At 46.9% G+C, this 451,862-nt stretch overlaps 1 protein-coding gene, 1 long non-coding RNA gene and 1 other non-coding gene across 15 annotated transcripts; 1 reads left to right on the forward strand and 2 right to left on the reverse strand.

Annotated features, from left to right (window-relative positions):
- Positions 1-7,313: 7,313 nt before the first annotated feature.
- On the reverse strand, positions 7,314-451,599 carry ST3GAL3 (ST3 beta-galactoside alpha-2,3-sialyltransferase 3). Of its 13 annotated transcripts, none has more exons than XM_030572857.1 (13): positions 451,494-451,599; positions 415,858-416,002; positions 340,433-340,480; positions 337,446-337,571; positions 309,827-309,869; positions 248,887-248,979; positions 173,934-174,028; positions 154,842-154,905; positions 133,336-133,431; positions 130,595-130,781; positions 89,469-89,615; positions 49,323-49,469; positions 7,314-11,568 (listed from the first exon to the last, which is right to left on the reverse strand). In XM_030572857.1, the coding sequence occupies exons 2-13, from the start codon at positions 415,976-415,978 to the stop codon at positions 11,479-11,481; spliced, it is 1,257 nt and encodes a 418-aa protein (XP_030428717.1). In that variant the 5' UTR covers positions 415,979-416,002; positions 451,494-451,599; the 3' UTR covers positions 7,314-11,478. The 13 variants fall into 13 exon arrangements, with proteins under 13 accessions (XP_030428717.1, XP_030428718.1, XP_030428719.1 ...); XM_030572858.1 differs by lacking the exon at positions 451,494-451,599 and adding an exon at positions 423,730-423,803; XM_030572859.1 differs by lacking the exon at positions 451,494-451,599 and adding an exon at positions 421,767-421,780.
- Positions 362,938-379,429, forward strand: LOC115656311. Its single transcript, XR_004001623.1, has 3 exons — positions 362,938-363,018; positions 370,547-370,551; positions 379,418-379,429. It is a non-coding gene; the product is annotated as an uncharacterized LOC115656311 (long non-coding RNA).
- LOC115656994 lies at positions 397,303-397,409 on the reverse strand. Its single transcript, XR_004001861.1, has one exon. It is a non-coding gene; the product is annotated as a U6 spliceosomal RNA (small nuclear RNA).
- Positions 451,600-451,862: the final 263 nt, after the last annotated feature.

Below are 451,862 nucleotides of genomic sequence, written 5' to 3' on the forward strand. Positions count from 1 at the left end.
CAGGCCTTGCTGGAGCCCTGGGCACAACTAAGCATATGGACCAAAGCAGATCTTGGCAGGACCAGGTCAGCCCAGTCCTGAGTGGAGAGGTCGGTACATGAACACACAGGGCTCTCTAGTAACTACGTAGGCACATTCCTATGAGATAGCAGCACAGAGACACAGCCCCTCGTATGAGCAGCACAGAGACACAGCCCCTCGTATGAGCAGAGGGACTGGCAGGGTAACAGGTGAGGACACGTTATTTGAATGAGCAGGTACAGGGGTGGTAGCGAAAAGCAGCTTGAGTGTAATGCGTAACTTGGTTGTATCAATGCACAAAAGAAGAGTGGAGGCAGGGGCATCTTCATATTGGCCTAGGGGATGGCACCGCCGAGGGGAGCTCGTGCTGTGTGGTAGGTGGCGCTTTTCCTAGTTCAGGGACACAAACCTGTGGTGCTTGAGGATCCAGGTTGTCCTTTTGTGCCACTTTGCCTCTGGCTGGTGTTCTCAGCAACAGGCTGTCAAGGAATGGCTAGAGCTGACCCATTCCTTCGTGCCTGCCGCTGCCAAGACCAGGAACACATCTGCAGTTACCCTGCGGTTCATGGCCAGGCCAAAGAGTGATGACCTGAACTAGGCCTGCTGGGATCCAGAGGGGGAAATGGAGAGCACTCGGTTAGACTAACGGACGAAGATCGACGAATGGGCTCCCTGTTGACAACAGACCCTCTCCTTTGTCGATAGCTGCCAGGGGGGATCTCATTAAGCAGTGACGTCTGGGAGGAGAACAGAGGAGATCCAGGGCACATTCTCTCTCGACAATCTCCAGAATCCACTTGTTGGAGGGGGTTTGAGGCCAACACTCTGCAAGCTGGAGGAGACGCTGGGTGTCCGAGAGGACCAGACAGTTGAGTGGATGTGTTACCCTCTGGAGCGGCCACCTCTGGTTCTAGACCACCTTCACCTGGAGTAGCTGGAATCGTTTCGTCTGCTAAACTGCTGGCTTGGAAGCCTTAAAAAGACTGCTTGGGTTTGCAACAGGAACTTTTATTCCCCACTGTGGGGCTGGGCAGGAGCCAGAGTCATTTTCTCTTTATCTAAGAAGTCAGACACCACTTCATCCTTCGATTCCCCATATAATTTCCCTCCTGAATACTAACTGATCTGAAGTCACTTAGTCTGGACATCTGCCTTACGCATGCCACCAGGTAGCAGTACTGAAGCCCATAACTACTGCTGAGGACGTTCAAAGAAGAGTCCGAACTGAAGGCAGTCCCAGACCGAGGCGTTTTCTGCATCTGAGGGGGACAGAGTTAGACAGACCATCCATCCAGGTCCATACTGCTCAGACTGAGCGTGTGGATTCAGCGGAAGGTCTCAGAGATGTGCAGGTGTCTCAAAGTGTGTCCCGAGTGGTATGTCCATCCTCAGGTCTGTGGGATTCCCAGGACTTGAGTCTCCCTCTGAAGGTATTGCTGTGGCCTTAGCTAGGGAGGTCAGTGCAGCACTGACCTGAGGAAGGGGAACAAACTCTGATTTAGACTGATTTAATTTTAAGGTTTCTTAGCCACCTTGTTCCGCCTCTTAGGTTTTCGTGAGAATTCCCCTTCCTACTTGGAGAAAGTAAATAAGGAAGTATTATTTACCTCTTCACATAAACACAAGCCCCAGGGATCACCCAATTAAATTAAGGCATCAGGTTTAAAACAAATATAAGGAAGTATTTCTTCAAACAACGTACAGTCAATCTGTGGAACTCGTTGCCAAGAGATGTTGTGGAGGCCAAAAGTATAACAGGGTTAAAAAAAGAACCAGATAAGTTCATGGGGGATGGGTCCAACAATGGCTATTAGTCAAGATGGTCAGGGATGCAACCTCATGCTCTGAGTGTCCCATAACCTCTGACTGCCAGAAGCTGGGAATGGATGACAGGGGATGGATCACTTGGTGACTGGTCTGTTCTATTCATTCCCTCCGAGGCACCTGGCAGTGGCCTCTGTTGGCTGACAGGAGACTGGGCTTGATGGACTATTGGTCTGACCCAGTGTGGCCATTCTGATATCTATCAAGGCAGCGTTGAGAGGAATGTAAGATTCTGTTTGGGGCTGGTGAGGAGGATGTCTACTCTGATTCCCCCTCTTAGGGGTTGCATTCGGAGGCTGATCTAAACTGGACACTGCCCCCGTAAGCATGTATTCAAAGGATCTGAACTGGCTCTTTTTTGCTTTTCCTCCCCCCTGTGGCTCCTATTCTGAATTGGAGAGTTATCCCTCCTTCCGGCAGGATGCCGATTGGCTCCTCTGTTTGCAAAATCTGTATCTGTGCTTCCTCCTGCCAGTGCTCCCTGGAGAACCAGCATCTGCAGTCTCTGCAGGGCAGTAAGAAGAGACTCCTGAGCCTGCCCCGGGTTTGCCTTTCCAGGGGGCTAAAGCCCTTTTAGTGGCATTTTGCTATTTGTGCAAACACTTTAGGAAGAGGAAGCCCAATGACCTTGGGGGACTGGTCCCTGTGCCCCCTTCCCATTGTCTCTCTCTCTAGTGTGCCCTGTGGATGCTCACCATCAGGGAGCTCTGCCGAAGGGCATTAACTCACCACCTCCTGTTTCTCCAGCCATACACTCCTCGTGACATGGGCATGTGAGCTAAGCAGGTCAGTGTCCTGTGTTACCGCTGGATTTGCCGTGTGTCTTTCTCTTCACCACAAACATGAGAATACAAATCTTCTGGCCTTCCCATGGCTCCCCCAACGCAGGCGATGCTGTCATTGTGGCAATAGCATGACAAAAAGGAAGAGACACCCAGAGTGTGTTCACGTCAGGCAAACGCCCCGATTCCTAGCGAGAGGCAGGGACGGCACAGCTCTTCCTACCGTGTCTGGTATCACTGGCCAGGTTTCTATTAAGCTAGGTCGTCTGGCTCTTCCTCCATAGAAAGGAACCCACGCGGAGCTGCTTTGGGTTCTACAGTGCCCATCGGTAGGCAGCCACAAACACACTCTGAACAGCAGCCTCATGCTGCGTGTTAGCATTTCAAAGTGCTGTTCAAATGTTAATTCATCCTAATTAGTCTTGTATTCCTTTGGGCTAATTGGCTCCCGACCCAGCCATTGCTACTGTGTGTGTGGTTACAGGCGAGCCAGGCCTTGTGCCAGTCAGGAACACAAAGTCACCACATGGACCAGGGCTGGCAGGGCGGCGTCTGTGCTAGAGCAGCGTGGGAGCAGCTTTGGTTCGGTTATATCCCACCAAGCGGCTAGCTGGGCACTCGGGCAGCTCTCGGAAGTGGGAGGAAGGACAGGCCCCTCAGCCAGGCTTTGTTGTTACTCGTGCTCCCAGGAACAGTGATGCTGGTACGGAGCCTGCAGAGGAGGTGGGGGCAGCAGTTGGTGGCTGGAGGTCAGGTGAACAAACGCTCAGGCATGGCCACCGTCGGGCCCCGCTTCCCAGTAACATTCAATGCTGTACAACACCTCGTGTGGTGTGGCTCACAGTCCTACGTGGGCCATTTACCCCAAATCCTCCCACCAACGCCTGATAGACACTAGCAGGAGTCAGACTTTGCACCAGGTGTCAAAGCATTTCAACAGCCTCTGGAAGTGCATCCTGGGTTACAAGTGGAATCGGAGAACCCAGGCATCAGAGCCACCATTAGCAGCAGCTCATGTGAGCCGGAGGCATGGCCCAGTGCTCACGCACCTCCCAGGAAGCACAGGCTGGCAGGCTGTGTGTGTGTGTAATGTGCCCTGCCAGCAGCAGCACGTCCAGCTGTACAGACCTCACCAGTCTCACTCTCCTACAGCCTAGTACTGTGGCAATGACAGCCCTAAAAGAAGCCCAGGTTCTGCACAGCTACCAACTGCTGCTGAGGGTGATTAGAAATGTTCTTTCTGGGACGGCTCTGCTGCTGGCTCTTCCACCACTTTCTCCTTGGTACCCAGCAGGCCTGGGTCCCACAGCACTAGGTGAAACGCTTGCTGCTGGCTGCAATTAAAATCCTGCTGTCACGGAGTCCCCGGGCGATGCTCCGGAACTGCTCCCCACCAAGCCAGGCAGGACTTTGGGGAGCCTCCTCTCCCTTGGAGCAGACTTGTTCAGGGCAAGACGCTCACACAGCTTCACCTCCTGGGTCTCTCCTTGGAGCATTCAGCATCCTCTGCCCCTCCGGGCGCTTCCCACAGCGAGTCCACTCAGGCAGGGTCCTGGGGAAGCCACAGGGTCCTGCACCCCCACTTTGCAGTCAGACGTGACTCTCAGCCAGCCAGTAACACAGAGGTTTATTCGATGACAGGAACAGGGTCTAAAACAGAGCTTGTAGGTACCGCAAACCGGACCCCTTGGCCGGGTCCATTCTGGGGCAGTGAGCCAGACCCCCACATCTGCCCTCACTTCTCGTCCCCAGCCAGCTCCAGACTAACAGCCCCTCCAGCCCCTCCTCTCTACTCAGCTCCTTCCCCGGGCCAGGAGGTCACCTGATCCCTTTGTCTCCAACACCTTCAGTAGGCACCTTTGCAGGGGAGGGGCCCAGGCCATCAGTTGCTAGGAGACAGAGTGTCAGGCATTTAGGTGCACTGGCCCTTTGCTCTGCCAGATACTTAAGAACTGCCATGGGGACACTGAGGCACCAATACAGTATTCAGAGAAAACATTAAGAACTTTCCCAGTTCGTCACACCTGCCCATCTTCCCCACACATCACTGGGGAGCAGGACAGTTTGAATTTCCAAGTGTGCTGGTGCTGCAGGGAAACGCCCGTGGTATCTCCATGCAATGCCAATGACAAGCAGGCACGGAATCCGGGACAGCAGGTGCAGGAGTGAACTGCACTCTTGGAGCAGTGTCCTATAGTTACCTTTTCATGCAGGTCTTTAAGGGTTAATAAACATACAGGGGTACCACCTGTGGAGAGTTACAGGCAAACAGCAGGCAAGTCCTCCCCCCAACACCTCTTCTAGGAGAGGGCGGGAGGGAGACCAATGAGCAGAATGAAGAGACCAACCGGGCTAGCTTGATAGTTTTATTGCTTCTGGGATATGACTGAATTGATGTGACACAGCCATGGAGAAGCCCACAAAAGTTCTGCCCTCTCTACAAGGCCTCTGTGCCTACAGGGGAAATTCAAAAAATAGAAACTAAAACTATTTTAAAAACTCCACGAGCTCAAATACTTCAGCTGGGTAAAATACAAAGAGCCACCGAGCCTCTGGCGTGAGCAACCGCAGCGTGGGACAATCGAGGGGTCAGGGTAAGGGCCTGCTGCTCATTCATACCAAAGGAAGTATCTCTGCAGCGCTTTGATTGTACCGCTGGCTTTCATGCAGACTATGCATAGTGAATATTGGGTTCTGGCTGGTTCTGCTCTCGTTCACAGGTGTTGTGAAGCAGTCATAGAATCCTAGAATATCAGGGTTGGAAGGGACCTCAGGAGGTATCTAGCCCAACCCCCTGCTCAAAGCAGGACCAATCCCCAACTAAATCATCCATTGGCCCTATCCCTTTCTTGGTGGCTTCCCCGAGCACCTGGCCAGCATGTCAGTTAAGAAGAGCTCCCATCATAGTTGGGTAAATGCCAATTAACAGACCTTTAAACAACCCTCTTTGGTGCCATGTCCCATCTCTGCACTTCCCTTCCCCTCCCAGCACCTGGACTGAGGTGGGAAGGTCACAACAGTGTGTGTGTGGGGGTCTCTGACAGCACCTCAGAGGAGATGGGAGTCTCAAGAAGTCACAGAGGAAGCTGGCGAGCAGCAATGAGAAGGGAAATGCGGAGACAGGACAGGGCAAACTGTGCCTCCCGCCCATCACATCTACACTGGACACAGATGAGAGCTCAGCAAATCCATGAAGGTTACTTGTCTGTACCTGGAGGCTCTTCAAGATGTGTGGCCCCTCTCTGTATTCCATGCCTGGGATACGTCTGCACACCACGCGCCTGAAGCTGGAATTTCTTGCAAGCAGTGTCCGTTGGCCGGCACATGTGCTGTAGTTCTGCTCTGCTCCCAGCCGAGGGCATAAAGGGCATGTAGGCTGGCACCTCCGGTTTCCCATTCTCGCTGCAGTGTAATGATTACACAGCAGAGGGAACAAAGGGCAGGCAGTGGAATACAGACAGGGACCACACGTCTTGAAGAACCTCCAGTAGCAGGTAAGTAGCCTCCTCTTCTTCGAGTGATGGTCCCTATTGTATTCCATGCGTGGAAGATTAACAAGCAATAGTCAAACAGATGGTGGGTGCAAGGATGCAGAAGTGATAGCTGCCTGCAGTCTGGCAGTCCCCGCAGTCGTATCCATAGCTGATGAGTGTTCCAGGGTGTAATGTCTCATGAAGGCATGCAAAGAGCTCCACGCCACTGCCCTACATACCTCAAATATGAGTACGTCTCTCAGGGCTGCAGCTGAAGTAGCTTGCCCTTTTATCCCTTCTGGGGGGGCTGCCAGCTAATAGATAGCTCAGTGGTTTGAGCATTGGCCTACTAAACCCAGGGTTGTGAGTTCAATCCTTGAGGGATTTAGGGATCTGGGGCAAAAAATTTGTCTGGGGATTGGTCCTGCTTTGAGCAGGGGGTTGGACTAGATACCTCCTGAGGTCCCTTCCAACCCTGATAATCTATGATTCTATAACAAAAGGCAATATAACCCAAGATCCATTTCAAATGTCTCTGCATTGATATAGGTTGACCTCTTGATTACTTTGCTACGGAAACAAATCACTTAGGTGCCTTTCTAACATCCATTGTTCTTTGCAGATAAAAAGCCAAGCCCTCAGGAAGTCCAGAGGCTGCAGAGATCTCTCCTATTCCAAGGCATGTAGCTTAGAAAAAGTATGATGACCTCAGAGCTGGTGCAACCATTTAGACAAACTAGGCAGCCGCCTAGGGCGCCTAGTGGTTGGGGGCACTTAAAAGCCCCCTCAGGGGAGGAGATGGAGGTGAGCTGGGTAGGGGGGTGCGCGGGGAGGGTTGCCCGCAATAACAAGGGGGGGCGCACAGGGGAACTGCTCCCCGCCCCAGCTCACCTCCACTCTGCCTCCTCCGCTGAGCACACAGCCCAGCTCTAAGTCTCCTCCAATCAGCGCTGCAAGCCTGGGCGGGGAGGAGAATTAGAGCAGTGCCGGCGTGCTCAGTGGGGGAGGCGGAGCCGAGGTGAGCTGGGGCCGGCTACTCAGGCAGGGTTAGCTTCCGCGGGGGGAGGTCTCCCCAGGCAGGGTTAGTTGCCGTGGGGGGGATGGGGAAGTCTCCCCAGGCAGGGTTAGCTGCCACGGGGGGACAGGGTGGAGAGGGGTTAGCTGTTGCGGTGGGGGGGGGAGCTGCTGTGGGGGGGAACTCCCCGGGTGGGGGGCTGAATTAGCTGCCATGTGGGGGCAGGTTTAGCTGGGAGGGTGCAAGGTGGAAGTTTTGCCTAGGGCGCAGAACTTCCTTGCACCGGTCTTGGATTACCTGGCTCTCATGAAACTACCTTGGATATGAATCTGACCTTTTCTTTATAGAAGGGAGTACATGGTGGACCCGCTGTAAGTGCTCCCAGGTCACTGACTCTTCTGGCTGATGTTCTAACTATCAGAAAGGCCACCTTGACAGACAGATGGGTCACAGAGCACATGGCCAGCAGCTCAAAGGGCCAGGCTGACTCGAAATGCTTCATGCAGCACCCAGCTCCATGCTGCAGGCCCTCCGAGCATTGCACTGCACTGGTACTGCGCACAGCCAGCTCCAGCTATGGTGAGAACAGAGCAAAGGGACCTTGGACTCAGAAGTATGGGAACCGGCAAGCTGGCAGCACAGCAGTGGGTAGAGGAAAGGAGAAGAAACCCCTTAGTCCTGACTGCCGCAGGGACAGTGGGCACAGGCCTGTATGGGGATAGCCCTGGCATAATGCTCACTCCTGTGGCGACGAGCATGGGCAAAGTCCCCCTTAAAATGCTTCTTTGCCGTGACATCGACAAGCAACCTGACAACGGTTATGGGGGGTGTGCTGAGCCCAGGGCCGCTCATGCTGACCCATGTCTCACTGTTTCCTTGTGCTCCCTTGTCTGTCCATATCCATCCGTTGTCTCTTGGCTTAACTTAGATCGGGGCAGGGATTGTCCTTCTATTCATTTTGTCCAGCACCTACCATAACGGAGCCCAGGCCTGTGACTGGGGCTGCTCAGCACTACGCTGATCTGAATCAGCAGCACCGTAGCTGCAGTGCCCGGGCGGGAGCAGGGCAGGCTGGCAGGGCTACAGTCTACCAGTGTCTGCACCTGTTAAGGATCAAGGGATCTGGACGTGGCAGGAAGGGTGTGCACGAGCATCGCTCACAAAACCCACCTAGAACCACGCTGAGGGGCAACTTCCCCTGGGGCCCCTTCCTCGCACACATACCGGGGATGCGGCTGGTTTGCTCCGGCACTGAAAGGATCAGGGGCCAGCGTCGTTGCACTCAGTCCAGGGCAGGAGAGGTCTTGGGGGACTGATCACCGCTCTGAGAAGGATCAATAGCAGGGTGCTATGCAGGTGACCCAGCTGAAGAACAGGGTGAGCCGAAGGAAGTCACTTTCCTTCCTCACATCCCTGGCCTGGCAACTTGCACATCTAGAGGGGACGTTTTGCAAAGAGCTGCCCTGGTTGCAGCAGGAATTGGTCTGGCGATGTGCTATGGCTGGTGTAATACAAGAAGTCAGACAACCGCTGAGGGAGGGAAGGGGTCCAGCACGCATGCCTGTTGTGTAACATAAGCAGCTCCTCTCCTCTGCTCCACTGCCACCTGCCTGGCACAGGTGTGAGGAAAGCATCTCCTGCGGCTGGCTGGCCAACAGTGCCCATTGCGGGCCCTGAGCCAGCTCTCTGCACCTGCACTCCCCGGCTGGTGGGGCCTGCCCTACCGCAAAGGTAATAACGGCACTGATGTGACAGAAGGAGGGAAGTGAGTCTGGTCCGGCCTGGAGAGCACGTGGACAAACCTCCCAAGCTCCCAGGGCGAGCGCTTCCCACTCTGCTGTAGCACATGTGGAGGGAGGATGCACCTGGAGGTGCCCTGAGCCCCTCTGAGCAGGACAGGCGGAGGGAGCAGGAGGGCTGGGCTGGGGACTCTGCCCCACCTACCAGGGTTGCTTTGGAGGACTAGGAAATGTAGTGTGAACTTCTGCGTGTGACATTTACTGAAACACAATCCCTGGGCTGAATGGAACAGGAAAAACAACTCGGGAGAATATTCAAACGAGCTCCCAGCACAGCACATGCTCAGTGTCCTGCAAACTCCTCCGAGCAGCAGCCTGGGGAGGGATGGAATGAGAGCCAGAGGCAAAAGAGGAAGCAGGGAGGCTTAGACAGACAGACCCACCCTCCAGAGAGGAGCAGGAGAGGACCCCCAGCTGCCTTGTCTCTGAGGGACTGGAGCAGGGCCAGGGACTGCGAGCTGTTCAGAGAATACACGCTGGGAGCGGCCTGGACACAAAGCCGAGGTGCTGTCCAAGACTGGGAGCTGCCAGGAGACGGCTCATTCCCCCTGCACTGATCTGAGCAGGCAGCGCACACCCGGGAGCATAGAAGCGCAGCGCTGCCGAGGGCAGCCCATGCCAGCACCCAACGCCTCGTCTCACCAGGCCTGTGTCAGGCATCGCCTCTACCCCCTGCAGGCGACAGCGCCTACTGCACCAGCCCCTCACACAGCTCAACTCGCCCATTGCTGGTTCTGTCTTCTGACCCAGGCAGCATGTCCTGTGTTGGCAAACCTCCCTCGCCACATTTACGGGCCCTGCCCAAGGAAAGGCTGGAAGAGCAGGAGATGAGCTGTAGGCTTTGGTCTGCTTCACGTGCCCTTTGTCCTGGGCTAGTTACACATCCTGGACCCGCGTTCTCGCTCTGCAATCCAGAGCAAGACCCTGACCCCTCTGGAAACGAATTACAGGGACCCCCAAGGCACCTTCTCTGCCTTGGGTTTGTGACCTCTGCACGGCCTCCTCTCCAGCACCCAAATCAACCAGCACAAGAAGTGAAGCTGGCAGGAGGAGAAGAGTGGGGCCAGGTTATCCCAGACCAGTAGCCAGTCCATTTCTGCCCTGAGGCTCAGATCCAGAGCACACGCTGCCGCATAGCACAGCCTGATGTATTCACATTACAGTACAGGAGGGAAAGGTTAGTTACATCGCTCAGCATCCATCCCCTCCCAAGTGCCCCCCTCTTCTGCACAGACACAGAATAACTGAGGCCAGCTCTCGCCTCACCCAGCCGCGTGCTTTACTCAGTCTATTGCCACCTTCTCTGCAGAAGGGACAGAACCCAAATGTGCAAATACTGCCTGCCAAAGCCACACTGGCAAAGCGACGGACACACTTGTACCCCGCTGACAGCAGCGGCCCAGCCACGTGGGAGCAGCCAGGAAATAAAAAGTGAAATGCCTGGAGAGGGGATGAGAAGTGAAGGTTTCCAGTCAGGTTGCTCCCCTGCCCCTTGCCAGGGGGGTCCATCATCAAGGAGTCATTAGCAGGGAACAAGACCAGGTGTGGAACATAAAATGAACCCCGCTGTAGCTGTCTGCTGCTGAACACTGTGAAGCTTTGGATTGCAACATGAACTCTGATCTCCCTCAAAATAAATTATCCCTCTCCCCACATAAAAATAAAGTATGACACTATTGAGAAACCCTGGTACCACTGAACAGAGATCCACCGGCCCATGGTGCACTGCCCGGCCGGCTCAGATCGAGGGCCCAGTGCCCCTCAGCACCAGGCAGGGTCCTGTCTGCCACTCCTCCAGGACACAAGGCCGAGGAGGCAGTTGGCTCCTGGCTCCAGCTCAGGTCAAGGCAGAGCCAGGGTGGGGCAAACAGCTGTGGAAAATGCAGCTGGATAAATGGCAGCTCCAGCTCCTATGCAGGAAGCAAGGAAAGTGCAGAAAAATAAACCCATGCTCAGCTCCCACCAGCAGCCTGGGTGGAGAACAGCAGAAGGCCATTGTCCCTTTAAATTATAGCAGCACCAACAGGAGTGAAGTCATGGACGGAGTTGTTTTCCCAGGGCAAGGACTGAGGCCAGGAGCTGCAGCCTGCGTGTGGGGAGGCCTGGCTCCTGCTGGAGGTGGGCACAAGCCAGTCTTCGCTTTGTACCATGATATTATTAGCATGATTCAACATTTCTTTTAAAAATACTACTTTGTACATTCAGGCGGTGCTGCCCCAGCCAGCACCGCTCCTGTTTGGCACGCTCTGCTGTGTGTCACTGACCTGTCTTCCCGTCTCTCCTCAGGCTTTTCCAGCGAATTCTATACACAAAAGTTCTATCTGCAGAGCTGAGGTCAAGAAACCGCCCTCAGCCCCACTCCCAGCTCTCCCCTGCCAGCCCCTTGAGGGATGCAGCAGGTGCAGCACTAGTGCCGACTGGAGATCCGGGAAGTCTCTCACACAGCACCTGTGCATTTCTTGGGTTTCCTTTGAGTTGGGATTCCTGTGTGGCTCTCCCACTGCCTGCTCCCTTGGCTGTAGCGTGCGTCTCTCGCCTCCCTCCGACGCGGGGTCTGGGACAACTCAGATTCCACTGGTGAGGTCGGTGATGACTCGGGCTTTCACCAGCTTCCGCAGGAACTCCGTCTCTCGTTGGATGTTGTGCGTCCAGGACTGACCGGAAGAGAGAAGAAGCGAGTCACTCTCCTGCTCAGTGTGCATGTGTGCACCCCACGTTCACCTCCCGCCAGCAGCCGCCCTGAGCTCTGCCTGCACAATCTTTTCAAGCCAGCACCTTCCAATACCAGCTAAGAAACTGGCCTTTCAACCTTCCTCACTGACACACGTCCTGCCTTAGGCAGCAGCAAGGCAGACACTCCGCCACACCACGAATGCGTTCCGGAGAGCCAGCCTGGAAATGAGCCCGATTCCCTATGCAGCCATCTACAAGCCAGGGACCTCCTCCACCACCATGCAGCTGGAGCAGCTCCGTCCCCAGGGACAGGCCCAGATGTTTAAAGCCTGGCATTTCCTCTACCATAGACACACAGTTTCTCTCTGACAGCAAGGCCCAGGCACCTGACGATCCTGAGAGCCTGTCTCAGGGAAAGAATACTGATCGTGGCTGCCAGGCCAGTACGCGTATAGCCGAATCAGCCCATGAGCGGCAATGAGCCGGGGGCAGGGAGCTGCACACTGGCTGAATGGAGTTGGGGAGGGCACTGAAGTGGGGACAGGGGGCTCTGGCAGAAGGAAGCTGTGATGAACTGGGAAAGTTCGTGTTTTCTTTCAATACTATGTGGGTGCCTGTGACGCAGCAGGGAGAGGGGTATATTGACCTGGGGAGGTTGCAGGGGAGTTTTGCTGGGACTGTCTGCATTGGGGAAGGGAGACTTTCCTTGAGACCTGATACCTGAGCATGTAACATCAGAACCAGGAGGGGGGTTGGATCCAGGTGAGACCTTTGCCTGGGAAATGGACAAAGGCTGGAGGAGGAGCTGGGGGGAGGGGAATGTTATGGAGTCCCCGGGCGATGCTCTGGAACTGCTCCCCACCAAGCCAGGCAGGACTTTGGGGAGCCTCCTCTCCCTTGGAGCAGACTGTCTCCAGGGCAAGAAGCTCACACAGCTTCACCTCCTGGGTCTCTCCTTGGAGCATTCAGCATCCTCTGCCCCTCCATGTGCTCCCCACAGTGACCCCACCCAGGCAGGGTCCTGGGGAAACCACAGGGTCCTGCACCCCCACTTTGCAGTCAGACGTGACTCTCAGCCAGCCAGTAACACAGAGCTTTATCAGATGACAGGAACAGGGTCTAAAACAGAGCTTGTAGGTACAGAGAACAGGACCCCTCAGCTGGGTCCATTCTGGGGCCCAGTGAGCCAGACCCCCACGTCTGCACTTCACTCCTCGTCCCCAGTCAGCTCCAGACTAACAACCCCTCCAGCCCCTCCTCCTCTGCTGAGTTCCTTTCCTGGGCCAGGCGGTCACCTGACCTCTTTGTTCTCCTTTAGCTATTCTCTTGCATGGGGGAAGGGCTCTGGCCATTTGTTGCCAGGATACAGAGTGTCGGCCATTTATGCACACTGGAGACTTAAGAAATGCATAGAGGAAACTGAGGCACTCACACAGTATTCACAATCCCACTTTGTCACAGGTTTCTTTCAGTTTTTGGGCTGGCAGGGAAGAGGCAGGAAACCTCAAGTCAGGGGTCTAAACTCCTTGCCCCCAGAGGGACTAATCTGAGGGGTCCTGGTTGTACATACAAGTCTTGTTTGGGACTGTGTTCCTGTTGTCTAATAAACCTTCTGTGTTACTGGCTGGCTGAGAGTCCCGGTGAATCGCAGGAAATCAGGGGTGCAGGGCCCTGACTCCCATACACCCTGTGACAGGAGGTCCCTCAGAACACAGACACCTACCAGGAGCAGGATCCATGGCAGGCCTTGCAGACAGTCAAATCCCCCTCTCTGACAAGAGTTTTGCAAATCAACAGGCTAATTTAAAGCTAATCCTTCACTTTACAGGCTGCCAGTGCAGAATGGATGAAACCTGATCCAGGATTCCTGAAACAGCTGCTCTGCTGCAAAGGCAGGCCCAGCTCTGGCCCCTCGTCAGGGGCCATGCAGATGTCCTGTGGCCATGGGGAAAGGGACAGTGCCTGCAGAGAAAATCTGTTTCTGGCCTGAGTCCAACACATGCAGCTCTCAGGGACAGGGTGAGCCTGGAACAACATCAGGATTCCTAGCCACGTCCCCTGCTTCCACACGTGGCCCCTGGTCAAACAGCGTGCTCCTTACACACTTGGCCAGGTCGGAAGGGTCAGCCAGGCATCCCACTGGGGCTAGCAGGGTGCACAGGACAAGAGTTGTGCCGTGTCTCCCTCTGGTGTAGAAAGGATCCAGCCCAGAAGCCAGCTGAGGGGCCCTTCGGGAAGGGAGGGGGGCAGGCACCCTGGGTTTGGTGCTGCAGCAAGCAATTGACAGACAGAAGGGCAAGTGTTCTCACACACGCAGAGGAACGATGTGTGGAGACCCAGGCTCAGGGCAGTGGTGGCTGCTGCCCCGGGGAGAGCCCAGGGCAGCTGGGCTGACCTCAGGGGAAAGCAGCACCTTCCACCCCGTGCTCCAAGCCCTCTCTGCTTTGGACTGAGGCTGTTGGGCGGCGGCTCACCAGTGCTGAGCTCATGCAAGGTGGCCTGGCTTGGGGTCCACTGCTCTGGGGTGGCATACTCCAGTTCTGGGATGGGTCATCCAGTTCTGCTCTGGATCTCGGGGGCTAACAATGAGGAATGGCCCAGAATGCCTCCAGGACAGTCGCTGACCAAACGAACAATACATTCAAGGAACATGCCTTGTAAACTGAAACAGCTTCTCTGAGAATGGAGATCACCAGCTCAGAGACCATCATGGGGTTGTTCATTCCCCCAGAAAGCTCGTGACATTGGACCTGCTTGTGGTCTGTCTCCTAGGTCTCCCTCCAAAGAGGATTTGGCTGAGCAAGTAAGTGCATGTAGACTCCCCTGGAGTTAATAGCGCCACAGAGAAGTTAAGGGAACAGGCTATGCCCCCACCCCTCTCCTGCCCCCTCCATCAACCCCTCCCAAAACAATAGCTCCTTCTGCTCCCGCAAACGCTGCCCAGCACTCCAGGAGCAGCCAGACCAGGGCAAAGCCGTGACCCACACCCGCCACAAGGTGCACAGAACTTCACATGGTCAGACACCCACTCCCGCCTCCCCTCCCCTCCCCAATAGCAGGCACCCACACCTCCTTCCCCTCCCCAGCACCAGGGCAGAAACCCACTCCTCCGTCCCCTCCCCCGGGGCAGACACCTATCTCCACTATGGCCATACTCTACTGTTTGAAGAGGAAAAAATGAAATGCAAGATGCCCTTAAGAATGAAAGCCTCCTGAGCCCCTGGCTGAGTTAGAGAGATTAGAGTCTGTGCAGGGCCTCAGCATCACAGCACACAAGGTAAGAGGGCATCGACTGGGGCAAGCTGTGACCAGTCTCCTGCCAACTATTCCGAGCTCTCCTACACATGGGTCTCACTTCCAGCGCTTCACACAAGCAGCAGATATTTTTACAGCTGGGGAAAGTGAGGGACAGAGGAGGGAAGTGACCTGCTCACCCAGCTGGCCTGTGGCAGAGCTGGGAGCAGAAGCTGGTTCCCAAAGCCCAGGCCAGTGCTCTGTCTACTGGGTCACGCGGGCTCCGATGCAGAGCTCAAATGTATGTGCAAAAACCTTCCTGGAATTGCCTCTCTCATCAAGTCACCTCTGGAATGGCCAGTTTACCATTTCACTGGTGTCAGGATGTGAGAACAGTGCCCGAGGTGTGCATGGAGTGCTGGGGGGTTGACTGGACTCACTCCTCCTGGGTGTCTTCTTTCTGCACCGTCTAACACAACAGAAGAATCCTATGGGTTCGCTCACTACAGCCTGGCCGGGTCCCTCAGCATGCACAGGAACTGGAGAAGCAGCCAGCTCTGGCCAAACCCACTTTCTGAAATGCCAGGCACTCCCACAGAGCACGCCTTACACTGGCACCGAGAGACGCCCTGTCCAGATGCAACAGTAAAGTGGAGCCGGGATTCGAGTGCAAAGCCTCCCAGGCCAACCTCAGCCCTGGGGAAAGGCCAGTGAAGGCAAGAGACGGGCACTCTGACCACAGCTGAATCTGGCTCCCGGCGTTCAAGGAGCATTCTTGGATAAACTGTAAGCCTGGCATGGTCAATGGCTACTTCCAGCAGCAGCTCCACCTGGCACTAAGAGGCCACATCACTGAGATCCCAGCCTGCATGTAGAGCCAGTGGGCTGGTGGCTGTGGGGCTACAACTACATAACTGGTGGTTGAATATCAAGTCACAGCAGAAGCGATTCCCTCATAGCGAAGGGCTCTGACCCATACCAGGGCTGGCAATTCCAGAGCCTCCACTGTGGTGCAGCCACCACTGCTTCAACGTGGTGCTGCTCCACAAAGACTTTTCTCCACGGGACTCTTCTGCATGGGTACAGGCAGGAGGGGTGAGGTTACAGATTACAGGAGAGGGACTTACTCCCACTGACAGACCCAGCTTAGCCGGCATGTACAAATGTGTCCCACAGTGGGTGGGAGAAAGATGTGGGATAAAACTTTCCAAAGTGCCTAAGATACTTAGGCTCCTAATTCACTTTTTCAAATGGTATTTAGGAACCCGAGACTTTCAATGCCCTTGGGCTCCTCAGTCACTGGAGTGATTTGGAAAAGGTAACCATTGCTGCTCTTCACACAAAAGCAGGGTGGCCCAAGGATCAGCTGCACTCTGGCAGGCTCTGGTGGAACCAGGCGCTCCATGGGCTCTCACTGAAGGGCTGCAGAATCCAGCAGTGATATGAACAAACACGTGGAAATGGCACATGTGCCAGTGGGGAGCTGGTTACGATAGGACTTAGGAGAATGTTAAGGGTGAGGCGTCTGCCAGTGGGGCTCACAGAAGGGAGGACATAAGGGAAAGCTTTCTGCATTGCACCAAGTTACAGGACACCTGATGTCACCCACTGCCAGATGCCGCCTGGTGACCACATCTGGGGATTAGCTCCACTCAAGGTCTGCTGCCCCCTCCGTGAGTTTCTTACGCCGCATCCTTGCTCGCTCTCCAGAACACGCAGTGCTCTCTCGTATAATTGCACTCTGGCCAGGGCACTACATGTTCTCCTGCTTCTGGGGCATCAAAGTCTCACTAAACAAATTGTCTCAGGCCATCTTCAACGCCATTGTCCAGCCCGTACCACTTCCCCAGGGGCTGGTAGGGTAACCCTGGCTTGTCCTCTAGTCCAGGTTCCAGCTCAGGGACCTTCTAATCAGCAGTCACAGTCTGCTCTGTCTTAAACCCTGCTGCCATTCTCCTGGGCCTTTTCCTACACTATCCTCTCTCAGGCTTCTGCTTCAATGTCCTTCTGGGTAAACCTTCCCTCAGGGCCTTGATCCCCAGGGCTTCTACTCTCCTGCTGGCTTTCTTCCTGGCCCTCTCTAATGACCAGAGTGAGCACAGTCTTCCTCACTGTAGCCACCCCTCCCTGCTGTGTAATGATGCTGGTTCTGGCAGGACCCAACTGAGAGTGCCAATTCAGGACAAATTGCTTAAAGCAGGGCAGTTACAGCCCCAGGCTGGGGTTTTTTCACCTCTAAGGCAAACCAAACCAGCTAGCCAAAGAGGACTTTGGTCTCACCCCACTGGCTAACCACAAGTCACACAAGCAACTCCCTTAGACACTCCAGTATCCCAGTATCACCACCAGTGCCACCCGTTATGTGGATGAATGGTTATGAAAACCAATAACCCAGTAAAAGAAAAAGGTTCTCCTGATCCCAAAGGACAAAGCCCCAGACCCAGGTCAATATACAAATCTGATCTTACCCACAAATCACGCTGTTGCCAATCCTTTAGACTCTAAAAACTAAAGATTTATTTATAAAAAGAAAAATATATAGACGAGAGCTAGAATTGGTTAAAATGAATCAATTACATACAGTAATGGCAACATTTTTGGTTCAGGCTTGTAGCAGTGATAGAATAAACTGTAGGTTTAAATTAAGTTTCTGGAGTACCTCCCCAGATGGGATGGGTCATTCAGTGCTTTGTGTAAAGCTTATTTGTAGCAAAGTCCCTCTGGAGGTAAGAAGCAGGATTGAAGACAAGATGGAGATGAGGCATCAGCCTTTTATAGTCTTTTCCAGGTGTAAGAACCTCTTTGTCCTTACTGTGGAAAATTACAGCGAAATGGAGTCTGGAGTCACATGGGCGAGTCCCTGCATACTTTGCTGAGTACAAGGCGTATTTGCCTTTTCTCAGTGGGTCTCTTGTACAGCTGATGGTCCTTAATGGGCCAACTTCCTGGTTTTATACCAGCCCTGCTGTTCCTTCTCTGCTGAGCTCCGTCATCACTCAGGGGCTGCTTAGGTCACCTCACTGCCCCCAGTGGTGGCCTGTCCGGTTAACTGGCCCCTACGCCTCATAGTCTTCTATTGTTATGATATAAATACAGTACAACTGAGATGTGTTTTGTGCAAGGTAAGTCCTGTGAGGTGGCACTGGAAAGGTTCTGATTTGCTGAATACTATTATCTTATTTGTATGCCTGTATCATTTCTGTACCTGAAGATAGAAATATTGACTATGTATCAATACAAAAGTGTTTGCACTGGGGAATGCCCACCAGACAGAATGCAATCAGACTGGATGGGCCATTAGGGAGAACAATAGGACTTTGAAGATGCTAATCTCCCACCTTCCTGAGAAGCTTCCTGAGAGGCTTTGACAAGGCAGGGTCATGTGATCATGTCACCTGGTACCGGACTCTCAAACCAAAGTGCCTTTCCCAGGGGAGCAGGCTCTCCTCCAGTCCAATTCTATCCCTATTGTCTACCTCCATTCTGACCTCCCAGCACCTCCAATGTCTACACCAGGGGTCTCCAAACTTTTCTGATCGCGAACCCCTATCAGTAAAAAAAATGTTGAGCATGCACGCCCGCCGCGCCGGCTCTACCATTTTCTCCAAAGGGGGAAAAAAAAAAAAGCCGCTTGGACTCTCGCCCGAACTGCTGAAGCAAAAATAAATAAACAAAACTGCTCAGACTTCTGCCCAAACCGACGAAGAAGGGGAATAAAAAGAAGCGCTCCTCCTGCCACGCACCCCCAAGGATCCTAGCACACCCCCTTTGGAGACCACTGGTCTGCAGCCTTGGGGTTATCCTGGACCCTGGACTTTCCTTTCCCTCCTACATCTCTAAGGCTGCCTGCCCGCACTCTGCAGCGTTGCTAGCTTCACATCAGACTCTAGCTGCTGAATGCTTTGTCCTGCCGCAGTCCCCTCTCCCGTTTGCCAGCATGGCACTTTAGCTGGAGGTACTGAACAAGAGGAGGAAGTAGGATCTGAGCTCTGGTCTGCTGGGAAGAGATGGAATTTTCCCTCACAAATCATCTTCCTACCACAGAAACTACTAACGACTTCAACGTCTTTAACCGTTTGGAGGCACAATTCCTGTCTTGTAGAGAATGATGGTCAATTAATGTGACTGGAGACAGGGGATCTGGTTGTTTGTATTATACGTATTTTACCAGCCCAGCTCCTCACACCAGCCTAAGTCTCTCTCTCTCTCCCCCCCCCAACTGGGTCCCCACTTACATATGTGCTATCTTTACACTAGTGAGTAATCCTATTGAGTTCAATGGGGCTACTCGATGCCTAGAGCCAAACTCTGCATGTTTGCAGCATCAGGATTAAAGATGACCAGCAAAGGGGGTTTAAATCATTCGGTTTTGTGCCCTTCTTTCTTCTTCCAGTTTGTATAAAAAAAGTTTATTTTAAAAACCTTAAAAACTAAAGAGCTTGTTTTTTAAATTCTGCTTTGCCCGTTATAAATAGGAACTGCTAACTCCTGCTCTCGCCTGGAGTTGTGTCTTGGCAGCACCCACTGCATGTGGGGAGAAGGTCTGGAATCCAGTCTCCCTTGTCCATCAGGCAGTGACGTGAAAGAGACGTTTAAAACTTGCCTGGCCCCTTCCCCCAAGGACCTGCAGCTTCTGGCCTCTTGTGACATTCTAATCACTCTAGCTCTCCAGTTGCCATAGTGTCTTCTAGACAATGTAAGTCTTGCCTGGAGACTCAGCAATGCCCATCAGACAGGCCTGGACTTGTGCTCCCCAAGCACATGGGACTGAGAGTCTAAAACTGAACACAGGGGCCCCATGTCTGGCCTTTCTCCTGCCCCCATTTATCCTGCAAGCAACAAGGACACTGAAGACTTGAGACTCTTCCCTAAGAGATGAGCTGCTCAGGGCTTCTGTGTTTTGTAAGAATTTCTAGAGGGAGACAGAACACACAAATCAGAACCTGAGATATAATGTCAGTAAGATTTGCAGGTTGATGCATGCTCTGTTGGGAACAAGCTCCACAGGAACCAATAGGAGTGAGTGAGAGGTATGTAAAGCCAAAATTATCCAACAGATGCACTTATAGGCCACAGCTCCCAAGGGTGTAATCCATTGTCCAGAATGTATCCATCCCTTTCCCCCAACTTCTTCAACCGGGGTGCAGGATTTGGCTCCTCCCCCTAAAAACCCTCTGAAGTAGCAGCAGGTCCAGCTCCTCAGCTCTGCTGATCAGCTGGTGATACCCATCCAGAGTTCTGTGCCTCCCACCAAGTGATGGTGCAAGCAAATCCTGCAGGATATCCCACAGGAAGAGGGGTTCCCCCTGCAGGGCTCTCCCTCACAACATGAGGGGGGAGGGATAGCTCAGTGGTTTGAGCATTGGCCTGCTAAACCCAGGGTTGGGAGTTCATTCTTTGACGGGGCCACTTAGGGATCTGGGGCAAAAATCTGTCTGGAGATTGGTCCTGCTTTGAGGAGGGGGTTGGACTAGATACCTCCTGAGGTCCCTTCCAACCCTGATATTTTGTGCATCTCCCTGCATCCTCTGCAGGTCTGGAGACAGCATGCTGGAGGTGATTTGAGTGGGCAGGGGAGATGAGTACACAGGATCTCCTACACACAGACCCCCAGGGCATCCCCCACCTCAGAGTACAATTCAGACCAGTGAGTTCCTGTTTGACCAGCTTAGAACAGAAGCCCCAGACTGGGTCTTCCTCTATGTCTGCACAGTGACTGTCCAGCAGCTCAGCAGTGTCCATGTCTTGCAATAGCTGCCATTAACAGAGACTGTATTACCAGAATGGGACCAGCCACTCTGTTGTGCAGTTTGTTGGAAAAGAAGAATAAAAAATACCTCAAGAACTGCTAAACCCCGTTGTAGCTGCGATGCTGTTTATGTTGTGTGGCTTTGTTAGTCTGTTATTCCTTGGGGGCTGAAGAAGTCCTTTAGGCAATTATGGCTGAGATAGGGTTGGGACCTGACATTTGCTTGACTGAGACAGTGCATTGTTCTAAACCAAGCTGTGAGAACCGGGGGCATTTTCCAGCACTCCAGACAGTGCATTGTTCTAAACCAAGCTGTGAGAACCGGGGGCATTTCCAGCACTCCAGACAGTGCATTGTTCTAAACCAAGCTGTGAGAATCGGGGCATTTTCCAGCACTCCAGACAGTGCATTGTTCTAAACCAAGCTGTGAGAACCGGGGGCATTTCCAGCACTCCAGACAGTGCATTGTTCTAAACCAAGCTGTGAGAACCGGGGGCATTTCCAGCACTCCAGACAGTGCATTGTTCTAAACCAAGCTGTGAGAACCGGGGGCATTTCCAGCACTCCAGACAGTGCATTGTTCTAAACCAAGCTGTGAGAACCGGGGGCATTTTCCAGCACTCCAGACAGTGCATTGTTCTAAACCAAGCTGTGAGAACCGGGGCATTTTCCAGCACTCCAGACAGTGCATTGTTCTAAACCAAGCTGTGAGAATCGGGGCATTTTCCAGCACTCCAGACAGTGCATTGTTCTAAACCAAGCTGTGAGAACCGGGGGCATTTCCAGCACTCCAGACAGCGCATTGTTCTAAACCAAGCTGTGAGAACCGGGGGCATTTTCCAGCACTCCAGACAGCGCATTGTTCTAAACCAAGCTGTGAGAACCGGGGGCATTTCCAGCACTCCAGACAGTGCATTGTTCTAAACCAAGCTGTGAGAACCGGGGGCATTTTCCAGCACTCCAGACAGTGCATTGTTCTAAACCAAGCTGTGAGAACCGGGGGCATTTTCCAGCACTCCAGACAGTGCATTGTTCTAAACCAAGCTGTGAGAACCGGGGGCATTTTCCAGCACTCCAGACAGTGCATTGTTCTAAACCAAGCTGTGAGAACCGGGGGCATTTCCAGCACTCCAGACAGTGCATTGTTCTAAACCAAGCTGTGAGAACCGGGGGCATTTCCAGCACTCCAGACAGTGCATTGTTCTAAACCAAGCTGTGAGAACCGGGGGCATTTCCAGCACTCCAGACAGTGCATTGTTCTAAACCAAGCTGTGAGAATCGGGGCATTTTCCAGCACTCCAGACAGTGCATTGTTCTAAACCAAGCTGTGAGAACCAGGGGCATTTCCAGCACTCCAGACAGTGCATTGTTCTAAACCAAGCTGTGAGAACCGGGGGCATTTCCAGCACTCCAGACAGTAGAAGTCTCTCAATAAACGGTAACTGGAGCAAGAGCATCTTCAGAGACATTTACTAGTTTTCTCAGACAGACAGTCTCGTTTCTCCTGCTCTCAGCGTTGTAAGATGATTGTTTGCTCAGGCTCAGCTGGATCACCATCAAGACGAGTTTATTAGTTACATGTTATTAATCTTTTAAAAATATTTGTGAAATATATGAAATGAAATCAAAATAATCCAGCTGTTTTATAATGGGATGAAAATGCTTCAGATTACGCCCTGGGCTGAGCCAAGGGAGAGAACGGTCCCAAGCTGTGAAGATAAAGGACGAGGTGGCGAGTGGAACCAGTGGGGTCTCCAGGAGGAAATGCATGGGGATTGAGGGAGGGAATCCTGGCTTTTAAGGTGAAGTTAATAGGGTAAGGCCAGCTCCTCCAGTGCTGGGCAGGTCACCAAATCCCTCTCTATGACACTTTGCTGACTCCCCCCCAACAGGGTTTCTTCTTATTCAAAAATGCATCGTCTGGTCTCATGCAGAAAGCTGAGATGCACAACACCATTACTGGTGCCATCCTGATGCTTACTGCAGTAGCAGTGTGGGATGAGAAAGTGGCAGAGGAAAAAAAGTCTAGAATGAGCCAACTCTGTCAAGAGCTTGGGAGCGCTGCAAACAAGGTTTGCTGAAAGCCTGCAAGACATTCCAAACAACATGGACCCTAAGTCCTAGCCAGAACTATTAGCAAAAGAAATTGGGATTGAAACATGAGCCCCCTGGATGGTACTGCAGGTAAAGCTCATACAGATCATACACAACCTTCCATGTCACCCCCAGGAGGAGACAATGCCAAGCAGCACCGAAATTCTGTGAAGGCCTGGGCTGCCAGGGACAACTCTGAATGGGACACACTCTGGTGGGGACCTGGCTGTCCCCCAGCAGGAGTTTAAATGGACAGCTGAGCAGCAGCAGGCTTTCACTGTGAAGTTTCTCACATATGATCACATTTCCTTGTGAACTGAAGTGAATTCCACAGTCAGCCTCTCTTGCCTGCTGGAGAACTATACAGCCCCAGAGAAGTCATTAACCAGAAGGCCTGTGCTCTGCTAGAGTTACCAGCAGCACTGGTTCTACACAAGAGGTAACCACAAAGCTCATCATCAGAAATATTCAAGACCACCAGAAACCATTGTGGAGACGGCTGGCCCTGGCTTCACCGTCCTTTAAAGCCTGCCTGCCAGCACAAAAGGGACTAGGAAAAACAACTCTTTCTTAGTAGGTGCTCAGCTGGGCTAACCTGTCTTAGTTCCATCAAAGTCAATCTGCCCGCTGCGTGGAGGAAAGCAAGCTCACCTACGAGGAAATTAACTCTCAGGCCTTCAGGAGTTCTCTCAAGCTGACCCCTCCTGTTCTGCTCCACAGGGATCCTCGCTGGGCAGCTAAACTGTCCTAAGGGGCACATGAGGAATAAATTCAGTGGTTCCAAACCCAGACTTCTGCCTGGGAACATACACAGAACTCTCGGACGGCCAAGAAACCCACAGCATTCAGGTGTCCTCAGCCGTTCCTTCTGGCGGCAGGGCATGCAATGTTCGTACAGCCGTACAGGACACTGGAGGACACGATGCAGGGAGAAGCCTTCTGCGCACAGATAACGGTGCCTCCCTGGACATGGAGGGACCATGATACATTGTCCCATGAGGAAAGCAGAGACCAAGCAAGTGTACACACTTGTTCAGACTGATTCACCTCTTCTGTACAGCTCCATGCCACTCAGCATTTCTACAGTGAAAAATTATCCCCCCGCCCCCAGCAGTGAGCCAACGAGTGTCTTTCACTGGCCTTTTTGTGTAATCAGAACCAATTCCTTGGAGATGAGTCACTGGGCTTTTGGGGGTGTCCAGAGAGATGTCAAGTAGGCATCTCATGTAAATCAGTGACACACCTTGTGGTTGGGAAATGCACACTGTAGCCCGCAGGCCTGTTCCCTTCCAGACACAGCACAATGAACAGTCGGTTTGATGGACATTCCCAAAGAGATTTTCTCTCTCTCTCACATGCTCACCCACACAGGCGGGAGAAAGTTTGTATTTACGGTCCCTGTAAGAATAACAGTGGTTTCGGGGAGGAGCTCTAGCACCTTTCTGCAGCTGCTAACTGGTGCTTAGACACTGTAAAGATTTCACAGTCTTTTACGCTGAAAGAGACCTCCAGTGGGGCCTGTCCCAGGCCAGTCCCCCGCACCAGGCCCAAGCCCATCGTAGGGGACCCCGGCCATCCTCTGATACCCTCACAGCCTTGAATCAGCCTCAGACTGGATCAGCACATGGTTCACTGCACTCTCAGAGTTGCTACGGACGATTTGGAATAGCACTAGGCCCAAAGTATCAGAGGGGTAGCCGTGTTAGTCTGGATCTGTAAAAGCAGCAAAGAATCCTGTGGCACCTTATAGACTAATAGATGCATCTGAGGAAGTGGGTATTCACCCACAAAAGCTCACACTCCAAAACGTCTGTTAGTCTATAAGGTGCCACAGGATTCTTTGCTGCTTTTACTAGGCCCAAAGCAGACCCTGGCAGGACCTCCGGAACGGGGCTCACAGCACGCCTCCTTGTGTCTGGAAACGTCGCTGCCCCTCCATTGGGTTCTCCCTTGCTGCTCGCTGGTCACTGCAATAGCCTCTGGTCTGGTAACTTGGCCCTCTGACTCACCAGAGAGTCCACCCCTTCTGGGGTTACAATGTGCACCAGGGAACTGTCCAAATGCTGCTTCCAGGGGGGTTCAGCCCCTCCTTGGGCTCTGTGACATTCTACCAGAGGCTGATGGGGGAACCAGCTCACCCGCTACACCAGGTTCCAGCCCAGGGACCTAGAACCAGCAATCTTGGTCTGCTCCTGTTTCCCTGGGCTCTTTCCTACCAAGACTCTCTACTTTCTCTTGCCTTGTGTTGGGTTTCCCACAGGAGCCGACTCTATGCCCTGTGGCTGCTTCAGCCCCTTCTAGCTCCTTGCCAGACTCCTTTCTCCAGGACAGCCCTCAGGGCTCACTCTGCCCCGGACTTACTCCTTGTCCCTGATGTTCTCCCTCATCCCGGGGACTGACTGCAGACTCTTTCCCCTGTAGCCCCTCTCTGCTCCCAGCTCCCTGGCTTTATATGCTGCCCCAGCTGAGCTTCCTTTTCAGGTGACCCCGCTCCTCCCTTTCTCAGGCTGCCGTTAATCCCGTGATACCCCATTACAACCCCACCTCCAATATCTCCCCACAACCCGTTATCACACCAAAGGGGCTCTTGTCGAGCCACATGCAGTCTCAGTTGTTATTGGTATTTAGCCTCCCTTAGTGCTTTCCATTTGCAGATCTTAAAGCTCTTTGAAGAGAGGGACACTGAGGTGCAGTGAATTGCCCCAGGTTGTATGGCACGTTTGTGGCAGAGCAAAACGAGAAGCCAGGTCTCCAGACTGCAGTCCCTTGTTTTAGCAATCCCGACTTCATTTCAGTGGCCGACTGGCAGAGCAAGGAGGGACAAGAAATTGTCCCCGGACTCATTTAATCCTAGGCTTTATGGCTCTGCCTTATGCACAACTCAGAGGAATTCAAGTTTCACTGGTACACTCCACCCACCCAGCATGGCTACTTCAGAGGTCAGCTCCCGGCTCTCCGGAGAGCCCGTTTTAGAGACACACTCTGCCCAAGTCAGTCCAGAACAAACATGGGAGGCTCTTTTCTGTGACACGCCGAAAGTCCTGTAGAACGGACCTGACACTTGCTCCAGTGTGCCTCAGTGTTAACACATTGCTACCCTCAGCTGTGTTCTAAGAGCCACACACAAAGTCCGTCCTCCGCTCCCTATGCTAGATTCCCTCCCATTTCTGCAGAGCTCTGTCAAACTAAAAACAGTTAGTAGACAAATGGCTTCAATACAGCAAACTCCACGAACTGCTCCTCCAGGTACGGGACGGGCTGGGCCACAGAGGCCCACAGGCAGAGCTGAAGTAAGCGCACTTGATGCTCTCGGTCTGTGGGATGAAGCCTCCGCGAGGACACAGTAATGACTGGCAGAGACAAGTCTCACTTGGACCTCAGCTTAGGCTGTTAGTTCTAAGAGCAGCATTTCGCACAGGCTATCAACAAGGCAGGTTGGGGAAAGCCTTCTGGTTGGGAACAACATATTGGTATCTTCTCTGAACTCTGTCTTCAGCCGACATCTACTATTCAGTTTGGTCAACCCCAGCCTGTGAGCTCTTTGAGGGATGCAGCAGCAGGCACAATCCAGGCAACTGTTCCCTTCACTGTCCAACTTTCTCCCCAGGTGACTAACAGGCACCAGCTACCATGACTATTAACATGAGAGGAAGAAATGCAATCCACCTGCCTCTCTTCAGATTCCACAATATCACAAACCATTTGTCATGGGGCAGGCAAGGAGGCTCGCGGGGTATCAATTATTGATAGTTGGGAGCAGATGGCTTTTCTTGTAGCAAGGAACTGAAATGTAAGAGGAACCTGTGTGTGAGGTGAGGATTAGACTGGCAGCCACATATCGAATGACCACACTTCAAACAGAACAGGACCCTATCTACAAAGATCAAATGTGAGCAGCTCGTGGTCCTTCAGGGCTCTCACCAACAGCCCCAGCTTTGGAAAGAAATCAAAATAAAATGGAGATTCATGATGCTTTGATTGGTGATGAAATTACTAGGCAGCAGGTTTCAAACAAACAAAACCAAGTACGGCTGTCAAGCGATAAAAAAATTAATTGCTATTAATCGCACTGTTAAACAATAACAGAATACCATTTGTTTAAATATTTTTTGATGTTTTCTACATTTTCAAATATATTGATTTCAATTACAACACAAAATAAAAAGTGTACAGTAAAAAGCAACAGAGTCCTGTGGCGCTTTATAGATTAATAGACGTATTGGAGCATGAGCTTTCGTGGGCGAATACCCACTTCGTCAGATGCGTGTAGTGGCAATTTCCAGAGGCAGATATAAATATGCAGGCAAGAATCAGTCTAGAGATAAAGTTAGTTCAATTAGGGAGGATGAGACCCTCTTCTAGCAGCTGAGGTGTGAACACCAAGGGAGGAGAAAAAGATGGTTACTCACCTTTGTAACTGTTGTTCTTCGAGATGTGTTGCTCATATCCATTCCAATTAGGTGTGCGTGCGCCGCGTGCACGATCGTCGGAAGATTTTTACCCTAGCAACACTCCGTGGGTCAGCTGGGTCGCCTCCTGGAGTGGCGCCGGATATACACCCCTGCCAACCCAAAGGCCCTTCAGTTCGTTCTTGCCGGCTACTCCGACAGTGGGGAAGGAGGGCGGGTGTGGAATGGATATGAGCAACACATCTCGAAGAACAACAGTTACAAAGGTGAGTAACCGTCTTTTCTTCTTCGAGTGCTTGCTCATATCCATTCCAATTAGGTGATTCCCAAGCCTTACCTAGGTGGTGGGGTTGGAGTGAGATGTTGCAGAATGCAAAACTGCTGAGCCAAATGCTGCATCATCTCTGGACTGTTGAACCAATGCGTAATGTGCGGCAAAGGTGTGAATCAATGACCAGGTAGCTGCCTGACATATTTCCTGGATGGGGACATGGGCCAGGAAGGCAGCAGATGAAGCTTGCGCTCGAGTAGAAAGGGCGGTGAGGTGGCTAGCCAGAATGTGAGCCAATTCATAGCATGTGCGGATGCAGGATGTTACCCAAGATGAAATTCGTTGGGAAGAGATCGTAGGCCTTTCCTCTGGTCTGCGACAGCTACAAAGAGCTGGGGTGACCTTCGGAAGGGTTTGGTTCTCTCTACATAAAAGGTGAGAGCCCTGCGGACGTCCAGGGTGTGTAGCTGTTGTTCCCGACGCGATGGGTGCGGCTTTGGGAAGAAGACTGGGAGGAAGATGTCTTGATTGACATGAAAGGCGGACACCACCTTAGGGAGGAAAGAGGGGTGTGGTCGCAGCTGTACCTTGTCCTTATGGAATACCGTATATAGGGGGTCCGCTGTCAAGGCCAGCAGCTCAGATACTCGTCTTGCCGAAGTAATAGCGACGAGGAAGGCTGTCTTCCAGGAAAGGTACAGCAGTGAGCAGGTAGCCAGTGGCTCTAAAGGGGCACCCATAAGCTGGGCTAGCACCAGGTTTAGATCCTAGGTAGGGGTCGGGCGTCTGACTTGAGAGTACAAACGCTCCAATCCCTTGAGGAACCTTGAAACTATAGGGTGAGAGAAGATTTATCGGTCATTTTCCCCTGGGTGGAAGGCGGAAATGGCTGCCAGATGCATCTTTACGGAAGAGACTGCTAGGCCCTGCTCTTTTAGGGACCAGAGGTAGTCCAGGACCACAGAAACGGACACCTGTCTGGGGACTAAGTTACGCTAAGCGCACCAGCAGGAGAAACGCTTCCACTTGGCGAGATATGTCATCCTAGTGGAAGGCTTCCTACTACCCAAGAGCACCTGTTGGACCGAGGCAGAGCAACGCAACTCAGACTGGCTCAACCACGCAGCAACCATGCTGTGAGATGAAGGGACTGCAGGTCTGGATGGTGAAGCCTGCCAAAGTCCTGTGCTATAAGGTCCAGCCAGAGTGGCAGGGGGATCGGGTCTGCCACTGAGAGGTCGAACAACATGGTGTACCAGTGCTGCCTTGGCCATGCTGGAGGAATCAGGATCAGGTGGGTGCTGTCCCTGTGGAGCTTGAGTAGGATTCTATGTATGAGCGGAAACGGTGGGAAGGCATAAAGTAGGTGCCTCTTCCACGGGATCAGGAATGCATCTGAGAGGGAGCTCGGGGAGCGTCCCTGGAAGGAGCAGAACACCTGGCATTTCCTGTTCTCTCGGGAGGCAAAGAGGTCTATGTGGGGAAACCCCCACTTCCGGAAAACAGAATGGATGATGTCCGGACGAATCGACCACTCATGAGACAGCAAGGATCTGCTGAGGTGATCTGCCAGAGTGTTCTGGACTCCTGGGAGAAAAGACGCTTTCAATTTGATTGAGTGGGCTATGCAAAAGTTCCAGAGGTGGACGGCTTCTTGACAAAGGAGGGAGGAGCGTGCTCCGCCCTGCTTGTTTATGTAAAGCATGGCCCTTGTGTTGTCTGTGAATACTGACACACAACGGCCTTGGAGATGGTCTCGAAACACCTGGCATGCTAGATGGACTGCTCTCAGCTCCCGCCCATTGATGTGTAAGGCCAGTTCTTGGGGCAATGAGAGGCCTTGAGTGCAAAGGCCCCTGAGGTGGGCACCCCAACCCAGAGATGACGCGTCCGTGGTCAGGGCCATCGAGGGTTGTGGTGGGTGGAATGGCATCCCTGCACAGACTAGAGTGGGGTCTAGCCACCAGGTTAGGGAGCCCAGAACCTTCCTGGGGATAGTGTGCATCGAGTCCAGGCTGTGCCTGTGTGGTTGGTATATTGAAGCAAGCAGGTTTGGAAGGGACGGAGGCATGGCCTGGCATACTTGGTCATGAAGCAGCAGGAGGCCACGTGACCTACTAGGCTGAGGCAGGTGCACATCGACGTTGTCGGGAAGGTTTGAAGGCTTTGGATTATTGAAGCCATTGCTTGAAAATGCGACTGCGGGAGCAGGCTCTGGCCAGATTGGAGTCCAGAACCACTCCGATGAAGTCTATTCTCTGCGTGGGTGTCAGAGTAGACTTTTCTGTGTTGATCATGAGGCCTAGGCTCCCAAAGAGAGCTGTGACGATGCTCAGGTGCTGTGATACTTGCAACTGGGAAGTCCCTCGAACGAGCCAATCGTCAAGATACGGGTAGACGTGTACCCAACGACGTCAGAGGGAGGTGGCGACTACAGCCATGCATTTTGTGAAGACACGTGGAGCTGTAGAAAGGCCAAATGGAAGTACAGTGAACTGAAAGTGTTGTGGTGGATAGACTGTGATGTGGAAATACGCGTCCTTCATATCGAGGGCGGCATACCAGTCTCCCGGATCCAGGGAAGGGATAATAGTCCCCAGGGATACCATGTGGAACTTCAGCTTTGTCATGAATTTGTTGAGTTCTTGCAGGTCTAGGATCGGTCGTAGACCTCCCTTTTCCTTTAGGATTAAGAAGTAGTGGGAATAGAACCCCTTGCCTCTCATGTCCTCTGGAACCTCCTCTATGGCTCCCATGGCTAGGAGTGACTGGACCTCTTGTAAGAGGAATTGCTCGTGAGAAGGGTCCCTGAAGAGTGATGGGTAGGGAGGGTGGGAAGGCAGGGCTGAAGCAAACTGGAGGTGGTATCCCCCTTCCACCGTGCACAGGACCCAACGATCTGAAGTTAGCTGGGACCAGGCAGGGAGGAATTGGGAGAGGCGGTTGAAAAAGGGAGGAGGAGGAGGAGGAGGATCTGGTAGGATAACTGGTGGGCTGTCCTCGGGCATCCCATCAAAAGTTCTCCTTGGGCACGGCTGGTGGTTTAGGGGGCACCTGATTTTGTGCTCCTTGAGGGCCAGATTGTCTCTGGCGATTCCCCCAGCCATGCCTTTTGGTAATGTCCTGACATGGCCTAGGCTGGGCATAAGGACAGTGTGGCTGGGGCCGGAAGGTCCTGTGTTGGGTCACTGGTGTATGCATACCCAGCGAGCGCATTATAATGCAATTGTCCTTCAGACTTTGCAACCTGGGGTCAGTCTTGTCTGAGAAAAGGCCCTGGCCTTCGAAGGGTAAATCCTGAATGGTTTGTTGCAATTCAGGGGGAAGGCCTGATACCTGGAGCCAGGAGATACGCCTCATCGTCACTCCTGATGCCAGAGTTCTGGCTGCAGAGTCCGCTGCATCCAGAGAGGCCTGGAGGGAGGTTCTCGCTACCTTTTTACCCTCCTCAAGTAGGGCCGTGAATTCTTGATGGGACTCCTGGGGAAGGAGCTCCGTAAACTTCCCCAAGGACACCCAAAGTGTTAAAGTTATACCTACTTAGGAGAGCTTGTTGGTTTGCCACTCTAAGTTGGAGGCCCCGGCCGAGTACATTTTGCGGCCTAGGAGGTCCATACGCCTAGCCTCCTTTGACTTAGGAGCCAGGGCTTGCTGACCGTGACACTCCCTTTCGTTCACCGACTGGACAACTAGAGAGCAAGGAGGTGGGTGAGTGTAGAGATATTCATACCCCTTTAAGGGGACCATATATTTCCTCTCTACTCCCCTTGCTGTAGGTGGAATTGAAGCTGGGGATTGCCAAATGGTGTCAGCATTAGCCTGTATGACACAGATGAATGGAAGAGCGACTCTAGTAGGTGCATCAGCTGACAGGATGTCCACGACTGGGTCCTCTATTTCAGGGACCTTCTCCACCTGCAAGTTCATATTCTGAGCCACTCACCTCAAAAGGTCTTGATGGGCCCTGAGATCAATTGGTGGAGGGCCTGAGGAGGATGTCCCCGCCACTGCCTCATCAGGCGAGGAGGAGGAGGAGAGGCCTGGGACCAAAGCGTCCTGTGGTGGCTCCTGTACTTGAGGGGCATCATCTGCATCCAGTGGAACCTCGGCGACTGCAGATGGTATTGGAGCCTCATCTGTGCCCGTAGTGGGGGGCGGCTTACTGTTGCCTCTGGTACCCAGTGTTCTGACAGGGCCGATCGTTGAGCCACTGATGGTGCACCTTGGGCTTAGTGGTATGCCCACGGTGTCCAGAAGGATCAGTGATAAGGCCCTTGCTCGTGGCTGTTTCTCTGGGAATATGTGGCTGGGGACGTCAGAGTCACGCTCCTGAGGATAGGATGCGCTACCAGCCTGCGATGAGACCTGTGTGTCTCTCGAAGGCCACGGCGGTGCCGATAGACCCTGGGAGGGCGCCACTGTTCTCGACGCTCGAGCCCGGGGTGGTACCAGGGAGCGGTACCGGGAGCTATAACGGTACCGCGAGCGAGATCGGGACCTTCTACCATACCGGTGCTGGGACGTCGACCGAGATCTTGAGTCCCTTCGTCTGGAGCGACTGCGGGATACATGGTGCTGAGATCGGTGCCGTGAGTCGGATCGGTACCAGGAGTATCTGTCCGGCAAACGAGATGTCGAATGGTGCTGCAAGTGCGACCGGTACCGTGAGTGGTGCTGGGAGCAGGAACGGCGCGATCGAGAGCGTCTGCGAGACCATGATCTTGAACCATGTCTCTCTGGTGGACCAACGGAAGGTGGCCTTACTAGGGCCGGCATGCCGATGGATTGTATGAACCGCACTGGCGGTGCCGGGAGTTGAGGCCGTGTTGACTCCGTCATTGCAATGAGCTCCCTTGCTGTGGAGAAGGTCTCCAGCGTAGAAGGGAGGGCAAGCTCAACCACAGCATGAGCTGGGGAATTGTCAGGCACCAGACTCAATGGCCCTTGTGGGATCGGAATCAATGGTATCGCGCTTGGCGGAGCCGCAGTCTGCGGTGCCACAGTCGACGGTGCCGTGGCAGATGACGGTGCCAGATGAACCGTCTTGGAAGAGCGCTCCTTCTGTGGAGCTGAAGTTGGAGCACTATGTTGCTTCCCGGGTCTCAGGGACAGGGAGCAGTGCTGAGCAGATGTCGGTGCCGGCAAGGGTCAGTGCCGGGACTCCTTCTTGGTACCGGAGCGCTCCGGGGCCGAAGGGGCACTCCTGACTAAAGCAGTCTGTTGGGCGCTCGGTGCCGACACTGCAGGACTAAGTGCCGACTCCATGAGAAGCTGTTTCAATCGAAAGTCCCGCTCCTTCTTCGTCCTTGGTTTAAACGACTTGCAGATGCAGCACTTATCAGCAAGGTGGGATTCCCCTAGGCACTTGAGGCAGGAGTTGTGGGGATCCCCTATTTGCATCGGCTTTTGGCACACCGAGCATGGCTTGAATCCCAGTGCCTTGGGCATGGGCCCATATGGGGGTGGAGGAAAGGGGCTAATCCCCAATCCCCCCTTAAACTATATACACTAACTATGAATAGAAGTACTAACGCTAACTATAACTACAAGAACTCGAACTATACACACAGTAAACAGCAAAGAACTACGAGTAGTTAGGGAAGTGGAGATCAGCAAAGCCACGCTCCACTGTTCCAACGACCGTCACGGGTGGTAAGAAGGAACTGAAGGGCCGCTGGGTCGACAGGGGTATATATCCGGTGCCATAACGGCACCACTCCAGGGAGCGACCCAGCCGATCCACCGAGTGTTGCTAGGGTAAAAATCTTACAACAAGCGTGCACGCGTCGCACGCACACCTAACTGGAATGGATATGAGCAAGCACTCGAAGAACTGGTTTTGTAGTTGACAAGCCATTCACAGTCTTTGTTTAGTCCTGAGCTGATGGTGTCAAATTTGCAGATGAACTGAAGCTCAGCAGTTTCTCTTTGAAGTCTGGACCTGAAGTTTTTTTGCTGCAGGATGGCCACCTTAAGGTCTGCTATAGTGTGGCCAGGGAGGTTGAAGTGCTCTCCTACAGGTTTTTGTATATTGCCATTCCTAATATCTGATTTGTGTCCGTTTATCCTTTTCCGTAGTGATTGTTCAGTTTGGCCGATGTACATAGCAGAGGGGCATTGCTGGCATATGATGGCGTATATTACATTGGTGGATGTGCAGGTGAATGAACCAGTGATGGTGTGGCTGATCTGGTTAGGTCCTGTGATGGTGTCGCTGGTGTAGATATGTGGGCAGAGTTGGCATCGAGGTTTGTTGCATGGATTGGTTCCTGAGTTATAGTTACTATGGTGTGGTATGTGGTTGCTGGTGAGAATATGCTTAAGGTTGTTGGGTTGTCTGTGGGTGAGGACTGGTCTGCCTCCCAAGGCCTGTGAAAGTGTGGGATCATTGTCCAGGATGGGTTGCAGATCACTGATGATGCGTTGGAGAGGTTTCAGCTGAGGACTGTATGTGATGGCCAGTGGGGTTCTGTTGGTTTCTTTCTTGGGCTTGTCTTGCAGCAGGAGGCTTCTGGGTACATGTCTGGCTCTGTTGATTTATTTTCTTATTTCCTTGTGCGGGTATCATAGTTTTGAGAATGTTTGGTGAAGATCTTGCAGGTGTTGGTCTCTGTCTGAGGGGTTGGAGCAGATGCGGTTGTACCTCAGTGCTTGGCTGTAGACGATGGATCGTGTGGCGTGTCCAGGATGGAAGCTGGAGGCATGAAGGTAGGCATAGCGGTCGGTAGGTTTTCGGTATAGGGTGGTGTTAATGTGACCATCACTTATTCGCACCGTGGTGTCCAGGAAGTGGACCTCCCGTGTAGATTGGTCCAGGCTGAGGTTGATGGTGGGGTGGAAGCTGTGGAAATCGTGGTTGAATTCTTCCAGAGTCTCCTTCCCATGGGTCCAGATGATGAAGATGTCATCAGTGTAGCATAGGTAGAGAAGGGGCATGGGTGGATGAGAGCTGAGGAAGCGTTGTTCCAGGTCAGCCATAAAAATGTTGGCATATTGTGGGGCTATGCGGGTGCCCATAGCGGTGCAACTGATCTAGAGGTATATATTGTCACCAAATTTGAAATAGTTGTGCATGAGGATAAAGTCACAGAGCTCAGCAACCAGTTGTGCTGTGGCATTAAATATAAAGTGTACAGTGCTCACTTTCTATTTATTTTTGATTACAAGTATTTGCACTGTAAAAAACAACAGAAATAGTATTTTTAAATTCTCCAAATACAAGTACTGTTGTGCAATCTCTATCATTAAAGTTGAACTCACAAATGTAGACTTGTGTACAAAAAAAACTGCATTAAAAATAAAACAAATGTAAAATTTTAGAGCCTGTAAGTCCACTCAGTCTTATTGCTTGTGAAGCCAATTGCTAAGACAAAGAAGTTTGGTTACAAATGCAGGAGATAATGCTGTCCAACGTCTTGTTTACAATGTCACCTAAAAGTGAGAACAGGCATTCGCATGGCACTGTTGTAGCCGGCATTGCAAGGTATTTACGTGCCAGATGCACTAAAGATTCATATGTCCCTTCACACTTCAACCACCATTCCAGAGGACAAGCATCCATGCTGATGATGGGTTCTGTTCAATGAGAATCAAAAGCAGTGCGAACCAACACATGTTCATTTTTGTTACCTGAGTCAGGTGCCACCAGCACAAGAATGATTTTCTTTATTGGTGGTTCAGATTCTGTAGTTTGCCCATCAGAGTGTTGCTCTCCTAAGATTTCTGAAAGCGTGCTCCACACCTCGTCCCTCTCAGATTTTGGAAGGGACTTCAGATTCTTAACCCCTGGATCAAGTGCTGTATCTACTGTGACAGACCCAGGCCAGTGGGGTGCAGGAGTCTGGTAGAGGGCAAATATACCGGTCACTAGATGAGTAGTTTTCTGTTCCCTGAGTGACCAGAGCAGGGGCTGCACTAGAGTAATCAGGAACCTGCTAGAACCAATTAAGGCAGACAGGCTGATTAGAACACCTGCAGCCAATCAAGGCAGGTTAATCAGGGCACCTGGGTTTAAAAAGGAGCTCACTCCAGTCAGGAAGGGGGGAGCCAGAGGAGAGGAAGTGCGTGTGAGGAGCTGGGAGCAAGAGGCACAAGGAGCTGAGAGTGAGAGGGTGTGCTGCTGGAGGACTAAGGAGTACAAGCGTTATCAGACACCAGGAGGAAGGTCCTGTGGTGAGGATAAAGAAGGTGTTGGGAGGAGGCCATGGGGAAGTAGCCCAGGGAGCTGTAGCTGTCATGCAGCTGTTACTGGAGGCACTATAGACAGCTGCAGTCCACAGGGCCCTGGGCTGGAACCCGGAGTAGAGGGCGGGCCCAGGTTCCCCCCAAACCTCCCAACTCCTGATCAGACACAGGAGGAATTGACCCAGACTGTGGGGAAGATCACTGAGGTGAGCAAATCTGCCAATAAGCACAGGACCCACTAAGGTAGAGGAGGAACTTTGTCACACTATTCTTAGAAATCTCACATTGGTACCTTCTTTGCGTTTTGTCAAATCTGCAGTGAAAATGTTCTTAAAACAAACAACGTGCTGGGTCATCATCCGAGACTGCTATAACATGAAACATAGGGCAGAATGCGGGTAAAACAGAACAGGGGACATACTATTCTCCCCCAAGCAGTTCAGTCACAAATTTAATTAACACATTATTTTTTTTAACAAGCACATCAGCATGGAAGCATGTCCTCTGGAATGGTGGCTGAAGCATTAGGAGCATATGAATGTTTAGCATATCTGGCATGTAAATATCTTGCAATGCTGGCTACAAAAGTGCCATACAAACGGCTGTTCTCACTTTCAGGTGACATTGTAAATAAGAAGCGGACAGCATTATCTCCAGTAAATGTAAACTAACTTGTTTGTCTTAGCGATTGGCTGAACAAGAAGTAGGACTGAGTGGACTTGTTTTACATTATTTTGTTTTTGAGTGCAGTTATGTAACAAAACAAAATGTACATTTATAAATTGCACTTTCACAGCAAAGAAATTGTACTACAGCACTTATATGTGGTGAACTGAAAAATACTATTTCTTTTGTTTATAATTTTTTTTACAGTGCAAATATTTGTAATAAAAAATATACACGTTGATTTCAGTTACAACAAAGTCGTGCAGAACGCAATGCCATCCACAGCCTCAGAAACCACCCTGACATTATCATTAAAGAGGCTGATAACGGAGGTGCTGTTGTCATCATGAACAGGTCTGACTACCAAAAGGAGGCCGCCAGACAACTTTCCAATACCAAATTCTACAGGCCACTTCCCTAAGATCCCACTGAGGAATACACTAAGAAACTGCAACATCTACTCAGGACACTCCCTACACTAACACCAGAACAAATCAACATACCCTTAGAGCCCCGACCAGGGTTATTCTATCTACTACCCAAGATCCATAAACCCGGAAATCCTGGACGCCCCATCATCTCGGGCATTGGCACTCTCACTGAAGGACTGTCTGGATATGTGGACTCTTTGCTCAGACCCTATGCCACCAGCACTCCCAGCTATCTCCGTGACACCACTGATTTCCTGAGGAAACTACAATGCATTGGTGACCATCCAGAAAACACCATCCTAGCCACCATGGATGTAGAGGCTCTCTACACAAACATCCCACACACAGATGGAATACAAGCTGTCAGGAACACTATCCCTGATGATGCCACAGCACAACTGGCTGCTGAGCTCTGTGCCTTTATACTTACACACAACTATTTCAAATTTGATGACAATATATATCTCCAGATCAGTGGCACTGCTATGGGCACCCGCATGGCCCCACAATATGCCAATATCTTTATGGCCGACCTGGAACAACGCTTCCTCAGCTCTCGTCCACTCACACCCCTTCTCTATCTACGCTACATTGATGACATCTTCATCATCTGGACCCATGGGAAGGAGACTCTGGAAGAATTCCACCACGATTTCAATAGCTTCCACCCCACCATCAACCTCACCTGGACCAATCTACATGGGAGGTCCACTTCCTAGACACCACGGTGCAAATAAGTGATGGTCACATTAACACCACCCTATACTGAAAACCTACCGACCGCTATGCCTACCTTCATGCCTCCAGCTTCCATCCCGAGCACATCACACGATCCATTGTCTACAGCCAAGCACTGAGGTACAACCGCATCTGCTCCAACCCCTCAGACAGAGACTAACACCTACAAAATCTCCACCAAGCATTCTCAAAACTACAATACTCGCATGAGGAAATAAGGAAACAGATCAACAGAGCCAGACGTGTACCCAGAAGCCTCCTACTGTAAGACAAACCCAAGAAAGAAACCAACAGGACTCCACTGGCCATCACTTACAGTCCCCAGCTAAAACCTCTCCAACGCATCATCAGGGATCTACTACCCATCCTGGACAATGATCCCACACTTTCAGAGGCCTTGGGTGGCAGGCCAGTCCTCGCCCACAGGCAACCTTCCAACCTGAAACATATTCTCACCAGTAACTGCACATCGCACCATAGTAACTCTACATCAGGAACCAATCCATGCAACAAACCTCGATGCCAACTCTGCCCACATATCTACACCAACCACACCATCACAGGACCTAACCAGATCAGCCACACCATCACCGGTTCATTCACCTGCACGTCCACCAATGTAATATACGCCATAATATGCCAGCAATGCCCCTCTGCTATGTACATCGGCCAAACTGGACAGTCGCTACGGAAAAGGATAAATGGACACAAATCAGATATTAGGAACGGCAATATACAAAATCCTGTAGGAGAACACTTCAACCTCCCTGGCCACACTATAGCAGACCTTAAGGTGGCCATTCTGCAGCAAAAAAACTTCAGGCCCAGACTTCAAAGAGAAACTGCTGAGCTTCAGTTCATCTGCAAATTTGACACCATCAGCTCAAGATTAAACAAAGACTGTGAATGGCTTGCCAACTACAAAATCAGTTTCTCCTCCCTTGGTTTTCACCCCTCAACTGCTAGAACAGGGCCTCATCCTCCCTGATTGAACTAACCTCATTATCTCTAGCTTGCTTGCATATATATATCTGCCCCTGGAAATCTCCACTACATGCATCTGACGAAGTGGGTATTCACCCATGAGAGCTCATGCTCCAAAACGTCTGTTAGTCTATAAGGTGCCATAGAATTCTTTGCTGCTTTTACAGATCCAGACTAACACAGCTACCCCTCTGATAGTTACAACACAGAATACAATACATATGAAAATGTAGAAAACATCCCAAATATTTAATAAATTTAAATTGGTATGCTATTGTTTAACAGTGCAATTAAAACTGCGATTAATCGCAGTTGATTTTTTTAATCGTGATTAATTTTTTTGAGTTAATCGCATTAGTTAACTGCAATTAATCGACAGCCCTAAAACAAAGTACTTCTTCACACAATGCACAGCCAACCTGTGGTACTCTTTGACAAGGGATGCTTTGAAGGCCAAAACTGTACTGGATTCAACAGAGAATTAGATAAGGTCCATCAATAGCTATTAGCCAAGACATTCAGAGATGCAACTCCATGCTCAGGGTGTCCCGAAGCCTCTGACTGCCAGAGGATGGATCATTTGATGATTGCTCTGTTCTGTTAATTCCATCTGAATCATCTGGCATTGGCCACTGTCAGAAGACAGGATACTGGGATAGAAGGGCCATTCTTATGTCAGGAGTTTCCCACTCTTCCTTACCTTTGTACAGAACACCCTGGACAAAGTGACAGATAGCTTTTCAGTGAGCAGAAGAGTGTAAATCTGAGGTGCCATGCTCCCAACCAAAGACTGAACCATCAGGCCAGTTATGGAAAGAAGGTGAGTTTGAAGTGAAACACACCATATAACAAATGAAAGTAAGGGGAAGTTAATAGTAATGAATATACTTCAGAAGCTAGAACTGTAGACAATTGATAAGGGAAGCAAAGGAAAACAAGGAGAAATCTATGGACAGCAGCATTAAGGACAATGAGAAAGAGTTTTAAAAGTATATTAGGAACAAAAAAGAATCATAACAATGGTATTGGTCCATAATAGATGTAAATGATAGAATCATCAATAATGCAGAAGTGGCAGAAGTGTTCAATACATTCCTCTGTTCTGTGTCTGGGAAAAGAAGAAATGATGTAGTCATGTAGTGTGATGATAAGAACACTCTTTCAATTCCACTAGTGTCTCAGGAGTACGTTAAATAGAACCTAGTAAAGTCAGACATTGTAAAATCAGCTCGTGTGGATACTTGCATCCAAGAGTTTTAAAAGAGCTGGCGGAGGAGCTCAGCGGACGGCTGATGCTGATTTTCAAAAAGTCTTGGGACACCAGGGAAGTTCCAGAAGACTGGAAGAAAGCGAATGTTGTGCTGATATTTAAAAACGGGTTGACCTGGGTAATTAGAGGCCTGTCAGTCTGACACGATCCTGGGCAAGATAATGGAGCAGTTGATACAGGACTGTTAGTAAAGAATTAAAGGAGAGTGTGATGAGGTGTACAAAACCCACACTGGGCCCGAAGGGGTTAACGGATAACATAGAGCCATGATAGCCCTGCCACTCCAGGCCTGCAAAGCATGCTCCAGCTGCAGAGGAAGCTTAAAAGGGAGCAACTCCATTCAGAAGTGGGCAGGGCTGCCCAGAGCAGGAGGCAAGTAGGGCAACTTGCCCCAGGCCCCGGGTCCCGCAGGGGCCCCTTGAGCCGCTCCGGGTTTTCCGCGGCACTTCTGCGGCGGGCCCTTCACTCGCTCTTGGTCTTTGGCGGCAGGTCCTTCAGTGCAGTGAAGCACCCGCCGCAGCCTCGGAGCACAGCACCGCAAGCAGGGGTGTGTGGGGGGGAGCAATCAGCTGCGGGTCCTTCCCTCCGAGGGGGACCTGCCACTGAATTGCCACTGAAGACCCAGCCCTGCCCCAGGTCCCCTGAATCCTCTGGGCAGCCCTGGAAGTGGGAGGGTGGGGAGGAACTCCTGGACAAGGGCGTGGAAGAAAACTCGCTGAGTGGAACAGGACTGCACATTGAGCCCGGGAAAGGCTGAAGGTTTACTTGTCTTTTCTTTTGTTACCTTGTATTGGACTTGGAGCTGGGGGGAGGGGTAGGTGGTAGGAAGTGACCCGGGGAGCGTAACTCTGAGGGCACTCCAGGGAGCTGGAACGGAACCTGGTGGAGTGGAAGGGCCCAGGCTCCCCTTCCAACTGCCCCGGCTGCAGGAGGGGCACAAGCCACATTCCAGTCTCACTCACCTCCGATATGAAGAGGGCAAGGACACTGCAAAGCCAAGGTGAAGCTAAACCCGTCCTTGGGTGATGAACGGAACTGAAAGGCCCTCTCTCTGAGACACGATACTGGGTGCGTGACCCAATAGGCCACCGGGCTCTATTAGAGAGGGTACTATAATGAATGCCAAACACATGGGTTAATGGAAAACAGATCCTGGCAAACCAACTTGAATTTTTTTTACTAAGATTACAAGTTTGGTTGATAAAGGTAAGAGTGTCGATATTATAGATTTCTGCAAGGAGCTTCACTGAGCACTGCACAATATCTTGATGAAAAACCTAGAAGGATATCAAATTACCATGGCACACATTACATGGATTAAAAGCTGGCTGACTGATAGGTCTCCATGCAACCCTCCCTTCGTTCTTGTCCCTTTGTATTTAATTTTTTTAATCAATGATCTGGAAGAAAACATAAAATCATCCCTGTTAAAGTTTGCAGATGACACAGAAATTGAGGGAGTGGGAAATAACGAAGAGGACAAGTCACTGATACAGCACGATCTGGATTGCTTGGTAAACTTGTCACAAGGAAACTATGCCTTTTAATATGGCTTATATATAAGCGTATACATCTAGGAACAGAGAATGTCAGCCACACTTACAGGATGGGGGACTCATCCTGGGAAGCAGTGACTCAAAAATATTTGGGGGTCATGGTCGATAATCAGTTGAACCTGAGCTCCCAGTGCAATGCTGTGGCCAGAAGAGCTAATGGGATCCTGGGATCCATAAATGGGGGAATCTCAAATAGGAGATAAGACGATATTTTATCTCTGTTTAGCACTGGTGCAACTGCTGCTGGAATCCTGTGCCCACAATTCAGGGAGGATGAAGGTAAATTGGAGAGGACTCAGAGAAGAGCCATGAGAATGATTAAAGGGTTAGAAAACCTGCCTTACAATGACAGACTCAAGGAGCTCAGTCTATTTAGCTAAACTAAGGCCTGGTCTACACTACGCGTTTAAACCAATTTTAGCAGCGTTAAACTGATTTAACGCTGTACCCGTCCACACTACAAGGCCCTTTATATCGATATAAAGGGCTCTTTAAATCGGTTTCTGTACTCCTCCCCGACGAGAGGAGTAGTGCTAAAATCGGTATTACCATATCGGATTAGGGTTAATGTGGCCGCAAATCGACGGTATTGGCCTCCGGGCGGTATCCCACAGTGCACCATTGTGACCGCTCTGGACAGCAATTTGAACTTGGATGCACTGGCCAGGTAGACAGGAACAGACCTGCAAACTTTTGAACTGCATTTCCTGTTTGCCCAGCGTGGAGCTCTGATCAGCACGGGTGGGCATGCAGTCCCAAATCCAAAAAGAGCTCCAGCGTGGACCGTACGGGAGATACTGGATCCGATCGCTGTATGGGGAGACAAATCTGTTCGATCAGAGCTCCATTACAGAAAACGAAATGCCAAAGCGTTTGAAAAAAAATCTACAGGCTACACAGTGCTGCGTGACAAGCGTAACGGGAAGCCAGAGACTCAAATGGACGCCCATGGAGGGAGGGAGGGGGTACTGAGGACTCCAGCTATCCTACAGTCCCCAGCAGTCTCTGAAAAGTATTTGCATTCTTGGCTGAGCTCCCAGTGCCTGTAGGTTCAAACACATTGTCTGGCGTGATTCAGGGAATAGCTCGTCAATTTACTCCCCCCCGCCCCACGTGAAAGAAAAGGGAAAGAAATCGTTTCTTGACTTCTTTCAGTGTCACCCTATGTCTACTGAATGCTGCTGGTAGACGCTGGTAGATGCTGCAGCAGTGAAGAGCAGAATCCGCTCCTCTCCCCTCCCCGGTGGCAGACGGTACATGCTTGATAACTGCTGAACGCCCCTGGCTGGCCTCAGGGGCGCCTGGGTAAAAATAGGAATGACTCCCGGTCATTCCCCGTAGATGGGACAGAACGGCTGGTAACCGTCTTCATCATAGCAACTGGGGGCTGAGCTCCATCAGCCCCCTCCCTTTCATGTGAAAAGAAAAGATTCTGTACTGCCTGGACTATCATCGTAGCGGGATGCTGGACTCCTCTCCCCCGCACCGCTTAATGTCCTGCCTGGACTGTCATAGCACTGGCAGGCTGCCTCCCCCTCATTTTATCTCACTAACAAGTCACTGTTTCTTATTCCTGCATTCTTTATAACTTCATCACACAAATGGGGGGGACCCTGTCACAGTAGCCCAGGAAGGTTAAGGGAGGAGGGAAGCAACAGGGGGGTTTGCTGCAGGGGCACCCCCTGTGAATAGCATGTAGCTCATCATTTCTGTGGGATCTGTCACGGAGCAGCTGTGCTCTCCGATACACTGGTTCTCTAGTACTCTTGCCCCAAATTCTAGGCAGGACTGACTCTATTTTTAGAAACCATAAAGGAGGAATTGACTAGGGGAGTCATTCCCAGTTATGCTTTTGCGCCCCTGATCACAGCCAGGGGCACCCATGATAGCAGCAGACAGCACAGAAGGACAGATAACCGTCATCTCATTGCCAAATTATACTGGCAGCAGATGGTACAGAACAACTGGTAACCGTCTCTGCTATCATGCAAAAGCAAATGAATGCTGCTGTGTAGCGCTGGAGTATCGCCTCTGTCCGCGGCATCCAGTACACATACGGTGACTGTAAAAAAAAATAAAAAAAAAAAAAGCTGAACAGACTCCATGGTTGCCGTACTATGGCGTCTGCCAGGGCAGTCCAGGGAAAAAGGGCGCGAAATGCTTGTCTGCCGTTGCTTTCCCGGAGGAAGGAAGGAATGACGACATTTACCCAGAATCACCCGCAAGAATGATTTTTGCCCCATCAGCCACTGGACACTCAGCCCAGAATTCTAAGGGGCTGGGGAGACTGCGGGAACTATGGGATAGCTACGGAATAGCTACCCACAGTGCAACGCTCCAGAAATCGACGCTAGTCTCGGACCATGGATGCACACCGCCGAATTAATGTGCTTAGTGTGGCTGCGTGCATTCGACTTTATACAATGTTTTATAAAACCGGTTTATGTAAAATCGGAATAATCCCGTAGTGTAGACGTACCCTGATTCTGGCAGCCTGGGAAAGAGGTGCACAGATTCCAAAGCCAGAAGGAAGCATTGTGATCATTTAATTTGACCTCTTGTATAACACAGGCCAGAGACCTGCCCCACAGTCATTCCCAGGGCAGAACTTTAGAAAAACGTGCAGTCTTGATTTTAAACATTGCCAGTGAGTCACCATGACCTTGGTACATTGTTCCAGTGGTTAATTTCTCTCCCTGTTAAAAATGTATGCCTTATTTCCAGTCTCAATTCATGTAGCTTTAACTTCCAGCCATTGGGTTGTGTTTTACCATCCTCTGCTAGACTGGAGAGCCCATTGTCAAATATTTGTTTCCAATGCAGGTACTTAAAGACGGTAATCAACTTGCCCCTTAACCGTCTCTTAGGGTACGTCTACACTACGGGATAATTCCGATTTTACATAAACCGGTTTTGTAAAACAGATTGTATAAAGTCGAGCGCACGCGGCCACACTAAGCACATTAATTCGGCAGTGTGCGTCCATGATCCGAGGCTAGTGTTGATTTCTGGAGCGTTGCACTGTTGGTAGTTATCCCGTAGTTATCCCATAGTTCTTGCAGTCTCCCCCGCCCCTTAGAATTCTGGGCTGAGTGTCCAGTGGCTGATGGGGCAAAAATCATTCTTGCGGGTGATTCTGGGTAAATGTCGTCAGTCATTCCTTCCTCCGGGAAAGCAACGGCAGACAAGCATTTCGCGCCCTTTTTCCCTGGATTGCCCTGGCAGACGCCATAGCACGGCAACCATGGAGCCCGTTCAGCTTTTTTTTTTTAAATTTTTTTTACAGTCACCGTATGTGTACTGGATGCCGCGGACAGAGGCGATACTCCAGCGCTACACAGCAGCATTCATTTGCTTTTGCATGATAGCAGAGACGGTTACCAGTCGTTCTGTACCGTCTGCTGCCAGTGTAATTTGGCAATGAGATGACGGTTATCTGTCCTTCTGTGCTGTCTGCTGCTATCATGGGTGCCCCTGGCTGTGATCAGGGGCGCAAAAGCATAACTGGGAATGAGTCCCCGAGTCAACTCCTCCTTTATGGTTTCTAAAAATAGAGTCAGTCCTGCCTAGACTTTGGGGCAAGAGTGCTAGAGAACCAGTGTATCGGAGAGCACAGCTGCTCCGTGACAGATCCCACAGAAATGATGAGCTACATGCTATTCACAGGGGGTGCCCCTGCAGCAAACCCCCCTGTTGCTTCCCTCCTCCCTTAACCTTCCTGGGCTACCGTGGCAGTGTCCCCCCCATTTGTGTGATGAAGTTATAAAGAATGCAGGAATAAGAAACAGTGACTTGTTAGTGAGATGTTAATGAGGAGGCGGCAGCCTCCACCTGCTATGACAGTCCAGGCAGGACATTAAGCGGTGCGGGGGAGAGGAGTCCAGCATCCCGCTACGATGATAGTCCAGGCAGTACAGAATCTTTTCTTTTCACATGAAAGGGAGGGGGCTGATGGAGCTCAGCCCCCAGTTGCTATGATGAAGACGGTTACCAGCTGTTCTGTCCCATCTACGGGGAATGACCAGGAATCATTCCTATTTTCACCCATGCACCCCTGAGGCCAGCCAGTGGCGTTCAGCAGTTATCAAGCATGTACTGTCTGCCACCAGGGAGGGGAGAGGAGCGGATACTGCTCTTCACTGCTGCAGCATCGCGTCTACCAGCAGCATTCAGTAGACATAGGGTGACACTGAAAGAAGTCAAGAAAAGATTTTTTTCCCTTTTCTTTCACATGGGGTGGGGGGGAGTAAATTGACGAGCTCTTCCCTGAACCACGCCAGACAATGTGTTTGAACCTACAGGCACTGGGAGCTCAGCCAAGAATGCAAATACTTTTCGGAGACTGCTGGGGACTGTGGGATAGCTGGAGTCCTCAGTACCCCCTCCCTCCCTCCCTCCATGGGCGTCCATTTGAGTCTCTGGCTTCCCATTACGCTTGTCACGCAGCACTGTGTAGCCTGTAGATTTTTTTTTCCAAACGCTTTGGCATTTCGTTTTCTGTAATGGAGCTCTGATCGAACAGATTTGTCTCCCCATACAGCGATCGGATCCAGTATCTCCCGTACGGTCCATGCTGGAGCTCTTTTTGGATTTGGGACTGCATCGCCACCCGTGCTGATCAGAGCTCCACGCTGGGCAAACAGGAAATGCAGTTCAAAAGTTCGCAGGTCTGTTCCTGTCTACCTGGCCAGTGCATCCAAGTTCAAATTGCTGTCCAGAGCGGTCACAATGGTGCACTGTGGGATACTGCCCGGAGGCCAATACCGTCGATTTGCGGCCACATTAACCCTAATCCGATATGGTAATACCGATTTCAGCACTACTCCTCTCGTCGGGGAGGAGTACAGAAACCGATTTAAAGAGCCCTTTATATCGATATAAAGGGCCTTGTAGTGTGGACGGGTACAGCGTTAAATCAGTTTAACGCTGCTAAAATTGGTTTAAACGCGTAGTGTAGACCAAGCCTCAAACTCAGACAGAGGAGGAGGGCGAGGGCCTTTTATTGGGCTAGCTTCTATCGGTGAGAGATTAAATACCCCAGTGCAGGGCCTGGGGCACGGCATGCTCCCCAGTGAGCTTTCCCCATGCCCGGGGCAGGACATGGCAAGAGAGTGAGGTCATTAAATGGGAGACAGGAAGGGCAACTGAACAAAACAGCTAATCAGATTCTGCACAAAGTGCTGCCAAATGCGCAAAGAGACAAAACTTTCCTTGCTAGCAGTTGTTACAAATGTGTCCCTCCAGCAGAAGACGATGTTTTCATGTTGCATCACAGACTCTGCTAATGGTGACACGCAAAGCCCTGGGCTCATTCCATTCTACAGAGTGCAGCTTCCTGCTACCTCCCTGGAGATAGCTCTGCTCTACTGCCACGTTCTGTGACTCACCAGGACTTCGCCAGCGGGAGTCCCCTACACACCTGAATTAAATTCCTGTGACGTGTAACAGCAGCGTATGGAGAACATGCAAGAGCAGAGAGCTGAGCATCTCTCTCCAGCTGTTTTGTACCAGAGCAATGGAGGCAGCAATGCCCATGGTGGCTTGCTGAGGCCTGGCATGCAGCGTCCCCATTCTCCAGCGCAGCCTGCCCTAGGCAGGGCTCAGCAATGATTCTGCAGCAGGAGCACTGAGCTGAGCTAACTGGCCATGGCCAGGAAACAGTCCTTGTCTGTGAGGAAGAGCTGAGCACCCCAGTGGCTCCGCAGCAGCCGCACAGCACTGTGGGCTGTGGCATTAGATCGCAGTTGGATGTAGGGTCAGAGGTATGCTGGGCACTTCACAGCTCAAGTAAGAACACGGGTCCTGCCCTGAAGAGTTTCTACTGTAAAGTGATCGTGGCAAGGCACTGCGGGGAGACAAAAGCATGGAGCTCAGCACAAGGCAGGAACATACAGAGCAGAGTTCTGGGGCTGCCTGGGTGAGACAATCCCAGCGGGCCCGTTCCCAGGCAGCTCTTCATTTAGGGGACTCAGCGGGACGGTGGAGAATCTGACAGAGGAGAGGGGGGCTGTATGGCATGCAGCACGAGGGAGGACTCTTGGGCAGCATGGACGGGGCAGGAGATTGTTCAGGGGGAAGCAGATAGAATACAGAACCGGAAGAGGAGCATGGCTGGCAGGGAGGAGCCCTGGAAGCAAGGACCAGGTGTCTGGAATGGATGTAGAGAGGATGGGAAGCCTGCGGAGTGGGGCGAGGAGCTCAGAACGGTGGGAGCTCTGGTTTAGCTATGATGGCTGGACAGCCTGGAAGAGCTGTAGGAAAGAGCGGAACATTGCACATGGCCACAGGTGTGGGGTAGATCCTAGGGTCATTTCCACATGTGGCAACAGAAGCCCTGCCAGTGGATGGGCTCAGAGGTTGAACAAGGAGAGTTGCCACAGCCCACTATTTACCTATCACAGGTTACCTAGCTGGCCTCCATCACAGGGGATCTTGCACCCCAAGATAGTTCTCTTCACAAGGCCCGTCAGGAAAGGAAGCTCCCTTATTCAGTGGCTACGTAGGGAAACTGAGGCACAGAGGGACTGAGTGACTTATCCAAGGTGTCTTCATACATGAACAGCTCTCCCAAGTCCCAACTTAGCACCCCTAAGCACTGAGCCATCCTTCCCTTTGCCAGGCCCCTGTCCCCTCACCATGCCCGAGAGTTGGCAAACCACAGGAGATACCTTTAAAAAGGCCAAAGCCAGGTCTACACTAGGAAAGTTTAGCTATATCAGCAAACCCTTCCTGTGCAGACACAGCTCAAACTGGCAAAAAGGCACCATCACCCGTGTAACTTACACCAGTTCCCTGACTGAAGTAAGCTATACCAGTGTGACGAAGTGGGAATATTCTTGCTGTGAGATGTGAATGCTGAGTGGGGAGTATTGACGTGGGAAGGTTGCAGAGGAGTTGTGCTGGGACGCCCTGCCTTGGGGAAGGGAGCATACCTGACCCTGTAACCTGAGAACCCAGGAGGGGGTTGGAGGCCAGGTAACACCTCTGCCCCGGACACTGGACAAAGGCTGGGGGAGGAGCCGGAGGAAGGCTGAGGGGAGTTTTCAGTTTTGGAGCTGGCTGGGAAATGGAGAGGGGCGCCCCAACGGGGCTGTGGCGTCCCTGGGGACCCCAGATGGACCTAACTAAAGGGGGTCCTGTTGTCTGTACCGGCAAGACTTGTCTTGGACTGTGTTCCTGTCATCTAAATAAACCTCTGTTTTACTGGCTGGCTGAGAGTCACGTCTGACTGCAAAGTGGGGGTGCAGGACCCGGTGGCTTCCCCAGGACCCCGCTGGGGTGGACTCGCTGTGGGAAGCGCACAGAGGGGCAGAGGATGCTGAATGCTCCAAGGAGAGACCCAGGAGGTGAAGCCCTGTGAGCTTCTTGCCCTGAAGACAGTCTGCTCCAAGGAGAGGAGGCTCCCCAAAGTCCTGCCTGGCTTTGTGGGGAGCAGTTCCAGAGCATTGTCCAGGGACTCCATGACAATCAGCAACACCATTTTTACGCCAGTATAACTGTGTCTACACCAGGGATTTTATCAGTATAGAAATGCTGCAAAAGTCACACCCCTGCCCAAGATTACTGTCTCAGTAAAAGTTTCTAGTGTAGATCTGGCCTCGTCAAATACTTCTGGATAGGTGGAAGGACGTGTGTATGTATTAGTTTGCGGCTTCACAGCCAGCAGGAAGACAACATGCATCAGCAAAGTCCTCTCCCGCACATTTCTCAGGAGGAGCGGAGAGGAGAGGATCACATGACAAAAAGTATATTGGTTAGAGTAATAAAATAGATGGAAAGATCCTACCAGCCCCCATCGAGAACATCTCCCCAGCACCAGTGCAGGATTTAGCCCATTCTAGTTTACATTTATCTGTAACTTTTCCATCCTTTACTTTGACCTCCAGCACTAGCTCTGCGAGGGGGAAGGAATCACACCCCCGGGTCTGCCAGAGGACTTTCCCAAGCAGCCTGTACCCATTTGTAACATACATTATGCTTGAGAGTGTCCCTGGAAGTGTAAGTGTAAACATCCGGCTGCCGTGCGCTTGGCAGTGGCGTGGAGCCCAGCCACCCTTGGCCCATGCTCCTCCACAGGAAAAGCAATATCCATGATCCCCAGTTTCACAGTCCTGGACTCAGGAGGCTCAGCTAGCACCGGGCGCCTCACCTCCTTTATGGCAGACATCCGGACGCTCTCGTAGTAATGCAGTGGTGCATTTGGTGAATTCATGTCATAGCCAAATCCAGCTACTGCTACCTCATCACAGTTGTGCAGTGCCATGGTGATGGCGACACTTCCCAAGGTGGGGATGTTCTGAGGTGGGGAAAAGAAGGAATAGACAGTTAGTTGTCATCCTCCGAACTGATTTCCAGTGAATGGCTCTGGGACAGATATTGCCTCTGCAGGGCACATCTGCACCTCAGCCACATCTGCACCTCAGCTGCCAAGTGCCAACTCTCAGAGTCAACAGCCTCTGGATCTGTAGAGAAACGCAGGTCTCCTAGGCACAACACCACCACACCCAGCTTGCCAGGTAGCTGCTTCTTTCCCAGCCAGCCAGCGCCACCCGAAACACCCAGCCACAAGCAGAGGCTCCTGCTCAGGCGACCATGCTCGGCCTTTCCTGCATGAATACAGCGATTCACGCACAGGGTTAAACCTCCCTTCTCCAGCCGCTGGATCTTGGTGCTAGGACAGTGAGTACTGCTGGGAGAGGAAGCACGAAATAGGTCAGTTCTTTGCTGGAAGTGGGTAAATTTGTTCTCAGAGATTAAAATAGCCATAAGCATGGAGCTGCTGTTCTAAATCCAGGAGCAGTTCTCAGATAACAGAGGGGGAATACTAATGCTGAATGGGGACCGTAACACAAGGGATTCTGGGGAGTCTCAACTTCAACAGCTTTCAAAGTAGTTGAAGCAGGTACTGCTGCACTGGGGGGAGGGGGAGAGCAGAATGGGGCCAGCCAGGAGTACCCCTTCCTCACCAGCACCCCTGCACAGTTCTGGATTGGGGGAACCCCCCCCCATTAGGGGGCACTAGGACTCCCCAGCCATGTGGCCTTAGAGAAAGAACTGCAGGGAGGAGCCAGCCAGAGATTCAAGTCAGCAGAGCAGCTGCAGAACAGTCCACGCAGGGAATGAGAACACAGAGGGTGTCGGAGTGTTTCCTGCATTTTCACTCCAAACAGTCTCCCCCGTGGACTGATCAGTTTGCCCCAACACCCTCTTCTCATTACCCCCCTCCCTTCGTCTTTCCATTCTGCTCCTAAATGCACCCATCCGAAGACTGAAACCACAAAGAAACGGGCAGGGGAAAACACTCTACGCCCCCATAGGACAGCCAGGTTGAAAAGGGGACCTGACAGCATCCGGCCAGACCAACTGACTGGACTCCCAAAGTCTGCTTACTGCATGTGGGGGAGGTGCTGGGTCATCACCTGTGCCAGCCCCTACTCAGCCTGGGCCATCTCCTACCTGCATCGGGTGGCTGCAGCTCCCAGCCCTGGCTCCACAGGTGAGTCCCTCCTGGTAGGAAAGAGGGGAAGAGCAGATGGGGGAACACGGGAAGAAGAACGAGCAGGGGGCATGGCCTCAGACAAGGTGGGGCAGGGTAGGGCATGGGCAGGGCCTTAGGGGAGGAAGCAGGGCTGGGAAGATTCCCGCACTGCTGCTGGAGTGTCCGGTTTTTAAATTTTGCAAAGTTGGCAACCTGACTTCCCCAGTGTGTTGTATTGCTCTCACTACCCCGGTTTAGTTAAAACAGCACAACTGCCACGTTTAGCCAAGCCTCAGTGACGTCCTCATGCAAGGTGAGTAAAGTCACTGCTTGACAGAGCTCCCCAGGCAGGTGCCTATTGCTCAGTAGCCCAGCTCTTCTCAAGCTCAAGAGACGGTGAGAGATTGATTTATTCTGTCCTCTCTTTGGCACCACTGTCCTGGCAAAGAACTATTTAATGTGACCAGCGCTTGCCACACAAAGACTTCCCCCGACCTGCTCCTCAAGGAGCAGCAGCTGAGAGCACAGCTCCTTGGCTCAGGCAGGATGGAGGGCACAGCAGTTTATTGGGAGTTGTAGTGTATTGGAGGTACCTGTGAAAGGGCAAAAACTGCAGGTGACTAAAATAACATTTATTAAACTCAGACTCGCCTAATGCCATTAGAAAGGTGTCCACTTGAAACAAACAGGGAACCTGAATGTATTTTTTCCAAGCTCCCCAGCAAAGCATCCAGACACGGGAGGGGACTGTCCCGCTCTACTCGGCACTGGGGAGTCCTCAGCTGGAGCACTGAGAGCCAGGCTTCAGGAAAGATGTGGACAAACTAGAGAGAATCCAGAGCAGGGCAACAAAGATGGTAAAAGGTTTAGAAACCCTGATCTGACCTATGGAGAAAGGTTAAAAAACCTGTGCCTGGTTAATCTTGGGGAAAGAAGGCTGAAGGGGGTGACCTAATGATAATCTTCAAATAGGTTAAGGGCCGTTACAAAGAGGACAGTGATCAACTGTTCTCCACCTCCACTGAAGGTAGGACAAGCAGTAATCAGCTTCATCTGCAGCAAGGGAGATTCAGGTTAGGATGAGGAAAAACCTTCTAACTCTAAGGGTAGTTAAGCTCTGGGACAGGCTCCCAAGGGAAGTTGTGGAATCCTCATGATTGGAGGGTTCCAAGAACAGGTGAGACAAACGCCTGTCACGGATGATCTTGGTCCTGCCATAGCCCAGAGGACTGGATGTGAGTTCTCGAGGTCCCTTCCAGCCCCACAATTCTATGTACTTCCCATAAAGCCCTGTCCATTAGTAACACTAGTTCCATTCATTGCAGTGTCACACACACACATTGTGTGTTAGCAGCAGGAAAATAGTTATGTTCATGAGAACACAAAGTTGTTAAAAAGAGTCTGATGGCCGGACTCTGCCCCCACTTACCTGGGCCCCACTCCGATGGGGTAATAATATAAATGTATGGAGATACACCTATCTCAGAGAGCTGGAAGGGACCCTGAATGGTCATTGAATCCAGCCCCCTGCCTTCACTAGCAGGACCAAGTACTGGTTTTGCCCCAGATCCCTAAGTGGCCCCCTCAAGGGTTGAACTCATAACTGTGGGTTTAGCAGGCCAATGCTCAAACCACTGAGCTATCCCTCCTCCCTCTCACCCTGTGGCCTTTGCCTGCAGGGATTTTTATTGGCCAAGTAAACAGATAAGAGCAAATGTTCTGGTATGAAATGTATAAACTGATGAGAATTGATCATCACACACAATCTTCACTGGGAATTTCCAAACTCTCACAATTTTACATTTTTTAAACACAATTCTGATTCTGTTTGCATACAGCTTGTTAATATACAGATTCTAGTAATAGAAGTACCAAAGGGGGAGCTGTGTTAGTCTGGATCTGTAAAAAGTGACACAGAGTCCTGGGGCACCTTATAGATGTATTGGAGCATGAGCTTCCGTGGGTGAATACCCACTTTGTCAGACGCATTCACTCACAAAAGCTCATGCTCCAATACACATTAGTTAGTCTATAAGGTGCCACAGGACTCCGTGTCGCTTTTTAGTAATAAAAGGTGAATTTTCTCCTGGTCACAGAAATTTGAGCGAAGTACCTATTTGGGTGTAAATTGTACAATTCCTGTATTGTCCCTGTCATGAGGATTTCTGAGCACGTCTTTGGCTGCTCCTCTTTAAACCCCAACAAACAACCCCCAAAGATTTCTTGTTTTCTAACATTACACCAGCAACAGCTGTCTAGTCCCATTACACTAAGAACTTACCCACAGTCCTTAGAAAAATAATTGCGTATGCCCCTAAAATAACATAAAATTAGAAGACGTGACTCTGTGGCAGCAGCTTTTACATTAACTAAGCAGCAATGTCTATATCAGGGGTAGGCAACCTATGGCACGTGAGCCGAAGGCGGCACATGAGCGGATTTTCAGTGGCACTCACACTGCCTGGGTCCTGGCCATCAGTCCTGGAGGGCTCTGCATCTTAATTTAATTTTAAATGAAGCGTCTTAAACATTTAAAAAACCTTATTTACTTACATACAACAATAGTTTAGTGATATATTATAGACTTAGAGAAAGAGACCTTCTAAGAACGTTAACATGTATGACTGGCATGTGGAACCTTAAATTAGAGTGAATAAATGAAGATGCGGCACACCACTTCCGAAAGGTTGCCAACCCCTGGTCTATATAGTTCCCTTGCAACATCCTATTAAACTAAATTACAACCAAATCCAGTTCTCAGCCCCCCAGGTCTGTGGCGCTCAGCTGGCCGAGAGAAATACGCAGCCATTATGCGTTTACACCACTGCAGCTGAGCTACATTATCACAATCTCAAAGCGTGAAACCCTGCCGCCACCAGGAGACTCCCTGAAAATGAATCTTAACTCTTCTGTCTGCCCCCGGACAAGCCCCGGGTCTCCAATCTTCTTCCCTCCATTAAAAAATGAAGGGAGCTCTCAATTCCACAGTGAAGGCCCTGGGATCCTGTGGGTGCCCCCCAGCCCATCTCTTCTCCAAAGTACAGAGGCGCCCCAATATAGCAGCAGTCCCAAGATCTATGACCCAGTGGAAGCACCTCTCAGCTCTGGTCTGTTAAGGTACTGCAGCTCTGGGGGTTCACTGGGACCAGGGAAGCATGTTCTTAGGAGATAGATTAAGCTTGATAAGTTTATGGAAGGGATGGTATGATGGGATAGCCTAATTTTGGCAATCGATCTTTGATTATCAGCAGGTAAGTATGCCCAGTGGTCTGGGATGGGATGTTAGATGGGATGGGATCTGAGTTACTGCAGAGAATTCTTTCCTGAGTTCTGGCTGGTGAGTCTTGCCCACATGCTCAGGGTTTAGCTGATCGCCATATTTGGGGTCAGGAAGGAATTTTCCTCTGGGGCAGATTGGCAGAGACCCTGGAGGTTTTTCGCCTTCCTCTGCGGCGTGAGGCATGGGTCACTTGCTGGTGGATTCTCTGCAGCTTGAGGTCTTCAAACCACAATTTGAAGACTTCAGTAACTCAGGCATAGGTTAGGGGTTTGTTATAGAAGTGGATGGATAGGGTTCTGTGGCCTGCTTTGTGCAGGGGGTCGGACTAGATGATCACATTGGTCCCTTCTGACCCTAGAATCTATGAGTCTATGAGATTCCACACTGTCCTACGCTACAGGAAGAGAAGAGCAGGGTGCTCCTATAAGGGATTGGTGTTTCCATCCCCCATGAATCCCTGCTGTCTGTGGAATTTGGCGGCTGTGCTCCTGTTCCTTGTCCCCGAAGAGAAAACGCCACCCTGTCTACTGCACAGTTCCCTTCGCTCTCCATTCCCAGCCTGCAAGTTTACATGGGGAAGTACCAGATGCCCCACCAGCCTGGGTCCACGGAGCCTGTGCTGTTGAAAAGCAACAGGACCCAAGTGAAACTTTCACTGAACTTTAACTGCTGCATGTGAAATCTCTTACTGCTCTTAATGCCTTGCCAGGGTCATTCCCGTGTCACTGCCTTTTGGGTTGGAAGGAAATGAGTGCTGTAAATCTGTTTTTTGAAATATTTGACACTCTTCTTATGTTAAATGAGTTCCAGTCATTTATGGGGTTTTACCTAGTTCAGTTAAAGAAATACTAAATTTTCCAAATATTTCCATTATCTTTGTCTTTAAATAAAAGGACAAGTGTTGTTAAAAAACATTTCTGAAAAGCAGCATAAATACAACGGAATATTAACATTGATGTCAACTGATACAGTAACTTAATGTCACCGTATTTCTTCGGGAAAAAGGAGAGGTTACTCTAAGCTGTGGGCCCCCCTGGGGGTGCTCCATGCGAGTTCTCTGAGGTGTGGGCCCCCCTGGGGGTGCTCCACAGGAGTTCTCTGTAGGTGCATATGTGCCCCAGTGCCCTTGGTCGAAGAGTTCCGGTAGCAGTACCTGTTCAGCCCATGCGTGCACCCAACACATCCTTGTGCCCTGTACTGAGGCTATCTAGGGCTGTGTGGGCAAAGCACCCGCAGTTCCTTCTCTATAGCGAAGCCCACAGAGGCAGCTCTAAGCAGAAGGGCAAGTGGAGCACCCACAGAGGAATGCAGTTACTGCAGAAGGTGACTCATCACTCCTTCTTCTCTGAGCAGCACCCCTGTAGGTGCTCCACTTTAAGTGACTCCCTGGCAGTAACCCTTTAAGGAGGTGGGAGTTTCACAGTAGAGTCCGTCACTGAAGAAACAACTGTGCTGCTCGCTGCCACATCTGATCCCGCAGCACGAACTGGGCACAGAGGTCGGAAAATGGGCGCACTGAGAAACACACTGCAGCCCTGCAGATTTCAACTGGAACGTCTTTGAGTAGGGCTACAGACGTAGACTGTGATCTAGAAGAGTGCAGGAACTCGTGGGGAAGGTGTAACCTCAGCAAAACCATAACAAGCAAGAACACATCCAGAGAGTTACTCAGAAAACCTCTGCGTGGAGACAGTTGCTCCCTGAGACCTGTTTGCAATAGAAACAAAGGGTCAAGGTCTTGCTGAGTGGCCTAGTCCTATCCAAATGAAAGGTTAATGCCCTCTTAACATCTAGCATATGAAAGGCACACTCCTGTATGGACTGATGCTGCTTAGGAAACCCCCCCAGAAGGTGAATAGTTTGGTTGATGTGAAATTCAGGGGATATGTTAGATAAAAACGGTGGAGGGGTTGTAAAGATATCTTCTCGTTGAAGAACAAAGTAAAAGGACAGTCTGCCATTAGAGCCCCCGTCTCCACAAACCTTCAAGCAGAAGTGATAGCTACCACAAACACCATCTTCATAGACAGATGTAGCAGCGAGCACGTAGCTGAGCAAGGCTGAGATCCCAAAGTGGTATAGGGGCTCTAATGTATGAAAAAAGATTGATAAGTCCTTTTAGGAATCTCGCTGTGCTTGGACACATGAATACTGAAAAACCTTCAACTGGCACATAGAAAGCTGTTACAGCAGCTAAATGAAACTTCATGTAACTCATAGAAAGGCCTGCCTTTTTCAGTTCCAACAGGTAATCCAAAATTGAGGAAAGGGATAAATGGACAGGAGAAAGATGGCACCCATTACACCAAAGTTATCTTCTCCATTTCTGATGGCACGTATGCCTTGTAGTTTCCTTTCTGCTATTTAAAAGTCCCTTTTGTACTTCCAATGAACAGGCAATCTCTAGTCCCAAGAACCACTGAGGAGCCAAGCTTGCAGTTACAGAATGTCCAGAGTGGGATGAAGCATCTGATCCACACTCTGAGATACTAGCTGAGGTATGATCAGGAGCTTCCATGGAGGGTGAGAGGTGAGTTTGATGATGTAAGGAAACCAAAGTTGTCTTGCCCAAGTTTGTGCAATCAAAATGACTTTGGCGTGGTCCTGTCTGATCTTCAAAAGCAATGGAATTGGAGGATATGCATAAAAAAGATCTTTTGTTCATGTAATTAGAAAAACATCTTCTAGAGATTGGGGATTTTGTCGCCTTCTGGAACACAATTTCCTGCACTTTTATGTTGGCTGCTGTGGCAAAAGAGGTTGATGTCTGGAAATTGCAGGCTAGGAATATTTTGTTGAGAACTGAAGAATCAAAACTTCCACTCGTAATTTAGGGAGAAATGTCTGCTGAGGTCACCCACCATGGTGTTTTGTGTAGCTGGGAGGTCAGAAGCCGAGATGATTAGCTATGCACCAGTGCCAAAGCTTTGTCGCTTGGTGCAGAGTGAAGGGGACTGCACTCTGTCCTGACAATTGATATAATACATGGATGCTGTGTTGTTTGGCATGATCTTGATGGGCTTGTTTTTGAGTAGGGGAAGAAAGTGCAGGCAAGCATTTCTGATGGCTCTTAATTCCAACAGACTGAAGTGCAAGCGCTGTTCCTGTTGTGACCATTTGCCTTGGTCTGCGTGTTTCCCATCCCAAGGGGGAAGTGTCTGATGTTAACATGACCGAAGGGGGATTCTGGTTGAACAGGAAACCTTGGAAGGATTCATCCACCAGGTGAGTGACTGTGGGACCCGGCTGGGTACTGATACCTGCTTGGTCAGACTACTGGGTCCAAAAATGTCCTAAACCACCGTTGGAGACACTGAAGATACAACCTGGTGTTATGCGTCACAAAACACAAGTTGCCATGTGCCCCAGCAGTTGCAGATGTGCCCTTGTTGAAACGTGAGGGCTGAGCTGCACTCCTTTTTAGTGTAAGGAACTTGTCGAGAGGGAGATAAGCTCAGTCCATGATCAAATCCAAAAATGCCCCCATAAAGAGAATTTGTTATATAGGGGTCAAGATAGATTTCTCAAGATTTATCTGCAGGCCTAGACTTTGGAATAATTAAGTTGTTGTTTGAACTGTCGACCATCCCTCCTGACATGACCGATCCTGGAGGAGCCAGTTGTCAAGGTAGGGAGAGACTGCCATGATTTTGGAGAACACCCTTGGGGAGGATGACAGGCAGCAGGGTGAATCCGGCACTAGTAATGATTGTGACTGAATGTGAAACAAAGAAATTTTAACTGAGAAGGATGAATAGCTACATGGAAGCATGCGTCTTTGAGGTCAAGGGCGCAAACCTGTCCCCTAGTTCAAGGGAGGGAATTATGGCTGCTAGGGACACCAGCCTGAATTTCAGATGTCAGACATGCTTGTTCAGCTGTCTGAGATCTCATATCAGCCTCCAACCCCTGTTCTTCTTGGGTATCAGAAAATACCCTGAATAGAACCCTTTTCCCATGTTGAAGTGGGACTGGGTCTATGGCTCCTAGACTAAGGAGCAGTAAGATTTCCTGCGTCAGCAACTGATGATGAGACAGGTCCCTGAAGAAGTTGGAAGGCTGGGATGGAGGTAAATGGATAGAATGAACAGAAGTAATGGCCTCCAACACCTGTTTGTCTGATGTTGTAGTCTGGACAATGTTGATGGCTGGGCTGAAGCAGTTGAGGTAGCTGCAAGGCTTTTTTTTTTTTTTTTTTTAACCTTGACCTCTTAAGCCAGTGGTTCTGGTGGTCCACAGAAGGCGGAAAATTGAGCAGAGCAGGATCTTTGTGCCACCTGAGACCTGCTGAACTTCCTTTTACTTGCAGATGTGTATATCCCTAAAGACCCAAGTGTCACTCTAGAGCAGGGGCTGGCAAGCTATGATATGGGTGCTGACAGCAGCACGTGAGCTGATTTTCAGTGGCACTCACACTGCCTGGGTCCTGGCCACCGGTCTGGGGGGCTCTGCATTTTACTTTAATTTTAAATGAAGCTTCTTAAACATTTTAAAAAACCTTATTTACTTTATATACAACAATAGTTTAGTGATATTATAGACTTATAGAAAGAGACCTTCTAAAAACGTTAACATGTATGACTGGCATGCGAAACCTTAAATTAGAGTGAATAAATGAATACTCGGAACAGCACTTCTGAAACGTTGCTGACTCCTGCTCTAGAGTCCTTTAAGGTATGAAGTGAGTTGTCTGTGGAATCTGTAAAAAGCTTCTGGCCATCGAAAAGCAAATCTTCCATCGCTGATTGTAGCTCTTGCAGAAACCCAGACAACTGAAGCCAGGAAGCTTGCCTCATCACTACTGCAGTGGAAACGGACCTGGATGCAGTGTCTGTCGCATCAAGTGAAGACTGCTGTGAAATTTTTGCCGAGAGTTGATCTTCCTTTATTATGGTGCTGAGTTGTTCTAGATGTTCCCGTGGTGAATGGTCACTAAAAGCGTTAAACATCCCACAGTTTAGGTGGTCAGACGGTGCCTACTGGTCAGCTCTCCTGAACTGACGTGTTGTTGACGAGTAGCTCTTATGACCCAAAAGGTCCAGAATTTGAAAATGCACCATTTTAAATAGAAATTCAGTCACTTATTAAGTACCGAGAAAGTGCTCAGCCTTCTACAGAACATACAGAAAGACGTGGTCCCTGCCAGAGGAGCTCAAATTCCAAGGCTGCAGCTGACTCCATGCGGACAGAACCCGAATCATAGACAAACAAAAGTGCATCTTTGCTTTTCCTGCCTCAGCCTCTCATCTCATCTTTTTCTGTAAATGGGGGATTCTCCTGAACCTGTCAGAGATTTGATGGTGGAGAGAAGGGACAAGGTAGTGACTGGCCAACGGAGGAAATGTGATGCCCCAGTACATTTTAGTTTTGCTATTTAATGGAAGATGGAGAGCCCCTCACTCTCCTTCCTGAATGATTTGTGCCCCAATCCGGACCCTGACCACTGTTGAGCTGGCGTGTAATGAGCTCTCCCAACTAGGGTTTTGTAATCTTCAAAAACCGGACACTGAAGCAGGAGTGCCAGAACCCCTCCATCCCACCCCTCTCTTCCCTGCAAGGGCCTGCCTTTGCCCCGCCTCTTCTCCTGAGGTCCTGCCCTTTCCACCCAAGGCCCCGCCCCCGTTTGCTTCTCTTTTCCTCACCCCCGTCCCCAGCTGCTTTTCCCCTCTCCCCTTTGCCTAGGTCAGGAGGGACTCAACTGCAGAGCTGGGGTTGGGAGCTGCAGCTGCCCAACGCAGGTAGGAGGTGGCCCCGACTGAGTAGGGGCTGGCACGGGTAATGACCTGGTGCCTCCATGCCCACAGTAACCAGACTTTGGGTGTCCGGTCAGTAGATCTGACTGGACACTGTCAGGTCTCATTTCAACCAGCCTTTCTGGTTGAAAACTGGGCACCTTGAAACCCTACTCCCCACTCTGTTGTCTAGGAAGGTTCCTGGGCAGATGATTGGCACTGCAGAGGACAGCACGGGGATCAGGAAGAGGGGATCTCTTTTGACACTCAATAGCTTGCCCGGCAGTGCTGATGGATTTAACTGTCCAACAGAGACTGCAGAGTACATTCACTCTCTTGAAGACTCTAAGCTTGTGTTTAACTCAAATCATTGCCATAACTGGAAATGCAGCTGAGTGGCCCCTTTCCCTGGTTCTTGATCTGCCTCCTAGGATGGTATATGGTGCAGGAATAGGAAGCACAGCTGAGACTGGAATAATGCGGATGGCCATCAGCTCCCTCTATTCCTTACGCTGCTTCCGCACCCCCTCCCCACACACACATAGTGGCAGGAACCCAAGGATTGCAATACACAGCCCTCATGCAGTGACGAGGCCACAGCTCCTGCCAAGAAAACAGAGCTTAATGATGGTGTGATGGGACCCTTATCCTGCAAGGGTCATGACGGGTGCCCTGAGGAGCTGCTTCTCCCCCACCCCCAGAGGTTACCATGGGCACTTCAGGGGACTGCATCCCCATCTACTTACCAAACAGGGGTTTTACCACTGGCACCCAGGGAAGGGTCGCCTGCCCGTCATGGACACGGTTCCATCCCAGCAAAGAGGAGCTTTGGGAAATGAAGCACTAACTTTGCAGGGCCAAAGGTTAATCCCATATGTGCAGCAGGGCTGTCAGCACTCTGCTGAGGCGGGAATCCATGGCTGGGTGCCTGACACATGCTGGTAACATTCCTGCTCAAAGCTCCTCCTGGCCAAGTCAGGCCTGGCCAGTGCGCGATGGCCCTGGGAGACATTTTTATCTCCCTAACAAAAGTTCTGAAAATCTCAGCTGTTTCCGTTACAGGACAAAACAAAGGATAAGAAGGAAACTCTGGGCTGCGGAGTCCAATTTTCACAGGACGTTAAGTCATCTACAGCTCATTGTGCCACAATCGGTACCAGCATGGAGAGAAACGCAAATGCCACACGGCAGCATGAGCACTTCTGACGCTGTTCATTTACAAGTGTGACATTTGAAATGCCTTTCTGGGCACCACGCAGGGATCCTGGATTCCAATCAGTCAGTGCAGCCAACAGAGACACCAATTAAATTGCTCTGGATCCATCTTGATAGACAAAGTGTCTTGGGTGCTGAGGTGGCCCTCTTTCTGCATAGTGCACACATGGGACCCCGGGAACAGCCACTGGGGGACTTGTGCTGTCGCTGCACCAGTGCTGGCTAGCTCTCCCCAGGGAGCACTGGAATGCTTACACGCCTTATTCGCCAGGTTTCTGGCCTGACAGGGACGCTGCTACACCTGCTTCCATGGTTTCAGGAGCCTGGCTCCCAATGGCATGTCCTCCAAGAAAGCAGAATATTTTTGTGTGGGTACATTACACCATTTAAAAAACACCTAATCCTTCTAGGGCAGAGTAACCGGCAAGGTCAGAACTCTTCTTCCCCCATCTGCCCTTGGGCAACACAACCTCACCCTGGGCATTTGAGATGATGGGTGAAACCTGCAGGAGTTAATGCTGCCAGGGTCAATTTTCATTCCCCTGGATGTTTCCCTACAGGTGCTCGGGGGATGAAGCTCCATAAAGTGCCTGTCCTCTTCCTCCCGGCCAGCCATGCCCTGCTGAAGTCTGCAGAACCTGGGCTGCAATGAGCTCACAGGGGGCTTCTGGGGCCTGAGAAGGACTGTCAGAGACTCCAGTCTCTCCTCCCACAGCCTAACTGTTCACTGTACATTTTAGCATTTTGCCTACTCTAGCTGTATGTGTCCCAAGTGAGGCAGCTCCCATCCCTTCCCTATTAGTAGCCTAATACATAATGACACAGACTCAGCTCTGGTCAATTTGGGATTTTCCACTCCCAGTACCACCTGGCAGGGTGAAGAGATGGCCTGACACGCTACATACAAGAGAAGCAGGTCAGCAAGCGTACAAGCCTGCTGCGGCCCCAGAGCCAGACCCTGCCCCTCTGTGTGTGCAGTGCTAGGAGAGAGGCAATTTCCCCTGGACATCACGGGGATCCCAACCAACCTTGCCTCCAACTGGTCCCACAAAGCACAGAAAACATAGCACCACAAATGGTTTGCTCATTTCTTAGGAGTCTGGATTAACCGTGCTCCCCATCCCTTGCCGACCCCCAGGCAGACTGTCACAGCCTCAGGAACGTCTGCTCACTCCCAAAGAGGGGCCGTAGTTCACGGTTGGTCCAGCCTTGGACTCTCCCTCCCAGTGAGCTTGTGTCCCAATTTAACCCCATGCTGCTTTAAAGGAACCTTCTGATACCCGTGCTGCACGTGCAGCCTGAACACGCCTCTTCCTCTGACCTGCTGTCATCCTCTGGGCCCATCTGGCCCCAATTACATTAGCAAAGCAGAGCAAGTCCCTGAATTCACCCTTTATTAAATCTTGGAAAAAACACTTTGAGATCAGCCTTGAACCATTTACTTACCCTCCTCAACCTCAATGCGAAAGCCCGAACAGTAATTGGCAGCATATTGTACCATATGCGGTGTGCTAGGAGTCTGGACGTTTCTTTAAACAGTGCAATATTACTGCTCTTGATGAGGATTTCATGTCAGCCTTGGTTATTGAGGAGTCTATGAGCCCTGATCCTCCTGAGCGAGGCCTGCCTGACACACATGAGCAGTGCAGGGCACCAATCGGCCCCTGAGCAGACTCCCCCGTGGAATGTCTGACCCTGCAGAGTGACACAGCTTTATTACTGCTCTTCAGGGCTTTCCTTTGCCCTCCCCCGCTGTGATGACGCGGTTCTGGCAGGACCCAACTGAGGTGCCAATTCAGGACCAATTGCTCAAACAGGGCAGTCACAGCCCAAGGCTGGGGTTTTTCTGCCTCTAAGGCAAACCAAACCAGCCAGACAAAAAGGACTTCAGTTTCACCCCGCTGGCTAATCACAAGTCACACAAGCAATTTCCTTAGACGCTCCAGTCTCCCAGTGTCACCACCAGTGCCACCCGTCCTGGGGATGAATGGTTATGAAAACCAACACCCCAGTAAAAGAAAAAGGTTCTCTCGATCCCAAAGGACCAAGCCCCAGACCCAGGTCAATATACACATCACATCTTACCAACAAATCACGCTGTTGCCAATCCTTTAGAATCTAAAATCTAAAGGTTTATTCATAAAGGGGAAAAGATAGAGATGAGAGCTAGAATTGGTTAAATGGAATCAATTACATACAGTAATGGCAAAGTTCTGAGTTCAGGCTTGTAGCCGGGATGGAGTAAACTGCAGGTTTAAATCAAGTCTCTGGAGAACATCTCTCGCTGGGATGGGTCATCAGTCCCTTGTGTAGAGCTTCAGCATGTAGCAAAGTCCCTCCAGAGGTAGGAAGCAGGATTGAAGACCAGATGGAGATGAGGCATCAGCCTTATATAGGCTTTTCCAGGTGTAAGAACCTCTTTGTTCTTACTGTGGAAAATTACAGCAAAATGGAGTCTGGAGTCACATGGGCAAGTCCCTGCGCACCCTGCTCAGTTACAAGGTGTATCTGCCTCCTCTCAATGGGTCAATTGTGTAGCTGATGGTCCTTAATGGACCATCAAGCAGGCCAAGCAGAGCTAACACCAACTTGTCTGGGCTGTCACCCAGAACTACAGCATCAATTTGAAATATAGACAGTACAGAGCCAATACTTATAACTTCAACTACATAATGATATAGACATACAGACAGCATAATCATAACCAGCAACCCATAACCTGGTCTTAGACACCTTATATGACTCCCTTCACATAGGATTTGGTGCCACTACAGGACCTTGGTTGCAAACCATGTTCTATATGGTCCCAGTTTATATCAATAACGTCACACCCCCAATGCAAAATTGATGCAGGAAGGGATGACACAGACATCACTGGCTGCATCCCAAGAGCTCCCCATCCTGGGTTCTGTCTTATTACAGCTTGTCCTGGGTTAGAAGCTATATCAATGTATAACAGAAATGCTTTACCAAACTCATGTTCAATAACATGATTGAATCTCTTTACAAACTTAAGGTAAAACTTGGTTAGAACAATAGCGGATTGGATCTGCTTTTGCAGCAGGATTCCTGTATGTCTCATATGATCTTTGCAAGAGCTAAAGAAACTAGCTATTTTATCTATACAAGCTTTGGCAAATGTTTGGAACCCAATTAACATCAAATCACCATAGATATTAATGTTGTTCACAGTGTAGGAATCTTGGCATTTAGCCATGAAAGCAATATGGTAGTGTGCCTCAGTTTCCCTTTTCATACAACACATCAGGTCTGGAATGACTTTTCTTCTGTGAAAAGTTCCAAGACTGTTTACAGGCACTAGCAGTATAACAAAGCCTTTTAACATAAAGTATGTTCTCATGTACTGCTTTCAACACGTTTAAGGGACTTTCCAAAGGATTGGGCACATTGTATATTCTTACAATTCTTGGTAATAGCAACACATTAGTTACAAAAATCACCATTAGCAATAATAACAAATTCATTGCAAGTGTCCATCTATAATCATGTTTGTCATGCCATACCTTTGGCTCAATACCACTGGGGTTTTGACATCTTAGGGTTAACCTGCGGCTTCCCTTTGCAAAATTCAGTTTTCTCTTTCCTTCTCCTTCTGCAGGATCACACCCTAATTTCTCTTGCTTAATAGATTTCACTGGCTGATGCGGTGGGCTCTCTTTGCTAACAGCTATTAGCAAGTGTTTCTTCTCCCTGCCAGTCAGGCAATTTGCATCAACACAGACACTAGCTTTTAATTTCTTAGCTGCTACCAACTTCAAGGCTGGACTCTGTCTTACAGAGATATCACACAAATCCAAAGGGTCTGAGAGTGAGAGTTTGCTTGCTCTCCCCTGGATCCTCAAGCCTTTATCCATAAAACTATTCTGCTTTGAAACACCAGTAACCCAATCTATTCTCAGATTCTGAAGCACAGGCTGCTGACTTACAGAATTAGCATGGAGACATTCCTGTTCCAACACCATTGTCTTCCCAACAAGCTGGCCACACACAGCCATTTGATTATAGGGCTGCTTAACTTTCTTAACAGCTTCTCCTCTGAGACCTTTTCAAAGCTACCCCCACTGGATCTTTCTAAAGGAAAGTCAGTGGATCCATTCACAATAGAAAATTTCTGGCTGTTAGGAACTGAAACTTCCTTGATTAAATCACTTTTACACCCTTTAGTTGTACCAAACTGCTTGCACAGATTACCATGAGGATTTCTTTCCTTAGCAGCTTTTCTAAGCAACAATTCACAGTAACAAGAATTACAGACATTCTGCTCTTACCTTCTTCACCTAGGGCTTGCTCTAAAGGAACACTTTCCTGAGCAACCACAGACTCTTTCTGAGTCTCACTTATATTTAGAATAACCTTAGGCCCATCAGGCAGATCTCTATACAATTCCTTTTCAGGCAAACTTATAGACTTTCTAGATAACAGGTTAGAAGCAATCTCCTTCCCTTGGCCATGAACAAGTTCAGAAATCTTTTCCTTCTTGCTACAAGTTGTTAAACTGTCAGTAGGTAACACAATTAAATAACCTTTTTGCTCTCCTTGTGCCCTGGCTAGGGTATCACCCTGATTAGACAGGGCTGCTACACCCTTTTCCAACCACACATTAGCAACTGGCAAACTACAAGCACTAGAATTGCCTGGTCTCTGGGATTTTGCTAAGACACTAACTGGATGCACCCTATTTACAGTGCCATTCTCCCCAGCAGACGCAAACTTAGGACCATTCCCTTCCTGGGCCTGGTCCACACTACGCTGTTAAACCAATTTTAACAGCGTTAAATCGATTTAACGCTGCACCCGTCCACACTACACTGCTCTTTATATCGATTTAAAGGGCTCTTTACATCGATTTCTGTACTCCTACAAAACGAGAGGAGTAATGATAAAATCGATATTACTATATCGATTTAGGGTTAGTGTGGACGCAAATCAACATTATTGGCCTCATTATTTTACAGTAGTTACCCACAGTGCACTGCTCCAGAAATCGATGCTAGCCTCGGACCACGGATGCACACCACCGAATTAATGTGCCTAGTGTGGACGCGCACAATCAACTTTATAATATCTGTTTTATAAAATCGGTTTAAGCTAATTAGAATTTATCCTGTAGTGTAGACGTACCTCTGGACTTTAGCTGTATTTACAACCAACTCCGAGACAACTGAATCACCCTCAACCATCACAGGCTGAAAGGCACCTTCTGTCTGCTCCACAGCCACAGAAAAGCTGGAGACACCTTCTGTTTCACCAGACACACAGCTTGGGATCTCATTTCCCTTGTCCCAGCACACAGGGCTGTTCACAGACAACTGCTTGGAGACTGAGGTAGCTTCCTCCATAGGCAAGTTAATAACCCTGACAGACACAGGCACATTCCCTTCACTGTCACATTTCTCCACACAGGAAACAGGTAAGGGACAGGGACACTCATTTTCCACTATTTTTGCCTTCGCAAACTGCTGATCAGATAAAGCCATCAGCTCACAAGGCTGCCTAGGCTCCTCCAAACTTTTCCTACCAGGCACATTGCCACTTCCAACCGATAAGCTGCTGCTTTTTTCATTACACTGAGCTACTTCCAGCAAACCACAGTTACCCATTTCAGGTTTACTTTTACAAGCTGTACTACCCATCAATCCATTACCCATTACAAATCTACCCTTTCCTCCCTCAATTAGGGCTTCCACCTGACCATATACTTTAATCTTCTCCTGAGAACCATTTTCCTCCCCAATGAGATCTTTTTGCTCTTAATCTAACTCCAGATTCACTTCTGAGACATCAGAGAGACATTCAGAAACTCCATTCACAGACACACTGCTTTCTTGAACAGACAAACAGCTATTACCCACCAGGTTAGACTCCCCCTCTCCCTGGCCATAGCAAAACTGGTTACACACAGAAAACTGCCCAGAGTAATACCACATATCAACATAGTTATAAACTGGATTGTTAAGAGGACACATTTTCTGCTGTTCTTCCCTTGCTTCTTTGACTTGGAGCTGAAGTCTGGCAATTTATTGTTGCATCTTGTGAGGCTCCTGTTCCAGCTCCTGTTGCCTTTGTCGAGCTTTCTCCTCAGCAGCCAGCAGTTCCAGATGCCCCTTACGAGCTTTTTCTTCTCTCTGATTAGCTTCTTTCTCTCGTTCAGTGGCCTCTTCTTCCAGCTGGGCCAAGGCTTGCTTTTCTTTCATTCAAATTTCTGCCAGTTTTTGCTCATATTCAAACTGCAGGCTGTCCATCAGGGCTTGCAGTTTCATTGCTTTTGCTGATGCTTTCTGGCTCATGGTCACTGATCTTTAACCAACCAAACTCTCAGTTCCAAAATTTGAAATTTGGATAGAGTGGGGATCTGACCCAAAGCTTAATTGACCTGGTTCTGTGGATCCAAGCACGACTACGCCACTGTGACAATGCAGTTCTGGCGGGACCCAACTGAGAGTGTCAATTCAGGACCAATTGCTCAAACAGGGCAGTTACAGCCCCAGGCTGGGGTTTTTCCGCCTCTAAGGCGAACCAAACCAACCAGACAAAAAGGACTTCGGTTTCACCCCACTGGCTAACCACAAGTCACACAAGCAATTTCCTTAGACACTCCAGTCTCCCAGTATCACCACCAGTGCCACCCATCCTGGGGATGAATGGTTATGAAAACCAACACCCCAGTAAAAGAAAAAGGTTCTCTCGATCCCAAAGGACCAAGCCCCAGACCCACCCAGGTCAATATACACATCACATCTTACCCACAAATCACGCTGTTGCCAATCCTTTAGAATCTAAAATCTAAAGGTTTATTCATAAAGGGGAAAAGATAGAGATGAGAACTAGAATTGGTTAAATGGAATCAATTACATACAGTAATGGCAAAGTTCTGAGTTCAGGCTTGTAGCCGGGATGGAGTAAACTGCCGGTTTAAATCAAGTCTCTGGAGAACATCTCTCGCTGGGATGGGTCATCAGTCCCTTGTGTAGAGCTTCAGCTTGTAGCAAAGTCCCTCCAGAGGTAGGAAGCAGGATTGAAGACCAGATGGAGATGAGGCATCAGCCTTATATAGGCTTTTCCAGGTATAAGAACCTCTTTGTTCTTACTGTGGAAAATTACAGCAAAATGGAGTCTGGAGTCACATGGGCAAGTCCCTGCACACCCTGCTGAGTTAGAAGGCTATCTGCCTCCTCTCAATGGGTCAGTTGTGTAGCTGATGGTCCTTAATGGGCCATCAAGCAGGCTAAGCAGAGCTAACACCAACTTGTCTGGGCTGTCACCCAGAACTACAGCATCAATTTGAAATACAGACAGTATACAGCCAATACTTATAACTTCAACTACATAATGATACAGACATACAGACAGCATAATCATAACCAGCAACCCATAATCTGGTTTTAGACACCTTATATGACTCCCTTCACATAGGATTTGGTGCCACTACAGGACCTTGGTTACAAACCATGTTCTATATGGTCCCAGTTTATATCAATAACGTCACACCCGCGTCCCCTCCTGACAACGCAGAGAACTCGCACACTCACAGCCGTTCCAGGAGCAGGGGTTTCTAGAGCACAGTTCTGGACTGAACAGGCTGCAGTAATGCAGCTGCAGGGTTTTATTTCCCCATAGCCTCACTGGTGAAACTATCTGGATTATGCTCATTGATATCCCTGCATTATGGGGCCAAGTTTCCTCCAGGAACACTCCTGGTCTGGGAGAAAGAGTCACAATACATATACCTGCAGGGTCCCATTTCCTTCTCCCATTTAAACGCTCTGGCGACATGGTCTATATTAGCTACAGGGTCCTACTCTCCCTCTCCTCCCCTCTGTAACTGCTCAGCTTCTGGGCTGCTGCAAAAGTCAGCCATGTTCCTTTGGAGTGCAGGCAGACTGGGCACCAGGGGCAGCCCTGGAAGCTCACTGATGGAAGACTTTGCATTACGTTAAACATCGTATTTGCACTCACAGGACCTTCCTTCCTTCCCTTCAGGCAAGCTCTGATGGAATCATTGCATCATGCTGTTCCAGCTCCTACCTGCCCCGGCTCCCCTGCCGATGGAGCGAACTATCATCTACACAGTCTGACAGAGGTCACCCACAAAGCCCGTGTCTCAGAAAGCCTCATAAACTAGTTTTCTTCTAAATGCCCAATGAGGTGAAACATCAGGTTCCAATTAAGCCCTCTTGGTTTCCCAATCTGATGTGTGTTAAACAACCTATCAAAACCTCATAAACTTCAGTTCAGAGCATTCTCATTTCCGGACACTCACTGCTCCTCTCAGAGCAAATGAAATAGCCCATGTATTAAGACACAATGCTTAAAAATAAAACCAAGTCCAGAAAAATAAAGGTCTGGTGGTTTCTGTCCCTCCTCAGGGCCTGGCAGACACCTTCTCCCAGGGTAGTCACTAGAGCAAACAACAAGAGTCAGCTAAATTGTTCCTACCTGGAGGGAATGGCTGGAGTAGGGAACTCTACTTGCTAGAGCAGAAATTTGGTGCATCCAGAACTGCATGGCAGCATGTGTGTGAGCGTGCTGCAGAACACCACCAGAGGCATACGGCCCTTCGTACATGAACAGTCCTCCTAGACTGACTCTGTCTGCAGCTCATTAATGGGGCATGCTGGCTGCGTCCAAAGTGTTTCCTATCTCCAGGCATCCACCTATCAGCACTTGGACAAAAATCAAGCACCGAACTCCCAACGTTTCCAAACAGTTCACTCTTCATTCACAGCACGACAAACACCGTGTTTAATCCGTCAGATCAAATGCACTAGCACGCTCTGGGCTGATTCAGTTAGGAACAAGCAGGTTGGCTGGCCTAGCACCAGTCAGTGACACTAGCTCAGCAAGTGCCAGGTGCAGGACTCAGCATCGTAAGACGAACCCAGAGACAGGGCGTTTGTGAGAGGCCAGGGAGATTCAGTTCAGAAGCTGTCTGAGGCATGCCGTTCTGAGGCAAGTCTGAGATTGTAAAGTGGTTTTATATTCTCTTTTTCTCTCTTTGCACTTCGTTATTAACGAATAACGGTTGAAGTGTGCCAGCAAAGGGAGAGGAAATCTAAAGCTACCACCAGAAAGCACAGAGCTAGGGAATCCAGCGTGCCTGCTGTGATCTCCCTCCCAGTAGATTTGTGAGCACTGGACTGCTCTACCGCTCACTAAAAAGCAGCAAGCCCGGGGAGCTGGTCTGTTACAGGCATGATGTTCCACCATACACCGAGCTCTGGTGGGCAGAGGGCATGGTGGGGAACGAAGTTCCTCATCTGTAGGTAGCATCGTCCTTACGTCTCAAACCGCACGTACGTGCAGCTCTGAAGAAGACCCTGCCTTAGAGCCCTCACGCGGAATATGGTATTCACTCCTGGTCTCCTCAGCTTGGGAAGGTCAGAGGACATTCAGAGAACCGCAAGGAGAGTGATCAGGAGCATACAGGGAGAGACTGAAAAGATTTGCACTTGTACTCTTAGATACGAGACACATAAGAGGGGACATGATAAAGCCAAAGTATCAGAGGGGTAGCCGTGTTAGTCTGGATCTGTAAAAGCAGCAAAGAATCCTGTGGCACCTTATAGACTAACAGACGTTTTGGAGCATGAGCTTCCGTGGGTGAATACCCACTTCCTCAGATGCATGTAGTGGAAATTTCCAGGGGCAGGTAAATATATGCTAGCAAGCAAGCTAGAGATAACGAGGTCAGTTCAATCAGGGAGGATGAGGCCCTGTTCTAGCAGTTGAGGTGTGAAAACCAAGAGAGGAGAAACTGGTTCTGTAGTTGGCAAGCCATTCACAGTCTTTGTTCAATCCTGAGCTGATGGTGTCAAATTTGCAGATGAACTGAAGCTCAGCAGTTTCTCTTTGAAGTCTGGTCCTGAAGTTTTTTTGCTGCAGGATGGCCACCTTAAGGTCTGCTATAGTGTGGCCAAGGAGGTTGAAGTGCTCTCCTACAGGTTTTTGTATATTGCCATTCCTAATATCTGATTTGTGTCCATTTATCCTTTTCCGTAGAGACTGTCCAGTTTGGCCGATGTACATAGCAGAGGGGCATTGCTGGCATATGATGGTGTATATTACATTGGTGGATGTGCAGGTGAATGAACCAGTGATGGTGTGGCTGATCTGGTTAGGTCCTGTGATGGTGTCGCTGGTGTAGATATGTGGGCAGAGTTGACATCGAGGTTTGTTGCATGGATTGGTTCCTGAGCTAGAGTTATTATGGTGCGGTGTGCAGTTACTGGTGAGAATATGTTTCAGGTTGGCAGATTGTCTGTGGGCAAGGACTGGCCTGCCACCCAAGGCCTGTGAAAGTGTGGGATCATTGTCCAGGATGGGTTGTAGATCCTTGATGATGCGTTGGAGAGGTTTTAGCTGGGGGCTGTATGTGATGGCCAGTGGAGTCCTGTTGGTTTCTTTCTTGGGTTTGTCTTGCAGTAGGAGGCTTCTGCGGACAGTCAATGTAAACACTGTCTTGCGGTCCGCTCCAGTGCAGAGCTGAGAGGGTTGCCCTGCAATTACAGGTTTGTGCTGCTATGGACTAGGCCAGGGCCTGTTTCAGGCGCCTGACAGAGCAGGGAGCCAGTCTCTTCTGTGCTCTCAATGCCTCTCTCGTTGGACCCTGGCAATGTGGGGCAGGAAGCTGCCTGATTTGAATGCCGGGGCCAGACTGGGTTTGGAGGGGGACGGAAGAAGGAGCTGGGGAGAGACAGAAACTGGTGCTGGTGGCTGGCAGTGGGGGAGAGAGACTGGGACTGGGTGTCCCAGAACACTGGGATTAGGAGCTGTGGAGGGAAATGGGGCAGAAAGAAAACTGGGAGCCAGCAGGTGAGACTGGAGAGCATTGCGGGGGGGCAGAGAAAGGAGGCAAAGAGGAAGAGAAGACGGATCTCATGAGAAGCCAGGATCCAGGGGAAGAACTGGGACTGGTTGGGCAAAGACACTGAGACTGGATGAGGAGCCTGGGGCGGGAAACTGAGACCAGGAGCCAGTGGGAACTGGGAACATGGGCAGTGCTGGGAGTGGTGAGTGGAGGCCAGGTTGGGGGAAGAGAGAGGCTGGATGAGGAACTGAAAATCCAGAGGGACAGGGGGAACGGGGACTGGCTAGACAAGGAGACTGGGACGGAACTTAGCTGTGTGCAGGGGGAACTGGGGTGGCTGGCCAAGGAGACGAGGAGTCCAGAGGTGGGAGACTAGGACCTGCTGGGCAAGGAGACAAACTGCCTAAGTGTGGAGAATGGGACCGGTATGAGGAGCCAGAAGGGAGGGAGACAGGACTGGGCTGGGAACAGGCTGGAGAACATGGCGAAGAAAGGGTCAAGCTTGGGGGGATGCGAAAAAGTCTGTGCCCACTAGAACATACTCCCCTGAGGAGCATGGAATGGAACCCAAGATTCATGAGTCTCACCATTCTTCTCCCCTCCGCAAATATCTGTGCAACACACTGGCAAAACCACCTCTAGTGCTGGTCCACATGGATGATAACCTACTACTGCTATCAGTTACTCTGTTAGCTGAAGTGGCAGATGTCTGTGCGCTAGATTTAAAGGTCCCAGAGACACTGAAGACCCATGTGGGTGTGAACATGATGCCACATGACGGAATTTGGTTTTTCAGTATGCCTTTTCACAAACCCTGGGAAATCACTCTCAAAAATAAGTTGCAAAGTGAAGCACTCAGAATTTAGGAAATGACTCCTCAGTCAGTGCATAGGATTTGCCCTGAAGACAAATCAGGGCTGTGCAGTGAAGGACGCTGTTGTCTGTAGGACCCGGCCTCGCTTGTTGCAGGAAGAGAAAGGATGGTCTTGTGGTTAAAGGAGCTGAATGCTGCCCTGGGAAACCAGATTCTATCCCTAACCCTGACACAGAGTTCCTGTGTGATGCCGGGCAAGTCACTTAACCCAAACATTTCACAGGAGTCACAAGCTGTGAGTTCCTCATTTCTGGGTGCATGACTTGAGATGCGGGGCTCTGATCAGCAGAAGCACTGAGCACCCACAGCTGCAGCTGAGAGCAGTGGAAGCTGTGCTTAGCAGTACAATCTATAAACTTAATGTAAGTACTCTGAAAATTCAGGTCTATGGGGGTCTCAAATTGGACAGCTAAAATTAATGGTTATTTTTACACTTGCTTTCTCTGACGCGGCTCCCCACTTGTAAACGAAGGGGACTTACCTGTAACCCACGTGTTGTGAGATGGACTCTACCTATTCCCACTCACGGGATGCTCTGCCCGGCAGCCTGAATGGCAAAGTTCCAGCTAGCAGAAGTAGTTGGAGCGCTCACACACCTCCCTTGTCCCTCCCCTAGGAACACCTGATCTTCCAGGACAAGGATATAAAAGGGATGTGGTGCTCCAGCCACCTCTGTTCCTTCCCCCATGACCCAAGCCCTTTGGTCTGCAGGACTCTGAAGCAGTAGGGAAAGGAGGGCAGGAAGTGTCAATGTGCAGAGTCCATCTCGAAGCACCTTGGTTACAGGTAAGTCACCTTCACTTCTTTGAGTGTCTTCTGCATGTTCCCACCCATGGGGCAGATGAATAAGCCGTTCTCTGACCCAGGCCAATGGGACCATGGAGTCCTCACTGGAGGAGGACAGCAGGATGTCTGTGGCAAATCTCACCTCAGCTCTAGATTCTTCACCTAAGGAACAGTGTTTAGGAAAGGTGTGAGCAGAACTCCACCTTGCTGCTCTGCACAGCTCTGTAAGAGGAATATGCCCAGAATCAGCCACAGAGGCTGTCTTCGATCTAGTGGAATGTGTTCTAATTCGCTAAGGAAGGGACAACCTCATTTATTTATGAGCTTCGTTAACACATAATCTAATCCACCTCGACAATGTTTGCACAGCAATAGCTTTCCCCTTTTTCTCTCTTTCATAAGAAATAAACAAATTTGGCAACTGTGTAAATTGTTTAGTTCTGTCTAAATAAAAAGCTAAAGCCTTCCTAACATCCAGAGTATGAATTTAGCCTCTCCAGCATGAGTGTGGGGGTTGGGAAAGAAAACCAGGAAAATTAGAGACTAGTTTATATGAAAACTGAGATCGCTTTTGGTAAAATCTTGTGTGTCTTTATGAAAACAGTGACTGGTGCCTGAGCCATTAATGCACGAGGTTCACTTACACGCCTTACAGAGGTGTTAGCTAACAAAACCACTGTCTTAATGGCAAATGCAGTAAATTACAGCTTCCCAAAGGCTCCAAGGGAGGTCTCATGAATTGGAAAGAACTATGTTTAAATCCAAAAATGGCACAGGGTGGCTTATGGGAAGATATAAGTTATTTAGGCCCTTTAGGAACCTTTTAACTACATCATTTATAAACATTGATTGGTATGCGGCTATGGCTGAGAGATGAACCTTTACTGCAAGAGTGAAAGGTCTGCTTATTTTGAGGTACAAAAAATATTGCAAAATATAAGTAATTGGTGCTGTATATGGATAAATATCATACATAGAAATCCACAACAACAATCTTTGCCATTTATGACTATAACTTCTTTGTGTGGATGGACTCTTTCCTGGAATGCGATATACATTTTGTACCTCTAATGAACAACTCCTCTCTAACAATCCCAGAGTCCTATTCCCTAGGCTGTGTGACAAAGTTCCTCCTCTGCCTTGGTGGGTCCTGTGCTTATTGGCAGGTTTGCTCACCTCAGTGATTTTCCCCACCGTCTGGATCAAATCCTCCTGTGTCTGATCAGGAGTTGGGAGGTTTGGGGGGAACCCGGGCGCACCCTCTACTCCGGGTTCCAGCCCAGGGCCCTGTGGACTGCAGCTGTCTATAGTGCCTCTTGTAACAGCTGCATGACAGCTACAACTCCCTGGGCTACTTCCCCATGGCCTCCTCCAAACACCTTCTTTATCCTCACCACAGGACCTTCCTCCTGGTGTCTGATAACGCTTGTACTCCGTAGTCCTCCAGCAGTACAGCCTCTCACTCTCAGCTCCTTGCACCTCTTGCCCCCAGTTCCTCACATGCACTTCCTCTCCTCTGGCTCTGTCATAACCTAGTCCCAGATTTGGACCTTAGTGTCCAAAATATGGGGGTTAGCATGAAAACCTCCAAGCTTAGTTACCAGCTTGGACCTGGTAAAGCTGCCACCACCCAAAAAATTAGAGTGTTTTGGGGCACTCTGGTCCCCCCAAAAACCTTCCCTGGGGACCCCAAGACCCAAATCCCTTGAGTCTCACAACAAAGGGAAATAAACCTTTTTCCTTCCCCCCTCCAGGTTCCTGGAGAGAGACACAGAAGCAAGCTCTGTGAATCTAAACAGAGGGATTCTACCCTCCCCGTTCCCAGCCTTGGAAAACAGAAGTACCGAGAGCTAATCTCTCTTCCCCCCTCACCCAGAGGGAATGCAAAGTCAAGCTAGTAAATCTAACACACACAGATTTCCCCCTGACTTCTTCCTCCCACCAATTCCCTGGTGAGCACAGACTCAATTTCCTGGAGTTCCCCACTAAAGAAAAACTCCAACAGGTCTTAAAAAGAAAGCTTTATGTAAAAAGAAAGAAAAATACATAAAAATGATCTCTCTGTATTAAGGTGACAAATACAGGATCAATTGCTTAAGAGGAATATGAATAAACAGTCTTATTCAAAAAGAATACAATTCAAAACATTCCAGCAACTATACACATGTAACTACAAAAAAACAAACCTATCTTTTTGTACTTACAACTGGGAAACAGAAGATTAGAAAGCAGGAAATAGAGAAATCCTTCCCATAGCCGAGAGGGAGATAGGCACAAGACCAAGAACAAAAGACTCACACACAAACTTCCCTCCACCCAGATTTGAAAAAGTCTTGTTTCCTGATTGGTCCTCTGGTCAGGTGTTTCAGATTACTTCTTTCCAGGTGAAAGAGACGTTAACCCTTAGCTATCTGTTTATGACAGGCTCCCCCCTGCCTGACTGGAGTGAGCTCCTTTTTAAACCCAGGTGCCCTGATTAGCCTGCCGTGATTGGCTGCAGGTGTTCTAATCAGCCTGTCTGCCTTAATTGGTTCTAGCAGGTTCCTGATTACTCTAGTGCAGCCCCTGCTCTGGTCATTCAGGGAACAGAAAACTATTCATCCAGAGACCAGTATATTTGCCCTCTACCAGTCTCCTGCACCCCACTGGCCTGGGTCTGTCACAGCTGTTAGATGAAGAGATGGCAGATCTGGGTGATAAACAATCCCGTGTTGTTGCAATAATGGCAGAGGCTTTATTTATCCTCTTGATAAGTGAAGTAAGTCTGGGTACCACTGTTGTCTGGCCCATGCCAGCACTAATAAAATTATCCTGGCTTTGTCTGTTCTTACCTTATCATTCTCTGAATGAGGGGAAATGCATAGACTCATAGACTCTAGGACTGGAAGGGACCTCGAGAGATCATTGAGTCCAGTCCCCTGCCCTCATGGCAGGACCAAATACTGTCTAGACCATCCCTAATAGACATTTATCTAACCTACTCTTAAATATCTCCAGAGATGGAGATTCCACAACTTCCCTAGGCAATCTATTCCAGTGTTTAACTACCCTGACAGCTAGGAACTTTTTCCTAATGTCCAACCTAAATCTCCCTGTCATAAACAGATAGCTAAGGGTTAATGTTCTTTTACCTGTAAAGGGTTAACACAGGGAATCAAAGACCTGACCAGAGGACCAATCAGGAAACAAGACTTTTTCAAATCTGGGTGGAGGGAAGTTTTGGGTGTGAGTCCTTTGTTCTTGGTCTCTCTCTTCTCTCGGCTCTGAGAGTGATTTTTCTATCTCCAGGCTTTCTAATCTTCTGTTTCCAAGTTGTAAGTGCAAGGATAGGAAGACAATAGGTTTATATTGTTTTCTTTTGTATTTACATGTGTGTAGTTGCTGGAATGTGTTAAATTGTATTCTTTTGGAATAAGGCTGTTTATTCACTTTTTTTCTTAAGCAATTGACCCTGTATATTGTCACCTTATTATAGAGACTATTTTTATTGTCTTTTTCTCTCTTTTTTTTATATAATGCTTTCTTTTTAAGATCTGTTGGAGTTTTTCTTTAGTGGGGACTCCAGGGAATTGAGTCTGCAGCTCACCAGGGAATTGGTGGAAGGAAAAAGTCAAGGGGAAAATCTCTTTGTGTTAGATTTACTAAGCCTGACTTTGCATACCCTCTGGGTGAGGGGGAGAGATTAGATCTCTCGGTACGTGTGTTTCCAGGACTGGAAGCAGGGAATCTCCTAGGTTCGTCCAGGGAGGGGAGCCTGGGAGGAAGTAACAAGGAAACAAGGGGAGGGGGTTATTTCCCTTTGTTGTAAGACTCAAGGCATCTGAGTCTGGGGGTCCCCCAGGGAAGGTTTTGGGGAGACCACAGTGAGCTAGGCACTGTATAATTCCTAGCTGGTGGCAGCGATACCAGGTCCAAGCTGGTAACTAAGCTTGGAGGTTTTCATGCTAACACCCATATTTTGGACACTAAGGTCCAGATCTGGGAAGAAATGTTATGACACTCCCTTGCTGCAGTTTAAGCCCATTGCTTGTTGTTCTATCATTGGAGGCTAAGGTGAACAAGTTTTCTCCCTCCTCCTGATGACACCCTTTTAGATACCTGAAAACTGCTATCATGTCCCCTCTCAGTCTTCTCTTTTCCAAACTAAACAAACCCAATTCCTTTAGCCTTCCTTCATAGGTCATGTTCTCAAGACCTTTAATCATCCTTATTGCTCTTCTCTGGACCCTCTCCAATTTCTCCACATCTTTTTTGAAATGCGGTGCCCAGAACTGGACACAATACTCCAGTTGAGGCCTAACCAGCGCAGAGTAAAGCGGAAGAATGACTTCTCGTGTCTTGTTTACAACACACCTGTTAACGCATCCCAGAATCATGTTTGCTTTTTTTGCAACAGCATCACACTGTTGGCTCATATTTAGCTTGTGGTCCACTATGACCCCTAAGTCTCTTTCTGCCGTACTCCTTCCTAAACAGTCTCTTCCCATTCTGTATCTGTGAAACTGATCATTCCTTCCTAAGTGGAGCACTTTACATTTATCTTTATTGAACTTCATCCTGTTTACCTCAAGCCATTTCTCCAATTTGTTCAGATCATTTTGAATTTTGACCCTGTCCTCCAAAGCAGTTGCAATCCCTCCCAGTTTGGTATCGTCCGCAAACTTAATAAGCGTACTTTCTATGCCAACATCTAAATCGTTGATGAAGATATTGAACAGAGCCGGTCCCAAAACAGACCCCTGCGGAACCCCACTTGTTATACCTTTCCAGCAGGATCGGGAGCCATTAATAACTACTCTCTGAGTACGGTTATCCAGCCAGTTATGCACCCACCTTATAGTAGCCCCATCTAAGTTGTACTTTCCTAGTTTATCGATAAGGATATCATGCGAGACCATATCAAATGCCTTACTAAAGTCTAGATATATCACAGCCACTATTTCTCCCTTATCCACAAGACTCGTTATCCTATCAAAGAATGCTATCAGATTAGTTTGACACGATTTGTTCTTTACAAATCCATGCTGGCTATTCCCTATCACCTTACCACCTTCCAAGTGTTTGCAGATGATTTCTTTAATTACTTGCTCCATTATCTTCCCTTCCAGGGCATCCATTAAGCCCTGAGCCCAGAGTACTAGAAAGACATCTGATACTGAGTCCCTGTCTCTGCCAGATCTTGAACAGAATTTCGGACACTTCCTGTTGCTGCTGGACACAAAAAGCTCTATGATCAGATTCCCCCAGAACCGGAGAGGTGTGCTACTATTTTGTCCATCAGAGGCCAGTCATGCCTCTGACATGTTAACCTGCTCAGATGTTCTGCAAGTGTATTTTGCTCCCCCGATACATGGATTGTTATTGGGTGAACATCGTGTTCTATACACGTGTTCCAAAGACTCTTTGTCTTAATGCGTAACTATGGAGAATGAGGCCCCCCCCTTGTTCAGATAATATAATGCTGTCATATTTTCTGTTATCACCTGAAGTACCCTAGGTTTGCCTGAGGCAGAAATGATTACAGAGCCAGTCTGAGTGCTCTCAGCTCTAATACAGGATACGTAGCTTTTTTCCTTTTGGTGATTACTGAGCTCCAGCTAACAACTTGTTGATTATATGAGTGCCTATCCCAGTGGTGATGCATCAGAGGTAAGTAGTACTGCTGGTGGAGGGGGGATTGGAAAGCATACTCTTCATCACATTCTCAGCATTTGTTCACCACATTAGTTATGTTAATACCTGTTGTGAAATTACTAATTTGTGATGCCTGCTATGTAAGCCTGGATTGCCACCACCAGTGCTGAAGATCCCTCATCTGGAGATGAGCATCTGGTGTCACTGCCATGGCTGATGCCAGTAAACCCAGGAACTCTAGAAAAAAGAGACTCTGTTGAGGTGGATATTGGAGATGGAGATATATAGAGATTTTTATTTTAACATCTCTCTCCTCTGGGAGAAAGGCTCTTGCCACAGTACGGTCAATATATGGCCCCTACAAAGAGGATTCTCTGAGTTGAGTTTAAGAATGACTTTTCCCAATTTATTTGTAATCCCAGAATGGCAAATGGAAAATATTTGCTTTACATGTAATATGATGGTGGTGGTCATGATTGGGGACTTCAGCTATCCAGACAACACTTGGGAAAACAACACAGCAAGGCACAGATACCCCAACACATTTTTGGACTGCGTCATTGACAACCTTTTACTGCAGAAGGTGAAGAAAGCAACTAGGGGTGAGGCTGTTCTACATCTTATTCTGACAAACAGGGAGGAACTGGTCAAGAATTTGAAGGCAGAAGGCAGCTTGGGTTAAAGTGATGATGAAATGAGAGAGTTCAGGATTCTAAGGGATGACAGGAGCGAAACAGTGAATAAAGACAATGACTTCAAGAAGGCAGACTTTAGCAAGCTCAAAGAATTGGTATGTAAGATCCTGTGGGAAGCAAGCCTACAGGAAAAAAAAGAGTTCAGGAAAATTCACAGCTTTTTAAAGAGATATTATTAAAGGCACAAGAGCAAACTATCTCAATGGCCACGTCCAGACTACCCGCCGTATCGGCGGGTTAAAATCGATTGCTCGGGGATCGATATATTGCGTCTAATCTAGACGCGATATATCGATCCCCGAGTGTGCTTATATCGATTCCGGAACTCCATCAACCCCAACGGAGTTCCGGAATCGACACGGAGAGCCGCGAACATTGATCCCGCGCGGTGTGGACGGGTGAGTAATCTGATCTTAGATATTCGACTTCAGCTATGTTGTTCACGTAGCTGAAGTTGCATATCTAAGATCGATTTCCCCCCCCCAGTGTGGACCAGCCCAATGTGTAGGAATGAAGGAAGGTGGTAAGACACCATCCTGGCTTAACCAGATCTTCAACAAACTGAAACTCAAAAAAGAGTTATATAAAAAGTAACAACTAGTTCAAATGACAAAGGACTATGATTAAAAAAACACCACAAGCATGTAGCGATAAAATTAGAAAGGCCAAGGTACAAAACAAGATTAACCCAGCTAGGGTAACAAGAAAGCATTTTACCAGTACATGAGAAGCAAGAAGATGACCAAGGAGAGAGTAGGCCTGTTACTCATAAGGCAGGAAAAACAGCAACAAAAAACAGAGCAATAGCCAAAGTGTTAAATGTCTTGTTTGTTTCAGTTTTCACCAGAAAGGTTAGCAGTGATCAGATGACTAACCTAGTGGATATCAGCATAAATGGGCTACGATCTAAGGTAAAATAGGGAAAGAACAAGTTAAGAATTAGACAAGTTAGATGTCTTCAGCTCAGCAGGGTCGACGAAAAATATCATAGAATACTTAAGGAACTGACTGAAGAAATCTCTGAGTCATTAGTAGCGCCCATCCAAATTCACGGTCCATTTTGGTTAATTTCATGGTCATAGTATTTATGGTTTCACGTATTTAAATCTGAAATTTCACAGTGTTGTCACTGTAGGGGTCTTGACCCAATTCTGAAGGCAGCAGCACAGAAGGGTGGCCTGGGATGGTATTGCCACTCTTATTTCTGTGCTGCTGGCAGGGTGCTGCCTTCAGAGCTGGGTGCCAGGCCAGCAGCTGCCACTCTCTGGGCTCCCAGTGATGAAGGCAGCACAGGAATAAGGGTAGCAGTGGCAATATTGCGACCTCACTACAAGAACCTTGTGACACCCCCACTCAATCCTCTTTTGGGTGAGGACCCCCAATTTGAGAAACACTGGTCTCTCCTGTGAAATCTGTATAGTATAGGGTAAAATTACATAAAAAGACCAAATTTCACAATCCGTGACACGTTTTTCACTGCTGTTAATGTGTAGGGCCCTAGCCATTATTGATTATCTTTGAGAACTCATGGAGGATGGGAAAGATCCCAGAGGACTGGAAAAGGGCAAATATAGTACCTATCTTTAAAAAGGGGAATAAAGACAATCTAGAGAATGCAGACCAGTCCGCTTTACTTCGGTACCCAGAAAGATAATGGCGCAAATAAACAATCAATTTGTAAGCACACAGAAGATAGTAAGGTGATAAGTAACAGTCCACATGGATTTATCAAGAATATAATATCCTTCTCTAGCAGGGAAACAAGACTTGTGGACTGGGGGAAGGAGGAGATGTGATATATCATGACTTTAGTAAGGCATTTAATTCTGTCTCACATGATCTTCTCATAAACAAGTTAGGGAAATACAGCCTGGACAAACCTACTATAAGGTGAGTGGCGGGAAAACCATACTCAGAGAGTAGTTCAATGATTCACAGTCAAGCTGGAAGGGCATAATGAGTGGGGTCCCATAGAGATCTGGCTTGGGTCTGGTTCTATTCAATATCTTGATAAAAGCTTTGGACAGTGAGATAGAGAGTACAGTTATATGCTTCGAGGACAATACCAAGTGCTAAGGGGTTGCATGCATTTTGGAGGACAGGATTAGAATTCAAAATGATCTTGACAACCTGGAGAAATGGTCTGAATAGGATGAAATTCAATAAGGACAAATGCAAAATGCTCCACTTAGGAAGGAACAATCAATTGCACACATACAAAATGGGAAATGACTGCCTAGGAAGGAGGACTGTGGAAAGGGATCTGGGGGTTATACTGGATCACAAACTAAGTGAGAGTCAACAGTGTAATACTTTTGCAAAAAAAGTAAACATTATGGGATATTAGGAGTATTGTAAGCAAGACACGAGAAGTAATTCTACTCTATTCAGCACTGATAAGGCCTCAACTGGAATATTGTGTGCAATTCTGGGCACAACACTTTGGGAAAGATGTGGACAAACTGGAGAAAGTCCACAGAAGAGCAACAAAAAAATGATTAAAGGTCTAGAAATCATGACCTCTGACAGAAGATTGAATAAACTGGGTTTGTTTAGTCTGGAAAAGAGAAGATTGAGAGGGGATACAATAACAGTTTTCAAGTATGTAAAAGTTTGTTACAAGGAGGAGCAATAAAAATTGTTCTTAACCTCTGAGGATAGGACAAGAAGCAATGGGCTTAAATTGCAGCAAGGGTCGGTTTAGATTGGACATTACGAAAAACGTGCTGTCAGGGTGTTTAAGAACTAGAACAAACTATCTAAGGAGGTTGTTGTCAGGGACCAGGGGTCTCGAATGCAGGTCCACGGAGCTCTCAAGAGTAAGGCAGTTCCAACCTGCCATCCAGTGACCTGCTGACACTCTTGCAAAGGACTTCAGTCATGGGATCTGATTGGTCACTAGCCTCTATTTAACTCATGCACAGGTACAGAAAGGTATCCATGCAGCTCGGCTCTTTCTGATATACTTGCTCCTCCGGCCTGCTGCAGATCTCCTGATACCTGACTCTCAGTTTGCCCTCTGGCCTGACTCCTGCTCTGACCTCTTGATCAGACCACCCATGTCACAGTTGTGACAGCTGTAGAATCTCCATCATTGGAGGTTTTTATGAACAGGTTAAACAAATCTCTGTCAGGGATGGTCTAGTGGTCTAATACTTCGTCCTGCTTCAGCGCAGGGGACTGGATTAGATGACTTATCGAGGTCCCTTCCAGTCCTATATTTCTATGATGTCTTCCTTGGACGACACTTATATTAACAAGTTGTCCACATATGGATACACAAACATCCTCTACCTTCTTAGGTATGCTGCTACTACAGATAGGCATTTTGTAAATACCCTGGACACTATAGACAACCCAAAGGGAAGCACCTTGCACCGAAAACAGTCCTTTCCTACCATAAATGTACACACTTGGACTGAGGTGGAGATGGACATAGGAGACGGAAGGGTGGAGAGTCTCTGGGTTAGGCTAAAAGGGGTAAAAAACACAGGTGATGTCGTGCTGGGAGTCTACTACAGGCCACCTAATCAGGCGGAAGAGGTGGATGAGGCTTTTTTCAAACAACTAACAAAATCATCCAAAGCCCAAGATTTGGTGGTGATGGGGGACTTCAACTATCCAGATATATGTTGGGAAAATAACACCGCGGGGCACAGACTATCCAATAAGTTCCTGGACTGCATTGCAGACAACTTTTTATTTCAGAAAGTTGAAAAAGCTACTAGGGGGGAAGCTGTTCTAGACTTGATTTTAACCAATAGGGAGGAACTTGTTGAGAATTTGAAAGTAGAAGGAAGCTTGGGTGAAAGTGATCATGAAATCATAGAATTTGCAATTCTAAGGAAAGGCAGAAGGGAGTACAGCAGAATAGAGACAATGGATTTCAGGAAGGCAGATTTTGGTAAGCTCAGAGAGCTGATAGGCAAGGTCCCATGGGAATTAAGACTGAGGGGAAAAACAACTGAGGAAAGATGGCAGTTTTTCAAAGGGACGCTATTAAGGGCCCAAAAGCAAGTTATTCCAATGGTTAGGAAAGATAGAAAATGTGGCAAAAGACCACCTTGGCTTACCCTTGAGATCTTGCGTGACCTACAAAATAAAAAGGCATCATATAAAAAATGGAAACTAGGTCAGATCACGAAGGATGAATATAGGCAAATAACACAGGAATGCAGAGGCAAGATTAGAAAAGCAAAGGCACAAAATGAACTCAAACTAGCTATGGGAATAAAGGGAAACAAGAAGACTTTTTATCAATACATTAGAAGCAAGAGGAAGACTAAGGACAGGGTAGGCCCACTGCTCAATGAGGAGGGGGTAACAGTAACGGGAGACTTGGAAATGGCAGAGATGCTTAATGACTTCTTTGTTTCGGTCTTCACTGAGAAGTCTGAAGGAATGTCTAGTATAGTGAATGCTTACGGGAAGAGGGTAGGTTTAGAAGAGAAAATAAGGAAAGAGCAAGTAAAAAATCACTTAGAAAAGTTAGATGCCTGCAAGTCACCAGGGCCTGATGAAATGCATCCTAGAATACTCAAGGAGTTAATGGAAGAGGTATCTGAGCCTCTAGCTATTATCTTTGGGAAATCATGGGAGATGGGGGAGATTCCAGAAGACTGGAAGGGGGCAAATATAGTGCCCATCTATAAAAAGGGAAATAAAAACAACCCAGGAAACTACAGACCAGTTAGTTTAACTTCTGTGCCAGGGAAGATAATGGAGCAGGTAATCAAAGAAATCATCTGCAAACACTTGGAAGGTGGTAAGGTGATAGGGAATAGCCAGCATGGATTTGTAAAGAACAAATCGTGTCAAACTAATCTGATAGCGTTCTTTGATAGGATAACGAGCCTTGTGGATAAGGGAGAAGCGGTGGATGTGATATACCTAGACTTTAGTAAGGCATTTGATACAGTCTCGCATGATATTCTTATAGATAAGCTAGGAAAGTACAATTTAGCTGGGGCTACTATAAGGTGGGTGCATAACTGGCTGGAAAACCGTACTCAGAGAGTAGTTGTTAATGGCTCCCAATCCTGCTGGAAAGGTATAACAAGTGGGGTTCCGCAGGGGTCTGTTTTGGGAACGGCTCTGTTCAATATCTTCATCAACGATTTAGATGTTGGCATAGAAAGTACGCTTATTAAGTTTGCGGACGATACCAAACTGGGAGGGATTGCAACTGCTTTGGAGGACAGGGTCAAAATTCAAAATGATCTGGACAAGTTGGAGAAATGGTCTGAGGTAAACAGGATGAAGTTCAATAAAGATAAATGCAAAGTGCTCCACTTAGGAAGGAACAATCAGTTTCACACATACAGAATGGGAAGAGACTGTCTATGAAGGAGTATGGCAGAAAGGGATCTAGGGGTCATAGTGGACCACAAGCTTAATATGAGTCAACAGTGTGATACTGTTGCAAAAAAAGCAAACATGATTCTGGGATGCGTTAACAGGTGTGTTGTAAACAAGACATGAGAAGTCATTCTTCCGCTTTACTCTGCGCTGGTTAGGCCTCAACTGGAGTATTGTGTCCAGTTCTGGGCACCGCATTTCAAGAAAGATGTGGAGAAATTGGAGAGGGTCCAGAGAAGAGCAACAAGAATGATTAAATGTCTTGAGAACATGACCTATGAAGGAAGGCTGAAGGAATTGGGTTTGTTTAGTTTGGAAAAGAGAAGACTGAGAGGGGACATGATAGCAGTTTTCAGGTATCTAAAAGGGTGTCATCAGGAGGAGGGAGAAAACTTGTTCACCTTAGCCTCCAATGATAGAACAAGAAGCAATGGGCTTAAACTGCAGCAAGGGAGATTTAGGTTGGACATTAGGAAAAAGTTCCTAACTGTCAGGGTAGTTAAACACTGGAATAGATTGCCTAGGGAAGTTGTGGAATCTCCATCGCTGGAGATATTTAAGAGTAGGTTAGATAAATGTCTATCAGGGATGGTCTAGACAGTATTTGGTCCTGCCATGAGGGCAGGGGACTGGACTCGATGACCTCTCGAGGTCCCTTCCAGTCCTAGAGTCTATGAGTCTATAAAGCACGGGTATTTCTGTTGACAGGGTCTTATTGAAATATGAAAATAAGCGTCTTTTAAATCCAGAGCTGCAAACCAATCCAGAAGGGAAAGAGAAGGGATTATAGAAGTTAGAGAAAGCTTGTGGAAATGAAACTTCTTTATGTCTTTAATTTCCTTCAATCTAAACTGGGATGAAGCCCCCCCCCCCACATTTTTGAAATTAGAAACTAACACAAGTAAACAGTGCTAAAGGTAACACTTGTTCTAAGGTCCAGAAGGAGGTGGGAGGCTGAACCATTGCAAGAAGAGGTCCTTTAATACTAAAGAGCAAGAGAAAGATGAAGTGGGAAAGGGAAGCTCATAACCAATGATATCAAGAAAGCCAAAGTGTTTAATGCCTGTTTTGCCTGAGTTTCCACTAAACAGGGTAATGGTGACCAGATACTCAACACAAGTAATACTGACAACCAGGGGGAAGGAACACAAGCCAAAACAGAGAAAAAACACTTAAAGAATATTTACGTAAGTAGATGTATTCAAGTCAGCAGAGCCTGAAGAAAGACCGTATGCACAGAGTAGTTATCAATGGCTCGCTGTCAAACGGAAAGGGCGTATCTAGTGAGAACATAAGAACAAAAAAAAAGGCCGTACTGGCTCAGACCAAAAGTTCATCCAGCCCAGTATCCTGTCTACCGACAGTGGCCAATAGGGTTCAGTTCTGGATCCAGTACTAGTCAATATTTTCATTAATGACTTGGATAGTGGAGTGGAGAGTATGTTTATAAAATTTACAGATGACACCAAGCTGGGAGAAGTTGCAAGAACTTTGGAGAACCGGATTAGAATTCACAACAACCTTGACAAAATGGAGAACTGGTCTGAATTCAAGAAGATGAAATTCAGTGAAGACAAGTTCATAGGACTTCACGTAAAAAGGAAAGTTCAGGTGCATGACTATGAAATGGGGAATTGCTGGCTAGGTGGTTGTACTGCTGAAAAGGATCTGGGTGTGTGATGGGTTTACAAGCCCCATATTGAGCACAGGCAAAATGGGGAGGACAGTCTTCCCTGCTCGCAGCTATCAGGCTGATCACACCCATGCACTGTTGCCAGAAAAGTCAGTCATGGAGATATGAAACCACAGATGTGACCAGTAAAAGAAACAGGCCCAACTATAAAGTGGCATCTTCCAGTCAGGCAGAAAACCACATTTGGCTCTGGTTGTACATATCTTTGTCTGCAACCCATAGTCTGGTCTGCAACCAATATTCTTACTCCTCTCTGGGGTCATTCTCGGTTCAGACAGCCCTGGAGACAGCAATACCCTTAGCTGGACAAGGCAATGTGAGAAAAATTCTTCTCTGGGAAAAACAGAGGGTGTTTTAGGTGATGAAACTAGAGGAGAAATTCTCAGTTCTTCTACACATCCTCTACTTTCTGGAGAAACACATATCTGAGGCTGTTGCATATGTCTTCTGCCTGTTCGCTTACTATACCTGATTCAATCTCTGGCTGAATCAGGAATGGATCTGATCTACAAACCTTGACTACTACCTGCTGTGGTGCTGCAGCAGTCCCTCATCTCACCAGTTGCTTAAGCCTCACCTTCAGAACAGGTTCATTCGGATCCAAGAATATCTGACCTGAGGAAGAATCTTTCCTCACCTTCCCATGAGGATATATATCATGCATTGGCTCCTTAAACATGTTTTGTTCAGAAAAATCTCTCTCTCATGGATTGACTCTTTTCAAAGAGGCTGACACTGCGGAGAGCTGTCTTGCCTGTCAAAACTTTACCCAAAAGCTTGTCTGTAAACAAAGAGGCCCACACCTCAGTGGGTTTCCTTTGCTGATCCTTGTCACTAGATTTTTTTTAGCAGTAGATGTAGAGGAGAAAGATCTATCTTTCTTTCTAGTAGACATGTCTGCTGCCAGTGCCAGCCTGTGGGCTCTCCTGGAATCCTGTTCTTTCCAAGTTCTGGAGGATTTTGCCAACTGTACCTCTTGTAAGAGTATTGCTTGAAGCCTCTTTTGTCTTTCCTTCTTTGACCTCATTGTTAACACTGAGCAAACTGAACACTTGCAGGGTGAGTGTCCTTCACTTAAACATGGGAGGCATCTAGCATGTGTATCTGATGCCAGGAACACTATCAGACAAAATATGTATCTTCTGAAACCAGGCTTGTTCTTCAGTTCCAGACCAAGTAACTAACTTACTGTAACTATATTATTACCTAATTGACAACAATTTAACTACTTTGTAACTAAGATTTAAACCAGCTAATCACAGATCTGAGGGGACTCTGGCGCCCCACAGAAAACCATTCTGCTGCTCGCGGTTGGAAGGAACTGAGGCTTTGGGAGCGTCCCGTCCCGTCTGTACCGTCACCTTGGAATTTCCCATGTTGAGGGAGGAGAGGAATGAGGGAGGCATGTGAGCGCGCCAAAGACTGCTGCTAGCTAGAGTTCCACCCTTCAGGCTGTGTCAGAGCATCCCAAGAGTAGGAACAGGCAGCGCACACTCAAAGGACAAAATGGAGATAAAACCCATGCATCTCACTGAAGTGTTGTGAAAACAAATACATCAATGAACATGAAGCGCTCAGGTGCTACAATGGTGAGCCCCCGAGACAAGCCAGTGGGGATCTGTCTGCAAGGTCTGAAGTGTGCAATAAACGAGATATAGGACCACACATTGAACAATATGGAGAAAACAAACTATTGGACAGCTGCTCATTCTGCGAGCGCTGTCCACCCTGTGCACTGACTGAGGCAGGATTTGTGTGGAAGCGACAGTATGTGATTGTGTAAGTAACGACTGTCCTAATGTAGATGCACAAAGGCGCTGAATTAAAATCACACAGGTAGCCTTAGTTCTGGCATTTCCTCAGTTTTGAGAGCTTGACCCTGCACCCTTATTAGTGTTACTGGAATGTAGTTTGTGTGTGTGTGAGATGTATGTTTTGCGCCTTCCTCGAGCACAGCTCACATTGATCATTATGGGGACAGGATATTGGGCTGGGGGCTCTTGCTCTGATCTGGCCTGGCAACTGCTATATTCCTGAAGAAAAGGACAGGCTAGAGGAGCTGATGAAAAGATTCACACTTGCTCTTGTTAATGACGACATTAATCTCTCACATCTCAACACTGAAGACTGGGACCCAATTTGGGATGCAGTTTGGGGCTGTATGCAAAGCCATCACACCACACAGCGTGGAGTCAACAGTCTGTCTCAATATGACTCTGGGGTAACTACACCTAAACATTGTGTTCAAATTCTGGTCTTCTCATTGCCAGAAAGATACTGACTCACTGAAGGGAATCAGAAGAAGAGGAATAACTGATCACGGGGTTGGAGGAATTAATCTAGGAGGAAAAAATTAACAGAACACTAAGATCGCATGGTAAACACATACAAGTCGGCAATGACAAACGGCCCTCTTGTGTACATGCAGCATTACAATACAGTCTGATTAAATGATCACAGATTGTCTCCCAAATTATACAATACGATATACATGTTTCTTTAAGTCCTTACACATGTTTTCACTCTGCAAGTTTACACAATGTGCCCTGTTCGAATGCTCCAATCAGTCTCTACTGACACACTTTTAATAGAGTAAGTTCTGTTGTCAGCACCCTCATACTTCACATTTCCTTTTCAACCAGCAGCAGATGTGTAAACAGACTAAGTTCTGGTGTCATCTTCTTCCATCCCCTCTGATTTCTTTGCCCCACCTTGCACCTACCCCTCTGCCCATCAGGCCGTTGTTGAAAGGCAGGCCAATGAAGCTGAAAGCTGCCTCCTGGATGAAGTACGGATTCAGGATGCGAATCTCATGAGGTTCTCTTGGGACACGGGTAGCCACTGATTTCCAAAATCCATCAGATGCACTCTAGGGAATGGAGACAGCAAAACAAGCACAGGTGGTCAGATAACACAGATGCCATGTCACTGTCATCCTCCAAAAATCCACCAGAAACAGCTATTCTCATTCTCCCCTTGGACACAGCATTAGTACTGGTCACAACTGATCAAAAATCATTAGCCAAACATCCAAGAAAATCTCTAACTGATGCCATATGCCACATACTCCTCCGGTGTGTGAATCATATTTTCCCATGTCCCGCTTCTACCCTAGAGTTACTGTCATCCCTTGCTGGGTCATACTTGAATTAGGCTGTAAGCTTATAAGGGACTATCTTGCTCTGTAAACTGCCATGCACACGCATGGTGCAGAATAAAAACAAACAAATGAACAAACCATAAATAAACAGGGTAATTGTGTCTTCCCCATTAATTGGCCTCCCTAGAGTGTTTACTCAGCAAACTTGAGAGATCAGTGGGATGGACATAGCCACTTGGCTTTGGAAGCTGCCTTATGAACATGTCTCATTCCGTGCCAAGCTGGCCTTTTCAGCTACCCTGGAGCCACTAGCCTCCAGAAATATCCCACAGCTGCAGAAAGTGGAAAACATAAAATAGGAGGAAGGAGCATAGGACATTGGGATGGGACCAATTACGAGAGAAGTATCCTACTCGCCTTCCAGTGTCCTCCCACTGGGAAACAACTGGGAATTAACACGCAGGCGAAGAAAAGAGACAGAGAGAGAATATTCAGGATCTTAACAAGAACAGGGCTGATAAAATGACTGATAAATGACCGTGGATAGTTTCTCTCCATTTTAATCACGTTCTCTAGCCAACCCTTTTTGCATTCACCACATCTCACACATGTGACAGCATGCACTTTTTCTGGGCAATAACTAAGCAGTGCTGAGTGTTTCAGAGATTCTCCTAGCTCTTGGCAGACACAGCTCTGCAATGCTCAGGTAGCCTCATCCTCAGCGTCTGTATCAGATTGTTTACCCTTAGGAATACACACCCAGCTAGAACGCTGAAGGTGTAAATTAAACTTGCTAAAGAAAAAAACACGTCTGGGGGATCTAGGCCATGATTACCTGGTAGTGCTCTGGATCTTTACATCAAAGGAAAGCAGAATTTAAACATGGGAAGAACTAGAGGGCTTTTAACCCATTAGCAGCCACAATGCAGTAACAAGACTTGCTAGCTTATGTTGCCTGTTTGTCACATCTGAGGAAGTGGGTATTCACCCACGAAAGCTCATGCTCCAAAACGTCTGAGAGTCTATAAGGTGCCACAGGATTCTTTGCTGCTTTTACAGATCCAGACTAACACGGCTCCCCCTCTGACACTTGTTTGTCACAGTGACTCAGGAACCTCTTAATCCCTAATGGCAAGGGGATGCAGAGGGTTACAGGCCTCTCGTGGGTCACAGATTCTAGAGGCACAGATTTTAAGGTCAGAAGAGACCACTGCGATCATCTAGTCTTACCTCCTGTACAGCACAGATCAGAGACCTGCCCCCAAGTAATTCCTAGAACATGTCTTCTAGATAAACCTCCAACCTCGATTTAAAAACTCAGTGATGAAGACGACTTTGGCCAGTTGTTCCAGTGGTTAATTATTCTCCCTGTTAAAAACTGACACCTTACTTCCAGTCTGAATTTGTCTAACTTCAGCTTCCAGCCACTGGATCACATTAGACCTTTCTCTGCTAGACTGGAGAGCCCATTATCAAATCTTTGTTCCCCAGTTAAATAGAGACTGTGATCAAATTACCCCTTAACTGTCTCTTTGTTAAACTAAGCAGATTAAGCTCCTTGAGTCTATTTCTAGACTCATTCTCTTGGCTCTTCTTGGACCCCTCTCCAATTTATCAACATCCTTCATGAACTGTGGGCACCAGAACTGGACACAGGATTCCAGCAGCGGTTGCACCAGTGTCAAATCCAGAGGTAAAATAAACTCTCTGCTCCTACTCGAAATTCCTGTTTTTGCAGCCCAGGATCACACTAGTTCTTTGTTCCTAGAGGTATACATTTGCATTTAGCTGTATCAAAACACATATTGTTTACTTGTGGCCAGTTTGGCAAACAATCTAAATTACTCTAAATCAGTGACCTGTCCTCTTCATTATTAACCACTACCCCAAGTATTGTGTCATCTGCAGACTTTATCAGTGATGATTTTATGTTTTCTTCCAGGCCACTGATAAAGATGTGAAACAGCATAAGGCCAAAAACTGATCCCTGCAGGACCCCGAGGGAATCAGACCCACTCAGTGATGATTCCCCAGGTCTGGGGTGTCCATTCTAGTTCACCAAAGGGTGTTAGGTGAGGTCTTGAATAAATGCCTGTGCCACTCCAGTCATCAAAATCATTGTGATACGTATGTACACAAACTATACAAGGAGAAATGTATATATACGGAAGTTATGTTCCTGAAGTCGGTAGGTACTGGCCACCAGTGAAGCTGAAAAACAGGTTTTCTGTCAGACAAGAATGTTTATCCAGCAACCTGTTAATATGTAAATTGAGTGTGAGGACTTCAGAGGGAGGAACTAAGGACTGGTCTAGAGTGAAAAGTTCCAACGTCATAGCTGTGTCTCTCAGGGGTGTGAAAAATCCACAGCTTGCAGAGATGCAGTTAAGCCAACCTAACCTCCAGTATAGACAGTGCTGGGTCAATGGAAGAATTCTTTCCTCGGCCTAGCTACTGCCACATGGGGAGGTGGATTCACTATGCAGACAGGAGAGTCCCTTGGCACAGAGAGTTTCCACACTGAAGTGCTGCAGCTGTGCTGCCAGACAAACCTAAGTGTAGACACGGTCAAAGAGAGAGAAACAGTGGGGCAGGAAGAACCATATCTGGAGATGCACTTCAAAGGTTTGCCTGACTCTATGCAGGGAAGACACCCAGGCACCCTTCACCAAGGAAGAAAGAAAAACAAGTGGTTTTGCTTCCTGGAAAAGGGTCTCAACCAGACTTGGTTGAAATGCTGAAGAGAATTTTGGGAGAGACAAAGCTTCAGGAGGTAAACGTGCTAGTTAGGTTCATTCTCTAGAAAGTATTGTGATTTTGTTTGATATTTAGCCATTTGTTTCCTACATTCTTACTCACTATTACTTGAACCTTTGATGATAAACGTATTCTTGTTTTCACTATAAATGTATCTAAGTGCTGTGGTTAAGCAAGGTGGTCCTGCGCTAACCCAGACAAGCTGCTGTGTTCTCTCCTTTGGGAACAGCAGGGCTGGTAAATCTGTCAGTGCTCAGTGGAGAAGGGGCTGGACACTGCAGGGAATGCTCTGGGAACTCAGGGGTTGGTGAGTGCCTATTGTTACCTGTACAGAGAGCATGAGGCCGGCAGAGGCCTGGCAGGCAGAGCTTGTGCTGCTGGTTTTGGGGAGTTGACTCACAGCAGACACAGACAAGACTGCCTCACACTAAGGGCAGGTGGTGGTGAGATGCCTTACAACCCTGGATACCCCTAGGGAGCATCAGTCACACTCCTCATAGGATCGAGCCACAGAAACATGGACTTCCAATACATATATGCAGCATGTGTCCAGTAACTACACAACTGCTCCTCCAATGCTGAAGGGCAGAGCCTGGGAGGAATACCCCAAAAGAGACCAGGTGCATCTAGAGCCATTTCAAGTCCATGGAACATTCGCTCTGGACCATGGCTACTCCCTCCAGAATTCCACTACTGTTATGACTGTAAACTCTTGTTATCCCCCCCAAACCACCAAGCTGAATGTAAGGCCAAGATACAGTGAACTGAAAAACAGTGAAATTCTGCCTGCCTGCCCCCCAAACTGACCTCTGCAGTCAGTTACACATTTCCCTCACTCTGGCAGCAGAAAGTACAGACTGCCTGAGTCTTTCATACCCTAGCTGTGGGAAAGAGTAATTGACTGCAGAGTGGAACACTTCATAAATCCAGTGACAGCTGGGTCTGACAGATAAGGAAGCGGGACCTTTGACTCATGTCTAAACTGGATTAAGCATCTTTATTTACTGCTTTCTTCAAGTATGGCGTTCACTTTGTAACAGACCATTGGGTATGCGAAGGTATCCACATCTGGGTGAAGAATAACACAAACAGAACAGCTCCAACAAATACAGGCCCTATTCTAAATGGGGCCCTGTCAATGTCACAGATCATTTTGGTCAATTTCATGGTCATAAGATTTTTTAAATCACAAATTTCTATCTGAATCTGAAATTTCACAGTGTTGTAGTTGTAGGGGTCCTGACCCAAAAAGGAGCTATGGGGGGAGGGTTGCAAGATTATTGTGGGGGGAGGTTGTGGCACTGCCACCCTAATTTCTGCGCTGCTGCTGGCAGGGCACTGCCTTCAGAGTATGGCATCTGGCCAACAGCCACTGCTCTCCGGCCGCCCAGCTCTGAAGGCAGAGCAGAAGTAAAGATGGGTGGCCATATGACCCTCTAAAATAACCTTGTGATCCCCCTGCAAGTCCCTTTTGGGTCAGGACCTCCAATTTGAGAAACACAGGTCTCCCCTGTGAAATCTGTATAGTAGAGTAAAAGCACACACATCACCAGATTTCACAGTGCGTGACATGTTTTTCATGGCCATGAATTCTGTAGGGCCCTAATTATAAAGATACTAAACAAAGACTCTCAAACCCATTCTCAGCTATTTTAGATCAATCCATCATAAACAGTGGCTGCTTCTACCAGCGGGAGGTAACAGTAAGGAATGGCACAGGGCAGTGCATGTGGGGAAGCTCATTTTCTGCAGGCCCAGTCTTCCGGAGAAGATGATGCTGTAGGGAACATGGCAGGAGCACTGTGACGTGCTCACAACTATTCCACTGCCCACCTTAAGCACAGTATGGAAAGCTTTAGAAATACCTGGAAGGAGCTTTTACTTTCTGCAGTACTAGCCCCACCCAGCAAGAGGTGATCTAGGGAATGAGGTGTATTACCTAGTCCCATCATTCCTTCAGCTCCCCGGCTTTCCTTGTGCTCCCCAATGACTTCAATCAGCATTTTGTACTATTGTCTTTGACCAAAGCACCACAGCTCAGATGCTTTGGTCCCACCATTTCCACGTCTCACCACAGGTCAAATATTTTGTTTGCCTCATCTCTGAGGATTATCCCCCAACGCACCTGAATTCCAAGGTAATTTACATAAAAAAGGAAATTTATTAGAACAATTGGGAGAAGCCCTAAACTCAGACAGTACAAACATTGCTATGCAAAAGAGCCTGAACCAAACTCCCCTTTGCAAATACACACAAACTTTGGGGAAGTTCAGATCGGCCACCGCCCCCAGTGCCAGCTCTGCAGCTCCCACTGGTCAGGAACTGCAGCTAATGGGAGATGCGGAGAAAGTGTCAGAGGCCGTGGGCAGTACGCACTGTGTAGGGCCACTTGGCTCCTCCGCTTGGGGGCCAGATATGCTGGCCACCTTGGGGAGCAGAGCAGCACGGAGCCAGGGCAGGCAGGGAGCCTGCCTTAGCCCCGCTGCACTACCATCTGGAAGGTAAGTGCTTCCCGGCCAGAGCCTGCACCCCACACCCTACCCCAGCCCAGATCCCCCTCCTGCACCCAAACTCTCTCCCGGACCCCACACTGCCACACGCACCCCAACCCTGTCCCTGTCCTGAACCCCCTTCTGCACCCAAGCTCCCACCTGGAGCCCGCACACTGAACCTCCTCCCACCCCGTCCCATCCCCATCTCCACCTCGAAGCCCACACTACCAGCCGGAGCTGCATCCCCCCCCATCCCCTGCCCCAGTTTTGAGCCTGCTTCCACACCCCAAACCCCTTGGCCCCAGCCCAGAGCCCCCTCCTGCACTCTGAACCTATTTCTGGTCCCATCCCAGAGCCTAGGGAAGTCTCAAGCCTCCGTGCTCCCCGCAGGCCTGGAGCCGCGAGCACTGGCTAGTCCCTCTGCAGAGGGAAGCCCTGAGCCTCTGTGCCCGCCATCCTGGGGCTGTGTGTGGCCTCCGACTGATTTTTGATGTGGGTCAATGGCCCCGATAGAAAAAAGGTTCCGCTCCCCTGCTTAGAGAGACAAGGGGGTGAAGTCATGTCTTTGACTGGACCAACTGCTGTTCATGAAGGAGACAAGCTTTCGAGTTAACAGCTCTTCTCCAGCTCTGCCAAACACACTTAGAACACCACTGCCAAATACAAGGTGGAACAGGATGTTCAGCATAGAATCACAGAAATGTAGGACTGGAAGGGACTTCCAAAGGTCATCTAGTCCAGTCCCCTGCACTCATGGCAGGACTAAGTATTATCTAGAGCAGGGGTGGGAAAACTACAATCCATGGGCCAGATACAGCCCATGAGCTGTTTTAAGCCGGCCCGCGAGCTCCCGCTGGGGAGCGGGATCAAGGGCTTGTCCTGCTCCAGTGCTCCAGCCAGGGCACAGGGTCGCGGGACGCACCATGCAGCTCCCAGAAGCCATGGCATGGCCCCACTCCAGCTCCTACATGCTCCAATGGCCCCCTCCGGCGCTCCAATGGGAGCTGTAGGGGCGGTGCCTCTGGACAGGGCAGCGTGCAGAGCCACCTGGCCACACTCTGTGTAGGAGCTAGAGGAAGGACATGCAATCACTTTCAGGAGCCACTTGACGTAAGTGTCGCTCGGAGCCTGCACCCCTGAGCCTCTCCCCACACCTCAGCCCTCTGCCCCAGCCCTGATCCTACTCCCACTCTCCAAACCTGATCCCTTGGTCCCAGAGCATCCTCCTACACTCCAAACCTCTCATCCCCAGCCCCACCCTAGAGCCTGCACCCCCAACCAGAGCCCTCACCCCCTCCCACACCCCAACCCCAATTTCATGAGCATTCATGGCCTGCCATACAATTTCTATGCCCTGATGTGGCCCTCAGGCCAAAAAATTTGCCCACTCTGATCGAGACAATCTCTGACAGGTGTTTGTCCAACCTGATTTTAAAAATCTCCAGTGACAGAGATTCCACAACCTCCCTAGGCAATTTATTCCAGTGCTTAACCATCCTGACAGGAAGTTTTTCCTAATGTCCAACCTAAACCTCCCTTGCTGCAATTTAAGCCCATTGCTGCTTGTCCTAGCCTCAGAGATCAAGAACAATTTACCTCCCTCCTCCTTACAACAACTTTGTATGTACTTGAAAACTGATATCATGTCCCCTCTGAGTCTTCTCTTCTCCAGACTACACAAACTCAGTTTTTTCAATCCTCTCTCATAGGTTATGTTTTCTAGATATAAGAACGGCTGTACTGGGTCAGACCAAAGGTCCATCTAGCCCAGTATCCAATCTACCAACAGTGGCCAATGCCAGGTACCTCAGAGGGAGTGAAGCTAACAGGCAATGATGAAGTGATCTCTTACCTGCCATCCATCTCCATCCTCTGACAAACAGAGGCTAGGGACAAAATTCCTTATCCATCCTGGCTAATAGCCATTTATGGACTTAACCACCATGAATTTATCCAGTTCTCTTTTAAATGCTGTTATAGTCCCAGCCTTCACAACCTCCTCAGGTAAGGAGTTCCACAAGTTGACTGTGCGCTGTGTGAAGAAGAACGTCCTTTTATTTGTTTTAAACCTGCTGCCTATTAATTTCATTTGATGACCCCTAGTTCTTGTATTATGGGAATAAGTAAATAACTTTTCCTTATCTACTTTCTCCACATCACTCATGATTTTATATACCTCTATCATATCCCCCCTTAGTCTGTCTCCTCTTTTCCAAGCTGACTAGTCCTAGCCTCTTTAATCTCTCCTCAGATGGGACCCTCTCCAAACCCCTAATCATTTTAGTTCCCTTTTCTGAACTTTTTCTAGTGCCAGTATATCTTTTTTGAGGTGAGGAGACCACATCTGTACACAGTATTCAAGATGTGGGCATACCATGGATTTATATAAGGGCAATAATATAGTCTCCGTCTTATTCTCTATCCCCTTTTCAATGATTCCTAACATCCCGTTTGCTTTTTTGACCGCCTCTGCACACTGCATGGATGTTTTCAGAGAACTATCCACGATGACTCCAAGATCTTTTTCCTGACTTCTTGTAGCTAAATTAGCCCTCATCATATTGTATGTATAGATGGGATTATTTTTTCCAATGTGCATTACTTTACATTTATCCACATTAAAATTCATTCGCCATTTTGTTGCCCAATCACTTAGTTTTGTGAGATCTTTTTGATCTTTATTCATGTTTGTTGCTCTTCTCTGGACTTCCAATTTGCCCACATCTTTCCTGAAATGTGGTGCCCAGAACTGGACACACTACTCCAGTTGAGGCCTAATCAGCATGGAGCAGAGCGGAAGAATTACTTCTCGTGTCTTGCTTACAACACTCCTGCTAATACATCCCAGAATGATGTTTGCTTTTTTTGCAACAGTGTTACACTGCTGACTCATATTTACCTTGTGATACCCTAGCTCCCTTTCCGCAGTGCTCCTTCCGAGGCAGTCATTGCCCATTTGTATGTGTGCAACTCATAGTACTCCACTTAGGAAGGAACATTGCATTTGTCCTTATTGAACTTCATCCTATTTACTTCAGACCATTTCTTCAGTTTGTCCAGATCAGTTTGAATTTTAATCCTGTCCTCCAAAGCACTTGCAGCCCCTCCCAGCTTGGGTATCGTCCACAAACTTATAAGTGTCCTCTCTATGCTGTTATCTAAATCATTGATGAAGATACTGAACAGAACCAGACCCAGAACTTATCCCTGCGGGACCCCACTCATTATGCCCTTCTAGCTTGATTGTGAACCACTGATAACTACTCTCTGGGAACAGTTTTCCAACCAGTTATGCATCCATCTTACAGTTGCTCCATCCAGGTTGTATTTCCTTATGTTGTTTATGAGATGGTCATGTGAAATAGTAAAACCCCTTGCTAATGTCAAGATATACCACATCTGCTATTCCCCCACATCCACAAGGTTATTACCCTGTCAAAGAAAGCTCTCAGGTTGGTTTGATGTGATTTATTCTTAACAAATCCATGCTGACTGTTACTTATCACCTTATCATCTTCTAGCTGTTTGCAAACTGATTGCTTAATCATTTGCTCCATTATCTTTCCAGATACAGAAGTTAAGCTGACTGGTCTGTAATTCCCTAGGTTGTCCTTATTTCCTTTTTCATAGAGTGGCACTAGATTTGTCCTTTTCCAGTCCTCTGGAATGTCTCCTGTCTTCCATGACTTTTCTAATGGCTCAGATATCTCCTCCATCAGCTCCTTCGAAACATTCTGGGATTGTTAGCATAAGCGTTAACACATATTTCAAGAGGCCATTCAAGGTAAAGGGGCCTGTTAACACTCCTCCTATCACGGAGGGGAAAGAAAGGGAGGGGCTTAGTGAATTACAGACTGTTATAACTGTCACTGTTCAGTCCATGATTTTTGGTATCTAGCAGAGTTATTGCAATGAGCTTGGGGTTCGTTATATAGCAAGCCAGTGAATAAGAAAGGGACATTTCAAAAACAAACTAGAGAACGTCTGCGGTGAACTGCTGTACACAGCTACTGTATTCTCACCCCTTGCTTCCGGGGCATGGCTCAAAATTCCTGTGTTCCTTATGAGGGAGTCACTTTAAATTATATTCTTGTACAAACATATCTCTACATCTTCCCTCCTAAAAAAACCCAATGAACTCTTATGTACATATACTGAAACAGCTAACAACTATCTGATAACACATTGTTACCGTCTCAACTCTAGTACATTTCCATAAACCCAGCATGTCGGCTACCAAGAAAGGAGAGGTTACAAGCACATCACTCTGGAGTGAGTCTCTACCACTCACTTTTCTCAAATACCCCTTTTCCAGGCAGGTTAGTAAATCTCTGTAAGACTTCCAGGATGTTTAATCTCCCTCGCTGATCTCAGTGTCAGCCTTTCATTACAATCTTCATCGTTCTTTCCTTCCTTGGCTGTTTCTCCTCTGTCTGTTGACAATAAAGTCAGTCAGTCAGTTGGTCCACATCTACTGTCACTGTTTCAGAACTTTCTGTGATTACCCTGAGGCCTGGTCTACTAGGTCAGCATCACTCAGGACAGTGAAGAATTCACTCCCCTGAGCAACACAGTTAAATGGACCTAAGCCCAGGTGCAGCCAGTGCTGGGCTAACAGGAGAATTCTCCTGTCAATCTAATTACTGCCTCTCAGGGTCGCAAATTACCTACACCAACGGGAAAACCTCTACCATCGTCATAGACGGTGTCTTTGGTGTAGCTACAGCGGAGTAGACAAGCTCTTAGATCTCTTTGATTATGCTGAAATGTAGCCCCTTGGTCTGTCCGAACTACATAAGACCTTGCATGGAGCTGTTCCTTAATGGTACCCCTTCAGTATCAGAGGTGTGATTCCTCAGGTGCGCTTTAGAGCCTGAGATGGGAGATCACAGCTCCTTTTGTTAAAATATTTCTGCTTCCACTTCTGATTTTCTTTCATCTTCTATATGGTTCATAAGATTTCAACAAGTTATCAGTGATTTGTAAATTAGACCTGATCCTTCTTCCCATAAACAACTGAGCTGGGGAAGAGCCATTCGCCAGAGGTGTATTTCGGTAAACCAATAAAGCTTTATGCAAATCAACTGTCAAAAGTCTTTTTCATAAGGTTCTTTATTGTCCCTATAGACTGTTCCACAAGTCCATTCACCGGAAAACTGCAGCCCATTCTTGTCAAAGACTTCATCTGGGAGTCCACGTCTGGAGAAGATTCTCTTCATGTCAGCTAGCACTTACTTACTGCTAGTACTGTGCAGTGTGCAAATTTCTGGATACAGAGAACAATAATCTGTGACAATAATCTTTGACTGCCGGATAAGTAAATCAGTGCCTACCTTCTCATAAGGCCTTTGTGGGACTGGGCAAGGTGTCAGCAGCTCTGCCTGCTGGAATGGCTTGTATTTCAAGCACAAAAGCAGTTTCCGATCACAGGGTTTGACCCATGGGCAGTACAACATTGTGAATCTGTGTCCCTACGTTCTCCCTGTTTATAAAACTATAATGGCTCATTTGAAAACTCATAATTTGCCAATTATTTCCTGGTAAAATATGTGTAGCAACATTGTATATAAAGTTATAAGATTGTGCTATGTAATATTATCGAGACATTCTAAGTTTAGAAAAGCAGGCACAAACCAGTTCCTTGAAGACAAAAGGCAAATAGATGCCTCAGCCAGGTGTCAACAAAATGAAATGGATCATCACTTGGTTAACGAGCTCCTCTTTGGCAGGAAAAAGGGTGTGAGAGAGAAATCTACATTTTGGCGACGAAACAGTTAGAGTTTCCTTCCTCAAAGACCTGCTGTCTTCTGAAACCCAGCTGGAGATGATTTTCAAAGAAAAAGAGCTGCAAGAAAGGGGAACAGACGCTCCAAAATTCTCTTCCCTTTCTCTCCACTCATGCCATCAACAACATTGCAAGGACAAGGAAATTAACAATGAATTGGGGGAGTGTCCTGGCAGAAGGAATTCCAGCCAGTAAGACTGCTAGACCATGTGCTGAGAGAACCTTTGCTTTGAATTCATTTAGCTTGTTAAGTTAGATATTAATTGCATTTTATCTTATATTTTCTTGTAGCCAATTCTGACTTTTATGCCTCATGACTTGTAATCACTTGAAATCCATCTTTCCATTGTTAATAAACTTGTTTGATTGCTTTATCTAAACCAGTGTTTGTTTGGATTGAAGTGTTTGGGAAACTCCATTTGGGATAACATGGTCTGTGCATATCACTTGCTATTAATGAAATGACAGACTTTATATGAGCTTGTGTTGTGCAGAAGGGAGCTGGGAAGTAAAAGACGCACATTTCTGGGGGGGGAAACCTGGGACTGGGAGTTTGCTGGGGTTGCTCTGCAGTGCAATTCAAGGTGACTGGCTATAGCACTCAGACAATATAGCTGGGAGTGAATGCTGGAGGCTGTGTGAGAGCAAGCCAGGACTGTCCTTAGGCATACGCAGCTGCATAGAGCACCCAGAAATTTGGGTCCCCAGCCTGGTCTGCTTGTGCTGTGCTCTGACTCCGCTGCCACTACCCGTATGGAGGCTGGCTAGGGTTTTATGCCGCTTGCTGCACATGTGCAGAGTGAATCAGGACAACCAATCAGCAGCACGGGTGGGAAATTTAAAAAACAAGGGGGGAAGTGGAAAAAGTCCCCTGACTCCTCCCCCTCGCCCGCTGTTCACCCTGCCCGCTGGCCAGGGGGCTTCTCTCCACCCCCTGGAAGATCAACAAGGTAGGAGCTGGAATGGTGATGTGGGTGCCAGGAGGGAGCCATGCGTGCTGGAGAGCAGAATCTCCTCTCAAAGCTGGGTGTGCGTGGGGGGGCCCTGGCCAGAGCTTCCATCACCCCCGCATGCAGATTAACACACAGGCCAACAGGGCATGGGCCCAGAGGCCCCACTGGCCAATACGGGGTACCCAGAAAAATGGGCACCCACACAGACAGCCCAAGCCGCAGGGTGGAAGAAGCCCTGAGCTCGCCTGGGAGTCCTGTCAGCAGCCACACCGGGCGAGCAGCGGAGGGAAGGGCAGTGCTGGGCAGGGGTCTATGGTCAGCAGCGCTGGCTGGGGACTGCCTTCAGTGAAGCCCCCGCCTTCCCCACCTCTGTCCCTCAATATCCCCCTCAGGTAACTTGCGCCAGGAGCCATAAATTCTAAGGATGGCCCTGCCAGGAGCGGTTGCACTCACAGTGAAGCCGTGTAAAAGGCACCCAGATTGGAGAATTGAGGGGACACAGCTGTTCAGCTGTCCAGACTGTACCCCGGGAACATCACAATCACCTCTCCTGCTCGTTCACACTTCTCAATTCCTAAATGACCCTCATGGGTCTTCTGTAGCATTTCTTTCTGGAGGCTCATTGGCATTACAACCTTGCTGCCCTTGAAAATCACCCCATCTATCACAGTAAGTTCATGTCCGCCGTTCCACTAATCTCTTATACTTGCACAGCAACTGCTTATTTCATCAGGCCACCCTTCAATTGTCACTTCTTTAAGGGTCCCCCATGCTTCAGCTTCCTCCGTTTCCCGTCTAACTTGGCAGTTTCTCGTTAGCTATGGGTATTGACTTTACAATCAAATCTACACAGGCATGCATCTCTGTCTCTAAGGTCTTTTCTGGGTTCACAGTGGGAGTTACCTCTCTGGAAAGTGCATTCACAGTAAACATGAATTTACTGGGAATGTAGGTCACAACCAAATCATACTTTTTCAGCTTTATCATCATTCTTTGAATCCTTAAGGTGAAGTCATTTAGCGGTTTGCTAAATAACCCTATCAGTGCTTGTGGTCCATTTCAACACCCACTGTCTGGCCATCAATATACTGATTGACTCTCTCACAGTTAACCAATATTCCCAAAAGCCTGTTCTCAGTTGGGGCATATCTGGTTTCTGCCTCAGTCAGTGATTTTGTTGCTTATGAGATTGGTTGCCAACAGTCACAGTATTTCTGTAACATCACTGCACCTAATCCAGGCTGTGAAGTATCTGCTGAAATTTTAATAGGTTCGCCTGGCGCACAGAACTTCAGCATTGGCCCTTGCATCAGTTGTTTCAACCCTTCCCACGATTCCTCCTGTTCTGCAGACCAGTACCATTCATTTTTATTTGCTAGCAGTCTCCTCAAAGCCACCCTATTGTAGATGGATTTGGTATGAATTTTCCAAGATAATAAACCTTTCCCAGGAACTGCTGGAATCTTTCTTTGACTGGGGACATAGTATCATTTCAATGGCTGAAACCTTCATCTTATTAGGTTTTCTATCTCGGCTGGAAATAAAATCTCCAACAAAAGACAGTTCTGTAGCCCCTAGGATACATTTCTCTCTATTTAGTTTCAAGTTTGCAGCTCTACTTGCACCCAAGACTTCCCGAAGTCTACAATCATGCTCCCCATGTACTGGGGGGGGGGGAGCTCAGCCCTTAGCCAGCTGACCTGCTGCTTTCTCCTCCCCGCGCTGCATGGACAAATGGTGAGTGCTGCTGTCAGGGAGAACTGCTGCCTCCTCGCAGCATCCAGCGAGAGGCAGCCCGAGGCCTTGACCACTCCCACTGCCCTATGGGGCAGAGTCTGCAGTGGTCCCTCTGGATGGGCCCCCTCAGAACACTGAGCTGTTGCTAAATGGAAGGCAGAAATCTGGGTGGGGGAAGGTGCCCCTCTGAACTATCTATTGCCTGGACTACATCTCCAGCAGTTTCTGAAGAGGTTACAGGAGTTAAATGGAAACTAGTTTTAAGCTACAAACAAAACCTTAACAACTACCAAAGCTTTTTGCTTTGCACTTTTCATAAAAAGGTAACTTACAAAACATAACATAGTTTAACATCCCCCCGTGACTGAATTCCAGAGTGGCCCTTCACAGAGCAATGCTAGCTCTGAGGTTTGTGTTTCATTTTAGTTTTACAAGTATTTTCTATGTCAGCTTAGCCTCTGGGCATCTTGGTTCCCAAGAACAAACCACCCTTAAAAACAGATAAGGCCTCGCCTCTGGGAGCCGAATAAACTGCTATTACTGGGAAACGAGCAGCTGCACATACCCTCCCTCATTGCCAAGAGCCATCAGCCAAGCCAAAGGAAGGGCCCTGGGGGACAGTCCTTTACTAAGAGAACTCACTCGAACTCACTCACTCACAGCGGGATGTAAGGAGCGAGGCAGTCAGCTCAGGCACCTGGGTGGTAGGAAATTCAGAGCCTCGGAGATGGTCGCCAAGCCCCCATATTGTAGCCAGATGTAAGCAGGTCTCCAGGTGCAGAGAACAGGTATCCCATGCATTCATGTGCTGTACTTGGCACAGCGGGATGCCAAGGAGAAAGTGCAATGGGAACTGAGCTGAATCTGGGGTGCTCTGGGGAGAGAGGACAGCAGGGTTGACCTGAGGTATTCACCAGGGAAGGGAGGAATTTGTGGAAAGTAGTGAACGGTTTCCTCACTGCCTGCGAGGTATCCAGCAGAGGGCTTTGGGATCAGACTGACACTGAACAGCTAGGCTGAAGTTGTGTGTCATTCACCCATGTGGCTGTTTGGGCATCTGGCTGCTCCTGCTTGGAGGGCTCTCTCTCTGCATTCCTCACTGCGCTGCTCTCTCGCTATTTGCAAGTGATTACATCAGGATTTCCTCACAAGAGTGTCAGAGTGTGAGAAATACAGCCCTGCACACGAAGAGGAGATGGGAAATTGACAGCACCCCAGCACCCGTACGGAAGCCAGGGACTTGGCATGACAGCCAGGCTCTCCTTCCTCCCCTACTCCAGTGCCTTCCCTGAATTACAGCCTTAACTGGCAGCCCTCTGCAGCCCTGGGAGCAGGCCCTGCACCTGCACTGCTCTGGGATGATGCAGAGAGCAAGGCTGAATGCACTCATTTGAGCAAAGCCAGCTTGCATCTGATTGTTCTAAAATGTCAGCATTTCCTAGGCTGCTTTGCAAGGCCTGAAAGGCTGCTGTTACTACGCATCAAAGGGCATGTGTCCGTATCCCCCAGAAACACACAGACAAGTCAGGCTGCAGCTGTCCTGAGCCAGGTTGGAACTCCCCGCCATCCCACACACATCTGAGTGGTTTTACCAGGCTCTGGATGTTACTGGGGTGATGTTAAACCCAAAAGCAAGAATGGAGTAGTTTTACAAGGGGCAGAAAAGGCAAAGGGGGTAGACTGAAACAGGAATGAGATTGAGGAGAAGGGGAGATGCCGTGGAGGATTTTTCTACATGTGGGTGGCCCTGCGTGAAGAGCTGGGCAAATACCTGTGGTGCTCTCAGATAGCTCGGGGTAGATACAAAATACCTGTGGATATTACCAGCTCTGGGCGAATCACCTGCCTGTTCTGGTGCTTTCAATACGGCTGTTCCTCTGGCCCTTTGGTACTGCTACCTACCTCCCCAGCTGCCTGCATCTCCCTTTCTCAGCTCCTTGCAGCTCTGCAATGGCTCAGGAGTCCCCCTTTCATCTCTCACTAGCTGCCTCATCTCACTCCCTTCCACGTCTTGCAGCTCCTTCTGCGGAATCTCCTTTCCCTCTAACACTTTCCTTGGGAATTTCACTAGACTGAATCTGGAAAGAAAATACAGAAGAAGGTAAGAAGAGTGACTGCGAAGTCTCAAGACTGGCCTTCTTGTCAAAGGGCTGAAGGAAACTAATTCCTGGCTTGTAATTACTGGCGTTCTCACCAACAAGGTTTGGTTCTGCAAACCCAGCAGTTTTCTGATGTATCTCGCGGTTTGTGGTTTTGTTCAACAGCTCGCCACAGGGGCACAGCAATGCACTGCACCACCACAATGCAAACTACAGGCAGCCTGCTAACGCGGCCAGCTCTGAGCCCCCTTGTGCTAATGTTCCCCTAGGGCAGCCTCTATTGCGTCTAATATAGATGTGCACTCTGATTGGACACAGATGTTCAGTGACGTTTCCAAAGCAGTTACTTTCTTCCCACCATGGAATCCTGGCGTAGGTGGCGGGGATAATAGGCCAGGGCAGGCTCAGCTGCAGGATGCCGGTTGTAGGGTTTGCATGAAGACATTTTTTCTTATTATTATGTCCTATGCAGGTTCCGGGGTGGCTGAGGACGTGGTATGTGCTACTCCCTGAACTCCAGGGAGATGACTGATGAATCCAGGAAGCTGAGAAGCAGATGCTGCCTCCTCAGCCGCCCCAGAACCTGCATGAGCATAGGAAAAGCTCAGGTGGTTCTTTGGGAAGAGACACACTTTTCCCACAAGGTGGCTTGGGGTCTCAGAAGGGGAGGAAAGGAGCTGCTGGGGGGGAGGGGCTCTGGCTGGAGGAGCAGGGCTCTGGCCATCCTGGGGGGGTCCCTCTGGCTGCAGGGGAGGGGTGGGACCTCTTGTGGAAGGAGGTCTGGGGGGGACTAGCCTCCCCAAAGGGGGGCTCCACCTGCTACCCATGAATTGTGTCCCTCTTTAGGCTGAAAGGAGGGAAACAAGACAACTGACAAGCACCACCTACATTTCTCTGCAGCCAGATTCATGAGCTTCTTTCAGTACCGCCTCTGGCCCTGGGAAAGGCACATCTGGGTACAGCAGGTCACAAAACCAAGGGAAGTCAACAGAGCAAGACAGAGTGCAGTGACACCACACGGAGGGCAAGTTCTGTTGTAAGAGCACAAGTGGGAGAAGGATCTGAGCCCCAGCCCAGAGGCAGTCACAGCACTCTTAGCAGCAGTAGATAGCAGCAGAGCGAGGGGTGATGGTGCCGTGCCCGTGGGGACACAGTGTGTTGCCTCTGGGTAGGAGGCCACTGAATCTAGGAGCACTTGCCCTGCAAGGGAAGCAAGCAGGGCACTTGTTAAGAGCATGGGCGGTGGGTGAACCCCAGCCCCGCCACTTCCGCACCCACCAGAGCCCCTCTTCTGGCCTTCAAACAACCCCTGAACTGTGCCAAGCTCATCATCAGAAGCAACTTCCCCACACAACAGGACATGTCAACTTAAAAGCAGCACCAGACCTGCCAGAACAACAGATGCAAAACATGCAGACACATCTCCACTGCTACAATGATCAACACCCCCCACAACCCACCTTTCGAGATCCATGGGACCTATGCGTGCCTATCACAGCATGTGGTTTACTAAGTGCCCCAGTAACAAGTATGTGGGTGAAACCATAATCACTACGGTCTTGAACTAACTCATACCAGAAAATTACAGAAGACAAAAACACTGTGGCACATGTGGGAGAACACTTTTCACAAAGTGATCACTCTGTATCTAACCTCTCAGTCCTCATCCTCAAAGGACACCTGCACAGTGCTTTCAAAAGACGAACCTGGGAGCTTGAATTCATAACTTTGCTAGATACTAAAAATAATGGACTGAATAGACACACTGGATTTATGGCTTATTACATAACAACCCCCACTTACCTTACCTACCTTCTGCCCCATCCCCTTCCTTCCTCCCCCCTATGACTGGAGGGGTGGTACCAGGCCCCTCCAGCCTTGAATGGTCCTTTGAATGTGTGTTAACTACTAATCCTAAGCAATCTGTTCCACTTCCACTGGGTATGTAGCTGTGACACTCTGAGCACCTTTCCCAGCCCTGAGGAAGAGCTCTGTGTAAGCTCCAAAGAGTCTCTCTCTCACCACAGAGAAGTTGATCCAATAAAAGCTATTCCCTCCCCCATCTTGTCTCTCTAGTATCCTGGACCGACATGGCTCCAGCAGCCCCGCCTACGCTGTCAGCTACCTGGCTCCAGCTGCCCTGTAACACGCTAGGCACATCTTTGGCACTAGCTCAATAGTGAATAAAGAGGCCACAAGCACAACCTGGGGGGTCAGACTACACTGCAATGTTGAGGACCCTGGCCCAGTAGGGCAGGGCTGCAGGGGGGCCCTTCCCTTTTTTCTCCAGGACCTGTTTTAAAGGGAGGGTCAGCCCCACTCACAGCCTGGGCCCTCTCCAGAGCTCAAACAACCCCCTGTACTTCGATTCTGCAAGCAGCTCACCTAAGGAAAGCAAGGTCACACTTTTTAATGAGGCACTCCACCTCACTCAGCGATGACAATCTGATAAGGTGGAAGAATCCAGCCATGAATTGCTTAATGCACATCTCATTGTCTCTCAATAGTAAAAGCAGTGGGGGCACTACCATATACATGAAACTGATAAAGGCCCCCATATCTCCCATGCTCCCGACTCCTCCATTCTTACAGAGCACAATGGCTCCTTGGCTGGCCACTTATAATAAAGCAGATCGCCCCCCCATCTTACCTTCCTAAAGTGGATCACCTGCCCCATGGCTGGGGAACACACTTCTCCATTTAGCCTCTGTACCTTACATCGCCCAAGGTCCCCTCCCAGTCATTAGCTGAGTCTTTGCAAGGCACTCTTAATGGAATCGTAGAATATCAGGGTTGGAAGGGACCTCAGGAGGTATCTAGTCCAACCCCCTGCTCAAAGCAGGACCAATCCCCAACTAAATCATCCCAGCCAGGGCTTTGTCAAGCCTGACCTTAAAAACCTCTAAGGAAGGAGATTCCACCACCTCCCTAGGTAACCCATTCCAGTGCTTCGCCACCCTCCTACTGAAAAAGTTTTTCCTAATATCCAACCTAAACCTCCCCCACTGCAACTTGAGACCACTGCTCCTTGTTCTGTCATCTGCCACCACTGAGAACAGTCTAGATCCATTCTCTTTGGAACCCCCTTTCAGGTAGTTGAAAGCAGCTATCAAATCCCCCCTTATTCTTCTCTTCTGCAGACTAAACAATCCCAGTTCCCTCAGCCTCTCCTCATAGTCATGTGCTCCAGCCCCCTAATCAAAGAGAGAAAAATGGCAAGACCTTCCTCCCACAAGAACCTGAGCAGCACCTTGGCTAAATTCCCAGACATGCCCAGTTACTAAAAGTAACCAGCAATTTTTGACTTCCAGAGGCTGGAAGCTTGGTACTTTCTGAAAACCAGGCCCCTTTATAAATATATCAGAGGGATTAACATTAGGGAGGGAGAGGAATTATTTAAGCTTAGTACCAATGTAGACACAAGAACAAATGGGTATAAACTGGACACTAGGAAGTTTAGACTTGAAACTAGACAAAGGTTTCTAACCATTAGAGGAGTGAGGTTCTGGAACAGCCTTCCAAGGGGAGTAGTGGGGGCAAAAGACATATCTGGCTTTAAGACTAAGATTGGTAAGTTTATGGAAGGGATGGTATGAGGGATAGCTTAATTTTGGCAATTGATCTTTGATTATCAGCAGGTAAGTATGCCTAGTGGTCTGTGATGGGAGGTTAGATGGGATGGGATCTGAGTTACTGCAGAGAATTCTTTCCTGGATGCTGGCTGGTGAGTCTTGCCCACATGCTCAGGGTTTAGCTGATCGCCATATTTGGGGTCGGGAAGGAATTTTCCTCCGGGGCAGATTGGCAGAGCCCCTGGAGGTTTTTCGCCTTCCTCTGCAGCATGGGGCACGGGTCACTTGCTGGTGGATTCTCTGCAGCTTGAGGTCTTCAAACCACAATTTGAAGACTTCAATAACTGGGACATAGGTTAGGGGTTTGTTATAGAAGTGGATGGGTAGGATTCTGTGGCCTGCTTTGTGCAGGAGATCAGACTAGATGATCATATTGGTCCCTTCTGACCCTAAAGTCTATGAGCCTTTCCGGTGGGCAGGCCAAACTGCTAATCAGTTTTGGAAATCGTAGGCTCCAGCACTAGGCAGACACTGCTGGATCACTGAACGTCACATTATTTGTGTCATGAAGATGTGACATGCTGCGGGGCTTCCCCTACCTTTCAACCTGCTGCTTTCAGCTGCATCTTTCCCAGTCCACCCCATGTGCTTCTTTACTGCCTGCACTATAGCAATAAACAAACGCTTTCAGGCTGACAGCATGGGAAGTTCGTCAAGAAAACAAAGCACCTCAGAAGGTTATTCCCTCTCACTGGGGTGTCGTTCAGATACACTTTCACCTCCTTCGTCCCCCTGACGTTTTCCCACTATGAAGCTTTGATCTTCCCAAGTACTGAACTCAGAAATGCCACACCATGGAAAGGAAGTTTTTAAAGAAGCCACCTTAAAGAAATCCAACTGATCAGACATCAGGCTTCATCCTCAGTTTGATTTTGTTTCATCCTTTCTAGAGAGCATGGACTCTGACACATATTTAAGAACGTAACAACTGGGTCAGACCATGGTCCATCTTGCCCAGTATCCTGTGTCCGACAGTGACCCATACCAGAGCTTCAGGCAGAGTGTACAGAACAAGGTAATTATGGAGAGCTCCATCTGTCTTCCAGGCCTGGCTTCTGAAGTTTAGGATCTCTCCGAGCACAGGGTTGAATCTCTGACCATTGTGGCTAATAGCCATTGGTGGACCTACCCTCCATGACCTTATCCAGTTCTTTCTGAACCAGTTATATTTTTGGCCTTCACAACCCACAGCAATGAGTTCCCCGGGTTAGCTGTGCATTATGTGAAAAAGCACTTCCTCTCGTTAGTATTGAACCTGCTACCTATTAACTTCATGGGCTAACCCCTGGTGTTGGTACTGTGCAACAGGGTAACATTTCTCTACTCACTTTTTCTACACCAGTCATGATTTTATTGACCTCCATCATATCTTTCCTCAGTTGTCTCTTTTCTAAACTCAACAGCCCCAATCTCTTTAGTTTCTCCTCATGTGGAAGCTGTTCTATACCCTTGATCATCTCTGTTGCCCTTCTCTGAACCTTTTCTAGTTCCACTGTATCCTTTTTGAGATGGAGGAGCAGAACTGGCCACAGTATTCCAGGTATGGGTGCACCATAGATCTAGCTAGTGACATTATTATATTTTCATACCCTTTCCTAATTGATCCTAATATATTGCTAGATTTTTTGACTAGGGTATTGTGCATTGGGTGGAAGTTTTCAGAGAACAATCCACAGTTACTCCAAGACCTCTGCCTTGAGTAGTAACAGTTAATTTAGACCCCATCATTTTATACATACAGTTGGGATTATGTTTTCCAATGTGCATTACATTGAATTTCATCTGCCATTTTGTTGCCCACACAACCAGTTTTGTGAGAACCTTCTTTATCTCCATGCAGTCAGCTTTGGCTGTAACTAACTTGAATACTTTTATATAATTAGCTGTTAGGTTGACCCAGTGTTAGCGTAGACACTGTGTTAATTATGACGACTGTTACTGTCCCACACTTACAGCGCTGTAACTAAGCTGCTGTAGTGTTTAGTGAAGCCACTTCTACATCGACGGGGGAGCGTCTCTCATTGGCATGGATACTCTCTTCCCAAGAGGTGGCAGCACTGCTGACAGGAGAAGGGCTCCCATCAACACAGCACTGTCTGCACCAAGGGTTATGTCAGTATAACGGTGTTGCTCAGGGGTGTGGATTTCCCACTTTTCTAAGCAATGTAGTTTTACCAGCATAAGCTGGGAGTGCAGACCAAGCCTAAAGCAATTAGCTGACAGTGTCACTGGTAGTGGGGAGAAAGGCGGGCATGAGGAAGTGAAAAAGCCACAGAAAGAAAAAGATGTGGCAGTCACGAGACCCTGCAGGGCCCTGGTTTGCACAGTTCACTGAGAACCTCCTGGCTCTCCCCACTCAGGTAGGGAAATGGTTATTCAATCCCCATCTGAGCACAGACACGCACTGTCACACTGACACAAGGAGCAGACAAGAGTGTTACAATACCACCTGTAAAGTTTCTGCTCAGACATAACTGGATTAGATCTTGATAGTGCATTCCCACAGGGGAATTACAATCTTTCCAGGTCACGTTGCATGTCTGAGCAGCATAAGTAGGTACCAAGGCCTAGAAAATGCTATTCTATGAATGGGAACATGAAATAAAACTGCATCACCTCCACTAAACATTGCAGCAAAGAGAACAGGGGGAGGGAGGTGCAGTGGATCAGGACTGAGGGGTAGGGGCTACAGTGTTAGAACAACCCAGGGAGACCCGGGCTGAAAGAGCCGGGGCAGCTGAGCCTGGGCCTCACATTCATAAGCATTAACATTCAGCTAATCAATGTGAAAGGGAATTTCAAAAGAAACTAACAAATCCCTACTGGGTGCAGGCCCACGGCACCATCCGAAAGCTGCAGCAAAAAATTACAGAGAAATTCTAGGACTCCTACTCAGCTCAGTAGGGCAGCAGTAGCCTGTTCTGGAATTAGAGCTGGGAACGCTTTCCCATAGGAGGGACAAAGGCCTAGTCTACACTAGCAGCGCTTCAGCAGCCAGGTGAAAACGCGCTCTGCTGCCAGGAGACAGCTCTCCAGTCCGCATGACCAAACCACCTCCCCGAGGGGCCGTAGCTTCGTCATCGGGAGAAGCTCTCCTGCCGACACAGCACTGTCTATGCTGGTTGGCATAACTACGTCAGTGTAACTTCCATCGCTCAGAGGGTGGCCTATTCACACCCTGGAGTGACACAAGTTGTACCGACATAACCTACAGTGCAGGCAAGCCCTCAGGGACTGATTTTCTCGACCCACTACTGTCTTGTTTAAGGAGCAGAGAGAGGCAGTGCTGGACACTAAGGCCTTGGCTCCCCTGGAGAGTTGCAGCGCTGGTAGTGGTTTTACAGCACTGCAACTCACTCACCGTCCACACTTGCAAGGCACATACAGCGCTGTATCTCCCTGGCTATAGCACTGGTTGTACTTCACCTCGACCTGGGAAATAACGACTATAGCGCTGCTAATGCAGCGCTGCTTCGCCAGTGTGGCCACCAAAAGCACTGTTATTGGCCTCCAGAGGTATTTGGAGGTATCCCAGAATGCCTGTTCAGCCACTCTGCTCATCAGTTTACACTCTACTGCCCTGGCCTCAGGTGACCAAGCATCAGACCTGCCCTTTAAATGCCCTGGAAATTTAAAAAACCCCCTTCCTGTTTGTTCAGCCAGGTGTGGAATGCAATCAGTGAATCTTTCCAGGTGACCATGCCTCCACGCACCAAACAAGCCCCAGCATGGAACACCGGCGAGTTGCTGGACCTCATCAGTGTTTGAGGGGAGGAAGCTGTGCAGTCCCAGCTGCGCTCCAGCAAAAGAAATTATACCTATGGGCAGATATCAAGGGCTATGCTGGAAAGGAGCCATGACCGGGACGTGCTGCAGTAAAGGGTTAAAGTGAAGGAGCTGCGGAGTGCCTATTGCAAAGCCCATGAGGGAAACCGCTGCTCTGGTGCTGCACCCACGACCTGCCATTTTTACAAAGAGCTGGACGCAATACTTGGGGGTGACCCCACTGCCAATCCGAGGACCACGATGGACACTTCAGAGCGGGGGGCGGGGAGGCGGAAGAGGAGTGGGGGGGAGGAGGAAACTGAGAGTGAGGGTACTGGGGTGGAGGGAGACACCCCGGAGTCCCAGGAGGCATGCAGCCAGGAGCTCTTCTCAAGCCAGGAGGAAGGTAGCAAGTTGCAGCAGCCAGTACTTGGTGGAGGACAAACAGAGGAGCGGGTTCCCAGTAAGTGGCTTTTATTTTCAGGATGGAAATGTTTCGGAAGAGGAGGGGGGGGGTTAGGGCTGCATGCATGCAAGCCTAGATGTGGAATAGCCCATTGATTTGGTCTATCACGTTGCGGTAATCGGCCTCAGTAATCTCTTCAAATGTTTCAGCCAGAGCGTGAGCAATGCGCCTGTGCAAGTTTATAGCGAGAGCCACTGCGGTCCTTTTCCCGGTCAGGCTAACTCGTCCGCTCCACTGTGCAGCGAGGGGTGGGGGGACCATTGCTGCACACAGGCAAGCTGCATAGGGGCCAGGGCGGAATCCACATTGCTGTAGAAGACCCTCCCGCTCTTCCCAGGTGACCCGCAGCAGCGAGATACCTTCCAGGATCAACTCCTGTGGAAAATGTTGGGAGAGTGTTCAGTGTAGGTGCCCCCTGCAGCTGTTTGCTTTCCCCAACGCACAGAAACCCCAGTAAAGCCCTGAAGCAAACAGCTGCAGGGGGCACCTACACTGAACACTCTCCCAACATTTCCCACAAGAGTTGATCCTGGAAAATATCTCGCTGCTGCAGGTCACCTGGGAAGGGGGGACTGATTGCTTCAGGGCTGTACTGGGGTTTCTGTGAGTTGGGGAAAGCAAACAGTCCTCCTTACTCACCATTTCGGGGCTCCTGTGGGTTATGTGCACTCTCTTTGGTATGGAAAAATTATGCTACTGTGAAGACTGTAAACTCCTTCACTGTGTGGGAATAACTGTCTGATGTGATATAAACAATGCTGCCTCTGTTAACTGTTGCCTTTTTTGCCTTTCTACAAGCAACCTTGAGTTCTCGGATGCCCCTGTTATCAATAGCTGAAAGACTCCAAAACCTCCGGAAGAAGCCACGAAAAAGCAAAGACGACCTGCTGCAAGCAGTTATGGATCACTCTGCCAGAGAGAATCAAAAAGTGCAGGACTGGAGGGAAAGGGAAAGCACGATCCGCCAGAAAAACACAGCGTCCAGGAAGAAAAGCACAAAGCAGCTGATAAGCATCCCGGTGCGCCAAGCGGACTCTATCCAGGCACTCACAGCCATGCAGGCAGAGCACTACCGCACCGCCCGCCCCCCGTCCCAAAGTTCTTTCCCTTGTGCCCCAATGTCAGCTCCAAACCCCCTTCCCCAGCATCTAGGTTCTTACCTCCACCAACTGCCTCCAACACCTGTATGCTCACCAACCAGCCCTGAGAACTACGACCCTTTTCCTCTGCACTCACCCCCCATCACCATGCAGTATAGGCATCCTGATGTGCAGCAGTCATTGCACAGCACTCCAGACAGGACATATTCAAACCTCTGACTGTACAGTTCCCCACCCCACTCCCCTGCCCTTTTAGGTTCCCAAAATGCTGTGTGTCTGTCAATAAAGTTATTTTCTTTTCAATAAATGAATTCTTGGCTTTGAAAACAGCCTTTATTATTGCAGAAAGTCAAAAGATACCTTAGCCCAGGAAAGAAACAGGCACTGCAAATCAGCTTAGCAAACAAAGATTCCTACAAACATTGTAACCACTGCACTTCACTCCTGTGCAAGAAACCAAACATTACTGTTGGTTTTCAGCCTCAAATTCCTCCCTCAAGGCATCCCTAGTCCTGGGCCTCTCTAGTAGCCTTGCTCTCTGGCTGTGCAAATTCAGCATCCAGGCTTTGAACCTCAGAGGTCCATGCCTGACTGAATCTTTCACCCTTCCCTTCACAAATATTATGGAGGGTACAGCACGTGGATATAACTGCGGGGATGCTGCTTTCCCCTAAGTTCAGCTTCCTATACAGAGATCTCCAGCGCCCCTTTAAACGGCCAAAAGCACACTCCACAGTCATTCGGCACTGGCTCAGCCTGTAGTTGAACCGTTCCTTGCTGCTGTCAAGGCTCCCTGTGTACGGTTTCATGAGCCACGGCATTAACGGGTAAGCGGGGTCTCCAAGGATCACAATGGGCATTTGGACGTCCCCTACTGCGATCTTCTGGTCTGGGAAAAAAGTCCCAGTCTGCAGTTTCCTGAACAGGCCAGTGTTCCGAAAGATGCGTGCATCATGCACCTTTCCAGGCCAGCCTGTGTTAATGTCAATGAAACGCCCACGGTGACCCACAAGCGCCTGGAGAACCATGAAGAAATACCCCTTCCGATTAACATACTCTGATGCTAGGTGGGGTGGTGCCAGAATAGAAATATGCGTCCCATCTATCGCCCCTTCACAGTTAGGGAAACCCATTTGGACAGGCCATCCACAATGTCCTACACGTTCCCCAGAGTCACAGTTCTTCTTAGCAGGATGCGATTAATGGCCCCGCAAACTTGCATCAACACGATTCCAACGGTCGACTTTCCCACTCCAAACTGGTTCCCGACTGATCGGTAGCTGTCTGGAGTTGCCAGCTTCCAGATTGCAATAGCCACCCGCTTCTCCACTGGCAGGGCAGCTCTCAATCTCGTGTCCTTGCGCCGCAGGGTGGGGGTGAGCTCAGCACACAGTCCCATGAAAGTGGCTTTTCTCATCCAAAAGTTCTGCAGCCACTGCTCGTCATCCCAGACTTCCATGACGATGTGATCCCACCACTCAGTGCTTGTTTCCCGAGCCCAAAAGCAGCGTTCCACGGTGCTGAGCATTTCCGTGAATGCCAGCAGCAATTTCGTGTTGTATGCGTCAGGCGACTCGCAATCATCGTCGGACTTCTCATCACTTTGGATCTTAAGGAATAGCTCAACTGCCGAACGTGATGTGCTGGCGAGACTCGTCAGCATACTCCTCAGCAGTTCGGGCTCCATTTCCCACAGATATTGCGCTGCACAGAAACCGCTGAGAGAGTAAAGATGGCACCAAACGTGGACGGAAAACCAGGGATTGCTGGGATGTGAAGCGATGCATCACGGGGCATTGGGACAGGAAGCAAAATGACCCGCACCCTCCGCCCCCTTCCCACAACCCACGGCGCCAAAATGGGACGAGGTGCTCTGTGGGATAGCCCATAATGCACCACTCCCAACAGCGCTGCAAATGTGGCCACACTGCAGCACTGGTAGCTGTCAGTGTGGCCACACTGCAGCGCTTTCCCTACACAGCTGTACGAAGACAGCTGTAACTCCCAGCGCTGTACACCTGCAAGTGTAGCCCAGGCCTAGGGAAGTTACACCTGCACAGCTATCGCAGAGTCATTAGCTCATTGTAGCTATGCCAGTCAATTTCCCTTGGGGACAAGCTCTTAGAAAACTGTCTCTCATTGCGGAGCCTGGGGCGGGATGTTCTGGCTGATCCCACAGAACTTGATGGTAAAATTCCCAGTGACAGTGGCGGGAGCAGCATGAGGCCAACACGAAGCACTTCTGAAATCCAGCCCCCGATTCCAGCACTTGCTGTGTACGTCTAGGCCTCTTTGGCTTTTGTTCATTTCTTCTACAAACCAGTTTCCTCTTGAAATAAATTCACAGATTATAAAGAAGGGACCCCTGTGCCCACATAACCTGACCTCCTGCCTAACAAGGCCCACAGGACTTCCCTGAATTGATTGCTCTTTGAACTAGAGAACATCACTTAGAAAAATTTCAGTCTTGTTTTAAAAACTTCCAGTGATGAATAATCCACCAGGACCCTTGGCAAATTGTTCCAGAGGTTAGTGACCCTTGCTGGTAAAAATGTGAGCCTTATTTCCAGTGTGAATCTGTCCAGCTTCAGCTCCCAGTCACTGGATTGCATTAGATCTTTGCTAAATTGAAGAGGCCTTGATTTTCAAATTTCTCTTCCCGCCAAGGCGCCTCCTGTAGACAGTGATCACATCACTTCCTAACCTTCTTGTTTAATGGAATAGATTGCGACCCTGTGTCTTTTACTACAGGGCATTTCCTCCCCCACCCGCCTCAATCCATTAATCATTCTTGTGGCTCTTCTCAGAACTCGCCCCAGTGTTCCACATCAAGAATTCATTGTTCTAACTCTTCACCATATTCCCCTGCAAGAGTCTCACACCCGACACTCTCAGGGGACTGATGGCTAAGAAACAAGGAGTGATTCTAGACAAGCCACACCAAATCCACACTTCCCTTTAACCTCTTTGCCACCTTCACCTTCACCCCTTCTCTTTCTACTCAGTGAAGAACTCTTCCTACGGGATTCCACAGCAAGAGCAACCCCAACGAGACAGAGAATAAGACACGGGGCAGAGTCAGGAAAACCAAGGTGTATTGCCAGCTCTCTCTAAGGCTTTTTCTGCAACCTAGGCCAGTGGTTCTCCACCAGGGGTCCGAAGCCCCCTGGGAGGCCACAAGCAGGTTTCAGGAGGGCTGGCAAGCAGGGCCAGTATTAGACTCACTACAGTCCAGGGGAGAAAGTTGAATCCCTGCTGCATGGGGCCGAAGCCTGGGGCCCTAAGCCCTGCCATTTGGGACTGAAGCCTGACCAATATAGCTTCACGGGGGCCCCTGCGGCGTGGGGCCCCAGGCAATTGCCCTGCTTGCTACCCTCTAATGCCGGACCTAGCTTTTACATACAGAAAACCAGCTGTTGTGACACAGGTGGGGTGGGGTGTTTTTATAGCACATTGGGGGGGCCTCAGAAAGAAGGTTGAGAACACCTGACCTAGACAAGTACCTATCATCTCTGTGCCTATGCGTCTCCATTGTATAGGGGGCTAATAATGGTTCAACACATTGGTATGAGTCTGATTCATTAATTTCTGCAAAGTTGTGTTGAGAGCCCTGGATGGAAAGCTCTGGGGAAGGACAGAGTATTATTTCCAAGCAGTAGTCTTAGGCTTTTGCGTTCAAGTGTATTAAATATATGGACTACTTTATATATGATCTGACCAGTACCCTCAGGGAGCAGAGGACCACGTCAAGAACAGGCAAGACCACATCTTCTAGCTAAGGCCTTTGCAGCGCAGGACACTGCTCCAACAATGGGCACCAACTACAATAGTGCTGGGAGGTGAAAGGTGAGCTGCAGGGAGAGTGTGGCATTGTTGTATCGAGCACGAGTTCTGTTTTTACAACACCCATGATTGCTTGTGCATTCCTGTGGCTGACATTGGGACATTTCTGCCCTGCATACACATAAACAAACATTGTGAACACGTGGAAAACTAAACCAACAACACCCTGACTTTCAGGCTTTGTTTAATCTGTGTGGATTTGTGAGCATTCCTCCTGACAGCAGAGCATTTCTAGCTGAGCTGAGCTGAGTGAAAAACGCTAAGTTCCTGTGGTGCAACCCACCTCTCCTGGCTTGCCTGCTTGCTTCCAGTTAGCTGTACACGGGCCGTGCGAGACACAAGCCTGCCTCTGCGAATCAGGAGGCCCAGTCCCGCTCTCAGTTCCATCAGTGTAAATCCCCAGTAACACTATTGGTTTTAATGTGTCTCTCTGGCGTTACAATGGTGCAGGCCAGAGCAGAACGTGGTCCGCAGTGTTAGGACAGGACACTGCAGGAAAGATTATTGGGGAGAAAGTGGACATCAAGATGACACTCTTAAGGCTACCTACAAAACACACTTAGTTTGAATGTTATTCCGATTGTTCCTGCATCCCACAGGTAAGAGGAGAAGTGTCACTTTTGAAAGACGGCCTAAGTATTGTGTGTGAAGACATGGCTATGCTATTTCCGCATGCAAACTTTTTCCGCTACTGTTACCCATACCTTCTTGTCAACTGTTGGAAATGGGCCATCCTGATTATCACTACAAAAGTTTCTTTTCTCCTGCTGATAATAGCCCACTTTAATAGATTAGTCTTGTTACAGTTGGTATGGCAACACCCATTTTTTCATGTTCTCTGTATATATCTTCCTACTGTATTTTCCACTGCATGCATCCGATGAAGTGGGCTGTAGCTAGGGTGACCAGATCACCCAGGTCAAATATCGGGACGGGGTGTGGGGGGGACGGGACAAGGGGAATAAAATGGCAGAAGAGCAACAAAAAAAAACAACACTAAAATCCCACCCCTGATTCCTCCTCCCTCCGCAAGCACTGGAGGAAGGCCTGGAAGACTCAGGGGAGCATGGGGCTGGGGTGAGTGTGAGTTCGGCCTGGCCCCAAGCAGACAGGACTCGGGCGCGGTACCTGGAGGGAGATTAGGGGGTGGCCTGCGGGGCCAGGCGGCGGCTGTTCTCCCCACCTGGGCAGCGGGACTCGGGAGCAGCCGCTGCTGCAGCTCCCACTGCCGCGGGGGGAGGAAGCAGCCGCTGGCCAAGCTCGGTGGCTGTGGCTCTGGTGCCCAGGCCCGAACCCCCAGAGACCGGGCCTGCTGCGGGGACCCAGCGCACATGCTGCGCCCAGCCCCTGGCCAGTTGTGTCTGGACTGGCTGCCAAGCTGGTGCAATCCCGCGGGCGGCCCCAGAGTGGGGGCAGCAGGCCCCTGCCCCCCCCACATCCCGCTCAGGTCCCGCAAGGGAACAAACAGGGCTGGGCTGCTGATGCCTCTGCCGCAGGATTACACCAGCTGGGCAGCCAGCCCAGATGCGACTGGCCAGGGACTGGGAGCAGCGTGTGCGCTGCTTGGTCCCCGCAGCAGGCCCAGGCTCGGGGGGTTCGGGCCCGGGCGCCAAAGTCGCAGTTGCCGAGTGCTATGTGCTTGGCCACTTCCTTCCCCTGCAGCAGTGGGAGCTGCAGCTGCGGCTGCTCCCGAGTTCCACTGCCCACGTGCGGAGAACAGCCGCCGCCTGGCCCCGTGGGCCACCCCCTACTCTCCCTCCAGGTACAGAGCACGAGTCGTGCCTGCTCGAGGCCAGGCTGGACTCACACTCACCCCAGCCCCGCGTTCCCCTGCGTCTCCTGGGCATGGTGTGCTTGGCAAGAGGCGGGGATTTGGGGAGGGAGCCAATGGGGAAAGGAGGGGGCGGAGTTGGGACGGGGGAGGGCGCGAGCCCTTCCGGGCTCCAGAGCTTTTGCTTGTTTGTCCAGTGTCCCGACCTAGCATTGGTCGGGACGCGGGACAAACAAGCAAATAATCGGGACAGTCCCGATGAAATCGGGACATCTGGTCACCCCAGCTGTAGCCCACGAAAGCTTATGTTCAAATAAATTTGTTAGTCTCTAAGGTGCCACAAGGACTCCTTGTTCTTTTTGCTGATACAGATTAACACGGCTACCGCTCTGAAACCTGTCACAGATGAGGAATTCAGGACTCATGTTCTAAGGCCGGCAGGACACTTCCCTTTCTCAGAGGAGAACACGCCTCCCTCCCAGGGAGAAGCCAGCAGCACTGAGAGCAGCCAGGCAGATAAATGAAGACGGGGCATATGGCTACCTCAGCATTTATTACACAAACTGGAGATGTAGATCAAACTCCTGTCCTGGAGCTTTGATCTTCTGAGGCACAGCAAGCCCCACAAACTGCTCCGACAGCCCTAACTCTACAAGTAACCTATGAAGTCCGCCAAGGAACACACGTATTTCAGGCATAAATCACCCAATCTGTATTCCTTTCTGAATTAATGTCTGTCGTCATGACCCCGTTCCGAATGACTGAAATCTGGACTGTATTCACCACCACACTTCTTGGATAAATATTTCTTGTTCAGACTTTTTTTGGTGTACAGAAAGCAAATGTTGATAGCAAAACCCCTGGAGCTGAGTAAGGGAGTCTCTTTTCAGTCTGAAATATACCACAGGCACTGGCAAAATGCAAATAATAATATATCAAATTTCCCAGGAAACATGAATTATGAAATAAAATCCAAGTCTCTGACTCCTTTCCCTGCCCATGGGCAACAGTCACAATGGACAGCCTCCCCGGCACATGAAACACAACCCCCAAGAGGTAAGCCCCCTCCCAGCAGCTTCTCCAGGAGTGGGACAAGCCACAGGCCAGGCCAATGGGCTGCTGAAGCACTGCGCAGTATTACGGCCCAGGGATGCTATCTTAGGGGGAAATCTGTGCAATTTCCTTTATATCGTGGCTCATTCTCTCCAAGGGTCCCATGAAGGCCCCATCACTTAGGACAGCAGCTCTTAGCCTTTCCAGATGACTGTCTCCCTTTCAGGAGTCTGATCTGTCTTCCGTACTCCAAGTTTCACCTCACTTAAAAACTACTTGCTTACAAATTCAGACATAAAAATACACAAGTGTCACAGCACACTATTACTGGAAAATTGCTGACTGATTTTCTCATTTTACCAAATAATTATAAAATAAATCAATTGGAATATAACTATTGTCCTTACATTTCAGTCTTATCGTATATAGAGCAGTATAAACAACTCACTGTATGACATTGTAGTTTGTACTGACTTCGCTGGTGCTTTTTATGTAGCCTGTTGTAAAACTAGGCAACTACCTGGATGAGTTGACGTACCCCTGGAAGACCTCTGCATACCCCAGGGGTACATGTACCCTTGGTTGAGAACCACTGTCTTAGGACTTTGAATAGATTCTAAGGCCAAAAGGGACCGTTATGACCATCTATTATGACCTCCTGAAAAGCACAAGCCAGAAGTTCTAACCCAATGATTTCCCCACCGAGCCCATAACTGATAAATCCCTCCCACCCCATAATATGAGAATGTGTCACCTGATTAAGTTAACAACAGGTGAATTAAGAATAAAGGGTAAAAACACTTTTTAAGGTGGGAGTCATGGCTGTAAAGGACAGACAAACAGCTACCCAGACTGAGTGACAAGGGCTCAGGGAAGCTTCATGCCTCAGGACTCTGTGGTCCTGAATCTCTTCCCCAGGTGCAATTCAGCTGCTGTCCAGGTTCACTATAATGTTCTTCACCTGCCTTTAAAACCTCAGGATTTGTACATACACCACCACTTATGGTGCTGCGGGGTGAACCGGTCACCCCTCAAGTGACGTTAGTCACACCAACCTAACGGCTGGTGTGGACGGCACTATGTCAGTGGGAGAGCTCTCTCCCATCAGCACAGACCCTCTTCACCAGATGCACTACAGCTGCATGAGTGCAGCCATGCTGCTGCAGCGCCCCCCAGATTAGAAAGGTGAGCTGCGGAGGGTGTTTTCTTTGGTTCACATTTAACACTTCAGCTGCCCTGAGTCCGGCACTGCAGTACTTTGAAAGAAACAGGCACAACCTCTAAGTACATTTCTCAAATCAACCACCTCCCCTCAACACCACCAGATCCTGGAGCTCAGGGCCTGTCCTCTCCCATTGGACAGTTACACCAGAACAGGCGGATGTAGTGTGGGGCGTAACACCGCACACGGACTTGTTCAGAGTCCTGTAGCCTCCCACGCCTGCTCTTCACATCGGAGACTGTCACTGACAACAGGGGAGGAGTCTACCTATACACAGTTCCCATAACACTCCACTCACAACTTGAATTTAAAAGCTACTTTCCAAACTCTAGCTTCTTGTGTTGGACAAACTGATCCCACGTTTCCTGTCAGAATTGCTCTTGGCCTCTGCCTGCCAGAGCTTTATTCTAAAGGCTAGCTTCATTCAAGAGAGGCCTTCAGAAAAATTCTGCTCATTGCAGCACATAGGAATTTTTTAAATTTAAAAATAGGTTTAAGGGCAGAGCCGGAGAGCTTGGAAAGCACAGTAACTGCAGAGAGATTCCAAGGCTTGACTACCCAGCTCAGGAAGCTGCAGCAATTGCTTTAGTGTCAAATTCAGAGGGAACTACAGGGTCCAGCGCCAGTCTCCTAAGTCCAACAAGTAGCTGAACAGCACCCCCATCTGGCTGTGCGTCACCAGGCATGGGCCTCTCTAGTAAATCAATGCTACAGGGTGGCTGCAGTGGCTGCTTTGCTGTCTCCCACTAAGCATCTGACCCATCTATTCAGAGGGAGAGAGACATTACTTGTTTGCGTTACAATTTTAATGAGAATGAACGTAACAGGCAGCAAGTGGGAAACAGCTAAGGAGAGGAGAAGCCTGTGTAAAGAGAAGACAGCAATTACACACACTTGATATGGAAGTGCACTAGTGCCAGAGCAGACAGCAGCACAGAGAGAGGGCGCCCGCCCAGGGCTGTTGGGCTCCAATGACAGCAGAGGTTATGCCTAGGCACAGAACGATGAAGCCTTTGTTCAGCCCGCCACCTCACATACCTGCACTCCCTACTCCCTGATTCTGCAGGGCACAGGAGAGAAAGGAGCAGTGTGCAGAAGGTGTGTCCAAAGAAACAAACAGAGACTTAGAGTTGATGCCAATACTACCAGTAAAGGAAAAACAAGGAGAAAACCCACCTTCAAGCAGCACTCCGTCCAAAAGCCACACAAACAGATGGGGGGCTATTCCAGACCAGGTGAGGGATTAGTCGAGAATGGCCTCCCACCAACACCCCCTCTATACTGAGGGAACAATGCTGATCTCAGTTGTGGCGCCAGGGGTTCCCAAATGGGACCCAGGTATGCCATGACATGAGCAATACTAACCAGAGCCAAGAGAGGCTCTTCTGTACTGTGCCACTCAGTGGCTGGTTTACAGTTGACACAAGAATCACATCATCAATCCCAGGCGGCACCCGTCAGCATCTCAGGAAGCTATTCACCAGGAGTGCTATGGTCTGAAAGTGGGACCTTGTACCCTCACCTGGGACAATGCAGCTGCACGGACACTGCTCCATTTCAAAAGAGACCTCTTGGAACAGAAACATTTAGTCTTCACCTCTGACTGTTTGACCGTCCCTGACAAGCTGACTGGTCAAAGATCTGGAGGCATAAGAGTAACATATGAGGTGGGGGGGGGAACCTCTGGGCTTTCCTTCTCTGCTCTTGGACTCACTTTCCAGCCCTCTAAAGAAGCAGTTTCCTCAGTGCATGGCAGGGAAAATCTTTGAATCTTTCAGAATCAGCTGCTGCTTTGGCCCAACTAGGTGGTTGTCCCGGCTTTTCCCAGAGATGTGAGATAGCATCAGATGGAGGTTCTTAAACAAACCCTATCAGTCAGAGATCAGAAACTGGCAAGGTATAAAGGAGCAGCGAAGTTATCAGTCAGCCCCAGCAAGCAGGTAATATGGCAGGGCCACCAAACGAGGGAAGAAGGGAGCCTCCAGAAAAAGCGCTCAGATATTCTGTCTTCTTGTAGCACTGAGAGGTCCGGCTTTGGTGTGGCATGATAAATCCAGCCAGGGAGCCATGCACTTACCAACTCTTTATTCAACTAGGATCACAACAGCCTACTGACTAAACACACAAACGTGGCTCTGAAGTAGAAATCTCAGAGTATTTATTTCAAGTCAAAAGAAAACCAAAATCATCCTCCACTGTTGGTCCCCAAAGTCCTCAGCACCAAGACATGGCAGGAGGGGAAACTTTCCACTTCAAAGGAGAGAGATGCATTAGAATGTCCTTCATCCAGGAGCACTGCTCAGAGATCAACCTTATTGAATCCCTACAGGTGACAGGCAGCAGATGCACTTTAGGTTTAGACAGGGCAGAGTCTATGCCCTGCCTGTCATTGCGGTGCTGATACTTGCTGATCATTGCACAGTGCAGTGTGCCAGACAGACACGCCTCTACAACGGGCAAACACCTGAACTTGGCCTCACTTGCCAGCAGGCTCACTTACCTCCAGACTTTCATTATCAAAGAATTTCCTGCTCCCTCAGGCACTTCTCCACAAGCTGCTCCTTCTGGCGAAGGCTCTTCAGGTTGCAGTTGGAAGTGTTAGCATGGTTATTATTACAAGAGAAGGAAGTCCGGAAGCTGCCAATTTCCAGTGAAACCTTTGCCCTCACTTGGCTTCTTTACCATCATGTGCCAAATGTTCAGGGAAGAGAGCCCTACCCAGGTTGTTAATGTTGATTTGCAGTAAGTCTTGGAACGCTGGGGAAGTTCCTGAAGACTGGAATGAAAGCTCATGTCATTCCAATACTTACAAAGGGTAAATGGGATGAGCGGAGTAATTACAGGTCTGTCAGTTTGACACTGATGCCAGGCAAAATAACGGAGCAGCATATACAGGACTCGGTTAATAAAGAAGTAAAGGAGGGCAACAATTAATATCAACATGGGTTTATGGAAAACAGATCTTCTCAAACTAATTTGGTATCTTTTTTTGATGAGATGACAAGTTTTGTTGATAACAGTAACAGGGTTGATGTAATAGACTTTTGTGAGACATTTCAGCTGTGACCACACAACATTTTGATTAAAAAATTAGAATAATTATAAAATTACCATGGCACACATTAAATGGATTAAAAGCTGGCTAACTGATAGGTCTCAACATTTAATCCTACTCAGGGAAATCATCATAAATCAGTGTGTTTCTAGTGAGGGCCTGCAGGGATTGGTTCTTGGCCCTAGGCTATTTCTCATTTTTGTCAATGAACTGGAAGAAAAAGAAATCATCACTGATAAAGTTTGCAGATGACACAAAATTGGGGAAGTGCTAAATAATAAAGAGGACACTGATTAAAAGCAATCTGGATTGCTTGGTAAGCTGAGTGCAAGCACACAGTCTGTGTGTTAGTGCAGCTAAATGTAAATGTACACATCTAGGAACAAAGACAGGCCGTACATACAGGATGGGGGACTCTATCCTGGGAAGCAGGGACTTGGAAAAAGATGGGAGGAGGTCGTGGTGGACAATCAGCTGAACATGAGCTGCCAATGTGACACTGTGGCCAAAAGGGCTAAAGTGATACTGGGATGCATAAACATGGGAATCTTGAATAGGAGCAGAGAGGATATTTTACCTCTGTATTTGTCATTGATGCGTCCGCTGCTGGAATCCTGTGTCCAGTTCTGGTGTCCACAGTTCAAGACAGATGTTAATAAATTGGTGAAGGTTCAGAGAAGGGCCACGAGACTGATTAAAGAATTAGAAAATCTGCCTTCTATTGACAGACTCAAGGAGCTTGATCTATTTAGCTTAACGAAAATCAGCACAAGGAGTAATTTAATCACAGTCCATAAACGGTTATACGGGGAACAAATACTTGATAATGGACTCTCCAGGCTACCAGAGGAAGGTCTAACACCATCCAATGGCTGGAAGTTGAAGCTAGACACAGTCAGACTGGAAATAAGGTGTAAATTTTTAACAGCGAGGGTAATTAGCCATTGGAACAACGTATCAAGGGTCATGATGGATTCTCCATCACTGGCATTTTTAAATCAAGACTGGATGTTTTTCTGAAAGATCTGCTCTAGGAATTATTTTGGGGAAGTTCTCTGGCCCATGCTATACAGGAGGTCAGACTAGGTGGTCACAATGGTCCCTTCCGGCCTTGGGATCTATGAATGTATAAAATGCAGTAACTTTTTCTGACGAAATGATCCATGAAGAACTCTCTTTGATTCAGCCCCAACTCCATTTCCTTATATTACTAGTTTGCATAAGGGTGCGCACTTGCTGGTCTGGTGGTTTCAGGAACTGTCTGCTCTGAACATAGTAGACAATCTTTCTTTCTCTGATTTGTTATTCTGTTTGGGGTTTTTTGGATGACTAGAGTAGGCATGCCACTTAGCCACCTCCTGGCCAGAACAACTATCCAACCGTCCGACGAAGTGGGTATTCACCCACGAAAGCTCATGCTCCAAAACATCTGTTAGTCTATAAGGTGCCACAGGATTCTTTGCTGCTTTTACAGATCCAGACTAACACGGCTACCCCTCTGATACTATCCAACCAACAGTTACTTTTCAGTAACTGGTTCCTGGAGACGTGTGGTCCACATGGATTCTGATGGAATGAGATTCTGGTGTGAGATCTGCATCTTTTGAAGAGCACTGTCTGTTGGAACCATGCCTGTGCCCTGGATGCCCTCATCCCCTCTCACTTACAGGTATAAAAAGTGGAGTTAGCTCAACTACCCCTCAGTCCCTTCACTGAAACAGAATCCAGATGATACAGGCCTCTGCAGTAGCAGGGAAGGGCAGGTCCTGGAATGCACACAGTCAGACACCAATTTGGATAGTCTTTGGGTGAGCACAGGTTGACCCTTCATCCTGTCAACGAAGGCCAGTAACAGCCTGGGAGAGTTTCTGAAGGGTCTTGCCCTATCCAGGAAGTAGGATAAGGACCTCACAACATCGAGGGTGTAAAGTTTATCTTCCCCTTGGCTAATGTGAGGCTTAGGAAAGAAAACAGACAGACGGATTTATTTGGTTCAAGTGAAAATTAGAAACAACTCTAAGAGCTCACCAAACATTTTTTGTTCCAGGAGCCGAGGCGTACTCTAAGTCATGTCTTCAGGCGTGTCTGGAGTTGACTGACAGGGTTCAGTAGAGAGTGGACCTTTTCCTGTGGTAGGTAAGCTCTTGCTGCTTTGGAATCTAATACTGCTCCTGTGAATACTATGCTCTGAGTAGGAGAGAGAACAGGCACCTCTGCTCACTGAGACCCAGAGCAGCAAAGAGCACTAGACTTCTTTGGCGGGAGCTGTTCATTTGTTCAGGTGACTGCCCCCGAATATGCCAACCAGCGAGGTCTGGGTATAGGTGTATCCTTTGTCTCTGGAGGAGGGCTGCCATGGCCCAGCAGGTACTTGATAAGTACTCTGGGAGCCGTGGAGGGAAGCACTCTGGATAGTGGGACTTCCCTACCAGGAACCTGAGATATTTCCTGTGGGCTGGGTGACTAGCTGTATGGAAACCGGCATCTTGCAAGTTAGGAGGTATGTGGATTGGCAGTGGTGATTATGGATGCTAGAGTTACCATCCTGAACCTGAAACAAAGGGGCTTTGTTGAGACATTAAAGGTCCAGAATGGGGCACTCCCTCTTTCTTCTCTGGGATCAGGAAATAACGTGAGTAAGCATCCCTGGCCCTTGAACTCCCAGGGCACCCCAAATTGCAGACAGGAGTTTACTTCCTTCCTTAGCCATATCCTGTGAGATTGATCCCTGAAGAGGGACAGAGAAGGGGGTAGGGAGGAACTGGATAGAATACTCCTAGTCTATCACCTCCAGGACTGACTGGTCAGATAGTATTTAGTTCCAGGTGACCCAAAACCAAAGAGAGAGCTGACAAAGAGGTGCAAGGGGGTAGGATGGAGCTAATGGTTCTATATGGCTCTTGACCATAGCTTTAAATCTGCTGATAAGAGGACAACACAGAGTATGTGGCAGAAGAGGAGCGGGGAGAGGGTCTTCTTCTCAGGTTCTGTCTTTGCCTGGGAGACGCAGATGACCTCTGTAAGAGGCAGTAAGAGGCAGCCATGGGTGGTAGCAAGGATCTGATACGATGGCTGGGCCGGGTCTTCCCTTTATGGCCTGGGGTGGGAAGGGCACTAGAGCATCCAGGACCCAGGGGTGGCCCCAGATAATCATAGTCAACAGCATATGACTAATTTCAGGTGCCTGACACCGTAAGTGGAATCCATGTGGTCAATCACTTGAAGAGAATATTGTTTCTCTGGCCTCCCCTCCACATTTCTGAAGTTTCTGATCTAAAGCTCCACACAATATGCTGGTGTCTCTATTCTCAAGCAGCTAAAGAAAGAATATCAGATCATCATAAAATGTGATACAGAGCAGCCTGTGAAGGAAGCACATCAGACAAAATAGATAAATCCCTCTGTGGAAGCTTGTTTCCACACAGATCCCTCACCTTTCTTCTCAAACTTGTGTGTGTGGTTTCATAGATTTCATAGAGTTTTAGGCCAGAAGGGAACATTAGATCATCGGGTCTGACCTGTATATCACAGGCCATTACATTTCCATGCAGTTACCCCTGTATTGGCCCAATAACTTATGTTTGGCTACAGCATACTTTCCAGAAAGGCATCAGTCTGGATTTGAAGACATCAAGAGATGGAGAATCCACCACTTCCCGTGGTAGCTTGTTCTAGTGGTTAATCACCCAAACTGTTAAAAATCTGTGCTTTATTTCTAATTTGAATTTTTCTGGCTTCACTTCCAGTCATTGGTACTTGTTACTTGCCTGTGATATACAGGAGGTCAGGTCAGATGCTGTAATGGTCCCATTTGGCCTTAAATTCTATGAATCTATGAAACAGATTAAAATCAACACTCGCTTTTTCACATAATTTGGGATCAGTATACAATTAAATTCACTGTTTGGCAGACTCATTCAAGGAGCATAAACTCTGGCAAGTCAAGCATTGATGAGTGGTAAGAGTAAATGTAGATCCTATCATTTTGTATGGAAAAATAATCCCAAATATACATACAAAATGACAGGGTCTAAATTAGCTCTTACCCATGAAAGAGATCTTGGAGTCGTCATGGACAGTTCTCTGAAAACATCTCCTCAACGTGCAATGGCAGTCAAAAAAGTGAACAATGTTAGGAACCATTAGGAAAGGGATAGATAATACAACAGAAAATATCACAATGCCACTGTATAAATCCATGGTACGCCCATTCCTTGAATACTGCATGCAGTTCTCATTGCCCCATCTAAAAAAATATACATTAGAATTGAAGAAGGTGCAGAGAAGAGCAACAAAAATTATTAGGGGCATGGAACAGCTTCCATATGAAGAGAGATTAAAAAGACTGGGACTGTTCAACTAAGAGTGATATGATAGATATCTGTAAAATCGTGACTGGTGTGGAGAAAGTAAATAGGGAAGTGTTATTTACCCCTTCACATAACACAAGGACTAGGTGTCATCCAATGAAATTAATAAGTAGAAGGTTTAGAACAAACAAAAGGAAGTATTTCTTCACACAACGCCCAGTCAACCTGTGGCAATCGTTGCCATGGAATGTTGTGGAGGCCAAAAGTATAACTGGGTTCAGAAAAGAACTGGACCCATCCTCCCTGAACTTACCTATCAATGGCTATTTGCTAAGATGGGCAGGGATGCAACCCCATACTTCAGGTTTCCCTAAACCTCCAACTGCCAAAAGCACCTGGCATTGGCCACTGTCAGAGACAGGATTCTGGGATAGATGGACTTTTTCTCTGACCCAGTCTGGCAGTTCTTACATTCTTATGGTGTGAGCCCAGATTCTACAGGGGCAGCCAGATCCATTGAGCTGGCATTACAAAGCCTATTTCATTAAAAACGGGGTCCCTGGAAGTGTCAGACCACCCAGTGAAATGCAGACATCTGGGCAGGGGCAGACAGAGAAACCGGGCCCAGATCCAAACACTGTAGGTAAAATCATGACTTACTAATAGTGCCCCACTCCATCCACCTAAGCGACACAGACCAAGTCTTACCACTTTCTCCTTGTAAACAATGTATTTGAGCCACTTGAAATCCTGCCACTTGAATCCGGCCAGAACAAAGAAGGAGTCCTTCTCATACTGCTCCAGTTTCTGGATGGCACCTTCAGGGTATGTGATCCGCAGCGTTGTCTTGCCACCCACATCTTTCTCAAAGCCTTTCACTGGAGCAGAGTTCAGCCTGCCAGGTGACAAGAGAATAAACTACCAGAGACTCTCATTTACGTTCACATACGGTTGGTGAGGTAGCAGCCATTGGGCAGTGATTTCCTTGACCATGAAACCCAGCACTATGCCTAACCACAGCCATAGCTTATTGTTATTAGTCAGGTTCGTTAGGAAGCAATTTCAGTCAAGGTAATGTAAAATCCTTGATTTAAGAAACCAAAAAACAGCTCCAATGATTAAATCAGGTTAGGGCTTTGGAAAGGTAATTTAAAAATTTGTGCTCTTGAAATTTTAGAGAAAAGATCATTATGGAGTAAATTATAGTGTTGTTTTAAGAGCCACTACTGCTAAAGTGACTTATCTGAATTTCACAACACTGCTACAGACAACAAACAACACCCTGAAAATTAAGGCCCTGCAAACCCCTTAGCAGGTGCATAACTTTACTCGCATGAAGAGTCAAGTCAGTGGGACTATCCATGTGCTTAGAGTGTTTACAGCGTACAGGGCTTAGTCTGAATTATTAAAACTTTTCTCAGTGACACAAAATCTTTGTCACTTTAAAACAAAATTCCTACAGTATTAACAGTACAAAGTTATTAAGACTTTCAAGAAATTAAAGTTACTGGGAACTTCTTATACACAGGCCAAATATTTCAAAATGAAATCACTTGATTAAAGAACTCAAGCCCACACTTTGGCACGTAAGGGTGGGATTTTCAAAAGCCCCATCTGACTTTGGTGCACAGTCCCAGTGACTTCAGGCTGCGTTCCTGGTTGGGGAGCAGAGCCTGGTTACATTATTGACTTGGAACCCTTGGGATCCTCCTTCCAGGCCTGAAGCTGGCTGCCCCACCCACCACTAAGTACCTCCCCTCACTTTCTCTCCCCCTAAGCTTCTGCCTGCTCATTCACAGGGAGCTTCCACCTCACCTGACCCTCACTGTTTAAAACGCAAGTCTTATTTCCAGTGTGAATGTGTCTAGCTTCAAATTCCAGCCAGCTCACACAGGGACTGACTTTATTTCATGGATATCCCCGATGCTCCAATCCCTGACTGAAGCCTCCAAATGCTACCAGAAACCAAACTGCCAATATTATCCCATGGAGGAGCCCCTGGAGGTGCCCAGGCGTTTAAGCCTGCATTTAATAGCATGTGGGGAATGTCCCTGTCAGCTGAGTGTTATAGTTTAGACCAGCTCAACTCCTCTTTTCATGCAGCACCAAGTGGCGCTAGCCTGGGGCACGGCTGCCTTTGTTTTTACCTCAGGAAAACTGGTCCACGCCCTGTTAGGAGTCAATCCGAACCCCACTATGTGACAGGGCCCCTGAATTATCTGCTAGCTGTACCGACGGATTCTCCATATTTCTCTGCTGCAGAGATCCACCCTCTAGCACCCAGGTCTAGTTCTTGCTAATGCAGCCAAGCAGCCCAGAACGAAAGGTGCTCAATGGACAAGAGAAAGGCACCTCTCCTTCCCCTGACTTCCATGGGACTCAAGCTAGCAGGTGGAGACATTTAAGAAGATGTCTGCTCTAACCCGCTCTCTCACACAGCTGAGCACCTGGCTTCACTTAACCTTTAAGGCTGCCTTTTCACTTCCTCTCACAGCCCCCTGCCAGCACAGATGCTCAGATACCACCCTCATCATCCCAGGCCACAGTCTAGCTTCAGATTTACTGATGTGAGGAGAAAGGTCACGCAGGGTGTGGAAATGACACACTACAGGCAACCCACACAGTTTTAAGCTATAGGAATGGGTTTATTTTTGCCAGACCACTGAACTCCTCATGGAGCTTCTCATTTGTTGAGGTATTTTGGATTTAAATCAAAGTGGGTGGCTTAGTGCAAAGAATTGAAGCCTTTCTTCCTCCTGCTTTCTGAGCAGAGTTGGAATCCCAGGAGGGGCACTATGAGAACAGTTTGGTGCAGCCCAAAGGAACAGTAATCACAAGACCATTGCAAAGAATTAAGCACATTCTGCCAGGGGGCGTGAGGTGGAAAAGATTTATCCCACTCTGAGCACTTTTCCCTGTGTCCAGGGCCAGGGAGGGGAGAAGTGAGCAGCTTCTGCTGCAGACTCTCCTACCTTGGGCAGGACACAGCTCTGTTCCTGCCTAGCTCCGAAGCAGTAGGTCCTGGGCAATGCCGTGCATGTGTGTGTGACAGTATCTGACCTATGGACTCTAACTGGGAGCAGCTCTTGAATGGCAGCTAATTAGACAGTACTGATGCACACACACTGCGGGCACCATGGAAGAGGTGGCTGTTTGGGAAGAACTTCAGTACGGAGAGGGTAAGAGCTTGACTCACGGAAGGGACAGCATGGAGGCACTTGTGGGATAAGTGAGACAAACTATCTTCCCCGTCAGGAGGACCACGGACGTTTAGAATTCGGACAATCTGTACATTCTTGGTTTGTTTTACACTTCATTGTAAGCGTCCCTACAATGTCGATTGTTCCTGGTCAAGGTGTGAACAATGGAGGCTGAACCTCTATACAGTCTATTCATACTATACTGAAAATGAATACAAAAATATCCAAAATGGGATACCAAAGACTCACCTGATGACAACATCGTAGTCATCAATTTTCAACCCCAATGACTTATTTGCAAGCACTCCTCCATTTCCCACAATGATACATCGCCGGCAGCTGAGACTGAGGAGGAAACGCACAGAAAGGCTGCTTGTAACAACATGTCAAAATTCACTGTCACACAGAGCTGCTTAGAGGCAAGTTTCCGTGCAGCCTGCATCTCTCCAGACATGACAGGAAATTTTTGGCAACATTCAGAACAAAGGGAAGGAAGCTGACTCGAGGGGGAGGGCAGAGTTGCACTCATCCTTAGCTCACCCTATTGTTCCGAGGTGGCAAACTGCCCGGTATTTCACTCCCCATGTGGCATGATAAGATGAGCTACCAGGGCGGGCAATCTCCTCTCATCATTTCCTCATTCTGCTTGGGTCAAATGAAACCCACTTATTATTTAAACAATTACCCAACATCCATTTCATAGAATCACAGGACGGGAAGGGACCTCGAGAGGTCTTCTAGTCCAGTCCCCTGCACTCATAGCAGGACTAAGTATTATCTAGACCATCCCTGACAGGAGTTTGTCTAACCTGCTCTTAAAAATCTCCAGTGATGGAGATTCCACAACCTCCCTAGGCAATTTATTCCAGTGTTAACCACCCTGACAGTTATGAAGTTTTTCCTAATGTCCAACCTAAACCTCCCTTGTTGCAATTTAAGTCCATTGCTTCTTGTCCTATCCTCAGAGGTTAAGAAGAACAATTTTTCTCCCTCCTCCTTGTAACAACCTTTTATGTACTTGAAAACTGGTATCATGTCCCCTCTCAGTCTTCTCTTCTCCAGATTACACAAACCCAGTTTTTTCAATCCTCCCTCACAGATCATGTTTTCTAGACCTTAAATCATTTTTGTTGCTCCTCTCTGTGGATTCTCTCCAATTTGTCCACATCCTTCCTGAAATGCGGTGTCCAGAACTGGACACAATAAGCCAGTTGAGGCCTAATCAGCGCGGATTAGAGCAGAAGAATGACTTCTCATGTCTTGCTTATGATACTCCTGCTAATACATCCCAGAATGATGTTTGCTTTTTCTGAAAGTGTCACACTGTTGACGCGTATTTAGCTTGTGAACCACTCTGACCCCCAGATCCTTTTCCGCAGTGCTCCTTCCTAGACAGTCGTTTCCCATTTTGTATGTGTGCAACTGATAGTTGCATAATGAAATAAATGCATAAATAATAAAATGTCCCTCATCTCCATTATATAGACTACACTAGATGTAAATAAATCAGTCTGTATTCTAGAAATGAATAGCTGTTTGACACACAGCATCTGATAATGTACAGGATGGGGACATTAAATGGCAGCCTCTCTCCTTGCACAATCATGATGCAGGACTTGATTCAGATTCAAAAGACTTCAATTCCTGACTCTGACATTGGTTTGCTGGCTGACCCTGGGAAAGTCACTTGTCTCCCTGCGCCTCAGGTTCCTGGTCTGTAAAATGAGGACAATGATACTGACCACACCTTTATAAAGCACTCTAAGATGTACAAATGAAAAGTGCTATATCAGAGCACGGCAGTATTATATTATTCTGCAGGAATACAGCCATTAAAATGCTCAGCCAAAGATCACCCATCATTCATATGGCAGAAGTGACAGTACTGTATAAAAAGGAACCACTCATCAGAAACTACTAAGAACCAAACATACATGTAAGAGACCTGCACGTTCTTTTATAACCTGTGCCATGTACTTCAGAAAAAATGAAGGGCCAGACTCTGGCTAGACCTTCCCCTTTGTGTTCCCCCAGAAGGGGTCACCCACTCTCACAGCAGGGAACACAAGGACTTTCAGCCTAGTGCTGGTATCCCTAGAAAGGGTTGGGCCCAGTGCAGCTGTCAGCGAGGGGAGTGTACACCGGACCTTCTGAGGTGGGAGTGCAGCGGCTCAAGTGTGTTCTCTCCAGAGGAATTCTGGGAGAGCCAGCCAAAATGCTCTCTCTTGGGTATCCTCACCACACCCGCTTCCCAACATAAGAGGGGCCTTCAAAGTTATAGCACATGGCTGAGATTTAAAAAATATACATCAGTCCAAAGAGAAGACCCAGCACCAGAGCTCTAACAGGGGAAGGGGTATTAGGTGAGCCAACTTTTGATGTTACCAAGAGTTCACTTCGCTGCAGCCACTCCTAACACAACTGTACAGGAAACCCATTCCCTGCCGAGCTTAGCTGTTGTTCACGAAGACTGGGCCTGAAGCAAATGTCCTGGCTTGGGTTAAAGAACTGAGGCTTGACCTGCTGACAGGCCTGTTAGGGGGAGACTTGCGCAGAATTAACAAAGACAACACTCAAGGAATACTCAGGAACTGCTTCCAAGCACAGCTAAAAAGATATTAGAGAACGACAGGAACCGAGCCTCTCAGCACAACCAAGCTGAGTATTCATGAAAGCCAGAAATCCCACTATTCCAGCTGTGAAAGCTTCTGGTAGGGTCAGTCTCTTTGAACATCTCTAAGCAGCTAATGTGGGGCTGGAACACGGACAGGAAGCCCAATTTAGGGCCACCTTCTCCTTTGAAATAGCCCTAAAAAGAATCGGCAACCAGTAAGAGCTAAGTCATGGACTAGTGGGGGGGGGGGAGAGATTTTAATGTAATTAGGGTTTTTTAAAATTAAAACCACCCTTGGGGGTGTGTTTTTTTGTTTTGGAGCCATCAGGAATCATCAAGCTGTGCAACACTCAGTATGTGAGGTATAAGCCATCTTCATTACCCTCTGCTGCCTTTCCCACTTCCCTCGTGCTGTTTGCATCTAGTCTTAGAACAGGGACATAGGACTGGAGGGGAGCTCCCGGGTCATCGAGTCTAGTCACCTGCTATATCAGGCAACCCTGTCATATCATCCCTTCCCATTCATAAACTCATCTAGATCCATCTTAAAACTAGTTCGGTTGTTTGTCATCCCCCTCCCCCGCTACTCTCACTGGGAGGCTACTCCAGCCTTTAGACAGACCCTGCCCCGAATAGTATGCTAGGTCTTTGACACGGCACTAAGCACAATGGGGTCCTGGCTGGCACCGAGGCGGCTCCCAGAGGCCTCAATAACAGGTGAGTATGAGGATCTGGCATACCACGAATGGCACCAAGGCACTGCCACTGGAGTGGGAGAAGATCCTAAAAGGGCTTTAAAGACTGGCATTGCTGGAAAGTCATGATACATCACAGGATAAAAGAGCTAGGCAAGGGTAGAGCTGTGCAGAGCTTTGATGGGAGGACCAGAATCTTAAACTGGACATGCTGAACAAGGGAGAGCAAGATGGAGAGATGTGGCAAGGGGAATGATATGGTCGGATTAATTGGCAATTAAGATAATTTTGGCCACTATATTTTGGAGGGACTGGAGAATGCAATATAGATGTCACAGAGGGCAGAGAGGAGGTGATAGTTAACACCTGTCAAGGCAGACACCTACCCAGGGTATGAACAAGAGCCTTAAGACAATGGGCAGAAAGGAAGGGATATATTTTCTAAACGATGTGGCAGTACTTGGTGGTAATAGCCAGCTCATGAGGCAAGGAGGAGAGGAAGTAGTCAATTTGATCCCTGTAGTAAGAAGAGAGCCTGAGACATAAGCCCTTGTGTATTAGAGGCCTGGCATGAGGCAGGACCTGCTCACAGAATTTGGCAAGAACAGGGCTGATATTGCAGAAATACCCATTCCAAAGAAGTGCTAGTTACAGAGTACTTACACAAATACATCCTGATATTAAGTGGTACCAGAACATTCTGATATCAAGGATGGTACAAACATAAACCTCAAGGATAACAGGAACACACTGACCCCTCCTAAAACAATAAGGTCAGGAGGACAGTACAGAGAGAGATGTTTTAATCAAAGCAACATGTACAAGGTGATGGGTGATAACCAGCCAGGTAAGTAGGCAGTAACTATGTCAAAAGGGCAGTACTAACTTATTTGTATTGAGGTATAAAATGTATCTCAAAGGAAGTATCTTTGTCTGGCCTAGGGAGGAACGGAAAGTCACTAAGCTGCTCCATTGTTACGGGCATACATGTATTAGTGGTCCGGTAAAGTCTGCGGAACACTAGTACAGTGCTTCATTGATAATGAACCTAGCTGGGTGTCTTTATCCCTTAACAAATCTTGTGGTCATTGGGCAGTTCACTCAAGGTCTGCCACGCCAGTTGTCTGCGCAGGGCTGAAGTGGTACACAAAAGAAACACAGACACACAGCCGAACATCTATCAACATCTAACCACAATGATGACCCCAACCACACTGAGCAGATGTTTTCAGAGAACTAGCCACAATGACTCTAAGATCTCTTTCTTGAATGGTAACAACTAAGTTAGACCCCATCAATTTGTATGTATAGTTGGGATTATGTATTACTTTGCATTTATCAACACTGAATTTCATCAGCCATTTTGTTGCCCAGCCACCCAGTTGTGTGGGATCCCTTTGTAACTCTTCGCAGTCTGCTTTGGATTTAAACATCATGAATAATTTAGTATCTGCAAACTTTGCCACCTCATTCTTTACCCTTTTTTTCAGATAATCTATGAATACGTTCAACAGCACTGGCCCCAGAATAGGCCCTTGGGGGACTCCACTATCTACTTCTTTTCTCTGTGAAAACTGATTGCTTATTCCTACCATTTGTTTCTTATCTTTTAACTAATTACTGATCCACCAGAGGACCTTCGCTTTTATTCCATGACGGCTTACTTTGCTTAACAGCCTTAGGTGAGGGACCTTGTCAAGGCTTTCTGAAAGTCCAAGTACACTATATCCACTGTTTCACCCCTATCTATGTTTGAGGATCCTCTCAAAGAATTCTTTTATAACCTGTGCCATGTACTTCAGAAAAAATGAAGGGCCAGACTCTGGCTAGACCTTCTCCTTTGGATTCCCCCAGAAGGGGCCACCCACTCTCACAGCAGGGAACACAAGGACTTTCAGCCTAGTGCTGGTCTCCCTAGAAAGGGTTGGGCCCAGTGCAGCTGTCAGTGAGGGGAGTGTACACCGGACCTTCTGAAGTGGGAGGGCAAAAGTCAACATAGAAGGGGTGAATTAGCTGAACCAATAGTAAAGAATAAAATTGTCAGACACACAGAAAAACAAATTGTTGGGCAAAAGTCAACATCGTTTCTGTAAAGGGAAATCGTGTCTTACTAATCTATTAGTTCTTTGAAGGGGTCAGCAAACATGTGGACAAGCGGATCCAGTGGACATAGTGTATTTAGATTTCCAGAAAGCCTTTGACAAGGTCCCTCACCAAAGGCTCTCACGTAAATTAATTTGTCATGGGATAAAAGGGAAGGTCCTTTCATGGATTGAGAACTGTTACAAGAAAGGGAACAAAGGGTAGGAATAAAAGGCAAATTTTCAGGATGGAGAGGGGTAACTAGGGGTGATCCCCAAGGGTCAGTCCTAGGACCAATCCTATTCAACTTAATAATAAATGATCTGGAGAAAGGGGTAAATAGTGAGGTGGCAAAGTTTGCAGATGATACTTGTTTTAACCTTATTCCCAGATTTTGGACCTTAGCGTCCAAAATATGGGGGTTAGCATGAAAACCTCCAAGCTTAGTTACCAGCTTGGACCTGGTACTGCTGCCACCACCCAAAAAATTAGAGTGTTTTGGGGCACTCTGGTCCCACTGAAAAACCTTCCCTGGGGACCCCAAGACCCAAATCCCTTGAGTCTCACAACAAAGGGAAATAATCCTTTTTCCCTTCCCCCCTCCAGATGCTCCTGGAGAGATACACAGACACAAGCTCTGTGAAACTACGCAGAGTGATTCCCCCTCTCCGTTCCCAATCCTGGAACAAAAGTACTTTCCTATTCCCCCAGAGGGAATGCAAAATCAGGCTAGCAATCCAACACACAGAACTCCCCTGATTTCTTCCTCCCACCAATTCCCTGGTGAGTACAGACTCAATTTCCCTGAAGTAAAGAAAAACTCCAACAGGTCTTAAAAGAAAGCTTTATATAAAAAGAAAGAAAAATACATACAAATGTGCTCTCTGTATTTAGATGATACAACACAGGGTCAATTGCTTAAAAGAATATTGAATAAACAGCCTTATTCAAAAAGAATACAAATCAAAGCACTCCAGCACTTATATTCATGCAAATACCAAAGAAAAGAAACCATAGAACTTACTATCTGATCTCTTTGTCCTTACACTTAGAAACAGAAGACTAGAAAATAGAACTACTTCTCCAAAGCTCAGAGGAAACAGGCAGACAGACAAAAGACTCAGACACACACTTCCCTCCACCCAAAGTTGAAAAAATCCGGTTTTCTGATTGGTTTTCTGGTCAGGTGTTTCAGGTGAAAGAGACATTAACCCTTAGCTATCTGTTTATGACACGCCCCCCAAATTGCAGACAGTGGGGAAGCTCACTGGCGGCAATTTCCTTCTAGAACTTGAAATAAACAGATTAATACAACACATGCACCTTTACATATACTACTAAGTATATAACTAACAGACTTTTACATTTTAAGAACACTTTTTAACTACTGGATTCTGGGAAACTCTCACGGGAGAGTGCATCAGCAACTTTGTTAGAAGCTCCTATGATGTGTTGAATTTCAAAATCAAAATTTTGGAGAGCTAAACTCCAACGAAGAAGTTTCTTGTTGTTCCCCTTGGCAGTATGAAGCCACTTTAGTGCAGCATGGTCAGTTTGTAGTTGGAACCGCCGTCCCCAAACATATGGGCGTAGCTTTTCCAGGGCGTACACAATGGCATAGCATTCCTTTTCACTGACTGACCAGTGACTTTCCCTCTCAGACAGTTTCTTGCTGAGAAACACGACAGGATGGAAGTTGTGATCTGTTGCTTCCTGCATGAGCACTGCTCCTATACCACGGTCAGATGCATCTGTGGTTACTAGGAATGGTTTGTCAAAATCCGGGGCCCCGAGTACAGGGTCAGACATGAGCGTTGCCTTAAGCTGGGTAAAGGCTTTTTGACACTCATTAGTCCACTTAACGGCATTTGGCTGGGTCTTTTTGGTTAGGTCGGTCAATGGGGCAGCGATTTGGCTGTAGTGTGGTACAAATCGCCTGTAGTATCCGGCCAAGCCTAAGAAGGATTGGACCTGTTTCTTTGACCTTGGGACAGGCCACTTTTGGATAGCATCCACCTTGGCCTGTAGGGGGTTTATGGTTCCTCGACCCACCTGGTGCCCCAGGTAAGTCACTCTGTTTTGGCCTATTTGACACTTTTTGGCCTTAACAGTTAGTCCTGCCTGCCTGATGCGCTCAAAGACCTTTTCCAGGTGGAGTAGGTGTTCGGGCCAGGAGTCTGAAAAAATGGCCACATCATCGAGGTAGGCAACTGCAAATTCTCCCAGTCCAGCTAGTAGACCGTCTACCAGCCTCTGGAAGGTGGCGGGTGCATTTCGAAGGCCGAAAGGAAGGACATTGAATTCATACACCCCCGTATGGGTGACGAATGCTGACCTCTCCTTGGCAGGTTCATCTAGCGGTACTTGCCAGTACCCCTTGGTTAAGTCTATGGTAGAGATGAACTGGGCACGTCCCAACTTTTCCAATAGCTCATCAGTACGTGGCATTGGATAGTTGTCCGGACGAGTTACAGCATTTAGCTTACGGTAGTCCACGCAGAAGCGTATTTCCCCATCTGGTTTGGGTACCAGAACCACTGGAGATGCCCATGCACTGGTAGATGGGCGGATTATACCCATCTGTAGCATGTTCTGGATCTCCCGTTCTATAGCAGCTTGGGCATGAGGAGACACCTGGTAGGGTGGGGTTCTGATTGGGTGAGCATTACCTGTATCAATGGAGTGGTATGCCCGTTCAGTCCGTCCTGGGGTGGCTGAGAACAATGGGGCGAAGCTAGTGCACAGCTCCTTGATTTGTTGCCGCTGCAGACGTTCCAGGGTGGTTGAGAGGTTCACCTCTTCCACGCCACCGTCTTTTTTTCCGTCGTAGTAGACACCGTCAGGCCACTCAGCATCATCTCCCTGGACTGTAAACTGACAAACCTGTAAGTCTCTGGAATAGAAAGGCTTGAGAGAATTAACATGGTACACTTTAGGCTTTAGTGAGGAATTGGGAAATGCTATGAGGTAGTTTACAGCTCCCAGGCGCTCTTGGACCGTGAATGGCCCTTCCCATGATGCTTCCATCTTATGGGCCTGTTGCGCCTTCAAGACCATAACCTGGTCTCCTACCGTGAAGGAACGTTCTCTGGCATGTCTGTCATACCAGGCCTTTTGCTCTTCTTGAGCATCCTTTAGGTTCTCTCTAGCAAGGGCTAAAGAGTGTCGGAGGGTGCTTTGTAGGTTGCTTACAAAGTCCAGAATGTTAGTTCCTGGAGAAGGCGTAAACCCCTCCCATTGCTGCTTCACCAACTGTAATGGCCCCTTAACCTCGTGACCATACACAAGTTCAAATGGTGAAAACCCTAAACTGGGATGTGGTACAGCCCTGTAGGCAAACAGCAACTGCTGCAACACTAGGTCCCAATTATTGGAGAATTCGTTGATGAATTTTCTTATCATGGCCCCCAAAGTTCCATTGAACCTTTCCACCAGGCCATTGGTTTGATGGTGGTACGGGGTGGCAACCAAGTGATTCACCCCATGAGTTTCCCACAGTTTTTCCATGGTCCCTGCCAGGAAATTAGACCCTGAATCTGTAAGGATGTCAGAGGGCCAACCTACCCTGGCAAAGATGTCTGTTAGGGCCAGGCACACAGTGTTAGCCCTGGTGTTGCCTAGAGCTACTGCTTCTGGCCATCGGGTAGCAAAGTCCACTAAAGTCAGTACGTACTGCTTTCCTCTGGGCGTCTTTTTTGGGAAAGGGCCCAGAATATCCACAGCTACTCGCTGAAATGGGACCTCAATTATGGGGAGTGGCTGGAGAGGGGCCTTGACCTGGTCTTGAGGCTTACCCACTCTTTGGCATACCTCACAAGACCGGACATACTTGGCAACATCCTTGCCCATCCCCTCCCAGTGGAAGGACTTCCCCAACCGGTCCTTGGTTCTGTTCACCCCAGCATGGCCACTGGGATGATCATGGGCTAAGCTTAAGAGCTTCCCCCGGTACTTAGTTGGAACCACCAACTGTTTTTGCGGCTGCCATTCTTCCCGGTGTCCACCAGAAAGAATTTCCTTGTATAAAAGTCCTTGGTCTATAACAAACCGGGATCGATTAGAAGAGCTGAGAGGCGGTGGGGTGCTCCGTGCCGCCGCCCACGCTTTCTGAAGGCTGTCATCTGCTTCCTGCTCAGCCTGGAACTGTTCCCTTGAGGCTGGGGTCACCAGTTCTTCCTCAGACTGTGGACTTGGGCTTGGTCCCTCTGGAAGCGATGTAGGTGATGGGGTTGTTTCCGTTGCTGGTGAACCGCTCTCCGCTGGTGCACCTGAGGGTATTTCAGGCTCTGGCTGAGCCTTTTGGGTATGGCTGTCGTGTGCTTCTGCCAGTTCTGGCTCGCTGGCGCCCTCTGGCGTTGAGTTTGAAGATGTGGTTGCACTTGCTGGTGCTGGTTGCTGTTCCAGTTCCGGGCCTGGGACTGGAGATGCTGTGGCTGTTTCAGTGGTAGGCATGGAATCCGGGTCCACTACCTCTGTCTGGGTCTCTGGTAACACAGACGGGGCCTCTGTGGACGGCTCAGGAACAGGAATGGGTCTGGAAGCTTGCCTGGTTTGGCTACGGGTAACCATTCCCACTCTCTTGGCCCGCCTCACCTGGTTGGCCAAGTCTTCCCCCAGTAGCATGGGGATAGGATAATTGTCATAGACTGCAAAAGTCCACATTCCTGACCAGCCTTTGTACTGGACAGGCAGTTGAGCTGTAGGCAAGTCTACAGCTTGTGACATGAAGGGGTAAATTGTAACTTTGGCCTTTGGGTTGATGAATTTGGGGTCAACGAAGGATTGGTGGATAGCTGACACTTGTGCCCCCGTGTCTCTCCACGCAGTAACCTTCTTTCCGCCCACTCTCAAATTTTCCCTTCGCTCCAAGGGTATTTGAGAGGCATCTGGGCCTGGGGATCTTTGGGGTGATGGTGGTGTAATGAATTGCACTCGCATGGTGTTCTTGGGACAGTTGGCCTTGATATGTCCCAGTTCATTACACTTAAAGCATCTTCCATCTGATGGGTCACTGGGCCGAGGTGAGTTACTGGAGACTGGTGAGGTTGAAGAGTAGGGTATCTGTGGCTTTACTTGGGTGGTATGTAGGGTCTTTGGCTGTCCTCGGTTGTAGGGTTTATGGTCTGTGTGCCCCCTGGGGTAATCGTTCCCCTTGACAGTAGCTTTTTTGCTTTTTGCCAGTTCCATCCATTTGGCTCCAATCTCCCCCGCCTCAGCGATAGTTTTGGGATTTCTATCTTGTATGTACCGTGTGATGTCTTCAGGAACACCATCCAAGAACTGCTCCATTTGTATGAGGAGGTTCACTTCTTCCAAGGTTTGAATGTTGTTTCCTGTTAACCAGGCCTCATAGTTTTTTGCAATGTAGTAGGCGTGTTTGGGAAATGACACCTCTGGTTTCCATTTTTGGGTTCTGAAGCGCCGACGGGCATGATCTGGGGTTATCCCCATCCTGTATCTGGCCTTGGTTTGAAAAAGTTTATAGTCGTTCATTTGCAGCTTAGGCATTTCAGCTGCCACCTCTGCTAAAGGTCCACTGAGTTGTGGCCTTAATTCTACCATGTACTGGTCTTCGGGGATGCTGTACCCAAGACAGGCTCTTTCAAAATTTTCCAAGAAGGCCTCGGTGTCATCACCTGCCTTGTAGGTGGGAAATTTCCTGTGCTGTGGAGCAATACTTGGCGCCGGGTTGTTAGGGTTGGCTGGCACATGCAGCCCAGCTTTTGCCATCTCCAGTTCATGTTTTCTCTGTTTTTCCTTCTCTTCCATTTCTTTTTGTTGTTTTTCCATTTCTCGGCGGTGGGCCACCTCTTCTTCCTCTAGTTTTCTTTTGTGTGCTGCCTCTTGGGCTGCCTGTTCTCTTTGGAAGGCTGCCAGTTTGATGCTTTCTTCCTTTTCTTTTATCTCCATCTCTTTTTGTTTTATTTCCAGTTGTCGCCTGTGTTCAGCTTCTTTTAATTGGTCTTCGGCCTCCATTTTTGTCCTAGTAGACATGGTTCCTGTTTTCTTGTGTTGGGGTGCCCTCCGGTGTTTCTCTGTTGAACTGCAGGCTCTGTTGCCTCCTGAAGTCTGCCTAGCAACAGTGCTTTTTTCCCTTTCTCTCTCTAGCTAATGTTCAATGAAGGGAAACCAGAAAAACCACTTTATTTGCATGCATATAAGTGCTGGTACTTGCCTCCTAATGGGAGGGCTATTGCATGACAAAAGACCCTCAACAGTCTTCTCGCTTAACATGCAAACCACAAACTGCTAGAGAGAGCAGAAAAAAAAAATTCTCTCTGGTTCCCTTTTAAAACCAAACTGTTTCTCTCTGCTAAAAAGCCCTTAGCAGAGAAAAGAAAAATATAATATTCCTACTGGCTTCTGGATTCTGTCTATATCCCGCCGCTGCCACTCATGTTTTAACCTTATTCCCAGATTTTGGACCTTAGCGTCCAAAATATGGGGGTTAGCATGAAAACCTCCAAGCTTAGTTACCAGCTTGGACCTGGTACTGCTGCCACCACCCAAAAAATTAGAGTGTTTTGGGGCACTCTGGTCCCACTGAAAAACCTTCCCTGGGGACCCCAAGACCCAAATCCCTTGAGTCTCACAACAAAGGGAAATAATCCTTTTTCCCTTCCCCCCTCCAGATGCTCCTGGAGAGATACACAGACACAAGCTCTGTGAAACTACGCAGAGTGATTCCCCCTCTCCGTTCCCAATCCTGGAACAAAAGTACTTTCCTATTCCCCCAGAGGGAATGCAAAATCAGGCTAGCAATCCAACACACAGAACTCCCCTGATTTCTTCCTCCCACCAATTCCCTGGTGAGTACAGACTCAATTTCCCTGAAGTAAAGAAAAACTCCAACAGGTCTTAAAAGAAAGCTTTATATAAAAAGAAAGAAAAATACATACAAATGTGCTCTCTGTATTTAGATGATACAACACAGGGTCAATTGCTTAAAAGAATATTGAATAAACAGCCTTATTCAAAAAGAATACAAATCAAAGCACTCCAGCACTTATATTCATGCAAATACCAAAGAAAAGAAACCATAGAACTTACTATCTGATCTCTTTGTCCTTACACTTAGAAACAGAAGACTAGAAAATAGAACTACTTCTCCAAAGCTCAGAGGAAACAGGCAGACAGACAAAAGACTCAGACACACACTTCCCTCCACCCAAAGTTGAAAAAATCCGGTTTTCTGATTGGTTTTCTGGTCAGGTGTTTCAGGTGAAAGAGACATTAACCCTTAGCTATCTGTTTATGACAACTAAACTGCTCAAGATAGTTAAGACCAAAGCAGATTGTGAAGAACTTTGAAAAGATCTCACAAAACAAAGTTATTGGGCAACAAAATGGTAAATGAAATTTAATGTGGATAAATGTAAAGTAATGTACACTGGAAAAAATAACCCCAACTATACATACAATGTGATGGGGGCTAATTTAGCTACAACTAATCCTGGAGTCCTCATGGATAGTTCTCTGAAAACATCCACGCAGTGTGCAGAGGCGGTCAAAAAAGCAAACAGAATGTTGGGAATCATTAAAAAACAGATAGAGAATAAGACGGAGAATATCTTATTGCCCTTATATAAATCCATGGTACATCCACATCTCGAATACTGCATACAGATGTGGTCTCCATATCTCAAAAAAGATATACTGGCACTAGAAAAAGTTCAGAAAAGGGCAACTAAAGTGATTAGGTGTATGGAGAGGGTCCCATATGAGGAAAGATTAAAGAGGCTAGGACTTTTCAGCTCAGAAAAGAGGAGACTAAGGGGGGATATGATAGAGCAGGGTTAGGCAACCTATGGCACGGGTGCCAAAGGCGGCACGTGAGCGGATTTTCAGTGGCACTCACACTGCCCGGGTCCTGGCCACCAGTCTTGGAGGGCTCTGCATTTTCATTTAATTTTAAATGAAGCTTTTTAAACATTTTAAAAACCTTATTTACTTTACATACAACAATAGTTTAGTGATATATTGTAGACTTATAGAAAGAGACTTCTAAAAACATTAAAATGTATTACTGGCATGCGAAACCTTAAATTAGAGTGAATAAATGAAGACTCAGCACAGCACTTCTGAAAGGTTGCGATAGAGGTATATAAAATCATGAGTGGTGTGGAGAAAGTGAATAAGGAAAAGTTATTTACTTATTCCCATAATATAAGAACTAGGGGCCACCAAATGAAATTAATGGGCAGCAGGTTTAAAACAAATAAAAGGAAGTTCTTCTTCACACAGCACACAGTTAACTTGTGGAACTCCTTACCTGAGGAGGTTGTGAAGGCTAGGACTATAACAGGGTTTAAAAGAGAACTGGATAAATTCATGGAGGTTAAGTCCATTAATGGCTATTAGCCAGGATGGGTAAAGAATGGTGTCCCTAGCCTCTGTTTGTCAGAGGGTGGAGATGGATGGCAGGAGAGAGATCACTTGATCATTACCTGCTAGGTTCACTCCCTCTGGGGTACCTGGCATTGGCCACTGTCGGCAGACAGGATACTGTGCTGGATGGACCCAGTATGGCCGTTCTTATGTACAGTTTCAACCAATTTGCCTGGTACTGAAGTCAAGCTTACCAGCCTGTAACTGCCACGATCACCTCTGGAGCCTTTTTTTTTTTGGCATCACATTAGGTATCTGCCAGTCATCTGATACAGGAGCTAATGTAAGCAATAGGTTACCTATCAGTTGGTTCTGTAAGTTCATATTTGGGTTCCCTTCAGAAGTCTTGGGTGACACCATCTGGCTGGGGTAACGTATGACTTTTTAAACATATCAATCAGTTCCAAAACCTCTTCCACTGACAGCTCAATCTGGGGCATTTCCTCAGATTTGTAACCTAAGAACAGTGGTTCTCAAACTGTGGGTTGGGACCCCAAAGTGGGTCAGGATCCCATTTAATGGGCTTGCCAGGGCCAGCATTAGACTTGCTGAGACCAGGGGCAGAAGCTGAAGCCCAAGATCCACTCCTACTCGGGGCTGTGGGGCCCGGGCTACGGCCCCCCCATCCCCCCAACCCAGGGCAGCGGGGCTAAGGCTGTGGCCCCCTCTCCCCCTAATCCAGGGCAGCAGGGCCCAGGCTATGGCCCCCTCTCCCCCAACCAAGGCAGCGGGACTCGGGCTGCGGCCCCAGTCCCCCTCCTCCTGGGGTCATGTAGCAACTTTGCTGTCAGAAGGGGGTTGCTGTCCAATGAAGTTTGAGAAATGCTGTCTACCGAGAATGGCTCAGGTTTTGGACTCTCACTCACATCTTCTACAATGAAGACTGATGCACAGAATTCATTTAGCTTTTCGCAATGGCCTTGTCTTCCCTGAGTGCTCCTTTAGCACCTAGACTGTCCAGTGGCCCCGCTGGTTGTCTGGCAGGCTTCCTACATGTGATGTATTTAAAAAAAAAATTGTTGTTAGTTTTTGTGTCTTTTGCTAGTTGCTCTTCAAATTCTTTCTGGGCCTGCCTAATTATACCTTTGCATTTGATGTGTCAGGATTTAGGCTCCTTTCTATTTGCCTCAGTAGGATCTGACTGCCAATTTTTAAAAGACGCCTTTTTGACCACGATCAAGTCATCTCTTAACCTTCTCTTGGATAAACTAAGTGGATTAAGCTCCTTAAGTGTCTCACTCTCAGGCAGATCTTCCATATCTTGAATTAGTCTTATAGCTCTTTCCTGAACTCATTCCATTTTTCAACATCTTTTTTGAAGTGCTGAAACCAGTAACTGTCTCACTGGTGCCACGTGAGGGGTAATGCCACCTGCCTACTATTCAGTATCCTCCTGCTGAGGCATCCCAGAATCGCATTTGCTCTTTTAGCTACACCACCACATTGGGAGCTCATGTTCAGCTGGTTATCTACCATCAACCCCAAGTCCTTTTCAGTGTCACTGACTTTCAGGAGACTATCACTCATCTTATCAGTGTGATCCCCGTTCTTTGCATCTAGATAGCTCATCTTTCATTTGGCTCTGTTAAAATGCATGTGGCTCAAATGAGTCCTGTTTACAAGCAATCTGGTGCAGTCTTTATAACTGACCTGTCCACGTCATTATTTACCACTCCACCCATTGTGTTATATGCAAGTTTTACCAGCCTTGAATTTCTATTTTCTTCCATATCACTGATGAAAATGTTGAATAACCTTGGGTCAAGAACAGATCCCGGCAGGGCCACCCTATAAACACATCTACTAGATAATGATTTCCCATTTACAGTTAATTTTTGAAATCTCTCATTTAATTAGCTTTTAATCCAGATAATATGGGCTACATTTATCTTGTATAGTGATACTCTTTTTAGAGCAGGATGTCATTCGGACTAAGTCAAATGCCTTACAGAAGTCTAAATACACAATACATTTACCTTTATCAATCAAACTTGTAATCTCTTAAAAAATACCAAATTTGCTTGACAAGATTCATTTCCCATAAAACCCATGTTAATTTGCACTATTTGAGATACCATCTTTTTTGTGATTCTATTCCATATTAACCTTTCCATGATTTTGCCCAGAACTCATGTCATCTCATTTACCCTTTTAAAATAATGCTGCAACAGTAGCTTCTCCAGCTCTCCAGAGTTGATGAAGTAAGCCAGTGACTTGCTTTCCTATGGTCCCATTCAGTCACATTGTTCAAGAAACAGGTGAGGAACATGAGTTGTGATTATATTATCCTAAGTACTTACTAGAGTCCGTGGTCTGTTAAATTAATGCCTGTTTCCTTGATAACACATCTAACGTAGAATCAGAGTTGCACATGGATTTTAGAGAACTCTGAAATACTGGCTCTTAAACCAGAAGTTTTGGTCTCAGGGAAAAACTTCCTAAATAAGTTTCTAATGAACACAGGAAGAGATATAACAACATGCTCAACAGTCTCAAAAAGCTGCCAAGGTTCGAACTCAAAATCATAGGCCATGGATGCTGCTCAGGTTAAAGGGCCACAGCACAGCCCCTCGAGCCACCCAATTATGGTGACATAAGTTGGCCTGCAAAACCTCTGACCTGCAAAAGAGCACCAGTCTTATGGCACATGTGCACTTCACCATCTTTAGTGTGTCCGTTCAGCTCAAACTGAGCTGGAATTACAAACTTAACTCTCAACACCTTTTGAAATATTGCTTCCCCAAAGGAGCAGTGCAAGCCGTGCATTACCTGAGATAATTCCCGAGTGGGAGAGATCAGTTTGGGGAGGATTAGAGCAACTGTTTGAGCCACAGGTGTGAGCCAAAAACCCCCTCTTCAGAACCCGGTAATTTTCTAAACACATGATTTCTTAAAAGGGGGCTGTATCTCAAGAGCCCCTTTCTCAAAGAACTCCAAATTTGGACCACTAACCCTGCCCACTCCACACTTCCATGAGGCACAGGAAATTTCAGGATAATCTGAATCTGCAGATTTTAGATCCAGATGTGCATTTTAGAGCACCTAGAATAGTCATAATTTAAACAGCAAGCAATTTTCCACCTTAACTACAGCAGAGCTACTGCTCTGGAAGCAACAGAGCAGAGGCGAGTGGGGAGGCAGCTGACAGCAGCAGAGATATCAGGAATGCTGATGAGTTTGGTGGTCATGGAAAGTCTGATTGGAAGCTCAGAAGGGGTCAGGAGGCAAAACATGAATTGGTCAGAAAGCAAGAACTTTGTTAGTGCGAGATCAAAGTAGGAGAACGTTCAGTAAAGAACAGGGCTAACATTTTTCAAGAGCTCCTAAGCTACCTAAGAGCTTCTGAAAAAATTTACCCTAGGTCCAGAAATTAACACTTAGTGAGGGAATTAATAAAAGGGCAAGTCATGCCTGACTGATCTGATTGCCTTCTATGATGAGATAACTGGCTCTGTGGATGTGGGGAAAGTGGTGGATGTGATATATCTTGACTTTAGCAAAGCTTTTGATACGGTCTCCCACAGTATTCTTGCCAGCAAGTTAAAAAAGTATGGGCTGGATGAATGGACTATAAAGTGGATAGAAAGCCAGCTAAATTGTCAAGTTCAATAGGCAGTGATCATAGAATATCAAGGTTGGAAGGGACCTCAGGAGTTATCTAGTCCAACCCCCTGCTCAACGCAGGACCCATCCCCAGACAGATTTTTGCCCCAGATCCCTAAATGGCCCCCTCAAGGATTGAACTCATAACCCTGGCTTTAGCAGGCCAATGCTCAAATCACTGAGCTATCCCTCCCCCAAATGGCTTGATGTCTAGTTGGCAGCCAGTACCAAGCGGAGTGGCCCCAAGGGCCAGTTTTGTTCAATATCTTCATTAATGATCTAGATGATGGGATGGATTGCACCCTCAGCAAGTTCACGGATGATATTAAGATGGGTGGGGGAGAAGTAGAAAGCTGGAGAGTAGGGATAGGGTCTGGAGTGACCTAGACAAATTGGAGGATTTGAAAGAGAGAAAGAAATCTAATGAGGTTCAACAAGGACAAGTGCAGAGTCCTGCACTTAGGACGGAAGAATCCCAGGTACTGCTACAGGCTGGGGACCGACTAGCTAAGCGGTAGTTCTGCAGGAAAGGACCTGGGGATTACAGTGGATGAGAAGCTGGATGTGAGTCAACAGTGTGCCCTTGTTGCCAAGAAGACTAATGGCATTTTGGGCTGTATGAGTAGGGGCACTGCTAGCAGATTGAGGGAAGTGATTATTCCCCTCTATTCGACATTGGTGAGGCCTCATCTGGAGTACTGCCAGTTTTGATCCCTACTCCCCACTAAATTGGAGAGTGTCCAGTGGAGGGTAATGAAAATGACAAGGAGACTGGCGCATATGACTTACGAGGAGAGGCTGAGGGAACTGGGATTGTTTAGTCTGCAGAAGAGAAGAACGAGGTGGGATTTGATAGCTGCTTTCAACTACCTGAAAGGGGGTTCCAAAGAGGATGGATCTAGACTGTTCTCAGTGGTACCAGATGACAGAACAAGGAGCAATGGTCTCAAGTTGCAGTGGGGGAGGGTCTAGGTTGGATATTAGGAAACACTATTTCACTAAGAGGGTGGTGAAGCACTGGAATGGGTTACCTAAGGAGATGATGGAATCTCCATCCTTACAGATTTTTAAGGCCCAGCTTCACAAAGCCCTGGCTGGGATGATTTAGTTGGGGTTGGTCCTGCTTTGAGCAGGGGGTTGGACTAGATGACCTCCTGAGGTCTCGTCCAGTCCTTATATTCTATGATTCAAGGCTGAAGGTCAAATAAGGAGGGAAGGCTCAGGATGCAAGAGGGTAAAAGGATCAGACAGCTGATCATAAACATGCTAAGGATTTTCCAGAACAAGCTCTATGATAGGACCAGAGAGTTGGAAGGAGCTTGTTCTGAATACACAAATCTGCATTATACCAGCTCAAGCCTTGAAGTCCCCATAAAAGTTCCTAAATCCATCTTATCACCAACTCAACCACTGCAGTCACACCTACTAGCTTTAAGAGTGAGATATGAGTGAACTGTTCTTGTCGGAACAAGCTGCGCCCCTTTTCTTTTGTTTGAATAAATCTTTGCGTGATTTGGTTGTGTTGCCAGTACATTGCTGGGGGATGAGGGGAGGGTGTAGCTATGCAATGGTACGCATTACTTTTATGCTTTTAGAAGCAAACAATTAGGAAGCAGTCAAAATGTAAACATACCCTTTGAATGTTTGAGCTAACAAAGCTCCCAGAGTTCACTAGAATGAGAACTCTATTCTCAGCTCCTGACCTATATCCAAAGCACCGGCAATTCCTGGGAGACTGTGTTTAGGAAATGTGATGAAGTGTCACTATTTGCTCCTTCTGCTTCAGGCTAAAAGGGGTAAAAAACACAGGTGATGTCGTGCTGGGAGTCTACTACAGGCCACCTAATCAGGCGGAAGAGGTGGATGAGGCTTTTTTCAAACAACTAACAAAATCATCCAAAGCCCAAGATTTGGTGGTGATGGGGGACTTCAACTATCCAGATATATGTTGGGAAAATAACACCGCGGGGCACAGACTATCCAATAAGTTCCTGGACTGCATTGCAGACAACTTTTTATTTCAGAAAGTTGAAAAAGCTACTAGGGGGGAAGCTGTTCTAGACTTGATTTTAACCAATAGGGAGGAACTTGTTGAGAATTTAAAAGTAGAAGGAAACTTGGGTGAAAGTGATCATGAAATCATAGAATTTGCAATTCTAAGGAAAGGCAGAAGGGAGTACAGCAGAATAGAGACAATGGATTTCAGGAAGGCGGATTTTGGTAAGCTCAGAGAGCTGATAGGCAAGGTCCCATGGGAATTAAGACTGAGGGGAAAAACAACTGAGGAAAGTTGGCAGTTTTTCAAAGGGACACTATTAAGGGCCCAAAAGCAAGTTATTCCAATGGTTAGGAAAGATAGAAAATGTGGCAAAAGACCACCTTGGCTTACCCTTGAGATCTTGCGTGACCTATAAAATAAAAAGGCGTCATATAAAAAATGGAAACTAGGTCAGATCACGAAGGATGAATATAGGCAAATAACACAGGAATGCAGAGGCAAGATTAGAAAAGCAAAGGCACAAAATGAACTCAAACTAGCTATGGGAATAAAGGGAAACAAGAAGACTTTTTATCAATACATTAGAAGCAAGAGGAAGACTAAGGATAGGGTAGGCCCACTGCTCAATGAGGAGGGGGTAACAGTAACGGGAGACTTGGAAATGGCAGAGATGCTTAATGACTTCTTTGTTTCGGTCTTCACTGAGAAGTCTGAAGGAATGTCTAGTATAGTGAATGCTTACGGGAAGAGGGTAGGTTTAGAAGAGAAAATAAGGAAAGAGCAAGTAAAAAATCACTTAGAAAAGTTAGATGCCTGCAAGTCACCAGGGCCTGATGGAATGCATCCTAGAATACTCAAGGAGTTAATGGAAGAGGTATCTGAGCCTCTAGCTATTATCTTTGGGAAATCATGGGAGACGGGGGAGATTCCAGAAGACTGGAAGGGGGCAAATATAGTGCCCATCTATAAAAAGGGAAATAAAAACAACCCGGGAAACTACAGACCAGTTAGTTTAACTTCTGTGCCAGGGAAGATAATGGAGCAGGTAATCAAAGAAATCATCTGCAAACACTTGGAAGGTGGTAAAGTGATAGGGAATAGCCAGCATGGATTTGTAAAGAACAAATCATGTCAAACTAATCTGATAGCGTTCTTTGATAAGATAACGAGCCTTGTGGATAAGGGAGAAGCGGTGGATGTGATATACCTAGACTTTAGTAAGGCATTTGATACAGTTTCGCATGATATTCTTATAGATAAGCTAGGAAAGTACAATTTAGATGGGGCTACTATAAGGTGGGTGCATAACTGGCTGGATAACCGTACTCAGAGAGTAGTTGTTAATGGCTCCCAATCCTGCTGGAAAGGTATAACAAGTGGGGTTCCGCAGGGGTCTGTTTTGGGACCGGTTCTGTTCAATATCTTCATCAACGATTTAGATGTTGGCATAGAAAGTACGCTTATTAAGTTTGCGGACGATACCAAACTGGGAGGGATTGCAACTGCTCTGGAAGACAGGGTCAAAATTCAAAATGATCTGAACAAATTGGAGAAATGGTCTGAGATAAACAGGATGAAGTTCAATAAAGACAAATGCAAAGTGCTCCACTTAGGAAGGAACAATCAGTTTCACACATACAGAATGGGAAGAGACTGTCTAGGAAGGAGTATGGCAGAAAGAGATCTAGGGGTCATAGTGGACCACAAGCTTAATATGAGTGAACAGTGTGATACTGTTGCAAAAAAAGCAAACATGATTCTGGGATGCATTAACAGGTGTGTTGTAAACAAGACACGAGAAGTCATTCTTCCGCTTTACTCTGCGCTGGTTAGGCCTCAACTGGAGTATTGTGTCCAGTTCTGGGCACCGCATTTCAAGAAAGATGTGGAGAAATTGGAGAGGGTCCAGAGAAGAGCAACAAGAATGATTAAAGGTCTTGAGAACATGACCTATGAAGGAAGGCTGAAGGAATTGGGTTTGTTTAGTTTGGAAAAGAGAAGACTGAGAGGGGACATGATAGCAGTTTTCAGGTATCTAAAAGGGTGTCATCAGGAGGAGGGAGAAAACTTGTTCACCTTAGCCTCCAATGACAGAACAAGAAGCAATGGGCTTAAACTGCAGCAAGGGAGATTTAGGCTGGACATTAGGAAAAAGTTCCTAACTGTCAGGGTAGTCAAACACTGGAATAGATTGCCTAGGGAAGTTGTGGAATCTCCATCGCTGGAGATATTTAAGAGTAGGTTAGATAAATGTCTATCGGGGATGGTCTAGACAGTATTTGGTCCTGCCATGAGGGCAGGGGACTGGACTCGATGACCTCTCGAGGTCCCTTCCAGTCCTAGAGCCTATGAGTCTATAAGGGTCTCACCTTACCTGTCAAGGGCTGGAGTGAGGCGATACTCTTTGGTTGCTGACAGGATGGCTTTGATCAGATTATCTGGGGGAGAAAGGAAAGAAGGCATTAGAAAGGTCAGACCATTTCAAACAAGTTTTCATCTTTAATGAAGATTATGTGCAAGGTGTAGTAAGTCAGGGAGTCTATGAGTGCAACTTACATGCCGAGGACCTGACAGTAAGTGTCCATTAGGAGCAGCGGCAACCCACTGAACTTTACTTGTTCCTATATCCTCCTAGTAGCTGCTCTAAGGCCTTGGCTCCACTGGAGAGTTGCAGTGCTGGTGGTGGCTTTACAGCGCTGCAACTCACTCACCGTCCACACTTGCAAGGCACATACAGCGCTGTATCTCCCTGGCTACAGCACTGGTTGTACTTCACCTCGACCTGGGAAATAACGACTATAGCGCTGCTAATGCAGCACTGCTTTGCCAGTGTGGCCACCAAAAGCGCTGTTATTGGCCTCCAGAGGTATTCGGAGGTATCCCACAATGCCTACTCAGCCGCTCTGCTCATCAGTTCGAACTCTACTGCCCTGGCCTCAGGTGACCAAGCATCAGACCCGCCCTTTAAATGCCCTGAAAAATTTAAAAATCCCCTTCCTGTTTGCTCAGCCAGGTGTAAAGTGCAATCAGTGAATCTTTCCAGGTGACCATGCCTCCACGTGGCAAACAAGACCCAGCATGGAGCAATGGCGAGTTGCTGGACCTTATCAGTGTTTGTGGGGAGGAAGCTGTGCAGTCCCAGCTGCGCTCCAGCCGTAGGAATTATGATACCTATGGGCAGATCTCAAGGGCCATGCTGGAAAGGGGCCATGACCAGGAGACGCTGCAGTGCAGAGCTAAAGTGAAGTTGCTGTGGAGTGCCTACTGCAAAGCTCGCGAGGGAAACCGCCGCTCCGGCGCTGCCCCCACGACCTGCCGTTTTTACAAAGAGCTGGATATGATACTTGGGGGTGACCCCACCTCCACTCCGAGGACCACGATGGACACTTCAGAGCGGGGGAGGAGGAGGAGGAAAGCGAGAGTGAGGGTACTGGGGTGGGAGGAGACACCCCGGAGTCCCAGGAGGCATGCAGCCAGGAGCTCTTCTCAAGCCAGGAGGAAGGTAGCCAGTTGCAACAGCCGGTACTTGGTGGAGGACAAACAGAGGAGCGAGTTCCCGGTAAGCAGCTTTTATTTTCAGTATGGAAACGTTTCAGGAGAAGAGGGAGAGTTAGGGCTGCACGCATGCATGCTTAGATGCGGAATAGCCCATTGATGTGGTCTATCACGTCGCGGTAATCGGCCTCAGTAATCTCTTCAAATGTTTCAGCCAGAGCGTGAGCAATGCGCTTGCGCAGGTTTCTTGGGAGAACCACTGTGGTCCTTGTCCCAGTCAGGCTAATGCGTCCACGCCACTGTGCCGCGAGGGGTGGGGGGACCATTGCTGCACACAGGCAAGCTGCATAGGGGCCAGGGTGGAATCTGCATTGCTGTAGAAGACCCTCCCGCTCTTCCCAGGTGACCCGCAGCAGCGAGATACCTTCCAGGATCAACTCCTGTGGAAAATGTTGGGAGAGTGTTCAGTGTAGGTGCTCCCTGCAGCTGTTTGCTTTCCCCAAAGAACAGAAACCCCGAGGACAGTACAGCCCTGAAATAATCAGTCCCCCTTACTCACCATTCCGGGGTTCCCGTGGGTTATGTGTGCTCTCTTTGGGATGGGAAAATTATGCTATTGTGAAGACTGGTACCTTCCTTAACTGCGGGGGGATAACTGTCTGGTATAAACAATGCTGCCTCTGTTAAGTGTTGCATTTTTGCCTCTACAGATGCAACCCTGAGATCTCAACTGCCCGTGTTATTAACGGCTGAGAGACTACAAAACCTCCAGAAGAAGCCACGAAAAAGCAAAGACGACCTGCTGCAAGCAGTTATGCAGCACTCTGTCACAGAGAATCAAAAAGTGCAGGACTGGAGGGAAAGGGAAAGCAGGATCCGCCAGAGAAATGCAATGGACAGGAAGAAAAGCACAAAGCAGCTGATAAGCATCCTGGAGCGCCAAGCAGACTCTATCCAGGCGCTTGTAGCCATGCAGGCGGAGCACAACCGCGCCCGCCCCCCCCGTCGCCCTTGTCCCAAAGCTCTTTCTCTTGTGTCCCCATGTCAGCTCAAAACCCCTTTCCCTAGCATCCAGGTTCTTACCACTACCACCAGCTGCCGACAATGCCTGTATGTTCACCAACCAGCCCTGAGAACTACGACCCTTACCCTCTGCACTCACCCCCCATCACCATGAAGTACAGGCATCCTGAAGTGCAGCAGTCATTGCACAGCACTCCAGATAGGACATATTCAAACCTCTGACTGTACAGTTCCCCACCCCACCCGCCTGCCCTTTTAGGTTCCCAAAATGCTGTGTGTCTGTCAATAAAGTTAGTTTCTTTTCAATAAATGAATTCTTGGCTTTGAAAAGAGTCTATTATTGCAGAAAGTCAAAGATATCTTAGCCCAGGAAAGAAACAGGCACTGCAAACCAGCTTAGCAAACAATGATTCCTACCAACATTGTAACCACTGAACTTCACTCCCGTGCAAGGCACCAAACATCACTTTGGTGTTCAGCCTCAAATTCCTCCCTCAAGGCATCTCTAATCCTTGAAGCCCTGTGCTGGGCCTCTCTAGTTGCCCTGCTCTCTGGCTGTGCAAATTCAGCATCCAGGCTTTGAACCTCAGAGGTCCATGCCTGACTGAATCTTTCATCCTTCCCTTCACAAATATTATGGAGGGTACAGCACGTGGATATAACTGCGGGGATGCTGCTTTCCCCTAAGTTCAGCTTACTATACAGAGATCTCCAGCGCCCCTTTAAACGGCCAAAAGCACACTCCACAGTCATTCGGCACTGGCTCAGCCTGTAGTTGAACTGTTCCTTGCTGCTGTCAAGGCTTCCTGTGTACGGTTTCATGAGCCAGGGCATTAACGGGTAAGCGGGGTCTCCAAGGATCACAATGGGCATTTGGACGTCCCCTACTTTGATCTTCCGGTCTGGGAAAAAAGCCCCTGCCTGCAGCTTCCTGAACAGGCCAGTGTTCCGAAAGATGCGTGCATCATGCACCTTTCCAGGCCAGCCTGTGTTAATGTCAATGAAACGCCCACGGTGACCCACAAGCGCCTGGAGAACCATGAAGAAATACCCCTTCCGATTAACATACTCTGATGCTAGGTGGGGTGGTGCCAGAATAGAAATATGCGTCCCATCTATCGCCCCTTCACAGTTAGGGAAACCCATTTGGACAGGCCATCTACAATGTCCTACACGTTCCCCAGAGTCACGGTTCTTCTTAGCAGGATGCGATTAATGGCCCCGCAAACTTGCATCAACACGATTCCAACGGTCGACTTTCCCACTCCAAACTGGTTCCCGACTGATCGGTAGCTGTCTGGAGTTGCCAGCTTCCAGATTGCAATAGCCACCCGCTTCTCCACTGGCAGGGCAGCTCTCAATCTCGTGTCCTTGAGCCGCAGGGTGGGGGTGAGCTCAGCACACAGTCCCATGAAAGTGGCTTTTCTCATCCAAAAGTTCTGCAGCCACTGCTCGTCATCCCAGACTTCCATGACGATGTGATCCCACCACTCAGTGCTTGTTTCCCGAGCCCAAAAGCAGCGTTCCACGGTGCTGAGCATTTCTGTGAATGCCAGCAGCAATTTCGTGTCGTACACATCAGGCAACTCGCAATCATCGTCGGACTCCTTATCACTTTGGATCTTAAGGAATAGCTCAACTGCCGAACGTGATGTGCTGGCGAGGCTTGTCAGCATACTCAGCAGTTCGGGCTCCATTTCCCACAGAAATCGTGCTGCACAGAGACCGCTGAAAGAGGCAAGATGGCGCCAAACGTGGACGGAAAACCAGGGATTGCTGGGATGTGAAGCGATACATCACGGGGCATTCGGACAGGAAGCAGAATGACCTGCACCCTCCGCTCCCTTCTCACAATGCCAGAATGGGAAGAGGTGCTCTGTGGGATGGTTGCCCATAATGCACCACTCCCAACAGAGCTGCAAATGCTGCAAATGTGGCCACACTGCAGCGCTTTCCCTACACAGCTGTATGAAGACAGCTTTAACTCCCAGCTCTGCACACCTGCAAGTGAAGCCAAACCCTAAGTCTAGACTCTCAGGGTGTGAGATACTTGAACTCAAGGGGATCTCGTGTGCCTCATTCAGAGGTGTTGTGTAAGTTACACGTTGCTGATAAGGGGATACAAGTGTGAATAAGCAAGTCTAACACAGTCTAAATTGGTTTCTCATCCATGTTGAAGGAGCCAGAAGAAAGTGCAAGTTACACCAACTGAAAATTCATGCCACAAACTGTAGAAGCAGAGTTATTCCCATCCCCTCACAAAAGTTTTGTAATGTTAAAAGAGATTCATTGAAGTGAAATCTAACAACCACTCAAACACTAACATGAATGGGTGCCTAACGGAGATTGTCTACTACAGGGGGATCAGAATTGCATTTGGCACATTTAGGGGAGATACCCGCTAGTATCTGATTCTTAGAGTCATTCTCAAGCTCAAGCAAGATCATAGCAGAATGATCCTTGCAGCCCAGCCTGGCTACACCTACATACGCATCTAAAAGTTAGGAAGAGATTATTCTCCTCTAGTCAGCACTGGCGAGGCCACATCTGGAGTACTGTGTCCAGTTTTGGGCCCCACACTACAGAAAGGATGTGAACAAGTTGGAGAGTCCAGTGAAGAGCAACAAAAATGATCAGGGGCCTGGGGCACATGATATATGAGGAGAGGCTGAGGGAACTGGGCTTATTTAGTCTGCAGAAGAGAAGATTGAGGGGGGATTTGATAGCTGCTTTCAACTACCTGAAAGGGGGTTTCAAAGAGGATGGATCTAGACTGCTCTCAGCGGTACCTGATGACAGAACAAGGAGCAATGGTTTCAAGTTGCAGAGGGGGAGGTTTAGGTTGGATATTAGGAAACACTATTTCACTAGGAGGGTGGTGAATCACTGGAATGGGTTTCCTAGGGAGGTGGTGGAATCTCCTTCCTTAGAGGTTTTTAAGGTCAGGATTGAGAAAGCCCTGGCTGGGATGATTTAGTTTGCATCTGGCCCTGCTTTGAGCAGGGGGTTTGACTAGATGACCTCCTAAGTTCTCTTCCAACCCTAATCTTCTATGATTCTATAATGGTCATTCCCATGACGAACCTCGTCATACGAAAGTAGGTTTCCTATAAATTGAGGGCAGAGTGTCAGTCTCCCAGGCACAGGGAGAAGATTATCTTAGCCAAGGATACCATAAAGAACCTTATTTCTTGATGTATTTGTTGAGCTTCCAAAGATCTAGGATGGTTCTGAGCTTTGGGTATTAGAAAATAAGGGGAATAACCCCCCCCACTCCCCAGTGTAGAAATGGAATCTCTGCTATGGTTCCCAAGGAATATAGGGTCTGCACATCTCATCTTTGTAAAGACTTGTGACAGGGGCTGCTGAAGAGGGAGTGGCTAGGGAGGTGGAAGGATAGAAAGACAACGTAGGATATCCTGATTCCGCCGTGCTTATCTCCCATGTGACCAAGGTGATGGACTGCCAGGCACCCAGGAAATAGGATATCCTATCCTGGAAAGGTGGGGAAGGGTAGCAAGGTCTAGGCTGGGTAGTATGCTGTCCTTGACACAAGAGTCAAATTGGCTTCTTCAGGTCCTGACGATGATGAGATGAAGAGACTGAGGAAGCAGAGGGAATTGATCTCCTCCTCTGGGACCTCTGTCATCTTAGACTGGGCAGTCTGATGAAAGGGGTATTATTGCTGCCTAGACTGGTATTAGGGATGACACTTTGTCCTCTTCACCACTGGAGTACAAAGGTCCCAGGATTTTAAACTGCTGTCAAGTCCCATAGCGTGTACCATATCTTATCTGTTTTAGATGAGAACAAAGCACATCCCTCATAGGCGAGGTCCTCGGTGGTTTGTTGCATGTCCATCAGAATCCCCAAGGACTGCGAACAGGAGGAACTGTGCAGAATCACCACCATCACTATAGCCCTGGCTGCGGAATCTGCTGTGTCTAAAGAAGTCTGCAGAGTGGATCAAGAGATGAGGCAGCCCTCAGCAACGAGTGACTGAAATTGTTCTCTCAAGCCTTCCCGCAGCTTGCTTATAAGCTGAGATATTGTCTCACACTTCGAGAAGCAATACCTCTACAACAGAGCGTGGTGATTGGCAACGTGACATTCTAAATTACTGTAGAATAAATCTTCCACACAACAGGTTGAGAGTTTTTCCATCTTTGTCTTTGGGGGTAGACTTAGCCTGGGCCTGCTGGATCTTCTCATTCAGTGTGACTACATCTAAAGAGCCAGGTGTGGGATGTAGACCATGCTGTGCAAACCCTGGAAATGGAACCTGGTATTGACATTTGGTTTGTTTGGTCACGGGAGGAATGGATTTCCCAGAGAGTTTTGAACAGGTGTATAATGGACTTGTTAATAGGCAGGGCTACCTTTCCTACCACTAGGGGACAGAGAATGTTGATCAGATGGTGGATATTCTCCTCAGTTAGCTCCATCTGACTGCCCAGAGAGGCTGCCATTCTCCGTGGAGCTCCGGATCTGTCTTGAAGTCATCCAGTACTGGGGATGCTGCTGCTGGTACAATGGCCCCACCAGCTGATGAGGTGGATACCTGAAGGAGAGGCAAAAGGTACAAGGGAAGACTGCAAATCCAGAGCAGGCTGAGGTAAATTCTGAGTTTGACAGTCCAAAGGTGGATTAGCTCCCACCATCACAGGTCTCATCACTGTCTGGAGAAGTCTCTCTCCTGGGGGAACTATGTGTCTGAGGTATAGTGATGGAGACATGAATCTTGGAAGCATCCCCCGGGTATCCAATAGGGCAATGGAGGGGTCTAGTAAGGTACCAGTCCCCAGTCATGTCTGGCCCAGGGGTCCTGACCCCTTGCTGAAGTCTTCTCAAACCCACAGGGGTGGGAGCAAGAACAAGACTGGAAGGAAGCTCTGAACTCTCAGTGACAACACCCGCCACAGCCTGTCTCAGGGTCTTATGAAGAACTGGAGCACTCTGAGAGCCAGGTGGTGTGACACTGGGTGGGGTCCTCAGGGACAAGATATAGATTGATGTCAGGGGAAGTGTGCATGACTCTCTAGCCACCCATAACATGCAGAGAATATGGTCCCTGACCAGAAGTGGAAAGAGGCAGTATCAAGCCCAACGCTGGTGACCCTGAATTAGAACACACGGGTGCTGACAGTCTCAGCAGCTGCGCCAGTGCCAGATGAGGGACTTCACCCTGAATCAGTGGTGACAAAACAAGGTGCTGGCCACAGCATAAGCATTGGGAGTAGTCAGTACAGACACATATGACTGTGAGCAGGGAGAACTGCTCCATTGCTGCTGGAGAGGTAACGAGTCTCGATGGTCCCTGGAAGGGAACAGGAATTGATGGCTCAGGTTCCTCTACACGAGCCGGAGGGTGCACTCTACCATTAGTACCAGAATGACCAGCTGTATAGGACTCCTGGGGTCTGGACTTAGACGAGCCCAATACTAATTTCTTCTTGTGCATCTGAGGCTGGGGCTGCTCTGAAGCCAGGGCCTGGAATGAGATTGCTGCAGACAGGGCTCTCCTGTGGCTCTTGTCTGCAGGCAAAGCTGGGGGGCACATGGGGAGGCAGTCAAAGAACGACCCTGGGATGACCGAGGGGCTTCTGATGCCAATGCAAGGGCAGCTTCCATGAGGATGTAAGTGAGACACTCCTTCCTCCCCTCCCTGCATTTGAAACAGGACAAATGGGGCACCTGTCTCCACTGTGACCCTGGTTTAAGCCCTGAGACAGTGAGAATGAGAGTTACTGACAGGCATAGGTTTTCTGCAGCCTGAGCAAGGTTTAAAATGCAGAGTCCTTCGCATAGGCTCCCCGGTACTGGGCAGGGCCTGGAGGCCCTGCTGACTGGAAAAAAACTAAAAAGAACTAAATTAAACTAAAGATTTTAAAAGCATCGAGTGATGAAAAGGACAGACGAATATAAACAAGCAGACAAGAAGGGAACAAATGCTCCGATCACTGACCACAGACGGTAAGGAACAGAAGGAGGGGTGGGGCAACTCTGCTATTTATCCTCTCACTTCAGAGCACAAGGAGCTCGGCTTTGGGCAGGACTGCGCCAGCACCGGTGCAGAGCACACGCACGCCCCAACAGTGTTATGGACATACAGGAAACAGTGGATTCTGGGAGATTTTGGAGGCCAAGCTAGACTGTGGGAAAGCGGTGGCAGGGCTATCTGAACTATTCTAAGGCCATCCACGCTGACACTAAAATAGTGCCAACTGGAGCAGTTTCTACTAAACCTGCTGAAAGCAAGTCTAATCCAAACTGGAGCTGATATGCACACACCCCACTCCGAGCACTTGTGTGTGGATGGGACGCTAGCCTGACCACAAGATATTTAGCATGTAAAGTTTCTCAAATGTAGACAAGGCCCAAAAAGGACGCTTGATCTACTTGAATTCAATCCAGCAAGGAACGGGGACTCGCAGACTGGAGCAGTGCAAGGGCACACGTGGAGGATCTGTTCCTGGTTACCCTTGCGTATTCATTCTGTGAAGGGCTTTAGCTGTCGCTCTGCCCCTTGCTTTAATATTGGGCAATTTCAAAAAAAGAAAATGATGGGAGCAGGAGCAGGAGCTATACGTATGGGAATGTTCCCTAGCTCTTTCCATTTAATTCCTGTCCCACAGAAGAGGCAAAGCACGGGCAGCATCACCACACAGCACGCTCCGGCCCCTGCCAAAATTCCTCTGAAGGCGTGTTCATGCTCCAAAACCTATTCAGTGCTTGGCCTCTCTCCTCAGCCTGCCAACAAAAGGATCTGCACATATTAACCGCTCGGATGGTTTTGTGAAGCACACAGCTTCCCACTGAGAACCCGACTCAAATCACCAAACTTGTTTCACACAGGTCACCAAACAGCATCTGATTATCACAGTTTTCAGCAACTCTCATGAAACGTGGGTAGTCAAACGCCAGGGCAGCTTCGAGGAAATTACTCAGTATCAATCCCCTTCTTCCAGCTACAGCCAGCCAATTATACTCCCAATGGCCTGCATAATATAACTGTGCTTAGGGATACTGTGGATGTTTGCAGGCTCCTGGGAGTGCAACATGTCACAGTGGGGACGTCCCTCATGAGCACCACTACTCACAGATAATAGGAGCCTGGGACCTTCAAATGCCTTTGCTGGAAACATTTCCACGTCATGTGTCCATGTGATGCTGCATCTCCCAGATGCCTCGTAAACTAGCTTCTTCCTTTCTTAAAAGCTTAAGCTCCCCCGACCCCTTTGATGTATTGTTTGCTCGAGAGCCTCTGACTCACCTCCAAGGAAGCCAGAGATGCACCTCTGCTCCTGCCAGCATGGGGATGCAGAGGCTGCTGCGTGACACCAGGGGAGCGAGAATGAAGAAACACAGGAACAGCCCTTTGGACCAGCTGCATTTGTTTATGAAGCCCGATTACTCATCCCTCACTTCCCTCTGGCACTACTCAAGGAATCTCCCATCTATCTCCCTGCCCCTCCGCTGAGCTACACACGAGTCGTGTGTCATTGCCAAACAATGCACTGATTCTGCAGCCGAGCCTCTGCATCCTTTGAAGGGCACAGTCACTGTATCCAAAGTCATCTCAGCAAGCTCCCTGCATTTCCAGGCCAGGCTAGAAGCTGCTCCATCCTGGCTAGATATTATCTAAGAACCCTGAGTTGCTGTGATATATTCTGCCAAGTTTTGTCTCCAGATATCAGAAGATTCAAAAGCCAGGCAGCACCGCACAGCTTCTCTGGACTTGACTTCAGGTTGACCTTGAAGTTTGCAGGCTTCTGGAAAAAGCTAAAAGTAAATAGTAAGGAAACAGGCAGGCAATGACCACACAGAGAGAACCAGCCTAAGTCTGACTAACATTTCCATCGAGGTTATTTAAGTGGAAAGGCAGAAAACTTCACTGCTGCATCAGCAAAACTGACCAGTGAACTTCAGCAATCTTTATTACTGGGTCTGTGAGAAGCGGAACATTTCTGACCCAGTAGGGGTCACCTATGGCTCTCCCAGGTGCCAGTTTCTGCCTTGGCAGTGAGCAATTCAGGCCTTTCCTGCACTCTTTTCTGGTAAAGCGGCTAAGAGAATTTGCAGTATGTCCCCATCAGTCATGTTCCTGACTGAACAGCAAGTCCCAGTGCCAGTATTGCTAACCTCAGAGCATTCAGCATGAGTTAGGCTCCAAAAATTATGAGATTACTTTAAAAATAAAAATAATGAGATTTTTAGACTAGCCACTGGGTTCTCTGATTGCCTTGCAGCATCACGTGACCCCAAAACCATATCCACCACATCTCAATGTCTGACCTCCTCTCATCCCTCTAAGGCCCACAAAAGCATCAGGAGGTTACACTTCCCTGGGGGAGACACGACTCCTAAAAGTCAGCAGGAGAGTGTGAGAGTTTCTCTCTCCTGAGCAAATTGAAAAGGGGGGAAATTATCCACGTCTTAGTCACTCAGAGACACATCCGTGAGGAATTTTAATTCAGAGCTCACAAGTCATTTGATTAGATTGGTGCTGGAACTAGGGCTGCGGGGATTGCTGCTGCATCCCCTGGCTTGAAGTGGTTTCCATTATATACAGGGTTTATAGTTTGATTCAATGGCTCTCAACACCCCACTATAAAAACTGTTCCAGCATAGTCGATCAGCGATGGACTCAGGGTTTGAGACCTCACCCAAGAGCTGGTCTCTGCTCTTTCTGATGGTTGTTCAGAAAAATCTCATCAGGTTTAGAGAAGCCCACTACTGAGTGAGGCACCAGACCTGACTGAAATAGGGGACTCTGCAAAGGGATTCTCCTCTTCTCCAGAGGTTGTTCAGGGAGATCTATTGTTTTAATCCTGACAGTCACAAAATAACCTCACCTTGCAGTCCTTGTTTAGTAATCAAAAGCCACTGCCTGTACTCCAGTAGAATCCTTGGCTTCTTGCCCTCAACTTATTCATTTAAAAGTTTCCTTTCTTGTGGCCATATCCACTAGCTGAACTGGGGAAAGAGCAACTTTTACCACACAGAAATCTGCATGAAATAAGCAATTCCCAACTTTGGTCCAAAGAAAAATTCTAATTTGGGGGTTAACTCAGAATTTTGCCTGAACCAATCATCAGAGAAGGACAAACAACTATGTGTTAGCAGCTAACGTGGCTCACAATCCCAGGTTTTTCTTGGACAGAACTAAAGATGTCACATCTTGCATTGCTTTTTTATTAGTTAGAGGGGATTCAAGCAGGGCCAAAATGCTTGATCTGGGACAGACAGCAGTGCAACAGAACCTGTCCAGCAAATAAATATAAAAAAGACACCCTCCTACCCAGCTGGAGAGGTGAGAGAAACCTGTCTATGAGATGGCCCTCCCAAAAGCCTGGTAAGTTTCCTGCATGCACCACTGTAACTTCTATGGAGGCACATGGTCCTGGGGAGGGGGAAGAAATATTTTGGTCCATTGCAAATTTTGGTTTTGATATCAAAGTGACTCTTTTATCAACAGAGATAAAACATGAATCATGCCAGGAAGCCAGATGTGGAGGAGACATTGCTATGCAACTAGAGTGTGTGGAGAAGGAAAGGGGAGCCAGCTTTTCCGATGATGTGCTGATGGGCTAGCTCTAACCTGCCCTTGAATTCTATGCGTGTTCCTGCACTGCAAAGAAAACTCCCGGCTGGCCCATGCTGGTTGACCTGGGATCGCAGGGCTCGGGCTAAGGGGCTATTTCACTGCAGTGCAGACTTCCGGGCTTGGGCAGCTCTGGGACCCTCCCGCCCCGCAAGGTTCTAGAACAGCGATCCCCAACACGGTGCCTGCTTGGAGCCTCTCGATGACGTCACTTGTCAGTGGCAAGCGACATCATCGAGAGGTGTTGCCGTTGAAATGCCGCAGAAATTCGGCGGCATTTTGACAGATGCTCAACCACCATCATAGTCCTTCGTCTGGCGTCCACCAGATGAAAAGGTTGAGGACCACTGTTCCAGAACCTGGGCTTTAGTCTGAGCCCAGTAGCCTGCACAGCAATGAAAGGGCCCCGCCGCCTGAGTCTGCTGGCACGGGCCAACCGCGGGAGTCTAATTGATGTGTAGACAAACCCTATATTTCCACTGAGAGAGCAGAGCTTTCTAGTCAGATAAAAACCAGAAAGTAGCTGGGCAGCTCTGAACCCAGAGTTCCTCCCAGGTGCACTGACACACCAAGGAAAACATCCAAACACACAGTCAGGCACAAGAATGACAATTAACTGTTGCAGAAGACAACAATCAGGCTGTGTGCTCAGACAAAGCCTTAGATTTTTTTGCCACACAATCTGTCACTAATTCCGGATGTCACTCTTGTCACGGGGAGGGAGCAAGTCCCCTTCCTATTGCAGTATTTTACATTAAACAAAACCAAGATGCATCAAGATGAACTTCCCATTTCCTTATTACAGCTGAACCCCCCCCTACTTTTTAGATCCCCTGAGCGGAATGCAAATTCTGGGATGGTGACAGGACCGTCCCGCCCAGTGGAACAGACATCTCAAAAGGCAAGCAGATTTCAGTGCCAGCAAAGCAGGCCTTCTGCATAAAAAATGCTTTGAAGGAAACAAAGCTAATTTAAGTGCGGCAATTACTGCTAAACAGTGTCACGATTCCTGGCTAAATACATGGAGGAGAGATTAACACATTACATTTTATTTGTTTAGTTTTTAAGCCAAAAGCATTTGACACAGTGTAAACTGAAGTCCAGCAAAGAACCTGTTAACTCTCCCTTTCTCATATCAGAGACCACGGACAGATACTAGCCACATTTCTCCGCTTAATCACTTTTTATACAACTTAAGCAGCATCTAGTGACAAATGCTATTCATTGAGATTTCCAAAAATAGCTAGGGAGTCCTCTAGTGTTACTAGTCTCACTGAAAAAACAAAAAGAAATCCTTGTGGCACCTAAATTTGTTAGTCTCAAAGGTGCCACAAAAATTCCTTGTTTTTGCTGACACAGACTAACATGGCTACCACTCTGAAACTAATCTCTCTGGTGCTGTAAGCCCTTTTTGCACTGTTTGTTCACTGAAGAATCCTGCCCATAAAGCAGTGCACGTGTCAGAGAAACCCCAGAAGGCCCTTGACACTGCATGCGCACACAGCCCCGTGTAACCGTCCATGCCAACAGAGGAGTGCTGTCAGAAACTTGTACACAGAGAAAAGAAGACATTTCAACTGAAAAACCCGCAAAGAGTTAAACGGCTCAGGATTCCTGGAGCCATCCCACCCTGTGCTGTGATTGCCTTGAAATAAGCCCTGGGGCTGAACTCAGTGGTTGGTGGGAAACAGCCTTAAGGGAAAACCTAGACACTGTATAGACACAATGACAAATCCAGCAGCACCTTAAAGACTAACAGATTTACTTGGGCATAAGCTTTTATGGGTCAAAACCCCACTTCTTCAGATGCATGGAGTGAAAATTACAGATGCACGCATAGATACAGGCATAGATCTGTAATTTTCACTCCATGCATCTGAAGAGGTGGGGTTTTTACCCACAAAAGCTTATGCCCAAGTAAATCTGTTAGCCTTTAAGGTGCCACGGACTCCTTGTTGTTTTTGTGGGTACAGTCTAACATGGCTACCCCATGATACTAGATACTGTATAGGAAATGGCGATGGTTCTTCCGTCGGTGGCACTTCTAGGGTACATCTACCGAGCAGTAAGAAAACGGCAGCACCAAGTCTCAAAGCCCAGGTCGATTCACTCGGGTTTGCAGGGTTTAGGTTTGGGCTGGAACTCAGAAGCTGAGACTCTGACACCTCAAGGGGTTTCAGATCTCAGGCTCCAGCCCGAGCGTCTACCCTGCAATTTTTAGCTCCATGTGCCAAGTCCCATGAGCTTGAATCAGCACCCCAGGCCAAAAGTAGCCATGCCGCTGTCTTTCACCGAAGCATAGATATACTGAACCAACACTGTAACACAGACGGTGTAGTGCCGCTGGAGGTGTCAGCACTTGGGGTTAACGGAGTTCCTAGAACACTCTGTGTCAGAGTAAGAGTTTCGATATCCTGGGCTATTCTAATGTGGGTAATTTCATTCTGCTGCCTCCGATCACCGTAGCACTTTCAATTAGATGGTATATCCTTCACTTCCTGTCCCAGAACAGCTGCCACCTTTCACCTCAGAGGTGAGGGAAGTACATTTATATAAACACAAGGCCAATTAAGGAGAAATTATTCAACAGAATTTAAATATACACAAATTCTTGATCTCTTGGACAGTTTATCAGGGATCTGAGTCTGTGACTGCACCAGACTGCAAACCCTGTCACTTGCAATTATGCATCCTCTTTCCAGGCTTTAGCCAAGTCACTACAAGGAGGCAGCAAATTTCACAATGGAACTAAAATGCACATTTTTAACAGCAAGTGTAACCAAACATTCGAACGGATTACCCAGGGCACAGTAAATTCTCCAGCACTTGGAGTCTTTTCATCACGATTGGATTACCTTCTAAAAAGATAGTCTAGTTCAGCCACAAATTATTGGTCTAAAAGCAGGAATCACTGAGTGAAATCTAGGGCCTGTGTTATGCAGAAGTAGGGTTGCTAACTTTCTAAGTTCTGAAAACCAACCCCTTCCCACCCCATCTCTTCCCCAGAGGCCCCGCCCCTGCCCCTCCTCTTCCCCCAAAGCCTCGCCCCTGCTCCGCCTCTTCCCTTGAAGCCCTGCTCCCCACTCACTCTTCTCTCCATCCCCAATCACTCGCTGCTCTCCTACTTCCTCATCCCTCAATCCTCTCCACATCTCCCCCACCCCAGTTGGGTTCCCTCTGCTCCAGGCTAGAATGGGAGTTGCAGCCTGATACGGTGCCTGCTGCTTGCCCACCCATGAGATGCAGGTAGGAAGGGGCTGGTGTGGGTTGATAATCTGGCATACCCTCCCACCCCCACACCTGCAGTAACCAGACTTTTGGTACTGGGTCACATGGACACGGCCAGGTCCTCTTTTCGACTGGATTTTCCAGGCGAAAACTGGACACCTGGCAACCCTATGCAGAAGATTAGATTAGATGATCATGATGATCCCTTCTGGTCTTAAAACCTATGACTGGACACATTTGCTCAGAAATGCAAGATATCTACCTTCTCGGGAACCACACATACAGGGAGAGGGATCCCAGGTTGGGATGTAAACAGGTGTCCTGGCTGTGTGTGATCAGATGTAACTAGATCACCACCTTAAAAGTAGTTGAGAAGTATATTTGTCTCAGACAGTTTGAGGGACTTTGGTCTGTCTCTATCATGGTCAGGATCTTTGCTTAGCAGAGGTGCCAGAAAGATTTCTCCACAATGCTGTTTATTTCCAATGACTTGTATGAAAGAACTGTTTACTTCAGGTGGCAAAGTTCTTGTCTACTACCTCCTGCTCCAAGGACTATTCATGGCGAGTCTACTACTGAGCAGCTTATCCTGTTTGCAAGTGTGTTTCTATTACCTAGCAGGTAACTGATCCCAGGAAAGTTTGCACTGCAAGCTGCCAAGCCTGCAGGGATTCCTGGCAGGGTAGGTGGGCACCCAATGCCTCACTGCTTGATTATGAAGAACATATGATAGGCCTCACTGTCTGGCTCACAGCCACACCCAGTCTCTGAAGGTCCTCACCTATTCAGGGTTACACTCACCTTGGGAACCTTTATGTGCAGCTGTTCTTCTCAATGCGAATCAGCACATTGGCTGTGAAATCCCTCCTTATAGGCCAATGGCCAAATTAAGAAGTGAAGCCCTGAGGAAAGGGGGATCTTACTGGTGCAGCTACGTGGAGGTCTCTGCAATGGAGTGTGTAAAGTGAATGTTTCACATCTGGAGCTGGAGCTGTCTTTACAGTGAGATTTCTCACAAAAAATTAGGATTCCTCCTGAACTGTGTCAGAATAATCAACATGTTGCCTCCTCTTCATGTGATAGCGTGTAAAGACTTTGTAACACTGGCCTGTGCCCTTCTGACCCAATTCTAGCCTTTGACTCTCAATTTATACAGACATGTTACCCCAAAGTAGTGCAGCTCTGTAAACAGGACTCTGCAAGATCACAGGGCCACCCAGAGGATTCAGGGGGCCTGGGGCAAAGCAATTTCAGGGACCCCTTCCATAAAAAGAAAAGTTGCAATACTATAGAATATTATATTCTTGGGGGGCCTGGAGCAAATTGCCCCACTTGCCCCCCACCGGGCAGCCCTGCAAGATCACTCCTGCCTGGAACCCTAATGAATAAACCAGAGACTAGGTGAAACAGGGCCCGCTACCGGTTTCATTTCAGAGACACAAGCACTGAACAAAAGGCCATGAATTCAAAAGCCCTTCGGAGTTCAAAGCCTGGAACACAGAAAGCAGCTTCAATAATACAAGGCAGAATGGGAGGGCTCTGCTTGAAAAACCGCTGATTCCATTGCATCGTTACCTTAAGTAATTAGATCAGAGTGTAACTACTGGGTAGGAATCTCTTAGGAATGCCCTGAGTAGTAGGTCAGCAAACCCTTGCTGTGACATCACTTCACAAAATAAGTCTCCTGCACGTGGACTAGACCATGATGAGATTCACAAGTCCTCAATAAAACCTTTCTGACCTCAGCCTAGCTGGAGCTGATACCGTTAACACCCAACACCTTTCACAAGGAACACCTTGTAGGGGCTTCCTACCACACCGAACAGAATCCCACCCCATCCCTTTCAAGGTACGCATATCTCCTCCTAGTTTCCTGAGCTACCCAGTCTGCTCTGTCTTTCCCACGCACAGCACAGCTCTGACAGTCTTCAGCTTGCACAAGCAGGGTGCCTGCCTAGGGCAGTTGTTTGGATAGCATTAGACATGCTCTGACTGAAGGCCCTAATGAGGTGCTGATCCCATCATCAAGTCACTCAATTCATCCAGAACACGTCCCATGGGATGGCTAGAAAAGCTTGATGCACGAATTCCAAGTGACGTGTGACACAAACGGGGCGCCATTCGCATCGCTAGAGCTCTCCGTCTGTCAGCACGGCCATTAGAAACCCTGCTTTACACAGCTTTATAACTCATCCCTCCCACACACAGAAATTGCTCTAGACTGAAACTTGGCACAAAGTTTAGTCCCAGGAGGGCATTAAAAAAACCCATTCAGCTGTTTCTGTCCCATTGCTTCAGCTCTCAGCCATTTAAACAATGGCAAGTTCTCATTTCTCTTCTTCACCAAGGAAATCCAATATAAAACACCAGATTTACATAACACTGGTGGTGACACAAGCTGGCAGCAGCCAGGAAACCCAGAGCAAAGCTGCCAAAGCTACTCAGTCATCCCCCTCTGGCAACTTTCTCCACTTGGATTCAGTTTCGCAAAATGAGTTTTATTAGGTCTGGCTGCAGTCATGTGTAATCTTCAAACCTCATCCCCAGCCCGGTCAGGATGCCTGCCCCTGCCCTTGTACGCCTGCTTAAAGCAAAGATCCCCTCTCTTGTGCTTGATGTAGCATTTCCACTTGTGCTTCCACTGTGGCTTCTAATGGCCTTTGCAGCAATCCCTTCTGGCTGAGTTACCCAGCAGTAATCACTCTCTCACTGAGCTGGGAGGGAACCAGAGGGGAGAAGATCTATGCTGCGAGACAGAAGAACTTGCTCCATAAAGTCTGAGCTTTGATCAGAGACTTTTTGTTTCTACTACTGCTATGTTCAGCTAACTGAACCTGCCTCTAAGGCTTGACTAAGACACAGGCACCCTAGGGCCATGCCTAAGACCCCACCAGTTCGTGGTTACATCAGAATCTAATCTAAAGCTTTAACTTCAAGCAGGAAAAAAGAAGTTTCTAGCCCTCAAAATTGTGAAAAAACTTGAAAATGTGGCCCACATGTAAGTGATGCAGCAACACCTGCCTGGGTGTGCCGACAATCTGAAATGATAGCTCAGAGATGTGAGTGGAGTGTTAATCCTGAGATCCACTGCTCGGGGGTGAGGTGTGGGGGGGGGAGGCGCCACACGAGACGATGCACACCAACACCTCACTGGCAGAGAAGTGTGGCATGGAAGGAGAAGAAGAATGAAAGCAGGCCTGTTCCACTCACCCAAGCAGGCACACACCTTGGCTGCAGAGGTAGTTAATTGTCCACGCTTCCCTGCTGCCATGCCTGCCTTTCTCAGGAAGGAGAAAGTGCCAACAGCACTCCAAATGGTTGGGCAGAGCCATGGGAATGGACCCATACCCCTACCCCACCATCATCACCATGTTATGATGAGCCCAGGGCCCCAGTTTGCTTTCGTATAACCTGCCCTGCCTTATCTCCAACAAGGAAATTTCAGACCAGATTACTACCCCACAGAGAGAAGCGCTCTTCTCACTGCGCATTCAGTATATTCTACCACTGGTCACATAGCTCCAAATATCACAGCCACAGGAATAAAAGCTAATGATAAGGGTCACATTTTCTGTTTTTCTTATACTAAGCCCATCACTGTGGTATCTGAGTGGGTTTTTGGAGTCCATTGTGGATCCTCAGGGAACCCTAATGATGTAGGCAGTGGTCAAGCCAGGGCTCTGCAAACCTACCCATGAGCTGCACTATTCACCCTTCTGCCAATGGCCAATTAGAATGATTTTCAAATCAGTTTGGTGCTTGAAGGGGCATTTCAGTTGCCACTGCCAGCCAAATTACTACAAACCAACATCCTTAGTGACACTGGAATATTGTCTATACTAGTAGAGTGCTCTGCAGAACACTGGCACTGCTGCACTCTGATTCTCACTGGGGTCTTAACTGTGCTCGCAAACGCCAGTTTCTGGGACACACGCTCTGGCTGTGCCGTGCTGGTCTCTCAGAGCATGCATATGTACTCCGCATTCAAACTGCAAAGAAACCACTGCACAACAGATCAAAACTCTCTGCGTTTACAAAGGAAAACAGAATTACAGGGCCAATTTCCTGACTACACAATTATATCTGCTCTCTCACTGACATACAGTCCCACCATACCTTGTCCTTTAATTCCAAAGGGAGGTACAAAGTCCCTGATCCGTGCCCACTTTTTGAAGGAATCATCCAAGAACATTGGCGCTGGCTTGGAGAACCTGAAAAACAAAACAAGAGAGACACAAATGTGAACCAGGGGAAGAATAACTTTCTGTAGGAGGCTCCAGGGACTCACTGCCCAAGTGCTGATTGCAAACACTCAGGAGGAAAACAGCAGGTCTATTGTCAGGTTTTATTACTACCTTGGAATTCGTACACAGAGGAACCAAGGGTGGCACTTCATAAACCTGAAACTCACTTCCCACTCAGCAGGTTAGAAAGCCCTACCAGGTGAGCTTAGTTACAGCAAGGCAAGAAACTCTGAGACGCCAGAAACAATCCAAGTTAGAATGAGTTTTAGTTGATGCTAACAAGCCACTGCCACGTTCTTAATACAAGTAGCAAAGAGTCTTGGGGCACCTTATAGACTAACAGACGTATTGGAGCATGAGCTTTCGTGGATTCTTAACACAGAATCTGCTGGGGCAGGGGCTAGTAGACGGGGAGCCTAAATTGTTCATCTCGTATAACCACCACCTTCTGATTAAAATAGCAGAGAGGGGCTGCTCGGCAAGACAACACAGACATGTGCAGCAAAGCATTTAATCCCTAATCACTTCAACCACAAGCCGGTTTGTCTAGGATAACTGAAGCTTGCCAGGACTGGCACTCTGGCAAGCCTCTGTAGGCACAGTAGTGCCTGGAGCACTTTTCTTGTAAGTCGAGGTACACCTGCAAGGGCACAGGCAAGCATGGGTGCTCACGCAGACATGGGTGCAAAGATGTGCATGTAGGTAGAGCTGCACCAGTGTGTTTGTGGTGTATTTTAGATACAGATGCACTAGTATGGCTCTGAAAGTATATGAATGTGCAGGGTGAGTTGTGAAAGTAGATAAAGTGGCATTTACACAGGTGGCTGGGTTCGTTTGGTCTATGCATGCAGAGCTACTATCTGAGCTACCCACATAAACACAAGAATACAAACATGGTTCAGGAGGTTGTGAAATAGCACTTAATAGTTTACAGAGACTGGAAAGCAATGCAGTTCTTTTCTTCTCTAATCAGGAATATCCATTCACTAAACATACAAATGATCCAGGAGACATGCCACACCAAGCCCGAAAAGTACCGTGGCTCCAGAACCACTTACAAATGAAAGAGAACTTGCCCTTAACTTCTGGGACTGAAAGCCTGTGGAAACATTCTCGCTAGGGAAAGACAACAGCTAGTTTGTTCTTTTCTGGATGAAGAATCACTGGCCTGCAGCTAGGACAATGCCACTCTGAAGGAAAAGGTCACCATGCTACCATGCAGGAGCAACTCTGGAAATATTAGCTGCTAAGAGAGACAGGAGTTGAGGACAGATTTAGAGGCCTGGCAGGGAACGCTAGTCAGCATGGAGTGCAGCAAGAGCATTTCCCAGCAAGTACAGTAGAACTTGAGAGTTACGAACATCTCAGGAGTGGAGGTGTCTGTAACTCTGAAATGTTCATAACTCTGTCTGAACAAAACATTATGGTTGTTCTTGCAAAAGTTTACAACTGAAAAGTGACTTAATGCATTTAAACTTTACTATGCAGAAGAAAATTGCAGCTTTTCCTGGGTTTTTTTTAGTAGTTTATGTTTAACAGCACTGGACAGTATTTGCTTTTTTTTTTTTTGTCTCTGTTGCTGCCTGACTGCGTACTTCCAGTTCCAAATGAGGTGTGTGGTTGACTGGTCAGTTCATAACTCAGGGTTTGTATAGAGTAGAACCTCAATCAGAAATCTGTTTATTTCAGAGCATTAAAACAGCAGCAGCACCCTACTAAAGCAAAACTGAAAAGTAAGCTGTGAAAAAGCATGAAAGCTGCAGGTGAAGCTAGGAAACAAATGCAACCCAGCCACTTTCAGATCCTAGTACAATCACCACACAGGAAGAAGGAACGTTGGCTGAATTCCATATCACTTGAAATTTGGTGCAACCACAAATTCAGGTTAAATCAGAAAGAGCCTGCACAAATCACTGGGAGGGGGAGAGAAGCCAGAGGCATCTAATGAACTACCAGAACAGAATGAGTCATGCCCACCCAAGCATCCATTAACAAAATAATCCACAATCATAAAAGTAGGACACAATGGATTGCGTGACAGCTCTAGAAGGAGAGGAAGACAACTCTGCAATGCGCAGCAGGCCCAAGGATGCTAGAAGAGCCCATGGAATCATCTTGGGATCTCTGGAACGCAGGTAAAGTAATTTTTCTATAATCTAAACAATATTAGGCTCAACATTTCTCTGAAACTTTCAAAGATTAAACAGCCAAAAGAACTGTAGTATTTACACTGGAGGATTTATCAGATTTAAGCATGGAGTTACATTAAATACCAAAAACTGAAAGTACCTCTCTTTGGTTACTACTTGGGAAATATATAAGTCTCCCACCCCTCCCAGCACTGACTGGGAGATAGTTTTCATCACTGCTAACCAATGCAGGAGGATGTCACACCTGAATTCCAACTCTCATATTTATTTGCAGCAGAGACAAATGGGCAAAAGTCAGGAACTGACTCCTTAGGCCAATGCTGATATGCTTGTGACAGTTAGCAGCCCCTCCTAACAGCTAGTTATAATAGCTGGCAACCAGAGCCGGTGCAAGGATATTTTGTGCCCTAGGCGAAACGTCCATCTTTCCACCCCCCCCCCCCCAAGAAAAATCACATACATTATACACAATACACGGTCACGAAATTGTGCCCCCGACCTTTTTTTTTTTTTTAATCTGCCATGAGGCTGCATCAACTGTAAACGAAAAAAAATGAAATTTTATTCCTATCAGTCCTTTTTCTTGTTCACTATTAAAAGTAAAGGATAGAGAATGCATGTCACTTACTATAATTAACTATTTGAATTTCATCAACTGTTTGACGTAAATATTGATTAAGAGATCAAGATGACTTTCCCTTAAAATTAAGCAATGTTGATTGTAATCAGAAATACACCTTTTTTAGTCACGTATACGTCCTTCCTTCATATCAAAATCTGACTGGGAGTGCTGCGGAACCCATTCTGCCTAACTAGCCATGCACCTCCAAATGATTAAAAACCTCAAATGGTACAAACTCAATTTGAATGAAAAATTCCATTTTCTAACTAAATAGGTCACACACACTCAAATGGTTGCCAAGTGCTCTCTGTGGTGGTATGTTCATCTGCTCTAAATGCCTACTAACTTCCCTGTGAAAATAATCTTTGACTTTGATCCAATGAAAGCGGGATGGAAAAGCTCCCCCCCCAGAAGACCTAAGACATGATGGCTGGATACATAAACAGACACCTGTCCCTCACAGGTACTACCTCATAACATGCCAATTGTGCTCAGGACAGAACATCACAGAGGAATATTACGCATTCAGTGGTCTCTACGCTGGCCAAGCAACAGCACAACAACTAACCTAACCAGTCCATCCAATTTTTTTGACTGCTTCTTGGGCACTGGTGAGGGGTAACGGTGCCAGACTGAGCCCGGTGATGGGTGCAGTACAAGTCTACAAACTGAGGCAAGGTGCCGGGCCTAGAGTCCTGCTGAGACTGCTGTCCTGCACCAAGTGGAGCACAGCCTCCATGAGGAGAGAACTCAAATAAATATCACGCTCCTTCTGCATGATTCCCCCAAGCACTTCTTCAGGCAGCTGCTATGGGGGTCACTCACAGGCTTAGGCCTGCCTGTTGCAGGCAAAACACAGCAGCAGGGCTTAAAACTCAGACAGGGCTGCCCAGAGGATTCAGGGGGCCTTGGGCAAAGCAAAATCGGGGGCCCCTTCCATAAAACATTTGCAATACTATAGTAACATGTATTAGGAAATGTAAAAAATAACTAGTGAAATACATTCAAAAATTAACTTGTAATAATTTGAAAATACACTAAATACATTATTTAAAAACATTAAAAGCTGTAATGGTCTGTATACATTTGCAATTACATAATGGGCAGATGATGGATGATTGTGATGGTTGGTACCAATGGGCTGTCACTGCCTGGGGGTGGTGCTGTTGTTGCCCAGGGCTGGGTGGGGAGCTGGGCTCTGGGTTCAGGGCTGCCCAGCTCACAGGGGCTGGGCTCAGGGATGTGGGGAGATGGGGTCAGGGTGGTGTCCAGCTCAGAGGGGCTGGGCTCGGAGCTGGGGGTCAGGGCTGTGGGGGGGATGGGGTCAGGGGGGTGCCTGGGGGCACTGGGGCAGCTGAGCTCTGCAGGCTACTGTTCTCTCCAGCCGCCCACATACAAGGGGAGCAGGAGCAGGGACCAGCCAAGGACCAAGGGAGCATGAGCACAGGCGCCTGAGGCAGACCTGTGGGGAAGCACTTGCTTATCTTGCCCAGCACATGAGCATCAGGGTCTTCTTTCTTCCTCCACTCCACCAGACCACTGCTGAGGCTCTTTTCTTCTCCTGCCCCTTGCTGGGGCTGATGTGGAGGCTGAGCCAGGGGGCAGCCCCCGCTTTCCTCCAAAAGCCCTTGTGTCGTGCCATCGCAGGGCTCCTACCACGTGCGCTAAGTAGAGCTACGCAGCTCTGCCCAGCCGCCTCCGCCACCCCCCCCCAAATGAGAAAAATTGCATAGGCTGGAGCCCCTGCTCTGGGAGGGAGAAGGATTCTGATTTCTGAGCCTCTACTAGCAGCTCAGGGATACCCCTGGGTCAGCGCGCCACTGGCAGCCTGAATCTCTGGGCAGTCGCAGCGGCGCCCTGACCCAGGGGACTCCCTGGGTTGCTGGCTGCCGTGGCGGTGCCATGACCCAGGGGGCCCCTGGCCTGCCGCGGCAGTGCGCGCTGACCCAGGGGGCCCCTGGCCTGCCGGCTGCCGTGGCGGTGCGTGCTGACCTGGGGGACACCCTGGGCTGCCGGCTGCTGCGTCAGCGCCCTGACCCGGGGGACCCCCTGGGCTGCCGGCTGCCTCAGCGGTGCGCGCTGACCCAGGGTCAGCGCGCCGCCGCGGCAGCCAGCAGCCCAGGGTTTCCCTGGGCCAGGGGACCCCCTGGGCTGCCGGCTGCCACGGCGGTGCGCTGACCCAGGGGACACCCGGCAGCAGCGGCCAGTCAACCATTTAAAAAAAAATTGGGGGCGCTTTTTGGCATTCCCAAATCTCGGCGCCCTAGGCAACCACCTAGTTCGCCTAAATGGTTGCACCGGCCCTGCTGGCAACCATTAGGAGAAATTGGACACTTCACAAATACAGTAGCCTGAACTTTTGAACTGTCTTTCCTTATCAGTCTTGAGGCAGTTAAAACTGGTCGTAGGCTGATTTTTGTTGAGCAGATTGCAGAAGTGCTAACCACCAATCAAACGCTAACACGACCGAAGCTGTGTGAGTGTGTATAAAAGATTCTTGGTTTTTGTATGGAGTAGAGTTTTTTGTACCAAAGTACAGAACTCTCTTTTCTTCTGCGGAATAAAGCAACCTTTCCTTATCCCTGTCTGGCTGTCACTGGCTCTCAGCTAGGCAGACCCGACATTTCGGTAACATGCTGGTTGGAGAGTTCTTTCCTTTTTCAGTGATGCTTGTTAAAAGCTGAGGGGGGGAGCAGGTCCCTCCCACATGAAGAGTCCTCAACAGACAAAAGTTGGCATAAAAGGCTCTTATGTGACCCCCTCCTCGCAACTGCTGGTGCAGGGGTGTGTTGAGGACAGGGAGGGGGGAAATAGATGGAGAGAGATGTGTCTAGCCATTCCCATCGGGTATAGTGTTTCAGTAACCATATCAAGCTAGGCAATGTATAGCAGGCCCAGGCTGCTCTAACCTGGGCTGGGGCAGAAAATCAGGGACCTGTGACCAACCCTTTGTCAGCCCCCCAGTTTGATGTACCCAAAGGAAGCTGGGAACAGCACAAAATCTGCCTCAGTGACTGACAACATGCATGTCTTGACTTTGGTTATTATGGACTACATGATCATAGTTACATTTTTCCCATTATTTTGATGAGGAAAAATGTACTTGCAGAAGAGTACAGTCCCTTATTTACTGAAAAGAGGTGAATGGCTCCAGAATTTCATCCCACGGTGTATTATTTACCTGACAACCAACTATGATAGTGCTTTTCATCATGTGTATCTGGGTGTGCACCATAGATATGCAACTGCATACTGTACTGCAATTCCTGGCGGAAAACGTCACCGCAAACGCACAGCAGCTACTTTTCCGGTTAAGCTTTGCTATTGTAACAAAAAGCCAGGCAAGAATGAGAGATGGACAAGATCATTAGCTCATCATTCCAGGCTGTCCTATCTCCTGTCACCAGGACTATAAGGTCAAAGGGGCACTGTGACGGAGTTCCCTTGCTGCTCGCGGCACCTCCTCCTGGCCATCCTGGGGATCAGCTCTGCCAGGAGCTTCACCCTTGTCAGCGGTGTCTCTACCCATCTTCTGCTCTGGTCTGCAGCCTCTCTCCCCCTCTCGGGGTGGCAGCTTCTGGTCTGTGGCTTGGCCCTTTGGCCAGGTCACTAAGTTCCTCTCCTCCCGGGAAAATCACAATACTTCTGGACCAACGCCCTGTGCCACTACCCAGTGGCTGGCAGGGGAATCCAGGCCTGCCCTCTACACTGGGTTCCAGCCCAGGGATCCTATAACATTTAGCCAAGGCCTGTACTGTCATACATCTTGCTGCTGTTTCCCTGGGCTTCTTCCTACATCACTAGCTCCCACCTTCTCTGGGTCCGCCAACCTCCAGCCTCCCAACTCCCTTCTCTCAGGGAGTAACTGCAGCCTGCCTTCTGCAGCCCCCCCTTGCTAATTGCAGCTCCTGGGCTTTTTACAGGCCCCTCCTGTTCCTTCCCAGCTGTGCCTGCCTCCAATTAGTTGCCCATGAAACCTTAACGCTACTCTCTTTCAGTAATGCCCCAATGCTTCATTAACAAAAACTTTTAGTCTGCCAACCCCACAGTCCTAAAATGTACGCACTGTTCACTTCCTTTTACAGCCCTTCACCATCACCCACAGGATTCCATCTACCACTGTTAAAGGACAACACCATAGGGTTTTTGAACAAGACAAGCTGTGTTGATAGTAGTAGTTTAGGTAGGTGTACATATCATTTCCTACACTCTGTATACTTAGCCATCCAGGCACGCCTCCCCGCACATCAGCTGGGTCCCACGGACCCACTTCTGGCACACCTCCCCAGATATGTCCCAACCCATTCACCCCCTCTCCAACCTGCCCCTCATCCCACTTCTGTATCAAGGGAACACATCTCCCTGAAGCATTCGCTCCCTGCTATACAAAGGTTTCTACTGCTGTTACTCCCCGCCCCCTTGTAACCTGACTTACACGCAGTGCCTTGAGCAAAGGACAACTACGTTACAGCCGAATGGTGTTTGTGTTTCAGAATGGTTGGAGGTGGCAGTTTGTGGCAGGGCCAGCGAGAGACATCACAGACTGGGTTTCCGTTCCAAAACACTGACAGCTTTACATTTGAGAGAGAGAACCTCTGACCGCTGATCAAGAGGAGTATGCCCTCTCCGAGGGCCAGCAAGGTGTCAGAGCTCCTAACGTTTCTATGCCACCCCCTACATCTTTTGGTCAGCCACAGACCCTCTGATTTCCATGAGTGATACTGCAGGTGCTCTCCACCCTCACCTGCAAGGGTTGGCAGCCTGTGCCGTAAGCTTGGTGTCAGTCTCTAAACAAATCAAGTAACAAAACTGCAACTCAGGCTGTTGCTGTCGGCACCTTTAAACAAAGAGAAAAACTCGCTCAAACCTTCAAAATGCAAGCGCTTAGGTGCAGCGCTTAGAGCAGGGGTCGGCAACCTTTCAAAAGTGATGTGCCGAATCTTCATTTAGTCACTCTAATTTAAGGTTTCGTGTGGCAGTAATACTTTTTAACACGGTCTCTTTCTATAAGTCTATAATATATAACTAAACTATTGTTGTATGTAAGTAAATAAGGTTTTTTAAATGTTTAAGACGCTTCATTTAAAATTAAATTAAGATTCAGAGCCCCCTGGACCGGTGGCCAGGACCCAGGCAGTGAGAGTGCCACTGAAAATCAGCTCATGTGCCACCTTCGGCACATGTGCCATAAGGTGCCTACTCCTGGCTTAGAGCAAGATGCCTGGGCAAGTCTCACCCAGCTCTGCTTCTGAGCAAAACTGGCCTACTGGTTCTTGATTGGTCCGTATTCCTTGTGACCCTTCTCGGCCTCCAGAGGACTGTCTTGTTGGCTACTCACTCTGAATGGATTTTCCACAGACAGGGCGTGTCAGTCCAGCAGGGAGCAGAGAAGGCTGGACAGACGCCACATCACATTCAGATGCTCAGCCAAAGCACAGAAAACTATCACAGCTCCTGACAAATCTCTCAGATGTGTTCTATATCTGCCCTCAGACCCTATAGGAGGTGCACGTGAGGAACAAGGCCCAGATCATTTTGACCTGATTGAATCATCACTATGTCCAGTAGCTCACAACCTCGTAAATCACAGAGGCTGCAGAGTGGGCAAAACAAGATGCCAGTGCAGACCACCTCTCTGCGCCCCAATCAGCCTGTAGTCAGCAACCCCCATATCATGGTGCACTGCTTGCTCTCCCACAAGCTTCTGCAACCTCGTGTCCCAGGAATGGCCCAGAATCAACATGCTGTCAACCGTCAGCATAAATATTTCTTTCCCCTCAGAGCTCAAGGTACCTGCATGACCAGTTTCAATCCCCCACACGAGTCGTCTTTTGAACCACCACATTATTCTGCCCTGAGATCAAGAAGTAGCCATTTGTACACACCCCAAATCCTCCTCGAGAAGCTAGTAAAATATAGATTTCCTCAAACAACCAGTCCAAGGCTTGCCTACTGTCTATCCTAATTTCCCACCCTCTCCTTCCTGTCTCCAGCTTCTCTCCACACAATGTAACAAAACCTTTGGTTAGACTGGCTGCTGACTGCTCTGCTGTGTTCTCAGGAAACCTCCCAATAAAATAAAAACATGTTAAAATAGAGACAAAGTGTAGAAAGCAACATGAATGATTAAATCTTTACTGCATAGGTCTACAAAGGTTTGGACTAGGTGCCCCTGCCATTATTTTCCTCCCTAGCCCCCTACCACTCACCCCCACATTCACCCTTTTCCCAGTGTCAAAGTTGTAAAAAGAGAAGGATAAACACATTTGGAACATGCTTTAAGGATCCCACTAGCATGACTTCTATGTCAGTAATAAAAATTGGAAGTAAAATCCTACTGAGGAAAATAGAAAGGAGCATCACCTCTGGCAAGACAAGTGTAAAAGCATAATTAGGCAGCCAAAAAAGAATTTGAAGACCAACTAGCAAGACCAACAAAACAGCAAAAAATATATATATAAGTACATCAAAAGCAGAAAGCCTGGCAAACAATCAGTGGGAGTGACTAGACAATCGAGGTGCTAAAGGAGGACTCAAGGAGACAAGGTTAATGTGGAGAAGCTAAATGAATTCTTTGCATTGATCTTCACTGCAGACGATGTGAAGGAGATTCACACACCTGAGCCATTCCTTTTAGGTGACAAATCTGAGGAACTGTCCCAGATTGAGGTGTCAGTAGAAGAGGTTTTGGAACAAACTAATAAATTAAAAGTAGTTAAGTCACCAGGACCAGAGAGTATTCACCCCAGGCTTCTGAAGGAACTCAAATATGAAATTGCAGAACTACTAACTATGGTATGTAACCTATGTAGGTAGCCAATTTTTAAAAAATATTCCAAAGGTGATCCTGGCAACTACAGGCCACTAAGCCTAACTTAAGTACCAAGCAAATTGGTTGAATCTATTGTAAAGAACAGAATGATCAGATACATAGATGAACATGATTTATTGGGAAAGAGTCAACACAGATTCTGTAAAGGGAAATCATACGTCATCAATCTGTTAGAATGCTTTGAGGGTGTCAACAAAAATATGGACAAGAGTGATCCAGTGAATCCTGGACTTTCAGAAAGCTTTTGGCAAGGTCCCTAGCCAACATCTCTTAAGCAAAGTAAGTAGTCATGGGATAAGAGGGAAGGTTCTCTCATGGATCAGTAACTGTTTAAAAGACAGGAAATAAATGGACAGCTTTCACAATGGAGAGACATAAATAGCAGTGTCCCCCAGGGATCTGAACTGGGACCAGTGCTAGTCAACGTATTCATAAATGATCTGGAAAAAGGGGTAAACAGTGAGGTGGCAAAATTTGCAGATGATACAAAATTACTCAAGATAGTTAAATCCAAAGCAAACTGTGAGGGTTACAAAGGGATTTCACAAAACTGGGTGACTGAGCAACAAAATGGCAGATGAAACTCAATGTTGATAAATGTGAAGTAATGCACATTGGAAAACAATCTCACCTATACATACAAAATGATGGGGTCTAAATTAGCTGTTACCACTCAAGAAAGAGATTTTGGAGTCATGGTGGATAGTTCTCTGAAAACATTCACTCAATGTGCAGCAGCAGTCAAAAAAGCAAACAGAATGTTATAAACCATTGAGAAAGGGATAGATAATAAGACAGTAAATATCATAATGTCACTATATAAAATCCATGATACATCGACACCTTGAATACTGCATACAGTTCTAGTTGCCCCATATCAAAAAAGATATATTGGAATTGGAAAAGGTCAACAAAAATGATTAGGTATATAGAAATGTTTCCATCTGAGGGAAGATTGGGACTATTCAGCCTGGAAAACAACCGACTAAAGGGGGATATGATGGAGGTTTATAAAATCATGAGTGGTAAGGAGAAAGTGAATAACAAAGTGTTACTGACAACTTCATGTAAGACAAGAATCAGGAGTCACACAATAGGCAGCGTGTTTAAAACAAACAAAAGGAAGTATCTCTCCACACAACACACAGCCAACCTGTGGAATTCACTGTCAAGGGATGTTGTGAAGGACAAAAATATAACTAGCTTAAAAAAAGAATTCGATAAATTCATGGAGGACAGGTCCATCAGTGGTTGTTAGCCGAGATGATCGGGGATGCTACAGCATGCTCCAGGTGTCTTCCACCTCTAACTGCCAGAGGCTGGGAGTGGACAACATGGGTTGGATAATTGCCCTGTTCATTCCCTCTGAAGCACCTGGCATTGGCTGCTGTCAGAAGACAGGATACTGGACAAGATGGACGTTCTTATTTTCTTAATACTGACACCATCTCAGATGATAAAAAGAGGGAAATCCTGAGAAACACTAAGCAGAACTATAGAGAAAGAAGCCAAATCAGTCAACATAAAACTCAGAAGCCTGAGCAGACTTGCAAAACACTGAAATAAATGGCAGAAATGGGTGGACGCCCTATGCACCTGATGGTCCAGGAGGACACAGGAGAAGAAAGACATTTGAGTGGCATATCCAGATACCACAGTGACAGGGCACTAGACGAATGATAGACTACACAAGATGCAAGAGATTTTGCTCCTAGCTCTGAGATTTGTCCTCCTTATATATGTGAGGGTTTACACCCCTGGTTACGAGGCAATACGGCCTAGTGGCCAGAGTCCATAGAACCGCCCCTGGTCGTAGGACATTGCAGCCTATTAGCCAGAGTCCATAGAACCGTCCCTCGTCGCAGGGCAATACAGCCTAGTGGCCAGAGTCCATAAAACAGCCCCTGGTCGCAGGGCATTGCAGCCTATTAGCCAGAGTCCATAGAACCGCCCCTCGTCGCAGGGCAATACGGCCTAGTGGCCAGAGACCGTCCATAGAACCACCCCTGGTCGCAGGGCAGTACAGCCTATTAGCCAGAGTCCACAGAACCGCCCCTCGTCGCAGGGCAATACGGCCTAGTGGCCAGAGTCCGTCCATAGAACCACCCCTGGTCGCAGGGCAGTACAGCCTATTAGCCAGAGTCCACAGAATCACCCCTCACAGGGCAATGCGTCCTAGTAGCCAGAGACCATAGAACCACCCCTGGCTGTAGGGAAATGTGCCAACATCTCTTAAGCAAAGTAAGCAAAGAGATTCTCCCACTCCACCGGGTCCCAGCCTTCGGCCCTAACCATGGTGTAGGACCTTGTCCCTGTCTCAGTGGGGGGGGGGGGTCCTACCAAAACACGCTGAGGCTTGCTGGGGGCAAGGTACCAGTCCATCACACCCCCCCACCCCGGGTCACTTCCTATCGATTTGAGCGTGGAGGTCTCCCACGAGTCCCTAGGTTCCCTGTGGGCCTCTGGGGGAGTCACCTTGTTGGATTCCTCCTGTAGTAGGGCTTCGAAACAGCCTGAAGAGGCTTCAGTCACAGAGCCTCGGCAAGCAGTGGCTGGTCCTCCACAGGAGCTTCCCGGTCAGGTCCTTCCCCTGCGGCCGCCAGCCCAGACTGAGCTGGGCTCCCTCCTTTTATACTGCCAGAGGACTTGGAGCATGCCCAGTATGGATGGGGCAGGACTTCCACTGTCAGTGCTTCCGGTCTGATGCTACTGGGGCTGGTGCAGGGCGGTGCTGCCCCGTCACAATACAGAAGCCATTAAGAATCTCTCTGCATGATGTTGCTCACTGGAAATAAGTGCATTGCAAGAAAAATATCCCCAAATAGGTCAATCTATATGGGGCTATGGATAACTGACAGATATTTGATTATAGGAATCCTGCTCAGAACACAAAACTAGGCATTTCCCATCAGTCCTTAAGAATTAAGGAAGAAGAGACATGATCTTGACATGTTTCTACTTATGAGGCTGAACTAGCTCTGTGTGTGGATTCATACTACAACTCCTGTACCTGATCATAAGTCATCTTCTCCTAAACCAAACCCTAGAGGCTCAGAACAACGGATATAGGTGGCAAGGGACAGTCCTGCTCGAAAACATACACTTTTGAGGAGGATTACATTTTCCTTTGGCACAGAACCGACTTTTCAGTTATTAGCTTTGTCCTGTTGGGATGGAAGCTGTCAAACCAGCTTCTCTGAACATTTCATTGTTGTGGAAGTAGAGCAAGAGTCGGGCTAGCTGTAACCCTAATAATGCGAGATTTGTAGAAGCGAGGATTGCGTGAGGCGAGTGGGAAAGAACTGTGTGAGAAGTTGTTGCGACCTTGTGTCGATAAGGTGGAATGTAGACTAGCGTCTAAATAAAAGTGAGAAAAATAAGACATCAGGATGACCTATGTATAAACAAAATGCAGCTGTTCCTTATTATTGTATGTAACAAAAAGTATAAGTGCTGCTGTAATTGTTTACCTGTAGACACACCTGCCTAGGAGGGGGAAACCCTGTGTCCTCGCGCACTTTCTGCCTCTATGCAATTGCTTGAGAAATGATGTATCTGACTTTGCTGCACCCAACCAAAAAGTGAGAACTAAGTTTTTCTCCGACATTGTGCACCTTGAATTGTAGCTCTGCTATTTTTGACTAGGTTTTTGTCTGTTTCAGGTGCTGACCTAGTCACGTGACATTATGTGTATGTTCATCCAGTTCCCTACATACTGGGCTAAATTCTGAATTTGATCCTCATCTACCACCATTGATATCAGCGGTGTTTCAGAAAATCTAAGTCAGATCAAAATCTGGCCCAACAACTTGAACAAATCCGCCTGTCCTTACATGCTGGTTTTGGGCAAACACTTACTCTAGTCATAAATCCCTGTGAGGGACGAAACTACATCAGAAGTGGAGGAAGAGGAAGCTAGTGCTGGCCCTTGAATGAGGGAGGCACAAGAAAGAGGCAGAACAGGATAGGGCCACATGCTTGCGAGGGGAGGAGAAAATGCATGAGGATGAGAGAGACTGTTTTAAGTTGTAAGAATGCAACAAGAAGTGAGACTGACAGACACTGAGTACTGTATACAGGCTACAGTCCTCATGAATAGCAGGTTTTGTCTAAGACACTCTCACAGACTGATAAGAGTTCGATTGTGGTCTTGACCTTTGGTTATTAGTGAGGAGCAGCAGAGTAGGAACTAGGGGGAGAAGGAAAAAACCCACTCCACAGTGATGGAATGTCATGGAAGCAGTACGCACATTACATCTGCAAAACTTACAAAGGCAGCATATAGCCTCCAAAATTAGATTTCTAAAATAAACAGACACACATAACTTGTTTGTTTTGGCATGAAACCTATCTCCTCTGTTTTCTCAGGTTCAGATGTACTCAGGATTAGCTCAACACCTTCTAAAGCAGCACAAGAGCTAGAGAGTTTAGTAATAAAAAGGCTAGTGGAAGACTGACCAAACCCCTGTTAAGTACCCAGCATAGGCCCCCAGAATAACTGGCTCAGCTCTTGAGATACCAGCACTTATGAAAGCATGAAGAGAAAGGTTAATTTAGGTAAGAGATCTCTTCCAACCCGCCCTGATGTACATTCTGCTTCTCATCTCCTTCCTCCAGAGATCGTGCAGGGGAAGGTGGAAGCTTGTCCTAGCCTGACTTCACATCTCTTCCTGACATTAATCCCCTGTCAAAAATCAAATGAGCTTGAAGATTCCTCAAGCTCCAGGGAGGTGAAGCAGTTTAAGAGATGGGATGTAAAAGGATTAACCCCATCCTGCAAACGACACACTTCCATTCCTCACTCAACATGGCAGGCTGTGCCATGAATGGCTGGCTGGGAGAGGAAAAGCTGAAAGATTTCTTCTCTAAAGATAACCATCTGTGCAGGATTGTTTTACAAGGTCTCAGCTTCTTAGCATGACACAGGCAGAACATCCAAGGTCTAGGTGGATTTTGGGCCTCACAGACAGCAGTAGGGCCAGGCTGACAACAAAGCCCCTTCTTGAGCCTTCAAGCTGCTGCCCTTTGAACATCCCAGTTAGTTCCTTCCAGAATCCTGGGCTACCTGATGCATCTGGGCTCCTGGCACAGAGCACTGATGAGACAATCAGTTGCTTCTGGGTGGCTCCTTTGAAGCCCTCAATAGACATTACAAAGGAACCCCAAATTTGGACCCCAGCCACAAAGGTGGATGGCTTCAAAGTTCTCAATAACAACATTATCACTAGATCACACTCTACCCTGTGGCAACTCAGAAATCGACAGAACTGAAGTGCTGTTTCATCAATGGCAGCATCTGCACCCGAGGGGCTCTCTGTCTGCATGTGAGGTATTGGTCTCAATGCTGATGTTCCCAGGACCTTCTGCACCTACAGTCTCCATGCAAACAGTGTCTATACCTTCCCAGATTTTGTTGGATTCCTGGGTTCTGGTATCAGAGAACTACTAGGTGGAAGCTGAGTGAGAACAGCAGCTAAACCGAGAGATATAGGGTTCTCCTTAGCCACAGACTAACCAAAGATTTCTCTGACGTTCAGTAGATCTTTGCAGCTGTGTGAGAGATCAGGGGTAATATACTGTCCCCAAGAAGGTTATAGGCTCTCCCTTTTTGTCCTGCTCTGCATGGTAATACCTAGAGGGTGTTGACTGCACAGTGTTGTGCTCTAGCACCACCAACTTTGATGGTAGCTCTCATTCTAAGGAGGGGGTTACCAGCCCATGGCTACAGTAATACTGTAGGATGGGGGTTCTCAAACTGTGGGTCGTGACCCCATTTTAATGGCATCATCATGGCTGGTGTTAGACTTGCTGGGGCCTGGGGCCAAAGCCCAAGTCCAAGCCCCACTGCCCAGGGTCAAAGCTGAAGCCCAAGGACTAAATCCCTGGGCTCAGGCTTCGGCTTCAGCCCTGGGCAGTGGGGCTCAGTTTACAGGCCCCCTGCCTGGGACTGAAGCCCTTGGGCTTCGGCTTTGGTCCCTCCACCTGGGGTGGCAGGGCTTGGGGTGGGCTCAGGCATTCTCCCCCTCCCCGACCCCCTCCCTGGGGTCATGTAGTAATCTGATTGTCAAAAGGGGGTTGCAGTGCAATGAAGTTTGAGAACTGCTGCTGTCGTGTAACAGGCCTTCACGACTGGTAGTTAGTTACACTGTGAAAGGAGACTTCTGCCTTGGTGGAGTGTCTTCCCCAAACCTACCATGCAGTCTGTGATTGCTCCAGGAGAGCCAGAAGAACCTACCACCAGAAAGAGCCTCTTAGGGTAAAGTAGAGCTGTGTCTCATCTGCATATTGTTGGCACCTGAGTCCATGTTGTCTGACCAATTCACCTAATGGCTGCATGTAAATTTTGAGAGGAACTTGGAGATAGATAATTGTTCCTTGTGGGACTCCACAAGTGAGGGGTTTAGTGGTAGATGTGCAATTTCCTATGACAACTCTTTGGGTGTCTCTCTCCAGGAAGAACTGAAATCATTTAGTGCATTAATCTGGACCCTTGCCACCTCTCAACGGAGAAAGCAGTATTTCATGGTCAGTGTCAAAATGCAGTGCAGAGAGATCCAGGAGAATGAGAATGGATGTTTGCCCTCTATCTATTGACAAATCATCTTATCAGTGCCACTAACATGGTTTCAGTTCCATGTCCTGGCTTGAATCCAGACTGTGCCAGAGCTAGAACGTTAGCTTCAGTTAGAGGAGCTTATAGTTGGCCTTTGGCTAGCTTCTCCATGAGTTTGCTCAGGAATGGAGGCTTGACACTGAGTGGTAGTTGGTTAAAACAGATGTATCCTAGGGTTGGGGTTCTTCAGTGTTGGTCAGACTACTGCATGTTTCAAGGAGGAAGGGAAGATTCCTTCTCTGAATGAGAGGTTGGTTATTTTGACCAGGAGTGGCAACAGCTGTTCATGACTCTCTTTCACAAGCTAGGAAGGGCATGGTCAGATTCACAGGTCTTGGGTACAGACTCCTTTAGGTGTCCAGCTCTACTCAATGAGTGACTGTACTGAATGCTGGTAATGCAGGGGGCTGTTGGCTGCAGGTGGAGCAGATCCACGGTGTTTGAGAAGGCTTCTGGATTGCATGGGATCTTTTCATGGCAGTAGGATGACAGGTCTTTGCCACACTTGGTACTGGGATCTGATGCGGGTCGTGGTCACTCATGATTGATGAAGTGGTTTACCACCCTGGACAACTCCTTGGGGCAGGAGTCGGCAGCTTCAATGGAGGTTAATAAGATTCTTTTGGCCTGTAATACGGCCTCAGCACAGACTTGGAGACATCTGTTATATTTGATCCTGTCTGATTCAGCCTTTGTTTTCTACTGTTATCACTTGAGTTTCCCTGCTCTCCTCATCTATCACATAGTATTTGAAAACCAAGCAAATCTGCACAGGTAATGGGGAGGAAGGGGCCATTTTAGGCTGTGTCAATGGACAAGGGTAGGTACAATGATAATGATTTACGAGGTCCTCTAAGGTGCTTATATAGCCCCCCACCTTCATAGTTTCTAAGCACCTTAGAATCTTTAATGTATTTAGCCCCATAACTCCCCTGTGAAGAAGGGCAGTGCTTTTATCCCCATTCCACAGATGGGGAACAGAGGGCCAGAACAACTGAGTGACTTGCCAGAGGTCTGAGATGGAGCTGGGAACTGAACCGGGGTCTTGGAGGTCCCAGGCTAGTTCTCTAACTGATGGACCATCCTTTCTCAGCTACTCAACCTATGGGCGGAGTGCTGCAGTTATTTAGCAGCCTTTGAAATTTGTTCAAGTCCATAAGTTTTTGGGATCACATCAGACTCACAGGTCTTTCTTCTTGCCTGGGAGCTGGAAGCGCTTTGACCACTGTGTTAATGAGGTGACAGCCTGTCCAAGACAGCTGCTGGGTTGCAATGTTCCCAGTCTTGACATCTAGACCAAAAGTATGACTGGCTGTGTGGGTTGGACCAGAGATGACCCACGTAAGAAGGGAAGGGCTTTTGCATCTGCAGCCTTGTCAGTATGATTGTGGAGATCTCCCAGGGCAATAAGTCCGAGGTATTTCACTACTATCACTAATAAGGTGCCAGTGAGCTCCTTCATTAATCTCTTTCCATGTGAGGTGGTCTGTACTTGAACATAAAAAATTATTTTAGCTTTGGCTCTGATTTCTATTATCAGATGAATGAACTCAAATAAAGTTGTCTTGCTTCAGGTCTCCTCTTGGATTTGACATTTGCAGAGAAGATTAACACAGTGCCACCTGCCTTCTTGTCCTGCACAGGACTGTGATGTACCAAGTATCCTGAGGAGACAAGGCAACTTGCACAGGGTTCGTGGTGTCATCCAGTCAGGTCTTGATGATGCAGGCTACGCTGGGTGCTTCATTGCTGATGCAGTAGTGTATAGTTTGTTAGCAGCAGAGCCTGTTGTTGACCAACTTCACATTTAGTTCATGTTGCTATGTGCTGTCTGGCTCTGGTCCATGCCCAGCTAGTGGTCCTGTGCAATGTACAGATGTTAGAGGTCTGGAATCTGGTTTCCTATGTCTGCTTTTCTGTTTCTTTGGGGTGTTCCTGACAGTTTAGATTACGCTAGGTGATTAAATGGGTTGTTCTAAGGGATGGTCTGACTAGAACAACAGCTGTCTGGTTCACCAGATGCCATGGGAAAGACAGGTCTGTTGGATACCTTTTGGAACTGTAATCTGGCTGAGAATGAGCAGAGCTGGAGCAATAGGTTCCTGGAGTAGTGGTAAGTGTGCTGGAAACATGGTGGCAAAGCAGTAATGGAAACAGTGTTAATACCGATAGTCATTGGTAGGGTTGACCCCAGAAGGAGGAAGCAACAATGGCATCAGACATTCATTTCCCTGAAATACGGTATCTGTTGTCACATGATGTCCATTGCTCCTGTGAAGTATTTTTTCCACACAATGCAGTCAACCTGTGGAACTCCTTGCCAGAGGATGTTGTGAAGGCCAAGACTATAACAGGGTTAAAAAAAACTAGATAACTTCATGGAGGATAGGTCCGTCAATGGCTATTAGCTAGGATGGGCAGGGATGGCATCCCTAGCATCTGTTTGCCAGAAGCTGGGAATGGGCAACAGGGGATGGATCACTCGACGATTCCCTGTTCTGTTCATTCCCTCTGGGCACCTGGCATTGGCTACTGTCGGCAGACAGGACACGAGGCTAGATGGATCTTTGGTCTGACCCAGTATGGCCGTTCCTATGTTCTAATGCTTGGGAAGGGAGTAGAGAGGAAGGGAGTCACGTCAGAGTTAGAGCTGTAAAGCAGTTTCCTCACCAGAACGTGACATTGAGGCTGGAGGAGCACAGCTGGGATTGCTTCCTCACACTTAACCTTACCTCACACTTAGCCTCTGCTCACATGCATGCAGGAACACAGTCATGCACACCAGTCCAGGACTAGGAGGATCCAATCGCTTCTGCTAATGACTGTTGCTGTGTATATCTTGACATGTGTGAGCCAGTCTAACGAAGTGCAGGAACAGGCAACCGTCCGTGATTCTGTGCAATGGAAATGACAACTCACGGTAATGGAGACTCTTTGGAGATATGATGACTACAAAATTAAAAACATGAGTCACCAGTTCACCTGCTCTGAAGAAGCCCTAAGTGTGTCCCGCACTGATTCTCCAAATAATGTGAAAGACAAGAAATAAAAGTAACATTATTGTAGAGAGAGGGTTTGTATTTAAGTGTTTGAAGCCAACTTGACAGAAGCCAGGAAGCTCAGTTAAGGCAGAAAAATGCTGTCCTGACCTGCCCCATTATGCCCGGAGATTGCAGCTTGCAAAATCCACCATTGCTTGCAGCCCCCTCTGATACCCAGCACAACAAGGCAAGAGATGAAAAGCAGAGTTTCAGACACAGGGTTAGAAAGATGTTGGTTTAAAAACCAGTCCCTTAACATTATTTCAGTGTCATGTTTTGTATTTCATGTGTTACTGTCAGCGCTGCAAGATTCTGTTACAACTAGTCTTTATTACCAGAAGCCAGGTGGGGCGTTCAGGGCCGCAGAGGGAGGACTGAGCCGAAGGGATGAGGTTATAGTGTCATGGTATTTGGAAACAGGATGAAGGTGAGCAAAAGTGAGATTGCAGCCTTGAGTGTGTAAAGCATCCTGTGCAAAGTAAAGAAGGGAGATGCGGGGAGCAGGAGCTCAATCCGTACTCCATAGCACACGGGCTCAGCTCTCACAGATACTGGCGTGCCCACTCATGCACAGCCTGGAGTCAGCAATTCCATTGGTCAGACAAAGTTTAGCACAATTATGTTCCAGATCACATTTCACCAGGACAGTGGGGCAACTGCTGAACAGAACAGAGGAAGGGGGAGAGCAGTCATCAGCTGGACACAGCCTGTACTATTACTCAAGAGTCCGTGTTAATGACACTACAGAGAAAGGGCGTGTCATCCCTTCTGAACATGCCTTAGGGCAGAGGAAAGTGTACATGACAGGGAATGCAAGCAAGGGGCACAGCTCACATTGTCATTAACCCTGTCCTGCATCACGATACAAACAGAAGAACAATTTACTAAGCGTATTTCAGAAGTACTCTGGGCAGTTAAAACAGGGACTATCCTTGTCCAGAGGCAAAGATTTTTACAAGATTCTCTCTCAGTGCTCTTCACCCTGTATGCAGAGACAAAGGTGGACATGAAAGCCTTTCCCTGTCCAACTGCTTCAGCCATCTCTTCACTGCCTGTCACTGCTGCAGTGACTGCGTGTGACTGTCCTGAACCGCACTGGAGGTTTCATGGAAAATAAATGCTAAACTGCATTCACTGTCTGGGAGTTCTTTGCTCCCATCCTACTCCTACTGTATGGTCTATTTCGGGATTCTATACTGCTGACCAGCATCACAGTATGAGTTACTTCCACATACGAATCAAGAGCAGACACTAAATCGCTAGTGGACTTCAAGAAGTCTCTGATACTGCTCCCCTTTTCAGGGTCAGAGAGCTGCTGGGGTTAGGGTTGGGGGGGTGTTGTATTAAGATGTTTTTAGTGGTAGAAGCAATGTTAATGTTGACTTATTTTTATAGCAAAAAGACTTGTCTGGAAGAGGACTGTTTAGACTCAGGTACCACAGTGAGGAGTGCCATAGAAGGATCTGATTACACCAGAAATTCTTTTTGTGGGGGGGGGGGTGAAACCATGGACGTAAAAGGCAACAAACTGCACCAAGATACTAAGAGAAATGTTGCCAACTCTCATAATTTTATCACAATATTTGGTGCTTTTTTTTGGAGGCCCTGGTTCCCAGTGTCAAGTTATTTTGTGAAAGAAAGCTTCTAGACCTCATGATTGCAGGAAAAGCTTGGCGAGGTACCCCAAGGGCATGCTGAAGGCTCACAGACCAGAAGGCATATTAAAAGAACCCAGCTTGCCTTTCTAAAGCAAACCAAACCAAACCACCTTGGGTTGACAGTCATTTAAAAGGTGTTACAAAGAAATAGAGCCTGTGATGGAGATGTAAGTGGAGCACAGGAACGGGGCCAGAAGAATGCAAGTGACAGAAGAGAAGAGCTGCAGAAACTGGTGCAGAGAGGCCACTAGCAATGCTGCCCACCAACAGCACTCAAGGTAAGCAGGCAATTAAACCCAGAAGGACCAAGGCAGAGGAAAGAAGGTAGTTCATTCACTTTGTCAGGCCACTGCACAAATGAACATGCAATGACGATCACATGGATACTCCAACTATGATGTTTCTTAGTTAGCATTTTTGCTAACTATCAAGTCAATTTGTGTATAACTCAGGAGGCTTCCACCCCCATTTCATAAAGCTGTTTTTATGACATCAGTTACTGCCATGATAGTCAACTGATGTTAAACACAGGATTATGATTTCACTGCAGAAAGGAGGAGGAAATCTGAGCTGGGAAGGAGAAAGACCTACTCAAAACAATTCTGCAATAAAAGGAAAAGGTTAAAAAACCACACACACACACACACACACGAGACACTGGATAAGAACATTTCTCTTTGTACACGTGATTTCTTTTTTCCAGTTTGCTCTTGTGGGACAGCCCTATTTTTAATCACTGGGTAGGAAGGATATCCGGCTTGGGATCAGCACTGGCATACTCTGACATCCAGGACATGAAATACACCCTAACTAACATTGTGGGTGGAAATGGTTTCTGTTGGACAAATTCCTAATGCCAACAGAATTTACCTGGGCATGCTGCTTCTTGCACAGGGCTGTTCAAGGAACACACATGCAACTTTTAAACAGTTCTGTCAATCAAAGGTGCATAGTTCACCTGCTCCTAGAATGAGGTTGTTCCCTTTAACAGTGAGCTGCAGGGTGATTTAACTGAAGGATGGTCAAGCCAGCATTTTATAAAACATGTACTAGAGTTAATTAATAATAGAATGTAATGATTTTGTTACAGTGAAACTACAAAGCAAGTATTATTGAATCCATCCCAATTTGGACAGGAAAATATCCCAGATGTTACTGAACTAAGGAAATCCACTTTCCATTACATTTGCAAGACCCACTGGTGTCAGCCAACTGTGGCTGTTTTAAAGTCCAGAGAGAGACCTTTTTTCCTTCTGAGCATATATAAGAATCCCCAGTGATTTCAGCATCCTCCATTCTTTGGCTGAGAGAGATAGGCCGAGCAGAAAAAAATACACACACCAAGTGAAAAGTGAGCCTTTTTAGAAGGGGTTTTTAAAAGCTGCCTCCTCAGGCGCCCATGCCAGCAGGTCTCCCGGCTGTTCCAGAGAGTGATTGATATGCGAGATAGGGACCCTGTGCCCAGTTCCATGTATTTCTCTGTCTGCCTGTCCTACTAATTCCAGCCCCCAGACTCAGAGTTATCAGAAAAGCAACATGCTTTCCAAATCTGCCAGATAACATTGGCGCTGTTTAATATAATCCTCTCTTCTTTGATCCTTGGGGCCATTAAATAAATTTTTTAAAAAATAAACAAATATTTTAACAAAACAAGGGTAAGACACTGAGCTTGTAAAACCTCTTTCTGTGAACTGCTCTGAGAGATATGGCCTGAGGAATGGATACTGAAGAAAGTGCCCATGTTAGACAGGCCACACAACAATGGAGCAAATGGCTTTTCCGTTCCCTTCAGAAATGGCCCAAGTTTACCCCAAAGGTGGAGAAAATTACCAGACACAGATGGAAGTGCAGAGAGCTAGCTCCAAACTGGACATCCTTGTGCTTGTAGGACGGACACCAATGCCAATTTAAATTGATTCTAATTTCCAGGCGAAATGGTGTTATCACATTCTATACACATTAATAACACTTGGGGAACAGGAAGGGTATGCTGCCCTTTCTCCATCACATTATAGTGAAAATACCTTCCTAAGACCTGTGAAATGAGCTTAAAGATTAGGCCGGGGAGAGAACTACTGGCTAATGGAGGTTCCACTTGATTAACATGACAAACAAACAAAAAAAAATCATGAACCCAGATGATCTCTCCTGTCCCATTTCCACTGCAGGCGCCAGACAATTTGACTCACCTTTGCAGCCATTATACTCACTGGTGTTATTACACTAACATCCTTCAACCTCTTGCTGCCTTTAGTCAAAACCCAATATGCATTTATCAGCAGATTAGTCAGCTGTGGATAGGCTCCTTGACCACTGCTGCTGTACATCTCATGAGACTTCATTCAGAGATTTGAGACGTGTGGAGAAAAAAAAGTTACTCACATTTTCGTAACTGTTGTTCTTCAAGATGTGCTGCTCATGTCCATTCCATTGCACATGTGAGCATATGCCCATGTGCGCGGCCATTGGAGATTTTTGCCTTGGTGGTATCCGTAGGACTGGCTGTGTCGCCCCCTGGAGTTCTGCTTTCATGCGCTGGTATATCAGGCGCTGCCAGCCTTATGCCTTCTCAGTTCCTTCCTGCCGACAACTCCGACAGAGGGGCAGGTAATGAAACAACAGTTATGAAAGGTGGGTAACCTTCTTCTTCTTCAAGTGCTTGCTCATGTCGACTCCATTTTAGGTGACTCATAAGCAGAATCCTTGGAGGTGGGCTCGGAGTTCACAGTCTTGCAGACTGGAGCACTGCTCTGCCAAAGCCAGCATCATCTCGAGCTTGCTGGGTCAGTGCATAATGTGATGCAAATGTGTGGCTGGACGACCAGGTCGCAGCCCGACAGATTTCTTGGATCAGCACCTGAGTGAGTAAGGCTGCCAAAGACGCCTGTGCCCTAGCCGAGTGACCTGTCACAATCACTGGCAGGGGCACCTTTGGCAGCTCATAGCAGTAGCAGATGCAGGCTGTGACCAAGGACGAGATCTTCTGAGCAGACACTGGGCAACCTTTCATCCTATCCACCACTGCCACAAACAGCTGCATCCACTTATGGAACGGCTTCATTCTATCTATGTAGAAAGTCAGCATGCTACTGATGTCCAGGATATGAAGCCTGTGCTCCTCAACCGATGCATGAGGCTTCAGACAGAAGACTGGTAAGTTTATGTCCTGGCCAGTATGAAACTGGGAAACAACCTTGGGCAGAAACACTGGGTGTGGGCGCAACTGGACCATGTCCTTGAAAAAGACTATATAGGACAGTTCCAAGGTGAGCACCCTGATCTCAGACACCCTACAGGCCGAGTTATAGCGACCAGGAAACAAACCTTCCAAGAGAGAAGCAGAAGAGAGCAGGAAGCCAAGGGTTCAAAGGGAGGGCCCATGAGCCTTGACAGCACAAGATTCAGGTCCCAAAAGGGGACTGAGTCCCAGACGTGTGGGTAGAGGCACTCCAGTCCTTTCAGGAATCGTGCCACCATGGAATGGGTGAAGAGAGACCTTCCCTGGATCAGGGAATGCAATGCTGAGATGGCTGCCAGTTGGACCTTAATGGAAGAAAGGGAAAACTCTTGAAACTTGAGATGAAGCAAGTAGTCCAGGACATCCTGCAGCGAGGCCTGTGAGGCCCGAAGGAGCCGTTCCAAGGCCCAATACTTGAACCTTTTCCATTTTGCTAGGTAGGTCACCCTGGTCGCGAGTTTCCTGCTGCCCAGAAAAACCTGCTGTATACGGCCTGAACACGCCCATTCATCTGGACTTAGCCATGCAAGAGCCAAGCCATCAGATGCAGCGCAATGAGGCTCATATGCAGCAGGTTGCTGTGGCTCTCCGATAGCTAATTCGGTCGAAGAGGCAGCGGAAGAGGGGTGGCTGCCGACATGTCTAACAGCATGCTGAACCAGTGTCGGCGGGGCCACACAGGGGCCACAAAATGACTTTCGCTCTGTCCTGCTGGACTTTCACCAGGCCCTGTGGATTAATGGCACTGGTGAAAAGGCGTACATGAGCACTCCTGACCAAGGGATGAGGAAAGCATCTGAAAGGGAATCTCTGTCCAGACCCTGGATGGAGCAGAACTGGTGGCACTTCCTGTTCTGTCTGGATGTGAACAGGTCCACCTAGGGAGTCCCTCCTTTGGAAGATTATGTCAATCATCTCCGGATGGAAGGACCACTTGTGGCGAGATGAGAAGGTCCTGCTGGGGTGATCTGCTAGGACACTCTTGGAGCCTGGTAGGTGGGTAGCGATTAGATGAATGGCATGCCGCATACAGAAGTCCCAGAGGCTGAGCACTTCCTGACACAGGGCTGAGGATCTGACCCCTCCCTTCCTCCTGAGAGAGCCCAGCAGTTTGAAGCCAGGTGCTGCGCCTCATCACCACCGGGGATGCCACCACTCTGCCTGCCAAACCTGCCACATCCAATGCCGTCTGCAGGGCGCTACGGGCTGTCGTGGTGCCCTCCTGCTCCAGGGTGTCATACTCCTGGGCCTGATCCTGTAGGAGGGACTCCTTGAACTTACAGAGGGAGTCCCAGAAGTTGAAATTATAACAGCACAGAAGGGCTTGGTGGTTTACCACCTGAAACTGTAAACTTGCTGTGGAATCCTTGAGGGGGCCATTTAGGGATCCTGGGCAAAAATCTGTCTGGGGATTGGTCCTGCTTTGAGCAGGAGGTTGGACTAGATGACCTCCTGAGGTCCCTTCCAACCCTGATCTTCTATGAAAACATTCTTCTTCTAAACAAGTCCAGTCGCTTGGCCTCCTTATTTTTTGGGGTCAAGCTGGAGTGCCCCTGCTTCTCTTTTTCATTGGCCACAGAGACCACCAGCAAGCCAGGGAAGGGCAGGTATACAAATACTCAAAACTTTTGGTTGGGAAAAAGTATTTCTTTTCTTTTCAGCCCATTCTGAGGTGAGAGGGATGGAGGAAAGCCTCTGCCAGATGGCCTGGGCAATTCTGAGGACCCCGCTGTGCACTGGTAGTGCGACACGGGTAAGGGTCAAGCTTGACAGGACATTGAACAAGCAATCCTCCTGCGCAGCCATCTTCTCCACTTCCAGGCCCAAATTCTCGGCCACCAATGGTAAGTCTGTGCTGATCTTGATGGTGGCACCGGCGTCCAATGGCGCAGAGGTGGAGAGCGTGGCATTGTCTCGGGGGATTGGCAGCACTCCACCGCTCCCTGGGGAGCCTTATTGGCTGGCTTGCCCTCTTGGGGAGCCTTTGCTGAAGACTGCAGCACCTGCTGCGCTGGTGGCATGGGCAGAGGCCAGTACTCCTTCAATGCCTGAGGGCCTCTCGAAGGCATTGGTGCCAGCAGGGGAGTTGGTCCAGTCCTGCTTGCAGGAGGAGGACCTTTCACTAAGTTAACAGCTCCAAATTGAGAAGGCCGACCATGGGGTTCCGGGATGGCTAAGTGGGCTGGGACAGGCTCTTTGCTCAATGTCGCCTGGCCCTTCTTTGCTGGTGCCGGGAACCATGCTTCTTTGCCCTCATTTTCAGTACCGGTGACGAAGAGCGGTGCTGGGCGGAGCCCAGTGCCGGTGCCGTATTTCACACCGATGTCGAGGTGCTTGGAGATTCGATGCGGGCACAGGGCGGACTCCATAAGGAGAGCTCTAAGTCTGATGTCCCGCTCCTTCTGCATGTGGGGCCGAAAGGTTTTTACAAATCCAGCACATCTCTTTAACATGTGCTTCCCCCAGGCACTTGAGACAGCTGCCAGGGTGTGTGTGTGTGCGCACGCGCGAGAGGGAGAGAGAGACTGAGGGCTTGTCTACATCACAAAGTTGCAGCGCTGGTGAGGGGGTTACAGCGCTGCAACTTAGGAGGTGTACACATCTGCAGGGCATCACCAGCGCTGCAACTCCCTGTTTGCAGCGCTGGCCGTACTCCCGTTTTGTCTCGGGTGTAGAGGATCCAGCGCTGGTGATCCAACGCTGGTAATCAAGTGTAGACACTTACCAGTGCTTTTCTTGACCTCCGTGGAATAAGCAGGTATCCCAGCATACCTGAGGAAGCCTCTGGTAATCAAGCTGGTCTCCTTCCCCGGTTTGCTCTCGCGTTCCCCGAACCCCGAGCAAGCAGGTCTCCTTCCCTGTGGTTTGCAGGGTGGTTCGGGGAACGCGAGAGCAAACCGCGGCAAAGCTGGTCTCCTTCCCCGGTTTGCTCTCGCGTTCCCGGAACCTCCGTGCAAGCAGGTCTCCTTCCCTGCGGTTTGCAGGGTGGTTCGGGAAACGCGAGAGCAAACCGCGGCAAAGCTGGTCTCCTTCCCCGGTTTGCTCTCGCGTTCCCCGAACAAGCAGGTCTCCTTCCCTGCAGTTTGCAGGGGGGGTTCGGGGAACGCGAGAGCAAACCGCGACAAAGCTGGTCTCCTTCCCCGGTTTGCTCTCGCGTTCCCCGAACAAGCAGGTCTCCTTCCCTGCAGTTTGCAGGGTGGTTCGGGGAACGCGAGAGCAAACCGTGGCAAAGCTGGTCTCCTTCCCCGGTTTGCTCTCGCGTTCCCCGAACCTCCGTGCAAGCAGGTCTCCTTCCCTGCGGTTTGCAGGGGGGTTCGAGGAACGCGAGAGCAAACCGCGGCAAAGCTGGTCTCCTTCCCCCGTTTGCTCTCGCGTTCCCCGAACCCCCCTTGAAGCCGCCCAACAGCGCTGCAGTGTGGCCACATCTAACACCATTTGCAGCGCTGGTTGCTGTAAGTGTGGCCACTCTGCAGCGCTGGCCCTATACAGCTGTACTAATACAGCTGTAACAACCAGCGCTGCAAAATTGTAGATGTAGACATACCCTCAGATTAACAGGTATAGGCCTGTTACAGGAGTCACAGGGCTTGAAACCTGGAGACTGGGGCAAAGTCCCCACTGGGACCTTAACTAACAACAAACAACTAATCAACAGATACTTACCACTAACTACAAAGGATAACTATATACAAGGCCTTAAGGCACAAAGTCCAAGACAAGAAACCACTAGCCCCTGACAAGCCCGGAAGGCACTCCGACTGACCACCGCGGGAGGGAGTAGGGTCGGCAGCACCTGATATACCAGTGCCTGAGCATGGCACTCAAGGGGGCGACGCAGTCAGCCCTACGGATAGTGCCAAGGCAAAAATCTCTGATGGCCATGCATGTGGACACCAGTACACCTACAGTGGAATGCTTTGGGATGGTATTGGTGAATAAAAATAGGGGGCTATACTGGAAATACTCAGGCAACATTAACCATCATTAAACTCCCCAGCTATCTTTTACAATATTTTTATCTTGTGAGAATATATGTTAGAAGGGGTAATACAAAATGGTAGTAAAAAATAATTTAAAAAAAAAAGTGAAATTCATTTATAGCTCAAAGCCATAACAAAATCCCACAGTGTATTTTAAGAGAGTCCTTGGAAATCCTTTCCAAAAATGTCTGTCTCTAAAAACAATTTTTCCGTATTTGCACATTGCACTAAAAGGGCTAAAATACACAACATAATCCAATCACTCGGGCCACTCAATTTTCCTGGCTGAATTGGAAGGATGAAAGGAACTGGTTCAGCTGACCAGCCCTGGATAGTTTGGGGGGAAGAGGGTGCAGATTGTCATTCGTTTGCAAAATAGCACTACTATATTCGTATTCAATAGCTAAATGAACTACTTCCTATGGATTTTTACAAGTGCTCACTTGCACAACAGTTCAGACTGGCTCCAGACTGACCCATGGCATGAGCAGACACCTGAGTAATATCTCACCTTACTTCACATTTCCTATTAAGACCTATAAAGATCAGACTAAGCACAAGTCATATCAATCCCTCCCTTCCACCCCTGTTTCCCACCCTCTCTTTTCAGCTGAGCTGCAGATTGAGTGTGCTTGGCAATGATGTCCAGAAACAATGGAATTAAAACTTTCAAGTTAACAGGCCAACATTTGTCAGAACATCAGTGCCTAACCTTAGGCACCTAAATGCATAAATAAAGTAGTCTGATTTTCAAAGGTTCTGAACACCTGTCTTTCTCACTGAATTCAATGCGAGCTTCAGATCCTCAGGCCCTCTGAAAATGAGGTCACTTGTTTACATGCCTCCTTCTAGGTATGCACGTGGTGAAGGGTTCTGATCTTCCCTGGTATTTTTCCACAGTGACATTCCTCAGCTGTCATTCTGTTTTGCAGAAAACAATGATTGTTTCTCAAGTGCTAGATGTCAGGCTTCAGGTGGATCAAATCAACAAACCTTCTGATACAGGCTGGGCTAAAAGCAACGAACAACAACAAAACACATGCACTTAAGATCCAGTCAAGTTTTATTAATTAAATCTGGAATTACTACTTATACTGTAGCTCTGTAAGCAATTGAGAATAGGAATTCTGAATAAAAGGAAAACCACAACTGTAGCTAATATTATTATTAGCTATGTTTATTACACTAGTGCCTAAGGCCTAGGCACTACACAAAAGCAGAGTAGTAGACAGTCCCTGTTTAAGTATCAGGGGGTAGCCGTGTTAGTCTGGATCTGTAAAAGCAGCAAAGAATCCTGTGGCACCTTATAGACTAACAGACGTTTTGGAGCATGAGCTTTCGTGGGTGAATACCCACTTCCTCAGATGCATGCTCCAAAACGTCTGTTAGACTATAAGGTGCCACAGGATTCTTTGCTCCCTGTTTAAAAGAGCTCACAGCCTACCTAGCCAGGAGGTACAATTAGCTATATTAAAAAGTTTTCAAATGCTGCACAGAAGACAAACTCAAGTGTGATCAAGAGTTACTGTTGTAGTCAAAAGCCAAAGAGCACCACTCGCGCCAAGTGAAGTGTCAAGAATCTGTAGAAGATATGAATCATGTAGCGAAATACCTCAAGGTCTCCATGTCAGAAAATCTCCGTTGTCTTAGCCAGAACAACCTACATCATATGGTGATGGACCTTAAGAAATGCAGAAAGCCAACTTCTGCTCCTGCTGTGCACTGCAGCCTGGTGCCTCTTTCTGAAGTTAGTGTAAAACTAAGTTCTCCATGCAGTTCAAAAATGGCAAGTCTTGAACACTAATTGGGACCATTAAGTAAAATCTAGTTTCTTCAGACACATCAAAGCACACCTGTAGTCACTCAGAACTCTGGGGAAGTTGGTTTTCAATAATCCAAAGAGAAGTTGAAATTTTGAGAACTTTTGAAACAAACTCACTACTACATGCTTTTCAAAACCCATTGAACCAATTGCTATTAAGCCTTCTTTCCCCACGAAAACCTCTACTTCTGGCCCCAGACCAAGCATGAAAAATGTTAGCCCAAAAGGTAATGATTTTGAGGAAGCTGTAAACAACTGAACACAAAGGTTTAAAATGGCATTGCCATTTCATCAGAGCTGTACAAAACACGATACACTCCAGGGAATGCCAACAACGAATGGAAGTCAAGGGAATCGTGCTTCTGCTTTGTAAAGAACACAACGCCAGCAGGTCCCTAGAACACGATGTTCTGAACAGGAAGGGGTGGAAAAAGCAACCATGTCTTCCATCAGCAGCTCTGAGTAGATCTCGACAAGGTTGTCCAGCACCATGAGAAGTAAAATGTGGCTTTTTGAATGCAAATTTTTCACATGGAAATGGGGAGCACATGCAGTTACAAATGACAAATAGCTACAAGATCAGGCCCTCCCCTGACCCACAGCTAGCGTGGGAACAAATCTCAGTAGGAAAACTGTCTCTGTAGCAGTGTCAGCAGCTGTCACAGAGCTGGCATATGAACAAGTCTGAGACACAGGAAGGAGAGAGAAAAAGTGTCTCACTGGTAGCTATGAACCAGTCTAGTAGTGTAATTCCATGGTCCCAACAAGGTAATCCCAACACCGGTAGATGACAAGATTTGGAGTGTCTGTGCATTCGCACGCACACACACGCAGGAACGGGGGGCAGGAGTGTCTTGTGTACCCACAATTGTCTCTGATTTTGTGGGAAGCCCAGTAAAATGCATACATTTGTATCTGGTTACCTGGTCTTTGGTACAGCAAAAATGACCTAAGACCAAGAACCATATAGGAAGTGCTGACATAGTGCTGTGCTAGGAGCTGGAATCACTTAACCACACAGTTAAAATCAGACTAGGCCAAGGTTTGAAAAACCATTTCCTATGAGATGTGCACAGCCATGTGTGTGTTGATCCACCTACGTGACAGTGGAACAAGTGTTACTTAGGGCTTGGCTACACTCACACTTTACAGCTGCAACTGGGGTGTGAAAAAACACCCCCGAGTGCTGCAAGATACAGCGCTGTAAAGCGTCAGTGTAATCAGGGCAGCAGCGCTGGGAGCGCAGCTCCCAGTGCTGCACGCTACACCCGTAAGGGATGTGGTTTACATGCAGCGCTGGGAGAGCTCTCTCCCAGCGCTGCTGCTCTGACTACACTCACACTTCAAAGCCTTTGAAATTCCAAATGTAGCCATACCCTTAGAAACATAACACAAGTGGTATCAGAATAGGCCAGTGATTTATCTGAGGGTATGTCTACATCTACAATTTTGCAGCGCTGGTTGTTACAGCTGTATTAGTACAGCTGTATAGGGCCAGCGCTGCAGAGTGGCCACACTTACAGCAACCAGCGCTGCAAGTGGTGTTAGATGTTGCTACGCTGCAACGCTGTTGCACACCGCGGGGAAGGAGACCTGCTTGGAGCGGGGGTCGGGGAACGCCAGAGCACACCGCGGGGCTGGATACCTGCTTGGAGGGGGGGTCGGGGAACGCCAGAGCACACCGCGGGGAAGGAGACCTGCTTGGAGGGGGGGGTCGGGGAACGCCAGAGCACACCGCGGGGAAGGAGACCTGCTTGGAGGGGGGGTCGGGGAACGCCAGAGCACACCGCAGGGAAGGAGACCTGCTTGGAGGGGGGGTCGGGGAACGCCAGAGCACACCGCGGGGCTGGATACCTGCTTGGAGGGGGGGTCGGGGAACGCCAGAGCACACCGCGGGGAAGGAGACCTGCTTGGAGGGGGGAGTCGGGGAACGCCAGAGCACACCGCGGGAAGGAGACCTGTTTGGAGGGGGGATCGGGGAACGCCGGAGCACACCGCGGGGACGGAGACCTGCTTGGAGCGGGGGTCGGGGAACGCCAGAGCACACCGCAGGGCTGGATACCTGCTTGGAGGGGGGGTCGGGGAACGCCAGAGCACACTGCGGGGAAGGAGACCTGCTTGGAGGGGGGGTCGGGGAACGCCAGAGCACACCGCGGGGCTGGATACCTGCTTGGAGGGGGGGTCGGGGAACGCCAGAGCACACCGCGGGGAAGGAGACCTGCTTGGAGGGGGGGTCGGGGAACGCCAGAGCACACCGCGGGGAAGGAGACCTGTTTGGAGGGGGGATCGGGGAACGCCGGAGCACACCGCGGGGACGGAGACCTGCTTGGAGGGGGGGTCGGGGAACGCCAGAGCACACCGCGGGGAAGGAGACCTGCTTGGAGGGGGGGTCGGGGAACGCCAGAGCACACCGCGGGGAAGGAGACCTGCTTGGAGGGGGGGTCGGGGAACGCCAGAGCACACCGCAGGGAAGGAGACCTGCTTGGAGGGGGAGTCGGGGAACGCCAGAGCACACCGCAGGGCTGGATACCTGCTTGGAGGGGGGGGTCGGGGAACGCCAGAGCACACTGCGGGGAAGGAGACCTGCTTGGAGGGGGGGTCGGGGAATGCCAGAGCACACCGCGGGGCTGGATACCTGCTTGGAGGGGGGGTCGGGGAACGCCGGAGCACACCGCGGGGAAGGAGACCTGCTTGGAGGGGGGGGTCGGGGAACGCCAGAGCACACTGCGGGGAAGGAGACCTGCTTGGAGGGGGGGTCGGGGAACGCCAGAGCACACCGCGGGGAAGGAGACCTGCTTGGAGGGGGGGTCGGGGAACGCCAGAGCACACCGCAGGGAAGGAGACCTGCTTGGAGGGCAGTGGAGTTTGCTTAATTATCAGAGAGGCTTCCTCAGGTATGCTGGGATACCTGCTTATTCCACGGAGGTCAACAAAAACGCTGGTGAGTGTCTACACCTGATGACCAGCGCTGGATCCTCTACACCCGAGGCACGACCGGGTGTACGGCCAGCGCTGCAAACAGGGAGTTGCAGCGCTGGTAATGCCCTGCAGGTGTGTACACATCCTAAGTTGCAGCGCTGTAACCCCCTCACCAACGCTGCAACTTTGTAGTGTAGTGACAAGGCCTTAAACAAGGGTTAGTAACAAATGCTTCAGATGTATGTGAAAAACGCTGTACTGAACAATTGTGAAATACACTGCTCATGGAGGACATTTCTTTAGAACTCTCCCCAGTTAGTAACTGACAAACGCCCTGAAGCGGGAGGGTATATATTATATTCCTCTTTTTTCCTATCTAAGGTATCTGTGGGTGGTCTCATTTTTTATATCCTGCTCAGCTCTTACCCTCAGTGATATACTGTGGCACTGAATTCCACAGGTTAATTAGGTAAAAAAGCATTTCTTTAACCAGTTTTAAAAATGTTGCTTTTCAATTCAGTTGCAGATTTCCTTGTTCTATGATGAGAGAGGGTAAATAAAAGTGTCATTTATCCTTTCTGCACATGCTGCAGGGGAGCGTATACTATTAGCTGAGAACAATGGCAAAACATTTCCAGTATCTCTTACCCCATTCTTTATGAACCCTAATATTGTGTTTACTTTGCTGACCATCACAGAGTGGTGAGCACACGTTTTCCTAGAGATAATCACAAAGATGCTCAAATCTTTTCCCTGAGTGGTTACAGTTAATACAGAACCCAGGAGAGTACATGAGACATTCAAATTGTTCTTCCCATTGCATTTGTCAACAGACAGTTTCATCTGCCATTTTGCTATCCAGTCAGGTAGATGTGTTAGGTTGCTCTGAAGCGCCTCAGCATCTTCTCTAGCCTTAACTACCCTAAATAATTTTGCATCATACACAGATTTTGCCACATCCCCATTCAATCCCCTCATACAGGTCCTTAACAAGTGTATTGAGCACCAGCCTCAGTACAGAACATGGATGCCTACTGTTAGTTTTTGTCATCTTGAAAACTGACTATTTATTCCCTCTGTAAGTTCAGCATCTTCACCCATTTCTAACCTATGACAGTGCTTCCCCTCTCATACAATGGTTACTATGTTTGTTTTGAGGGACTTAGTCAGAGGTTTTTTGAAAGCCCACGTAAGTTATATCAACTAGTTCTCCTTTATATACTGTTATTTTTATTATCGTAGCACCAGGAGCCTTGGCATGACCCAGGCCCCCATTATGCTCTGAGCTGTACAAACACAGAACAAACATTCAGTCCCTGCCCTAGAGAGCTGACAATCTAAATATAAGACAAGACATAACAGGTGGATACAGACAGACAGGGAGGTACAAGGAAACAAAGAGTCGATATTGGTCAATATGATGGACAGTGGTCTCACCGCACAAGCCAGCCTAACCACTACCCAGTGTTTTGTAGGCATCATAGCAAAGGAGAGTTTGAAGGGGACAGCTTTGCAGGTATTTGTGGGCAGCTCCCCCCAAGCATCAGGCGCAGCAAGGAGAAAGCACAAAGGTGCTTATTTGAACATTTAACAAGTGGGTGATGAAGGCTGGCATCACTACTGATCCAAGGCAGGACTCCACATCTCGACAATGGAGAGATGATAGTGTGGAGACAGGCATAAGGGGGCTTAGAAGTGCAGATTAGCAATTTGTTTGATACAATGGAGAAGGGGGAGCCAGTGCGGGGATGAGGTGCTCCAAATAAGGGGCGAGGAGACAGATCTTTGCAGGAGCATTTCCAATGGCGGTGAGCGGGGCAGACTGCATTTGTCAGGGCCAGAGTCAAGCCTATTGCAGTACTCAAAAAGTGAGAACAGTCTGGATGAGGGTTTTAGCTGTGTGGATGGACAGGATAAACCATATCTTAGAGGTGTTCTGCAGAAAGAACTGGCACGATTCAGAGATAGCCTGAATGTGGGGACCTAGAGAGAGGTCCACACAGCAAAGAAAAAGCCTTGCCTGGCCCGTGCCAGCTAACATGGGCTTGCAGGGCTTGGGCTGCAGGGCTGTTTCATTGCTGCATAGACTTCTCGGCTTAAGCTGGAGCCTGGGCTCTAGGACCCTGCGAGGTGGGAGGGTCACAGAACTCAGACTCCAGACAGAGCCCAGAAGTCTACATAGCAATGAAACAGCCACACAATTTGAGCCCTGGAGCCTGAGTCAGCTGGCATGAGCCAGCTGTAGGTGTCTAGTTACTGAGTAGACATATCCTGAGTTGAAGATGACACCCAGGTTATGGGCCTGAGTGACAGGTAGAATAGTGGTGTTCTCCAGAGTGATGGAGAAAGGGGCAAGGGAGATCCAGAGCTTTGGTTTAGCCTGGGTGAGTGGAATGCTGTGTGAAGCGCCCTTGCTCCAGGTCTGAATGAAGGGCTGCAGGAAGCAAAGTGCAGAACAAGAGGCTGGTCTTCGAGAAACGATCCCCTCAGCAGGGGTCTTTACTTCTGCATTTGGCATTATTACAACTGCTGCTTGAGTACTGTGTCCAGTTCTGGTGCTCACAATTCAAAAGGATACTGACAAACTGAAGAGGGCTCAGAGATGAGCCACAATAATGCCTAAAGTTAGAAAGCATAACTTATAGTGCTAAATAGATTAAGCTCCTTTTGAATTCAATTTAGCAAAGAAAAAGTTACGGGATGATAATCACACTCTCTAGGTACCTAATGAGGCACTGTAGATGAGTGCTTCATTGCTCATGGTACAAATCAGCTGGAGACCTCTTACTTTGCAAACCGCAGTGTCCTTTTATTTCCCTCTGCTCGTTCCCACCACCATCTATATACAACTCTGTACAATTCAATAGGCGTTAGGTAGCCATCCGGGGAACAGCTAGTTCTTGTTGCTAGATAGGAGCAGCAGGTCCTTACTCCACCTGTTCCCCACCCCTCTTTCCACTTCCTTCCTGCCAGCTTTTTTAGGCCTTCTCCCCAGCAGGCTCACAGACTCTCAGGCTCCCTTATCGAGCCACACCCACAAGCTCCAGCCGGTTCCCCTGGATGGGAGCTGCACTAGCAGGTTCTGAGCTAATGGGCTGGTTCAGTGCCTCTTAGGCCAGCATCCTGTTACAAGCACAAATATTTGATAATGGGCTCTTCAACCTACCAGATAAAGGTCTAACAAAATCCAGTGGTTGGATGTTAAAGATGGAGAAATTCAGACTGGAAATAAGGTGTAAACTGTTAATAGTGAGGATAATTAACCATTTGAACTGAGCACAAGAGCTATGGTGGATTTTTCATCACTGGCAATTTTAAATCAAAATTAGATTTTTTCTAAAAGATCTGCCCTAGTTTTAACAGGATTTATTTCAAGGAAGTTCTCTGGCCTGCGTTACATAGCAGGTCTGACTGGACGATCACAGTGGCCCTTCTGGCCTTGGAATCTAGGAATCTATGGAGAGAATCAATAACTGTATCATGGAAGACAGGAAGAGAGGGCAGGAAGGAGAAGTCTGAGAGCAGATGACAAGTCAAATGCTGATTGACTGGAAGTCTGGGTAAGACCAAGAGACAGAGCAATGCTAACATGCTCAAACTTCCAGCAGATGAGAGTGGTACAATTTTCCTTTATATAACCTCTGTTCATTTGTTGCTATCATCTCATAGACTCATAGGTCAGAAGGGACCAATATGATCATCTAGTCTGACCTCCTGCACAAGGCAAGCCACAGAACCCCACCCATCCAATTTTATAACAACCCCTAACCCAGGACTGAGTTATTCAAATCCTCAAAATTGGTTTGAAGACCTCAAGCTGCAGAGAATCCACCAGCAAGCGACCCGTGCCCCACGCTGCAGGGGAAGGCGAAAAACCTCCAGGGCCCCTACCAATCCGCCCTGGAGGAAAACTCCTTCCCGACCCCAAATATGGCGATCAGCTAAACCCTGAGCATATGGGCAAGACTCACCAGCCAGCACCCAAGAAGGAATTCTCTGCAGTAACTCAGTTCCCATCCCATCCAACATCTCCCTGCAGACCATTGAGCAGACCTATCTCATGACCATCCAAGTGTTTTATAATTCTATTTTTAATTATTCTTTTATTGAAGTATGACTAATTGATCTGTAGTGCCCAGTGCCATCTTCTATGGTCTCTCTTTAAATTTAGGGAACACATTTGCTACTTCAAGTCCTCCTGTACAGACACTTAATGAGAGATTGCATATTTTCGTTAGCCGCTCAGTCCCTTCATTCTTAAGCCCTCACAGAACTGATGAATGAATGCTATGATGTTGTGGTGACTGTATCAGTTCGGCCCAAAACCCTCCTCTTCTGGCAATGGTTTGGGGGGCGCTGCAACAGGGGGAACCAGAGAGGCCACGGCTCCATCACTTTTAAATCTGGGAGGACTATGCCCTCCCACTTTTTACCGACCATAAGGGCAAGCGACGGAGGGGAGGGGGCGGAGAGGAGTGAGTGGGGGATAGAGTGCCTCATGGGGAAGGGGAGGCACAAGGGCAGGGCCTTGGGGAAAGGAGAGACGTGAGGGTGGGGCCCCAGTTCAGGCACCAGTGCCCCCCCTCACTTTTAGGGAGCTTCTGCTGCTCTTCGCTGAAGTTGTTCCTACCACAGGGACTTGGAAAGACGAGAGGCAGGAGGTCAGGTTACAAAGTTCCTGCCACTCAGTACCTGCAAGTGTTCCTCCTGTACCAGGAAAAAGAGACATGAGTTCTGAACAGGGGAACAGATTATTTCCCTCTCCCCTCAGGCACATACACACAGTTACAAAAGAGCCCAATTTTACTTAAAATTCAAGTACACTTTTTTTTATTTACCTTCTGTAGCTACTTTGAGGATAATGTAAAAAGGGAAGGGTCCCTCAGTCCTGCCTCTATGTCTGACTCGCCAAGACACTTTATAGTTACTGCAGTTCTTCTCCAGCGTTTAAAGCGAATGCCAGGGTGTCATAAACGGATAGTTAAGAGAACAGAAGTACTTCATGTCTCTTTTGCCTGTAAAGGGTTAACAAGATCAGTGAGCCTGGCTGCCACCTGACCAGAGGACCAATCAGGGGACAGGATACTTTCAAATCTTGGTGGAGGGAAGTCTGTGTGCGTGCTGTTAGTTTTTGGTTGTTGTTTTCTCTGGGTTCTGAGAGGGACCAGACATGCAACCAGGTTTCTCTCCAATCTCTCCAATACAGGCTCTTATGAGTTTCAGAATAGTGAGTACTAGGTAGATAAAGAGAGTTAGGCTTATGTTTGTTTTTTTTAATTTGCAAGTGTGTATTTGGCTGGGAGGAGTTCAAATGTGCATTTGGCTGGAAGGAGCTCAAATTTGTATTCTGCTGAAAGGATTTTAATTTGTACTTGTATACTTAGGCTGGGAGGATATTCCCAGTGTCTATAGCTGAAAGACTCTGTAACGTATTCCATCTTAAATTTACAAAGATAATTTTTACTGTTTTTTCTTTCTTTAATTAAAAGCTTTTCTTGTTTAAGAACCTGATTGTTTTTTATTCTGATGAGACCCCAGGGGACTGGGTCTGGATCCACCAGGTAATTGGTAGGGAGAAAGGAGAGAAGGGGAAGAGAAAGGTTAATTTCTCTCTGTGTTAGGATTACTTTCTCTCTCAGGGAGAGTCTGGGAGGGGGAGAGAGAAGGAGGGGGGAAGGTGCATTTTCTTCTCTGTTTTAAGATTCAGGGAGTTTGAATCACAGTGATCTTCCAGGGTAACCCAGGGAGGGGAAGCCTGGGAGAGGCAACGGTGAGAGAAAGGGTTTACTTTCCTTGTGTTACGATCCAGAGGGTCTGGGTCTTGGGGGTCCCTGGGCAAGGTTTTGGGGGGACCGGAGTGTACCAGGCACTAGAATTCCTGGTTGGTGGCAGCTCTACAAGTACTAAGCTGGTAATTGAGCTTAGAGGAATTCATGCTGGTACCCCATCTTTTGGAAGCTAAGGTTCAGAGTGGGGAATTATACCATGACACAGGGAATGTTGCGAAGGTCAGTGAAAGGTGAGAGCAAAGAGGTGAAAGAGAACTCTTAGAGAAGAAAGCAAAGGCTTCCTTTAGTCCTCCTCATGGATTCTTTGTACACTGGTCAGCACCTGCCCTGCTTACTCCCTGCATAACGAGGAACGTTCAGATCAGACTAGTCAAGTTCCTCTCCTGTACAAGTCTCAGAAACAATGGATTGCTAGACCTACATGTCTGACAAATTCTGGCAGTTCTCAACCAACTAGCTCAACAATGATGAGATTTCAAGATAGAAAAATGGCTTTTGATTTTCATGGGAGCTATTCAAATGAGCTAATACTAGGACAGGCAGAACTTGAGGTACGTTGGAGTCATGGGCTAGAGACGTTCACCTCTGGAGACCCCAAGTCAAGCCTGGCACCTATCACAACTAAAAGCTGTGGGGTACCTTAATCCAGTAGCTAGTGGGCATCTGTCCACATCAGAAAGCACCTAAGGGGCACTCAACCAATCAGTGCACTTGTTAAGCTACACATTCCTAACCCTCGGACTTTGAACTGAGGGTGCCCTTACAATGTGAATACCATTTGTTTTAAAAGAAAATACTTTCGATTGCTGTTGCCTAGGAGCTATTATTACAGGTTACTGCTTATTCCCCTTTGACTGGGTTGAGGAAGAGGGAGGAATTAGTTGACAAAAAAGTGATTTTCTCTATTTTATGGTTTAGTTTTCCTGCTTCATAACTGTATAAACACCTCCGATTTACTCAAGTATCAGGGGGTAGCCGTGTTAGTCTGAATCCACCTTAAAGACTAACAGATTTATTTGGACATAAGCTTTCATGGGTAAAAAACCCACTTCTTCAGATGCACTCCATGCATCAGATTTACTCAGATAGCTCAGCACCTTCTAATTCTAACAGAGGTGACCTCAGAGGCACTTATAAATAAACTTACATCAGAATACATCACACAATCTGGAACTGTGTCTACTGAAAAGAGATTCAGGACTGGAATAGTTGAGGTGCTGCAGGTCAGGATTGAGTTGCAGTAGCAACAAAGCTGGGGAATAGGGGTAATAAAAAGCTTTAAACGCCCTCAGTTTTGTCCTAGAATTATCTTAGCAGAGTTCAGAAATCCACTAGCTTCTCTTTTAGTTCTCAACAGCCTTTTTATGACTCATCCAGCAATTGGCACAGGAGCAATTACATTCCAAAAGGGCACAGCTCAGAGCACATGACCTCACTTCAAAATCTTGTACCTAGCTGTGGGGTCAACCAGGATAAAAGCATGATATTTCTGGAATCTAATACAGGAGGTAATTGTTTTCCCACTTCTCTGATATGAGAGTTTCATTTTAACATCATTTGAGCATCCAGCCTATTGGACTGGCAAAGGCACAAAGCGAGAGATCAGTTTAGATAGAGAGCAGACAGAAATAGAAAGCTTTACCGGCCCCATGAAATATCCTTGAAAGAACAAAAACATGGGGCACGGCTGTAGTTTAATTCAAATCACATCTGTGAACTGTTACACTTCCTGGTGGCAGCCGGGGAACAAGGTGTAAGAAAAAACAGGAGTTTGGGGAAATGATCATTAGGTAACTGGTTGTTAGAATAAAAAACCCATGTAAATTGTAGGCCGAATGAAAAGGTCTTATGTTCATTCCTCTATGTCCTTGAATTCAACCAAAATCTTCTCCACACTGAACTAGTACTTTCATTACTGGAGGCTTTCAGCAGGAGACGCTGATGGGATGGTACAGAATTGTATTACAGAAGGAGAAGCAGCCCAGTGTTCAATCCTTCCTTATAAATCAGGGACAGGAATTCATAGCATTGTGCACAAAGCAATAAGGAACAAATCCACCGAAAAGCACGGCAAATCCCAACAGAGATCCCAATATGACTTCGGAAGGTTCATCCTGTAGGCAAAGCCCTCTGGAGTTGCAAAATCCATCCAACCAGCAAGTTGTTTAGAGCAGACCACCTGGTGATTCAAAAGATAGTTAGTTGGAGTACCCAACTCAACCCACAAAGAACAAACATACTGTCAATAACCTAGTCCCAAATTTGGACCTTAGCATCCAAAATATGGGGGTTAGCATGAAAAACCTCCAAGCTTAGATACCAGCTTGGACCTGGTACTGCTGCCATCATCCAAAAAATTAGAGTGTTTTGGGGCACTCTGGTCCCCCCAAAAACCTTCCCTGGGGACCCCAAGACCCAAATCCCTTGAGTCTCACAACAAAGGGAAATAAACCTTCCCCCCCCCCAGGTGTTCCTGGAGAGAGACACCGAAGCAAGCTCCGTGAATCTAAACAGAGGGATTCCACCCTCCCCGTTCCCACCTGACTTCTTCCTCCCACCAATTCCCTGGTGAGTACAGACTCAATTCCCTGGGGTTCCCTAGTAAAGAAAAACTCCAACAGGTCTTAAAAAAAAAGCTTTATATAAAAAGAAAGAAAAATACATAAAAATGGTCTCTCTGTATTAAGGTGACAAATATAGGGTCAATTGCTTAAAAGAATATTGAATAAACAGCCTTATTCAAAAAGAATACAATTCAAAGCACTCCAGCAACGACAGACATGTAAATACAAAAGAAAAAACCCACTTTGTACTCACAACTTGGAAACAGAAGATTAGAAAGCAGGAAATAGAAAAATCCTTCTCTAGCTGAGAGAGATTCAGGCAGAAGACAAAGAACTCAGACACAAACTTCCCTCCACCCAGAGTTGAAAAAATCCAGTTTCCTGATTGGTCCTCTGGTCAGGTGCTTCAGGTTACTTTTTTTTCAGGTGAAAGAGACATTAACCCTTAGCTATCTGTTTATGACACGCCCCCCAAATTGCAGACAGTGGGGAAGCTCACTGGCGGCGATTTCCTTCTAGAACTTTAAAATAAACAGATTACTACAACACATGCACCTTTACATATACCACTAAGTATATAACTAACAGACTTCTACATTTTAAGAACACTTTTTAACTACTAGATTCTGGGAAACTCTCACGGGAGAGTGCATCAGCTACTTTGTTAGAAGCTGTTGAGATGTGCTGAATTTCAAAATCAAAATCTTGGAGAGCTAAACTCCAACGAAGAAGTTTCTTGTTGTTCCCCTTGGCCGTATGAAGCCACTTTAGTGCAGCATGATCAGTTTGTAGCTGGAACCGCTGTCCCCAAACATATGGGCGTAGCTTTTCCAGGGCGTACACAATGGCATAGCATTCCTTTTCACTGACTGACCAGTGACTTTCCCTCTCAGACAGTTTGTTGCTGAGAAACACGACAGGATGGAAGTTGTGATCTGTTGCTTCCTGCATGAGAACTGCTCCTATACCACACTCAGATGCATCCGTGGTTACTAGGAATGGCTTGTCAAAATCCAGGGCCCTGAGCACAGGGTCAGACATGAGCGTTGCCTTAAGTTGGGTAAAGGCCTTTTGACACTCATTAGTCCACTTAACTGCATTTGGCTGGGTCTTTTTAGTCAGGTCGGTCAGTAGGGCAGCGATTTGGCTGTAGTGTGGTACAAATCGCCTGTAGTACCCGGCCAAGCCTAAGAAGGATTGGACCTGTTTCTTTGACCTTGGGACAGGCCACTTTTGGATAGCATCCACCTTGGCCTTTAGGGGGTTTATGGTTCCTCGACCCACTTTTCTTTCAGCTCCACCTCTTTTTGTCTTTTTTCCAGTTGTCGCCTGTGTTCAGCTTCTTTGATTTGTTCTTCGGCCTCCATTTTTGTATTGGAAGGCATGGTTCCTGTTTTCTTGTGTTGGGGTGCCCTCCGGTGTTTATTGTCTGAACTGCAGGCTCTGTTGCCTCCTGGGGTCTGCCTAGCAACAGTGCCTTTTTCCCGTTCTTCCTTTAGCTAACTTTTTCAATGTAAGGTAAACCAGAAAAACCACTTTATTTGCATGTATATAGTGCTGGTATATGACTCCTAATGGGAGTGCTATTGTCCGACAAAAGACCTGTTTGTCACAGCTTAATGGTTTCTTGCTTAATATGCAAGCCACAACTGCCAGAGAGAGCAGAAAAAAAAATTTTCTCTGGTTACCTTTTAAAACCAAACTGTTTCTCTCTGCTAAAAAGCCCCTAGCAGAGAAAAGAAAAATATAATATTCCTACTGGCTTCTGGATTCTATCTTTCCCATAAAAGCTGCCACCATGTCATATACCTAGTCCCAGATTTGGACCTTAGCGTCCAAAATATGAGGGTTAGCATGAAAACCTACAAGCTTAGTTACCAGCTTGGACCTGGTACTGCTGCCACCACCCAAAAAATTAGAGTGTTTTGGGGCACTCTAGTCCCCCCAAAAACCTTCCCTGGGGACCCCAAGACCCAAATCCCTTGAGTCTCACAACAAAGGGAAATAAACCTTTTCCCTCCCCCCCCTCCAGGTGTTCCTGGAGAGAGACACCGAAGCAAGCTCCGTGAATCGAAACAGAGGGAGTCCACCCTCTCTAATTCCAGTCCTGGAAACAAAAGCACTTCCCTCTGACTTCTTCCTCCCACCAATTCCCTGGTGAGTACAGACTCAATTTCCCTGAAGTTCCTCACTAAAGATGCTCCAAAACATCTGTTAGTCTATAAGGTGCCAACAGGATTCTTTGCTGCTCTCATAATACATAAAAATGGTCTCTCTGTATTAAGGTGACAAATACAGGGTCAATTGCTTAAAAGAATATTGAATAAACAGCCTTATTCAAAAAGAATACAATTCAAAGCACTCCAGCAACTATACACATGTAAATACAAAAGAAAAAACCCACTTTGTACTCACAACTTGGAAACAAAAGATTAGAAAGCAGGAAATAGAAAAATCCTTCTCTAGCTGAGAGAGATTCAGGCAGAAGACAAAGAACTCAGACACAAACTTCCCTCCACCCAGAGTTGAAAAAATCCGGTTTCCTGATTGGTCCTCTGGTCAGGTGCTTCAGGTTACTTTTTTTTCAGGTGAAAGAGACATTAACCCTTAGCTATCTGTTTATGACATATACGTCTGCCATATTTAATGTACTTCCAACATTCATGGAACCCTTGGTGGGCAAATTTCAGATATAAAAACTTATATTCCCTGTGATATTTTGGAAATTTGTCTATCTGAAACTTATAAATTCCGACTGATTTTATGAAACTGCTGTATATACTGAATCACCCATTTGCGACCAGGGCTGGTGTCATGTATCTTCCAGATCAGGAACAACTGAACCGTTAACCTGAATATCCTGCCATTCAAACTGGAGAACCTTTGAACAATGGCATGGCCATAGCACAGATGAAACCAATCTGTCCAGGTTGCCTGAAGGTGGAGATGTAGAAGCATTAGAAAATCCCCAGCAGAAAAGAAGGAACCAAGAAACAAGGTATTGGAACTGGCTTTTAAAAGAGATTTTGGGAAGTTCTGGGAACACAATGTAACCACAGGACCTGAACCAGCTGAAGGAAGCTTGCTGTAGGAGTCAGAGAAGCCTGAGGCTGGTGAAATAGCATCCAGCAGAAAGAACCTGGGACTCCGAAGGCACCAACCCAAATCTAAAGAACACTCAGAAGTAGTGAGGACTCTGAGGGAGGGAGCTGATCACAGATGTCTCTTATTTTGCCTACATCTGTGTACCTCCTTTCCTGTGGAAGCTGATGAGCCTGCAGGAGACCCCAGCTGTACCTCATTATCTTCGCTGGCACCTGTGCAAAGAAAGGAGGGAGCAGAGCTGCGTGAAGCCCCTCATTGCTAGTGACCAGGGAGGGCCTTGATACCTGTCATACAGCCTTTTCAAATGTCTTTTGAGCTGAATTGATCCGTAATAGCTTTCACCCCAAAGGGGACTTATTTTAGAGGGCTTTAGCACATACTCAGCCAAGTCACTTCTGAGTAACACCTGCTGGAGTTGAAAGATACTTTTTCCAAATGCACCAAATAGAATGTTGTGCATTCCTGCTCAATGATGGAGGGCAATGTTTTCAACCATGGATTCCTAGTGGCAAGCAGTCTAAATCCATTTTTTAAGCACCTAACTAAAAGAGGTCTTGTGCTCAGAGGTACTGACTCATGCAGCTCTAATTGCCTGAAGTACCTATGAAAAATCAATCAATTGTTTATTCACATGCCTAAACTATGGATTTGGATTACTTAATTTATAGGCATCCAACTTTGAAAATGATAGTTTGAATCTACAGACCTCAAGCTTAGTTTATTTTACAGAGTTTGTGATCATTGGAAACAATACAGGTTTGGAGAAAAGCATTTCAGTGTTTTCAAAGGTATGAATGGTTCGAGATAGCAAAAATTCTCTCAGTTTATGAAAGTATTTTCCATTCATTTTTTCCTGGCACCTTTAAGCTAGAACTGCTTAGTGAAGGGTTTTTATGAAAATGCAGTGAAGGATTTTTGAGTTGTTGTTTTGTTGGTCAGTCTCTTCCTTTTTAATTTTTTTTAAAACTAATATTAATATAGTATTGCACTAAGTTGAGAATACAACCACACAAAGTCAAGAGATTCCAACATTCAGCTTTTTAACATTGACTAAGCAACACTGCTCATATGTAACATTTTCCATTAATATTTTCATTCTGACACACAAGTTTTAGGCATTTCTGAAAAATTTACATAAAATTACTCAGGTTATTAAATATCTGCCATACATTTAGCTGCATTAATGTTCATTTTTGCATACAATTAATGATAACAACAGGTAGCTTCAATATGACACACAACAAATAACACTGCTGGGAAATGCAGTGATTGTCACTGGCATGGGCTTTGCTATTTCACCTGCAGTGCCTCAAGAGATGCTTCTCCTTTAGACGGAAATGGGAAAGATTTGCCTTTTCCTTTAACACGAGTCCCCTAAGTATCTGCAGGCAGAGGTTTGACTTTCGCACAGGAATTATCGTCCTTTTACATTTCCTTCACCCTCCTACGTAAGAAGCTATAGCTGCAATTGTTGTTCTTTCAGAGAAATAACTCTCCTTACCATCATGCTGAGGGGAGGACATGGGAACAAATACATGACAGTAAACACAGAGCTGCATTAATTCAATGCACAAAGTGCACCCAGGGAGTACACAGAATGCTAATTAACCATACCAAAATTAGTGCCTTCAAAATGTTCCACAATTGGTCCTCTCATCTGCAGGCTGCCATTTCAGTCCAAACCAGGGGAGTCAATCTAGTTTACAAATGCAAGTATAACTTGCAGTAGTGAAGACTTCAACATGGTTCAGAAGTAAGACTTCCCCTTCTCCATGACCAACCTGCATTGTCACCTATCTGCAAGTTTGTGAACACTCCATTAAGGACCCCCCCCAAATTAAAAGTGTCTGTAAATAGGAGTTGTGAGCTGAAATGACCTCTGTGATGAAGGACTGGCCATTAACCCTATTCTTTTACTGGATGACTGACTTAGGGGGGATGGGGGAAAGAAGTAGATGTGATAGATCTTGATTTTAGTAAAGCTTTTGACACAGTCCCACATGACATTCTCATAAGCAAACTAGGGAAATATGGTCTACATGAAATCACTATAAGGTGAGTGCAAAATTGGTTGAAAAATCAAAGAGTAATTATCAAGGTTTTCTCTCAAATTGGGAGGAGATATCTAAGCTGGTTCCGCAGGAGTCATTGCTGGGTCCAGTATCATTAAAGACTTAGATAATAGAATGGAGAATATGCTTATAAAATTTGCGGATTACATCAAGCTAGGAGGGGTTGCTAGCACTTTGGAGGACAGAATTAGAATTCAGAATGACCTTGGAGAATTGGTCTGAAATCAACAAGATGAAATTCAATAAAGAATTGAGAAGTCACTATATTTAGGAAAGAAAATCAAATGCACAGATATAAAATGGGGAATAACTGGCTAGGTGATAGTACTGCACATACTGAATATGAGCCAACAATGTTATGCAATTGTGGAAAAAGCTGATATCATTCTGGAGTTTTTTAACAGGACTGTCGTATGTAACACATGGGAGGTGACTATCCTGCTCTACTCAGCACTAGTGAGGCCTCTGCTGGAGAACTGTGTCCAAAGAGGGTGCCACACTTTAGGAAATATGTTGATAAATTGGAGAGAGTCCAGAAGACAGCAACAAAAATGATAAAAGGTTTAAAAAAAATTATCTATGAGGAAGGGTTAAAAAACTGGGCAGAATGTTTAATCTTGAGAAAAGACAAGTGAGGAGGTGGAACCCGATCACAGTTTTCGAATATGTTAATGGCAGTTATGAAGGGGACAGTGATAAATTGTTCTCCATGCCACTGAAGGCAGAACAAGTAGTAATACGCTTATTCTGCAACGGGAAATTTACCTTATTCATAGATTAATTGATTCCAAGACCAGAAAGAACCAATGTGATAGCTAATCTGACCTCTTGTATAACACAGGCCAGAGAACAACCTCAAAATAATTCCTAGAGCAAATCTTTTAGAGAAACATCCAATGTTGCTTTAAAAATTGCCCTACTGGCGAATCCACCATGACCCTGGGTAAATTATTCCAAAGGTTAATTACACTCATTGTTAAAGGTTTAGGCCTTATTTCCGGTCTGAATTTGTCTAGCTTCAACTTCAAGCCACTGAATCATGTTATAAATTTCTCTGCTAGATTGAAGAGCCCATTATTAAATGTGTTTCCCACGTACATACTTATAAATGGTAATCAGCTCTTAATCTTCTCTTCATTAACCGAAACAGACTGAGCTCCTTGAATCTATCACTAAAGGCAAATTTTCTAAACCTTCAATCATTCTGGTAGCTCTTCTCTGACCTCTCCAATTTACCAATATCCTTTTTGAATTGTGGACAGCAGAACTAGACACACTAGTGCCAAATACAGAGGTAAAATAACCTCTCTTCTCTCTTTAGCTCTTTTGACCATAGTGTCGCACTGGAAGCTCATGTTCAGCTGATTGTCCACCACAACCCTCCCAAAATCTTTCAGACTCACTGATTCCCAGGATAGAATCCCCCATGCTGTAAGTATGGCTGACATTCTTTGTCCATGATGTATACATTTACATTCAGCCATATTAAAATAGAGTTTGCTTGTGCCCACTTTACCAAGAAATCTAGATTTCTCTGTATCAATGACCCCGCCCTCTTCACTATTTACCAATCCCTGAATTTTTGTGTCATCTGCAAACTTTATCAGTGATGATTTTGTTTTCTTCTAACTCAATAATAATAATGTTAAATAGCGTAGGGCCAAAAACTGATTCCTATAGGACCCCACTAGAACGTCAACACCCACTCAACGGTGAATCCCCATTTACTACTGCATTTTGAGACCGGAGTTAGCCAGTTTTTAATCCACTTAATATGTGCCATGTTACTTTTATATTGTTCTAGTTTTTTAATCAAAATGTCATTTGGTACCAAGTCACGTGCCTTACAGAAGTCAACACTATTATCTTTATCAACCAAACCTGTAATTTCATCAAAAAAAGATCCTATCAAACTGACTTGATATCTGTTTTTCATAAACCCATGTGGATTGGCATTAATTACATTACCCTCCTTTAATTCTGTATTAATCGAGTCCAGTATCCGCTGTTCATTATCTTGCCAGAGATCAATGTCTGACTGACAGGCCTGTAGTTACCTGGGTTACCCCATTTACCCTTTTAAAATATTAATACAACAAGAACTTTCTTGCAGCCTTCCAGAACTTCCCTGGTGTTCCAAGACTACTTATTGGAAAGCACCATCAATGGTTCACTTAGCTCCCCCAGCCAGCTCTTTTAAACTCTTGGATGCAAATTATCCAGACCTGCTGATTTTAAAAATGTTCTAACTTCAGTAGCTGCATTTAACATCCTCCTCAGATACTAGTCGAATGGAAAGATTGTTAGCATATGACCTGACTAGACCATCTATTTTTTCCCCACATACAGAACAGAAATATTTATTGAACACTTCTGCTTTTTCTGTTTTATTATTAATAATTTTACCATTTCTATCTAGTAATGCACCAATATTATTGTTAGGATTCTTTTTGTTCCTAATATACTTTAATAACTTCTTTATGCCCTTAACTCCACTGTCCATAGATTTTGCCTTGTGTTCCTTGGCTTCCCTCACCAATTTTCTACAATTCCTAACTTCTGATTTATATTCATTACTATCAGCTTCTCTTTTCTTCCATTCGTTATATATTTATAGCTCCATTTACTTCCTTCATAAACCAGGCCATTTTTAAACCAATATGTCCGCCTTCCTTGACTGTCAAGATTGTAGCTTTTTGGACATCTAGTAGGGTGTTCTTAAACAATTCCCATTTTTCCTCACTAAATTCTTCCTCTCAGTTGATTTGGCTCATAATTGTTTTCAGCTCCATGAAACTGACCCTTTTAAAGCACTAAGAAAATACACACGCACACACTTCACTGGTCTGGACTTTGTTTGCACATAACAAATGTAATCGTGTCATGATCACTTGTACCTAAGTTACCATTAATTTTTAGCTCTGTGATCAATTCCTCTGTGTGTGTCATGGTGAGGTCTAAAATAGAATTCCCCTGTGATGCATGCAACTCTTTTTGATATAGGATATCACGTTCGGTATTAGGAAAAACTTTCTAGCTATGAGGGTAGTTAACTTTTGGACCAGGCTTCCAAGGGAGGCTGTGGAATCCCCCTCACTGGAGATTTTTAAGAACAGGTTGGACAAACACCTGTCAAGGATGGTCTAGTTTTACTTGGTCCTGCCTGAGTGCAGGGAACTAGACTTGAAGACCACATAAGTTCCCTTCCAGCTTGACATTTCTGTAATTCAGAATCTTCTCCCGAGAGTGAAACGCAACATTTTGGGTCACCTTTGAGTGAATTCACTCAATACTGTGGATGATTTCCAAATGGAGTATGGTTTTTGATCTTCTGTTCTCTCTTCTCCTGCATTCCAGGAGTGTCCAGAACACTTTGAGCAGGTTTCACTACCCTCTGATTAATGACGGCAATTCAGTGATATCCCACCTTAAAGCATCATCCTTCCTCTGCTCTATCCCAAAGGTGGACAAACTGGTCAACATTCCAGGCTCCAACTCCTTGGTCTGGTTCGTGGAAGCATCTGGCAGAGATAGATCACTTGTTTCAAACTGGGGTACTTCCCTACTCCAAACAAACATGTTGGGACCTGTCATGGGTCACATCACTCACTGCCAGAATGGCACCTCCTCCTGGTACTCTGGGGATTAGCTCGAGGCTGATGTCCCTGTCCGTGCTGTGCACACCATCACTTTGTCTCTGCGGTCTGCTTGCAACCCCTCTTGCAGCCTCAAGAACCCCAGTGTCCTCTTCATGGCCTGGCCCTCCAGCCATGTCACTGTCGGTGTTCTCCCATTCTGGGGAGGGTTTAAGCCCCTTAATAGACCTAGGCAGTCCTCTCGCTCAGCGCCTCAGTGCCATTCACCCAGTGGCTGGTACGGGAACCCGGGCCTGCCCTCTTCTCTGGCTTCCAGCCCAGGGGAGCTCAGATCAGGAGTCTGGGCCTTGTCTCTCTGCCCTCACTACACTATCCCTAGGCTTCTTCCTGCTACTGGTTTCCCTTGTCTTCCTGGGCCTGCCAGTTCCCAAAGCTGCCTCCTTCTTCCCAGGGAATGAATGCAGCCTGCAATCTCCACTCACTCCTCCCTTTCTCCTGGGGGTGTCTGTCTGTCTTTTCCCAGCAGCCCCTTTTCCTTTCAGCTCCTGGGCTTTATAGGCCCTGCCTACTCCGGCCTAGCTGAGCCTCCTTAATTAGCTGTCAAATTGGTTAATTGGCCTATCTGGCCTGCATTAAACCCTGCAGGGTGAGTGTGAGTAGACACGCCATCACAGGACCCTTTTGCCTCATCTCACTCCCCTCCTTTTCCTCTCTTTCCTTCCCAGTCTTCTGAATCCATTCCTAAGGATGAGATGAGAGCTGAGCTGAGCAGATGGAAGGCAAAGGTCAAATCTTAGGAATATTCTCAGGTTGTTTATGAAGCAATTCCTGAATGGAAACCCATGGTTTATGGCTCCGTATGATACGTAACTTCACTCATGGGACAGTTTGGTTCCATTACTCAGCGGCTTGGATCCAAGGCTCCCACATCACCTTGCTGATCTTCCATTTTCAGAAGCTAGTCCAGAACTTGAAAGGTTCAGGTTTCCTTGCCCATTAAAATTATTTGCTATTTCCTGCGTGTTGGGTTGCATTTCTGGTGTTCCCAACGTGCATTCCAGTGTTGCTTACCATGGCAACACATTAAACTATTCCAATCAGACCATTATCAGATGGCTGCTGAACACGTCTTATACATTCAGAGACAACAAAGTAATGCAACGCCAGCAGGACCGAACTCCTATTATTGCAGCAATAGCCTGTGTGACTAGAATGAGGTGATGAATCTATGGCACGCTGCTGCTGCAAGCTGAATAGGGGCCCAAGGTGCATGCTCACAGTGTTGTGACCCAAAGGAATGGTGCAGCGTGGAGATGGAGCTTGGCAGCCCATGGAGCAAATGGAACAGCATGACCTGGAGACGAAGCAGCAGCCCACAGGAGCAGTGCATGCATAGAGTGGCTTCCGGAGTGGGCTGTGGCCACCGGGAATGACTGGACTGATGCAGCAGGGAGACAGCCATGCAGCACAGAGATAAACCAATAACCGATCGCAGGGTTAGAAGACTATGAAAGTCCTAAGGCAGCGACGCACAAAAAGCAACAAATGAAACAGAGTTCGGCTCAGAATGGGTCAATTCAGTTAAGTCATTTGGCAATTCTAGGGCAGTTCAGACTGAGAAGCATCTAGAATGAAGAGAATTCCATGATTCTAGATTTGTTTGAATTACTTGTGTCTATTTTAGCTGTTGCTGCTCTCTAAACTTTCCTAAACCCAGGGTGACCTTTAAAAAAAAAAAAAAAAAAACCCTGAAAAATCTGCCAGCAAATACAAATATATCCTAAAACATGCTGTCCGGAACAAACAGTCCTCCAGAAAGGGCACCAAGTAGTCTCTATAATAAACCAAGAGCAATTAGCGTGCTGGGAAACAACTCAGCTGATTTGACTTCAGCAGAGTAAAGGGGGTACAGGACAAGGAAGGCTCTGCAATCCCACGAGACAAGCATTCCCTTCGTCTAGCTAGAGACAGGATTATCTCAGAATAAACCACCCTCCCAGTATTAGCTTGTTTTAATGATGGAATCTTCTAACTGTTAATCATAAAATGACGTTCAAATATTTTGAATCTAACTGAATAAAGACAGCCCTGTCAGTGAAAATATCCATAATAAACTCACTGACGGGGGCGACTTTCAGCTCACTGACCCTCATTGCAAAAAGCTAAGGACCTTCACCAAAATGAAACAAACAGTACATGAATAAAGAAACATTTAACAACAAACTGTTAAAAAGTGCACCTCTAGTCGTTAAAAGGAGTCTGTTCGAGTGACCCCCGAATGGCATCTGTCACAATGTCTCTGTGACTTCCCCAGTACATGTTTTTGACAGATGATAGTTCTAATGGCCAGCATGATAAACTTCACCTAGAATCCGAAACTCAGAGTGGGTTCTTTCTGCATCTTACAGCCACCTGTTGCAGCTTCATTCACAGTACAGCTCCTGTTACTGTCAGAAGGCCAGCTACTGTCACTGCTTCCTTAAACTCAGAAAGCAGAGCAGTGTCTGGATGCTAACTGTGGGAAGGAGGGAAGTGCTACCCCAGAGAGGGTGCTGCTTCTTTCCTCATCCAGGATTTCCAGGAATAAAAACACACCACATGCTGAAGTGTTACACGCTTGCAAGGATTGTGTTGCTACACAGCTGATCTGACAGAAAGCAAGCAGCAAACAGGGGTGCAGGACAGGGACGCCTTTTCTGTTAGCATGGTCAGGGTCTTAGCATCGAACGCTAGAAAGACCCTAAAGGAGAAATACTTTAATGCACCAGCTTCTCAGCACTAAGCTTCCCTGCTTTAACCAGTTTATAGAAGGGGAACCCGAGGCTTCCTTCAGCTTCATTCCCCAGACAGGGTCCTCTGCCAAATCCAGAGAGACGTCACTGTCTGGTGAGGGTAGCTCAGTCCATTCCCTAGACTCTCCATGACCCTGGGTCAGGGCTCAGTCTAGGCCCTGCCTATCTCTGTTGCTCTGCCACATGGGGGAAGTCAAGTCCTGCTGCTGGATGTGAACAAAGCCGTTCGTTCCAGATGCTCCCATGCCTCCTTGTTGGGCTTGATTTGGGAGTGCCCTAGCTCTCATCTGCCAGAGTTGCGTGGCCAGGGAGAAAAGCATGTCACACAAGGGTGCCTCCGCAGTCAGTATCTCTCAGACACTTCAAGCCCTCTAGTTGGGCCAGGGTGTGGGAACTTCCCAGACTGGCTGCCGCATTGAACTGGGAGGAGGGCAAGGACACTTCCACTTTCTGCTAAAATTACCTCTCCTGCAGAACCCAGGAGAAAATCCTACTTGGCTGGCTGAGCAGGACAGAAAACTGTCTTGCTCTTTTTGTAGGGAAATAACTTCTCTTTTCTTGATCTAATATGTACCACACAGGGCAGGGAAAAATGCTTTTCAAATAGCAGTCTGAAAGCAAAGTGAAAGGCACAGACATTGCTCCCATCCCTGCAAGAAGTTCTACTCTTACTATATCATCAAGGAACCCCCAAGTAATTTCACATGCTCACAACATTCAAGGAGCCAAATACTGTTATTCTCATGCAACCCAAAGAAGTTCAAAGGTAAGTGAGAACAGAACTTGATCCAGGATAGTTTAACAGCAGTGAACTGCTGAGCCAGTCCAGTGTAGGATGATCAGTTTCCTTACAAACTCATGTTTATTTAAGCCAAGTTTCTTTATCCTGGACATATGAGGAAATCCCCACTTGAAATGACCAGCTACACAGCAGATGTAAACAGACTCTGCCTTTATAAACTGTTTAGTATCCTGTTGTTCCATAAATAGCTTGTTGGAGTTTGCCTGTAGGGCAGGGCTGGCCAAAGGCTGATTCTGTTGGGGGCCAATAGTCCCAGACAGCATTTCAGGCTTTGTGAGGAAGGTGGTGAGGTTTTCACACTCCTGACCTCTTACAGCAGGATGTGTACATCTACCCTGCCCTCTCTGAGTTATGGATACTCCCCTGCCAACAGGCACAGGGCAGCAGTGAGAGAACGCATGCTAACTTATTCAATAGAACTTTGAGCTCCACATCTTCCCTTACAGCTGTCTCAGTCCCCCAGGTGATGTTTAAGTAAACAAGAAACACAAATCAAAGGCAGAGAGTCTGCCACAACCTGCTCCAAGGAGGCGCCTGTTTGCCAAGACACAGGTTACATTAAGGCAGCCTGTAGCTGGTAGCTTTAAATATCTATCCATCCATCACACCATGAATTACAAAACAGCATCGAAATCTAAACACAGGACACAGGGAACAGCTTGATTGTGTTGCTCCTCTCTCATCTGCCGCCTGGTGAACGACTAGGTTCAGCTTTGAGCATTCCTGTTAGTGCACACTCTTCAAAAGTTGTTTTCCCCCCTCCAAAAACAAACTGTAAGATGCACAGCTTAAGGATCGTTGTGCTGTGAACCATAAAGGTTGCTGTCCAAAGTACTTGAGCTGCAGGTGCAGGGTTCAGCAGTGAGTCCAGGGTGTTATTCTTGTACAGTTTGTAGCAGACCAGTCCTGCAGCAGTCCATGATGATGAAGAAAGCCCCAAACTGCTTCTCCAGCTCTGGTCAGTTGCTTCTGTTCCTCCTTCCTGAAGTAATTGTAACAACTCCTAATACTTGGAATAGCTCTTTCCCCAAACGAGTTCTTTTCTCTTGCTTTAATAGTCAATTAATTTAAATAATTAAATCCAAGCCTGTAAATGACCATTTCAGATGGAGCCATGAGAAAGCAGAGAGCCCACAACCAGAGGCACATCTAATTATTTAGGAGTAGAAATAAAACCAGACACATGCAGGCACTTAAATTGGAATAACCTGGCAGTAAAGCCCATTTGCCCTGACCCATCGTGATTTTTCAGCACAACCATACTGGCTGGGAAGTGATTTTAGCACTAGTGTATGAATGCCTTTGCACTGGGATGAGATACTTCATACCTTTGGAACCTACTTGGTATCACCAAACCAGAATATACTAAACTAGTCTAAGTAATTTTATACCAGGCTAACTGCTTCTACACAAGGAGTTGCTGCCACTTTAACTCTCCTGGCACAGTTAAAGCATCAAAGTTTGTAAGGGTGGCCAATGGCTGCCTGTAAACCTTGGGATGGAGGGGCCTGGAGAAGGGTGAAGCAAGCTGGATGGCACAGTGCCATGCAAATACTCCAGCAGCTGGCCAGGAATGTTGTGTGCGGGTGGCAACCCTGGTGTATCGTCCACTCGCACAGGGTGATGACAGCAGGTGGTTGAGGATCTTGGCCCAGATCCTCACGGTATTTAGGCACCTAACTCCAACTGAAATTAAAGGGAATTAGGATCTGGCTCTTGCTCCACACCCCTGAGGCCTCCTCCTCACCCCCACAGCTGGTGTTCTAGAGCAGAGTGTATACCACGTCACATCCCAGCCTGGCCATGGGATGGTGCAAACCTCCGCGGGCTCTCTGCCCCACACCTCCACGCCCTGACCTCTAAGCCAGCACACAGAGGGTTCCCACTTGCAACTTCACACAGGGCTGGGCAGTCACTGCCAGCCTGAGGCCTCCTCTCCCCATCCACCTTGGGGAGCAGGGTGCAGGGGACACACACCAGAGGTTCTGCGCAGCTCACCCCTTCCAGAGGTGGTACATCCTCCCCCGGCCTCTTCCCCATCCCGTTAGACCCACTGCCGGCACATCCAGACCTGCTCTCTGTTTCTTGCCCTGATGGCTGCTTGGCTCTGGGGAGGGGAGAAGAGGGGAACAGTGTCAGAGACCAGCACTCTGCCAGTCTGCTAGGGCTGTAAAACACTTTACCAGGCCGGAAGGATAAAAGCAGGACAGGGCTACCCCTTGAGAACATGGGGTAGCCACTGGCTGTGCTCACTCCACCCCCAATCCAAAGCACCTTAGAGCCATTCAGGGATGTAGCCTCACAACCCCCCATCCCACCCAGGAGGGACATATTTGTGTCCTCATTTGCTAAGAAGTGAGGCACAGACAGGTAAGTGACTTGTCTAAAATCATGCAGTCAAGGCACAACCATCAGAAACAGAACCCTGGAGTCCTGGCTCCCCGGTCCTCTGCTCTTAATTTCTAGGCCAAACTCCCCTACCCATATCCCCACTTCCTGGCTTCCAGGCTGCGAGCACCAGAGACACGTGTGTGTGCGCGAGAGTTAAGACTATTGTAATTATAAGAACATAAGAATGGCCACACTGAGTCAGATCAATGGTCCATCTGGCCCGGTATCCTATCTGCTGACAGTGGCCAATGCCAGGTGCTTCAGAGGGAATGAACAGAAAAGGGCAATTATCCAGTGATCCACCTCCTGTCATTCACCCCCAGCTTCTGGCAGTCAGAGGTTTAGGGACACCTGAAGCATGGTGTTGTGTCCCTGCCCATCCTGGCTAATAGCCATTGATGGGCCTATCCTCCAGGAACTTGTCTAATTCCCTTCTGAACCCAGTTATATTTCTGGCCTTAGCAACATCCCCTGGCAACAAGTTCCACACTTTGACTGTGGTTGTGCGAAGCAGGTTTGTGTGTCTATAGGTTTGGAAGGATGAGATTTTTATTTGGAAAATATCAATTTCACTGTATAGACAAATTGATGAAAAAATATTTTAACTGATTAATAATTGAACTTTACAGAGAGGCAAAGTAAGAAAAATGCTGCTTGAGAACTTACTAGAGAACTTATTGATTTAAAGATATTTACTTTGTATAATTTTGACATGTACTGTTGATAATTTGTGTTTTAATAATTATAAATCTTTAACTTTTTGAATCCTGATTGTCTGAGCAACCCCACTGTCTGACATCCCTTAATTTCCCACAACTGAAAATGTAATTAATACAAATCTAACATAAAAGGATTAAAACACAATTTTGTACAACTGTGACAATTTAAATTGATAAAAAAATTCTTAAAACAAACATTGATATCTGTTGAAATTATAAAAAAAAATTCTGTCACCTATATACAATCCACTTATAGTCACCCTCTGTTTTCAGTGTGTAGCAAAGTGACCACTTTCAAGGTTAGATAGTTTCGATTGTTTTGTGTTCCATCAGTTTGTAAGAGCCCTTCAGGAACAAGGGAGATTCTCTAGGCTGCTAATTTTCCTGTAAACGTCTCTTGTTTCCAGCTTGTTAACTCCCCTATTTCCTCCCTCAACTGAAACCAAGAGGAGCATTCTTCCAAGGAGGAAGCAAGAACTCTCTTTGGAATGAAAAGCAGCCACCACACTGTGACAGAAGACCACCCGGGGACATCCTGAGTGGGACTGTTTGCCAACTGATTATTTCTCACACTGACACTTAGGGAGCAGATGGGTGCTGCACAGTTAACATGCAGGATTTGGAAGAAATACGGTACTGTCCTAATTCACTCCTTGATTTTCCTTCACTGTGTATTTAGCCCAGGACTACAGTAAAAAGCACAAGCTGAGAGGGTCACTGTACTGATGGAACCCAGATGGCAGTACAGTCATGATGTTTTCCTCTTCAATCTAGTACAGTCTGGGTAACCTCTGTCCATAAGAACGGCCATACTGGGTCAGACCAAAGGTCCAGCAAGCCCAATATCCTCTTTTCCAACAGTGGTCAATGACAGGTGCCCCAGAAGGAATGAACAGAACAGGTAGTCATCAAGCAATCCATCCCGTCACTCATTTCCAGTTTCTGGCCCACACCATCTGAAAAAGAGCCTCCTCTGAATGTCAGCACTCCCACTGGGAGAGGAACTCCTCCAGTGTAGCTGGTTTCTTATGTTCTCATTTGACTTCTGTAGTTTTGGCAGGATCATAATCAGACTGTTCCTAATTTGCCTAGCATTCTTGCATATATTGGCAGGTCTTCGTTACTCACATTCATGGCCAGCATAAATCGGCTATGGGAAACTTCATGGTGGGTGACCAGGGATGGGAATAGGAAGAGACTTCAGATTTCTCTCCTAGTTCCACTATAAAATTATCTCTAGAGATAAGATTGACAGCTAGGCAACAATACTAGAGCTGGCTTTTGTTTTTTAGACATTCAGCAATTAATGAGTGCAGGTGCAGAAGAAGAAGGAGAGAGAGAGAGAGAGAGAGAGAGAGAGAGAGAGAGAGGCGTTGACTGTATGCACCACTAAGTACTGGTTTGGAATTTGATGTGGAACTAACAACAAAATTGCTTGGATGACTGGTTGTGCAATTTGATCATATTTCGGTTTCATACAACACAGAGATTCCTGGAATAGCTGGGGAAAGGGAGGGAAATGTGGGAGAGGTAGAGAGCTTAGGCCTGATTTACCCTAGGAAATTAACTTGTTATAACTAAGTCACTAGGGGGGCGAGAAAAATCCACACCCCCGAACGAAGCGTTAAACCAACCTAAACCCTGGTGTAGACAGTGCTAAGTGGATGGGAGAATTCTTGGAGGGGTGGAATGCCTATGCCAATGGGAGAACACTTCCCATCTACACTGAAGTGTGGCAGCATTTTAATTGTAGAGAAGTCCTAAGAGTCTCAGTCATCAGTTACTCAGCATCCATGGAAATAGGTACTTTTACAGTAGTTTGAAATACTCATTGTAATAGCTCAGAGCATCTTTTATTCTGTTTAGTTGCTATTTTATCCTTCATTTCTATTGGTCTGGGATGTTATGAGGTCTGACGCACAGAGTGCTGGGGCCACCTAAGGAAGTGGGTAGTAGTTAGCGTTCTCCTGAGGGAAACATGCCTGCGCTGATTTGTCACCCAGAACTCAACCCTTGGAACCGTGAAGAGCGTGCAGGTTCTCTCTCTCCTTAGGTCTTTGTCTCAGAACAGCAGAGGAAAGTAAGTTTCAGCCTATGGTTTGAGCTCCAGGAACCCATGCTGAACTTACCAGATCAGCGTTCTAAGGAGCCTTTTACCTGCCACTGTTATTTGCAAATTTCCTCAGTGAGTTACGATTGCAGCAGTCACTCGGAAGCTGAATAAAATGCCAAACTCTTAAAACAGTTTCTGTCTCTGTCATATACTATCCAGACTGAACAAAGTCCATGGCAGAATCTCTCAGCTGAAGAATGACCTGGAGTCTGAATGCTGTCCTCGTTCTAGTATGTTAGCACAGGAATGCCATCCGTTTCAAAAGTAAATTGTATCGAGACCTCTGACTAAGTCTGTAGAGCACTTAGAGCAATGGGACCCCATTCTCAGCTGGGGCCCCTAGACACGACCATAACAAGAGAAGGTTACTTACCTGCAACTGGAGGTTCTTGGGACCATGCGGCAGTGAGAAATAACTGGAGATGTGGCCCTTGAGCTCCTTGGATGAAACCATGAGGTGAGGCAAGGGCCCACATGTGGACCAACAGACGCTCTTACTTTCAAATTCTCCAGCTCCAGATGCATGGTGCACATGCATAAACCCTCAGTAGAATACAACAGGGACCATAACTCAAAGAAAAGCAACATAATACAGTCACGCCCAACAACCACATGGTCCTGAGCAGATTTCTTCTTCTTTCCCTTTTCCCAACTAGTAGGGGTTGGATCCACAGACCAGGCTTTTCCAGGCTTGCCAGACCAACTCTCATTCCATATTCACTCCATCCCTTGGTACACAATGGGACTACCATTTTCTTGGCTATCTTCTTGTTCTCAAATCCTCAAACTCTAGTATCAAATGCCCTCCTAACAGGATCCCCTTCATCCATCCTTTGTACATACCCACACCATACCAGCTTCCTCTCTCGCAGCTTCGCCTGGATATCACAGACCTTGGTCTCTCTCCCGATGACATCATTCTACATGTGGTCCAGCAATGTCATCCCTCCCACCCCTCCAACATCTCATTTCAATGGCTTCATGTCTTCTCAAGTGCCTTTTTGGTCGCTCACGTCTCTGGTACTTACAGAAGAGCTGACTTTACTATGGTTTTGTATAGTTGCCTCTGAAGTAGCCTGGGTATTTGTTTATCATAAAGCACTCTATTTATTTTGGGCCAGACTTCCGCTAAGCTCAGCAGCCTTTCCTACAGTCATTTGCTGCTGACCAGTTACAAGGTACTTGAATGAACGCAGAAACCAGATTTACATAATGGCCCTCAATGTTGATATTCATCTGTCTTGGTTCCACACAAGGCACTCACATGACTTCAGTCTCTGCTTTACACATCTGGCGGCCATATCGTATCTAGAACTAGACATTAAGATTCGGGTACAAAGACTGTGTCAGTGCAGAACTGAACTGAATTTGTGGTGAAGGGACACAATTTCAAGATAATTATGGACCCAATTAAAATCCAACAGCTCTAGTTCAACACAACAATACAGTCCCATGCTAAACTTTTAAGAGGTTCCTAAACTGAACAGAGGAATGCTTTTTTAAAACAAAGATTGCATAAAGCATATCTGAAGGAAACAATTACAACCAGAGCTTCCTCAGGACACTTTTGTTCAGCACTGTGAACTCACGGGGTTGGTGAAGACATGTTGCACATGCAGTGCTATTAAGGGCTGGTCAAGCTTTATAAGTAAGTTCATCTTCAAGGACAGGATGCATTACAGTACCTGGGAGTTGGAATCCCCACTTCAGACAAGCTGTCTGTTTTTTAAAGGTTTTATACATTATTCTTCTATTATTATTATTATTGGTGGGTTGATTTTTAGATTTTTCTGAAATGTATCAGTAAAGGCACTGAAGTATTAAAAAAAATCCCAGTGAACAATTTGAACTCCTCCCCCCATTCTCTATACAAGGTCTTGGTGCACTAATAATTAGCAGTGGCATCACTGTTAACCCGACCACTCCAGCAGAGCTAACTTGCATGGGTAAGAACAGACCCACGATAAAAGCATTTTGAACACATATCAAAGAGAATGGGAATTCATGGAGAGGGAGCAGGTGCTCCACATGCAGAGCGCTAGATAAAATTAAATCAGTCTGATTTTATAGCAGGAGTTCTCCCTCACTTATATCCTGTTGTGATTTGAGGGACTATTGTGAGTTAATAGGTTTGTGGCAAAAGTGACGAAGATATTAAACTAATAACCTTACTGAAATAAATCTCTCTGATAGGAAAACACAGCAGGGGTTAACAACCACAGCAGATACAGCTAGATCAGTTTAGATGAGTTGAATTAATCTGTGAGGACAACTGGAGCCTTTGAATTGAATAGACACTTAACAGCAGCTACTTCAGCACTTGTGCTGAAGCTGAACTGAGATGAATGTGATTTTGTTTTGCAAGCAGCCAAGAGCATGTGATGGGGGAGCCCTGGCAAGGGAGAAAGACCTTTTAGTTAAACTTAAAAATCAACATAGTTTAAAGGTAAACAATGTGTTCCACGTAGGATTTTAAATCTTGATTTTTTTTAAACTGTATTCTTTCAATAGGTAAACTGTGAAAGCACCTATAGGGTTAACCAGATTGGGACCTTATGGTGCTAGACACTGCACTAAATGCACATCTTAAAAAATGCATGCCTGTTTAACTTTGAAGAAGAAATATTTGGAAAAGTGGCAACACTCACTGTGGAATGGAGTTTGGTGGCATGTTCTGTTAGCTCTTCATTACATGGGTCTTAACTTCAAATTCTACTTCAGGTACCCAGTGAAAGAGAGGGTAATACTCTCATCCTACTTCCCCATTTTAACTCTCATAAAAAAAAACACAATACATTTTGTCAAGCTCCAGCACTCTCTCCTTGGGAGTACTGCAGGTTAGGACTGAGAATCACCTGCAGAGCTTGGAGAAGCCCAGGACTGGAAGAGAAGAAGGGTCCAGGTCAGGACTGACATGCACCGACAGAGAGAGAGGGGGGAAGTGATAAAGACCAAGATGAGAACAGCAGGGCATGCTGCAGAACAGAGTTGAGGGGCACTGGCAGAATTGCAGTGGGTGGAAATTTACACAGCACTTATCGTTCTATGCACGGCTCTACTCTGCACTATTGGTCCCCTTCTTCTGTGAGAGCTAAAATGTATTTTGAAACTCATTTAAAAAGGAGAGTTCAACAGGAAAATGTAAACCCAGCAGTGCTCAAATGGGGGTTGTTTTTCTCAGCGTGGAGAATGAGTTGTGGTTTTAAAGATGAAAGGGGTTGGAATGGAATGAGTTAATACTGAGAGAACGACAATCTGTGAATCTCTAGGAAGCTTGCATCAAAATAATTAACCAAACTACTGTAGCCTTTCTGCTCCCAGCCATCAACAAAACAAGGAAGTCTATGATTCATGTCAATGACTTGGGTTACTAAGAGAGGCTCTTACCACTACAGCTGTGGTCATATACATCTTTTCCATTGCCTTGTATGCCCATTCATTCCTGTGGTCACATTATGACCTAACAGCTCCACCATGCTATTGAATTTCCCCTCTTCTCTCTACCTCTGCTTTGAAATTCTCATCCTTGGTCAAAATCCACTTCACTCTCTAGGTCAAAGGGCAGTCTCAAGAGATAACCTCTTTTGGGAGGGGGACATTCAGCACCTAAGGATTTCATTCACTGAGTCAAATACCTTTAAGCACCCTTTCCCCGTATTATCTCTTCTCAGCAGCAAATTCAGGCTCATTCATGGGCTATGAACACGCCTTCCCTAATCCACCACAAATCTTATTTTTGGTCTTAGCCATCACTACACAAGTCTGTGGTTGGAAAGCTGTATGCAGCTGAACCCTGTTTAACGAGCATATGAACAGCAGATTTGTGGTTTGTGGACAGAAGTGTCCTTTCTATTCTGATCAAGAATAGGGTGTACAGAAAGAAAGGGGAGACAGTCATGTGCAGACCCACACAAAATAGACCAGGCATATAGAGCGCTCTGGTGTTAACACAAATGCAGCAAGTTAGCCTTCCCCATTAAAAGGTCAAAACATTAGCTGAGTACTGAAATCTTTAAGCTGACCTAAGTCCCAGTAAAAATAGCTTATTTCACTGAACCAGAACCCAGAGATGCCATTGAGTAACTGGTTGCCACTTAGGGTGCTTTTACTTCTAATTTTCTCCACACCATTCCTCAGGCAGCAGTTCTGCATCTGACCAAAAAAGTCTACTTTGGTTAACAGGAAACATGCTGCTTAAGACAGGACATGAGAAAGCAGCGATCAAAAATAAATATGAAACAAATAAAAAAGGGAAGCTAATTGCAATGTATGTAAATAGAAATTAAGATATGCATGCTAATGATAAGGGAAGCTGAAGTTTCTAATGAAAAAATCAGTAGCTAATAAGGTTAGGTACAATAAGGAAGATTTAAAAAAATATATCAGGAACAAAAGGAATCCTAGCAGCGATAATGGCCTGTTACTAGGTAAAATTGTTGATAACGCCGCAGATAAGGCAAGAGTATTGAATAACTATTTGCTCGGTTGGTGGAAGAAAACTGGATGATACGTTTATCTACTGATGATTAAATACTTTCTACTTCAGCAGTAAATAAGGAAGATATTAAACAGAATCTACTCAAGTTAAACCTTTTAAAATCAGCAGGTCTGGATAACTTGCCCTGAAGAGTTTAGGCTGAGGAGCTCTCTGGACTGTTCATGTTAATTTGTAATAAATCTTGGGAAACTGGGGACGTTCCCAGTGACAGGACGAAAGCCAATGTTGTATCAGTATTTTAAAAAGATTACGTGGGATAAACTGGTAAGTATAAATCTGTTAGTTTGACATCAATCCTGGGCAAAACAATGGAATGGCTGATATGAGACTTGATCGGTAAAGAACTAAAGGACAGTACTATAATTAATGGCTTTATGGAAAATAGGACTTGTCAAAAGAACTTAATCTTCTCTCATAAGATTACCAATTTGGTTGATAAAGGTAAGTGAGTTCACATAATAAACTTGGACTTCTGTCAGGCATCTGACTTGGTACTGTACAACGTTTTGATTAAACATTAGCACTACACAAAATCAATATGACACATATCAAAGATTAAAAACTAGCTAACTGACAAATCTCAAAAAGTACATGCTGATGAGGAATGAGAAATTAGCGAGGATGCTCTGGATGGATTCCTGCAAGGACTGATTCCCAATACATTAGTCGTCAATATTTTTAATAACGAGCTGGAAGAAAATAGAAGGTCACAGTTGATAAAGTTCACAGATGACAGAGAGTCTGATGGAGAAGAAAATGAGAATGAGGATAGATCACTTATACAGAGCCATCTAGATCTCTTAGTAAGCTAAGAACAATTGAACGACATGCGTTTTAATGCAGCCAAACACAAGGTCATATATCTAGGAACAAGAATCTAGGCTATATATGCAGATTGGAAAATTGCATCCTGAAAACAGTGACTCTGAGTAAGACTTAGGAGTCATGGTAGATAATCAATTGAACATGAACTTTCAGTACAATATTACATCTAAAAGGGTTAACATGATTCTTGAATTCATAATCAGGTGAGTATCTAGTTGGGAGTAGGGAGGTGTCATTACTCCTGTATACTGCAGTGGTGAAACACCTAATGGAATACTGTGGTGTTTCCACACTTTAAAAAGAATGTTGAAAAACTGGAAAGATACAAGAATGATCTGAGGTCTGGTAAACATGCCTTACAATGATAGCCAAACATACAGAGTGCTACTGAAGAGAAGGTTAAAGACAACTTGATCATGGTCTATAAGTACTTACTCAGGGAGAAGATATCTAATACTTAGGGCTTTGTAAGCTATCAGGAAAAGACACAAGATCCCACGGTAGAATGTAGAAAAATTGAAACTGGAAATAAGATATGCATTTTGGACAGAGAAGGTGATTAACTAGTGAAATAGTTTAACAAGGGATGTAATAGATTCTCTATCAATTGAAATCTTTAAATCAAGATAACTAGGATATGATAGATGTCAGAATCAATGGGTGAAGTTCTTTGGCCTATGCTATGCAGGAGGTCAGACTAGGTGATCATAATGGTCTCTTTGGGCCTTAAACTTTATGACTATATTAAATGGTCTTGCCCTACCCCTACTACACTAATTCAAAATAACCTGGATTTTTCACAAGAGAACCAGTACTTAACATTTGAACTCTGGGCAGAAGGTTGGACTAAGATCTATGGGTCAGTTATTTAAGAAAAGGAATAGTTTAGATATATTTTAATACACATTTAAACTACCCCAGATTCCTGTTCTCCTATATTTACAGTTAAGACATAATACACTTAACACACCTGTTGGAAGGGTTTCCAGACATCTATTACAGAAAAAGAATAATACACAATTCTTCAGGCCCTAAGTTTAATTTCCAATAATTACACAGAACTCATAAAACTGGCATAGAAGATAACAGTGACAATAAGATAAATATGACAAAGGGGTAAAACTTATAGAAGACAACTCTTCTGAGCAGTGGTCCCAGATTTGGAAAAGACCTATTACCCCGTCTATGTGCATCTCCATCAAAGAAAGTCACTATGAAGTGTAGTTTCAAATACAAATGTTTAAGTGTTAATTCCATGCTTGCCGAGAGGTTGCCAGTCATTGGGAAGTGGTACTTTCACCCCATCTTTGGTGGAAGTGTCTGAAGGTGGCCCAAGTTTGGATTAGTATCTTGGATTTAGTCCTTGAAATCAATGCATCCAGACTGTTCTTGGACACTTTATGGAAACTTTTGGGTTTCCCTGTGAAAAAGGATTATAGGTTAAAGAATTCTAAACTTAATTTCTCACTGGTTGGTTCCACAATAAGCTCTCCTTAGCCACACATTGGAAAAAGAAAGATCCTCCTGACAGACTTACTTGGCTTAAAAGTGTCTGGGACACAAATAGTCATACTGATTTTAATACAACTTGCCTTCCTTTTTTAGAATTTGAACAAAACAATTTTTCTAAAACAACCAAGGCTGGATACTTTAGCTGCTTCTCTTTATTATGTCCAATGCCTTCTCTTATGATTGCCATTTACATGCAATCATACTGTACTTCTGTTAAATTCTTAGAGTTACACTGATACGTCTCTTTCAAATTCCGATTTATTTTCCAACTTTGTTTCTGAAAAGCATTTTGTTTAAAAAAAACTTCTCAACCTCTGAAAAGATCAGAAATAACGAGGGGATTTCTAAATCTCTTTAGAGTGTCAAGCTGGTATTCAATAAACAGAATTCAATTTGCAGGTACTGGTCTTATCTTATCCCTGTACACTCTGAGGCCCTGTCTACACTAGGAAGAAAGGTGTTTAAGACATAAGAACACAAGGATTGTCAGACTAGATCACACCCATAGACTATCTAGCCCAGTAACCTGCAGCTGACATTGGTCAGCGCCAGACACTTCTGAGAAAGTTGCACAAAACTCTCCAGCAGGCAGAGGGGGGATAGTCTGCCCATCCATGAAGTTCTTATCCTAGTCCTTAATAATTTGAGACTGGTCAAGCCCTGAAGCACTGCCACAGAGCTTCAGAGGAGTAATTTTCAGCCTCATAATCCAGCATTCCCCTCTCACAGTTAGCTATTTCAAAGCCTGTGCAGCCCAACCTTTCTCAGAGGTGAGGAGTATCCTTTTGACATGCAAATACTGTGGTGCTCATTCTCTACATCTACTCTCAAGCAAGCAAAATAGATCTTTAGCAGTCACATTACTGAGAGAGAGGCTGTTCGTCTCCCTTCACAGCAAATCGAGAGGTCTGCTTTTTGCTTTGTTGCTTTTTCTAAAGGCCGCATACGCACCAGTCAGTTTCAGACCTCTCCCCCTAGACAGAGGAGGCAGAGACAACGGATGTTTAGTTTCAAAGACTTTAAAGTATGGCTTTATTCACCTTTACCATTTTCAATATGTGGAATCAGTGAATACAAAACAAAGCCCATTACTTCAGTAAAACAAGAGGTAACTATTTTATTCAGCTTTTAACATCCTTCCCTCTTTATTTGGTTACTCCCCTTTCTACAACAGATGTATTTTTTTACTCTCACAGTAAGAATCTGCTATAATGCCGCTGACACCGTTGCTAAAATTACATACACTCTCTTGCATGTAGATTTTCCATGGCAGATAGGCCAGGTAACAGACGGCAGAGACTGGACATTAAGAGTGAAAGGAGCTTCAATGAAAATACTGTAATCTTGCAGCAATATCCTCACTCTGGTGTGACCCACTGCCAGAGGGGACCAGCAACACTGGGCCTGCACAAAGCCACCTGAGTTCTGACAGCACCAAGCAGCTCAGTGCCTAAATCATGCTAAAACTTCAGCAGGATTCACAAACTCAGTGTTTCCTTACATCTTGCCCTCAGGACCTGTTCTGGTCGGGGTGCCCAGAGGCTGCCTAAGAACATGCCTATCAGATCCGGTTCTATACAAAATATGATGAGAGAAGTGGCATTCACAAGCCCAGTGGCACTAACTCAGGATGTGGGAGACCTGGGTTCAAATCCCTCCTCTGCCTGATTCAGAGAGGGACTTAAACCCAGCTCCCCCACATCCCAGGTGAGTGGGGTGTTCTGGAGTGGGGCTCTCGCAATCCCTCCTGTTGAAGATATTCCACCTTGTCTGAAATATACAGTCATTGGGCCAGAGAGAGTGACTGAGAACAACTCTACAGCTCAGCAATCACTTGGGCCAGAGAATCTGAGCATAAGAGAGGCACCAGCACTTCCTCCTTTCTTGAGAAAGGGTTGACCTGCGTGAGGCATCTAACTGCAGGAGAGGGTTCACAGCACCTCTTTCAAGCCTAGCTCCATTTGGAAGGCAGGGCTTTGGCCACTCCCTCCCCTCAATGTTTCCTACCTCCTCTTCTTTGAGTGCTGGTCGCTAGGTGTATTCCATTGTGGGTAACTGACCAGTAGGAGGAGGATGCAAGGATGCTGAGGCGTTCGGAGAACAGATGTCACAAAGGATGCAGTGCAGTTCTACTCTAGTGCATATGGTCTCGCAAACATGGGGATGGAACTCCATGTAGCTGCTCTGCAGATGTTGAGTAAAGGTACTTCCTGAAGTGAGGCCACTAAAATTGTTTGTTTTCTTGTAGAACGAGCCCTCATCTCATGAGGGGGGAGGAAGATGCAGCAATTGGCAACAGAGCAGGATACATACAGAGATCCACTTAGACATCCTCTGTGAGGATATAGCCTGACCTCAGAGTTTTTCTGCTATAGCAAGAAACAGTCGAGGTGATCTACTAATTGGTTTTGCCCTCTGCAGTTAGAAGGCAAGAGTGCATCATACATCCAGGGGTTGATGTTTCCTCTCCTCTTCAGGTGCATGTGGTTTTGGAAAACACAGAGATAAATGGATTGACTGGTTCAGTAAAACTCAAACTACTTTAGGGGTGAATTTAGGATGTAAAGAGATTTTGTCCTTTTGGAACATAGTACAGAAAAAGCTGTATTATCCAGCACTGCACCAACTGGTACTGTGCACTGCCCCCACCCCGCCCTGAGGGATGGCTCCGCAGCTCTCATTGGCGGCAGTGCCTGGCCATTGGGAGCTGCAGGGGTGGCACCTGCGGGTGGAGGCAGCACGCAGAGCCAGCTAGCTGCGCCTCCGCCTACGAGCAGCCAGGTCATGTCACTGCTTGCGGGGAGCTGCTCGAGGTGAGCACTGCCCAGATCTGGCACCCCACATCCTCTCCCGTGCCCCAACCCCCTGCCCCGAGTCCCATTCCAAACCCAAACTCCCTCCCTCGTAGTTAACCAGAATTTTTCACTTACCCTCAATTCCCCCAACATGCCAGATAAAACAGCTTTCACTGTATATGGCAGATCCGCCATTAGGGCTCTCAGCTCACCCATCCTTCTGGCCGCAAGGAATGCACCTTTCATTGAGATGTGAGACATGGAACAGATGGCTAATGGTTTGAAGGGAAGCTTAGTGAGTGCTGAAAGTACAAGCTTTAAACTCCAATGAGGAGTAGATTTTCTTTAGTGACAGGAAAGTTCTGATTAGGCCCTTGAAGAATCTGCTAGCCAATGGGTGAGTGAAAACTGAATACCCATCTGATGGTGGATGGCACACACTGATTGCTGCCAGGTGGACTCATACAGAGAAAGAGCCCAGCTATTTGGAAAGATAGTCCAACGTGAGGGGAGTACCTGCTGACTCAGGGGATACAGGTTTCTGCGGCGCCCAGATGGAAAAAGCATGTCCAATTGACTGGATAGCATTTGCTAGTGGAGTCCTCTCAGCTATTATTCAGAACGGGTTGTACTGCTTCAGAGCAGGGATATTCTAATGTTGATGTCCATTCAAAAACCAAGCCATAAGATGAAGACTTTGGGATTGGGATGCTTGATCCTCCCCTTCTCCTGGGTCAAGAGATTGGGAAAGTACTGGATGCTGAATGGAGGACGAGATGACAATCACAGGAGATCTGAGAACCAAAACTGTCTGTGCGATGACTGGCGGTGATGAGGACGGTGCCCTGTCCTGACGAATTTTCCGTAACACCTGAGGTAGGAGCGGTAAGGGAAGAAAGGCATAGCTCAGGTGGTTTGCCTGGGGAGAACGAGTGTATCGCCCTAACAGTGTAGTCCTTGAGCTCCTCTGCACCAATATATGTTGCATTTCTTGCTCATTCAAAAGGCAAAAAGATCCCGAGTGGGGGAGCACACTGAATGAGGAAGCTATCTACTGCTGAGTCATGTGATTCCCACACGTGATCAATGGCAAAATGCCTGCTGAGTGTGTCCACCAACACATTGAGTTCCTGGAAGATAAGCTGCTGACAGGATGATTCAATACCTGATACACCATTCCACAGGGCAATTGCTTCTACACATAGGGGACTGATTTCGCCCTTCCCTGTTTGTTGGTGCAAAAGAGGGTTGTCTTGTTGTCTGACATTATGTGGACATGCTGGGACAGATGAATTATAAACAAACCTTGCAAGCTTCTTAGATTAGCCAGGTTGCCAGAAGGTTGATGTGCATCCTGGTCTTTAGGGATCTTCAAGTGCTCTGTGCCATATGGCTGCCCATGTGGGCCCACCAGTAAGACAGAAGTGTCTGTAAGGATCACTTTGCCTGGCAAGGAGGATAGGAAGGGGACGCCTACATGTACCTGATGGGAATACTTCCACCACTTCAGGGTAAATGTGACTCTGCAAGGAATTCTTGTTATGGCATTATACTGTGTTTGGTCTGGAGCGCCACCTGAAGGCAAGCTACGTGGAGTCAGGTGACTAGGGTAACGTAAGTACATGAAATCACATGCCCCAGGAGGGAAAAACAAGCTCTGACTGGAGCCTGAGGGTCGTGCATAACCGGATCTCTTAGGTTACTTATGGTTGCTCATGTCCTTTGATACGTAAATTCTCACCAAGACTAGATCTACAGTGGCCCCTATGAAGTCTAGTCCACACTGGAGCAAAGGCAGACTTTTCCAATTCACACTGACTCAGAGAGGAAAGCAGCTGAAGCACTGATGAAGTTGACTTATAGGCTTCCTGATGTGTCTTGGCAATGAGAAGCCAATTGTCAAGATGGGGAAAATGAAGAAGACATTCTGTCTGAAATGAGCTGCTCTAACCAGAAAGACCTTGGTAAAGACACTAGCGACAGTGGCAAGGCTGAATGAGAATACCCTGCATTGAAACTATTCAGGTCTCTCCGTGAAGCTGAGAAAATGCCATCATACTGAGAGCTCTGAACCATATGCCATTTTCCAGTGATGGGATTATTTATGCCAGAATGACCATGCGAAATGTCATTTTACAAATAAAGCTGTTGCAATTGCTGAGAATGAGGATAGGTCTCCAATCTCCTGTCTTTTGGGGGACTAAGAAGTACATAGAGTAAAAAGCCTGTCCTTTGGTATTGAAGAACGTGCTCTATTGCTCCTTGCTGGAGAAGGGATTTCACACACTGGCCTGAGAATCCCCTCAGAGAATGGTCCCTGAAGAGGAATGGGGATTAGGGTTTTGGAAGATGTAGGGAAGTAAAGCTGAGCGCACAGCCAGAATGGATGATATCTAACACACACTCATCTGTGGTTATGACACTCCAGTTGTGAAAACAAAGTGCTAAATTACCCCAAAGGATATGCAGGAATTGGACACTGGCGGCATCATAAATGGTGTGCAGCTCTTGAGCATCTGTCAAAAATATCTTTTTACTGGGGGATGGGACTGACATGGTGCTGTAGACATGGGAGCTGCAGCCAAATGACACTTCCGTACTCTCTCTCGTATGTGGAGGGCTATAAGACCATCAGTGATAAAACTGTTGAGACACTGGTCTAGGTTTGCAAGCTGCCTGTGATACTTCCCTTTTGGGACAGGTGTACCTACACCCAGGAAGCGGAGGGTGGCACTGGAGTCCCTCGTGTAAGAACTCCATGGTGTTTTGGATCTCACTGGGAAACCCCAAAGTGTGCAATCATGATTCATGGCACAGCAAGATGGCCACTGCCATCATTCTAGGTGATGTGTCTGCTGCATCAACCACTAACTGAAGTGAGGTTCTAGCCATCAGCTTACCCTCTTCAATAAGAGCCTGGAAGAGAGCTCCATCCTGCTGTGGTAGCTTGTCTACAAAAATCTGTGAATCTTCAATAGTTGAGACAGTAGTACTTGGCCAACAATGTCTGACAGTTCACTATACAAAGCTGAAGGCTAGTAGATGTGAAGTGTTCCTTCTCAAGAAATCTAGATGTTTAGCATCCTTGTCAGAAGATTTAAGAGGATGTTGTCTAGATCTCTCTGTGGCAGCATACACAACGAGAGAATTCAGCGTAGGGTGGGTAAAGAGAAAATCTGCTCCCCTCGCTGGAATTAAATACTGTTTCTCTACCCTCTTGGGACTAAGGGCACATGTGGCTGTTGTATGCCAGACTGCTCTAGCAAATTCTGGCATAGCTCCATTAACTGTAACTGGTGGTTTGCAGGATATCCAAGAGTTTGTGTTTTGGGTCTTGGACCTCCACTAGGGAGATCTGGAGTTTCTCCGTTACCCTTCACAATGAATCCTGAAATTGTTTACGGTCATCCAGAGGGGACAGAAATGCTGGGGTTACTGCTTCATCAGGAGAAGACGACAACAATCTTGTAAACTGGTTTGTATTCCTCCTCCACCATGAGGTCAGGAGGAGGCTGATTGTTCCCTTAGAGGGCAATGGTGGAGTGATTCCCTTGCAGACCACATGGGGGCTCTGTTTATCTTCCATACAGGTCCCATGCCTTGGGGATACCCAGAACCCCTGGTTCAGGAGGGGGTTCTGGGTATCCCCAAGGCATGGGGTACCAAAGGTCCCAAGGTAAATGTCGAGGCGGAGGTTGGTACCAGGAGGCTCTGGATCTCCTGTCTGGATAACATTTCTCAGAGGAGGAGACAGTGATTCCTCTGGAGCTTCAGACTCTCCCAAGAAAGAGAAGAAAAGGTCTCGTCCAACAGCAGCTCCAACAGAGGAAAGTTGCAGTTGAAAGACGGAAGAGGGGATAGGCTTCTGTCAAAGGTAACATCCCTTGGTAGAGTCAATCTCCCTAGCGCAAGAAGGTCCTGATGATAGGGGAAACGGGACCTCGGGGAGAGCAAAGATGTCCTACAGTGTAGTATAAGTCTTGCCTCCCTGCAGTGCAAGCAGTCTGATACGTTCATGCTGATGGGGTCGGAGGAAGAAGACTCCATGGGGCCGGAGTGAAAGACAGAAAGAGGAGCATTGGTGGTAGAAGCTCTGATTGTGCCAGAACCAACAGATTCCAACTTTTTGACTTAGAGAGTACTGGTGGAGTGAATGTCACTGGTACAGGATCCAGTACTCTGGTTTACAGGCTTTTGAGACATGGCTCTGGGACTCAGGACATAATAAGTCTTCTGGAGTTGAAAGAGCGGATTTGCTCAATTCAGGAAGAGCTGTGTCAGACATCTTGGAAGCAGACTTAGAAGAAGACCTGCTCTTATGCTTATGCAAGCATTCTCTGCCTGCCCAATGAAAACCTGATGGGGTGGTCTGTGCGTATGGATTTTCGAGCAACAGAGTCAGACCTCACAGCAGGAGGCATGCGGTGTAACCAGCCAATGTACCAGGGGTGTGGGGGAGTGTTCCACAGCCTGGGTCCAACTGCAGCCTCATGGCCTTCTTCAGGAGGGGTTTTCTAAGCCAGAGTCCCCTCACCTCATGGGTATGGCTAGGGAAGAAGTGGCAGGTATTACACTTAGCCATGATGTGGGCCTCCCCAAGACAGTACAAACAATGCGGATACTTGTAGCTGACTGAGAAAGAATGGGGACATAACACACAGTTTTGAAGCGCAGAGCTCTGACCATAATCCAATACCCATAATGATGCACGGGGGAGAGGGGGGAAATGACCCCAAGGCAGGGATTCTATTTAATTAGAAACTCTGCTAAAAGCTGTAAAACGAACTATAAAGAACCACATAAAAAGGCACTAAGGCAACCTTTGAAATATTTACAGAGCAAAGAAATAGAAGGAAAGCTCTGGACTCTGGAGGTTCAGAGCCAAGCTACGAGAGGGCAAGAAGGAACTGGAGAGATGGTTGGCCACTCCATCCTTTATTCCTTTGGTTGGTAGCACAAGGAAAGTAAAGGGTGCACATGTGGCCCAACAGACACTGCTTGCAAGAATTCTCTGACTCCAGGTGTATACACACACCCACAATGGAATATACATAGTGACCAGCACTCGAAGAAGAATCTCAGCTTTCATTTAAAAAAAAATTCCAGACATCATGGTTTCTGGGAAAAGTGTGAAAACGTGACCTAAAAGTATAAGAAAGACTCAAAAAACAAAAGACAAATCAAAAGAACCCCAACATCATCTTTCATTCATTATTTTTAAGCCAATTTCATGAATCTGGGGACCTGATTCATGATTTTTGAACACTTGGGGTTGACAATATCACAGCAGACTTGTTCAGAGGAGAAGATGAGAGACTAGTGTGATATTTCATTGGAAAAAGTGAATGAGATACAGCAAGACCAGACTCTTCATAGTATGCCTAGGGCTCTCTAAAGACTATTTAGAAAACTCTGCTGCCCAGTTCCCAAGCATTTGTGGGCCAGTTTGCCCTTGTGCGCCGGTGGAGGAGATTATAACCCTTCTATCTCAGATAGCTAAATTTACCTCTAACTCAGCAGGTGCAACTCAGTGGAGCTGCTCTTGTAGTTTCAAGGAGTTGCACCTGCTTACACCAGCAATGAATCTGGCACTGAGCCTACACCCTCTGTTGATCTACTACTTGCATCATTGAAGATACTGTACTGTATATTCATGGGGTGAAATCCTGGTCCCATTGAAGTCAATGGCAAACCCCCCACTGATTTTCATAAAGCCAGGATTTCACAAGGGGCATCCACTGGAACTAGAATAGCAAAATAATGCAGCAATCATCTACAAGATAAGCTACCTATAAGGTTCCCCTGAAACCTCTTCCACTTGGTTCCCCACAAACTCAGTTCAATTCCAGTCTTCTCATTCAGCCTCCTTTACTAGCATACAATCAAACTACACTTGAGTTGATAAGGCTAAAGCATAGCGGGTGGGTACAGAGTATACCACACATCCAAGCTACATAGCAAGCCTCTTCCTTTAGATACATTTATATATTACATTGTATTTACTATACATTGCATCACATGTTCTGAGATTGGCTTGGTCGCTTTGTAGGAACTAATCCATATACAACACACATTGTCCATGCATGACTTACTCTTTACTTCATCTTACATTCCAGGTTTATTTGATTCATTATCATCTTGTCAAATGTAAATGGTTCCCTGGGTATCCCCCTTTATCTTAGCTCGTAAAGATATTCTGTTCCCAGCTTGCTGATCATTTCTGGAGAGATAGGATTAAGGAGGTAAATGAGAGGCCTCACTCACAGCCAATTACTCATGTTAAGCCAGGCCTACAAAGAATCCTGCATGCAGAGGGGGAAGACAGTTTGGGAAGAGCAGGGCTGTAAATTACAAACACTGGGGAACTGATCACTTACTTTGGGAAGATGGAAGTCATGAGCGCTGATGCATACCCAGGTTTGCAAACTCCCTCAGAGAAATTTGCATACTTTGATGCTAGTTCTGGAGGCCTGTGGAAAAAAGGATGAGAGTCAAGACTTTCCAGGGTATGTAAATGCTGAGTGTGTCACCCTGATCCTTTTATTATTTAAATCTTTTCCTTAATATTCTTCATAGCTGTTTTGGAGATGCACTGTTAACAGAAACAAAAGGTTTTCTCTTTGTTTTTTACACTAATATGGGAGAATATCAAACCAATGTGGGGTCAGAAATATCTGAAACACCACTAAATCACTACTTCTATTGAATGACTTCACACGCTTAGGAAGGTGAAGCTCCAGGAAGGAATTAAAGCTAGCCAGATACTATTTTAGATGTCTGCCTCTCCAAAAGGAAGAGAAGATTAAAAGGTAACAGAGAACCACTTGTTCAGGCTATTTTTCTACTACATGCTAGACGTAAGATGTCAGTGCAAGTATTACTTACAGGACAAGTTTCAAACATTTTAATCAAATTACAAAGCAGATTTCTACTAGCCTACAGTCATCAGCCACTGTTTAGACTTCCAAGGGGATGGATCCTTTGGGCAGCCAAATAGACAGAGCTGCCCTTTTTCTATTGGGAAGTGGCCTAATAGCACAGCCGGTCATATAATTCAAGGGTCGAGCAGTGACTCCACATACAGAAGCCTAAAGAAAAGAGCAGTGACTGACACACAGTCTAAGTGGTTAAAGCTTAGCGCTCGGAGAGGAGATTTAAGTCTAGTACACAACTTTACCACAGACTTACTGTGTGACCTTCAGCAAATCTCTCTGTGCCTCTGCTCCCATCCGCAAAATGGAGATAATCATACTCATCCATATTACAGATATATTGCAAGGCATAAATCATTAATGCTTTTATGATATCTGTAGGTACCTAGATGCAAGCCACTACACAAAAATTAATCCAAACAAAAAACTGATGAGAAATGGTCCTACAGCAACAGAGATATATATTGCACCATTGATAGCAACTATTCAACAATGACATTTTAGAAGTTTCTAAAATAGCGGTGAGAGAAGGCGAGTAGCGTTGATCCATGCAGACAGTCCTCTCAAAGAATCTCAGTTACCACCAGAACTGTTCTTCTCCAAGCACTGTCTACATGGATCCTGCCTCTAGTTATTTTGTCCTCCCACACCTGTTGGCACAGGGATCTGTTGTATTCATTTGGAATATGCAGATCCAAAGAGTTAAAGGTGTTAACATGACCAGTCACTATCAACACTGAACAGTTTTAAAAAAGGATAAGGGACCACAGACTTCTTAGTACTACAGCAAATACGCCACTAAAAATCCTTTTAACCTTTTATTAATGACCAGGGGTGGGGGAGAAAACACAGTTAAAGCACTTGAAATGTAAAGTATTATAATGTTTTCATTTTAACAACATTCCTTGTTCTCTTTCCTTTCCAAGAGAGTCTGTCAAACATGGAGGGCTTTCCTTCTAAAGTCTCGTAAGACAGCAATCTAACTATCCTTTTTGGGGAAAAGAGAAGATATTAACAACAACAGCTCCAGCCTGTTTTAATTAAAGTCTGATCCTGTTTCCTAGAAGACAAAACAAGACAAACACACACAAAGAAGGAGAGAAAAGACCAGCAGAGATACAAAATGAAGCGTCTGTCTCTGATATTGACTAGCTTGCAGCCTCACTGCTGGAGAAACACAGGCCCAGCCCACAGTCTTACCAGCCACTCTGAGACCTGGCAAACTGGTATCAGCATCAGGCTGTTTAGGATATTGCATTCAGCTGCCTCTTTCTGATCACGGGCTCACAGCAGTGTGGCAAAATATACAGTCTAGGCTGACTAAGCCAGACACTTAGACAGACGGAAAAATGAGGCTAGGAAAGAGAAGAACTAAGGTGGGGAAGGAAAAGAAGACCAACATGGCACAGTGTGGGGCAGAGGAGGTATGTGTATATGTGAGCGAGTGATGAGAAGTGAGTCTCACATCACAGGTGGCATGCAAGATTTAGATGGTGCTGGTGGCGATGTCATCTGGGCACCCTCTCTCTGACCGAGTCTGATCAGGGCATCTTTCAGGATTAGCATGAAGAAGGTCCCAGGTCCAAGGAGACAGTAGGGTGGCCACCATGACGATAAAGTTAGCTCCAGCAATTATTGGCAGACAGATGCTGCTTCTGCTAATTTTTCCCAAAAGTCTTCTCTTTTTAAGAACCCCAGAAAGGGGTGTTGGGCATAATACTCCATCCTGTTATTATTTTGACCTCCAATAGACAAATTTTAAACACACCAATTTTGGTTCATTGATTTCCATTCCTCTACTCCTCTTGTTTACCAGTCATCTTAACACAGTCCTTGAGTGGAATCAGTACAGCCCTTTCTGTTTGGACTAATTCAGTCTCCCTCTTTTTTATGTCTTTTCTCATCAACATTTGTTGTGATCACTTACTGTGGAACTTTATGAACTTTCTCTGACTTTTTACAGTTGAACAATTAGTGGAAATTTGTAAGCCCATCTATCACAACATAATCTCTCATGGCAAGGGAACATCCATATATGCTACAGAGAAATCTGCATTTTAAGGAACAACTTCCTTCTGTTGATTTAATAAGAAGAGCTGTTTACATCTAAGCAATGTAGCTTATACACATTTGGGAATAGATGGGAGTTGGAGAAAAGGAAAAGTTATTCCTACTTGGGAATTTCCTTTCTTAGAACCTTCATAGGCTGGTGGTTAAGGCACAGGTTGAAGACACTGGAGATATGGGGCCAATTTTCAGATCTGCCAGATCTTAATTCAAATTACTTAATCCATCTGTTCCTCATCTAGAAAATGAAAGTAATAATACTTCCTTTCGCCATCTTGTCTATTTCTGTTGTAAACTCTTCAGTGTAGGGACTATCCTTACTATGTCTGTATGCTGGGCCTAGCACAACAGGGTCCCTCTCCTGCTTGGTGCTACTATCATTCAAAGGAAAACAGTAAAGGTGAGATTTTAAAATGTGCCTAAGAAGTTAGCAGCATAAGTCCCACTGTGACTTTCAGTGGGGTTTGTGTTCTTCACTTCCTTTGATTTTGAAAAATCCCACCCTAAATAAATAATTGGCTCACCAAGACTGCCTGGCTCCTGTCAAACAGAGATGAGTACTACTAATCAATAATGATGATTGTGTAGACTTGGACAGTGCCGTCCAATCAAGGAACTCAAAGTAGTTTACAAACATCAAATAACTCAGGCATCCCTGTGAGAGGGGTAAATATTTTACATATACAGAAAGAGGCTCTTTTTAACTCAAAAGACCCCAGAACCACTAAAATGCAGCCAGAAGTTGGAGCATGATATGGCAGTCAGCCAGACCACAGCACACTGTAAAGTGTGTAAGGATGTGTGTATGTATAGGAAAGAGGGTAAAATTGTAGATGAACTAGGCAAACTAACTCTGAAGTGACACTGGATCTTTACTGTCTGAACAGTGAAGTACTTACAGGACAGAAGGCCCTTCAATTTGTTAAAGTTTTCTCCAACAGACCCTGGCATCAAACTGCATAATATAGAATTCACTTAGGTCAGCAGAAAAAGCTGAGTCATCCCTGCCAGGATTTGAATCTGGCATTCCAGGGAGTCTAGGTATTCCAAATCTATGGCTGAGACTGCTAATCTGCTGTTTCCGGTTTACTGTAATACTATGTTAATCTGCTATTCACACCATGATCTGGCGGTAGTGGTAGAGACTTTCATTCAGTTCAATGACAGCAAGTGGTTCTCCACTGGCCAGGGTGTGAGACAAGGGTGTGTTTTGTCTCCAAGCCTCTTGAACATATGTGCAGAATTTATGGATGTGAATGATGGGAAGTTAATGCTTCTGACAAGAAGAAAACTGAAGCTTTTGAAATGTGGTGCTAGCAAAGATCCTAAAGTATCTCCTGGATGAAAAAAAGAAAAATGTCTACATTATAAATATTATTGGAGAGAAAACTGATGCCAGAAATCAACAGATGGAAACTTATGTACTTTGGTCACACTAGGAGTAGAGACGGAAATAACCTGAAGAAAGTTACTATGGAAGGAATGGTGGAGGGCCATGACAGTAGGGGTCAACCAGTGAATAGATGGATGGAAAGTTAGTAATGGATTGAAAAGACTTCCCACAATTCTGTCATGTAATAGTAGTAGGCATCCTTCAGTCTCAAGAGACCACGGGTATGCACCCTTGAGAGGTAAAGAATTTACTCAGTTGGCTTTCTGGCAGCCGCGAACATGGCTGAAGAGACCCACTTGAGAGGAACAATCTCTGCTGTATCTGTCACATTTAAAGGTGACGTTTTGACCTTTGGGCTTTGCCTTCTGCAAGCTCTTTTCTCCTCTGCTAAACTGGATGGCTTCCTCTCGGAACTCCAGACACCTTTGTTAAGCTCGTTTCCAAAGGCTGCGGTCTTGAGTGTGATATTCCCATTTGTCCACATCCATGTCCATTTCTTTGAGGTCTCACTTGCACACATCCTTAAAACACAATTTTGGGCATCCTTTGAGTTTTTTATTAGATGACAGTTTGCCGTAGAGGATGTCCTTTGGTATGTACCCATCATTCATTCAGCACACATGCCCAAGCCACCAGAGGTGTCTCTCTTTGAGGAGTGTTTGTATGCCGGCCCTGTTGAGCACCTCAGTGTTGGTGACTCTGTCCCTACAGGAGATTTCAAAGATTCAACAAAGGCAATGCATATGAAAGCTGTTGAGCCTCTTTTCCTGATGAGAGTATAAGGTACCTGTCTCACTCCCATACAAAAGTGTGCTGATAACACACGCTTCATACATGCAGATCTTTGTGTGGTCTGTCAGTTTGTTGTTTGCCATACCCTCGTTAGTCTAGACATTGTTGAGGTGGCTTTTCCAATGCGGATGTTGAGTTCGGTTTCAAGTGAAAGATCGACTGCAACAGTGGACCCCTGGTATGTTAACTCATTCACTATTTCACATTCACAGTTGTTGCTCTTGATAGAGGGTGCTTCCTTAACTCCTTGGCAAATTATCTTTGTCTTTTTTAGGCTTATAGTAAGCCCGAAGTATTGGCAGGCTTTGGAAAACTATCCATTAGGCTTTGAAGATGAGCTTCTGTGTGGGGTGCCACTGCTGTGTCATCAGCAAAGAGAAGGTGTTGGATAAGGGCCTCCCGAGTCTTGAGTCTTGCAAGATTGAATAGCTTTCCATCAGATCTTGCGTGCAAGTAGAGTCCCTCAGTTCAGTAACCAAAAGCTTGTTTCAGTAGCAGGGAGGAGAAGATCCCAGAAAGAGTTGGGGCAAGTACCCGGCCTTGATTAACTCCGCTACGAATCTGGAAAGCCTCAGACACTGAGCCGTCATATTGGACTGTGCCATACATCTTTTCATGGAAGGATCAAATCATGCTAAAGAGCTTGGGGGGACATCCAATCTTTTCTAGAAGCGTGAATAGTCCACTTCTACTGACAAAGTCAATGAAGACTATGTAGAGGGGCTTCTTTTGTTCTCTGCATTTCTCTTGTAGTTATCTCAGTGAGAAGATCATGTCGATAGTAGACCTTTCTGCTCTGAAAGCCGCACTGTGATTCAGGATAGATTCGGTCTGCAAGGGTCTGAAGTCTGTTGAGGGCAACTTGGGCAAAGGCTTTTCCCAGAATGCTAAGAAGGGAAACGTCATGATAGTTGTTACAGTTGCTCCTGTCACCCTTGTTTTTATAGAGAGAGTGATGATGTTGGCATCTCTCATTTCTTGTGGTACTTCGTCTTCTTTCCAGCACAGGCAGAGCAATCATGAAGATGCTGCAGTAGAATAGATTTTCCACATTTATGACTTCGGACGGTATGCAGTATTTTCCAGGGGCTTTTCCACTGGGGAGGCCATCTATGGCAAAGCTATGCTCCTCAACAGTTGGTTCATTGTCGAGTTGGTTCATAAAAGATAGGCTTTTGATGGCACTGATGGCTGCATCCATAACAATATTTTCACAAGAGTAAAGCTCAGAGTAGTGTTCTACCCAGCGAGCCTTCTGCTTGGTGCAGTCGTTGATTATGTCCCCGGTTGTTGATTTCAATGGAGCTGTCTTTTTTTAAGTTGGACCCAAGGCTTTCTTGATCTCGTCATACATGTTTCTGATGTTGCCTCCATCAGCTGCTATGTGGATGCTTACACATAAGTGCAGCCAATAGTAATTGACGCAGCATCAAGCAGTTTGCTGCACCTTGGTTCTTGCCACTCTCGGTGCTTGTAAGGCTTTTTCATTTGGGACTTTCTTGTAGTTGGTTTGAGCTATGCATTTGGCCTCTGACTGGTGTCAACACACCGGAATATGCCGTTAAACCAGTCATTGGTCTTGTTTCCTTCTTCCCAAAGGCTGACAGAGCTGCATCCCAGATTGTGTTCTTCAGTTGCTCCCACTTCAGCTGGGTGCTTGTGGCACAATCACTGGTGTCAAGGGCTTGTTGTAGTAAGTTCTTGTACTCCTGTGACTTTTCTTGGTCCGCAATGGCACTGATGTTAATATGAGAAATCTTTTTACTTTAGATCTGTGTATTTTCTTTGGTTTAAGTCTGACTTTGCTGCGTACCAAAGAGTGGCCTGTGGCACAATCAGCACTTTGATAATTGCAGGTAATGAGGAGGATGTTAAGGTTGGTACGCCTTTTGATGATAAGATCCAGTTGGTGCCAGAGGACAGATCTAGGATGGTTCCAAGACACTTTGTGTTGTGGCTTTGTCTGGAAGAATGAGTTTGTTACACAGAGAGGAACAAAATTCTAGCAGTCTCTGACCGTTTCCATTCATCTTATCAGTTCCGTGTTGACCAAGACAGCTGGCCCATGCTTCATGATCAACTCCCACACTTGCATTAAAGTCCCCTAGCACAAAAACATATTTGTGTTTTGGAATCTTGCTGATGGTGGTGTTCAACTAGTCGCAGAACTGGTCCTTGATGTCAGAAGATGAAGAGTGTGTTGGGGCATAAACACTCACAAGGTTGACTGGGCCCTCAGATGTGAACAAGCATAGCGCCAAAATTCTTTCTGATCCATCTGTATGTGGCTCAACCATCCCCAGAAGTGAGCTCTTGATGGCAAATACCACTCTGCGCTCTCACGTTTCTTCTGCACTTTTCCCCTGCCAGAAAAACGTGTAGTCTTTTTCTCTGAGAAATCTGCTTGATGCTAGCCGTGTTTCTTGGAGGGACGCGATATCCATATTGAGTTGTTTCAGCTCATCACTAATCACGACAGTTTCACATGCATCGTTGATCTGTTCAAGGTATTCAGATAATACAGCTGTCATGGTACGAATGTTCCAGCTCTCTATCTTTAAGGATGTTTTCTTTCTTTTATTGATTTGCCAGGTGCATTGGTTACAGTCCACTTGTCAAGTTATAAAACTCTAAGCTCCAAGCACCCATTGCAAGAGATAGACTGAGGCGGCTATTGTCTGGAGGCTATCTAGTTTTATGGTGAGCAGTGGTTTCCAGTGAGATACGATGATCTCTCCCACGATCGGAGACAGCCCCGGCGCTCAACTCTACGACAACTGTGTAAGAGCTTAGAATTCTGTCATGATATCGGTGATATTCAGGCATGAATAAATGAATTGACCTTTTTTATGCTACCTTCAAATATACTGTAATTATATGACTTGCCCACTGAATTATATGACTTCAAACACTGAATCAATGAGAAGCAGGAATTTATCCTAGAGTCTTGATTAAAATCCCTGCACTAACTACTGAATAACAGTGTCTCCTGAACTAGTACTACCTACTTCTTCCTTGTCTCACACATAGGCACTATAATACCTGCCTCTGGACCACTACCAAATGCTGTCAGCAAAGTTGACATGAAATTGAAAGCAGCTGGAATATATCTGTAGCCACCATGGCAGAGAGCCATTACTGGCATACAGTTTGAGTAGCTAACGACTGACATAACTATTTAAACCACAGTGATCAACTTGAAAATGATCCCAAAATTCACACAAAAATCCCCTTCCCACAAAACATGCAGATTTTCCCCCATGCTGCTTCCATATTGTTGCCTTCATTATCAAATTAAAATGCCAACATCCACACAATCCCTGTAAAAGAATTAATAGGCTGAAGTGTTCAGTGCATTTGACTCATGTACGGTGGCCAGTGGGTGCAGTGTAGCGGATGTTTGAGCTGTCAATTAGGAAAACCACAAAAATATCCAGAACTGCTGATGCCTGAGGGGCAAAGCAGTTAACATTTCTCAGCAGTCATTAAACTCATGTTCCACAGTGCCAGAGGCAGAACAGCACGCATAAGCCAACCGCAGCTGCTATCGCAAATCATTTAGCACTTGTTTATCTCCCCGACTCTACTCACATTGGGTTAGCCTTTTACAGAGCCCTTGAAATATGAATTTTACATTTTAATCCCATTGAGGATATTTTTATTAGACCACATTAACATCAGTCACCACAGTTTTCAAATTTTAAGAAACTGTTACAAAGATGCTCATTGATAATTATTTCTAATGCTGTTTAACACAAAACATGGGCCATGTCAAAGAAACATCCTGGAGTAAGATTGTATGACTGCTGTCTCTCAATCCCCTCAAGACCTCCACAAAAGTGAGATATGTATCCCATGAGGTTATCGAAGTGAATACAATTTAACTATATAAACGTGTTTTATGATTTTTCAACAAGATCCAAAATCCTGCCACAGAATTAAAGCCTTTGCTTAAATCAGACTACAATCATTCCTCTATAAGAAGAAGCTGTACAAGAGGGCAGGGAGTACACACGTAATTCATCAATTGAATTCACACACAGTTATCTGGTTTAAATCTGGGTGATATCACTAATCAGACATCTATATAACAAAAGCGTGCACTGATTACTAGGTGAGTAAGAGCATTAAAATGAACAAACAGCTACCTCCTCTGGGATGACCTTACACTTAGATGTTGCTTCTTTGGGGATCAAACATGGATTTCCTTTCTTCTGTCATCATTTTCCTTTGCTATGAAACAAGATATGGCCTCATTCACAAAGCACTTTATAAGATGGTCTTTATGAGGCAGCAGAAAACATGGTGCATGGTATTATCTGAGCTTACTATTTTTTGCTGCTTGCTTTAAAATCTTGTCTATTATCTACACTGGGCACCTTAGGAGATACTTATGTTCACCACCTGTCAACAATGCAGCCTTTGTTTAGAAAATTGGATTAAAAATGCTGAAGATAACCATACCCAAATTCATATATTGCAAGACCAAAGGGACCATTGTGATCATCTAGTCTGACCTCCTGTGTAACACAGGCCAGAGAACTGACCTATAAGAATTCCAAGAACAGAGCATTCAGAAAAACATCCAATCTTGATTTTAAAATGGTCACGGATGGAGAATCCACCATGACCCTTGGTGAACTGGCTCCAATAGTTAATTACTCTCAGGGTACGTCTACACTACGGGATTATTCTGATTTTACATAAACCGGTTTTATAAAACAGATTGTATAAAGTCGAGTGCACGCGGCCACACTAAGCACATTAATTTGGAGGTATGCGTCCATGGTCCGGGCTAGCATCGATTTCTGGAGCGTTGCACTGTGGGTTGCTATTCCGCTGCTATCCCATAGTTCCCACAGTCTCCCCCGCCCCTTAGAATTCTGGGTTGAGAACCCAGTGGCTGATGGGGCAAAAATCATTGTCGCGGGTAGTTCTGGGTAAATGTCGTCAGTCATTCCTTCCTCCAGGAAAGCAACGGCAGACAATAATTTCGCGCCCTTTTTCCCTGGATTGCCCTGGCAGACGCCATAGCACGGCAACCATGGAGCCCGTTCAGCTTTTTTTTTTTTTTTTTTTTTACAGTCACCGTATGTGTACTGGATGCCGCGGAGAGGCGATACTCAGCACTACACAGCAGCATTCATTTGCTTTTGCATGATAGCAGAGACGGTTACCAGTGGTTCTGTACCGTCTGCTATCGGTGTAAATTGGCAATGACATGACAGTTATCTGTCTTCCTATACTGTCCGCTACTATCATGGGTGCCCCGGCTGAGATCGGCCGGGGGCCCAAAAGCAAAACTGGGAATGACTCCACGAGTCAATCCCTCCTTTATGGTTCCTAAAAATAGTGTCAGTCCTGCCTAGAATTTGGGGCAAGTGTACTAGAGAACCAGTGTATCGGAGAGCACAGCTGCTCCGTGTCAGATCCCGCAGAAATGATGAGCTACATGCCATTCACGGGGGGGTGCCCTGCAACAACCCCACCCGTTGCTTCCCTCCTCCCCCAACCTTCCTGGGCTACCGTGGCAGTGTCCCCCCCCATTTGTGTCATGAAGTTATAAAGAATGCAGGAATAAGAAACAGTGACTTGTTAGTGAGATGTTAATGAGGAGGCGGCAGCCTCCCGGTGCTATGACAGTCCAGGCAGGACATTAAGCGGTGCGGAGGAAAGGAGCCCAGCATCCTGCTGCTATGATAGTCCAGGCAGTACAGAATCTTTTCTTTACACATGAAAGGGAGGGGGCTGACTGAAGGACAGTTGCTATGATGAGGACGGTTACCAGCCGTTCTGTCCCATCTACTAGGAATGACCAAGAATCATTCCTACTTTTAACCAGGCGCCCCCGGCCGACCTCACCTGAGGCAAGCCAGGAGCACTCACATGCTGATGGTGACGACGGATATCAGTCATTGTACCGCCTGCCACCAGGGAGGGGAGAGGAGCGAATACTGCTCTTCACTGCTGCAGCATCATGTCTACCAGCAGCATTCAGTAGACATAGGGTGACATTGAAAGAAGTCAAGAAACGATTTCTTTCCTTTTTTTTTCACGTGGAGCAGGAGAAGTAAATTGACGAGCTATTCCCTGAACTACGCTGGACAATGTGTTTGAACCTACAGGCATTGGGAGCTCAGCCAAGAATGCAAATACTTTTCAGAGACTGCTGGGGACTGTGGGATAATTGGAGTCCTCAGTACCCCCTCCCTCTCTCCCTCCATGAGCATCCATTTGAGTCTCTGGCTTCCCGTTACGCTTGTCACGTAGCACTGTGTAGCCTGGAGATTTTTTTTTTCCAAACGCTTTGGCATTTCGTCTTCTGTAATGGAGCTCTGATAGAACAGATTTGTTTCCTCATACAGCGATCAGATCCAGTATCTCCCGTATGGTCCATGCTGGAGCTCTTTTTGGATTTGGGACTGCATTGCCACCCGTGCTGATCAGAGCTCCACGCTGGGCAAACAGGAAATGAAAATCAAAATTTCGCAGGGCTTTTCCTGTTTACCTGGCCACTGCATCTGAGTTGCGAATGCTGTCCAGAGAGGTCTCAATGGTCCACTGTGAGATACCGCCCGGAGGCCAATACCGTCGATTTGCGGCCACACTAACCCTAATCCGATATGGTAATACCGATTTTAGCGCTACTCCTCTCGCCAGGGAGGAGTACAGAAACCGATTTAAAGAGCCTTGTAGTGTGGATGGGTACAGCATTAAATCAGTTTAATGCTGCTAAAATTGGTTTAAATGCGTAGTGTAGACCAAGCCTCACTGTCAAATATTTAGGCCTTATTTCCAGTCTGAGTTTGTCTAGCTTCAACTTCCAGCCATTAGATTGTGTTAGACCTTTCGCTGCTAGATTGCAGACCCCATTATTAAATGTGTGTTCCCCATATACATACTTATTGGGGCTGTCAAGTGATTAGAAACATTAATTGCGATTAATCACACTGTTAAACAATAATGGAATACCATTTAAATATTTTTGATGTTTTCTACGTTTTCAAATATATTGATTTCAATTGCAACACAGAATACAAAGTGTACAGTGCTCACTTTATATTTTTTAATACAAATATTTATACTGCTTTTCAATTCACCTAACACAAATACTGTAGTGCAATCTCTTTATCATGAAAGTTGAACTTACAAATGTAGTATTATGTTCAAAAAATAACTGCATTCAAAAATAAAAGCAATGTAAAACTTTACAGCCTACAAGTCTACTCAGTATTATTTCTTCTTCAGCCAAGCGCTCAGATAAACAATTTTGTTCACATTTGCAGGAGATAATGCTACCCGCTTCTTGTTCATAATGTCACCTGAAAGTGAGAACAGGCTGTCGCATGGCACTATTGCAGCTGGCGTCGCAAGATATTTATGTGCCAGATGCGCTAAAGATTCATATATCCCTTCATCCTTTAGCCACCACACGAGAGAACATGTGTCCATGCTGATGACAGGTTCTGCTCGATAATATTCCAAAGCAGTGCGGACCGACACACGCTTATTTTCATAATCTGAGTCAGATGTCATCAGCAGAAGGTTGATTTTCTTTTTTGGTGGTTCAAGTTCTGTAGTTTCTGCATCAAAGTGTTCCTCTCTAAGACTTCTGAAAGCATGCCCCACACCTCATCCTTCTCAGATTTTGGAAGGCACTTCAGATTCTTAAACCTTGGGTCGGGTGCTGTAGCTATCTTTAGAAATCTCACATTGGTACCTTCTTTGTGTTTTGTCAAATCTGCAGTGAAAGTGTTCTTAATATGAACCACATGTGTTAGGTCATCATCTGAGACTGCTATAACATGAAATATATGGCAGAATGCAGATAAAACTGAACCAGAGATATAGGATTCTCCCCCAAGGAGTTCAGTCACAAATTTAATTAACATATTGCTTTTTTAACGAGCGTCATCAGCATGGAAGCATGTGCTCTGAAACGGTAGCCAGCATGAAGGGGCATACAAATGCGTAACATATCTGGCACGTAAATACCTGGCAATGCCAGCTACAAAAGTCCCATGCGAACTCCTGTTCTCACTTTCTGGTAACATTGTAAATAAAAAGCGGGCAGCAGTATCCTCAATAAATGTAAACAAACTTGTTTGAGCAATTGGCTGAAGAAGAAATAGGACTGAGTGGACTTGTAGACTCTAAAGTTTCATATTGTTTTGTTTTTGAGTGCAGTCAACTTTTCATCACAAATACAGACCTTCTCACCATAAGTCATGCCTTTGTCATCTCTAAGTTACATGACTGCAATGCCATCTACATAGGACTGCGCTCTACATCCATTTTAACATTAGCACTATAAGAAGCAAAATAAGGGAATTGTGTTTATAGGGACACTGAAAATTGAGAAAGAAGGCAGAAATAATTGACAAGAATTCCTCTGACAAAAAAAGGGAAAGGATGAAAAGGAGAGATTATTCAGCTTGTGCAGTAACTGGAGTTCTTCAAGATGCTTGTCCCTCTACTTCAGGTGAATTTATGCCCTGCACATTTAAATCAGAATTCTTTGGTAGTGGTGCCCGATTGTCCCACACATGCACCCCACATATCCACATGCCCCATGCCAAGGCTATCAGGGCTACATGTGTCAACTGTCCTGAGTTCCTTCTTTACCACAAAGTCCCATAAGAGCAACTCTGAAGAAGAGGAGGAGGAGGAGGACAGGTAGTGTAACACCCACAGGGACACACACCTCAAAGAACTCCAGTTACTGCACAAGGGGACATGGCTCAGGAGTCACCTGAAATGGAACAGTGGAGGACTCTAGGTAAGAATCTTAGATGGACCCGTAGCAACACTTTCTCTCTGAAAAACACCATAAATGGGGGGTCGGCCATTAAAGCCCCCAATTCTCTTACCCTTAGGGGAGTACTGATTGTTACCAGAAAGGCTGTCTTCACAGATAAATCTAGTAATGAATACAGTTAGTGATTCAAACAGATGGTTCATAAGGCCATTAAGGACTAGGTTCAGGTCCCACCTAGGGGTAAGTGTCTGATTTGTGGTAAGATATTTGACAAATCTCAAAGGAATCTTGCCACAGCTGAGTGAGCGAAGAGAGAAAAATCCCCTATGGATGTGTGAAAGACCGGTATTGCTGCTAAATGTACCCTAACACAATCCACAGAAAGACCTGATGTCTTCAATTCCAACAACTAATCCAGTATCCTAGGAAGAGGAGAATGAGTTGGGAAAATCTGATGGACTGTTACACCAAAGATGGCATCGTTTCCATTTCTGGAGCTAACGTATTTCTTGTAAATGGTTTTTTACTATTTAATAAAACTTGTAGTATATTTCAGCAACAAAACCTCTCTATCCCTGAGAACCATTGCTTGGAGCCTCACATTATGTAAGCTGGGCTGAAGTGTTTGACCTGCTTCTTGAGTCACTAGGTAAGGAATGATCAGAAGCTTCCATGAAGGAAGAGAGGCAAGACTGATGAGATAGGGATGCCAGACTTGTCTTGGCCACATTGGTGCAATTAGTATGACTCTGGCCCAATCCTGTTGAGACTCTTGAAGAGAAATGATGTTGATGGATATGTGTAGAGAAGTCCTTTTGTTCAAGAGATGAGAAGTGTGACTCGTAGAGCTAGGGGATCAAGACATCCTATGGAGCAATATGTGATGCATTTTGCACTGGCTGCCCTGGCAAACAGATCAACCTATGGGAACCCCCAAGCTGGTAATATCATGTGAAGGACTCTGCAGGTTAGTTCCCATTCGTAATTTAGAGAGAAACGTCTGCTGAGGTCATCTGCCATGGTGTTTTGAATATGTGGGAGGTAGAAGCTGAGATGACTACATGTTTGGTTTTGCACTAGTTCCAGAGTTTTCTTGCTTCAGCACAGAGAGATGGGAAATGTGCTCCTCCCTGACAGTTGATATAATACATGGATGCCACATTGTCTGTCATTATCTTTATTGACTTCTGTTTGATAAGAGGTAGAAAACGTAGGCAAGCATTTTTGACTGCCCTCAATTCCAAAGGGTTTAAGTGGAGAAGCTGCTATTGTGGCGACCATTTGCTCTGTACCTTGGGAAGTGTCAGATAATGCCCCCCAAACCAAAAAGCAAAGCATCTGATGTTATCATCATGGTAGGGGGAAGCTGAACAAATGGAAAACCTGCACAGGTGTTGGTTGGGTCCTTCCATTAGCATATAACCCAGCGGGGAACAGACAGTAACCTGCCTGGATTGTGTTTGCTGGGTTTATAAACTGTTAAAAGCTGTCCCTGTAGACCTTGGATATGTAACCTGGCATGCTGCACTACAAAGACAATGTGAATGTGCGTTGATCAGTTCAAGGCAATCTCTTACTGTAACTCGAGGACTGCCCTGAATCCTTGAGACGAGGTTCACTATGCAAGAAACCTGCTGGATGGTAAGTATGTTCTCCCTGTCAGTGTATCCAGGAAAGTCCCTATGAAATCTAGATGCTGTAGTGGACTCAAAACAGACTTTTCAAGATTGATTTGAAGGTCCAGACTGAAACAGAGAACACGTGACCTACAGACTCCAACATCTCCCAACAGGTTCTACTCTTTATCAGCCAATTATCTAGGTACGGGAAAACAATTATGCCCAAATGACCTAGGTGGGCAGCAACTACTGTCAAACTCTTTGAGAACACCCTGGGTGCCGAAGATAGCCCAAAAGGCAGCACCCTGTATTGGGTGTTTCCAATTCAACAAACACTAAGACATCTCCTATGCAATGGGTGAATCGTGACATGAAAATGCGTCCGGTAGGTCAAGAATCACAAACCAATCTCCTAATTCTAATGACGGAATTATTGGTGCTAGAGTCACCATCCTGAATTTTTTCTGTTTTACGTATCTATTTAGTGACTTGAAGTGTGAGGTAAACCCACAGCCAAACGAGGGCTGCTTGCTCAGCTGCCCCTCAAACAGAACAGGAGTGAATAATCAGGCATGCTATAACAACTCATCTGCATAGACTTACCCTTCCACGGGAGCCTGCAGTGACTCAGCCTTCAGGCATGCGGCAGCAGCCTATTCCTGAGCAGAGCCTAGGTCAGATGACCTTCCAGGCTTAGATATTTTTTCTACTTAACCAGAGCTGCAAATCAGTCTGCAAAAGCACTACCTGACCAGGAATTCTCCTGGTGCCTCACAGTAGGCTCTCTCGACTCCCAGCCTGCTCTTGATCCATTTCCTGCCACAATCTTGCCCAAGCCCTGGTTCAAGTCTCCTCCAGCCTTGTCCTTACCCTACTCTGACCTTGCTCCAGCCCTTTTATCAACTCACTCCAGCCTTACCTCCAACTCCTGACCCCCTTGGACTCTCAGATTCTGACCACTCAGATTCACTTTTCAGCCTGCATGTGGTCTCTGGCCATAGTATTGATTTGGGCCTGTCTAGAGCCTCTGATCTCAGTTCTGACCCCTGCTTGTCCCCAGAACCTGGTTTTAGTACTACCCTCAGCCCAGTCCCAACCCTATGTCTAGTTTCAACCTCCATGGCAACCACAAGGCCTGACTATCGGGAGGCAACGCCTGACGTGATGGCTAAAATTGATCTCCACCCTCCATTTTTTGGGTACAAGTAAGTATTTTTAGTAGAATCTCCTTCCTCTGTGTTGTTGTGATGGAGTAGGGACTATCTATGTGGGGGATGAGAGCTGGGGATGTCTTTAGATGAGGGACAGGATTTTTAAGCCTGTAACCTAAGCCAGGTAGGGGGGAGGGCGTTAGCACCTGGGCCCAGGAAGCTGGAAAAAAGAATCAGCTGGCTGGAGGAGGAGCAGTTCAGTTTTCGGTTTTGGGCTGGATGATGGGAATTCAGGGGATCCAAGCACCCTGAACCCCGAGAAGGACTCGACTGGGGGGTCCTGGTTGGGCCTCCAGGCTCTGCTGTAACCTGCATTCCTGTTGTCCAATAAACCTTCTGTTTTACTGGCTGGCTGAGAGTCACTGTGAGTACCAGGAAGAGGGGTGCAGGACCGGACTCCCCCACACTCCGTGACAACTGGTGGCAGCAGTGGAATATACCACACCCCGTGGACGGCGCTTCCTGTAGTAAGTGACTGGGGAGCAGTAAAACGAAGGGACGATTGTAGGGCTGATTAACCCCTGGGAGTGTGTGCCCAGTGAGAATGACTTTGCAGTAACAGGGTCCCCCGGGGGATTGCAGCGAGCGGTTCCAGGGGCGCAGGAGTCTGCAGCTCGACCCTGGCAGAGAGGTGGTGACCTCAAGAAGGGCTGGTGCACTAGGGGTCTCCCTGGAAACCGTGGGGAGTAACAAACACCCCGGCCTGAGAGTGGCCAGCAGGAAGATGTATGCCAAGCGGCGCAAGTGCGACCTGGTGGAGCTGTGCAAGCAGAGGGGGCTGCGCAGGGGAGACTCACCAAAGACCAGCTGATTGCCCAGCTGGAGGAGGAAGATCGCTTGAATGAACTAATCCCTGTCTCTGAGGGAAGCAGCCTGGCGGATGCAGCGCAGGCACCAGTGTCTGTCCCCGCTGGGAGTGGTCAGCCGGCGGCTGAGGGATTCCCAAGACCTCCCACTTCCTAGGCCTAGGGGAAGGGTGGGGAGGAGCCCAGCAGCTACCGAGGGCACCATGACTCTCCCGGCCAGCAGGGGATCCTCCCGGCGAAGCTCGGCATCTGTGGAGCGCAAGTGGCTGGCATGGGAGAGAGAGCTAAAACTGAGAGAGCTGGAGGATCGTGAGAGACAGAGAGAACATGACCGGGAGGAGAAAGAGACAGAGGGAACATGAGGAGAGACAAAGACAGCGGGAACTGGAGGAGAAAGAGTGACAGCGTCATCATGAGCTGGAACTGGCAAGGCAGAGGGGCAGCGGGGCCCCAGCTGCGATGAGTGCAGGGGGGCCCAGGACTGCGCAGAGCTTTGAGAAGTGCATCCTGGCCCGGCGTAAGGAGGGGGAGGAAATGGATGACTTCCTGGATGCCTTTGAGATGGCCTGTGAGCTGCACCAGGTAGCTCCAGCAGACAGGCTCCAGGTTCTCACCCCCTTACTGGACCCCAAGGCCGTGGCATTGTACCACCAGCTGGAAGAGGAGGAGAAAGGGAACTACGAACTATTCAAGCAGGCCCTGCTGTGCGAGTTTGGGCTGACTCCTGAGATGTACCGGGAAAGGTTCCGGAGTCAGTATAAAACCCCTCAGGTCTCATATCTGCAGCTAGCTGTCTGCATGGAGGGATATGCCAGCAAGTGAGCAGATGGGGCCCAGACGAAGGGGGACCTGGTTAAACCACTGGTACTGGAGCAACTGTATGAGCGGTGCCCATCCGACCTGAGGCTGTGGTTGAGGGACCAGAAGCCGGAGAACCCGCGACATGCAAGGCGGCTGGCTGATGAGTTTGTGAAGAGCCGGTCGGGGGGTGGCAGGGAGGAGTCTCAAAGGAACAGACCCACCGCGATGCAGAGGGAGTGTTATCCTGGGACCTCCCAAAGGGGGACTAGGGAGAACCCCCTCGCAAGGGGAACGCCCAGCATCAGGGACAACCGATCGGTTCGAGGTGACCAATGGGACATGAGCTGCTATCAGTGTGGCCAGAGGGGCCACATACGGTCCCCAGTGCCCCAGACTCAAGGACAGACTGAGCAGACCAACCCCACACCGGGTTAACTTGGTAGAGACCCAGCCGGATGAGGGGCAGCGTTCGCAGGAAAGGGGGGCTGGCCGCATACCACCTGCGAAGGAGGGAGGAGGGCCCCAGGTCAGCTCCTCTGGGGGGCTGGATGCTCCAGGTTCCAAGTTTTTGGTTTACAAGGTGGGTGCCGGGCTGCCACTCCGGAAAGAGTGCCTGGTTTCCCTGGAGATAGATGGGAGGAGGGTCATTGGGTACTGGGACACGGGCGCAGAGGTGACGCTGGCCTGGCCCGAGGTGGTGGTCTCAGATCGGATAGTGCCTGACACCAACGTGACCCTGATGGGCGTGGGCGGGACCCCATTCAAGGTGCCCGTGGCGAGGGTACACCTGAAGTGGTGGGCCAAGGAGGGCCATAAGGACGTGGGGGTACACCCACATTTGCCCACGAAGGTGTTAATGGGGGGGGGGCCTTGAGGACTGGCCAAGTAATGCCCGGGGTACCCTGGTCACGACTCGTAGTCAGAGTCAGCGAAGGGCAATGCGCCCCGACAACGGGGAAGGTACTCTGCCTGAGGCACAGGACCCTAACCTGGTGGGGAGGGAACGCCCAGGTACATGGCTCAGAGAGGCTGCGGCCTCAGACCCAGACAGCGAGAGAGAGCAGGTCCCCATCCCTATCCCAGCTGCTGAGTTCCAGGCCAAGTTCCAGAAAGATCCCTTCTTGCGGAGGCCAAGGGACCTGGCTAACCTCAGTGCGGTACAGTTCATGAGGAGAGGTTGCAAGGAGAGGTTCCTGTGGGAGAAGGGGTTCCTGTACCGAGAATGGGCTCCCCTAGGGAAAGTGGAGTCCTGGGGGATCAGGAGGCAGCTGGTGGTTCCCCAGAAGTTTCACCACAAGCTGCTGTACCTGGCCCATGACATTCCTCTCCCAGGGCACCAGGGAATCCGGCGCACCAGGCAGAGGCTGCTACAGAACTTTTACTGGCCTGGGGTCTTTACCCATGTCCGACAGTACTGCCAATCCTGTGACCCCTGCCAGAGGGTGGGGAAGGCCCGGGACAAGCGGAAAGCGGCTTCGAGGCCTTTACCCATCATAGAAGAACCTTTCCAGAAAGTGGCCATGGACATAGTGGGACCTCTCAGCAGGGCGACCCGGTCGGGGAAGAAATACATCCTGGTGGTGGTGGATTTTGCCACTCGCTACCCCGACGCGGTGGCCTTGTCCTCTATCGAAGCAGACACCGTGGCAGATGCGCTGCTGACCATTTTCAGCCGGGTGGGGTTCCCCAAGGAAGTCTTAACGGACCAGGGGTCCAACCTCATGTCACCCCTGCTCCGGTGCTTGTGGGAGAAAAAGACAGTTACTCACCTTTGTAACTGTTCTTCGAGATGTGTTGCTCATATTCATTCCAGTTAGGTGTGCTCGCGCCGCGTGCACGTTCGTCGGAGATTTTTACCCTAGCAACACCTGGTGGGCCGGCAGGGCGCCCCCTGGAGTGGCGCCACTATGGTGCCGGATATATACCCCTGCCGGCACCTCTGCTCCTCAGTTCCTTCTTGCTAGCTACTCCAACAGTGGGGAAGGAGGGCAGGTGTGGAATGGATATGAGCAACACATCTCGAAGAACAACAGTTACAAAGGTGAGTAACCGTCTTTTCTTCTTCGAGTGCTTGCTCATATCCATTCCAGTTAGGTGATTCCTAAGCCTTACCTAGGCGGTGGGGTCGGAGCGAGACGTTGCGGAATGTAAGATCGCTGAGCCAAAGGCGGCATCGTCTCTAGACTGCTGGACCAGTGCATAGTGGGATGCAAAAGTATGGACGGAAGACCAGGTAGCTGCGCGACATATTTCCTGGATGGGAACGTGGGCCAGGAAAGCAGCAGACGAGGCTTGAGCCCGAGTAGAGTGGGCGGTGAGATGGCCCGTCGGAACGCGGGCCAAGTCGTAGCATGTCCGGATACAGGATGTCACCCAGGATGAGAGTCTCTGGGAAGAGACAGGCATGCCTTTCATGCGCTCCGCGACTGCTACAAATAGCTGAAGCGAGCGTCTGAAGGGTTTGGTCCTCTGAATGTAAAAGGCAAGGGCCCGGCGGACATCCAGGGTATGTAGTTGTTGTTCCTGGCACGATGTGAGCGGCTTCGGGAAGAAGACTGGTAGGAAAATGCCTTGATTAATGTGGAAGGCAGAGACCACCTTGGGAAGGAAAGCTGGGTGCGGCCGCAGCTGTACCTTGTCCTTGTGGAAGATCGTATACGGGGGGTCTACCATCAAAGCACGAAGCTCCAATACTCGTCTGGCCGAGGTGATAGCGACGATGAAGGCTGTCTTCCAGGACAGGTACAGCAGCGAGCATGTGGCTAACGGCTCGAAGGGAGGGCCCGTGAGCCTAGCTAGTACAAGGTTGAGGTCCCAGGTAGGGGAAGGGAGCTTAACTGGAGAGTAGAGTCGCTCCAAGCCCTTAAGGAACCTGGAAACTACAGGGTGAGAGAAGATCGAACTGCCGGATTCCCCAGGATGGAAAGTGGAAATTGCGGCCAGATGCACCCTTATCGAAGAGAGCGTCAGGCCCTGCTCCTTCAGGTACCATAAGTAGTCCAAGATAATGGGGACCGATACGCCTGCGGGAGTAAGGTTACGCTCGGCGCACCAATGGGAGAAGCGCTTCCACTTGGCAAGATATGTCGCCCACGTGGAAGGCTTTCTGCTTCCCAGGAGGACCTGTTGCAGCGGGGTGGAACAGCGCAATTCGGATTGGTTTAGCCAGACAGCAGCCATGCTGACAGGTGGAGGGACTGCAGGTCCGGATGGTGAACTCTGCCGAAGTCCTGCGTTATCAGGTCTGGGTAGAGTGGCAGAGGTATCGGGTTGGCCAGAGATAGGTCGAGCAGCATGGTATACCAGTGCTGCCTCGGCCACGCCGGAGCGATCAGGATTAGCCTGTCCCTGTCCCTGCGGAGCTTAAGCAGGACTCTGTGGACTAGGTGAAAGGTGGAAAGGCATAAAGTAGACGACCTTCCCAGGGAATTAGGAACGCGTCCGAGAGGGAGCCTGGGGAGCGACCCTGCAAGGAGCAGAAAGCCTGGCATTTCCTGTTCTCGCGGGATGCAAAGAGGTCTATCTGGGGAAAGCCCCACTTCCGGAATACTGAAAGGAGGATGTTCGGATGGATGGACCACTCGTGAGACAGAAAGGACCTGCTTAGGTGGTCCGCTAGAGTGTTCCGGACTCCTGGGAGAAAGGAGGCTACCAGGTCTATCGAGTGGGCTATGCAGAAGTCCCACAGTCGCATCGCCTCTCAACAAAGCGGGGGAAGATCGCATCCCTTCCTGCTTGTTTATGTAATACATGGCCGTTGTGTTGTCTATGAAAACTGCAACACAATGGCCCTGCAAGTGATGCTGGAAGGTCTGGCACGCCAGTTGGACCGCTCTCAGTTCGCGGACATTGATGTGAAGCACCAGCTCCTGAAAAGATCAAAGACCCTGGGTGCGGAGGTGCCCTAAGTGAGCACCCCAGCCAAGAGAAGAAGTGTCTGTTGTCAGAGACACCGAGAGCTGTGGCGGATGGAACAGACGACCGGCACACACCAGGGAGGGCGTCAGCCACCAGTCGAGGGAGCCCAGAACACTATGGCATCCCTGAATGGACGATAGACTGAGGCGAGCCAAGTCTGGAGAGGATGCATGCGCAGTCTCGCGTGCTTCGTAATGAAAGTGCACGCAGCCATGTGACCGAGGAGGCCGAGGCAAGTACGGACAGAAGTTGTTGGGAAGCTTTTCAGTCGCTGTATAAGCGAGACTATAGTCTGAAAGCGCTGTGGGGGCAAGCTGGCCGATGCACGACTGGAGTCCAGCATGGCCCCTATGAATTCTATCCTCTGCGTAGGTAGCAGAACAGATTTGTCCAGGCTGATAATCAGGCCTAGACGGATGAATAGGCCCTTGATGATGTTTACATGAGCGGTGACCTGAGCCTCGGAGGTCCCTCGAATAAGCCAGTCATCGAGGTATGGGAAGACGTGTATTCGACAACGGCGGAGGGAGGCGGCGACTACCGCCATAAACTTTGTGAATACCCGAGGGGCTGAAGAGAGGCCAAAGGGGAGGACTGCAAATTGGTAATTTTGACGATTTACCACAAAGCGTAGGTACCTTCTGTGCGGAGGATAAATCGCGATGTGGAAATATGCGTCCTTCATGTCGAGAGCAGCGTACCAATCTCCGGGATCCAGGGAAGGGATGATGGTCCCCAGGGACACCATGCGGAACTTGAACTTTCTCATGAATTTGTTCAGTCCTCGCAGGTCCAAGATAGGCCGGAGGCCCCCTTTTGCCTTGGGAATTAGGAAATATCTGGAATAGAACCCCTTACCCCTTAATTCCTCCGGAACCTCCTCTATAGCTCCCATCGCAAGGAGCCTCGAAATCTCCTGCAGAAGGAGTTGCTCGTGAGAGGGGTCCCTGAAGAGGGACGAGGAGAGAGGGTGGGGAGGAGGGGTTGAAATAAACTGAAGGCGGTAGCCAGACTCCATCGTGCGGAGGACCCAACGGTCCAAAGTCAGCTGGGACCACGCAGGGAGGAATGTGGCAAGGCGGTTGGCGAACTGAAAGGGATCCTGGGAGGTCATTGGTACAGTGCTCTCGGGCGCACCCTCAAAAGTTTGGCTTCGGTCCCGCCAGTGGCTTGGTGGGACCGGCATTGTTACCCCCCTGAGGTCCAGGCTGTCGTCTGCGAGAGGTCTTCTGGTGAAGTCTTGCCTTGGCCGAGGCGGGGGGTAGGGATGCTGAGGTTGCGACCGGAAAGATCATCTCTGAGTCTGTGGCGTATGCATTCCTAGAGAACGCATGATTACATGATTGTCCTTCAGACTCTGTATGCGAGGGTCTGTCTTCTGGGAGAAGAGGCCCTGGCCATCAAAGGGTAGGTCCTGTATCGTGTACTGGAGCTCAGGTGGCAGGTCTGACACTTGCAGCCATGATATACACCACATGGCAATCCCAGAGGCGACAGTTCTAGCTGCCGAATTGGCGGCATCCAGTGAGGCCTGGAGGGAGGTCCGCGCAACTTTTTTCCCTTCCTCCAGGAGAGCTGTGAATTCTTGGCGGGAGTCCTGCGGGAGGAGCTCTACAAACTTCCCTACTGCCTCCCAGGTGTTATAACTGTACCTACTCAGGAGGGCTTGCTGGTTCGCCATGCTGAGCTGGAGGCTTCCTGCGGAATAGATCTTTCTCCCCAACAAATCCATTCGCCTGGCCTCCCTTGATTTAGGAGCAGGGGCTTGCTGGCCATGGCGCTCCCGTTCATTGACGAATTGAACAACCAATGAACAGGGAGGGGGGTGAACAAACAGGTACTCGTACCCCTTGGAGGGCACCATGTATTTACGTTCAACCCCTCTGGCTGTGGGCGATATGGATGCTGGGGATTGCCAGATGGTATCCGCTCTAGCCTGTATCGAGCGGATGAAGGAGAGGGCCACCCTGGTTGGAGCCTCCGCCGACAGTATACTGACAACCGGGTCGTCCACCTCAGGAACTTCCTCTACAGGCAAGTTGATATTGAGGGCAATGCGGCGCAGAAGGTCCTGGTGTGACCTGAGGTCAATTGGGGGCGGTCCAGATGTAGACATCCCAGCCACCGCTTCATCCAGGGAGGAAGAGGATGAAACCCCAGGAACCAGTGGGTCTTGGATCGACTCCTGGTCTTGGGGGATGTGCTGAGGCGGCGGATCTTGAGGGTCTGGCACGTGTGTTGGAGATTCCTCCGTACCTAGTGGGAGAGGTCTGCTAACTGTGGTCTCTGGCGCCCGATGTTCAGAAGGGCCGGAGTGCGATGATATATGCGGATCACCTTGGGTTTGGTGGTAGGCCCAAGGTGTCCAAAAGGGCCACTGATGAGGTCCCTGGTGGTTATCTGAATCCCCGTATGATGCAGTGTCTGCATGGGAGGAGATCGACGGATGACGAGACAGCCATGGGGGAGCGGAGACTGTTTGATGTAGGTCTCTGCGTCCACTCGAATCGTCTCTACGCTATGCTGGAGAACGGTACCGAGAGTCGTGACGGTACCGGGAGTGGGACCGGGACCTGCGACCAGCGCAGTGCCAGGAGGTCGATCGGTGCCTGGAATCGCCGTGCTGAGATCGGCTGCGAGAAGTCCGGTGCCACGAGTGGTGCCGAGATCTGGAGCGGTGCCGGTAGTATCTGGATGGCAACTGGGACCTCGAGCGGTGCCACAAGTACGATCGGTACCTCAATCGGGAACGGGACCAGGATCGATGGCGGGACCGGGAATGCCTGCGGGACCTGGATCGGGACCGGCGACTTTCTCTGGTACTGGGTAAAGGAGGTCTCATGAGGGCCGGCTTGCCTATAGACTGAGGAACCCGCACCAGCAGCGCCGGGGGTTGAGGCAGCTCAGGCTCCGTCAAGGCAATCAAGTTCCGTGCCGTGGAAAACGACTCCGGAGTGGAGAGCACGACAAGCTCAACCACGGAGCATGCCGGGGAGCTGGTGAGCACCGGATTCGACGGCTCCAGCGAGGCCGGAATCAACGTGTGGAGGACGTCGGTGCCGCGGCAGTTGACGGTGCCAGGCGGTCCGACTTGGCTAAGTGCTCAGACTGCGGTGTAGATATAGCAGTCGCAGGAGGCTTGCGCTTCTTGCTCCATGGAGAGAGCGAAAGGTGCCGGGTAGAAGCTTGAGCCGGTGATAGCTGATGTCGAGGAGCCTTCGCTGTTGGAGTGCGCTCCGGTGCCGAGGAGGCACTTGCTCCCGGTGCCGAGGACTGGGAAGTCAATGCTGCCTCCATCAGTAGTTGTTTTGGCGAATGTCCCGTTCTTTTTTAGTCCGGGGCTTGAACATCTTACAGATGTGGCACTTGTCCGTCAGGTGGGATTCACCCAGGCACTTAAGACAGGAGTCGTGAGGGTTTCCTGGGGGCATCGGCCTATGACAGGCCGAGCACGGTTTGAAGCCCGGTGATCCCGGTACCGGGGGAGGGAAAAAGGGGCTAGACCCCGATCTTGCTTAACTATCTACAATAACTACTACAAAACTAACAACTAAATACTAACTATACTGATAGAAATCGAACTATGTACACAAATACAACAGAAACGAGCGAATCGCTAGGGTGGTGATCAGCTAAGCTGCGCTCTACTGTTCCAATGACCGACACGGGCGGTAAGAAGGAACTGAGGAGCGGAGGGGCTGGCAGGGGTATATATCCAGCTCCATAGCGGCGCCACTCCAGGGGGCGCCCTGCCAGCCCACCGAGTGTTGCTAGTGTAAAAATCTCCAACGAACGTGCATGCAGTGCACGCACACCTAACTGGAATGGATATGAGCAAGCACTCGAAGATGAATGTGGGGTCCGGCACAACTGGGCCTCAGCGTATTATCCCCAGTCCAACAGGCTAGTGGAAAGATTCAACGGGACACTAAAGATGATGCTAAAAACATTTATGAACCAGCACCAGCAGGAGTGGGACAAGTACTTACCTCACCTGCTGTTCGTGTACAGGGAGGTACCCTAGGAGTCTACTGGGTTTTAGCCTTTCGAATTGTTATATGGAAGGCGGGTAAGGGGGCCCCTGGACCTGATGAGAGATGAATGGGAGGGGAAGACCACTCCCGATGGAGAGTCAGTGGTGGAGTATGTCCTGATCTTGCGGGAAAGATTTGCTGAGCTCATGGGCCTGGACAGGGAGAATCTAGCCAGAGCCCAGAGGAAGCAGAAGGTCTGGTATGACCGCACAGTGTGGGCCCACGCCTTCGCTACCGGGGACCAAGTGATGGTTCTCATCCCCGTGAAGAAAAACAAACTCGAGGCTGCCTGGGAAGGGCCTTTCAAGGTTATCAAGCAACTAAATGAGGTAAACTATGTGGTGGAGCTGTCAAACCGGGCTCAACACCACCGGGTGTACCATGTGAATATGATGAAGCCATACTATGACAGGGGGAATGTGGTGTTGGCAGTGTGTGGACATTGGGAGGAACAGGGAGATGACCTTTTAGTGGATCTATTCCCTGGGACAAAAGCTGGTTCTCCCGTGGAGACAATTCCCCTCTCTGATCAGCTGACCCTGGCCCAGCACGCTGAGATCAGAGGGGTGCTGCATCTGTACCAACAGCTGTTTTCCAACCAGCCTGGACGCACTAATTTGACTGTCCACCGGGTGGAGACCCGATCACATCCCCCTATAAGATGCTCCCCTTTTCGGGTCACCGGGAAAACTGCCCAGGACCTAGAAAGAGAGGTCAGGGACATGCTGGCTCTGGGGGTGATCCAGTCGTCTTCCAGCCTTTGGGCCTCGCCTGTGGTGCTGGTCCCCAAAATGGATGGGTCGATCCGGTTCTGTGTGGACTATCGAAAGCTCAATGCCATCACTATCTGATGCCTACCCCATGCCCAGGCCTGACGAGCTCCTAGACAAGCTGGGAGGCGCTCGGTACCTCACCACCATGGATCTTACAAAGGGCTACTGGCAAGTGCCGCTGGACGCAGATGCCAGGCTGAAATCGGCCTTTATTACCCCTGGGGGCTCTACGAGTTTCTGACTCTGCCCTTCAGCCTCAAGGGAGCACCAGCCACTTTCTAGCACCTGGTGGATCAGCTACTGAGGGGGATGGAGAGTTTTGCCGTGGCGTATATTGACGACATCTGCGTCTTTAGCCAGACCTGGGAGGACCACGTGTCCCAGGTTAAACAAGTGCTGAACCGACTCCAGGAGGCTGGGTTAACAGTAAAGGCTGAGAAGTGCAAGGTGGGGATGGCTGAAGTATCTTACCTGGGCCATCGGGTGGGGAGCGGCTGCCTAAAGCCGGAACCAGCCAAGGTGGAGGTGATCAGAGACTGGCCCGCTCCCCAAACCAAAAAGCAGGTCCAGGCCATTATTGGGATGGCGAGATACTATCGAAGGTTCGTGCCCCACTTTAGCGCCATGGCCGCCCCCCTCACTGAGCTGTGCAAGAAGGGGAAGTCAGGCAAGGTGGTCTGGATCGAGAGTGCCAGCAGGCTCTCTGGGCGCTGAAGGAGGCTCTGGTTAGCGGCCCAGTTCTAGCAAACCCAGATTTTGACAAGCCCTTTATGGTGTTCACTGACGCCTCAGACACGGGACTGGGGGCAGTGTTAATGCAGGAGGATGAAAAGGGAGAGAGACACCCCATCGTGTACGTGAGCAAGAAATTGCTACCCCGGGAGCAGAACTACGTGGCCATCGAGAAGGAATGCCTGGCCATGGTGTGGGCCCTTAAGAAACTGGAGCCATATCTCTTTGGGAGACACTTCACTATGTACACCGACCACTCTCCCCGACCTGGCTGCACCAGATGAAAGGAGCCAACGCCAAGCTCCTGAGGTGGAGCCTGCTCCTGCAGGACTATGACATGGACGTGGTCCATGTGAAGGGAAGTGCCAACCTGATAGCAGACACGTTGTCCCGGAGAGGGGGTCCTGAACTTCCCCAGGCCACTGGGCAGAGTGACCCCGCTCAGTTCAGTCTCGAAGGGGGTAGAGATGTGATGGAGTAGGGACGGTCTGTGTGGGGGATGGGAGAGCTGGGGATGTCTTTAGATGAGGGACAGGATTTTTAAGCTTGTAACCTGAGCCAGGTAGGGGGGAGGGGGTTAGCACCTGGGCCCGGGAAACTGGAAAAAGGAATCGGCCGGCTGGAGGAGGGGCAGTTCAGTTTCGGTTTTGGGCTGGGTGATGGGAATTCAGGGGATCCTATGCTGGGATCCAAGCACCCTGAACCCTGAGAAGGACTCGACTGGGGGGTCCTGGTTGGGCCTCCAGGCTCTGCTGTAACCTGCATTCCTGTTGTCCAATAAACTTTCTGTTTTACTGGCTGGCTGAGAGTCACTGTGAGTACCAGGAAGAGGGGTGCAGGACCGGACTCCTCCACACTCTGTGACAGTTGTACAGGAACTGGTTCTATTGCTCCTAAATTTAACAGGGAGGTCACTTCTTGTTCTAAAAATTGATGGTGAGAAAGGTTCCTGAGGCAGGACAGGGGTAGGAGTGAGAGCCTTGAAATGGATAGTGTAACCAGAAGGTATGGATGCCAAATCTCATTTGTCTGATGTTGTATGCTGCCGTGCATCCTGAAAATGATAAAGGTGGCACTCAAAAGGAGGGAGGGCGGGTAGCTGTACAGTCCCATCAACTGGATGGTTGAGACTCTCGACCCACCATCTAAACTGTGACTTGGAGGAGATGGATGTCTGGGAGGATATAGTTGTAGATGATGGGAGTTTTTTCTTTTTTTTAAGTCTCTTGGCCAGGGGTTGAATACGCAAAGAGCTTGCAACCATCAAAAGGGAGGTCTTCCATGGTACTTTGAACCTCTCAATTCTGAGAGGCCAGTTAAGTAAGAGAAAAAAAAATTTTAAGTGATAATCAAGATAGCCCAGTACACAGAGTTTGATAAGAAGTCTGGAGCTCCAGTGAGAAACTGCTGAGCTGGAATTGATATGCAAACTAGATACAATCAACTTAGGCTTGAATAGGGACTGGGAATGGCTGAGCCATTACAAACATTGAATCTATCTCCCCTTGTAAGTATTCTCACACTTCTTATCAAACTGTCTATACTGGGCTATCTTGATTATCACTTCAAAAGTTTTTTTTCTCTTACTTAATTGGCCTCTCAGAGTTGGTAAGGCAACTTTCACCTTTTCATGCTCTCTGTATGTATATATATATATTTCCTCAATATATGTTCCATTCTATGCATCTGAAGAAGTGAGCTGTAGCCCACAAAAGCTTATGCTCAAATAAATGTTAGTCTCTAAGGTGCCACAAGTACTCCTGTTCTTTTTGCGGATACAGACTAACATGGCTGCTACTCTGAAACCTGAAATTTTGTAAAAAGAACAAGCAATATAAAAGTGTGTTTGTTGAAGTCCGTCACACAGAAGCAGACATTGTTCATTCTGACCCAGACAATGCAGCAGTGGGAAGGAACTGAAGACATGGTCAGTTCGCCCCACCCTTTATCACGTCAGATAAAACCATGAGGCGAGTCAGAGTACATGCACAGACCAACAGATACTATTTTTACATTTTTCCAGCTCCAGACGCATGGTGCACATGCATGAAACCCTCAATGGAATACAATAGGGACCATCACTTGAAGAAGAACTTGCACTTATTAGGAATATGGATATCACCCAAACAACAGAAGCACTGAGAATGCCCATTACTGATGAGAATAGTTTCACGGTAGGAGATTCACCTCTTAAACTCCGGAGAATCCAGCATTCCCAAAGGAAAACAACAAAAGGGACAACCACCAGAATGGGAAGTTCTAAACTACTATCTAAGTATATCTAAGAATGAAAGGGTTTATTTTTTTAACTAATTTGGGGGCGGGGGGGCAAAGAAAACACAAAAGGTAAGTAACTATAAACTGTCTACCTAAATGCTAAATAGAGAACAGGCACAGGTTACAGACTCCATCTCAAGCTAAAGGTGGTTGACAAGGAAGTGGAGTTGCCACTGCAGTCTCACATAGTCTCGGCATGGGGCACGAGGATGTATGGAGCGCACATGCAGGCCGAATTAGCACAGATACCAAATATTTCCAATCAAAGGAACAGGGCGCAAGCGCTCCTGAAGCGGAGCACCTAGAGGGACACTATTCGCAGAAGAACAAGTTGTTTTGGATAACATTTGCTGGTCTAAATGAAAACAATTAAATGCATTGAGCTTTCACAACCTCAGCTACTTAGGATAGGAAAATAGTGATGCTGAGACATACATTAAGACAACTTCTTATGATAATTTTGCAGAAGATTCAATGCAAGGAGGACAGTTCCAGAAAACAACATGTGCTTTCCAAGGATCAAAACAGAAGCAGGGTGTTGTCAAGCTTATTTTTAAATGTCCTAGTGATGGGTTTCAACCACTTCCTTAGGAAAACTGTTCCAGAGCCTCATGAATCTCACTATCAGAAAGATTTTCCCTGATGTTCTACTTAAGTTTTGCTTTTGGCTTCAGCCCATCACCCCTACCACCTTTCTACCATCATACATATTTCCCCTACATTCATGGTTTTTACAGCCTTCACCACTGATTCATCACTTAGCCCAGCTACATTATATATAAAACATATTTTTACTATTTTTTTTTCCTCCTAAATCAAACCTTATAGTCTTCTGGTCATTTTTGTGTCTCCTCTCTGCTGTGATAAAGTCAGACCTGACAGATATAAGAGTGGCGGAAGCCAGATATGTCAGTCCCAAAATGGTGAAGGCCCTTTCCCCTATAAACTAAAAAGAGATTACCTCATGTTAATTAGAGACACCTGAGGCCAATTAAGGGCTGCCATGATTTTTAAAGATTTCTTTAAAAACTCCTCTTCTGGTGAGAGGAAGAGACGGCAGAAGAAGCAAACTGCAGCAGGAAGAGAAGGTCTCTCCTGGATGGAAGGCTGTCTGTTCTCCTTATAGGAAGTTGACTGTTCTTTGGTAAAGGACTGATCACCAGAAGCCAGCATAATAAGACAACATCCCGGAAGGGGGCAGGGAAAGTTATTCCTTTTTCTGCCAAGTTTGAGGGTTTTGTTGTTTTGTTTAGGAGAACTACTCAGGCTGACCCTGAGGCCACCTTGTAAATATATTGAACAATAAATCAGAGTGAAGACTAGAAATCAACAGAGTAGGATTGATTTACTCCAGGCCCCCACCTTCCGAGGGAGAAACTCTGAGGCAAATGAGGAGAAGGAGGCAACTTGCCACACTGCACTCCCTTCAACTTTCCAATGTATTTCTGGTAGTGAGATACCTTAATAGTACACAATATTCCAGGTGGGGCCACAAGAGAAATATAAATAGGAATTATCATCTCCTTAGTCTATGACTAGATGCCTTATAGAAAAGTTTTCATTGCAGGATTTCAAAGTATTTTATGCATAGTGAAATATGCCTCAATAACCCTAGGAAGAAGGTATTCTCATTCTCATGTTACAGAAGGGGAAACTGAGGCACAGAAAGGTGCAAAGTCTTACTTAAAGTTACACAATATATCGCGTTCAGATTTCTGATAAATGAAACACTAGAGTCTGATCATTTAAATCACTTAAGGGTAACCTCTATTATGATACCCATAAAAAGTGAAGAAAATGTGTAAAGGACCCAAAAAGTTATTACTGATCCATGAAGCAGTGTTCATGCCTAAGTTAAGATAATTGCATGTTCTTATTATTCTTCAGCCCATCCTTTCATTTGTTACCTTCGCGTTGATAAACTAATCAGATTGAGCACTTGAGTTTCAGATAAGATACATTTTCCAGTCCATTGATCATTTTCATGGCTCTTCCATGAACCCAATCTAATTATTCAACTTCCTTCTCTAAATTTTTTAGAACAGAAGTGGACACAGTATTCCAATATCAGTTGCACCAGTGCCAAATATAGAGGTAACATAACCTCCCTACTCACACTCGATATTCCTGTTGGAACAGCCAAGGATCATATTAGCCTTTTAGCCAGTGTTGCACTGGGAGCTCATGCTCAGCTGATGATTGACTATGGCAGCAAGTTACTGTTTCCCAGGATAGAATACCCCATCCTGTAACATGGCCTACGTTATTTGTTCCTAGCTTTGTCTACACCAAGGGCTTAGGTCAGCATAGCTACAGTACTCCAGGGTACAGATTTTTCACACCTCTGAAAAGACGGTTACTCACCTTTGTAACTGTTGTTCTTCGAGATGTGTTGCTCATATCCATTCCAGTTAGGTGTGCGTGCGCTGCGTGCACGTTCGTCGGAGATTTTTACCCTAGCAACACCTGGTGGATCGGCAGGGCGCCCCCTGGAGTGGCGCCGCTATGGCGCCTGATATATACCCCTGCTGGCCCATCCGCTCCTCAGTTCCTTCTTGCCGGCTACTCCGACAATGGGGAAGGAGGGCGGGTGTGGAATGGATATGAGCAACATCTCGAAGAACAACAGTTACAAAGGTGAGTAACTGTCTTTTCTTCTTCGAGTGCTTGCTCATATCCATTCCAGTTAGGTGATTCCCAAGCCTTACCTAGGTGATGGGGTCGGATCGAGACGTTGCGGAACGTAAGACCGCTAAGCCGAAGGCGGCATCGTCTCTGGACTGCTGGACCAATGCATAGTGTGATGCAAAGGTGTGATGCAGTAGGGACTGTCTGTGTGGGGAGTGGGAGAGCAGGGGAGGACTTTAGGGGATGGACGATGCCAGGGCCTGTAACCTGAGCTAGGTAAGGGAGGGGAAAGGTCAACACCTTTGCCCGGGAAGGGGACAAAGGAAGGGAGTGGCAAGAGGGAAGCAGTTTGAGTTTGGGCTTGGGGCTGTGTGGGCGGAATTCAGGGTATCCTAGCTAGGATCCAAGCACCCTGAAAGCACAGAAGGACTCGATGGAGGGGTCCTGACTGTGCCTGCAAGCTCTGCTGTAACCTGCAATCCTGTTGTCCAATAAACCTTCTGTTTTACTGGCTGGCTAAGAGTCACTGTGGGTCCCAGGAAGAGGGGTGCAGGGCTGGACTCCCCCACATTCTGTGACAAAAGGTGTGGATGGAAGACCAGGTGGCCGCACGGCAGATTTTCTGTATGGAAACATGGGCCAAGAACGCGGCAGATGAGGCTTGGGCCCGAGTAGAGTGGGCGATGAGATGGCCAGTCGGAACGTGAGCCAAGTCATAGCATGCCTGAATACAGGATGTCACCCAAGATGCAATCCGTTGGGAAGAGATTACCATGCCCTTCATATGTTCTGCCGCCGCTACAAATAGCTGAGGTGAACGCCAGAAGGGTTTGGTCCTCTCGATGTAAAAGGCGAGAGCCCTGCAGACATCCAGAGTATGCAGCTGCTGTTCCCGTCGCGATGAGTGCGGCTTTGGAAAAAAGATTGGCAGGAAGATGTCCTGATTAACGTGAAAGGCAGAGACGACCTTAGGGAGAAAAGCCAGGTATGTTCGCAGCTGTACCTTGTCCTTATGGAACACCGTATACGGAGGATCCACAGTCAGTGCTCGAAGTTCTGAGACTCGTCTAGCCGAGGTGACAGCGACTAGGAATGCTTTCTTCCAGGACAGGTACAGCAGCGAGCATGTGGCTAAAGGCTCAAAGGGGGGCCCCATGAGCCTGGTTAAGACGAGGTTCAGGTCCCAGGTAGGGGTTGGGCCTTTGACCTGAGGGTAAAGTCGCTCCAAGCCCTTGAGGAATCTGGAAACTATAGGGTGGGAAAAAACGGAACTGCCAGCCTCCCCAGGATGGAAGGTGGAAAAAGCTGCAAGATGCACTCTTAGAGAAGAGATCGCTAGACCTTGCTCTTTGAGAGACCATAAATAGTCCAAGATAGTGGGGACTAATATAGATTGCAGAGAAAGGTCCTGCTGGGCGCACCAGTGACAGAAGCGCTTTCATTTTGCGAGGTATGTTGATCGCGTGGAGGGCTTTCTGCTTCCCAGCAGCACCTGTTGCACTGCAGTGGAACAACGCAACTCCGATTGGCTCAACCAGCCAGCAGCCATGCTGTCAGATGAATGGACTGCAGGTTCGGGTGGTGCAGCCTGCTGAAGTCCTGCGTGATCAGGTCCGGGCAGAGTGGCAGGGGAATCGGGTCTGACAGAGACAGGTCGAGCAGCATGGTGTACCAATGCTGCCTCGGCCAAGCCGGAGAAATCAAGATAAGGCGGGCTTTGTCCCTGCGGAGCTTGAGTAGAACTCGGTGAACAAGAGGAAATGGTGGGAAGGCAAAACAGAGGTGGCCCGTCCACGGAATGAGGAACGCGTCCGACAGGGAACCCGGGGAGAGATCTTGTAGGGAGCAGAACACCTGGCATTTCCTGTTCACTCTGGAGGCAAACAAGTCTATGTGGGGAAAGCCCCACCTCCGGAAAACTGAATGGAGAATGTCCGGACAGATGGACCACTCGTGTGACAGGAAGGACCTGCTCAGATGATCTGCGAACGTGTTCCGGACTCCTGGGAGGAAGGAGGCTACTAGGTCTGTGGAATGGGCTATGCAGAAGTCCCACAGTTGGATCGGTTCCTGACACAAAGGGGAGGACCGTGTCCCTCCCTGCTTGTTTATGTAATACATGGCCGTTGTGTTGTCCGTGAATACTGCAACACAACAGCCCTGCAGATGGTGCTGGAACGTTTGGCATGCCAGCCGGACCGCTCTCAGCTCTCGGACATCGATGTGTAGCATTAACTCCTGGGACGACCAAAGGCCTTGGGTGCTCAGGTGCTCTAGGTGAGCACCCCAGCCCAGGGAGGACGCGCCCGTTGTTAGGGACAGGGAGGGCTGGGGAGGATGGAATGGCAGACCTGCACACACCTGGGATGACGTTCGCCGCCAGTAGAGGGAGCCGAGAACGCTCGGCAGAACTGCCAGAATGATGTCTTTGGCGTCTCTGCCCGGCCGACAGACGGAGGCGAGCCAGATTTGTAGAGGATGCATTCGCAGTCTGGCGTGCTTTGTGACGAATGTGCATGCAGCCATGTGACCGAGGAGACCAAGGCAAGTGCGAGCAGAGGTTGTTGGAAAGCTCTGAAGACTTTGGACAAGGGAGACTATGGCTTGAAAGTGGTGTGGGGGTAAACTGGCCGTTGCAACGTTGGAGTCCAGCATTGCCCCGATAAACTCTATCCTCTGCATAGGAACCAGAGTGGACTTGTCTAAATTGATGAGCAGGACTAGATGCATAAACAGGTCCTTGATAATGGTCACATGGCTGATGACTTGTGCCTTGGAGGCCCCTCAGAAAAGCCAGTCGTCGAGGTAAGGGAAGACGTGTATTCGACGACGGCGTAGGGAAGCAGTGACGACCACCATACACTTCGTGAAGACACGAGGGGCCGAGGAGAGGCCAAAGAGGAGGACAGTAAACTGGTAGTGTCGATGATTTACCACAAAGCGCAGATACCGCCTGTGCGGGGGATAAATTGCAATGTGGAAATATGCATCCTTCATGTCGAGAGCGGCGTACCAATCTCCGGAATCCAGGGAAGGAATGACAGTTCCCAGGGATACCATGCGGAACTTGAACTTTTGATGAATTTGTTCAGCCCTCGCAGGTCTAGGATAGGCCGGAGGCCCCCTTTCGCCTTGGAAATTAGGAAATATCGGGAATAAACCCCCTTGCCCCTTAACTCCTCCGGTACCTCCTCTATAGCTCCGATTGAGAGGAGCCTGCGGACCTCCTGGATGAGGAGTTGCTCGTGAGAGGGGTCCCTGAAGAGAGACGAGGAGGTGGGGTGGGAGAGAGTGGGTGAAACAAACTGAAGATGGTATCCAAGCTCCACCGTACGTAGGACCCAACGATCTGAAGTCAATTGAGACCACGCAGGGAGGAATGGGGAAAGGCAGTTGTAGAATTGAAAGGGATCCGGGGAAGCAACTGGTACACTGCTCTCGGGCGCACCCTCAAAAGTTTGATTTGGGTCCCGGTGTTGGTTTGGTGGGACACGAATTGTTACCCCCTTGAGGTCCAGATTGATGTCTGCAATTGGTACGACCTCGTCTTCTGGCAAAGTCTTGTCTTGGCCGAGGCGGGGTGTAAGGGCGCTGAGGTTGGGAGCAGAAGGACCATCTTTGAGTCTGAGACGTATGCATTCCCAACGAACGCATAATTACTCGGTTGTCCTTTAGACTCTGCAGTCTGGGGTCCATCTTTTGCGAGAACAAGCCTTGTCCATAAAATGGCAAGTCTTATATAGTATGTTGCAGCTCAGGTGGCAGGCCGGACACTTGCAACCATGATATACGTAGCATGGCTATGCCAGAGGCGACCGTTCTAGCCGCCGAATTGGCAGTATCTAGCGAGGCTTGTAATGAGGTCCTCGCAACCCACTTCCCCTCCTCCAGGAGTGCTGCAAATTCCTGGCGGGAATCCTGCAGAACCAACTTGGCAAACTTCCCAACCGCCTCGCAGGTATTGTAATTGTATCTGCTCAGGAGGGCTTGTTGGTTCGCCACGTGGAGTTGAAGGCCTCTCGCGGAATAGATTTTCCATCCCAACAAATCCATGTGCCGGGCCTCCCTAGATTTAGGTGCAGGGGCTTGTTGGCCATGGCGCTCCCGTTCGTTGACGGACTGTACCACCAATGAACAGGGAGCGGGGTGCACATAGAGGTACTCATACCCCTTGATAGGCACCATGTACTTCCGTTCGACCTCCTTGGCTGTGGGTGGGATGGAAGCCAGAGATTGCCAGATAGTGTCTGCTCTAGCCTGGATCGAACGGATGAAGGGGAGAGCCACTCTGGTTGGTGTCTCTGCGGACAAGATGCTAATCACCGGGTCCTCCACCTCTGGAACCTCCTCTACCGGAAGGTTGATATTCTGGGCGACACGCAGCAGAAGGTCCTGGTGTGACCAGAGGTCAATCGGAAGTGGCCCCGACAATGATGTCCCCGCTACTGCCTCATCCAGGGAAGAGGAAGATGACAGCCCCGGGACGAGTGGGTCCTGCACTGATGCCTGGTCCGGGGGAACCTCCATCTCTGGAAGATCATGCAGGTCTGGTGCGTGTGCACTGGTTTCCTCTGTGCCAGCGGGGAGAGGTCTGCTGACGATGGCCTCGGGCACATGGTGCTCTGAGTGACCGGAGCGTGATGGGCCAGTCGATACGCCTTGGGCTTGATGATAAGCCCAACGTGTCCAAAAGGACCACTGATGAGGTCCGGGGTCCGAGCCATGGGCATGCATATCCGAATCCCCATAGGACGCACTGTCTGCATGGGAGGAGATGGATGGATGACATGAAGGCCATGGAGGAGCTGAAGTCGATTGGACCAGGTCTCTGCGTCCAATGGACTCTTGTCTGTGTGGTACCGGCGAATGGTACCGGGAGTCGTAGCGGTGCCGGGAGCAGGACCGGGACCTGCGACCAGCGCAGTGCTGGGAGGTCGACCGGTGCCTTATGTCTCCATGCTGAGATCGGCTGCGAGAGGTCTGGCAGTGCCAGGATCTGGAACGGTGCTGAGAGTACTGCGATGGATACCGGGATCTTGAGTGGTGCTGTGAGTACGACCGGTACCGGGATGGAGAGTGGTACCGGGACTGCGAGCGGCACCGGGATCGGGAGCGATGGTGGGACCGAGAGTGTCCGCGGGACCTGGATCAGGACCGGCGGCGTTCGATAGTGCCCGGCGAAGATGGCCTCATCATGGTAGGCTTGTCCAATGACTGAACAACCCGCCCCGGCGGTGCCGGGGGTTGGGGCAGCTCAGGCTCCATCAAAGCAATTAGTTTCTGAGCCGTGGAGAAGGTCTCCAGTGTGAAGGGCACGACTAGCTCGACCAGAGCATGCGCCGGGGAGCTGGTAGACACCGGACTTGATGGCTCCTGTGAGACTGGAATTAACGGTGCGGAGGCAAGCAGTGCCGCGGCAGTTGACGGAGCTGGGTGGTCCGCCTTGGATGTACACTCCGACTGCGGTGTACATACAGGTGCCGCAGGAGCCTTGTGCCTCTTGCTCCTTGGGGAGAGGGATCGGTGCAAGCCAGAAAGTTGAGCCGGTGAAGGCTGATGCCGAGGAGCCTTTACTGGAACCGTGCGCTCTGGTGCGGAGGCAGCACTTGTCCCCGGTGCCGGAGTCGGTGCTGAGGATGGAGGAGTTAGAGCTACCTCCATCAAAAGTTGCTTCAGGCGAATGTCCCGCTCTTTCTTTGTTCGGGGCTTGAAAGCCTTGCAGATTTGGCACTTGTCCACAAGGTGGGATTCGCCCAGGCACTTTAAACAGGAGTCGTGTGGGTCTCCTGTGGGCATCGGCCGATAACAGGCAGTGCAGGGTTTGAAGCCTGGTGAACCAGGCATGGGCCCTGGTACCGGGGGAGGAGAAGGGGCTAGTCTCCGATCCTCTTTAACTATATACACAACTACTATAAGAACTACTAATATAAATGCTAACTAGAACTATAGAAAATGAACTACGTACACAATAACTATATAAACGAGCGAACAGCTAGGGAGGTTTAGATCAGCTAAGCTGCGCTCCACTGTTCCAACGACCGACACGGGTGGTAAGAAGGAACTGAGGAGCGGATGGGCCAGCAGAGGTATATATCAGGGACCATAGCGGCGCCACTCCAGGGGGCGCCCTGCTGGCCTACCAAGTGTTGCTAGGGTAAAAATCTCCGACGAACGTGCACGCAGCGTGCGCACACTGAACTGGAATGGATATGAGCAAGCACTCGAAGAAGAACACTGCAGTTATCTTAACCTAAATTTTAAGTGGCCAGGCCAGATTAAAAATCAATATTTATGCTCCAGAAACCTCCCTAGCCGTTTTTGCCCCAAAAATCTTGGATACAAGTTATCCAGATGGACTGATTTAAAAATGTCTGTCTTCAGTAGCTCCTGTTTAACATCCTCCTGAGTTTCTACTGGAATAGAAAGTACTTACTGATCATCAGATTATCTGACTACATCTGGCTTTTTCCCAAATACAGAACAGAAATATTTATTAAACACTTTTACCTTTCTGCATTACTACTGACAACTCATGACTTCCATCTAGTAGTGTTCCAATACCACTGTTAGAATCTCTTTTCTTGGTGATGTACTTAAACTACTTCTTATTGTCCTCAAATCTGCTAGTCTCAAATTTTTTCTGGAGTCCTTTTGTTTCTCCTCTAAATTTTCTACAATTCCTAGCTTCTAATTTATATTCATTGTTGTCAACCTCCTCTTTGTTAGATTTTTTTTATTGCTGTTTTCACTTACCCTCTCTAAGCTAACCTGGTTTTTAACCAGTATAGTCTTCTCTCTTCAATGTGCAATCGTGTTTTTGAGGCATCTAATAAACTGTTCTTAAAATAGTTCCCAATTATCATTCACATAAAATGGTTACCTCCTTTCTGTAACTGTTGTTCTTTGAGATATGCTGCACGTGTCTGCTCCATTGTACATGTGTACAGTTGGAGAATTTTTTCCACCCAGTGGTTCCCATCAGGGTGGCTCAAATGCCCTATGTTGCATGTGCCACTGCATGCCAGTATATGAAGGTGGAGCCACTCTCAATCTCCCTCCGTCCCTTCTTACTGAGTAGACTCTAGTAGAGAGGGGAAGGAGGGTGAGTCGTGGAATGGACATTTGCAACACATCACAAAGAATAAGAGTTACAGAAAGGTAGGTAACTGATTTTTCTTCTTCAAGTGATTATAAATCTATTCCACTGCAGGTGAATCACAAGCAGATTAACGCGGAGGTGGGTTCAGAGTCTACCTAAACAGCAGCTGAAAAACAATCGATCCAAAACTGGCATCATTCCTGAACTGATGGGAAATGGCAAAATGAGCAGTAAAAGTGTGAAATTATGGTCGGGCTGCTGCCTTACAAATGTCTTTAATAGAACTTGTCCAAGCAAAACTGCTGAAGCCACTTGCATTCTAGTCAAATGAGCCAATGCTCTTGGAGGGTGGTGTGATATTAGCTAACTGGCAGCACAACCGAATGCAAGAGGAAATCCTCTAAGTGGAAACCACTTTGTCCTCTGCCCTATCTGCAATCCTGATAAATAACTGTGCTGAGGATCCAACTAGAAGGCCAATGTTCTCCTTACATCTAGTGAATAAAGCTTTTGCTCATCTGGGTGCATGTGAGGCTTTTAACCCTGTTATCCAAAGTGCTTGCAACCCCTCCCAACCTGATGTGATCTGCAGATTTCATAAGCATACTATCTACTCCATTATCCAAGTCATTAAAGAAAATATTGAACAGTGCCAGACCCAGGACTGACCCCTGCAGAACCCCACTAAATATACCCTCACAATTTGCCAGTGAACCATTGATAACTACTCTTTGAGCATGGTCTTTCAACCAGCTGTGCACTCACATTATAATAAATTCATCTAGACCACATTTCTTTAGTTTGATTATGAGAAGTCACGTGGAACAGTACCAAAAGTCTTACTAAAATCAAGGTATATCGCATCTACTGATTACCGCCATCCACTACATCAGTAATCCTATCAAAGAAGGAAATTAGGTTCGTTTGGCATGATTTGTTTTTGACAAATCCATGCTAACTATTCCTTATAATCGTATTATCTTCCAGGTGCGTGCAAACTGATTGTTTAATAATTTGCTCCAGAATTGTCCAGGTACTGAAGCTAGGCTGACTGGTCTATAATTCTTCAGGTCCTGCTTGTTCACCTTTTTAAAGATGATAGGTACCATGTTTTCTTTTCTCTAGTCTAAAACCTCCTTTGTCCTCCAGAAGCGCTAAAAAATAATTGCTAATGGCTCTGAGATTGCTGACTTAAATACATCTAAAGTTATCTAAATATTCTTTAACATGTTCTTTCCCTATTCATCTTGCATTCCTTCCTCCCGATTGTCAATATTAATTGGGTTGAGTATCTGGTCATCATTAATATTTTAAGTGAAGACTGAAGGAAAATAGGCATTAAGCACCTCAGCTTTCTTGATGTCACCAGTTATTAGCTCGCCTTCCTTGCTAAGTAGGACCTATATTTTCCTTCATCTTTCTCCTAATGTATTTAAAGAATTTCTTCTCGTTGCCTTTTATGTCCCTTGCCAGATGTAACTCATTTTCTGCCTTCGCTTTTCTGACTTTGTCCCTACATTCTTGTGATTGTTCTTTTGTGTTCCTCATCAATATGACCATGTTTCCACTTTTTGTAGTATTTTCAGGTCATTAAAGAGCTCCTGGTGGAGCTATACTGACCTCTTACTATTCTTCCTTTCTTTCCTTTGCATCCAGATAGTTTGAAGTACTGCCTTTAATATTGTTTCCTTGAGGACCTGCCAGCTCTTCTAACTCCTTTTTCTCTTAGATTTTCTTCCCATGGGATCCTGCCTACCAATTCTCTGAGTTTGTTAAAGTCTTTTTTTTTTTTAAAGTCCATTATCCTTATTCTGCTGCACTCACTCCTTCCTTCTTTAGAATCCTGAAATTTCATGATCACCGTCAGCCAAACTGCTTTTCACCTTCGGATTCACTACCAATCCCTTGCTGTTGGTCAGAATCACGTCTAAAAAGGGCTGCGCCCCTAGTTATACCCTCCACTTTCTGGGAAAAAAAAGTTGTCCCCAGTATATTCCAATAACTTATTGGCAATTTTGTGTTTTGCCGTATTACTTTCCCCATAGACATCTAGATAGTTAAAGTCCCCCATTACTACCAGGTCTTGTGTTTTAGCTATTTCTGTTATTTGTTCTAGAATTGTCTCATCCACCTCCTCTTCCTGATTTGGTAGTCTATGCAGACCCTCACCATGGCATCACCCCTATTTTTAACTCTTATCTTTACCCAGAGACTCTCAAATGGTCTGCCTCCCATCTCCTTCTGGGCCTCAGAACAAGTACACATATCCTTTACGCATAATGCACAGAAAGAGATGCATTAAACTATAGAATAGTTTCCCAAGGGAACAATGGAAGCTCCATTACCTTAGACAGTTAAAATTAGCTTGTGGAAACAATGAGAAATACACAACAGAGAACGACAGGTTTCAGAGTAGCAGCCGTGTGAGTCTGTATCCGCAAAAAGAACAGGAGTACTTGTGGCACCTTAGAGACTAACAAATGTATTTCAGCATGAGCTTTCGTGAGCTACAGCTCACTTCTTCAGATGCACAGAATGGAACACACAGACAGCCTCCCAACCTGAAACAAATACTCACCAGCAGCCACACACCATACAACATAAACACTAACCCAGGAACCTATCCTTGCAACAAAGCCCGATGCCAGCTCTGTCCACATATCAATTCAAGTGACACCATCATAGGACCTTGTCATAGCATTCTTTTTTAAATCTGAACCTTAGAGTTCAGGAATGAGATACTAGCATGAATTTTCCTAAGCTTAATTAACAGTTTAGATTTGATAGGCTGCCACAACACAAAAATATAGTGTTTTGGGGCACTCTGACCTCCCCAACCTTCCCTGGGGACCCCAAGAATCCAGATCCCTAGGGTTCTTAAAACAAGGAGAAATAAACCATTCCCCCACCTTCCTCCTCTCAGAACTTCCCTCCCTGGGCTATCCTGAGATACTGATCTAACCTCTTAAATCACCATACAGAGAAGCATCTCCCTCCCCTTTCACAAAGAGGCAAACAGATTCAAGGAAAACACAGAAAGATTTTATCTCTCCCCCTCCCGTCTCCCCACTTGTCCTGGTGAGTTATCCCAATTCCCTGGGATAAAACAAGGGAAACAGAGAAAAACAATTAATCAGGTTTTCTAAAAAGAAATCTTTTAATAAAAGAAAGGAAAAAGTAAAGAATTATCTCTGTAACTTCAAGATGTAAATCTTACAGGGTCCTATAGCTTACAGACACCAGAAAGAGACTTCCCCCCCAGTACCAATACAAATCAGAATATTCCCAGCAACTACACATATAAAAGTTAACCAGCCAGATCCACAATTGCAAATAGAGTAAAACAATTAAGAAGCCTAAACCGCCTGGTTTTTACCTTCTATTTGAAAAGAAACTTAGAGAGCCTGTAGTAATGTCTGGTCTCTCTCAGACCCCCCGAGAGAAGAACAAAGAAGTTACACCCAAACTTCCCTCTACCCAAATTTAAAAGTATCTTGTCTTCTGATTGGTCTTCTGGTCAGGTGTCCAGTTTCCTGCTTGTAACCCTTTACAGATATAAGAGACCCTTAACACTCTGTTTATGACAGACCTAATCACACCAGCCACGCCATCAGGGGCTTGTTCACCTGCACATCTACCAACGTGATATATGCCATCATGTGCCAGCAATGCCCCTCTGCCATCTACATTGGCCAAACCGGACAGTCTCTTCGCAAAAGAATAAATGGACACAAATCTGACCTCAGGAATCATAACATTCAAAAACCAGTGGGAGAACACTTCAACCTCTCTAACCACTCAGTGACAGACTTGAAGGTGGCAGTTTTGCAAGAAAAAAACTTCAAAAACAGACTCCAAAGAGAGACTGCTGAACTTGAATTAATATGCAAATTAGACACAATTAACTCAGGCCTTAACAGAGACTGGGAATGGCTGGGTCATTACATTAATTGAATCTATTTCCCTATGTTAAGTTCTCCTCACACCTTCTATGGGTCATCTCAATTATCACTTCAAAAGGTTTTTTTCTCCTGCTGATGATAGCTTATCTCAATTGATTAGACTCTTCCTGTTGGTATGCGTACTTCCACCTTTTCATGTTCTCTGTATGTACAAATATCTCCTGTCTGTGTGTTCCATTCTGTGCATTCGAAGAAGTGAGCTGTAACTCACGAAAGCTCATGCTGAAATAAATTTGTTAGTCTCTAAGGTGCTACAAGTACTCTTGTTCTTCTTACAACGGAGAATGTTCCTACCCTGGCAAATTGGAAAAAATGTGATATGTCTAATTTGTATGAATTTATGGGGAAAAGAAAGAAAAAGATAAAAACTCAATGTAGAGATAGGCAGGGACAAATCTCTCAGCAACAAGTATCAAGGAAGTCTAGAATTCCACAAGTTTACCACTTTGGGTTTTGTTTTTTTGTGGCAATTTTTGATGGCAAAGCACCACGTAAAGACACACACACACACTTTCAAATCTACCTCGCACCCCAGAAACAAAGTGAAGAGAAAAGGGTTTGTTTCAGCTCTGTTACTGAAGTTCTGATAGGAAGGAATTTAAACAAACAGCAGTAATCCAATCTGTCTCTATTCCTAGCACAGGCTCCCTCCATTTTTATGGCTCTCTGACAGTCGGGATCAAGTTTCATTTGAATTTGGAGGGTGAAAGTTAGTTTTTTTTGGCTCTCTGTTTATTTTTTTACAAAGACTTCAATTTCTTCACATTTTATTTCTTATGATATCAGGTTTGTGATTACACTGAATATTCAAACATCTCTAACATCTCCACTACAAAACAAATTTGCAAGACAACATACACCAACTACTCAGTACCACAGAATGTCTAGCCACTGAGCTCAGAAGATTTAAAGAATATCCCTCATTTTATTTAAATAAGCACCCAAAAAAGCTGATGTAAGCCCAAAATGTATATAAAATCCTATTTATTAATAATGGTTGCTATTATAATCATCTAAGTTGATCTAATAGTTTCTTTTTGGCAAATCTTTTGCACATATACGATAAATATCTCACTTCTATGTCTCACACTACATACTACTATCTTTCTGCATCACTGTGTAGTCACCCATCAGCAACCATCATTTTATAAAGTCAAGTGCTATCAGTGCATTCAGAGCTGCCATTAATGCAATGATGCTCCATTCAAACTTCATTGTGAAAATGGCTGGTAGCATTAGGTTATGGTTCCCATTCCATGCTTTACCGCTCAACTTGGAAAATAGTCCAAATATTTCTTGTTCAACATAACAAACAAACATTTACGTCAATTACATTGAATCAGTTGGCACAATATAATTCTCTTTCTGTAATTTAAAATAAATTACCCTCACAAAACTACATCACAAAAAACTTATTAAGGTTGCAAAGTCAAGCACTCAAAAGTTTGGTAATGCTTAATAAAGACTGCCTGTGCAACCTGAATGTGGCCCCCCAGTGCATATGCATTATGTTATAGTCTTAATTATATGATCACATACAATTTTTTTCATCGGACGTTTGCCTCAGAATGGATGATGCTAATTTAATGAGCAGCTATTCGATATTCATTTTCTCCTTGTTGTTCAATGTGTGGTTCAGTTCCTTATTTACTACATGCTATTCAAACCCTGCTCCGGAGACACAATTACTAATTTCTTCATTGGCTTTTCTACAGAACTTATTACTATCATATCTGAGTGTTTCAGAAATATTACTTAAATTTAATTTCACAACCACGGTGAGAGAAGTAGTATTTTTAGTCCCATTTTCAGATGGAGAGGTTAGACAGCAGTGCCTGTTGGGGGTGCGCATGGACCCAATTCCTCCTTATGAGCCCTTGTGAGGGCAAAACAGGTGAGGCAACTGCCACACTCCCTCATTTCCCTCACAACTAAACTAGACTTAGCTGAGGACTCCAAAAGCAAGGACAGAGGCAGGTTATGTATTTCAGATGGACACCATCACCTCAAAGAACCAAGTTACTGCTACATAACCATTCCTTCATCTCAGAGGATGTTACTGATATCACCGTCATTGCTTGGATTCCCTAGTCCTGGACCCAGACCCCACTGTGCCAAGTGCTGTAAACCACAGAACAAATAAGACTGTCCCTGCCACATCCCGCTTACAATCTACATACAGGATAAGAGACAAAAGACAGACACAGACAAGGAAGTACATGGAAACACAAACATCAGACAGCATGATAGACAGTGGTCTTAGTGTACATGGCAAAGAGGATTCTAAGGAAGTATTTGAAGAAGTTAATAAGGTAGCTTTGCAGACGTTTACAGGGAACTCCTCACAAGCAATCTGGGGCAGCAGGGGAGAAGCACAAAGCTGATTATTTGACAATCTAATAAGTGGGCAAAGCATCATGGGCATGTGGAAAAAGCTAATGTACTCGATGCTTTTTTTGCCTCTGGCTTCATGAACAAGGTCAGCTCCCACACTGCTGCACTGGGCAGCACAGCATGGGGAGGAGGTGACCAGCCCTCTGTGGAGAAAGAAGTGGTTTGGGACTATTTAGAAAAACTGGACGAGCGCAAGTCCATGGAGCCGGATGCTCTGCATCCGAGAGTGTTAAAGGAGTTGGTGGATGTGACTGCAGAGCCATTGGCCATTATCTTTGAAAACTCATGGTGATCGGGGGAGGTCTCAGATGACAACAAAAAGGCTAATGTAGTGCCCATCTTTAAAAAAGGGAAGGAGGAGGATCCAGGGAACTACAGGCCAGTCAGCCTCGCCTCAGTCCCTGAAAAAATCATGGAGCAGGTCGTCAAGGAATCTATTCTGAAGCACTTAGAGGAGAGGAAAGTGATCGGGAACAGTCAGCATGGATTCATCAAGGGCAAGTCATGCCTGACTAACCTAATTGCCTTCTATGAGGAAATAACTGGCTCTGTGGATGAGGGGAAAGCAGTGGACGTGTTATTCCTTGACTTTAGCAAAGCTTTTGATATGGTCTCCCACAGTATTCTTGCAAGCAAGTTAAAGAAGTATGGGTTGGATGAATGGACTATAAGGTGGACACAAAGCTGGCTCGATCATCGGGCTCAGTGGGCAGTGATCAATGGCTCCATGTCTAGTTAGCAGCTGGTATCAAGCGGATTGCCCCGGGGGTCGGTCCTGGGGCCGGTTTTGTTCAATATCTTCATTAATGATCTGGAGGATGGCATGGACGGCACTCTCAGCAAGTTTGCAGATGACACTAAACTGGGAGAAGTAGTAGATACACTGGAGAGTAGGGATAGGATACAGAGGGACCTGGACAAATTAGAGGATTGGGCCAAAAGAAATCTGATGAGGTTCAACAAGGACAAGTGCAATCCTTGAGGGGGCCATTTAGGGAACTGGGGTAAAAATCTCTCTGGGGATTGATCCTGCTTTGAGCAGAGGGTTGGACTAGATGACCCCCTTCTAACCCTGATATTCTATAATAGATGGCAGGTTTAAATGTGCATAATCAATTTAATCAGGTGACTCCTAGTCATTGTTTTATGTGAAGGAGTAAATAACACTTCTTCGAGTGATTGCTCATATCCATTCCAGTCAGGTGTGCATGCGCCACGTGCACATTCGTCGGAAGATTTTTACCCTAGCAACACTCGGCGGGTCGGCTGGGCGCCCCCTGGAGTGGTACCGCTATGGCACCGGATATATACCCCAGCCGACCCGGCCACCCTTCAGTTCCTTCTTACCACCCATGTCGGTCATTGGAACAGTGGAGTGTGGCTTAGCTGACCTCCACCTTCCCTAGCTACTCATAGTTTCTTGTTGTTATCGTATACATAGTTATTATTCTTGTAGATATATATAGATAGATAGATTTAGTTGTAAGTTCTTACATTAATAGTATAGTTAGTTTAGTACTAGTTAGCGGGGTTGGGGAGTAGCCCCTTCCTCACACCCGGTGCTGGAGTTCATGCCCGGCTCACCGGGTTTCAAACCGTGCTCGGCCTGTCACAGGCCAATGCCAACAGGAGACCCACACGACTCCCGTTTGAAGTGCCTCGGGGAATTGCACTTAACAGCTAAGTGCCCTATTTCCAAGGCTTTCAAGCCGCGAACTAAAAAGGAGCAGGACATCAGACTGAAACAGCTCCTCATGGAGACAGCCTTGACACTGCCACCTTCGGCACCAAGCACCGGTCAATCAGTGAGCAGAGGCACCTCTACGGCACCGGATCGCACTGGTACGCCTAAAGACTCTCAGCACCGGACGCCACCGGCACGGAAGTCGACTCCACATCGCTCCCTCTCCCCGAGGTCGAAGAAGGCCAAGACTCCTGCTCCTTTGGCACCGCCAACGCCGCAGCCAGAGAGTGCGCCCAGATCGGACCGCCCGGCGCCGATACCCGCCGCGGCACCAACTAAATCGGCACCATTGATTCTGGTCCCATAAGGGCCGTCAAGTCCGGCGCCTGATAGCTCCCCGGCGCGTGCTGTGGTAGAGCTCACCATGCCATCCACGCCAGAGGTGTTTTCGGTGGCGAGAGACTTAATTGCCTTAACGAACTCAGCACTGCCTCTACCCCGGCACCGCCAGTGCGGGTAATCCAATCTCAGGGCAAGCCGACCCTGACTAGACCACCATCTGTCGGCACAGCGGACTGGCACCGCTCAAGATCGCAGTCCCGCAGATGCTCCAGGTCGAGACGACGCTCCCGCTCTCGATGCCACTTGCAGTCCCGGCACCATTCTCCTACACGGCACCGGTCAGACTCGCGGCACCAGTCGGACTCCCGCTCTCCACCTCACTATCCGCGGCACCGCTCCAGTTCTCGGCGCCGATCCAGGAACCGTACCTCTCGGAGCCGTTCACACTGCGGGGACTCGAGATCTCGGTCGACCGACCGGCACCGGTCTGGTTGCAGGTCCCGATTTCCATACCGCTATGAACACCGGCACCGGTCCCCGTTAAAGAAGGGAGCGAGGTCCATCGGAACCTCAGCCCAAGGTTTCTCTGCTCCTCCATGGCCATCCAGGCAGACATCGGTGTCCTCTCACGCGACAGTTATTATGACCACGAGCGAGATACGGAGGTGCCTACCGGGGTCTTCCAGGAAGTCCGGTCTCAGGACCCGAGACCTCACCAGTGGTCCTTTTGGACACCCTGGGCGTACCATCAGGCCCAAGGTGCTCCATTGCTCCAGACCCGCTCTGCTTCCTCAGAGCACCGAGCTCCAGAGGCCACCATTAGCCATCCTCCTCCAGCTGGGACAGAGGAGCAGATAACCCATCCACCAGGTTCCCTGGTACCGCTGGAGCAGGAACCGACCCATGAGCAAGAGGCCATTCAGGACCCTCTCATCCCCGGCGTATCATCCTCCTCCTCCCCAGACGAGGCAATGGTAGGGACCTCATCATCAGGACCCCGCCGATAGACCTCAGAGCCCATCAGGACCTCCTTAGGAGGGTAGCGCTCAACATCAATCTTCCCGTAGAGGAAGTCCCGGAGGTCAAGGACCCAGTTGTCAGCAGCCTGTCGGCAGATACCCCCACTAGGGTGGCTTTGCCTTTCATCAAGACCATCCAGGCCACTGCTGACACCTTATGGCAGTCCACAGCCTCCATTCCCCCTACGGCAAAGGGAGTTGAGAGGAAATACATGATACCCTCTCGGGGGTACGAATACCTATATGTCCATCCTCCTTCCTCCTCATTAGTTGTCCAATTGGTAAACGAGAGGGAATGACACAGCCAGCAGGCGCCAGCCCCCAAATCTAAGGAGGCTAGGCGGATGGACCTACTGGGCCGCAAGGTATATTCTGCAGGTGCCCTTCAGCTCCGGGTGGCCAACCAGCAGGCTCTCCTGAGCAGTTATAACTACAACACCTGGGCAGAGATGGCTAGATTCACAGAACTTCTACCCCCGGACTCTCGCCAGGAATTTGTCGCATTCCTTGAAGGGAAGAATGTGGCTAGAACCTCCCTCCAGGCTTCTCTCGATGCGGCTGACTCGGCAGCCAGAACTCTGGCCTCAGATATCACCATGAGGCGTATCTCATGGCTACAGGTTCCAACCTGCCACCCGAGCTCCAATACACCATCCAGGACTTACCCTTTGATGGCAAGGGTCTGTTCTCTGAAAAGACCGACCCCAGGTTGCAGAGTTTAAAGGACAACAGGATCATCATGCACTCGTTGGGGCTGCATACGCCTGTGACCCAACGCAGACCCTTCCGGCCCCAATCCCACTGGCTGTACTTTGTGCCCCGGCACAGATAAGACTTCAACAGAAGGCACAGGTGGGGTGGCCATAGACACCAGTCCAGACCCCAAGGGGGTCAAAACCACGGCCCCCAAAAAGCACCTCCGGGGCCTAAGTCAACCTTTTGAAGGTACGCACGAGGATGGCGTACCAGTTTCAGGACAGGATCCTTCTCTTCCCTTCTCCAACCCCCTCTCCTACTTCCTTCCGGCGTGGTCCCAATTGACCTCAGACATCTGGGTCCTATGGACGGTGAAACAAAGATACCACCTCCAATTTGTTTCAACCCTGCCTTCCCAGCCCCCAACCCAGTCCCTCTTCAGGGACCCCTCTCACGAGCAAGTCCTCTTACAAGAGATGCAGTCTCTCCTTGCCGCACAAGCAATAGAGGAGGTACCACCAGATGAGAAGGGAAAAGGGTTTTACTCCCGCTACTTTCTGATCCCCAAGTCCAAGGGAGGCCTCAGGTCCATCCTAGACCTGCAAGGCCTCAACAAGTTTATGGTCAAGTTGAAGTTCCGCATGGTCTCCCTGGGGACTATTACCCCGTCCTTGGATCCTGGAGACTGGTATGCCACCCTCGATATGAAGGATGCGTACTTCCATATAGCCATCTTCCCTCCACACAGGAGGTATCTTCGCTTTGTAGCCAATCACCAGCATTCCAATTCACGGTCCTCCCCTTCGGCCTCTCTACAGCCCCAAGGGCGTTTACAAAGTGTATGGCCGTCGTCGCCGCCCACCTCCTCTGGCAGCAGATACATGTATTCCTGTATCTGGACGACTGGCTCATCAAGGGAACCTCCCGGACTCAGGTCAGACAGCACGTGGACATAATCACGGACCTATTCTCCCGATTGAGGCTGCTCCTCAATGCGGAAAAGTCCACACTGGTTCCCACACAAAGGCTGGACTTCATAGGGGCAACCCTGGACTCCACTCGAGCCAAGGCCTACCTACCTCAGCCACGTTTCCAGACGATCACGGCGATCATTCGAGGTCTGCAGAATGCCCCGACCACCTCGGCTCACACGTGTCTCGGCCTACTAGGCCACATGGCCACCTGCACTTATGTGACCAAATATGCCAGGCTCCACCTCCGGGCCCTTCAAACGTGGCTCAACTCGGTCTACCGCCTGGGCAGGGACCCAATAGACATTCTGGTGACCGTTCCCCCGAGCACCTTACGCTCCCTCAACTGGTGGCTGACTCCCTCCCTGGTGTGTGCAGGGCTACCGTTCCATCCACCACAGCCCTCGCTGTCCCTAACGACAGATGCATCATCTCTCGGTTGGGGGGCTCACCTCAGTCACCTTCGTACCCAGGGCCTTTGGGCATCACAGGAGTTGACGCTCCACATAAAAGTCCGGGAGCTGAGAGCAGTCCGCCTCGCGTGCCAGGCGTTCCAGCAACATCTTCACGGCCGTTGTGTCTCAGTGTTTACAGACAACACAACAGCCATGTATTATATCAATAAACAGGGAGGGACTCACTCTTCTCCCCTGTGTCAAGAGGCCATTCGACTCTGGGACTTCTGCATAGCCCACTCAATAGACCTGGTAGCGTCCATTTCTCCCAGGGGTTCAGAACACTCTGGCGGATCAGCTGAGCAGATCCTTCCTCTGTCACGAATGGTTGATAAGACCAGACGTTATTCATTCGATCTTCCAGAGGTGGGGTTTTCTCCTCATAGACCTGTTCGCCTCTCGCACGAACAGGAAATGCCAAGCGTTCTGCTCCTTCCAGGGTCTTTCACCGGGATCGATCACGGACGCATTCCTCATGTCGTGGGGGCACCACCTGCTCTATGCCTTCCCACTGTTCCCTCTGGTTCACAAGGTCCTAATAAAATTCCACAGGGACAGAGCGCATCTAATCCTGATCGCGTCAGCGTGGCCCAGACAGCACTGGTACACCACACTGCTCAACCTGTCCATGGCCAGCCCAGTTACCCTATCACTCCTTCCAGACCTCGTAACGCAGGACCACTGCAGTCTTCGCCACCCAGACCTGCAGGCCCTTCACCTCACGGCATGGCTCCTGCATGGCTGAACAGATCGGAGTTCCGCTGTTCCGCTCCGGTACAGCATGTTCTCCTAAGTAGCAGAACGCCTTCCACTCGGTCAACGTACCTGGCCAAGTGGAAACATTTCTCCTGCTGATGTACAACGCAGAATGTTACTCCTTCTGAGGTCTCGATCCCCGCCGTTTTGGACTACCTCTGGTCTCTTCAACAACAGGACCTGGCGATATCTTCTCTGAGGATGCACTTGGCGGCTATCTCCACATTCCATCCTGGAGAAAGTGGCCACTCCGTGTTTTCCCACCCCTTAGTTACTAGATTTCTTAAGGGCCTGGAGCGCCTCTACCCCCTAGTACGCCGCCCTGCCCCCACCTGGGACCTCAACTTAGTCCTAAGCAGACGTATGCATCCGCCTTTTGAGCCATTGGCGACTTGCTCACTCCTGTACCTGTCGTGGAAGACAGTCTTCCTGGTGGCCATTACATCGGCCAGAAGGGTCTCCGAACTTCAAGCGTTTACGGTGGACCCACTGTATACTGTCTTCCACAAGGACAAGGTACAGTTGCAACCTCATCCGGTGTTCCTCCTTAAGGTAGTATCGGCTTTCCATACCAACCAGGACATCTTCCTCCCGGTCTTCTTTCCGAAGCCTCACTCTTCTAGACGGGAGCAGCAGCTGCACTCCTTAGATGTCCGTAGGGCACTTGCTTTTTATATCGAGCGGACAAAGCCCTTTCGGAAATCCCCCCAGCTGTTCATGGCAGTCGCTGAAAGGATGAAAGGTCTACCAATCTCCTCCCAGAGGAACTCCTCTTGGGTAACGGCGTGCATATGCACGTGCTATGACCTGGCTCATGTCCCTTCGGGCCATCTCACGGCGCATTCTACCAGAGCTCGGGCTTCATCGGCCGCCTTCCTGGCCCACGTGCCTATCCAGGAGATATGTCGTGTCGCGACCTGCTCATCGGTCCACACCTTTGCTTCGCACTATGCTCTGGTCCAACAGTCTAGAGATGATGCAGCCTTTGGCTCAGCGGTTCTGCACGCTGCCACATCTCACTGCGACCCCTCCGCCTAGGTAAGACTTGGGAATCACCTGACTGGAATGGAAATGAGCAATCACTTGAAGAAGAAGAAAAGACGGTTACTCACCTTTGTAACTGTTGTTCTTCAAGATGTGTTGCTCATATCCATTCCAAACCCACCCTCCTTCCCCACTGTTGGAGTAGCAGGCAAGAAGGAACTGAAGGGTGGCCGGGTTGGCTGGGGTATATATCTGGTGCCATAGCGGCGCCACTCCAGGGGGTGCCCAGCCGACCCGCCGAGTGTTGCTAGGGTAAAAAAGTCTTCCGACGAATGTGCACGCAGCGCGCGCACACTTGACTGGAATGGATATGAGCAACACATCTCGAAGAACAACAGTTACAAAGGTGAGTAACCGTCTTTTCCCTATTCACTTTCTCCATAACATTCATGATTTTATAGACCTCTAGCATATCCCACCTTAATCATTGCTTTTCTAAATTGAACAGTCCCAGTCTTTTTAATCTCTCCTCACAGAAGCTCTTCCATACCCCTGATCATTTTTGTTGCCTCTCTCTATACCTTTTTCAATTACATGTTTTTTGAGATGGGGTGGGTGACCAGAACTGCATGCAGTATTCAAGGTGGGAGTGTACTATGCATTTATATAGTGGCATTATGGTATTTTCTGTCTTGTTATCTATCCCGTTCCTAATGGTTCCTAACACTGCTCACTTTTTTCACTATTGTTGCATATTAAGCAGATGTTTTCAGAGAACTCTCCAGTTAATCCAAGATCTCCTTGTTGAGTGGTAACTGATCATTTAGACCCCCTCGTTTTGTATGTCTAAATGGAATTGTGTTTTCCAATGTGCATTACTTTGCATTTATCAACACTGAATTTCATCTGTCATTTTGTTGCCCCGTCACCCAGTTTTGCCAGGTATCTTTGTAACTCTTTGCAGTCTGCTTTGGACTTAACTAGCTTGAGTAATTTTTTATAGACTGCAAATTTTGCCATCTCACTATTCACCTCCTTTTCCAGATCACATATGAATATGATGAAAAGCACAGGTCCCAGTACAGATTCTTGTGGGACCCGCTATTTACTTCTCTCCATTGTGAAAACTGACTATTTATTCCTACCTTTTGTTTCTTATGTTTTAACTAGTTACTGGTCCATGACAGGACCTTCCCTATTATCACATGGCTGCATAGTTTGCTTTAGAGCCAAAGACTTTCTGAAAGTCCATGTACACTATATCCACTGGATCACCTTTGTCCATACGCTTGCTGATACCTTTAAAGCATTCCAATAGAATGGTGATTCCCCCATACGATTTCCCTTTACAAAAGCCATGTTGACTTTTCCCCAACATATTGTATTCATCTAGCTGTCTGATGAGACTGTTCTGTACTATAGTTTTAACCAGTTTGCCTGGTACTGAAGTTAGGCTTCTGCAATTGCCAGGATCATCTCCAAAACCTTTTAAAAAATTGGCATTACATTAGCTACACTCCAGTCATCTGGTACAAAAGCCTGATTAAGCAACAAGTTACAAACAATAGTTAGTAATGCTGCAATTTCACATATGAGTTCCTACACAACTCTTGGGTGATACCATCCGGTCCTGATGATTTATTACTGTTTAGTTTATCAATCTGTTCCAAAACTGATAAATCTTGCAGATGACACAAAAATTAAGGGAGTAATAAATAATGAAGATCACAGGTCACCAACAAGAGACATCTGGATTGCCTGGTAAATTGGGCACAAGCAAACAATATGAGTTTTAATATGGTTCCATGCAAATATATACATCTAGGAACAGAGCACATAGACCATACTTACACAATGGGGGACTCTATCCTGGGAAGCCGGGGCTCTGAAAAAGATCTGAGGGTCCTGGTGGACGAGTTGAACAGGAGCTCCCAGTATGATGCTGTGGCCAGAAGAGCTAAAGTGATTCTGCCATGCATAAACAGGGGAATCTCGAGTAGGAGTACAGAGTATTTCACCTCTGTATTTGGCACTGCTGCAACCACTGCTAGAATAGTGTGGCCAGTTCCAGTGTACAATTCAAGAAGGATGTTGATAAATTGGAGAGGGTTCAAAGAAGAGCCATGAGAATGATTAAAGGATTAGAAATATGCCTTGTTGTGATAGACTCAGAGAGCTCAATCTATTTAGATTAAAGAAAAAGTTAAGGGGTGACTTGATTGCAGTCTATAAGTGCCTGCATGGGGCACAAATATTTAACAGTGGGCTCCTCAATCTAGCAGAGTAAGGACTACCATGATCCAACGGGCGGAAGTTGAAGCGAGACAAATTAAAGTATTCTTAGAATCGGAAGGTCTTCTAGGAGTCCAATTTGCTTCATGCGCTATGCATATTTCTTGGTTAGAGATTCTAATTTCTGCAACTGCATATGTGATAGGTACAAATGTAAATAAATAAAAATTAACAACTCACTGAGTCACTTAACAGACCTCTTTCCCTGAGCATCCATGAAGGTACTCAGAACCTGTGCCGTTTGCAAATTTGTCCACCTTGCCACTTGCCCCCCTCCTCCCTCTTGACACTTGGAAGTCATTAACAAACCCCACCTTTAAAAAAAATGCAAAGTATTCCCATAGAATGAGTCTACATAATAGCTAGCCAATACATGCCAGAAGAGAACAAGTAGTCTTTCCCTCCTACATATATATTGCAAAGCTTTCCTCCCAGCTGAGAGGAAGGTTCCTCGGGATGCGTGATTTTTCTTCACTAATGACAAGGTTTTTGGCCTGAAACAGTCTGTGCAAAGAGAACTATTTTCCAGATGTCCCTTTAAAAGACAAACAGCACAATATTATAAAGATCTGCATTCCACTTCCAAGTCAGATTCCCCCAGCAAGGCCAGCCTTGCTAAACATTTCAGGGAGGTATGCATCAGAAACAAGATTTCAAAGGAAAATAGAATTCAATGCAATTCCAGATATTCCTACAAAGGGGGAAAAACAAATCTGGTTTCCACGCAACTCCCATAAAAACAGGAGAATTCCAGAAGCAAAAGAATTGTTATATAGCTATAATTATAACAACTACACTATAAATCAATCTGAATAACCTGGACTGGGCATGTGCAGTGTAAAAGAGGTAGAGATACCAACAAGGGTAAAATTAAACTGCCAAATGTGAAATACCACCCTATATTTATTCCAGCTAAATGATTTCCTGTGTATAATTTGTTTTAAACTGTGAACCAAGGCATTTACATCTTACTGCAGGGCTACCTTCACAAGGGAGATTAGTCCTTCAGGAATACCTTAAATGTCACCAACTAATGACAAAAGACAGACATGGAACAACTGAAAGTATGGGAATCAGGAGGAACTGAGTTCTGGTGCCCCAAGTGTTTTACCTGATCACACAAGGTTCTCACATGCTGTCAATAGTTAAGGCAACATTATAAAATTGCACACGAGTGGCAGAATACCAACCACATCCACAGGAGCAGCCATGTAATGAAGCCATTTCTATCAACAGGGTCTTCAACACAGAACACATGATCTATCAGGTGTCCACCAACACCAACTGCTCCCACCACAGTACTATCTTCATTATTAAGTTTTGTAGAAAACTTATTAGCTAGCCTAGCTTTTAAGCTTTGCCTTTCACTGAGTTCATAGCATGTATTCAGAATACAAGGAGAGCACAATACCAAATCCCCTAATGGCAACTACCGTAAACAACCACATGATCTTATCCATGCAGCACTTCCGGCCCCATCGCCATAATCTAATTTCACAGTATTTGTTTTCTTCATGTCAGGCCTTAGTCTGCAAGCTTTTCAGGAGTGTTTTGCTAACTCACATGATGGGTACCAAACATGCACATTTATGATGCTATATACAGATTTCTCTTCAGAAGTCAGTAAAGAAAATATATTATTATTTTATCACCCAGAGACCCCAACCAAGACCAGGGTCTCACTGTGCAAGGTACAGCACAGAATAACAAAAACAGTCCCTGTTCCAAAGAGCTTACCATCTAAATAGACAAGACAGAGAAAGGGTGGGAGAAAGAGTGAACACACAAGCAGAGTGGAAGGGAAGGCTGGAAGGGATTAGCTAAAAGCTAAAGACAAAGGGAGAGGTGATCGGAAGGCAGGAAGAGAGAATGAGAAGAGCATGGAGGACAGGGTGGAGGGAGACAAGCGATGATGGGGGGTGGATCAGAGCAATCCGTCAAACAGCAGAAGGAAAAGAATATCCAGAAGAAAAACTGTAGCAAGTATAGTCTGGTATCATCAGTGTCCACCAGTGCCTGTTGAGACAGCTTCTGTAGCTGCTCTTGCCAGCTTGAGTCTCTGCCCTGAGTCTGGCTCCATTATGGAGACTTTCCTTTCCCTGGGCCCATCTGGCTGGATAGGGATCTCCCCTGCACATTTTCCGACCAAAGAGAGCTACTGTTAAATTCGTGCAGAGAAGTACTCAAATATCAGGAAAGGCCTGCATTAAGATTGCCCAGATTCACAGATTTCAAGGCCAGAAGGGACCACTAGGATTACTCACACTCTCCTCCTGTATAACATGGACCAGAGAACACCCCCCCAACACACACACACACACACACTCAGAAAGCATTTATTTAAAAAAAAAAAAAAAACATCCAATCCTGATTTTAAAATGGTCAGTGATAGAGAATCCACCACAATCCTTGGTAAACTGTTCCCATGGTTAATTACTTTCACTGTTAATATTTTTCTTCTTGTTCTAAACATTTATGTAAAACATATATAACAATAGTGCTGAAATGTGGGGTTTACTTTACTGGAAATGCTGGTCACAAATTCTTCAGAGTAATACTGATATGGGTCTGCCTTTCCTTGGTCTGAAGTACCAGTGGAGTAAGCCCTGCTATAGAGAACGGGTGGCTAAATATAGTTTTCATGTGGATCCATTTTGTTTTTTTAGCCCATCTTTTCTCTTCCATTCTCAATCATTTATTCCCATTTCATCATTGCAGAAGGAGTGCATCTGAGACCCAAGCAGTACAGATGTGAATATGAGAAACAGAGGAGCCTCAAAACACAAAATGATAAGAAGTATCGCTGTAGCTGGTGGAGAGAAGGAGCTGTATTTTGCCAAGTCTTCTTCAAAACAATACAGAAAGTAAAGTCCCATCATGACTGGCGCATGCAGGAAAATTATTGCTATACACATTATAAACAGTACACAGTCCTTCTGGTTAGTCTCTCCTACCCAGTATTAACCCATGAACAGTGAGGATCCATTTTAAAAAAAAACACCTCTTCAGACCCAGGCCAGGAGCCATGGCCAACTGTCCCTGATGCCAGCAGGCGCAAGCTCAGCACCTCACAGCCACCCAGGTCAATGTTCTGTTACCCAATGCAACATACCATTTGCCTTACAATCCAGAGAAGCAAGCACACAATGCCCTAGTGCTGCTACTTCCTGCAGGCAACCTTATCAGTGTGCAGCATTGCAATACAATTGTTAATTACATGCTCACATAACAGTTCTCACATCATTATAGGTGGTGTAAGTAGGAACACCTAAAGCTAAGGCTGCCTAACCCTTTCCATAAGACTCTGTTGTGATCTGTCATTCCATATTCCTTATGAAAATATGCTTATGATATGAATATGAAATAACTGAGATGTACTTTATACAAAATGGCTCATGTGAGATATCATTGGAAAGGTTATGATTTATTGAATGTGATTATCCAATCTGTATGCCTGTATCATGTCTGTATCTGAATTTAGGAATATTGACTATGTATCTATATTTCAACTACGCTACTTTGGGTGACGCCTCCTGCTAACACTTCAGGTACAACAATGGAAAAGCCAGACGGGGCGGAAGGCCCATCAGCGAGGGCAATGGACTGAAAAGCTTGGCCTTCCTGTGGACACTCCATACTGCCACTGACTCATGGACACTGTGATCCTACAGAGTTGGGTGGTCTTGTCACGTGATATGAAAACATTACCTGGGACTTCTTGCAACTTTCCACCGTAAGAGAATGGTGGGGAGGACGGCAAACAGGACTCCTTCTTTCCATGGCCTGTCTGCCCAAGAAGAGAGACTGCAAAAGGGAAAGCAAGTGGGGACTCCAGACTGAGACAGGGGTCCAGTCTGAAAAGGAATAGAACTGGAACTCTGAACCAGAGAACCTTTGCAAACTGCCTGCAACAACATCTAGAGTGAGAAATACTATTTGTAACCAATTTCTCTAGTGAAACTAGCTTAGTAATCTGCTTTGTTCTGTTTGTTACCCCTTTTACCACTTAAAATCTGCCTTTTATACTTAAAAACATGTGTTTTGTTCATTATTAAACCCAGTTTCTGTAATTTCTAACTGTGGGAGCAAGTAGTGTGCACACCTCTCTCCACACTGAGGGAGGGGGCGAATTTCACAATATATCTTTGGGTCTGTACTCCAAGGGAGGTAGACATGTGAGTGCTGGAGCAAGTCCCTTAAGCTGAGTCTGCCCAGAGCGGATCTGCAGCTGGGGATGGCCCTGCCTATGTGTGTGTTAGAGGAGGTTTTAAGAGTCTGGCTCAGCAAGACAGGCTAAAGGGGGCCCATGCTGGCAGAACAGGTAGACTCAGTGGTATCTCAGCACATCAGGCAGCGTTCCGAGGGGTCCCAACCCATCACACCTGTTTTCACTTGTTTACAATTTTGGCAACGTAAACAATTTGGGCTGAAATTTCCTATCCCAGATTTCTGCCTCTGGCTGTATGTTTTTGGAAAGTTAGATCAAAAACACTTCAGTCATTCTGAGAACAATATTGGGGGAAAATACATTATTTTGTCTATGTTAAAAAAAATCTTACAAATGCTTAACTGAGGAACCCTGTTGTCTCCATGCTTTGAAATAGAAACTTGAAATTTGGTAGGGGAAGGAGGGGATGGCAAGCCTGGTGTCAAAGATGACCTTTGATCATCCTTGTGAAAATTTACCCAAATTTGACCAAATTATAAGCTTCATTTTTTGAGTACCCAATTTAAAACAGCTGGTGTCTGGTTTGCACAAGTGCCAAACACTCACACCTGTAACTGAAGTCAATGGGACCTCTGCTCTAAACATAGAAAGTGCTATAAAATGCTAAGTACTTTGAAATATCAGGCCCATGGCTTCTCAAATTGTGCACCCCTAACTAGTTAACTATTTTTCACTTAATCTCTGTGCCTCAGTTTCCCACGTGTAGAATGGAGTTGAACCTCCAACCTAAACAGTCTCTTCATGCAGTTTTTTTGGGGTTCTATACAGTAACTAATACACAATTATTTCTATCATCTCAGATATATGCATAGTATCTTCTGCTACTTTGTTACTACTCTTTAAGCCAGAAAAAAACAAGAGATGATGGTACTTGTGTTTGGCTAAAACATCTTCCTAGAAGGCAGCCTGCTTCGATCTGAAAACTTCTTCAAGAGATGGAGAGTCCACCACTCCACTTGGTTGTTTATTCCACTGGTTAATCACCCTCATGGATAAAATTTGTGCCTTATTTCTAATTTCGATTTGTCTGGCCTTAACTTTCAGACACCGATTCTTATTATGTCTTTTTCTGCTATGTTAAAGAGCCAGTTAGTACCTGGTATCTCCCCGTGAAGGTGTTTATACACTTTATTGAACTCATCTCTTAATTTTCTTTTTGATATGCTAAACGGATTAAGTTCCTTAAGTTTCTTGCTTTTAGGCATTTTTTCCAGCCCCCAAATAATTTCTGTGGCCCTTCTTTGCACCATCTCAAATTTTTCAACAAGCTTCTGGGGTCATGTGTGAATGGCCCAGATGTGAAGGAATCAGTTTCCAACCTCTGAGTTACATTACAGCTTACTATTTTCCATGGTTCCTCAGGTTTACTTAACTTTTCCTCATTTTGAAGAGTTGGAATAAAACTCATAAGGCAGAAAGACAGGCATAGTTTACAGTTGATGTCACTATCCTCATGATCAGCCATCAAGAATTGAAAGGGAGTGAACCAAAGTCTCTGCCAGCCTGGCTAGGCATGCAGCAGTGACACCCAGAAAGCAGGAACCTTCAGTCTGCTCCTAACCTCAGCTCTCCCATCTGTCAATGCACTGTCCTCTCAACCAATCCACACACTGCACGAGTAACCCAGAATTTTTGTCGTCTGCAATAGAAACCATAACAAAAAAAGCAAGTAGCATTCCCATAGTTCTACTCACAGTTTTGAGTCCAGCTTCAGAAGAAAGCCCAGTTTGTCATATTCTGAAAGACAAAAACAGGAGACTTCATGAAACAACAGCAGCTAGTCACTTCTCCCACCACAAAGCAGGACAGCAGCTCCTCATTGAACAGCACAACTATTTCTGATTGGCAATGACAGCTGAACATACAGTGTAGTCAACCCATACACATTATAGAGTAACAGTAATTAAATGCACAGCCCCAAAATAACACCTCTGAATATTCAGGTTCATTAATTCCAAAGTCATTAGAACTAGTTGAGACCTTTGCAGGAAGAGCCCGAAGAAGCAGCACCATGCAAGACAGGGAATAGGAAGGCATATAATGCTTTCCTGATTGGAGTGGGGCTAGTCTGGTCACTGACTCACCCATGCAAATGTCCTCCTCACTTCGAGAACTGGTAGAGCTTTCCAATTTCTCTTGACTGCCTAAGACCTCCCCCTGCCTCCAGCCTTGAGATTAAACAAGTGCTCTCCTGACCAGTGTTGCTAACAGGGGCATAGTTACACTCGGTACAGCTGGTAATGCAGGAACTGCATCTCAGGGCTGGTCCAAACTACGGGGGGAAATCGATCTTAGATACGCAACTTCAGCTACGTTGAATATCTAAGATCGGATTACTCACCCGTCCTCACCGCGCGGGATCGATGTTCGCGGCTCTCCCTGTCGATTCCGCAACTCCGTTGGGGTTGATGGAGTTCCGGAATCGATATAAGCGCGCTCAGGGAATCGATATATCGCGTCTAGATGAGATGCGATATATCGATCCCCGAGCAATCGATTTTAACCCGCCGATACGGCGGGTAGTCTGGACGTAGCCTGAGAGGAGTGGAGAGCTCTGGAGCCCCGCAATGAGAATCCAGAGATGAGCTAGTCAGAATCTGTGCCTCTCAGAAACAACAGGGAACAGCTACAGAAATATTCCCATGGGGAAGTCTGTTTCTATGATTCACATGTAGAATTACATGCAAACACTTATTTTAACAACTAGAAATACCGTGTGATATTGTAAATCAATTAAACTATTGTAGTAAAATAATGATTTCTCTGAGAATCCAGGTGATACATCCCAGGAGACTTAATTTTTGCTTATTACTATAATGCATTATTTGTACTGTGGTAGTGCCTAGGGGGCCCCATACATGCAGCCTCTGACGGGCTTCACTGCACTGGAGGCTGTACAAATATATAACAAAACCATGATCCCTGCTCCAAAGAGTGTAACAATCAGGACATACTAAAGGAAAAAGAATGAAAATGCTGCTCCTGCACATACCAAGGGAAAGGAGCAAGAGGACAGCCTGTGCTACTGTGAAGCTGAGTAACTGGGGGGTGTTGAGAAGAGGCGGCCTATAAGATGGCCTCATTGCTAAGAGTTAGTCTTCCTTATGATTTGGGAAACCCTGGTGTAAACATTGCTTATGAGCTCACTTGTCATCCACACACTCTACAGCCAGGAGACAGCTTAACTACGTACTTGGGATGAAATCTTGGCCCCATCAAAGTCAGTGGAGATTTTTCCATTGACTTCAATGCGACCGCGATTTCACCCTTGGTAAATGAGCAGAATTAAGATCCAAGCTCACAATGGGTTGCACACTTCACAGCACCTGTAGCTGAGTTTACTGCATGCAGCAGAGGCTCCTTGCATTCCTCCATTCTCCCTCTATTTCAGGGACTCACGCAATCCCCTTACCCCTCCCTGAGGCTTTGTCTCCCCCCATACAACTGCCACTATCTCCCCATGTCAGGCGCTCTGTGCCCCCCATGCAGGGCTGGCTCCAGGACGCCCTTTTTTTTTCTTCTTCTTCTTTCTCTTTTTGGTTTGCTGTTCTGGCCCCCCGGTAGGGGGCAGCAACACAGAAGTGGGGACAGCCCTGCAGCAAACTCGGCAGGGCAGCCCACGTCCTTCCCTCCCAGCCAACCAGAGTGGCGCAGAGCCCTCCCGGCAGGCGGTGCGGCAAAAGAGGTCGCGTGGCGAGCGCCCTGCTGAAGCCCTGGCCACCCCCTTCTCTCTCTCTCCCCTCCCCCTTCCCGACCAGGCGCGCACTCCACTGCACATCTGCAGCACAGGGTGTCCCTGTGGTTTCAGCCGCCCGGCAGGTTTTATTCTTTTCCTTCTTTGCCACTCCGGCCGCGGGGGTGGCGGGGTGCACCTGCCTGCCTGCCTGCCCGCCCGCCCGCCAGGCAGGGTTTTTTTTCTATGTCTCTACGCTTTGACAGTGTTCGCAGGGGCAGCAAAAAAGCCAGAGCTGCCTTGCCCCCATTCTCCCTGTAAGCAGAGTCAGGATAAGCTCTACTCTGACATCTGGTGGAAAGAATTTCAGAGAGTGTATTTGCATAGGCACGCCTACCCCATCCCAGGTTGCCGAGTTGTGGGACTGCTTTGTGACAAATGACTCAACCTCAGTTGAGTGGTACTTGCTAGACAAGGGACATGGGTTCCAAAGCCCAGAGAATTGAGAGAGGCTGGGGACAGGTATCTGTGCCTGGTGGTGCAGTCTCCTTGTGGAGCCAGAAGCACCAGTTCCACCCCTCCTCTCTCCACTGTGGAATGTCAGAGTTGATTTTTTATTCCCTTAAGAATCCAGATACAGGTTACTGAGCTGAACTCACTTTTGGCTAATGGTGCACTAGCACTGGGGCTCCTCTACTATGAGCTGAAATCACTAAGAGTTGAAATCACTAAAGAGCTGAAATTACTGAGCTGAGAGCACTGAGTACTGTGCTAACTAGTGGGGGAGCCTGAAGCTATACTGTGGAACAGAGCAGCTGGTGCAGTGGAGCAGTTTGTGGGGACGGCTGGAGCAGATCACAGGACAGCTGGTGGAGCAGAGCAGCTGGCAGAGTGGAGTAGCTATGGGATGGGTGGAGCAGCCCACAGAGCGAGCGGAGCCAAGCAGTTTGCAGGGACAACTGGAGCAGCTCACGGGACAGCTGGTGGAGCAGAGCAGCTGGTGGAGCGGAGCAGTTTGTGAGGACGGCTGGAGGAGCAGAGTGGAGCAGTTGGTAAAGCGGAGCAGTTCGTGAAGAAGGCGGGAGCAGAACCCACGGAGAGGCAGGGCAGTTGGCCCCGGACCACATAAGGTGCCCCTTTCTACCCAGGCTGTGGGGAGAGACCTCTGCAGATAGACTCTCAAACTTTGGGGCTGCATTGACCCAGGACAGACACTTTTGAATTGAGGACTTTTGGGACTGTGGGTGACTTGGGGGTTGCTGGACTCAAGAGCCCAGGAAAAAGGACACAGCACAATTTCCTGGGGTGGGTCTTTGCTCACGGTTTGGTCTAGAAACTCTAGTTGAGGTGTTTTCCCAATTTAGTGTTTGTTGTTTATTTCATGTAATTAAACCTTTTCTGCTACACCGAGACTCCATGCTTGCGAGAGGGGAAGCATTGCCTCTTTGAGGTGCCTATAGGTGTGTGTAAGATTTTCCCAGGTCACTGGGTGGGGGCTCGAGCTGGTTTGGCATTGGGTTATTGAAACAGAACCCCTGGATACTGAACCCGGCCCTTGTTGCTGCCAACTCAGAGGGGCAGAAGGGTTACAACCCCTTTTCCCTCCAAGTCCCAAATGTTGCCTGTACCCAGGTCCCCATTCTTCCCCTGCCAGGAGTTTTGTGTTCTCCATTTCCCCCATGTCAGAGTCTCTGTATGCCCTCCACCTCCCCCCACAATACCACGGTCTCCCATTATCCTCCCTATACCATGGCTGGGTGCACCCCCACCCCCTGCAATCATTATTATTTCTTTTCTTTCTATCTAGGAGATGAGTCATTCAGGGTGCCAAATATACATCACCAAACCAGGAAGAAGAGGTGGATGAGACTATTTTAAGACAACTAACAAAATAGAATCATAGAATATCAGGGTTGGAAGGGACCTCAGGAGGTCATCTAGTCCAACCCCCTGCTCAAAGCAGGACTAATTCCCAACTAAATCATCCCAGCCAGAGCTTTGTCAAGCCTGACCTTAAAAACCTCTAAGGAAGGAGATTACACCACCTCCCTAGGGAACCCATTCCAGTGCTTCACCACCCTCCTAGTGAAATAGTTTTTCCTAATAGCCAACCTAGACTTCCCCCACTGCAACTTGAGACCATTACTCCTTGTTCTGTCATCTGCTACCACTGAGAACAGTCTAGATCCATCCTCTTTGGAACCCCCTTTCAGGTAGTTGAAAGCAGTTATCAAATCTCCTCTCACTCTTCACTTCTGCAGACTAAACAACCCCAGTTCCCTCAGTCTCTCCTCATAAATCATGTGCTCCAGCCCCCTAATCATTTTTGTTGCCCTCTGCTGGACTCTTTCCAATTTTTCCACATCCTTTTTGTAGTGTGGAGCCCAAAACTGGACACTGTTCTCAGATGGGGCCTCACCAGTGTCGAATACGAGGGGAATGATCCCTCCATCTGCTGGCAATGCCCCTACTTATACAGCCCAAAATGCTGTTAGCCTTCTTGACAACAAGGGCACACTGTTGACTCATATCCAGCTTCTCCTCCACTGTAACCCCTAGGTCCTTTTCTGCAGAACTTCTGCCTAGCCATTCGGTCCCTAGTCTGTAGCACTGCATGGGATTCTTCTGTCCTAAGTGCAGGACTCTGCACTTGTCCTTGTTGAACCTCATCAGATTTCTTTTGGCCCAATCCTCCAATTTGTCTAGGTCCCCCTGTATCCTATCCCTACCCTCCAGCATATCTACCACTCCTCCCAGTTTAGTGTCATCTGCAAACTTGCTGAGAGTACAGTCCATGTCATCCTCCAAATCATTAATGAAGATATTGAACAAAACCAGCCCCAGGACTGACCCTTGGGGCACTCCGCTTGATACCAGCTGCCCACTAGACATAGAGCCATTGATCACTACCCGTTGAGCCCAACGATCGAGCCAGCTTTCTGTCCACCTTATATAGTCCATTCATCCAGCCCATACTACTTTACTTGCCAGCAAGAATATGTGGGAGAGCGTATCAAAAGCTTTGCTAAAGTCAAGGAATAACCACATCCACTGCTTTCCCCTCATCCACAGAGCCAGTTATCTCATAATAGAAGGCAATCAGGTTAGTTAGTTTAATCATACAAAGCAAAGGAATTGGTGGTGATAGGGGACTTATCTCTTTGGAAAATAATACAGTAGGGCACACATTATCCAACAAGTTACTGGAATTGGGGACCGTTTTTTATTTTGATAAATAGTGAGGAACTGATTGAGAATTTGAGTGAAAGTGAAATGAGAGAGTTCATGATTCTGAGGAATGGTAGGAGGGAAAACAGCAGAATAAAGATAATGGATTTCAAGAAGGCAGATTTTAACAAAATCAGGGAGTTGGTAGGTAAGATCCCATGGAAAGCAAATCTAAGGGGAAAAAGAGTTCAAGAGAGTTGGCAGTTTTTCAAAGCGACAGTGAGGGCAAAAGTGCAAACTATCGCACTGCATAGGAAAGATAGAAAGTATGGCAAGAAACCATTGGGTCTTAACCAGGAGATATTCAATTATCTGAAACTCAAAAAACCAAAGAAGTCCTACAAAAAGTGAAAACTAGGTCAAATTACAAAGAATGAATATAAAAAAACATGAGCATGTAGAGACAAAACTGGAAAGGCCAAGGAACAAAACAAAATAAAACTAGTGAGGGACAAAGGGTAACAAGAAAACATTCTACAAATACATTAGAAGCAACTGCCAAAATTAAGCTATCCCATCATACCATCCCTTCCATAAACTTATCAAGCTTAGTCTTAAAGCCAGATATGTCTTTTGCCCCCACTACTCCCCTTGGAAGGCTCTTCCAGAACTTCACTCCTCTAATGGTTAGAAACCTTCATCTAATTTCAAGTCTAAACTTCCTAGTGTTCAGTTTATACCCATTCGTTCTTGTGTCTACATTGGTACTAAGCTTAAATAATTCCTCTCCCTCCCTAATATTAATCCCTCTGATATATTTATAAAGAACAAGCATATCCCCCCATAGCCTTCTTTTGGCTAGACTAAACAAGCCAAGCTCTTTGAGTCTCCTTTCATATGATAAGTTTTCCATTCCTCGGATCATCCTAGTAGCCCGTCTCTGAACCTGTTCCAGTTTGAATTCATCCTTCTTAAACATGGGAGACCAGAACTGCACACAGTATTCCAGGTGAGGTCTCACTAGCGCCTTATATAACTGTACTAACACCTCCTTATCTTTGCTGGAAATACCTCGCCTGATGCATCCTAAAACCGCATTAGCTTTTTTAACTGCCATATCACATTGGCGGCTCATAGTCATCCTGTGATCAACCAATACTCCAAGGTCCTTCTCCTCCTCTGTTGCTTCCAACTGATGTGTCCCCAATGTATATCTAAAATTCTTATTATTAATCCCTAAGTGCATGACCTTGCACTTTTCACTATTAAATTTCATCCTATTACTATTACACCAGTTTGCAAGGTCATCCAGATCTTCCTGTATGATATCCCGGTCCTCCTCCATGTTAGCAATACCCCCAGCTTTGTGTCATCCACAAACTTTATTAGCACATTCCCGCTTTTTGTGCCAAGATCAGTAATAAAAAGGTTAAATAAGATTGGCCCCAAAACCGATCCTTGAGCAACTCCACTAGTAACCTCCTTCCAGCCTGACAGTTCACCCTTCAGTATGACCCGTTGTAGTCTCCCCTTTAACCAGTTCCTTATCCACCTTTCAATTTTCATATTGATCCCCATCTTTTCCAATTTGACTAATAATTCCCCATGTGGAACCGTGTCAAATGCCTTACTGAAATCGAGGTAAATTAGGTCTACTGCATTTCGTTTGTCTAAGTAATCTGTCACCTTCTCAAAGAAGGAGATCAGGTTGGTTTGGCACGACCTACCTTTAGTAAAACCATGTTGTAATTTGTCCCAATTACCATTGACCTCAATGTCCTTAACTACGTTTTCCTTCAAAATTTTTTCCAAGACCTTACATACTACAGATGTCAAACTAACAGGCCTATAGTTACTCGGATCACTTTTTTTCCCTTTCTTAAAGATAGGAACTATGTTAGCAATTCTCCAGTCGTACGGTACAACCTTTGAGTTTACCGATTCATTAAAAATTCTCGCTAACGGGCTTGCAATTTCATGCACCAGTTCCTCTAATATTCTCGAATGAACACTGTCTGGGCCCTCCGATTTTGTGCCATTAAGCTGTTCAAGTTTGGCTTTTACCTCAGATGTGGTAATATCCACCTCCATATCCTCATTCCCGTTTGTCATCCTTCCATTATCCCTAAGCTCCTCATTAGCCTTATTAAAGACTGAGGGAAAGTACTTATTTAGATATTGGGCCATGCCTAGGTTATCCTTAACCTCCTTTCCATCCTCAGTGTTTAGCGGTACCACTTCTTCTTTCTTCGTTTTCTTCTTATTTATATGGCTATAGAACCTTTTACTATTGGTTTTAATTCCCTTTGCAAGGTCCAACTCTACTTGGCTTTTAGCCTCTCACTTTATCCCTACATGTTCTGACCTCACTAAGGTAGCTTTCCTTGCTAATCCCACCCTTCTTCCACTCCTTGTAGGCTTTCTGCTTTTTCTTAATCACCTCTCTGAGAGGCTTGCTCATCCAGCTTGGTCTACAACTCCTGCCTGTGGTTTTTTCCCCCTTTCTTGGGATGCAGGCTTCCGATAGTTTCTGCAGCTGCGACTTAAAGTAATTCCAGGCCTCCTCCGCATTTAAATCCACAAGTTCTTCAGTCCAATCCACTTCTCTAACTAATTTCCTTAATTCTTTAAAGTTAGCCCTCGAGAAGTCAAAAACCCTAGTCCCAGATCTATTTTTGTTTATCCTTCCATCTAGTTTGAACTGAATTAGCTCATGATCACTCGAACCAAGGTTGTCCCCTACAACCACTTCTTCTATGAGGTCCTCATTACTCACCAAAATCAAATCTAAAATGACATCCCCTCTTGTTGGTTCTTCAACTACTTGGTGAAGAAATCCATCTGCTATCACATCCAGAAAAATCTGACCCCTATTATTCTTGCTAGCACTTATCTTCCAGTCTATATCTGGGAAGTTAAAGTCTCCCATGATCACACATTTCCCATTAGTGTTTACTTCATTAAAAACATTAAAGAGGTCTCTATCCATATCCAAATCAGATCCCGGTGGTCTGTAGCACACCCCAAGCACTATCTCAGGGGAAGCTCTAGTAGCTTTCTTTCCCAGTGTGATTTTTGCCCAGACAGACTCTTCTTCCATCACTTCTTATTTCTTTACAGTTAATCTCCTCATTGATGTACAATGCTACTCCACCACCTTTGCCTTTATTTCTATCTTTCCTAAACAGCACATAGCCTTCAATACCTGTACTCCAGTCATGACTACTATTCCACCATGCTTCTGTTATCCCTATAATATTCGGTTTCACTTCCTGCACCAGTAGCTCTACTTCCTCCATTTTGTTCCCTAGGCTCCTCGCATTAGTGTACAGACATCTTAATTTTTGCCGTTTGGCTTCACTGACATTCTCTACCCTGTTAGGCACAGACATTCTACCACCAGCATCACCTGTTAGTCTGCTATCTACACTACCCTTCCTCCTTATGCCAATTCTTCTGTCCACAACTGTATCCCCTCTTACTTTGTTTACTTCCCTCTCAAGGTTAAATTCTGGCGTGGAGATCTCCCGAACATCTCCCAGCCATCTCCACCAAATTCCTAGTTTAAAGCTCTCTTAATCAGTTCGGCGAGCCTCCATCCTTGAAGTCTATTTCCCTCCTTACTCAGGTGAAGTCCATCCCGAGAGAACAGTCTTCTGTCCATAAATGCTTCCCAATGGCCGTACATCCCAAAGCCCTCCTTATAGCACCACTGCCTGAGCCATCTGTTGATTGCCATAATCTTGTTACACCTTTGTTGCCCTTCTCTGGGAACCGGCAGAATCCCACTGAAGATCACCTGAGCCTCGATTTCCTTAAGCGTCTTCCCCAGTCCGGCATAGTCTCCCTTGATACATTCCAGAGAGTATCTAGCCGTATCATTCGTTCCCACATGAAGGACAATCAACGGATTCTTTCCCGCTCCCGCCAGGATCCTTTTCAGCCTCAGGTCCACATCCTGTATCTTAGCACCCAGCAGACAGCACACCCTTCTGTTCTCCCGATCAGCTCTAGTTACAGGCCTGTCTATTCTTCTCAGTAAGGAGTCTCCAATCACATAGATCTGCCTTTTCCTGGTGACAGTGTGATTCTCCGGTCTATCTCCTTCGCCCACTGGCTGCAAGTCCTCTCGATTCCTATACACCCTTGCAATCCTCCTGGGGCTTATATTTGGTGTTGCCTCCATTGACTCCTCCCCTCCTCTTGTAGGACTATCAGCTCTTCTCTTTTTCCTTGCCCTCTCTCCTTCAGGGATCACCTACTGTGCCTTCTTCATTTTCCAACTCTGCAAACCTGTTCCTGAGTTCTATTTCTCCTTCACTGGCCTATCTTTTCCTCTGCCTGGTTCTCTTAGTCATATGCTTCCACCGTCTAGTTTCCTCTCCCAGCAGTCTCTCCTCTGAATTCTTTGGTCCTGCTTCCATCAGCACGTCTGAGCTTATCCCTTCAGCCCCCTCATGTCTGTGCTCCATCATCTGTTCAAAACCTCTTCTAAACTCAACCAGAGTTTCCACTTGCATCTCCAGTCCTCGGATCTTTTCTTCCATCAGCTCTATCAGGCGGCACTTCATAGACTCATAGACTCTAGGACTCGAAGGAACCTCGAGAGGTCATCGAGTCCAGTCCCCTGCCCTCATGGTAGGACCAAATACTGTCTAGACCATCCTTGATAGACATTTATCTAACCTACTCTTAAGTATCTCCAGAGATGGAGATTCCACAACTTCCCTAGGCAATCTATTCCAGTGTTTAACTACCCTGATAGTTAGGAACTTTTTCCTAATGTCCAACCTAAATCCCCCTTGCTGCAGTTTAAGCCCATTGCTTCTTGTTCTATCATTGGAGGCTAAGGTGAACAAGTTTTCTCCCTCCTCCTGATGACACCCTTTTAGATACCTGAAAACTGCTATCATGTCCCCTCTCAGTCTTCTCTTTTCCAAACTAAACAAACCCAATTCCTTCAGCCTTCCTTCATAGATCATGTTCTCAAGACCTTTAATCACTCTTGTTGCTCTTCTCTGGACCCTCTCCAATTTCTCCACATCCCTCTTGAAATGCGGTGCCCAGAACTGCACACAATACTCCAGTTGAGGCCTAACCAGCGCAGAGTAAAGCGGAAGAATGACTTCTCGTGTCTTGTTTACAACACACCTGTTAATGCATCCCAGAATCACGTTTGCTTTTTTTGCAACAGTATCACACTGTTGACTCATATTAAGCTTGTGGTCCACTATGACCCCTAGATCTCTTTCTGCCATACTCCTTCCTAGACAGTCTCTTCCCATTCTGTATGTGTGAAACTGATTGTTCCCTCCTAAGTGGAGCACTTTGCAATTATCTTTATTGAACTTCATCCTGTTTATCTCAGACCATTTCTCCAATTTGTTCAGATCATTTTGAATTTTGACCCTGTCCTCCAAAGCATTTGCAATCCCTCCCAGTTTGGTATCGTCCGCAAACTTAATAAGCGTACTTTCTATGCCAACATCTAAATCGTTGATGAAGATATTGAACAGAGCCGGTCCCAAAACAGACCCCTGCGGAACCTCACTTGTTATACCTTTCCAGCAGGATTGGGAGCCATTAATAACTACTCTCCGTGTACTGTTATCCAGCCAGTTATGCACCCACCTTATAGTAGCCCCATCTAAATTGTACTCTCCTAGTTTATCTATAAGAATATCATGCGAAACCATATCAAATGCCTTACTAAAGTCTAGGTATATCACATCCACCGCTTCTCCCTTATCCACAAGGCTCGTTATCCTATCAAAGAACGCTATCAGATTAGTTTGACACGATTTGTTCTTTACAAATCCATGCTGGCTATTCCCTATCACCTTACCACCTTCCAAGTGTTTGCAGATGATTTCTTTAATTACTTGCTCCATTATCTTCCTTGGCACAGAAGTTAAACTAACTGGTCTGTAGTTTCCTGGATTGTTTTTATTTCCCTTTTTATAGATGAGCACTATATTTGCCCTTTTCCAGTCTTCTGGAATCTCCCCCGTCTCCCATGATTTCCCAAAGATAATAGCTAGAGGCTCAGATACCTCCTCTATTAACTCCTTGCAGACAAAACTCTTTTCAGGTACCCCCTCCAGGATCATGTACATGCCGCAGCTTCCACAGCCAGTCATCCTCATTGTGTCTTTCACTGCTACCTCTGTATCAGTCAGAGCCTTCCCACCTAAAGCCTGGTAGTCCACGGAACACAACACAACCCCCCAGCAGGCACCAGACCACCACCCACTCTTTTACCTAGCCTGTCAATCCTTCTGTCTTAGTCTCCTCTCAACTTCCCCCTGTAAACTCCCTCTGAAACTCCCGTTTACAACTCTGTTTGCTGGCTCCTGTGCTGCTGCCTGACTGGCTGGCTACTTTTATAGGACCCCTAATCAGGAAGGCCCTGTCATAATATAATTCCCCATTCTGAACCTTAGCGTCCAAAATATGGGTACTAGCATGAATTCCCCTAAACTTAATTACCAGCTTAGATCCTGTAGTGCTGCCACCAATCAGGACTTAGAGTAGAGTGCCTGATAAACTCTGGTCTCCCCCAAAACCTTCCCTGGGGACCCCAAGACCCAAATTCCTTGAGTCTCACAACAAAGGGGAATAAACCATTTCCCTTCCCCCTCCTTTCTTCCTCCCAGCTCCTTTCCGCCCTGGGTACACTAGGAGATCACCGTGATTCAAACTCCTTGAATCACCACACAGAGAGGAATGATACCTTCCCCCTCCTCTTTTTCCCTTCACCCAGAGGCAATCCAGATTCAAACTCCGTGAATCTAAAACAAAGAGGAAATTCACTTTTCCCTTCTCCCCCCTGCTCTCTTTCCCTTCTCCCCACCAATTCCCTGGTGTACACAGACTCAGTTCCTTTGAGCCTTAACTAGGAGAAAAAAATCAGACAGGTCTTAAAGCAAAGCTTTTAATAAAAAGAAAGAAAAAAAGGTAAAAGTTTATCTCTGCAATTTAGATGGTAAAAAGTTACAGGGTCTGTCAGCTTATAGAAACTAGAAAGAAGCCTCCCCCCCAGCAAAATACAATTTAAAATACTTCCAGCAAACTACATATTTGCAAATAAAGGAAAACAAATAAAAAAGACTATACCGCCTTTCTACCATTGTACTCACAAAATTGGAACAGAAGTTTAGACAGCCTGTAGGTACATGTGGTCACTTTCAGAGCCCAGAGAGAACAAAGCAAAACCCAAAAAACAGAAAGGCTTCCCTCCACCGAGATTTGAAAGTATCTTGCCTCCTGATTGGTCCCCCGGTCATGTGTTTGGTTCCGTTTGTTAACCCTTTACAGGTAAAAGAGACATTAACCCTTAACTATCTGTTTATGATAAGCCCTGCCCCCTAGTCAGGGCTCTGCTGCTTTCCCAGCACACTGCCCCTAGCAGCCTCCACACACACACACACACACACTCCACAAAAACCTGCTCCTCCAACAGAACTCCCTCTGAAACTCCCGTTTACAGCTCTGTTTGCTGGCTCCTGTGCCGCTGCAGCTGTCTGAGATCTCTGAGCCACTAGCGATTATCTTTGAAAACTCATAGAAGATGGGAGAGATGCCAGACGACTGGAAGAGGGCAAATATAGTGCCTATCTATAAAAAGGGGAGTAAGGACAATCCAGGGAATTCTTCCACTCGGCTCCACACTGACAAGGCCTCAACTGGAGTAGTGTGTCCAGTTCTGGGCGCCACATTTCAAGAAAGATGTGGACCTTCTCTGGAAGTCCACAGAGAAGAGCAACAGAAATGATTAAAGGTCTAGAAAACATGACCTATGAGGGAAGATTGGAGAAAATGAGTTTGTTCTGTCTGGACAAGAGAAGACAGAGGGGGGACATGATAACAGTTTTCAAGTACATCAGAGATTGTTACAAGGAGGAGGGTGAAAAATTGTTCACCTTAACCTCTGAGGATAGGACAAGAAGCAATGGGCTTAAATTGCAGTAAGGGAGGTTTAGGTTGGACGTTAGGAAAAACTTCCTGGCAGGGTGGTTAAGCACTGGAATAAATTGCCTAGGAAGGTTGTGGAATCTAACTAGAGGCTTTTAAGAACAGGTTAGACCAGGGGTCCCCAGCGTGGTTCCTGCAGGTGCTATGGTGCCCACAGGGGCATCTAAATGCGCCCATGTCCTGGCCGGCGGTCGAGCATCCGCTGACATGCCGCCGAATTTCTGCAGCATTTCAGTGGTGACGCCTCTTGATGATGCCACTTGCAATTCAGCGGCATTTCGGTGGATGCTCAACCGCCGCCACGGTCCTTCGTCTGGAGCCCACCAGATGAAAAGATTGGGGACCACTGGGTTAGACAAACACCTGTCAGGGATGGTCTAGATAATACTTAGTCCTACCTTGAGTGCAGGGGACTGGATTAGATGACCGAACAACCTGATGTGCACAATTTACTTAGACTTCCAAATGCCTTTGACAACGCCCCACACAAAAGTCTACTACACAAGCTAAAATGTCACAGGGTGGGAAGCAAACTATTCTCATGGACAAAAAACTGTCTAGAAGACAGAAAGCAAAGACTAGAATTAAAAGGTCATTTTAATTGTTGCAAAAGGCTAACAGCAGGGATCTTAGGGTTCCATAACTAGGTTCCGTGATGTTTAATATACTATCTGGAAAGAAGGGAATGAGTAGGAAGACAGTAAATATTACTCTTGCGGAAATTCTGCACATTTTATTTGTCAAAATAACACAATATAATCACACCAGTTTCAGTTATTTTTGGTCATTTATTTCAAAATACCTGTCAGCAAGTATGTCTAACAATACTGACAACAAAAACAGATTTAGGAAATGTTTTTTGACAAATAGATTCCTTACTAGGTATATTAATACAGAACTCTGAGTAATAATTCATTTAAACTACAATACAGAACCATATCTCCCGCCCCCCTCAGAAGCAGTGCAAAGGCTTGGGGGAGTCAGGGGTAAGGGAGGAGCTGAGGGAGAGGGAAGTAAATTGCTGGGAAGGAGCCTGGGTGTGAACTTGGACGGTTGTAGGCTGTGGGTGGGAAAAGTATGGAACAGACTTTTTGAGGGTTGGGGAGGGATTGTCAGGGAGCTTTCCTCATGCAGGTCCTGGCTGATCCCTAGCCTCTCCTATTCAGTCAAGCACATCTGCCCCATCCCCATGTGTTCCTACACCCCCATGTGCCCTTGAAACCTCAGTCCACGTGTCCCTCCACCCCCACTCAGACACCCACTTGATTCCCCCCATCCCCATGTGGCTCTGCACCCCACCCCTGTCCCTATGTGACTCTGTACCCCCTCCCCCATCCGCAAGCATCTCTGTGCCCCCACTCAGCCACTCCCCTGTCCCTATGAGTCCCTGTACCCATCCCCCAGTGTCTCTGTGCCCCCACTCAGCCCCGCCTCATCCCTATGTAGCTCTGCACACCCTCCCCTGCACCTCCCTCCTCCCTGTGGCCTTGTGCCTCCACTCCATTCAGCCCTTACCCTAGTCTGTCCTCCCCCACTAGCCCATCTGACTCCCCCTGTCCAGCACGTCACACTGTCTGTCTCCCCATAGCCCCTACCTCCTGACCTGGCCTGGTCTGGCCTGGCCTGGCAGGCACTGCAAAGAAGGCAGGCTCTTTTTATGCCCTCCCTGTGCTGGCCGGGAGCTACTGCTTTGCTCTATCACTACAGCACCCTCTGGTGGGCAAACGGTGGAACTGCAGCAAATATTGGCAAAGCTTATTTTCTGCGCAAAAAATTAAAAATATGTGCAGCTCATTAATTATGCATGCACGATAGCACAAAATTCCCCCAGGAGTAAAATATGCAGATAGCATACAGTCTTTTAGATTACTCAGCGCCAGAGAGGACTGTGAAGGTCTTCAGAGAGAGCTAAACAAGCTAGATGAATGGGCAACATGACAGCAAATGAAATTTAATTCAATAAATGCAGAGTAACTCACATTAGCAGAGAAAACAATGAAACTACTCAGACACCTTACAGAGTTCTAGATTAACTGAATAAACACAAGAAAGGGACCAGTGAGTCACTGCAGACAGTTCAGTGAAAACCTCTGTTCAAACATGGAGCTGGGGTCAAAAAAACAAACACAATGTTAGGAAAAATCAGGAATATGATAGCGACTAGTGAGAATATTCTAATGCCTTTGTATAAATCAGTGGGGCAGCCTCACCTGGATACTGTGTGCAGGACTGGTCTCCCCATCTCAAAAAGATTCAAGTAAAAAGAGTTGAGAGAAGAACAAGGAGAACGATCCAGGGCACAGGAAAGGCTCATATGAAAAGAGTGTGATTACTTACCCTGAGAGAGGAGACGAATAAGATGGGACATGAACAAATCAAGACTGGCTGCCTTTCTGGAAGATGCTTTAGTCAAACACAAGTTATTGGGCTCAATACAGAGACAACCGGGTGAAAATTAATGGCCTGTGATGCGCAAGAAGTCAGACAAGATGATCTTACATTCCCTTCCTTTGGTCTTAAACGATGAATCTATGAATAATAAAAGTATATAATGGAATCAATGATGTAGAGAAGGGAGCTCAGAAACTTCTTTCCTCCCTGGGCCATAATACAAGAACAATGAAACAGTCAATCAAATTAAAAGGTGGCAAATTCAAACCTGAAAAAAGGAAATTCTTTTTCATACAATGTGTAATTAAACTGTGGAACACATTACCACACAGAGGCCAAGAATTTAAGACTCAAAAGGGATTGTATGGATAACAAAAATATCCAGAGTTGTTACAATTAAGGATAAAAATTGGCAGGAATATTAAACCTCGTGTTTCAGGTCTTAAGCCAATCTCTAATTACTGGAGATCAGGTTGAGGCCTACTGTGGCGGGCAGCTTATTTCACAACCTCCTACAGAGGAAGATGTAAACACCCTGCAGAAGCATCTGTACTGGCCATTGTCACAGACAGGATACTAGACTAGATGGACTTCTGGGAATTCCTCTGTTTCTACCAATGGCTATTTATAGATGTATAGACCCAACCTTCACTAACAGTGAGGAAGGATAGTCCAGCAGTTGAGGCACCAGCCCAGGACAGAGTCCTGAGTTGAAGTCCCCGCTTTGCCACAGATTCCCCGGTGGTCTTGGGCAAGTCACTTTGCTTTCTTGTGCCTCAGTTCCCTATCTGAAAAATAAGGACAACACCACTGCCTTCATTCCTAGGGGTGGTATGAGGATAAAATACATTAAAAGATTATGAGGCACTCAGAGATAAGTACCGGTGATAGCTATTTGATGTCAGAAACTTGGTGCTGTCTGTTCTGCTATAGAAGTTCATTTTACAGGCCTTCTGAGGTGCAAACTTCATTCAAACACAGTTCAGAGTCAACCCCTACTGTTCAGCACAACACTGAAATGCAAGACTCCAGCACCACAAGACTTCTTTGTTCAGGCTCCACTGAACAAACAGGCCCACAGTGATACGCTATGTCCACACAGTACAAATACATTCATCCACTTTCAATTTTAAGGTGATTTTTATTTTACTTTGCTTTGTTTTTAACCTGCCTTTAAGATATTGTGCAATTGTACAAGCACTCTGGTGAGCGGAGGTTAGAAGAGCTGAGAGGCGGTGGGGTGCTCCGTGCCGCCGCCCAAGCTTTCTGAAGGCTGTCATCCGCTTCCTGCTCAGTCTGGAACTGTTCCCTTGAGGCTGGGGTTACCAGTTCTTCCTCAGACTGTGGACTTGGGCTTGGTCCCTCTGGAAGCGATGTAGGTGATGGGGTTGTTTCTGTTGCTGGTGAACTGCTCTCCGCTGGTGCACCTGAGGGTATTTCAGGCTCTGGCTGAGCCTTTTGGGTATGGCTGTCTTTTGCTTCTGCCAGTTCTGGCTCGCTGGCGCCCTCTGGCGTTGAGTTTGAAGATGTGGTTGCACTTGCTGGTGCTGGTTGCTGTTCCAGTTCCGGGCCTGGGACTGGAGATGCTGTGGCTGTTTCAGTGGTAGGCATGGAATCCAGGTCCACTACCTCTGTCTGGGTCTCTGGTAACACAGACGGGGCGTCTGTGGACGGCCCAGGAACAGGAATGGGTCTGGAAGCTTGCCTGGTTTGGCTACGGGTAACCATTCCCACTCTCTTCGCCCGCCTCACCTGGTTGGCCAAGTCTTCCCCCAGTAGCATGGGGATAGGATAATTGTCATAGACTGCAAAAGTCCACATTCCTGACCAGCCTTTGTACTGGACAGGCAGTTGAGCTGTAGGCAAGTCTACAGCTTGTGACATGAAGGGGTAAATTGTAACTTTGGCCTTTGGGTTGATGAATTTGGGGTCAACGAAGGATTGGTGGATAGCTGACACTTGTGCCCCCGTGTCTCTCCACGCAGTAACCTTCTTTCCGCCCACTCTCAAATTTTCCCTTCGCTCCAAGGGTATTTGAGAGGCATCCGGGCCTGGGGATCTTTGGTGTGATGGTGGTGTAATGAATTGCACTCGCATGGTGTTCTTGGGACAGTTGGCCTTGATATGTCCCAGTTCATTACACTTAAAGCATCTTCCATCTGATGGGTCACTGGGCCGAGGTGAGTTACTGGAGACTGGTGAGGTGGAAGGGTAGGGTGTCTGTGGCTTTACTTGGGTGGTATGTGGGGTCTTTGGCTGTCCTCGGTTGTAGGGTTTATGGTCTGTGTGCCCCCTGGGGTAATCGTTCCCCTTGACAGTAGCTTTCTTGCTTTCTGCCAGTTCCATCCATTTGGCTCCAATCTCCCCCACCTCAGCGAGATCTTTGGGTTTTACATCTTGTATGTACCGTGTGATGTCTTCAGGAACACCATCCAAGAACTGCTCCATTTGTATGAGGAGGTGCAGTTCTTCCAAGGTTTGAATGTTGTTTCCTGTTATCCAGGCCTCATAGTTTTTTGCAATGTAGTAGGCGTGTTTGGGAAATGACACCTCTGGTTTCCACTTTTGGGTTCTGAAGCGCCGACAGGCATGATCTGGGGTTATCCCCATTCTGTATCTGGCCTTGGTTTGAAAAAGTTTATAGTCATTCATTTGCTGCTTAGGCATTTTAGCTGCCACCTCTGCTAAAGGTCCACTGAGTTGTGGCCTTAATTCTACCATGTACTGGTCTTCGGGGATGCTGTACCCAAGACAGGCTCTTTCAAAATTTTCCAAGAAGGCCTCGGTGTCATCACCTGCCTTGTAGGTGGGAAATTTCCTGTGTTGTGGAGCAATAATTGGGGCCGGGTTGTTAGGGTTGGCTGGCACATGCAGCCCAGCTTTTGCCAACTCCAGTTCATGTTTTCTCTGTTTTTCCTTCTCTTCATTCTCTTTTTGTTGTTTTTCCATTTCTTTTTGTTGTTTTTCCATTTCTCGGCGGTGGTCCGCCTCTTTGGCTGCCTGTTCTCTTTGGTAGGCTGCCTCTCTTTCTCTCTCTCTTATTTCCATCTCTGTTTGTTTTATTTCCAGTTGTCGCCTGTGTTCAGCTTCTCTGAATTGGTCTTCGGCCTCAATTTTTGCCTTGGTAGACATGGTTCCTGTTTTCTTGTGTTGGGGTGCCCTCCGGTGTTTCTCTTCTGAACTGCAGGCTCTCTGTTGCCTCCTGAAGTCTGCCTAGCAACAGTGCCTTTAGCTAATCTCCAATGTTAAGTAAACCTGAAAAACCACTTTATTTGCATTTATATAGTGCTGGTAATGACTCTCAATGGGAGTGCTATTGTGTGACAAAAGACTCGTGATAGCACCTTAACGACTTCTTGCTTAACATGCAAGCCACAAACTGCCAGAGAGAGCAGAAAAAAAAATTCTCTGTGGTTCCCTTTTAAAACCAAACTGTTTTTCTGTGCTAAAAAGCCCTTAGCAGAGAAAAGAAAAATATAATATTCCTACTGGCTTCTGGATTCTGTCTATATCCCACCACTGCTACACCATGTCATAACCTTAGTCCCAGATTTGGACCTTAGCGTCCAAAATATGGGGGTTAGCATGAAAACCTCCAAGCTTAGTTACCAGCTTGGACCTGGTACTTGCTGCCACCACCCAAAAAATTAGAGTGTTTTGGGGCACTCTGGTCCCCCTGAAAAACCTTCCCTGGGGACCCCAAGACCCAAATCCCTTGAGTCTCACAACAACGGGAAATAATCCTTTTTCCCTTCCCCCCTCCAGGTGCTCCTGGAGAGATACACAGACACAAGCTCTGTGAATCCAAACAGAGTGACTTCCCCCCCTCCATTCCCAGTCCTGGAAACAAAAAGGACTTTCCTATTCACCCAGAGGAAAATCAGGCTAGCAAATCCAACGCACACAGATTTCTCCTGATTTCTTCCTCCCACCAATTCCCTGGTGAGTACAGACTCAATTTCCCTGAAGTAAAGAAAAACTCCAACAGGTCTTAAAAGAAAGCTTTATATAAAAAGAAAGAAAAAATACATACAAATGGTCTCTCTGTATTAAGGTGACACAACACAGGGTCGATTGCTTAAAAGAATATTGAATAAACAGCCTTATTCAAAAAGAATACAAATCAAAGCACTCCAGCACTTATATTCATGCAAATACCAAAGAAAAGAAACCATATAACTTATTATCTGATCTCTTTGTCCTTATACTTAGAAACAGAAGATTAGAAAACAGACTTACTTCTCCAAAGCTCAGAGAAAGCAGGCAGGCAGAAAACAAAGACCTCAGACACAAAATTCCCTCCACCCAAAGTTGAAAAAATCTGGTTTCCTGATTGGTCCTCTGGTCAGGTGCTTCAGGTGAAAGAGACATTAACCCTTAGCTATCTGTTTATGACAGGAGGCAGAGACTTTATAATTACTATCCATATGACCGGAATCAAGCACAATGGGGGCACAAAAGCAATCCAGGATAGCACGTTTGGAAATCGGAGCGCATAACGCAGTCTTAGGGCTTGTCGACACTGTGCTGCTGGGTATGAACTGCACAGCACACCAGAGTGACGCCCTCTGCCTGCCCTGTGTGGAGACACACACCAGGCACCTTTTAGTTTGCATCAGCAGGGTCTATACAGGGCACCTGGAGTGCAACACATTGTTGTGCTGTGCAACTCACACCCCCATAGTTCACACTGCAGTGCAGTGCGGACATTGCCCAAATCCATATAGTATTCTTATTTGAAATTACACTTAGCATATTGCTACTACAAAGTCAAGTCTCCAGTCACTACACATTGTATACTCAGGTGGTAAAACAGGAGAGCCATTCTCAAAGTACTACCGAGCATACTTCGTAGCCTTAACAGACCCTAAGATCTATCTAAAACAGGGGTAGGCAACCTCTTCAGCACCCAAGCTGATTTTCAGTGGCACTCACACTGCCCGGGTCCTGGCCACCGGTTCGAGGGGCTCTGCATTTTAATTTAATTTTAAACGAAGCTGCTTAAACATTTTAAAAACCTTATTTACTTTACATACAACAATAGTTTAGTTATATATTATAGACTTATACAAAGAGACCTAAAAAAATTAAAATGTATAAATTAGAGTGAATAAACGAAGACTCGGCATAGCACTTCTGAAAGGTTCCTGACCTCTGATCTAGAATCTTATACTACACCTACTGCTACAGCGTTTTAGTGCATTTTTAAGATGAAAAGAGGAACCAGGTCCTTCTCTTTAGACAGCTCTATCATCTTTTTGTGTGGAAAACACACCCTGATCCGAACTCATAGTTACAGTATTTCCCTCAGAGAGCGATGCCCCTCAGAATTCTCTATTTGCATAGTCTCTCATGCCACTCTGGTATGGACAACAGGATTTCCCATTAATTCCAAGGCACTATGGCTAAATCATTTATTACAACAGGAGTGATCTATAAAACAACAGGCCAAAAAAGAAGATATTAAAATAAATAAACAAATACGAAGATTCTTACAATGGGTTCAACTAGCAGAACAGTATGAGAGAGAATCTGGAAAAGGGTTTCCCCTCCAAGCCACAGGGGAAATACACTGAAGAAGCAGTATGCTGAGAGGTAGATGTAACTGAACAGACCTGGTGACTACATTCTCACTCATGCTAGGAAATTATAGACCACAGCTGACAAAGAACAGCAGAGTAATGTGGGGAAGCCTAGAATTGAATAAACATGGGAAATAAACTTCCTCCAATCCCAGAAGAGCATGAGATCTCCTCAGGTCAGAAATAAAACACATTTATACACTGTAGGGAAGACCAGAGTAGAAGCAGAACCTAATGGCTGTCAACAATTTAATAATAAAAGTGTAATAGGGATTATAAAAACAGAAGTACAGCCAAGCATAGCAAGCTCTATAACTGATGCAAATCATGTGCCAAGTTAAATGCTGGCACAAATAGGAAGCTTTCTCCCAAGCATCCAACAGTAATCCAGCTGCTTGTCTGTGAGTGGGAAGCACTTAGTCTAATCTCTGTAAACTGTGAACAGACCACCCAAACAGACCGTCCCAGGACATGAAGGATTAAACCAAATACAAGTTTTCAAATTTGTGTTTTACAGTGATAGCCACACAGATATATAGAAACCTAGTGGGCCAAATTATTCACTGGTGTGAACTCCACTGAAGTCAATATATCAGGGATGAATTTGGCTCACCATATTTTTGGCCTCCCACTATGAGACTGATTTTGAAACATTTACCCACAAATAATCACACCAGAAGGCACAACTGCTACCCCTTCAACATCTACTTGATAACTGTGAATAGAATGATTTATGCCACAAAATTGAGAAAGAATTGCTGCTTGTTTGCAGATCAGGGCCTACATGTGGAATTACAGTTTTAAACTTCTTATACAGCATGGTGGGAAAGCAAGTCCAATTCCTTTGTGATTTTAAATTTTACTGACTGTCAGAGCAATTAAGCTGGACAACTCAGGAGATTGAAGTCCTCTAGCAGTAGTAGTTCTCCCCAACTATGTGTCAACCCTGTCCTGGTGCAGTTCAGTCTCTATCAAGACTGAGAAGACTATTCAGAGGAAGGGGTAGGAAGGACTGCAAGCGGATAAGCTAAGGGTCACCAGAAATGTGAATCAGCCAGGAAGAGGAATAAGTGGGTTATAAGTAACTAAAATAGGAAAGGGAAAACAAAAGGTTAAATAACTTCAATATTTAACATAGGTCCAGATTAAAGAAAGGTAATATTGAAAGGGTTGGGGGAAGCAGGGACTCGAGTTGATTCCTTTTTCTATTGCTTAGATTGCAATCTCTTTGGTGTAGGAACCTGTTTAACGCTATAAAAGCACATAGCATGATTTGGAGAGTTATATAAATAATTAAACACAAAAAGCGTTTTTAAAAAAAACATTAAGATTGCAAAACCAAGCAGTCAAAAATTAGGAAATGCCAGAATTAAGGTGGCCTGGTCTACTTACCCCAGGCCCAGCCTTTTGGCCCAGCTCCAGTCCCGTACCCTCAGCTCCTCCTTCATCTGCCCCACGCTGTTCCTCTTCCCAATCTGCTCCCTCTGCATTCAAGTCAGGTAGCTTCCTCTTGCTCACTGCTGGGCACCAGCAGGTGGAGCACTGAGAGGAGAAGACAGTCTCCCTGTGCTCCATTCCTGCACCTGGCGGCACAGCAGTCAGGAGCAGCAATGGCAGAGGAAGTCCCGCTCAGCCCCTGCAACCCTAGTCTGGAGCATGCCCAGTACATGCAGGAACCTGGGGAATTTAGCTGTCAAGTTCTAACAAGTCTGTACTGGTCATGCGTGACCTGAGATTTTTCAAAGACTTACAAAACTTGGCATTCATTTCTAACTGGCGCAGCAAAAGGCACATCCCTAATACCATACTGACAATCCCCCTTTACAAAATTTCTCGTTCTGACTCCAAAGTACAGGCAATACTAGAGCTTCTCTCAAAGAAACACTTAAGTTCATTTTTAAAAACATGGACAAAACAATGTATTTTTCCAAAATCTTGTTCTCAGAAATGGCTGAATCTTTTTTCTGAAACTTTCCCAAAATTTCAGCCTGAGACGCACAGCTAGCATAGGAAATTTCAATCCATACCGTTCAAATTTGGCACAGTCACAAGCAACTGAAAACAGGGTCTGATAATAAGAAGTGTTGGGCAACCTTAAGTGTAGAAAGCTCAGCCTATAATACTCACCACAATAATTGTGCCAGCTAATGTGGATAAATATCCAATACCCTGAGACCAATACTTCATTTTCCACAGATTACATCACATGGCAATGATTTTTCAACTCTACCAACGCAACTGCAATTCAAACCTATATGCTCAAGGAGAAAGGCTCCATATCCTATCACCAATCCCCTGAGAATACTGGTGACACCAGAAATCATGAGACTAGTATTTATTGCTCCAAATTTGACAGAAAAAGTAAGTAATATCCCTTAATTTGCCTTTCCCTGTAATCCCTGAGCTGGTGGCCCCTAAAACATCTGCCCCAGCTTTATATCCTGTAGAAAGCAATATACTAGAGAGGTCCTCTTCATTAGACAAAGTGATTACCTAATTCACTCCCAATCAGAAAGAAGACCAAGTGAGCAATCATTTGAGAAGCAATTGCCAATACCACTCCATGGATGATCCATCAGAAGAGGTGTCTCTAGTAGCAGTCATGACTAAGGCTACATTTATGTTGCAGGTGAAATCCGTGACTTCTACAGACCTCCGTGACATTCTCTGCTTCAGTACCAGGGGCTGCGGGACTCTGGAGTTGGAAGCCAGAGGGGCCCTGGCAGGGATCCAGCGACAGGAGGCCTCCTGAAAGGTTCCAAAAATGGGTGACGGCCTCATGCTGGAGGAGGGAGATGCCTCGCATGAGTGGCTGGGGGTCTCCCATTTTCTCATTGGAAAATATGGTCACCCTGCAGCTCCCAGCTGCCATGGGTGGAGGGGCACCCCCCCACCACAGCTTCCAGTTGCCGTGGGCAGAGCAGGAGCCCCACAGCTCCAAGCCACCACGTTGGCAGGGAAAACCATGGAGCCACAAAAGCAAAAATCACAGACAGGTCACGGCTTCTGTAAATTTTTGTTTATTGCCCATGACCTGTCAATGACTTTTACTAAAAATAACCATGACAAAAGCCTTAGGTCATGACCCTGCCCTCAAAATAGGTGCCAGTTTCATTAGTTCAGAGAATGAGACAACTGATATCATTCCAAACACAATGTTTTAATATTATTAAAGGCTGAGAGATTCCAGTTTTCGTAATAAAGTGAATGGAATGTGTAAATCTTGAGAGTTTTTTCCTTTCCTAATAAATTACAGTAACTTCCATGGACAGGAAAATCTATTAGTCTGGTTTAGACTGAATTCAGGGAATGAATTCCAGTATGAAGGTGAAAGATTTCAGCCCATGAACTGCATATGCCCTTTATTCTCCCAAGAAGTTATCTGCTTAAATCCATTCACATTCTTTGCTAAATAAACTGTTATTTCACTCAATGCCACGTGTCCACTTGCGTAAATGCAGTTAATGATCCCTTAGTGAATCTTTCAAGAGAATGTTTCTCCATTTTAGAAGTTGTATCATATTTCCTAGTAAAAATCAGAGATAATATTAATAAAAAATTAATGTGCATGAGCTCTCAGTGACCTAGAGGGGAGGCTGACAATCTGCAGAGATACCAAAGACAAAGAAAAATGATATTGAAGTTTTATTACTATAAGATCCATTATAAACCAATTCTCAGCATTTCCGAAGGGACACCCTCACAGCTGCACGTTCAACAGGAATGGTGAGGGAACAGACAGGGATACTGAGTATGTTGGTCAAGTCATGGAAAGACTGTCTACATCAGAAAACCAGCACATGGAAGTCATTGGCAAAAATCCACCATCTCCCATTTAGTCTACAGTCATATAAATAAAATAGGAAGTAAGTCCCATTAATCAAAGATTAACAAAAAGGGAAAGCAATTCTGCAGAATAAGTAAATATAAACGACCAAAATCCACTGTACTAAACAAAACCCTCTGACCCACCAAATTAATAAAGAGCAGACTGCTGCAAAAGAAGGTGCAATATTTCCTCCCACCCCACATCCCCTTCAGGAAAAGCTGGAAAGTGTTTCTCGCTCTACAGCCAAATAACTGAAGAAAAGAATCAGGGTCCAGGACTTCAGTAGAAGGAGCTCTGGATACCAGCACAGCCTCAAACATGCAACGGCTAAGCAGTCAGTACTTGATCAAAGGGGTCCATCCAAAATGTGTCATTTAGGATCCCACACTCTCTTTCTGGCACTTAGCTCTATACTGCATTCTGTGTCATACTTTTCTTTACAGTACATTTTGGGTGGGATTTTCACAAGCACCTAATCCCCATAGGTCTTTTGCTCTTAAATCACTCATACATTTTTGAAAACCACTCTTTATATTCATCAGTCCACACTACTTCCCAGAGGAGAAGGGTCAGATTAGAAACCAACCTTAAAATATGTGGGAGGCTCAAAACCTGTATACTATTTAAATTGCTTGAACAAAGCAGCTTAAACCAGCTGCTATTACACCAAAGAGTACTGCTGGGATCAAACCAGACATGCCAAGACATGCCAAACCCACGAAAAAAACGCAAAAAATGGACTTATTTTTGGCTTAATTGGCTTGTGAATTGCTTGTTGGCTAGTTTTTGGCTTTTAGCTTGTTTGACTTGTAGCTTTTTGCTTCTTTTTTTATCAGCTCCTGGCAAGCAGTGGCAAGGGGCAAGCAGGGGCAGAGAGCACAGGGGGCCCACCATAGTCCCAGACTCACGCCAGGGGATCTAGTCACATAGAGTGTCGGAGTTCTTAGGGACTGGCTTGTTTTGGCCTTGTTCTGAAATGGGATTAGCTTGATTTTTCGCTTATTGTGAAAGTCGGGGTGCTTATTTACCACATGGAAGTTGGCAACTGTGTATCAAACCTCATGTTCTGACAGGTGTACACATACGATTTACACACAGGCATATGTGTACCAAAACTCTTACCACTTTCAATCTGCATGTTAGCAAGATGACGAGTAAACCTCAATCTATAGCTTCCAGCAGTCTTTGTAGGGAAAGATATCTTCAATGCACCTTTATCCTCCCCACGCGTAGAGCTGAGCAATTAATCTGCTTGTTCTCAGACAGAAAAAAAACCCAACAACCTCTTGGACAAAATTAGTGGAGATATAAATTTGATTTTTAAGCTCTAAGTGGGTGTAGCCAGAATCTGAATGTAAAACAAAGCAACTATAAAAAAGCACTTAGCATCTATTCCAGGTGAATGAGATCCAGGCCCCACTCAAACTCCCTCTCTACTTTGTTCTCTGCTTTGAAGCCCCCAGAGTTCAGAACACAGGTTCTTATGATGTCTGGCCCCAATTAAAAAACTGGTCCAGACAATACACCCAGGACTAAAGCATGGACCTTCCCTTGCTGCTCAAGATCTTATCTTTGATGCATGGGCCAGAGGAGAACCCCAGAAACATCCAGCCCCATCTATCAGACAAGATCACAATGTGGCCTCAGGGACCCCCTTTATTTAGGGCTATACGTCTTTTTACACTTCTAAACCTCACTCCTTCATCTCTCAGCACATCAGCTAGCCACAGGCTCCATGCTGTGAATCAACACATAGCTAGGTGCTCAGTGACCGCTGGACAAGCCTTCGGCACATTTCACAGCGTTATCCTGACTACCCCCTGACCTCCACTGCTGAAGAGTTAAGAGTGTAGCAGTCTTTCGGCACTCCTGAAAGTTGAGACTTGCACATAAGCAGAACAGTAAATAGAAAACCAAAATGAAGTCTTACAGTCAATTCAAGAAATTATTCTGGCCATGGAAAGACGTGAATTAGTGGTTATGGTTGAGCACTTCTAAAAAGTTAAACGAAGTACCCAGTTTGTCCATTTGTAAACAGTGTTACCAGATTTGCCCATTACTTTGGGGTATGGTCTTTATTACGGTTCCTCTTTGGGGGGGGGTGTTTCTGTAATTCTATCAATGTACTACTAGTGTTCTCATCTGGAGGTCTACTTTTCCCTTCTGCAAGTCCCCTCCCAATGGAGCTATCCTGCAGGATCTAGGTTCCCCAGGGCTGGATTCTTCCAGCCCTAGAATCTCACACACATCTCTCTCTCTCTTTCTCTGAGCACATCTAAGAGGACTGGGTTAATCAACACTACCAAGCTGACCCCTTATATGTCCCTCGACGCAGCAGGCTGGGTCAAGCAGCACTTCCAAGCTGTCAGCCTTGTCCAGAGGGGTTTAAGTGTGTCTTCCACCGCCTTGTCATTGCTGTTTGTAAGTCCTGCTTCTGATCGGCTTTGGTTCAAGCAGAAGCTAAGGATGGGGGGTGTCTTTCATGAGTCAGACAGGGCGGACACTGCCCTGTAGCTCCCCAAGAACACAGAGCTGATAGGTAACAATAGAAAGTTTCCTTATGCTTGTTTAAAATATGAAATCCCAGGAATGATGTTGTGATTGACAGCTTCATCTTGAATAGTTAATTTATTAAACAATTTGTTTTAATACTCAACTTTTCCGCCTTTTATAATCCGACCTGAAACAACACCTACTCAGAATGGCTGGGGCTGGTGCAGCTATAGATTCTTTCTGGGCACTGCCAGTTCCTGGGTTCGCAGCAAGGTGTGATGGTATGGACGAACGAAGAACAAAAGTCTCAGTTTTTTTCTCTCCTCTTCCTGTTTAACAAGGAAAGCGATCCCTCAGTGGGCAGAGACCACACACAGACTGATGTCTTATTACATGTCTCAATTCTCAGCATGAGCTAGAATTTGCAGCATAATAAATCCAAGGTTTTTAATACAAGGGCAATTTAGCACACAGATCTCTGGAAAATCTGTTCTCTTGGACATTGCTCAGCCCCTCTCTCCTGAGTAGCAGGTTGCTTCATAATAAGAAGGGAGAAATTGGATTTTGTTGGGGGAGATGGAGTTACAGAAGGGTGTTTTACTGACCTCCTCAGGACTCCAACTGTTCTCCCTGAGATGTAATAAATCAGAGTGCAGGGGCTTGTCTCTTCAAATAGTCCCAGCAAGTCAGCCTGCTTACAACTAGCCTTGTTCCCCACCACTCACAATAATACAACTTCAGAGACAATGATCAAGATAATTTGTTTTTCATTAATAAATTAAATTTCTAATTATTTATCTTCTCTCAAATTGTAACACCCCATTCTGGTGATAATGCTCCTATTTTTAACATTCATAGAAAATTGGCACATAGGAAGATAATATTGTAACTCCACATTGATGAGTAACCTGTCAGGATTCTGTAAAGGCATGCCAAAATCAGATTATCCATGGAATTAACTATGCTTTAAAACTGGTAAGCAGCTAACCAAAGATTCAGGGGAAACCAAGATCGAATTATGTCCCTCTGACTTCACCCAGAGATTTCATATACTTCTAATCTTTTCCATTCTTGCCCAATTCTGAGGATTAAAGAAACTATCCTTTAGTACAAGAGAAAACTCTGCACAGTAGTTAGTGTGGCAGGGGGTGGGGGAGGGGTTAATGCAAAGCACCAAGACAACCGTTTTCACCAAAACCTGGCGGCATTTCCATTCTGCACGCAGCGCCAGCAACCCTAAGCTGTTCCTGAATCAGATCATGCACTCTTCACAGATCAGTTTTCTAGAGAATGACGAAAGAACATCAGAATGCATTTCGGGCTTCAAACTGAACCAAATGACACCAAGGCCTGGGTAAGTGAGTTTTCTGCACAAGCTTCATTGTTAGTGCCAGGCAGCAGGCTTTGTTTGATAAGCGTGCAGGCAGAAGACTAGTACCATGCTGGAAGGCAGCAAACTATTCCTACCAACCTTGGAGGAAAGAGTATTGGACAAAAGAAATCCAGGAGCAAATTTCATTTTTGAAAAGGAAAGGGAATCAGGCCAGACTTTTCGCAGGTATAAAAGGACATGTTGTGTTGGACCTGCTGGGCCCGGGGCCAAAGCCCAAGCCCCACCACCTGGGGTTGAAGCCAAAGGTCTTCAGCACTGGACAGCAGAGCTCAGGCTTCAGTGTCAGCCCTCGGCGCCAGAGCTCAGGTCACAGGCCTCCCCAGGCCTGAAGCCCTGGGGCTTCGGCTTTGGCCCACCCCCACCAGGGGCGATGGGGTTCAGGCAGGCTCAGGCTTCGGTTCCCCCTCCTGGGGTCATGTAGCAAATTTTTTTATTTTTTTTTGGTCAGAAGGGGGTTGCAGTACAATGAAGTTTGAGAACCCCTGCGTAGGTACTTTACACACACAACTATAAACTCTGTCAACTGAATTTTATCCAATGTTGTGGCTACTCTACAGAAATGTCTACCTCAGTGCAGTGTGCCTGAACTAAAGACCATGTTGTGCTGCAGACAGCCAAGCTAATATTCACTAGTTCCCTGAAGCAGCCCAAGCACAAAAGGAACCTTTCAATTTTATTTTTTGCTTCAATTTAATTATGTGATGGCCAGTAATACACATGGTCATACTCAGAGGGCAATGTGATCATCCAGACGCTCCCCTTGGATTCATTAACTCTTCTTAGGTCTGCAGAAAACAACATCACAGCCCTGCTTGATAAACTACAGAAATTCCCCTCCTCCCTCCTCACAGCATTCCTCCTCACCCTTCCCTCACATAATTCAATTGCATGTCCAGTTGAGAACCTCTCCTGGCAGAATGAAACCGTTGTTCCTCAGTCAGTGGGCAACATCAATTCAATGTCTTTCACACTAGAAACTGGGCCATTAACTTCACTGTGTGCGCCCAGCTCTTCTGCCTGACTGACTTCACATCAACAGCAGCGAGCTCACAGCAGCACAACGGTGCCGAAGCAGCTTCACTGCTGCAAGATTGCTCAGATAGCCACTCTATGCTGACAGGCGAGAGCTCTCCATCAACATCATTAAACCACTCCCACGAGCAGCGGTAGCTATGTTGGCGGGAAAGCGTCTCCTGTAGCCATAGGGCTGTCCAGACTGGTGCTTCTGTCAGTGTAACTTACGTCCCTCAGAGGGTGTTTTTTTCACACCTCTGAGCAATGTAAGTTATACCCACAAAAGTACTAGTGTGGACATGGCCTGAGTATTGGAAGTGGCCTATACTAGAAAATTAGATCAACCCATCTAAGCCCCTCAGCCATGTGAAAAATCCACACCCCTGAGCAATGTAGTTAAGCCAACCTAAATCGTCGTGCAGACAACGCCTCTCAGGAAGGTGGATTACCTGAACCAAGGGGAGAACTCCTCCCATTGGCATAGGTAGTGTCTACACTGAAGCACTAAAGCAATGCAGCTGCATTCCTGCCACTGCAGCTGCATTCCTGCCACTGCAGCATTTCAAATGTAGACAAGATCTCGTGCCACAATAAGTCCCTTAACATTTCCAGTGCTCATAACAAAGGGATATATTTAGTCAGTTTGGTCAGACAGCCAATTTTCAATGTAATCCTGCAGCAAGATCTGACTCATTGTTATCTGCCTCCCAGCATGGCTACCAAGTCTAATTAAATAAAAGCCTTTTTGTGAGGGAGATAGAGGGGGAAGAAGGGGTGCTGTACCTGAGCCTACTGTATGTCCAACGGAGTCAAAGGAAAGAACCACTGAATCTGTAACACAAGAGTACAAGTTCATTTTCCCCTTTTAAATAAATCCATGAGTTGTTTACAAGAGGCTTCTCTTTCCTCTTTATCATGCAGAGTCTGCATACTCCACATTTTAATGTGCATATGAATCAATCCATACCTTCAGAGTATGTTTAGTTGTACTGGGGTAGGAACCACATGCCATCTGGCAAATATGGGCAAATACACCACAGTCCAGCATATATGGCCTACAGATGTCACTCTAAGCGATACCCCCGTTGCCATTACAAGGCAGAGAACTACAAATCATTGCATTGTGTTTCTTGCAGTACTCTGCATTTTTCTTTTGTTTTAAGAAGGTAATCCCCCTTGCTATGCTCCATCAGGAGGAACATGAACCTCTTCACCAGTCAGGTATGCATGCCCACTGTTTCCCAGTGTTACAGACAATAACAGGCATCTAGCAAAAGAGGCTGCTGTTTGAAGTTAGAGAATCTCAGATGGTGAGTAGCTGATGAAAAAGAAATGATTTATATATATGAAACCTGACAAATAAGTACACTTACGTGTTCAGCATGGGTTTTATTTATTTGTTTAGTTGTGTAGCACAGCAAAAGTCTAATGCTTGGAACACCCAGAGGATTCACACGTGTTGAGAAGTGAGAGAAGCTTCAGCTTGCTATCTACATCATAGAAAAAAAGGATTTGAATGCTGATCCTGTTTGAGCCAGGGACTGTCTCTTTCTTTGCATGCCTGCATTTGCTGACACAGCCAGAATACACATTATTTAAAAAATCATTAATAGTTAATAATAATGCCCCATTGCTGGGGGATGTTGTTGAGGTATAAAATAATTTTACTTTATTTCTACTCTGAATTTGTCTAGCTCCAACTCCCAGCCACTGGATCTCATTAGACCTCTGATTGCTACACTGAAGAGGATTCTACAGTATAACCCAATTTCTGTTCCCCATGTAGGTACTTATCAAATGTGATCAAGTCATCCTGTGATAAACTGGGTCTTTGTAGATCCCATTTGGGGAACCCTTTCTCCTTTAAAGGTCCTTACAATTGTGGGAACAGTCGGTCTCTGAGTGTTTCACGAGAGTCTATAGAGGCCTAAGCAGCAGAGAGACCTGTGGCACCTTATAGACTAACAGACGTATTGGAGCATGAGCTTTCGTGGGTGAATACCCACTTCGTCAGCCTAGCTTGCCTTTGAAGGTTAAATACAGCTAGACTCCAGATCAGGACTTATCTTCAACCCCGCTATGTTGCAATCAGCTTGTGCCTGGTCTGGTGGGCTCTTACAGGCAGCAGAGGTTCACAAGCAGTCTTCCTCCCAGCAGCTTTGTTGCAGGAATCAGCAAACTCTGAAGCACAGCAGTCTCCCTCCTGGTTGCCATCCCTTCCTGTGACAGTCTCCCTTTTAAGCTCATTTCCTCCCAGTGGAAAGGCTCTGTACATATGCCTATTTAGTGTCAGCTGAGCCCAGAGGACCTCATTAACCTTTTCCTGGCTGGGATTAAGGTATGCCCCATCACATGCTCCATCTGTCAAAATGGGAAGCAGTTCCTGGTTCAAAGTGTCTGCGTCGCCGACCTCCCTTGAAAAAACACGATCTTTACCTACAAGATTGACGTGCCAGGTACCAATGCATTATACGTGGGTTCAAGTCCTTCATGGTATTCAACCAATGCCAGGGGCATGGTCAGTGATCAATGAGAAGGGATTACCCAGCAGGCAGTACTGAGAAAATCTACGAATCGCTTAAATTGCCAGTGCTAGTTTTTCGATAATTGAAAAGGCCCTCTCCTCATGGAACAATCTTTTACTTAAATACAGGACCGAGTGCTGCTCACCTGCAAAGTTCTGTGAAAGCACAGGGCCCTCTCCGATATCTGAGGCAACTGTATGTAATAGTATCAGAGGGGTAGCCGTGTTAGTCTGGATCTGTAAAAGCAGCAAATAGTCCTGTGGCACCTTATAAACTAACAGAAGTTTTGGAGCATGAGTTTTCGTGGGTGAATACCCACTTCGTCGGATGCATGTAGTGAAAATTTCCAGGGGCAGGTATATATATGCAAGCAAGAAGCAGGCTGGAGATAACGAGGTTAGTTCAATCAGGGAGGATAAGGCCCTCTTCTAGCAGTTGAGGTGTGAAAACCAAGGGAGGAGAAACTGGTTTTGTAGTTGGCAAGTCATTCACAGTCTTTGTTTAATCCTGAGCTGATGGTGTCAGATTTGCAGATGAACTGAAGCTCAGCAGTTTCTCTTTGAAGTCTGGTCCTGAAGTTTTCTTGCTGCAGGATGGCCATCTTAAGATCTGCTATTGTGTGGCCAGGGAGGTTGAAGTGTTCTCCTACAGGTTTTTGTATATTGCCATTCCTAATATCTGATTTGTGTCCATTTATCCTTTTCCATAGAGACTGTCGGGTTTGGCCGATGTACACAGCAGAGGGGCATTGCTGGCATATATTACATTGGTGGACGTGCAGGTGAATGAACCGGTGATGGTGTGGCTGATCTGGTTAGGTCCTGTGATGGTGTCGCTGGTGTAGATATGTGGGCAGAATTGGCTTCGAGGTTTGTTGCATGGATTGGTTCCTGAGCTAGAGTTACTATGGTGCGATGTGCAGTTACTGGTGAGAATATGTTTCAGGTTGGCAGGCTGTCTGTGGGCGAGGACTGGCCTGCCACCCAAGGCCTGTAAAAGTGAGGGATCATTGTCCAGGATGGGTTGTAGATCCCTGATGATGCGTTGGAGGGGTTTTACCTGGGGACTGTATGTGATGGCCAGTGGAGTCCTGTTGGTTTCTTTCTTGGGTTTGTCTTGTATGTAATATAAATTCTTGCAAAAAATCAAGATTAGAAACCCTGGGCAACTGGCAGGTGGGGCTTCAATGTGTTAAAAACTTCTTCACAATTCCCATCCCACTGGATTTTTCTGGGGTTACTATCTTTTTATAAGGTTTGTTAGATGGCCATGAGTGAAGTGAAGTTAGAGATAAACCTCTGGTATATCCCAGCAGGCCCAAGAACTGCCTCACTTGCCTTTTTGTTTGAGGACAAGGCATGTGGTTAGAGCTTGTACTTTACCAATTATTGGTTTTAAGAGACCGCCTCTATGCTATACCCCAGAAAGGCCGTCTCTGGGGCGTGGTCCACAATACCAGAACAGGCAGGAAGCCTGCCTCAGCACTCCCGCTGCGCCGCTGACCAGGAGCTGCCCAAGGTAAGCTCGTGCCCCAATCCTCTGCCCCAGCCCTGAGCCCCCCAAACCCAGAGCCCTCTCCTGCACTCCAAACCCCTCATCCCCAAACACACCCCAGAGCCCTGACCCCCTCCCACATCCTGAACCCCTCATTCCCGGCCCCACCCCGCAGCAATCACCCCAATTGTTCCCTGGGGAGAAGGCCTTTTCACCCCCACACACCAACCCTCTGCCCTAGCCCTGAACCCCTCCCAAATCCCGCATCCCCAGCTCCATTGGGTTGTGGGCATCAACAATTTTCTTCAACTGGGTCGCCAGAAAAAAAAAGTTTGAAAACCACTGTCCTAGGAGAGTAAAAATTGATTATTTGCTCCACTGTCTTCCTGAGTTCCAAAGTGAAGCTGACTGGTCTACAATTCCCTGGGTTGTCCTTGTTTCCTTTTTCATAGACAGGTACTACACTTGCGCTTTTCCAGTTCTCTGGGATCTCTCCCGGCCTCCACACATTCTCAGAGATGATCGCTAATGACTCAGAGATCTCTTCAGACAGTTCCTTAAGTACTGTAGGATGTATTTTGCCAGGCTCTGGCAACTTGAAATCATCTTGTCTAAGTAATTCTTAAGGACGTGGCTACACTTAAAAAGGCTGCAGCTGCACCACTCTAGCGCTTCAGTGAAGATGCTACCTAGGCTGATGGGAGGGCTTCTCCTGTCAGTGCAGGTAATCAACATCCCTGAGAGGCTACAGAAGCCCTCCCATCAACGCAGCGCTGTCTACCCCGGGAGTTAGCTCAGCAGAACTGCATTGCTCAGGGATGTGGAAGGACACAGTGACCAGAAACAATCAGTTCAATTAATTAATTACAGATAATACTTCCTTTGTTTATAAATCAGTTAGTTATAAACACAAAACATACTTTCATAACCATTTATAGCCTTTTTTCTTATGTATCAAGTGTTTTATTTCACAACAAAATCTAAAATTCTGTTTGTGTATTTTTAACTGAATTCCCACCCACAAAGCTTTACACAAATCACAAGTAAAAATATCACCTAGTAAATAAGAAATGCATTCACCATTCATTCACCATTTTCTAACATATTACAAATGTACAGATTAAGAATCTAAATAAAAGTAAGTTAAGCTACATAATTGCGCAAACAAATTTAAGACAAGGGGGTTGAGATAATATAGATATAGTGTATCCTCCTGGTTAGCAAAAAAAGCACCAAATTTAGTGTAAAGGCAAATGGTTACCAGCTAATGAGAATCAATAAAAAGTACAAATGCAAAACATGATTAAAATCAGCAATTTAAATCAAGGTTTCCTCCTTACCGATTTAAATTATGATTTAAACTGATGACTTAAATTGTTTTGATTTAAATCAATCCAATCTGGATACAACACAGACTGTCCCTGACGGTACTGATACACCAACAATTATGAGCAATACGTGAACAAAACTCCAGCAGCCAGCGAGCTGTACGGCCATACTGAACTGATGCAGGCACAAGTAAGGCAGCCATTCTTTTATGCAACTGCTGTCCTTGCACTGATTTCATCATTCAGTAAAGGCCCCAGTTTGTTGAATATTACCACTGCTCAGTCAATTCAGATGCCCTGTACAATATACGATTACCTGTGTTTCCATCGAGTCTTACTTCAGCCGCAAGGACTGAACGTAAAATGGGGTAAATGGGGTAAAAGACAGAGCACAGTGGACAGCAGCAGTGTGCAGTGGATGTAGCCAAATCCAGTTTTCGTTCATCTTTCTAAAGTGTTGCTTCAACTTTTCAGTTAATATTTTTTACTGGAAAGCAGTTTTTGTGAAGTTACTCCCAGCTTTTTTGTTCCTTTTACAGATTCTCTGTCAGAGGATTTTGAGAGACTGCCCTATCCCACCAGAAACCAAAGAAGCTGAAGTAATATCTTTTCAAATCCTACACACACAGAGAAGATGTTTTCAGCAGAAACAGATTTTAGTAACAGACTAACCTCCCAACAATCCATTCCGCTCCCCCCCCCCCAAAAAAAAGACATTCACCCAACTAATATTGCATGCTGTTTTGGAAGTGGTTCTGAGAAATCACAAGACGCAAACCATTAGTCTCAGAGGAGTTATAAGAGTTTAGTAATAAAAGTTTAACTCAGCCAGGATGTCACATACCACTATAGTAACATGCTCCACAAACCAAGCCATACTCAGAACACAGCATTATGCTGAGACGGCACTCGGGCCCTTCTCCTTAAAAAAAGTACAGGCTTTAGAAACTGTACTTCTTTCTGCCAAATTATGCATCATGAACATTGTTAGGACAGCAGTGTTTTTAATTCCATAACACTGCTCTCCAGATATCCTGTCAGGCCCACTACAGAACAGTGGGAGCACTGAATGCTATTAAAAATTCCCACATCCAAAGCTTGATCACCAGAGACCACAAGTGTCCAAAGCTTGATCACCAGGTACCTAAATTTAGGGTGGCATTTCCAGTGACAACATTCATGAATCAGAAGTCTACTATTGCAGTCCAAGTGAGGCTTTAGAGTCACTTTTTCCACTTTGGAATCAGAAGATTGTACTGTAAGCAAAATGGTCTGTCATGCAAATGCAGACCTCCTATTTTCAATAGCACATTGATAAAGAATAAGATCAATATTTTTCATTAGTTACCAAAACCACTACTGCCTATTTGAGTTTAAGAGATAGTAGGGAAAATTCAAGAATTTAAATAGTTGGAGACACTATTAATCTCTTACTTGTTTAGTGACTTGAAGGTGTGTAGGGTTTCCCAACTCACTAGATTTTGGTCTCCTGATCCCTTCCAAAGCTCTGCAAAGGCCACATCACAGTGAAAACACAGGAGCAGTTTGAGCCACGTTAAAGAGAAACATTCCACCATTCAGCATGGACGTGGAGGATGATTAGCGCTCATCACTTTGTACAGCAGACACGTCACAGTGGATCCACTTGGCAGAAAGAACCAACAGTATCAGAACACTCCCCACCTCAAAAAGGAGAAAAGAAATGCCAGCCCAAGAGACAGCTTTGGCTGCAGAGAGGAGTTACCAGGCATTGGCTAATTTAATTATAGGTAGCAAAACGCGTTTACTTTGTTAATACTACTTCTCTAAAAAAGAAGCAATCCATCACAGGCAGGGTGGATAAAAATCAATTTTTTAAATATAAATCGGATTTTTTTTATAAAATGTTTTTTGAGGAAAAAACTTACCTAAAGATAGTTTTAACTAAGATACCTTATAGCTCAAAGATATCTCATCATGGAATAGGAATTTTAAATTCTAATTCTATAGTATGAGACAATATATCCATGTAATGTTTAAGAAAAGTTTTACAGATAAGTTCCAATAGTTTATGGGTTAGGGACCCAATCTTATGGGGTTCCACAGGCTTCTGTAGAGATTATTTAGGTTAATCTTTCTATCTACCCAGTGGGACTCAGTGCTCAGTCTAGAAGATACCATCAGAGATGCTTAGTTTTGCAGTTCTCAAACTGTGGATTGGTGTCTCCAGAGGTAACATGCTTGTTAGCAGCAAAAATGTTTTAAAATAAATAATATAGAGAGGTGAGAAATAACAGACCTCAACCCTATTGTCCCTCTGCAAATTTGAGTACACAGAGCTAATCCCTTACCTCTCTCTAAAAGTGCAAAGTTTCAAAAAGTTCAATGAATAGAAGATTGTTGGGGGCGGAATAGATCTGGACAAGGAGAGGAAATCTGGAGATAAATGTGAAGAGAGAGGAACATATGCTTGTTTTGTTAAAATATTATATGTTTGCTGTTGAAGAAAAAAATCCAGAATACACAACACTGTTGTTTTAGTTAAATAAAACAATTTAAATGTCTGTCTAGTGATGTTCTCGTCCTAATATGGTATGGCAAGAAAATCCTCCAAATATTAATGATTAACCTGCTAAATTGGAGATAGCTCACCTCCCAATGACTTCATAAATATCTGCTTCTATTACCCTTGGTAAATTAAATAACCAAACAATCATTCATTTTCTGATATAGCTGTAAAACTAATGTGAAAAGTTTTCAAAATAAATCACTGTTTAAAAATGTATAGTGTGTACCTTCTAAAAATGAAATCTACATCTATCTCTGAGTTATGAAGAATATGTATTAAGGTTATAACAACCAACAAGAATGCACTTTTATGTAGAAAACCCTGATTAAATCAAATCCACCCTGATTACAGGTGTATGAATCCTTGGATTGCATACTAAAAGCCCAACAGACTGTAACAGCAGTTCATGTCTACCATGTAAATTTTGGAGTTCATGTCTACCATGTAAATTTAGATTAGACTTGTACAGAAACTATTCTGACAAAAACAGCATAACAGACCCAAGACTGCATCTGTGATCAATCCAGCTCTCAGTTACACACATTTTTACCTGTCCACTAGTTCTGTAAAGAATGGTTAAAATGCCTGAGAAGGACCTTGTTGTAGGACACAACAGGGTCAAATTTTATTGCCAAATCCAACCCCCAAGTTACCAGGTCCATGAACAGGGTCCAAGATGAAAATATAATATTACCTTTTTAAAAAACACTGAACTGGACCAAAAATAATTTGCAAAACTACAAAATAAGGCCTCAGTCCTCAACTGGATCCCAAGTTTGGGGTGAGTATTGGTAAACATTCCTTGTACTAGCCAAATTCAGTCATCATATTGACTGCCTTAGAGTAGTTCAAATCAATGTACACACACGTGGGCTTCCCAGAGAAAGTCTCAATCTTATTTATACAGCAACAGGAGTGCACACATCACATATTTGGGCTGTTTCCTACCTCCAGTTGGTAACATATCCAGCCTAGAATGAACATAGGTGATTCTTCTCAATCAAAGGTAATGTGAGTAGAGCAGGCAGGGCTGGCGCTACCATTTAGGCAGCCTAGGCAATCGCCTAGGGCACCAGAATAAATGGTGGGCACCGTTTTGCCGGAGGGGGCGGCAGGTGGCTCCAGTGGAGCTGCCGCAGTGGTGCCTGCAGAGGGTCAGCTGCTCGCGCAGCTCCAGTGGACCTCCCGCAGGCATCTCTGCGGCAGCTCCAGCAGAGCCACGGAGCACCGGACCCTCCGCAGGCACCACTGCAGCAGCTCCAATGTAGCCACGGGACCAGCGCGCAGGGCGGCGAAATTGCCGTCCGCCTAGGGCGCTCAAACCCCTAGCGCCGGTCCTGAGAGCAGGAGTGGCTCAGTGTACCCCAGCACTAGCCAAGAGACAGATTTTGCCCTGGCTGGGGAAGGGAAGTTAGCCAGCTGGAGACGCAATTAAAATCAGACTGCATTGAAAGTACAGTAAGGGTCATTAGCTAAATAACTATGAGAAATAAGATAGTAGGATTTTTTTAAATGGACTTTACATTCTATCTTGGAACTAACTCCCAGAATAAACGTGTCTCTGAAGAGTTTTGTTAGGGCACATGTGCAGTAACTCACTCTAAGCGAGAGACAAGGTAGGTGAGGTATTATCTTTTATTGGAACAACTTCTGATGCAGCAGATGATTCCTCAGTTTTTCTGAAGTCCTTTTGCAGAGTTTTTCGCCATATTTAGAGGTGTAGATAGTGTTCAGAGGGTTATAGCTAGTGAGTCCTCTGGGGATGATGTTTTGTTTCTTCATTTGGTAAGGAAGTAGATGTTGATGTTAAATGTGGTTTCCCTTTTTACATTGTGGAGTTTCCATTTCAGACGGCAAAATTCAGTATCTTCCATTGTTGTTGAGGCCGTGTTGATCCCAGGCTATGAGACCACCTCTGCAGAAGGACTTTGGAAAAAGTGAGGAACCATCTCCAATAATAGAAATTGGTCCAGTGAAAGATACTGCCTCACCCAGCTTTCCCAAGCACCCAAAGGTTTATGGCTAGTTATGAAAAAATAACCCTAAATATTTCAGCAAAAGCAGCTCTCTTTGAATTTGGGGTGGGGGGGATAGGGCGATGGGAAGAAATAAGGCATACCTGTGGCTATTAAACTTATTTCTAGTCACTTTAATGTACAGGATTTAACAGTTTTACATCAGATAGAGAGAGGCAGCTGGCTGAGAGTCACTTCTGACTGCAGAGGTTGGGGGTGCCTGGCCCCTTTGGGGGGCATGTATGGCTTCCCCAGGTGTCCTATTTTTCCTATTAAATACAGACTAGAACAGGAATTCATCCATTTAACGATTCTCAGGCAATGTCTATACAGGAACACTCAGGAAAGTTAGGCAAATCAAGTAAAGGTGTGAATTTTATGCTCCTTATTTACCGATGATCCTACTTTCATGTTAGCATTGCTTTTCCTCCATGTCTTTTCATTCAAGCTCCTTATATTCATTTCACTCCCTTTGACAGCATTAATTCATGTTTCTTTTGTTGTCCTTTTTCTGAGTAAAGACAGACAGCACTGTGTTAAGAACACTGGGGGCTGCAGAAAAAGACGGTTACTCACCTTTGTAACTGTTGTTCTTCGAGATGTGTTGCTCACATCCATTCCAGTTAGGTGTGCGCGCCGCGCGTGCACGTTCGTCGGAAACTTTTTTACCCTAGCAACTCCAGTGGGCCGGCAGGTCGCCCCCTAGAGTGGCGCCGCCATGGCGCTCTATATATACCCCTGCCGGCCCGCCCGCTCCTCAGTTCCTTCTTGCCGGCTACTCCGACAGTGGGGAAGGAGGGCGGGTGTGGAATGGATGTGAGCAACACATCTCGAAGAACAACAGTTACAAAGGTGAGTAACCGTCTTTTCTTCTTCGAGTGATTGCTCACATCCATTCCAGTTAGGTGACTCCCAAGCCATACCTAGGCGGTGGGGTCGGAGTGAGAAGTCGCGGCCCGGAGCACCGCAGTTCCGAAGGCCGCATCCTCCCTCGACTGCTGGACCAGGGCGTAGTGGGAAGCAAAGGTGTGGACCGATGACCAGGTCGCTGCCCGACAGATTTCCTGGATGGGCACACGGGCTAGGAAAGCCAGCGACGACGCCTGCGCCCTGGTAGAATGCGCAGTCACACGGCCCGCAGGGACATGGGCCAAGTCATAACAAGTCCTGATACAGGACGTAACCCAAGAGGATATCCTCTGGGAGGAGATAGGAAGACCTTTCATACGATCTGCTACCGCCACGAAAAGCTGGGGGGATTTTCGGAAGGGCTTAGTCCTGTCTATGTAGAACGCGAGAGCCCTACGGACATCCAGCGAGTGGAGCTGCTGCTCCCTGCCTGAGGAGTGAGGTTTTGGGAAAAAAACCGGAAGGAAAATCTCTTGGTTGACATGGAAGGCTGAGACCACCTTGGGCAGAAAAGCAGGGTGTGGTCTCAGCTGCACCTTGTCCTTGTGGAAGACCGTATATGGGGGGTCTACCACAAGAGCTCGGAGCTCCGACACCCGTCTAGCTGAGGTGACAGCCACTAGAAAGGCAGTTTTCCAAGAGAGGTAGAGCAGGGAGCAAGTAGCTAACGGCTCAAAGGGGGGCCCCATGAGTCGGGACAACACCAGGTTAAGATCCCAGGTGGGAGCAGGGGGACGGACGTTAGGGAATAAACGTTCCAGCCCTTTAAGGAATCTCGACACCGTCGGGTGAGAAAAAACGGAGCGACCGTCCGCACCCGGGTGAAAGGTGGAGATAGCAGCTAGGTGGACTCGCAACGACGATAAGGCCAGACCTTGCCCTTTGAGGGACAAAACGTAGTCTAATATTTCGGAAACCGAAACTTCCATAGGGCGGAGATTTCTCTCTACGCACCAACAGGAGAAGCGCTTCCATTTCGCTGAATACGTGGCTCTTGTGGACGGTTTCCTGCTGCTCAAGAGCACCTCTCTCACAGGCGTGGAGCAACGCAGCTCTGAGCCAGTCAGCCACGCAGGAGCCACGCCGCTAGGTGCAGCGACTGCAGGTCTGGGTGACAAAGGGTCCCGTGGTCCTGGGTAATCAGGTCCGGATGAAGGGGCAGGGGAACTGGGTCGGCTATGGCCAAGTCCAGCAGCATGGTGTACCAGTGCTGCCTGGGCCACGCCGGGGCTACCATGATCACGAGCGCCCTGTCCCTGCGCACCTTCAGGAGGACCTTGTGGACTAGAGGGAACGGGGGAAATGCATAGTACAGGTGGGTCGACCACCGGATGAGGAAGGCGTCCCCTATCGACCCCGGTTCCCTGCCCTGAAAGGAGCAGAACGCTGGGCACTTCCTGTTCCCCTTGGACGCAAAGAGGTCCACCCGGGGATAACCCCACCTCCGGAAAATGGAGAGAGCGACATCCGGGCGAAGGGACCACTCGTGCGACAGGAAGGATCTGCTCAGTCGATCTGCCAGAGTGTTCCGTACTCCAGGGAGGAAGGAAGCCCTGAGGTGAACGGAGTGGGCTACGCAAAAGTCCCAGAGACGTATCGCCTCGTGGCACAGGGAGGAGGACCTGGTGCCGCCCTGCTTGTTGATATAGTACATCGTCGTCGTGTTGTCCGTAAACACGGCGACACAATGACCCTGAAGCTGATGACAAAACGCTTGACAAGCAAGGCGGACCGCTCTCAACTCCCGTATGTTGATGTGGAGCCCCACCTCCTCCTGGGACCACAGGCCCTGTGTCCGCAGGGTCCCCAGGTGGGCCCCCCAGCCCAGATCTGAGGCATCCGTTGTCAGGGATACCGATGGCTGAGAGGGGTGAAAGGGAAGACCCGCACATAACACGGACTGGTCCAACCACCAGCCGAGAGAGTCCAAGACCTTCTGGGGGATTGTGACTAACATGTCTAAAGGTTGCCTTTGCGGCCTGTAACGGCTGATAAGCCACAGCTGGAGAGGCCTCATGTGGAGCCGAGCGTAGCCGGTCACAAAAGTGCACGCTGCCATGTGGCCTAACAGGGTTAGACATGTCCTTACTGACGTCAACGGGGCTGACCGCAAACGCTGAACGATCGCCGCCATGGTCTGGAACCGTTGCAGAGGCAGCGAGGCCCTGCCCATCGTGGCGTCCAAGACCGCCCCGATAAATTCCACCTTTTGCGTGGGCCTCAGAGTGGATTTGTCTGTGTTTATCAAGAGGCCCAGACTTGCAAATACGGCGGTGATCAGGCGGACATGGCTGCTGACCTGCTGCTCCGACGTGCCCCGAATCAACCAGTCGTCCAGATAAGGGAACACGTGGACACGGTTGCGTCGAAGATGCGCCACGACAACTGCCATGCATTTTGTAAACACCCTTGGGGCCGTGGACAGGCCGAAAGGGAGGACTGCAAACTGATAATGAAGAGCCCCCACAACGAAGCGGAGAAAGCGTCTGTGGCGCGGCCAAATGGCAATATGAAAATACGCGTCCTGCATGTCGAGGGCGGCGTACCAGTCTCCCGGATCCAGGGATGGAATAATGGTCCCCAGGGATACCATGCGGAACTTCAACTTCACGAGGTATTTGTTGAGTTCTCGCAGGTCGAGGATAGGCCTGAGGCCCCCCTTGGCCTTGGGGATCAGAAAGTAGCGGGAATAAAACCCCTTGCCTTTCTCGTTTTCCGGAACCGCCTCTATGGCTCCTTTGCTGAGGAGCGTCTGCACCTCCTGTCGAAGGAATTGCTCGTGAGAGGGGTCCCTGAAGAGGGACGAGGAAGGAGGGCGGGAAGGAGGAAACGAAACAAACTGCAGGCGGTATCCCGTCTGCACCAGGTTTAAGACCCAGCGGTCCGATGTTATTTGGGACCACGCCGGGAGGAAAAACGAAAGGCGGTTTGAAAACGGGGGGAAAGGATCCATAGGGGAAACTGCTACAGCGCCCTCGGGCGCACCTTCAAAATGAAGGCTTAGGACCAGGCGGGGGTTTCGAGGAGCCTTGGTTCTGCCCCCCTTGGTTCCCAGACTGCCTGCGCCTGCCGTTCCTGCCGCGGCGCCTGTAAGGGTCCTGCCGCTGGCGGAACTGGGAAAACGGCCTACGGTACGGCTGCTGCTGTGGCCTAAAGGGTCTACGCTGCGTCACGGGGGTGTGCATCCCGAGGGACCGCGCAATGACCCGGTTGTCCTTCAGACTCTTGAGTCTGGGGTCTGTCTTTTCCGAAAACAGGCCCTGGCCTTCGAAAGGAAGGTCCTGTATCGTGTGCTGGAGCTCTGGCGGAAGGCCGGAAACCTGCAGCCAGGAGATGCGACGCATCGTAACTCCCGACGCGAGGGTACGGGCAGCCGAGTCCGCAGCGTCCAAGGATGCTTGTAAGGCCGTGCGCGCGACCTTTTTGCCCTCGTCCAGGATGGCCGTAAACTCCTGGCGAGCATCCTGTGGCAGCAGCTCTTTAAATTTGTCCACTGCCACCCAGGAGTTAAAAGCGTACCTGCTCAGCAGGGCCTGCTGATTAGAGACCCTGAGCTGCAGGGCCCCGGCCGAATATACCTTACGGCCAAGGAGGTCCATCCGCCTGGCCTCTCTGGATTTGGGGGCCGGAGCCTCCTGGCCGTGACGCTCCCTATCGTTCACCGACTGCACCACCAGTGAACCGGGAGTCGGGTGAACGTGCAAGTATTCATACCCCTTGGAAGGGGCCATGTACTTCCTCTCGACTCCTTTCGCTGTCGGAGGGATAGAGGCCGGGGACTGCCAGATAGTATTGGCATTGGCCTGAATGGTCCGTACAAAGGGCAGGGCGACCCTGGTGGGAGCATCCGAAGAGAGGATGGTAACAATCGGGTCCTCTATCTCCGAGACCTCCTCTGCCTGCAGACTCAGGTTTTGGGCCAACCGCCTGAGGAGGTCCTGGTGCGCCCTGAGATCCAGCGGGGGGGGACTGTTGGAGGAGGTACCCGCCACCGCCTCATCCGGGAAGGAGGATGAGGAGACCCCAGGTACGATAGTGTCCAACTGGGGGTCTTCCTCAACCCTCGCCTCTACCTCCGGAGCCACAGCGGAGTCCTGCTGTTTGGACCCTTCCTCCGCCTCCGGGGAGGGAGGGGGGCGAGACAAGGAGGCTTCAGGGGCCCTACGCTCCGCAGTCGCCGGCCTAGCAGGGAGCTGCTGGGGGCCCTGGGCCTGATGGTACGCCCAGGGTGTCCAGAATCCCCACTGTGGTGGGCCTTGGTCTTCCAGCGGCGGATCCCCGAAGAGCGCCGCCTGCCGGTCGGTGCCGAGCGCATACGCACTGTCCGCCTGCGAAGATACGGACGGCTGTCTCGAGGGCCACGGCGGGGCCGACCCCGGATGGTACGGGCCGGCGCGGGTCGGCACGGAGGATCGTCTCGGTGCCGGGGACCGGTGCCGGGAGTCGTATCGGTGCCGGGATCGGGACCGGGACCTGGATCTGTCACGGTGCCGGGATCCTGATCGGTACCGGGTGTCGCTTCGGTAGCGGGGCCTGCCACCGGCTCGGTGCCGGGAGGTCGACCGGGACCTACCACCGGCTCGGCGCCGGGAGGTCGATCGAGACCGGGACCTGCCACCATCTCGGTGCCGGGAGGTCGACCGGGACCTACCACCGGCTCGGCGCCGGGAGGTCGACCGAGACCGGGACCTGCCACCAGCTCGGTGCCGGGAGGTCGACCGGTGCGGCGAGTAGCGATGGGACCTGCTCCTGGAGTCGCGGTGCCGGTGACGCCGACTGGAGCTTGACCGCGACCGTCTGGAGGTCGACCGTTGCCGCGAGTGCGACCGGTGCCGCTGAGGGGAGCGGTGCCGGGACTGCGAGCGGCGTCGGGATCTGGAGCGCCCAAGACGTCGGGACCTAGATGGCGAAGGACTGTCTCTGGGCGGCGCCGACATCATGGGCTTGCCCCTGGACACGACCCGCACCGGAGGTACCGGGGGTGGCAGCCGAGTGGGCTCCGTCAGGGCAATCAGGTCCCGAGCCGAGGCGAAGGTCTCCGGTGTTGATGGGACCACTATCTCAACCCCAGATCTCATGGGGGAGCTCGGCGGCACCGGACTCAACGGACCCGCCGGGCCCGGAGTCAACGGTGCTGACGGTGCCGGCGGCGCCGCGGCCGATGTCGAGGCCGGGCGCTCAAGCCGGGTCTGCCTGGCCGGAGTAGCAGACTTCGACGGCCTAGGCTGTGATTCCGGTGCCGGAGAAGGTCGGTGCCGAGGAGTCTTCTCGGTGCCGGAGCGATCCGGTGCCGGTGCCGAGACCACGGCCCGCGAAGTCGACGGGTCAAGTGCCGCCTCCATTAGGAGAGTTCGGAGCCTCTGATCTCTCTCCTTTTTTGTCCTCGGCTTGAAAGCCTTACAGATGCGGCACTTGTCAGACCTGTGCGATTCCCCGAGGCACTTCAGGCACGCTTCGTGGGGATCGCTGGTGGGCATGGGCTTCTTGCAGGCCGCACACTGCTTGAAGCCCGGCGAAACAGGCATGAGCCTGGCGCCGGGTGCCGGGAAGGGCTAAGCCCCCGGCCAAGAACTATTTAACAACTATTGACTAAACTATTTACTTAACAACACTAATTAACAACTATATAGAACTAGAGATAAGCGATTGAAAACTAGGAGAGCTAGGGACGTGGAGGACAGCTATGCCGCGCTCCACAGTTCCAACGACCGACACGGCGGTAAGAAGGAACTGAGGAGCGGGCGGGCCGGCAGGGGTATATATAGAGCGCCATGGCGGCGCCACTCTAGGGGGCGACCTGCCGGCCCACTGGAGTTGCTAGGGTAAAAAAGTTTCCGACGAACGTGCACGCGCGGCGCGCACACCTAACTGGAATGGATGTGAGCAATCACTCGAAGAAGAACCTTATCTACAGCAGCGCTTCCCCCACTGCTAACCAAAATAGAGCTGCAGAATGTTACCAAGGTTAATTTTTTGCTTTAAAACAACAACAACATTGGGCATTTACTTGAATGCCATTTATATATTACTTTACCCATTAACAGTGAGGTTTATTGGAACTAAGTCTAAGATTTTACTCATCAATTATTTTCTCAATTCACACACACACACACACACTTAAAAAATACAAAAAGTACTCCCATGCATAAGCACTACAATAAATTAAAACCTTATGCACATTTTCACTGCTGAGGTATTACAACATTTTCAATATCATGAGCACAAGAGTGAATATCTATAACACACCATATATACTGCACACACAAGCTTCTGACTGCAGATGTGCATGGTGATGTGAAACATGGGCAAGTGAACCATGTGAATGAAGCCTTAGTCAAGTATTGTCTCCAACTGATAGGAGAACTGAGCCCAAAGTTCATTTTTATTCCCTTTACAAGAGGAAAAAAGTCACTTTAGAATCCAACAGGAAACATCTGATTGTAAAAACCATTTCCAATAAATTCCAGATTTTCTACTTTAATAAACCACCTCAAAATGAGGTTCCGTTCCATACTTACTGTGTTTCTGTTTTATTAAATTGGAATACCTACTCCGGGTACCACATGGCCACCTCCACATTGGGAAACAGACCTGGGACTGAGGTGGAGGTGGGAGGGAGGGTTTACAAGTTCTGGCTCAGATAGAAACATGTTTCTGCTCAACACCAACCCAAAGTTTCCAAAACAAAATTTCCATTTTTTAAAAGGACAGGGCTGGGGGAAGTTATGAATCTACAGAAAACCAAAATCTTCAATTCTGCGAACAGTGAGGCTTTAATGGCTATTAGCCAGGATGGGTAAGGAATGGTGTCCCTAGCCTTTGTTTGTCAGAGGGTGGAGATGGATGGCAGGAGAGAGATTACTTGATCATCTCTCTTGAAGGAGGGTCAGGGCAAAGCTGGGAGGCAAGATCAAACCAGTATCTTAGATGCCTATATACAAATGCAAGTAGTATGGGTAATAAGCAGGAAGAACTGGAAGTGCTAATAAATAAATACAACTATGACATTATTGGCATTACTGAAACTTGGTGGGATAATACACACGACTGGAATGTTGGTGTGGATGGGTATAGTTTGCTCAGGAAGGATAGACAAGGGAAAAAGGGAGGAGGTGTTGCCTTATATATTAAAAATGTACACACTTGGACTGAGGTGGAGATGGACATAGGAGATGGAAGGGTGGAGAGTCTCTGGGTTAGGCTAAAAGGGGTAAAAAACACAGGTGATGTCGTGCTGGGAGTCTACTACAGGGCCACTTATCAGCGGAAGAGGTGGATGAGGCTTTTTTCAAACAACTAACAAAATCATCCAAAGCCCAAGATTTGGTGGTGATAGGGGACTTCAACTATCCAGATATATGTTGGGAAAATAACACCGCAGGGCACAGACTATCCAATAAGTTCCTGGACTGCATTGCAGACAACTTTTTATTTCAGAAAGTTGAAAAAGCTACTAGGGGGGAAGCTGTTCTAGACTTGATTTTAACCAATAGGGAGGAACTTGTTGAGAATTTGAAAGTAGAAGGAAGCTTGGGTGAAAGTGATCATGAAATCATAGAATTTGCAATTCTAAGGAAAGGTAGAAGGGAGTACAGCAGAATAGAGGCAATGGATTTCAGGAAGGCGGATTTTGGTAAGCTCAGAGAGCTGATAGGCAAGGTCCCATGGGAATTAAGACTGAGGGGAAAAACAGCTGAGGAAAGTTGGCAGTTTTTCAAAGGGATGCTATTAAGGGCCCAAAAGCAAGTTATTCCGATGGTTAGGAAAGATAGAAAATGTGGCAAAAGACCACCTTGGCTTACCCTTGAGATCTTGTGTGACCTACAAAATAAAAAGGCGTCATATAAAAAATGGAAACTAGGTCAGATCACGAAGGATGAATATAGGCAAATAACACAGGAATGCAGAGGCAAGATTAGACAAGCAAAGGCACAAAATGAACTCAAACTAGCTATGGGAATAAAGGGAAACAAGAAGACTTTTTATCAATACATTAGAAGCAAGAGGAAGACTAAGGACAGGGTAGGCCCACTGCTCAATGAGAAGGGGGTAACAGTAACGGGAGACTTGGAAATGGCAGAGATGCTTAATGACTTCTTTGTTTCGGTCTTCACTGAGAAGTCTGAAGGAATGTCTAAGTATAGTGAATGCTTACAGGAAGAGGGTAGGTTTAGAAGAGAAAATAAGGAAAGAGCAAGTAAAAAATCACTTAGAAAAGTTAGATGCCTGCAAGTCACCAGGGCCTGATGAAATGCATCCTAGAATACTCAAGGAGTTAATGGAAGAGGTATCTGAGCCTCTAGCTATTATCTTTGGGAAATCATGGGAGATGGGGGAGATTCCAGAAGACTGGAAGGGGGCAAATATAGTGCCCATCTATAAAAAGGGAAATGAAACAACCCAGGAAACTACAGACCAGTTAGTTTAACTTCTGTGCCAGGGAAGATAATGGAGCAGGTAATCAAAGAAATCATCTGCAAACACTTGGAAGGTGGTAAGGTGATAGGGAATAGCCAGCATGGATTTGTAAAGAACAAATCGTGTCAAACTAATCTGATAGCGTTCTTTGATAGGATAACGAGCCTTGTGGATAAGGGAGAAGCAGTGGATGTGATATACCTAGACTTTGGTAAGGCATTTGATACGGTCTCGCATGATATTCTTATAGATAAGCTAGGAAAGTACAATTTAGATGGGGCTACTATAAGGTGGGTGCATAACTGGCTGGATAACCGTACTCAGAGAGTAGTTGTTAATGGCTCCCAATCCTGCTGGAAAGGTATAACAAGTGGGGTTCCGCAGGGGTCTGTTTTGGGACCGGTTCTGTTCAATATCTTCATCAACGATTTAGATGTTGGCATAGAAAGTACGCTTATTAAGTTTGCGGACGATACCAAACTGGGAGGGATTGCAACTGCTTTGGAGGACAGGGTCAAAATTCAAAATGATCTGGACAAGTTGGAGAAATGGTCTGAGGTAAACAGGATGAAGTTCAATAAAGATAAATGCAAAGTGCTCCACTTAGGAAGGAACAATCAGTTTCACACATACAGAATGGGAAGAGACTGTCTAGGAAGGAGTATGGCAGAAAGAGATCTAGGGGTCATAGTGGACCACAAGCTTAATATGGGTCAACAGTGTGATACTGTTGCAAAAAAAGCAAACGTGATTCTGGGATGCATTAACAGGTGTGTTGTAAACAAGACACAAGAAGTCATTCTTCCGCTTTACTCTGCGCTGGTTAGGCCTCAACTGGAGTATTGTGTCCAGTTCTGGGCACCGCATTTCAAGAAAGATGTGGAGAAATTGGAGAGGGTCCAGAGAAGAGCAACAAGAATGATTAAAGGTCTTGAGAACATGACCTATGAAGGAAGGCTGAAGGAATTGGGTTTGTTTAGTTTGGAAAAGAGAAGACTGAGAGGGGACATGATAGCAGTTTTCAGGTATCTAAAAGGGTGTCATCAGGAGGAGGGAGAAAACTTGTTCACCTTAGCCTCCAATGATAGAACAAGAAGCAATGGGCTTAAACTGCAGCAAGGGAGATTTAGGTTGGACATTAGGAAAAAGTTCCTAACTGTCAGGGTAGTTAAACACTGGAATAGATTGCCTAGGGAAGTTGTAGAATCTCCATCGCTGGAGATATTTAAGAGTAGGTTAGATAAATGTCTATCAGGGATGGTCTAGACAGTATTTGGTCCTGCCATGAGGGCAGGGGACTGGACTCGATGACCTCTCGAGGTCCCTTCCAGTCCTAGAGTCTATGAGTCTATCATTACCTATTAGGTTAACTCCCTCTGGGACACCTGGAATTGGTCACTGTCAGTAGACAGGATACTGGACTGGATGGACCTTTAGTCTGACCCAGTATGGCCATTCTTAGGTTCTTGTCCCATTAAATCATACAGCAAATGTATGGCCAAAAACAATTGTATAAATCCATTAGATAAAAATTAAAAATAATGTACGGTTAAATAAGCCAAAACAAGTCAGAGCCCCTTAGACTCAAAACAAGATTGCCCTAAAACTACCAAAAAGTATTGAGAAACCGCTTACTGATTTTTAGTGGAAGTCCTAATCTTCTGCTACATTTCCCATTCCCTGCACTTCCAGCAGTTTAAGACCTCTTAAGAGATGATCGCTTCGTTTTTGGCACACACAGGCTGCAAGTTCTAAGACAATTCCAACAGTTATCTGACTTGATTTCAGAATGACTGCTACCCACTTGAGACAAGAATGGAGAAAAAGAAAGGTTTATCTCTTCACTCTGACAGAGAAACAGAGTTCCTCCTCTCCTATGTGTGTTCACCAGGTTCTTTGCTCTTGAACATCCTTCTTCTGCCCCAAACCCATTGCCCACCAGTTATTTTTCATATTTTGCTGTTGGTAAGAATTTAAGCAGCCAGCAGGATATCAGACTGTTTCAACAGGGAGCATTTCAGACAAGGACACAGGATTTACTTTAGCATGTATTCTCCAAATTACACATACATCTATTAACTAATGCAATTTCAACAGCAACTTGGCTTTAAAGCGTATCTCAGTATAGCCTCTCCACAGAGCACAACCATGATAAAGCAACAGAAAACAGCCTCCACTACATTCATAGCATCAAAATGTAAGAGCTCAGTTCTGCTATTAGGTTGAGAATGAATTTTCCCCATCACTCGCCCTCTAGTCACTTCCCTTGTTATTTCATTCTTTGCACACAGAAACTGCCATAGTTGATGAGGCCAGCGGTACTTCTAACCCAGTATCTGGTCTCTGATGGTGCCAAGTGCCAGATGCTTCAGAGGAAGGGGCAGCAAACCCCACAATGGGGAAAGTTATTTCCTAACCTGAGGCAGCTAGAGGCTTCAAGTTCCCATAGTGCTCATTACTGTGAAAGATTTAAAAAGGGGGAAATTTCTCCCAGACCCAAGTAACAATCCACTTATCCCTTACAGAACGGAGAATTGAAACACCCATATAATTTTATCCAAGCTAGCCTCTCTATGGATGTTATGCTTATTCATATAAACATCACAGTCTTAAACTTACAAAGCTAGGAAGACAGTGTGGACCAATGCGCCTAGAGTACCAAACAAGGACATCTAAGATTCCCCCCCACACACACAGTTACAATGCTGACTTACTGCATGAGTCTCTTACTTGGCCAAGTCACTCAACCTCACTATGTCAAGTTTCCTCATATATAAAATATGCACACTCACACCTCTGGAAAGAATTCTGATGTATCTGGATGAAAACCATTGTGTCACCTAATTTCGATATCTAGGAAGCGACTTGAGCAAGATATATAACATTCAATTTGAAAATACCTGGAGGATGAAGGGATAATCACTAGCAGTCAGCATGGATTTACTAAGAACAAATTATGCCAAACCAGCTTGATTTCCTTCTTTGACAGGTTAACCGATTTGTTGGATTGGGGGAAATGCGCTGGACGTAATATACCTGGACATCAGCAAGGCTTTTGACACAGTCCCACAAGACATTCTGATAAATAAGCTCAAGAATTGGAGGCTCGGCAGAACTACCGTTAAGAGGATACATACTGGTTAAACAACTGCAAACAAAGAGTAACTATTAATGGGATGTCGTCAAATTGGAGGGAGGTCTCAAGTGGGGTTCCACAGGGATCTGTTCTGGGTCAGTGTTGTTTAACAGCTTTATTAATGACCTGGATGTAGGAATAGGGAGCTTACTGATCAAATATGCAGAGGACACTATCCTTTGGAGGATAGAGCTAAAATTCAGAAGGATCTTGATAAATTGGAGAACTGAGCTTATAGACAACAAAATGAAAATCAGCAAAGACAAATGTAAGATGCTACCCTTATGAAAGAAAAACCTAATGCACAAATACAGAATGGGGGAGAGCTGGCTTGGCAGCAGCACTGCTAAGAAATATCTTGGAGTTGTGGTGGATCACAACCTCAACATGAGTCAATGTGATGATGTTGCCAAAAAAAAAAAAAGGGGGAGGGGGTTGACAAATGCAATTTTAGGTTACATTATCAGAGGTATAGAGCATGCAAGTCATGGGAGGTGATAGTACTGCTCTACTCTGCATTGGTTATGCCTCAGCTGGATTACTGTGTCTAATTTTGGTCACCAATGGTACAGAAAGGATGTAGAGAAACTGGAAAGGCTCCAGAGTTGAGTGACAAAGATGATCAAAAGAATGGAATGCAAGCTACATGAGCAAAGGCTGAAGGAACTGAGTGTATTTAGTTTGGAAAAGAGGAGATTAGGAGGGGACATGATAGTGGTCTTCAATACTTGAAAGGCTGCCATAAAAAAGATGGAGAAAAGTTGTTCTCTCTTGCCACAGAGGACAGGGAAAAAAAGAGGCAACTGATCTAAACTACAGCATAGCAAATTTAGATTAAATCTAAGGCCAAACTTCCTAACTGTAAGAACAATAGAACAATGAGACAAACTGTCTAAGGAAGTGGAAGCTCCTTCACTGGAGATATTTCAAAAGGAGGCTGAATAGTCATCTGCCTTGGATGCTTTTGACACAACAAATCCTGCATCTTGGTATGGGGTTAGACTGGGATTACCTTTGATGTCCCTTCTAACCCTATGGTTCCATGACTCTATGATTCTATTACTTACCTCAATAGTAACAAGTAGCACTGAGTTCCACAGGTTAATTATCGGCTGAAAAGTATTTCTTTTTCTCAATGCTGAAAGTTACCTTTTAATTTAATCAAGCCTCTCTCACTGTTACATTATGGGAGAGGTGATCAATCTCCCTGTTCTCTGCACTACTACAAAGCCTCCCCCTTCCTTATGTTTACTGATGTCATATTTGGCCACTCTCCATCAGGCCATTCATGAACAAATAGTGTGTTTGCAAAGCGAAGTACAATATTCATATTCCAAACACTGCTGCATGCTCAGCGTGCTTAAAGCATTTTAAAATGATTTCCTTTATCCAGCAGTAACCACAATGGAAACCTTTAGTTTTCATGCTCCAGCTGGCAAAAGTTTCAGAAGGATTTTATTGACAGTTCCGGAACAGTCACTCAGTAACAGGGAAGTTTGATGTGATTTAATCTCAAGACTAATATTAATATGGAGTTATGTAGCCTTCCCAACTCAGTGGTATACAAAGCTGTGTGAGAGACCATAACGTGACACTTCATTTATCAGTGTTCCTGTGTTTGGAGCTCCTCAGAGACACAGCTCAGGTCATTGCCCTGTAGTTCCTAGAATCTTCCACAGGCTTCTTTTTCTACTTCCCACTTTAGAAATTGCCTAAGATGTATTCTGCTTTTTTGTTGCAAGGAACATTTAAACAACAAAAAAACCTCAACATTTGAAGTACAAGTTCTCTTGGTATCAGCACAGGAATGCCATGACATGGCAGACTTGTCTGGTGTTTGTCCTTGAAAAACAGGAGAAATGGTCCCCTTCCTACAGTTGCTGCAGGTGGAATCAGGGAACCAGTTAAGTACTGCTGTACAAAAGTGGCCCACGTACAGTACTTCGCAACTCGGACAGGAGCCCTGTACCGGGTTCACGCTTGTATCCAGTTTTCACATAAGCACAGGCTGTACAGCAACAGCAGTGCTGCACAGCATCAGAGTATACACACACAGGTTCTGATTGCTTCTGTTGCACAAGGTAGTCAATGAGAGGTGAAAAACAGGGCAAGCACAAATTGCAAGTCAGAGAGGAACTTCACCTCAAAAGAACAATGAAAAAAATACATTTATTTACTGAGTGCCAACAGCATGCTTGGCCCTAAATGCTTTTGTATTACAGTCCAGAAAAGCCTCCATGAATTCCAGAGCAAATCAGTAACATACAATTTCTTGCTGCTTATTCTCATACCCAGAGTTTCAGTAAAAGTGTATTAAAAGCTGGCTGATTTCTTAAGATTGGATAGCCCTAGCTTTGAAGAGCACAAATGGTCAGATCTTCCCCTAAAAAAACAACAGGTTAGGATCCAGAGCCATCGAAACAGATGTTGAGAGCTCCAGATATCTTGCAGGGAAGCAGGATCTAAGCCCAGCCTGCTGTCCAGAGATAGCAGGTGAGACTCCAGCTGGTCCTACTTCTAATCTCGTGGGAAATCCTAATCATCATCCCTACTAGAAGGAACATCTGCATACATATGAACTAGAGGGTAGTCTCACTGAGGCTATGGGTGTCCTCAGGTATCTCTGGAACTGCGGAGGAAGATGAGCTTGACTGTACCACTCACCTGGAAGACTCACCCTCCAGAAGGTGAAGCCCATACAAGCTAGTATGGCCAGAGTATGGGGATTGCAAGGGTGCTGGAGAAGCTTAAGGTGAGGTAAGCTTGGCTTCCAGAAGCCCCATTTTAAAGGGCAAAGGAGACACAGACTTACTTCTCAGTCAAGAGGAGAAAGATCAAGAGTGTAGTGTGGGATGGAAAGGATCTTGAATCCCAGAAGACTTTCCCCTTAAGGACAGAAAGAAAACTTTTCATCAGTCCCATACAGATCCTAAAAAAAAAAACTGATCTCCTTAAAGTGCTTAGTTCTCTTAAAAGTTCAAATGTTCTGAACTTTCATTTCTGGTTAGGCCTCATTGTCCAGAAAACCAAATAGTAGTATTCTGGAGGTGCTGGTGAAGAGTCCACAGTTAAGGTTAAGTTCTACTTTGTATTTGACGTAGAGTCAGTCCATTTGTTACGTATGAAAAATACAGCGTATCATCCCCAAACATACAGCACTTGCTTTTTAAGTAGAGAATACGTTTTCTGAGAATTTATAAGTAAATCCATTACTTAGCCTATGAGTTAAAATTAATGTTAAAACAAGTCCTTCAAGAAATTCAGCATCTTTTTCAGCCTTTTCTTTGTCCTGAATAACTAATAATAAAGACAAAACACCACAAACTCTTGACACTTTCCATGGATTTAACATTAATCAAAACCTTGTACGTAGTCTATCTTTGAAGAAATTACATCATAGTTAAACGAAGGCCATGCATACATGTCAAACTTCAGTCAGTACAGATTACACTGGTGTACCGCCACCAAAGTGAGTATAGTGCTCTGGTGCGTGCATAGTTGGCTGCTTGCATTGGCGCTGCATGTGGTTGAGCCAATATGAAGTGCAGTGCACCATAGGTAGGTAATCCCAGTGTGCCACATTGCTCAGAGCAATGTTTTTTGGGACATTTTTGCAATGTTTTCTGGGATACTAGCAATTCACCCAGGGGTTTCTGTGAGCTAGGGGTCAAGTACCCAGCATGCAACTTTCTCCATACCATAATACATTCCACATCCCATAATTTTTGCACCTTTTAAAAAAAATTTCCACAAACCTGCACAGTGGCTTTCTGTGTCTGGCATTTCTGCTAGAAGCGTGGAGCTCACAGAGCTCAGCACTGTTACCATGAACGCTATGCATACAGGACACACAATTCTCCCTGTATTTGCAGACCTTCAGGAAGCATTGCAACAGCTGAGATCACAATGAGGAAGATGAGGGTATCTTCAAGGATAATTTGTTGACGGATGTAGCAAAATAAATACATACATACATACATACATACATTCTACGCTGCTTGTGGCATTCACAGAGCAGCTGCAGACAGTGGAATGTCACTTTTGGTCCCAGTGCAGGTTTGGGACGACAAGCAGTGACTGCAAAACTGTTGAGTTCGAAAAGCCCCATTTCTGGATCTGTATGCCAAGCTTGCCCCAGCCTTCCAGCACAGGGACACCAGAAAGAGACCAGCATTGATAGCAGAGAATCAAGTGGCAATCACACTCTGGAAACTTGCAATGCCAGATTGTTATCAGTCAGTAGAAAATCATTTTGGAGTTAGAAAATCCATGAGGGGGAGCCACTGTCATGCAAGTGTTTAGGGCCATTGTCCCCTGACACACAGGACTGAGACTCTTGGCAATGTGCAAGAAATAGTGGATAGATTTGTGGCCACGGGGTTCCTGAACTGTTGTAGAGCAATAGATGGAACATACATTCCTATCTTGGGACCAGCCCACCATACTACTGAGAACATCAACAGAAAGGAAGACTTTTGGTAGATCTAAGAGTCTTTGGCAAATTGCATCACTAATAATTTAAATTATGTATTTTTTTATTTTTGCCTGCTGTAAGATAACTACTGCTGTGCCTGAGACTTTGCCTGCCACTATGAACTGTGTGGTGCTTGCTGTCCATATATAAATATGGCTAGATGTTTTCCTGAGGCTATAAATTCTGAGGTACTTGATGCACATTTATAAGTACTGTTTGATTTCTTGACTGCAGCTATCCATTCTGCAATATTTGCTCTGAACTAATAAAGATACTTTGTTCCATTGAGGCTACACATACACCAATCTGTGGTTTGCATACGTAAGTGTATGTGAAGCTAGAGTTCTCCTTGTTCCCCAGTGTGGAGTGGTAGGGATAAAGATGTGGTCCATAATAACACGTGACTTACTCGAAGATGTAAGGAGCAGCAACCATGGAGTTTTTCCAGGAGTTGAAAGGCTGATGAGTCCAGGATTTGTGGACCAGTACATCAACCGGGTCTGCAGCATTTGGGTTTTCTGCCTAAGACGACAAATTGTCCTAGTGCATTTCCCACTCCTTGTCCTCCTGGGACTCCCAGGCCTTTTGCCGGTCCTCTCGGTCCTTCTCCATGCTCTCAGTCATATTGGCCTTCCAAGCCCTCTGTTCACAGCCCAGGGAGGCCCTGGCTTGTGGGATTTCACAGAACATGTCCTCCTTAGTCCTCTTCCTTCTCATCATGGTCAGGAATTCTGCAGGTGTGGAAGGGGCTCCCCTCCAGGCCACCAAGTCAGAAGCTGCTGCTAAGAACAGATGCACCATTAGATTTTCAGTCACAATGGAAAGGGAAAGAGATGTTTCACAACTCCCTTCCCATATTCCCATCAAGACTTTGAAGAAGAAATGCCCATTGACATTTCAGCTATGGGGATCCTCGGTACAGCACCGTGTTCCAGCTCCAGCCATGGTGAGTGCGGTTTGGTAGGGGGGTGAAGTTCTGTTGTATGAAGCTATACAATTTCAGCCACTATTCCATGGGTACAAGTAGAAGGCTGGGCAGTGAACATTGGCACTATTTTTCACTGGCAGTGGAGATTTTGGCTGATGTCTTACTCCTGAATGTCACAAAGGCACAGAGAACTAAGCTGCTACTGGTTTCCCCTAAGCCACCTAGGCACATGTCACTAGCCTGTTTGCTGCAACAGTACCAGCCAACCTCACTGCAGAGTCGCATGGCAAAGTTCCTATTGCAGAGGAAGAAATAAGGCCGCCAACCCTAGAAACCTTTGGAAGGGGATTGCAGAGTATCCCCACGCAAGTTAAGCGAGATCTCTCGGGAGATAAAAGGGACCTCTTTCTTCACATAAACAAAGTGCTCCCCAATGCCCCCTCCCAATGCAACAAGGAATTGAAAGGCAGATACCGACTCTACCTCTGTTCTACCTCTACCCTACCACTGGACACTAAATGGATGTGGATCATGTAATCAGAGTGCCATAGTACTGTGCAGGAATTGGTTCTGAATTTATCTTTTTAACTTTTTATTTTCTCATGGTATACCAATAAAACAATGAAAAGTCCATATCTTTGTCTTGTCCACATGTGGATAGGCCAGGCGCCATCTTTAAATGGCAGGGGAAAGGGGGAAGGAAAAGCAACTAGAACATTTTAAGAACAAATGCATCCACAGAGTTACTGGAACTCCCTTCCCCTTCATGAGCAGTTCATCTGCACTTGCCTGGTGGGACTGGTTAGACTCCTGCTGAGTTTCAAATGAATCCTGGCTCGTGGCATCATTGGAGTCACCCACCATGTCTTCCCCCCTCCTCCTCCTTACTGTTCAAGGCAGGACTCTCTAACTTGGGCTCCTCAGAGGTACACACAGTGGTCTATGTGGTGCTGGTGGGGTCCCTGCAAAGTACGGCATGCAATTCATTGTAAAAACGGCAAGTCTGATGGGCAGCACTAGATTTCTTGCTGCTCTCCCTCATCTTGTGATATCCCTAGTAAAGTTCCTTTGTTTTCACATGGCACTGCTGCTGATCCCTGTTGTACCCCTTTGCCTGCATCCCCCATGCAATCTGCTCAGAGACATCCTCTTTTCCACAGCTGGTCCACAGCGGGGGCTTGCACAGCCTCTTCTCCCCACAGGCCCAGGAGATCCAACATTTCTTGCCTGCTCCAGGCAAAAGCATGTTTAGTAACCCTGTGTATGCATGGAGCCATGGCTAGTTGGATACATACAACAAGTGAGCTGCAAGGTGTGCTTGCCAAAACAGGCAGCCAGGAAAACACCAGGGTTTTTAAAGGGGAGGACAGAGCTCTGGTCTGTGACTCCTGGGCAATAGAGTTTACAGTTGTGACCCTGTGACAATGACTACTTTGGACAGGGGCATTGTGAGACACTAGCTGGAGAACTGATAGGATCAACATAGGTCATGCAGTGTCTACACTCACACTGCATTGACCAAAATAGGTCAATCACAGATCTGCAGCATTCGGGGACATGGTTTTAGTACATCGCTGTAGCGGGATGCTTGTGCTAGCCAGAGACAAATTTGAGTGTAGACACATGCATAAATAAGTCAACGCAGAGTGACTTACATGGACCTCACTTTGTAATGCAGAGGAGGCCTAAGTTGTTAATGACTTGTATCTAATTGTTATGATTACATAGACAGCAGGCAGATCAGGGCAACACCTCAGGTGACTCTGCAGAGAAGCCATAGTAACAGAGGTAACTCAGACCAATCACCATTTGTTTTGCAAGCCTATCAATTGTAATGAGTCAGTGATATGACGGAGGTTGAAGAGGTGTCAGGAGTTCTCACTGGTAGCTTGGTAGACTCAACTATCACTGCTCTTTAAAGACTACGCGGCTGCATGACAGTTTAGACTATTCTCAGTGGTGGCAGATGACGGAACAAGGTGCAGTGGTCTCAAGTTGCAGTGGGGGAGGTCTAGGTTGGATATTAGGAAAAACTATTTCACTAGGAGGGTGGTGAAGCACTGGAATGGGTTACTTAGGGAGGTGGTGGAATCACCGTCCTTAGAGGTTTTCAAGGCCCAGCTTGACAAAGCCCTGGCTGGGATGATTTAGTTGGCTTGGTCCTGCTTTGAGCATGGGTTTGGACTTTCTGACTTCCTGAGGTCTCTTCCAACCCTGGTCTTCTGATTCTGTGATTAGGCAGCAGTGTTTAAAAGGTTTCCTATGGCACTGCTGCCTCAGCTCCACTGGTCACAGAGGCAGGACTGCTAGAGGGACTGAAGCAGGACAACAGGGAAAGTGTTAAAATACAGAGACACTCGGACTGGGCTCTCCCAATCATCCTATCACACAGCACTTATCTCTGTAACATAGCCCTCTAAACCAATAAATCAACTGCAACTTAGGGCCAAAGTTACCAGTACACTTTGGCTGCTTACTCTGGCTGTAAACTGAGATCAATTGGACAGCACATTGTGCTGCTCCAATATGTCCTTAAAAACTAAAAAAGTTAAAAAGGAAATTAAGGGTGATAATACAGGTCTTCAAATCATTAGCAATATAGTAAGGTAGCATTCCTTTCAGGTTTCTAGTTTGGCGCATGAATGAAACTTTTAATAATTATTTAAAATGCCAAGGAAATTCCGAGATCCAAAAAAAATAAAAGGGTATTAAGGTTGAGAGTGTCTATTAGTGACTTATCATCATGAAGAGAAAAACATATAGAAAAAACTCAAATGTGTTTTTAAAAATCAGTTTAAAACTAATGTGAGATCGATCACAAACACTAAAATGCCATAATCATATGGTTATTGAATGGATGTTGCTATGGGACAGAGTTAAGGTTGTCTGAGTGCCTTACTGGTGTATTTCCATACTCCAACATGTTTGATTTCTTTTAGATGTAATTGCAAGTCTAAATTTCCTGGGTTTGTAATGTAATGTTTTGTTGCAATACTTTTTACCCTTAAGTTACTATCAGGTACTTTCAACCTTAATTCTAAGAACTTTTTTTGTCTGGGAATTATACGAGTGATAATGTTTTGCACTTATTTATCCAAAACTGTCAAAAAGTGCTTTATGAGGTTGGGTATTAATCATCTTTTTAATTAAAGGATGCTATCTACACAAAATTAAATGAAAATTAGATTAACTCCACAATTTTCATGCCCTCAACCTGTTTTACAGTCCACTGCATCTGTACTAGCCAATCCTTGCCCTTACATTGACATAGGATTCAATCACTCATCTTTCCTTTCCCTTTTGGGTAAACTATATAACTCTTAAAATACTGACATTTCTCTCAGTTTTAACTACATTTGCAAGAAAATCAACATTAAGGAAGTTCTATTACATCAAAAGGAGTAACCAGTGCTCCTGAAATGTAAATACTTCCACCATGGAACATGTGCTCTTGGGTTTCTCTGAAAATAATCTACTATTTCTGATTCAAAGCCAGTGGTCAAAAGCCTCCCAAAAACATAAAGCATACATCATCTTGCCCAGCTGCCAAAAGAATTGTCAGCAAGCTCACAGCAGCTTTACACTGACACTTCCCCGCTCTCTCAGTTCTACTGAGAACATAAAAAAAAATGACAGGCAGGATTAAGGTACAAGAAAAGAGGCAAATAAGGGATATTCTATCTTCTGACAAAGAGCACTTTACAGGTACCCGCTGTCGAAAGTGGCAATGCCCTACTTTTTTCTTCATTACTAAGACCCAAAACAGGACATTTATTGAATGAAAGTTGATATTTAACAGACCCAGCCTGTGGATCTGTTTTCCATTGCTGTCTTTGCATGGTTGCAGTGCCTTAATTGGCAGCATCACCATAATTTGAATTTCAAGAGGTTACTGGCTTTTCATTCCCTTCAGGCTCACTGGCTCCATACTGCAGTGAAATTTGTGATTTAATGTGTTCTACAATAAAGAAAGTATCAGAGGGGGAGCTGTGTTAGTCTGGATCTGTAAAAAGCAACAGAGTCCTCTGGCACCAGACAGACTAACAGAAGTATTGGAGCATAAGCTTTCATGGGTGAATCCGTCTGATGAAGTGGGTATTCACCCACGAAAGCTCATGCTCCAATATGTCTGTTGGTCTATAAAGGTGCCACAGGACTGTCGCTTTTTACAATAAAGAAAAACAGTGCACATCTCTAGCCACCAAAGAACCATGATTTATTTCTAACCCCTAAATACAGAGAGATGTGAAACATGTGCTCCTCCAAAAAAAAAAATGCAACTAAATGCAACTCTAATATACCAGGAGTAAAGATGTTCTAGAATGAAGTCACTTAAGAGGAAATGTGAACAGCACATCTCTTAGCAGGTTAAAAACTGATCTTCTCACACAACGTTTATGACAGATATAGGATCTGAAAGCTGTCAAAATTCAAAATCAGAGAAAGACCGTGGTAGCTCTGCTCAGTCATGTGCTGCGATTCCCATTTCTAGGTTGTTGGGTTTTTTTGGTTTGATCTCATAAGAAAAAGAACCTCTTTCATCAGAACAGCTTTGAGGCACATTAAGTTGCTGGTCATCTCTATATGCAGAAAGCTGCAGGGCAATAAAAAAACTATTGAAAGTACAGAAGCAAATTATGAAACTATGCAGTCCCTAGACAAATATATGTGGAGTCTTTTGAAAGAAAAAAACAAACATTCTATTCACTATACTGAACATAAAAATATAATGAATCTCTTTAAATTAGCACTTGGCAAAGAAATAATCCAGTGAGAAAAATAAACTCCCAGAGCACCAAAAAGTTACATACAGAGAAGTATTTGAGCTGAACAAGGATCAGAGGACTTAGAACCAACTCTAAGCACCTAACTAAAGCAAGTTTCATGAATCAACACAACCCTCTTAAATCAACACATCTGCTAGTTGCTTAACCCTCTCTGGCTCAGTGTTACAGGTCCCGATCTGTATCCACTGTAGGTTTCGCATGCGTGCCATGCACCAGAGCCAGATAATTTGAAAGCAGTGTCCTTTGGTCCACAGATGCTCCCTGGCTTATCTCATGCCTCTGACTGATGGGATAACGGGCATGGCAGACAGATTGCCTCTCCAGTTCCTTCTCTATCACGCATCAGATAAGATGCAAAGCAGAGGAGAAGTAGGCAGACAGTGGAATACAGAAAGGGACCACATATCCTGAAGAACCTCCAGTTACAGGTAAGTAAACCTCCTCCTCTTCTTCAAGTGATGATCCCTATTGTATTCCAAAGTGAGTGATTGACAAGCAGTACTTAAGTAGGGAGGAAGGAGGGTGTGAAGATGTAGACATAGGGCTGAGCGGAGTACCATTTTCCCAATGGAGCCATCAGCAGAAGAGTTCTGCACCAATACATAATGTCTCACAAATATGTGAACGGAGCACCACGTGGCCCTTTACAGATGTCAAGGAGGGTATCTCCTGAAGATATGCCAGAGATCTTACTTGCACTCTGGTGCAATGAGCTTTTACCGGGGATGGGAAGGTTCCAAAACTGCTAAGAGTAGAATGCAACCAGAGACCCATTCGGAGATTCTCTGAGTGGATTTGGCATGCCCTCTGACTCTTTCTGCAATAGCAACCAACTGTCTCAGGGATTTCCTGAGTGGTTTTGTTCTCTGTCAGTAGGCCTGCCAAACACTGAGGGAATGGAGTCTTTGTTTCTCTGTGGAAGTGTACAGATTTGGGAAGAACACAGTAAAGGAATGGACTAGTTAAGGTAAAATTCTGAAAACTACTGTAGGTGTGAATTTGGGGTGTAGACACAAAGAAACCTTATTGTTATGGAATATAGCATATGAAGGATCTGCCTCTTTGGTGTGCCCAAGAATAGAAATATTTTCATTTAGTTAAGTAACATTTTCTAGTAGTGTCCATTCTATTAGAGAGGTGGTCTCATATGGCTGTGGAGCATGAAAGTTCGAAGGACGATGCCCATCCAAATACCAAGCCCTGAGGTAGAGCAGACATGGATCAGGGTGTTTGATCTTGCCATTCCTCTAGGTCAGGCGCTTGGAACATTGGGATGATTGGTGGGACGATTGTTGGTCAGGATCACATGCATGGAAAGTTGGGAAATCAGAACTGTCTGGGTCAGAAGGGGGCAATCAGGATGACCCACACTCTGTCCTGCTGGATTTTGTGTAGAATTTATGGCAGGAGAGGTAGTGGAGGGAAGGCATAGTTGAATTGGTCCAACCAAGGCACAGGCAGAGCATTGTCCTGGGAGCGGCAATCTAGGGCTCCTCAGAGCAATACATGGTATATTTCCTGTTTGCTTGAGAGGCAAACAGATCCCTAGTTCCCCATCAAGTTAAAATATTGTACAGTACCAAGTCGTGGAGCTCCCACTCGTGGTCAACTGTGAAATGTCTGCCGAAGGAATCTGCAAGCACATTTTGCTTTTCAGAAGGTAGGCTGCTGACAGGGTGATTTGATTGCTGATATGCCAGTTCCAGACGCTGTATGCTTCTGCACACAGGGAGGTGGATCTTGCTTCACCCTGCTTGTTGATGTAGAAGACAGTCATAACATTGTCCAGCATTATAAGGAAATGGTGAATGCAAATGAATGCAAGAAAGGACTCGCATGCTTTCTGGACTGCTCGCAGCTCCAGGATGTCTCAGACATCCAGAAACCTCAGGGCGCGTGGCTGTTCATGTGGGCCACCCCAGCCTAATAGGGATGTGTCCATAACAATGATCCTGTCTGGAGAGGAAGGGAGAAAGGGGATGCCCATACATCTATTAAGGGTTTGTCCGCAACAACAGGGAAGACACTAACTTGGCTGGAATTGTCACCATGAGGTTGATGGAATGGCAGCTTGAGAAGTATACCAACTGCAGCCAAGTTTGAAGGCAATGAAGGTGGAATCTGGAGAACGGGGTGACATATGGGTATGAGGCCATGTGAACTAGGAGAAACAGACATGTCTGGACCAGTACTCGATGGCTGCTTGTGACATGAGCTATGATATTCTTCGTTAACTGGAACCTGTCCTTAGACAGGTCTGATCTTGCGGTGGTAGAATTTAAGGCTGCCCCAATGAAGTCCAGAGACTGCGTGGAGCTGAGAACAGATTTTTCAGTGTTTATGCTGACTCCCAGTGAGGAGAGGAGGTGTTGCATCATGGAAATTGATGCACAGGTTCCCCGCGAGGACTGGCAACAAGGAGCCAGTCATTGATGTACGGGAAGACAATGAGACCACAACATCTGACATGGGCTGCTACTACCAAGAATATCTTGGTAAAGACTCTGGGGGTGGTCACTGTTTTGAATATTTAGGACTGAAAATGGTTGGAGCCCATCATGAATCTGAGAAAGCGTCTGTTGGCGAGATGAATGTCTGCATGAAAGCTGGTGTCCCTTATACTGAGAGCCATGAACCACATGCCCTTTTCTAAAGATGGAACTATCACTGCCAATATGATCATGGAAAATCTGAGTTTGCAAATGAAGCAGTAGAGACGGGAGAGGTCAAGGACTGGTCTTCAACCGCCCTTCTTTTTGGGTATCAAAAAGCAGGTTGAATAAAATCCTCTCCCTTGATATTGAGGAGAAATGAGTTCAATCACTCCTCATAGCAGTAAGGAGATCATCTCTTGTTTGACAATACTCTTGTGAGCGTGGCCCCCGAAGGGGACAGGAAGGGAGGTTTTGGCAGAGGTAGGGATGTAAACTCTATCATATTGCCAGATACTGCGCCTTACCATGATGTGCGCTTCCCCAAGGCAGTGCAAGCAGAGCTGGTGGTTGTCACTGACCTAGAAGAATTGTGGTTAGGAAGCACCCAGTTTGAAGCCTGGAGCCCTGGACATAGTCCGGTACTCAAATGGGGCATTGAGTGGGAGGTCTCCCCTGGTTTTTTAGGCTAATCTAATGCTAAACAGTAAAAACTATTAAAACCTATATGATTATTTTGTAAAACAAAGTTGAAACTGCAGACACTAAAGGTTGCAACTTGAACTATGCAGCGGGGAGAAGGAACAGGAGAGGTGGTCGGTCCACCCACCTTTTACCCCTTAGGGATTGTAGACTGTAGGCATGAGGTGAGCCAGGGCACACGAGGACCAACAGACACTGCTTTCAAATTCTCCAGCTCCAGGAGCATGGTGCACATGAGTAACCCTCAGTGGAATACAGTAGGGACCACCACTCGCAGAAGAACAGCCATTTCAACATGACCATCTTCAAAATGTTGAATGGCTTCAAGCTAGACATATAAGAAACTGCCAGCTCAATTTCACCATGAGTTGGAACTTCAGAAATTGAGAGTTGCCAAGAGTAATTTCCAATTTGAAATGTATTCAATTTCCGCAAAAAAAAAATAAATCAAGGTATTTTCAGGAAGACAAGTGTTCCGTAACATTCTGTGACAGAACCTAATTTCTTATTAGTGTTTCCAGGCACCTGCTACCACAAGCCAGGATTTCATAGACTCACTGAGATTAACACTTTACAGTTTCACCATTTTTGGATTATTCCACTAGCAGAGCTCCTCATAAATGGCAATAGTTATTTTATTAATCTTATTATGGAGAAGCAGCTGCCTTCCCTCCCCAGTGCAACCGCCCATGGCTAGCCAACTAACAAAGACTTACTGCACGCAGGCCTGTGACCCAGTTCAGACTGGAAAATGGCCGCTTCCCAGTCTGTGTCAAGCCCACAGTCTCTCCATTTTTGATAGTAAGTTTTTATTGACTTCATGGAGATATACAATTATACAATGAAAGGAAAAAATGCAGCTCCCAAGGGAAAAAAAGATCAATAGACTAGGATGCAGGGAAAGAAAGGCATAAGCAGAAGAGAGGAGGAGGAGAAGAGCCCATAGGGCACCAGTGCAGACTTTCTGATTTCCCTGAGGGTGCTCGACCCCCACTTTGCCTCAGGCCCTCCTTTATCGAAGGCTCCACCCCCTGCCCTGCCTCTTCCCATCTCTGCTCCGCCCCTTCCCCACCTCTTCACATCCCTTCCCCCAAGAGTGCCCCCTCCCAGCACCTGCTGCCTGCCACAGAACAGCTGATCAGGAGCAGGTGGAAGACACTGGGGTGGGGAGGAAGAGCTGATCAGCAGGGCCTGCTGGTGGGTGCTGAGAACCCACAATTTTTTTTCCATGAGTGCTGCAGCCCCAGACCACCCAGAGCTGGCACCTATGCCACAGGGTGATTAGCAAAAGTGGAAGCTTGATATAGACATTTATAGTGCATAACAATGGACCACTGATCACTCATTCAAGGAATAAAATATCGCATTTCCAAATAGTTTAAAGTCCTATTTATTTGGATTTTTAAAAAATTATAAAAGGACACCTCCAAAGGTGGGATGGGGATCAGGGCTGGGGCAGGGGGTTTGGGCGCAGGAGGAGGTCAGGGGTGCAGGCTCCGGGCAGCACTTAGCTCAAGCAGCCCCCAGAAGCAGTGGCATGTCCCCCCTGCAGCTCCTACGCAGAGGCTGTACACCATGAGCCTGCCCCCATCATGCACTGCAATCCATTCCCAAAACTCATAGTGGCAGAAGGTGGCAACTTGCACAGTGGGATAGCTTAGACTTCTGTAAGGAGTTTGACATGCTACCGCACAAGTTTTTGATTAAAAAACTAGATAAATATAAAGTTAACATGGCACATGTTAAATGGATTAAAAACTGGATAACTGATAGGTCTCAAAAGGTAATTGTAAACATAGAATCATCACCAAGTGGGCACATTTTAGTGGGGTCATGCAGGGATCTGTTCTTGGCCTTATACTAGTTAGCATTTTTATTAATGACTTAGAAGAAAACATAAAACCATCAATGATAAAGTCTGCAGGTGACACAAACAACTGGGAAGTAGTAAACCATGAAGAAGACGGGTCACTGACAGCGATCTGGATTGCTTGGTAGACTGGGTGCAAGCAAACAATATGCCTTTTAATATGGCTAAATATAAACATATATATCTAGGAACAAAGAATGTAAGCCATACTTACTTGATGAGGGACTATCTTGAGAAGCAGTAACTGAAAAAGATGTGGGAATCGTGGTGGATAATCAGATGAACATGAGCTGCCAGTGTGACACTGTGGCCAAAACGGACAATCAGGGGCGGCTCTAGGTATTTTGCTGCCCCAAGCACGGCAGGCAGGCTGCCTTCGGCAGCTTGCCTACGGGAGGTCTCCAGTCCAGTGGATTCGGCAGCATGCCTGCGGGAGGTCCGCCGAAGCCACAGGACCAGCAGACCCTCTGCAGGCATGCCACCGAAGGCAACCTGCCGGCCGCTCTCGCGGTGACCGGCAGAGTGCCCCCTGTGACTTGTAGCCCCAGGCACACGCTTGGCGTGCTGGTGCCTGGAGCCGCCTCTGTGGATAATACAATCCTTAGATCCATGAACGTGGGAATCTCAAATAGAAGCAGAAAAGTTATTTTACTTCTGTATTTGTCACTACTACAACCATTGCTGGAACAGTGTCTCTAGTTCTGTTGTCCACAATTGAAGAATGATGTTTATAAACCGAAGAGGATTCAGAGAAAAGACACAAGAATGACTGATTAATGTATTAGAAAATATGCCTTATAGCGAGACTCAACTGGCTCTGTAGATATGGGGAAAGCAGTGGATGTGATATACCTTGGCTTTAGCTAAGATTTTGATACAGTCTCCCATGGTATTCTTGCCAGCAAGTTAATAAAGTATGGATTGGATGAATGGACTATAAAGTGGATAGAAAGCTGGCTATATTGTCGGGCTCAATGGGTAGTGATCAACAGCTCGATGTCTAGTTGGCAGCCGGTATCAAGCAGAGTGCCCCAGGGTTCGGTCCTGGGACTGGTTTCTTCTACATCTTCATTAATGCTCTGGATGATGGGATGGATTGCACCCTCAGCAATTCTGCAGATGACACTAAGCTGGAGGGAGATATAGATTTGCTGGAGGATAGGGATAGGGTCCAAAGTGACCTAGACAAATTGGAAGATTGGACCAAAAGACATCTGATGAGGTTCAACAAGGACAAGTGCAGAGTCCTGCACTTAGGACGGAAGAATCCCATGCACCGCTACAGGCTGGGGATGGATTGGCTAAGCAGCAGTTGTGCAGAAAAGAACCTTGGGATTACAGTGGACAAGAAGCTGGATATGAGTTGTGCCCTTGTTGCCAAGAAGGCTAACGGCATATTGGGCTGCATTAGTAGGAGCATTGCCAGCAGATGGAGGGAAGTGATTATTCCCCTCTATTCAGCACGGGTAAGGCCACATCTGGAGAACTGTGTCCAGTTTTGGTTCCCACACTACAGAAAGGATGTGGACCAATTGGAGAGAGCCCAACAGAGGGCAATGAAAATTATTAGGGGGCTGGGGCACATGACTTATGAGGAGAGGCTGAGGGAACTGGGCTTATTTAGAGAAGAGTGAGGGGTGGAGGATTTGATAGCAGCCTTCAGCTACCTGAAGCGAGGTTCTAAGAGGGTGGTGAAGCACTGGAATGGGTTACCTAGGGAGGTGGTGGAATCTCCTTCCTTAGAGGTTTTTAAGGCTCAGTTTGACAAAGCCCTGGCTGGGATGATTTAGTTGGAGTTGGTCCTGCTTTGAGCAGGGTGTTGGATTAGCGGACCTCCTAGAGTCTCTTCCAACCTTAATCTTCTATGATTCTGTGATTCAAGGAGCTCGACCTGTTTAAATTAACAAAGAAAAGGTTAAGGCATGGCTTGGTCATAGTCTATAAGATATACATGATAATAAGCTCTTTAGTCTGGCAGATAAAGATTTAACAATGGCTGGAAGTCAAAGCCAGACAAATTCAAACTAGAAATAAGGTGTAAATTTTAACATAGAGGATAATTAACCATTGGAACAATTTACCAAGGGTCATGGTAGATTCTCCATCACTGGCAATTTTTAACTCAAGACTGGACATTTTTCTAAAAGATCTGCTTTAAGAATTAAATTGGAGAAGTTCTACGGCCTGTATACAGGACGTCAGACTAGATGACCATAATGGTCCCTTCTGTCCATGGAATCTATGAATGAGGGTAAATTGCAAATCCAGGAAGACAGCTGCATGATCAGAGAGATCAATAGTGTCAGTACTGTCACTAACCATATTATTTATGAGGTTGGCAGATATCAGGAACAGATCTACCCATGAGCGTAGGTTATGAACAGGGAAAAGAAGGTGCAGTGTCTTGCAGAAGAGTTTAATCAGTTTCTGGGCTTGTCTTCGTTTCAACGTTGTTAGCTAAGACATAACTCAAGTGTTGCCACTAACCCAAGTCCCATGACCAACACAAAACCTGTAGCGTGAAGTAAGTGATGCTTTAAACTCAAACTAATTGACCCATCGGGGGTGTGGGTTGAAGCTCAAGTGCTGCTGATGGTGGAGCTAGTATGCAATGGAGACAACTACTCTGTGCTGTTAATGCAGTCAGACCACACTGGCTTTCCAAACTTTACATTTGGCTGAGTTTTTGGATTTGTTAATGTCCCACACAGTCAGGTGGACAGGGTTATGTGGATTCTCCATCATGCTTATCCACCACTGATACCTAGTGCACCTGGCCCATAAGGCCAAGGGCTTTAGTGGTTAGAGAGGAACACCTCAAAGTATGTGTGCCAGCTCTGGGAAGATGTGCTATCCTACCCTAGACAATCTGGTCCTAGATACTGACTAAATATAGAAACATGATATCACTGGCATCTAGCAGGGTTATCTCATCTGAGATCTTTCTAGTACCTTGTGCCATAGGCTGAGGGTCCAAAGGATAGGAGAGCACAGTGGAAGTCCAGGAGAGGAGTCCTGGCTGGGCCTGGGGAAGACTGTTTCCTTGCTTGTATTCACTGGGGTGTCTGATCAGTCATTAGTGGTTGCATTACCCACAGTGAATGCTTCCAGAAAAAGTTTACAAAATGAAAAATGTGATGTTACCACTAGAGTACTGATATGAACGCAGGATGAAGAGAGATCTCGTAGAAGGAACAGACCCCTTACCAGAAGAGGGCCTTCCATAACCATCTTGTAGCACCTCTTTTTGGAACAGACATAATTTTAAACAATTTTCTACAGCACAAGGTGAGACCTTCCAAACTAGCTATGGAGTAAAAGCATTTTCAGAACACTGAAATTTTGGTTCAAATTTCACTTTCCCAGTAAAAGAAGATGCAGATCTGACTTTCCCTATCAGATTTTGGCTTTCTTCCCTGAAAGCTCAGAGTATGTGAAAAAAACCCAACACCAGCTTACTCTCCTGCTGCCAGTGGTCCCTGGGCAAATTTCCTCAGGGAGGTGGTGGAATTTTGCCACATAGTTATACCAGTGTAACTCCTCATGTAGACACACCTATTCCACAATAAGAGTAGCCACATAAGGAGTTATATTATACCAGCAGAATTATGCTAGAAAAATCCCCATGTTGGGAAGCTTTAAGCAAACTGAGCTCCAGGAGGCATAAAAGTGAAACAGACCTTCTTATGGTAAATTTCACTTTGCTGCTGCTGTGCTTAAAGGAAATAGCAAACTGAACAAAGGAAGCTTGTAGAATTGCATCAGTTTTACTGATGCTCTGGCTGGGGATCTGTTATGTGCTGGAGCAACAGAAGGTAAGAGACAGGGAGGAAAGGAGAAGAAAAATCTCCTCTCTCTCCCCCTACTGGACATCAGTTTTGCCCCTCCTTCTCCAGACAAGCTCCTTTCTACTGATGAGCTTTGCTGGTGGACAAGTCAACATTTTCTGATAATTTGTAACAGTATGTATGTACTCCTATGTTAATGCATCCTTGAACTTTAAAGGTGCCTGATTTAAACAGACTGGAAACAACACTTAGATCTGGCTCTATCAGTTGCAAGACAGAGAATGCAAAAGATAACTAGGCAACTCTGGCATAATTCAAGTTCCAAAAGCCTTCTAACATGCAAAAAGGCTGCAGGACATATTAGACAGCCCAGTGAAAGATCTGAAAGAACCAGTGAGCATCTGGAACAATTCAGCCATACCCTATCTACTTAAATGCTGGACATGAAACTGCACAACCACATAGCAAAGCCAGAGGATAGGACAGAAGCATGGAGGGTGACCCTTGAAAGAAAAACTTGTAACAGTCAGTTACATAGCTCCAAAGACCAACACAGAGACAGGACTACAAAAATCCACACTGCTCATTTCTCCATCAGTAGTGAGTGCATGACATTAGCAGCTTGTAGCAACAGTGCCCTCTAATGTTGCAAGTGAGACTAGTCAAACATAGAATCATAGAGTATCATTGTTGGAAGGGACCTCAGGAGGTATTTAGTCCAATCCCCTGCTCAAAGCAGGACCAACCCCAACTAAATCATCCCTGCCAGGGCTTTGTCAAGCCAGGCCTTAAAAACCCTCTAAGGAAGGAGATTCCACCACCTCCCTAGGGAACCCATTCCAGTGCTTCACCACTCTCTGAGTGAAAAAGTTTTTCCTAACAGCCAACCCAAACCTCCCCCACTGCAACTTGAGACCATTACTCCTTGTTCTGTCATCAGGTACCACTGAGAACAGTCTAGATCCATCCTCTTTGGAACTCCCTTTCAGGTAGTTGAAAGCAGCTATCAAATCCCCCCTCAAAGGAAATTCACAAAGGCATCTATTTGTAAGCCAAGGATATTTGGGTTTCCCCACAATCCATCTAGTCACTCTCAAAGTCAAGGCACTCTACATTGGTCTCTCTCAGATCGACTAGCCTGGCTTAAGACACAAAGCTATTTACTTCCCCAAGGTCTTGCTCTCCTTTCTATGTGCAGTGTCCCAACTAAAACTTAATGAGGTCGAGAAAAGACATTCTTGAGGAGGTAAATCCTCAGATACACATTATGCAAAAACCAAGATTACCAATACTGAAAAAAGTCAGTAACAAAATATTCTCAATTTGTTATTTGTGCATTTGCCTGCATTCTGCTTCATTTTCCTGGATATTAACTCAGAGTCCAATCCTGCAACTGGATCCATGCACGTGAACTCTTTTGACTGAATGGATTCAAGTACAGGATCAGGACATTAGTCAGTTTCTTTTTCCGCTGCTGAAAAGACCTTTATAGTCATCAGGGGGAACAGAAAAACTCATGTTGCATTACATATATTTACAAACACAAAAACACTTTAAAAAAGACTATTTAAAGGGACTTCATAAAAAAATGAATATACACAATGCCTCAAAGTACCCATTAGAAAGTTGTGGGACTGCCACACTAGCTCTTTGGAAAAAGTTCAGAAATGCAAGATGATGGGACTTCAAGGTCCAACAAGATTCAATATTATGTGGAACTATCACCCTGCCATGACCCTCTCCATGGCACACTATACGGGACAAAAGATAGGATAGATGTACAGTAAATGGAGAGATTCAGCAAAATGATAGAATGTGTGTAAACTGGCAATGCAGTAATGTAAAGTGTCTCTGCTTTTGAAAGTAGCTTGTAAGCTACCATGGATTGGCACTCAGGACAAACAAATATAGAACTTGATGTATTGTGGGTACAGACCCACCTGCCTGCCACATTTAAGACTTTTTAATTTCAAAGTACGGCCTGATTTTCAGAGATGCTGAGCACTCACAGCTTTCATTTAAGTTCACCAGAACTTCAGTGCTCAACCACTGAGGTGGAAGAGGGGGACCCAACCTATCCTCCCTCAGCAGAGAAAAAGCAGAAATGATCTTTGGACACATGTTCACAAGGGAAAATATCCTCAGCAAGGTCACTGCACTTCTTGGATTTGAGAGGAATGCACTATTAACGGCCTCTTGCTCAGGAAATAGCTTGCAAATATAATTTTACAGCAGCTTCGGTGAAGAGTTGATCTCTGTCCAACATTCCCACTGCCTCCATACATGCAATCACAACCCAGACGTGCCCAACACTAACAGCCGGTGGCAATAATGGAATATGTTCAAATGCAAGAAACGGTTCCCATGCCAATCCAGTTTTTCCATTGGCGCACAAATGAAAGTACCTAATAAGGATTAGTGAAATGTATCTCAAATGACACAATTACCATTTACATTCTCTCCCTCCCATCCAACATCCCTGCATGGTTCTGGTCATCTGATTGCATAGGAGGATGCAACAGCTCTCTTCTTCCAAACAGTTTCATTAGTTTGAGATCCCTAGAGAATCATGGCTCAGAGGTTCAGGGTCTACAAGTCCTGCAAGACCCACTCTGATCCTTTCTTCACATCATCTCTCTCTTCTATCTGGTAACAGACCTTCAAGATAACAGAATCTTGGTTAATTCGGAGCCCCCTACATCCCGCAACATCTCAATTTAGTTTTACCTACAATGACATCAGTGAAATTTTGAAATTTGCAGGAAAAAAGCTAGATTCCAGCAGCACAGAGTATGGGGATGATTTAAGAGGTAATGGAGTTAGTATGGTACTTCAGTCCCAGGGACCCACAAAGTCCTGTCCGATCCACTTGATACCTCCGTAGGCTATAAATCACAGCTGAATATCTAAATAAAGGAGTTTAGGGGAGGAGTGTCAATTCATAGTTAAGGCTCTTCTGTAAGTTACCAAACAAAATTTACTGCATGAAGACCTCCAAGACTCCTGCTGTCTAGGGAAGCTTGCCTTCTTCATGGTAACAGACAAATGCATACGACTAGAACAGATTATATTGAGGAAAACGTTAATGATATAACAACAGAAGACCAGCCCCAAAGAACAGAGGATTGTAGAAAGAACAATAGATTAGACTACTAGCCCCTTAGTCTAGAGATCAAAGTAAGACTGATTAGAGTAAAAGGAGTGCCTTCACATCCAGCTGAATAACCAGAGCTATGACAGTGCAGGGATATCTAGGGAAATCCAGAGGACGCGAGAAGACAGGCCCACTGAAAGCCTTGTGACTAGTGAAAATACATAAAGATATGGTCTTTGGCATCATGCCACATTCAGTTTCTCTGAACACAACTGTCACAAATGGGTCCAGCCCACTCTCTGGACACCAGCCTTTTGTTATGTAATTCAACTACTGAACCCCATTTCTTCTAAGTCCCCGAGCATGGGCAGTGCCAGATCACGGGTTCTAGCTCTGGGTCTCTCATGAACAATCCCAGATGCAGATCCCATGTATGACACCCTTCTTCGACAGTGGGACCCTGTAGTCCACCCACCTAGCCCTCGGAACCAGTGCCACAGCACTCCTGAACCCTCTGTTGCTTAGACTCAATCCCTCACAACTAGCTTGTGGAAGCTCCGGTTTGCTAAGTAACCCCATCAGTGACATGGCAGTAAAGCAAGAAACACAGGTTTAGCAAAGGAATTACTTACACACACTTTTAAAGAAAGAGCACAAGAGTTAGATTGACATAAGTTGCCTCATGTTGACCTAACTCTGTAGTATAGACCAGGTCTAACTCTGCAAGTGTCTACACTAAAACATAAACCCCACAATGTATCAATCCCACTAAACCGACTTAATAGTTCCACCTCCACAAGAGGTGGATGTAGTTAGGTTGACGCAGCATCAGCATAGACTCTGTGTTGCTTACATCGACTGTGGTTGCCTTTCAGAAGCCATCCCATAAATGCCCTACACTGACAGTTAAATTGGTGCAGGCACTTCTGGCGAGGCCATGCACTGCTGACACAAGGAGTTTAGTGTGGACATGCACAAGCGATTTAATTACTGCAGTGCCTATATGTCGACATAATTTAGGTCAACTTAATTTTGTAGTGTAGACTTGCCCTTACAGATCTGGAAACAACTACCTCCTCAATGGGCGCGCACGCATACACACCAGTGTCTTCACCACTGCTGTGAGTCCTTGGATTTGGTCACCATCTTTAGGGGAGGCAAAGTCCCTCCTGCCTGCACTCTCTCCAAGGTGTTCTTCTGTTTCTGGTGATGAAATGGCAGACACACAGCTATACCAATGTAGGTTCCCAGTGTAGACCAGCTGAGAGTCTTTGCATTGGGTGTCAAGCTTTTCATAGAATCATAGAATATCAGGGCTGGAAGGGACCTCAGGAGGTCATCTAGTCCAACTCCCTGCTCAAAGCAGGACCAGTCCCCAACTAACTCAAAGGGGAGGTGACATATCCAAGATCACCCAGCATATCTGTGGCAGTCAGGAATAGAACCCAGGTCTCCTAATACCCAGTCCAGCATCTTACCCGCTAGACCATTACTCAGAACCACAAATACTACAGAACGAATGCTCAAAGTCACGAATAGAGACTACACTGAAAAAGTAGGTTGAAAATACAACATGGTGTTCACAAAACAGCAAATCGAATGTAAATTGACACAGACATATCCTCCGTTCTGCCATAATGACATCCTACACTCGCCATTAACAGACTGTGGTGCAAGATTAGGGCACAAACGCATGTGAAGGAGGACTGTTTCAGTAAGCATGTAGTGTCGTTGTAGCTGTGTCAGTCCCAGGATATTAGAGAGAGAAGGTGGGTGAGGTAATCTCTTTTATTGGACCAACTTCTATTGTGAGATACATGATTTTGAGTGTACAGAGAGTTCTTCCTCAGGTCTGGGAAACTAACTGAGATTGTCACTGCTAAATTCATTGCCAAAGTTGGTCCAGTAAAAGATATTACCTCACCCACCTTGGCTCAATACGTGGCACCTGATGGCTCATTAGCAGCAGCAGTAAACTGAGCTTGTTTTAGCTCTTCCATCCAACAAACAGACCCAAGGCATGTGCACAGATCGAACTTGTCTTATGCCCTGAAGTAGGAAAGTTTACATCCCTTCCAAGGCTCTTCATTTTTAAATTCAATGTTCTCATTATCTATAGAAAAGCGTCCCCTCCTTTTTTGAAACTTGCTAAACTCTTGAACTCACTCATCTATTTTGGCAGAGAATTCCACAGGCTAAGTGTGCATTATATGAACTAGTATTTCCTCTTATCAGTTTTATATCTGTGGCCTTTCAGTTTCATCTAGTCTTTTTACAAAAGCTTCTGAAAAGTCTAAAATACATTCCTCAGTGCCCTTTATTATTTTAAGTTTCCCAAAGAACCTTAAAAGTTTGAAGTATTTGTGCTGATTTATATTCATCAGATGTTCATCTAAGCACTTTGTAATAGATTTTCCTCCTCCCCGCCCCCTCGCCCCCTCCCCAACCCAGTCACCCTTGTTTCTCTTAAAAAATGGCTAGGAAGTTAGCAGTCATTCAGGGCAGATGTTGTTTTCACAATGATGCATTAACGTAATAGTTGGCACTATAGTTTGACATCTTTAAAAAGAGCACCAGAGGGGTAGCTGTGTTAGTCTGGATCTGATCGTCCACTATCAAACAGGGAGGGTCCCACAAGGGTCAGTCCTGGGTCTGGTACTATTCAATATTTCAATTAATAACTTGGATTAGGGAGTGGATAGTATGCTATAAAGTTTACTGATGACACCAAGATAGGAGGGATTGCAAGCTCTTTAGTGGACAGGATTACAGTTAAAAATTACCTTGACAAAACTGAAGAACCGGCCTGAATTCAACAAGATGAAATTCAATAAAGACAAGTACAAAGTACTACAGTTATGAAGGCAACTTCGAATGCACAACTGTGTAATGGGGACTAACTGGCTCGGTGATAGTACTGCTGAAAGGGATCTGGGGACCATACCCTGAATGAGAGTCAACAAAATGACACAGCTGCGAAAAAAAACTAGCATCTTTCTGGAGTATTAACAGGAGTGTTGTCTGTAAGACACAGAAGGTAACTGTCCCATTCTACTCAGCACCGGTGTGGCCTCTGCTGAAATAAAGGGTCCAGTTCTGGGCACCCCACTTTAGGAAAGACGGAGACAAACTGGAGAGAATCCAGAAGAGAGCAACAGAAGTGACGAAAGGTTTAAAAAAACCTGACCTATGAGGAAAGGTTAAAAAACTGGGCACATTACTCTTCAGAAAAGATGACTGAGAGGGGACCTGATAACAGTCTTCAAACATGATATAAAGATGATAGTGATCAATTATTCCCCATGTTCAGTGAACGTAGGACAAGGAGTAATAGATCTAATCTGCAGCAAGGGAGATTTAGGTTAGATATTAGGTAAAGCTTTCTAGCTCTAAGGATAGTTAAGCTCTGGAATAGGCTTTCAAGGGAAGTTGTTTTATACTCATCATTGGATGTTTTAAGAACAGGTTGGACAAAACACCTGTCAGAGATGGGTCTAGAATTACTTGGTCCTGCCTCAGCACACGGGGCTGGATTTGATGACTCTGAGATCCCTTTCAGCCCTACATTTCTATAATTCTATGATTCTTTGGTCTTTTGTTGCTTTCAGTACCATTGTATGAATTCTGCCTGGGTCTGGAGAGACAGAGTAATTGAAATTTTCTCAACCTGAATGTTTTGGTTTGATCAAAAATGTTGCAGCTGTTTTTGAGAATAAGGTTAGTGCAAATTGGTAGGTTAGCCAGTCTTACATTTTTTCAGCCTATTTTTGACCAGGTCTAGCACTACTGTGATTTGCAACAGAAACTTGAAAATTGGCAGGGGAAGTCCTGAAGTCAGGGAGTTGATTTTTACTCGTGATCAAATGCCCAGATTTGGCACAGTTATAAGCTGAAGAAACTCATCTTCTGTACATGCACAGTAGAAATTGTTAAACAACTTATTCTTAATTTTCTGAACATTTCAACTTCACTGCACATGCTCTCTGATTCTGCAGAACATTTTTCGTCATTTTGGAATAACCATGCAGCACTATCGCTCCAGACAGGACATAGACCAAATTTGGTTCAGTGAAAGATGCCCTAGACCACCAGCTCAACTCTTACCTCTTCCACTGAGCAGTGTTAATAGTTCTACACACTTCACAACCACCTCTGTTACTAAGGGTGTGCATACATTACAGCAGAACAGCTACAGTGCTGCAACCTCATAGCACAGATGCTTCCTGCACTGACAGAAGTGGTTTTCCATCGATATGGTTAATCCACCTCTCCAAGAGCTGGTAGATAGGTTGATGGAAGAATTCTTCTGTTGACCTAGCTGCATCAACAGTGGAGGTTATGTGGACCTAACTACGTCGCACAGGTCAAAACATTTTTCACAGCTCTGAGCGATCTGTGGCATGCCCCAGGATGGCCTGTGCCTGCAAGATGATTCCATTCAGCCCTCGAACATGCAAACAAAGTGACATCCTCCACATAGTGCGACCTTGCATGTATGGTCCATGTGAAGTCACACTGAAGAGAAGACACTATTTTGCATGTCTGACTAAAAATGTCATGGCATGTCTCTGAACGATGAAGCTAGGTTGGTCTAAATTTTAGGTGTAGACCAGGCCTAAGCAAGAACTCTCACCTCTACTCAAGGAAGCAGACAAACATAATCTGCACTCCATTTTACAGATGAAATACCAGATCACACACTTGACTTTTGACAGAGCAAGGAACAGAACTCAGGTTTCTAATTATCTGGGTGTACTGCAAGATCCACCACTTCTCCCTCACTCATGAGGAGCAAACAGAATTATGAAACTAAATAGAGATGATTTTGGAGGGTTTAAGGTTTTTGTTACTGTGGTCTTTGCTGTGTACAGGGTATTGTGTTTGTGGGAATAACTGAGTTTATTTCACATTTTGTATAATTTAGGAAGTGTCAATGGCATCTAGAGCTTGGAATGGACTCTTTAATAGGATGTCGGGCAAGTCACTTAGACAAATATTTTCAGAGGTGGCCACTAGCTAGGCAGTCCTCATTTTCTGGGTTCCTAACTACAAACATGTAGGATATGATCTTCAAAAGTGCTGAGTGCACCAACCACTCCAATCAAAGTCAATGGGATTTGTGATGGCTCAGCAGCTTTGGAAATAAAATCAGATCCTAGACATCTCAAAGTTGGTTAATTCAACCAAAATTAGCAGATAATTTTGCAAATTTTGGCCTTAAACTTTCTGTGCCTACAGTTCTCTCTGTAAACCAGAGTAAACCCAGGGATTACATGGGCGAAAATCTGGATATGAGCCAACTGTGTGCCCTTGTTGCCAAGAAGGTTAACGGCATATTGGGCTGCATTAGTAAGAGTTTTGCCAGCAGATCGAGGGAAGTGATTATTCCCCTCTATTCGACATTGGTGAGGCCACATCTGGAGTACTGCATTCAGTTTTGGACCCCGCAGTACAAAAAGGATGTGGACAAATTGGAGCAAGTCCAGCAGAGGGCAGTGAAAATGATTAGGGAGGCTGGGGCACATGACTTATGAGGAGAGGCTGAGGGAACTGGGCTTATTTAGTTTGCAGAAGAGAAGAGTGAGGGGGGATTTGATAGCAGCCTTCAACATTCTGAAGGGGGGTTCCAAAAAGGATGGAGCTAAGCTGTGGTGGCACATGACAGCACAAGGAGCAATGGTCTCAAGTTGCAGTAGGAGAGGTTTAGGTTGGATATAAGAAAACACTCTTTTACAAGGAGGGTGGTGAAGCACTGGAATGAGTTACCTAGGGAGGTGGTGGAATCTCCATCCTTAGAGGTTTTTAAGGCCCGGCTTGACAAAGCCCTGGCTGGGATGATTTAGTTGGGGTTGATCCTGCTTTGAGCAGGAGAATGGACTAGATGACATCCTAAGGTCTCTTCCAACCCTAACCTTCTATGATTTATGATATTTTCCAATCTCAGTAGGATGTTATGAAGATCATTTCATTAATGTTTCTGGGACTGTCAAATACTAGAGTAAAGAATGCAATTAAAAAGCCCAGGAGGAAATAAAAAAAATTCCTAATTCAATGCAAGCTTTGTATACTGTGCAGCAAATGAGGCATGGGGACACATACTAAATTATGAAGATATAGAAAAATATTGAGCAGCTGCCTCGTTCACTAAACCCCATCCATCCCATGCACTGATCGAGACCAGGATCCTGTAGAATTTAAACATTGTATAGGCTTTGTACCGGTCCGCCGCACTGGTGAATTCAACCCGCTGCAAGGAGACCACCCTTGTCACAAGTCGCTGACATGAATTCCTGAGATATCCTATTTAAGACTACGATTTTGTCATGGAGGTCACGGAAGTCATAGAATCCATAACTTCCAAAGACCTCTGTGACTTCAGCCCCAGCGGCTAGGAGGTGCAGGGTCCCGCTGCCTCCCACAGCAACAAGTTGTGAGGTACCTCCACCGCCTAAGGCAGCGGGCCCCCAAGCTCCGAATTGCCATGGGCAGTGGGGATACCCCACAACTCCCTGGAGGATGCGCCAGGGCAGGGGGAACCCCTGCAGCTCTGAGCTACCATGGGTTGTGGGGGCCCCAGAGCTCCCTGCCATCCCGCAGCTGCCCAGCCCCTTCCCATTTTATCATATCTATTTTTAGTAAAAGTCAAGGACAGGTCACAGTTTCTGTGAATTTTTCTTTATTGCACATGACCTGACTGTGACTTTTACTAAAAATATCTATGACAAAATCTTAGCATTAATCATACCAAATGAATCACTGAGGAAAAGTAATATGATAAAATTTGGTTCTCTTAGGAATGAAAGGAAATGATCTGCAGAGAACGTAAATGACATTAGTAGCATTTTGGCAAAAATATGTATATTTTAAATTTACCCAGAGAGCAGCGCATGCTTGTTAAGGATTCATAGCTTCGGAACAGTAACAAAAGAGATGTATGCTATGCTCTTTTATATATAAAATGGCAGAGATTTGATCAATATGCAAGAGAGAGTGTCTAACAATCACAATTAATGTTGCACGGCACTGGATGAATAAAAGAATAATTACATTCAAGTAGGATCAAGCACAGGAGCGAAAAAAAGATCTATTGCCCTCAAGTGGTATGTTGCAATCATAGCAAACACTTCACTACACCACTTTGTACTACTACTTTTCAAACTCCAGAAACTAAGTAGGATTTTTTCCAGCCCTATAGGCCCAGCAGTCTTACACTGGCTTCATAAACATAAAAATCTCTGAATAAAACAATAGCCAGCCAGAGGACAAAGTCACCAAGCCAATGAGGGAAAATAAAAGTCCTCAAACAGAAATGCAAGTAGTGTTCTACGTTTTACAAAACGCATGTCATTTTCAAAATCATTGTTTATATAAAGATAAGAGACTGAAATAGGAAGGAAAGAAAACAGCTCAGTACTGAAAGCAGTAATACTTCTCAGGGATATCATAAAAGGCACAATCTAGAGTTCCTAAGAAGGTACATGGCTGTCAGCAAACATCACAAAACTGCTAACACCTTTCTCACAAATATAAACAGCTCTTCACATCCCACTTCCAGTGTAGTCATTGATTTCACATCATAAGCAACAAAGTTGACAGCTGAGCAAATATTCATATTGTTTTTGTCTAGCTCTGTTAGCCAAGCTACTGAAAGATTTAACATTAAATGCAAGCCTCAAACTGTCCCAGGTTCCACTCAGTTCCAATCACATACTTGAACAAATTTCAAACCTTTTTTTTAAATGAATCTTTTAAGAAAACTTTTAACAGAGATTAATTAAGCCCCTTGGGGGAAAACAAAGGGTGAAAAAAAGGTAGCTATGGGGGAAACTCCTTCCTTGAAAAGGTACAAGAACAACTAAAGTGGTACTATATAAGAGAACGAACTATATTTGAAAACACTATACAAAACAGTAATTAATCCAACAGAGGCTGGACTTTTTAGCCTTCTAGACAGGTTTCAAACAGACAATGAAAGTGGCTCTTACAGTTATTGAAACTGAAATGTCTATCAATGTCAGGTTCCTTATTACCAGCTATATTCACTGCAAGCATTGGTACCTGACTGGTGCATTATCTCCTCAGGTAGCCTGGATTTATGCAAGCTTACTACCATTGCTTCTTGTTGTTCCTCTCATAGAATGTGTGCTGGTAAGCCATCATCCCCACTCACAGCTGTGATGCAGCTCTCATAAGCAATGCTTTTTGTTAAGTGTTGACAGGACATGTTTGCCTCCATAGGGCTGTATGAGAAGACAAGAGGAGTGACAAATAAATACAAACAGCAGCAGTTTAGGTTTCTCTAGCACCTTCCATCCAAAGATTTCAAATCATCCTTTGAAACAATGCCACGTGATATGTGTGGCACAGCATACTGTAGAGGAGTTTAGTTAATCAAGGAGTAAGACAGTTTTTTTCTATTTTTTAAAACAAAGATGTTGCACAAAACTATTTTGAAAAATTAGGAGTTAAGCATTCAAGTTAGGAAACATCAACTTACCTCTGCCTCTTTCTGTGTATGTTTTAATACACAGTCTTTAATTGCATGAAAACATACTATTTCTCAAATACTGCAACACATATAGTATATCTTTGTTACTCCTGGGGGAATTCTGCACCACTACATGGGCGCAGGATTCACGTCCCCCACATATTTCCTTGCTTCCCCGCAGGAAAATGACTCTCTGACACGGAAGCAAAGGAAACCTGCAAGTGCAGTTACAAACCACTCCCTAGCTGTGCAGGTACATCGTTTCAGGAACCCAGAGCAGCTGACAGAGATAAATCACTGCAGGGCTGGGGACACCCCAGCCAGGCTCCTACCCTGAGCCAGGGATCAGCTGCTAGTCCTGGCTGGGCTGGAGACAAAGGACAATAGGACTTCCTCTTCCCCTGCAAGGTGTGGCTGGAGCTGCGTCAGACCCACCCCCTGTGGGGGGAGGGGTGACTATGCAGGCGGCTGCTCCTCCATCCACCCAACCCCCATGCATCTGGACCTCCCATACACAGACACCCCTACCAAGCATCACCCCATACAGCCAGAACCCACCTAGCCCTCCATTCCCAAACCCCACTGAACCACAACCTCTGCATCTGGAGTCCCCCTGCACCCAGACCTCCCCCACTGAGCTCCCTGCACTCAAAACCCCACCTTGACAAGCCCCACCCCATGCACATTCCTGAGTTCCCACATCCAGACCCCTATGCTATTGACCCCCCCAACCCGCTGCACCCAGACCGCCAACTTACTAAGCCCCACTCCCCCAGCACCTAGACCCTCCTGCTGAGAGCCCACATCCAGATCCCTCCACAGAGCCCCAACTACTTTCATCTGGAAATCCCTACAAAGTCTCATTGCCCCTGGAACCCCCCACCCCAATGAGCCTCTGTGCATCCAGATTCCCCCATGTCTCATCCCCCTACTGAGCTGTCTGCACCCAGACTGTCACACACAGAATCCTCTCACCCCACACCTGGATCACCACACACTGAGCCCCTCCACACTTGGACCCTACCTGGTTAAACCTGCCTGCCTCACACCTGGTGCACCTGGCACAGAGGGACAGTGTCCCAGGGTGTTTCTGGGATAGGCCCAGGCCTTGCGCTGTGTGAGGATCTAGTGCAGCCTCACCATTGAGTCTGGGTCCCAGGTGTAGGTTGTGGAGAGGCTGCAGGGTGCTCTCCCACCTTCAACAATCAGTGGCTTGTGCTCCCCACTGCCATGCTGGAGCACCTGTATTTATTTATTGACAAATAAAACTTGCAGAATTTTAAAATATTGTGCACAGAAATTTTAATTTTTTGGCGCAGAATGCCCTCAGGAGTAATTTGTCACATAACTTTGTAGGGATCTCCTCATACATAAATTACATTTGTCTGACGCACATGGTAACAGACTGTAAAAGCTTGTACCTAAAATTCTATAAGAAGTTTATTATATTGTATTAGCAAAATGTGATCCTGCGATTAGAAACTACCTTTAATGAATGTACACACAGCACACAGAGCTAAGGCAGTATATGCAAATCTAACTTAAGCATTCAGAAGCTGGGAAATGTTCATCTATGTAACATGCTGTTATTTTTAATGGACAATATACAATACAAATCAGTTAGCATAGCAATGATGATCTTAACAGTCTCAGTATCTGACTAGTGTTTAAATATGTGATCTTAATGTTTTATTAACTTAGGTTTTTATATTTAATAGTCCGTTGTACATCTACAAAAACATCAAACTAGAATATGTGAAGGATAACAAAAATTAATAATAAATCATATTTGCAAGTGGTACTGGCCCTTTTAATATCCCAAATAAGACTTCACTAATCAGTAATGGATCATATAGCAGTGCTAGACATACAAAATCTATTGCTGTTTTCATTGCAATGTAAGTAGAACACTACTTATGGTCCACTTGGGATGTCAAGTGTTGAGATTGCGTGGGAAGAACCTTACAAAGCAGAAGGGTCATGACACTAAATTCATAGTAATTAGTCTTGTAATTATAGCCAAAGCACTAGCAACAGCTATAGTTAAGGTTGTGCGAGTATTTCCATTATAACCTCATTTTCACTCATCTTTCACGTGATAATTCTATAGGCTTAGTCTGCGCCTGAAAGTGATTTTTTAAAAAGGTTTTAATAAACACAGTTCAATGTTTCTGAGGATAGATGAAAATACACTTTCCCATTATTAAAAAAAAAATCTTGCAATTTTTTTTTTTTTAAAGCTCTACTGCCAAAACAGCTGAAAACTACAAAGGTTAAAAAATCCCAATTTCCAAACACAGTACTTGGGGTATTTTTTTTAATCGTTTTTTAGCAACCTTTACCAAAGTTCTTACTCCTTGTCTAATAGCTGTGGTATTCTACATCATACCATCATCAGCCATTTAGATTGTTACCAGCTTTTAGAACACTGTGTATACAATATTTTGAAATATTGCTATCCTGCATTTGCAACAAAAGTTAGTAGAAGACCTCTGTCCCCAGAAAACAATTTGGATAAGCTGTTGGTTCTCTGAAGTATGCAGATGTAGAGTTATTGATTATTGGGAATACAGCATGATCTGGCCAGCAGGTTACTAGATCTAGGAGTAGTGTGTGACTTTGGGCAAGTCACTTAATCTCCCTGTCGCTCTGCTTCCCCTCCCTCCCGCCCTTTGTCTTGTCTGTTTAGACTGCAAACTCTCAGAGCAGGGACTGTTTCTCAATATATTAGCATAGTGCCTACCATTATGGGGCCACAAACTTGCCTGGGGTCTCTAGTCAGTCCTATAATAATATTTATACAGAACTATGAGGTGCTTTTAAACAAATTCATTTCTGTTGTAGGGTATAAACAGCAGCAGCTCCAGACACCAGCGCTTCAAGTACATGCCTGGGGCGACAAGCTACAGGGGGCGCCCTGCCGATCCCTGTGAGGGCGGTAGTCAGGCAGCCTTTGATGGCTTGCCTGTGGGACGTCCGCCGGTCCCGTGGATTCTGCGGCAATTTGGCAGCGGGTACGCCAAAGCCATGGGACTGGGATCCTCCCGCAAACAAGCCGTCAAAGGCTGCCTGACTGCCGTACTTGAGGCAGCAAAAAAGCTAGAGCCGCCTCAGGGTATAATCAGCTTCTGAAAGCAGTTTCGCAAGGTTAAATAGATATTTAATAGGAAATGTCCCTTTAAAGTTAGTCTTAGTATGCAGCAAGTTGTTGGTTAAATATTTTCTAAGAAACCCCTCGAGAACTTTACTTGTTTTAATGTTAGCACATTTTCACTTTGTGCGTGTTTATTAAAGGAACCCATCACACTGTATCCCACTCACTACAGTTGGAAAATAGATCTCTTAAGCTTTTCTGCTGTTATCTGAATTGCCTCTCCTTAGCTCCATAGTTAAGATTGTGATGAGCTTTCTTTTCAGCAGATGATTTTTCAAAGTGCTCCACAATCCATAAGAATACTCAGATTGTCTTGAAAAGTGATGTGATCAATGGACTCTGGGGTAGTATTAGTGGTGCATATTTGGGTCACTGGATCAAGCGGTTTCTGAGACATGGCACCTGTGAGAAAAGGAAAGTAAAATGTTCCTGTTCTCAGAACATTCATGTGTGGCCAAATTATTCACAGAGTTTAAAGCCAGAAGGGACAACGAGATTAGATAATCTGACTTCCTGCACAACACAGGCCTTTAAATTTCACATACAACAGGAACTGGCTTAGAGGTCAGATTGCAAATTTGGGATCATTTTGAAAGGAGATTCTGAGATAGGGCACAAGCCTGTGCACCAAAAAAGCTACTTTTAATATTATCCAATTCATATAACTTTTTTGGTGCAGAGGCAGGCGGGGGGAAGGGACTTCCCACGAGCTCCCCAGCTACTCAACAGTACAAAAGGACTGGTTGAGAAACATTACAAAAATTATTACACACTAAAAGCTTTAGTATCACTGCTTACAATTTGCATTCTCTCGACCTCTTGCTCTTCAGGAACTCCTTTGTGAGAGAGACACTGAGCTTACATTCATGTGGTGACTGAGGGCTAGTCTATACCTGAAACACTGCAGCGCCCCACCTGTGCAGCTTGTGTGCTTCATTATAGCCACTCAATACAGAGATAGGAGGGGTTCTCTCGTCACTGTAGTTAATCCACCTCCCCACCAGGCAGTAGCTAGATCGACAGAAGGAAGAAGTCTTCCAACACCCTGGCGCTGTCTACACTGCGAGTTAGGTCAGCATAGCTACATCTTTGAGGGCTATGGATTTTTCACACTCCTAAAAGACATAGCTACGCCAATATAAGTTTTCAGCATACACCAGCCCTTAGAGGAACAAGCACTGCTTCTTTAACTCAAGGCTCATGATTCAAAGCATTTCCTTTGCCCATAAGTGCTTTCAATCTGCTTCTGCTTGGTGCTCAGATCCATCATGGGACTTCTTCTGAAAGTGTAAGTAGGGTCTGTAATCTTGAAGTACTTCAGCACCCCACAAATGTATCCCCACTGTCATCTATGCAAGTTCCACCCAGGACAGTCTGATGAGTAGTACTGCATGCAAGATATGACGACTGCTATGGTAATGTGAGGCTAGGCTGCTATAGGATGGACCTAGCTGTTGCAAAGAAAAGGAAAAAAGAGAGAGAGCGGCACAAAACTCCCACCCAGGATGAATCTATTCTCTGCAGAGCAGCATTATACACAATGATGACTTCTGCAACTTAAAACAGGCATGGAAACGCGACATAAATTTGCATCTCATCCTTGTGCAGAGGCCATGCTAATCAACTCTATCATTCCAATTTCAGTAAATATGCTGCAGAAGGAAGAGCAGGCATTCTGGTCTGTACATGTACCAGACACACAATGGCAAGAGCAGGGAAGGGGATAAGAACACAACGGTGACGGGCTGGACCTGATGTACTGGGGTTTCAGTGACACTCTCCTGCTTCACCAGCCTGGATTCCCTACCTCTGTTTTGCTGAATTAGACTCTCTGGCCTCTTGGATCGCTCGCTCGCACATACACATACACCCAGCAGCAGACAGACTGAAGTCAGCTCTGAGAGAGAGGACTCACCCAGCACTCATGTATATGCCCCTTTTGGGGAATAAACCCAAAATAATACTGTCTTGCACTATAGAGAAATCTGTACAAAATAAAACTCATAAATTCGTCCCCTCCCTCAATGTGGAGAGAGATATGCATGACTTCTTCCAAGCCCCTGCCCACCTCCCACCCCCCGGTTAGAAATTACATAAACTGGGTTTAATACTAAACAAACCAGATTTTATTAACTATAAAAGGCAGATTCTAAGTGGTTAAAGAGATAGTAATCTGCTTTGTTCTGTTTGCTAAGCAAACAAAACAAAACACGGAAACTAAGCTTGATTCACTAAAGAAATTGGCTACGAATAGTAATTTCTCACCCTAAATATTGTCACAGGCAGATTACAGAGTCTTAAAAGGCAACTGCACTGGCCTGCAACTTGAGACTTTAGGTATTATTACTCACAAGCCAAGCGCCCTTCCAGCTTGGGATCAACTTTTCTCCCCCCAGCTCAGTTCTTGCTTCCAGGTGTTTTTCAGTGTCTCTTTGGGTGGGGAGGCAGAGATGAACCACAATGATGTCACTCCCCTGTCTAATATAGCTCTTGTGTATGGCGGGAACCCTTTGTCTTCCAGTGGAAAAACACTGACATTCCGGGGGTAGGGGGCAGTACCACATGACTCAGATCCATGTCTCTGCAGGACTGTGACAGCCATCACTTGTAGGCTGTCTGGAGCATCCAGAAGATGACTAAGCCCTTTCACAGTCCATTGTCTCTGCTGATGGGCCATCAGCCCTATCTGGCTTTTCACTCTTGTACCTGAAGGGCTAGTTGCGGATTAGGATCTAGGGCAAAAATCTGTCTGGGGATTGGTCCTGCTTTGAGCAGGGGGTTGGACTAGATGACCTCCTGAGGTCCCTTCCAACTCCGATATTCTATGATTCTATGATACCCAAAGTAGCACATTTGAAATACAGATATATGGTCAATATTTCTAACTTCAGATACAGAAATGATACAGACATACAAATTGGATAATCACATTCAGCAAATCATAACCTTTCCAATGATATCTCACATGAGCCACCTTGCATAAAGTATCTCTCAGTTATGTCTCATCCATATCATATGTATATCTTCATAAAGGATATGGAGTATAACGTCACAATCGCTTGAGACGAATGGAACGGTTCACACCTCTCAGAGCTGTATTCATCTAAAAGGGTGTTCTTATTCCGTTGAAAATTCACCCACTTCACCCTTCAACACAGGAGGCTTGCAGGAAAGTCCCTTCCCCCTATAAACATAATAGAGACTTTGGAGAGCCATTGCTACCTCAAGCTAATGAGTAGCAACGACGTACACAGAGGAAGCCAGTCAATCACATCCTCACTACCACCAATTCCTCAAAAAGACAAGAGAAATACACTGCTAAGAAACGTATTAATACAGAGTTAATGAAGCCTACCACTGCCTTGCAGAATATGAGGCTGGCTAAATTTGAAAGCTCTGAAAATTAGGCAATAGAGAGTTAAGGGTACTCTTCTATTCTGCCCTCTCCAAGCAATGCCCCAACCCACCAGTCAGAGATCACACGACTGTGCTCTTCCCAAACATGTAAAAGACAGTGGGGAAAATGCACAAAAGTGGGGAATGAGGGGCAAAGAAAAAAACGGTTACTCACCTTCCCGTTAAAGGTTGTTCTTTGAGATGTCTTGTTCATGTCCATTCCAGGTGTATGCACGCCGCATGCAAGCCAGCCAGAAGATTTTTCCCGGGGCAGTGTCCATAGGGTTGGCCTGGGTGCACCCTGGAGTCATGTCTTAGGCCCTTCTAACCCTCCACCCCCTTAGTTCCTTCTTGCCAGCTACTCCAACAGAGGGGTAGGAGCAGGGGTGAAAGTAACTTACAGGACTTACCGGTACAGCTGGAGCCCTGAGGGGAGCGTGGCCTCAACCGGAAGAGGCGGTGCCTCTCAAGATTTAAAGGCCCTGGGGTACTGGCTGTGGCTGGGAGCCCCAGAGCCTTTAAATCAACCCAGGACTCCCAGTTGCAGAGGTGGCTGGGAGCCCCCAGAGCTCCAATAGCTGCTGAGCTCCGGATCCTTTAAATTCCGACTGCAGCTCCGGCTGCCAGAGCTGCGGGCGGGATTTAAAGGGCCTGGAGCTCCCACGGCTGTGGGGAACCCCGAGCCTTGCCAGGCTGGGGCCGGGATTTAAAGGGCCCAGAGCTCCTGCCGCTGCAGGGAGCTCTGAGCCCTTTAAATCCGGCCCCAGCCCGGCCGCTGGAGCTGCGGGCAGGATTCAAACGGCTGTGGGCACCCCGCAGATCTCATAGGGTAGACCAGAGACCTGCAATCAGGAAGCCCACCTCATTACAACCCCCGTGGCTAGTGTACATGAGGCTGCATCCGCCGCATCCAAAGCCGCCTGTAGGGAAGCTCTGGAGACCAGCTTCCCCTCCTCCACTAATGCGGAGAACTCAGTACGAAAGTCTTGCAGCAGGAGCTCTGCAAACTTGGCCATTACAGCACAGATATTATGTGCATATCTGCTTATGATAGCCTGCTGGTTTGTGATGCAGGGCTGTAGTCCCTCCATCGAATAGACTTTCCTGACAAACAGATCGAGTCTCTTCGCCTCCCTATTTTTCGGGGTGGGATCCTGGAAACCCTGGTGCTCCCGCTGATTGGCTGCATCAACTACCAACGAGTCAGGGGGTGGGTGGGTATAAGTGTTTATACCCCTGTGAAGGGATTTAGTCATTTCAATTATTATCTTTATCAGCAGAAAGGCTACCCACGATGGTCTCGAGGGCAAGAATGTCCACAACTGGGTCCGATTCCTCCACCACCTCCTCTGCCTGAATACCTAGGCTTTGGGCAGCACAGCATAAGAGCTGCTTGAGAACCCTATTATCCTCCAGAGCTGGGGCCACTGATGCCCTTGCGACCACTTCGTCTGGCGAGGACGAGGAGAGGCCTGGCAGCAGACCCTGCTCATTGCCTTCAGCGCCCTTTGGATCTCTCGGTACGCAGTATTCCATGGGATGCGGTGCCTAGGCTGCTGGCGCTCTGGTCGGCAGTGCCAGTGTTGCCTCCGGTGGGACAAAGGACACTGATGACACCGACTGGGACCCTGGAACTGTCCCTGGCTCTGGTGGTATGCCCAGGGTGTCCAAAAGGGCCATTGAAACTATGGCTGCCACTGCTGAGGCCACGGTGCCGGGTAGGGGTGGTGACTCTGGCAGGATCTGGACCTGCTGAGGCGGTAAGAGTCCGCCTCTGACTCTGGAGTCTCCGAATAGGGAAACCACGGAGGAGCTGTGCCCTGGTCTGCCAGAAAGCAGTGCCGAGAGGCTGGAGATTGGTGCGGCTCTCCTACGTGGATGGGCTGTGGCAGGGAGATGTGCGCCGGGGCTGGAGATCGGTGTGCCATCAGCACTGGTTTGCCCCTAGACTGGAAGTGGGGCGACTTGTCCCTCCTCTGTGAGGAGGTCGGCACCAAGAGGCACATCAGGTCCTTGGCCACCTCAAACGCCTCCGGCGTAGATGGGAGCTGGTCACCTTGGTGATCCGGGGACCATGAGGGTTCAGAATTGACTGGGCTGCAGGGACGAGGTGTTCTGTCCCGAGATGCCCATGGACACCACTGAGCCTTTAGACTTTGGCGGGAGGGATCGACCCCTCTCCGGCCTTTTCTTCTTTAGGAGCACTGGGGATTGAGAGCTGTTCCACACCGACAATGGTGTCTTATGGCCCAGGCTGTGGCAGTGCCGAGGGTCCTTAGTCGGCACCAGTTTACACGCTGTCAGTGCCAGAGCACTGTGTAGTGCCATCTCCATTAGCAGGATTTTAAATCTCTGCTCCCAGTCTTTAAGGGCTCTGGGTCGGAAACCTTTACAGTTCCTGCACCTGTCCTTCTGGTGGCTTTCCCCAAGGCACAGCAGACAGGAAGAGTGAGAGTCATTCTTGGGCATAAACTTGCCACAGTCCTCACAGACCTTAAACCCTGGGAACCCAGGAATACTCTGGAGATGAGGAAGATGCTGTTGGTGGGAAAACCCCCAAACAAAGCTAAACTATCACAACTGTAACTAACGAACTTCTAACTATTTAAACCGTTTATACAAAAAACTAGAGCGAGCGATGTTCCAGCTAGCCGTCACTGCAGTAAGAAGGAACTGAGAGGGTGGGGAGCTGGCAGGGTGCTATATTGGGCGCCATGAAGGCGCGACCCCAGGGGGCACCCAGGCCGACCCTATGGACGCTGCTAAGGGAAAAATCATCCAGCTGGCGCGCCCACAGCACGCACACACCTGGTTGGAATGGACAGGAACAAGCCCTCAGAGAAGAACTCTTAGGTTTTGGCCAACCTCAGGTTAGACTTGAACAGTAGCTAGCTAAGCCTGACTTGTAAGTGTACTCAACCATTTACCTACTCCTCACAAACCCCTGAAGAGTTGCCAGATATTGATAAATGTTCATCCCTGGCCTCAGAATTCCCTCTAAGACACCATGTTTGGCTGCCCCTGACTGAGCCTTGTTCTGCTCTGTGACATATGCTAACAGTTGGCTACAACTCCCCAGTACAATAGTGTGGCAGAGAGGCATCGGTGAATGGCAATGCAGCTTTAGAGTTCTAGTGGGTACTGAGAATATACAAGAGTATTAGACTGAGATAAGCAATCACATTCCCCCATTTTCTTGACATACCTAGGGCAATGTCAATGGCATCTGTCTGAGCAAACCTGAAACTCCTTTCATATATTCTTAGATGTCAGAGATAAAAGGAGACATTTGGTATATTTGCACTGCAATAAAAAAACCCTAGCACTGATTCTCAGAGCCTGGGTCAACTGATTCAGGCTCATAATCTAACGTTATGTCATTTCACAGTAGATGTTTGACCACGGGCTGAAGCCCAAGCTCAGCAATACTCCCCTGTCATGGGATCTCAGAGCTTGGGCTCCAGCCTGCGGCCAAACATTTACACTGCTATTTTATAGCTCCAAAGCTCAAGCTGACCCAGGCCGGCCACAGCCTTTTATTGCAGTGTAGGACACACCCATTGTGATCTTCTCTTCAGATGTTGTATATAAACACCCAGGAAATAAGGACCCCAACTCCTCTCACTGCTGCTGCAACCTCTCCTCAAAAGGCAGTGCAAGCTCTGGCACCTAGCAGTGAGGGCCACAGAGTGTACAAAGGGGAATGATGGGATAGAATTGGATTAGACAACACACAAAACAGCAGAATTTGTTACGGGTAGGTCAGGTTTGCTTTTCTTGGTTTTCAGAGGGTTATGTTTATCCACTGTTCATGGTCTGTAAGTCCACAAGGGAGCACTAAATAACCTTAACTGCATTAATAAAGTTTTGGGGCAGTTAATTAGTATTTATGTAACCTTTGCCCACAGATCACTAGGAGAATAATCCATGAGTAACACTCTGTTTTCCAAAAATAGTCAGCTTTGGAAAGCTTCAACCCCGAAGGAAAATTGTTAGAAATTGTTAGAAAGTTATAAGCAAGTTTAAAAATAATGGTGTAAAATGGTGTAAAATGAAATTTGTTAGAAAGTGATAAGCAAGTTTAAAAATAATGGTGTAAAATGAAAGTTGCTTTCCAAGCCCTGATTCCAGCATTCACTACTGTAAACATTCGGCTGTAACTGTCCCTCATTTTGAATCCTTCCAGCCTACCAAAGCTCACTACAGCGCGCACTCTTCTCCATCCTGAACTGCCTTAAGTTTCTAAAGAGAAACAAGCAAGACCAGAACTATTCATCCAGAGACCTGTGATTGGATTCCTTTTTTAGGAGAACCTTCCCAATACACTTTGTTCTTAATCTTTCTTTTTAATGGATACAGTATTTTTGCAGAATATAGAATGGTGCAGTAAGTAAAACAAGCCATAAAGTTACTAGTGATTTAAGCATTATTAAACAGACAATTACTCAAATCAGTATCATTCCTAAAATAGAACTATCCCCTCTTCCAAAGCTGGGACAGCAAAGGTTTCACACTTACAGTACCACAGGGTGGATGCCTGCCATGTGATTTTCAGAAACCTTTAGGAGATTTGCAAAACTTCTACAGAAATGAATAAAAGCATTAGTAAGCACAAAATATGCATTGGTCATGCTGTTCAGCAATCAAAAAATGTACAACAGTAAGAAAATTACAAGGACAAATACAAACGCATACAGCTAATTGTTCAAACATTCAACATTTCCTCATTAATATAAGTGTCATTAACTTACATTTCATAGATTCTAGGGCCAGAAGGGACTACTGTGATATAGTATGATCTCCTGTATAACACAGGCCAGAGAACTGTCCCAAAATAATTCCTAAAGCAGAGCTTTTAGAACGATATCCAATCTGGATTTAAAAATTGCCAGTGATGCAGAATCTACCAGAACCCCTTGGTAAACTGTTCCAATGGTCAATTACTCTCACTGTTAAAAATTTCGGCATTTCCAGTCTAAATTTGTCTAGTTTCAACTTCCAGCCATGGGATCACATTATACCTTCTCTGCTAAATTGAAGTATCCATTGTTAAATATTTGTGCACCAAGTAGGTATTTATAGATGTGATCAATTTACCCTTCAACATTCTCTGCTAAGATAAATAGATTGAGCTCATTGTATTTAAGGCATATTTTCTAATCCTTTAATCAATTTGTCACTCTTCTCTGAACCCTCTCCAATTCATTAACATCCTTCTTGAATTGTCCACAAAACTTGTAATCTCATCAAATAAAGATATGAAATTAGTCTGCTGGGACCTATCGTACATAAACCCATGATCTGCATTAATTACATTACCCTCCTTTAATAATTAATCGAGTCCCATATCAGTCACTCCATTATCTTTCCCAGGACCCATGTCAGACCAAAGGCCTATAATTTATTCAGGTCATCCTGTTTACCCTTTTTAAATATTAGCCCAACATTAGCTTTCTTCCAGTCTTCTGGTACTCCAAGATTTATTGAAAATCAACATCAGCGGTCCAGCAAGCTCCTCAGCCACTTCTTTTAAAACTCTTCAGTGCAAGTTATCTTGACCTACTGATTTAAATACGTCTAATTTTGGTTGCTGTTTAATATCCTCCTGACACACCAGAGGACTAGAAAGAGTGTTATCATCCTCTGTCTTTTCCCAAATACAGAACAAATATTTATTGAACAATTCTGCCTTTTCTGCATAATTGTTGATTACTCTACCATTTCCATTTAGTGATGGACCAATATCATTATTAGGATACTTTCAGTCCAACACCACAGTATTACTGTTTTGACTATTTAAGTTTTGACAAGAATATCAAAAGCACAGATAGGTTTTTTTATACTTGACGTATTGATAGAAATATTATACAATTGAAAAAAGTAAAATGGAGAAATAACTTGTAGGATCATACTGTCCATTTTCCAAGGATGTTGTAATAACTCGGGAGCAAACCAACTCAAAAATTCAGATCCAGGAGGCTGTGATGGAATGCACCCCTGGATTCACACCCAAAACACTACTATAATAATCTTTTCACAGAAAATGCCTTGTAAAGTATCATTTAAAAACTAGTAAGTTGCTGGTCAGTAATATCATGGTGAAATGCATGTAGCAACATTATACGCAAAGGTATGAACATAAGCTGAAATCATGACTAACGTGTGTTTACCACACAAGTCTGAGGAATGGGTAAATCTGTTTCTCAAAAGACAAAAGGACAAGTTGATGCCTCTAGCCAGGTGCCATCAAAGCTGATGGGCCATCACCTATCATGTAGCCATTCTTTGGTAAGGAAGGGGGACAGGAACAAACAGATTCTGCATCTTAGCAAACAATGGCATGAAACCTCTTTCCTACAAGACTCCAAGTCTCCTTTCCTAGAGCTGGAAAGAGCTTTATCTACATGTCTCTCTCTGGAAAATACACTTCAAAAAGGTGACAACTATAAAAGTGAAGGGCAAAACCACCTCAAGTTCTCTCTCCCTTGTCCATCTCTCTATTTCACCTCAGGCAAAAGAAGCCAGCCATTGGACCTTGAAAGCAGATCTTGACTTGAAATTGGGTCAGCAATACTAGCAGAAATATGTGGTAAGAATTTCAACTTAAACCAAGGCTTGTTTGTTAAGTTTAGTAATAGCATTTTATCTTTACTTTTCTTGTAACCACTTCTAACTTTAATGTCTTAGTACTTGTATTCACTTAAAACCTCTCTCTTTGTAGTTAAATAAACTTGTTTTATTCTCTAATCAAAACTAATCTAGTGTAGTGAACTGTGGCAGTAACTCCATTTGAAGTGGCAAACTGTTGTATCTTGATCCCCTTAGATTGGCAACAGGCCTAATATGTCTGCACTGTCCCATGCTAAACATACGTTTTTTGGGGAAAATCCCGCACTAGGAGAGTGTTAGGATCACTCTGCAAGTGATAACCAAAGCTGGTGGAAGCCAGAGCATGACAGATGCATACTGAGAGGCTGCTGGACCACGGCTGTAGCTATACACAGACACTCAGACCACGTCTACACTACAAACTTACATCGGTATAACAATACTGCTCAGGAGCATGAAAAATCCACACCCCTGAGAAACACAGTGATACCAACCTAACCCCCAGTGTATACAGCACTACGCAGACGGTTTACACAGCTTCTCCTGTCGACATAGCTACCACCTCTCGCAGAAGTAGATTCACTATGCTGACAGAAGCTCTCCCATCAGCATAGTAGTGTCTTCACTGAAGTTTGACAGCATTTTAAGTGTAGACATGCCCTCAGAGTATGACCCGCATGCTGGCAAGTAGCTTTCTTAAATTGGTTAACCAACAACTATGTTTACATATTTGACCCAGTTTTCTACCACTCCTCTTTCCTTAGCCCTCTTCCTGAAAGAGGGCCCTGGAGTGTGCAACCAAATGCTTTCAACAAAAGAGCCACCTGTTGGCACTGCCAAAGGAGTAGCACCAATGTCCACTGCAAAGAGACCTGTCAATTTAGAGTCAAAGAGCCAGCAGCGGGGACCGGAGCGATGCCTGTCTCCCCTGGTCAGCATAGTATCAATTACCAGAATGTGTTTTGTCACCATCTGAATAGCCAGGAGATAATGCCTCGATAAAACAGTCAGTAGTCTGCTAGAGAGATGATTCTAACAAGCTCCACTCCAGTTGATAAGTTTTAACTTCATGTAAAGGTCTTATAAACCTCATTCTTGGCCATTACCTATCATTTAATTTTTTTTTCACCGTTACACTACCTACATTATTTTTTCTCATGCTTTGAAAAAATGGCAAAATTAGTACTTCACTGTTCCTTGCTTACCATTGCATGAGAGATCAATTACTTGGATCAGCTGGCAGAAATTTTCTTGCGTTGAGGTTAGTCACTGGATCAATATAACATTGTCCCTCAACTTGAACTGTGCTCTGAATTCAGAAGTAAGAGCATGTGTCAAGCATTCCATGAAAGCTTTAAGTATCAGCCTGAAGGAGTGAGCCTCTCTCATTTATAGATTGCAAAGGAACAGACCTCTAGGTAAGACAAATAAAGTGAAGACATATTCTGATGATAAACAAGTATATGTTGGTTGAGCTCCCCTTGGGAAAACCAAGGGGTTCGTTTGTCACCATATGCAACCTCATTAGGGTGAATGTCAGCTTTGCACAGATTTGTTGAAATTCACCCAGGAAAATAGGTTGCCCCACAAAGTCCCCCAGTGCAGCAGAACTGTCATGGTTACACTACGTGTGAATGGGTAACTGTTCAGTGAGCGCACAGAGGACACTGTACCTCCCGCATGTCACAGAACTGGGTTCCACACTAACTATGCATAGGCCATTACAGAAAGGGGCTTAAGGAATGGGCCAAGGAATGGAAAAAGTCTATGGTTACATGTATCCAGTGGACACGGCAAGGAATGTAACTAGACCAGTGTGCAGGAATAGCAGGGTCTGGTACAGCAACTGCAAAGAGGGCATGTATCTGTTCTGGCCACAGGTTGGAGGTACAGAAGAAACATCCCAATTCAACCCACACAGTGCCTCTGTTTCCCCATTTTCCAGATGGGAATAATAATATTGACCTTCCTGTGTAAAACACTGATATTTATAAATGAGAAACACTAAATATTGTTGGCTTTTTGATTTGTGCTTTAAAAGGAAATTACCAAAACTAGGACTAATGGAAATGTTTTTGTGACTGTTTTTGTCTGATTTCCAGTAACAACAATTCCCTGTTGTGGATTTAAACCCCTCACTGTGTTTGCAAAGCTTTTTGTGGGCAGGAGGAAATGTGGTTTATCTAGGGGCCTGATCCAGTAAAGTATTACTCATGTAGCTGTTACTCACATGAGTGGCCTCATGAAAAGAAGTGGGAGAACTTCATGTCAAGTGAAATTTTGCCTGAGCCCATGTATTTGTAAAGTGCTGTGTAAATTTACAGAGCTGTATGTGTTTCACTGTAATAAACAAGACACTGGAACATTATAAGCGTGCATGAGAATCTGAAGGTGAACTTGACTGTGCTACTTTAATTGTCCAAGCTAATCCAGTGTAAAATATAAACAACATGAAGGTTGAATAGTTTATAGAACTTTTAAAGTGCTTTGTATTGTTAATACAAGAGGATGGTAGTAAAGGGAATGTGAGTTTTTTAAATAATTATTTTGAGTCTTAGTGTCCTGATTTAAAAAGAAACATTTACTTTGATTTCTAAATTGCGATATTATATTTTACATTCATATGAGACCTTTACAGATGAAGCCCAGTCTGAACATTGAATATTTCAAGCATTTTGCATAAGAGAAAAAGATTCTTCCTATCCAAAATTCCCCTGCTCTTTCCAAACTATTGCACAGTATTCTCTGTGCTGTTGGCCTAGCTGGCTGCTGACTTTCTTCCTCAAAGGTGGCTGCATTTCAGTGGTGCATTTATATGTATAGTTTGCAAAGCATGTATTGATCCTTGTAGAAGGAGGCTTGTAGGAATGAACAGATAGGTACTGCAGACGTCACCTGAAGACAGACCATTCCTAAGATGGTACTAGCAGTGGGACATTGTGAGCTCTTAGTGGGATAAGGGTTGCCGTGAAAAGTATGGAGGTGATGGCACACATCCGCATATTACCTCGATACTGGTGCTGCACATGACAAAATTCATTCCACACATGAATGCAAAAATTAGCAGAAACACTGGTGGGAATTATGGAGGCGCAACAGTAATTGCGATGCTTACAGTTGGGCAACTTTGTGAGAGCACCTTGAAAAAAAAAATCAGTTCTAAAGTCTATATGCCTATGTCTCTTGAAAACTGCTATAACTGTTAAGGGACCAGAGTATGTGTCAGGGCTTTGGAGCTATGTTCCAGTGCCACTCCAGCTCCAGGCAAAAACCTGCAGCTCCACTGCTCCAGAGCTTCTCCGAGCTCCAGCTTCAGCTCAGCGCTCTGCTCCAAAGCCCTGGTATATGTTAGTGGTGCACGTCTTAGGTCATTTGGTCAAGGAGCTCCCAAGTTACAGCACTCCAAAATCACCTACTTTTAATTCTCAAATATTTGGAACCATTTGTCCTTGGACTGCCCCTAAGCTCAAATACTAAACACTATCTAGAACCAATTTAGAAAACAAAATATTTCAAGTTATTGCAGATTTATCTTTTGGAAGGGAAGGGTGAGTGCCAGTTTGAGGAATTTCAGCACTCCACCAGTAATCATCTAGTGCCAAATCCCATCCTGGGACAGGCTGGGGGGGGGGCATTATTGTGCACATGATATAAAGTCTAATATGGTAGTGTGCCACTGGGCTGATATGAGGAGGACTTGGTACCATGGTAAAAATTACACAAGAAGAGCTGGATCAATTCTGTGCTGGGAGATGCTCACTGAATTCCTACCAGGTTCACTAGGCATGACAGACTGAGTTTGTGATGTCAAACAAGAACAGGCACGTTCAGTACATGTAATCTTTCTATAGGGTGTCCTCATTCAGCTGACAGCACCCACTATGCTACACGGAGCAAGTAGCCTGTGCTACAGAAAGGATGTACAGAGTCCCTCCCCTCACAAAATTAGGCCCAACATAATTCAATATTGGACCTCATTCTGACAAACAAGGAAGTTAGGTGCTGAGCTAAGACCAGCAATTACTTAGGCACCAGTGATCGCAATCAAGGTACATTTACTTTGTGCAAAGAGAACACAGCACTGACCAATAATATGTATATTTGGAACTCCAAAAGAGCCAGGTTTTCATGTTTAAAACAACTGTCAGCATAAATGGGAACATTAAATTTAAAGTGGGAAGTGTTAATGAAAACTGGTAGCTGTTTAAGGACATCCTGCTAGGTACCTAAACAGCCATGATTCCATAGACATGAAAAAAAGTTACACTAGACAAAAAGCCATTGTGGTTAAAAGTAGATGTAAAAGCACTAATAAAATAAGTAAGAATGGAAGAGAGGGGAAGTAAAATGCAGTGAATATAAGTTACAAATTAAAAATGTAGGTGACTTAAGGGAAGCTAAAGGATTCCCTTAATGAAATATTAATGTCCACAAGGGTTAAAAACAGTCAGAAGAAATTTTTATCAAAATTAAACAAGAAAAACCCCGTGTCAGGTATAGGTCCGTTCCCAGATGCAGACAGTAAAACTGTAAATACTAACGTAGAAGAGGCTGAAGTATTCAATAGATATTACTGGTCTATATCTGAAACAAACCAGAAGGATATGTCCATCCCATATGGTATTGCGGATGGAACAGAAAGTTTACCATATGTAACAAAGGATGATGTGATGCAACATCTGTTAAACACTTTCAATTCCACAGGCCAGATAACTTACACCCAAGAGTCTTACAAGAACTAGCTGAGGAGCTCTCTGAATCACTAAGGTTAATTTTTAACAAATCTTGGATATTTGGCAAAATTGCAAAGGATTGGATTTTTTTTAATATGCATAAAAAAAAAAACAAAAGAGGAGAGAGAGAGGGAGAATGTGCACAAAAGGGACGACCCATGGAACTACAGACCAGTTAGCTTGACGCCAATCCTGGGTAAGATAATGGAATGGTTAACTCAGGACTTTCAAAGCATTAGAGGCTAAAAATATAATTAATGCCAGTCAGAAGGCAGATTTTGCCAAACAAGCCTGGGTGGTTGTTGGTTTGTTTTGGTTTGTTGGAGGTCAAGCTGATAAAAGGCAACTATGTTGATATAGTACACTTGGATTTCTCCTAGGCATTTGACTTAGTTCCACAAGACATTTTGATTAAAAAACTTGCATTATATGGAACTAACAGGGCTTACACATTAGCTGGATTAAAATTGGCTCAGTTACAGATCTCAAAATATTGTTGCTAATGGAGAAAACATCAAGGAGCAGGACATATCTAGCAGGATCTCTCAGGGATCAGTGCTTGGTCCAACACTATTCAGTTGGTTTTTTTTAAATTAATCCAGATAATTAAATGAAATCTGTGCTGGTAATATTTGCAGATGACAAAGATTGGTGGTATTAAATAACAAGGAGGACAGATGGGTTACTGATAGAGTGATCCAACAAAACATGTTTTAACATAGTAAAATATCTGGAAACAAAGAATGCAATCTGCATCTATCCAGACGGGAGACTGGCTTGGAAAGCTGTGACTCAGAGAAGGGATTTGAGGTGATTACCTACAACGACCCCTAACATGAGCACTCACTGCAATGCTGTGGCAAAAAAGGCTAATGCAGTCCTTGAATGTATAAGGAGGAGATATAAAGTAGAAGTAGGGAAGAGATCTTGCCTCTATACTACTTATTGGTTAGACCAATGCTAGAGTACTGTGCTCAGTTCATTTGAAAAAGGATGTCAAAATACCAGCAAGATTCTGAAAGAGGATCCCAAAAATGATCCAGCGGATGAAAAACAAACCTTACACTGTGAGGCTTAAAGAACTAAATTTACCACAGAGAAGGTTCAGGAGGTGGCCTCATCTCTGTGTATAGGTACTTACACATGGAAAAAGATATGTGATAGGGTGGGAGTTTTCAACCCTGCTGACAAAAGCATAACAGCTTCCAGCCATTGGATTCTGAAGCTCAACAAACTCAGCCTTGAAACAAGATGCAATCTCCTAACAGTAAACAAAATTCCACATTAGAACAGCTTACCAGGGAAGGTGGTAGATTCAACACCCCTTGGAGCCATTAGGTGTAACTAGATATCTTTCCAAAAGCATGCTTGAATTCAGCTTATGAGATAAATTCTACAGTGTGTGTGTGAAAAAGAGAGAGAAAGAGAGAAGTTTAGACTGGTTAGTCTTGATGGTCCCATCCAGCCTTGGTATCTGTGAATCACACTGTTCATTCCCTTCCTTCACAGGCCATGGGAAGAAAAGGAAGCTATGTGCTGCGCTGAACATACTCATAACACTTGTAACTCTGCATTAAGACAATAACTATGATCAAATCTCATGCTTCAGATAGATGCTTGCAGGGGTTAGGAAAGATTCCCCCGCCATATGGACAATCGGCCTGATATATTCTGGGGTCTGTTTCCCCTGCCTTCCTCTAAAGCATCAGAAATTGGCCACAGCTGGTAATGGGACATGGAACGGACTAGTGCTCTGAGTTCGTACATATAATCCTATTTCTTAGATGCCTGGCTGGTGCATCTTGCTCACATACTCAAGGTCCAACTGATCACCAGATTTTGTCTTGGGAAGGAATTCCGCCCCCTCTCCCCCAGATCAGATTGGCAGGGATCTTGGGAGGACCTTCACCATCCCCTTCCTCTACAGCAGTGTTTTTCAACGTTCGAGTCACGACCAAGTATTGGGTCGCAACATGTAAGGCACTGGGTCACCTTGCTCAGCACCCAGGGACGCTAGTGGCTCTGGATAGCATCACTGACTGGGACATTAAAAGTCCCATCAGTGGTGCTGCCCAGCTAAGGCAGGCTAGTGCCCACCTGTTCCAGTACCTTGCTGCACCCCAGAAGCGACCAGCAGCGGGTCCAGCTTCTAGACAGGAGGGCCACGGGGCTCCGAGTGCTGCCCCGACCCCGAGCACCAGCTCCACACTCCCATTGGCTGGGAGCTGGGGGGAAGGCGGTGCCTGTGGAAAGAGCCACAAGAGCCAATTGCACACCTCCGCCTAGGAGCCAGACCTGTTGCTAGCCACTTCCAGGGTGCAGCGCGGGCTGCAGTGCCAGGATAGGTGGGAAGCCTGCCTCTGCACTCAGCTGCGCTGCTGACCAGGAGCCACTGGAGGTAAGGCTGCACCCCAACCCTGTGTCCCAATTCCCTGTCCCAGCCCTGAGCCTCCCCAAAACTGGAACCACTTCCTGCACCCCAAACACCTCATCCCTGGCCCCACCCCAGAGCCTGCAGCCCCAGCCCAGAGCCTTGACCCCCTCTTGCACCCCAACCCCCTTCCCCAGTCCAGAGCTCCCTCCCACACCCTGAACCCCTCATTCCCAGACCCATCCTGCAATCCTCACCCCCGCACACCAACCCTCTGTCCCAGCCCTGAGCCCCTCCCACACCCCAAACCCCTCAGCTCCATTGGATCGCAGGCATCAACAGTTTTCTTCAACTAGATCCCCAGGAAAAAAGTTTGAAAACCACTGCTCTACAGCATGGATCCCCTGCTAGGATCACCTAGGCATATTTCACCTAATCAATTCCCTGACGTGGCAGGGGCTTCGGTCATTGGTAGCATCTCTCCTATTCTCTGCACCTTTCACTGTACTCCATATCACTCTATGGCAAGCACAACATAAGAGTTAAATTCACTAGAATCATGATCTCTGAAGAGAGCACAGATGCATCAGTCATCAGGATTACAGTGAATTTCATGCTGCTGGTAGCACAAAGAATGGAGCAGAATGGCAAGGGAGATGAACATCACACCACAAAAAGTTGAAGAGTCATTCAGTCAATCATTCAGTCAGGACAAAAACATTGGTTATAGAAGATGGAGAAATAGTATAGAGAATTACTTAAAGGAACAGCATATTTAGGGTGTCAAGTCAAGTACTTAAGTTAGTAAATGCAACCTTAATTCTACTCTTTCATGTGTATGCTGTATAGTCATTAATTACTTGGTAAGAGCACACACTGAATAATAAGGATAAAAAGAATACTGAATGCCTGGGCAACCTTACTTTTGGCATTTCTTAAATTTCAAGTCTTTTGACTTTGCAACCTTAACTTCCTTTTAACAGGTTTTTGTATGTGGTTCCCTAGGGTTTTGTGGGGTGTGTTTTGTTTTGTTTTGAACATAAGTTAAACTTCATACTTTTTCTTTCAAAGAATAAGTTGTGAGAGTATTTGGGAGGAAAAAAAATCAACTACATGCACCACACACACACACACACACACACTTAGATTCTAAGGGGAACCTGAGGCTTGCCTGGACTTAGGAAAACTTGCATTTTTACATCAGTATCTGTTAGTGCTCCTTTGGGGATCAATAAGATACCATTTGTAATGTTCCTGGTAACATCTTTTGTACTAACAGATAAGAGTAGAAAAAGAGTTATCAGTCTGTGAGATCAGTAAGATGCATCTTAAGCAGGATCTTTTTCTGCGTTATTTGTACAGCTGCTACTTCATCCTGCATTTATCTCATGTGTCTAGGCATTATAGGGATATGAAACCTGCTCAGAAAGCAGGCCCTTTAGAAGCTATTCTGCTAGGCTGTGTCCTGTAGCAACCAACAGCATCATGCATTCACACGTTGAATTCCTGGAGACCCGGGATGTCACATGTTCAGCCTTTTAAGTCAGCACAAGAAGTTAAGCATTTGTCATTACTACATAAAGAATCATGTTGGAATTAAAAACGTCAGTCATTTTAGCATACCACACACAAATCTAAATGAACAAAAGACAAAAATGTGCAAAAAAATGAAGGAAATTCAGAGCCTAGGCTAACATCTTGTCATGCACCACGTACAGTACAGACAACAGATAGCATAAGCAAATTAAAATTAGATTGTGATTTGTTTGGGTAGGAACCATGTCTTTCAACAGGTTCTGGAAAGCCTCAACACTTTTTGATGCTGTTAAAAATAAATAAATTAAAAAAAGGAAGGAAGGATGAGGTTACACAGAATTCTCAGACTGACAGGCTTTGCCACTGCATTCATTTTAAAACCTCACTCGGCTTGTTCCTTCCATTCAGAATGGAAGCACTTCCTCACAAGTTATTAATAGCAGTAGCTATTAATATTTATATTGTAATAGCACCCAAAAGCCCCAATCAGCCCTGAAGCACCATCTGTGCTGGTTGCTGAGCACACACAAAAAGATACTTTAGATTGTAAGACTTTCTGGGCAGAAATTATCTTCTAACCTACTCGAATACCAGACAAGTTAAAAACAAACTGAATAAAAGCATTCCTGCTGTCTGAATGATGTTATAAGGGAGAGCTGGGTACTTATAGCTCTCAGACTCAGTCATCAGACAAGATGCGATAAGAAATCAAGAGAGGAGGAAGTGAAGAGTACCCTGTACTACGGAAATAGCATAGTGAAAAAAACAGTTGCAGACCAAAGTTATATGCAAAGGAACATTAAATAATCAGCATGGATTTGAGTAACTGCTTTCATAACTTAAAAATAAGGACAAGATTTTTTTCAGTTGGATGGACGAGACATCCTTCAAGATGACAGATAACTGGTAAGTACTGACGGTAGTGGAGAAAGGGAAAATGAGGATTGATGTAAGGAAGAAATAAGGAGATGCTGGATAGAGAACGTAAAAATCCAGAGATGGAAAGAAGAGCCCACTAAAGACATTCAAAAGCACCTGGAGAGAGAGAGAGAGAGATCACCTTGCTTTACCTGTTTGCCACAAGCCAAAAAAGATGAAAAAATACACAGTGAGCAACACTTCATCCCAGAACAGATGCAAATAATTCCAAAGGTCAATTAGTTTGGACAATATAATTAAGGATCTCATTCCACAAAAAAATAATAAAACCTAAAAATGGCAAGCCTATCATTGATATATTAGATGCATGAAATTTGTTCTTCTACCCATTGATAATCTAAAGCCACGAAGAGGATCTGTAAATAGTTACAGATTTAACCTCTACAATATGCTGAAGCTCCAACAATTGATTGGGTTTATTCCCATCACTCTACTACCGTCAAACTTGAAACACACAAAACCAAAACCACATCATCATGTAACAACTACTTCATGAGCATTTAAAGAGGGACTGGCAAGAGTTCCTATACTTACTTGTGTCCTCCCATCTGAGAAGGTGCAGCTTCCATGCAGAATAATAAAGAAATCCAAGTACCAGAAAGAGACAAAGGGCTAGCAGCAGGTTACGCATAAACACCAACAATCCCATCTTCATATGACATCTGCTCCTCTACATGACCTGGAGGAGAAAAACAGTTTGAACCTTGAACGATCTAGCTTGCAATTCATTCAAGAGCAAGTGCACTATAAACATAGACTCAGACTCTAGGGCTGGAAGGGACCTCGAGAGGTCATTGAGTCCAGTCCCCTGCCCTCATGGCAGGACCAAATACTGTCTAGACCATCCCTGATAGACATTTATCTAACCTACTCTTAAATATCTCCAGAGGTGGAGATTCCACAACCTCCCTAGGCAATTTATTCCAGTGTTTAACTACCCTGACAGTTAGGAACTTTTTCCTAATGTCCAACCTAAATCTCCCTTGCTGCAGTTTAAGCCCATTGCTTCTTGTTCTATCATTAGAGGCTAAGGTGAACAAGTTTTCTCCCTCCTCCTGATGACACCCTTTTAGTTACCTAAAAACTGCTATCATGTCCCCTCTCAGTCTTCTCTTTTCCAAACTAAATAAACCCAATTCTTTCAGCCTTCCTTCATAGGTTTAATCATTCTTGTTGCTCTTCTCTGGACCCTCTCCAATTTCTCCACATCCCTCTTGAAATGCAGTGCCCAGAACTGGACACAATACTCCAGTTGAGGCCTACCCAGCGCAGAGTAGAGCAGAAGAATGACTTCTCGTGTCTTGTTTACAACACACCTGTTAATGCATCCCAGAACCACGTTTGTTTTTTTTGCAACAGTATCACACTGTTGACTCATATTTAGCTTGTGGTCCACTATGACCCCTAGATCTCTTTCTGCCATATTCCTTCCTAGACACTCTCTTCCCATTCAGTATGTGTGAAACTGATTGTTCCTTCCTAAGTGGGGCACTTTGCATTTGTCTTTATTGAACTTCATCCGGTTTATCTCAGACCATTTCTCCAATTTGTCCAGATCATTTTGAATTATGACCCCGTCCTCCAAAGCAGTTGCAATCCCTCCCAGTTTGGTATCATCTGCAAACTTAATAAGCGTACTTTCTATGCCAACATCTAAGTCGTTGATGAAGATAGTGAACAGAGCCGGTCCCAAAACAGACCCCTGCGGAACCCCACTTGTTATACCTTTCCAGCAGGATCGGGAGCCATTAATAACTACTCTCTGAGTACGGTTATCCAGCCAGTTATGCACCCACCTTATGGTAGCCCCATCTAAATTGTATTTGCCTAGTTTATCGATAAGGATATCATGCGAAACAGTATCAAATGCCTTACTAAAGTCTAGGTATACCACATCCACCGCTTCTCCGTTATCCACAAGACTCCTTATCCTATTAAAGAAAGCTATCAGATTAGTTTGACACGATTGACATGAGAAAGTCAAGAAACAAGTCAATGTTCTGAGCAATGTAAAACTCATACAAGTTATCCAAATATGATGCCAGTGAAACTATCATTAACATAACTTTGGTCTCAGTCAGTGACAATCATTCTAAAGAGCCATTAGGACACTGACATTAGGTGAGACTAGATGATCACATTGGTCCCTTCTGACCCTAAAGTCTATGAATCTATAATAACAAGAAGCCTGCTCAGTTCACTTTCAATTCACTGTGTGTGCGCGCAGCCAGCTGACCTCATAAAATACAGTGTCAGCCTATCATAGCTAAGCAGACCCTAAACAAGCTTCTTCCAAGGGAGGCAGCATAGAAAAGTGTCAGTGTCATTAGAAAAACATAACATTCAGAGCATGCAAGAATTCCTGAGAAGTAATAAATACGGTGTTTGGAATTATAGATTTCAGTTCCCTCAACTCCCCCCATAGTCCTGTTACAGGTCCTTAATTAGCAAAGTGGAAGAAAACTCACTTGCGTGCTTAAATTTTACATCTACTACTCTCACCAGTAGGAGACAGCATAAAACACCATCTCAAGACTTCAACCAATGTCATCCTCAAAGGTGTTAATTAGTTAATTTGTACAACAGACTGCATTAAAACACTCTATACCAACATGCTACTTAAATTAAAAGAAAACTTGAAGTAACTGGGGAGATTGAAGGGCTTAGGATATTAGTTTCCTAGAAGTGAAGAACTCCATATACTATTGCCAGTCTAATCAGAGTAACAATGACCAAAAATCATTATGCAAAGACTGTGTGGTAGGTAACCTGTATGAAAGGAATTGGCTGGAAAAGTGTACACAATACCGAAAGCCATCATCACAACTGGTACCTTTCCTGAGAGTGTCAGCAGATGGGATTAAGACTCAGAAGAACATAAACACTGAACTTTCCATTCTTTCCTACAGATGAGCCCTGTATATGGGACTGAAACACATGAGCAAGGGTTAGAGAGGTTGAAGTGTTCTCCCACTGGTTTTTGAATGTTATGATTCCTGATGTCAGATTTGTGTCCATTTATTCTTTTGTGTAGAGACTGTCCAGTTTGGCCAATGTACATGGCAGAGGGGCACTGCTGGCACATGATATATGCCAAAACCAGTGGGAGAACACTTCAACTTCTCTAACCACTCAGTGACAGACTTGAAGGTGGCAATTTTGCAACAAAAAAACTTCAAAAACAAACTCCAAAGAGAGACTGCTGAACTCAAATTAATATGCAAACTAGATGCAATTAATTTAGGTTTAAACAGAGACTGGGAATGGTTGGGTCATTACACTAATTGAATCTATTTCCCTATGTTAAGTTCTCCTCACACCTTCTATGGGTCATTTCAATTATCACTTCAAAAGGTTTTTTTTCTCCTGCTGATGATAGTTCATCTCAACTGATTAGACTCTCCCTGTTGGTTTGCGTACTTCCACCTTTTCATGTTCTCTGTATGTATAAATATCTCCTGTCTGTGTGTTCCATTCTGTGCATCCGAAGAAGTGAGCTGTAGCCCACGAAAGCTTATGCTGAAATAAATTTGTTAATCTCTAAGGTGCCACAAGTACTCCTGTTCTTTTTGCAATATAGGAAAGTTCACAAAATAGCTTATTGGGGAAGGAAAATGCACTAGTGTCCTGTGTGGTGAAGATGAGAAGGGTGCCAGCTAGAGGAAGAAAATGGTTGATTTCTTAAGTATAACTCTCAGCGATGACAATTAAAGATTTACTCAGTACCAGTGGACAGATTAAAAAAGCTGTAACCCATTCAAGGAAGGAAGGAAGTACAACTCCACAATGTGGACCGGTTATATTAGTATAAAAATGCTTTTACTGAAAGAGCCTATACCTTTACAGGAAGGTGAATAAAGAACAGGGGCACAACCCCGTAGTGTGAAATCTGTTACCTCAGTATAACTATTTCAGTTTTTAAAAAATAACACACCCATAATCACAGTAGTTACACCAATACAAAAACTATATTTAAACCAGGCCTAAGCAAAAAGAGGAATGGGGATCTTTAAGTATATCTGAAATCTACCAGCCACAGGCTGATACGAATAATAAAAGCCCCACAAGCAGGCTCCTAAGGCATCCTAGTAGAAATCCCTCCACTCCTCCAAGCAGCTAGGGGAGGGGATAGTAGACTTCTCACCCACGTGGTATTCCTCGATCTTGCTGGTGGGAATCCCAACCTTGTCTTTCATGTCTACTTCTAAATGGTGCCTGGTTTGGGTCCCCCCTCCCCCAAGCCTTGTTCTAAACTATCTGTTTCAAACACAGCAAAAGTTCACACCAAGGAAGTCTACCATTAACATCCCCTCAGCCTGAGGAGATTCTACAAAACCCCAGTGAATGGTTCCAAGAATATGTTGTTGTAGGACTAGAGGGACAAGCTTAGCACAAGTAGTTATAAAACTGGCTTCAATACAGAAATAAAACCTCCTCCAAGCACAGACCCCAAGTAATCACCCCACACTGGAACCCACACAGGGTATCAAACAACTATAACCCATCTGAATGGGGACCCTATCCTGAAAGAAATCTTTCCTGAATCCCCTCTTCTGGTCTTCAAACAACCCCCCAACCTCATCGACAGAAGCAAGTTCTCCACAGACCAGGGCACACCATCTAAAAGCAGTACCAGACCCTGCCAGAACAACAGATGCAAAACATGCAGACATCTCCACTGCTTCAATGATCAAGGCACTCCCCAACATATCTTTAGAGATCCAAGGATCTTATGCATGCCTATCACAACATGTGGTTACCACATACAGTGTACTAAGTGCCCCAAGAACAACTATGGGAGTGAAACCACACAATCACTACACTCTCAATGAACTTGAACAGGAAAACAATAAAAGACAAATACCACATCACCTGTGTGTGAACACTTTTCTCAAAACTATTACTCTATATCTCATCTATCAGTCCTCATCCTCAAAGGACACATGCACAACACTTTCAAAAGACAAGCCTGGGAGCTTAAATTCACAGCTTGCTAAACACTAACAATCATGGTCTTAAAAAGACACTGGAATTATGGCTTATTACAACTATCTGTAACCTACTCCCCCGGTTTCTGTCCTATGAGCACAGGGGAGTTAACAGGCCACTTGAATAGTCTCTTTATACTTACTACTTACAGTAAACTAGTTGTTTGGTCTTATAATTAGCTGTGACACTCTTAGACCTTGTCTCCATTAAAGGGTGGATTATTCACATCCCTGAGAGACGTAAATCATATGGACCTAAGCTGCACAGAACAATGGAAGTTACTGTAGAACTGACAGAATTCCCATACCCTGCCTCCCATATTCATGTGCATTTGCAACCAGAAGGTCTGTGTTCTGCAATATCATATAAAGGTCATCCACCAGGAAGGCTTCCTGAAGATGCCTACTTTGCTTTTGAGTAGCGTTCATCACTGCAGGTTCATTTTCAATCCACCCTGCCGCCTCTGTGCGGAGAAAAATCCTCAGTATCCCAGCCAACAATCAGCTATAACCCCAAAGGCACACTTGGGCATCTCTAAAGGAAATAGCACTCTGCTCCACAACCATGAGTAACATTCATAGCCCAGGAGCAGTTCAGCATGCATTATTACTACTTGCCGCACTGGAAGAAAAATGTTACATTTGCCCTGTGAGTAGAAGGGTAACATTAAGAAGTACTACAGGCAATGCAGTTATCTAAGGGGAAAGCAGCCCATAATACTGTTGTTCCCTTATGCACACTTCTGAATAAGATTAAGCAAAGAGTTGCATACTGCTTGGTTCAGTCTTTTGACCATCTAATACTGCGTGACACAGAAAGAAGGCAGTAGCTTTACAGTTTCTAGCACTGTGACAGGGTTTAGCAGTGTCGCTTCCACAATGACCATCAGAATCCCCCAGATCATTTTGAAATGTTAAAATTAAAAGGATGATCAAAGAAACTTCTCCATTTCTGCAGCTTAGGGAGCCCTAATCACAATTAAATTAGTCTGGCAAAGAAGATGCCTACAGAGAGACATCTGGGACCTCTGGAGGGAAAATAAAAACAGCAGCTACCCCAAGCCTCTTCTACATCACTTGAACCACTACAGGACAGATAGCACCTTCTTCACCAAGACAATTCAAGACAAGGGAAAAGGGGGAGGTAGCCACATTACAGCAAGGTCATGCTCCAGGCAATGGCCAAGGAGGAGATTATGATCTTGTGTCTTCGACCACTAAGTAAAGCAACCCCTCCATTCTCCTCATAGGTTCCTTCATCAGATGGAATCATAGAAGTCAGACACACTGTAGCTGTGGAGGACACCAAGAGTTCTTTTCTTTTCCATTACTAAGACTCTGAAGCCCACACCAGCATTAAGTGAGCAGCCTGCCTCCACACAGAAACAGTTCTGAGCATTTATCAGTGTAAGGATTTTCCACCTACGGCGTCAATACAAATGACAATACCCATACCTGGACTGTTTCACTGAGATCAAAATCAATCGTGAAAAAAAAAATGTACCATCTTCATTACGGTGCGGGGGGGCACTGAGGCGGGGATGCTGGGGGCGCTGAGAGGGGTGATGCTAGAGGGGCACTGAATAGTGTGGGGAGGCCGCTGAGGGGGAACAAGGGATGTGCGGACACAGGGGGGAAGCGCTAAGGGGGGGACGCTGAGACCAATAGGAGCCGTTGAGGCCGGACGGCGGGGGGCGGATAAGGGATGCGGGAGCGCTGAGGGGTGTGGAGGGCACTGAGGAGGGACAAGAGAAGCGGGGTCACTGAGGGGCGTGGGGGGCGCTGAGGGGTGGACTCTGAGGCGGGACAAGGGACGCAGGGGCACTGGGGTGGGGGGCACTGAGACAGATAGGAGCCGTTGAGGCCGGGCGGCAGATAAGGGATGAGGGGCGCTGAGGGGTCGGGGGGCGCAGAGGCGGGACAAAGGACGCGGAGGCACTAAGGGGGGGGCACTGAGGCGGGACAAAGGGGCGCTGAGGGTTGGGGGGGGGCTGAGCCGGGACAAGGGATGCAGGGGCGCTGAGACCAATAGGAGCCGTTGAGGCCAGGCGGCAGATAAGGGATGCGGGGGCGCTGAGGCAGGACAATGGACGCGGGAATGCTGAGGGGCGTGGAGGGCTCTGAGGCGAGACAAGGGACGTGGGGCCGCTGAGGGGGGCGCTGAGGTGGGACAAGGGAAGTGGGGGCGCTGAGGCTGGTGCTGAGACGGGACAAGGGACGCAGGGACACTGAGGGGGATAAGGGACGTGGGGGTGCTGAAGGGTGTGGGGGGGCTGAGGCGAGATAAGGGACGTGGGGGCGCTGATGGGGGACAAGGGAAGTGCGGGCACTGACGGGGGACGCTGAGGCAAAACAAGGGATGGGGGGCTGAGGGATGGGGGGGCACCGAGGGGGGACAAGGGACGTGGGGGCGCTGAGGTGGGACAAGGGACGTGGGGGCGCTGAGGCGGGGCGCAGAGGCGAGACAAGGGGGCGCTGGGGGATGGGGAGCACTGAGGCGGGACAAGAGATGCGCGGGCGCTGAGGGGTGTGGGAGGGTGCCGAGGGGGGATAAGGGATGTGGGGCACTGAGGGGTTGTGGGGTGCTGAGGGAGGACAAGGGACGCAGGGCACTGAGGGGTTGGGGGGCTGAGGAGGGACAAGGGACACTGGGCACTAGAGGGGTTGGGGGGCTGAGGGGGAACAAGGGACACTGAGAGGTGTGTTGGGGTCGCTGAGGGATGAGGGGGCACTGAGGCAGGACAAGGAACGTAGGGGCGCTGAGGGGGCGCTGAGGCGGGACAAGGGACGCGGGGGCGCTGACGCAGGACAAGGGACGTGGGGGCGCTGGGGAGTGTGGGGGGTGCTGAGGGAGGACAAGGGACGCGGGGCGCTGAGGGGTATGGAGGGGTGCTGAGGGAGGACAAGGGACGCGGGGCGCTGAGGGGGGCGCTGAGGGAGGACAAGGGACGCGGGGCACTGAGGGGTGGGGGGGCGCTGAGGGAGGACAAGGGACGCGGGGCACTGAGGGGTGGGGGGGGCTGAGGCGGGACAAGGGACGCGGGGCACTGAGGGGTGGGGGGGCGCTGAGGGAGGACAAGGGACGCGGGGCGCTGGGGGGGGGGCGCTGAGGGAGGACAAGGGACGCGGGGCGCTGGGGGGGGCGCTGAGGGGGTACAAGAGACGCGGGGCGCTGGGGGGGGCGCTGAGGGAGGACAAGGGACGCGGGGCGCTGAGGGGGGGGCGCTGAGGGGGGACAAGGGACGCGGGGCGCTGAGGGGTGGGGGGCGCTGAGGGGGGACAAGGGACGCGGGGCGCTGAGGGGTTTGGGGGGCGCTGAGGGGTGGGGGGCGCTCGACGGGCCCGGCCCCCCACACACCGCCCGCCGCTGTCCGACCCAGCCCGCCGCCCCCCGCCCGGCGGCGGCCCCTCCTCTCACCGGCGCGGCGCGCAGGCCCCCGCGCCCCTCGGGCGGACGCCCCCAGGCCCGGTAGCGGCAGCAGGGGGTGCCGGGCCGGCCGGTGCTGCAGGCTGCTCTGAGGGGCGGGGCGGCCCCCAGCCAATCCCAGCGCGCGGATCATCCTGCGCCCGAGTGGGGGGGCGGATGGACACGGCGCTGCCCAATCCAACGGGGCGGTGGTCTTCCCGCTGCCCAATCAGAGAGGGGGAGGCGCGGGCCCGACAGTCCCTCCCCGGGACGCCAGGGGGACACCGAGGCACCTCCCCTCACGGGGGTGGCGAGAGCTGGTCCCGCCTCGCTCACGCACCCGGCGGGACTCGAACCCGGGGCTCGGTGCCAGGGAGCAGTCCCACCCCCTCCCCCTCCCCCGCACAACGCCACCCCACACACACCACAACCCCCTTTCTCTTCACAATGCCTCCCCACACACACACACTACACAGCACCCTCCCACACACACAACCCCCCACCACTGCACAGTGCCCTCCCCCACACAACCCCCCACCACTGCACAGTGCCCTCCCCCCCACACACACACTACACAGTGCCCTCCCCCACACACACAACCCCCCACCACTGCACAGCACCCTCCCCCACACACACACACCACAACGCCTCCCCACACACACACACACTACACATCACTCCCCTCCACTAGACAACAGCCCCCCACACCCACACCACAACCCCCCATCACTGCACAATGCCTCCCCCAACACACGCTACACAGCACACCCTCCTCCACTGCACATCCCCCTGCCCCACACTGGTCACCCCCCAGGGCCCACCACCCCCGCTGGCCAGAGGAACCTGTCCAAGCCCTGGGGCTCTGTGACAGTGAGTGAGGGCCAGAGACCCAGCCACCTCCGCCAGCCTTGCACACTGCACTCCTGGCTGCTGATACCACATCGCAAGCCCTGGCATCAGCCCGGCCCCACGTGGAAAAATCTAACGCCGAGCCCTGGCGCTGTCTCCATCCCAGCCCCCCGGGAGGGAGCCCTGCTGGCAGTGCAGGGGCTGTGGTAGGAGCCCCTGACAGCCATTCATCCCCAGGCACTTACAGAGAGGGGAACAGCTGTCACCCCACAGTCCCAGCTCTGCTCCAGTTCAGTCTCAGTCTCAGGGAGCAGCCTGGCAGTAGCGACTCGCTGCAGGCAGTGCTCCAGGGCACTGCACCTGGGCCAGTCAGGCAGTGCTGGGAGAAGGGGGAGGCATGCAGATCAGAGCAACAAAAATGCCCAAGCCGTGGAGGGGCTGGATTAGAAGAACTAAAAACCCAGTCATCCTTCAGGGTGCTGAGAACCTTCAGCGAAGAGGTAGATTCCTCCACTGCCTTTGGCCACACTAGGAATGGAGTTCCCTCAGCGACCGCAGGATTGAGCATTAACAGTACAACTTGGCTTTAAGCATAAAATACATGGGAAGTGAGCACACTAAGATCCTGATCTGGCAATTAACTCCACAGAGATGGACGCTGATGCTAGCAGAGAACCCTGTCACTGGGGGCAAAAAGTCCATTCCTACATAGAGCTCCTTGCAGAATTAGGGCTTAAGAAGGTATATGAATGTAAGTGGGCACAAGGGGGAGAGTAACAAGGTGCTAAAGAAAAATTATGGGGTATCAGGAAAATCTTTATCAGATGAGGTAGTGTAGGGAACAATCCTGCATCGTGCAGACTGTATGGGACCCACGAGGATTGCCCCATCTCTAATGCCTATGCTGCACTGGTAACGAAATCAAAGAAGAGCTCCATGAACCTAAGAATTAGGGCCTATGTAAAAAACATGAAACTTCCCCCTCTATGTTCCTAAATCCACCTAAAATTATTGATTTAGTCTGGACATTTCCTTAAGGTGGCTGCAGAATGGAAACAAGACAAGACTGTTCTGCTCCAGTGCATCAGATCCATACTAAGGATGAGATATGCTCACTAAGTGAAAGCCAGCAGGCCACGCAGATTCAGAGAGCTCAGACAAGTCACTCACTGGGGAAGTAATAACAGCAACGGAACCAGTCAGGTCCCAGGGATAGAAAAGAGGCTGTAGAAGCTCTTCAAGGGAGCAGAACAGTGCATTCAAAGGGAGCAGTAAACAAAGTATAACCACTTTTCCCAGGCCTGCCATAGACAAGCCCAAAATAACTCATCGTGGTTTTTCTTTGATGAAGGGTTCCAGGTTTATACCACCGTTAAATTCTCTGTTTATCACAGAATAAGTACAGCATCAGCAATAGCAGCACGAGCTTCCTACACATCCCCCACAACATGTCCTGCGTGGAGCACTGGTGGGGTGACCAGTCATCAGGTACCATTCATTCTCTCTCTCTTCGAGGAGCCTGTCAACAGCATTGTTGACTGTGACAGCGTTTTCTGGCTGTGGATCACAGTTCCCAAACAGCTCAAAAAACAAAAGCCCCCAAATTGATGCCAACACCTGCAAATAATATTAGCCTGGTAAACTGCCTAGCAAAATACATGGAAAGATCTAATCCACTAACTGAACTCTACCTGTGTCATGGTATCTTTCCCCAATCTGAACCTTAGAGTCCAAAAGTTGGGATACCAGCATGAATTCCTCTAAGCTTAATTACCTGCTTAGATCTGATAAGCTGCCACCAATCAGGAATTCCAGTGCCTGATCCACTCTGGTCCCCCCCAAAACCTTCCCTGGGGACCCCCAAACCCAGACCCCCTGGAACTTAACACAAGGAAAGTAAACCCCTTTCCTCATCATTGCCTCTCCCAGACCTCCCCTCCCTGGGTTACCCTGGAAGATCACCATGATTCAAACTCCTTGAATCTTAAAACAAAGGGATTCCCCCTTCTCCCCTCCCTTCCCCTTCCCTGTTAAGCACAGACTCAATTCCCTTGAGCCTCAAGAAGGGGAAAAAAATCAAACAGGTCTTAAAAACAAAACTTATAATAAAAAAAAGAAAGAAAAAGGTAAAAGTTATCTCTGTAATTTAGATGGTAAAAGTTACAGGGTCTGTCAGCTTATAGAAACTGGAGAAAAAGCCTCCTTCAGCAGAAATACAATTTAAAATATTTCCAGCCAAATACACATTTGCAAATACAGAAAACAATCAAAAGACTATAATCACCATTCTTACTAAATACTCACTATTCTGAATATATAAGAGACTGTAGCAGGGAGATTGGCAAGAAACCTGGTTGCACGTCTAGTCCCTTCCAGGACCCAGAGAGAACAAAGCCAAACCCAAAAAACACAAACAAAGGCTTCCCTCCACCAAGATTTGAAAGTATCTTGTTTCCTGATTGGTCCTCTGGTCAGGTGTTTGGTTCCCTGTTTGTTAACCCTTTACAGGTAAAAGAGACATTAACCCTTAACTATCTGTTTATGACAACCTGGTGCTAATCAAATGCATGCATCCCCCATCTTCCTCCTGCATACTACCGCCTGAGCTTCACCTGTGACGAAGTCATCATTCAGACATTCCTGACTCCATCCTTGAAAAACTCTACTGGGTCTCTGGTCATTGTAGGATTCAGTTCAAACCCGTTCTCCCTGCTTTAAAAATCCTCCACAGTCTTCTTTCTTGCTCTCTTATTCGCCCACTCCAAGCTCCTGTGTAGCACTGACCCTCTCTCTCTTTTTCAGCACAACTCTTCATTCTGGGTTTAAGAGCCTTTTTCTCTGCAGCTTCTGCCATCCAGTGCCGGTGCTTCCATTTAGGCGACGGCCACCAGGATTTGCGGGGGCGGCATTTTGCCACCCTTGGCGGTAATTCGGCGGCAGGGGGTCCTTCCGCGCTCTGGGTCTTCGGTGGCAATTCTGCGGCGGGTATTTCACTCGCTCCGGGACCCACCGCTGAAGTGCCCCGAAGACCAGGAGCACGGAAGGACGCCCCCCAGCCGCCAAATTGCCACCGACCGGGAGTGCAGAAGGACCCCCGCCTAGGGTGCCAAAAACCCTGGCGCCGCCCCTGCTGCCATCTCCACACCCCATCAGCTCTTCATCTGTTTTCATCTATCCAGATTTTTAAACCTCACTGACTTTGCAGCAAAAAAATTTTGCAACTGTATTATCTAATTCTGCGAAGGATTTTGGGATATCCAAATGGCACTTGTATTATATTGTACTTGCTTTAGGACAAATGGGTGTCAGACAGGTCTGACACCCAAAAATGACAACGTGCCCCACAGTTGTCATGCAGAGGACAGGTCACTGATACAGACCGATCTGGATCACTTGGTGAGCTGAGTACAAGCAAACAATATGCATTTATAGTGATGATTGAACTCTGAGTCTAACAAAGAGAAGGTTAAGGGATGACTTGATTACAGCCTACAAGCACTTACATGGGGAACAAATATTGGATACTGGAGTCTTCAATCTAGCAGGGAAAGGTCTAACATGATCCAATGGCAGACAGGGAATAAGGCATACATTTTTGACAGGGAGGGTAACTAACCATTGGAACAATTTACCAAGAGTTGTGGTGGATTCTCCATCACTGACAATTTTTAAATCAAGACCGGATGGATGTTTTATAAAAGATTTGCTCTAGGAATTATTTGGGGGCAGGTCTCTGGCCTCTGTTATACAGGGGATCAGACTAGATGATCACAATGGTCCCATCTGGCCTTGGAACCTGTAAATGTATTAATTTTAATATGGCCAAATGTAAAATTATACATCTAGGAACAAAGAATGTCGGCCATACTTACAGGATCGGGGCCTCTATTCTGGGAAGCAGTGACTCTGAAAAAAAGCTTTAGGAGTCATGGTGGATAATCAGCTGAACATGAGCTTCCACTGTGATGCTGCGACCAAAAGGGCTAATGGGATCCTGGGATGTATAAATGGGAATCTCAAGTAGGAGTAGGTAGTATCTGACTGCTACTGGAATACTGTGTCCAGTTCTGGTGTCAACATTTTAAGAAAGATGTTGAATAATTAGAAGAGCTATAAGAATGATTAAGGGACTGGAAAACTTCTCCTGTGTGAGAGACTCCAGGATCTCAATCTGTTAAGTTTAACCAAAAGAAGGCTAAGGGCTGACTTGATCACAGTCTATAAATACTCACATAGGAAACAAAACTGCGATAATGAGCTCTTCAGTTTAGCAGACAAAGGTGTAACAAGATCCAATGGATGGAAGTTGAAAACTAGAAATAAGGCACATTTTTTTAATCTGATTAATTATCCATTGGACCAATTTACCAAGGATAGTTGTGGATCGTTCCATCATTGGCAATTTTAAAATCAAGATTAGATTTTTTCTAACATGTCTGCTCTAGGTCAGCGGGAACTAATTCAGTGAAGTTCTCTGGTCTGTGTTATACAGGGGGTCAGACTAGATTGCCACAGCTGAGTGCAGCCCATACAAGGGGTCAGAGTTTGGCTTGGGCAGCCTAGAGACACGTTTTCGGAGGATGATGTTTATCCAAAAAAAAAAAAGAAAAGAAACCCACAAACACGAAAAGGGATCATAACCGAAAGAAAATGCAATCAGCGAACTCCAGCTGGGCATGCCCTGCAGTGTCTATGGACAAGGACAGGGAAAGTCTCTTGGCCTCTTTCATAGCTTTTCTGTAAACCCCAAATAATCCTCATACAGACACCAGGTTCCAATTTTCCGGGGTGGTGCTCAACCCCCGGTCAGCCCCAGGCCCCGTCCCCCCTCTACCCCTTCCCCCACTCACCCACCCACCCTGCCTCTTCCTGCCCCCTCCCCCAAGCACACCCTGTCCCCCCTTCTCCCAGTACCTCCTGCACACTCCGGAACAGCAGATCGGGTGGGCGGGAGGTGCTGGGAGGGGAGGGGGAGTTGATCGGTGGAGCTGCCAGCGCTGGTGGGCAAAGGCTCTGGAAGGAGAAGAGGGGGCTGCCGGTGGGTGCTGAGCACCCACTAATTTTTTTCTGTTGGTGCTCCAGCCCTGGAGCAGCCCTGGAGTCGGCACCTAGGTCGAGTGGGTTATCCCTTACCATCTCCTCTCCAATCTAGGACAATGCTCCTTCAACCCAGTACAATATTGCAAACTAGTGTGATAGAAACGGGATGAAATTTAATTGTGCAAAGCACAAGGTCATGCATTTAGGGAGTAACAACGAGAATTTTTGCTATAAGCTGGGGATGTATCAGCTGGAAGTGATAGAGGAGGCGAAAGACCTGGGTGTACTGATTGATCACAAAATGTGATGCAGCCATGAAAAAAGCTAGAGCAATGCTAGGATGCATCAGTCAAGGTATTTCTTGTAGAGACAGGGAAGTGTTACCATGATATAATGCTAAACAAGGCACTGGTGTGACCTCATCTGAATACCATATGCAATTCTGGTCTTCCATGTTTAAGAAAGAGGAATTGAAACTGGAACAGGTGCAGAGAAAACTAGAGCTACTACATGGAGTGGAAAACCTGCCTTATGAGAGGAGACTCAAAGAGCTTGGGTTGTTTAGCCGAACCAAACGAAGGCTTGGAGGAGATAATTGCTACCTATGAATACACTGAGGGATAACTTAAATACCATGGAGAAAGGAGTTATTTAAGTGCCAGTGTGGACACAAGAACAAATGGATATAAACTGGCCATCAGCAAGTTTGAGCTTGAAATTAGGCAAAGGTTTCTAACCAACAGAAGAGAGAGGTTCTGGAACAGCCTCCCAAGGGGAGCAGTGGGGTGAAAAAAATTAACTGGCTTCAGGACTGAGCTTGATAAGTTTATGGAGCGGGTGGTATGATGGGACTGCCTACAATGGCAGGTAGCCAATCTACGACTGATAGTGGAACACTGACAGACCCCGGTCATTGGCTGGATTGAACCGAGGATCTCTGGAGCGAAATGCATGAGCCTGTACTGCATGAGCTAAAAGCCATGCGGCTATTCACCTAGGCTGTACCAGACTCAATCTCCGAGTGGTCTCGGTGCCACTAGATGGGACAGAACACCACAGTCAGGAGGTGTGTGGGTTACACTAGTAGCAAATATTTCCAGTGGCTGCTGATGGGACACTAGATGGGGAGGGCTCTGTGTTACTACAGAGAATTCTTTCCCAGGTGTCCAGCTAGTGGGTCTTGCCCACATGCTCAGGGTCTAACTGATCACCATATTTGGGGTTGGGAAGGAATTTTCTCCCAGCTCAGATTGGCAGAGACTGAGGGGGTTGGAGGGGTTCGCCTTCCTCTGCAGCATAGGGCACAGATCACTTGCAGGTTTTCTCTGTAACTTGAAGTCTTTAAACTATGACTTGAGGACTTCAGTAACGCAGGAAAGAGGTTGGGGTCAATTACAGGGGGGAGTGGGTGAGGTTCTGTGCAATGAGCCTTGTGCAGGGGGTTAGACTAGATGTTCATGATGGTCTCTTCTGACCTTAAAGTCTAGGAGTCTATAAAATTAAACCACATGGTCTCCAGGCAGAGCAGATGACCTGGTTTTGACAAAGGGCCAGAGAAGCAAGAATCTAGATAGTTAAGACAATAATGACAAGGTTCTGGCTTGTTAGTCAGCCTCTGGTTTGTCCCTCTGAAAACACTACTTCACATTATCAGGTGTCAGCCCACACTGCTTCACAGTATCAGGTGAAAGCACCCAAACTGAAAATCTGAGGAGGCAAGCACTGTGCACCCATGGAAAACAGGTACTGCCATCCCTCTGCAGGCAGCTGTCTAATCACCATGAGATGAATTAGGGCAATGATTAGTGGAGTAATTTAGCCCATATACCAGGGCTTTAGTATGAACATGCCCCTGCATAGCTTACACATTCTCAAGCAGATGTCAAGCTGGATGTTGCGAGAAGATGGACAGCTGGGGAATAATTAAATCTGATTAAATCTCAACATATTGCCCTCCCTCTTTTCCAGAATTCTGTGGAGTTCTTCAGTTCAAAGTGACCAAGTGAAAGGGCAGGGATTGTCAATCAGTCCTAGCCTACGAAAATGTTCCTGCCATTCCTACAGAGGAGTCTGTAAACTCCTTGGGGTAGGGATTGCACCTGCCCTTGTGCTTGTCCAGTACCTACCCTGGCAAACCAAACCATTGAGCCAGACTGAGGACTCTTGGCCAGCACCACAATATGGTATGTACAAGCGTTAACTCAGAAGATGCAGTAGGCTGCCTGTAAGAGCAGCATATCAGCAGGGCAGGAGCATGTTTCCTTTGCTAGGAGAATGTAAAAGCCAGTTACATTTGTGTCTCTCTTCTCTGCAGTAAATTGTCCCAGAATGAAAATGTCGCTTCCTGCCTGTTCATGCTGGTTGCCAAACATATAAATCACTCTGCTGGATTCCCTCTCACCTGGGCCATTCTGCATCACAGAAGCTCTCTTTGCCAACACTTTAACTGAAGCCTCACACCCTAACTTAGGTGTTAATGAATCAGATAGCTATCACGGAATTTGATATAGCTCCCCATGCACAGGCAATGCAAATCCCCATGATTGGATACAAATTGTGATTAATTGCTAGTGACTGCATTAACAATTCTTAGATAATCTGGGCTAAAACATGCTGGTATTATTGTTTATATGTCTGTCTACAGGACCCAGCCCAGGGAGAGAGACTCACACTAGCTTTGTCTGCACTACCATGCTAAAAATAGCAGTGCAGACATTGAGGCATGGGCAGCCACCCAAGCCCAAGCTGCCCAACCCTCCCCTCCCACCAGTCTGAGCTCAAGTGGCTAGACAAAGATGCCACTCATGTCACAATGTCCACGCTGCTATTTTTAGTTTGCTAGCTTGAGTGAAGCTAGCACGGCTGTTCACCTGGGCGGCCCACTCGCAGCTGTAGTGTAGACATACCCTTTATTACCCTGTCCTTCCCCCTGCCCCTCTCATTGCTGTCTCAGGTCACACTGGCTCAATGGGACCCTGCTCTGGTGGAGGCCACTAGACACTATTGCAATAAAAATACAGTAATACAAATGGGTTCCATATGAATGACAAGTTATAATGATCAAAACTTAGGTGAGAAATTCTGCCACCTGCAGTTGCTACAGGGAAGAAAGTCCCTGTTACTATTGCCCCACCTGGTAAATACCTGGAATTTGAACCAACCAGCTAAGAATGGGAGTGTCTTGCCAGACTGTGCTTGCCAGAATCCTTCATAGATTCAGAAATTTTAGAGCCAGAAGGGAACATTAGATTGTCTACTCTGACTTCCCGAGTAACGCAGGCTATTAAATTTCAACCAGTTATGCCTGTATTGATCATAAGAATTCACATTTTGATTAAATCATATCTTCCAGAAAAGCACTCAGTCTTAATTTTAAGACACCAAGAGATGGAGAATCTACCTCTTCTCTTGGTAGTTTGTTCCAGTGATTAATCACCCACACTATTAAAAATGTGTGCCTTGTTTCTAAGTTGAAGTTATCTAGCTTCAGTTTCCAGCCATTGGTTCTTGGTATCACTTACTCCAGTAGTGCTATTTAGTGCCCCATATTGTCTCCCTGTGAAGGTACTTACACACTGTAAGCAAATCATCTCAATCTTAATTTTGATCAGCTAAACCAATTGAGCTCTTTAAGTCTCTCACTGTCAGGCATTTTCTCCAACTCTCCAGTCATTCTGTGGCTCTTTCCTTCACCCTCTCCAATTTTTTGACATCTTTTTAAAATGTGGACACCAGCACTGGCCACAGTATTTCAGGACAGGTCTCACCCATGGCTTATAAAAAGGTAAAATAACTTCCCTGCTCCTACTCATAACTGATAAAACTGAGCAACTGTACCAGACTGAGGTGTCAATAGAGGAGGTTGTGGAACAAACTGATGACTTATTACTGTTTAATTTACCAGGACCAGATGGTATCACCCAAGAGTTCTGAAGGAACTCCGCTGTGAAATTGCAGAACTACTAACTATGCTGCATAACGTATCACTTAAATCAGGCTCTGTACCAGATAACTGGAGTGTAGCTAATGTGATGCTGTTTTTAAAAAAAGGCTCCAGAAGTGATCTGGCAACTACAGGCCAGGACGCCTAACTCCATTACCGGGCAAATTGAGTGAAACTGTAGTAAACAAAAGAATTATCAGAGACACAGGTGAACATGATATGTTGTGGAAGAGTCAACACAGCTTTTGTAAAGGGAAATCATGCCTCACCAATCTACTAGAATTCTTTGAAGGTGTCAACAGGCATGTGGACAAGGGTGATCCAGCGGATATAGTGTATTTGGACTTTCAGAAAGCCTTTGACAATGGCCCTCACCAAAGGCTGTTAAGCAAAGTTAGTAGTCATGGGATAAGAGGGAAGGGCCTTTCATGGATCAGTAACTGGATAAAAAGATAGGAAACAAAGAGTGGGAATAAATGGTCAGTTCTCAGAATGGAGAGGTAAATAGCAGGGTCCTCCAAGGATGTGTACTGGGACCAGTGCTGTTCAACATATTCATAAAAGATCTGGAAAAGCGGGGATAAACAGTAAGGTGGCAAAGTTTGCAGACGATACAAAACTACTCAAGATAGTTAAGTCTGAAGCTGACTGCAAAGAGTTAGAAAGGGATCTCACAAAACTGGGTGACTAGGCAACAAAATGTCTGATGAAATTCAATGTTGATAAATGCAAAATAATGCACATTGGAAAACATAATCCCAACTATATGTATAAAACGATGGGGTCTAAATTCTTGAGTGATAACAGCTAAAGATCTTGGAGTCATCATGGATGTTTTTACAGAACTATCCACTCACTGTGCAGTGGCAGTCAAAAAAGCAAACAGAATGTTAGGAATTGTGTAGACTGCCATTAATTATATGCCTAACCTTTAATTCTTTATCAATTTAACCCTGTATTAGCTTTTCCATTATTTTGCCCAGCACTGATGTTAGGCTAACTGGCCTTACCCAAGTCATCCTACTTGCACTATTCCAGTCTTCTGAAATTTCCCCATTATTCCAAGATGTATTAAAAATTATCAGTGGGCCAGAGAACTCCTCTGCCAACTCTTTTAGAACTCTTGGATGCAAGTTGCACAGGCCTGCTGATTTTACAATGTTTATCCCTAGCAGACATTGTTTAAAATTCTCCTTAGTTACTAATGGACTGGAAAGTACTTCCTTATTCTCATATGATACAAGTACATCATCCTTCCAAACAGAAAGCAGAAGTATTTATTGAACACTTTTCTGCACCACTGTAGACAATATTACCATCTCCATCTAGAAATAGACATATACCATTGTTAAAATTTCTTTATTTCCTAATACACTTAAACTCCTTACTGTCCTCATCCCTGCCACCCATGGATTTTTCCTGATGTCTTTAGCTTCCCCTATCAGTTTTCTACACTTAATTACTTCAAATGTATATATTGATTTCTATTTCCCTCCCCCTTCATTTGTTATATATTGCATTTTTGTTTCTGAAGTGCTGCCTTCACTTTGCCACTGAACCAGGATGGGTTTTAAACCAAAGTTGTCCTCTTTCCTGAGTGTGGAATTGGGGTTTTTTGCCCTCTAATAAACTCATCTTAAAGAAGTCCCAATTTTCTTTCACATTTTTCTAACTAAATTTTACCTCCCAATCAATTGCATTAATACTTTTCCTCAGCTTTGGGAAATTAGCCTTTTTGAAGCATCAAACATATATATTACTGTCTGGGATTGTTTTCCGTTTGCCCTTATTGAACATAATCATGTCATGATCACTGGTCTCTGGTCAGCTACCCCTTTCCAGCCCATTGATTAATTAATCTTTATCCATCATGATGTTGGTGGCAATACCTTCTGTATTAGAAAATCATCTATACATTTTAGAAAGCTGTTTTACTGCTAGCTGCATGAAACCTCCCATCTGTGTCTGCCAAATTGAAACACTCATAACAATGATATTATTCTTTCCACACATTACGTATAGATGCTTAAGGAGCAACTTCAGTTCTCTGGTTTGAGTCAGTGGTCGGTAGCAGCCCCCCACCCATACACCTGCCTAGGCTTGGTTTGTGAGCATACAGCTGCCTAAGCATTCAGTATCCTCTGGTTCTGAGTTATCGATAATTCAGAAACAAGTTGTGGTGTAATGCAGAGTACCACCACACACACCCCTTTTACCCCTACTTTCCTTTGCTACTGTCAGTAGAAATAACATTACAGCTTCTTTTCCAGCATCTACTCAGGATCTCAACAGACTTTGCAAACATTAACTCACTGAACCTCAACACCCCCTGGAGGGTGGGGAAAGTGAGACTCAAAGAACTGCCAATTACTGTAGGGCAAGCCAGTGACAGAGACATACTATAAGTCAGTGTTTGTCAAACTATTGTACTGGTGACTCCTTTCACATAGCAAGCCTCTGAATGTGACTACCCCCCCCCCCATAAATGAAAAACACTTTATATATTTAACACCATTATAAATGCTGGAGGAAAAGCAGGGTTTGGGGTGGAGGCTGACAGCTCACGACCCCCATGCAATAACTTGGTGTCCCCCGAGGGGTTCCAACCCTCCGTTTGAGAACCCCTTCTGTAAGTGAAACTTTGCACACTGCAAGCTTAGCACGTGCTGAATCCAGGTCATTGAGCTGGATGGCTCAGGGGATGGTAATGGGATATGGAGCTCTTTCCTTCTAAGTGGAAATACAAATCAGATCTAAATCAGCAGTAACAACTTTTGGTCACTATCTGACAGCTGATCAACAACCTGTGTCAGATGAGCTGGTGATCTTAGTACAGTTCCCAGTAGGCGCGAGTAGGTTAATTCTCTGCCCTGCGCTTTAATCTTTGGTGTCTGACACTATCACTAACATGTGCACACTATCGCCTAGAAACGGATCTGGAGGGTGAGGCTCTTTGCCAGGGCATCACAAGGAACAAAGCCCTTCTATTTCCTGCACTGTATCTGCTCTGCAGAGCACTTTGGTTACGCAAGTGTGGTCTCCCTCTGCAGATATCGTGGGCTCTCCCATCTCCTAGACATACATCTGGTATCTCAGAAGAGAAGTGAGACTTTCAAAATCTACTAAATGACACAAACAAGAATGAGAGAGGAAAACTCTATGGCCAGTAGCGCTAGGACATTCCACGAGAATTCAGACCACCAGCATGGGGGTGGACATGAGACAACTAGAGCAGTGGCTCTCAACCTTTCCAGACGACTGTACCCCTTTCAGGAGTCTGATGCGTCTTGCGTGCCCCAAGTTGCACCTCACTTAAAAACTACTTGCTTACAAAAATCAGACATAAAAATACAAGTGTCACAGCACACTAGTACTGAAAAATTGCTGAGTTTCTCATTTTTACCAAATCATTATAAAATAAATCAACTGGAATATAACTATTGCCCTTATATTTCATAGAGCAGTATAAACAAGTCATTGTCTGTATGACATTTTAGTTTGTACTGACTTACTTAGTTAGTGCTTTTTATGTAGCCTGTTGTAAAACTAGGCATATATCTAGATGAGTTGATGTACCCCTGGAAGACCTCTGTGTACCCCCAGGGGTACATGTACCCCTGGTTGAGAACCCCTGAACTAGAGGACATGTTGGCAGAGAGACTGCAATAGCTGTTCCTTTTCATACCTCTTTCTGATGATCACTTTCACATGTTGCTGCCAATTTCTCCAATTCAGGCGTGTCATGGTATAAATCCCCACTCTGAACCTTAGCGTCCAAAAGATGGGGTACCAGCATGAATTCCTCTAAGCTCAATTACCAGCTTAGAACCTGTAGCGCTGCCACCAACCAGGAATTCCAGTGCCTGGTACACTCTGATCCCCCCAAAACCTTGCCCGGGGACCCCCAAGACCCAGACCCTCTGGATCTTAACACAAGGAAAGGAAACCCTTTCCCTCACCGTTGCCTCTCCCAGGCTTCCCCTCCCTGGGTTACCCTGGAAGATCACTGTGATTCAAACTCCTTGAATCTTAAAACAGAGAGGAAAATCCACCTTCCCCCCTCCTTCTCTCTCCCCCTCCCAGACTCTCCCTGAGAGAGAAAGTAATCCTAACACAGGGAGAAATTAACCTTTCTCTCCCCCTTCCCTCCTTTCTCCCCACCAGTTCCCTGGTGGATCCAGACCCAGTCCCCTGGGGTCTCACCAGAATTAAAAAAAAAACCAATCAGGTTCTTAAACAAGAAAAGCTTTTAATTAAAGAAAGAAAAAACAGTAAAAATTATCTTTGTAAATTTAAGATGGAATATATTACAGGGTCTTTCAGCGATAGACACTGGGAATACCCTCCCAGCCTAAGTATACAAGTACAAAGTAAAATCCTTTCAGCAAAATACAAATTTGAACTCCTTCCAGTCAAATACATATTTGCAAATAAAGAAAACAAGCATAAGCCTAACTCTCCTTATCACCTAGTACTTGCTATTTTGAATCTATAAGAACCTGTATCAGGGAGATTGGAGTGAAACCTGGTTGCACGTCTGGTCACTCTCAGAACCCAGAAAGAACAACAGCCAAACACTAACAGCACACACACAAACTTCCCTCCCTCAAGATTTGAAAGTATCCTGTCCCCTGATTAGTCCTCTGGTAAGGTGACAGCCAGGCTCACTAATCTTGTTAACCCTTTACAGGCAAAAGAGATATGAAGTACTTCTGTTCTATTAACCCCTACTATCTGTTATGACACGCCCCCCAAATTGCTGACAGTGTGGAACCACACTGGCAGTGATTTCTCCCTAGAACTTTAGAATAAACAGATCAATAAACAAATGCACCCTTACATATGCTACTAATTATGTACAACTACAAGACTCTTCGCATTGTAAGGACAATTTTTACCCAGTTGATTCTGGGAAACTGTGACGGGAGAGTGCATCAATTCCTTTCTGTTGCCGCTGCAGACGTTCCCGGGTTGTGGAGAGGTTCACCTCTTCCATGCCACCATCACTTTTCCCTTCATCGTAGACACCGTTAGGCCACTCAGCATCATCTCCTCCCTGGGCTGTAAACTGACAAACCTGTAAGTCTCGGGAATAAAAGGGCTTGAGAGAATTAATGTGGTACACTCCGGACTTTAGGGAGGAATTGGGAAATGCAATGAGGCAGTTAACAGCTCCCAGGCGCTCTTGGACCGTGAATGGCCCTTCTCATGATGCTTCCATCTTATGGGCCTGTTGCGCCTTCAAGACCATAACCTGGTCTCCTACCTCGAAGGAACGCTCTCTGATATGTCTATCATACCAGGCCTTTTGCTCTTTTTGAGCATCCTTTAGGTTTTCTTTAGCAAGGGCTAAAGAGTGTCGAAGGGTGTTTTGTAGGTTGCTTACAAAGTCCAGAACGTTAATTCCTGGAGAGGGTGTAAACCCCTCCCATTGCTGCTTCACCAGCTGTAATGGCCCTTTAACCTTGTGGCCATACACAAGCTCAAACGGTGAAAACCCTAAACTGGGATGTGGTACAGACCTGTAGGCAAAGAGCAACTGCTGCAACACTAGGTCCCAGTCATTGGAGTATTCATTCTTTAATTTATGTTAGAAGAGCTGAGAGGCGGTGGGGTGCTTCGTGCCGCTGCCCAAGCTTTCTGAAGGTTGTCATCTGCTTCCTGCTCAGTTTGGAACTGTTTCCTGGAGGCTGTAGACAGCAGTTCTTCCTTAGACTGTGGACTTGGACTTGGTCCTTCGGGAAGCGATGTAGGTGATGGGGTTGTTTTCGTGGCTGGTGAACCGCTCTCCGCCGGTGCACCAGGGAGTATTTCAGGCTCTGGCTGAGCCTCTTGGGTATGGTTGTTTGCTGCTTCTGCCAGTTCAGGTTTGCTGGCACCCTCTGGCGCTGGGGTTGAAGATGCATTTGCAAGTGCTGGCGTCAGTGCTGGCAATGGTTCTGGTGTTGGTTGCGTTTCCACGTCCGGGTCTGGGACTGGAGGTACTGTGGCTGTTGCAGTCGTTGGCAGGGGATCCAGGTCCACTACCTCTGTCTGGGTCTCTGCTAACACAGATGGGGCCCCTGTGGATGGTTCAGGAACAGGGATGGGTCTGAAGCCTTGCCAGGTTTGGCTGCGTGTAACCATTCCCATCCTCTTGGCCCACTTTACCTGGTTGCTTAGAGTTCAGAACATGAGAAGCTAGCATGAAACTTCCAAAGCTTAATTACCAGCTTAGATCTGATAGCGCTGCCACCAATCAGGAATTTTAGGGCCTGATACCCTCTAGTCCCCCCAAAACCTTCCCTGGGGAACCCCCAAGACTCAGATGCCCTGAGTCTCACCACAACGGGAAATAACCCATTTCCCTTCTCCCTCTTCCCCTCCAGGTGTTCCCTCCCTGGGTTCCTGGAGAGATATACAGATTCAAGCTCCTAACCCTATAGTACCCGGACAAGCCTAAGAAGGATTGAACCTGTTTCTTTGACTTTGGGACAGGCCACTTTTGGATAGCATCCACCTTGGCCTGTAGGGGGTTATGGTTCCTCGACCCACCTGGTGTCCCAGGTAAGTTACCAAGAACTGCCCCTCCAGTTCCCGGCAGCCCCAGAGCTGATCTCCCCTCCTCTCCTGGGCGATTTCTGTTTCCCAGCTGGTGAAGTGCAAAGGCTGAAGCGATCCCTTTTGCACCTGTGTCATAAACAGATAGCTAAGGGTTAATGTCTCTTTCACCTGGAAAGGGGTAACAAACAACACCTGACCAGAGGACCAATCAGGAAACAAGACTTTTTCAAATCTGGGTGGAGGGAAGTTTCGGGTGTGAGTTCTTTGTTCTTTGTCTTGATTCGGTGACCCTCTCGGCTCTGAGAGTGATTTTTCTATCTCCAGGCTTTCTAATCTTCTGTTTCCAAGTTGTAAGTACAAGGATAATAAGACAATAGGTTTATATTGTTTTATTTTGTATTTACATGTGTGTAGTTGCTGGAGTGTGTTAAATTGTATTCTTTTTGGATAAGGCTGTTTATTCATTTTTTCCTTTAAGCAATTGACCCTGTATATTGTCACCTTGATACAGAGACCATTTTATGTCCTTTTTCTTTCTTTTTATATAAAGCTTTCTTTTTAAGACCTGTTTGAGCATTTTTCACTGGTTAAGGCTAAGAAACGAAGGGAGGGGGAAAATCTCTTTGTGTTAGATTTACTAAGCCTGACTTTGAATACCCTCTGGGTGAGGGGAGAGAGAGATTTGATCTCTTGGTATTTGTGTTTCAAGGACTTGAAGCAGGGAATCTCCTAGAGTACCCAGGGCGGGAAAATCTGGGAGGAGGTAAAGAGGGTGGAATCCCTTTGTTTAGATTCAAGGAGCTTGAATCTGTATATCTCTCCAAGAACCCAGGGAGGGAACACCTGGAGGGGAAGAGGGAGAAGGGAAGTGTGTTATTTCACTTTGTGGTGAGATTCAGGGCATCTGAGTCTTGGGGGTTCCCCAGGGAAGGTTTCGGGGAGACCAGAGTGAGCCAGACACTGGAATTCTGGCTGGTGGCAGCGATATCAGATCCAAGCTGGTAATTAAGTTTGGAGGTTTCATGCTAGCTTCTCATGCTCTGAACTCTAAGGTTCAGATCTGAGTAGGAAAATTATGAAAGATGTACCCTAAGAAGACAGTGTGGGGGGGGGGGATAAACACCATATGTTTTTCTATGTTGAAGTCCATCTCTTAACGACTTCAGATCAAGTTCCCTTCAGTTATTTGGCGTCCAAGAGGTTTCTTTCTAACAGCCTAGCCAGCAAATGAACCACAGGGACTGGAAGCGAAGCTGGGTTTTCCTTAAGCATTACCACTTGTCATCAGGAGTCTGCAGCTGGAGCTCAGTTAGTTACACTGATGATGTGTAAGCCTCAAAAGAATCCAGCTCCTTCTCCTGTAGCTCTAGTGTCTCTGCAAGGCTGATAGCAGTAGGATCGGATTGTCATCACTAAATTGAACAGCTCCGAGTCTGACAGGGTTACACACAAACAGGCTGGGAAAGGCGGCTTTTTACAAATGAGACAAAGCGTTGAGAAAAAGGATACAAGGAAAGCCCTATGGTCAGGCCACTGGCACATACCATGTTAGTTCTGATGGGGGGTGGCACTGCAATATTGAGCGGAAGTGGGGTGAGGAAGAAAGGGCCATTGAAGGCAAGGGAGGGAGGGAGAGGAGGACTGGGAGGAAGATGGGGCGGGGCAGTGAGGCTGGCTGTGGATGGTCGAGGACGGGGAGGAGAGGAAGGAGGCTGGGGCAAAAACCCATCTGCAGATGGTAAAGACTGGTCCAAAATGTATCTGCATCCCTAGAAAAGGTAACACAAAAGTAACTGCTTACAAATATGACAGGGTGGTATGGAGGGATAATTTAAGGTGGCACAAAGAGGTATAACCTGGAGGGGTGGGGTGAAATATCTAAATAAATGTCCTGACACTGATATGAATCAGGCAGTGAATCTTCTCCCCAGGAAAGGGGGAGGGGGGGGGCATCACCTGCAGGCATTTCAATCCAGACTGGCCAGAACCCTAGAAAATACCAGAGGGAACAGTCTTGGAGGGACGGGCTGGGTGGTCAAACAGGCACTTTTCACCTTTGGCTGCTAGGAGTCAAGAATGTGGCCATGGCTGAGCTGACACCTGTGTGTTATAGCAGCTCTTGTAAAGCCTACTCGGGTTACACCTGCCATGCAGTCCCCGTTGTAGCCCCCTGGAGATCAGTCTAACTTTCACCAGGGGTGCGATGGCATTTCCCACGCTGGGTTCTCTCTGGAAAGTGGCTTCTTTTGAAAGTTCAAACAAAATCTGGAGAGCAGGTTTTGAGTTTAAAAGCAAACGGCTCCCGTGGTAAAGAAACGGTAACCACTTCATTTAAAATGGGCCAAAAGCAAACACAGATGAAGTTGGAGGCTTGCCTTGGCCATGTTCCTGGAGGAAGAGAATGCTGGTGCCTGCGGGCATGTGCACAGGGAAGGAGCTCCTGGCCTGGCCATGGGGAAGTGCCCACTCCTCTACTTTTAAATAGATTGGTTGGATTAAAACAAAATTCTGAGCTCTGAAATCTACATGCTGAGGACATCTCGGGAAAAGGGAAGTAAGCTTGTGGCTCTGACTATAATCATAGTCTGGCAAGCAGCCCCCTGCTGTGATTTAACTGAGCTTCTGACATACTCTCCTTGCCAAGCACAATCTTCACAGCTGGTCAAAGTTCCTCTTAACCTGCTCACTGCTTGCCTTCCTTGAGCTGCATTGGCCTTGCACACGGTCAGTCACACAGAACTGACGTTCAGTTGCTGCTGGGGAGCAAGGATGGTCTGATTCTGTAGGACTTCAGATCCTTCGCTGGGAAGATAATATCCAGCTTGCTCTTCACCTTTACCCCATCCCCCTGTCCAGCCTCCCTCTTCTCCTGGATGTCCCACCACCTCAAACATCTTTCCCCTCTCATCCTCTCAGCCCCAACCTGGCAAACCAGGGGTCATTTGTCACTCCTCCCACCCCTTGCACACTTCTGGAACGGACTCTGCCCACCAATAGCACCGGCCCGCGGGGCTCCCAGCTGTCGCCCCAATTTGCGGTACCCTAATGATGGCTCTGGCTATACCCACATAAAAGTGCATTTGCCAGTTGTTAGCCAGTGGTCTAACTCACCGGGCCTTGCACTCTCCAGCCACAGGATTCCAGTCTGTTTTCTTCAGGGATTCAGGTTTATTTCTTCAAAAGAACCCAAGTTCGACACATCAGTCATTGCCCTTCCCCTAGCCCAGGCGTTTCTGGTCTCTGCAGGCCGGCACTCTGCAGGCCATCTGCCTTGGCGTCAAGGCTAAACCCCAGCTCCCTTGTCCTTCCTACGCTGCTTCCTGCAGGGCACACACCTGGCAGCCACAGGGACTCCTTCAAGACCCTTCCTACACTCTACAGCCATCCCACTCGCCTGTGCTGCTTGCTAATTTTTATGAGCACGAGGTGAGTTCAAGCTATCACCCCATCTCTGTCTCACCCCATCAGCTGATCAGTCATAGGTGGGGTGTCCAAACAGTTCCCGTAAAGGGCCATTGCACAGATGTCACCAGTGTCACTTATTTTACACCCAAACTGCCACAAGCTGTTCCCACAGAACCCTTCTATCACTGGTATAAGCTGTTCTCTGCACAGAGGGGTTGTCGGGATCGCTATACTTGCAAACCTTGTCCAGTGTCGACCTGGTGTGTCCCCCTGGAATAGCTGGGGCTGGGGCTCTCACTGCAACACAAGACGGGATTGCTGGGTTGTTGGAGGAGAGACCCGGATCCAGGGGGTGTATGTGGCATGGTGGCCACAACAACTCACGAGTGGTGCTCTCCTCCCTCACCAGGGGAGGGTGCCACTGCTGTTCCATCACCCACCATGTCAGGTTAGTTTGCCGCTCGCACTGCGCTGGTCATTACCAGCCGAGTGCCCGGCAGAAGCCAGCTCCAAAGACACACTGCACAGTACAGGAATGTGCCTCCCCTGCTAATTCCCCTCTGACATCTGCCTTCTGGACTGGGCCTCACCAAGTGGAATTCTCCATGGTCCACAGCATACCAAGTGGGGGAGGGATGCTAACGAGCTGCACCTGGCACAGTAGGGCACTTAGAAGGGAAGGTTTCTTGGTCTCAGCAGTGCAGTGAGGACATGCAGATTAGTGCCAGTGATTACCATTCCCCTGGGGAGTGAGTGGAAGCTGATCTCTGAGGAAGCAGTGTCTGCTCAGGGACTATCACTGTCCCAGGACAGTGGGGAGATCAGTGGCCCTGCAGCCACTCAAACAATCAGCACCCACTCACTACACATTTGACTGCCCAGCAGCCACACGTTTTGGGGAGCACTCAGGTATCAACAGCCTGGGAAAGAGGGAACCCCAAACTCTACCAGTTCCCCCCAGCTCTGTACATGGCCAGAAGTGAGAGAGAGGCTCCATTCAAGGTCAGTGGCACAGCTAGTTAGACAAGTCTTGCTAACGCAGGCAATAACCGAGCCCATGGCGGGAGGGATAGCTCAGTGGTTTGAGCGCTGGCCTGCCAAGCCCAGGGTTGTGAGCTCAATCCTTAAGGGGGCCACTTAGGGATCTGGGGCAAAACCAGTACTTGGTCCTGCTAGTGAAGGCAGGGGGATGACTCAATGACCTTTCAGGGTCCCTTCCAGCTCTGTGAGATAATATATGGATAATCTATCTAATGTCCATGCCACACATCCATGGGATAGGATCTTGCCCAGGATCACCTGGTGTAACACACACGTGAAGGGGGCAGAATTAAGTTTGCTGGGAAGGCAAAGGTCAAAACAATAAGATACAGAATCAAAACATTATAGTCATCTCCACCAACAGCCTTACACTGTCAACCAACAGACACTGCACTGGGAAAGAACTGAAACCTTCAGCCACCTGAAATACTCCTTCCTCACAAAAGCCACTTCTCGCTTGTAGTCCAGTGTGCGCAGATGAAAATTCCAGATCCAACGTGAGAATTAACATAAGGATTCATGGATGTTAAGACCCAAACTAATTTTACGTACAGCAGGAGGTAGGAAGCCTACCAAACCACCAGCGGGGCCACTGGACGATCGAGGTGCTAAAGGAGCAGCCAAGGAAGACAAGGCCATTGCAGAGACGCTAAATGAATTCTCTGCATTGATCTTCACTGCAGAGGATATGAGGGAGATGCCCACACCTGAGCCGTTCCTTTTAGGTGACAAATCTGAGGAAGTGTCCCAGATTGAGGTGTCAATATAGGAAATTTTGAAACAAAATGATACATTAAACAGTAACAAGTTACCAGGGCCAGATGGTATCACCCAAGAGTTCCGAAGGAACTCAAATATGAAATTGTTGTACTGTTAGCTGTCTCATATAACCTATTGCTTCAATCAGCCTGTATACCAGATGACTGGAGTGTAGCTAATGTGATGCTGATTTTTGAAAAGGCACCAGAGGCAATCCTGGCAATTACAGGCCCATAAGCCTAACTTCAGTACCAGGCAAATTGGTTAAAACTACAGTAAAGAACAGAATTATCAGACACACAGATGAATAGGATATGTTGGGGAAGAGTTAATGTGGCTTTTGTAAAGGAAATCACGCCTCACCAATCTACTAGAATTATTTGAGGGGTCAGCAAATGTGGACAAGGTGGATCCAGTGGACATAGGGTACTTGGACTTTCACAAAGCCTTGGACAAGGTTCCTCACCAAAGGCTCTTATGCTAAGTAAGCAGTTGAGGGATAAGAGGGAAGGTCCTCTCATGGATCAGTAACTGGTAAAAGACAGGTAACAAAGGGCAGGAAGAAATGGCCAGTTTTCAGAACAGAGAGAGGTAAATAGGGGGGTCCCCCAAGGATCCATACTGGGACCGGTGCTGTTCAACATATTCATAAACGATCTGGAAAAGGGAGCAAACAATGAGGAGGCAAAGTTTGCAGCCAGTACAAAAGCCCAGAGCAGATTGTGTAGTTACCAAGCGATCTCACAAATCTGGGCAACAGAGCAACAAGGCGGCAGATAAAATTCAAAGTGGATAAGGGCAAAATAATGCCCAGGGGAAAACATAATCCCAACTATACATGAAGGGGAATAAATTAGATGTTACCACTCAAGAAAGATCTTGGAGTCATTGTGGATAGTTCTCTGAAAACAACCGCTCAGTGTGCAGCAGCAGCCAAAAATGTTAGGAACCTTTAGGAAATGGATAGATAATGAGACAGAAAATAGCATATTGCCTCTATATAAATCCACAGTACGCCCACATCTTGAATACTGCATGCAGTTCTGGTTGCCCTATGTCAGAAGAGACACATTAGCGTGACCCTTCTGCCAGTCAGAGTTGGCAGCAACAAGGGATGGGTTCAGTATCCAGGGGCTCCTTTTGAACAATACAATGCAAAACCGGCTCGAACCTCCACCCAGTGATCTGGGACAATTACATACCACCCCTGGGCACCTCTAAGAAGCAACATTTCCCCTCTCACAAGCACAGAGTTTGAGTGTAGCAAAAAACCACCTTTAATAAAAGGAGGGAAATAATGGCATTAATTTGGGGAAACACCACAAACAGTGTTGATAAACTATGAGTAAAAGACCCACCACCAAGTAAGTTGGGCACTGTCTATCTGTTTCCCCTCAGGTTCTTAAGTCCAGCAACCCAAAAGTCCCTTTAATGTGCACCCCACTCACAGTTGCTGTCCTTGGTCAGTGCAGCCCCAGAGATCTGGGTGGAGGGAGCAGGGTAAGGAGGCACCCTACTCTCTCCACTGCTCGGGCACTCACTCACCAGGCCTCTCCGCCAGCCACCCTGCGGGCCACTCGTCATGCCAAGAGTATTACTTCTGCCTCAATAACAAGGAGATTGGGGATCCCATTCCAGCCAAATGTGACCATTTGGGCAAGCAATCCCATCATGCTGAGCACCTAGGCAGGGTAGGTGAGTCCATGGAAACAAGATCAACTCCTGAAGTCCTTTTCCACAGCTCATCACTAGCTGTCAAGAGAGAGTTCATTCAGACTCTGCTTACATTAGAATTTGAAAAAGTACAGAGAAGGGCAATACAAAAGATCAGGGTATGGAACAGCTTCCATATGAGGAGAGATTTAAAAGACTGGGACTGTTCAGTTTAGAAAAGAGATGATTAAGCGGGGGGATATGATAGAGGTCTATAAAATAATGACTGGTGTGGAGAAAGTGAATAAGGAAATGTTATTTACACCTTCACATAACACAAGAACCAGGCAGCAAGTTTAAAACAAACAAAAGGAAGTATTTCTTCACACAATGCAGAGTCAACCTGTGGAACTCCTTGCCAGGGGATGTTGTGAAGGCAAGACTACAACAGGGTTCTAAAAAGAACTAGATAAATTCATGGATGATAGGTTCATCAATGGCTATTAGCCAGCATGACCAGGAATGGAATCCCATGCTGTAGGTGTCCCTAAACCTCTGACTGGACGATTGTTCTGTTCATTCTCTCTGAAGATCTGGCACTGGCCGCTGTCGGAGACAAGATACTGAACTTTATGGACCATTGGTCTGACCCCATGTGACCATTCTAATGTTTTCAAGGAACCACTATTTTAATCTAGTCTGGCCTCTTGCAAAGCACAGGCCATCGAACCTGATCCAGTGATTCCTTCGCTGATCTCAGAAATTTGTAATGGAGCAACAGCATAGGTTTTAGAAACAGTCTTGATTTAAAGACAAAATGGCAGAGAATCCACCCTGTCCATCGGCCAGTCATTCCAATGATTACTTGCTCTCACTGTTAAATATTTGGGCTTTATTTCCCATCTGAATCTGGCTATCTTCCATGTCCCGCCATTGGATCTTGTTTGGCCTTGTCTGCTAGATTAAGGGACTCTCTCTCAGATGTAGTAGAAAGAGAGCCTGAGACTTGAGGCCGAGTATAAGGGCCTGGTGTAAGGCCCACGGGACAAACTAAAGTCAGGTCCTTCCCTGTTACAAAGCAGATGCCTGCTTTCAGGATCACTGTCCAATACATGAACTTGGCAAGAGCAGGGTTGGCCTTGCAGACAAGCCCTCCTAGGCGCTAAGTATTCACGCGAACACATTCCAGAAGGGTGGCACCAGAACACCCCGAATGAAGGTTATGGTGTGTAAACACTCCCCGAAGATGATACAGGGACACACTGACCACTTTAGAGATAAGGTCAGGATGCCAGCGTGCTGGATAGAGATGTTTTGATCGAACCAACATGTACAAGGCGAAGGGTGGTAACTAAGCACACCAGCGGGGCAATGCGTAACTTGTTTGTGTTGAGGTAGAAAGAGGAGTGTCCGAGGGGGTGTCTTTGTCTGGCCAAGGGGGGAATGGAAAGTCCCAGCATTCACGGAGCTGCATTCATTGTCACATGTGCATGTGTAGACATTGATCCGGGGATCTATGAGTGTGCTGCATGGGCAACAAAGCCGGCCGAGTGCCTTTGTTACAGAAACCGAGTCTGTGGTCTTTGGGGCAGCTGGATCGGAGCCTGCTGTGTGGGCTCTCTGGCCACAGCCAGTGCAGCACGCAGCGAGAACACACACAGTCAGCAACTGACAACAACAGACTTTGGTCAAGCCACCATTGAACCTTCTCTTGAATATAATAAATAGATTCAGCTTCTTTCATCTCTCACTGCAAAGCAGGTTTTCCAGACATGAAATCATCCTCATAGCTCTTCTTTGAATCTCTTCCAATTTTTCAATATTGTCAGGCACAACAGGACTGTCTAACACAAGGGTAAAGCTTGTCTGTGTGGCAGACAGTGCTTTCTTGGGGCCTGTCCCAGATCATGGAATGAGCTCCCCCAGACCTGAAGAAGCTCCTCAAAACTCCCCACCTACTGATTCCTGTGCCAGGCACTTCTCCAACCAGCCTTCACAAATATAAACACAGAGCAGCATGTACGTCTAATTGATAACATTCCACGTTACACATAGAGAGGGAGAGAGAGAGAGGGAGCAAATTCCCATGTTACACATAGAATTCTGCCCATGGGGAGAGAAGGGACATGTCACATCTGGCACATGCAAATCACGTCTCAGAGCAGTCTTGGATAGTGCTTAAATACCGCAGTGAACAGGGCTGGGCTCTATAGAATATCCCCTCCCCAGAAATATACCTGATCCCTGAAGGGCAGCAATATAGTCCCTGCTGTGAACAAAAATCCACTCCACTTAGCTCATTTCTGAGCTCCAAGGCTGTCATAAACAGTCAGTTAAGGGTTAAAGTCTCTTTTACCTGTAAAGGGTTAGGAAGCTCAGTGAACCTGGCTGACACCTGACCAGAGGACCAATGGGGGGACAAGATACTTTCAAACATCAGTGGAGGAAAGTCTTTGTGCTCTTTGTTTTGTTCGTTGTTTGCTCTTGGGACAAAGAGGGACCGGATGTACAGACCAGGCTCTCCAGGTCTTTCTAAATCGGTCTTTCATGTTTCAGAATTGTGAGTATAGCCAGGCAAGGCGGATTAGTCTTGTGTTTGTTTTCTTTCAACTTGTGAATGTTTTTCCTTTTGCTGGAAGGATTTTTACCTCTGTTTGCTGTAACCTTGAATCTAAGGCTGGGGGGGGGAGGTCTCTCTAGTCTATATGAATCTGAATACCCTGTAAAACATTTTCCATCCTGATTTTACAGAGATAATTTTTACTTTTTCTTTCTTTAATTAAAAGCTTTCCTTTTTTAAGAACCTGATTGATTTTTTTCCTTGTTTTAAGACCCAAGGGGATTGGGTCTGAACTCACCAGGGATTGGTGGAGGGAAAGGAGTGGGGGGGAAAGTTAATTCCTCTTTGTTTTAAGATCCAAGGAGTTTGGATCAGTGTAACCTCTCACGGTAACACAGGGAGGGAAAAGTCTGGGGGGGGGGGAGGAAGGGAGATGGTTTATTTCTCCTTATTTTAAGACCCAAAGGGTTTGGGTCTTGGGTTCCCCAGGGAAGGTTTTTGGGGGAACAGGAATTGTGCCAAACACCATATTTTTGGCTGGTGGCAGCGTACCAAATTTAAGCTGGTAATTAAGCTTAAAAGTGATCATGCAGATCCCCACTTTTTGAACGCTAAAGTTCAAAGTGGGGGAAAAACCCTGACAAAGGCACCCTGAGAAAGTTTCTCAAGTCCTACCTCTGCTCCGCTGTCCTCAGCACCACACAGGTTCCTCTGTCACCAGGACTATGCATGTAGCAGGGGGACAGAATTTGCTCCCTTTCTCTCACCTTGATATCTAAACTCTGTGTCCAGCATTGCATCCTTGCCCACTGCACCCCCAGGTGGTCAGCCCCATCCTGGAATAGAACACAGTGCCTGGGCAGCATACTCTACGCCAAGGAAAGAAAATGGACATGGCTGCTTCTCCTAATAGCATGACTCTCTCTGAGCTATCTGTACACTGCCAATGGGCATGTGGCACATTGACCCGTGTTAGGAGATGGAAAGCATAGCCGATGGAGTGATGTCTGGGCCTTTAACGTCCTTTGAACAGATCCAGTAACCATCTCACCTGGCCTGATTTCTTGCACTGCCTCTGCACCCTTTCTGTCTCCCTCTGGTTTATTACAGGATGAACTGGCATTTGTAAAATGGGGATTGTTCCAAACTGCACACGGGCCCTCCGGAGCAAACAGTTTCCCTGGAGGCCTTTGGTACTAACGTCTCCCCATCAGGCCTACATGCCCTAAGGACAGGCCTTGGTTATTGTGCCCACAATCGAGGAGAGCTGGCAATGACTGCCGACAGCTGCCCAGACTATCCATATTCCTCCAACTTCAGAGGCAGCCAGGAGGGAAGTGCTTGGACTTTACCCAACCCCCAGAGGGGAATTTAATATTTGCATGGGTCTGAGGCCTGGAAGCCTTCCCAGGACAAACAGCCCCCTAAGGAGTGTCCGAGAACTCCTCACTTTGACTACGTGCCCTTGGCTATTGGTAGCATGCGATTAGCCACATGTAAATCACATGGTACAGTGTCTGCTCACTGCATGACTCTTTAAAAAGGAGAATGCCAAACAGTTTCACACAAGCACTTCCGAGAAAACAGTCACCAGTGACGGACTCTGTGAAACCTCGGGGATTCACAAACACTCCCTCCAAGCTGCAGCCACCATGAGCAGCAAACCCCACATCCCCACAACTAGCAGCAGCAAGAACTCACCACATTTCACCCCAACAATATTTGCAAACCACTGTGTGTGTTATGTGATCAGCTCTAATTAATACCAGACACCATAAGACACACACAAACCACACGCATTATACAGCTGGATTTCCCTCTGACTCATTGGCACCAGAAACCTTCCATAACGATCGAACAGACACTGCACCGTTGGGCATTTCTGCCGCGCAAACATATGTGCAGTAGAGCTACGGCAGATAACGTTGCTATTACCGCAGGAGCGTCCCTTCTTGTGCCCAAACTGTCATGTCCCAGCCTCACCTGGACTCCAGAGCTTCCCTCTTGGCAACAGGCAGCCAACCTCCGTTTGTAATCCTGGTGCACGGGCGGTGAAAGGGGCTCAGAGAGAGAGAGATTGTCATTTCATCTCCTGTTCATCAGCACAGGCAAACCTAAAAATAGCCCCAGGCGTGGGCTGACTGAAGTCATGCTGCTGTATCTGTTACCCTGGCAGCTGAGCGAGAGAGTGAGCGAGAAAGAAATTGCTAATCCAAGGCAGAAAGCTTATCCCACCGACCCTCTGGAGCCCAGCAAGAGCTGCAGCTACAGGAACTGCCCAGCTGCAGGTGCAAACGGGATTGCTTCAGCCTTTGCACTTCACCAGCTGGGAAACAGAAATCGCCCAGGAGA

This window comes from Gopherus evgoodei, chromosome 8, assembly GCF_007399415.2.
Source record: "Gopherus evgoodei ecotype Sinaloan lineage chromosome 8, rGopEvg1_v1.p, whole genome shotgun sequence".
NCBI lineage: Eukaryota > Metazoa > Chordata > Testudines > Testudinidae > Gopherus > Gopherus evgoodei.

Coding starts and splice junctions, on each gene's coding strand:
- ST3GAL3 (XM_030572857.1), bottom strand. CDS start 415,978: ATGAAGATGGGATTGTTGGTGTTTATGCGTAACCTGCTGCTAGCCCTT. Junction 154,906..173,933: donor CTTTGGAATTAAAGGACAAG/GTATGGTGGGAC, acceptor TTTCTCCCCCAG/ATAATCTGATCAAAGCCATC. Junction 11,569..49,322: donor GGATGTCTGCCATAAAGGAG/GTGAGGCGCCCG, acceptor TCTTCCGGTCAG/TCCTGGACGCACAACATCCA.